General features: G+C 43.7%; 6 protein-coding genes across 12 annotated transcripts; 4 read left to right on the forward strand and 2 right to left on the reverse strand.

The window, feature by feature from the left end:
* Positions 1-4011: 4011 nt before the first annotated feature.
* Positions 4012-45023, forward strand: PROSER2 (proline and serine rich 2). The gene is made up of 4 exons (XM_075926006.2): positions 4012-4332; positions 17147-17374; positions 37661-37913; positions 40659-45023. The coding sequence occupies exons 2-4, from the start codon at positions 17240-17242 to the stop codon at positions 41660-41662; spliced, it is 1392 nt and encodes a 463-aa protein (XP_075782121.2). The 5' UTR covers positions 4012-4332; positions 17147-17239; the 3' UTR covers positions 41663-45023.
* Positions 45024-80617: 35594 nt separating this feature from the next.
* UPF2 (UPF2 regulator of nonsense mediated mRNA decay) lies at positions 80618-221883 on the reverse strand. 3 transcript variants are annotated; one of them, XM_075926008.2, is made up of 23 exons: positions 221697-221883; positions 213627-214006; positions 211258-212037; positions 194196-194356; positions 190206-190403; positions 189356-189505; positions 180708-180779; positions 176738-176841; positions 175597-175682; positions 158802-158910; positions 156541-156654; positions 154116-154232; positions 145337-145522; positions 141868-142071; positions 140866-141141; positions 139405-139588; positions 129110-129249; positions 127756-127860; positions 126282-126380; positions 124069-124236; positions 111309-111450; positions 98042-98162; positions 80618-81857 (listed from the first exon to the last, which is right to left on the reverse strand). In XM_075926008.2, the coding sequence occupies exons 2-23, from the start codon at positions 213986-213988 to the stop codon at positions 81848-81850; spliced, it is 3888 nt and encodes a 1295-aa protein (XP_075782123.2). In that variant the 5' UTR covers positions 213989-214006; positions 221697-221883; the 3' UTR covers positions 80618-81847. The 3 variants fall into 3 exon arrangements, with proteins under 3 accessions (XP_075782123.2, XP_075782122.2, XP_075782125.2); XM_075926007.2 differs by lacking the exon at positions 221697-221883 and adding an exon at positions 221095-221224; XM_075926010.2 differs by lacking the exons at positions 180708-180779; positions 221697-221883 and adding an exon at positions 221095-221229.
* A 13331-nt stretch (positions 221884-235214) lies between these two features.
* On the forward strand, positions 235215-287323 carry DHTKD1 (dehydrogenase E1 and transketolase domain containing 1). The gene is made up of 17 exons (XM_006117157.5): positions 235215-235414; positions 242842-242997; positions 244747-244958; positions 254677-254871; positions 255217-255486; positions 262812-262983; positions 264689-264887; positions 265880-266192; positions 268917-269001; positions 270492-270631; positions 273605-273755; positions 275294-275400; positions 281563-281727; positions 282568-282650; positions 283833-284002; positions 284832-284917; positions 286782-287323. Exons 1-17 carry the CDS (start codon positions 235258-235260, stop codon positions 286881-286883), a joined length of 2763 nt encoding a protein of 920 aa, XP_006117219.3. The 5' UTR covers positions 235215-235257; the 3' UTR covers positions 286884-287323.
* A 6258-nt stretch (positions 287324-293581) lies between these two features.
* On the forward strand, positions 293582-316336 carry SEC61A2 (SEC61 translocon subunit alpha 2). 2 transcript variants are annotated; one of them, XM_075926012.2, is made up of 12 exons: positions 293582-293808; positions 297444-297511; positions 301627-301692; positions 305856-305934; positions 307910-308041; positions 308183-308292; positions 308983-309136; positions 310104-310264; positions 312907-313104; positions 313294-313485; positions 313882-313958; positions 315240-316336. In XM_075926012.2, the coding sequence occupies exons 1-12, from the start codon at positions 293802-293804 to the stop codon at positions 315424-315426; spliced, it is 1431 nt and encodes a 476-aa protein (XP_075782127.1). In that variant the 5' UTR covers positions 293582-293801; the 3' UTR covers positions 315427-316336. The 2 variants fall into 2 exon arrangements, with proteins under 2 accessions (XP_075782127.1, XP_075782128.1); XM_075926013.2 differs by lacking the exons at positions 293582-293808; positions 297444-297511; positions 301627-301692; positions 305856-305934 and adding an exon at positions 306006-306938.
* Positions 316337-318750: 2414 nt separating this feature from the next.
* On the reverse strand, positions 318751-341476 carry NUDT5 (nudix hydrolase 5). Of its 3 annotated transcripts, none has more exons than XM_075926016.2 (9): positions 341342-341476; positions 333884-333989; positions 328502-328569; positions 326819-326871; positions 325988-326095; positions 324548-324643; positions 321042-321143; positions 319722-319775; positions 318751-319111 (listed from the first exon to the last, which is right to left on the reverse strand). In XM_075926016.2, exons 2-9 carry the CDS (start codon positions 333944-333946, stop codon positions 319002-319004), a joined length of 654 nt encoding a protein of 217 aa, XP_075782131.1. In that variant the 5' UTR covers positions 333947-333989; positions 341342-341476; the 3' UTR covers positions 318751-319001. The 3 variants fall into 3 exon arrangements, with proteins under 3 accessions (XP_075782131.1, XP_075782132.1, XP_075782133.1); XM_075926017.2 differs by having other exon boundaries at positions 333884-333986; positions 341342-341473; XM_075926018.2 differs by lacking the exon at positions 324548-324643.
* Positions 341473-421662, forward strand: CDC123 (cell division cycle 123). Of its 2 annotated transcripts, XM_075926014.2 has the most exons (13): positions 341473-341652; positions 342960-343031; positions 346502-346562; positions 348270-348302; positions 357603-357698; positions 358812-358918; positions 379814-379862; positions 382349-382424; positions 386381-386503; positions 399880-399908; positions 406528-406656; positions 412719-412856; positions 416450-421662. In XM_075926014.2, the coding sequence occupies exons 1-13, from the start codon at positions 341579-341581 to the stop codon at positions 416474-416476; spliced, it is 1014 nt and encodes a 337-aa protein (XP_075782129.2). In that variant the 5' UTR covers positions 341473-341578; the 3' UTR covers positions 416477-421662. The 2 variants fall into 2 exon arrangements, with proteins under 2 accessions (XP_075782129.2, XP_075782130.2); XM_075926015.2 differs by lacking the exon at positions 386381-386503.
* The last annotated feature ends 24829 nt before the right edge of the window (positions 421663-446491 follow it).

Consider the following 446491-nt stretch of genomic DNA (forward strand, 5'->3'; position numbering starts at 1 on the left):
ATCTGTCAGTGTTACATATGCACGATGACAGGAGATGGAGTAGTAAAATGCACACACGTGTGCATGCATACAGAAGCTGCTTGGATAAACCATAGTTAAGGTCCCAGTCCTGCAAGTTGCATTATGAGAGCAGATATCTACATTCTCCCAAAGTCTTGAAGTTTGTAAGAGTTTTATGTTTATGAACTCTTATTAAGATTCCCATGTACATACTATGTATGTGCAGTGCCTAGCACAATAGGATCCTAGTTAGAGCTGTTCATTGATCTAACTAGGGGGCGAAAGAGGGGAGAACATTTTGGGTTGACTCATATTTTTTCTGAAACTTAAAAAGTTGTAAAAAATGAGTTTGGATTAATCAGAGACATTTCACTTTGAGGTGTTTTAGAACCTTTTAAACAAAAACTGAGGTAAAATTCAAAGTTGTTTTGAATAAAAAAATCAAAGCAAATTGTTTTGAAAGTATATTGTTAGTTTGGATCTTTTTGTTCTCCCCCCCCCCCCCCCCCCCCCCCCCGCTTTCAATGGGCTCAATACACAAAATTCCAGCATAAATACATGCCACATTTTTTGGTTGAAGCAAACCTGCATTTTTGAAAAAAAAAAGTTTCAACATAAAAATGTCTAGTCCTAGTCCTGGTCTCAAAGTGCTAAAATAATACATGTCATTAATAATAACAACTCCACTTTCTGTACCAGAAATGAGGGCTAAATAAAGAACTACAGCAAACCATTTCAAAAAGGCAAGATAGGGAAAACACCAGCATTTAGAATTGGAAAAAAAACTCTCAGCTGTGCTTCAGTAACCTTATCTTCAAGCAGATAATTGTGTTTGTCACTAAGATGGAGGCACTGTTTACTAGAACACACAATGGCGATAAACTGTGGAAGACAGAACAGCTTTCTTTTCCTCACTCAGACATAAGTCCTAGAAGAGAAAGGTCTGGAAAAGTCCAGACTCCCAGCTCTGATACTGGTTTTCCTAGTTCTGACATTGCAGTTTGGGGGGGGGGGGTTCTACTAGAGCAGTTACACAAGAGATAGCAACAATGGGACTTTTATAGTAGGCTAACGGTATTGCCACCTCTTTTAATTTTACCACAAGAGTCCTGTTATTAGATCCACCTCATCATCTCCAGCCTGATCCTGGCCTGCACATTTATACCTGCCTCTGGAAATTTCCACTACATGCATCTGACGAAGTGGGTCTTTGCCCACGAAAGCTTATGCTCCTACACTTCAGTTAGTCTATAAGGTGCCACAGGACTCCTCGTCGCTTCTGTTATTTAATGTTCTTAAGGCCCCAACTCCTGGAGTCATGTGATTATGTGAGACCTTCAGATTTCATTAAAAAAAAAAGAAGTTTCTAACTCTCCTGATTGCAGACAAAAGCTTGAAGAGGTGATCTCTATGGATTTAAAAACCAGGAGAATAAAAAGAATCCCAAATATATTAATTGCTTTAACACTATCAAGAATTTTAACCCTATCTCATGATTTTTTTTGGGCCTGATTTGTGATTTTGTACAGTTTGAGGTTGGTTACACTCCCAGGCTACGTCTACACTGGCACCCTTTTCCGGAAATGCTTAAAACGGAACAGTTTTCCGTTATAAGTATTTCTGGAAAAAGCGCGTCTACATTGGCAGGATGCTTTTCCAGAAAAGCATCTGTGGCCAATGTAGAGGCGCTTTTCCGGAAAAAAGCCCCAATCATCATTTTCACGATTGGGGCTTTTTTTGCGGAAAAGACTACTGTGCTGTGTACACTGGCCCTTTTCCGGAACAGTTTTTCTGGAAAAGGACTTTTGCCCGAACAGGAGCAGCATAGTTTTTCTGGAAACACACTGATGATTTTAAAGTAGATTGTCATTGCTTTTCTGGAAAAGCAAGCGGCCAGTGTAGACAGCTGGCAAGTTATTCCGGAAAAGCGGCTGCTTTTCCGGAATAAGTGGCCCAGTGTAGACACAGCCCCAATGCACTGGCTTTGTAACTAGTATAATCTATTCTAGCCCTAAGGAGCAAGGCATTTAACTCCCCTTGAGGATATGGACCTTAGCATTTCTGTGCTCACAATTCCCCATCTATACAATAAAGATACTTACTTTTCTTGGTCACAGAGTTGTTGTAAGGGTTCATGTATGTTTTACATCAATGAAGCTGTCCGCCAGAGTGGACCATTATTAAATATTTGCTGAGTCTTGCTCTCAATTTATAAAGTACTTTGAGTTCCTGGGTTGGAAGGTTTTTGGTCTGCAGGTGATCAGTATGGTGTATTGTCCCATCTAGTGATACTAAGGCCACTTAGGGTACGTCTACACAGCAAAGTTATTTTGGAATAATGGCCATTATTCCCAAATCACTATGTGAGCGTCTACATAGCCATTCTGTTATTTTGAAAAAAATTAAAAATAATGGGCGGCTTATTCCAAAATCTGTAAACATCATTCTACAAAGAATAATGCCTATTCTGAAATAGCTATGTCAAAATAAGGCTATTTTGTGTGTAGACGCTCCATTGCTGCTATTTCAAAATAGCCCCCACCAGGGCCATTCTTAGTTATTCCTCCTCAGTGCCTCCTGGAGCTCTAAATCGAGATAGCACATCTACATTAGGGAAGTCTGCCTCGGACTCATTTTGAGGCTTCCCTGCAGTGTAGATGTGCTATTTCGAAATAAGCTGTTTTGGAATAACTATTTCGGAATATCTTATTTCAAAATTGATGTGCAGTGTAGACATAGGCTTACAGAGAGAATAATGAATCTATTCTATAGCCATACCTAATAGCCAGCTGGCTTTTAGCTCATGTGGTAGATTCTGCCTGTTGGCAATACAGTTGCTTTGAACCTTAAACCAATAAATCCAAGATGAGCCATGAGAGCTGGAGAATTTTACTTTGATGCATGGCAAGTTTGTAGGCACAAACCATCTCTCCCATTTCCCATTTATGTATTTGTCTGGGGTATTTTAACAGGTTTACAAATCCCTGCCAAGTCAACATCAGAAACAAAACCAGCACTACAATGGTATCAGAGGGAGCAAGGTGGGCGGGTGAGGCGAGCACCAGACCGGTCTCCTGCGCCATGTTGCTGCCTCTGATAGAGAGACAGCAGCGTAGAGGGTGAGGGGGGTAGGCGGGAGCTGATACATAAGAAAAGCCATCTCTTAAGCGGTTCTCTGCGCATGCTGGCTCTGCGGACTTGCCTCCTCCCCCTTGCTGCCTCCTACAGCTAGCACCTCCAAGCTCTGGCTCCGCAGAGCCACCTGTCCCTCTCCCCCATGTTGCGGCAGTGGGGTGGGGGTGGCTGCTATGAAGCAGCCTCTGTTTGCGGTGGGGCCATGCTCGCTGCAGACAGAGGCTGCTCTGCAGCAGCAGCCCCTGTCCAGAGGGGGTCTGAGGTTCCCATGGACAGGGACTGCTCTGACATCCCACAAATCAGCTTCTGTCCACAGAGAGCTTGGCCTCCACATGGACAGGAGCTGCTGCAGCCCTGCACTGCTGCCTCTGTATTAAAGGCAGCAGTATGAGGTGGCAGGCAGCCACTGTTGGTGACCAGCCCCCAGGAGCGGCCCAAGTCCGGCTGTGGCAGCTGGCTTACGGGCCACCCCTTCCAGCCCCCCTCACTGACTGGCTGCCACCAACCACCCCCCACTTCTGCCTCCATGATAGACAGGCAGGAGTGCGGAGTGGCAAGGGGTCCCTGTGTGTGGGGTGGGAGCATGCTGGCTGCCAACCAAACCTCCGGGGGGAGGGGGGGACTATCAAATAGTCGTGTAGCTGCTAAATTTGATGTGGTTACATGACTATTCGATTACATGTTATCTAACATCGCTAGTAACCAAAGCATCCTCCCATCAGCATACTGGTTAACCATTGGCATCCCTCCTCTATGCTATCCACTGACCTATGAGTGCAATTGATACGCCAGTGGATTTGATAAGGGCGTGGTAACAAGGAGAGTCAGCAAGCGTTCGGCGCCCCTGCGCCTTGGCGAGGTCTGACTTTCCAAGCCAGTCGCTTTTAACTTGCGGCGGGTCAGCAAGACAGACAAGGCGGCCCCCGGAGAGGGGAGGCGGAGCGCCAGAGCTCGGCTTCCAGCCCAGCGAAGCTCGGGCTCAGGACTGCGAGGGGGAAGAGGGGCTCCCGACCCACAGCCGGGCCCTGGCCGCGCGACCTGTCCCTTTAAACGCGCTGGGGCGTGGGCCGGGCGCAGTGCGCATGAGTCCGGGGGCTGGCGAGGCGCGTCCCTGCCCGAGCGGGACTCACAGCAGCCGGGAGGGCTCCCCAGCAGCTGCACCTGCTCGGAGCGCGCGCGTGCGGCGGGGCCGGCCAGGTGAGTGCGGGCAGCTGGCCTGGGTGCTCGGCGCTGTCTGCAGCCAGCCCGGGGCGCGCGGGCGGGAGCGAAAGCGGCTCTGCTCGGGGGCTCCGGCGGGTGTCTCCACCCGCGCCCCTGCCGGGCTCCTCCGAAAGCCTCCCTCCTTCCCCCGCCTCTGCCTTCCCTCTCCCCCCACCGCCTGCCTGGCGGGGCGTCTCGGAGCCGGGGCTTTGGGAGGAGGGAAGCTGCCCGCACGCGGCTTCCTTGCGCCTAATGCTCTGGCCGGGGGGGGCCCGCGTCTCCTCCCGGGTGGAGACCTGCGCGAAACCTACTACGGCTCGTTGCTAGGTTGACCCACTAACCTACATAGGAGGCGCTGAGCATCTCCCCGCGCCCTTGCCTGGGACTTCCAGCCCGCTGTGAGCTTGGCCTGTGCCCACCCCAGGGCGGGTTTCATGGGCAACGAGCCCAAGGTTATCTCCACACCACCTCTTCGGCTGCGGCTCTCCCCGGGCTGCCCTTTGCGAACAGCTGCCTCTCCTGCCGGGGAGGAGGCTGAGTTTATGGTGCTGTTGGTTTGTTTATGCCTAAGGAGCCGGCTTGGGAGAATTGGGAAGAGTAGCAGAGGCGAGCTGTGCGGTGTGTGTTTGGTTTGCGGACTGGTGTCTGTTGTGAAGCCCTTTTGGATCGAGAGAGCCTCTGAGGGCTTCCCGAATCTCAAAGGCTGTGTCTGCTGCTTGCAGGCTGCTTATCACTGAAAATGTTCCCACCCAGCCGCGGGTAGCGCTGCTGCCACTGTGAATCCAGGCAAGACGGTAGGGGGCTGTTGGGCTTGTAAACACCCTGTCTTCTGAACTTGCTAAAAAAAAAAAATCAAAACAGGTCTGTGTGATTCACTGCAATAGTGTTAACCGAATGAGTGTAGAGAGTCAATGCAATAAGACAAAGAGGCAAGTGCAGTCGGTGTGTGCGTGCCCCAGAATGAAGCAGGAAGGCTAGGGGGATATTCATGGGAGCTTTTAATACTGCCCAGTATTCTAAGACCTTTTTTATCCAGATGTGGGGAAAGCTTGGTCTACACTATAGTCTTTTGTCAATATAACTAAGTCACTCAGGGGTGTGGAAAAGCCACGCTCCTGAGCGGTACAGGGATACCAGCCTTACTTCTGGTGTGTAATTCCCAGTAGAGATAGTTCTGTTTCTCTTGTGGCATGGCTACTGCCTTTTGGGGAGGTGGAGTACCTGTGCTAGGGGGACAAAAAATAGGGCTATGTAGCACTTTAAAGACTAACAGGATGGTTTATTAGCTGGTTTATTAGCTCTCCCATCAGCATAGATGCATTTTTTCAGTAAGCAATAGCTTGGCACAGCTGCACCCTAAGTCTGGGAGAGCCCCCATGTTCTGCCAGAAGCAATGTTTGGTAGAGGTGGGGGGTTTTTAAGGCTCCCACTGCATGCTACTGAAATGCATTTTTAGGTGGGTATGATGCTGGGGAGAGACTGATCTAATCTCTCTCTCTCCCCCCCCCCCCCATTTTTTTAACCCTTGAATTGTGGCAAAATCTCACTTGACTTCAGTGGAAGCAGAATCAGGCCCTAGGATCTGTTACTGGTATCTGCCAAGTACCCCTTGACTTTAGTAGGAGTCAGGATGGCTTGAGGGGAAATTTGTATCTCAGTACCAGCAAGCTGAAAAATCCATTTTCTTGTGGTTAGGCTTATGCTGTAGAAACTACAATTGTTGTTTTCTTATCAATGTTGAAAGTCCCTTTTTATATTGTTTATATTGCATCTTGAAGCCAGAGGTGAGATCAGGGTCCTATTTTGCTGTGTGCGGTACACATACTAACAACTTACAAACTAAAAACATGAGACCGCTGAGAAGGCAAAGAGGCGCAGAAAGGTGAAGTGACTCGCTCAAGATAAAATTCTTCACTTTTTGGGTGCCTTTTTGCCCCTCCTCCCCATTTTGCAAAACAATTGCAGTTAGGAACCAAAAATTCAGAGCAACTTTTGTGCAAGTGAGGAGAAGGAAAGGAAAGATTCCCACCCTCCTCCCCCAAACCCGCTTACAAAAGCGTAAGTCATGTTCTTAAAAGCTTGTGCATTTTCTGGCTTAGGCTTATAAAAGGTATTATTTTAAGACTCTTTGTACAGATCCTTGGCAAATGCAGCACAGGAGATACAATTTCTATATAGAATAGGCAGCAAATCTTAGTTCCATTTTACACAGCAGTAAGTTAGTAGTGAAAAACTTGTGAAAGTATTTTCTTAACATAGATCTGAAACCAGAGGTAGGCTCAGATCACATTTCAGTAATAGAATAGATATTTCCAGATTAAAGCAGCAAGGGTCTGATTTATGTTCTTCACAACTAAGTGTACAGGGATAACAATTTTAAATTAGGGTTGAGATGCTGTACTGACTAGCACTAAAAGTAACCTCTGAGATCTGAATGGGAGGGGGGGGGATTCTTTCTTTGTATCTCTGAATAGTCAGTTTTCACAGTTCTCCTTATATAGTCCCTGTTTTCTCTTCTTGCTTGTGAGGGTGCTTCAGAGAAAAGTAGTAACCAGATACCAGTCAGTTTAATGGTAGGTATCTGAAACCTTTTTTTAAATTGACTATTTCCAGTTATTGTCCTTCCAGTCATGTGAATAATGTCAATAGGCAGGAGCCTTAAGAAGCCGATTGCCCAGTATGCTCTAAAACCCTAATACATTTTGTTAGTGTTTAAAGTGCTACTGGGCTCCTTGTTGTTTTTCTGAAACACTTACCCGGCTACCCCTCTGAAGCCAACACTATTCTGTTCTCAGAATGTATTTGACAATTTGCAGTTCTTGTTCTCCGCCAACTTCTGCAGTTCCCTCCTAGATAGGTAGGCTGTATTGTGTTTTGCTCTACACTGGTGGTGATGAGATAATCACTGCTAAGGTTTCTGTCACGGTTATTTTTAGTAAAAGTCAGGGACAGGTTGTGGGCAGTAAACAAAAATTTACAAAGCCTTTGACTTCTTGTGACTTTTATTAAAAATAATGGAGGAGGGGGACACTGTGGCATGAGTGAAGGCTGCGGGAGATGGGATCCCGAATACCACTGCAGCGAGGGGTAAGGCTGGCATCCACTGCCCTTAGGGCTCGAGGCTTTGGGGTCTCCCTGTCTCCTACAGGGGCATGGGGCTACAGTGCCTGCAGCTGGGAGGTGTGGGGGACCCCCTGTCACTCTGAGGCAGAAGCAGCAAATGTCTCAGACTCTAAGTCATGGAATCCATGACTTTCTTTATCTCTGACACTTTATCCTTAATCACTTAAAAAAAACCAAGGAGTCCTGAATCACCTTAAAGGCTTAGAGTCCTTTGTATTTGGGCATAAGCTTTTGTGGGTAAAAAACACTGTGTCAGCTGCTGCTTTGAGGTGCTACAGGACTCCTCATTTTTGCAGATAGACTAACATGGCTACCTCTCCGAAACTTCATAATCACTTAACCCTGCTCACAAAACAGAGGAACAAATCCTTAATGCAGCCTGTTGCCTCTGTTGATGACTTTTGGCATGCCAACCTGTTGCATCTATCCTACCATTTACTATAGCCCTTCTTGAGACAAAGCATTCCCACTCCTTTGCACTGCACAACTGTCTACACACTCCCTACTAAGTTGCAACATTCACAAGAGATTGCAAACTCCATGGTTAGGCTGTGACATAGTGATGGTGCAACGGGCTGCATAGGTGTTGGACTAAAATTCTCCTGCCTTCCTAAGTAGAAAGCAATTCACCTGTGATCTGTACAGCAGTTGGATCAAAGTTACAGGACCCTGCACCCCCATGAGGTCACACTTGTAGCAAAAGGGAAGTAGGCTAATTCAAGAAAAACCTGTACTTTTAATTGTTTGTATTCTGTGCAGTTCCAAAGCATAAGTCACCTTACTAAGCATCCAGTTATCAGAGAAGAAGTGCAAACTAATTAACTTTTAAAGTGCTCTTAAATTCCTCTCCTGGCAATTTTCATAAGAATGTTTAAAGACTTGGGAGAGGTCAGTCTTAGGGCATATTTAACACTTGATAGAAAATGGGTCTAGACAGACACTGGTGTTGTATCCAGTACTTAAGTAGTCACAGATCATCAAATCTCAACCACAACTGGGCAGTGAGAGCCTTATCATTATCCTCCTGTAAGAAGCTAATGGAAAAGTAACCACTTGTCATCAGTTCAAGCTTTATTTTTAGGTAGGGTGGGGAAGGATTTCATTTCTGCAAACACATGGGAGTTTACAGCACTGTTTTCCTCTGCTTGTTTAACCTGGTCGGTTGTGCACAAGCCTTTCCCACTTGTTTTATTTGGCGTAGGGTAGATAAAGTTGCTTTCATATGGCATGGTCTAGCTAAATCATATTGATTTTGCAAGTTACAGCTGCAGTTACTCACAAGCAGTAAAGCAAAGACTGGGACCAACTGGCTTTTTAGAACTGATAGGGAACAATGTTCGCTTGAATTTGTGCCTAATCTTGTGCACCCTTCTCTCCTGGTGAAATGAGGGTTAAGTCTGTAACCAGTATTGTACTATGTTCTGAACAGCTCGCTTACCTGAGGCTCTTGGGGCGATATTTCCAAAACAATAATTGCATGGAATGCAGTACAGATTTCTCATCTTGGGGTTGGTTTGGGTATCATACCTTTATAACTGAGCAGTTTAACAATCTCCTATTGTTTGGCAAATATTCTGAAAAGTGTGTTCTTTCAACAACAACAACAAAAAGCCTTCTCTTGGAAATCCAGAAAGACTGGTTAAGAAATGAAGACAACATCAAACTCACTTTTTTTTAGCATCCTGAGACAGATTAATTTGGGTCAAAGATGTAACCTTAGCCGTTGATATGAAATGAAACAAAGCAAGGCGACAAAGTATTGTGCACACTGAAGTAAACTATTGTTTGGGGGTTTATGTTAGAGGCAATCACAAACTAACAGTTCCTTTTTTTTTTTTTTTTTTTTTTAAATTGGGTTCCTTTCTCTCAATTTTCCTTTAGGCTCAGATTTCAACAAAGCACTAGAACACATGCTTGAAATCCCTGTGAAGGCAATTGGATTCAAGCGAATGCATTAAGTGCTTTTCTGAGCTGGTGCTTCACTTGTCTGGCTGTTTTACGGCCATATGTACACAGGATTAATTATTGTAGTGTTGTCAACTCTTGTGACTTTTTTTCTGCGGATGCAAGAAATGCTCCTCCCCTCCCCTCCCCTCCAAATGTTAGGTATATGAACAGAAACACTTCTGTCTGCATAGCTGCATCTGTGCTGGGGGGTTGGTCAGCATAACTGTGTTGGGGGCGGGGGGAGTTTCCATATCCCCTAGCTTACATAGCTATACTGGCATTAGTTTTCAGTGTATACCAGCTGTGTGTTAGAACAGCAAGAACAAGTTTTTGGCCAAACACTGCTCACCTGGTTTATGTGGGTGAGATCGTGCCATAATAGAAGAGCATTTTAAATGGGGGGGGGAGGGGAAATATGTATTAGCACTTCTGTCTATCTTTGAATAGTTAGGGGACAGCATTCACCATAGTATTTAGGTTATGACATTTCATGGTCATAATCTGATTTGACCCTATCCAAGGCCCTGACCAAACATAGATTAAGCACACTTTCCCAGTGCGGATAAAAAAATGTATTGTGTTGGTGTGGACAAGCCCTAGCAATGAGATTTGTGGCTAACTGGGATGTGAATCTACCTGGCTATAGCCTGCTGCAGTCTGACCACTTGGATCCCGCTGACATGCATTAATAGTTTGTTCGAGTACTTTCAGGTAGTCCTGTTTCAATAAGAGCATGTTGATCTAGTCCTAATTTAAACATGGGCAGTCAGTGCTTGGAGCAAGGGCAATGTGTGAAGAGACCCCCTCCACCACCACAGGTAGGGTTGCCAGGTAGACCCCGCCAAAAAACTGGACATGCTTAATCGGCGGTGGGGAAGGGGGGGAAGAACCGGCCTGGAGGAGGGCGGGGCTGGCTGGGAAGTGGGCGGGACGGGAAGCAGCGCTGGCAAGGGAGGGTCTGGGGGCCGTGGGGCTAGATGGGAGGAAAGGGGAGGGGATGGGAAGCAGAGTTGGGGGGGGCTGGACAGGAGGAGAGGGGGGCCAAGAAGCAGATCTGGGGAGGGTTGGGGGCTGGACGAGAGGAGAGGGGGGGCTCAGAGGAATGGGGGGTGGGAAGCAGGCTGAGGGGGGGGAGGGTGCAGCCACTGGCCACAGCCAGAGTCCTTCAGGCTGTGCCCGCAGCAGGCATTCCCTTTAGTTGCAAGCAGAAGCCGGGCGAGGGTGGGGCTGGGAGTCACTCCCCCTGCCTGGCTTCTACACTCAACCAGAGGCTCCCAGCTGGGAGGCGGGGTTGAGAATGGCACAGGGAGCCTCTGGTCGCGTGCAAAAGCCGGGCGTGGGGAGTGTCTGGGAGTCCTGGCCCCATCCCACCCGGCTTTTGCGTGTGACCACAAGCTCGTAGCACCAATTGTGGCCCTGGCCCTGCCTCCCAGTCGCTCCCCTGCCCCTACCAGGCTTCCGTCCGGTGCCCAGCCAGGAATTTAGAAAATACCGGACACTGCACATGTCCGATATTTTCTGAATTTTTCTACCAGACAGACGGTGCAAATACCAGACTGTCCGGCAGAAAACCGGGGACCTGGCAACCCTAACCACAGGGACATCCCAGCTACGCCCTGGAGCAGCACGGAGGGAGGGAGGTGGAGCGGGCAGGGAGCTGCCTTAACCCTGATGCTGGCATGTCTCTCCTGCCCTTTGGAGACAAGGGGGGAGTGGGTCCACATGCACTGCCCAGGGCAGAAGCAGTGTGCACTGTGCCGCCTCCCTCTCAACAGGGGCTCACAGTGACCTGCCAAAAGCTGCCCGCTTCTGGGAGCAGCGTGGGCCTGCCTGCCCCAGCCCTACTGAGCTGCCACCTTTGGGAGGCACCCCTGTTGTTGGGGCCTCTTAACACTCTGGGGCGGGGGGCGGTGGCGGGAGGAGTACAATGGTAAATCTATTCCTGGTAACTGAGCTAAATGGTGTGATCATGCAGGTCCAGCACTTTGCTGTCATTCTTCACCAAAATAGTTTTACTGGAAATACACCAAAACCCACCAGAATGTATTCCAGTTGTGCTCTTAAAATAGCTAGTATGTGATACTCTTTCCCTTTAGATAAGAGGAAGAGAATGTGGGCTTAGAACTCTGCAGGGTTCTAGAATACTGTCCTGACTGGGTGGGAAATTTTAGTTTTGATCCAAAGAGTTTACGGCTTCTTGGTTATTTGCAGAATGAGATTTATATGTAATACAGGGAAGGGGACGGTACAGCAACACTCTATTTAAAATGTTGATAACTTTCTGAGCATCATGACCATAATTTATTCAATCTATCATGCTGGCTGTGTAAGTGATCCTTCCAAAATGGAACGCTTCCAAATGTAGAGGGTAGCACTGTTCCAAGCTTGCCTATTAAGCTCTCAAATGAAATGGCTCTAGTGATTTGCTAGCAAGTACAGTAAACTTCCGATAATCCGGCACCTTTAGACCCAGGGGGTGCCAGATTATCAGATCTGCTGGACTATCGGAAGTGGGGGCTATGAAGGGGGATGCGAAAGCGGTGCTTTGGGACCAACCTGGCAGCACCCCAGCTGCTCTGCCCCAGGCGTCCCCAAGTCAGCTGCTGCTGAAACTGACCAGCAGCTGATTCTGGGAAGCCCGGGCCAGAGCAGCTCCAATTGTCTGGCTGCCTGGAGCTCTTCTGCTAGTCCGGCACCACCTGGAACCCGGGAGTGCCAGACCACTGGATGCCGGACAACTGGAGTTTTACTGTACGTCACTCAGGTCCCCTGGTGTAAAAATTCTCTCTTCTGGTTGCTAAACTTGGAGAGAGAGCGTTCACAGGTGCTAAAAATTTGTCCTCCTGGAATGAAAGACCACTCCTTAATCTATGGCAATTTTCCATAATTTCTCTGAGTCTGTGCATGTTGGGAAAATTAAAACTGAACTCCAGTCTAAAATTATCAATGTCTGTTAAAAATTACCGTTGATTAAAATCCCCATCTAATGACTAAATTGCTGCCAATGGCAACTATATTCAAAGAGCTCTGGGCTCATGCAGTGACTAGCCTTAGGCTCTTGGGCAACTGTCCTGTCTTGTGCCTCGCCCTCTCTCTCTCTCTGCTGCCCCCCCCCCTCCCCCTCCGCAATCAGGCAAGCCTGATTAGGATTATTTGAAAGCTGCATAAGTGAAAATTAGAAATTGGGGACTTAGTTTTCCTAAGAGCAAATTCCATCAGTATTTTTCAGACGTACTTTTCTGCTGCCTGGCCTGAAGTGGTCCAAATATTGCACTGATGGGAACAGTCTTCCACCACTGATTCGAGTAAGGGCATTGCATTGAAATGCTTGTAGTGTGTCCATAATGTGTGTGTGAGGGTAGACAAGAAATAAATCCTGTTGTGAACAGTTTACATTTTTAATGCATTTTTGAAGGTCAGGAAGAGCAGCTTCCTATTAACGTGTTGTTTCATTTCTCTGAGGATGGTTTTTATTTTGAGCCTGGCTGGTTACCTTGACAATCCTATTGGACCATACCATGGGGGGCAGAGGGTGGTTGTTTTGAAGCTCACTTGGAGTTTAGAATACAGGGGGCTAAAGTCATAAAACCGCTATCGCTCGCTAGTGATGGAGTACCAGGACCTGAAATGATTTTGGCATTATGCAAGTCCAAGAAAGGAATTGTTCTGTAAAACTACACCACTGGTACAGTAATGCTTGGAAGCCTCAGTTGAGATCAGGTCCTATGGTGCTAGGTGCTGTACAAAACCATGTCAGGGAGGGGCTGTTTCCTGCTAGGCATAAATTCTAAAGTGACTTACACACAGTGGAGGCCAGGGTGGGAGAAAGGCAGAGTTACCCTTCTCTTACAGATGGGTACAGGAGAGCAAATGGACTTGCAGGTCAGCGCTGTGCTCCCAGAAGGGGCGGGGCCTTGGGCAGAAGAGGAGGGGATGGGGCATCCAGCCCTCAACATCCTCTGCCTGGGGCATGCCATGTGGGTTTAAAGGGCTGAGCCCTTTTGAATCACTGGGCCCTGGGGCAACTTCCCCCTTTGCCCTTCTTGTCAGTGGGCCTGGATGGGGTTTTGAGGTCCAGAGAGACTGAATGATTTGTCCAGAATCACGCACAGTCTGTGGTAAAGCTGAGTATTGACCCCACTCTAGTGCCTTCACAACAGGTGTTACCTTTTCCACTCCCACCCTGCACTGCCCTCAGTCCTAGGCCAAAAGGATGTAGCACCAAATCTTAATACATTGCCATGCTGGGTAGTTGCTTGGTTAAAGCTCTCTGTCTGGATTCCTTTTTCTACTCTGTTAGGAACTTCTTCTAATACCCTGTGTGCTGTGTCTTGTTCTTTGTCCCTTTCTTAATGATTCCTAACATTGTGCAGCAGCAGTCAAAAAAGTAAACATTGAGTAGATTTTCAGTGTAAACATTTGGAGGCTCTTTGCTGAGCCTCTCTGGTGATATGAGCCACATCAGTTCCTAGACAAACAATGAACATGGTGACCTTTTGTCACAAATGGAGCACTGTTGTGAAAATGCAGGTGTGTGGGAAAAGGTCAGCAAAAAGCTTTCAGGTTAGGATACCAGACAAACCTTGGCTCACTGAAAGACAATGTTGACCAATGGAACCAATTTAGTGTTTCTGTACGTTCAACCCATGATTCTCCTACGTGAATGTTACAGGGAGATATTCAAAGGCACAAATGGGAGGTGTAGGCTGGCCTCGCTATAAGTCCAAGATACGTTCAAAAAAACTTGGACTTATAGCAAAACAACTTAAAGCGTGGAATTTTTTTTCCCTACGGCTGATTTCCATTTGCGCAAATTGGTTGGGTCTGGGGTTTTTTGTTCATCTTAAGAGTGGGGAATAGGAGGACTTATAACACATTAGTTCCTACAAATGTCAACAACTTTAGTGCAGAACAGATGTATACCGGGGCGACTTATAGCAGGGACACCCTGTAAGCAACCTGGGAAGCAAACCTCCCCTTCTTATAAAGCAGTATCTTTAAAGATGATGGGTGAAATCCTTGCCCCATTGAAGTCATGGGAGTTTCCCAATGGAATTCAACAGAGCCAAGATTTTAACTTAGTTACCCTTTACCAAATGCTGCTGCCCACCATGTGAACAGTCTAGTGCTTACTCTGAAGATGGTGCTGAGGAGTCCAGGTAATGGCACAGGAAGCATTCTTCTGTCATGCTACTTGTTTGAATTCAGAATAGTAATAGAAATGTAGCCGTGTTATCTCTCTGGAGCCTGCATAGGCAGAAATGAGAACATTAGGAGCTACAGCAATGTTAAAAATTTTTGATCATAGTCTTCACAGTATACGTGTATGAAACAGTGACTGTGGGCATTTATTTGCGCAAGTGCTGCTACAAAAAAGCTGTGTTTGCAAGATGATGCATCTGATCTTTGTGACTCTGGATTGCAGTATAGTTAGAGGTAGGCCCAAGAAGACAAAGTAGGAAGCATTAATTCCAATGGAGAGGTGGCTTTCAAAGTCTCCAGAGTAAATCATAACTCTTAAATGAAAGAGCTGCTCTTGCAAGCAACAATAAATACTTTAGCGTGGTTCAGCATGGTGGAAATTCACTGCTCTGTTTCATTTGTACACCTAAGATTGTCTGGATCTCAGCCTAGCTACATTGTGTGGGAGCCGTCCTACAAGACACGTGATGGCATAGTTATGACAGCATTCATAAAGACCTTTTTCATAGCATTTTGCCAGGATGAAGCGATCAGAAGAACGGCATTGTCGCAGAGTAATGATGGATGTTGTTCTGAATGTGACATGCCACTTGGCTGACTAAGAGGCCAAAAAGGGTGTTGGTTTCTGAGAGTCATGCTTCTGTTGGGGGAGGGGAGGGGGAAGAGAGAGAAGTAATCCAGTGGAACTGGAAATGTAACCAGAGCTCCCTACTTCCCACTCGTTTTGCCCTTGAGGAATCAAACTATGAGAATGCAAATTCTTCCGGCTAGGGCCTGTCTCATTCTATGTTTGTATGGGGTTAGCATGGTAGGGTCCCATTTTCTATGGCCCCCTGGGCTCTGCTGTAACACAGGTGATAGTGACTGAGACGTGTTAGCACTAAATATGAGCCCAATGTACTGAGAAATTGTTACCGCTGTACAGAATATGTAATTATTGCCTATGACTGGGGCACGTGTAGGAGAGAAAGACAGTGGATCAGAAAAGTATGTGGTACTACACGTGTATCATCCTGCTATTAAATATGTTTAAGCAGAGAGAGGAGACAGGCAGGTAGAGTGGGGAAGTGACTCATGCTGCTAGTGAGGGCTGTCTTTAGGATGCTTTATCTTCACGTTAATGTTTGGGGTTGAAAAAAGGTTGGGTGGAAGGGTTAGTTTCCTTAAGCCTTGCATTTAGGACAATTGTTTATCAGCCAGATGCTGTAGAACTGAAATCTGGGATGGCTTGAAAGCTCTTGTACGTGGTTTTTATTCCTATAAGCCTGTTTTCCTCCCTTGGAATATACATCTTTTTGAACGACCACGAATAAAATTAAATTAGAGCCAGAGGCTCTCTGTGGTTTGAAGTGCAATTTCATTCTGAAATGTGACTGTAAAAAGGGTACCTACCTGTTCACTCCCCAGATGTGTTCCTTGAATGTAATCAGGCTTGCATCTGTTCACATGCTCGACAAATGAGCCAGCCCTGTGGAGCTAAGAGATGGAACTGGATTCCATTCCCCTTACACATCTTAGGAAACAAAAATTATTCCCTTCAAGCCCCTGAACGTAATGAGTTGCACAGAGTTTACTGAAGAGGTAATAATTTGGAATGCAGAATCTGATTAGTAGTGATGTGTGATAATACTAGTAATAGAAAACCCAGACTGAGTTTATAGGACTGGTAGTTATGTAATGTCCACACTGACAGAGGCCATCTGATCTGTAAGTCACTAAGATGGATATGATACCCCTCTATTCCATGTGTGTTAAAGTCATCATCTAGATTAAAACTCTGTTTTAAGATGCACATAGTTGGTGGAACTCCTTTGTCCTGCAAAGTGGTTAAAGATTTTCCTGATCATAGACTTCCTCGCAATTGTCACAGGCAGTCCCCGGGTTACGTACAAGATAGGGACTGTAGGTTTGTTCTTAAGTTGAATTTGTATGTAAGTCGGAACTGGTACATATTGTACCCCGGGTGTCCCCGATTCAGCCGCTGCTGAAACTGACCAGCAGCTGACTACAGGAAGCCTGAGGCAGAGCTGCTTTGCCCCGGGTTTCCTGGAATCAGCCGCTGATCAGTTTCAGCAGCAGCTGACTTGGGGACACCTGGGGTAGAGCAGCTGGGTTGCTGCCAGGTTGGTCCCCGCAGCGCCGAGATGCGGCGCTGTGGGGACCAACCCGGCAGCACCCCAGCTGCTCTGTCCCAGGTGTCCTGATTCAGCTGCTGCTGAAACTGATGAGCGGCGAGAAAAGCCTGGTCTGCTGGGGGGGGAGGCGCGCACTAGCTGCGTGCCCCCCCCCCCCAGCAGACCAGGGAGACGTGGAGTGGCTTTTCTCGCCGCAGAGGATGCGGGCGGCGGGACTGCCATGGCGCGTCTCGGTGGTCTGCTGGGGGGGGCGCAGCTAGTTTGGGGTTCCCTCACCCCGTTCTTAAGTAGGGATCCGACGTAAGTCGGATCCACATAACCTGGGGACTGCCTGTATTTACCTTCCCTGCCGTTTAAATATTTTAAAAATGAAATCTACACTAATACAATTTCTCTACTTACAGAGCTGAATGCAGTGAGAAGCCCCACTGAAGACACCGACTGCTTTCTGTGCTGCGTGACAAACTGGCATTGGAGTGCTCGTTCTTTGGGGTGGGATGCCTAGAAATGTGATGTTGGACTTCGCTGAAATGGCATCTGAAGTCTCGCCGAAGTGCAGACTCGAGAGCTTTGAAAGAAGTGGGAGCTTGGAGAGTCGAGGCAGCCACTCTAGGTGCAGGAATTTTACTTTGGTGAGTGCTTTATCTAGATAAACTTTAGCTTGCTTTACATAGTGTAGTGTGTTTTGTCAGTCCCCGTAATACACGAGGTTCAAAGGGATGCCGGAAAGGATGAGACCACAACTGGGGGCTTTAAAAAGCACAAACTGATTTTATTTTGATGATGCCAGACAATCATCAGAACAAAAATTAAACAGATTGCCAGACAACACAAAACAATTCCCTGAGGCTTTTCTAAATCACAATAATTTCCAATAACTGCCCAGGGATTAGGAACAGTTGAATTAACACTGGTATTGTCCATAGGGCTGATTATTTACACAACTTTATACAAGGAAACAGTAAAAAACCTAAACCACAACTATTTATAAACTAACTTAGTAACTTTTTAGCCACTGTCACTTGACAAGCAATAAGGACAACTAAAAAATCAATTAGGATAGGGATGATGGCGGGGGGGGGGGGGGGGGGGTTATACCAGTTCTGGAGACAGCAGGAACACAAGTACCGGTCACACTCTCATAAACTGTCTCCACTCGGGTCGACCAACTCGGAGTACGCTCAGTAAGACTCAAGAGCGGGGGGTGCAAGGCGTCTGGGTGATCAGGCCAGGCGTTCACTCCATGCGACTCCCCAGTGAGAGAGGGGCTGCCTGCCTGTTTTATTGCCTGTGAACTTATCACCCCATAGGTTGGTTTTTGCTGCAGTGGGTGGAGTAGCAGGCCTGAGCACAAGTCAGCCCATTGGCTGATCTTTCACTGCAATGGGTGGAGCGAGCAGGGGAAGATTATTAATTTACATGCCCTTATATGGAAAACACTCCACCTCACAGATAGAGCCCCCTATACCAGCCTTAGAGGTATTACAGGCTATGGCTCCCTGCGACAGGCAGCCATTGTTGTAGTTCTGACTCGGACATGTTTTGCATCTTTATGGACTCATTGTTTTTTGTAGATACAGGCTAATAAGGTTACCCCCCTGAGTCTTTATATATATATATATATATATATAAATATGTGTCAAGCGTCAGTGACGTGAGTCCTGTATTATTGTGATTTTTAGCCCTACATAAATTTGAAGGCCGGAAGTAACCCTGTTGCTCTTTCAGTCTGATTTTTGTTTTTTCCTGCTGGTTTCACAGGCCAGAGCTCAGTGAAATATCCTATTTTATTTCATTCACAAAGCTGAAATAACCACGGGCTACTGTGATCAAATCACATTGCAAACTTCCCTAGTCTGTTCTCCCCATTTTACCACCACTGATTTGGAATCACAATTGACTTGTTCAAAATGTAGACATTTCCTTTGAACAAAAGCTATTGGAGGCGTTTCCCGTTTCCCAAAGCAGATTAGCTTTGAGAATAACCATCAGTAAGCTACTGAGTACTTGACTGTAGATAATCTCCTGTGTTCTGTTTCCTATTAGATTAGGCACTGCCACTAGCTGCACTCACTCATCTTAATATAATTTGGTGTGTAATGAATACATGGCTATCTTCACATGAATGCTTGTGTGTCATCATTAAAATAGCACGTGAGTAATTGCTGAATGTGCAAGGCATGAGTCTTGCATCCTCCAATTAGTGACTGGATAGTAGCCAGGAAAGGGATGGAGTCCTCCTTTCACACTTGAGTCCATGAGTCAGTACTCCTGAGAAGGCATTGTCTGCCTCTCAGAAGCACTAAGCACCCAGGCTTCCAGGTGTCCAACTGGGCACCCAATTCAGCAGCAGCTTTTAGGAAACGAAACCCAACAGGTGTCCACATCGTGTCACATCTATATTTTCAGTGTCAAGATGTGACATCAGCCATCTTTTGAATGACGTTCATCTAAGTGGGGGTATGTCTACACTACACTTTTTTTTTTCCAAAAAAAAAAAAAAGGCTTATGTCCACGCTGCAATCGCGTTCTTTTGGAAGAAAATTGAAAGAACAGAGGGGTTTTTCCAGCATTGGTATCCTCATTCTACGAGGAAGAAGCCTTTTTCCGAGAGAGCTTTTTGGAAAAGTGTGTGAGAACGGGGAAGAGGGAATTCTTTTGGAAGAAGAGGAAGAAGCACAGGTGCCCTGGTGGCCACTCCGTCCATAGTAATCGCAGTTTAAATGCAAGAGAGCGTCCAGTCAGTGTGGACACTATCTCTTGAAAAAGCAGATTGCTTTTTCGATGCTCTTTGGCAGTGTGGATGCTCTTTCGGAAGAAGTTTTTTCGGAAGATCTCTTCTAGAAAAGCTTCTTCTGAAAGACGCCTGCAGTCTAGATGTAGACATGTGTTTTGTCTACATGATAGGTTGGACTCCTCTGCTGTCTTGGTGTTCCAGTATGTAATGAGGGGAGTTTTGTTTTTTGTGCCGAACTCTTCAAGAATAAAAAGCTGGCTATTGATGGAGGACTTCCACCAGCATCTTGTATCTCTCAGCTGTTGAAGCTCATGGAAACATTAGTGCCTTTTCTGAAGGCCATCCTGTGTAGTTTGGGTGGCTTTTTCAACCATATGCGGCGGGGAAGATGAATTAAAGTGTGACAAGTTTCTTGAATTATATCAACAAACTCTTATCTTTAAATAGATGTTGTTATTGGAGTGGCATAGTAGATAGAGGTCAGAGCTTAAGGAAGAAATTTGTAACAGGATAGGCCTTCTACACTAGGAAAAGAAATCCTGTTTTTAGCTCTGTGGAAGTGAATGGGAATCCACCACCTATATTTCAATATAGCCGGAAATAAGTTACTGCTGGTATTCAGTCCTAAAGACTGCTGCAATTAAATCCTGTGTAAACAAGAGGGTGGTCTGTAGAGGGGCTGTCATGGGAGGTCTTGCCTGATTAGAGTTTGGGTCTGTCTCCGTAGGAATCAAGTCTTTAGTGCTAAGCTTCTACCCCCTCTTCACAATCTGACAAAATAAGTCCATTATACTTGTGGTTGCCATGTTTCTAGATGCTGATGACTGGACCCCGGAGGCCCTGCCGCCGCCTTTGCCTTTTTTTGCTCCATTTCCCATCACTTACTGGAGCCTGCCTGCAAGTAGGAGGTGGCCCCAACTGAGCCGAGAGGGGGCTGGTGTGGGTTAATGATCCGGCGCTACTCCCATGCTCCAGTAACCAGACTGTTGGTTTGCGTGCTGTTTAGGATTGCCAGGTCCCGAAAACCAGTTACCTGGTTACCCTAATTCTATTGTTAGCCTGTGCCATATGGCTAGCTATGCTTTAAAAACTTCTCCAGAGCAAAGATTGGAATTTCTTGAATATGCTTCTTCCATAAGAAATTGGAGAAGATCCAGAGAAGAGCAACAAAAATGATTAAAGGGCTAGAAAACATGATTAAAGGGAAGACTGAAAGAATTGGGCTTGTTTGGTTTGGAAAGGAGAAGACTGAGGGGGGACATGATAGTGGCTTTCAGGTATCTAAAAGGGTGTCTCGGAGAAAGGGGAGGGGGAAAATTGTTCTCCTTGGCCTCTGAGGATAGGGCAAGAAGCAATGGGCTTAAACTGCCGCAAAGGAAGTTTAGGTTGAATGTTAGGAAAAACTTCCTAACTGTCAGGGTGGTTAAACACTGGAATAAATTGCCTAGAATGGTTGTGGAATCTCCATCTCTGGAGATATTCAAGAGCAGGTTAGACAAACACCTGTCAGGGATGATACAGACAGTGCTTGGTCCTTCCATGAGGGCAGGGGACTGCACTTGGTGATTTCTCTTGGCCCCTTCCAGTTCTAGTGTTCTATGATTCTATGATGTGTATATTTATCAGTTGAATTCTCAGTTGTAAGTGCATAACAATAGAGCTTTTGCAATCTGTTAAATGGAGAGAATGGAGTAACTCTTTCCTTACAGGAAATGAAGATGAAAGAAGATCAACCAATGCTTAACCTTATTGCAATATTCCGCTGGATCTTACTTAAAATTAAAGCAAGTCCTTCATCCTTCAGCATAATGAGGATTCTAGTTAGAAATGTGACAATCCTACTGCTCATCCCAGTGTGTTTTTGTATGAGAGTCTCCTTAAGGGGTGCTCTTCCTCCCAGACAACCCAATTCCTTCTGTGGTCTTTAAGCCAGTCCTGTCCTTCCTTCCTCATTTACAAAGTGAGAATAAATAATACCGACCCCACCCTGGTGTTTGTAAAGGGATGAGTGGGGGGATGAGGAGAAAAGCACAGCCAGCATGTTTGACTTCCCTTCCAGTCCATATTAAGGCACTGTCTAACCACCTCATCGCTACATCTTAACATATTCCTACCAATGTTAGTCATCGGTAGCTGCTTTCTGTTGGCATTGCAATCTGTAGTTACTACAAGGCAGATCATTAAGTTTAAAGATTACTAAGAGCATTCGTCAGCATTAATGAGTTTCTGTTTATCTAGACACAACACAGGGAGTCAGGGTCACTTTTGCTTTGCAGAGCCTTTGAGAACTAGAAGTGAAAGTATTGAATAAGTTTTTTTCCCACTCAGCTGGTTGTAAGGAATGTGCCCTCCTATCTCTAGGTGTCTGAACTCCATGCAGTTGGCAGGTGTAACCTTTGGATGAGAGATCTCTATGGAATTCAAACAAACACACAAAAACAATAGCATGTGCAAACAGCTGAATTCACTCGGGCATATGATGGCTGCTCAGAGGGAGTCTGACATGGTAGCTTAAACACAACAGCAAACTGTCTACACTAGTGTGGCAGCTGTAAAATTGTACCAGTGCTAAGATTTGGAGGAGGGACTAAAATCTCAGTGTTCATAAGGCCCATGTGCCAAAGTGTAAGAAGGGATCGCTGGCAAGAATCTGTTGCTACTTTAGCATATTTAGGAAGGCTTAGAAATGTGATCTGCATGTTCATGCTCTGAATTAATACATTTAAACTACACATACTCTTATGTTGACTAGAAAAAAAAGCTGTTTTCCATGCTGTGTGTTCGTACATTATTTGTTAGGAAAATTCCACTTCAGCCATGGGTTAGCACCACAAACCAAAGTGTGAGTTTCACTTAAAAGTGATCCATCCTACATCCATTAACTTCAGAACTGTGTAAAGTCACATGATTGAAGGAAGGAAGTTTGCACACAGGTCTGTGGGCATGAAAAGTGACTGTGGCAGTGTCTAAACTGATCTCCTTGTCTGAACAAAAGCTGAACATTCAACCGACAAAAGCATTCTCAGTGGAGTGAAGAAGCGCCCCTTCTCGATGTATGGAATCACTTGCATGGCTCTAAAAAGAGTGGGGAAACTAAAATATTCAGTTCTACTCTATCTTGATGCCTTATCCCATATTATAAATTTAGAGCAAGCTCCCTTTCATTTGACTGGCTCTTTTATGCAGCTAATAAAACAAGTGCAGTTCAATCAGGCTGTGTGTTCTAATTTGGAATCAGTGAGGATAAAATGAGGCTGTGGATTTTTCAAACTAGGTGCTTATGCATCAGTGTCTTAACATGCAGGTTGGTGGGCTTAACCAGCAAGCCCTCCTTTTTCAGTGTTGTAATTGTACTTGTGGGTGCCAGGTGCTGACCCCTTTTGAGGAGGCTAGCCCCCTGACTCTGGCCCTTCTGCCTGTGTGTAGCCCCTCCCCTTTCTTCTAACTCTTGTTCCTGGAGCTGCAAGACCCTCTTATCTCTCTGCCTGGAGGAGTCCAGAGTGCCCCTCTAACTTGGAAGAGCCCCAGGCTGGCTAAAGGCCCAAGCATTCTGCCTGGGCCAAATGAGGACTCCTTCCACCCCCAACCTGCCCGGAGGAGCCATAAGCCAGCCACAGCAACACCTATCCTCCCGTGAGCCAAGCCACCCCTGGGGAAAAACCATCTTGTCCTAAAGACATTTTAGATATGGCCACTAAGGAGGCGGTATTTGCTACACAGCTTCCTGGGTTCTTCTGTAATCACTGTGGATTCTAGGGAAATAACTAATGAAGCTGAATACTACATCCTGCTTCCTTGGCCACCTCAGAACCTGCATGGGGTTCAAGCAAAAACTAACCCCACTTCTGGGGATTCAGAGGCAGAGGAAGCTGAGGGTGTCTCTAAAACTACACCCCTCTGCTGACAGAGAGGTGTAGGTTAGGCACATGGCTATCGCAAATGAAGTGGGGATTTAAATATCCCGTGCTTCATTTGAATAGAAATGGCTGCTGCTTTTTGCTGACGTGGCACTTTGCCGGCAAAAAGCAGCAGTCTAGACAGGGATCGGTCCACAAGGAAAGCCTTTTTTGACCAATCCCTTATGTCTTGTGCAATAAGGTTTACAGAATCGGTTGGGAAAGGCTTTCTTTGTGGACCGAACCCCAGCTAGACTGCTGCTTTTTGTTGGCAAAGTGCTGCGGCAGCAAAAAGTGGTGGCCATTTCTATTCAAATGAAGCATGGGATGTTTAAATCCTTGCTTCATTTGCAATAGCCATGTGCCTAATCTACATCCCTCTGTTAGCAGAGGGGTGTGGTTTATACACGCCCTCAGGCTCCCCTGGCCTTACTATGCCCACTGCCCGTGACTGTTCTGTGCTCCCATTTTAGCTGCGAGTGCAGTTGTCATTTACTGAGACAGTACAGAAGATCCCCGAGCATGGCTCAGGTGAGTCGTGATGGTATTGAGATTGTACTAGTGTCTCAGGCCAGGCCTACACTAAAAGGGAAGATCAAATCAAGATACGTAGCTTCAGTATGTTAATTATGTAGCTGGAGGCAAGGTACTTTGTTTCAAGTTTCTCCGCAGCAGGAGGCCGATGGGAGCAAACGCAGCAGTGATCTTCCGTTTAGTGAAGCATGCAAGAGAAAGGTACTGAGGACTTCCTTCCTGTGCTGATTACCCAGTGTGCTGTTAAAAACTTACTGATTTTGGGCAGACTGTGTGTAGCATTCAAACATAAACGAGTGCAACAGACCCTATTGTGTTTCTTTCTTTGGTTCTAGATTGGGTTAGACTTTCCTCCAGTTATGCCAGCATTATCTGCTATTTTTAGAAATAGGTTTTGTCCAAATGATCCCATCATGTGGAGCATTTGATCAAGTGCTTGAAATCATCATCCTGGCACTTTGACCAGGCAAGCTGTGAAATATTTGTCCTGAAGTCCGAGGCCTCGATTAGCATTCTACTATCAGTCTACCCTTCTGATGACTTGTTGATATGAATGAACATGAGCATTACATGATATCACTGTAATAGGCATCACAGAAACTTGGCAGAATGGTGATGATCAATGGGACACAGTAATACCTTAGTACGAAATACAGGCAGTCCCTGGGTTACGTACAAGATAGGGACTATAGGTTTGTTCTTAAGTTGAATTTGTATGCAAGTCAGAACTGATACATATTGTAGGGGAAACTCTAGCCAAACATTTCTCCAGAGCTCAGTTTTATTCTCCCACACCTCACTTCCCTCAGTCCTTTATTCTCAAGCTGAGTTGTCTGCTGAGAAAAGCCGCTCCGCGTCTCCCTGGTCTGCTGGGGGGGCGCTAGCTTCGCATCTCCCTGGTCTGCTGGGGGGAAGCAGCTAGTGCAGGGTTGCCTCACCCCGTTTGTAAGTAGGAATCTGATGTAAGTCGGATCCATGTAACTCGGGGACTGCCTGTACATAGAAATGACAGAATAGATTATGCTAGAATAGTGATAGAAATGTAGCCAGGTAAGTCTGGGGTAGCTGAAGCAAAATACAGGACTAACAAGATGGTTTATTAGATGATGAGCTTTCGTGGGCCAGACCCACTTCCTCAGATCACTATTTGATCTGAGGAAGTGGGTCTGGCCCACGAAAGCTCATCATCTAATAAACCATCTTGTTAGTCTTTAAAGTGCTACATAGTCCTGTAGATTATGCTAGTGAGCTCTCTATGTGAAAGCTGAGTGTCAGATGTGGTAAAAGTCTTAAATGAACAAAACCTAACCCAATCTCTAGGGTGAGAAAGCAGCATGGATAGACCATCACCATCCTGGTCAGGCAGTTAGTAATGAAATACTTAGGAAGATGAGGCACTATAAAAATAAAACTCTATATAATAATGGGGGGTTTCAGCTGTACCTATGTTGAGTGGGTCCATGTCCTATCAGGACAGGATAAAGATACAAAATTTCTTGACACAATAAATGACTGTTTCTTGGCATAACTAGTCCTGGAACCCATAAGAGGAGAGACTATTCTTGATGTAGTCCCAAGTGTATTGCAGGCTCTGGTCCAAGAGATGACCTGATTTGTAAGGCCTGACTATGGGGCCATAATATAACCAACATCCCTGTGGATAAGAATAACACCAAAGAAGCCCACCACTGTAGCACTTAATTTTCAAAAAGGGGGAACTGCACAAAAATGAGGAATCTGGTTAAATAGAAATTAAAAGGCCCCAAAAGTCAAATGCCTGAAAGCTGTATGGAAATGTTTTAAAAGTGTCATAATAAAGGCTCAAATTAAATGTATACTTCAAATTAAACATAGTAAAAAAGGACCAAAAAGTGCCACCATGGCTAAACAATAAAGTACAAGAGGTAGTTGGACACACAAAGGCATCGTTTTAAAAAGTGAAAATTAAATTCTATTGAAGAAAATAGAAAGGTGCACAAGTGCTAGCAGGTCAAATGTAAAAGTATAATTGGGCAAGCCAAAAATAACTTGAAAACCAAGTAGCTAAGGACTCAAACTGTCATCAGTATTTTTTTTTAAGTATGTTAGGAGCAGGCAGTCCACAAAACAACCAGTGGGACCACTGGACAATTGAGATTCTATTCTAAAGGAGCATGAGCATTCAAGGAAGATAAGGCAGTAGCAGAGGAACTAAATGTATTCTTTGCATCAGTCTTCATGGCAGAGAATGTGAGGGAGATTCCTAAACCTGAGTGCGTGCTGCCTTCCCCCCCCCCCCCTCCCTTTTTAAATTAATTTTATTTTTTTAAGGTGGCAGTTCTGAGGAACTGTCCCAGATGGTGATCTCAGTCAAGGAAGTTTTGGAACAAATAGATTAACTGAACAGTAATAAGTCACCAGGACCAGATGGCATTCTCTCCAGAGTTCTGAAGGAATTCAAATGTGACATTGCAGAGCTATTAATTATGTATCCAGCTTGATACATACACTATTAAATATTCTTCTATGCCAGATGACTTGAGAATTAACTAATTCAGGGACGGTACTTGGTCCTGCCGCGAGGGCAGAGGACTGGTCTCGATGACTTCTCAAGGTCCCTTCCAGTTCTATGGCAGAGGTGTAGCTCCGTGTATTAATGTGGCACACATTTGTAAATAAGGCTATGTCTAGACTACGTTGAATTTGCGTATCCTCTTCCAAAAATACAGCGGGAATTTGCGTATCTTCTTCCGATCTCATTTTTGATAGTGGGTCTTTCTAAAGTGAAAGTAGTCTAGATGCACTTTTTTGGAAAAAAAAATCACTTTTTTCGAAAAATGCTCTTCCTTAAAAAATGAGGTTTATGCAGGTTTTTTTTCGAGAGGATTTTTTTCGGGGGGGGGGGGGACTGCATCTAGACTACTTTCACTTTTGAAAGATCCGCCTTCGAAGATCTGCAGAGTCCCGTGGATTTGCATATCCTCTTTCAAAAATAGAACGTAGTTTAGACGTACCCAGTGCTTTTTTTTGGTGACGGTACACACCGGTAGTGTACCAACACCTTTTTTTTTTTTTTTTTTTTTTTTTTTTTAAGGACTGTTGCTCTGCTGCTGCCCCTGGCCCTAGGAGCACTCGCGCTATGGTGCTCGGCTTAGCTTGCCTGGCTGGGGGGGGCTGAAAACCAGCATTCAGCTCTGCTGTTGGGGTGGAAAAGTAGCCGCACAGGGCTCAGCTAGGCTGGGGGAAGGGCAGAAAAGCAGCGGGTGTCTCAGCTGGGCTGTGGGGACTCAGTGAACTGACACTAGAGGCATAGTGAGGAGGGGGCAGTTGCCGCCGGGCCCAAAGCTAATTGGGGTGAGACCGGACTGCACCCTGCACAGGCCCACACGTCGCATAGAGCAGTGAGCCAGGAGTTGGGCCACATGCTTCCTCCCTGTACACACTGCGGGCCGAGGCAGCCGGGCCGGTAGCAGGAGCGGCCACTTTAAAGGCAGGGTTACCGTACCCATCCCGTCCCTCCTGTGCCTGGCTCTGCAGGAGGGGAATTTGGTTGGGGGGGCTCTTGGGGTGCCTGGCTCTGGGGCAGGGGTGGGAGCATGGGGATAGGGTGGCTGGGGGGGCCGGGCTCTGGGGAAGTGGTGGTTGTATTGGAGTGGGGGTGAGAGTGCCTGGCTCTGAGGGAGGGGTTTTGGTCCTGGCAGTGTGCCTCTTTTTGGTGACAGTACACCCCTATTTTCCCATCATACTGTAAATGAATGGCATTCTCCTCCGGTGTACCAGCACCTATTTATTTTCCTGGGTGGCTTGGGGTTTGTCTTTTTGCTCAACAACTTTCACCTGGAGTACCGGCACCTTTTTCTTTTTCTTTTCTTTTCAAAAAAAGCACTGGACATATCTCCCCCACGCCAGGCTCCAGATGTGATACTGGAGTTGAAGGCCATTAAACCTCACGTTAGTACCAGTCATATTTGTTGAAACTATACTTAAGAACTGAATTCTAAAACACACAAACAATCATGTTTGTGGGGGGGAAGAGTCAATATGGTTTTTATAAAGGGGAATCATGCCTCTCAAATCTCTTGATTCTTTTGCGGGGCTGGGGGGGAGGGCAGTCAACAAACAGCAATCATGGAATAAGATGGAAGGGTTTCTCATACAGAGGTAACTGGTTAAAAGATAGAAAACGAAGAGCCAAACTAAATGATTGGTTTTCAGCATGGAGAGTGGTAAATAGTGGTGTCTCCCAGCAATCTGTACTGTGGCCAGTTCTATTCATAAGTTACCTGGGAAAAGGAGTAAACAGTGAGGATGGCACAGGGCTGGCCTTACCATGAGGCGAACTGAGGCGGCCGCCTCAGGTGCCAGACTATGCAGGGGAGCCACTAGGACCCAGAGAATTGGGATATTTTAAAGTTTTGGCCCAAGCGAGAGGGTATGGGGGCGTTATTTGAGCTCCCCACCTCAAGTGCCAAAACGTTGTGGGCCAGCCCTGAGTTGGCAACACTTGCAGATAATACAAAATTACTCAAGATCAGGCCAAAGCAGAATGGGAAGAGCTACAAAGAGAACTCAAACCTGGGTAACAAAATGACAGGACACAAAGAGCCAAGGTGAGCCCCCGGGGACAAGTGCATCACTTGACTGCTATATTGGGAGTAGGGGGGTAGCACACATGAGCTCTAAAGGCGGCTCCCCGGCTTGCTGCCATTCACCCCCGTCCCCTGTCTCTCTCACCCTGCCTGGGAAGGTATCTGAGCTGCAGTGCTGGGTGGGAGGATGGGCTGGCTTTAATGGGAAGTCCCAGCTGCCACTATGGAATGTGGCCACTCCAGCACCAGCTGCTGCAGTAATGCTGCTGCTTTAGTGTATCCTGGTGCTGCTGGATCTGCTTCTGCTGTCAAAGGGACTCCACATGCTGGGTCCCCCTCCGCCTCACTTCCCTAGTTACTTTCTCTTCTCTCCCTCCTCCCCCACCTTGGCAGGCTGAGCAGAACAGCTCTGCCCTTGCAAAAATCAGGGTGGCAGTGACATGTGACCCCATGTGCATTTGCCTTTCCCCGGTTTGGGGGCAGTGCACCCCCAGACTAGGGTTGCCAGATGGTTGAAACAAAAATACCGAACACCCGAAAAATACCGAATACCGAAATTCTGGAGGGGGGAGGGAGACCGAAGCATAGGGGCTGGAGGCATTGGGAGCCGGGGGAGAGGCTGGGCACTGAGTGTCTGTAGGGTTGCCAGGTGCTCAGCATTTTCGCCTCCTGGCCGGGGAAAAATTTAGAAAATACTGGACATTTTTAGGTGTCTGGTATTCTCTGAATTTTTTTCTCGGACAGGAGCCAAAAATACCAGACTGTCCAGGTGAATACCGGACACCTGGCAACCCTACTCTAGACTACATCCATCCCTTCCCCATCTCACAACACAGCAACCCCCCTTCACCCCCCATCTTCCCAGGTTGGGCTCCCTCTGCTCAGAAGGGGAGCTGTGGCTGGGGGCTACATCTACATGAGGAGCCTGCCAGCCATCCCAGCCTCCCCCACCCTTTCCAATTCCAGCACCCCTGCTAGCATGTGCTGGCACTTACTGACTGGCTTCTTGCTCCAGGCCCCTGCTGGGATAGTGGAGCTGGTCCTTTCATCCTGGTCCTTCAGTGCCGCATGCCATGTTCCGATGCTGTTGCATAGCACTTTGGGTTACATAGAAAGGAAAGTCAAATTCACAGGGGAGGGACAGATTCTCCTGCCTGCTGCTATTGCCTGTCCTACTGTTGTCACGGGTCGTCTTGTATTGCACCATCAGCTCTTGAATCTCCTGATGGCTCTGCTGGGCTAGGCTTTTAGACACACAATGGAAAAGCAGAGTTTTTCCGAGTCTGAGTTGGACTCTTTGTTGCTGAAAGTGGGCGCTGTTGTGTTCACTGCTATCTTTAGTCAGGTGGCAGCTCTTTCAGAGAAAACAGCCTTGTGAAGAGACACCCTTGCACTGTGCCACGGGTCAAGGCAAATGCACCTGTATTCCCCTTCTGTGGCTTACCCAAAGCTCACACTTCTAAGTTTCTAGCTTCCAATTGTTCCTTCTCTAGGGTGGAGGCCCATGTCTCTCTCCCTCCAGGCTGCTGTACTTTCAGGACACACAGTTCACTGCCTAAGCAGTGAAATCCCTTGCAAACCACACTCTGTAGACAGGCCAACATCTGCCCTTTGCTTGTTTTTCAAAGGCTATGGATAAGGTAGCTGCTAGCAGTATAAGTTACCCCACAGCTTCCTAAGCAAGCAGGTTTCACTGTAAGGTGAAAGCATTCTCGAGAAACCAGCAAAAGAACTTACGTGCCAATAAACCTACCGGAATTACAGCCTCCTTCAACCTCCCCACACTCCTAGTGTCATTTAGTTGTCTGGTAGGAGTCAGCCCTACTTAGGGGTTTTTCTGTGGTTGCAAGTTCCTAACCTCCTCCAGCACAGAGGAAGTGTAACTGTGAATAAGTTATTCTTTTCTTCATACAGCCTGGGCCTTTGAGCTTCAGATTCTGGGAACAGAAAATCAGGAAACCGTGGACACCTATTTGGTGCATAGCTTCCAAAGGCTGCTTTCTCTCCCCCCCATCCCCCCATAAGTGGATGTTGGAATTTGCATTTACCTCCCCTTAGAGATTCCCCAGGCAAACCACTTGATGCTATCCAAAAATCTATTTTTGTCCGGACCATTGTCTGGGCAGTCCTTTGAAGTTCATAACACTTCCCAGGGCTCCCAATAACACATGAGTGTTGCATTTGTATACAATGGACTTCAAAGATACCTTAATTTAATAAGGCACTTCAAGGATATTGCAGGAAATGGCCACGTCTGTCATGCACTGTATCAGCTTCATATTGACATTAGGAGAATGATGTGGAATAAGTGACTGCTAGCAAAATAGCCTGCTCCTTTGTGTTCTGTGTACAGTAGCTCGCTTCCAGAAAGCTTGGCCAGTAGACTAGAGAGGGCAGACATGCTAGTTAAACAATGACCTAGGAGGTGGCAGCGAGACAATGGCTGTTTTCACTGCTGTGAAGCAAAAAAAGCAGTCATGTAGCACTTTAAAGACTAACAAGATGGTTTATTAGGTGATGCGCTTTCCTGGGGCAGACCCACTTCTTCATCAAAGTGCTTTTTTTGTTTTACCAAGATCAGACTAACAAGGCTACCTGTACTCTGTTACTTTTCACTTTTGTGTTTAGGCTTGCTCAGAACAAGCCTAATGTAATCGGTGCAATGATGAACAGCCCAGTGTAGGAAGAAATAGTGTTAGGGGGTCTGTAATGCTTATAAGAAGCACATGGGATCTTTTTCAGGGGAAAAGGCAATGCACTGTGTTTATTAAAAATACAGTATGAAAAGCAGCATATGCATTTACACTCTCTCTCTCTCTCATGTTCTGCAGAGGATTTATAGTTACCTGTCCATCGTGGCTCAAGTCAGTCTAAGTGACGGAGTCAGGGTTCATCGATCTGGATTCGAGGCTTGGTTTGCAGGACCCAACCCAGAATCTTATGGCAAGAACACTCCATCTTGTACTTGTTAGATCCCATTTGACACTATGGGTTTTGCAGTGTCCTTCTGCGGTTCTTGATACATTAATCTTGGGGATTTTCCACCAGTTATCCTTTTGTTATCTTTTGTTTGGTCTCCCCTTCCGGAGTGTCTGCCTGTCTCCAGGGCTTGTCTTTTGCTAATTCATTTGGTCTCAGGCACTGTGGATGTTCTCACATCATCTCCAAGTCTCTCAAGTCTTACTATCTGGACCTTTGAGGTGACATTCTTCACTAGCGCCAAACAATTTACGGAACATTCTAGACAAAGGATTACATAGTTACTAGAAGACGTACATGAAACTGCAATGCAGACATTGTCTGATCATGAGCAACAGGGTGAAATAGAATCATACAGAATTTATAAGCAAGTAATTATACATCACACTTATGTTCGTCTACCAATATTACATATTGGCTACAGGTTGAATAGTTAACAAACTTCTCTCTTGTAGATAAGGAACCTGGGCGTGCTCTCTCACTGGGTAGTGTGCCGCTGCATTCCCCCCCTCCCCCCCATTCTTGTAACATAAGATTGTGTGAACCAATCCCATCCATGTTAATCTCAGGCCTTCCCTTTGTAAAGGTACCTGCTTAGCCTCCGCTGCATCTGGCCTCCTCCAGCTGCTCCTTTAAACCAAGGTAGTTGTGCGGCAGTAAAGTTTCAGACGTTAAGGGTGTTAGTTAGCAAGTCCAAACTTGAATACTTGACTACAACTGCTCCTCTTAATATGAATTTACAGTGGACTGATCACAATACACCACAACTCTTTTGACCTTGCTGAATATAGGTAATTTGCTATATTAAATGGTTCTGTAAAAACATTGTTTTCAGAATATTGAGATGATCCTTAGTCACTTAATTTTTCCACTGTTTCTGTTCTTTGTCTGTGTTCCTACATGTATAGGTAGATACTCTCACCACACAATCACACATACACATAACTAATCATTCTTGTTCTGAAGCGCGTCTATAATTCTAACAGTTAATGCTAAGCAATAAAAATGAAAACAAATCCATTAAAGGACCAGTAGATCAGACCTTTGTTGGCCCATTTTAAAACACAGGGGTGACACAAGTCTCTGTGGGCTTCATTTGTAGAATCCTGCACGATGACAAATGTTTGTCTACATCCGCATCTATATCTGCAAAAATGAGCTACAGATATCTGCCTTTACATTGTCTGACGCATATATCTGCGGATTTGCGGGGGCTCTACGTTTTTGATCTCCAAAACCCTCAGTTCCTGATATGGAAAAAAGAGCAACCAGAGGGTGTTTTCAGATCCAGTGTTGTTATTGCAGGGATAGCTTTCAACATTGTTACTTAGTGCATTTTAATTTTGAACCCAAATACAGCACAGTAAATGCAGAATTGTACATCCCTCCTCACTCCATGTATTTAGCTAAAGTTTATTTTCTTAAACTTACAAAGTAGCCAAAATGTCAGATTTAATAAGATCATGGATAGGTAATACAGGGTGCATAACTAATTTTCTCCTGTTACTAAAATAACTTTTCATAAAGGGAAGCTTGTGTTTCAATGAGAAAATTCTCTTCTTTCCAGCACAGAAAAGTATGTCAGTGGCGCACTCTCTGCTCATGTCAGACAGCGCAAATGTCCATGAAGTATTAATACATTAGATGCCAATTGAGCGCACACTTTTTGCTTCTAATCCAAATTTATTTATCTTAGCTTTATCTTAGTGAAGGAAAATCTACTCTTTCCCTCCATCTCCCCACTCGCACCTTGGGGCTTATTTTTCAGGCTATGTGGAAAATAGGGTTATAATAATGGAAACAAGTTTTGTAATCTTAGTTGGCATGACCAGCACCTAAAGTAATAAAATTTCTCCCCTTTTTCTGAAGCTTTCGGTATAATTTGAAGAATGCAGAAAAGTATTTTGTAGGACAGAGTGCTCTTAGAGCAGGGATAGCTTGTAATTTCTCCAATTACACTGGGGAAGTAATTGGAGATAGAGTAGTGACAGCTTGTGACTAATGGCTATTACTTACACTAAGTGTATTGTTGTCCCACAGTCCTAATTTGCATATGCAATCATCATAGTATCTGAGCAGCTTGAACACAAATGGATTTATCCTTGTGACACCTCTGCAGCAGGGAAGTATTATCCCACTTTACAGATGGGGAAACTTGAGGCACAGTGTCTATGCAAGGGTAGAATCTGGACTTTTGGGGATCTCCTGAACCCCATCCCAGTGCCTACCCAAAAGTCCATCCTTCCTATACAGCTGCTTTCTCACAGCCTCCACAAGAAATTGACTACTTAGGTGACCACTGCATTGAAAAGGTTTGGTTGAGAAAAGAAAATATTGGCTGTGAAATTGCAGGATTAAAGGGAAATACTTTCCAGTGTAGATGTGGTGTTTGATACAGAACTAATCGTATAGATGAGGGCACATGTCAAATATTTTGGAGGATGAGAGGTGCATTTTTTTAATTAAACGGGAGACTTTTTTTGCAACTTTTTTTAAACTGTAGCTGAAAAGTTTTGCTCAAACTTAAAACTAATACTGCCATAATGCAGAAACCACCCTCTGAAAACCTGAGTCCAAGAAATTAGTGCTTTAGACAGGCAACTAAAAATGAGTCTAGAATGTGGGTTGTGCCCACAAAAGCTCATGATACTATCTACATTTTTTTAGTCTCTAAGGTGCTGACAGGCCAGGTGCCAGCTCTTGCTCAGGCTTGTGGCATTAGCTAATCACTCACGAACTCCTCACTGGAGACTAGGCCACTTCACTCGTGCTTAGTGTTACTCGATAGGTGTTAATTTTAAGAATATATTTAGTGTTTAGACTTTCTTTCAGGCACCAACTTACGGTCATTCTGTAGTCTTACTCATAATGACAGTATTCCATGCTATAAGAAACGATGTCAGTTTTGCATTCTAAATCTGAAAGTTTGCTCTGAATTTGTAAACTCAGACGGGAAGTGGAGGGGAATTTTTTTTTTTCCACCACCTATCCAGAAGAACTAGAAAAATCAGAAGGGCCACTACAACTCTGTTGCTCTTAGGATTTAGATTGCAGCTCATTTGAGTGTATTCACTTGCTTCAACTTGTAAAGATTGACTAGGAAAAATAAATGAGTTGTACTTAGCTTATTACAAGTTTGGCTACAGGTATTGTCTTTGGTGTAAGAGCTTGAGTACCAATAGAACTGGAATAAGCGTGTGGTCTCTGGGGACAGGAAGCTACCTGAATTTGGTGGGATTCTCTATTTTTATGCATTTATTTTGTGTAAGTGATCAATGGTCTCTAAGTCTAATTTGCCTGGATGATGAAATAGACTGGAGAGTCTTAGGCAGCAGTTCTCAAACTGTGGATTGGGACCCCATTTTAATGGTCACAAGGGCTGGCTTAGACTTGCTGGAGCCTGAAGCTAAAGCCCAGGAACTTGTGCCCTGGACAGTGGGTATAAGATTATAGGCTCCTGCCTGGATCCAAAGCCCTTTGGCTTTGCGCGCGCGCACACACACACACACAGAGCAGTGGGAGCCGTGGCTCCTCCACACATGGTGGCAAGATTTGGGTGGATTCAGTCCCCCTTGGGCTGGTATAGTATTTTTTGTTTCCAGAAGGGAGGTTGCGGTGCAATGACTTTTGAGAGCCACTGGTAAGGGGATTGTCTTTGACATTCTGCTAAGACTGTTAAGAGTGATCCAGGAGTTCCCATTTGTTACTGGCCTGGTGAAATCTAATTCTAGAACATACGACAAGTTTGAGGTGCCTGCCCACTTTAAAAAAACAAAAAAAACAAAAACAAACACAGTTCACCCTGAGGCTGATACTCATGGTTGTGAGTCACGCCAGCCAGTGACACACAACAATATCTGTCTAGAGATCAATTCACTTAGTCTGGCAGGCGTGTACACTTCAGGTTACAAAATTAACGTCTGCTGCATGGGTACCATAACCTCAGTGCTTCGCTGTTACCCATCAGGCATTTACTCTGCCAGCAATAAACCTAGGTCTCCGGGAGTACACCAACATCACATACCTCTTCTATTAGCAAAACCAACCTAAGACTTCCCTTGTATTTATTAGAAAACTTGCCCAGATTGTAACTCGGCCAATACTAACCAGATAAAAAAAAAAACCACTTGTGAACCCACCTGAACACCAAAAGGCAGTCTTCGAAACTCGAATATAAAGCAGTGGGGACACAGTTCCATTGGCTGCTTGGTATTAAGCATTTACCTTCACACCCACATAGTGGTTATTTAAATTGCAGATCCACTCTAATTGCCAATCACACACACCCAAGGCCCACACTTCCGGGCAAGGTTGGCTTAAGGTACGCAATTCCAGCTATATGAAGTCAACGTACCTTAAGCCGAGTGCTGGCATCATTCTTGCAGCGGGAGGTCAATGGGAGATACGTTCCCATTGACTTTCCTTACTCCTTGCAAGTTCAGGAGTACCAGAACTGATGGGGGAGGGAGGGGGGCGCCCTCAGCATTCAATTTAGAAAGTCTTTATTAGACTCACTAAATAAAATGCTGGAAGATCGCCCACCGCAACATCGACCTTCCCACAAGTGGAGATGTGGCGCTAGTGCTTTTCATCTATAGACTTCAGTGTTCTGCAATAGATCGCCAGCATTGCCTCCATTTTAATGACTAGAGCATCAAGGCAAAGATTCTGCCTCACCATGATTTTACCCACTGATATGTCTGCACTAGGGCCAACTCTTGTCAAACACTTCTTTACCCCAGCACAGTTTGATTTACATCAGCATAGCTTATGCTGGTTTGGTACAAGTTACACTTTATTGGCGTAAATTGTTTTTCCTCCAGGGCTTTGCGCAGGTAGCGTTGTGCTTGTCTGGCTTGTAGCAGGCCATGGAATAAGCTAAAAACAGAGGGAAAATGGAAGTTGTATCTTGACACTCTACCTATTGGTAGCCAACAGCTGCTACATGTTCTCGTATTTACACACTGTATCAGAAAAGTGAAATCTTGAAAAGGAATCACTTACTTGCCTCTCATTGATATGAGAACAGGTGCCTGTACATACATTCTCCAAACCCAGTGGGAAATGTCCTCCTGCACCCGTTGTTTCAAAACAAACTTCCTTTTGAGTCACTGTTTGTCATCCTACTGGGGGGGGGGAGGGTGAAGAGGCTGCTTCCATGTGGTAAAAAGTGAGGAGGGTTTGTGCTTTCCTGCTCTGTAGCAACGTTATCTGGATCAGATTAGTTGAGCTGTGAATCAGGGAAGACTAAGTGACTTCTTGGATCATCCAGTCTGTTTCTCAACTCCTGCAGGATTGTTTCCTGCTGTTCAAAAGCTGCCTACCTGGTTCCTCTACTGTCAGGAAACATTTCCTGACATTTATTTTAAATTTCCTTATTTCTTTAAAAAATCACTATCAAACTCCTTTTCGTCCTTAGTGTGTTTTTGTAAATATTACAATATTATACTAACTGTGTGATTGATTGAAATATAATTGGTTACATGGTTAAACGCTCCTGGAGGCTGCTGGCCCCAAGTTTAACCAGTTAACTGTAAGCTAATATTTATCAGTTAACTGGTTAAACTCTTACATCTCTAGTATTAACAATATGTAGATAGTTGGCTTATCATGGATATCTGTCTCTGCACATCACTGTATTCCTCTTGTCCCCCAACTTGATACAGTGACCAAAATGCCTATTTTGAAAGCCCAGTACGACTCACGCAAAAGGAGCAGGTACTTAACTTTTCTGAGAATCGGGCATTTAAGTCTCTCACATTGGACACTCCGCCACTGAACATTTGTGAAAATATAACCCTATACTCTTTAATATCCATTCTCATCCAGAACAACTGAGGTCTGTATATTCTCTATACGTGCTGCTAAAATTGGATATTACAGCAGCAGTGATCTCATCTTTTGTTTCTAATTATTTTGTAATTCTATCAAAGCAAAGACTTTCCAGTCAAGACTTCTGCTAGGTCAACCCATAGTGCCTAATTATACCCATTGTGCTTAATATAGCTCTTTAGAATCTCTTCCTCTCTGTATTTTATAGTTTATTAAAGTTGGGCATTTCTGAATGAAACAGTAACCATTAAGATTGAGCTTTTTTTCCTTTAAAATTAGGTGCTACATTTTCATGGTTAGTCAGTTTCTGCAAAACCCTAAACAATGAGCATATGTTGTCTTAAATATAAGACTCTTATTTTCTAATTACAGGATGATGAAAGTCTGCAATACCTAACCCATGAGGAGAAGGATGTTCTCCTATTTCTTGAAGAAACCATTGATGCTTTCGAAGATGACTTGGAAGAACAGGTCCTCCACGACAGCGGCATCCACTGTCATTCCCCAAGATCAACGGAAGAAAATGCTTCCAGCCATTCAGAGTCTGAAGATATCATTGACTTGGTGCAAGCAACCCCGGAAAGCAGCGATCCTGAGTGCACTGCAAACAGAGAAATAGCAGCAGGTAAAGTGTGACTGCTTCTAGTGTAAGTACATAGAAGAAAATCTGTTGTTACTCAAAATACAGCACTTCTAAATCTCTTCAGACCTGAAATACCTCTTGTTCTGAATTTGTTCGATCTTACCTTCTAAAAAATTTTTTTCACCATACAAAAATGTCCCCTACAACAGAGAGGTATCTCTGTACCTCCAGAGGTGACAGAGTAGGGAATGTGGGGTCATATGCCCCCTCCCATTCTCTGATTGCTTAGTTCCTGAGTGTGGCAAGCCCCGCTGGACAGCTGAATTAGGCTGGGCAGGGAGAGACCGAAGCAAGACTAACAGCTGGAAGCTGCAGAGAGGGTCAACTGCTTTCTGGAAGGTGGTGCGGAGGAGAGGTAATGTTTTGGGGAGGATGTCTTGAACTGGTCTTGGGTTGTGCCTCCCTACTACTACCTACTTTGGTTTATCTCTGATAACCACCCACATGGCTTGCTAGCTCAATGTTACAAATTTCCTCCACTGAGTTATGCATATGGTGCCGAAATAAGACTATTATTCCTCTCTGCCCTCCCCCAATACTCCAGAGCCCTGACAAAATAAGTGTCATGAAAGTGTTCCAGTGAGCAACAGTAGTGAAATGTGTAACAATGACAGTAACAAGTACGCTTGTTCGTGCACCTATTCCTTGATCCACCCCAGGCCACCTTCTGTGGACAGTCCACTGGTGAGTTGATGATAGTGGTGCCCTAGTGAGGGTTAGAGGAATGTGGCTTCACTGACCAAACCCCACCATGTGGTCGGTGTTACCTGTGCAGCATGGCCTCCTAAACCCGGACAGTTTCCCCAGACTCTCTGCAGAAGAGGAGAACTTGCCCATTAGCAAATGTGCTGCTTGGGTCTTAAAGATATTTCTTTCCCCTTTGGGCACAGTAACACTGCACATACAGCTAGCAGACATGAGACCAACAGATTAGCAGAAGGAAGGACTGTATCAAACCAAGGTGGGCAAAATCGGCCCAGGGGCCGGAACCGGCCCACCAAGCATTTCTCTCTTGCCCACCCCCCCTAGCCCCACAGCTGACGAGCAGAGGTGCATAAGTGTGTTCAGCTGCCCTTCCCCTGCCTTGCTCCATCCTACAGCTGAGTTGCTTCCAGGATTTTCCTGCGAGCTGTGCAGAGTGGTGGGGGGAGGAGAGTGCTGAAGTCAGGGTGTCCCCTTGCTCCTGTACCCCATCTCTGCAGGGCAGGGGTTGGGAAGTGGAAAAACACATTGGAGCTGCTCCTGTCTGAAGCATAGATGGTAAACGAGTGCAGAAGAGGGGAGAGGGGAGACGACAGAGTGTGGCTTCTCTCAGAAACTTACCCAGCAGCAGCCAGCGTGCACACACTGTGTCTGTCACACACACACACACACACACACACACACACACACACACACACACACACACACACACACACACACACACACACCAGTCTGTGCTCCACTGTCTCTGTGCCCCACACACTCCATCTGGGTCATAGTCTGCCTCTTTCTCACTTACACACTCTGTATCTCTCTATAACACCTCACCCTTTCCAGGGGACTGTAGCCAGCCCGTGACCATGTGCCAAAATTCGTGGAGTGGCCCACTGAGAATTTATTGCCCACCCTTGTATCAAACCCATCTCAGTGTCTAAGGTAGTGAGGGGCAGCCTAGGCTAGTGAGTTGGTTGCATGAGTGGCCCTCCTTCTAGGGTTGCCACATGGTTTAACCAAAAATACCAAACATTCCCCCCCCCCCCCCCCCCAAAAAAAAAAACAGGGAAGAATTCTGTTGGGGGTGGAGGGGGAAGGACCCCGAGAGTTAAGCAAAAAAAAAAAAAGCATTAAAACAAAATGGCCCCTTTAAGGGCATGCAGAGTCAGAATAGGGATAGGAAGCGGCGAGGTTGAGCACTAAGACCCAGGGAAGTCATTGCTTCCCCTTGGTTCAGGTCTTTAGGCTTTTTGCCAGCGGCCATCTTGTTTTGTTAATCCAGCCAGAAGGCAGCTTCCCTGCGGAACCAGGTAAGTGGCTGAGTGGGGGGCTGGGCCCAGTTGCTGAGTGTGTCATAGGGTTGTCAGGTGCCCGGTATTTTTGCCTCCTTGCAGGGAAAAAAAAAACCCAGAAAATACTGGACATTTTAGGTGTCAGGTATTTTCTGAATTGTTTTACCGGACAGGAGGAAAAATACCGGATTGTCCAGGTCAATACCAGATACCTGGCAACTCTACCTCCTTCATCTCAGTGCGCCGCAAAGTTCTCGTAACCAAGACAGTCTCCCCGAGCTAGGATTGTTCTGCTACCTGCGCTTGCGTCCCTAGCATTTGCGGGATGTGCCAATCAAACTGCAGCAGTGCTTTGATTGGATGCAGAGAGAACATGTGTGGCTCTCACAATTTCACACCATTCGTTTAAGTGCTTGTCACTTTCGCAATATTGGTAGGAAAAAACCTTCTAATGGTGGAAACCAGTGGAATCGGTCAAACCTGGGGATAGGCAATGGTAAACAAAATGTCTTATGGGCCACCCATAGAATCCCGATGGGCAGCAAATTGCCCACCACTGGTCTATGGAAAGACATTAGTTTGTTGACTGAAGACATTAAGCTACTCACATTCCAACTTCTTGTTCAAGGAAAAGTTGGGGCAGGGGAAGTTGGGGCAGTAGAGGCCAATACTATTGAAAGGAAGCCATGAGTTCTACTCTGTGCAAGGACCTAATGAGATTCCATTTGTTTTTTTTAAGTGTCAGAACCTGCCGGGAGAGTGGATGATCCTAAGCCAGAGGGTAGCGAGCTGCCGGAGAAGAGTCTATCTCCCGATGCTCCCACAACCCATGCGTCAGCCGCTCCATTGACGAGTAATGAGCAAGTTCTTGCTCCATGCCAACTGCAGCACCCCAGTCTTCATCGTTCCATCCCCACTCCATTTGTCCTGGCCCAGAAAGTGTCTGAAAACCAAAATACAACCAGGACGTGCTCTCCTACGTCACAGGCTTCCCCGCCTTGCAGGGAAAGAGAAGCTCCTGTGCCCAATGGAGACGGTTTTCCGGCCCCTAAGCACCCTCCGCTGCCAGCAACCAAATCCTACCGGTTTCCAAGTAATATCAACATAACCAATGCAGCTGGGAAAGATTTCAGCCGAACGATCTCTAAGGCAGCAGTCAATGTGCAGGAGCGCAAGGCTCAAGTGCTGGCCAGCATGAATGGAGCAGCCTTTGAGACCGCTGAAACAGAAGAGCGGGTGCAGAAGAATGAGTTCTTGACTCGCAGTAGAAGCTCCTCCTTAAGAGACTTAACTTCTGAGCAAATACGCTACGAGGCTCTCACGAAACTAGGCCTGGTGAAGGAAAAGCCACGTCTAGTCCAACAATATCCTGCCCCAAACACACAGAAGATACAAGACTTGCAGGCAGAACAGGAAGAGGCGGTTCCTAATGGGTATCAAAATATCCACACGCTATTAAAATGTAATCCTAGCCCTTTCCTTCCTATGGGCAAGACCGTGATGATCAAACCAGACATGGCTATCAGCAGTGACAAGGTTGTTTGGCAGAATGTTGCCAAAAGCTTTTCTGACCATGGGCAGTCCACTTTAAATCTGGAGATGAGAAAGAGGTCATGCTCGCTACCTAGGCCTTCAGGATTTCGATCCCAGGGGATAACAGTACAATTTTCCGGCCGAGGCTCAACAGAAGAAGCCAGGAAAGAGGCTCTTCGGAAACTCGGGCTGCTGAAAGAGACTATGTGAAAATCTGAGGGGACCATCCTGTTACCTGTGGGGAGGGAGGGAATGGATTGTCCTTGTGCTGGAAGAGTCAAAACCGAATTGGGTTTAAAAGGAAGCCGGGTGAACAAAGGGCAGTTCTCTCTGCTGCTTCAACCCAAGAAGGTTCTCCATACTGTACAATTGCAGGGACTTACTGTCTTCACATTAGAGAGACTGCAGGGGGTTCAGCACTACATCCCACCAAGAAACCCTGTTTAGCGGTGACTAGAAAGAAAAGTCTTCACAAAAGTCCTGGCTGTAGCAGAGGGCATTGTGTTCATGAAGTGTTCTGTGCAGTATTTTTTTAAAAATTGTATGTAGCTGGCAAATGGAGGATTTTCCTTATGCTATACCATTCTGAAGCCAAAAAATAGACAGATCCCTGCATGCATATCTATATTTTGGTGGGGGCATGTCAAGATCCATTAAAACTCAAGTCTTCGACCTATGTGATAAAATTCCATGATCTTTCTTTCCTATCATATTGTATTACCCTGCTCTGCCCTCGTCGAGATAGAACAGTTGATGGAATCTTCCTTTTCATCACTCTGTCCAAAATCTCAACTCAAGTGCGTATCTGACTTGTACCTCGCTACAGAGGGTGGTTTTCTGTTTGACCTTCTCCTGGACATAGAGGTCCAGGCTCGGAGTGGGTAACCGCATTGTTCTGCCATTTTATTTGAAGGCTGTCTCCTCCTCAACAGTTGCCTCTTGAACATCTAGCAACCGGGTGTACAGTGAAAGGCACCTGCTAGCGCTCAAGGATACATAAATATATGTCATGTCTCACTCACAACCAAAGAGTAACATGACAATCAGGAAACTAAACCTTTATATATAAGAAATGACTACCAGAGAAGCCATAGGAATCAAGTTAACTTTGTGCCAGAAGTGAGCCTTTTGTTTAATGTCTGTCTTTAAACAAGTGTTCAGTGGAGGAAACCTTATTGTTCTGAAATAATTGTTCTAGCCCACTAAGCGACTGTGACTCAGCACTGTTACTGTTATTAACTCTTTTTTCCCCTTAGTCTATCGTATGTCTGTAGCGCTTTGAGAGCCTTAATAATTCCCAATTCTTTGCAAAATCATCCTGTCCTACTAATGTGCCACCAAAATTATAACCAGAATCCTTGTACAGTGAGCAATTAAGGGAGATTGTATTTATGCACACTTGTAGATGTCAGAAATTCTATCCAATTCCCACTTTACCTTTTAACTCTGCCTACTGGGCACAGGAATGAGAACATTTTATTTTTACATGTTAGAAGGGATTTGTTTCATATTGCAGAGTTACTCTTTCTAAGCAAAATAATTCATTTTCTTCTTCCATATGTATTCCAAAATATTTTAAGAATAGAAGCTAGTTTTGAATCTAATGACAAAGTATCTGAACCTATTTACTCATCTTTATTTTTTGTAACTTGTAAAAGGTCCCAAACTTGTAATTTTGCCTAAAGGAGAAAACAAGCGCTCGCGCTCTCTCTCTCTCTCTCTGTTTTGTTTTTGTTTTTGGTTTGTTTTTGGTTTTTGGTAGCCTGTAGCAATTTTTTTTCCTTTTAAATGACAGAGTTATAAATCTCAGAAAACAAGAGGTGTGGTTACAATAGGAACTAACACACCCTCTATTATAAAAGTTCTGACAACTGTGATAAATGTTTCTGTATTTCCTTGATGTAAAGTGTTGCTTACAACTTGCCGAGCAGAATTTATTAATGAAGTTTTTGCGAAAAAATTTGTTCATAATCGTTTACCTGCCTCATAAGTTATAAAATCTTTTTTTTAAAATAGTATTTTATCCTTTTTTATAATTGATCACATATGTTATGGAATCTGTCTGGTTTTATTATTTAAATGAGGGATTATTTTTTCAGACTTTTAATGCTTTGATTTAAAAGATCATGTTCCCTACTATAACAGAACTTGTATGTTGGTAACTTTGAAATAGTGACCATTTCGCAAGCAGGCTAAGCACTCAAGCAGCTGCTGAGATCAATACATGATTACACCCCCTGAAACATGAGGCTACTTGCATGCTGAACTTTTCCTGGATCTGAGAATCTAGCCCCATTTAAGGGCTGTGTTTAACATGTGCTTGGGATATAAGTACCTCAGTGTTTTCCTGAATATGGGTCTAAGTGAGGATAATAACATATCGCTAATTTGTTAAACATATAATCTTAACAAGTTTGTATTTCATACTCTTATTTTTCTACAGACAAATCAAATTTAAGTGTTCCATGGCTTTTATGTATCCAACTTTTGAATCCTAGTAAAGAAACACTATAAATGCCAAACCTATATAACCCATCTTCACATTTAATCACATTTTTTCTCCACAGTAACAAGTATTGATTTGCTCTTCAATTTTTTTTGCAGGTGAGATCATCCTCTTGATTTAAAAACAAACACTGTTTTACCCAAGTATTTCATTTGAGTAAAACTGAATTTTTCAATATATTAGTAATAGCATAACATTTAGAAATGGATAAGGGTTTTAATATCTGTTAGGTGTAAGATTGCAAAATCTTTAATATGACCTTATCCTTTCATTCTTCAGTTAGGGTATGTCTAGACTACGTGGCTCCATGTAGTCGACAGAGCCATGTAGATGAGGTTTCTAGACATAGGGAAATGAAGTGGTGATTTAAATAATCACCGCTTCATTTACATAAAAATGGGTGCCGCGCTGTGCCAGTCAGCTGTTTGGCGGCACATCGCAGTAGTCTTGTCGACCGTGGACTGACCAGGGAAGCCCTTGTCGACTGCCCCGTTATGCCTTGTGGAATGAGGTTTACTGGGGCAGTTTACCGGGGCTTCCCTTGGCGACCGCAGAGCATCCAGACTACCGCGCTGTGCCACCAAACAGCTGATCGGCACAGCGTGGCAGCCATTTTGATGTAAATGAAGTGGCAATTAATTAAACCACCACTTCATTTCCCTTTTTAGAGTACACTAACTTACATGGCTCTGTCGACGGAGCCATGTAGTCTAGACATACCCTTAGGGTTGAATCCTTATTTGGTGGGAACTGGCATAATTCTAAAGATACTCCAGCTGAGGGTGTAGGCCAGTGTATTTATTTTGATGTACATGTTATCCCATTGGCAAAACCTTCTAGTGTGCCTGAAACTGTAGAAAGTAAAGCCACGTATATATGTGAAATTATTCTTGCTGCTGATGAAAAAGTTTGCATTAATATACAGACTATATTGTGTATCATGGTACTGTGTATGCAAATGTAGAGGGTTCTGTTTTTAAGGCGGTAATTTGTCTTTTATAAATATCTGCTCTGAAAAATGAATCAGCTGATTAAACTAACTGGGATAAAACCCTGCAACCGTAATGGATGGAAAGTGAAGATTCTTTTTCTTTTTTCCTCAAAATTTTCTTTATCGTCCAGTAGCATCTGTCTCCTTTTCCTTTCTTTTTAAGATGAAACGACTGAGGTTGTCTTTACCCTGCAGGACCTAACAGTGGGCATCCAAGACTAATGGGTGAGCCGCATGATTGTCCCTCCTTTGTCTCAGTTGGCCATGAGTAAAATCCAGTGGTGAGCAACCTGAGGCCTGTGGCACATTGGAGTTCCACCTGTGGCCTGTGCACCCCTTCTCTGCTCCCTTCCCCCAAGCCACTGGGGCCCTGCACTTACCTACTCCTCTCCCTCCCTCCCAGCATTTTTGGAGCACCATGAATCGGCTGATTTGTGATCCACCTCTGCTCCTTCCTGTCAGTCCCTGTAATACATGAGGTTCGAAGGGATGCCGGAAAGGATGAGACCACAACTGGGGTTTTTAAAAAGCACAAACTGATTTTATTTTGACGCCAGACAATCATCAGAACAAAAATTAAACAGATTGCCAGACAACACAAAACAATTCCCTGAGGCTTTTCTAAATCACAATAATTCCCAATAACTGCCCAGGGGTTAGGAACAGTTGAATTAACACTGGTATTGTCCATAGGGCTGATTATTTACACAACTTTATACAAGGAAACAGTAAAAACCCTAAACCACAACTATTTATAAACTAACTTAGTAACTTTTTAGCCACTGTCACTTGACAAGCAATAAGGACAACTAAAAAATCAATTAGGATAGGGATGATGGCGGGGGGGGTTATACCAGTTCTGGAGACAGCAGGAACACAAGTACCGGTCGCATGCTCATAAACTGTCTCCACTCGGGTCGACCAACTCGGAGTACGCTCAGTAAGACTTGAGAGCGGGGGGTGCAAGGCGTCTGGGTGATCAGGCCAGGCGTTCACTCGATGCGAATCCCCAGTGAGAGAGGGGCTGCCTGCCTGTTTTATTGCCTGTGAACTTATCACCCCATAGGTTGGTTTTTGCTGCAGTGGGTGGAGTAGCAGGCCTGAGCACAAGTCAGCCCATTGGCTGATCTTTCACTGCAATGGGTGGAGCGAGCAGGGGAAGATTATTAATTTACATGCCCTTATATGGAAAACACTCCACCTCACAGACAGAGCCCCCTATACCAGCCTTAGAGGTATTACAGGCTATGGCTCCCTGTGACGGGCAGCCATTGTTGTAGTTCTGACTCGGACACTTCCCAGATCTTGAATTCCACCAATTCACAGGTCCCCAAAAGTGCTGGGGTGAGGAGTAAGTGAGTGTGGGATTCCAATGCCCCAACATGCAAGAGGTGCGTGGGGGAGGGGGCAGAGAAGGGATGTGCAGTCTGTAAGCCACACATCACAACTGCAGCTCAGCCACTATGTCGCCTGTACTGGAGATGCATCCTAGAGCCAGGGAGGAGGTTTCTGTATCATTCTAGTTAATCCACCTCTCCATATGGTCATAGCTAGATTTGTCAGAATTTTTTTTTCTGTGGACTTAGCTGCAACTACTCCCCAGGATAAAGGAACGAGGCTGATTTAAATATCAAGTGTAAACCAGGCTTTAAACACCTGACATCCTGAATTAGCGCTCCCTTCTCTCAACTCAGTTGTAAAGAAAACAATGCTGTGCAATAAGAATGATCTCCTTATGAAACGAGGACTAATTTAGAGCCCTGCAAATTCACAGAGATCCACGAATACTGGCATCTGTGGATGTGAATGGCCGTAGCTCTCTTTTGCGGCTATGGATACAAGATGTAAATTTTGTATCTAGAATCCAGCAAATTTGCAGATATCCACTTTATAGCCGTGAGTGTCCCCACCCATGGATGCAGATACAGATGTGGTTACAAACGTTGCATCTTTGCTCTTGGGGTAATATCCTTTGGGCTAGACCACAGCCTTTATGTACAGTAATAAGTAAGCAGAAGCCATTGCCTTTCCCCACCACCTGGCTCTTGTAGTAACTTCCTAAAGCCAAGAAACAGAGGGATAGCCAAAGACTGTGAATAGCTAGCCCACTACAAAAGTGGTTTCTCCTCTCTTGGTGTTCACACCTCCACATCCTGCCTGACTGAATTGACGTCATTTCTGGCCTTCCTCTTGAGTGGTACTCCTTTCTTTTCATGTGCCTATATATTTATTCCTCTGGAATTTCCACTACATGCATCTGACGAAGTGGGTCTTTGCCCACGAAAGCTTATGCTCCAATAAATGTTAGTCTATAAGGTGCCCCAGGACTTCTTGTTGTTCCTAAAGACAGGCATTAGTGCTGTTCCCTGTATAAACTCAATTTGGGTGCCTAAAGCGAGGCTCCTGACTCCCTGTTTAAATGCCTAAGCCAGTTAAGTCTCATTTACACAGGTGCCGTGCATCTGCGACTCCCAGCAAAGCTTGTGGGAGCTGCTGGTTTACAGTATGACTGAAAATCAGGTCACTTATTTGGGCACTTCAGTCTATGCAAGTGGCTCTGCATTTATTTTGCCCTTGACACTTTAATTTGTGAGCGTATAGGGACCTATTGGAAACCCAAGTTTTGTGCCAAGGGACTGTTAAAGCAGCTGGTCCTTAAGGTGTGTCTACTCTAGAAACACTACAGTGCACAGCTGCGCTGCTGTACTAAAAGCCCTCACTGTAGTGCTGGAAGGAGTTCATTGGGCACTGTAGTGAATCCCCCTCTGAGAGGCAGAAGCTAGGTGGACAAGATTCTTCTTCCATCCACTGAGTACAGTCCATGAGGGGTCTTAGTTTGACTTAACTATGGGCAGGTCTACTCTAGGGGAACAAGCTGATTGAAGCTACACAATTTTAGTTGCGTTAGTAGCATAACTAAGTGATCTACTTAGACCTACTTCTTGCAAGGTCCAAACACATTTGATCAACAGAAGAAACTCTCCCATTAACTTGCCTTATTCATCTCATTCTGGTGAAGTACCAGGGTCGACAAGACAGTGATCAGTGGTTGATTGAGTGGGTCTTTATTGGACCCACTAAATTGACCCCCCTCATGGATTGATCACCATAGCATCAACCTAGCACATGGTGGAAAAACACACCCATGTAGCTAATGTGAATTTTTCAAACCTCTGAGCAAGGGAGCTAGGTTGACTTAAATTCTAAGATGCTTAAGGGCTGGCCTGCCCACAGATTTTGTACCTTAACTGTTTTTGTTAGGAATGTGTTTTTTTTTAAAGTTACCCTGATACAGTCCTAGAGTAGATCCAATTATACTGATCTAAAAGGGCTTACATCAGTTTAGCTTTTTCCTCTTCCTGAGTGGGAATAGCTACACTGCTTTAAGGTTCCTTACAGGCTACTTCTACTCTACAAGTTTTCTTGGCAAAATATATGCTAATGAGGGACTCATTTGCATGAGTTGTGATCTCATTTGCATATTTTCTGCTAATCGGTTTTTGCTCTGGGGTTTTTGTGCAAAAATGAGCAGTGTGGACATTTTCTTGCACAAAAAACCCTTTTCCTGCAAGATCAGTATACCTTATTTTTGGGGGTATAAGGATCATGCAGGAAAAGGGGTTTTTGCGCAAAAAAAAGGTCCATTCTGCTTGTTCTTGCGCAAAAACAGATCAGCAGAAAATATGCAAATGAGTTCACGACTCATGCAACTGTATCCCTCATTAGCATGTTTTGCCGAGAACACTGCAGCAGTGTAATGGGGATTCCAACTAGCATCAGTTAACTTGCACTATGTCTACACTAGAAATACCACTGTGGCATGGGCACAGCTGTGAGATGCACGTAACTGGCGCGTGTGGAGGGGGTTCTAGCTGCTGATTAAGTATGGGCGAAAGCATTTTTCCATAGTTTATCACTTTATGGTCTGTTTAAATAAACTTTTTTTTTGTCCAAGTTGTTGTTTTCCTTGGGTTACCAATCACTCCGTGTTGTTTCTCTTTACCCTAGTACCCTTTCTCAGCACAGTTGCACTGTATCTAATTCACTATAGTTACTGGACTGTTCAGTGATAAAAATTCTTCCCTTAATTTTCAGCTGTTATGTCATTATAGCATCAAAGGGTAGGGGTACAGATGAAATTTTCTTTCATAAGAGGATGACATGTTAAGATAGGTTGAGAGAGATTTCAACTCAGAGTTGAATTTCCCTCCCTTTAAGATAGTTCAAGGGGGCTTCCACTGGGTATGTGACCAAGGGGCTGTGTGTGTGAGTGTACACACCTCATAGAGCTAAGAAAGCCATGCCATAGCTTCTGAGTATAATGTGACTGGAAAAGCAGGAGTGAGAGCTTTGGGGACTGCTAGCTTAAAGTGATTATTTTATTCTTTGTTCCCTTCGGTGTTGAGAGGAGTAGGACTAAATAGCAAAAGTGCCAGCCCTCTAACATGGCTTGGGCCCTCAATTAATACAGGCAACAATAGCGGAAGCAACACAGGTGAGCTTCTGAATCATTTTACCGACCAAGGACTGTTCTCTGCACCTTTTTTTTTTTTAAGTAATCAATTCAGAGTCAGATTAAGAATGATTGGAGCTCTGCACACAAAGGCTACGTCTACACGGGCATGATCTTGTGCAAGACCTCTTTTGGGGAAGAGTTCCGGTGCAAAAACTCTTCCAAAAGAGAGCATCTACACTGGCATGTGTGTTTGCGCAAGAGCATCCATGCCACTGTAGACACTCTCTTGCGCAAGAAAGCTCTGATGGCCATGTTAACCATAGGGCTTTCTTATGCAAGAAATTCATGTTGCCTGTCTACACTGGCCTCTTGTGCAAGAGGGCTTATTTCTGAGCGGGAGCATCATCGTTCTTGCGCAAGAAGCCCTGATTTTATACATTAGAACGTCAGTGTAATTGCGCAAGAACTCATGACCACTGTAGACAGGCAGCATATTTTTGCGCCAATGTAGACACAGCCAAAGAATACTTGGGCCCCCAACCCTCTCTTTCCATTGGGCCCTTCTCCCTAAGGCTTCACCCCTCTAGTCTAGCTAGACCCCCAGGAATAGTTTTCACTAGTGTAGTTGGGGCTGGGGGAGGGCAGCATGGTGGGTCAGACGTGCACATGTACACACACAAAACTAAAGCCAGTTTGCCAGGCTCCCTTGCTCCACCTGCTTAGAGTGGTACCTAAATTGCTGGGGTGGGTGGGGGAGAATAGGCTGTCTTAGCAGAGGAGTCCTAGCCTTTTAGTCACCCCTCTGCCCAAGAATGATCTGGGGCCACAGGGCCTGCACTGAGCTGACCCATAGTTAAGGTTCAGGCTCTTCCAGGGCTCTGGCGCCAACCCCAGCCTGCAGACAGTGATGATTCTCCATCAGCTGCACTACCTGCCCCTGACCGCTCTGCACAAGCCCCGTGGCCTTCCCCATGGCTGGCCACAGATGGGTGTGGAGGTGGTTGATACAGTTGCCATTAAGACCAGCCCCTCTCCGCCTTTCAGAACACGGCCACAATGGCTGGAACAAGCGCACTGCTCCCCTCCCAAACTACACCTACGCCTGGCCAGGGAGGACGTTCCAGGATCTGCTCTTGGGTAGCCCAGCCTGTTGCCCAGGCCAGGTGGTGTTCCTACGGCTCCCCTTAGTGGCCCAGGCTCTCTGAGCAGCTTTTACCTCAGCACAGCTCCAGCTTCTTACCTGACCAGAGAGGCAGGGCTCTGGGGAGGAGGAGCAGGGGAAAAGGCCACAGTTCAAACACCAATTCCTCTCCCCTCCCCCCACATCAATACAGATTTCAGTGCTCCCGTGGGGGTCCCCTAGGCTCAGCCCCGTGAGCCTGCGTGTTCCTCTGCCACTGAATTGAGGCCAATCGTTTTGTAATGTCTCAAGCAAGTGTGAGGAGGGAGGTGTCACGTCAATGGCACAGAGGTATTGTTGAAGGTGTATGAAACAAAAACCTTTGAGCACTGCGATTGTGGCACACCTTTGCAGATTGCATTGTATAAAGATACTGACTGAAAGTGCATGACTCAGGTTCACACACATGAGGCCTATTGTTTGACCACATTGAAGCTTAATCAGCGTGCTTTGAACCGGTTTGTTCCCATCCTCCCCTATAAATACCATCAAGCTGGTAGGTTTGGTTAGGAGCCATATGGGCCAAAGAGAGCAGCCAAATACAAAATCCTGTGCACCATGGGTGGTCTGTCACCAATTTTATTTTTGCTTGTTCAGTGTGTTCCCCCCATTCATTTTAATGGTCTCTGCAACTCAGGGGGGGGGTCTACCTGCACAGAACTAACGACAGAATTAGGGTCATTAACACCATTCATCTACACAAATGGCCTTAGATATGGACCCAGCCTAAGGCAAGACTGGTAAAACAGCAAGATTATGTTTTAATGCTCTTAACGGACCATGCTATTGGGCTGTGTCTAGACTGGCCAGTTTTTCCAGAAAATCAGCCGCTTTTCCGGAAAAACTTGCCAGCTGTCTACACTGGCTGCTTGAATTTCCACAAGAACACTGACTTCCTACTGTAAGAAATCAGCGCTGCTTGCGGAAATACTATTCTGCTCCCGTTCAGGCAAAAGTCTCTTTTGCGCAAAGCTTTAGCGCAAAAGGGCCAGTGTAGACAGCTCAGATTTGTTGTCCGCAAAAAAGCCCTGATCGCAAAAATGGCAATCGGGGCGTTTTTGCAGAAAAGCACGTCTAGATTGGCACGGATGCTTTTCCGCAAAAAGTGCTTTTGTGGAAAAGCGTCCGTGCCAATCTAGATGCTCTGTTCCAAAAATGCTTTTAACGGAAAACTTTTCTGGAAAATCATGCCAATCTAGACGCAGCCTTCTTGTACAGGCACAATGTCCCTCATTACTTGCAACAGAGAAAGCCAAATACACCAGGGTCTTTCTACCTTACCAAACAGCTTCTTGCTACGCTTAGCATTGTCCTCATTCACCGTGAGGGGCAAAAGATTGTTTCAGATCAACTTGGATGCTAGAAGCACCAACAGCGTGACTGTAAAACTTACAGCACTCCTCGATCAACTGGAAATGTTTCATAACTGAATTCACTCAGGTGGAAATTGCAAAACACATTCCTTGGCTGGCTTGTTACAGTCATTGTTATTGTTGGCAGAGAAGGAACAAGGCTAGCCTGGAAAGTACGCTACCCTGAATCAAACAGAATAGCAAGTGTCAAAAATGGTAAAGAACTGCTTTGAGCCATTGCTCATGTCCTGTCCTGGAGACAGCTACAAAACAAAGCCTTTTGTTTCCTCAAGTGTATTTCATACTGCACTGCCACCCATGCCTTAGTAACACAGGCTGTTGTGCTTGACTTACAACCTAGCCCTATACATGTGGTTTGGTGATATCTTGGAAAAGAAAAGATAGATTGACAGGGGATGTGAAATTGTAGGAAAAGTTCAGGAATGCATCTACATCAGGCCTGGGCAAAATACGGCCCACAGCCTGGATCCAGCCCACAGATGCTCTCTGCTTGCTTCGCCCCACCCACACGCCGTTTAGAAATGCGGCTGTGGGCTGGTTTTTCTTTAAAAACTGTGAGTCCGGAGGGGAGGGGGAAGCTTTAGGAGCTGCTCCTGCCCCCCAGGACAATCCCATTGGCCTTCTGTGCAGGGGGTGTGAGGTCTGGAATGGAGGTTGGGTGCAGAAGGGAGCTTGGGGTAGGGGACTGGGGTCCAGGAGGGGGTCAGGTGTCTGAGAGGGAGTTTGGGTGCAGGAGGGGGCTGTGATCTGGGGCAGGGGCTTGAGGTGCACAGTCCAGGAAGGGGTATGGTTACAGGAGAGGATTCTGGCCTGAGGGAAGGGCTCTAGGAGGTGCAAGATCTGGGAGGGAGTTGTGACCTGAGTGAAGGGGGTGCAGAGGGTTTGAGTGATGACCTGGGGTGCAGGGTCCAGGAGAGAGTATGAGTGCAGGAGAGGATTCTGGCCTGGGGGAGGGTTGTAGGATGGGGATGCAGGATCTGGGAGGGAGTTGTGACCTGAGAGAAGGGGAAAGAGGGGTACAGAGAGTTTGGGGGTGGCCTGGGGTCAGACAGGAGAGAGGGGGGTGGGGTTGCCAGAGGCAGGCTCTGGCTGGGAGGCACTTACCTAGGTAGTTCCCAGCCAGCAGCCCTGCAGAAACCTGAGGCAGATTGTCTGCTGCAGGCTGCTCACTACTCCAGGTGGCTCTGCTCCAGGCATGAGGGGGGTGGGGATGACGAAAACTTCTCACACTGCCCCTGCCCCCAGCAAAATTTCTCAGCTCCTCTTGGCCGAAAACTGGCCAATGGAAGCTGGGAGATTTTGCTTGGCAAGTGGGGGCACTGTGTAAAGGCTCCCTCCTCCCTCCCTAGCCATCCAGAATGGAGAGCTGCTGCCTTTTTAAAAAGTGTGAGCCACTCTCTACTTAAGGGTCCTGGTGAGGTACTAGCCACAGGCCAGATCCGGTGGCTTGGAGGGCCATAGCCAACCCGCTGGCAGCCTCTTGCCCATCCCTGCCTTAGACTCACTCCCTCTTACCAATGTGTATCTTACAGCCTCATCTTACATGTTAACTTTGAATTTGGTCCGTTGTCTATGCTGAGACTGGGGCTATGAATGGTTAACAAGTTATGGTTAATTAGTGGGATTGGAGTAGCCTCCTGCTCGATATGAGCAGGGGCTGCTCCACTCCAGAGGGGCCTGCCATGGGCGAGGGGTGCTCATGCTGAATCAGAACTGCCCCTGTCCATGATCAGAGCAGCACACCGGGGGTAGGGGCACTCCAGCCCTGCTGGAGCAGCTCCCACCTGCCCCTGTTTAAGCAGTGAACCGATTAAATAGGATTTTACATCCCTAGCTGAGACTAGTCCTAGCTGTAGCTACATCAGTGCCAATCGTTCGCATGGGCTCTGCTTACACTGTTGCAGCACGACTGGCTGTTTGCAAGATGCACAGGTGTAAATCCTGTTGATAGTAGGAGGTTCCACTGGTGCAACTACATTGGTGACTGAACATCCAGTATAGACAAGGACTTACAGTGGTAAGGAGTCTAAGGCTTTGTCTACAGCATATTCCCTTAGCATAAACACAGCATACACCAACAAAAGGAGGTGGTATTCTGTCCACATAGTAACACCATCCCTCCATGCAATCTTAGCTATGCCAAAAGCAGCTCTCTTCTGTCAGGATAGCTGCTTCTGCAGTGGGGTGAGGGGATGGAGATTGTTGGCACAGCTGTGTACTAAGTAGAGCAGGTTTCTTCATGCCACTTGACTGACATAGCTATGCTGGTATTAATTCAAAGTGTAGACCAGGCCTAAGTTGGTAAGACTGGGACAGGAGAAAGGAGCACAGCAAGGTGGTGTACATTAAAGGTGCTCCTGCCGAAACTTGACCCTTCTTAGTGTTTAACTTACACCTGTTTAAATATTAGACAGACCAATTTAGGAAGGGCTTGTCGAGCCAGTGTTTGTATAATTTTGTGCCCTACAGTCATATTGGTAAAGCTTAATCCTCCACTATTACAGTGCTAATTATTTTGGTTGCAAAAAGTCGAGCTGAGTGCGGGAGAGCCTCATTTACAGCGCCTTACACATCCCCGAAGAATTTGGCCCTTTGTTTAATACTCTTGACAAAGCTTCCTTTTTAAAAGCATTTCCTACGCTATGGTTAGTCACATGCCCTGGTGTGTTTTCATCAGAGAACTGGCTCCCCATAGAAAGTGTTTCTCCCTCTTGCCTTAGTGTAAGGAGGCTCTCTCTTCACTTGGAGGGATTCAGACACGTCCCAGCCAAACGGAACACCCTCTCATCTTTTATGGTCTTGCCCTCTTGGAATTTTTAATGTATTTCTCAGAATTGGACTCTCCCTTCCGAGTTTGGGGTGACCCCTCCCGAATTAGGAAGTGCCTTCCCTAGGCAGCAGCCGGCCTGCCCCAGGCAAACACTTACTGAATTGTCAGATGTGGGCTTACCTCTGGGGAATTGGAAGGAAAGGCTCAGCAGTTACACCCCGGTCTTCAGACTTTCCATCAGGTCACAGCTACCTCCTCCCACTTGCTACCTCTAAAATAAAGAGCAGCAAAAAGGAGCCTCTGGTGGATGAGGATTAAACATGTGCTGTAAGTAATAAGTGCCTGGTTGGTTGCCTAGCTTCAGTCTCCTGTCCCTGGTATGTGCTGTCCTTTTATCTCTGAAATAGCCACCCTGTTGCCCCATAACTTTGTTTACATTACACAGCTCAGTAATATGTTTGTATTTGTAGGGGCTGCACAGTGTGTGTGTGTGTGTGTGTGTGTGTGTGTGTGTGTGTGTGTGTGTGCCATTTAGGGCACATCCACACAACAGCGTTATTTCAAAATAACGAGGTGAGCATCTACAAAGCCAACCCGTTATTGCAAAATAATTTTTAAATAATGGGCATCTTATTCTGGAGTCATTCTATGCACCATTGTATCAGCTTGGCTGGCTTTCTAAGGTAGAGCGCCATGTAACTTACTGGCTCTTCACCTGAACATATAAATGAAGACACTCCTGCCTCCTCTTTGTGGATGTTAAAGATTTCGTAACACTTCAGGATTGTCCTGGGTGACATTGCACAGTGTTTCTCCTCCACCCATTGTTGTGCGATGTGTTCTATAGACACTTGTTTTCTGTCTTGCTGCCGCCCTCCAAGCCAGAAGTAGTTGCACTTCAGTGGTGATATGATTCCTGTGGGTGTTAAATTTACAACCTTTGTGAATATAAGTTAATTTCAAATGGCATGATTACGTTAGTCTTTTAGGCCTTAGGTCTTCAGGGCTCATCTACACTGCAGCGTTAGTTCGGAATAGCAAAGTGAACATCTACACAGCAAGCCCGTTACTTCGAAATAATTCCAAAATAACAGGCTTCTTATTCCAGAGTAATAAACCCTCATTTCACGAGGAATAAAGCCTATGCCGAAATAGTGATAGAAATGTAGCCGTGTTAGTCTGGTGTAGCTGAAGCAAAATACAGGATTATGTAGCACTTTAAAGACTAACAAGATGGTTTATTAGGTGATGAGCTTTCGTGGGCCAGACCCACTTCCTCAGATCAAATAGTGGAAGAAAATAGTCACAACCATATATACCAAAGGATACAATTAAAAAAAAAGAACACATATGAAAAGGACACCAAATTTCAGGACAGAAGGAGGATGCGGGGGGCGGGGAAGGTAAATGTCTGTGAGCTAATGATATTAGAGGTGATAATTGGGGAAGCTATCTTTGTAATGGGTAAGATAACTAGAGTCTTTGTTGAGACCCGCGCGCAAAGTGTCGAATTTTAGCATGAATAACAGTTCAGGGGATTCCCTTTCAAGTGCAGTTTTAAAAGGCTTTTGAAGCAGGATGCAGGTAATTAAGTCGTTGAGACAATGTTCTTTCTGGTTGAAATGGCAAGAAACTGTTTTTTCTTCGTGATCCTGTCTAAGGGTACGTCTAGACTACATGCCTCTGTCATCAGAGGCATGTAGATTAGGCTACCAGGCATAGGAAAATGAAGCGGCGATTTAAATAATCACCGCTTCATTTAAATTTACATGGCTGCCGCACTGAGCCGATCAGCTGTTTGTCGGCTCAGCGCGGTAGTCTGGACGTGCGGGTGTCGACATCAAAGGCATTTGTCGACCACCCAGGTATGCCTCATCTCAGGAGGCATACCTGGGTGGTCGACAAATGCCTTTGATGTCGACACCCGCGCGTCCAGACTACCGCGCTGAGCCGATCAGCTGTTTGTAAATTTAAATGAAGCGGCGATTATTTAAATCGCCGCTTCATTTTCCTATGCCTGGTAGCCTAATCTACATGCCTCTGGCGACAGAGGCATGTAGTCTAGACGTACCCTAATATCTGTTTTGTGGGCATTGATCCTTTGGCGAAGTGTCTGAGACGTTTGTCCAATGTACATAGCAGACGGACACTTTCGGCACATGATAGCATAAATTATATTTCTGGATGCGCAGGAATATGTGTTCTTGATCTTATAACTCACTTGGTTAGGTCCAATAATGGTATCAGCAGAGTGAATATGTGGACAAAGCTGGCAACGGGGTTTGTTGCAAGTAAAGGTACCAGGGTTGGTATTAGTGTGGTATGTCCTGTGGTTGTTGGTAAGAATCATCTTGAGGTTAGGTGGCTGTCTATAGGAGACTATGAGTCTGTCTCCCAGAGCCTCTTGGAGTTTGGTATCATCTAATAAACCATCTTGTTAGTCTTTAAAGTGCTACATAGTCCCGTATTTTGCTTATGCTGAAATAGTTATTTCAAAATAGGGCATGGGTAGACGGGGCAGCTGTGGTTATTTCGAAACAAGTGGCCTCCAGGGATTCTTCCGGGTGCCCTGCTGGCCACTCTGTCCATGCTCATCTGGACTCTATAGTTCCCCTTCCCCTGCAGGCTTTAAAGCTGCAGCCACAGGGAAACAGTTTGTGGCACACAGCAGGCCCAGCCAGCACCATGTTACACAGCAGCACCCAGCTCTGCCTAGCCTGCTGCCATGTGTGGGAGAAAAATCAAATAACTCCAATTGTGTCTAAGGGGGGACTGTGCAGGAAATCAAAACTTTCTAAAAGAAAACTGCTGTAAGGGTTAAAAGTTTTCCAGGCCTCTCTCCCTGTAACAGAGAGAAATCAAATTAACTCTAATCAAGACCCTTACAACTTCATGAAGACTCCTAGTCTGTCACAATTTGTCATGTAAACCCTTATCTTTGTCACAGTTTGCCTTGTAGGCTCCTCACTCAGGTTCTCATGTGCCTTTGTACTGTAAACTTACTTCTAGCATACTTGGTGTAAACAGAAACCTCTCAGAGTACTTCTGCTGAGACTTTGATATGTTAAAGCAAACAATTAACAACTAAACTGTCTGGCTACGTCTACACTGGCATGATTTTCCAGAAATGCTTTTAATGGAAAAGTTTTCCGTTAAAAGCATTTCCAGGAACATTGCGTCTAGATTGGCAGGACGCTTTTCCGCAAAAGCAGTTTTTGCGTAAAGGCGTTCGTGGCCAATCTAGACGCAGTTTTCCGCAAAAAAGCCCCGATCGCCATTTTCGTGATTGGGGCTTTTTTGCGGAAAACAGTACTGTGCTGTCTACACTGGCCCTCTTGTGCAAATGATTTGTGCAAGAGGGCTTTTGCCCGAACGGGAGCAGCATAGTATTTCCGCAAGAACACTGACGATCTTACATGAGATCGTCAGTGTTCTTGCGGAAATTCAAGCGGCCAGTGTAGACAGCTGGCAAGTTTTTCCGCAAAATCATCTGATTTTGCAGAAAAACTTGCCAGTCTAGACACAGCCTCTGAGCATACTGTATAAAGGATCCCTGAGCCTGTCTCTCAGGGCTGCTGCTGCTCTCACTCTGGTAGCTGTCAGCCTATATGCATGCATAATAAAGTTTTCCTTCTAGATTTCTCTCCTTCCTCACTGCTTTGACCTCCAGCCTCGGACCCTTCTGGGCACTTTGTACCCCAGGGGAGCAAGATTTCCCCAACACATGGCAGACCCCAGAGCTCAATCTGAGCCCCCTCACAGCTGTGAGCACAGCTCCAGACAGCTCCTAAGCCCCAGCCCCAGGGAGGAGGAGGCCGGTTCCATACTGGACAGGCAAACTTCCAGGATCTCTGCACCAGGCGCAGGAACGCCTATGTCTCCAGTTGGATGGCTGGCAGCCTGGGCCAGAGGGGATGCAGCCGCACACAGGAGCAGGTGTGGATGAAGGTCAAGGATCTCAGGCAGGCCTATTCCAAGGCCAGGGAGTGCAACTCCTGCTCAGGGGTGGCACCGCAGACTTTCCAGTACTATGACCAGCTCCATTGCATCCTGGGAGGGGGGGTCAGGCCCTTTCCTTTGCTTGCTGTGGACGTTGGGCGGGAGATGCCCATTGTCACCCTCCCAGAAGGCAGGCAGGCCTGCAGCCGCGGAGCAGGAGCAGGACCAGGCCATGGATTCCACAATGCCTGCCAGCTAGGATCTCATCCTGTCTTTGGAGCCGGTACCACCCTCTCAGGATGTTGCCCAGGAATTGGACGATGCAGGGCAAGGTCTATCAGGTGAGCTCCATGACTGTCCCTAGACACACACGGGGGAGGGAGGAGGGTGTAAGTAGCGGGTGGCGAGAGACTGCGCGCTCCTGGCTCAGCCTTCTCGGCCTGGGCATCACGCAGCAGGTTGTGCATGTGGAATGCCAGTCAGAGCACACGGCTGCAATGAGGCTGCCTTGGGCTGTGCATGTGGAGTGCCAGTCAGAGCATACGGCTGCAATGAGGCTGCCTTGGGCTGTGCATGTGGAGTGCCAGTCAGAGCACACGGCTGCAATGAGGCTGCCTTGGGCTGTGCATGTGGAGTGCCAGTCAGAGCACACGGCTGCAATGAGGCTGCCTTGGGCTGTGCATGTGGAGTGCCAGTCAGAGCACACAGCTGCAATGAGGCTGCCTTGGGCTGTGCATGTGGAGTGCCAGTCAGAGCACACGGCTGCAATGAGGCTGCCTTGGGCTGTGCATGTGGAGTGCCAGTCAGAGCACACGGCTGCAATGAGGCTGCCTTGGGCTGTGCATGTGGAGTGCCAGTCAGAGCACACAGCTGCAATGAGGCTGCCTTGGGACCCATGTGCTCCTGCTCACAGGGTTTCTGGAGAGGCCGGCCTTACTCCCAACTCCATGGTGGGACACCTTCGCACCACAAGTCTCCACCAGGGACACACACACAGCAGTGCCGCACATGGCACATAGGCAAGCCCGCACTTGGGGCAATATCCACTCCCGGGCAAGCACAGCGAGGCGAAGGACACTGAGCCCCTTCTAGGGGAGCCTGCTGGGAGGGGAAGGAAGTGGAGGGGACCCCAGTAGGACCCTCCCGGGCAACCGGCATCTGCCGCTCTCACACAGCTCCCCCAGCACCCTTCCCCTCGCCCTCCCCTCCAGCAGGCAGAGATACAAGTCCTCTCCCTGTGGGACACGGCCACTGTCAATCCCGGCGTAGGCACAGCATGGAGGGAAGCTGAGCTGCCCCATCGCCTCCCTCCTGCCTGCAGACGCCCAGCCTGGCTGGCACCTTCCCATGCCTGCTTGTCCCCAGGATGTGGGAGTAGTGAGGTTCTGTCTGGAGACATCTGTGCCCCTACCGGAAGGGCCCTGTGTGTAGGCCACAGATGGCCTTGCTCCAAGCACATCACCTTCACGGACCCGAGACCTCTCGGTGTTGGCTCAGAGATGAGGGCTAGGTTTCAGGCACCCTGTCTCTGGGGATAACTGCCCTTCTCTTTGTCCTTCACAGCTGGACCAGCTGCAAGAAAGGCACCTGCAACACCTCCCGCGCCAGCCTCCCGACCCTGTGGGAGCCCCTGCTGCAGCCGAGCTTGTGAGGACCTGGGACAGGAACACGTCACCTGCCTGCGTGGCCTGGACTGGCAGGACCAGCAGTGGGTAGCAGACCAGGCGCTGCACCACAACACCTGGCGGGAGCTGGCCCAAGAGGCCTGCAGCATGCGTGTGACACACACAGCTGCAATGAACCGCATGGTCGCTGCCATAGAGTGGTCTAGCAGCTATTCACCTGCTCCTCTGCCCGGTCCTCTGGCTTCTCCCCTGCTCCTCCCCCAACCCCCACCGTAGCTGCCAAGGGCCCCACACAAGAGGTGGTGGGATCGCCCGAGGCAGGCATCAGTCCCAGCTCTATCCTTGAGCTTCTCCTCCCCCTCCTCCACCTTTCACCTCCTTGCTCCCCCCTCCCAGGTTCTTGCCCCAGTCTCCCTGCCCCCAGTTACATTTACCCCAAATAAAAAACACAATTTATTCTTTGAAAACAAAGGTCTGATTTATTTTATCAGAGGCGGAGAAGGGAGGAAGGGGGTGAAGGGAGGGGGAAGAAAGGCACAGGGGGCACTGCAGAGGCCGCTTATGGGGAGACCAAGGGGACTGTCTCATAGCTGGTCCTGGCTGAAACTCTCCTTCAGGGCCGCCTGGATGTGCACAGCCCCCCAATGGGCCTGCTGGATGGGCAGCTGTGCATGGCTGTTCAAAGGCCCTGGTGAGCCACTCGGCCTTTGCTCCCCCCACCCAGGCAGAAATGTTTCCCCCTTGTTCTCACAAATATTGTGCAGAACACAGCACACCGCCACCATCTGTGGGACGTTCTGCTCACTGAGGTCTAGGCAGGTGAGAAGGCAGCAGAACCTCCCTTTGAGATGCCCAAAGGTGTCCTCCACCATGATGCAGGCCCTGCTGAGCTTGGTGTTGAACTGTTCCTTAGTGGGGCCCTAGTGTCCAGTGTAGGGATTCATAAGCCACAGGAGCAAGGGGTAGGCAGCATCCCCCACTATGCACATTGGCATATCCACATCCCCAACCCTGATGGTGTGATTGGGGGAAAATGTGCCGGTGTGCATCTTCTGGAACAGGCTGGAGTTGCAGAAGATGCAGGTGTCGTGCCATCTTCCCTGACCACCCGACATTGATGTCTGTGACGTGGCCCTGGTGGTTCACGACAGCCTGCAGGACCATAGAAAATTACCCCTTCCAGTTGATGTAGTCCGATGCCTGAGGGTTGGGGGCCTTGATGGGGGCGTGGGGGCCATCAATGCCTCACCCCCTGCGGTTGGGGACGTCCATGGCAGCAAAGTTGCTGATAGTGGAATCTACATCACCCAGGAGGATGGATCTAGGTCAGTAGGATGGTGTTAATGGCCCTCACCACCTGTAGAGGGAGACAAACAGGGAATCGCTGGGTTGCCAGGTCCCTCGGGAGGTCCCTGAGGCCAGCCACTCTTCTCCCTTACACCAAGCCCAACCCCCACTAACCCCATCCCCTGGCAGGCCTTTATGAGGCTGAGACTGAAAAACCTTCCAGGAGGGAGCTTCTACCACCACCACCTCCTCTCCTACAGATCCCCATTCCAGCAGGTCACCCTCCCATTAACACAGTAAGAGAGTCAAACCTGTATGAGCATGACCCCAATGATCGCTCTCTCCACGCCAACCATGGTCCCTGACAGAACAGTAGCTGTCCGGCATGGCGCATTTCCACAGTGTGATGGTGACCCACTTCTGGAGAGCGGTGGCGGGTCGCATGTGGGTGTCCTGTCGCCTGAGGGCAGGAGCGAGCCACTCTCACAGCTCCTGGAGGGTGTCCTTCTGCACACGGGAGTTGTGGAGCCATGGCTGGCTGTCCCACCGCTCCATGACGATCCGGTCCCACCAGTCGGAACAGGTGTCTCGTCGCCAGAAGCGGTGGTGCACAGTGCGCAGGGGAGGATGGGAGGGGTTGGGGTGCATGAGCAGCACATGGAGAGGGGTGAAGATGTGCTGCGCAGGGAGTGGCTGGTCCCGTTCCTGCAGTGCCACAAGAGCCGCCTGCAAAAACTGCACCAGGAGGTGCCGGATGAGATCCAGGAGCTGGTGACTGCTTTGCAGTAGGTCTGGCTGGAGTGCTGTGGTGTCTGCAGAGCAGGCCATGGAACGGAAGGTAGGCAAAGGAGAGGAGCCTGAGACATGACTGTACAAGGGGTCCCTTTGAGTAAGAACCTCAGATAGCCTCAGGCAGCAGCTCCAGGAAGTGTCTGCCGTCCTGATGCCCTGCCTGAAACGCTTCTGGGGAGGCCTTAAATGCGATTGAGGCTCCAGTGCATGTGGACGCTCTGTTTCTAAACAGCGCCGTGCTATTTCGATGGGCATTTGCAATGTACTCTCACTATTTTGAAAGAAGCTATTTCGGAGTTTTTCTTCCGAAATAGCTTCCTCTGAAATAAGGGTGCAGCAAGTGGTTAACTGCCCGAACCTGCAGTAGTATGTGCATGGGTGATGCTATATCTCAGCCTCCCATAACCCTGGCATCCTCCAGCCCCGAGAGCCCCTGCTCTCACTGCACCTCTCCTTTGAAACTAGAGGCACTCTCCTTCGGCTGGCTGCCAGGGACCAAGGCTGCCAATGGAGGCTCCGTCTGGCTGGTAGCCCAGTGCTTGGACTCCTGCTGGGGCAGGCTGACACACAACTGCAGTGGGACAGCTGAGGCGGGTGGGCCGGTGCTATTCTGGCCCCAGCAAGGGAGGGGGTCTTATGGCCACAGGCAGCGCTGTCCCGTTCATAGGATGATTCAGGGAGGCCGCCCCAGGCCCCGCCAAGGCCGCCCCAACCAGCCTACGGATGGGAGGGCCCTGTGGGATTATGGGACGCCTGACTTGAGGCAGCAACACGGTCTCCCCCACATTCACTGGGGTGGCGGGAGCTGGAGCGACCCAGCAGCCTGCTCCGCTCTGCCCAACCCCACCTCATCCCACTGCCTTCTCCTGGGGGAACAGCGCGCTCTGGCCCCAGGGAGCTCCACTTTCCGCCACCATGGAGCAGCAGGACAAAATAGAGCAGCCCAGCTCCCGCCACCCACATGGCGAGTGTGTGGGGGAGGTGACCTGGCTGCTGCCCCACACCAGGCCCCCTGAATTCACCAGACCGCATTGCATGGAGGAGGGCAAAAGGGCAGGGCTTCAAAAAGGGGTATGGGCAGGGGCAGTGCAGTGCCTGTGCAGGGGCATGATTGTCCCAGGCATTGTGCCTGGGACACTGAGGGGGGGGCACCCCAGGTCATACCCCCCCCCTTGGTTTGGTCTTGGCCATGGAAGAAGCTTTGAGTATGTGAAGGAGTACTTACCTTAGCCCACGGGTTTTGCTTCAGTTCTTGCTGCACTGGCATCAAGCGGTTCTCATACCTTCCCTTTTTGAGCTAACGGGAAGGGCTCACACAGGCGCCGCAGTCCTGGTCTGCTGGGTCACGACAATTTCTGTCTGATCACGTGTCTTTGCAGAGGTGTTGTAAGCTGTGCTGATCGAGAGACAAAGTGTGTGAGGTCATATTTTTAGTGGCCCCACTGTTAGTTGCCGGAGCAGCCTGACAAGCTTTATGAGCTTACACAGAGCTCTTTTTCAACTCTGTGTGAGCTTGAATGCTTGTCTCTTTTACCAGTAGAAGTGGGTCCAATAAAATATATGACCTCCCCCACCTACTCTCGCTAGGATCAATATACGTGATTAAGGGTGTTATTTGGTGGGGTTAAGTCTCATTTGAAAGTAAATTCTGAATCTAGCACTAAGTACTTCATGGCCTACATCAGCAGAGTATAGACTCCCCACTAAACATGTGTTTGCATTCGATGTGTGAAGATCGGCCTCTGTGGAGTTGATTCATCGGCGCATACTGGTTTCGACCCATGCAGGCAGCAAGCAGCACCAAAGACACCTAATGCTGTTATTAAACATCCAAATTTAGCTGCCATAATGACAAGCTAGAAGTTTGTTAAACTGCAATTCATTTCAGTGGTACCCTCTTCTCCGATTCTATCCCAGCTAATCAGACCTTACGATAACTACCCGTAATGGAGTGCTCCCATTGCTCCTAAGGAAGCCTCAGGTTAGCACTTGTCACTAGATGATCTGTGGGTAGCACCAGCACTTGTGATCACCCTCCAGGGTGCTAATGTTCACAATTGACCTTCAGATAGCATGACCCACCCCTGGAATGAATGACACGGAGATAAAGCACACGCCCACAGTGTCGGAGGCATGAAATAAGAGGGCATTATTTTTCTTAGCATCGTCTCATTGTAGTGTCATCAACTTCTTGCAAGAACCCAGTGGAGCGGCGACAGCAGGTGATGGCAGTGAATCTAGCTGAATGATGAAGTTCCCTGAATACAGTGACCACATGGCTAGGAAATGAAGTCCTAATAGAAACAATGCCAGCCTTGCTCTCAGCTGTGCCACTGGCTTCCTATGCAATCTTGAGCAAGTCTCTTAACCACTCCATGCCTCAGTTTCTCCATATGCTAAAGGGAAATATTTTGTTACCTGCCTAAGGCTTTGAGCACCTGAAGTCATGTTCTCCCATATGGCCAGGCAATCATAGAATCCTAGGGTTGGAAGAGACTTCAGGAGGTCATTGAGTCCAACCCCCTGCCCAAAGCAGGACCAACCCCAACTAAATCATCCCAGCCAGGGCTTTGTCAAGCCAGGACCGAAAAACCTCTAGGAATGGAGATTCCACCACCTCCCTAGGGAACCCATCCCAGTGCTTCACCACCCTCCTAGGGAAATGGAGATTAGAAAAAAACTAACCTAGACCTCCCCCACTGCAACTTGAGACCATTGCTCCTTGTTCTGTCAGCTGTCACCACTGAGAATAGCCTCTCTTAATCCTCCTTGGAACCTCCCTTCAGTAGTTGAAGGCTGCTATCAAATCCCCCCTCACTCTTCTGTTTCGTAGACTAAATAAGCCCAAATTCTTCAGTCTCTCCTCGTAAATCACATGCTCCAGCCCACTAATCATTTTTGTTGCCTTCCACTGGCCTCTCTCCGATGCACCCACATCCTTTCTGTAATGGGGCCCAGAATTGGATGCAATACTCCAGTTGTGGCCTCACCAGTACCAAATAAAGGGGAATAACCACTTCCCCAGATCTGCTGGCAATGCTCTTCATAATGCAGCCCAATATGCCATTAGCCTTTTGGCTACAAGGGCACACTGTTGACTCATCCAGCTTCTTATCCACTGTAATCCCCAGGTCCTTTTCTGCTGAACTGCTGCTTAGCCAGTCAGTCCCCAGCCTGTAACAATGTTTGGGATTCTTCCGTCCCAAGTGCAGGACTCTACACTTGTCCTTGTTGAACCTCATCAGATTTCTTTTGGCTCAATCCTCCAAATTGTCTAGGTCACTCTGGACCCTTTCCCTACCTTCCAACATATCTACCTCTCCCCCTAGCTTAGTGTCATCCACAAACTTGCTGAGCGTGCAATCCATCCCCTCATCCAGGTCATTAATGAAGATGTTTCACAAAACTGTCCCCAGAACCGACCACTGGGGCACTCTGCTTGATACCGACTGCCAACCAGACATCGAGCCATTGATCACTACTCATTGAGCCCGATGATCTAGCCAGCTTTCTATCCACCTTACAGTCCATTTATTCAATCCATACGCATTTAACTTGCTGGCAAGAATACTGTGGGAGACCATATCAAAAGCTTTAAGTCCAGGTATATGACGTCCACCGCCTCCTCCACATCCACAGAGCCAGTGACCTCATTATATCAGTTGGTCAGGCATGACTTGCCCATGGTGAATCCATGTTGACTATTCCTGATCACTTTCCTCTCTCCCAAGTGCTTCAAAGTGGATTCCTTGAGGATCCCCTCCATGATTTATTTCAGGGACTGAGGTGAGGCTGACTGGTCTGAAGTTCCCTGAATTCTCCTCCTTCCCTTTTTAAAAGATGGGCACTACATTTGCCTTTTTCCAATTGTCCAGTCATAAGAATGAGTTATTTACCCTGATTAGACAACACAGATAAACCCCTCATTTTACTGAAGTGACACGCCACAGAGGGGAAGAAGAGTATTTCATAGAAGCTGTCACAGCTAGAGGGAAATTATTAGGAATCAGCACATTTCTATTTCCAATTGACAAGGAACAGCGAGGGGGCGGGGCGGGGCAGGAAGAGAACTGGGTCATCAGTATGTTCCACAGGCTTTCTGACAAACTTAATTACTTCTGTATATTTCCTGTCTTCCTAAATAGGTTTAAACCTGATTAGGGTTAATTTTCCATTCGTGGTAAGAGAGATCATCTAGCGAGATTGAGCTTGGAATATGTTTTTTGGAGTGAAGAGTATGCGCCGATACTGTATACCCTAGGAATAAATTCATAAGCTTTGCTTTAGACATCATGAGAGAGAAGAAAATCTCGCTTGCTATAAGTATCACGTTACTGGTGATATGGGAAACTCATCCCACTGGCTTTGTATATGTCAGTTACCTACAAGAGGGGGTTTCATTTTTAATTCAGTTAAAACCAAATGCTAATGATTATCTCCAATAGGCCAAGGCACATCTCACCCACCAGTACCTACACATACCTCATTTCACTTCCAAGCTTCCCAACTGTTCCACCTCTCTGATGTCCCCTTTAGCATGGAAGAGTTGGTGGACACAAAAGCCGAGTCATGGGTTCATGTGCATCATCTTTCTGACGGAGAAGAAGGGCTGCTGCAGGAGATAGGAGGAACTAAAACATTCGTGGTACACCCTTACTGAATTCCCAGAGGGGATTAAAAGAATCCAGTCTGACCAAGTTAGCTTCATGTTTTTCCTTTTGGAAAAAGCTTTCCCACCAGAATACTTCAAAAGGGGGAAAAATCCATCCTTCTCCCCTCACCAAGCAGAGCTTGCCATAAGAGAGAAAAGCAAAAAGCTGAAGATGCAGTAAAGTACACCTCCCCCGACCTGGTTAACTTGGGGGTCAAGTCTACCAGTTTGCTCTCGGATTCCATTCACATAAGTAACCATTTAGAGGCTACATCCATGGGCGGTGGGTGAATACCCAGCTGGGGAAAACGAGCCCCTGTCCTTCCTCCCTAGGCCCCACCCCTTCTGCATCCTCCCCCAAGGAGCCACACCTAGTCCCCACCCCAAGTTAATGGCACCAGCCCCTAAACATCCCCAGCCTCCAAGGTCTCCCCCATCCCAGCGGATGGCGCGCAGCCCCCCGCTTCCTAGTTAGCTGGAGCACCTGGCAGCCAGAGACCTGGGAAACTGCACTGCAGCTTGATCTTTCCTGGACAGCCAGAGGGGCCAGGCAGCCACCCTGTGGCTCTATCCCTCCCAAGCAGCCAGAAGACCAGGCAGGAGCGTACACAGTTTTGGGAAAGCAATGCCTTCCCTTGCCTATGTCACCCATAGCCCATGGTGTTACCAGATTTGCCCAATACTCTGGGGTATGTTCATTTATTAGGGTTACTCTTATGGGACTGGTGGGAGGTTAACAATTCTATCAGTGTGCTGTTTGTGCTTACTTGTGCTCTCATATGGAGCTGAATTCTCCCTGCTGCCAATTCCCCCTCCTACTGGAGCTCTCCTGCAGAAATTAGGTTCATCAGGATGAGGTTCTTCCCACCTTAGTAACACACACAGACACTCACACCCACTAACAGACCACATCTGAGAGTACTGGGTAATCAGCACTCATAAGCTGATCCCTCATATGTCCCTGGACTCAGCAGGCTGAGTTTAACAGTAATGCCATGCAGTACCCTCATGTGCTTTTGGACTCAGTGGGCTGGATTAAACAGCACTTTAAGCTGCCATCCTCATATGCCCCCAGGTTCAGCACCCCCCTAATCCCCACTTTCACACCACAGTCATTCACTAGTAAACCCCACAGGATTTTGGCACTACAGAGATCTTTAGTTTGGGTACAAGAAGCGTTGTTGCAGAGCGAATGGGGAAGCCAAAACAACACTCCCCGAGGAAGAGTAAGCGAAAGAGAAAGAAAGAGAGAAGCAACCAGCTTAACAATGAGGCTGTGTCTAGACTGGCCAGTTTTTCCGGAAAATCAGCCACTTTTCCGGAAAAACTTGCCAGCTGTCTACACTGGCCGCTTGAATGTCCACAAAAGCACTGACGATCTCATGTAAGATTGTCAGTGCTTTTGTGGAAATACTATGCTGCTCCCGTTCGGGCAAAAGTTCTTTTGAGCAAATCTTTTGTGCAAAAGGGTCAGTGTAGACAGCTCAGATTTATTTTCCACAAAAAAGCCCCGATCGTGAAAATGGCAATCGGGGCTTTTTTGCGGAAAAGCGTCCATGCCAATCTAGACGTTCTGTTCCGAAAATGCTTTTAACGGAAACTTTTCCGTTAAAAGTATTTCCGGAAAATCATGCCATTCTAGATGTAGCCTGAAAGTTACCTATTATATACTTAGGGAGCCAAACACACAAAACAGTTACAATATTAAATCTAAATTGGAACTGATTACAAATGTTAGGGCTAGCTAACCATATAACAGTTTACATAGGGCAGAGTCAGGAGGCTAGGCTTCTTAGAGATACATAGCTAGTGGGAGGGAGAGAGAGACCTCACCACTCCATGGAGCTTGCACTGATTGGGGTTCCCAGATGATGATGGTAGCCGGGGGACCAGAGGGCAGGAGACAAGCAGAGCAGAGCCCTCAACACGATCAGACAGGAGATGAAGAAGTCTCAATGGAACTGATGCAGTTTAAATCCAGGTATCAGACCAGTTTTTCTTGGGGCAAGGATAGAAGTTTTTGTAGGGATAGGACAATAGTTCAAAGAGAAAGAGGAGAGACAATAGAGACTGATCACCCCTGGTTATGGGTGATGTTCCTTGAACGAGCTCACAATGCAACTAGGCAGTTTCAGTATTTTGGATGTCAATAGGATCGTTACTAGAATTGGTCTGATAATGACTAATTTGGGTGTGAGCAGGCCTAGGTTCATTAGCATCTGGAGCAGAGATTTCCCATCAGGCAGTGCTTCTCTGCCTTTGGTATCCCATAGTTCATTGCGGTTCCTGCCTTGGAAGAGCTGGTCTCCATTCTGTATGCTAATGAGATGTTCTTCTGTTCTATCTTTAATGCAGATGAGGCTGAGGTGTTTCCTTAATTAGTTTAGGTGTGTCTTCCCCTGGCTTTTCCTTGCTTTGTCTGATTCTAGCAGAGGCCTAGGGGAAGTGGGGATGGTTTTCCATGAATGTCACTGTTTCCAAGAACACAGGGCTGGTAGCTAACACCACCTACGATGATACAAGTATATAACTATGACATATTATTTTAATAATTGTACCAAATACAGGGTCTGAAGGACCCTTGGCAAATGCTTTGTGAGTTGATGTACTTCCCGAGATTGCTTTCTGACCTTTATCCAGCCTTTATGAACCTGCATTGTATTAAATGTGAGGTCATATATTACAACAACACACTTAAGAAACTTTGGATGCTGGAATAATAATGAGACATTCAGTTTAACAAGAGACACATGAGAGATTCAACTGCTCTGCATTCAAAATAGTTGCCACCTTCCACATCAGAGGTGGCTGCATTTCATGGTGAGTAATGTGATCCTTTCTGATCCACTACATACTTCACAAGTATGGTATGAAGCTGCATAAGTATTGCCTGTGATGTGTTCCTAGAATAAATGGTGGCATATAGTGACCACCTTATATATCATGAGTGAAATCATGGCCCATTGAAGTCAATAATTAATTTTGGGATTGACTTCGATGGCGTCAGGATTTCGTCCTAGAAATAAAAAGAATCCACAGTTTAGCTAAATCATTTCCATGCCAATGCAGGAAAGAATATAAAATAGTTTAAAGACACTTCAAATTTTTTCTATTTGGTTCCAGTAAAAGATGAGAGCATTTTTGCAGCTCCATGCCAACAATCCACTCCAAAAGCTGCAACAAGACACTAGCACGACTATAGGAAGTAGCTTATATTCCTCAAAGATTCACAAGACCCAGAGGAATTCTCCTGCGTCATTTTTTACATTGCTGTTCAGGTAGGGTCATTTAGTCACAAGTTCACGAGAGCACAGAACACAATGAGTGTTTCTGCAAACACATTTTTTATGCACAGATGTCACTGACTGAACCATTATAAACCTGCTGAACCATGCACCGGGTGCCTGGTATGTCCTGGGATGTCAATAGAATGTTACTAGAAGTCCAGTAGCGGGTAGTGGGCAGCAGTCACACAGTGCTCAGTGGGAGTTCAGGAATGAGATGTTCTGCTGATGGGCCAGGCTTGCAGAGTTATTTTCTCCTGGCTTTGCTGTTGAGTCATAGTCAGACACTGGTGCAATTATGAGATGAACTTGCGCTGCCACATTTTTGTCACTGTTGTGTGTTTTTTTTCTTGGAGATGAAATAAGGCCAACTCAAACTGACTAGAATGAATGCTTTAAGTGACTAACGGGTGATTACATAACCCGAAGGGGAGGGACCACTTGTGAACAGAGCAGAATGCCAGCCTGGACCGTGAGTCTATGGAGAGCTCTCCCAGAGAATTCTGAGAAAACAAAGTTTAGTTGTCGAATTTATACTGACTCTTCCTTTGGCCTAATGCAGGTGGGGGTAGGGCAGGAATAAAACACTGCGAAAATCAGAAGTGATTAGAGTGGGTGTTTTGGTGCCTTTTTTCCTGTGGTGAAGTAAAATCAAAGGGCACTGACTGAAGGACCTCAGCACTCTTATAGGGGTGTCCCAAGTTGGTCACTCAGAAATGAAGCATCTGCCACGAGGCCAATCTGTAACGGGCTGACTCCTCCATTTGTACAGAACCTCAGTGGGACTCTGCGTGAGAGCGACAGTCTGCTTGTGGGTGGACACTTGAAATGGTTGGTCTCAGGACTTCTTTACACAGAGACAGCTACTGGTGTAATTATGGTTTTATTGGTGTAATTATAGTGGTGTAATTGTACTGCTATAATTATGCCAATAGTTTTCCCTGCTTTGACGAGTACTTAGGCCTTTCCCACATTAGGGAAATTCACTCCAGGGATGTGCAAGCCCCTAATGTAGGCTTTGTCCACATGCATTTTAACCAGCCAATATAATAAAGCAGTACAACCCCACCCCTGGATGGAGTTATATCACTATAACGAGGCAGTTGGACCAATATACTTCTAAAGCTGTTCACATATGGGATGGGGAATAATCAATCCAAGTATAACCTCATCCACACTAGACCCTGGTCTACACTATGGAGTTATTTTGAAATAACCCCCTTATTTTGAAATAATAAGCAGAGTGTCCACACTACCAAGCCCATTCTTTCAAAATAACAGGCTGGTTATTTCAAAGTCTGTATTTGGGCTTTCCTTGGGGAATAAGCTTATTTTGAAATCGTTATTTTGGCAGTTATTTCAAATTTAGTTATTTCAAAACAATTTCCCACTGTAGACATACCCTAGGGATTGTACTGCTACACCTAGTTCCATCATAATCACAGTCTTAACTAAACTAGTGACACCAGAACAAAACCGTGTGTAGATTAGACCTTAGATACACTGTGCCAGTATGAGATAGGACATCTATCAGTGCAGATTATGAGCTGCCTTAACATATATATTAAAATATTTGTAATAGTTATAAAGTGCAACAAGGTGAAAGGTTGTGTGGAAATAGATTTCATACTACACTTGGAATGCTGCTTGCCAGATAAGTGATGAAAGCTGCATTCCAAAGCAATCAACACATTGGACCTGGCTTAGAAAGAGTGAAACTCCATGATAAAAAGGAGGTGAAAGTCCATCAATTAAGCAATTCAGGATTGTTACTAGCCTATCCACCCAAAGGGATCAGTACCAGTGGGAACAGGGTTAGAATGTGTAACACTGTTTAATGCATAATACGGACAGGAACTCATTGGGTCATGTAAATCTTGGATGTAGGCTCCAAAACCTAAGAGTACGCTAGGGCCCAGTCTACACTACAAAGCTTTGCCAACGTAGCTACATTGGCTCAGAGTGTGGAAAAACCACCACTCCCTTCCCCAGCCATCTGGGGTCTATAATATGGCCAAGCCTTGAGTGACTGGCCAAGCTTTCCCTGGCTGGAGTGAGCAACACCAGCAAAAGCACTGGGTTTTTGCTGATATAAAAGTGTTGCATAAACGCAAGCGTCTCTCTAAGTGCCATCACTGTACCGGCAAACATGGCTAGTGCAGAGCTGGCTTACATCTCAAGAACACTATTTTTAGCATTGTGACAGAAAGTATTCATCCATGAACAGCACCGCTGACAGCCTCGCTAGGCCTCCGGGTAAGGCGGGGGGCGGGGAAGGAGAGCGTCTGTTGCATGCCCCCAGAAGGGGCAGGGCCTTGTGTGGAAGGAGAGGGCTGAGGCTAGGCAGCCCTCAGCATCATCTGGAGAGTGCTGTGCCTCCATCAGACAGCCCTCAGTGCCGCCCGGAGCGCACCACGCAGGGCTCCAGCAACAATTTAAAGGACCTGAGGATCTGGTCACTGCAGCAGCAGTGGTGATGACAGCGGGGAGCCCCCTTTTGTATCACTGGGCCATCGGGCAGCTGCCTCTTACTCCTCCCCCCTATCAGTGGGCCTGTCCACAAACATCGGAAGTCATCAGCAACTGGGAATGTAAGCTCATGCTTTAGCCCAGGCTCCACGTTAACGAACCCCTTTGCATCCATGTTGTAATTGTGCTAACGCAGGATCCTGCAGGGCTGGAGGGTCTGAGCTTGAGTCAAGCTGGGACACAGGGTCAGAGCCCTATTGTGTTGCAACTTAGCCACAGCCTCATTTGATTTAGGTCCCAGGAGTCATGTAGAAGTATTCCAGGGCACTGTAGCCAGAGGGTGAGGGGCAACTGGGAATGGGTTTTGCTGGGCAAAGGGGGTGGAGAGTTCTAGGCAGGGTGGTGGGGCATGTTGAAATTGCAAGTCGGGAGGTTGGGGCACAGGTGGCAGGAAAGTGCAGGGGTTGGGATGAAGGGGGCAATGTGAGGAGGTTCATAGGACACTAGAACTGGAAGGGACTTCAAGAGGTCATCTAGTCCAGTCCCCTGGTCTCACAGCAGGACCAAGCACTGTCTAGATCATCCCTGACAGGTGTCTGTCTAACCTGCTCTTGAATATCTTCAGTGATGGAGATTCCACAACCTTCCCAGGCAATTTATCCCAGTGTTTATCCTCCCTGACAGTTAGGAAGTTTTTCCTAATCTCCAATTAAACTTCCCTTGCAGTAGTTTAAGCCCATTGCTTCTTGTCCTATCATCAAAGGCCAAGGGGAACAATCCCCTATTCCCCCTGACACACCCTTTCAGATACCTGAAAACTGCTACCAAGCCCCCTCTTAGTCTTCTTTTTTTCAAACTAAACAAGCCCAGTTCCTTCAGTCTTCCCTCCTAACTCATGTTTTCTAGACATTTAATCATTTTTGCTCTTCTCTGGGCCGTCTCCAATTTCTCCACATCTTTCTTGAAATGCGGTGCCCAGAACTGGACACAACACTCCAACTGAGGCATAAACAGTGCAGAGTAGAGTGGACGAAAGGTTAGAAACAAATGGGGCACAATGCAGGGGATAGCGGTAAAGGGAAAACAGGATGAGGGTTCAGAGATTGGGGAGCTCCTGGATGCAGGGGAAATGGGTTGTGTTATGCCCACAGGAGTCAGGGGACCACAAGTTCATACAGGGCACTATTTTCCCCAAGGCCAGCCCTGGTTGAGACATTAGGAGAAATTATGTTGGAAGACTTATTAAGTTTTAAATTATGTTGGAAGATTTATTAATGCTTAAAAAACCCATTCTGTAGAGAGATGATTTCAAAATGAAGAACTGCTAATCCATTGCCCTTCTCCAGACATCTGAGGGACACGACAGACATACCTTTCTTACAAGTACTGTAACAGAACCAACGATAAATGAACAATAGTAACACCTTCCATTCTTTTTCGTCCTACAAGATTTTCATTCATTGCCCTTTGACTCACTTAAGGGAAGGGAAAGAAGGAAAGTTTTGAATGACACTATATTATTCAATTATAGCTGAATCAAAAATGTCTTTTTTAAGTCACCACCTTTTCCCCTCTAGCATGGGCTTGATATTTTTAAAGTTCACAATTTAAATATGAGTAAATGTTTTGACATGAATGGGGTTGTTTGATATCTTCCCAAATAACTTCCTATTTCTAGGTTCAGAACTACCCAAGTCTGGCTAGAAATATATATTTAGCACCAAGTTCTGGGAGGTGACAGTCAAGTGTCATATCTTATCTGAGTCTCTCTTGAAGGATGGAAGAAATTATGTGTGAACAAATTCCTAAGGATGCCAGCTGTTCAAAGGGAAATGCAAGATATGCAGAGATTATTCCTCATCAAGAAGTTTTGGTTTCACATTGTTTTCATTACTCATTCACTTACTCAATGTACATGTTCAGTGTATGGAAGGGTGCGGTGGGGAGACTTGTGTCACTTGGTATGGATACTATGTAGTAAGTAAATCCATCTACCAAGCTTTTTACTTAGCTCTATCTTCTGTGTGACTGTGTAAGCAATTATCATATATATGTGATGGCTCTTCAGAAACCCATGTGTAAGGGATTTTGCAGTCCCATGAGACACACATCCTCATTACTGATACCACTCTAGCTGCAACAAATATCCTCTCCTTGTTCCTAACTTCTGTCTCTTTCTCCGCTGCCCTTCTCTGTGAGAAAAGCACAGTTGCCAGCCCCAGCTCCCCAGTCCTGTACACAGAAGCAGCAGCTCTGTATAAGGGCAGTCAGAGGAGCTAGGAGTTCTGCTCCATTCTCTGCTCCTCCATACTGCCACCAGACAATATAGGATGAGGAAAGACTAAAGGGGAGGAGCGTAGGAATCCCAGGCTGAGGGTAGAGCCACATGGGGGAAATCACATGTAGGGTCCCTCCTGCTCCCCTATCGCTAAAAACTTTTGTTTAGTTTAGAATCCTGCAAATCCACAGATATCCGCTTTACATCCCTGTGGGTATTAGGGATGTTAAAATTAGATCAACTAATTCAATAGTCGATGGAATTTACATTGACTGTTAGATCAGTCAAGAAAGGCACTTCTGCTTTGAAATGTAGCAAAAGTCCGCTCAGCCCAGGCTATTGTGCATTTCAAAGATTGAAACACCACGTGGAGTCTAGGGCCAGCCTGCTAACCCCAGGCTCCATGCAGCGCTTCCACTTTGAAATGTGCAAGAGCCTCAGCAGGTACTTTAGTACATTTCAAAGACTTAAAAGTCCCCCGCTGGCCCCGAGTTCCACATGGTGCTTCTGCTTTCAAAAGCACAAGAGCCCCAGTGGGGACTCTTGTACATTTCAAAGGTGGAACACCACTGCTGCACCTCTGCCCCCTCCCACGGAGCTGGGGGGGAACCGGCTTTTAAGCTGGCTGCCCCCAGCATCCCCTCCTCGCGGCCTGTTTCTGAAAGCTTTTGCTTATCGGATAGTCACATCCCTAATGGGTATTCGCATCCGCTGGTGTGGGTGCAGATATCTGCTGCTCATTTCTGCAGATACAGATATGGATACAAATTTTTCATGCCTCTACTTCACTTCTTCCCATCTGCCCTTGCACATACCTGCTTGCCACTCCTGCTCCAACCCCTTTCCTTCAAGTCCTTTGCTTCTCCATTTGACTTTCACACTGAATCTTTCTCTCCCTTCACATTCATTATCGCTCTGCACGTGAATCAGGCTGCCTGGACACCAGGATGGGGAGCATTGAGACTCGAGGGGAGTACAGCAGCCTTGACAGCTGAGTCCAGCAATTTCATGGAAAGTCCTGCTCTATTCCTGCAGCCATGCGGTACAGTACTGATGGAATTTTCAAAATTTAGAGACTAAATTAACAGGACTCTACTGAGCATATGGGGAGGAGACATTCCTGACACCTATGCAACTCTCCATGCCAAATCTAAAACCCCTGGTTCAAAGTTTGAAGGCACAAACTTCTCACAAATGTTTTGCTCATATTAAAAAAAAAGTTCGTACAATGTATTTTCCCCAACTATATTCTCAGAAATGTCTGAAACTATTTTTTCCTTTAACTTCCCCAAAATATTCAGCCTGAGGTAGATATCGGAAATGGAAAACTCCAGACTGAACGAATGAAAGCTTCACAAAATTATAAGCAGCTATGGATTGTTTGAGTGTAAATGACTGTTTAACCATGCTTAGCTGCTTTATACTGCAGAGCCCACAGTGCGGGTAACCAAGTAACTGCTGAGATTTTCAGTGGTTACATGGTTACTCTAATACATAATTTTTAATATCTCTATAAGCTATTGAAAATAAGAACCTCTTATTTGGAAATGACAGGCAAGCTAATCCCTAGCACTATCTGTAATTTCTTTATTTTAGCCTTTCTTCATAGCTTTGCACAATCAACCTAACTTTGTTGCTCTTCCTTACTCGAATTTTTCAGTATCTTTGGAGAGTAAGTTGTTAATATTTTACCAACTTGATATATAATTGTAATCAGTACTCTGAGGATTGTGTTCAGTCAATATACAGATCTGAAAAACTGATTAACCTCTCCACAAGGAAATTGAAAAAAAACGACATCCCTCTAACGTAAGTAGAGAGCCCTACAAATTCAGATATCTGCTTTATATCCACATGTATCTGTATCCACGGATATGAATGCAGATATCAGTGGCCAATTTTTCATAGACTGATACAAGTTTTATATCTACAACCCTGCAAATGTGCGGATATCCACTTTATAACTGCGGGTATCCACACCTGCAGAGGCGGCTATCAATGGCTCATTTTTGCAGATACAGATGCAAATACAAAACATTATATCCATGCAAAGCTCTACAAATAGATTAGGAGGAGGGTTCCCTCTAAGCTGCGTGGGCGCACACCAAGAATTTGAGGCCCACTCACCCCCTCGGCAGGGCCGTACAACGGCTGCTCGGCTGCTCCGGGGCAGAGCCGTATGTGGGGTGGCGGCTCTGCACCAGCAGCAGCTGAGCAGCCACCACACGGCTCTGGCCTCAGCTTCAGTCCTTCCCTAGGGCTGGAGCTGCGGCCAGGGTGGGCTGCATGATGGGCGGGTGGCAGCTGCTCTGCCAGCTGGATCCTTAGCCACCACATGGCAGGTGATGGCTGCTGCTCCTATGGCCAGGGCCAAGCTGCTGTGTGGTGGGTAGCGGCGGGGGCTCTGGAAGCCAGGGACAGAGCTGCCACATTGCAGAGAGAGGCAGCTGCTCCAGTGGATGGGGTTGGGGCCTGAACCACCACACGGTGGGCAGCAGTGGGAACTAGTTGGCCGAGGCCCAAGCCACCACATAACAGGTGGCAGTGGCTGCTCTGGCAGCCAGGACCTGAGCTGCCACATGGGAAGTGGCGACAGCAGCTGTTGGTGGTTTGGGGAGGGTTGAGAGCAGAAAGTGGTTGATGGGTAGGGGCCATAGGCAGGAAGAGGGGGAGCAAGGGCACCATCTTAGGTGGAATGGAGATGGGATCCCAGGGCAGAGCACCCCCAGGGAAAATAAAATTCAGTGCCTATGTACTGTACCATCATATTCATACTTTTTACAAGGCTACAATGGATTTTGTGACCTTCTAAAGTAGGTATCCTTTGAAAATTCATAACTTGCTAAATATTTTCCTGGTAAAATATATCTGGCGATATTGTATGTGGTTATACAATTCTTCTGTATCGTGTTCCTAAGACATATTCCAAATCTGAGGAAGCAGCCTAGACCAGTGCCTTAGAGATAAAGAAATGACCAGCAGCTCAGCCAGCTGTCTGCATAGTGAAAGAGACTGTGAAAAATTAAGAGTGACTTGCTGTCACTTGAACCCAACTAGTGATGATTCTGACAGAAAAGAAATGCTTTAAGAAGGGACAACACAAGGCACAAATCACCTCGCTCCCCTCATCTCTCTTCATCGCATTAACAAGGTTTGAAAGACAAAAGCAGGGAATTGAACTGGGGGAAACTCCACAGTGAAAGATCCAGCCAGACTGCTGTGAACATATGGCAAGAGAAACTCTGTTGCTTTACATTCAATTAGCTTTGTTAAATAGGTCTTACTTTGTTTTACTTTTTATTTCTTTGTAACCAATTCTGACTTTGCCTCATTACTTGTAAGCACTTAAAAATCTATGTTTCTGTAGTTAATATACTTGTTTTATTGTTTTAACTAAGCCAGTATGTTTGGTTTGAAATGTTTAGGACCCTCCACTTGAGCTAACAGGGGTTGTGCGTATCTTTTTTTTAAATTCATGAACTGACAAACTGTCTATGAGCTCGTACTGTCCTAGAGAGAACTGGGTAAAAAAGGGCACGCGTTTCTGGGGACAGGTCTGGGACTGGGAATTTGCTAGTTTCAATGTAAGTCAGCAGTGCCTGGCTAGAATACTCATATCATTCACCTGGGTGTGATTTTGCAGGAGTGCTTGTTCTTACAACAAGGCCATGTAAAAGGTCTCTTCCCAAGTTGGAGAATTGAGGGGGGACAGCTGTTCAACCATCCAGACTGCACGCTGGTGAACATCACATGCACACAGGACAAATACAACGCTTTATCTCTTCCCAAGTTTGGATGCTCCTAGTAATGGAGAGCTCAGCTCAGTTTTTAGGAGACTATTAGTTTGAATTATATTGGAGCTCACTGATAGCAAACACAAACTGTCCTGTATTCATACTGAAATATGAGCACTGGTGGTTCTCAATCAGTAACATCTGCAGACTCCGATCGGAGATAAAGCAGTCATAAATTCATGAAGCCATAAAGCAGACAAAGTTTTGAGCTTACAGAGAATTCTTCATTAGGTCTGGGAAAAGTGCTCAAGGCGCCAGCACTAAATACAAGATGGAGCAGACCGTTTAGAATAAAGAATTTACAACACATGCTGCAAGGGACTATTCATAGAATCATAGAATACTAGGACTGGAAGGGACATCGAGAGGTCATCGAGTCCAGTCCCCTGCCCTCATGGCAGAACCAAATACTGTCTAGACCATCCCTGATAGACATTTATTCAAGACACTGCAATCATAGTCCATAGGAGGATTAGTGGGTTATAGACTAGACTGTAAGCTCGAAAGCGTGTCTCCTTCACAAACACAAGTTGGTTTAATAAAAGATATTACCTCACACACTTTATATCTCCAATGTCCTGGGACCAACATGACCACAACAACACTGCAAAGGATTAATTACAACATTTAAAATCTCATTACTCTTTGAAGTTAATATCCCCATGCAATTAAAAGGGGCGTTCATGCCTCTCAAGGTCTTTGTTACAAGGTCCCCAGCAGGCTCAGAAAGAAACAAACTGATAAAGTGCTAACTGGCTCACATTTGGATAATTTTATTTGCAAAACACAAGTTTTTTTTTTTTTTATAAAGGAAAGCTTTGATTCTGCAAAATCTGGGTATACCATGGAGGCCAAATAGATATATCAAATGGGCCAGATCTGTCCTGCCAATTGTGTGTGATACATTCTAGTCTAATAGATCTTACCATGAGAATGTTATTCCTGATACTTTATTATTACTAAAATAATTTCAACTTGATTTTATGAAAAAAGAAAATCACATGAGCTACAAGTTCAGTAAAATTAACTTTGAATGAATGGATCTAACAGTGCAGTGAGTAATCATGCAATAACATAGCTCTAATTCCAACTTTGTTTGGATACTAAAATAGTGGGTTTAGACCAGCATAGTTTCATATCTATCCTGCTTAAGAAGGAGACATTTATTAAAGAAAATGGCCACAGTTATATACACAAAACAGCTTGTACACAGCTAGAGAGTCAAGCCTCTTGGCCTTTGTTCGCCAGGCAATTCACCCTGCCCGGAACTCAGCACAGTCAACAGAGACATCTTATAGCAGAATAATATACCAAGCTGGGTGGTTTTCAGGGTGGGTGGGTGCAGGGTCATGAGCCTTGTTAATTATCCCTTTTTTTAGTATTTTTTTCTTACTGAACAATTTACAATTTGTAAATATCCGAACAAGTGTATGTGACGTTAATATTGGTGCACATGATAAAACTCAGTCTGCTCACAGATAGAAAATCTTAGAGGGAACACTGATTAGGAGTGAGGAGAGGACAGAGAGTTTCCAGAGGAAATTCAGGCTGTATGAATGAAGACTGTATCTCATTATCTGTGCTTGATTTAGTTTTTCAGCTTGTTGGGAGCAAGAACCATCTCATGTTTGTACAATGCATATACTCCTTATGACATTTAAAGAAATGAAATGGCTAAAAATATTCTCAAGGGCACACAGTACATAACGTATTAGTATGATCATTTCTGATAATCATTCACTTCAAAATGAACTTGAAGAGAGACAGACACTAATTCTAAATTACAACACTTTATTGCAGCATCGGCAAAGGTCAGATTTCTGAAGCTGGTGAAGATCGGGCGGCATTTCTGTGTGAAATGTTACAATTTTACAAGTCTTTTTATTCTACATGCATAAACCAAACCAGTGGTAGAATTTTAGAAGAGCTAGAAAAAAAAGATTTAATTGAGTAGTAGCATACAGAAGTACTCTAACTGAATGTACTACACCTACCTGAAAATGAACAAAAAACCACAACTATACTAATAAATAACAGATTGCCAGAAATGGACCAAGAAACCTCATTTCTACCTAGAAAAAATAAAATAAAAATTCTATTTATTTCCAGACTTTTTCTTCCTCTCTTTTTTAGACACAAAGGCTTATTTACCTGTGAAGGTCAACAAAACATTTGGATTTGCTCCTTGATGTCCTTCTGTCATGCTGACTGGCACATTTTGGTTTTCAATGATACTTACAATGGGCTCAACTATATCCCTGTTCTTAGGCTGGTGTCAGGCTGTTCTATGCAATTTGGGTAAACACTGTGTTAATAAACTTCACATTTTGTTTTTAACCTTAACAGGCAATTTTAACTCCTTGGCTCGGTTCGATTTTCCCCCTCCCATCTATTCCTTTTAAAAAACAAAAGCCTTCCCTCTGTGGAGTATCTGATGTTTGGTAATTGATCATAATTTCATCGTCCTACATATCAGGGTTTGTAATAAGATTTTACTGCTTGCTCTACACTTTTCTACTGCAGACTTGAAGCCCCCAAATGAATATTCTTCTGCCACAGAATGCTCTATTCAGAGATAATATAACTCCCACTGGGTTTAGAACTTTCTTAGTTTTTCCCCCACATTGAGCCATCAAAACCCTTTCCATTCCAGTGTAATCCATCTTATTTTTAATTGCTCTTCGTTGTAACTGAACTGCTCACTGGTCAAGTTAACCATCTCATTTATTTACTTCCATTCTCATGAGAAGATTAACCCTCACACGGTTCCTGTAACAAAATGCTTTTTTTTGTAGGCCATGACTTGGAAGCTTCCACTTGTTCTGTTTTTAGTGGAGGCTGGTGTTTCTTCCCCACGGCTCCAGCCTGTCCCAGGTTTCGATTCTGAACTCTAGACTGACATGCTGAGATGTGTCCACGGCTCTCATTTAATTGCTGGAGGATTCCACTATCCACAACATCAGAGATACAGGACCTAATGAAATGACACTTGCTGCTGGATCAACGTCTCCTAAAGTGGGGAAAAGAAAATAATTATTTTTGAAGGATCAGAACTGTAGGACCTAACGCTGGCCTGAGTCCTTTGTGTCTGGATCTGTTTCATGGCCTCTCCTTCCACATGTAGCCTATATACGTCAAATTAATCTTCATTTCACTTTTCCAAAAACCATGTGTGCCAAAGGAAGGCAAATATACCACCATGCAAACAAACCCCAGGAGACAAATCAGACAGTCTCCTTCCTGACCCATCTCCTCCCCAAAAGGGGACACTAAGTTTCCCTTCAAGCACAAAACTGAATGAAACAAGATTACTGAGTCACCAAGCACTACTTGTTGAAATGTAAGTAGATTTTTACTTCACTTACAATAGACTTTGTTTTCATGCATACTTTCCTTCTTGCTGTACAGCATATAACAATGTGGGTAAAGTTTAAACAATCAAATACAGTTGGGCTTTCTAGAGTCAAATACTTAAGTGTTTTGAAAAACTTGCAGTGAGAGGAACTGACACATTAAAATCTTAGGTTATACCTAATATATGAACCTGTTCTATATGGGTAAAATAAGTTTCACAAGAATGTAAATGGAAACAGTATGGGGAGATGTGCTATAAAGGAAGAAGCTGGAATGTACATACCTTTAAATTAACTGAAACAATTACAAAATGCCACAAAATTTTGCAAAAACAGTGCAATCTACTTTTTTAAAAAACCAGTTACTTCCCATCTACTGATGATACAATTTTTGGGTTTTGCTGCATTTGTTCTGATATACAGGAGGCCCCCTGACTTGCAATGCGATTGGTTCCGAGGGAAGCATCACAAGTTGGGGGTGTCATAACTTGAACCCACATTTACGGTAAGTGCTGTGCGCTGTCGTAAATGCAGGCCGAGGATGTAAGTTGGGGGTTTCCAGCCCCTTCTGCACTTACAAAAATGGTTGTAAGTGCCGGGGGTCAGAACTCAGATGGTCGCAAGTCGGGGGCCTCCTGTAGTGACAATTTCCCCTCATGCAAGTTCTCCCACTAATATCACCTGTCCCTATATTTATAATAATTAAAGAGAGAATACACAGTTCGCCCTATTTTTGTATGGTAAGTCACAAATGGGAGAGGCAAGATTAAGACTGCTAGCCCACTGAGCATGTTTACAAATATTTCGGTAACTCAGAAAAGTTTTGTTACTAAATTTGTTCCTCCCAAACCTTGCTGAGCTGCTAAACTCCCTTTACTAAGAAAGACTTTCATCAAAAGTTTCCAAATAGAGCCCTTTGTGTTATAAGCATATGATCTGAGGAAGTGCGTCTGACCCACAAAAGCTCATCCCCTATTAAACCATCTTGTTAGTCTTTAAAGTGCTACATAGTTTTTCCTTTTGTTTTAGCAAGATCAGACTAACACGGCTACCTCTCTATTACTAAAAAAATTAGTATTTCTTAAAATGGGAAAGGACTACCTGTCTTCTTTAGCCCTTGGCCAAACCACAAAAGAGATGAGCATTATCTTTTGATTAGATGAAACATGGAAAGGTTTTTAGGACAAATTATGAGCATCTAAAATAGGATACCAAAATGTAATCCATCCTGTAATATTTTTTGCTGCCTGCAAGTTACTGTGGACTCCTAAGGAGCTTGATGGATTATATAGGGCTCACTTCATCCAACACGTCAATACAACCTCATCTGAGGTAGAACACTATAGCTATTTAAAAGTACAAAGTATATTACAGTTTAGGTCAAGAAGTGAAGAACCCTATACACACTTTAAATGGGGATTTAGCTAGATATAGCTAATACAGCATGTAATGATCCAAACTGGAATGTGGGCAGGATTCTCAGGATAACACAAATTCATGAAAAACACATAGTCTTGATGCATATTGAGTGTAATTACATCAAGGGAATCTGCTGATATCAAACCATAATAGCAAAATTTTGACGACTGGTTAACACACCAGATCATCAAGAAGTTACAGATTTCCACACAAATCCCTTTCTTCCTATGTGCTAGGTGCCCTTTTTAGACCTCCAAACACCTTCTTTCAAAACTCACTTTTTGGTGTGGCTTTCCAAGACTAATCTCAGCTTCAGCGTTGTCTATTTCCTCTCTCTTGCCTGACCACGTTAAACAAAGAAACAGGAACGACACGAAATAGATACACAATGAGCATGTGATCTCTTTTTTAAACATTACTGTTTCATTAGCAGTTGTCCTTCTCACAGCTTATTTTGCTCCTAGTGGTGTTTTCTTGCTTTATCACCACCTCAATCTGGACTGCATGATCTTAAAGAACCATGTACAACAATGACAAGTAATATGTATATGCATGGAACACAAACAGAGAACGGAGTACTAGCTTAGGAATGTCAAGACCGGGATTCAAGTCTCTGCTTTGCCATAGACTTCCTGTGTGACCTTGGACAAGTCATTTAATGTCTCAGTGCTTTAGTTCCTCATCTGTAAAACAGAAATAATAGGACTTCCTTACCTTATAGGGGTGCCGAGGATAAATAAATCAATTGTGAGGCCTTTGGATAGCACAGTAGTCTGTGACCATGTAAATACCTCATATTTTTATTCAGATGTGTAATAGCTTATTAAACACAGGATGGAGGAAATTTCAATGATTAACACTTGGAATCAATCTAAACATATTAATAAGTGAAATTGCTGAAAGGCAGTATTTCTCAACACTTTCTTCAAATTATATACTGGGTTTTAATCTATCTTTTTTGACACCAGACAATAAATGAGTTATAAATCTCCATGTACAGTAAGTTTGTTCCCCTGGCATGTCAGTTGTTTCGGAGAGCACATTATGGGTCTAGTATAGAGTGAAGACTGCTCAGATCAGTTTTCGTAGGATGAATAGAGTTAGATGAATTCCACACAAACTTTTTCATGAAAAAAGTATTGTTTTCACAGTCACACAGCCCTAGCCTCTCCTGACTTACAGCATCCTAACATAATTAACTAAGAGCAAGAGTTGAAGTTATTTTAATAAATTATTTTACGTGCTCACACTTGCAAACCATATGATACCTTGTAGCAAAACCAAATCACAAAGCCAGCTACTAACCACTGTAATTAAACTGGTAATAGAAGCGAAATGTAGTACTTTCCCGACTGCCATGAAACTGCAAAACTCTGAGCACGTTGTTACATACCACAATTTAACATCCTTTATTTAAAAATGCTTAAACAGATTAATCATATCAATACAAATTTGCTTTTTATTTCCCTTAATACTAACTGTAATCCTGCATTAAGTAAGTGAGAGCCACATGTCTCCCCCATCTCTGGGAACCAAATGAAAGCTTACGCTGCTGTTATAAACAGGTACGAGACATACAGGAATGGGCTCAAGAGCTCTACATCCTCTTATCGCCACTCTGGTTTTGCTCGATTCCCATGAAGCCTGCTGAACAGAGACAGACCTGCAGAATCCAAGAAATGGGGTTCTCTCATCCCTTGCACGTAGCACTTAAAGTACATCTACATACACAGACAAAAAAAAACATGGGTGGCCCATGCCAGCCAACTTGGGCTTGACAAACTTCTGGGCTTGTGCTGGAACCCAAACTCTGGAACACGTGTGTACACACACCTTCCCACAATTCCCTCCAAGGCAGGAGGGTCTGAGAGCCAGGCAGCCCACACAGCAATGAAACAGTTGAGACAGCTGAAGCCCTGCAAGCCCAAGTCAGAGGGGACATGTCAGTCACAGGTGTTTACTTGCTTTTTACGCATACTCTTAGGAACGAGAGGAATACCACACTGCTCTACTGGGCTTCCTCTGTGCTGGAGAAATTAGAGAGAGGAAGGGAGAAGCATGTGTGAGCAGGAAGATGCATGCTGCACAGAAATGGGAAAGAATCAAAGAGGGAACTGAGAATAGGGCAAGGTTGGAGGGAGCAGGTGAAGATGGCTGATGGCTGCAGTGGAAAGCAGAGTTATTTGAGTTTTGACAACCTAAGGCAGCAGTGTTTGAATGTGAAATGGAAAGGATGCCTAGGAAAATGGAAGATGGGAATAGTACGATCATATTCCTCGAGATAAGAATGTAATGTTGCTAGTCCCTTGTCACTCCCCCTTTTAAGAGGGATTGGCTAATATGGAAGCCAAATAAGGATTTCTGAAGAGGCAGAATCAAAATAAGAATGAAGTCTGTCAAAGACCTGGGCACCATGAAATACCAACATATAATGCTTATCTAGCCTTGGAAAATTACTAGTCTTAGCACCTGTGTAGATGACCCCCCCCCAACAAAAAATAACCCCAGACACAGTGAGCTGTATGAGTTGCCTTTAAAAATGGAGCTAAGAAGAGAAATTGGGATTCAAGATTACCAAGATTACTGGCTTTTAAAGTTGAAATAAGAGAGAGAATTCCAAGAACATGGGTCAAAAGGACAGCTGTATGGAGAGTTATACTTGCAGTTTCCTTGCTCAATAGTAAAAATGCAAAATTATCATGTTAGCCAATCTAAATTTTCCCTTGTTAAGCTTGCCTTTATGTCTCAGCATTAATAAAACAGGCTTTATTATGGGATTTTAATGACTATTTGGAGCATAAAAATCCCAACATCCTGTTATTGTCTTTATGCTTCATTTCTCATTTAAATTGGTTACCGGGGGGGGGGGGGGGGGGGGCCAAAATAAGTGATCCCAAAACGGTCATGACAAATGTTTTCACTGAAATCCAGTAGACAATCACAAGAAGTGTTTTCTTACAAACCATTAGGTATACCACCCCTCAACTGAAGTTTATATTACTCAGACTAATTTATGAGGTTTACTCTTCTGCCAAACAAGCACCCCTTATAAAAGCATGCTCTGATGTAAATCAGATAATTATTTCCTCTTTTCAGGATAAACTTCTGAAGGAGCAATTAGTCTTTAAGATACTGCTATTTAAAGGAGAGGTTTGTAAAAGCAAACTAGGTTATACAGTGAATGAAAATTACTATTTCTGTACTCACACGTCTTCTTTGTAATCTGTTGCATTTATTAATATATTATTTATATTTTAAATCAAGGGACCAAACTTATGTTGCTTATGTATATTTCCCAGATCTGAAGAGCTCTTGTTTGTTTTCATCAAACAGAAGACAATCCAACAAAATATATTACATCACACATTTTGTGTCTATAATATTCTGGAACCAAAACAGCTACAAGAATGTTACATAATATATAAACAAAACTGTTAAACAATCTGAATAATTAAACCCTTCTGACTTTATGGCCTTCTTAGATGTAGTTTCCAAGGTATTACATATATTTTTAAAAGGTGATTACTTTACTTGAAACAAGAATCTAAACCTGAGATTTATACCATAATATTTTAGTAGTGGTAAATACACAAAAAAGAAATTCCTGAGAACGTATCAAACTGACAGTTTTAAGGACTCAAGTCCTAGTATTATGCACAGAACCAGTGCAGAACAGGAAGCTGGAATGCAATCTTTCTCCACTTTACTCCATCAATATACCTCAACCTTGATCTGGAAATACAACATCCTTAGGGAGCTGATGGTAGACTGTCTTTATGTCCACTAAGTCTTGGGTTTCTACTAAGATTCAAGAAGAATTCCAGGTCAGAATAAGACCAGCAGGTCCTTAGACCTGAAACTAAGCAGGCAGAAAACCCAAGAACAATAATAATAAAATTCCTTTGGTTTATGGTCCAAAAACTTGCAAGATGACTGGAAGTATGATACTGGATAATCAGCAAAGGTTTTGTACTTCTAGCTCCCCATTTCTACAATTTACAGTGCCCAAACATCACAGCAATAAGTGTAGTATGCGTATCTAGAGAAAAATACAACATGCAAATTAACTAGAGACGAGGTCAGGATTACTTTAGATCTCAGAAGTCATAGTAATACTGCTTAGGAATGACTGAGCTACTGACATGACTAACGACTAGTTCAAATTCATGGTCTATTTTGGTCAAGTTCACGGTCATAGGATTTAAAAAATAATAAATGTCATGATTCAGCTATTTAAATCTGAAATGTCACGATATCATAATTGTAGGGGTCTTATCACAAAAAGGAATTGTCTGGATGGGAGGGGGTAATTGCAAGGTTATTGAAGGAGGGGTTGCAGAACTGTTACCCCTACTTCTGCACTGCTGCTGGTAGAGGTGCTGCCTTCAGAGCTGGGCAGCTGGAGAGCAGTGGCTGCTGGCTGACATGACTGACTAGATTAAAAAAAAAAACTAGACAATTGTTTTAAAAAAATTAAATTAAAAATTCTATTAAGTATGGAAACCGTTTCACCCAGAAAAGTCAATTTTCCTCTGAAAAGGAATTGTGCCAAATTTAGAACCTAAAATCTTTTACAACTAAAACAATCTGGTTAAACAAAAGGGTTAAATCCTATTTTTAAGGCTAGATCTCAATACAATCAGGCTTGGAACCTAAGCACCAACTGCCATCTTTTCCCTCATCTCTCCTGACATGGATGGCACTAATCAAACACAGCAAAAAGCACTAGAAATTAAAACTGCAGCTTCTGAGTTAAAGCCATGTCAAGTAGCTGAACTATGTGGTTTGATTCAGAGCTGGAGGAGAGTGAAGCCAGCAAGATGTTGTAAACAATGCTGCTGTCACAAAGACCCTTGTTGCTCCTGCTCCTCTTGATCAAGAAGGGGTTTTCCTACTCTCCTAGTTCTTGCTGCCTCATGGCCAATGGCAAGTGTAGGATGTCTTTCCCCTTTTCATCAAGAAATGGTAGTGAGGGCAACAGGGTGATGGGATGAATGGCCAGGAAAGCAGATATGCAAAGAGATAGCAGCAAGAGCTATGGGCAGAGCCTGGCTAGTATCATGCATGGTTGGCTTTAGCAGGGGTTCATGGTTTCAACTACAGCACAGAAAACATCAAATCCAGAATGCAAAATGTGAGTGATGTGTATCTGTGTTCACGCCTTTGCACAAGAAACTGCCCAGCCTCATACTGTTGCTGCTCCCGACCAGGTCACTTTGTGATCATGGCTAAGTCGTGTGCTGCAAGGTAGGCCTGAAAGGAAAACTCTATAAGCTGGATCACTAGTGGGTAGCAGGGTGATGCCTCTATGTGTCCTGATCTCCATCCATCTTCTGGCTGCTGAATAGAGCCATCTCTTGCATTGGAATCAGGGGCACAGTTTCTCTCACCCCATCATTAATTGGGGACAACAGGACCGAAAGGAGCAACTCTCACTGAATCATCACTCCTCTTCCCCCCAGCCTTGGCCTCTCATTGTATCATGCTATTTATTTTTCATTGTCTCATACTGCGATTACACTAGAGCAGTGGTCCCCAACCTTTTGAGGCTGCCAGGCGCCCAGGGGTGGCACTGCGCATGCGCTGCACGCCCGGGGCTCAAGAATGGCTTGGGCCAGCCCTGGTTACTAGGCAGGCGCACATAAATGCCCTGGCGGACCACTGCACTAGAGTTTATTATAGTGCACCCACTGAATTAGGAGAGCATGCCTGTCCCTGCTACCTGGCTATATTCTCTCTTTAGTTTGACCCAGTAACACAACTTACAGGCCCTACTGGTACTTGTACAATTGCAACAGCTAGCAATTAAGACCACAATACATGGGAAACTAATCTCGGCATGTGCTGAGGGTCTGTTCATTTGTTTTTAGCCTGATTAAAATTTCACACCAATAACATTCAGTTAGAAAGGGGATCCTTGTACAACAGCCCACCCCCAATTCCTCGAAGTTATAGGTGCCACAATAAACACTTTTAAAACATTTCAGCAGGATAGCTTGCTTTTTAAGTAGCTTTTTGGCACATTACAAATGTTGAGATTTATATCACTTCTAATAATACAAAAGTATGAGTGAAACACCATACCAATTTCTCCACAACTTGCAGACTGTTTAAAATCCTCACACGAATATTTATTTTAAAAAGTCTCAGACTGTGATTTCAATATAACACATCCATAAATTTACTGGCATGAATCCAACCTGGAAGTTTAAGAACAAAAACCTGCCTTCCTTAAAGCAAACATGCTGCTATTATTAGTGAATATTACAGTCACTAAGCTCTGACTCATTACTGTGTGAAACAAGCCCCACAATGTGTTAGCCTGGTCACTAATAGCCACACAGAGAAAAAGAAGAAAGCAGAAAGCAACCCATCACATAAATGGCAAAACAAACATGCTGCTGTACTAACTCACTCTCACATTAGAAAAGCAGTGCTTACTCAAACAGCAAATTCTTAACAGCAAGATTGCAATGCTCTTGCTCACAATGAACAGTACTTTACACCACGAATCCTCTCACTGAAGTCAGGGGGCGACTTGTGGCGTAAGATAGGAGTAAAGGTCATCTCAAAGGGGCACCAAGCGCTAAGGCATTCTTCAATGTTGTGTTCACTATACTGTGGCCCCTTATTTAATATGCTGAAAGTGGGAATGTGCGTCTGTTGGATCACTGTCACTCAACCAGGAAAAAAAATATTAAAGGTGTGTGAGAAGGAAAAGCCACACAGAGGTGCAGAACTTCTACCAGAGCATCTATCTCAAACAGCACGTTGGAGTCCACTCCACTCCCCCAACACTGCCCACTGTTGGCCATGCACACAAGGCCCTGTATTCCTTGGGGAGCACAATGGAGCCAGGAGCAGCAGGAGACTGTAGAAGCAGAATTGGCCCCAGGACTCATTCCTATCCCCAGTGACTATCAGAGCACTCCCACCAAGACCCTCCAACTTCCCGAATGTCACTGTGTTCCCTATCCTGTATCTCCAGAGACCCCAATCCAATGAATGTCACTGCACCCATCTCCCCTATTACCAGAGATCCTCCAACCTGAATCTAATGAACCCCCAATCCATTCTCCCAAATGTATTGTTTTAATAATTTGGCTTGTTGCCTCATTTAAAAAACATTAATAGATAAATAAGCCAAAAAAAGGCATGTAAGTATGGAATGAAAATACAGGCAGTCCCTGGGTTACGTACAAGATAGGGACTGTAGGTTTGTTCTTAAGTTGAATTTGTATGTAAGTTGGAACTGGTACATATTGTAGGGGAAACTCTAGCCAAACATTTCTCCAGAGCTCAGTTTTATTCTCCCACACCTCACTTCCCTCAGTCGTTTATTCTCAAGCTGAGGTGTCTGCTGAGAAAAGCCGCTCCGCGTCTCCCTGGTCTGCTGGGGGGGAAGCAGCAAGTGTGGGGTTGCCTCACCCCGTTTGTAAGTAGGGATCCGATGTAAGTCGGGTCCATGTAACCCGGGGACTGCCTGTATATTATATATTTGGGAGAGTCTGTATCTGTTCAAGAACTCCTCCTAAATGGTAAGAACTGAAATTTTGGTATACAGCTTCCTCTTCTCATAACTTAAAGCAATGTAAAGGTTTGGTTGAACCAGGAAAACAAGATGTGCCTGGAATGGGGTTGCTTCTCAGAAAACCATACAGAAGACAGAATCACCAAGCAGGTGAAAGACTGAGTAGGGGTGCCCCCTGTCCAGGACTGCCCCAACCCTGAGCCTTTCACCACCCAAGCACCCTTTATAGGGATTCAGATTCCTATGGGGACATTAGTGGCTGTTACTCTTCATCAGGGAGCGAGAAGAAAGTGCAGTTTACTACATTCCTACCTCTGGCTGAGGAGCACGGGGAGAAAACAAGCTGTGCACTTTGCTCTTTCTCCCTGACAGGGACAGGGAGGGGAAGAGAAAGCAGCCCTGGTATAAATTTAGGGGGGGGGGGGAGATCTTCAGCACTTCACCCTCCCTGCTATAAACACACAGAGCCCCTGCCCATAGCGCTCCACCCTCCACTCCCCACATTAACTCCTTCACTCCCTAACCCCTCCTTAAGGGCCTGAGCAATGCCAGGTAAATGTGCTAGTGTCTGTCTCATTCAATCAATCAATACATTTGTGAATTATCTGAATCAAGTGCATGAAAACTTACTTTGCCTGGTGTAATAAGCCCACAACTTTTTTCAGATCTGTTTAAATATTGCTTATTTATGAAGTGCAATTGACATACAGATAAACATGCAATCAACATGTACAACAGACAAATTTTCCAAACACAGACAAGATTTCTGGCTCTTGTCCCACAGAGCTTACAGACTAAAAGGCATAGTAGCTAAATTACAACATAATATAAACCAGGCGAGTTGTGAAAACCCATTTTATAGCATGAAAAATAAGAGCCATTTAAAGCTCTTTACTCTGAAAATCTGGCTCAGCTCACTCTGAGGATACTTACTCCATTGTGAGAGCCTAAAATGATGGCATTTTAGATTATTTTAAAATAGAAGTATTTCATAATGATATTTAGAAGTAGCTGTTAATATGTAAACAACTACAACTTCTGTTAGACTTAAATTGAGTGTCTGTTGGTCTAGCAGCTGCATTTAAAGGAAAATTCCAGTTTTTCTAATACATGTTGTTGAGACAGATATCTGTAGGAAATTAATATATAAATAAGTATTCAAGGGAAGGCCTGCACAGGATATAATAATGCAATGTCTGGGAGTAGTTCAGAAATCTTGTCTATGCTCCATAGCCTTAACCAGTATAGCTATGCCAGCAGAGCCCTCTAGTGGAGATGCAATAAGTCAGCAGATGGAGTTGTTCTGCCAGCATAGCTACCACCTCCCCAGATGGCATTACCGATTTCAACAGAAACACTCTGCAGTTGCATTTACACTAGGGTTGTGTTGGTTGGTTGGTTGGTGTGTGAGAGAGAGAGAAATTTTTTTCTTCATAATCTTATCTGACACGGTTATGACGACAAAACTTTGTAATGTTGTCCAGGTCTGAGTTTGCACCATAGGCTCTGCTGTGTGCCCATAGGCTCTGCTGTGTGCCTGTAAGAAGGCTGAACTGAGGTGGGAAGTATTTCTGATCTTAGGTCTGGCCTATACTACTAACTTAGTTTCATGGAAGCCTCTTCATAGTGACATAACGTGTGCATTACTAGGCCCCTTCCACCAATTTACCTCACTGGTTACATTGGTTTAATCATTCCACATTCACAAGAGGGGTAGTGCTTACTTTGACATTCATGGGTCAATTGGGAGGTAGAGTAGATAAGGCATTGTGTAAGTCAGATGAACTGGCCTCCAGCAGCTGCTCCACAATACTCACAGGTTTAGGGTCAGGTGCCTTACGGAACTAATTGCCTGGAGTGCTGGGCTTAAGGGGGCAACAGTGTTGGCTTAGTGTTTTTGTTGTTAGTGACCAAAGGAAAAATAGAATAGTAAAACATATTGATTGACCTGATGGCAAGGAACATACTGATGTGGCTCAGTGAAGTGAAGTACAATAGTGTAATAGCGGACTGAATTTATAGGAAGATTTGCTGACAAGGATGGCTATATTCAAGTAAGGAACACTACCTGTTTCCAGTCTGCAGACTACTCCACTAGAAAAGGCCTAACAGAACTGTTTATGAATGCTCTGAATGAGAATAAAACAAAGCTTCAGGACTGCAGCAATGATGGCTACAAGAAGGGAAGAGATGTTGTCCAAGCCAGGATCCTTCACTGAATCCAAGAGCTTTCTTCATGCTTTGTGGTAGCCCTTCCTTCAGCCTGGTTATGTAAGATACAGGGTCATCTTCCTTAGATTCAGGGTCTCTCTTCAAGCATTGCAAAGGATATATACATCCTGTTTTCAGCATCAGCTATCAAGTAAAAGATCCTCATGGACAATGCTACAAATCTGACTCTGAAGATACCAAAAGACATGTGCTGGGAAAGCCACATTGGCAACATAAGGACAGTGAGGTTCTAAGTAACTGTGGTTTATAACACCCTGATGGGACTGGTTCAGTCAACTAAAGCCAAAGCCAGGATCTGGCACAAGGTGCAAAGTTGGCAAAGCAGATCACTGACTTCAAATTTCTGGTCTCAATTGTGATTTGGCACAATATCCTGTTTCAAGTAAATGTTATAAGCAAGGCTTTACAAAGTCAGACAAAGGGCATTGTGACTGCTACTACTTTGATAAGAATCTACCTTGATTTAGTTGTAGCCTACAGAGACAACGCAAAGATACCATCACTGCTACCAAAGAAAGGACACAAAACTTAGGAGTTGAGCTTACCTTCATGGAAACTCATATTCTTTGGAAGGAGAGAGAGTTTGTTTATGAGGATATAGATGAAGTGATAAGGAACTTGGAAGAACAATTTGAGAGGGAAGTTTTTTGCTCACTCATGGACACTGTTCAAAGGTATACTGAACAAAGGTTTGGACAAATGAAGCACTATGAAAACACCTGAGGATATTGGAAGGGGACTTGAATTACCTTAATAAACTGCCAGTGTGCAGGAAAACAATGTAAGGACCTTCACTAGATGCTGATACATGGGGGAAATGGTCTGACAATTTATAAAAGATCTCTGTGTCAAATTGGACAAAATCAGTCACATTTGCAACACGGGGGAGCGCTTGCCACTCCAAGTTCTCCAATTCATTCATGATGCAGAACTGAAGGACACTTTTCCTAATGTGAGGATAGCTTTGAAGATTCTGTTCACACTGCTTGTCACAGCTGAGAGTAGTGAGCACAGCTTTTTGAAGCTCAGGCTCAATAAAACATTTTCGAACAACAATGGCTGACAAAACTAACGTTGTTTGCTATTTTATTGCTTACAAATGCCATTGGCCAGTCTGGATCTCTCTGACACAGTGCTTCAGTTAGTGAAGACAAAGTAATCTTTTGAATAAAAAGACTGAGGTTAGCATTCTACCACTGTTACCTATTGTAATACTATTTAATACTGGTCCACTGAACGTTGGTGCACAGGTCAATTTCTTGATGAGAGTACATTTAGTGCCAATTTAGTGTCTTATAGGACAGGGAAGGTGGTGGAAGCTTATTGGTCTATGAAGATAAAAATCTGTGCAGGCACAACTCCAATTCAAATGCAGAAATGTTGATCTCTACGAAAAGATCTCGTGGAGTATGGTGAAGGAGGGCTGCAGCAGGGACATGTAAAAGTGCCGTGTGAAAATCAAAGAACTTTGGCAGACATAGCAGAAGACAGGAGGTGAACATGCTGCTTCTACAATGAGCAGTAGCCTGGTGTTGCAAGCTTCCACGGAGTGATCACCATTCACTTCTACACTGTCAGAGCAGTTCTCATTTTAGTATAGCTGCTTCTTCAGGGCTGGGGGAAGCTCTTGGAATGTGGCCCTCTGCCTTCAAAGTTCTCTAGCTGCTCATCAACCCATAACTGCATAATATGTGATCCCACCAGGAAGTGCTTATTTCATGGGAAAAAACCTGGTGCTCCACCATGTTCAGCTGCTGCGCGATTGCCTGCAGCAATTGGGAATTGTTTTGTTACATGGATTGCAGCAGGCTTGAAGAACACCACTCCTGTCTTGGCCCTGCAACTTCTGCAGGATAAGATGAGAGGTGTTTGTAATGTTCACAACACCAGTTGCCAGCTGTGTGGAGTCCATGCATCTTGGGCTATGGTATAGGCAAAACTGAGCAAGGCCTTTGAAAACAGGAGCAAAAAAGTATATGTTGTTTGCTGTTTATATCACGGCAGGGGAGAGAGGGAGGAAGAAAACTGCATGTGAGAGGCCAAAATCATGTTCCCATTCTACCTGTGGCAATATTTTGAAATTATGTTCCCATTCCACGTGTGATAACGTTTTGATTGCATGAGGCACTGCAAGCCCTTTCCAAAGCACCCTGCAGCTAGTTGCCCTGTGGGATAGCTACCAATGCTGCACTGCTCTGTGCATTAATGCAAGCACTGCTGAGGAGAATGCACTCTACCAAGACAACGAGCATAGTGTGGACAATTACTGCAGCAGCTACATGCCGATTTAATAAGTTGACTTAACTTTGTAGTGCAGACATAGCCTCAGTGGGTCAGAATTACCCGATTGTTGTTTCTTTGGAAAGTGTCAAAAAGTTTGTGATAAAGTTTAAAACCAAAATACACTATTTAGGAAGGCAGTGAAGGTGGGAGGAGGGAGACGACTTTAGACACTCTCTCCAAGGGGCCAAGGAAGGGAGAAGGAACCTAAAACTTCCAATTCAAAAGTACTACCAAAATGAAGCTGGTGAAATTTTTGGATAATGGGACTAGAACACTAGTCATGAGCTTTTTTTTTTTTTAATAGCTACTAAAGGCAAGTGTCTATCCTGCTGTCCCCTTAATCCCTTCCCCCCCCCAAATTAGTCAATGTGTGAAAAAATGAGGAAGCAGATCAATAAAGTGAGCATCAGGCAGGGCAGTGTGTGTGTACAATTTCTCTCCATGCACATTGAAAACAGTAGAAAACACACCACCTGTTTATGTCTTCACTTCAGAGTTAACTTGGGTTTACATTCATTCCAGAGTGAAAGTGACCATAGCAAAATAACACTCAAGCTGCACACAGCAATTTGATTTACATTCAATTGCAGGTGATATTGTATTATTATGCGATAATCTAACATGAGCTGTTCCCTACATCCTGAGAAGGCAGCCAAGTCAAATGAAAAGCATCACCACATTCAACTTAAAAATGTGTGGGAGGGACAGGAGTTGGTTTTTGAAAGATACTTGAGTTAACGCTGCAGTAAAGACAAATTCTATGAATTAGGCAAAAACAAAGTAATTGAAAACCAAACTGTTTATTCTCTGCCAACTCAAATTGCAGATACATGTTGAAACCTGCCTCAAGTCTCGGCTTGACAAAGCGCTGGCTGGGTTGATTTAGTTGGGACTGATCCTGTCTTAGGCAGGGGGCTGGACTTGATGACCTCCTGAGGTCTCTTCTAGCTCTATGATTCTGTGTGTTAAATTGACTCCACCTCTCAGGAGCACTGCTGCTTCCACAATAGTTTCCACCATGCTTTTTTTTAAAATTTCCTTTTTTAGTTAATTATAACCGTCCCCCCCCCCCCTCCAAATTTCACTTTTTTGGTAAGAGCTGGTGGGAGTTTTAAAGTCAAAATAAAATAAGAGTTTTAAAAACATGTCTTAAAATGAACCTTCTCAGACTGCAGATTTGTTCTCTTGGATATTCGTTATCTACAGCGTTTCAAGGGCTTCAATTTCTACTCAACAAGATGCTCTGACTTATTGTGCCTGATCATTGGTGTGTCTAGAACAGGACCCTTGCCTTTGACTGGGTCAGGTTTAGATGATACAGAGAGGATCAAACCCAACCCATAATTAACCTAGCCAATCATGGATCTTCATAAAACATGGGAGGAATTTGGCCTTCTTTTCATAATGAAGTTTAATTTGCGCTGTATCTTTTTCCTCCATTTGCAAAATTGGTAAATGTTTTTTGTCCTTATATTTATATAATCAGTTTTTAAATTAAGCTGAACTACTTGCTTCTACCTCTTCCTGTAGTACACTGAATAATTCATACTGCACTAGAAACAGACAGAATCTTACAAAATTAGAAAGACTTATTTACTTCCCGACTTCAAAAATTTGAAGATGGCACATAATTCAAGCACACCCCATACACTCTTATTGCCAGACTACCTCATCCCAGAATTTAAAAGCTTTTTGGAATATGAAATGCCTGCCACACTACGTCTCTGAACATTTTTGCTACCCTTTTTGGGATCATCTCCACTGTTCTCTTTTGAGGTGAAAGAATTGATAATATTGTATTTTTTCCTGTGATATCAAGATTTCTGCCTTCTTATAATGTTTAAGAATACATCAATTATCCTCTACCCCATCTATATTTTAGATCCTGAAATGATAACCTGGAATAGCTCTTTTCATTCCAATACTGCTTTTCAGTATGTATCTACCATACCGTCAATCAAATGAGTTCACAGTGGAATCTGTTTTCCTTCCATTTATGACAATGCAAAAAAGAGAATTTCAAGCTTATAAAGTTGAAAGAGCCACAGTTACATTAAAATTATTAAAGTTTTCAAATTTCTTCCCTCCCACCCATTTTGTGTGTGAAAATAAAGAACTACATCTTTTCTTCTGAAGCTAATGGTACAAGCTTTGATAACAATAACAATTACATCAGGATTCCATGGCACCTTCCCAACTCCTGTGCTATGGCGACTTAGTAACACAACTCATAAAACTAACGTACTGAGTATTTTAAGTTGGTAGAATAGCATTACTTTAAATGGAAACCACTTTACTTTCATTGCACACATCATTAACTTTTTGTTATGCTGGAACGTACTTAGAATTAATAACTTTGAAGAAAGGTTGTCTTACCTCCCACCAGTTTTAAAGATTAGATCTGCATTAGGTGCTCCCTTCGGATGCTGGTAACGAGGCCGTCGTTCACGATTAGTATTTGCTGGAGCTGGACGCTGTGCCAGAGACTGTAACATCTCTGTAAATTCATATAAAAAGATTAAAGCTTTTGCCTCCTTTTAAAGTGGAATTTACACAGACTAAATAGTATAGTAATTCACATTTCTGAAACGCTTATAAACCAATTATTAAAAAATGCTTTGCTTCATGCTTTCATATATTTGTGGACAAAACTTCCCTCACTCATGGCCACAACAGATTCTTTTAAAAAGTTTTGAAATTGCATAAGAGGTTTTGATATTTTCAGATATTCTGTGGTGTGTACTCTGACTTCCAGCTGTTTGTTGCTGGATGTTCTGATAGAAGCAGTTGTCAGCAATGTTTATCATCATTAGTACTTGGTAAGAAAGCTATGACCTTTTCTTTCGGATATTAGAACTTGGTCATTTCATTCACTTCAATGTCACTTGATATTGGACCACTGCAGTGCTATTAAGAGGGCACATTTAAAAACCATCCAGAAGTAACAGCAAGTACAAAGGGCAGCTGCCACTTTAAGCACTTAAAATTGTTCAACTAATTTTTCTTTTCACAAAGAGAAATAAATTACCATGACTCAGACTTCTGAGCAGCTAACGTAAATGACTGTTTAATTTGATAATCAGTGTCTTGGCATACTATGGTGAGTCTACCTTCACAGACCACAAGTTAGCGGTACATGAACATGTTTAACTGAAAGTACTTCTGATAGTACACCCATGCAAGGATATGCATTCTCAGCAAACATGAACAGATGGAATAAACAAAGGGTAAAAGTGGAATAAGCTTTTAATAATTAGATTACTCTTGAAAGTCTGCTCTGTCTGGTTCTCTAATCTTTGGTAATCTCATTCAAACCATGTCCAACATCTGCTAGAAACTATTTTGTAGTGTACTTGTAGAGTTTTGCATTGCTTGTAGTAATGGCAGCTACCGTCAATTAATGAGATTTCATCATATATACAGAAGAGGAAAGTTTAGTAAATACAATGGAAGCTCCACTTTGACCATTTATTGTGAAATTATTTTAAATCTTTTACCAAAGTTATGATTAATATGCAATTTTGAGGGAATGTGTTATCTACTGATTATTAATTAAACCATGCAAAAGCAACGAGGAGTCCTGTGGCACTTTATAGACTAACAGATTTATTGGAGCATAAGCTTTTGTAGGCAAAGACCCACTTCGTCAGATGCATGTCTTTGCCCACAAAAGCTTATGCTCCAATACATCTGTTAGGGTATGCCTACACTAGCCCCTTAGTTCGAACTAGGGAGGTTAATGAGGGCGACCGAAATTGCAAATGAAGCGCGGGATTTAAATATCCCGCACTTCATTAGCATGTTCCCAGGCGGTCGCCATTTTGGAAATTGACTAGCCCGGAATAACTGCCCGTGTCTACACGCAGCAGTGAAACGGGAGTTCGAAGTAAAGCCCTAACTCGAATTACCTGTTAAACCTCATTACAGGAGGAATAACAGCTAATTCGAGTTAGGGCTTTACTTCGAACTCCCATTTCACTGCCATGTGTAGACGCCGGCAGTTATTCCGGGCTAATCAATTTCCAAAATGGCGACCGCCCGGGAACATAATAATGAAGCATGGGATATTTAAATCCCGTGCTTCATTTGCAATTTCGGTCGCCCTCATTAGCCTCCCTAGTTCGAACTAGGGGGCTAGTGCAGACATACCCTTAGTCTATAAGGTGCCAGAGAACTCCTTGTTGATTTTGCAGATTCAGACTAACATGGCTAGCCCTCTGATAATTAAACCATGGTATCCATAAGAACGGCTGTATTATACCAGAACAATGCTCTACCTAGCTCAGTATCCCATCTTCCAACTGCAGTCAGTGGCAGATGCTTCAGAGGGAATAAACAGAACAGGGCAATTTTTGAGTGATCAATTACACTCTTTCCATCTTGGCTTCTGGGAGCCAGAGGTTTGGGACACCCAGAGCATAGTGTGGTATCTTGACCATCTTGGCTAATAGCCACTGATGCACCTATAGTCCACAAACTCATCTAATTTTTTAAAACCCAGACACACTTTTGGCCTTCACAATATTCCCAGACAAAAGTTTCACAAGTTGACTGTGGATGGTGTGACTTTTTCCTTATGTTTGCTTTAAACCTGCTGCCTATTAATTTAATTGGGTGACCCCCTGGTACCTGTATTATGTGACAATGTAAAGACTCTTCCTCATTCACTGTCTTTGCACTTTTATTTTATAGCCCTTTAGCATTATCTGCTCTTAATCATCTACTTCCAAGCTGAACAGTTCCAGTCTTTTCAATCTCTCTTCACATGGAAGCTGTTCCATAACCCTAATAATTGTTGAAACAAAAAACAGGACTAACAAGATGGTTTATTACAGAACAGACTAACACGGCTACATTTCTATCACTATCCTAATAATTGTTATTCTTCTCTGATTAACTTTTTTGAGAATTAGATGAAGAATTCAAGGTGGTGGTGTACCATGGATTTACACACTGGAATTGTATCTTCTGTCTTATTAACTATCCCTTTCCTATCTTTTCAGCAGTTACTGATCCATGGGTGGGTCATGCCTCTTATCCCATGACTGCCTACTTTTCTTAAGAGCCTTTCCTTTCCCTCCTTAAAAGTGAGGGACTTGTGTCAAATGTTTTCTAAAAGTCTAAGTACACTGTATCACCTGGATCATCCTTGTCTACATACTGACATTCTCTAAGAATTCTAATAGATTGGTGAGGCACAATTTCATTTACAAAAGCCATCTAGACTCTTTATATTTTGTTCATCTATATGTCTGATAATCCTATTCTTTACTATAGTTTCAACCAATTTGCCTGGTACTGAAGTTATCTTTACTGGCTTCTAAATGCCAGGACTAACTCGGGAGTTAAGCAACAGATAAGGAAGTTACGGTAACAACAGTTCTTCAAGATGTGTGCTTCTATGGGTACTCCACTATTGGTGTAAGGCTCATCCTGGCGCCGCAGATCGGAGACTTTCAGGCAGTATCTGGTTGAGCTGCTCATCATGTGTGGCAGGAGCACGTGTTGTTTGCACTTCTGGAGTTCATGCACATGGACCAACTCTCCTCAGTTTCTTCGTGATGCCCTCATATGTGGAACAGATCCGAAGAAGAGAGGAGGAAAGGAAAGTCGTGGAGCATCCATGCGGACACACACCTTGAAGAACCATCATTACTGCACAAGGTGAGTAACTTCCATTTCTTCTTCGAGTGACGTCCCCGAGGGTGCTACGCTGTTGGTGACTATACAGACGTACTGACAGAGTAGAAGGCAGGTTTCGAATTAAGTGTTATGCACAGATGAAAGAACTGCTCAAACTACTGTGGAGCTTGAATCTACTTTTAAGTGAATTGCATAATGCCTTATGAAGATGCGGTTGGATGACCATGTAGCTGCCACGCATGTGTCCTTGAGAGAGAGAGAGAGAGAGAGAGACACACTCTTCAAAAAGGCTGTCAAGATGGCTATTGCCCGTGTAGCGTGTGCCCTGGGGAGCAAAGCAAGTGTTCTGGCTCACAGCAAGTAGCACTGGATTATGCATGATGTTACTAATTTGGAAATATCCTGTGATGATAGTGGCATTTCCTGGGAACGTTCCACAAGGGATAAAAACAGAGTCTGTGACTTGCGGAAAGGCCGTGTACAGTCAATATAAAATGATAATGCTCTCCAGAAATCCTGGGTGTTTAACATCACCCCTTCATGGGAAACATGGGGCTTTGGGTAGAATGTAAGTAGAACAATGAGCTCATTAATGTGAAATTCTGAAAAGACTTTAGGCTGAAAAGTGGGGTGCAGTTGGAGGACTGTTCTGTCCTTATGGAATACTGCATAAGGCAAAGCTGCTGTGAGAGCAATGGTCTAGTTAATGAATCGAACACTAACTCTAGGTTCCATATGGGGGCCTTTAGGTTGTATAGCCCTGTAATAAATCTCAAAGATAGGATGTGTGAATAACAAAAAGCCATCAATTGGAGAGTGAAAGGCTGTTAGTGTGGCGAGATGTATTCTAAGGGCAGTGAGTGATAAACCCTGTTTGAGGTGGATAATGTAATCAAGAATTGTACGTACAGGGGTGATAGTTGAGTGACCATATTGTGGCACCATGTTGTGAAAGGTTTCCACTTCTGCAGGTAAGTATTGCAAGTAGTCTGCTGTTGACTCTGAAGCAAGACATTCCTCACTTGGTGTGAACATGTTTTCTCTTCTTCCAAGAACCAGAGAGAAGCCATGCCATGAGATATAGTGTTTCCAGCTGGGGATGGAGAAGAGCGCCTGCATTCTGAGAAAGGAGGTCTGGATGAATCGGAAGCGGGTAAGGTGGTTGACAAGATATTTGATAAAGATAGGGAAACCAAGTATGTCTGGCCCACGCTGGGGCTAAGAGGACGACTGTGACATTGTCCAACTTGATCTTCATGTTGACCCTCAGAATGAGAGATATTGGAGGAAACACATAGGAGAGGGGAGCTTCCTATGAGACTAAGAAATCATCTCAGTGAGCCCAGACCTGCTCCCATTCTGGAGCAGTACTGGGGGGACTCTGTATTCTGGTAAGTTGTGAAGAGATATATCGTCAGGAATCTGCAGAGACAGAATATGGTTTGTATGATGCTTTTGTGGATCTCCCACACATGGTCTGTTCCAAAATGGTGGCTGCGAGCATCCACAGTTGTATTACTGATCCCCAGGAGCTACGATGCAACTAGGTTGATGATGTTGTTGATACAGCATTTCCACAGACATACAGCCTCCACGCAGAGGGAAGGAGAGTGGGCACCAATCTGATGATTGATATAGAACATAGTAGTAACATTGTTAGTGAGGATGCACACTGCAGATCCTCAAATGTGATGGATAAAATGCTTTGCAAGCACTGGTCACCACACAGAGCTCCAAGAGATTGATATGCAACTGGGATTTGTGTTTTGGCGGGAAGCCCCGTCAGCCGGACAGGACCAAAGTCAGTTCCTGTCCTCGGGGCCCTGGGCTGGGGCCCGTGAGTGAGGGTAGGCCCAGGCCCCCCTCTGCCCTTCGCCAGAGGTGGAAGTGCACTGACAAACGGAAAACCCAGACCAGTCTGTTCAGACAGCAATGAGTGCCGAGTGAGGTGAATAACACGGGGCAAACCTAATGAGCGAACTAAGGGACTAAGGAGGGACTTGACAGTCAAAAGTGTCCTGGCTAATAAAATCAATAAGCCTGCCGGACTATACCTGGTAACGGGGGAATACAGTATCCACGTTTGATAATCTCTAGGACCCATTTGTGGTGACTGCTGCCCACTGATCATAAAAGGGGCACGGTAGGTCGTGAAAAGTCATGTGATCACAAGACACAAATGAAATGGAGAGGTCCTGCAGGCCCTCAACCAGAATCTCAAACCTGCTGTCTAGAGGCTTGCTGGTTGGAGGAGCGGTTATTGGTACTCCTTCAGCGTTGGTTTCTTACCCGTGACTGATTTTGTTCAAAGAGTCTTTGCTGATGCCTTACGTAGGAGAAGTCATGGTGCCTCTGGTAAGGAGTGTAACTTTTCCTATGATATGGCAGTCTGTACATTCCGAGTGTGTGTAATGTAGTGCAGGAATTTTTTCTAGAATGGACAACTTCCTCAGTGTTTGCCACAAAAAGTTTCTCCTTGTTGAATGGCAAGTCTTCGATCTTGGTTTGTAGCTCCTTCGGCATCTCTGCTCCATGTAGCCAAGAAGTATGCCTCATGACTGCTGAGGTAGCTGTTGCCCTTGCTGCCCTATCAGAGCATCGAGTGCTATCTGGAGCGCTGTGCATGAAGTGGAGTAATCAAGCCTCCTGCACTATGGATTTTAAGATGGGTCACTTGTTGTCCAGTAAATGCTGCATTAGCTTGGTCAATTTAGCGTAATTGTCAAAATCATGGTTTGCAAGCAATACAGTTTAATTGGCTACGAAGAGCTGTACAGCGGAGGAAAAGCACATCTTCCTGCCAAAAAGATCTAGTGTCTTGTGTTCCTTATTATGGATGGAAGACCTGTATTTTTGGATCTCTGGTTTGCTGCATCTACTACCAAAGAATTTGGTTGCAGGTGTAGGAATAGAAAATCCACGCCCTTTGAGGGTACAAAATACTTTCTATCAACCCTCTTGTTGGTACACCTCATCTGCTGCCTCCATAATAGCTTTTTCAATTGGACGTGCAATCTTTGATTTGGCTGATGGTTGTAGGTTCTTGAGGAGCTTGTGTTGTTTCACTTGAACCTTCAACAGGGAAACCTCCTGACTGATAGTGACCCTTTTTAAAAGTTCCTGGAATTGTTTACGGTCATCAGTAGGAGATGTATCGTCGGGGAATGACCGCTTCGTCAGGAGAGAATGAGGACGTGTCTGTTGGTGAGGCACCCTCATCACTAATCTGTCCCTCCTTGGTGTCCAGGTCTTCAGTGAGTGGAGGAGGATTCTGAAATTGGGAGGATGGTGCTGATCTGTGGGCAGGAATTGACGATTCCATGGATCAGTGCCACAATGGAGTGCAATGACGGCATGGGGACCACCGTGACGGATGGTGAGGGTGATAAGACCAGAGTACCACTGAGAACGATGGTGGTATCATGGTTGGTGTCTATCGTAGGGTGTATTTGTTCTGGTTGGAGAGGAGAACATACTCCTGTGGTCGTCGTCATAACCAGAGCCGTGTGAGAGCACTGGTGATCTCAGGAAGTGGGGGCAGTCTCTAGCTGATGATGGTGACTATGATGGTTGTGTATGAGATCCATCCCGCAGTGACCTAGAACTTGGTGCTGCAGCATAAAAGAAATTTCTTAAAGCCAGGTGAACCAGGCTTTTTTTTTTTTTGTTAAAGTGGGTTTGAGTTTTTCCCCCCCTTGGGGTTACCTTGATGTCATGAGGTGTCTTTGTCATATTGGTTTTAGAAAATCTGTACTTAATTTGAAGTCTTCTTTTTGTTTCTGTGAGGGGTCATTGTTAGGCCTGGTTAGACGTGAAGTGCATCAGCAGGCTGAGGGAAAACTATTGACTACTGACATAATAAATGAGTCCTTTTTCTTTTTGTCTTTTTTTTCCCCAAACTACTAAACCTACCGTATTTTCCGGCGTATAAGACGGCTTTTTATACTAAAAAACATCCCCCAAAAATCGGGGGTCGTCTTATACGCTGGGTATAAACATACTGTAGCTTCGGCTACATACAGAACGTCCCTATTACCTTTTAGCCTGCTGGATGTGCCCTAATACAGTACTGTAGCTTTGGCTACATACAGAACATCCCTGTGCTGATACTGTATGTACCGCGCTGAGCCAATCCCGGCAAGTGGTGTATTCTATTAATGCATACAAAGCCTGCTCGGATTGGCTGAGTCAGAGAGGCGGGCTATTACAACCTTTGCCAACCTTTGCAGGCTTTGTATGCATTAATAGAATACACCGCTTGCCGGGATTGGCTCAGCACGGTACATACAGTATCAGCACAGGGACGTTCTGTATGTAGCCGAAGCTACAGTACTGTATTACCGCACATCCAGCGGCCTAAAAGATTAGGGACGTTCTTTAAGTGGGTGGTAGAAAAGACCCCATCATGGCTCCAGCAAGAAGAAGGAAATTTGAAGCCAGTTTCAAGCTGAAAGTTGTAAACTTTGCCAAGGAACATAATAACTGTGCTGCTGCAAGTCAATATGGAGTAACAGAAAAGATGGCCCGAGACTGGAAAGCAAATGAAGATGCATTAAAGAGTATGCCAAGTAGTAAGTGTGCATTAAGAAGAGACACCCCACATTGGTCAGAACTTGAAAAGCATGTAGCAGACATGGTGCATGAGCATCGTCAAAATGGTTATGTAGTGACAAGAAACAAAATACGTATGTTTGCACTTCAGTGGGCCAAATCTAACCCAGATCACAGCAAAGGATTTAAGGCCACTGTATCTTGGTGTACTAGGTTCTTGGAAAGGCATAATCTGGTACTGAGGCAAAAGACCAAAATTGCCCAAAAATTACCTGCAGATCTCGACAGCAAAATAAGTCTTTTCCATCGATATGTAATACAACAGCGCAAGAAACATGGCTATGCGTTAAGTCAGATCAGAAATATGGATGAAACTCCTATGAATTTTGATATGGTTGGAAATAAAACTGTTAATCCAAAAGGTGCAAAAACAGTGTTAATTAAAACAGGACATGAGAAGTCCAGTTTTACAGTGGTACTAGCATGTACAGCTGATGGCGCCAAACTAAGACCAATGATTATTTTTAAAAGAAAAACAATGCCGAAAATCAAGTTCCCTGTTGAAGTTTTTGTACATGTGAATGAAAAAGGCTGGATGGATGAAGAAGGGGTAAAGCTATGGCTTGATAATGTATGGAGTAGGCGACCAGGTGGACTTCGTCAAGAACATAGCCTACTGGTGTGGGATATGTTCAGGGCTCATTTAACTACCAGCACAAAGAAAAGGCTGGCAAGAATAAACACAGATGCGGCAGTTATTCCTGCAGGATTGACATCATTGGTACAGCCACTGGATGTGTGCCTAAGCAAGTCATTTAAAGATCGCATTCGAGAACAGTGGAATGAGTGGATGGTTAGCGGTGAAAAGTCATTCACTAAAGGAGGAAACATACGTGTGCCACAATTGGATGTTTTGTGTAACTTTGTCATAAAAGCCTGGAATGATATTGATGCAGAAACAGTAATCAAGTCTTTCAAGAAGTGTGGCATATCAAATTCTTTGGATGGTATGGAGGACAACTTCTTGTGGCAAGATGAAGGGGAAGCCAAAGCTGAAGCCACACCATCTGATTCGGAATTAGATCCATATGATGACTGTCTTACAAATGTACCACAAGATGTCATTGATGAACTTATGATGTCAGAGGATGAACATGAGGAGGATTTTGAAGGATTTTAAGTACCAGTAAGTCAAAACCATTTTAATTAAAATTATTTAAATCAAATCTGATGTTATTAAATGGTGTTGCCTCGGAAGGGGGGGTAGTCTTATATGGCGAGTATAGGCCAAAACCTATGTTTTAACTGGAAAATTAGGGGGTCGTCTTATACACCCAGTCGCCTTATACGCCGGAAAATACGGTAATAACTATAAACATCAGGAATTATTACTGCCTAACAAAAATAAACTCTCTTGTTGTTCACAGGAACATGAAGCAGAGGAGAGGAATCGAGCTCCATCTGTGATTGAGGGCAGTATGAAGGAACTGAGGTGAGTCGGGCCATACACGTGAACTTTAAAGGCATGAACAGCATGCGCAGCCCAACCACATGCTGCTTGAAAAAGTCTCTGATCTGCAGTGCCAGGATGAGCCCAACACCAACAGTGGAGCACCCACGGGGACATCACTCAAAGAGAAATACATACTACTGTTAGTAATTCTGAAGTTTCATATTTGAGTTCCTTCTGAACTCTTGAATGAATACCATCTGGTCCTGGTGACTTCTTATTCATTTCATCAATCTGTTCCAAAACCTCCTCTACTGACACCTCACCCAAAAAAAGAATAGCTCAGATGTGGGAATATTCCTCATGTCATTTGTAGTGAAGACAGATGCAAAGAATTTATTTAGCATCTCCACAATGACCTTGCTCCCAAATTCAGCACAGTCCAGATCCCTCAGATACAAAGCATAGTTCTGGCCATCAGGATGGACACATGAAGGAAGGGAACAGTTGGGGAGAGAGGATTAAAGGTAGGTAGGCAGACAGCAACTAGAAATATTGTGTATGTACCTCTCACCCCAGATGTTAATAAGGTGCAGATTTTGTGGAGTACAACCAGCACTGAGATAAGGAAAAATTATGAAGGCAGACTGGGTGACAGGAAAAAAGGAATAAGGGCAAGTTTTAATGAATTCACCCTCCATGGCATCAGTTATTTGCAGTGTTTTTCAGATGAGAATTGTGGGAACACAAACATAACTACTCCAATCTACATGAGAGGATCATCAATTCTAAATTACTATAACTTTTTAAAAAACTAAATGGAGTTTTAAAATGAAAGAATAGAATCTAGCACATTTAACAGACTTGGGTTATTAGCTGGCTTATTCCTATTAGAAAAGTGTGCATATAGACATTAGACAATGTTGAGATTTTTTTGGCAAAATTTAAAATTTTTTTCCTTACTGGTTCTAGTAATCCTTTAGAAGCTTGTCACTAAAATCTGCTATATTCTCTTCCAAAAAATATCAGAGAAAAGAGTGAATATGGACATTGCAAACAGATTAAATGGGTCAAATTTTGGGTCTAAAAAATTGATGTGTCTTTTTATCTGTCTGTTACGAACATAAATCTAGCATAAAGCAGTGGGAGAAAAATCAACAGAGAAAGAACCAGAGACATTTGCCATATTCACTTCCTAGTGTAAATATATTACTGCTGCTCGTATTGTTGAATATGCAAAAAACAGAAGATTCACGAGAAAATGATTGCTCTTTACTGACACTAATAACCAGTTTCATTCATCGATCACAACATTGAGATCTTTTATTGTTTCACTGCATGAGCAGTGCAATTCTTAGTAGCTCACAACAGAATCCTACACTAAATTACATTTATAAAGATTTCCCCATACAAATCAACTGAAACAGATCATGCCAAAAACAGATCATGCCAACTTCTTTGGAGGATAGGGACATAATTCAAAATGACCGTAGCAAGTTAGAGAAATGGTCAGAGGTAAACAGGATGAAGTTTAATAAACAGAAATGCAAAGTGCTCCACTTAGGAAGGAACAATCAGTTCCATACATACAAGATGGGAAGCGACTGTCTAGGAAGGAACATGGCGGAAAGGGATCTAGGGGTCATAGTGGACCACAAGTTGAATATGAGTCAGTGTGATGCTGTTGCAAAAAAAGCAAATATGATTCTAGGTTGTATCAACAGGTGTGTTGTAAGCAAAACTCGTGAAGACATTCTGCCGCTCTACTCTGCACTAGTTAGGCCTCAGCTGGAGTACTGTGTCCAGTTCTGGGCGCCACATTTCAAGAAAGATGTGGAGAAATTGGAAAGAGTACAGAGAAGAGCGACAAGAATGATTAAAGGTCTAGAGAACATGACCTATGAAGCCAGCCTTCATGAACTGGGCTTCTTGGCTACGTCTACACTGGCCCCTTTTCCGGAAGGGGCATGTTAATTTCAGAAGCCGTAATAGGGAAATCCGCGGGGAATTTAAATATCCCCCGCGGCATTTAAATAAAAATGTCCGCCGCTTTTTTCCGGCTTTTAAAAAAGCCGGAAAAGAGCGTCTACACTGGCCCCGATCCTCCGGAAAAAAAGCCCTACTTTGAAGTAGGAATAAGATCCTCTGGAAAAGGGCTTTTTTTCCGGAGGATTGGGGCCAGTGTAGGCGCTCTTTTCCGGCTTTTTAAAAGCCGGAAAAAAGCGGCGGACATTTTTATTTAAATGCCGCGGGGGATATTTAAATCCCCCGCGGATTTCCCTATTACGGCTTCTGAAATTAACATGCCCCTTCCGGAAAAGGGGCCAGTGTAGATGTAGCCCTTTAGTTTGGAAAAAAGAAGATTAAGGGGGGACATGATAGCGGGTTTCAAATATCTAAAATGGTGTCACAAGGAGGAAGGAGAACATTTGTTCCTCTTGGTTTCTGAGGACAGGACAAGGAGTAATGGGCTTAAAGTGCAGCAGGGGAGGTTTAGATTGGACATTAGGAAAAAATTCCTAACCGTCAGGGTGGTCAAATATTGGAATCAATTGCCAAGGGAGAAGGTGGAATCTCCTTCTCTGGAGATATTTAAGAACAGGTTAGATAGACATCTGTCAGGGATGGTGTAGACGGAGCTTGGTCCTGCCTTGAGGGCGGGGGGCTGGACTCGATGACCTCTCGAGGTCCCTTCCAGTCCTAGTATTCTATGATTCTATGAAAACCATATATATGTATTGACCTTTAAAAATATACTAGGAACTCTACATAATGGAAAAATAGAGCTACACCACAACTCTGACCACAGCACTCAAGCTGCCTAAGTATAAAAAGCATTCCACCTCGCCCCATTTTTAAACCGGGCTTTGCAACAAGGAGTACCTGGAAAAGGAAGTTTTAAACAGTTTGGGAGGTTTAAAACGTACAAATTCTGTATCCTATTTACAATTTCAGAGCTCTACAGCTATTGTATTTCTGGAAAAATATAATACAGAGGCTCCCTGATTTGGTTCTCATGTCACAGAGTTTTGAAACGTGTTTTGCATTCCATGGCATTCATTGAACTAATAGGCTTGTTTTGAATTTAAAATTTAAATGCAACAAACTACAGTTCATTATTAAAGAAATGTGACTTACTGCTTTATTATGTACAGCTCATGTTTCAGTTTTGAAGTAGAAATCAACACTATTAATAACAGAGAAAGAACTGTGGAGGCATTAAATGGAAAAAAGTGATTTAAGGACTAAAAATACCATCTTCTTTATTAGGTTTGGCACTGGTTATCATCAAAGTTTGCCAAGGAAAACGGAAGCTGACACAACATACTGAATTCACTAAGGTATGGGCAATATCCGGATTGCCAACTGCTTCACAGGCCGCCTTTTGTCTGTTCCAAATCACTTGAATTAAATATGAATTGATTTTTAAAAGATACATAATTAGTATAAAGTATTTATGCTCTCAATATATTCAAATACCATCCTTTAGAATGCTGAAACATAGGAGAAAATGAGATTTCCATCCACTTCAACAATGTCATTATGACCCAATCACAGCTATTTGCCAGACTAATTTACTTTATGTATTTTATAATGCTAACAACAAACCTTCACTCAAGTTGCACACAATCCATTTCCCCTACACCTGACAGGTTTCTGTTCCTACTGCACTGCAGATGATAGTACAGACATCATGGAATTCTAACAAACATGTTGCTAGGCTACAGAGTATCAAATAAATTGCTTTTTTGGTAAAATTTCCCTAAATGTAACAATTTTGTATCTCCAGAGTGTATAAAAAGAACTCAAAACTCAGTGCTAGTTTCATATTCCATTGGAATTCCTAGGAGCTATGAGAACTAGCATTGTAGATGCTGAGGCACAGAATGAAAAGGAGTTGGTTGCAGCAAGGACAAATTTCTTGCGACTGAATTTTTACTGATTAATTTCCCTATGAATAAAACAAATACGCAATTCTTTTGAAAGATAATGTCATACCCTGATAGTCTTCTTGTTCTTGCCGTTCATTAATATCCAGAGTGAGCTTTTTCATTCTCATTCTCTCCTCTTGCTCAGCTTGCTGTTGATTCCAGTGGTTGGCAGCAAGTTGCGAAGACATTGGCACATTTAGGATCTTAAACTGAAAGAAACAATAATCTCTTCAAGTATGGATCATACTTTACAAAGAACAAAAAGAAAAGGCTAACTATATAAGACGACATGTCAAGTTGCATTTTATTATTTCTGAACTGTGAAAAGACATTTCCTGAACAGTTTTCTTGGGGGGAAGGGGGAGCAGAGGAAGGAGGGGGAATATGTTCCTTATTTTCATCTATGCTCACATACACAGATGACACCTGGGAAACTATATGACTGCTAAATTTTAAAGCCTATTAGATACAAGCAGAATTCTCCATCTGAGAAACAGGTGTATTTAGTGTAATTAAGTAAACTCTCTGTCAATAAGTTTATCCTTATAAATAAAAACATTTGCATATTCTCTTGGGAGATGGCAAAAGGTAAAGTTTTGTCACTCACTATTGTATCCAATCCACCAATTAATCTGTTAAATCAACAAAGAGGTATCTGTACGTTGCAAGAACAAAAAATGTATGGAAAATATTTTATAAATAATTTGTATAGAAACCAAGATACATTTGGACACATTCTCCTAGTACAAAATGGAACGTTCAATGCTTGACTTCTCAGTAGAAAATCAGTACTGCAAAAATACATAAAATCAATACTATGCAAAGGTGGTAAATGACTGGCTGATAAAGGTTTCCACTATGTGGTATCTAATATTACCACATAGGTTCTGTACTAGATTCAGATTCACCATGGAAGGTGAAAGCTGCACTTCCCAGTGACATCAAGACTTTCTGCCCTTCAGAGAGATTAAACCACAGGGAAGGGCAGGTGGTGTTTCTACCACAATTCACCATTGGTTGTTAGATAGAGGGGGGCAGTTTATATCTCTCGCCAGGACTACACCAGAAATCCTCCCAGAAGAGGGTCTTACTAAGTCAATGATCAAATACACTCGGCGCATACCTGGTCTACACTTTCCATGTTCTGAACGTTATTGTCCCTTACTTCCCACTTGTTGGAGAGAAGATTACATCAACATATGCAACAGCTATATTTTCCCCAATGAACTCATCACTAAGGAGCCTGCCTACATGCTGGTATATGCCTACAGAACCTGGTGCAAACCAGAGGTGAAGCTTGCCCCTTGTATCCAAGTTCTTCACTCACCAGATATAATGGCTGTGATTTCTAAAGGAGCCTAAAGAAATCAGATGCCATAATTTTCCTAAGATTCTTTCAAAATCCCAGCCATTATGCTCAGAGGGATAAAATATTACAGAAACTTTAAAAGCCAAACAGAAATAATTTTTAAACTTTTTTATTCAAAGTGGAAACACCAGGCTTCATAAAAAGCCTGTTGACCCTAAACTTTATAAGCACACATTAGAAAATGTCAGTAGTCCTTCTAAAAGCATCTCTATTTCCACCCTCAAGGAAAATGGATAACTTGTAGAAAACTATGTTAAGATAATCAAACACAATTGAATGGGAATTATTTTAAAGCCTCTTGCTTGCTTTTGCTAATCAGAGGTCTACTTCCATGGGAATGAAAATGAATGCCAGTCAATGTGCAAGAATTCTCATCACTTTAATTGACAAAGATTGCAATGCAAATAGATATAGTAGCTTTGTTTTCTACAGTGCAGACACAAAATACACATAGTAAATCCATTGTACCTATCACAGAGCAGCTCAGTTTTGGCTGTAGATTAGTGCTATGTGGGGGAAATAATTCTGTTGCTGGTGAGTACTCAGGCAGCTACAACATTTGAAAAACAGTTAATTTATGGAGGAAAACCCAACCAACTGTTAGTTGCAGCAGTTAAGACTGGCTGTTACACAGATCTGGGAATGTACTGAAACATCTTTGTGTGACAGTGTCAACTAGAATGCTCATTTAGATGGGGGAAAGAGGGGGAAAAGTGTTTTGAATAAAACAAAAGAAAAGTGTAGGGATTATCAAGAATTCTGCATGTCAAGTTTGAATATTAAGAGCATTTTAGGTTAACAGATTTAAGAGAAAAGCAACTAAGGAAAAACAAAACCAAAAAGATGAAATCTCTATGGACACCCATAGAGGAAAAATAAATATATACTTGAGCCTGGTCAGAATCAAATAAACTAAACAGATTCACAGATATCAGTAGTACTTCACAGTTAGTCAACCTACTGATAGTGTCTAAAGGGAGGTCTAGTGGTGGTATACTCTGAATACATTTTTGTTCCATTCTCTTAATTAAATCATGCTAGCAAGATTCTGTGAGGCAGGATGCTGAGAATAAAATGGAAGGGAATATGAAATTTAGATGGTGGAACAAAGCAAGAAGGGTTCTTAGAAGACTATAAACCAGTTATGAACTGATGAGACAATAGTTAAACTCGGAGGTAGGTAGGCACACCAACCAGAGCTCTGATCCATCAAAAACCACAAGGCTTTTTAGACAGCCACTCCTTCTAGGTCCCATATCTCCTCCCAACAGACTTTTCCATGTACCCTTCCGGCCCAGCCTGGTGACAGCATCCACCCTCTAGTCCAGGGGTGGCAAAAGCCTCTCAGTGGGCCAAGTCCAGCCCACTGAGGGCTCTGATCCAGCCCACATGGCATTTCTAGGCCCTACCCCCTAAGGCATTGCCAGGGAGCTGGAGATGTGCAGGCCCTTTTAACTGCTTCTATTTAAAGGGCTTCCACCTCCCCCATGGCTGCCAGGCAATGCGCTGCCCAACAGGTGCGGGGAAGGTGCGAGCCCTTTAAATATTAGCTGTTAAAAGGGCTCAAGTCCTGGCTCCCTAGCAATGTAGTAATGGCGCTGGGAGCTGCAAGCCCTTTTACCTCCTTCTATTTAAAGGGTTCGTGGCTGCCAGGTGGCTGCGTTGCCTGGCAGCCACCTGATAGGCGCAAGCACTTTAAATAGAAGGAACTGAAAGGGCTTGTAGCTCCCGGCCCCATGCTAGCCCATTGCCTGGCAGCCAAGGATGCGTGAGCCTTTTAATTGTTTCTATGTAAAGGACTCGCGCCTTCCCCATGGCTGTGAGGCAACAGGCTTGCCCCTTCAACCTGAAGCTTTGCCCCCTTCTGTCCAAGGCCCCACGATCACTTCAAAATTTTTTGAAGCGGCCCTTGTTCAAAAGTTATTGCCATATCCTGCTGTAGCCTATAAAAACTGATTTTCTTCCCAATCAAACAATTCTGATCTGTCCACACTGGACAGATCTATCCTTTTATACAGTGTCTTCGGGAGTCAGCCAGTCAGCTAGGGTAGCTTGTTCACTCTTCTTTCTTGCATCCAGTTATATTACATCTGTTTGCCACTGACAATCTAGTCTCCCCCCCAGACAACAGGGGTATTGTGTTATCTTTTCCATGAATATGAATTAGTTTGTCTGCGGTTCGCTCCCTAAATCCCTATCCAGGCACTCTGGGGGTATGCCTGGCATACTGACTCAGATCACAGGAGAAACACCAAGACACAGCAGGACTGCCCAGCTGTTGCAGCCTCTGACTTTCCCTTTGAAACAATATATAGATGGTAGATAGGAAACTTCTAATACTGTAAGGCAGGTGTGGGGAACCTTTCTAGGGTTGGGGCCACTGACCCACAGAAAAATCCATCAGGGGCCACGCACAAGTGAGAACAAACAAAACCAACCAAACAACCAACCAACCAACCTCCTGACTGAGAAAGTGAAAGACACTCCCCACATTCCCCTCGTATTCCAGACCCTCGGGAGGGAGGGTAAAGTGAGGGGGCTGGAGCACCAGCACAGGCTCCCCAATGCTGGGGGGATGGGACCCTGAGCCTTGGGGACTGGATCCAGGCAAGCCGGGGGCTGCATTCAGCCCCTGGGTCTTAGGCTCCCCACCCCTGCTGTAGCAGAAGAGAACAAAGGGACAACCACTGAAACTGACCATGTCAAATTAAAATCTGATAAAGTGTTTTTCTCATAGCAGACTATTAGATTGTGGAACTCATTGCCACAGTATGTGGTTGAGGCCAAGATCATTACAAGATGCAAACAGGAATTTTCATATGGGTAACAAAATAATCAGACACGATAATAAATAAAGAATTTTCAAAGGGTGATAAACCTCATGTTTCATGGCTTAACCTAATCTTTAACTACAAGGAGGCTTCCAAAACGTATCCAGTTATCTACCTACCATGGATTTTTTCGCACCTTCCTCAGAAAGAGCTGATGCTGTATGAACATTATAAACAAACCCGATCTTGTATGAACGTTGGTATGTTTCCTTTACCTTCCTAGAAAATTACCACCATAAAATGATATTGCGACATACTTGAGGTGTTGAGGACACCAGGCTTTCATGGCTCTACTCCTGCTTATCTTGGGTGAGGAGTTTCACAACTCTGTTATGGTAGCAGGCATCTAACAAGCACTGATCTGTTGTGAGATACTATTCCTCCTTGCAGCACATAACTAACCTGGGCCCTGATCCTACTGTTCTTAGAGAATTTTAACTCTGATCACCTGCAGCTGCTAATAGCAATCACTTGTGAACAATGTTGTACTGTATACTGGTATTCTTCTGTTCTTATGGTCCATTTATGGCTGGTGCTTTACCAATGGCATACAGTTTTCCTGGACACTGGGATCTGGGCCCAGCATTTGGAGATGGCTTGGATCCTAATTATCCAGTGTTAATCCCACACAGGAAAGAGGAACGATGTGTACCAGCAATCTACAGAAAGACTGAGAGGCTCTCATGGTGATGAGATGGTGAGACATAACTATTACAGTTTACTTCAAATAATTGTAAACAAAACTGAAGGTCAAACCACACAAATATCTTAGTAAACTGTTGTCCTCATTAATACAAGTATTCGCACATCTCAGGAGGTTTCCTTCAGTGGAAATATAACAGGTAAATCTCTGTGCTAGGATTGGCACTATACGTACTCCGTAATGGCTAATGCTTGATTGCCTATTGATATGTTTGGTAGGTGGAAAGACAATTTACTCGACAGCCAGGTTTCTCTAATGCAGTTGTTCAGCTCTGCCACAATCTACTGAAAAGTCTACTTTAATATAACATTTGCATAATATGTATTACTTGAGTCAAAGGGTAAAAAATACACACAGAAATATTCTGATACCAGTTTTGATATCTATTAAGGATTTCCATCACTTCTAAATTCAGTGCATATTCTACTCAACAATTTTCTTTTAGACTCTACCTCTTCTCTTCTTATTTTTCTTTTAAAACTGACTACTACAGTATGTTTTTTTCCTAAAAACAAATCTATAGACAAAGAATTCTTTCACAGACTCGATGACCGAAGTATTCTATAAGGCAACACATTTTACATTTCTAGAATCACCAAAAAGAGTTTTACCAGGAAGAGCCTACTCCCAAAAGCAAATATGAAGGGTGGTGGAGGGGAGGATTCAGAACAAACTCAGCTTTCTTTTTTCAAAGCACAAAATGCCAGAACCATTTTCCCATGATGCTCCCCAACATTTAAATATTTTATAAAATTCCTGGCTAAATTATCATGACAGAGTTGAAAAATGGTCATAATGAAGAGTTTCCCAAAATCTCTGGTTCACTAATGACTACGGTTAAAGGGGCTGGATTTTTTTTGGGGGGGGGGGGGAGGGAGGGGAGTTCTACATAATTATACTTAATATTCAGCTCCCAAGAAAACAGAATTCAAGGAAATGCTTTTTTACACAAATGCCAAAAGAAACAAAAATAATTAACTGTTACTACTAAACCTAGATAAATACACACACACACACACACACACACACACACACACACACACACACACACACACACACACACACACACACACACACACACACTTCTTTACTAAAAGTAATTCATAATGAAGATTACAAGTCAACTCACTGACATGGAAACAGAATTCTAAAGTTTGGAATTAGATTTGTGATCATAGAAGTATAAAGGTATAAAAAGTATCCTTTTAGCAGGATTTTACTTATCACTTCTTATACGCAACAGCACAAATACTAGGACGTATCCCTTTAGGTATTAAATGATTAGATAAAACAGACACCATGATAAGCTCCTGCGGAGCTGGAAGGGCATAACGAGTGGGGTTTCGCAGGGGTCTGTTTTGGGATCAGTTCTATTCAATAGCTTCATCAACGATTTATATGATGGCATAGAGATTACGCTTATTAAGTTTGCAGATGATACCAAGCTGGAAAGGGCTGCAAATGCTTTGGAGGATAGGGTTGTAATTCAAAATCATCTGGACAAACTACAGAAATGGTCTGAGGTAAACAATATGGAGTTTAATAAAGACAAATGAAAAGTACTCCACTTAGGAAGGGACAATCAATCAGTCTCACGCATACAGAATGGTAAGTGATTGTCTAGGAAGGAGTACTGCATAAAGGGATCTAGGGGTCATAGTGGACCACAAGCTAAATAGGAGTCAACAGTTTGCCACTGTTGCAAAAAAAGCAAATGTGATTCTGGGATGCATTAACAGGAGTGTTGTGAGTAAGACAAGAGAAGTCATTCTTCCACTCTACTCTCAGCTGATTAAGCCTCAATTGGAGTAGTGTGTCCAGTTCTGGGCACCACGTTTCAAGAAAGATGTGGAGAAATTGGAGAAGGTCCAAAGAAGAGCAACAAAAATGATTAAAGTTCTAGAAAACATGAGCTATGAGGGAAGATCGAAAGAATTGAGCTTGTTTAGTTTAGAAGAGAAGACTGAGAGGGGATATGATAGACGTTTTCAAGTATCTAAAAGGGTGTTACAAGGAGGAGAGATAAATTGTTCTACTTGGCCTCTTAGGATAGGACAAGAAGCAATGGGCTTAAACTGCAGCAAAAGAGGTTTACATTAGACATTAGGAAAAACTTCCTAACTGCCAGGGTGGTTAAACACTGGAATAAATTTCCTAGGGAGGTTATGGAATCTCCATCTCTGGAGATATTTAAGAGCAGGTTAGATAGGTATCCATAAGGAATGTTCTAGACCAGTGGTCACCAACCAGTAGATTGGGATCTACTGGTAGATCTCGGAGCCTCTGACAGGTGATCCTGACTGGTTTGGCCAAGAGACTATCAAGTGCCAGCACTTCAGCTTCGCCTCCTCCCACTGCTGCACATCTCTGGCCCTTTGCCTTGGAGCTGTTCCCCCAGGAGCCTCCTGCTTGCTGTGCAGAGCAGGGGAGGGAGAGGAGGGTCCTGATGTCAAGGGGCCCCCATCTCCACAAAGCAGAGATGGGGCACAACAGGACTAGGTATGGAGCAAATTTGTTGGTTGCTTTTGGGAGTGGTGCAGGGCCAAAGCAGGGGTGAGCCTGCTTTAACCCCATTACACCATCACCCAGGAGCCACCTGAGGTAAGCAGTGCTCAACTGGAGTCCACATCCTGAACCCCTACCCAAGTCATGAACCACCTACTATACCTCAAGCCCCTGCCCTAGCCCTGAGCCCCCAGGCATCCAAACATCCTCCCAGAGCCTGCACCTACAAATCTCTCCTGCATCCCAACTGCCCGTCCCAAGCTCAGCTCACAGCCCCTCACACTCTAAATCGCTCAGCCTAAGACCAGAACCTGCGCCCCAACCCTCTGCCCCACCCTGGTGAGTGAGGATGGGGGAGGGAGGGAGGATGGAGTGAGCACAAAGGAGGTGGGGCAAGGAGCACAAAGGAGGTGGGGCAAGGATATTTGGGTTTGAGGTAGATCTTGGCTTGCACTTAAATTCAAAAAGCGATCTCATGCTTAAAAAGGTTGAAGACCACTGGTCTAGACAGTGCTTGGTCCTGCTGTGAGGGCAGGGGACTGGACTCAATGACCTCTCAAGGTTCCTTCCTGTTCTAGTGTTTATGATTCTATGAGTGTACATACAAAAAAGCAATGTTACTATAAAATGTTATCCCATCTCTGTATCCTTTCCTCTTCTGTTTTCTTTTCTCTTCAGTATCTGAGGAAGTGAGCTGTATCACATTACAGCTTATGCCCTAATACTCTAATAAATTTGTTAGTCATCCAAGTGCTGCAACAGACCAAAAGGCTACCCCTTTGAAAACTGTCATACAAAGAATGCTATTGAAGGGAAAAACAGTATCTCTCTCTCATATATATGATAGTGTTGGGGTGTCTGTGTTTGTCCATCTGTGAGTTCAATTGTTCAAGAACTTCTCCTAAATCAGTGTTTCTTAAACTTTTTAAGACGGAACACCAAACAATAGTATTTTTTTTTTATGAGGAACACCAAGGATTTTTTGTTGAGCAAAAAAGAAAAAAAAGGGTCGGGGAGAAATTGAGCCCCCCCCTCCCCCCCAAAAAATCGCCTGCCCCTTTAAGGGCAACCATTTTTAACTCTGTTGTTCTCCGCGGAACACCTCCGACTGCTTCACAGCACACCGGTGTGCCACGGAATATAGTTTAAGAAAAACTGTCCTAAATGGTCAGAGCTAGGAACACCAAATTCAGTATGCAACTTCCTCTTATTATTTAAAGCCAGATCAGGGTTTGGTTGTATCAGGACAATGAGATGTGGGTGGAATGCAATTGTTTCCCATCAAATAGAAAAGGAGAGGTGTAATAGCAGGGACAGTTATACCCCAGAATAAACACAGGAGGCAGCAAGCACTCAGGGAGCAGCTGCTAGCTGGCAATACAGGCCCTGCTGCACCGGCCACTCTGGGGAGCAGCTGCTGTCTGGGCCATTTGCCCCTCCTCCCCCAGTAAGAAGCCGGGCCGCATGGCCCCCACCACCCTGCCCCAGGGAGAAGCTGACACCCACCTCCCTGCTCTAGCTAGAAGCTGGCAGGCAGGCCATATGGCTCCCACTAACCTGGGGAGCAGCCACACATTCCCCCCACCGTTTGACCTGAGCCCCCCACCTCTCCCAACCCTCTGCTTTGACTCCTGCACCTAACCCCCTTCCCTGAGCCACTATTCACCCCTTCACTCCTGTACCCTCCACATCCCAGCATCCTGCCCTGAGTCTCTGTGTGTCCAAGCCCTTGCCCTGACTCCGGCATGCTGCCCCCCCCCCCACCCCGCCAGCGTCAGCCCCCTGCCCTGAAGGACCTGAGCAATGCTGGGTTAAATCTTCTAGAAAAAAAATATATTACTATCATTCCAAGCTACATAGTAGTTCAAGAAAAATAAGAGATACCAAAGGGAACAAAGGAAAGAAGTGGTATAATGGAATTTTGTTATTCTGCACACAAAGCTGTGGTCTCTCTCACTTCTCAAAGATTTAACAGATGTCTCATATGACTAATACCTCATTGCTTCTATAAAAATGCCCACACATTAGTCGGATCAGGCCTTAAGGAACACAGTGTATTTCATGATGATGTATTTCTCTTATTGTGTGTCTTCACTTAAATCATGAGATTCAATCATTTGCAGTGTCTCTCCAACTCTATGCAAATTAAGTGTTTTAACAGTACTTGTCAAAACTGCTCTTCTATGCCCTAAATAACACTAAATTATTGTAATTAAATATTTTTCTCTAAGACTATTTTTCCCAAACCGCAAAAACTTCAGGCTACACAGAATGTTTAATGAAATGCTAATCTGTATTATGTTGTTCCATCACTAGTAGGGACGTAAAAGGTTAACCAGTTACACAGTAACTGGTGGGGGCTGGAGCAGCTCCCCACCTGCCCTGGGCAGGGGGCTGTTGCAGCCCTGGAGGGACCTGCTGTGGACAAGAGCTTCTCTCATCCGGTTAACTTTGTTAACGTTTAACAAGTTAACTGATTAACCGAGATTGTACATCCCTAGTCAGTAGGTGGTGCTTTGTGTAAAATACTTTAATTAAGCTAAATTCTGCCATCCCTGGAAGAGCATTAAAGGATCTTATGATTATATACACCAGACGTATTTAACAAGCTGTGTAACCAGTACCTATCTGATACAGGCTTACAGGACATGGTGTGAGGAGTAAACTAAGAGAAAAATCAGAAGGAAAACAACCAAATTGAAGGATCTCATGTAATTCTGCAAAGCCCCAAAGCAGCCATGAGCAACCTAGACTAGTGAGTGGGCCACATGGGTGGCCCTCCTTCTCAGCGGGCCACAAAATTGTTGTAACCAAGATAGTCTCCTGGGACAGAGTAGTTTTGTTAGCTGCACCTGCATACCTAGAATTTGCAGGGCATGCCTATTGAACCGTAACAATACTTTGATTGGCTGCAAAGAGAAAGATATCAGCATGCACCTCATTTCATGTGCCCTGGCTTTAAGCACATCACTGTAGTAACATTGGTGGGAAAAAATCTATTCAGATAAAAACAAGTGTAATCTGGCAATCCTGCATGTGGCATCAATAAACAGCACCCATCTAGTGTCTGGAAAGCTTCTACGCTAACTCCAGAGCAGTCCTAGCTCCTACCATTTAGAACTACTTGATGAAACAGACAAACTCTCTAAAATATATAGTAAACATGCTGTTCTAGCATTAGTACCACTAGCAGGACTCAAGGAATTTAATGGCCCAGAATTTAAGACAACGATCTGTAAATAGTCTTGTTTAACCTGTAAGCCTGGACTATAGCTGGGCTTGGCAGATCATGTAATACTGGAATCCGTTTTGGATGTGGTACTTTTTCACGGCTGTGTGTGAATGGGTTGAAACTAAGCAAAAAGTATTCCCACTTTGATTGGTCTGTTATCACTTGCAACCTCTTAAATCATACTTTTTATATTTAATAAAATCACTTTTGTTTATTAAACTCCATCTAAATAATTGTTACTGGGGATCTAATCCCATTGGGGCTGCACACCTTGGTGCTGTGTCAAGTCCCTGTGACTGAGTCTTCCCAAAGCTGAGCTGATCTCAGTGTCTGTTTTGCTCTGCTGTGGGCAAGACCTCAGCTTTGTGCCTTTCCTGGGGGGAGACCTAAACTTCTGGAGTTCCACAGCAGGACAAGGTGATGGTCATCCCAGAGGGCAGGTAGGTGGGCTCAGCGGTACAACCAGCCCATCAGGTGACAGTCTCAAGGGGATCTCTGTGAACCAATCAGTCACAAGCCTCAACTGGAGAGGTTGATGAAATATTCGTCTGAGAAGTAACTATCTTAGCAGCTTTTTTCCTTGTTCAACAATTCTTCTTATGGCCAGATTGAGGCGGGAGTTGGGGGAGAAGTGGAGGCAATAAACAACAGAGTGCTGTCTGTGGTACTCTTTAGAAATCAGTGCTTTGGAGAACAGCAGGCAGTAGGCTGCTTAACGATCTCAATATGAGCACTGGAAAGAGCCAGAGATACCAAAGATGAGGAACAGTCTGAGGCTGCCTACATTTTCAAGAGTTTCTGAAGACAACAGATTCAGGTGAAAGAGACTGGGGTTGATAATCAAAGGAGCCTTGCATGGAAATTTGATTATCAGATGAGCTGTCATCTGTATAATCCAGAAGGGAGGCAGACAATGGCAGAGTATTGGGAAATGTCTGTCTGACCACATGGCTACCAGGCAACAGCTAGCAGCGTTTATTGAGAACAGATATGAATAGTTGATTGAGCAATTGATATTAATAACCAGAGGTTACTGATGAGGTCCTCTTAGGACCAGGTTCTTTTTGAGGAGATTTAAAATGTCTTTTGGCTGAAGACTTCATACTGTTAGCACTGCAGATCTATTTCTCAGAGGTCTGGAAGGTACCAAGCCTGAGGGAGGCAAAGGGGGCAGTTGCTTCAGGCCTTTAAATTGCTTCTAGAGCACTATGCAGAGTGCTTTCAGCAGCTCCAAAGGCTGCCTGGGAGAGGGGTTGGTGTGGCACAGACCCGCCCCTTCTGGATGAAGTCCTGCCCCTTCCACAGGTGTGGAGCCACACAAACCTCTTTTCCCAGGGGCCCAATAAGTCTGTCAGTGCCCTGGAAAGTACTCAGACTCATGGTGCAGAGGTTGATGGGGCACTGAGGTCACTTCAAAACTGCTGTTGTAGAGTCAGGCGGTATTGTGATGTAGGATGGAGAGAGGATTCCATCATGGAGAGACAAGACTTTACCTTTCCTAAAACAACTTTTGAACCTGGAGCAAATTTTCCATGGCATTTGAGTACCCCTTAAACAGTGGATACAGTGTGAGTGGCTAACAGGGAAAGACTCCCAGCAAGTAAGTCGATGTTTGAATCCTGGGTTTTAGGTATGCCCAACGTAAAAGTAAAAGAAAGCTCTTTCAGAGAGGGAGGATTCTTCCCTGAAGGGGAGTGGGGAAGGAGAGAGGCTAAAAGCCTACGTTTACAAAACAAAACCAAAAAACTTACTAAAATATAAAAATCTATAAAAACCTACATTATTATAGATAAACTAAACTACAAAGAACAGGAGAGGTAATTAGCTGCACAAGTGGGCACAAACAGATATGCCGTTCTAGGACAAATGTTGAAAAAAAGGGAATGGGTTCATCTACTGCAGCTCTATACATACTTTGTACAGGACATGAGGATACAGAGAATGCATACCTACATAAGAAACATTGTTCAGCATCTCTTTGGTCTAACTAGAGAATAGCTTAGTATAAAAACTAATAATGGTATAAAAGCGATTAAGTGCTGTATACAACTCTTAGTAAGGAATTTAGTGAAGAATTCCATCAACAGAACGAAGCAAGACAGCATCCCATTCTAAGAAATAAAGACAAAGAAACCAAACTCTTCATAGCAAAAGAAAGTGTTTACTTACATCCAGATAACTCCTTACCTGCTGTTTATTGCCTTTTCGAGTTAACATGACAAATGGCATTGTGTCTCCGGATTCAGATTCTCCTTCACCACCACCTAAGGGTGGACCCTTCTTTAGTTGACTCTTGAGATGAAGAGGAATAGCAACATCCAGCTGATGCACTTTTACAGACTCTCCACTCCGTTGCTAAAGAAAAAGAGGATGAAAAGGGCTCTAAGCAATCATATGCTAAAAATATGAAAGGAAGGCTTTCACAATTCATTTCTAATGAAAAATGTCAACTACCTTCTAAGGTAACTTATCTTTGCAGGAGTAAAATCTCATTACAATTTATTTGGTTAGTTTCTAAGTTCCTACATTTCTTATACTCTTCACTATGCAGAATTAAGACTACTGCAGAAGGCTAATTAAGAAAACTACAATAAGAAAATGTACTTAATTGTAACTGGATTTGTAAATGATTTTTAACATTAAAGAAACAATTACAATTGGACACAATATTAAGATAAGTAATTCTGGATTTTGATTTTTTGTTATATATCACCTATTCTATTCTTGAATCAGTCCTGGGAACACATTACCAATTTTTTCTCCAGATGTTATCTGTTTGTTTTATTATTTTATTACATATTATATGGTATGTAAATTCAAGTGGTAGCAACATTTTCAATTCTTAACATCCTATACATGGATAATCATGTGATATATAAAGCTAAAATTGCAGAATATGTCACAGTATTTATCTTTATTAAGCAGCTGAAAGATCAGCCAGCAGCTCCATATATTTAGTGGGCAGAAGAAAACAACAGATGCTTTATGAAAAGCAATTCTTATCCACTCATACTACTTCCATTTCTTAATCACTGATTCTTGAAAACAGTACTTGAAGCTCATTTTATAGTGTTCCTACATGGTCACTAACTGTTCCCTCCACTGTTTCCTGGGAAATTCCCATCCTTTCACAGAAGTACAAATGAGTAAAGGCATTATTTTGTATTCTGTCCCTTGGCCTAGGTTCTCTTTTCCCATAACAGCTGTTATCTTGTAATTTTCAACATGTTTATATTGCATAACTCCACTGACCAATTCAGCACATGTAATTTTATCAAATACATCAATAAGGCATGCCAAATTAAAAAGCCAATGCTGGTCTGAAAAAAATTAAAAAATAACCAGCTCAAAACTTCTTCTCTTAATAAGAATTTTATGTAGGTTATCAAAAGGACACTTAGAACATATCTCCAGGTTACAACCAAATGACAAATATCTGGAAGAGAGTGTTCTGACTGGATACAAATAGTATAATTTACCAGTTTTGCAGCATTTGACAAGGTTACAGTAAGTCTAGGAAAGATTTTTTGTATTGAGTCTACTAAAGTAAGTGAAAAGACCTGATTCTTGTTAAAATACCATTTATGATGCCTGTTAGAGATACACCAGTAGCAAAGAACTAATCAAATCCCACTGGATTTTACAAGAGTGAAATCTTACTTCCTAGCACAATATTTGAATTCATCAGTATAATAAAATATCTCCCAGAAACATCACTAGTAAAAACTACAACTTCCACCACTCTGGCAGCATTAGTAGACTCATCAAAAAACATGAGAATTGATTGTGTATCTTTCAAGTCAATTAGGATGGCACCATCCAAAAGCAATTCATTGATGTGATGTCTGACTGTGCTACTGGAAGAACAGAAGCAATTTAATATGTCTTTTTATCTAAACTCACAACTAATAATCAGGATATTATCAAACATCAGACTCAAGACTGAATCTTGAATTCTCTCTCCCTTCCTCAACTGGCAAGATGAGTGCATCAAAGAAGCATACCTGCTGGTCAATAAAGCACAGGATTAATGGAGCTCTGTTCACAACTTATAAATGCAGGTACTTATGATGACAGGACAGGGGGATAAAGATTAAGGGAGAAAAGAAGGCTTCTTCCATGAAAGCACAATTGAGCCAAAACACCAAACACCGATTTTCATGACTGTTTCTCCTACACCAAAAGATCCCCTACACCAAGATGAGGAGTACGATTTGTCTCCCGGGAGGCAGAGCCAAACAGCAGTTGGGAAGAGTTAAGAAAACTTAGCATTGGAGGAAAACAAGTATGAAAACCTCCCCATATCCCATCTGCAAGCAACTCTACATTAACCACTTTTTCAGAGTCAGCAATACAATAAAGGTGCTTATTTAATTCAAGACAATAACAAGGACTAATACCTGAAGATTCTCCAGCATCATTTTATCCAAAGCCTGAATAAAGTCCTCATCCTCGACACAAGGAACATGTTTAAGTCCTCCTCCTTTAATCATTACTTCCTGATGTAGAAGACAAATAGTCCGTTACATTAATTTCAGCAATAGAGAAATTCAGGGTGGATCCGAATTACTAAGAAAGTTACCCAACTTGCATTTCTGACAAAATTTGCCATAGGTGTAGTTTAAAAAAATTGTTGCAGGAAAAAAAATGTTAAAAATGGATTTTCCCAGTTGTAAGAATTTTGGTGTTTACTGATCTACTGCTTTCTAACATTGATCACTGCCTAAAAACTGTCATGATTTGCAATAAACTTGGACCACCTTGGTCCGGCATCCTCATGGCCCGACTGGTCCTGAATGAGGGAGTTTCTCTAGACAGATCAATGCCCCTCCTGGCTGCCAGCACCTGCTCCCAAGCTCCTTTCCCTTGCTTCTGGCCCCCTCTGCAGCTGTCCGAGCTCCACTCCCAGTCACTAGCCCGGCTATGCTCCCGACTACCAGACACCCAGCTGGCCCCCCCACTTCCAGTCACCAGACCAGAGAGGTTCAAGTGTATGTTACAATATAGTCAGCACATTGATTTGTACTTTAGACACTATGCCTACAATATATACAAAAGAATATTCTTTCCCTGATTGCACCTGCAAGTGATTGGTTTGGATGCATTTCTTAGATTATGGAATTAGAATGCATATTTAAAGAGGACAACTCTTAAATATTTGTAAAGCACACTCATATAACAGTGTAATGTAAATAATCATCACAATACATTTACAGGACAGCTGATATAAGGACACACTACAGAGAGGCTCTTCAAGGTTGTTTGGTGCATGGTTCTTCCGAAAATGTTTTAGCCTATGATAATTTTGGTTCATTTTAAGTGGAACAAAACTGTAACCCTAACAACATTAAACAAGATGCTCTTAAGATCAGTGGAGATCCAACTGGTTCTGCTTTTGTAGCACCATCCAGTGAAACAGCAGGATTCAGTTTTGCACCAGGATGTTGTAAGACCAACAAACTCAGTAGTCTATTGCTGAAATGCTTGCATACCATCCTCCTTCCCACTCCCAATAAGCCAAATGACCTCTTCGGATGTGTTCCCTCTCTGGGCAACTCGCTCAGTTCCACTGAAGTCAGAGCAATTGACTAATACTAAGCCAGTGCCATCATCCAAGAAACACTGGCATCAAAGGGCATATCTATAGGCCCTCATTCTACTTCACACCTGTTTCAGCCTCTGGCAATGTTGCTGCTTGTTTCCAGGATCCAAGTGACTCTATTTGGTGAGTTTCTTTGCTCTGAATGGAGGTAATGAGATTATAACACAGCAAATACCTTGATCCCCTAATCTCTAATGAGCATTATCCACTAAAATATATATAATCAAGAAAACTGAGCAAATAAAACCAGTCTCATTAGCAATGGCACTTACTGTGTTCTCTTCATCAGTTTCATTCTCCTTATTGGAGTCTGTGAGGTAATCAGTATTCTCTTCCTCTTCTTCCTCACCCTCCTCCTCATCATTGTCTGAGCACTCCTGAAATAGTATATTAAATGTTTACATTTTAATGACATACTACCTGTTAACATAATTTGAGAGTAACATTAAGCGCATTCACTACTTACAGTCCCCATCACTTCCATGAAACGTCGTATCACTGATTGATTGACCTTTCATCACAACATGCAATGTTTGCCTCCAGTGAGAATGCCATGCCATCTAACAATATTTTCTGACCAGTTTCTGAATACTCATCTTACTGTCACATTAAGCCTTACTATGCACAGGTCCTCATCTTATTTCCAAAACTTGTTCTTTATTGTACAAGTTAAATTTTTCTGCACTGAAACTGATCTGAAAGCAGACTACATTTTTTAAATCAAAGATTAAGATGACAAGTCGTTTTGTGCACTGCTGTTGAAGCTGTTTTGATCCCATGATATTAGACAGAGAAGGTGGATGAGGTAGTATTTTTTTATTGGACCAATTTCTGTTGGTGAGACAGAAACTTTGGAGCTACATTAAGCCACAGAAATTAGAATTTGCAAGATTACTATATCACATTTCCTTTTATATTGTCTATTATCAATTTGATTAAAAAGGTTACTGAAATAGTAAATAAGAACACAATCTAAATACACCTTCTTTATTTCTATTTCAGAAGAAAAATGATGACCAATACAAGGTGCCTCTTGTTTCCCTTAGTTTTGGCCCTGTATGTGACTTTTAATGCATCTGCTCCAGTAACTAGTTTGGAAGACGGCATAACAATAGCTTTATATTTATAAATTAATAGCATAAATATGCCAAGAGGAAGCATACTCTGTTGGGCTGAGCACAGAACTGACTCTAATCCTCCCTCTACTACTGCTTGCCAAGGGCAAGTCTCTTGAATGCTCTGTGTTCACTTTTCCGTATTCATAAAATGGAGGTGTTATTGCCTATGTTCCCATGGGTGAGTGAGATTAAGGGCCAGATATCAAGGGTCCTTTCTGCATAATCTGAGCAAATGGATTTTTGTACAGAAATTTTCAATAGCAAGTAGGAGGCAGAAACTGTCCATCCATGAAGCACAAGCAGAATTGGTGACTCCATAGCACAAAGGATTTAGAGTCCCCCCTAAACATCCTCTCTGCAAGTAGTGCTTTGTGCAGAAGCCACATGCATGAGTCTCAGGCTTCCTGCAGACTCACCACAGGGTTTAGATCTTTACGGTCCACAAACTGCTAAGTATTATTTCCTTTTATGTAGGACCATGCAAAATAAGGTAAATAAACGTGATCACCTCTTCCTCTGGCTCATTTACTTCACTTTCATTTCCAGACTGTTCTTCTGTCTCTGCTCCACCTTCCTCCTCCTCTTCCTCTTCTTCCAGATTCTCACCTTCTGTCATGGAATCTTTTGAATCTTTGTCATTCATAAGGCCTGAGAAATGAAAAATAGGATGGAATTAGGAATACAAAGTTTTAGACAGGAAATATCTTTTGCTGTGGCTAGGGTTGCCAGATGGTTGAAACAAAAATACCAACCGCCTCCTCCCCATAAAAAAAAAACCACTGGGAAAAAATTCTGTTGAAGGGGGAAAAAGGGGAGACCAAAGTTGTTGAGCCCTCCCGCCCCCCCCAAAAAAATTGCTTCCCTTAAGTCTTTTGGCCAGCAGCCATTTTCTGCCGGCAGCCTTGGGGGCCAGGTAAGCATGGGGGCTGGGGTCGGGCGCCATGGGGGAGGGGAGAGAGGGAAAAGCCGGGCGCTGAGTGTAGGGTTGTCAGGTGCCCGGCATTTCTGCCTCCTGGAGGGAAAAATTCAGAAAATACAGGACATCTCAGGTGTCCGGTATTCTCTGAATTTTTTTACCAGACTATCTGGATGAATACCCGACACCTGGCAACCCTAGCTGTGGCATCACACTGAAGAAGCTGTATTGCTATGTGACAGTTTGAGAAAGCCACTGCTAGTAAATTCTGACCAAAGTATTATGTGGTTATAGTGATTAAGTCTTAATGATACATGTATTTATAAGTTCATGAATGTATTTATAAATTCTTTATGAACAAAAATCACAGGAAGAGACAATGGAAGAGAACTCAAGAAAGAATTTTTACTGGGAACATTTAGGAATTTCCACAGAACACCAACTAAGTAATGAAAGTGTTACATTTCAAAATATCTATGAAATTTCTTTAACTCCAATATACTATATTTTGTGGGCTACATTACAATGAAACAACATTTTAGATGCTGTACATAAAATGCCAGATACTAGAAGTTATTGGATCTCTGCAGTGTGCCTTTCAGTATTCTGGGAGATTTATGAAGAGCTGTATAGACTGTTTACGAAAAACTTCAGAGCACACAATCAAAAATCCTACAACTTATATTCGGAGCTTTCAGTTCTTTGATTACAGTACCACATCAAACCAACCCACAGAAAAGATTTTTATTGTTACTATGATTTATTATAAAATGAAACTCTCACAGTACAGTTCATAATTGAGAAAAAAACCACTGAATCTGTTTATAAGAAATTATTGTAAAACGGAATCTCATTTGTTTCCCTACTAAGGCCCTAAGATCCTGCATTTGAGTATGTATGCACAAATCCTGACTTATGTTGAGCACCTCACAGGTCAAAATACTCCTACCAAATCTGTCACCTAATATTCCTACCTTACTGTAGAGAGTGAACCTTCAAAGGTTCCCAGCTCATTTTATCATCTTCTCAACTGATATACTCATTGTCTACATCCCCTGTAAATTAACTTTGTTTTCTGGTTTTTGTTTTGCTTTATTTTGACTAGTCAACCAACTTGGTAATGCTCTGGTTTCTTCATTAATTGATCCTTCCACTTGGTCTGTTCTCTTATCTATATTGTTCCTTTTAAGTATATCACAAATGTATTTTCATTTTGGTATGGATAATTTTGGATTTTCTCAGACGCTGCTTTTAATTAATGGAGATTGCCTATCTCCTAGAACTGAAGGGACCTTGAAAGGTCATTGAGTCCAGTCCCCTGCCTTCACAGCAGGACCAAGTACCATCTCTGACAAATTTTTGCCCCAAATGCCTAAGTAGCCTCTGCAAGGATTGAACTCACAACCCCGGGTTTAGCAGGCCAATGCTCAAACCACTGAGCTATCCCTCCCCCCTATTCCTCACCCAATATTCTGTGATACAGTTTCAATTCTTTTTTATGGAATTGACCCTATTATATATGAGCAGATCAGAAAATGCCATTGGTGCATTTCAGAATCCAATTTAGTCTTAGTAAATTAAACTATTCACAAAAGACATAGAAGAATTTAGTATAGCTCTGAAATGTGGAAAAATAAGGTTTTTTGAAAAAAAGCTCTTGCTAAAGCGAAGATACCCACTGAAAAAATGAGCATGCTTCTAGCACACAGTACTCTTTCATACTTGTAATTTTTTTTCATTAGTCCACAAAGCTACTTTATATTCATGGGGACTGTGGTTTGAGCTAGGAGAGAATGACACTGATGCTAGCCTTGTCCAACACAGAACATTTCATCCAATGATTTTTCAAAGATATCATTCAAAACTGATGCAGTCGGTACACAGTACCTTAGTCATAGTTTTAAACTATTCAACCCATTCATTTAGAATTTACAGTGATGTTACTTATTTTAAAGTGCAAAGAAAGAACTAATTTCCATTCTCCTAGAATACAGTAGTTTTGTTTCCTATTACATCAAACAATACTTCAACAGTGATCATCTTAGTACAGACTACGTCTAACACAATTGTATTGGCTATGTCCATGCATCCACTGCAGAAATCTTACGTACATTGCTTCTTTAATCACTATCCATGATTTGCGCTGTAAGTCACCAAAAATGACAAGGAAGCATTTTGAAAATATGACTGGGCTCTGTCAAAGGTCAGTGTAACTTTCAATCTATCAATCGCTTGAAAACAAGTGTCACGTAGTGCAGTGCTTTGTTCCTGGTTTCAGTTCCATGACAAAGGAGACAAATGTTAACCTACTCTGATGATATACAATAAACTAATTTGCTGGTTGGCTATTAGACACTTAACTGGTCACAGATTTATTTTAACTGTCCTAAAACAGATCATGCAGTAACTTTTGAAATTTTACAGACACATCAGTTTAATAATACAAATCTGTATCACAAGCACAACAAAATACTATGGCTTCATGGCACGTATTCACTCAAAATACTTATATTAAACAACATAATATTTCCTACAAGAGGATCCAATATTCCCTTGAATTAAAAAGCAAAACATTCTCAGATGAGGTGCTCAGATACAGCCTTAATATGGGCCATATGAGGTCATTAGATCAACCTTGGCAATGCTGATATGTACAAGTCTTATCTATTAAAATTTTCAAGGTGAATAATGATTTAGGGCACTTCTGGATTTTCTTCTGGACAATCAGTCTGGCCTTTTACAGGGTCTCAGACTGGGCGCCCAATACAGGCAGTCCCCGGGTTACATGGATCCAACTTACATCGGATCCCTACTTACAAACGGGGTGAGTCAACCCTGCACTAGCTGCTTCCCCCCAGCAGACCAGGGAGATGCGAAGCTAGTGCCCCCCACCCCCTCCCTGAGCAGACCAGGAAGACGCGGAGCGGCTTTTCTGAGCAGACACCTCAGCTTGAGAATAAACGACTGAGGGAAGTGAGGTGTGGGAGAATAAAACTGAGCTCTGGAGAAATGTTTGGCTAGAGTTTCCCTTACAATATGTACCAGTTCCGACTTACATACAAATTCAACTTAAGAGCAAACCTACAGTCCCTATCTTGTACGTAACCCGGGGACTGCCTGTATCATGAATCACTTTCAAAAATTTCAACCCAAGTCCTTAATAAGATATTTAAATTAGCCAAATCTCAGTACTATGATTTATAGTAGGGTATTGCTTTTTACTTAGTGGAGTCTGACTCAAATTCCTTCCCCCCAACTCCAGTGGCCCCAAGCTATCAATATTCCTTTCTGACGACTAACTGGATATAGATCCAAGCCACTTGTGATCAGTACAAATCACAAGCTGTTTTTGCTAGAGTAGGACTATTGATCTTTTAATTTTGATTAAATTTCCATTGTGGCAGTTACCATACACTCCATTCTACCTTAAATTTCATTCCTACCAGTAATTTCAACTGGATACTATATTTCTTCTCATTACATGTCAAGCTGCTGCACCAAATTGTTATGTTAATTTCCAAATGTGTACTGGTTGTTCTTGTATGCGCAAAGTTCTTCAGGATTCCTTATTTTTATATTTATGCCACATATCCATACATATAGACAGGCATATGTATGAAAGTACAAAATATTAACAGGCTAGAACTGTGTCAAATAAACAGTATAAAAAATCTGTAATATAACCATTTAAATTATCCAGAATCTTTAGCAATATGTATTTTACCTAAAAAATAAATTTGACAACATTATTAAAATCATGTAGAAATTTGCTGACTTGGAATTTTCTCAGATACTTCATTTAAACAATTTAAATGGAATTGTTTCCACTGAAACATTTGTACCTATCTGTGATGGCGCGTTGGGGTTTCCCATCTCCTGCACTCCCGTAGTGGCACGAACAGACTCTACCAGCCAGTAGAATAGAGGGAGTTTATTGCTTCTCCAGGATACAGCACAGCACAGATGTAATCCGGTTACAGGGCTATGCCTGTGATGTCTCAGCCCCCCTTGAGATGGGGAGACTGGGCCCTTAAATCCCAGCCCCCTTGCTCAGCCTGCTTCGGCCATGATTCCAGACAGAAACTAAAAAACTCTCTTCCAGCCCTGCCCCCCAGCCAGGTGTTGGTCTCCGCCCTCCTTCCTTTGTCTCCCTCCCTGGGAGACTGAGACTGGGTGTCTGGGTTAACACACATTTGGGAGAGTCAGTAAGAATCTCCCATCACAGTGCAGGGGGACCCCGGGTCACAGAGCAGACAGCACCCCCACTATATCACAATATCATAATTGCCTTCATAGCTCTGAATAGACAAAGATAGATAAGAATCTTCTAGACCTTACTCTAATTACAGTCACAACCGCAAAGGATTAATAACTATTCAACTGTGTGTTTAACTGAAAGCAAAAGATATTGAAAATTCAACACCATTGCTCCTTCACTAGCTCCTTTTAAAAAGTAACAGCAGAGAACTGTCTATCTGATGCCAGAATAACCATAATGGAACACCATTCCCCACAACTAGTTCATACTCCAGGAACAAGGAGATCCCACTATTGCAGGGGTGTCCAAACTTTTTTCAAAGAGGGCCAGATTTGATGAAGTGAACATGCGTGAGGGCCGACCATTTTGCCTGACATTCTTTGAACCATTAAAATTAAATGCAAATTAATATTTTATGCAAAGTTTATTGCAAACAGCATACTTTTCATTTCATCACATGGATGACAAATCTAAACAGGTGTTAAATCACTCTGCCTTTCATATCTGAAGGCCAGATGAAAAAAAAATCCAGGAAGCTGAAATATGCGTCAGGAACATTGTAAAGTACATTACATATTATTGGTAATAAAGGTTGTCTGTCAACTTTTAAGTTCAAAAAATATGAACAGGAACATAACACCAAGTATACATGTTGTGTCCAAATATATTTATAACCGATTTAGACCAACTGACATTAACTGAGAGTTTACAATGTATTCATCTCAATTGAAAACAAAACTTGCCTGCACTAATGTGAAGGGTGAAACTGAGATCTGGACTGCAGCACATAGGCTAGGTCTGGTTCAAAGGCAGTGGTTTTGATGCGCAAAATGTCACGCAGGTGAGAGTCACTTAGTCTTGTCCTCACGCGGTTCTTGTTAAAGTTCATAGCAGAGAATGTCTTCTCTCACATATATGTTGAGCCAAACTAGCTCAGCATTTTCTTAGCCAATGTTCGAATCTCTTGAAACCGGCTCTTATCCACTTGGTGGTAAAAGTTCACAAGACAGAGCTGTTGGTGACGACTGTGTAACTCGCTGTCACAATGCAGCTCAATGAGCTCGAGCTGCAGCTGATCTGGAGCATCATCGGGGTCAACAGAGAATGGAGAGGAGAAAAGGCAGATCTCCTTTTCAATAGCTGCAAAATCCTGAAAGCGCCGTTTAAACTCCCCATCCAGAGATGCAATGTCTGCTGCATACCTGCTCGTTTGCGCACTGATATTGTCCTGTGGAAAACTGTTCATTATTTCCTGCAACGTGAAAAATGTATGGTATTGGGCTGTGTTTGTGACAACTGCCTTATGAAAAGTTGCAGCTTTGTTCGAAAGGTTTTGAGGTGTGAATAAAGCTGGTTCACTGCTGCATCTTTCCCCTGAAGACTCGTGTTCAGTACATTCAGATGCTTTGTTATGTCAACTAGAAACCCCAAATCAGCCAGCCAAATAGGATCAGATAGTTCTCGCATTGGTTGTGCCTTTGTTTCCAAGAATTCTCCGATTTCCTGAGAGAGAAGAAACGCTGCAGTGCAGACCCCCGACTGAGCCATCTTACATCGCTGTGATATAAAACATCTTCGTATTCAGCCTGGATGTCCAGTAGAAACTGTTTAAACTGGCGGTGGCACAGGGCTTTAGAGCGAATAAAATTAATAGTCTTTAGCACCGGTTTCATAACATGATCATATTTGAGATGTTTAGCACAGAGAACTTGTTGATGAATGATACAATGGAGTTTAATAGCTTTGCCTCCTTCTTCGATCACCTTGTTACAGATTAGGGTTGATAATCCACTTCTTTCACCAGCCATGGCAGGTGCCCCATCAGTAATAATCCCAGTAACTTTGTTCCAAGGCAGTTTCATGTCATCTATGGCGGAACTAACAGAAACAAATAAATCTTTTCCTCGTTTGGTCCGTAAGGCTCTGGAGGTCAAGTAGCTCTTCAGTCACATTCATTTCATCGTCCACCCCTCTCATAAAAATCAGCAACTGAGCTGTGTCAGATAGGTCCGTGCTTTCATCACAGGCTATTGAAAAGAAGTCAAAATCCACTCCTTTGGACGTCAACTGTCTCTTAATATCTGATGAAATCTCTTCAATTCTCCGTGCTACAGTGTTACGAGCCAGGCAAATGTTGGCAAACTCTTGCTTCTTTTCGGGACAGATATTCTCAACCATTTTCATAACGCATTCTTTGATAAAGTCACCCTCAGCAAAAGATTTGCAATTTTTAGCAATTAACGTTGCCACCTCATAGCTCGCCCTTGTGGCATTTTCATTTGACTCATGGGCTCTTGTGAAAAATCGCTGTTGTGACATTAAAACAGCTTCAAGTTGCTTCAACTTTTCACTGTGGTCGTGCCCTGTTAGCTTGTCGTATGTGCTATGTCTCGACTGGTAGTGTCTCTTGACATTAAATTCCTTATAAACAGCCACAGTCTCTTGGCTTATCAGACAAACACAGTGATTCCGTATTTCAGTGAAGAAATATTCCACTTTCCACCTGTCCTGGAAGCGGCAGCCCTCACTGTCAACTTTCCTTCGCTTATTTACAGTCGCCATTTTTGAAATTGACCAGAAGGGGAAGGGATCATGTGAGCGCAGTGCCAGAGGTTTTGGTCTAAGTGTGTTCGTCTGAGCACTAATACACTGCCCAACAAGAATTCTCTTGCCTTTGTGGCTGTGTGTGGTGAAGAGTCTAAGGATGAGCTCGGGCGTGTTCGCAGCTCCACGTGCCTGAGCCCGCCAGGAAGCTGACAGCATCACAGGTACTGAGACATTTCCCGATCTCTGCAGCTGCGGACCGGGAAAATGTCTCAGTACCTGTGATTAGCGCTGCGTGCTGTCAGCTTCCCGGCGGGTTCGGGTACATGGAGCTGCGAACACGCCCGAGCTCATCCTTAGTCCTGAGCGGCGCTCGGGGATTTGTTGGGGGCCATAAAAGATAGATATTGCCAAATTACCGGCGGGGCCGTATTAAACCAGAACACGGGCCGCAATTGGCCCGCGGGCCGGACTTTGGACATGCCTGTACTATTGTATAAATGTAATTTATCCACAGAAATTAGTTCAGAAATTACTTCGATTTACATCAGAAACTGTTGGGCACCTTTTAAAGGAATATATTAAAATGCATACAATTAGTCATAAACTGCCTTTTTAGGGAAGTTAGAGATCATGAAAGCCCTACGTTTAGATCATGCTATGAGGAATGGGAAAATTTTCACCTAAATGGCTTCCATTCCAAGTGTTTTCTCTTTTTCTAATCATTATAACATATATAAGGAAGTCAAAGTCTAGTATTATATACTAAATTTGATTTAGTATTCAGAAATTAACTGAATAATTTCTCAATTTTTTAACCTTTAAATTAAGGGATCATTTTGAGAACTGAACTGAGTTAGCTAGAAGTAGCATGGATCAGGTTCTTGCCTATATATTAACATTTTAGGTGAAAAAAAATCTACAAAAAGCCCTGAAGTAAAACAGGGCTTCCAATTGGAAGTTAAAAATGAAAAATAAATCTGTTAACAGCAACTGAATACATTAAATGCCAATGGCACAGCATAAAGACTTTCTTTAAATGCATCACTGCCCTAATTTTTCCAGATACAAACATTAAAGGGTGCTTGCCGATTGAACTGTGGGATGCCCATTGCCTGGTTCTTGCTCCTAATGCTAATTTCTACCCGGATAACTTTGCAATGTTTCGTAAACGTACACCACAGTAGCTGGAACAAGAACAGGTTTTACTTTTTAGTAACTCAGCATATAACTAGTGATGCATTTGTATTTGAAAAAAGCAGTCTATGAATCCAATTTAATAGAAGCATAAAGAGAAAAGAAATAGTGTTTATATTTAGCCTAAGTAAGAGAGTCATATTCTCATCTACTAATTTCCTCCACTGAAAACTGTGAGGCTATTTATGAGCATTCCAAGAAAAATATGAAAGACTCAATGTGTCTGATAGCTTTCTAGAAACAGAGCTGTCGTCAGCAAACAGGTTCCTTTGTTTTTATAGTTCCAGACTATTCTAGTTTGACAAGAATTGCTATTGCCATGCCTAATGTAAGAGTAAGTCAACATGTGAGTTGGAAAATACAGGATTATGTTGAACTTTTTCAACACAGTGAGAAAAGAATACTCTAACTCCATATGACACAAATGCCATTTATTTATCTTATGCAGACCACCAGTTGCAGTTCCTTGGTGACTTATATCTGGCAGAACTTTTATGATTAAAAGAACTGTATAACTCAAAGCTCTTCCAGTAGAGGGGTTAGTAAACAATTTTATCTCCATTTTACGGAATGGTGTAAGTGTGGGTCAGAGAGATTATATGAATTGCTAAAGGTGGTATAGCAAATCACGGATGCAAAACAAATCTCAACATCCAGCCTCATGCTTAGTCCACTTGAGCCCAGTTGCCCCCTATATGCACTTATGAGAGTACATATGGAGGTATAAACAATAAACATACTCTCTTAATTTCTGCAGTGTCTTTCCTTGAAGACTATCAAGATGTTTTTCAATCAATTTAAGCTTCAACTATTACCAGGCAGGTAATGTAGAAGGAAACTGAAGGAAAGAGATCAACTGAGTTTTCTAGGGTCACATAACAAGCCTGCGGAACACAACTCAAATGACCTCTAGCTTCACATAATATTCACTAGACCACGTTAGTAGGCACAAACGTTCATGTCAATGACTGGATATAACAATGCACATTTGAAGCTTATTTGAATGACTTGTTCTTAGGGTTGCCAATTTGGTAATAGAAAAAAACTGGACACTCCAATAGGAGTGCTGAAAATCTCCCAGCCCACCTCTTACCATAAGGTACCGGCCCTGCTCACTCCCCCCGTCCCCCCCCCAAAAAAAATCCACCCTGCCCCAACCTCTTCCCAAAGCCCTGTCTCCATCCACTACTCTTCTTCCTCATCACTTCTCATTTTTCCCTTCCCATCTCTGCCCCACGTCACTTGCTGCTTTTCCCCCTCTCACCTCGCCCCCGAGTCATGAGGGACTTGCCTGAGGAGATGGGAGCTGCAGCCACCTAGCAAAGGTAGACTGAAACCCAGCTGAATAGGGGGATGGAGTAGGTGATATCCTCGTGCCTTCCTTGCTCTCAATAACTGGACACTGTCAGGTCCCCTATTCAACTGGACTTTCTAATCTTAAACTGGGCACCCGGCCATTCTCCTTGTTTTACAAGTCCAGGGTTTGAGTGTAAGAGTACCATTTAGCTTAAAGAAGTTCAAGTAATAGCATGAAAGGATATGTTTGTGAGCAATGAGCACCCAGATAATATCACCAATGGATATAACTGTGTGCAATGAGCTACTCAGCCACCAGAACTGATAGAGGCACTTAATACCATATCAAAGCAACCAAAAGTTCTCCTATACTAAGTTAGAGTTTGTGGATTTTCCCCCCATTTATACCAGTCATCATAAACAAACACCACAGTCATCTTCGTGTTTAGTGTTTCTTTAGGTACATCAAATTAATGTTTGTCTCAGATTCAGAACAGGTCAGGAAATGCAGAAAAAAATTAAAAATGCTTGACTTATTATTAATAATAATAATCAAGACAGTATAAATGACATGAACATGGCTATTTCTTACCTAGTTTTATTAAGAATTCTCGTTCCAAATCTTGTACCTGCCTGACAGATTCTTCTAGAGAATGGCAAAGTTTTATCTTCGGTCTCAGCAATTCTAACGTATCACTGATCATATAGTCTATGTCAATAGGAAATGGATGGTCTTTTGTCCAAACGTCCAAATTCTTCTTCCACCAAACATACCTCTGAAACACAAAATATCCTTAATATGATATATGCATATTGCATTGCATTGCATGTTGACTAGTTTTCTTGCCAAGAAAAAAAGACATTAGCAAAATATTGATGAGAATGTAGAAGCATACAATTCACTAAAAACATACTAAAATAATGTATCCTGTTAAAACAGTTTGAAAGAATTCAAAGAAAATCCCTAAAATAAAGAATTCACACGATGTCTTAATGCAACAATCTAAATTTTAAATTACATAATCAAATAAATCATCAATGGCAAATGACTTTAAAAAAAAAAACAGATACAGATGTAAATACCCTTTTTAGGGACAGATTAATCCAATGATGCCTACCTATCCTTTGTGCATTTGAAAATCCCCTTTAATTCTTCTAAAAATGCAGCCATACAAATCATAAATGTTTTCCATTTTAAAAATAATATATATCACAAAAAGTAAGCATTAAAATTTCAGATATTGCTAAGTGATACTTCTATCATAAGTATCATATTATGGAGATTTTTACAGCAAACTAGCACTTCATTCATCTGTAAGATGCAAATAAATTCTATCCTTATTTATACAAGTGCATTAAAGGGCAGAAAGAGAGCAATGAGGTTAAGCAGGTGCATCGCAAGTCAGAATACAATCAGAGGAACTTTTATTAACAGAGGTAATGTTCAAGCCAGAAAGGTCTCATTCTGACATTCAGATTTCCAGGACTAACAGCAATTAGAATTTTTTTTTAAATTTTGCCTGAATGAATTTGATATATATTTACTGAGATACAAACATAGAACCCCACAGTATTTTAAATAATCACTTCTTTAGTTTAACCTCATAGGAACTGAGTCAATATATATTACTTTCTCCTTGTAAAGTAAACTAAAAGAAATCAACACAAACACTCTGAAATCCATGAAGGTTTCAAAATATTCCATGGAGTTACCATGGCTTCATCTAGTTACATTTTATGTTTAATACCATTTCAAAAATATTTCTCATTAAATTATGAACATCAGAAGACTTTTAAAAATCATTACAAAGTTTGCAGAATTCACACACAGCCTCAATTCAGCAAAGTATTTAATCATGTACTCAACATAAGCAGTGAAATCTGTGGGACTGCTTACGTGCTTAAGTACATTTAAATGCTTTGTTGAATCTAAGTCTAAATGATAAAAACTTAAGTGTAAAGATTCTAGATACTGTATGGCTAAATCTTTAGGATCATGGGAAGATAAACACCCACCAAAAGTAATTTTAAACAAAGTTAAGTTTATTAATACCTGAAAGTATACAAGGAAGCAGTCAAGTTTCCGTTTGCTGGAGCCTCTGTCAAAATATTGCCCACAGGTATCAAGGATGGTGCAGACCAGTCTAATTCGGAAAAGATGTTCTGGAGGGTCCAGTGGACTAGCAGTACCATCAGTGTTGACACCAAATGATGTGAATGAATACAGAGTTCGAAATATTACAGCTGACTCTACCATTCGGTAATTGTAAAGTTCCCCCAAGAACTTGGCACTGCTGATCCGTCGCTGATTAAATTTTGGTTGGTTAACCTTAACAAAACCAGATATGTATTACTTTAATAAAAGACACAGATTTACTTTTATACATGTGACCACAACAGGAGTTACTGTAAGGAGCCCTACAGTCTCCATTACAGAAATGTAAACTAAAAAAATATGTTTTTGCTTTACTAATATTGTCATTCCTTGACATAAAAATAGACCCCAAGGTAAGTATGTTCTAACTATCCAACATATTACATAAATTATAGCATACACAGTATTGCAGAAAGCCATAGAACCTGGCCAATCAATAGATATCATAAAGGTTCAAATGAAGCCCATTCCTGTATTATTTTAAAAATATGTTTCTAGAATTTACTTTTTCTTAATCTACAAAAAGTTTGATAACAGTGAGCTGCATTAAATTATGGACTGGTCTACAAAAAATTATATAAAATCCATGGTTTCAGACATTTAAATATCAGACTAAAAAGCATTATTAATACTGCACAGGGAACAACCTGGCAAGGGGGCAAACTCTGGCAACGGAATGAAGCAACTACCCAACAAGCCTCATTTTTATTCTGACCTTATGACTGACCTTAAAGAAGGCAGTTGGCAGGTTGGTACAAATAATCAACTGAGCAATGAAAAGAGTTTCCCACAATCTATTTTTAAATTGTATTTAGAAAGCTTTTATTGTATATGTTTATCATAAACAGGTAAATGAAACTATGCTTGAAAATTATGTAAAATGTGGGGTATTTTTTTTACCTCCATGCCTAGGCGAATATCCTCTAGCACTCCATCCACAACATGAATTCCAACATCCTCTTGGTAAAGCACCAACCCTGCTAAGAGGTTGGCTACACAGTGAATACTATTGTATTTCACATTCCAAATGTTGATCATACAACATATAACATAATCTTTCACTTCAGGGTCCTGCCAGGGCAATTTGCGCATCTGTCTGAGGACCTAAACAAGATTTTAAAAACACAATTAACAATAGGTGAAGTTGGGTGAATTTATATGTACATGGAACCTGTTACATCTTGTAGTCATTACAAATGCCATCCCCAATTAATATTTGTAGCCTCTTTCTAAAGAAACATCCCTGCCTACTCAGAAGTGGCATCATGTGTTACCCAAATGAAGTAAATCTAATGGATATATATGCATCCCAAGCCATGGATACATAATCTAATCTAAACCCTTCTCCATGAAAAGACTGCTGGTCCTCTCCAGCCTTCCATTTTTGGAGCCTCTCCATCTTAAGGAAGCCAATAAGAGATCATGTTACCAGCACTAGAAATATCTACAACTAACACACCGCAAACCCTATGACCATCTTCTTCTGAAAAGTTCAGATAGTAGGAAGCACGATTTCAATCAATCAAGTAGCACCTTATCTCCTCTTTCCTAAAATCCATGGAAATTAGCTGGAACTTGTAACAGGACTAAGAAGAGCAGAACTATAAATATTGGAATAGCAGTGAAAAAATGACAAGATGAAAAAATTCTACATTTCTCTTGAACACAGTAACAACTTAAGTAAAACTGATCTGAAACCATATAGGAGCCTTAACATCTTGTAGAAATTGTTTTAATGTAGAAAGAGAAGACTAGACACTAAAAACCAGGAATCTAATATACCATGAACTTACAGGGCCAGATTCTCTACTGGCATTAACTTGGAGTTCTAGTTGTTGCTAATGACGTTCCACCAATTTACACGAGCTAAAGATTTGACCCTTAATTTATATATATGCGTGTTATTTATTTTGCCTAGTACTACTAAAAGCAGAAAGGGATACTACTTATAAAAATGTATGGAACACATGTGCTCTTACCTAATGCAAACATTGTGCAGGATGGAAATACCTTTTACAGATGCTTTGATACCGTATTCACTGAATGTCTAACATAGCAGTTCTCAACAAGGGATACATGTGTCCCCGGGGTACATCACCTCATTTAGATATTTTCCTAGTTTAACAATGATCTACCTAAAAAGCACTAGTAAAGTGAATAGAAACTTAAATTTCATATGACTTATTTATACTGCTCTATATATTACACACTGACATCTAATTAAAATATGTATACAGGCAGTCCCCGACTTACGCGGATCCGACTTACGTCGGATCCGCACTTACGAACGGAGCTTTCTCGCCCCGGAAGTCGGGGCGAGAAAGCCCCGTTCGTAAGCTGCTCCGGTGCCCCTGGTCTGCTGGAGACCGTCTCCAGCAGACCAGGGGCACCGGGCGGGTTCCCGCGCTTCTGAGGCTTTGCCAGAGCAAAGCCTCGGAAGCGCGGGAACCGCTGCTGCTGCCACTTGGGTGCCGGTGCCTGTGGTCTGCTGGGGACCGTCCCCAGCAGACCACAGGCACCCTGACTGAAGCCGTAGCCGCGGGGGGTCCCGCGCCTCTGAGGCTTTGCCGGAGCAAAGCCTCAGAGGCGCGGGGGAACCGCCGCTGCTGCCGCTCCAGTCTGGATGCCTGTGGTCTGCTGGGGACGGTCCCCAGCAGACCACAGGCACCCTGACTGAAGCCGCAGCCGCGGGGGGTCCCGCGCCTCTGAGGCTTTGCCGGAGCAAAGCCTCAGAGGCGCGGGGAACCGCCGCTGCTGCCGCTCCAGTCTGGATGCCTGTGGTCTGCTGGGGACGGTCCCCAGCAGACCACAGGCACCCTGACTGAAGCCGCAGCCGCGGGGGGTCCCGCACCTCTGAGGCTTTGCCGGAGCAAAGCCTCAGAGGCGCGGGGAACCGCCGCTGCTGCCGCTCCAGTCTGGATGCCTGTGGTCTGCTGGGGACGGTCCCCAGCAGACCACAGGCACCCTGACTGAAGCCGCAGCCGCGGGGGTCCCGCGCCTCAGAGGCTTTGCCAGAGCAAAGCCTCAGAGGCGCGGCACCCCGCTGCCGCTGCGGCTCTGCTCCCCGTGTCCCTGGTCTGCTGGGGGGGGGGGGCGCAGCTAGTGTGCTCCCCCCCCCCCAGCAGACCAGGCTTTTGTTTTGGACTCTGGAGCAGAGCAGCTGGGGCGCTGCCGATTGGTCCTGCAGCGCCCGTGGGCACTACTGGACCAACCCGGCAGCACCCCAGCTGCTCTGCCCCAGGTCCTGATTCAGCTGCTGCTGGTCAGTTTCAGCAGCGGCTGAATCAGGACGTCTGGGGCAGAGCAGATGGGGTGCTGCTGGGTTGGTCCAGTAGCACCCCAGCTGCTCTGCCCCAGGCGTCCCCAAGTCAGCTTCTGCTGAAACTGACCAGCGTTGACTACAGGAAGCCCCAGGCAGAGTTGCTCTGCCCGGGGCTTCCTGGAATCAGCTGCTGATCAGTTTCAGCAGCAGCTGACTTGGGGACGCCTGGGGTTCTTAAGTTGATTCTGTATGTAAGTCAGAACTGGCGGTCAGTTTCAGCAGTGTCTGAATCTGGACGCCAGTTCCGACTTACATACAGATTCAACTTAAGAACAAACCTACAGTCCCTATCTTGTACGTAACCCGGGGACTGCCTGTATTCCAGTAGATGTTATAACGACTTGGGAAAAAATGAAAAAGCAAACAATTTTTCAGAAACAGTGTAATGTGACATTTGTATTTATAGGTCTGATTTTGTAAGCAAGTTGTTTTCAAGTGAGGCGAAACTTTAGAGATACACAATCAGACTCCTGAAAGGGGTACAGTAGTCTGGAAAGTTTAAGAACTACTAGTCTAACAGACATCCAAAGTTCTATCCCAGAAATACTATGGAGTCCCCTGCACACTTCTTAGAATAAAACTGGTGTGGCCTTTAGAGTCTGAGAACCTTATCACCCTATGTTCTTTTGAGACTTCTATAGTTTCAGACCTACTCATCTTCTCTTCCTAGAAGACCAGCATCATGGCTGGAGCTCTGCCTGGACATCTCTACTGCATTTAGTCCAGATAAAGTGCCCAACTCTAATGTAATGCTCATCAGCGCATAGCAGAAGCAGTTTCTCCTCTCTTGGGAATAGTAAACATTAACCTCAACCCTGCCCTCAGATACTTGCTGTGTTCTAACTTTCTGGAATGTTTCAAAACATATGTCAGATCTGGATAATTCAAAACCTTTTCCCATCTCAACCAATTTACATGGGTCCAGCCGAAGTCTTCTTTCCTAGCATTAGTTAACTAATGATTCATCCTTTCACTCTCGGGTCTTAAATGAAGAGTTGTATCATGTCAAGAACTGCTATTTCCCACAAAGTTTTCACATGGATTCACCTTCTCAGTGGTGACCTTGGAGAGATCCTTGTAAAGGAGCTTACGAATATACTCCTGCAGAGGTGGACGTTTCTTCTTCACAGTTTTTTCAGCAGGAGGGGGATTGCAATAGTAGTATGCATTTTCCACCATTGTGACATACCGTGCATCGAGATGCATTGCTTGTTTCTTTCTCATCATTTGTTCCTAGAAACAAATAAAACTTATCAGGTAAAAAGTGTTTCTTGAAGAGCTATTAAATTTCCATCAGCCAAAGTTTTTATAGAGTAACTGATGAGAAGGTAGGAGACAGAGTAAAGAGAAATAAATTACAAATATATTGCTTGTGATGGGAGACGGAGCTCCACAACCCTGAAGCTAATCTCTAGTTTGTGTGTTATGCTCCTAAAGCTTATACTTCATGGTTTCAGCTGGCAACTAGGAGAAGACAGAAAGGGCATGTCTACACAGCAGCATTATTCCGAAATAACAAAGTGCCTGTCTACATAGCAAACCATTATTTTGAAATAATGGTGAGCTGGAGGACTTGTTACTCTGATTTGTATGACCCTCATTTCACAAGGAGTAAGGGAATTTGAAGGAAGAGAGTTCTTCCTTCGACTTTCTACTGTGTAGATGCCAAAAGCCAAATTTTCATCAATGTTTCTACAAAGACTACAAAGAGAGGATTTAAGAGAGATTTAAGTTTTATCTTAGTGAAACCTAAAAAGCTCCTATATCACAATTCTACTTTTTAAGATTGCTCCTCTATGAAAACTCATCTAATAATTTGAAAATAATGCATAGTAGCTCTGCTGATAATAAAAGCCCCTAGCAGCTCTACAAGAGGCAGAAAGTGGCAGTTAGAGATCTATCTAGAATAAAATAATTGAGTTCAGATGGATATTTGAGGAATGTCCTTATGTAAAATATAAAATGATGTAATTAAATGGGTAATAATTAAAATACATTCCATTGTCTTCCACTCTGAAATCAGACATTTTCTTGCACATCAACCCAAAAGCTGATGTGAAGGTGAGTACAATTATGACACAAATTAGCTACAAAACAAGTCACACTATGAGAGCACACAAACACAACCAATATATATCAAAAGGCAATTTTCACTTATTTTTGTTATTCCATAAGATGAGACTCAACAATATTTCATCTCCAAAGACAGCTCCACAATGTCAGCTGAGACCAGAATGAGTTATTACACGAGAAACAAGTTTAGATCTCAAGCCCAAGATCTTACTACAATACTGTCTTCAGTGGTCCCATGGCACTTTAATGGGCAATTCTGATCAAGTCTTTTACAGCCTTCTGCTGGTCACTGACACAGAGCCTTGGAAAGGAGTGCAAGTTAAAGAAAAAGGATTGTTAGGATTGAAAACTTTCCCTATGGAAAAGAAAACAAGCCCACTGTTATCACTATTGAGATTTTTTTTTAAATCTAGTCCTATGATTTCCAAGAATTTGTTCACATTTCACTTTCCCATCTGTATGTAGCTGGTAAGAAATGATCCTGTTAGCTGCAGCGTGACTGCCAATCATTGTAAGACAGAGCTAGTTGGACACCTAATTAGAAAATTTATGCTCAGCAGGAAAAGCTGAAGGCTAAAAAAATATTTTGATGATCCAACAGAACTCAAGCGGCCACAATTCTACATATTAGAGAGTACTAAGAAAGGCTTTAAACCTGATTAGGTTTTCCCCTGTGGTGGCCTCAAATTATTTGCTCTGATAGTAATCCTTTTCATAGTTCACCTTTACTGCTACCATAAGCCTACAATCCAATTTGTATAATACCATTTAAGTAAAAAATTGGATTTTTCTGTTTACTGTGAGGCAGTACTAGAATTTGTGGGGATAAATCTACTTAATCTGCTGTATTTCCAATTCATGAGGTGTTTCAAATGCTTGTCTACCATCTGCAACATGTTACAGCAAGGCCTCTCCATGTACAAGGGAAAATTACTTAGCTGTAATTCTCAGCAGATTTTAACCATGGTTCCTGAAATGATGAACATGGGTTGTCTTTGGCAATGATTCTAGTGAAAACACATTCAGTCCTGATACAAAAGCGGCAAGGAGTCCTATGGCACTTTATGGACTAACCAAAGTGTTGGAGCGTAAGCTTTCGTGGGAAAAGACCCACTTCATCAGATGCATGTCTAACCTACTCTTAAATATCTCCAGAGTCCTGATACAGCAGGTGTTACCAGTGGGAGTAAATAACAATGGAGAATTTTTGTACCACAGACCAGAAACTTGGGGAGAAGGTATATTTTAATGTAACTTGACTTGTAAACTGTACTAATTACAAGTGATGCAATATGCTGAATCACAGAATACTAGGACTGGACAGGACCTCAAGAGGTCAACGAGTCCAGTCCTCTGCCCCCATGGCAGGACCAAATACTGTCTAGACCATCCCTGATAGACATTTATCTAACCTATTCTTAAATATCTCCAGAGATGGGGATTCTACAACCTCCCTGGACAATTTATTCCAGTGTTTAACTACCCTGACAGTTAGGAACTTTTTCCTAATGTCCAACCTAAACCTCCCTTGTTGCAGTTTAAGCCCATTGCTTCTTGTTCTATCCTCAGAGGCCAAGATGAACAAGTTTTCTCCCTCCTCCTTATGACACCCTTTTAGATACCTGAAAACGGCTATCATGTCCCCCCTCAATCTTCTCTTTTCTAAACTAAACAAACCCAATTCTTTCAACATCCCAGAATCATGTTTGCTTTTTTTGCAACAGCATCACACTGCTGACTCTCATTCAGCTTGTGGGTCCACTATAACCCCTAGATCCCTTTCTGCCGTACGCCTTCCTAGACAGTTGCTTCCCATTCTGTATGTGTGAAACTGATTGTTCCTTCCTAAGTGGAGCATTTTACATTGTCTTTATTAAACTTCAACCTGTTTACCTCAGACCATTTCTCCAATTTGTCCATATCATTTTGAATTATGACACTTGTGACGTAGTGTTGGTTCCTTGCTGGTTGCTATGCTGGGCAGCGGGCTGTGGGTGACCTCCACTGGCTGCTGTTTGTAGCACGGCCCAGCAGGGCAGGGGATGAGTCATTATGCAAGGGGGCTTTGAACCTGTCTGACCAGTCATCTCCCAGGTAGCGGAACAATGGGAAGAAGGCGGAGTGGAGCCCTGGCTGGGGGGGGATGAGGGGGGGATGAGGGGGGGGCGCAGGGCTGGAAGTTAGTTACTTGGTTTCTGTCTGGTATCATGGAGGAAGCAGCTTAAGCTACAGGCTGAGATTTAGGGGCCCAGTCTCCCCCATCTCAAGGCGGGTTGAGGCATCCTACGCCTGCCCTGTAACCAGATTACATCTGTGCTATGCTGTATCCTGGGGAAGCAATAAACTCCCTCTATTCTACTGGCTGGTGGAGTCTGTTCATGCCACTACGGGGGTGCAGAAGGCGGGGGACCCAGACCCACTGCCACAACCCTATTCTCCAGAGCAGTCGCAACCCCTCCCAGCTTGGTATCATCTGAAAACTTAATAAGCGTACTTTCTATGCCAATATGTAAATCATTGATGAAGATATTGAACAGAGCTGGTCCCAAAACAGGCTTTAAAATCTTTAAAAAGAGAAAAGTATTTTAAAAGATGAAAGACCTATCATGTTTTTCAAGCACATAGATTGGGGAAGTGGACACATTTTACTGCTAAGCATAAAAGACAGAAAATTGATCATACTATGCAAATAAATTTTTAATTAATAGATCACAGCTTGAATTGGGAGCACACACAAGTATACAGCAAATAACTACTTACTCCGACTGACAATTATGTTTACACACTGTGATAATCAGTTCCAGACATTCCAAAATGAGGCCAGGAAGTTTTAAACCCGAAAAATGAGCAGCTGAACAACAGTTGAAGATTGTATTATAGTAGTTCAGGACAGCAATACAGTAAATTCAGGATTCATTGGTGTGGCATTCTGACAGGTTTCCTGCTCCATCGGTGGTGATAAACGTTCGGCTGCATGCATTTTCTTATGCTCCCTCAGGCTATCATGCCAGCTCTGTGCAGACAGCTAGCATAATAGACTTCACAAGAGCCTCCAAAGACCACAGACTCAGATAAGATATGAAGGTACCCAAGTCAGGTTTCTCATCGAACCAAGTACATTAACAGTTGTTGGTAGCAATACGGCCTCTGAGCTCCTACATATTTGTACTTGGGACAATGGGCTTGGCTCAATGAATAATATGGATTTCACTATTGCCCCCTAGGCCAACCAAAGAATTAAATCAAGGTACTCCAATATTTATAGAGAGAAATAATTTATGATACACACCGTACATATCTTACGCATTAATGACACATAAGGTACCTCCCCTTGTACTTTCCTCCAAAGTACCCGTTACTGTGCTTTCATTCTTGTTTCAAACTATTTTATTATGTACTCTGCTGGTAGTCCTTGTACTGTCCAGATAGAATGTATTTACATACTTCATGTGCTTTTATGAGTGCTAGCCGTTCTAGTGCCGAAAGACACTAACTTGCAGGCAAACATCTGCTTTTGACAGGGCCTGTCTATTACTCACACTATAATTTTTGCTTACTTTGGTTCAAGCACCAGGCCCATGATTCAGGCTCTTTCTTTCTCCGACATATATTATTGTACTACATAAGCTTATCAAGTAAGGTCTTTTAGGAAATTCTGTCATGTTCTGAACAGTGGACATAAATGCACACTGTGGTTGTGGTTATAAATCTATGTGTTTATGTCTACAGAAAAACTGTCCTCTAATCCGGTACTATACAATTTCAACTATACCTCACAGGAAGGAGGGACACCACCAGATGCTCACAGTTCCAAGTAATGATCGTGGTCCAGCCAGGAAGAGACAACGGTGGACCATGAAAGTTAATAGAAAAGACACTAAGACATCCCAACTCTCAAATCAACAGAGGGTTTCCACACACTGACAAAATATGAGCCACCATGGACTAAGGGGTGAAAAAAATATTCTAAAATCAAGCTTGTGAGAGAAATTTGGGATTCAGAATCTGAGGGACAATCTTGAAGGAAGGAGGCTCTCTATGGAAGATGGATCTCATCTATGGCTAGAGGGTATGCTAGGAAACTGTTCAAAGGCAATAGGTAACGTAGTAGTAAAGGGATTTTATCTAATACAGATGTATAAATCTGAGACTGTGTCTTTATTTTCTGTGCAACTTGTATACATTTACTGTCGTTATGATTAGGAATGTTAAAATGTGTTTATTTTTGGCAGGGAGCCTCCTCCCCTCTAAGCCCCGTGCTGCTGTATCAGAGGCAGCAGCACAGCAGGGAGGGGGGGTAGAGGCAGCTACGTGTAACTGTGCACATTCACCGTCGAGACCAGGCTCATTAGCCATGTACATGTTCAAATCCCTACTTACAATTTCATCTTTGAATATGAGTTTTCTATTAAATAAAGTTTTTGTTTATTTACACCAGAAAGGTCTGTGGTGTGCTAACCGTGTACAGTATGAATGAAAAAGTGAGCTGATGAGTTTAAGAGTTCAGATTTTGCTACATTATTGAATGAGACACTTTCATAAACGTCTTCCACTCCACTTAATAACGGACTCTCCTAGTTAATTAACTCTTAATTTACTCAAAACTACTCAATTTGTAGCTGTCTTCCCAGGTCATTCACTCTTAATTCCTCCAATCTCAGCTTCTGTCTTTTTCCCATGACTCTGTATTGTCACTTCTAGCTAAAATGCAATTCCCTTTTCTTCCAGTAAACTAAAACTTCTCTAAGTCTTCCTGTAGATCAGGGGTTCCCAAACTTTTTGACACGGGGACCAGTAAATCCATTCACAAACTTTTGGAGGACCAGTAATGTTCATATGCATATTCATCAATCAAATGATCAATATTCAAATAAGTTGTTTCTGGTCCTCCCAAAAGCCCCAGTGCCAGCTTTAGCAAAGCTTTTGATATGATCACCCACAATATTCTTGCCAGCAAGTTAAGGAATATGGATTCGATAAATGGACTGTAAGACAGACAGAAAGCTGGTTAGACCAGGGTTTCCCAAACTTTTTACTTTAGTTGGAACCCTTTTTTTCAGTACTGCTTTTTGCAGCCCAAAAATATAAACTCATAAAAACAGAGAAAATACCAGACATATAACATGTCTAGTATTTTCTCATTAGGTAAGTTGTATTATTACTAGATGTATCAGTTTGTAGTTTTGAACTGCCTGGCTGGTAAATGTGCTCAGGCTGCATGAGTGTGTCTACCAGCCAGACAGTTCGCAACTACTCGAGGGGTGTGTGTGTGGGGGGGGGGACAATAGAATCCCCGGGCCAGACTAACTCATCCTTTGTGCTTTGTAGGGGGTGGGGGGAGGGGGGAACGGGGATAGCGCCCCAAGATCTACATATGGCCAGGTCAGTCCCACTCCCCACAGGCCGATTCATTCCTCTCCCCTGCTCCCCCCTCTGCGCCTCTGGCCAGCCCCACTTCCCCCAACCCCCTCCCAGGCAGTCAGTTCTCCCCTGCTTCTCCTCCCAATCCCCTGTGGCCAGCCCTCTCCCACCCCCTCCTCCACATCTTCCCCTGCCAGATCCCTGCCCCCAACCTCGCACCTCCCGGCAGCCCTGCTTCCACCAGCCCCCCAATCTCCCCAGCCTGCCCCGATTCCCCCATCCAGTGCTGTGTCCCGTGGCCAGCTCTCCCCTCCTCCTCACCCCAGAATCCCCTGGCACCTGCACCTTTCCTTAGCCCTGCACCCTCCTGGTGCCCCCTCCTTCCCTAATATCCACCCCTTCACCACTCTCTGCCCCATTCCCTCCTGCCCCTCTGTGCCCTCACACATGACTTGCTCCATCCTGGCCTTCCTCATGCCCACCCCTTCTTTCAAGCCTTCTTCCAGCACCTCCCTCTCCAGCCCCCACTGCCCTTCCCCTCTCCTCTCCCAGCATCACCCTGTCCCCCCTCCCACTGACATCTCCCCTCCTGCCCTTTCCCTCATTGTCTGCACTTGGCCCCCCGTCATTTGTCTCTCTCTCCTGCACCCTGTCCCTTGGTGCCTTCCCCTCCCCTCCCCTCCACCCCCGCTCCCGCCCCCGCCCGTTCCCTACCTCTGCCTTCCACATTGCAGGGCCCGAGGCCGCGCTCAGGCCCCGGAGGCCGAACCCAGGCCCCGGAGGCCGAACCCAGAGCCAGCGTGGCCCGCCACGTGCCTCCGAAGAGCTTTAAAATCTCGGGCCGTGATATCACATCACGCCCAGGCATCCTCCCCGCCCACGTGCAATGCCACACATGGGCAGCAGCAGGCCGTGAGGAGGAGCTGCACACGGTGGGGACGCTCTGGGGGTGGGGTGGGAGGACGCGCGGGGGGCCGACTTGGGGGCCTGGGGCTACTCCAGGCAGAGCCGGGGGAAAGACCCAGCTCCATGTATTGGTGAAGCAGGGCCCCCGGCTCTGTAACTTGCCAGCACTTCCGGGTTCAGGGGCGCGGGGCCCGAATTGGCCTAAGACCAGCCCTGCTGGCAGCCACCAGGTATGCTGAGGCCGGGTATTTTTTTCCCCGCGGCCCAATACCGGGCCACGGCCCATAGTTTGGGAAACGCTACTATAGGTCACAAGGATATTTATAAGTAAGTTGAGTGCTCACACATTTTCAGAAAGCCACTACCATTGCAGGTGAAATAAGGAGAAACAGCCAGTACTGAACAGGTTATATGAGTCAAAAAGGCACTGACATCTACACCATTAACAGCGGGCAGTGCTAAGAGTTTGTTTCAGCACAACATTACAAAAGAGAGGTGAGCAACCTGCGGCCCATTAGAGTTCAATGTGCGGCCCACGAGACAGTTTGTTTACCATTGCCCATGCTGCAGGGTTGCCAAATTCTGCTGGTTTCCATCCTATTTTTTTTTATTGTGGCCCTCTGAGATGAAGGAAGGCCACTCATGCAACCACCTCACTAACTTAGGTTGCCCACTGCTATCATAAGTGATACAGAGAATTAAGGGGAAATATACTGTGCCAAAGGATTTGGACTGAGGTAAGAGAGTTACAGTTTGAGAAACTTGTTTCTCTCTAATATGGCTTCATATTGGAAATGGACAAGAGCAAGCTAAAAACACTTTCCAATGTCTCTGAAAGAAAATCCCCGTCCTAGAAAAAGCACGTGCTGGGTTATAAAAACTTCCAAATACTACTTAAATCCTACTTCTAAGTCAGTCTCTGCTCTGATGTACAGAAAATAAATAAAAGCTCTAAAGAGTAATTATATTTTAAGCTATACAAATCCCCCCTAAAATTATTCAAGCGAACATCTGTTACTATAGCTCAAAAATCAACAAGCACAGGGGAAAAACAGAATGGAAAGAGCTTCTTTATAGCTACTCTCTCTGTATCCTAGAGCTCTTCAGTGGAGTGACTCTGGTGAGATTGTAACTGCTTCTAAGAGTTCAAGGCCCGGGCAGCTCAGCACTAAGTTCTAGAAGTAGGAGCTTTTGGGAGCAATTTCATATGGGAAAACTTTCCTCTCTGCTTCAAATCACAATAAATTAATTCTAAAAATTTCGGTAGAGTTTTCTATGAAGAACACTATTTACAAACTCCGTTACAGAGATGGGTAAAATCTAATAAAAGTTTGTATCATTTTTGATTGATTACTTGGCTGACTACGATATTACAGTAGCTATGACCATTATTACTCAGTTATATGACAAAACAGCAAAACAAAGACAATAACAGCTGAATTTAGTACATGATTTTGTACAACAAAATGGCTATAATTTATCTTACCAGAAGAACGCTTGTTCTTAAGTGAGACTCTGGTGATCTGAATAAGAATCTTCCACACGTTTCCAGCAAAGTACATGCCATTTCAATATGGTGATGAGAAAAGTCTGACAGAAGCATCTGGGTAAATATATAATCACATTTTCAATATTTTCAATATTTTCCCCCCTAGTAAGAACACTAATAAATATGGTGATATAAACTAGAAGAGTTATTAATATAACTACTTTTTATAATAAAGATGAACAACTGAAATGTTTTCATCTCAGGGTGTGTCTAGACTACTGAGTTTTGTCAACAAAAGTGGACTTTTGTCGACAAAACTATACCTGCGTCTACACTACCGCTGAGTTCTGTCGACATAACGTTGACAGAACTCAAAAGTTTTGTCGACGCTGGTAAACCTCATTTTATGAGGCATAACACCTTCTGTCGACAGAAGGGTTGCATCTAGACTACAGGGTTTTGTCGACAAAGGAGCTTGCTTTGTCGACAGAACTGAATGTGTCTAGACGCTCTATGTCGACAGAAGTTTTGTCGACAGTATCTGTAGTCTAGACGTACCCTCAATTCGAGCAATAAGATACTGGCAATATTTTCAGGCCATTTCATTACGCAACTGCCTTTTAGTAAGAAAGTAATATACAGGCAGTCCCCGACTTACGCGGATCCGACTTATGTCGGATCCGCACTTACGAACTGGGCTTTCTCGCCCCGGAGGTCGAGGTAGCGGATTGCTACCTGCGAGCTCCGGGGCGAGAAAGCCCAGTTCGTAAGCTGCTCCGGTGCCCCTGGTCTGCTCCGGTGCCCCTGGTCTGCTGGAGACCGCAGACCAGGGGCACCGGGCGGGTTCCCGCGCTTCTGAGGCTTTGCCAGAGCAAAGCCTCAGAAGCGCGGGAACCGCCGCTGCTGCCGCTTGAGACCCGGTGCCTGTGGTCTGCTGGGGACGGTCCCCAGCAGACCACAGGCACCGGGACTGAAGCCGCAGCCGCGGGGGGGAGGCGCGGCACCCCGCTGCCGCTGCTGCTCTGCTCCCCGTGTCCCTGGTCTGCGGGGGGGGGGGGGCGTGGATAGTGTGTCTTCCCCCCCCCCCCCCCCAGCAGACCAGGCTTGGTCCTGCAGCACCGGCTCTGGGCACTACTGGACCAACCCGGCAGCATCCCAGCTGCTCTGCCCCAGGTCCTGATTCAGCTGCTGCTGGTCAGTTTCAGCAGCGGCTGAATCAGGACACCTGGGGCAGAGCAGCTGGGGTGCTGCTGGGTTGGTCCAGTAGCGCCGAGGGGTGCTACTGGAGCAACCCAGCAGCACCCCAGTTGCTCTGCCCCAGGCGTCCCCAAGTCAGCCGCTGCTAATACTGACCAGCGCTGACTACAGGAAGCCCCAGGCAGAGTTGCTCTGCCCCAGGCTTCCTGGAATCAGTGCTCATCAGTTTCAGCAGCAGCTGACTTGGGGAAGCTTGGGGTTCTTAAGTTGAATCTGTATGTAAGTCAGAACTGGCGGTCAGTTTCAGCAGCGGCTGAATCTGGACGCCAGTTCCGACTTACATACAGATTCAACTTAAGAACAAACCTACAGTCCCTATCTTGTACGTAACCCGGGGACTGCCTGTAGTAAAATAGTGGTTTAGGTCCTAAATATAGGATTTGTACATTTAACAATTGGATGATTACAAAGCCTACTATAGAAAAGCTAATTTAAAAAAAAAAGAAAATGTGAACTTGAAAAATAATTCATTCTTGCTTTAAAGTTTGCTCTGCTTCATTGGTAAACTAATATGTTTTTGCACAATATTAACTAACTACCCAAAAGATCCACTAAATCAAACTCTGGATGATTGATTGTGGCAGCATTGATCTCCCGCATAGCAAAGACATGGTCTTAAAAACTTAATACCACATACGCATCTAGGACTAAATGTCTGAAACTCAATGTTCTGAGCTGATTACTTCTTCCTCAGTAAGTGGCACATGCCTACCTACTGAGATGGCATATCAGCCTCACCTTGGTACCCACTGAAAAGTTTCCTCTATACTGGAGAAGTAATGAGAAAGTAATAAAAACCAAACTAATAAGAAAAACCTTATTTCCAGCTCTGCAAGAAAGTTTGGATGGATGATTAGGGATTGCTTACATCTGCCTTCTGAGAAAAACAATTACAGTAGCAGCAAGTCATTTTCTCATATCCCAGTAGGGAAGTATATTGCAATAGATTTTTACTATTAGGGTTTAAAACACTCCAGGGATGTTTCAAAAGTAACTGTAAAACAAAAAATTCCTCACTTCCTCCAACCAAAATAAAATAAAATTAAAAAAATCAAGGTTCCAATACTTTATGCAACATAACACTAAAATTCTTATCAGAAAAATGGAGGACTAGAGTGGGAAGATTATCTGTATCTTTCTAACTACATGTGTTACCACCACTAACCTTTAAACAATGCAGGGTGTCATTTTTGGAGAACATCTTAAACTTGGCAAGCTCTCCAATAAATCTAACAGTTTTATTTTTTGTTTCAATATTGATCTGGTCCTTTTTTCTCACCTAAAAAAAGACAAATATATATGCATTTAATTTGAAGCTCTCAGAAATATGTACATTTTGTGTGTGCATTTCTAATACATTTCCCTTAATCTTAGCATACTTGTTAAGCCCCTGAGTTCAGAAAGCTGGAAATTTCCTGTCTGATTCCTTCTCCCCTCCCTCACAACTATGTCTCTATGGGTACGTCTAGACTAGATGCCTCTGGCGACAGATGCATGTAGATTAGACTACCCGGCATAGGAAAATGAAGCGGCGATTTAAATAATTGTCCCTTCATTTAAATTTACATTGTCGGCTCAGCGCGGTAGTCTGGACGCGTGGGGGTCGACATCAAAGGCATTTGTCGACCTCCCAGGTATGCCTCATCCCAGGAGGCATACCTGGGAGGTTGACAAATGCCTTTGATGTCGACCCCCGCGCGTCCAGACTACTGCGCTGAGCCAACAAACAGCTGATCAGCTCAGCGCGGCAGCCATGTAAATTTAAATGAAGGGGCGATTATTTAAATCGCCGCTTCATTTTCCTATGCCGGGTAGTCTAATCTACATGCCTCTGTCGCCAGAGGCATGTAGTCTAGACGTACCCTATATCTTTACCTATCTCTGGTTCCCCACTTTCCCCTCTAATTTGGATACTCCACTCACACTTCCCCCATTCCCCTGATTTGGTTAACCCTCTAACTCCTCCCATCATCTCCACTCTGGCTCTTAAATGTCTCCATCTCCACAGCCCTGCAAAACTGCAGATATCTCCTTTATATCGGTGGGTATCCACACCTGCGGATGTGAACATAGATATTGGCAGCTCCTTTTTGCAGCTATGGCTTCGGATATAATTTTTTATCTAGAACCCTGAAAATGTGCAGGTTTATATCCATAGATGTCAAATTCTGTATACATGTAGGGCTCTATTTGAACTTCCTTCTTACCTAGAACACAACCCCTCTCCCCCCCCCCAATATTGATAATTTTAGAAACATGGCTAGTATGACACTGTAGATCACCCTGCCCAACTACTATGGTGCAGTGGGTAGAATCTATTGTTAGTGTTCTCAAGAGAGGAGCCAAAATGGGGAATCTTCAAGCCAAACTGGTAGGGTTAACAGGATGGTCTTAACGAAAATGATGACTGTTTCATTAATTTTTAAAAATATTACACATTTAAATAATCCATAGATTTGTTCTGTTAACTGATACCAACAGAGGAAATAGATTTTGAGTCATCTATAATCAAGTTCTGGGGGAAACAATGAAGAAATAACTCTTGTCCAACATAAATTTGATTTATAATATTTAAATATAGGGCAGGAAATAAGACTAACAACTTCGAGAAGAACTACATTCTCAGGCTACGTCTACACTGGCCCCTTTTACGAAAGGGGCATGCTAATTTTAAACTTCGCAATAGGGAAATCCGCGGGGGATTTAAATATCCCCCGAGTGATTTAAATAAAGATGTCCGCCGCTTTTTCCCCGGCTTGGGGAAAAGCCGGAAAAAAGCGTCTAGACTGGCCTGATCCTCCGGAATAAAGCCCTTTTCCGGAGGATCTCTTATTCCTACTTCCCCGGCGGATTTCCCTATTACGAAGTTTAAAATTAGCATGCCCCTTTCGTAAAAGGGGCCAGTGTAGACGTAGCCTCAGATTTCTAACCTTCTTACATTCCAATATGTATATTTCTTGATATTTTCCAAATTGGATGCAGTTAGGAGTGATAAGGCACAATACCTAGAGATAGTTTTGTAAACTGTTATAAACACAGGGGAATGTTAACTGTGAACTACCAATTCTATTTCATAACACTATTTCTAGATTTTGCAGCTTCTGCCCTAGTTTTTATGTAATTCTTAAGTCACGTTGCAGTCCACATTAAATTTAATTGTGGTTTAATATTGGAACTTGAAGACATGATATCAATGTGTATAAATAAATGACATTCAGTCCATCAAAAAGGTTATTTGGTGTACAAATGAATCCAACATACTATAACAAAGCAATATGATTAGCAAATAAGACTGATAAACTAGCTGACTATTCTGTGATGTTAGAATCAGCATCTGCTTTATTGAATATAACTTATAAGGGCCACTTTTTTCAAAAGATCGCAGATCAGATTTCTTAATCTGTATGCAGTAAAACAAAAACATACATGAAATCTGAAATCCCCTTTCAGCATGGAACAAAGATCCTCTGCTACATCAGACATACAGGGATGCAATGTGGCAACCAGCCTTGCATAAAACGGTAGCAAATCCAACCTGTGAACAAAAGTTACATACATATGTAAGATGAGCGAACAAAGCACATCTTTAATTCAGGTTTTATTAAAATGTAGTTATGCACACAGATACACATATAACTACTAATTTTTGTGAGGAAAGAACAAAGCAGGACTATGGGCATATATGTATAGATACATGTGCAGTGTAGGCTACTTCCTATTACAATATTTGATTCCCTTTAGATATTCCTGCTTTCAAGAACAAAACTCAGCTCAACCTTAACTATGGAACCACAAGTAGAGCTTCCATAGTAAAATATACTTCTATCCTATGTGAATTTCTATATGCAAGAGAAATTCAAAAGGAAATTAAGAAGCCTGTTAGTGTTCTAATGATTGCACCCTTGCAGGAAATGCTGACAACTCCAATAGGTAACCAGAAATAAGTATTAAGAGGTAAACACACCAGTAAGACAAAAAAAATCCTATAATGTTAAGCAAACTAATATCCAAACAGCTGTAACAGTGCTACCAGTTAGAAAAAAGCTCCAGAGAAGGCAGTCATGCATATAATATGATCAGCTGTGAAAACAAGATAAAATAATGCAGTGGAAATTCACCTTTTGCAGTATATAAGCATTTATTTTACAATTTGTTCAAAACTCTACCTTATTTCCTTCAATCTTTTCCTTGACTATATCCCCTCATTACCCTTCCCGTGTGTTGCTGTCATATATTTTCTTCCCCTCTTTTCAATTGTTTTAGTGAACAGTTTTGACTGATTTTTTTTGCACCTCGTGCCTTTCACTTGCAAATATTAAGCTCAGAATTTGATCTATTTCTAAAAGATTACCAAGCTCCTGTAAAACCTTTTTTTTGGGGGGCGGGGGCAGGGGGGAAGTATGATCGGTTTAGTCATATAATCCCACTTGCAAAGGTAAGCCCTGGATACCGGAAAAGCACAAAACCATGAAGAGCAACTTCAGAAACAAGCAACATATCTTCCCTGGATACCAAATAATTTTAAGATATATTAGGAAATGAACCTCTAGAACAAGTCCACTGCTACAGAGCTGGAGTAAAGAAGATAAGGTGTCTTAAAATAATTTACAGATTAGAGAGGTGATCACTTGAGAACAGAAAATGGATGGTTTTTCCAGGATTGCACTTTAAGAAAGCTGGTTCTACTCTACTACTAGAGCTGAAGAGAAATACTGTTATTAGTCTAATATATGAAAACAGCACATTTTAAACTTAAGCAGTTTTTAAAGATGCTTTTAAAATAGAAAAGCACGTAAGGCTCAGTCTTCAAGGTGATGATCACTCTGCCCTTGGTCCTGCAAAACATTTAACCACAATCTTATATGTTTTACTGAATTGTAGCCAGAGTGCTCAGAACACTGAGGGTATGTCTACACTGTGCACTTATTTTGAAATAAGCTATATAGGAATAAAAACTCCCAAAATAACTACTTTGAAATAGCGCATCTACACTACAAATGCCCATTGAAATAACGCAGCTCTATATTGAAATAGCGCATCCACACTGATTAGAGGCTGAATCGCATTTAAAGCCCCCCAGAAGCACTCCACACAGGGCCTCAGGACAGCAGTCACTTCCTAGAGTGGCGATCTGAGGCTCATGATTAAAAGGGCTACCGTCTATGGCCATGTTTCTCAAACTGTGGGTCCCGACCTCCCAGGGGATCGTGAGCAACTCAGAGGGGGGTTGCGGTATCACAAAGTTTGAGAACCCCTGCTCTACGGCCTTGTCTCAGACTCTTCACCTTTGAGGGACAGCAAACTCATCTAACTGTGTGCTCTGGTTGCCCTTATGGACACCACAGCACTTCTGCCACGGAGCTGGAGCTGGAGCAAAGCAGTCACTGACTCTTAAACCTCCAGCTGTACCTCCTGGTGCAGTTACTGCAGGCTTCCCACCTTGCACTGCAGGAATCGGACCCACAGATCACTGTGGGGCACCTCCTTACTTCTCTCCACATGCTGCTCATGGAGCATAACCTCTCCCATTCTCCCCCACACACGACCACTCCTGGCGCTGGGACACCAGTTTCGACTGGTGGGACTGGATCGTCATGGAGCAGTGGGATGATCGTCATGGAGCAGTGGCGCAAGAACTTCAGCATGTGAAAGGATACCTTCCTGGAGCTCTGTGAGTGGCTCACCCCTGCCCTCAGGTGATAGGACACCTACATGCGACCCACCATCCCCCTTCAGAAGTGTGCACCATCGCACTTTGAAAGCTCACCATGTCAGACAGCTACTGCTCTGTCGGGAACCAGTTCACTGTGGAGAGATTGACCATTGAGGCTGTGCTCATGCAGATTTGACGCTCTTGTGCTGTTGTCCCAGCAGGATGGTGAACCACTGGAATGGGGTTCCCTAGGCAAGGGGGGAGTGGACACTCCCTACCTATAGATTTTGCAGTCCTGCCTTCACAAAGCCCTGCCAAGGATGGGATATGTTGGGGTTGCTCCTACTCTGGGAAGGAGGTTGGGCTCAGGGAATTCCCGAGGGCTCTGGCAACACAGTGATTCTCTGTTTGTATCCTCTCAGGTGGTGAGGGTCATCAAAGCCATCCTGCTCCACAGGGTCATCATCCTAGGTGACATGGACCCCATCGTGGCCAGCTTTGCTTCTCCAACTGCCGGGGGGAGGAGCATTGACAACAGCCACACCCCCATCCAGGCCTCCGACCACTGGGTCTCCGATTACATCACCAGGAAAGGGTATTTTTCAACAGTAATGCAGGACTTTGCGGACTACTGAGCCTGGTTCACCGACATCATCACTGGGTTGCCAGGAAAGGTGCACAATGCCTGCATCTTCAGGAACTCCAGGATGTTCCAGAGGATGCACGGTGGCATCTCCAGCCCACAACAAGGGGGGGAGAAGGGACTGATCCCCCTTACAGGATGCGGTGGAACTGTTCATAACATTGGCATGACTGGGGTGCCACTCTGAAGCAGGAGCTCCACTCCCTGGACTTGGTGTAGGCCTGCCTCAGTCCTTTCACTTTCACACGCATCTGCTCCTGGGTGCGCATATGGCCCTTCTAGCCCAGGCTGTTGGCCATCTGGCCATAGAGGTCTAAGGAGGAGTAGTGCTGAAGAAACTTTAGGGGTCACAGTGGACCACAAATTAAACATGAGTCAAAAGTGTGATACTCTTGCAGAAAAAGCAAATATGATTCTGGGGCGCATTAACAGGAGCATTGTGAGCAAGACACGAGAAGTCATAGAAGTGATTTTTATGCTCTACTCTGTGCTGATTAGGCCTCAGTTGGAGTATTGTGTCCAGTTTTGGACACCACATTTCAAGAAAGATGTGAAGAAATTGGAGAAAGTCCAGAGAAGAGCAACAAAAATGATTAAAGGTCTAGAAAACATGACATATGAGGGAAGACTTAAAGAACTGGGCTTGTTTAGTTTGGAAAGGAGATGAAAGAAGGGACAAGATAGCAGTTTTCAAGTATCTAAAAGGGTGTTACGAGGAGGGAGAAGAAATGTTCTCCTCGGCCTCTGAGGCTAGGACAAGAAGCAATGGGCTTAAACTGCAGCAAGGGAGGTTTAGGTTGGACATTAAAAAAACCTCCTGTCAGTGTGATTAAACACTGGAATAAACTGCCAAGGGAGGCTGTGGAATCTCCATGTCTGGAGATATTTAAAAGCAAGTTCTACAGACACCTGTCAGGTCCTGCCATGAGGGCAAGAGACTGGACTTAACGACCTCTTGAGGTCCCTTCCAGTTCTAGGATTTTATGTACATATTCCTGTGCCTGGTGTAGAGACCCTGGAGGTTTGCCTCCTCTTCCCAGACCTCTGAGACCCAGGATCACCGCAGCAAACCAAGATGGGGTCATCCCTCTTCTGCTCCCGGGCAGGGGCTTGGGAGCTGGCTGCTGACTTGCTTGCAGCCATGGGGGGCTCGGTGGAAATGATGGGGTCTGCCATTGCAGGAGGAAAGGGAGAGCAGAGTGCTGCTGTGTAACACGGTGCTGGCAGGGCCTGCTATGTGCCACAAACTGCTTTCCCTGTGGCTGCACCTTTAAAGGTAGGGAAAGGGGAACTATAGAGTTCTGATGAGTATGGACAGAGTGGCCAGCAAGGCATGTGAGAGAATCGTTGGAGGCCACCTATTTCAAAATAACCACAGCTGCGCTGTCAACCCCTCCCCTATTTTGAAATAACTATTTCGGAATAGGCGTTATTCCTCATGAAATTAAGGTTTATTACTCTGGAATAAGAAACCTGTTATTTTGGAATTATTTTGAAATAATGGGCTTGCTGTGTAGATGCTCACCTTGATATTTCGAAATAATGCTGCAGTGTAAACGTGCCCTGAAGAACTAAGGCCTGAAATTAAATTTAAAACTAATTTACATTCATGAAGGTTGTAAATTTAACACCCACGGGAATCATGTCATCACTAAAGCACAACTATTTCTGGCAGCAAGACAGAAAACAAGTGTATATAGAACATATCGCACAACAATGGGTGGAGGAGAAACATTGTGCAATGTCACTTAGGACAATCCTGAAGTGTTTTTAAATCTTTAACATCCACATAGAGGAGGCAGGAGCTGCTTCTTTTATATTTTCAGGTGAAGACCCAGTAAGTTACACAGTGCTCTACCTTTGAAAGACAGCCAATTTGACTCAATGATGCATAGAAATCCTGGTGAAACATTACAAATACTTTGGGTAAGTGTTTAAGGCTTTTATTCTCTCTCTTGTTAACCAATAACCTAACTAGTATTTACATTTTAAAAGTTTACTGGAACAGGTAGTCAAGGACACTAGGCAGAGCTAATTAGTACCACATTGTCAACATTATCCATTAACTCCATAAGTCTGAAATACTCTAAAAATGCTTTTGCTAGATTCTATTTCTTTATTTTATTTGAAGTTTATTGTTTTTCCCTAGCTGCTCAAATCCTTTATTAAAAAAAACCAAACATATTTTGTTTAGATCTAAAGAACCTGAATGTTATAAGCTATTCATTAATTGTATCTCCTTAAACCGAACATAACTGGGGAAAATTAAGCCTTAGAGCACACTGATGCTGTTCCACTGGAGAACACAAAAGGTTTCTTTACAGGGGAAAACATTAAGAGTGTGTATTTCCAAATAAGTGAAATATAATGGAAAAAAGCCTGAGGTCAATTACTGTGAAACTGGCCACCAGCAAGAGATCTTGTATAATCTCTCTCTAACACAATAATGCAAAAGCTTCAGAGGGGTTTTTTTCCTCTTTTTTCCTCTCCTTTGCCCCCCGCCCTTCCCCTATTTATTCTTGGATTTGGACTTTTAATACTCCTGTTGTCTGAAGAAGTGGGTTACAATAATGCAAGTTTATGGTGTGCAATAGCACCACCTTCTGGTACCTTTATTTTGTAAATTAATGCTCCAATTCAAATTGTTTTCATTTGATCATTACCCTCTCCCCCCACGTAATATTGTTCCTTTTTTGAGGAGGGGGATGCATACTGAACAGGGTCCTCCACTTCTGCTTTTACTTACTAAGATCTGGCCTCATAGATGAAGCATGTGTGAAGTTTATCACCAGCACATTGAACAAGGTCAAACAAAATCACTAGTCAGACAGTGCTGTTTCATCTCTCCATCTTGGCCTTGGTTTTGCTGCCATTAGAACATAAGGCTGTCCTGTATTTGTACCTTTTGTGAGATATTTCTGGAATATCTTCGTCCCCCGTTTTCTTTTTTTAATACTGATGTTAAATGTAAAGACCTAGCTCCATTAAAGTTATAAAAACTGTGGCTTCTGTAAATCAGGTGTACAGGCAGTCCCCGAGTTACGCGGATCCGACTTATGTCGGATCCGCAGTTACAAACGGGGATTTTCTCGCCCCGGAGACCTGGAGCGGCGGGACGCCTGGTCCCGCCGCCCGCCTCCTCCGGGGCGAGAAAAGCTGCTCCCCGTCTCCCTGGTCTGCTGGGGGAGCCAGCAGACCAGGGAGACGAGGAGCAAAGCAGCGGAGGACCCGGGCCGGGTCCGGTCCGGGTCCTCCGCGGCTTTGCTCAGTATCTCCCTGGTCTCCAGACCAGGGCGACGCCGAGCAAAGCCGCGGAGGACCCGGGGCCGGACCCGCGGCGCTTCCAGCTGATCTGAAAGCGCCGTGGGTCCGGCCGCGGGTCCGGCCCCGGGTCCTCCGCAGCTTTGCTCTGCGTCTCCCTGGTCTGCTGGGGGGGGGGGGGGGGACGCAGCTAGTGCCCCCCCCAGCAGACCAGGGAGACGTGGAGCAAAGCCCGGGGCCTGTGGTAGAGCAGGTGGGGCGCTGCTGGTTGGTCCCGCAGCACCGCTCCTTGGCGCTACTGGACCAACCCGGCAGCACCCCAGATGCTCTGCCCCAGGAGTCCTGATTCAGCCGCTGCTCATCAGTTTCAGCAGCGGCTGAATCAGGACGCCTGGGGCAGAGCAGATGGGGTGCTGCTGGGTTGGTCCAGTAGCGCCGAGGAGCGGCCGTGCTACTGGACCAACCCAGCAGCACCCTAGCTGCTCTGCCCCAGGCGTCCCCAAGTCAGCCGCTGCTGAAACTGACCAGCGGCTGACTACAGGAAGCCCGAGGCAGAGCTGCTCTGCCCCGGGCTTCCTGGAATCAGCTGCTGATCAGTTTCAGCAGCAGCTGACTTGGGGACACCTGGGGTTCTTAAGTTGAATCTGTATGTAAGTCTGAACTGGCGTCCAGATTCAGCCGCTGTTGAAACTGATCAGTTTCAGCAGCGGCTGAATCTGGATGCCAGTTCCGACTTACATACAGATTCAACTTAAGAACAAACCTACAGTCCCTATCTTGTACGTAACCCGGGGACTGCCTGTATTCAAAATCATAGTGTGAAACCCCCCAAAATCTTGGGTACCTGGAAAATAGGATTTTGCTAAGGCTGAGCTTAAGGATGTGTAAATATAAACAACATGCCAACTGCCCATCTCATACTTCAAATCATAATTCAATTAGTTATAATATATTCATGGGATCTAAATAGTTCAATGCTCTAATCCATATACCATATCAACACTCACAAAAATACTTACTGGTGAGGCCAACTCCTTTCTTACTGCTATCAGTCAAGACAGTGTGAATGACCACAACAAATTATGGCACTGATTTTACATGCTTCTCAATGGGCTATCTTGCCTTAGCAAAAAAGGTTCAGCTTACATAGAACTCGGAAGAGGAACTTATTCTGAAATGTAAAGTCCTCAGAAACAAGGATATGCTAACATTTAGTTACATAAAATTGAGCACATTACTGATAATGACAGGCCAAGGAGTTGAAAGAAAATAGATCTAGGCCCCCCCCCCCCCCCCCCCCCCCCCCGGCCCTCCAAGTGTGTTGAAATTTAAATAAAACATGCACCTTGCAGCAGAAAACCAGTATCTCTTGATTTAAAAGTAACTAATGCTCAGAATTTCAATAATCAATGGGCAATAGTTTTCACAATCCAGGACATCATTTTAACCTTAACATATTAAGAAATTAGACAATGGGAGAACTCAGAACCCATAACAGAAACACTCATTACCTCTAGCTCTAGAATTCAACTTCTACTAGAATTTAAAATCTGTAAGACCATATAAGTTTTTCTATTTATGGCGAATGCTAAGAGGATTACAGTACAAATAAACTAACTGTTTTACTGGACAAATGTAATAATCCATTTAGCCAACAATGAATTTCACATAATTGTCTTGAAATCAAGGGTAGCAGTGTTTTAACTACTGTACCCTTACTTCGTAAAAATAAAATGAGGTTGGATTAATCTACTGATATTTAATTTTTAATGGGGACTTTTTAATTACAAGTATGAAAGCCACTTGAGTGCTAGCAAGCAAAATCTTGATTAAACAAGACATTCTATATTATCTTCAGAATCAGAGGTTCAAAACTCCACTGAAGAATTTAAAAGTGCCCATTCACAATCACCTCGGGACCCATATAGTGCAATCAAGTGGTTCTGACACCAGTTTTCACTGAGTTGAAAAACTAACTGCCTTATTTATTTTCCAAATAGAATGTACGGATGCTCTTCACAACCTATCCTAAAGAGAGAGACAGACAGAAAGCCCACAAAGAGCAACACTGCATAACACTACTGGAAAAGTTGATGACAGGTGCAGGAAACTTCACATTAACAGTGTGCAAATCCATGAAATAGCAAACCACTTTTGTCTAACCCCACTGTTTTGGATCTCAAGATCATAATTGAGACTACAGTAGACTTCTGATAATCTGGAACCTTTGGGACCTAGGTGGTGCAAGACTATCGGATATGCCGGAATATCGGGAGGTACTCCGGTGGGGGGGGCTGTGACGGGTCTGCCGGACCTGCACTGCATCTGGGGGGGAGGGAGGAGAACGGCGTGGCAAGGGGCAAACCCTCCGCCATTTTGCTGGAAGGCGGTGAAGCCCCGCGCTGGCACCGAGAGTTTCAGGGAGAAGAGAGGAGAGGAGCGGGCTCTCCACCCCCCAGACTGCAGTAGTCATCCCCGAGCAGAGGGGTGAGGGGCGGTGCTGCGGGACCAACCCGGCAGCACCCCAGCTGCTCTGCTCTGCAGCTTCCCCAAGTCATAGAATCATAGAATACTAGGACTGGAAGGGACTTCGAGAGGTCTTGCTCACAACACACCTGTTAATGCATCCCAGAATCATGTTTGCTTTCTTTGCAACAGCATCACACTGCTGACTCATTCAACTTGTGGTTCACTATAACCCCTAGATCTCTTTCTGCCATACTCCTTCCCAGACAGTCACGTCCCATTCTGTATGTATGAAACTGATTGTTCCTTCCTATGTGGAGCACTTTGCATTTGTCCTTATTAAATTTCATCCTATTTACCTCAGACCATTTCTCCAATTTGTCCAGGTCATTTTGAATTATGACCCTATCCTCCGGATTAGTCGCAACTCCTCCCACCTTGGTATCATCTGCAAACTTAATAAGCGTACTTTCTATACCAATATCTAAATCGTTGATGAAGATATTGAACAGAGCCGGTCCCAGAACAGATCCCTGTGGAACCCCACTTGTTATGCCTTTCCAGCAGGATTGTGAACCATTAATAATTACTCTGAGTACGGTTATCCAGCCAGTTATGCACCCGCCTTGTAGTAGCCCCATCTAAGTTGTATTTACCTAGTTTATTGATAACAATATCAAACACCTTACTAAAGTCTAGGTATACCACATCCACCACTTCTCCCTTATCCACAAGTCTCGTTATCCTATTAAAGAAAGCTATCAGATTGGTTTGACATGATTTGTTCTTTACAAATCCATGCTGGCTATTCCCTATCACCTTGCCATCTTCCAAGTGTTTACAGATGATTTCCTTAATTACTTGCTCCATTATCTTCCCTGGCACAGAAATTAAACTGACCAATCTGTAGTTTCCTGGGTTGTTCTTATTCCCCCGTTTATAGATGGGCACTATATTTGCCCTTTTCCAGTCCTCTGGAATCTCTCCTGACTCCCATGATTTTCCAAAGATGATAGAGGAGGTATCTGAGCCTCTATCCATCAGCTCCTTGAGTATTCTACAATGCATTTCATCAGGCCCTGGTGACTTGCAGGCATCTAACTTTTCTAGGTGATGTTTAACTTGTTCTTTTTTTAATTTTACCTTCTAAACCTACCCCCTTCCCACTAGCATTATGTTAGGCATTCCTACAGACTTCTCAGTGAAGACCGAAACAAAGAAGTCATTGAGCAGCTCTGCCATTTCCAAGTCTCCTGTTACTGTTTCTTCCTCCTCACTTACCAGTGGGACTACCCTCTCCTTGGCAGCGGCAGTGGCGGACTTGGCAGCGGCAGCGGCAAACTTGGGGACGTGGCATGGAGCACAGCAGCTGGGGTGCTGCCGGGTTGGTCCCTCAGCACCACCCCTCACCCCCCTGCTTGGCACCCAGCAGCACCCCAGCTGCTCTGCTCCACAGCTTCCCCAAGTCTGCCGCTGGTCAGTTTCAGCAGCGGCAGCCGTGGACTTGGGGAAGTGGCGTGGAGCAGCTCCAATTGTCCAGCTGGCCGGAGCACTTCCGGGTTCCAGTTGGGGCCGGACTATCGGGAGTGCCAGACCAATGGATGCCGGACAATTGGAGTTTTACTGTAGATGACTTGAAATGAGTACAATTATCCATGAAGACTAAATGTATTTCAAATATACTGTTTGTTCTGCTTTTTAGAAGGATGCTGTACATCTGATCTCTTAAATCAAGGACAGACATATAATGCTTTATGACATTGTGTTTCTCTATCGGCATCATGGATGAATATTGTTAACTCCTGGAAATAAGTAAAGTTTGTAGCAGCCATTCAAAAAGACAACTGGGATGCATCAATTTGCTAACACTCAGAGAAGATTCTGTTAATGAACAATTTTTAAGTTTGTAGGTTTCAGAATGCACTACTTACTTTTGTAAAGTGTATTTATATTTAATGTATATATGCTTGGCACTATGGGTTGTACATTATATAGAATTTAGAAAGCTTACAAAAATATTTAAAGTCTGGTTTAAAAAACAAGAAAAAAACCTTATATCCTTATGAACTTAAAGAGATTATATATTAAGGCAACACGCACAACGGGAGAGACTACCATCTGGACTGCAGCACAAGGAGTGGAAGGGGCTGCTAGCTGTGGTCTTCACAGCTCCTCAGACACATGGAGAACTAGTACCCATGGGGCTGCAAACAGCAGATCTACCAGCTCTGCTCTTCCTATTGCAATCTCCACCAATGTTCCATCTCTAGTTCGATGGCAGACACTCTTACCAGGACTCACTCATTCACTGGTAATTCCTCGATTTGAAGATGATATCTCTCACAGATTTACGTACGGGTTCTGAGGTGACTCAGGAATCCAATCTTGGAACCACAACTCGACCTGCAGTAGGTACGGACATATTGTGGCAGGCCCTCTGCCTGCTAGGAGAAAATTTTTCTTCCATCCTTCTCTTTTCAGCATTGAGGGCAAGGTGCTTCTCCTCAAAGCAGGCCACTACCACATCAGTTCTCTTAAGGTTTCAGTGTGTTTTAGTAGCGTTTCCTCTGATCACCATGGGATCTCTGACCATCAGTGAGCTGAGAGTGGATGACTTATTTTGGGAGGCAAGAGTCAGTCCAAGGAGTCATCGGTTCCATGCATGGCCCTAATAATGTGGATACCCTTGCTATCTCGAGTGCTAACACCACATTTTAAAAGATGTCAATGCCTGGAACAAGAGTGTCTCCAAGTGTTGTTATGCTTCTGATTTTGCCTAAAAAGGGTGTTTGTGATGACCAGGCCATACTGTACATATTTTGCTCGGGAGGAGGATTCTGTTGAGTTAGCCTTTCCTACTTGGTCTTTTTCTATAGTGCCATTCCAGAGATCAGACTTCAGCCTGACCCTGGCGTTGAAATCTCAAAGGAAAATGATCGTGTCCTCCTTGGGCATGTTGATCAAGACTCTGTCCAGGTCTGTAAAAAATTGTTCCTTAATATCGTTGATACAATCAAGCAGTGGGGCAGTAGCTCAGTACAAAGTCATAAAATGTTTGTTGATTCCTACAGGATATTCTGTAAGCTGGCAAATGTATTTGCTATTGCAAAGCCAGCACCATGAATGTGCCTGTCCTCTGCAGATTTTCCTTTCCGAAAATAGGTGTAACTTCCGCCTTCTTCTCTCAGCTGACCTTCATCTGGGCACCTGGTCTCTCAAGCTGATGTTCTATTTTGCAAGTTCCCTGATAATAACAGTTCTTTCCAGATAGACATATTTATTATCCATCAGGGTGCGAACATTCCATGTAGCAAACATCACTGTTACTGTCTTTTTATAGGTCTGACCACAGTCAAAGTGATCCAATGCAAAGTCAGTAGCATAAAAGACAGCCCAGATTTAGGGCATATTTTCCAGCCTTCTCCCCACATGGGGGGAGAAAAGATGATCCTAAAAAGAATTGCTCAGTGGTGATAGTAGGTGCTGAATTTCACCCTTGTCTCAGTCCAGGTTCAAGTTGACCTGTCATCTATGTGCAGATTCATGGCTAGGGACTGCCAGGTTGACTAATCCTGTGTCCATCAGCACTAGTCTGTCGTCACAGGGCTTGGAAGGTTGGAAAGATGTTATTTCTCATCGTAGAAGACTGTATGATTTCTTATAACATGGGAAAACTGGTGTGCCTGCAGTGACTACGATCATGACAAGATGGAGGTCTGAGGCACAGTGGTAGAAAAAGTCTAAGACAACCAGAGATCTCAAACTTGCTGCAGTCTTTATCTGCTTTCATAGCCATTGAGATCCAAGGACCTCCTTCCACCTGATCCAACGCTGAAGACTTGGGGGATTGGACAGTGCTTGTCTGGGACATTCCCTCAGACCTGTTTGGCTTGGCAGACCCTCATAGAACATTCCTCTCAAGTTAGCTCTGAGGATCATTGTAACATGCAAGTCTCTTCACCACAACAAGTAGTAATCCCAAAAAGGATCATTGTGACTAGACACCTGTGGTTCAGAGAAAGCAGACCAACCAATACACCATCAGTGGTTCTGCAGCTGAGTAGCACAGAGTTAGGCATTACTGGAAATGGGTAAGAAAATGAAGGCAGTGCACGGAATGCCATCTAAGCCAGAAACCTACAACTGGACCACTGTCCAGCTGAGGACTCTCAGGGCTGGAGAGACAGAAATTTCCAGGAGGAACTGGAAGAGCATGGGGAGGAGTAGATTTAAAGGGAGCCATAATGTTCAATGGGAGAACTGAATTCTTGGCCAACAAACTATTTAAAGTCTCAGAGGGACTGTGTTAGTCTGTAACTTTAAAAGTAATGACTAGTCCTGTTGCACCTTACAGACTAATAAAGTGGGTCCTGCCCAGGAAAGCTCATGATCCTATATATATTTTTTAGTATCTTAGGCTACGTCTCGACTACACAGTTTTTCTGGGATACCAGGGGTATCCCGGAAAAACTGTTCCGAGTCCAAGGAACACATTTGCTCTTCCACTTTTTTTGTGGAAAGACAAATGTGCTCTTTCGGAAGCCCTGTATTCCTCATTCCACTAGAAATAAGGGGCCTTGCAAAAGAGGTTTTTTTTCCTGACATTTGGCCCTGTCTAGACGGGCCAAATGTCAGAAAAGTCTCTTTGGACAAAATAATTGGAAAAAGCCATTCAAAATGCAGCAGTGTAGACCTAGCCTAAGGGTGCCACAAAACTAAGTATTTGTTCTCCCTCAACACTGAATACATTCCATCAAATATTAATTGGTATATTAACACTTCTGTCAGATTCACATTTCAAATTCTTCTAGGAATTATTTCACTAATTGTGTTTGCTCTATGTTAGAACAAAGAATGCACTTCAGAAGAAATGGAAGATGCTCAGAAAGAGAACTGTTTTTATTAAAGGCTGAATCATAATCTTGAAACATTCAAGAACATTTACGAAAAACTTGCATTCATATTAAACTATTTAAACCAGTAAAGCATTTGGACATCAGCCCCATTTTAATCAGCGGAAATTTTTTTACAGTGAACAAGTACTGTATTGTACCATTTCCATTTTTCAAATGAGATTTTGGAAATGAAGAGTAACACTTGTTCCGTTTCCCATGCTTGCATCCCTCTAAGGTGCTGTAGAGATTAGATTACTCAAATTAATCATTAGAAATAGATGTCAAAAAGCTGCTCAATTTTATTTTTTCAGGGAGCCACTAAAGAGTATTAGGTAATAATGACCTAAAATCAATGTAAAAGGGACTTATTTTATTATGAATAGTGATAATTTATTAAACTGATAAGAACAGATTGGCACGTTTATTTAGCAAATGTTTGTGAACTACACTTGATCTTAGCCAAAAGGCAGAGAAGTGACACATCTTGTAAATTCGGTGCAATTTGGCAGGTACAATAAAGGTAAAGAGGAAAACTGATTTAAGCACAGCATAATGTAGTGTTATGGAAAAGGATGGGTTTTTTAGGCTTTGTCTACCCTAGAGAGAGTAGCAGATTAGATATCAGCCAATCTACAGCAATGCATCTGGCAAATAGGCAACAAATTGATTGAACATTTCTGATAATCTATTTAAGTTACCATGATACTTTGCCAGGACAAAGGATCAGTTGATTGCTGGTGAGAACACACCCTAACACAAAACAATGCAGTGAGTTCTAACAACTGTCATCTTTTGACAGATCCACCACTAATGAATTACATAATTATATGAGCACATCTCTCTAATCCAGTGGTGGGTAACCCATGGCCCACACGCCCCCTCCCTGCTCTGTGTCCTCTCCCTCTGCACCTTTCATGCATTGGTGGCCCCGCACTTACCTACTTCTCTCCCTCCCAGCATTTCCATTTCCACTTCCCTCCCAGAGCTTGAACATCATCAATCAGCTGATTCGCAGTGCTATGGAAGTGCTGGGAGGGGAGGGAGGGAGAAGGGATGGGGCAGGGCATGCTCAGGGGAGGAGACAGGGAAGAGGCTTGGCAGGGGTTGAGAGAAGGGATGGAGTGGGGGCGGGGCCTGGAGCGGGGGATGGATCAAGCAGCCCCTGACAAAATGAGAAGTGACACCTTCTTTAAAGCAAGGGTATGTATGAGGTACTTGCTACTCATGCTTAATGCACATGCTCAATTTCAGTCTTATGACCCAGAAAGATGAAGGAGGGCCACTCATGCAGGCCACTCAGTAGCCTTGGTTGACCATTGCTGCTCTAAACTCAGATGCAAAGCAGACATTCAAATTAGCACCAGTACAATCAGTATGTAAAAGCATGGTCTTTACACGAGAACAGAAGATCGTTTGAATAGTAGATACTTATTACAAATGGGATGCAAATATGGGCTGGAAGATAGTTATTGCACCAAGTACACAGCTTGTTAATGGAAAAATTGTACAAGAAAACCAAGAAACAAAGCCTGTTTATTCAAAGCAATTAATATAAGCCTGAATGGACTAGGACCATAAACAGCACATTCTTTGAGGCTGTTCTCTAGATGACATAAGACATCTGAAAATCAAAGGCTGCAACATTAACATCTTTCTACCAAAAGCCGCTGAGATGCAATGCTAGCAGTTGTTTCTTTGAGGCAAACGCATAAGGTGTACCAATCTAGAGGAGATTTGGCAGAGAGTAAAGCTAAATACATAATACAGATCAACTAGTTTGTTTTAGTGTGTGTACACACACACACACACACACACACACACACACGAAGAAAACTGTATTTCTTTAAAATGATTTTTTTAAAGAGAGATCTTTCAAGTCTTAGGCTGTATGCAGGTAAAGTCTCTGACCTGTTAAAACAAGTGGACAGGGAGCAAATGTTGGACCTCTTAATTGATAGAATTCCAAGTGCCACTCAGATAACAGATGTGGTCAGTAAAGGCATGGGAACTGCTAACTGACCACAAGGAGAGGTAGAAAGAGAGCACAAAAGGTTTCAGTACAACAAAATTCCCATTGTAGCTCAATGAACTAAAGCTATTTCTTGCGATTACTCATAACATATAGCAAGATCTCACATAGAAATTAATACTATCTATCACTTGTGTAACTGCAGCACTTTCCAGGGACAAATCAAAGAATGTCTTTTGAATTAGTGTGAAGCAACGGCAACAGCTAGAAACATGGTTTAGAGCTCCTCTTCATTAGGCAAATAATCATTGGTATTTAAAAACTGGACAATAACAGATTGCAAGTTCTCAGAATACTGACTCTATTCTATATCTGCATGGTGTACAGTAAGGTAGCCATACCAACAGTCCTACACTACAGAGGTTGAGTTACCTCGGATACCACTATAAGGCTATGTCTAGACTGCAAGCCTCTTTCGAAAGAGGCTTTTTCGAAAGATGCTTTAGAAAAAGCCTCTTTCAAAAAAGAGCATCTAGACTAAAGCCAGTACTTTTGAAAAAGCAAGCCACTTTTTTGAAAGAGCAGCCAGGCAGTCTGGATGCTCTCTTTTGAAAAAGCATAGTTTGCATTACATAGCACCGTTTTTGAAAGAGCACTTTCGAAAAAATGCTTTATTCCTTGTAAAACAAAGTTTTCCGTGACCGAAAAAACTTCCGCTTTCTTTTGATTTACTTTTGAAAGAACGCAGCTGCAGTCTAGACGCAGGAGAAGTTTTTTTTTTTTAAAAAAAGGCCACTTTTTTCGAAAAAACCGGTAGTCTAGACACACCCTAAGAGTAGCTCAACCTATATTCCTCAGCTGAAATGCATGCAACAATTTCACTGGTGTATGAAGGAAATGGAGTAGAAAATGCATTACTTGGCTCAAATGCCATATCTGTGCAACAGGATGGGCTTTCAGCTACCAGTATTGACGTTCTCCTGAGTGACACATCAACTTCTTTTTCCTGGAGAAGCTTTATTTTTGATGTTATGGTTTAAAGAAAACATGAGCCACCAAAAGATTTATTACAACCATAATTATCACCAGAAAAAGGGAAGAAAGTTGCAAGAATATCTATACTGAAAAGCTTTTCAGTACTCACAATCTTGATTTTCTTGCTGATTTTAAGTGTATACTTCAGCCATAAGGAAATACCACCAGAGAAGTGTGCATCACAGGTAAATGTAGTAGACACATGTGACTTAGTAGTTGCACTATACATTGTTGTTTGTTTAAATCACTAAAACAAAGTTAAATAAAATGTTACACTACTTATTTTAAATGTTTCCTACCTTTGTCTAGGGACTATGAAGAGAGCTCGTACTAACTTTCTTCTATTAGCTTTTGTGTTCATACTCATGCAAAAATCCATTGCTGCCTACAAGAGAAAAGTCAAAGTTTTACCTTGGAATCTGAGCTTCTACATATAAAGCACTAAAACTTGCCTATTAAAAGTTTGTTAGTTAAATCACATTTTTGCTACATGCAGTTGCTTAAAAATAATAATATAATCTTCATTTTCTAATTAGAATTTACACATGCAGAAGACATGAATGTTAAAATCTATACTATAGATTGAACTTTTGGACCACTAGATGGAAAATGGAAACTCTGGGATGATGGGGAGGGAGAGAAAGAATTAATCTATTATCAGGAATGCATGCAAGGTTCAATAGCTATCAAGAGAGGCTGGGCAGTTTGCCTTTTATGTACATCCAACAGCCACATTTGGCAATTTTGCGGGTATAGTAGTTATTACTGGTTAACTTGATATGTGGATATGATTCCAAAATAAGAATGCCTTATTCTGAATTAATGTAATCCACTTCCTACATGGAGTAAGCTTCCTGGAATAAAGTAATCTTATTCCCGAATAAGAGGATCTTCACATCGCTTTAACCAGGGCTAGCTGTTGCACTTTAAACTCACATTCTACCTACATTTGAATTGGTATGTGCATGTAGACGGGCCTTAAGCATCACCATCTCCTTCGCCAGAATAAAGTTCGATTCTGGATTCCAACTAACTGTTTAGCCAAGGCCTTACCCAACTGCTGCCTGTGTGAGGTAGAGAGGAGGAAGTATTCTCTCAAGGTCAAGAAGAAAATCTACATCTGCTAGACTCCAAAGTGTCAAGGTCTATCAAAACCAAGCAGCAGAGGTAGTCAATTTGTCCCACACAGAACCTTATGATCTGATATGGCTACATAAAATATGAAAGAAATAGCCAAGTCAGGTGTCTGGAAAAAAGATTGACAAATTCTGTGTAAACTAAACAACATGAAAAATTCTCCGTGAACTCTAAAATGTTGCTTACAGTTTTTCTTGTGATTAAACTGGTACAAAACACATGAAGTATTCTTTTGATCAAATTAACATGCAAGTCTTAGTATTGTGGGATTTCAGGAGGAGAATACACTAATGTGATTTTTACCTTGTCTATGAGGTCTCTGTTGACACAATTTGGAAGTTGTTGAAGAAAAGCATCTACTATCAGTTTTAAGTGAGACCCAGTACTGGCTTCTTCGTCCTCTTGTTCTAGTAGACAGCAAACAAACAGTACATTTTGTGGTGCACAATAATCAACCATTTTGTTTACTTCTCTAAAAGGTAGTAACATGGGTATGTTCACTGCTTACAATACTCACCTATAGAGATACCTGTGGGGGAGAGGGAGAGACAAGGAAGTTACCTATTAACTAATCTAAAGGCTATCATCTGGATACTTTCCTATTCATGGACTTTGAATAAAGTAGTATTTTCTACCTGCTAAATTATACTGAGGGGTGCATCAGAAACTACATATTCTTACCAAGACATGAAAGGTTCTTTCAATCATAAGCTGCGAGCCACAAGAAGATCTAAATGAGGAGAGGTGGGCAAAGAAAGAACACTTACTCACCATACAGTAAATGTGGTTCTACAAGTTATGTTGTCCATTTGAATTTCACTTCTTCTATGTGTGAGATCAGATATGTCTAGCCAGCAGCATCTGTTCGAGCTGCGCCTGCATCCTGAATACCCTGGCACCTCCTCGCATAAAACCTTAAAAGGTGGAGTGGGCCCACCTGATCCCTCAGTTCCTTTGGTAACACAGAATCCAGATGACAGAGGGGAGAGAGGACAGGTCATCGAATCCACGTGAACAAGACATCTCAAAGAACCCAGTTACTGTAAGGCAAGGAACTGTTCTCTCTTCTACTAGTCCCAAAATAGATGCCTTGCACATTTCAGAAATTGGGATGCTTCTCAAAGAAACCACAGAAGGCGGACTAGTGTCTCACCTATATGGATGGATCTAATCTAGTGATCTCATAGTATGATTTAATAAAATTGGATACCGTCTAGACCATCTTTGAGTAAATACAGCTTGAGATGAACTCTCTTTACAATGCTACTTACAGCCTAAAAGAGCTCCTATCATCAATATTACAGCCTGGGAGAGCTCCTGAGCTCCTTGTTTGAGTTAAGTAGCATGAAAGAGCCCTGTGCACACAAGGTGTGCATGTTGGCTTTCCTTCGGTTTGACTGGGACCCGGGGGAAAAACTGGAACGTGAACCACCAGATATACATGAAAATCATACCACTACTGGTGAAACATAGGGTGCAGCCTGGATGTCTCTAGAGATACTATGCAAGGTAGACTAGCCCTGTGGGCTTGAATCTCCTAAGTAGCTATGACCGTTGCACAGTGCACAGAGAAGAGGACTGCAGTGGTTCTATCTTCCATCTGTGGATTGAAAGAAAAAACTGATGGATGACTGGGTCCACTTTGCTCTTTATGCCTTCAAGTGAAGTGTGGGAGGAGGAAGAGTATGAAGACATTGAAAGCACAGATGCAGCTGTAAATAGACTCTACAGACCAAAAGAATCTGCTCTCAGGTACATGTGCACCAGATGCAGAATCTATGTGGCCAATCACTCCACACCAAGCAACCTCCAGGGAGAAATTCCCATGAGCTCCATCAACTGATATGACAAACTATAAACAAGAGTGTGCAAGTCCTGAGAGGCAGAGGTGCTAGAAGAAGTGCAAGTGGAAGCCATATGCTCTTGAAATCTCTCTCCTCCATTCTTGCCAACTGTCTGATATTTGAAACATGTCCTTCATGCTCTCTGTCCTAGCTAAAATCTTGGGCAGCTAGTAGAGCAGTTAAAAAGTTGGCCTTTAGACCTCGGAATCTGGGGAGAGGAACATATAGGAAGGATGCCCAAGACATGGCGTCTTCTAAGCTCCTGTTATCTACTGGAGCTTCAGATCTGAGCAAGGCAGCACAAATGTAATAGGGAAGAAAGTCCAGAAAGTATATTCAACAATGGCTCTTAACTAAAGATGGGGAGAAGACTGACTAATCCTTCCCCTAACCATCTTTAGAGTGAGTGGAATGTGAAGGAATAGAGAACACATGAAAACTAAGGGAAGAGAGAATAGAAAATAATTTGTGCAAACCCAAACCTCCATCCATTGCCAGGAAAAGAAAAAAAAAAGAGGAGAAGACTGGGCAGTCACAAGACAGTGTGTGAGAGAGATGTCTCCTGAACAGAGGAGAACTTAGACTTGCCACTCTCCACTTAAGATGCTAGAAATAGGTAGGCCACTGCACCTTCTCCCTGTCTACTGTTTAAGGCAATTGGGAGGTTGCAGGAGCTATTGAGAGGGGGAGATCAGAAAAGAGACCCATAAAGTATCTATTTTAAAATTCACCAGACTGCATATAACAGCTTCCAAGCAAAAGGCATTTTATCTATGGAAATTGATTTAAAATGTCCACCTCTCCATTTTCTCCTACTTAAGCTTTTGTAGTTATGCTTTCTTGGTTCATCTCCAGCATTTACTTCAATAGGTTCCCCCCTCCCTCCCCCGTCTGTCAGCATTTCTCTTGGTTCTCTCTCCAAACAGCCTCTATACTCTCTGTAGGAGACCTCATCTGTTCTCGTTATCTCAGCTACCATCTCCATGTTGATGGCTCTTTAAAAAACAAAAACACACAAAAAAAAAAAAATCTACCTTTCTGCTCTATTCCTCTCTCCAATTACCTCTCAGACAACCCCTCTGGGAAGTCCCACTATCATTTCATACTTTATCCTGTCCACACTTCTCTTTTTTATGTATTATTTTTACAGGTAACAAATAGAATTGCTGTCACTGGAAGAGAAAAATATACTTTTAATTTTATTTTGTACACTTGACAGAATATTATTTCACTGTTTCTCCTGAATAGCATCTCAGTTTCCCCTTTTATTTCTTGGAGTCTTTCACAGCAACACAAGAGTGTTTTAAACACAAAAAGCCACAAAAATTGGCAGAGGATACGACTATGGCTTTAGTACCTGAAAATACTTTTAATATTAGTTTTATTTACGAGAAGACAAGTTGATGGTGTCTTATAGTTTTCAGATGAATAGGCTGATATAAATGGGGAAGAAACTAAAGTCTTTTGCTCATGAATTATCCGTAACACCTGTTGCTATTGCTGAAGAAACTGTATTTGCCTCTTCCCTCCCTATTGTCTCAGGAAACATGAGTTCTACTCCTGCTAATCCTTCACCTATTCATATATAACAAAGACCACATGCCACCAAATAATTTTATAGCCACTCCAGTTACTGCTTCCCCTGGTTCTACAGCTGCTTGTGAGCAGCTGGGTTAATTGCTTCTATCTCCCCTAAAAGCTCTACCCTGCCAGGGAGCAGACAGCATTTCAGCCTCCAGATGCTTTTGGTCTTGGGCATCCCCCTTCAGACTGGTTTCAGAGAAGTAGTCTGTTTCAGCAAAAACAACCAGGAGTCTGGTGGCACTTTAAAGACTAACAAATTCATTAGGGTATTAGAGAATAAGCTTTCAATTATCAAATTATTTTCATGCTGAGCAGGCATTATATCGTGACAGCTTTCAGATGTTACTAACCAGGACTAGATTCAAGCTAATCTCTCAGCTTAGGATTCAGCAATGCACTTAAGCACAGGCCGAACATTACATATGTTTTTAACTGCTTTGCTGAATTAGAACTTTAGTGAAGAAAGATTCCGGATCACGTTACCAGCCTACTGAGCAAACCAATCCCTCAGGGTAATTCACAGCAAATATTTCTCATATCTAAGTTTTTAAATTTTTGTATCTAGAATAGCTTCCCCAGTCCTCCAAATAGGATATTTAATTAAGACATAATATTCAAACTCATTTTCTGAATCTTCTTTCTGATGTAGACTACTTGGTATTAGATACCTATTTTAAATCCTAGCTATGTGTTGATACTAGCTTCCTTCCAATCCCAACACCATTGTGCCCTTCACTATGTTCATTGCTTTCTTCTTAATATTCCCTTTGTCTCCCTCCACACAGCTTCATTCTTTCCACGTGTCAAGCACCCTCCTCTCCTTCAAATACCACCTCAAAACTCACTTCTTTCAGCTTGTTTTCCGTCACTATTTTCAGCTCCGGTGCTATCTGCTCCCTTTCTCCTGCCTGAGCATACTAAAAATAAAACAAAATTAAAATGTACCCAAAATAAACATGACAGAAGTAAAATAAGTTGATCCAAATTCTGTATAAATAATACTTTTCAATGAGCAGTTTCAACTTTCCTTCTGAGTATCATATCCTCTTTCCCTCCTCGTGGTTTTATTACTTATTGCTATAGTTGCATCCAACAGAAATGATAAGCTTCTTGGGTGAGGAATGTTTCTTATTCATCAGTAAAACTCCACACACACCATAATACTAATAATAGTCATCTTTTTGTAAAACCAAACTAACTTTAAATTAAATTCTAAAATAAATTAACTAAGTCCAATGTGACATCTTCATAAACTATCAATGCTATCCACTTCCTGATAGCATGCAAAAACTAGTTCATGTAATGTCCTACTAACTTGTTATGAGTAAGATGAAAATCTGTGGATTTCATTGTGTTACTACCACTCCCTAATGGACTTGGAAGCTCAGAAAGTGCAATGACTCTTCTGCATTGGGAGAAACTGGAGTACTAGGCCAGTCAAAGAGTAGTAATTTAAACACTTTTTATTGGGCAGAGGTAGTATTACTTAAGATGCCTGTGTACAGGGCTAAAGTAACTTGGCCCTCTTACAGTTTAGGATGAATCACAACAACAGAAAAGACTGTTTTGTAACTAGGGTTGCCAGACTGTTTAACCAAAAATACCGACCCCCCCCCCAAAAAAAACACCGGGGGAAAAATTCTGTTGAGGGGTGGGGAAAAAAGGGGGAGACCAAAGTTGTTGAGCAAAACAAAAAACCAACCTCCTCCCCCCAAAATTAAAAAATAAAACAGCATTAAAACAGCATGGCCGCCCTTTCAGTGTGTGTAGAGTCAGAACAGGGATAAGAATAGGGGAGCGTTGAGCACTAATACCCAGGGAAGGCATTGCTTCCCCTTGGTCTTTAGGCTTTTTGCTGGTGGCCATTTTGTTTTCTTGATCAAGCCAGAATGCAGATTCCCTGCGGAACCAGGTAAGCAGGGAGTCCGGGGTTAGCCCCTAGTGCTATGTTTTTCTGCACCGCTACAGATACAGGCAATCCAAGCTCTCATTGGCCGGGAATGGTAATCCGCGGCCAATGAATAATCATTCCCGGCCACTGGGAGCTGTGATTGTCTGTACCTACGCAGGCACAGGTAAATACGGTGGTGTGGGGGCCCACCAGGGGTTAACCCTGGCAGACTGGATCCAATCTGCAGGCTGATATTTGGTAAAAACAGTTCAATTAAAACTAAAGTTAAAAAATATATGAATGCACACCATGTCATGCTTTAACCATGGCAAGCTTTTTAAAGTTTTGACCTAGAATGTACAGGGATAAAGTGTTAAACATTTCACTAAGCAAAACCTTGTCTTTAATAGTGAAAAATATTCACTAGCAAATTTCAAATAGCTGGCAGAGAACTCGTTTGCTTACATAAATTTGCTGTTACTATGTGGCTTATTTTGAAGTTCTCAAAACATCTTTGTTACATTAGACTTATATATGCGCACTAAGCATAGAAGACATCTATTAATTTTTCTACTAATGACAAGTCTGTGACTATCTCTAGCTGACTAGACTACACTTTAGCTGGTAGGGGCAGCCGCAGAGGCAGGGACTGCTACATTGGGTGAGGGGGAGGCGGTAAAACAGAAGCCAGATGAGCCATCAAATGAGCCTCTAGCCTGCTCCAGGCAGAAAATTGTGCAGAAGACAACACTTTGGAAAAACTAGCACCTTCCCTCCCTATGTTATGTGGCTTTAGAGAAAATAGCAGAGAGAAATCAGACAGAACAACCAACTAAAGAAGCAACGTCTGACATTGAGAACTTGCTACAGTTTTGATGTGACATTCTTTACTCCATGCTGTCTGGCTGTTTGCTCCATACTTTTCCCTCCCATTCCCTTAGTCCAACATGTCCAACCAGTTCTGAAGGAGTAGCCACTATACTGGCTACTGGTACAGCAAACGAGCCACACTCAACTGGCCAAACAGCCACATTGTTCAAGCCAACTAGCCAGACGTAACCGGCCAAATAACCACATGGCGCTAGCATGTGGAACATCATGACCTTAGTCTCTTCATCTGAGCTTCACTCCACACATGTTCCCCTACCCTGTTCTTTCTTGCTCTGTCCCCTTAACCTTTCCGTTCCCTTGAACATTCCCTTTCCCTTTTCATATAAATTTATCCCCTCTTAACTAAATCATCCAAAATTTGTGACACTAACATGTTTCCTGCCTTCATTGTGTTCACTTTACTGGTATGTTCTGCCACCTTCTCACCCTGTATCAATTTAGTTTGCAAGTTCTTCAAAACAGTGACTGTCTGCTACTTGGTGTGTACAGTGCCTAGCACAATGTTGGTCTTTAGGCATTACTGTAATAAACACAATTAATATGGTAATAATATACCATCTCAATTGCAGTTCTCATAGTCTTCCAGAATGTAAGAAAAATGCCACCAAAAGATGCACTTGGCAGTTACAGAAATACACTCAGCCTTACCTAAGGAAACTATGTTGCCAAGATATCACTTGATTTTGGTTATGGAAGAATCAAGCTCAAAAAACAAATGAAAATGAAATGCCTAATTTATAAAGTGTCTCAGTATAGATTTTTGTAACACACTTCCCCAAATGTGTACAATATGCAGGGTTTGCAATGCATTCACAACACGTTCACTGCTTTACAGTGCATTTCACAAGATTCCTCCATGTGCTTCAAGCAAACCAATTTTTACACTCGGTATTGTGTTGCGCTGAAATAATTTTCATTCTATTCTGAAGGAATCTCTTTCCCCTTGATACCCCACCATTGAATCTGAACCTTCATTTTCACACTGAGCTAATGTAATTACAAGTCCATTCATATTTTGTGGTTACGCCGATTTGAAACATTTTCTTCCTACTAGGGATGTCAATGTGTAGACAATTACACGATAAACTGATAAGCCTAGGCTTATCAGTTAATCTTGTTGATTACATACAGAGGCAGCAGTGGGGGGAAGTGTATCAGGCCACAAGGGGTGGGGAAGGTGGGAGCTTGTGCCTGTGAGGAGCTAGCTTTTAAGTCAGCTCCCCACGAGCACTGGATCCCATGGATCCACCTGCCTTCTACCACCTTTGTGCTGCTGCCTCTGATAGAGAGGCAGCAGCACCGAGGGCGAGGGGAAGGCAGGAGACAGGACATGCGGGAAGCCAGCTTTCAAGCCAGTTGCCCATGCAAATCAGCTATCAGAGGCATGTAGGAGTGAGGGTGGGGGGTTGAGATGGGAGCAGATGTGTGTGGAAAGCTGGCTTCAAAGCCGGCTCTCTGCGCATGCTAGCTCTGTGGAGCTGTCCCCACCACCACCACCACCACTGTCTCCCACAGAAGCAGTGGGGGAAGGAGGCAGGAGTCAGTGCTTGGGGGAGCTAGCTTAAAAGCCAGCTCCCCTCAAGCACAGGCTCCACTTGCCCCACCCTTGCGCTGCTGCCTCTACTGGATGCAGCAGCGGGAGTGGGGAAAAAGTAGGGGAGGCTGCTGCAGAGTTGATATAAAGGCAGCAGCACAGGGTGGCAGGGGCCTCCCTGGGAGTGGGGTCAGGAGAGCATTGGCTACTGGCCCCACTCAGAGACTATCAAATAGTCACATGACTGTTAAAATACGATGAGTTAACATAACTATTCAATTACACACTATCCAACATCCCTACTTCCTACCCCACTGGCTGGTATGTTGTCACTGTTCACTTTGTATTCAACTGGTCATGTTAGTCTGGTAACCTGGCATTGTTTCCCAATTTTGAGAGGGGTCAAAGAGGTAAGAATGTCAGGATATTGTCTTCCTGCATTTCTGATCTCATCTTCAGTAAAACCTCCTACTCTCCTCACACTTAAAAAGACCCTTCCCTCAGAAATAATCACTTTATGTTTTTAATGTTGAGCTCACAATGTGCTTCCAAGATAGATATGGAGGAAGCATCCTTGCCCCAAAGATATCACAATCTAAGGGACTGACAGTCAGACAAGTAGACAGAAGCTGCAGGGAGAAGAAAACAGTTTTTTAAATATACATGTCAAGCAGATGCTATAAGCAAAAGATAGAAGTGAGTCTTCAAGAGGGACTTATACCAAGAGCGTATAGGAAGTGCAGATAAAAGCAAGGTTGACCACCACATGAAAGACAACATAGATGATTTATGTAAGAAACTGACAACTAGATGGTTGACAATGCAAAGCAAGAATAAGGATAAGAAAGGAAGAGATGATTTATGCAGGGTTTTAAAGGATGACCATTATGTGCTAACATTGGGGATGTGGAGCCATGACGGGGAATTCCTAGGAAGGTGGGAAATTATCAAAATGACAGGCAAGGAAGGTGACTTAAGCTGCAGCATTTTATGAAGATTAAAAGCAATATGGGTGTTATGAGAGGATGTTATAGCACGCAAGGCAGGCTATCATGTAGATATATGTGAGATTTCATTTCTGGGATGGAAAGAGGAGGACAGCTTTTGGATACATTGGAGGAAGGCACAGAAGGATTTGTATACTGCATGGATGTCTGCAGCAAAAAGATCTGGGCAACCAAAAAATAATCCCCAAATAGTAAAAATGAGTGGCAAGAAGGTTATTGGTGATGACAGCAGCAGAGAAGGGGGAAGTTGAGAAAAAGATCAGTAACTCAGTTTTGGCTACATTACACACACACCAAAATGAGAAACTGAAGGGAGGATTCTTTCTTCCTTCTCATCAATATATTCTTCCTTCCTTAATGTCGTGCATTTGTTTGCACTGTCATATTTAGAAAGCTCTCTGGAGCAGGGTGAACACCTGATGCTCACAAAGACATACAGTTTACAGCTCATTACTTACTATAATTATGGTTTCTTGACAATAATGTTTCTGCGTATTTTTGCATTGTGGAGGCACCCTCAGTGCCACTGAGCTTCAGGAACCTTCTGAAAACAGCACCCATTGAGGATGTACAATGACCTTTAAAGTGAACTCTGTGTTCTTTGCCTTCTTCATCAGGTCACCCATCTTTTCGATGAAAAGATTCTCCCCCTTGAAAAGGTGGGCTGCAACCGACAAAAGGCCCAACGGTTCAGGCCAACGGAGCAGATGCCACCATATGAACCATCACAAGTTGTCAGGACTGTGGTTTGGAACTTTATTTCTGTTCCTTGACTGGTAAAACCAGCTGCCAGCTTGCTTATTTAGTACTAGATCTCTTTGGTGCCTGGGAAGTTCCTGGCCCTGATATAAGAGATCCCATGCCAAGTACTTGAGCAGAAATTGCCCTCAGAATTAGTTAAGTTCTTGCTCAAGAAGGCTCACTCCTTTGAACTGATGAGGCCTCAGAGTCCACTGAAGACTCAGGAACTGACACAAACTTACAGTGCCCAAGTCATCCCTGCTTTGTTTGGCTTTGAAGTTGCATGGTGGCAGAAGAATGACTTAACATTTTTGATGGGATTCATAAGGCTTCTTCCAGTTTGAGGCCACACAGCCTCTACTGACCATTGGTACAGGCTTATGTGTGATGACCCAATATACAGGCCAGCAATCTGAGAAAGAGGATCATTAACATCTACCTCTGGGGAAACCAAGGGTTATGATGCACACTGTAAGTCCCTTCTCCTGTAATTAATTGCAAAGAGGAAGCAAATGAGAAGTACATGGCCCTTGGCTCCTGACATTGGGTGCTGCTTTCCAGGAGGCTTCCAAAGTTCAGCATCAGGGTAGGAGGCTCATCACTCACAGGTGGGAATACACCACAATCAATTTAGATTTTATCAATTTTCATTCCTGCAATCTATGCTAACATTGCTACATAAGAGAGGATGTGCTGGATTCTATTCCTTCTTGTGCATCTTTAGCAGGACTTTCAGATTCCACATAAGGCTTAAAAGTAAATAATCTTTTATTTGTAAGCTAAGCACATTTGATAATATTGGTACATAAACATGAAGTTACTTATTTACAGCCACTTTTCTGAGTAGAGCTGCCTTTACATTTAGTCTTTCACAATTTAATCAAATGCCAAAGTAATAAAGGCATTTATTAACCTTCACCAGACAAACCTCAAAGTAGTGGTTACTAATGCATCTTAGGCACAGTAGTAACCAGTTAACTAGTAAGCAAAAGTATATAAGTTAATGCTATGTACTACACGCATTCCACGCTGCCGCCCCCCCACCTTGCCAGTGAATTTTTTAGCAGGTTAGCCAGCAGCCTGGCTCGCTTCTGCTCCAGGACCTACCCCAGCTGCAGCTCTGCATTTAAAGCAGGGATGGGCAATAATTTTTGGTGGGTGGGGCCACTCCAAGATTTAGGAAAAATGGTTAAAGGCCACACTTTTCTGTGGAGGTGGTGTGGGGTCTAGAATGGAGGTTGGATGCAGAAGGGTGCACAGGGTGAGGGACTGGAGTGCAGGAAATGGTGTGGGGAATGAGAGGGTGTTTGGGAGAAGGAGACAATTGTGACCTGGGGCAAGGAATTGGGGTGCAGGTTCTGGGAGGGTGCTTGGGTGAAGGAGATGATTCCGTCCTGGGGGCGAGACGTAGGAGGAGGTACAGGGTCTGAGACAGAGTTGTGACCTGGAGCGGGGGTGCAGAGAGTTTGGATGGTGACCAGGGGGAGGGAGTTGGGATGCTGGAGTGCCAGAGGCAAGCTCTGGCTGAGAGGAGTTTACCTAAGTGTCTCCCGGCCAGCAGCACTGCAGCACTCAAAGGCAGGCTGGGATCCCTGCCTGCTGTAGCCCTAGACCACTTGAAAATACAGGCTGCTCCCTCCACGTGGCCCTCAACTCCAGGTGGAGAAAGAGCAGGGGTGGGCAATCATTTTTGAGGGGGGGGGTGTCACTAAGAATTTGGAAAGTGCTTAAAGGCCACACTCTTCCATGATATTAATGGAGGAGGTGTGGGGTCTGGGACGGAAATTGGGTGCAAAAGGAAACTTGAGGGTAAGGGAGAGAGTTTGGGTGAAAGGGGCAGTTGTGACCTGGGGCACTGGACTGGGGTGAAGGAGGTTGGACTGTGACCTAGGACAGGGAATTGGGGTACATGGGGGGGTGCAGGGATTTGGGTTGTGAGCTAGGGCAGGAAGGGACTGATCTGGGGCAGAGGGTTGGGATGCTAGATCTGGGGGGGATTTGGGTATGTGGAGTAGGGGGCAGGAGTGGGAGGCAGAGGGTTGGGGAAGAGAGGGACTAGGGTGCCAGAGGTATGCTCTACCAGGAGACTTACCAGCCAGCAGCAGTTCCTAAATCAGCCTCCCTCTCTGCCCTGGCCCAGTATAGGCTGCAGCCATGTGCTCTGGAGCCCCTTGTGCTTCACGGCTGCCTGTTATTGAAAAAGGCAGCTCCCATTGTCCAGTTTCTGGCCAGAAACGGGCCAGTGAGATTTTGCTGGGGGTGGGAGGAGCTCCTAAAGCTTCCCCCTTCCCCTCTGGACTCACAGTTTTTAAAAGAAAAACCGCCCCACAGCCACATTTCTGAGTAGTGTGTAGGTGGGTTGAGGCAAACGGGGGTTCCCCACAGCATCTGCGGGGCCAGATCTGGTGGCTTAGTGGGCCGGATGCAGCCCATGGGACATATTTTGCCCAGGCCTGGTGAAGAGGCTTACGCTGCCCCTGTCTCCCAGGGCAATCTCTCAGCTACAAATGTCTGGCTGTTTCCAGCCAATAGGAGCTGAAAAACTGGCTGAGGTCAGTTCTTATAGGCTGGTTGTTTCTGGCCAATAGGAGATGAGGATTGAGCTGGGGGCAGGGAGATCACCTGAAGCTTCCACCTATCCCTGCAGAGCAGAGAAACATAGGGACTGCACTTTAAATTAACATACTGCCCACGGACCATCCTTCCAGGACCCTCAGGCACACAGCTGCTGTGGTTTAAAGTATTTTAGTAGCTAGGTAGGCAGGCAGCCCAGGTCAGTTCCAGATCATGCTGGGTCTGAGAGCTCAGACCACCCAACTAGACAGAGGCTGCTGCCACTGCTGCTGCCTCTTTATCAGAGGCAGTGGCACAGGGTGACAGGCAGCTAATCTGTGAGGGGACCTGGTTTTTAAACTAGTTCTCCTCACAGATCAGCTCTTGCTTGGCACCCTGCACTGTTGCCTCTGATACAGATACAGAGGCAACAGCACCGAGTGGCAAGGGGCTCCTTGAGAGTGAGGCCAGAGCACACTGGCTGCCAGCCCCACCCCCAGAGACTGTAGAATAGTCGACTAACCGATAAGAATTCATGAGGTTACTTGACTATTCAATTAACCAATATCTAACATCCCTAGTCTTTACTGAACAGAAGTTATTATTTCTATTTTATCCATTAACAATATTGGACCAGATCTCTCTTCTTTCTGCAAAGCATTCTAATTTCTTATCTCCCTTTATTGAATGTTTTGTTAAAAGTGCCTGCTGAGTATCAGAGGATGCAGGAAGGAGTGACCTTACTCAAAACTGCTTCTAGCTACTACAGAAGTTGCCCAAAAGCATCAAAAGCACTCTTCCACCTTAATACAAGAATCAAGACATACCAGGACCCAATTAGAAAACAACACAGTAGCCCTAAAACTGTGCTTTTACCTTGCTCATCAAGAAGTTTTTTTGTAAGATCTTCTGCTTCATCACCACAGTCTAACTCCAAGGTATCATCATTAATGTCTAAATTCTCCATATCCAACTCCAAATCATCTGTACCAGTAACATCCTTATTATCCTTGGCATCTTTTGATTCTGTTTGAAAGAAAGCAGAAATATTTTAACACAATGTAAACACAAATAGACATGGCTTAAAAATATTTTAAGAGATGTCCCTATATGTCTAGCCTGACCTCTTCTACACTCTTATTTCCTTCTACAGAAAAGAAGCACACTTCTCTTCTGATCAAATATATTCGTCTCATTTGTCAAACCTGGACTTTGTGCAATCTTTCATGTCACTAAGCATGCCTGGAACAGTCTTCCAAATTCTCTTCCTTCTATGATCTGCCTCTGTTAAAAGGTGCTCACACCTCTTGAGTGTTTTGGTTTGATCCCAAATTTGCTCTGTCTTAATTGGGATGGGATACCTTAATTTGTTAGGCATTCTGCAAATTAACAACATTCTCTTACGTTTATCGTCATAATTAAATAATAAACCCAAAATTTCAAAAGTGGCACATGTTTGTAAAGCATGTTGAAATCCCCAGTGGAAGGCACTGGAAAAGTTCAAAGTATTAAATTTTATTTATTTTTCAGAAGACAACTTTGTATTCAGGTTATCTAGTATAGTTTCTGCTGCTCAAGATCATCCATCCTAGGGCAATGTTCTGACTGCTATTGCTGAAATAATCATTATTTATAAAGACTCTCCTTACTTGTGCCAAGCTTGCATGGGTGTTGGACATGATGCAAATTAAAAAATTCGTGAATATTTTCTTCCAAAGTGTTTTACCTCTATATTCATCCTTGCTGGAATCCTTGTTCTGAGGACACTTTTCATTATCTTTAAACAAAATGGCAGGCACAAAAGCTTTAAGATCAATGAGGTTTTCATAGAAATTTCGAGCATCTTCATCTTCCCAGATGCCCCCTTCCAGGTCATATTCTCCAGGTTTGCCAGGGGTAAAAATGTCAATGCCAGGCCCATGTTCTGGAATCACAGAAGGCACAAGTGACTAATTTATCAATATAATAATACTAAAAGAAAGATTGTCTTTTAAGGTAAAGGTTAAAAATTTGAAACTTGAGTATGTAGCATCTCATATTACAAAGACAGGCTTTTGGGCTAAATATTAAAAAAGTGTCCCTATTACTGCCACTTCCTCAACTTCTAAAACACAGATCTCCAGCATCTTAAAATAGAAACTAGATTGTCACATTCAAGAAGTAATCAAACAACGAAGTTACAAAATAATAGTATGCAATCAAGAAGTTACCACGATGTATTATATTATAAGATTATTAAATGAGGATTTAGTGGAATTCATCCATATTAGCATCAGAAAGTGTTTAGAGGTATCATTTTGGGAGTGATCTTTCACCAACTGCTACAAATATTTATTTTCAGAATATAAATAAATGTTTGCAAAATCTTGAATACTGGAGACTATGGGCAATTAACGATGGGTTTAAATATGCTGGGGCCTATCCTAGGGATGCAATAGTGTAGACGATTAACAAATTAGCAAAAGCTTATCGGTTAATACTATAAACTAGATGCATTGCCCTCCACCAGTAAATTTTTTAGCAGCCTGGCTCAGTCCCAGCTTGCACCGGATCCGGGACCAACCCCTGCTGTGGCTCTGCATTTAAAGTGCAGTAGGAACCAGTTGGGCAGGCAGCCCAGCTCAGTCCTGGCTTGTGCCAGGGCTGGGACCTACCCCGGCTGCAGCTCTCTATGTAAAATGTATTTGGAGACAAGTGGGCAGGCAGCCCATCTTAGTTTCGGGTCACGCTGGGTCCGGGAGCTCAGACTCCCCCACACACACACTGAACAGGAGCTGTATCAGAGGCAGCAGTGCAGGGCAACAAGGCAGCTGGTTTGAGAGGGGACCTGGTTTTTAAACTGGTTCCCCTCGTGGACCAGCTCCCACCTGGCACCCCACACTTCTGCCTCTGATATACAGACAGCAGCACAGAGTGGTAGGGGGATCCTCAGGAATAGGGCTGGAGTGCAATGGCTGCCAGTCCTAGCCCTGGGGACTATAGAATAGTTGAGTAACCAATAAGAATTCATGAGGTTAATCGACTATTCATTTAACATCCCTAGCCTGTTCACTATGGAAACTGGACCTTTCCCACATTCCTTAAACTAGACAGAGTATATAGTTTATAAATATGAGAACATGTGAGTTTTTATTTGCTTGGAAAAGACTTAAAGAACTACTATAACATGTTAATATTAATACATCTATGAATATTTAAATTTAACATATATTGCAATTTATTTTTAATTCAATACACACACACTCTTTCCTTTTGCTTGGGTAAACACTTGCTAGGTAGATTAAGTGCTTGGAAGTATTTATGAAACATGGGTTAGAAATGAGCTTGACATGCCTAGCTGACTACCCAGCTATAGGGGAAGCAGAACTTGACAGAGACCCTATCAATCAGAAAATAGGAAATACATTAGTGCATTGGATACCTAAGCCTCCTTTGGCAGTTTCTTTGCTGCCTTTTGAAAAACAGGCAGGGCTAAGAAATGAGCTTTACTAGCTCCTAAGGGAAAGAGGTACTGAGTCTCACCTGGCTCTATACACAAGTTTGATCTGAATCAGTAGTGATGAGGGACTGACCCAGCTACTGATTGTGGAACTGGGCTTCCCCCTCCTCGGCCAGCTACTAGAACTAAAAAGAATACAATGGCTCTGATGGCTTGTAACACCACCGGCAAGAAAACAGAATGAGCCAAAGATGAGCTGAACTCCAAAAACGGACCTAAGAAACCAGACATCTCTCAAATGGCCCTCTACACTTCTGTGCCCGATTCCTCTGGCAATTCAAGAGTTCAAAGAAGAGACCCAATACCACAGGTTATCAAACGTGAGAAGTGTTGGGGTATGTAAGAGTTAAATAAAGGGCCTGGATAATCACTACAATGGTGATGAAGGGTACAGTATGGCATGCGCTAGCCCTAGTATAAATTTATAGGGACATCAAGCGATTAAAAATTTGAATTGCAATTAATCCCGTGCAACTCCCCTTTGAAACGCAGTGGTGGCGTTTTAACAGGGCAGCACTGCATAGAGCCCAGGCTCAGGTGGAGTTCCCAGCTGACCCCGGGCTCCATGCAGCGCTGCCCCTTTAAGGTGCCAGAGCAGCACTTCAAAGGGGCAGTGCTCACAGAGCCAGGGATCAGCTGGGGACTCCAGCTGATCCCGGCTCCTAATGCACTGCCCCTTTAAAGCACCAAAACAGCACTTCAAAGGGGCTTTGCAACGCGGAGCTGAGTATCAGCTGGGCATTCCAGCTGATCCCCCGCTCTGCTTGCGCTGCCCCTTTGAAGCGCTGGAGAGGCACTTCAAAGAGGCAGCGCAGCATTAACACCTGCGATTAACACATTAATTTTTTTAACATTAATACTGTCCTGCATTAATCGTAGGTCAATCGACAGCACTAATTTATACACGTTTTCCTCTTTTCCTGCTTGCTTGGGATAGATAAGCACATAGCTGTACCAAGGATGTAACTTCTAATGAATACTCTTTGTCTATAACTATATGATATCTTTTTCCTCTCCCTCCTTCCCTCCAGCTCTGAAACACATTCAGGGCCACATCTCGTTTCCCCTTTTAAACTGCTGATGTGTAATGTGAGAACTGTATGCTTCAACTAAAGAAGCTGTAGACAGTAAACAGGGGCAGTTATAATTATATTAATCACATGGTTGTTATTATGCATTATATGGGTATTTGTATTACTACATTAGGGCTTAAGGGGTGATGTAATAGATAAGTGTATTTACATATTAACTAAGATAAAAAAGTGTGCCTGAGGTAATCTGTTGCTCACTGACCAGGCCTTTGGGGGTCCAAGGCGGAATGAGTATCTGCAATGAAGGAACCCTTCTACCCCATCCACCTCTGGGTCACCTGTTCTTTTCTAACAAGTAGCTCTACAACACCATGTGCCAGGTCACAAAGGCACTCACTGAACTTTGACTCATGACAGGAGTAGGCAAGCAACAACTAGGGAGAGAGAGGCAGTTGGGCCAATCTGATTGGGGCCCAAACAGTGTTGCCACTCCCAAGAAGCAGAAAAACTAGCCATTACTCCTCCCCACAGCATCCCGTCCCTCCTCACCCCTATTCAGGGCCTCCCTGACCTCCCCCGCCCCCACACCAAAGCCTGACCTCCCACTTCTCCTCTCAAGGTACCCACCTACACCACAGCTCCTACACCTACTCCCACCCAGGAGCCTGAGCTCAGGGAAGCCCTACCTCACTCACTCTGGTCTCTACTTCTTACTCTTCCCTGAAGTTGAGTCTCAAGTCCACCCTACTTTCTGGCATCGAAAAGAGCAGGAGCCGTCATGCTGGCTCACTGAGGTCCTGGCACATGACCTAACTGTTGTAGTGAAAGCAGCTGCAATGCTGCAGCTCATGCATGCAGCAACAGTTGCCAGTTGCATTATGCAGGAGTTCCCCCTGGAATTTGTAATTTATAAGTGGAAAAAGCCCCAGCCCATTGCAACCAGCAAAACTAGAGAAAAAAAATAGGCAAGAGGGTTAAGAACTAGACATGTGGTCAGGAGCCCTCTGAGACTGGCCCTCTGTGCAACTGCATAATGCTTAATCTGGGTCTGGCAATCAATATTAACATTAAAAAAAGGAAACTTGCACTGAAAACACAAATCAATGGGAGGATTTTGTTTCTGTTTCCCCCCGTAAATGAAAGCTTTCAATATTTCATAACCTATCAACCCTACAAGATGTCCTACCCTCAGGTGTTGGTTTATCTTGGGGAAGATCAGGCATATTTTCATCCAACAGATCAGCCAAAGACTGAGAATTTGCCAACAGCTTCTGATAGGACATTGCAAATTCTTCATATTGCTTGTGTCGATCTTCACTCAACTCTCCTTTCGAGTGTAGAATACGCCTATAAAGAGCATAGTTAAAAAAATACAATCAGACATTGTCCACTTAAAAGAATTATTTCACCTAAACTAAACCATCAACAAAGGTGTCTGTCCACTGAACAACAACGTCAGTCTTATCTCTTGGACACAATTATACAGACACACTAGTTGTGACTGTTGTCTTTCATTGCTATCTAACACTATCATCAAAATTCAATTGAATACAAATTTAATAAACTTAAAATTTCTACAACCAAAGCAGTTTTAACTGTAATGCCATTAAGAATAATCCAGTTAGGGAGAATGAAAGAACTGTGAAGCTTTTTCCCCCTTAAATATTCTGTAATGCAAGATTTTTAATCTGAAATATCTTAAGTAAAATGTTGGACTAGTATTAAAGCAGGATAAAGATTGCTTTGCAGTCTGACTCAACAGGCACAACAAAGTGCTGGGAGCAAGGGGAAACAGCAGGAAGTGTAAGGTGCTGGTGCTCCAGTGTGCATGGGGGATGGGGGACAGACAGGGGGACTGTGGGGACACAGGTGGAACCCCAGGGGGCCACAGGCTGCTGTGGTCCACTGAGCTGAAGGAGGTCCACTCAAGCACTGTTTATGGTGGCCCATCTCTGCTCCAGGTTACTGCTAACTAGGGATGTAATACTGTATCCAGTTAAATGAGTAATCGATAAGCAGATGCTTATTGGTTAATGCTATAGGCCACATGCAACCCTTCCTTCCTTCCTCCTCCAGTGGCTCTGTGAATAAATTTTTTAGTGGGCTGGCCAGCAGCAGCAATAACAATGGGGATATTACCTTCACTTAGTAAGCAAACTGTACTAGGGATATAAGCGACTAGTAGAGTAGACGACAACCCAATAAGCATATGCTTTTAGGGTAGTAGAGTCACTACTTAACTAGTCGCTTCCCCTCCAACTTCTGCCTCTATCAAAGAGAGGCAGCAAGGGGAGAGCAGGAGGCAGTGCTGGGGGGAGCTAGCTTAAAAGCTGGTTACCCCCAGCACTGTCTCTGCGGGAGTGAGGGGGGGCAGAGGCGCAACTAGAGATTGGGAATCAGCTGTCCTGGCTCATGCCTGGTTCCAGATGGTGCACTCTGCTTTTGCAGCTCTTAATACATTTAAAAGGCAGAGGCACAGCTAGGTTAGCTCCCATGGCCAGGAGCTAACCCCACTGTGGCTCTGCAGTTTCCTGCCTTATCGACTAATCGAGTAGTCAATGGAAATTCCACTGACTACTCGAATAGCTGATTAAAACACAATTTAACATCTCTCAACTGCACCAGCAACCCTTTAAACGTCCCAATGCACATTCTGCAGCCATTCTGTACTTGTTCAGCCTACTGCTGAACTGCTCCTACTGTTCAGGTGGCTCGTGTATGGCCTCGTGAGCCATGGGAGCAAAGGGTAGGCTGGGTCTTTCAGGATCTCTATTGGCATTTCTTATGTTGTCAATGATCATTTTACAATCTGCAAAGAAAGTCCCTGATGGCAGCTTTTTAAACAGACCTGTTCATCATACACTTTGACCATTCCACGTTGATGTCTGAGAAACCCCACCCCATTCCACTAGGACTAGTGCTTTCAACACCATTGAGAAGTATCCCTTATGGTTTATGCACTTTTTGCTGAGGTAGTCTGGTGCCAAGATAGGCAAATACATGCCATCTATCAAATCACAGCATCCACTATGTCCTGCACATTGCTCATAATCACTACCCTTCTTACTAGAAGTCAATTAATGACCCTGCAAACTTGGATCACAACAGCACCCAAGATGGATTTATCAATTCCAAATGGATTCCCTATTGACCAGTACAAGTTCACATTGCAAGCTTCCACAGAGCGATTGCCACTCATTTCTCTACTGTCAAAGCAGGTCTCATTTAGTGTTGCTGCACTTCAAGGCTGTGACAAGCTCTGCATAAAGTTTCTATGAAGTGGCTTTCCACATTCAGAAGTTCTGCAGCCACAGTTAAATGATGTGACCCCTCTAGTCAGGGCTTGTTTCCTGTGAACTGAAATGATGCTCCATGAGCTGATGCGTCACTATCAGCAGCAACTGGGAATTGTTTTCATGCTATGGCTTGCAGCAGTGCTTGTTTGCATGACACCACATTTCGCATGGCAACCTGTGTCTTGGCTCTGAAAAATACTGCAGGATAAGGCACAAGGTTAATGCTCCCAACACAAATGCACAGTTGAACAAGGTCCACAGTTCTTGGGCTATGGTGTAAGCACAGCTAAAACAGTCTTTGGGAAAAAAAGCATGAGAAGGTATGGGTTGTTTGCCATGGGTATCAAGGTACAGAGAGAGGGAGGAAGAAAACTGTATCATAGGAGGCCAAAGTCATGTTCTCATTACACTCTGTGATAATGATTTGGTCCCATGAGGCACTGCAAGCCCTTCCTGAAGCAAACCCCTGAAGCTAGTTGCACTGTGGGTGGCTACCTATGATGCACTGTTCAGTACATCAACGCAAGTGCTGATAGTGAGGATATACTTTATCAAGACAATAATCGTGATGTGGACACACACAACCAACTTAATTTCTGTGGTGACAGGATACCCCATTGAGATGGTTACATTTGGTAGCATAGACATGCCCTCAACAAATATTGTCCCAAGATAAGAGACCACAGAACGGCAACTAAGAGTAAATCACCAGATGTATTTGGGACATTTGGGGCAAAGTTGGGGCCCTGCTGTAGTCTACTGATGTCAACAAAAATACTCCTGTGGACTTCAATAGGGCCAGGACTTCAGGTACTCAAAGGACATTATTCCTTTTCACTTCTGTTTCAAGTCAGTTTCTAGTCAACTCCAGTTTGTGATTAATCTTTTATACAGTCTGTAAGGCAAGATTATTTTTTAGATTCAGATAGCAGCTGTTAAAAGCATATTGAATTCAAGTGGAAAAAAGCAACACTAGCTGCGCTCCCCCCCCCCCAGCAGACCAGGGACACGGGGAGCAGAGCCGCAGCTGAGGCGGGGTGCCGCGCCTCTGAGGCTTTGCTCTGGCAAAGCCTCAGAGGCGAGGGACCCCGCCGCGGCTGCGGCTTCAGTCTGGAAGCCTGTGGTCTGCTGGGGACCGTCCCCAGCAGACCACAGGCTCCCGGACTGAAGCCGCAGCCGCGGGGGGGGTCCCGCGCCTCTGAGGCTTTGCCAGAGCAAAGCCTCAGAGGCGCGGGGAACCGCCGCTGCTGCCGCTTCAATCTGGCTGCCTGTGGTCTGCTGGGGACCGTCCCCAGCAGACCACAGGCTCCCGGACTGAAGCCGCAGCCGCGGGGGGGTCCCGCGCCTCTGAGGCTTTGCTCTGGCAAAGCCTCAGAAGCGCGGGAACCCGCCCGGTGCCCCTGGTCTGCTGGAGACGGTCTGGCAAAGCCTCAGAGGCGCGGGGAACCGCCGCTGCTGCCGCTTCAGTCCGGGAGCCTGTGGTCTGCTGGGGACGGTCCCCAGCAGACCACAGGCATCCAGATTGAAGCGGCAGCAGCGGCGGTTCCCCGCGCCTCTGAGGCTTTGCTCTGGCAAAGCCTCAGAAGCGCGGGAACCCGCCCGGTGCCCCTGGTCTGCTGGAGACGGTCTCCAGCAGACCAGGGGCACCGGAGCAGCTTACGAACGGGGCTTTCTCGCCCCGACTTCTGGGGTGAGAGAGCCCCGTTCGTAAGTGCGGATCCGACATAAGTCGGATCCGCGTAAGTCGGGGACTGCCTGTATCTGATAAGCAGAAGCTTATTGGATAGTCAAGTAGTGACTCGACTAGTCACTTTCCTGCCCCCTTGCTGCCTCTATTGGGCGGGGGGAAGAGGGGTGTGAAACAGGAGCTGGTTCCTCCTAGCACCATCTCCATACAGGAGGCAGGGGGGTAGTGGGGACCGGGCATGAGTCGGGAATCAGCTAATTCCCTGCTCGTACCCAGTCCCAGACGCTGCCCCTCTGCTTTTTAAATGTAGAGCCTTCTGGCTCTTAATACATTTTAAAAGCAGAGGTGCAGAAGGGGGACCCAGCACGAACCGGGACAGCTGATTCTTGGCTCGTGCCAGGTTCCCCCCGCTGCGCACCAGCATTTTGAATGTATTAAGAACCTGGCAGCCATAGTGGAGTTAGCTTCTGGGACCGGGAGCTAACCCTGCTGTGGCTCCCCTGCTTATCAACTAGTCAATTAGTTGATTACATGCAATTTAACATCCCTACTCCCCATACCTACAAGCAGTACTTTTTTTGTAAACCAAAAAATGCTGGTACTGGGGAAGGGGAAAAAGAAAAAAAAGAAAAGAAAGAAAAAAGAAAAAGAAGAAAAAAAAAGGGGGGGGGCGCCAGGGAAAACTTAAGCAACAAAAAAACAAAACAAAAAAAAAAGCACTGCCTACAAATATTCTGTGAAGGATTTTTTCTTTTATTAAGTTTGACTGTTCTCATCTACTCTAAATTAATAGATGACCAATGTCAAAGATATTTGTTTATGTATTAAACTTGCATCCTGGAGAAAACAACAGTGTCTGGGAATTCCAGTTTATGGCAAAGAATCACCACAAAGATTAAAGGCTGTGCTATTATATATAGCTGCATTTTTGTATCTCTTTTCCTTTAATTTCCAAGGAATCAAAGGTAACAGAAGCATCATACAATGCAGAATAGCACTTGTAAAGACCAAAGGGTGGAGTTAAACCAATTTATGGCTTTGGCATTACAAGACAAGACAAGAGGTAAATCATGTCCAGACTATTCAAACCAGAAGTAACAACCAAAATAACAGACAATCAGTTTGATGCTGGCTTTCTTATTCTTAATATCAAGACGACAATGGTCACATATACACCCAAACTCTCATCCTCATTCTAATAAAAATTTTACATTCAAAACACACACCCTTTGTCCATGCCACAGGCACTAAGATGGCTCCTGAATAAGCCAAACTTTCCATGGGCCCCCTTGAAGAATTACGGGACAGAGGCACCTCAAAACCAATGAGATACTTGAGATACTTTAAGCCCCTTGACAGACTACAGAAACTACAAGCCTCTTTCGAAAGAAGCTTTTTCAGCACAAGAGTTTTTAAAAAGTGATCTGCTTTTTCGAAAGAGAGCACCCAGGCAATCTGGACATTCTCTTTTGAAAAAAGCGCTGTTTGCGTTCAAGAACGCCTTTTTTCAAAGGAGCTCTTTAAAAAAAGGCATTCTTCCTGGCAAAAATAGGTTTACTGATTTTGAAAAAAAACCCGCCGTGTTCTTTTGATTTAATTTTGAAAGAATGCGACAGCAGTCTAGATGCAGGTGACGTTTTTTCAAAAAACCTCAGTAGTGTAGACACACCCAAACTCTCTTCAAAATACAGACACCAGCATTAGCTCCCCAGACACCACAATCAGCTTCAACAATGGAACCCTACAAACAATTACATACAAGAATTCCATTTATCACAAATATTTTCATAGACCCAGAAACGACCCAAAACACACCGAGAAATCTGTTATCTACAACCAGGGACGCAGACACCACAGAATATGCTCTGATAAGTAGGTCCAGGATACACAACTTTACACACATAAAACTACTTTACCAAAGACACTCCATCAGAGAAGTCAATTATCTGATGAAATGGGCCACCCAAATGTATTGAACCAGCTTCTCTCAAGGTAAGACAAACTTCCCCCCAAGCCTCCCAAAAAACCCACCTCTGCAACTGCATGCCTCTTGTCATCACCTACCACTACACACTGGAACCTATTTAAGGTATCTTTAAACAGCTAGAACCCACACTTGATGGGGCCCATGCCCTCAAAAAAATGTTTTTCAATTCCTCTCTTCTGGCCTTCAAATAAACACCCAACCTTGCCAAGTTCATCACCACAAGTAAGCCCTCCCACAGACCAGGACACACCAACTCAAAGCAGCACCACCTTCTGACACAACAGATACAAAACCTCCAGACATATCTCCATTGCTATGATGATCAATACTCCCCACACTCACACAACATACCTTTCCAGATCTATAGATCTTACTAGGGATATTAAGGACTTATCCTCAAAGGAAACCTGCACACATTCCAAGAATAAGCTTGGGAACAAATTAATTACTCAGACACCAAAAATCATGGATTTAAAAAAAAGACACTGGATTTGTGGTTCATTACAACATCCTCTAACCCACTAATCCTCCTTTATCCTATGAGTATAGAGACATTAACTGCCCACTTAACATGTTTTGCAAGAAATCAAAGTAAACTCCTTACCTGTTCTACCCTGTATTTAGCTGTTACACAGAGTACATTTCCCATGTGGATAAATCTCTAACATTTCCATATAACCATATATCATTCTCGTATAACTTTGTATTAAGAGATTTTATATATACATATCTTGTTTTTAGATTTATCTTTGTTAAGCTTTCTCATAGAATCCTTGTATTAAGAGATACAACTCTCCAACACCACATTTTACAGACCTCTCTCCTCTGATCCCACTTCAGAATACCAAAAGAAACTACACTGTCTGCTTAAAGAACTCCCTACCTCTACTCGGGACCAAATCCACACAGAAACACCTTCTGAACCCCGACCAGGATTGTTCTGCTTCCCAAAATCCATAAACCTGGACACCCTGGACGTCCCATCATTTCAGGTATCAGCATGCTCACTACTGGATTATCCAGCTATGTAGACTCTCTTCTCAAACCGTACGCATTCAACACTCCCAGCTATCTCCGAGATACTACTGACTTCCTGAGAAAATTACAAAACATCGATAACCTCCCTGATAACACCATACTTGCTACCATGGATGTAGAAGCTCTTTACACCAACATACCCCATGAAGACGGATTACAAGCAATTAGAAACACTCTCTCAGAGGATACCACTGCCAATCTGGTAGCAGCCCTATGTAACTTTGTTCTCACCCCCAATTATTTCCAATTTGGGGACTACTTATACCTCCACATCAGCGGCACAGCCATGGGTACCCTCATGGCCTCACAGTACACTAACATCTTTATGGCTGACTTAGAACGTTTCCTCAGATCCCGTCCCCTCTTACTCCTTCTCTACTCACGCTATATCAATGACATCTTTATGATCTGGATGCATTCCACAGAGACTCTAACAACCTACACCCCACCATCAATCTCAGCCTGGACCATTCTACACGAGAGATCCATTTCTGGACACCACAGTACAAATCACCAATGGTAAATTAGAGACCACTCTCTACAGAAAACCCACTGACTCATACAGTTACCTACATGCCTCCAGCTTTCATCCAGAGCACACCATACGATCCATTGTCTATAGCCAAGCCCTTCGATACAACCGCATCTGCTCTAATCCCACTGACAGAGACCAGAAACTTCAGGATCTCTACCAAGCATTTATAAACCTCAATTACCCACCCGGAGAAATACAAAAAAAAATTGAAAGAGCCAGACGAATACCCAGAAACCATCTACTTAAACACAGATCCAAGAAAACTAACAATAGAACACCACTTGTCATCACTTTTAGTCCCCGGCCAACGCATTATCAATAAGCTACAACCTATATTGGAACAGGATACAACACTCAGAGAGGCTCTGGGAGACAGACCCATATAGTCTCCCATAGACAACCACCTAACTTCAGGATGATTCTTACCAACAACCACAGGACATACCACACTAATACCAACCCTGGAACTTTCCCTTGCGACAAACCCCGTTGCCAGCTTTGTCCACATATTTACTCTGCTGACACCGTCATTGGACCTACCCACGTCAGTTACAAGATCAAGAACACATATTCCTGTTCATCCAGAAATATAATTTATGCCATCATGTGCCAACAATGTCGGTCTGCTATGTATATTGGACAAACTTCTCAGACACTTCGCCAAAGAATCAATACACACAAAACAGACAGTTTCACAAAGAAAAAACAGTTTCTTGCCATTTCAACCAGACTGGGCATTGTCTCAATGACCTCACTACATGCATCCTGCTTCAAAGAGACTTTAACACCAGACAACAAAGGGAAGCCTCAGAACTTATTCATGCTTAAATTTGACACTTTACAAATGGGCCTTAACAAAGATGCTAATTATCTTTCCCATTACAAAGACAGCTTCCCCAATTATCACCCCTAATAACATTATTTCATAGACACTAACCTCCTGTTTTTGTGGAAAAACTTGCCAGCTGTCTAACTGGCTGCTTGAATTTCCGCAAGAACACTGACGATCTCATGTAAGATTGTCAGTGTTCTTGCGAAAAAGCTATTCTGCTCCCGTTCAGGCAAAAGCTCTCTTGAGCAAATGCTTTTGTGCAAGAGGGCAAGTGTAGACAAAGTATTATTGTTTTGCGCAAAAAAGCCCCGATGGCGAAAATGGCAATCGAGGCTTTCTTGCGCAAAACCGCGTCTAGATTGGCACGGATGCTTTTCCGCAAAAAGTACTTTTGTGGAAAAGCGTCCGTGCCAATCTAGACACTCTTTTCTGCGAATGCTTTTAACGGAAAAACTTTTCCGTTAAAAGCATTTGCAGAAAATCATGCCAGTCTAGATGTAGCCAGAGAGAGAGAGAGAGAGAGAGAGAGAGCGCGCACGAGCATGAATGTAATGTATCATATGCATATGATAAAGTATTGATTGATCTATGTATGTTCAATAAATGTGGCGTGTTGCCTTATCCCCCTGAAAAAGATCCCAGGTGCTTCTTTTAAGCACAACACCCAGACCTGAAGAGCTGTGTATAAGCTCAAAAGCTTGTCTCTTTCACGAAAGAAGTTGGTTCAATAAAAGATATTACATCACCCACCTTGTCTCTTTGAAATGATTACTCTAGTTTATGTCCAGTTTGAATAGTGTGGTGCGTGATTTACCATTTGCTAGGTCTTGTAATGTCAATGTCAAAATAGCTTAAATCCCAACATTCTGTTTTCACAAAGATAGTGAAGAAACAGTGAGCAGTACACAGTGGAGAAAATCCAACATGCAGATACTCATCCCAGTTCCAACATCCCACAGACTCCTCAGCACAATCACTTTCACAAGTCTGATCCAAACATAGGCCAGATATAACCAGGCTGAACCTCTCTACAGGCCATCCTCACTATAAGTTCAAGAAACATTCAAAAAAATGTGGACTTAGTGCAAAACAACTTAATGCAGGCAATTTTATTCCCGCGGCTGACTTCCATTTGTGCAAACTGGTTTTGGGGGTTTTTTTGCGCGACTTAAGAGCGGGGAATGGGAGGACTTGTAACTATCAGTTCCTACAAGCGTCAATTTTAATGGATGCATACGGGGGTGAATTATAGCGGGGATGCCCTGTATTCCGGCACTATCATCTGGCAACATCAGTCATCTGGCATGATTTTAGTAAGCCTTTTATCATGGGTGGGGTTAAGTTTCTCTTAGTCCCATAAAGTTTATTTACAGCTTCCGGTCTGGGCTATCAGTATTCTGTGTGCTTTTTAGCTCTAATTTACCCCTAAATGTCTTCTAAGAGCCTACGAAAGAGTGCAAGTGTTGCTAATGCTGCTAGACAATATTGACCTTGCTGCTGGGCAAATTCTCTGGTTTTGCACTGGTTACATTCCAAGGGTCCAGATTAGAGGGGTTCAACCTGTTGTATAAAAAGACATTGACATCACTACGTTGCTGAGTGTTGCTAACAATCCACACCCCGAATACAGGCAGTCCCCGGGTTACGTACAAGATAGGGACTGTAGGTTTGTTCTTAAGTTGAATTTGTATGTAAGTCGGAACTGGTACATATTGTAGGGGAAACTCTAGCCAAACATTTTTTTTAGTTTTGGATAGCATAGGGAAAGGTTAACTCCCCTCTAATGTTTGTTTTGCTGTCTGTTCCCCTGTTCAGAAGATTTCACATCTATTTCTGTCCCTGTGACAAACTCAGGACTAAAGGAGTAACTCATCAAATACCAAACAGCTCTGCACCATGCTTTGAGCTAATAGCTTTATTTCCACACACCACCCAGGGTTCTAGGAGGAGGGTCCTTTTTTTGCAAACACAATGAGGCCAGCACTTTGTTTGTTTTGGTGGAGTCTTTGTTTGCCCAGGGAGCCCAGCATGTATAGGGGGAGGAGGGGCGGAGAGGCTGCTTTTGTCTGCTGTTCCGCAGCCTGTTGCTCAGGGGAGGGGGCAGCCTGTTGCTGGCAGGCGTGCAGGATGCGAGGCCGCGGGGGGGGGGGGCAGCGGGCGTGGGGAGGCACTTTTCCTCTGCCCGGCAGCTCTGCGGGATCCCTGTCCCTGTGGCCAGCTGCTGCAGGCAGAGGCCAGTTGGAGCCGGCCGAAGAGGAAGAGGGGGTGGATTCTAGGACCCAGGTGAGCGAGCCCCGGGGACGCTGCTGCGCTCTGGGAGCCCGGCATGTATAGAGGGGAGGAGGGGCAAAGAGGCTGCTGTTGTCTGTTCGGCAGCCTGTTGCTTAGGGGAGGGGGCAGCCTGTTGCTGGCAGGGGGGGTGGGGGGGGGCCAGCGGGCGTGAGGAGGCACTTTTCCTCTGCCCGGCAGCTCTGCGGGACCCCAGTCGGAGCCGGCCCGAGGAGGAGGAGGATCCTAGGACCCAGGTGAGCGAGCTCCGGGAATGCTGCTGCGCATGTGCGGGAGTTGCCTCACCCCGTTCGTATCTAGGGATCCGACGTAAGTCGGATCCACGTAAGTCGGGGACTGCCTGTATACCTAATTTCCAGTGTAGACAGCTGTGTGTCCAAAAGAGGGCTTCTTCCATCAACACAGCTGTCCCCCCTTGCATAGATAGATTAACTATGCTGACAAAAGCAGCATCCCTGTCCATCTAGCAGCCTCTTTGCTGAAGCACTGCAGCTACACCAATGCAGTTTTAAGTGCAGATCTGCCCACAATAGAACAAATTGATCCCTGGGCTAGTGCCAAATTTGGTACAAGGAAACCAGAGCAGTTTCTGCCACCATTGACCCAAATTGCTAGGAATTAAATTTGGCTTCTACCACTTGTATAGACTGCCTTAGCTTGTACTTAGCTGGCAAAGCCTCTAATAGAGTTTTACAGCACCTAGCATACAGTACTGCCCTGGCCATACCACTTTCTGTCTTTGACATGTCCCCTGATATGTCAGAGGCTCTCATGTAGACAAAGTGGGAGGCAAGGACTGGTCTCCTATGTCAAGAGCATTCTCCTTGGGCCCTGTGCAGCTGATTTGGAGCCAACTGCACAAAAGCGTAAGCTCACACCTAAGGCTAGTCTACACTAGAAGCTCTACATTGGTGCAGCTGCCATAGCACATCTTGTGAAGACACTCACCAGAGAGAGTTCTCTCATCAGCACAATAAATCCATCTCTGCATGTCAGCAGGAGATTTTATCTAGCAATATAGCACTGTTTACACCAATGCTTAGGTTGGTGTAACCTACAGCCATCGGGAATGGCTTATTCTCACCCCAGTTCTGTAGTTAAGCCACAGTAATTGGCAGCATACTGGCTTAAATGTATTTCTACACTGCAATTAGTTACCTGTGGTGGGATGTGCCAGCTGACCTGGGCTCATGGGGTTCTAAGGTGCTATTTAATTATAGTTCAGCTCTTTGGGCTCCCGCTGTAGCCTGAATTCTGGGATCTTCCCAGCTTGCAAGGTCCCAGCGTGTACACGCATGAAATCGTAGCAGTTAGACGACTATTCAATAGTCCCCCGGAGGCAGGGCCAGCAGCCAGTGTGCTCCTGACCCTACCCCTGGGAAGCCCCCTGCCATCCTGTACTGTTGCCTCTGTTTCAGACGCAGCAGCGCGGGATGGCAGGTGGGAACTAGTCCACGAAGGAAGACAGTTTATAAACAAGCTCCCCCTACAGATAAGCTGCTCTGCAGCAACCCCCACTCCCCATGGACAGTGGAGCTGGTGGGAACCAGCTTTTAAGCTGGCTCCCTCCAACACTGGCTCCTTCCTGCCCTCTTCCTCCATTGCCTCTTGAAAGCCAGCTCCCTGCACATATCAGCTCCTGTCTGCCCCCCTCACCCTCCGCACTGCTGCCTCTCTCTCAGAGGCAGGAGGATTCGATGCTCATGGGGAGACAGCCTTTAATCCAACTCCTCCCTCACAGGCACTGTCTCCCACTCTCCCCTTCCCTTGCTTTGCTACCTCTGATACAGAAGCAGCAAAGGGGGGGGAGGGGAAGGGAATATGCGTAGTTGACACGATTAACCAATAAGCCTAGGCTTATTGTTTAATCATTTAGTCATCTACAAGTTGACATCCCTACTTAGTACATGCTCCACAAGCCTGAGTCAACTGGCCTAGGCCAGTCATGGGTTTTAACTGCAGTGCAGACATACCTAAGGAGCGCCAAAGTTACTGTAAAGTGAGACCCAATGCACACTTTCAAATGAAAGATATTTTCCTGGCTAGTTGTCCTCTCTAATTTATCTCATAGTAGCTTGAATGGTGGTATTATTGGCATTTCAATGATCAGCTGTTATCTTTGACCAAAAATTGGTGTGAACCTGATGCTGGGATTCAAAACAGAGAAGTCAGTAACTTGAAATATAATATCAATGCCACCTTACTGAAACAGGCTAAAATACTACGCTTATCATTACTTTTTGATTACTAAAAGAAAAAGAAGAGAGCTGACCACAAGAGCATAGCACTGGTAATAACTAGAAGATACTGATTAAAAGTGTCATACAATTCCCTGGGATGCCGAAAGCATGTCAGGGTTCAGCTGATCAGAGTTAGTTTAAAAGACAAAACAAAAATAAATAGTACTTAAAAAAACCCACCAAGCAGCCAGACCAGAACAATTGGAGGAGCCTGGCAGATAGCAAGCCCTTTATAAAAGGCTAGGAACGCCTTCAGGAACTGTTTTTTGTCCTCAACTATAGAAAGAAATAATTCATTGCCCACTGCCTGAGCTGGCACAGAAGGACAATAGAGAAATTATCAGAGTTATCACTTAATTATGTTGAGTAATATATTAAAAGAACATTGCCAACCTGCTTTAGGCCTCACAATTTAGGTTTTGCTATAAAAAGATTATTTAATACCAGTACAAACAGAACAAGTCAATAAGACCAGACTCAGCTCATCTAGTCCAAGTTCCTGTATAACACAGGCCACAGGATTTCCCTGATTTAATTCTTTTAAAAATCCTGTATTAAATATATACATACACTGGCAATCTTGTGAACCCACTTATAGCATCCCTGTGCCATCATGAGGACCAGAAAACAATATTGACTAAGAACAGATTAACAAAAGTAAAATTCAAGTTTACTTTCTTTAAGATGCATTACAAAAAGTACAAAAATAACAAACAGCAGTGAAGGAAATAAATTTTACTTTTGAAGCGTTCTCTTCAATATCAGGTGTAATTAGTAACACAAGTAAAAGTATTTTACGTGTATTATCGTTGTCTCTCTTTAGCTACTTTACGGAAAGCCACAAAACAAGATCTCTCATGTCACATTATAGACTCGTATACCTTAAGATCAGAAGAGACCATTGGGATTATTTAGTCTGACCTCTTGCACATCACGGGCCATAAAACCTCAGACCCCCACAGCACTAAGATAGCCCTAATTACTGGCTGAGTTACTGAAGTCCTCAAATCATGGTTTAAGCGGCAATGGGCAACCTGTGGCCTGAGGATTCCATCTGCAGCCCTCATACCCCTTTCTGCTTCCCTCTCCCACATGACTCTCATGCACCAGAGCCCCACACTTCCTACTCCTCCCCACACTTTCGGAGTGCCATGAATCGCTTGATTCATGCTCCAAAAGTACTGGGAGGATACAGGGGAGGAGTAGGAAGTGTGGGGCTCAGGGCCCTAATATGCAAGAGGAACATAGGTGTGGAGGACAGAGAGTGGGTGTGCAGGCTACAGGTGGAACCCGGGCCACTGACTGCCCACCACTGGATCACGTTCGCCACTGAGATGAAGGCAGGCCACTTTTGTGGCACACTCACTAGTTCTGCTTGCCCATCACCGATTTAAAGACTTCAAGTTAGTTAGCTTTAGTAGGTGTTATTTACACCTCAGCAACAGTGAACAGTATTTCCTTGACAGTAAAGGCAGCAATTAGGGATAGTTTCCATCTTCTGAAGTAAGCATTCTGACAGGAGAAAACCAATTAGATAAAGATTTTAAATGTATTGATCTTCTCTATAAATCAACTTGTGGGTCAGAACTGCTACTAAGTTGTTAATGCTGTTATTCACTAGGTTTATAGATGCAATAAATCTTGACAATTTAGTACTAAAGATACAATGGTAGAGTTCCATGTTTACTGAAACTTAACATGCTTAATTTACAAGAGAAATTATAGTTCTTCTTTGCCCAGCTTTCAGAACTCAGCCTGGGACCTGAGAGTCAGGCGGAGTTTTTTTTCTTGCTGATCCATCACCCCAGTAACAAAGATTCTACAAGTCAGACTATCTCCTTAGTTATACTTCATCTTCAGGTTTTGCTACCAGTAATACCTGTGCACACTAATACTGCTTTCAGTTGGTTTACATGGAGGCCACTGACTGGCACTAGGGATGTAAGAGTGTAGCTATTTAAATAGGTAACCGAGGGAAACAAAATAAAACTCTGTACCTTAACTTCTATACCTTTTGCCAGGAAAGATTTCTCAGGTCCAGGATGGAATTTATGATCCAGAAACAGACTCAAGAACAGCTAATAGTCTGAGACCCAGATCATTCGCCTGGAGCATGGAGACCCAGGCTAAAGTCCTTGATCTTTCTGGGTCTCCCATACCACAGATGAAGGACTTGAGCGTGAGTCTTCTGTAACACACCTCAGCTGAGTGCCCTCACCACAGTCGACTATTCTGGGGCTTCTCTCTCTTTTTCTTTGTTCCCCCGGCCCCTCACACACAAAACAAAACCACCACCACACTTCTAAATATTTTAGTTTTGTCCCAAAAGAATTTCTCAGATAGGAAAACAGTTTCCTGCTGAGCGCTATGCTGGTAACGCTGTAGTTGAAATACCCAGCCAGCTATTTACTAGGGCTGTTAGATATGGTTTAATTTAATAATTGTGTAATCACATCAAATCTTAGCAGTTACACGATTATTGTATGTTCCACGGAGGCAGGACTGACAGCCAGCGCGCTCCTGGCCCCACTCCCAGGGAGCTCCTTCCCTCCGTGCACTGCTACCTCTGCAGGATCTGGTGCACACAGGGAGCCAGCTTAAAAGCCGGCACCCCACAGGCACCAGCTTCCACTTCCTCCCCTTGCCATTTCTGATACAGAGGAAGCAAAGAGGGAGTATGTGTAGTCATTTGGATTAACCGATAAATGCAGGTTTATTGGTTAATCACTTAAGCGACTATACATTGACAGCCCTAGTGTTTACTAAACTGAAAAGTTTTGGAGTAATACTCCTGGAAAGCTTTATAAACTAAAAGAACTTTAAAACTGTTAGTAACAACTTGGTAATTAAGAAAAGATTCATGTCAGTGGACTTAAATAATTAGTTGGACATTCCAGTTCTCTCAACACACAGAACAGCTGCTGCTGAAATGAACAGACAAAAAGAGAAGGGATAAACAAATCAGCCAGTAATAGAGTTCATCTATTTGTTCCTGCTGTTTCTTCTACATTTGTCTTTTATTTAAATAATGAAATTATTAAATTGCAAAAAATATATTAAAAAATGTATATATGTATACACACACACGTTTTAACTCCCTGAACAAATAGTACAAGGAACTGGATTACGGTAAAAGTGACTACATTTTCCAACTTCTTGTATAACAAAATAGTCACTTATCAATTAATAGGGATGGGCCTAGACTATAACAGATGCTTGAGTTTATCTCTCTCACCTACATCCTTATAAGCAGCCAAGTATAGTACCAAAACTCATTACCTCAAACTCTGGGAAAGTTCAAATTTAAGTCTAGATTTCAAACCCCAGTTTGATAGCCTTCAGATCAGAGGGGGATTTTGTACTCAATGTTAAAGACACTGTTTCAATTGGGATAAATATTTCAGATCCAGAATTTTGGTTCAGGCACATCACAAATAGCTACACAATTAATGTACTTTTACATACTGGATTGGAAATATTCTAGGAATATAGGAATTACCATATCATACAAATGAGATTTTATTATGAGAATGCCTGTCATATCAAGAGACTGGAGTTGATGACCCAGGAGGTCCTGTCCAGTCCCATGTTCTGTCAGCCCATCAGTCAACACAGGAGAGCATTCTGACTTCAACCATTACAAGTAACGGATGTTTCAGAGAAAAGCGGATATTTATTCAACAACATGCATATAGTGGAAGTTTCTTTTCAGTCTAAGACATTTATAGTTTGCTTAGATCTGAAGCATTTAATGTTCCGAGTCAAGATTTAACAGGACATGGTGGGGTAGTTTAGGCCCGCATTTTGACTTTCCAAATTTCTTATATATTAAAATCTGAAGTACACTTATTTGACAAACCATTTCCCCCCTTAAACATAGAACTATGCTGACACCATAGATGATGTTGGTACACACACAAAAATAAAACAAATCCATGTCAGCATATGGTCCATAAGAAATATGTGGGTGCGGAAGGAAAAAAAACCACTTAGTGCCAACTGGAAAAGGACAAAACCAGCTGAGAAAGAAATTTAGTCTCAAGCTGTTAAAGGAGTGTTAAAAAAAAAAAAAAATGAGTGGGGGAGTTAAAATAAATAAAGCAAGAGAAATTTAGTCTCCCTCTAAAAATTATTTAAAACCTAATATCCCATCACATAACATTCAAGGCTTTAAAAGATTTTGTAGCTGGGAAATCTGTCAGCATGTTATTTCAAAGAACCTTCTGCAAGAGTACTACTTCCCACACAATTTTGCTTTGGCGGCAACAATTAAAAAGAAATCTTAAAGCATTCTATGAGCAGTACTATTATATCAATTTATAAAGTACAATATTTAAATATCACCTGTTTTGTCTCTCAATATTTTGTAGCTCTCTGTGGTCCCTTTTCAGGTGTTTGGTCAAAGATGTAAAGTATTCTTTCAACAAATTCTGGAAGGGCTGTTGCTTTTCTGGGCTGATTATCTCACTAGGAGGAAAACTCAAGTTAAACTTCTCTGCAGCATTTTTAACCTTCCTTGGTACCAAACCAGCAATATCATCTCCACAGTGCCGGCAAAAGCTTATTACCACAGAAACATGAGCGTGGGTCTCTCGATCAGCATTAATAATATTTTTTAGTTGTTCATAGATTAAAGACAGACCTTCTTTATCAGTGAAAATCCCAACTATTGTCAATTCTGCAATGAAACGCAAGTCAGTTCTTAGTTTGGTAATGTTGGGAGTCTTCTCCTCTTTCCTTGCTTCAAAATGCTTTTTCCAAACCTGAAGTAGTGATGGAGCAAAATCAGCATAGCGCTGGTGAAACAGAGAACACAAGTGCACAGCACAGTTCACATCTGATATTTTCAGCTTGGCTTCAACAATAGAAGCCACAGCTTCTGCAATGTACTTGCTTAAATTGAGGCTATTAAAATCATGAGACAGGGAATCTCTCTGTTGTTCTGTGATAGTTTTTAGCTTCTTAACAAAAGCAGTGTTCTTCTTCAGACTTGAGTCCAGCCTGCTAAAGAAATTCTCCTCAGGGCGGTTGTCTGGTGCATTTTGATTTTTGCTGCGGAGTTCCTTTCTTGCTTGATGGCGCTCCCAAGCTTCCTGATGGAGCTGATGTGCTTCCTCTCTCTCTCTAAAGAAATAAAACACAATAGTTATGATCTGATAAAACTTCACTAGTTTCCATTATAGATAATGGAATTTTGTAAACAAACAAGTGAGACTTTACAAAACAAGGATAATGCACCAAAGAGACATTCGATTACAGTGCAGTTTAAATTTTTTCCTGATACAGAATATTCATTAGTACATATAAAGTAGTATATTTTCCTGATAACAGAAATCCTAGTAACTCTAAGGCGTCACTAAATAGCACTGTTCTATTAAACATTTTCTAAGCAAGTGCCATTTATATATTAAAATAAACGTATTTGCAAGGTTCTATACGGAAACTTTTTCATCACAAGGCATTAATAAAGCATAAATACTATGATACTTTTACTTGACAAAGAAATATAGTGAACTTTGGGACAAAAACACAAGAGCTGCTAACAGAACACAGTAACATGGCAAGTGTTCTAGATAAGAATTCCAAATCCAACTGAAATTGCAAGGGAAATTTAAGTAGACAAAATTTATTTACTTACCTTGGAGTTTGACAAAGAGACATATTAATAGCCTTACTCTTTAAACAAGTGTCATGGTATCTTAAATGAACACAAATGGGCAGAATCTTGGTTTTGTATCCCTCCAACATTATGTCTCTTAACACCATGCTATGCATAATGACTTTGAGAGAAAACTACATTAGCACCACATTCTCCTGTATGCTATCCAGATATACTTTGCAAGTTTTCCACCCAAATACCGACTACAGCCAGTCCCCGGGTTACATGGATCCGACTTACATCGGATCCCTACTTACAAACGGGGTGAGGCAACCCCGCACTAGCTGCTTCCCCCCAGCAGACCAGGGAGACGCGGAGCGGCTTTTCTCAGCAGACAACTCAGCTTGAGAATAAAGGACTGAGGGAAGTGAGGTGTGGGAGAATAAAACTGAGCTCTGGAGAAATGTTTGGCTAGAGTTTCCCCTACAATATGTACCAGTTCTGACTTACATACAAATTCAACTTAAGAACAAACCTACAGTCCCTATCTTGTACGTAACCCGGGGACTGCCTGTATTTACAACTGTAGATTACTAGAAGTCTTCAGAGATCACAGCTCAGTGCTTAAAAGTTTACAGCAACTGCTTATATTATGCTTGGTCTAGTGACTGAAGGACTGGACTGAGAGTCAAGCTACTCAGCACCTATTTCATTGTCATCATGAGCATGTCACATGGCACGTCCCCATCTGTAAAATGAGGATAACACTTCTAAACCTCAGTGAAACTTAGTAATACTTAATTCAAGAAGATTTATACACAACTGGCGATCTCAAGACAGATGACATTACTGAAATCCAAAGTGATAGTGGTTAGTACATACATATGTACAACTACTGCATACTTTTAGTTTCGCACAAATAACTCTCGGCATATCACTTAGCACTTTTTCTATATTTATTAAATAATTTACCTTTTTATTCATTAAATTTGAATAAGTGAGCCTAATATTGCAGTCCTCACTTGAGCAAAGTTCCCACTGACTTGAATGGGAATTTTGCCTGAGTAAGGACTACACTGTTAGGCATACTTAAACCTTAAAATATAAATCTTACTTCAGTTGAGCAGCTGCCTCCTCTTGTTGACGTTTTACTTCCTCTTCTTGTTTCTTTTTCTCTTCCTCTTCACATTTCTTTTTTTCTTCATCTTCTTTCCTCTTCTGCTCTTCTTCGGCTTTTACCTTGTCCTCCTCTTTTTTCTTTCGCTCCTTGTCTTCTTTTTTCCGTTTATCCTCCTCCAGTTTTTTCTTTTTATCTTCAGGTGCCTTCAGGGTCTCTCTCTTCAGACCAACCTTCACATCTTCCTTTGGTTTCTCTCTAGTGCTCACTGATCGCCTTTCACTGAAGTCTTTTTCTTTGCTATTTAATAAAGATTCTTTTTCTTCCATAGTGGCTGACTTTTTGCGCTCAGCTGGCATTATGTTACCCAGGCAAATCTACAAAAGTACAGGAATATCACCATTATTATTGGGTTGCCTATAAACAAACTAGTTTTCTCATTAATTTGACATTTGCTTAGAATAGTTGATGTAAATCTGGATGAGAATTAACTAAGTGATTGGGAAACAAAATGTCAAATGAAATTTAATGTTGATAAATGCAAAGTAATGCACATGGGAAAAAATAATTCCAACTATATATACACAATATGATGGGGACTAATTTGGCTACAACTATTCGAGAGAGCGATCCTGGAGTCATTGTGGATACTTCTCTGAAAACATCCACTCAATATGCAGAGGCAGTCAAAAAAGCAATCAGAACATTAGGAGTCATTTAAAAAGGGATAGAGAAGAAGACAGAAAATTGCCTCTATATAAACCCATGGTATGCCCACATCTTGAATACCGCGTACAAATGTGGTTGCCTCATCTCAAAAAAGATATATTGGCGTTGGAAAAGGTTCAGAAAAGGGCAACAAAAAATGATTAGGGGTTTGGAACGGGTCCCATATGAACAGAGATTAAAAAGACTGGGACTTTTCAGCTTAAAAAAGAGAAGACTAAGGGTGGATATGATAGAGGTCTATAAAATCATGACTGGTGTGGAAAAAATGAACAAGGAAAAGTTATGTACTTATTCCCACAATATAAGAACTAGAGGTCACCAAACGAAATTAATAGGCAGTAGGTTTAAAACAAACAAAAGGAAGTTTTTCTTCACTCAGTGCACAGTCAACCTCTGGAACACCTTGCCAGAAGATGTGGTGAATGCTAGAACTTTAACAGGGTTCAAAAAAGAGCTAGATAGATTCATGGAGGCTAGGTCCATCAATGGCTATTAGCCAGGATGGGTAGGAATGGTGTCCCTAGCCTCTGTTTCTCTGGAGGTGGGTGACAGGGGAGGGATCACATGAGGATTGATTACCTATTGTCAGGGCTCAACAAAGTATTGAATCTACTCGCCCATAGCGAGTAGATTTCAGTCTGGCGCCCTGTTCATCGGCGGCGCGCACATGTGCAATGCAGGGCATGAGCATGCGCAGTGCAGGGCTCGCGAGCGGCTTTGCAATGATCATCAAGCCCTACCTATTGTGATACTCCCTCAGGGGTATCTGGTATTGGCCACTGTCAGAAGACAGGATATTAGGCAAGATGGACCTTTAGTCTGACCCAGTATTGCCATTCTTATGTTCTTAATGAAATTCAATTAGAAAACTGGGTGAAACTAAGTAAGCAACTTGGAGAATGATATCCAAAACAAACCCAAACCTACACTGCCAGACTGTTCTCCATCTCACTAATATAATGATTAAGGAGAAAATATAAGTGCTGCACAAAACCCAAATGCCTGTAATTACTTTCAGCATATATTATGGTGTTCTCTTCAACCTGGGCTGTGCAGTCAGATGACTGTTGAAAGTTGCCACAGCCTAGGGAAAACCTAATCTTTGCAGAAAATCAAGCACTCCGTTTCATTTTAAATTTACTCAGTCAGAGCCAAGTAGTGACAAGGGTTTAAAAACAACAACAACAAAAACACACCCCAAAGAAAGGCTTTTGCAGAAATCTCCCTTACCCCACCCCAAGATTGAAAATATTTACTGTTCATGCAGCTTTTATTGCTGCTATATATTTTCGGATCTTGAAGTATGGAAAGGACTATTGTGGGATGTTTATAGATTGATGAAACTATAGCCCTTATTCAGCAAATATTAATGTACATGCTTAGCTTGACATCCAGATTTTACAGGTATTCAGGAACTGTTGTGCTTAGTGTCACAATATGATTTGGAAACCTAACAACATTTAGGAGCTTAAACCCTAATGTCAATGGGCTTTAGGTTCCTAAAAGCCTTTTGAAAATGAGCGCTATACATTCTAACACTGAGCACAGCAATACCTAGATTTCTTTACAAATTCTGAGCCTTAGTGCCTTTGTGACTATTCATGTGCTTAAAGTACATACGTAAACATTTGCAGAATAAGGGTGGAAGGGAAAGGCTATTTAAATATCCTCCTTTCTCGTAAGCTATGCTTTCAAAATGCTTTTTCCAGAGCAATTTTTTAAAACTTTTGTATTGTTGAATTAGAAATCTTCTGATGGCTGGGAGAAGAAACATCTTTTGCTATGTTACTAATACCTGCTTAAATTGTTAAAACTAAGAGTAGTGAAAAGAAAATTTCTTTGTGCCATTTATTTTCTTGTATTTTCTACATTACAGGCATCTTGGACAATGAAAACTAATTAGCTGAATTAATTTATTTCTCGTGTTCTTAAAATGTTTGGTTAACACCAAAACAATGGGATATTTGCACAGACAGACATAAAAACATAAGGAAATTGTTTTCCAATATTGGAAACAACTTTATTTTAGACCGATAGTGCTCTTTAATCCATGCGTTTTATCTGTTCTTGAAGATACATATCTGAAAGCTATACTTTTAAAAATAGACCACATTGAAGAAAATCCCTATTTTTAATTAAGTACTCTTCCCAATCTCTCAATGAGATGGAAAAAAACCTCAATAGTTTTTTCCCCAACTGTAATTCCTCTTAATACTATATTAAAAAATTCCTAAATGTTGGTCTGATTCTTAAATTGGTTTAAACCAATCTATGGAATAAAAAATTCATCATGAATAGCAACAGTTTAAGCTTTTCCATGTTGAGTTCCTTACATATAATGAATATCAAGCTCATCTGAAGGAGTGGGTTTTGCCCAAGAAAGTTCATGATACTATATATTTTTGTTACTAAGATGTCACAGGACTACTCGTTTTCACTGCAAGAGAAAGAGCTTTCTTAACTCGGGTTAACTAACATCACTTAAAATGTCTCAGAGAGGTAGCTGTGTTAGTCTGTAACTTTAGAAACAACGAGTATTCCTGTGGCACTTTAAAGACTCCCTCTGCTATAAATATCTTGGTTCTGTTATTTCCACCCCAGCTCATCTTATTAAGTGGGCTTTATCCATAAAACCTCACTATACTATACATTTTTGTTTGTCCGTAAGGTGCCATCCGACCACTCATTTTTATGATTTAAAATAAAAGTGATGAAATATCAACTCACTTAACTCAGGTTAGTAATAGAAACGTAGCTGTGTTAGTCTGGTGTAGCTGAAACAAAATACAGGACTATGTAGCACTTTAAAGACTAACAAGATGGTTTATTAGATGATGAGCTTTCGTGGGCCAGACCCACTTCCTCAGATCAAATAGTGGAAGAAAATAGTCACAACCATATATACCAAAGGATACAATTTAAAAAAAATGAACACATATGAAAAGGACAAATCCAAATTTCAGAACAGAAGGGGGATGCGGGGGGGGGGGGAGGGGAAGGTAAATGTCTGTGGGCTAATGATATTAGAGGTGATAATTGGGGAAGCTATCTTTGTAGTGGGTAAGATAACTACACGTGGGTCTCAACAAACACTCTAGTTATCTTACCCACTACAAAGATAGCTTCCCCAATTATCACCTCTAATATCATTAGCCCACAGACATTTACCTTCCCCTCCCTCCCCCGCATCCCCCTTCTGTTCTGAAATTTGGATTTGTCCTTTTCATATGTGTTCATTTTTTTTAAATTGTATCCTTTGGTATATATGGTTGTGACATCTGTCAGGGATGGTGTAGACGGAGCTTGATCCTGCCTTGAGGGCGGGGGGCTGGACTCGATGACCTCTCGAGGTCCCTTCCAGTCCTATGATTCTATGATTCTATGCTCTGTCCTCACTGCTAATAAAACCTAAATTAGCTAACCCAAATTAAGATCACACTTTTTTCCTCTTTTTATTTCTCTTCCAGTGAAGACATATCAATAATGGATGATGATATCATGGATGATCCATTTGAAGAGACAGAAATCCCAATGAGGGTCAACTGCTAGGATGGGGTGTGGAGGAGAGCACTGATTTATATTCACTGGGAACTAGGCAGAGGGCAATTAACTTTAATATAAAGTAGGGCCTTGTCATATTCAAGGCTATGAAAAATGAACCATGAAACCTGGTCTCCCCCTATAAAATCTGGTCGTCTTGTGCTTTTATTGTATATTATACGTATTTCACTGGGAAGACCAGAGTTTTTCAAGCTGGGATTCTTGACCCAAAAGGGAGTTGTAGGGGGGTTCACAAAGTTATTTTAGGGAGGATCGTGGTATTGCCATTCTTTACTTCTACACTGTTGCCTTCAGAGCTAAGTGGCTGGAGAGTGATGGCTCTGACTGATGACCCAGCTCTGCAGGCAGCAGTGCAGAAGGCTGGCAATTCCAAACACTGTATTTTGACTTAGTTTAATTAGAATTGTCTTAAAGAACTTTTGGTTAAGTCAGTACATTTATAAAGCAACACACTAAAGGCCAGATGCTGCAACTATGCAGATAGGTTACATGTGGGTATTTAGGGTTTAGATTCTTGAATCCAGTCACAAGGTATGTTCCTCTAAACGAGGGGTCTCAAACTCCTGGCCCACATGCCAGTCCCATCCAGAGCCATTGCACAATCTGGCCCAGGGCTCGCCTCAAGCCACACCCCTTCCCGCCATTGCCCTGCTCTCTTCCCCCATCACAGAGTGTGGTGGGGGAGGACATGAACACTTCCATCACATGGCACCAGGCTGCTCCCCCAGTGATTCCCAAAACAATGTGCTCGGTGGATGGGGTGTCATGGGGAACAGAGAGTGGGATGACAGTAAAGAGAGGTGAGGTTTGGGTGGCTGTAACAGACATCCCCCCGAATCCTATGCTGTACTCGGCAATTGCTACAGCCAGGACTAGGCTGTGGGCTTGGAGTTTGAGACCACATATCTAAACATTCTGCCCCAAACTCAAAAGTAACATTTAGCAGTCCAAGCTTACAAATGGCATATACCAAAGACCATATCAATCCAAGCCAACTACTCAAATATTCTGATTTTTTTGGGGGCGGAGGAGGGGGAACACAGAGGACAGAGAGTTTAATATGCAAGAGTGTTCAATTTTAAAGTCAGCTGAATGTCACTATCTTAATATTCCACTGGATTCTCTTTAACAATTGTACTTTCATAAAGTTTGTGTTCTTCCTCATGACACCACTAAATATAAAGCTTTGCCGGAAAACAATTAAAGGAAACGTATCTATACATTTTAAATGATATCTATTAGAATGCTGTAATTTGATCAAAAATATTTCTAAAATTTGGTAAACTCTGGTGTTAAACTTAAAAGAAACATCTTAAAGATGAGAAATTAAAAGTCTGTCAGGTAAGAAAAATGCTGGAATGACCCAAAATATTTGTTAATACTGTACTCTAACACTTCAAACTTTACCTTTGCTAACCCACTAGTTGCTGCTTGAAAAAAAAAAAATCTATGCATCCCCTGTTGCACATAAGTTACAGTAGGATGGTCATCTGCTGAAAAGTCACAATTTGCACCTTATATCAAGATCAGAGAGAAATTCTGAACTGTCTTTTGCAAAGGAACGTCTCATCTTTGCAGATATGCTACCTGTATATTAAAGGCTGATACTAAGAATTTTGATCTCTGGTTTATAGCTGGCCAACACTGAATAAACGAACAGGGTAAAGAAAGATATACAGTTCATAAGGTGAATAAAGGCAAGGTCTAATATGGATCACAAGATGGACTATATGAAAAATGTGAGATGCTGACCAGACTATGTAAACAATAAAGAAACTGATATCCAACCACACATTTGCCTGTGTACTGGGGATAAGGCATTAGCAGTTTATAATCCAGAATGAGGTAGAAACCTGAGGCTCATGACTAAAAGATAAGTATAAAACAGTGAGGGTAAATAGGAAGGCAAGAGTTAAGGATAGCGTTAGAAATTTCATTGAAGTGCTGTTATTGACATCTAGGGGGTTTGGAACCTATAGTGTTCTAGTGTCCCCATTTCCAATGGTTTGATTTTGTTAAATATCATTCAGATTTCTAATGTTTAGTTAATTTGTTTGTACCTTTACATATTAGGTTTTGTTTGGGAATTTTTTTTTATTTGTTTCTCAATTTGTATTTATTTCTTTATTATGAGTCTGACATGAAAACTTTATATAGTTGTACTCACAACAGCTCAAAATACAAAGACTACCAATTCTAGGACACCTTGGGAACTTATGATAGCAGGAGCTGGACTCCTGTTTTTGTTTTTTTCTTTTAAACAGCACACAGATTATAACTACCAGAAAATAATTATTGTACTTATTTTAGATCCTGTAAGATAAAAAGCAATATACAAAATATATATACCCAGCATAAATTATTGCAGCCACCTTAAAGGCAGAAGGAGAAACCCAACAACCAACACTCTATACTTAGTTTTTCCTCAGTCTGCAAAATGGGAATACAATAGCCATGTTTTGAGATTTCATTTACTTATTTTTGTAAGTAATATGAAATTGAGGTATGAAAGTTAATATATAAATGTGAAGTAGTTTCTTTTTTTTTTTGATTCAATTAAAATAGGTACTGCTATGGGAAGTTACATATTAGTCATTTGAAATTTCCCATTACACACTTTTGCTGAAACAAAAGACAGAACCGTGCAGCACTTTAAAGACTAACAAGATGGTTTATAAGGTGATGAGCTTTCATGGGCCAGATATTCTATAAAATGCTGGCTAAGCAAATCTATATAAATTAGTCCCATTTTGATAACTATTCAGATACTTAAAGATGCAAATTGCAACGAAGTCTGCATATTTCCCTATGACAAATATTCCATGACAGCTGTACAAACTGGCACAACTAAACAATTTCAAGAAAAATCCAAACGATCTGTATCAGTGATACGGCTCAGTCACACAGAAAAACTTGACTCAAACCAAACCAAAAGAGATGGGAGGGAAGAGGGGAAGGGAAACATTCCCAATTCAACAGAAGCAAGAAAGTGGCGGCTTTGATCTAACGTTAGTGCCTGAGTTTTACTTTCGATTCTGCCTGCATTATTACAAACAAACAAAAAAGTTCTTGCTGTCCCGACTCTGCAAGTGGGCCTTCTTTGCTGGGGTGAATGGAAAAAGGCCACTAGCTGGAAATATAACATGAGTCCACACAAATTAAACAACCGTCTCACCTGCTCTACCTGTGACACACAAACCAATCCCCCTCGAACGCCATTCATCATTACTCAACTGAGCAGCCCCTCTTTTGCTTACCCCTTCAAATACCAAGCCTTGCACACCCCGCTCCCCAGAACCACATTCTCAACCGCCTACCCCCTGCACCGCCGCACCCCCTTCCCACACCCCCAGCCTCACCTTTACTTTCCTCTGTCCACGCTCCCCCCACCCAGACCTTCCTCCTCCCCTCCTTCAGAAAGCCAACTCCCCCCCCCCCCCGCCATCTGCTGGCGACCTTTCCACGCCCACCAGGCCCTTCCCCACAAACTCTCCTCACGCCGTAGTCCTATCTCCTTGCCCCGCCTCCAGGACGGAGCCTCCCTACCCCCAAAGCCTCAGCCCCCTCCCCAACTCCCACCCCTGCCCTGGGCGCTCTCCTGCAGGCAGCCCCTCTCCCCTCCAACCCTACCCCGTCCCGGATGTCCCTGCAGGCCGCCCTCTCTCTGCCCCGGCCCGTCTCCCAGGACCCCCCTCCTCAAACCCAGCCCCGCCCCTCCGGCTCGCCGCGGCCCCTCTCCTCCGCCCTCAGGCCCGGGGGGGGGGGGGGGGCGGTTACCTCTGCCCGGTGTAAACATCGGCTCGGACTCCTCTAGCCCCTGTTCCAACACCAGCTCCTGCCCCCTCCCCTTGCCAGCAGAGGACCCCGGGCTGTCCGTTGTGCCGCCTGCCTGGAAACACCCCGCCGAGGAAGGGCGGCTCAGTTCTCTCCTGGCTACAGGAGAAGGAAACAAGTAGAGCGGTGGTCTAGCAGCTCCGTCGCGCCCCCACCGGCCTAGTCGGCGAGTAACGGCTACAAGCAGGTACATATCAGGCAATGCAGGGAACAGCCCAAAGCTGCAGGGTTGGGTCCTTAGGGCAGGCGGCAGGGTAGCCCGTGCTGTGGTTACCAGGAGTGGGAGGTTGTGAAGGCGGAAGTGGCCCGAGAGTGGCTGTGGGTGGCGGGGGCTGGGCTGAGACACGGCCTCCAGGCTCCATGCTGCAGAGCAGGGACACGGCCCCTCCGTAGCCCCGAGACACCAGCCCACTGGTGGCTCCGAGTAGTGATGTCATCATGTTATGACCAGGCACGTGGCTTGTTTTATGGGATGACATCACATTGCATCCCCTTATGTCATATCAGCACGGGGGGAGCTTTTGGGTATATCCTCTTAGTATGACCATGTCAGGGACTCTAACCCAGACAGCTCGGTTCGTTGTCTGACCGCAAAGAGACAGGCAACACCAGCAAAGTCCAATCACAAGCTCTTTATTGAAGAGTGCACACTACAGTAGAGAGCGGCCCGTCTCCAAAGAGAACCAGCCCCGATTTTAGTAACAGGTAGGCTTATAAAGACAGTTCCGTCGCGTCATAAGCTCTTCACCCAAGCCACTTACCCCCCTTTCTAGAAACTTTTAATATCTATGCATATCTTAGCCAACTATACATTGTGGCCAAAAGCGCTTCATAATGCATCAGTAACTTTCTTATCAATCACAAAAGGCAGGTACCAGGAACAAGGAGACAAAAGAGTCGGGTACAAACAAAGGGCAAAAATAGGGAGGTAAGATTAGCGAAGAGGAACAAAAACAGGGAGTTACTGACCAGTTCCCAGAGCAAACCATTCTACCTACAGTAGGTACAAATATATAATTTATCACTATCTTACTTTATAACCTAAGCCAGCATGGAGGGTGCGCCTCTGATTGAACCACATTCCTGGTTCTGGTCAAGAATACCCAGAGGCCTACGTAATTAGCCTTTGTTAACTTTCCTTAGCATAACGTTGACCAGGCCTTGTTTTCCTGGTCCCAGTAGAGGCCATGTTCAAAGGATCCCACTTGTGGGCTGTGTGTTGAGCCCCCTCTAAACCCAAACCGCTCAAGCGGCCCACAGTGACTGTAGTCAATACTCGTTGCTTCTGAGGGAATAAACAGAACAGGTAATCATTGTGTGATCCATTTGTCATCCAATCCTAGCTTCTGAGAGTCACAGTTAGAGACAACCCAGACTATGGGGTTGAATCTTTGGATGTCTTGGCTAATAGCGATTCATGGACCATGAATGTATCTACTTATTTTGGAACCCCATTATTGCTTTGGTCTTCACATTATCCCTTGGCAACAACAAGTTGTACAGGTTGTGCATTTAGTGAATAAGACAACTGTAATTGTATACTCTGGCTCTGGTGAGACCTCGGCTGCAGTGTCATGTCCAGTACTGAGTATCACACTTTAGGAAAGAGGTGGACAAACTGGAGAGAGTCCAAAATAGAGCAATAAAATAATACTAGCGGGCTGTGCCCCATGTTTGCTATGCTCACCAAAGCAGCCAGAGAGTATGAGAGCATGATGATATCAGTCTCTTTCCCATCAGGAAAAACTTTTACATATATATATATAGAGAGAGAGAGAGAGAGAGAGAGAGAAGGTTTAGAAAACCTGACCTGTGAGGAAAGGTTAAAGAAAAGCCTGATCATGTTTAGTCTTGAGAAAAGAAAACTGAGTGGGGGAATCTGATAGTGTTCAGATGTGTTAAAGGCTTCAAAAAACAGGACTGTTATCAATTGATTTCCATATCTACTGAAGGAAGAACAAGAAGTGTTGGGCTTAATCTGCAGCAAAGGAACTCTAGATATCAGGAAAAACTTCATGATTATAGTTAAGCTTTGAAATAGGCTTCCAAGGGATGTTGTGAAATCCCTTTCACTGGAAGTTTTTAAAAACATGTTGGACAAACACCTTTCAGTCATGTTTTAGGTCCGGGGTGGACACATACTGGCCTGCAAGTCAGATCCAGTCCACCAGGGTAAATTCCTGGTGGGCCCTCACTGCTATATTTACCTGCCCAGCTGCAGGTACTGATAATTGCATTTCCGGTTGGACATGGGTTGCTGTTCCCAGCCAATGGGAGCTACAGGCTGATCCCACTGATCCCATTGGTCCACGCCCAACAGGAGTTGCGATCGCTGGTACCTGCAGCCTTGCAGGTAAATATAGAGGCGGCACCCGTACAGGGGCTAACCCTGGCAAACTGCCACTGTGTTATTGCACACCCCTGTTCTGAGTCCTGACACACTGTAGGGGACTGGACTTGATAACTTCTCAAGGTCTCTTCCAACCCTGTATTCTGTGATTCATTGAATTATACATTGAAATGACATTACAGCAGCATGACCTGGTGCCAAAGTGACATACCATCATAACTTGAAAATTATCTCTTTAATTCAATACTGCACTGTGTTTCATCGTTGTGTTTGGGAGCTGTGTGCTGCTTGGGGTTAAAATCATTAATAAATATTAGATCCTCCGCATTTGTATTCATTACAACGTTATGCTTCAGGAGGAATTATGCACCAAAACGTTAAAAACAATACACAAGATATTTTGAAATTCTGTTTATTTTAGTAGTAAAAATAATACAATATAATCACACCAGTTTCAATTCATAATTTATTTGAAAATATTTGTCAAGAAGTATGTCTGTATCAACACAATACAGGACTATGTAGCACTTTAAAGACTAACAAGATGGTTTAACAGAAAATATTCAGGAAATGTTGTTGTTTTTTACAAATAGATTTCTAACCAGGCATATTAATATAGAAATTGATATATCCCTGTTTAATTTAAACAAAGTTATTATTCAGAAGTATGTTATACAAAACTATTGTAATTATCTGGCCTAAGAGGTCACTAGCATCCTTAAGCAATGTTTTGTGTTAGGGATGTTAAATACAGGCAGTCCCCGGGTTACGTACAAGATAGGGACTGTAGGTTTGTTCTTAAGTTGAATCTGTATGTAAGTCGGAACTGGCGTCCAGATTCAGACACTGCTGAAACTGACCACCAGTTCTGACTTACATACAGAATCAACTTAAGAACCCCAGGCGTCCCCAAGTCAGCTGCTGCTGAAACTGATCAGCAGCTGATTCCAGGAAGCCCGGGGCAGAGCAACTCTGCCTCGGGCTTCCTGTAGTCAGCGCTGGTCAGTTTCAGCAGAAGCTGACTTGGGGACGCCTGGGGCAGAGCAGCTGGGGTGCTACTGGACCAACCCAGCAGCACCCCATCTGCTCTGCCCCAGACGTCCTGATTCAGCCGCTGCTGAAACTGACCAGCAGCGGCTGAATCAGGACCTGGGGCAGAGCAGCTGGGGTGCTGCCGGGTTGGTCCAGTAGTGCCCACGGGCGCTGCAGGACCAATCGGCAGCACCCCAGCTGCTCTGCCCCAGAGTCCAAAACAAAAGCCTGGTCTGCTGGGGGGGGGGGGGAGCACACTAGCTGCGCCCCCCCCCCCCAGCAGACCAGGGACACGGGGAGCAGAGCCGCAGCGGCAGCGGGGTGCCGCGCCTCTGAGGCTTTGCTCTGGCAAAGCCTCAGAGGCAGGGACCCTGCCACGGCTGCGGCTTCAGTCTGGGTGCCTGTGGTCTGCTGGGGATGGCCCCCAGCAGACCACAGGCACCCGGACTGAAGCCGCAGCCGCGGGGGGGTCCCGCGCCTCTGAGGCTTTGCCAGAGCAAAGCCTCAGAGGCGCAGGGAACCGCCGCTGCTGCCACTTCAGTCAAAGCGGCAGCAGCGGCGGTTCCCCGCGCCTCTGAGGCTTTGCTCTGGCAAAGCCTCAGAGGCGCGGGACCCCCCCGCGGCTGTGGCTTCAGTCAGGGTGCCTGTGGTCTGCTGGGGACCGTCCCCAGCAGACCACAGGCACCCAGACTGGAGCGGCAGCAGCGGCGGTTCCCCGCGCCTCTGAGGCTTTGCTCTGGCAAAGCCTCAGAGGCGCGGGACCCCCCGCGGCTGCGGCTTCAATCCGGGTGCCTGTGGTCTGCTGGGGACCGTCCCCAGCAGACCACAGGCACCGGGTCTCAAGGGGCAGCAGCAGCGGTTCCCGCGCTTCTGAGGCTTTGCTCTGGCAAAGCCTCAGAAGCGCGGGATCCCGCCCGGTGCCCCTGGTCTGCTGGAGACGGTCTCCAGCAGACCAGGGGCACCGGAGCAGCTAACGAACGGGGCTTTCTCGCCCCGACTTCCGGGGCGAGAAAGCTCCGTTCGTAAGTGCGGATCCGACATAAGTCGGATCCGCGTAAGTCGGGGACTGCCTGTATTGGTTATTTTATTAATCGTGTAGCCGCAACAAATTTTAGCAGATACATGGCTACTAAAATGCTACCCCCTCCCCGCCCCCGAGGTCGGAGCTAGCAGCTCCCAGCCTCACTCCTGCCACCCCCGCGCTGCTGCCTCCGTATCTGATTTTAAATTATCAGAAACATATCAGGGTTATTTTTTTCTGAGCTGGAGGTAGGATTAAATAGTAAGGAAACTGAGTTTACCATTTGATATATTTTTTAATTAGAAGTTGTGATTTGGAATCATTAAATTTTTCACACTGTTAACCGATGTAACCACATACTGTTACTTTTGTCCTTTCTTAATTTTTTCCCTATTGTTTGTTACCCTATGTTGTGTATTGGCTTTTATCTGATGGCAAAGCCTTTGGGGGCAGTAATCACATCTACCCACTAAGGGTGTTAAAATGCAGTTAATTGACTAGTCGACTGGTCGATGGACTCCCCAGCTGACCCCCAGGCTCATTGGCTGCCCCTTTCAAAAGCTCAGAAGCAGCGTTTTAAAGGGGCAGGTGCCACACAGCTGATCGGATAGTCGATTAATCATTTACATACCTACTACCCACAGCACCTAACAAACTCAGATTTCAATCTTGATTGGGGCCTTTTAGCCGTTACCATGATAAAAAGAATTATTTGGGAATATCATTAATAATAATAAATAATATAGTGTTTACAATGTTGTTATAGCCATGTTAAAAGAGTTCTCTCCTCATCCCCACCCTAGAGCCCAGACCCCCAGCTAAAGCTCTCATCCCCTTCTGCGTCCAACTTCCTGTCAGAGCCCAGTGAAAAAGAGAGTGAAGATGGGGGAAGAGTGAATGACAGGGGGTGGGGATGGAGCAAGAGGGGTCTGGGATCTTGGAGAACGGGCAAGGCCTCAGGGAAGGGACTGTGTAGGTGTTGGTTAATTTTGTGTGATTAGAAAGTTGGTAGCCCTAAGGCTATGTCTACACTGGCCAGTCTTGCGCAAGAACATATGCTAATGAGGTGCCATGATGAATATCACTATGCCTCATTTGCATACTTAATGAGCCACCATTTTTCCTCCAGGGGCTTTTGCGCAAGAAGGAGTGATCTACACTGAAAAATAAGTGACAGAACGGCTTTTGCGCAAGAGGGGGTTTTTGCACAAGAAGGAGCAGAGTAGACTGCTCCTTCTTGCGCAAAAGCCCCTGGCACAAAATGGCGGCTCATTAAGTATGCAAATGAGGCATAGCGATATTAATCAACATGCCTGTTATAGTGCATTACCACCCGCCATAGTTCACGGTTGTCCTTATAGTTCGGGTTTTGGCAAGAGTTTGTGTTTGGGTTATCAGTTCCCCCAAAAAGACTGAGTCGCTGAGGGGGAAGGGAGACCTGGGCCCGCCCTCACTACAGGTCTCAGCCCAGGACCCTAAGAACAGGTTCAACCGATACCTGTTCGACTTGTGGAGGAGGGTCCTTCCTGAAACTCACCAGTCCGTGGGTGATGTCTTGCCCTTTAAAGCTGGTGCCCAATCTTCTGGATGCTGGCTCATGCGCTCTCCGCCCCCGCCCGGAGCAAACGGGCTGGAATGCACTGTGCATGCGCCTCCAGTGGCTGCTGCTTATCCCCCGCCGCACAGGGGCTCCATCTGCCTTTACTGCAGGGAGTGGGACTCCTGCCTGCAGGTCCCGCTTCCCCTTCACACACATCCCCCCTTTACGTCTCTGTCCTCTTCCTCCTCCTCCACCTTCGTCTCTTCTGATTCTGTCATCCGTGAGAGGAAGTCCGTGTTCTTATGTTGACTCCCCGGTCTGTGTGCTACTTTAAACTTATACGGTTCCAATGCCAGATACCATCTGGTTACACGAGGATTCACCTTCTTCATTGATTGTAACCATTTCAGGGGGGTATGGTCTGTTATTAATGTAAAAGAGCTTCCCAGGAGGTAGTACCTTAGAGACTCTATTCCCCATTTTACAGCCAGCGCTTCTTTCTCTATTGTGGCATAGGCCCGTTTCCTGGGAAATAATTTCCAACTTAAATATATCAGGTGTTCTTCCCCCTCTACCTCCTGTGCAAGGATAAGAACATAACATAAGAACAAAAGAACGGCTGTACTGGGTCAGACCAAAGGTCCATCTAGCCCAGTATCCTGTCTACCGACAGTGGCCAACACCAGGTGCCCCAGAGAGGGTGGACCGAAGACAATGATCAAGCGATCAGACATATGCTTCTGAGATAGGGCTGGGCACCAATATTTAAAAAGGGCTCTAGAGGCGATCCTGGCAATTACAGACCGATAAGTCTAACTTCAGTACCGGGCAAATTAGTCGAAACAATAGTAAAGAATAAAATTGTGAAGCATGTAGAAGAACATAATTTGTTGGACAAAAGTCAACATGGTTTCTGTAAAGGGAAATCCTGTCTTACTAATCTATTAGAGTTCTTTGAAGGGGTTAACAAACATACGGACAAGGGGGATCCAGTAGATATAGTATGCTTGGATTTTCAGAAAGCCTTTGACAAGGTCCCTCACCAAAGGCTCTTGTGTAAATTACATGGCCATGGGATAAGAGGGAAGGTCCTTTCTTGGATTGAGAACTGGCTAAAAGACAGGAAACAAAGGGTAGGAATAAATGGTAAATTTTCAGATTGGAGAGGGGTAACTAGTGGTGTCCCCCAAGGGTCAGTCCTGGGACCAATCCTTTTCAACTTATTCATAAATGATCTGGAGAAAGGGGTAAGCAGTGAGGTGGTAAAGTTTGCAGATGATACCAAACTGTTTAGGATGGTCAAAACAGAAGCAGACTGTGAGGGACTCCAAGAAGATCTCACCAAACTGAGTGATTGGGCAACAAAATGGCAAATGAAATTTAATGTGGATAAGTGTAAAGTAATGCACATCGGGAAAAATAACCCCAACTATACGTACAGTATGATGGGGGCTAATTTGGCTACGACAAATCAGGAAAGAGATCTTGGAGTTATTGTGGACAGTTCTCTGAAAACTTCCACACAGAGTGCGGCGGCGGTCAAAAAGGCAAATAGGATGCTAGGAATTATTAGGAAAGGGATAGAAAATAAGACCCAGAATATCTTACTGCCCCTGTATAAAACTATGGTACGCCCACATCTTGAATACTGTGTACAGATGTGGTCTCCTCACCTCAAAAAAGATATTTTGGCCTTGGAAAGGGTTCAGAAAAGGGCAACTAAAATGATTAGGGGTTTGGAACAGGTCCCATATGAGGAGAGGTTAAAGCGACTGGGACTTTTCAGTTTAGAAAAGAGGAGACTGAGGGGGGATATGATAGAGGTATATAAAACCATGAGTGGTGTGGAGAGGGCTGATAAAGAAAAGTTATTTATTAATTCCCATAATAGAAGAACTAGAGGACACCAAATGAAATTAATGGGTAGCAGGTTTAAAACTAATAAAAGAAAGTTCTTCTTCACACAGCGTGTAGTCAACTTGTGGAACTCCTTGCCAGAGGAGGCTGTGAAGGCTAGGACTATAACAGAGTTTAAAGAGACGCTAGATAATTTCATGGAGGTTAGGCCCATAAAAGGCTATTAGCCAGGGGATAGAATTGGTGTCCCTGGCCTCTGTTTGTCAGAGGCTGGAGAGGGATGGCAGGAGACAAATCGCTTGATCATTGTCTTCGGTCCACTCTCTCTGGGGCACCTGGTGCTGGCCACTGTCAGCAGACAGGATATTGGGCTAGATGGACCTTTGGTCTGACCCAGTACGGCCATTCTTATGTTCTTATGTTATGTTAGGAACAGGCTCCGGGTACCTGGTTGCATAGTCTAACAGGACCAATATATATTGATAGCCTGTGTAGGACCGTTGTAGTGCTCCCACCAGATCCAAGGCTACTCTATCAAATGGAACTCCCACTACCAGGAGGGGGACCAACAGGGCCTTTGGGCTCAATTGCAATCGGGTCCATTGACAGGCTGGACATGAGTCACAGAAATCTTGTACTGCCTTATATATACCCGGCCAAAAAAACCGTTGGGTAAGCCGTTGGAGGGTTTTTTCCCTCCCCAGATGCCCAGCCCACAGGTTGACGTGCGCCAATTCTAGAACCTTATTCTGATGCTGGGTGGGAACTAACAACTGCCATAGGCCTCCCTTGCCCTCCCTTTCTGGTGTAACCCAGTATAGACGGTCCCCCAGTACCTCGAAAGACGGTCCTGGCTGTGTCAGTGACGGCCAGGCGTTCCCTTCTTCCGCCTGCTCCCAAGCTGGGGTGAGGGAGGGGTCTTCTCTTTGTTCTTGGAGAAAATCCCCTTCGGTGACCCAATCAGCCTTGGTTCCTTCTCCTTGATGCGCGATGTCTTCCGGACCGGCCCTGGGGGTCATTAAGGCTTCTCTCTGCAAATATCCCCCTGTACTTAGAAGCCACTTCTGGCTCCAGGTTTTAAGCACCCGTGGAAGACCCAGCCAGTCCTGGCCCAAAAATACTGGGTATACTAGTCTCGGGACCAGCACTACTTGACACACTACCTCCTCTACTTCATCTTGTATTTTTTCCATGCCGTCAGGTATGGTTGTACTTCTCCGTGTACACGCTTAACCCAGATTGTAGAACCGGCCGGCTCGGGATCAGGGACCAAATCAGCTTGGATCATGGTTTGGCCACACCCGGAATCCACTAATACCACGAGCAATCCATGAAGGGACAATCCCTCTTTAAATGTCCTTTTTGTCCACACTCAAAGTAGCAATTTCGAGGAGATGCCTCTCCTTTGGGTACTAAGCCCCATTCTCCTCCCTTGCCCCAATTTTCTCTCGGGATTTCCTCTAGCCCCTCTTTGACATCTTCCAGGGCCTTACACCCTTTTCCTCTGCCTAGGCTTACTCGGGTTTCTACCCCTCTTCCGCCACAGAACGGGCGGCCCCTCCCTAGGATCCCTCGTTCCTTTCTGGCCTTCTTACCTTCCTTTCCTAGCCCTCCTGGAGCTTCTGCGGATAAGTAATCCTCCATTAGTGTCATGGCATCTGTTAGGGTCGAAGGGTGGTGCCTACACACCCATTGTTGCGCCCCCATGGGTAAAATCTGCTGAAATTGTTCCAAAACTATCGTGTCTGCTAACTGTGAGCTGTCATGTTTGTCCAGTTCCAGCCAGTGCCAGCCTAGTTCCCGTAACTTCTGGGCTACTATACGCGGCCGGGCGCCCATGGGATATCGTTTTTGTGTGTGTGTACCCCTACCCTCAGGTTACGGATCAGGTACCCACATTCTCCATCATGTGTTATAGTGCATTACCGCCCGCCGTATTTTGCGGTTGTCCTTATAGTTTGGGTTTCGGCGAGAGTTCGTGTTTGGGTTATCAGTTCCCCCAAAAAGACTGAGTCGCTGACGGGGAAGGAGACCTGGACCCGCCCTCACTCCAGGTCTCAACCCAGGACCCTAAGAACAGGTTCAACCGATACCTGTTCGACTGGTTGCAGGGGGGGGGGGTTGTCCTTCCCGAAACTCACCAGTCTGTGAGCGATGTCTTGCCCTTTAAAGCTGGCGCCTGGTCTTCTGGACGCCGGTGCATGCACTTTCCGCCCCCGCGCGGAGCGAACGGGCTGGGACACACTGCGCATGCGCCTCCAGCGGCTGCCGAGCAAGCCCGGCACAGCTGCTTATCCCCCGCCGTGCAAGGGCTCCGTCTGCCTTTAGTGCGGGGAGTGGGACTCCTGCCTTCAGGTCCCGCTTCCCTGTCACAGCACCTCATTGGCATGTGTTCTTGCGCAAGATTGGGCAGTGTAGACGTAGCCTAACTGTTCAGACAAAATGGCATTCTACACAGAGAAGTCAAAATACATTGGGCTGGTTGTAGCACTGGTAGACCAGGTGCGAGCTTATGCCAAAGCCCTTACACCTCACTGAACACTGACAAATGCATAGCTGGAAACCTGGTCTGGCTCACCTGTGTGTTAGCATTGTTAAAATAGATATTAAGTTTGTAAGAATGTATTTCATGTTTGGACTTTATGAAATGGTTGTGAGTTTCTGCATGTATTAATATGTTACAACATCTGTATCCCATTTTCTAAAGTAAAATGTAAGAGTTTTGCTCTGTACAGGCAGTCCCCGACTTACGCGGATCCGACTTATGTCGGATCCGCACTTACGAACAGGGTTTTCTCGCCCCGGAGCTCGCAGGCAGCGGTCCGCCACCTCGACCTCCGGGGCGAGAAAAGCTGCTCCCGGTGCCCCTGGTCTGCTGGGGACCGTCTCCAGCAGACCAGGGGCACCGGGAGCAAAGCCGCAGCCGCGGCGGGTTTGCTCGCGGTGTCCCTGGTCTGCTGGAGACGGTCCCCAGCAGACCAGGGACACCGGGAGCAAAGCCGCAGTGGCGGCGGGTCCCACGCCAGAGCAAAGCCTCAGAGGCGCGGCACCCCGCCGCTGCGGCTTTGCTCCCCGTGTCCCTGGTCTGCTGGGGGGGGGGGGGCGCAGCTAGTGTGCCCCACCCCCCCAGCAGACCAGGCTTTTGTTGTGGACCCTGGGGCAGAGCAGCTGGGGCGCTGCCGGTTGGTCCCACAGCGCCGCTCTGGGCACTACTGGACCAACCCGGCAGCACCCCAGCTGCTCTGCCCCAGGCGTCCTGATTCAGCCGCTACTGGTCAGTTTCACCAGCGGCTGAATCAGGACGCCTGGGGCAGAGCAGCTGGGGTGCTGCTGGGTTGGTCCAGTAGCGCCAAGGAGCAGCGCTACTGGAGCAACCCAGCAGCACCCCAGCTGCTCTGCCCCAGGCGTCCCCAAGTCAGCCGCTGCTGAAACTGACCAGCGCTGACTACAGGAAACCCGAGACACAGTTGCTCTGCCCCGGGCTTCCTGGAATCAGCCGCTGATCAGTTTCAGCAGCAGCTGACTTGGGGACTTGGGGTTCTTAAGTTGAATCTGTATGTAAGTCATAACTGGCGGTCAGTTTCAGCAGCGGCTGAATCTGGACGCCAGTTCCGACTTACATACAGATTCAACTTAAGAACAAACCTACAGTCCCTATCTTGTACGTAACCTGGGGACTGCCTGTATAAGCTTTAAGGCCTGTGAAAATAGCCGTGTAGTTCCAGTTCTGGCTAGTAGGTGGTGCACATAAATGATAAACAATATGCAACAATAATATTGTTTCACACAGAAGGAAATTAACACAGTAAAGAAAAGCGTTTTGCCAGGAACTTAGATGTTCCTGCCTCCTAGCCCCACACAATATTTGCCCTATCTCTATGGCTTCGTAGATGTCACATGAGTTTCAGCTGTGTGCTGATTGGGCATCAAACTGACCTGAGGGTTGAGACCCATTGTACTACATCATTTTTTCATCAATAACAGTATGAACAGCAATATTTCAGAGACAGGAGCAAAGACATGCATTCACATTTTATTAAAAGAATGTGTGTTCGGGAACGTTTGTTGGAGGTCCTGGGAATTCATTACAGTTCCCAGTGAGTGCGACCAGAAAATATTTGACAAGCACTAGTCTGCCACTGTCCTTTCCTGATTCAATTTGCAATAAAGGGCAGCAGCATTAACTTCCTTCACTCTGTTTGCCACCATGTTTGCTGCCTAGATCTTACTACATTTAAAATGCAGACATGTAGCGGGAGTAGCTCACAGACCTGGTGCGAGCCAGGACTAGCAGTCCTAGCTCATGCTGATCCAGGACCACTGCAGCACTGTTCCATCTCCCGCTGTGGCTCCCAAGTTTAAATGTAGTAAGAGCTGGGCTGCAGAGCAGCAGTGGTGGTAGCTCCTGGACCGATGTGAGCCAGGACAAAGCACCTTCCCTTCTTGACTAATGGTGTAGTCGACACAAATTGTGTCGACTACACGATTAGTCAATTGCCTGCATCCTAACATCCTTAGTTAAACCTGTACCTAAATACCTCATCCACCATAGTAACCTTCTCCCCACAAACCACACACCATCCACCGCTAGACATCCTGCACCTAACAGCTCTCCCATATACCAGCCCAAGTACCTCTCCCCCTCACATCCTGGCGACGTCTAGACTGGCATGATTTTCCGCAAATGCTTTTAACGGAAAAGTTTTCAGTTAAAAGCATTTGTGGAAAAGAGCATCTAGATTGGCATGGACACTTTTCCGCAAAAGCACTTTTTGCGGAAAAGCGTCCGTGCCAATCTAGATGCGCTTTTCCGCAAAAAAGCCCCGATCACCATTTTCGCCATTGGGGCTTTTTTGCGCAAAACAAATCTGAGCTGTCTACACTGGCCCTTTTGCGCAAAAGTTTTGCGCAAAAGGACTTTTGCTCGAACGGGAGAAGCATAGTATTTCCGCAAGAAGCACTGATTTCAGACAGTAGGAAGTCAGTGTTCTTGCGGAAATTCAAGAGGCCAGTGTAGACAGCTGGCAAGTTTTTCAACAAAAGCAACTGCTTTTGCGGAAAAACTTGCCAGTCTAGACACAGCCCTAGAGTTGCCAGATGGTTTAAACAAAAATACCGGACCCACTTGACATTACATCACAATCCACATTACATCTTATTTAGAACATATCTGACATTTATATTTTCCAATTTATATTTTCTCAATTTGTTTCCGAAGCAGAAAGCTCAAATACTGGACTGTCCGGTTCAAAACCGGACACCTGGCAACCCTAATCACATCACAAACAGCCCACAAGCCAGATAACTTCCCCCAAACCTACCACTTCCTCCCCCTTTTCCCCCAAACAGCCCCTCCCTCCCAAACCACATACCCCATTCTCCCAACCCCCCCATCAAATCACATAATCCTACAAACCCCATGGCCTCCCCCAAATCTAACATTTCTCCCCCTCAAAATACGCCCCCCCAACAAACAGCTTTTGATTTACCCCTCCCCCCCAATCACATCTCCCCCACAAACTACGCCCCTCCCCCTTCAACCCATTTCTCTCTCCCCCTCCCCCCAGAGAAACGGTCGTTGGCCCCTTTAACTGAATGTTGGCGTGGGCGGAGCTAACCGTTCTCGAGCTCCCCCGCGGGGCCAATCCGGGCGGGGGGCGTCGGCTGTAGCTCCACCCCCGGCTTGTCCGCCTCGCTGAGGGCGATGGCTGTGGCGGCGAGGAGCCTGCGGCTGGCCGGCCGGGCCTGGCCGCTGCAGCGCTGGTACCGCACGGAGCGGGGAGTGTACGGCTACAAGCCTCGCAAGGCGGAGAGCGGGGAGGCCTCGGAGCCGAGCAGGGTCTGCGCGGGCGGCAGAGCAGGTGGGCTGGTCCCCCTGCCCCAGCGCGTGGGGTGCGTCTGTCTGTCCGTCCCTGTTGGGTGTGGGTGTCCGTTCATCCATCCGGGGGGGAGACTGTTCTAACGGGCAGGCGGCCAATCGGCTCCCCCGCCTGTCGGAATTGATTTACACCCTCGTCCGCCCTTGTAGTTCGGGGAGGGGTTGTCTGTCAGCCCCTGTGGTGGGAGCAGGTCTCCTTCTCCACGTGTGTGTGGCTTCCTTGCTGGGGGGCAGGGTCCGCCTTCACCCACACCTGAGGAGCTGTCGCTTAGGAACTGTTTGGGGCGCTGCTATGGAGCGAAGAAGGGGGGGGGGCGATCGTGTGACCCGTGATTGTGGCCTGGGTCTGTACACCTGTTAGCTTTGGCTTGGCTAGTAGGGGGAGCAGCTGCGGTGTAGGCGTGGGGATAGGGCTAGCAACCTGAGTACGCAGACCCACGTGTTCTGGAGGTTTCTAGTGTGGAGGCCCATTTGAAGTGAGTAAAAACATGTTTAAAAGCGACGAGTGTAGAGTCCTGCTACTTATCCAGGGCCAGAGTCTTTCCCCCTCGGAAGGAAAACATGCTAAGAGTGGGGGAAGGTGTCTAGAATTGTGGAGGCAGCTGGAAAAGGCCTGGGCAGCTCCCTGCAGCTGGAGCCCATCTCCACAGCAGGGAGAATCTCCAGCAGCTGGGGGAGGAGGAGGAGCATGATAGGAAAAGGCTTCGTTTCTATGCTCCTAGAGTTGCCAACCTCCAGGGATTGTTCTGGAGTACCAGGAATTAAAGATTAATCTTTAATTAAATGTTGTCATGTGAGGAAATCTCCAGGAATGCATCCAACAGAAATTGGCAACCCTCCTTGCTGTTGGAACCTGTTCATGATGTGACAAGTAAAGGATGTTAGGGTGTAAACGACTAACGGTTTAACCAATGAGTGGATGTGATTGTGTGCAGAATCCATATCTGCAAAAATGAGCTGTGGATATCTGTATTCATATCCACAGATGAGGATACCCACATATATAATGCAGATATCTACAGATTTTCAGGGTTCTTCGTGTATGTAGAGCACGAATAATCCATTGCTATCTGTGTTTTACATTTTGACCATGATTATTTTATCTACAGGTGGCAGGGGACATTCACAACCTTTCTGAGAACCTGAATTTTCCAAAGTCTAGAGGAAATGGGCTGCCCAATCAATGGCTTTGACAAATTTTGGCTGCAGGCAGTCATGAATCATTCGCTGGCTTGATTTAGTTAACTTGACTGTCTTCTGAGATCCTTGCAGGGATCTGTACCCTCAAGCCTTTCCCTCAAAGGAAAGCATAAGGTAGTGGCTCTTCCAGTGTTTACTGGATCACAGGAGAGTATTCTATGATTTTCTTTATAAAGTGCTTTTGGTAGCAGCCAAAAGCTACCAAACATTTGGTAGCAGCCAAAAGCTACCAACATTTAAAAAGGGGAAAGACTTGCACATGTTGACTAGTCACTAAAGAAAGGTAGTCAAAGGATAAACGTAATTTGGCTATTTAGAAGAACGTTTTCTGAGTATAAAGAGGATATGGAAAAAAGCCCGCCTTCTTCAGTAAGTTAGCTTGACAGTCATTAGTGTTACTCAGGGCAAAGTTAGATGGAATTCTAGGGGCATTTTCTATTTGTTCCTCTTGATAGATTCTGATGATTTTGGTGGATCCTGTTAAGCACCTCATTTAATGGTATGAATATCTCTTGCTGACAATCTAGATGCAAGAAGTTATGGGAAGCTAATTAAAAATATCAAGATTAATCTAGCAGGCCACATATGACATTACTTGAGACTCTTGAAGAAGATGGGTGGCTGTTATTCTCATGGTACAACTGAGGAAACTGAGTGATTTGTTCAGTGTAGATAAAGGGAGAAATAAATCATTTCTCTTAAGTCCTAAATCTCTGTCCAATCAATAAGCTTCCTTCCTCATATTGAGCAAAGGAAAGTTAATGTGTTTTCTCTACTGCTTCTTTAAATAAAATTAAATTTATTTTCTTTGAAAAATTAGAGCAGGGAAAATGACACGTTCCAACCAGAAAATACTATTCAGTCTAAGTGAAAGCAACCTGTTTGGGCACATGCAGTTGAAAGAAGCACAACAACACAGTGACTAAAATTGAGCTTGTTTGGCAAGAAAATTTCTTTGAGATTATGTTTAAGACTGTTCATCAAATAGAACTGCGTTGGTAACAAAAGACTTCGGTCTCAAATACTGTTTTTGCAGCATCTTTTTGTGGACAAAAACTTGCATTAGAATAAAATATAGAGTGACCAATTTTGATAAACTTGCAATAGACCCTTTTTGTTTTAGTGGTTAAAAGTTGACATATCAGGTTTCTGATGTTATCTTGCATTTAGCAATACTGTTTGATTTCAGGGTCCATTTCATTTTTCAGACAAACTGCTAATGTGACACTGTCTATTCTAAAAACAAATAAACTGTAATTTGTAGACACAGCAATATGTGCTATTGGATGTCATTTTATATATTAATTTATTTACTTATTGTTTCACTTTACATGATCTGGATGAATAATTCTAACTTCAGTTTGAATTTTGAATTTTCTGTTTTCATGTTTCTCTGCCCCGGGCTTCCCAGAATCAGCTGCTGGTCAGTTTCAGTGGTGGCTGAATAGGGGCGCCTGGGGCAGAGCAGCTGAGGTGCTGCTGGGTTGGTCCCGTAGCGCCGCCTCTCAGCGCTGCAGGACCAACCCTGCAGCACTCCGGCTGCTCTGCTCCAGGCGTCCCCAAGAGCAGCTGGGGTGCTGCTGGGTTAGTTCCACAGCCCCAAGGGGCAGAGCTATGGGACCAACCTGGCAGCACCCCAGATGCTATGTCCCCAGCTTCCCTGATTCAGCTGCTGGTCAGTTTCAGCAGCGGCTGAATCGGGGAAGCCGGGCACAGAGCAGCTCCAATTGTCCAGCTGCCCCGAGCACTTCTGCGTTCCTGATGGTGCTGGACCATCAGGAGATGCCGGACTAATGGAGTTTTACTGTATTTACTTGATTTCCACCCATATGACAGCACTTTTAATGAACAATGACAATTCAGAAATTTAACTACTAAAATGCATAGCAACAGAAGACCATTATATTGACTATTTTTTGGCGCTCATCCGCGGGCCACATGTTGAGCCCCATGTAAACCCAAATTGCACCGTGGGCCACAAACAAATGGGCCGTAGGCTGCCTGCGGCCCACAGCCCACCTATTGAGTAGCCCTGATCCAGAGGGTGCTGTAGTGCCACAACAGACAGCAGTGGTTGTCAGTGACAACCAACTGCTTTTATCACAAAACCCTGCTTGTGGAGCCAGATTAGGAGGCATGTGGGATATGGAAGTGGGGACAACAGAATGGGGCACATGAGGCTCCTGAAGGGTGGTGTCACAAGTTGGGGTTTAAAAGAGCTAGTGGGGAGGACAGACTGGGGGGAGGGCTCAGGAGTTAGTGGGGTGATAGCATTGACCCAGGGGCTGAATTGAAGGGAGGCTGCAGACTACATGGGGTTGAGGCCAAATATGCCTGACTGAATGGGAGAGGAGCTTCAGGGGGTAGCTGAATTAGTCTGTTACAGGAAAAAAACCAACAAATGGTTTGGTAGCACTTTATAGACTAACAAAACATGTAGATTGTGGTATGAGCTTTCATGGGCTCAGCCCACTTCTTCAGATGACTGGAGTTAGGAGTTTAGGATGTGCACACCCAAAATAAATATGAGAGGGGAAGGGAAGAAAAAGGAAGGGGGTGGGAGTCGGGGAGCAGAGGGAATCAGTATGTATCTGAAGATTGGGAAGTTAAAATAAGTAGATAAGAATCAAAGTTAATAGATAGTATCCTTCCTGGCATGGTAGTATACACAAAGAGCTGTTTGCACCTTCAATGGCTGTTAAGTTGGTAGTGTCCCAACCAACTTTCATCACAATTGAGTCCATTAGCATGTGAATTGAATTTGTGGATGAACTCTAATTCCAGTGCTTCCCTGTGGATCTGGATTGTAGAACTGGTTTGTGACAAGACAGGTACATGGAGATCTTTTAAAGAGTGATGTGGAAGATTGAAGTGCTCCCCAATAGCTTTCTATATGTTTCCTTTACATATATCTGATGTCTCCATTAATTCTTTCCTGCAGAGAATGTCCAGTTTGTCCAATATATATAACAGTGGGGGCACTGCTGACATTTGATGGTATAGATCAAATTACTGGATATGCAGTCAAATGACCTTTTGGTATGATGACTTATGTTGTTGGCTCCAGTGATGAATTCGCCAGTATAGATATATGGGCAGAGTTCGCATCGTTTTTGGTTGCAGGGCTGGGTTCCTGGAGGCTTATGATGTGGTTGTGTGGCATGGTTATCAGAAAGAATTCATTTCAGGTTAGGGAGTTGTCTGTAAGCAAGAATAGGCTTTTCTCCCAAGGCCTCTGAGAGAGGTTGTAGATTGTGTATAATGCGCTGGAGGGGTCTGAGTTGTGGACTGTAGGTAATAACAAGAGGAGTTCTGTTGTTTTCTCTTTTGGGTCTGTCTTGAAGTAGTTCATGTCTGAGTACTTTTTTGGCTCTGTCTATTTTTTTTTTTTTTAATTCTCCAGGTGGGCATTTCAGTTTTAGGAATGCTCTGTAAAGATCCTGTAGATGATTGTGTCGTTCTGTGGGGTCGGAGCAAATCCGGTTGTATCTTAGGGCTTGTCTGCATACAATAGACTAAGAAATGTGTCTGGGATGGAAGCTGCAGGCATGAAGGTAAGTGTAGTGGTTGGTGGGTTTCCAATATAGGGTGGTTGAAATGTGTCCATTATTTAACTGAACTGTAGTGTCCAGGAAGTGGATTTCTCGTGTGGACTGGTCCAGGCTGAGGTTGATGGTGGGGGGTGGAAGTTGTTGAAATCCTTGTGGAATTCTTTGAGGGTAGCTTTTCCATGGGTCCATATGATGAAGATGTCATCTGTGTAGCGTAAGTAAAGTAGGGATGTTGGGGGCGAAAGCTGAGGAAATGTTGTTCAAGGTCAGCCATAAAGATGTTGACATATTTGGTGCCATGCGAGTGCCCATGGCTGTGCTGCTGACTTGGAGATAGAAATTGTCTCTGAATTGGAAGTTGTCCTCACCCACAACGAAGTCACAGAGCTCTGTAATCAAGTGTGCAGTGTTATCAGGGATGATGTTCTTGATGGCCTGTAATCCGTCTTCGTGTGGAATGTTGGTGTAAAGGGCTTCTACATCCATGGTGGCCAGGATGGTATTTTCAGGAAGATTATTGATGTTTTGAAGCTTGCTTAGGAAGTCAGTGGTATCGCGGGTTTGGGTATTTTGGGTAGCAGATAGAAAGTTCCTGGTTGGGAATTCGGGGGCGGGGGGTGTTAGTGTAAATTTGTTCCTGAGCAGCATCAGGGAGTTTCATGAGCATTTTTTTTCATGTTTTTTTGGTATTTCTTAGTGGGGTTACAGGAGAGAGGCTAGGGGTCAGAGAGAATCTGCATGCAGATGGCTCCTTGACTCTGAGTCTCTCCTCTTCTCCTCACACATCAAAAGGAAAGAAGAAACAGCTAGTTCCATATTTCTCCCACCTACACTCAATAATCCTCCAGTTTAGTTCCCAGCCTTCTTCCCCTTTCAGAGTTCCTCTGTTACCCTTCTCCCTTAACCCTGTGCACTGCTTTTGAGGGTTGTGGGAAATATTTGTATGTGTTTAAATGAATTACTCTAAGTTCTGTATTCAGTTGCCTACTAAGGAATCTATTGATCAAAAATAAATTTCTGGTTCCTTTTATTGTCTATCAGCAAGTATGTCTGTATTTTGAACTAAATTACCAAAATAATTAAGACTGGCAAAATTATAGAGGAATTTTAAAATATTGTGCATAGAATTTTAAAATGTTTGGCACAGAATTCCCCCAGAAGTAATACATGGAGTGACACTGGCATAGAGAGTACACTTATAAAGTTTGTGGATAATACCAAGCTTAAAGGGGGAGTGCAAGTGGTTTGGATGGGATTAAAGTTCAAAATGAAAAATAGTCTGGAGTAAATAGGATGAAATTCAACAAAGACAAATGAGACGTACTCCACTTAGAAGGAACAATGAATTTCACACATGAAAAATGGAAAATGACAACCTAGAAAAGAGTAACGCAGAAATTGATTTGGGGGTCATAGTGGATCACAAGCTAAACGAGTCAGTCATGTAACATACCATAATTGTAGCTAAGCTTCCTGGGATTTCCATGAAATGTGCTTACAGCCACCAGTCCTGGATTTCAGTGTTCTGTGATGTTATTTAGTTCTAATATACCCCTAAATATATTCTAAGAGCTTAGTAAATAAGGGAAGTGTTGGTAATGTTACTAGACAGTATTGGCCTACTGTTGTTTGGCAAATTCTCTGGTTTGGCACCAGTCAGGTCCTGAGGGTGTTGGACTAAAAAGGTTCAGGTCTGCGTGCCATATTTCAGGAAAGGTATAGACAAATTGGAAAAAGTCCAGAGAAAAGCAACAAAAATTGTTAAAGGCCTAGAAAACGTGACCTATGAGGAAAGAGTGGAAAAAAAATTTTCAGTCTAAAGAAAAGAAGACTGAGAGGAGGGTGTTAACATTTAATGTACTGAAAACTATAAAAGGAGGAGGGAAGTAAATTGTTCTTGTTAATCTCTGAGAATAGGACAAGATGCACTGGGGCTTACATTGCAGCAAGGGAAGTTTATGTTAAACATGAAAAACTTTCTGTCAAGGTAGTTAAGCAGTGAATATTGTCTTTTTTGGGTTAGGAGCCACAGACCCACAGAAAAATCATTTGGGGGCTGCACACAAGTGAGAAGCAAAAGACCCCCGCCCCCCCAAAAAAAACCTCTCACTGATGTGGCCCACATTTCCCCCCTCACACACCAGAGTCTGTAGGGAAAGGGGGCTGCAACCAGGCAAGCAATAGGCCACTTAGCCTAAGAGCGGGTTAAAAAAACCTGTCAGAAATTATCTAAATTAGGGGTGGACAATAAGCGGCCCCAGAGCCAGATCTGATTCACTGTTCCTGGCCAACAGGAGCTGCTGGAAGTGGTGGGCCACTTCCTGCAGCTCCCATTGGGAATGGCGACTGCTGCCAACAGGAACTGTGAGCGGCCATACCTGTATATGCTCAAGTAAATAACGTATCTGGAAACTCACCAGGGCAAGCCCTGGCGAATTGCATCCAGCCTGCGGGCTTCTTATTGCGTGCCCTGGTCTAGATAATACTTAGTCTTGCCGTGAGTGCAGAGGACTGGACTAGAAGACCTCTCAAGGTCCTTTCCAGTCCTATGATTTTCTGTTTGTACATGGGCTTGTCTTCTGGTCACTAAACTGATATTCTGAATAGGTTAGTAGTGCAAGTGCTAAAGATGTTTTCTGTTTTTCCCCTTTATGTTCAGTTGATCATGGGCTTGCTCGTTTAGTAACTGCATACTGTGAACATGGCCACAAAGCTGCCAAAATTAATCCCTTGTTTGCTGGCCAAGCTGTGATGGATATGGTACCTGAAATTCGAGTGCTGACAGAAGTGCTTCAGGGACCTTTCAATATTACAGGTAAGTCTAGTTCCTAGTGCATAGCTGACTTAGGCTGTGTTTGGAATCTCTCAGATAAAGGAAATGGTTAAGCTTGTTTTTCCAGTAGGATGAAAATGAGGTATTACTGCAACATTACTATGGCAAACTGACTTCATGGTTTTTGGTAAGGCTGAGGGATTTTAAGGGCTGTGGATATTGGGGAGAAAATTGTCAGTATTAATCACTGCTGAAACTGCAGTAACACCTTTAACTGAGGGAGGTTTCTAGCAGCAAGTGCTGGTAAAGGTATGGTCATGCTTAGTACCTAGGGATGCCAATGCATAGTCGACTATACGATTAACCGATAAACCTAGGCTTATCAGTTAATCTTGTTGACAACACACATTTCACACCCTCCCTTGCTGCCTCTCTATTTGCAAGGTGAGGGGGGCTGGCTTAAAAGCCGGTTTTTCCCCAGCACGGGCTCTATGATGCCAGAGTGCCCTTCAGACAGAGGCTGCTCTACAACTTGCTCAGACAGCCTACAGACAGGGTCTGTTGCTGCTTCTGTATCAGTACAGAATTCTCAGTACAACACAGGAATTCATTGAAGGGGCCTTTGCACATTAGCTCTATATTACCTAATCAAAGGCTAGCTGTAGTGATTCATTTGGAAATAAGTGCTCCACTAGCTCTTCAGTTTCTGCTCCCTTAGGCATTCAGAATCATATCTACTTCTCACTAATCATTTACTCACTCCTTAAAAAGTTCTTATCCTAAATTCCTGGTGGCTGCTGCTTCAGAACTAGTCCCATTTAGCTGGCCAAACAGACACATTGTTCAAGCCAACTAGCCACATTCAACCGGCGAAATAGCCACATTTGGCTAGTGGCTAGCATGTTGGACACAAGGTCCGAAATGATTGCTTGAATTGCTTTTATGGAAGAATTAGGTAGTTCTTGGGGATGAAAACATATATCTTGTCATCTAAATACAAATTCTTCTAGTATGCCAGTGATTGTGGCAGCAGAGTGACTAGCTTATATTATTTCCTGAAACCTCATCATAACTCAAGTAGGGATGTCACCATGTAGATGACTACATGAGTAACCGATAAGCCCAGGCTTATTCTGTCGACTACACACATTTCGCTCTTGCTGCCTCTGTATTAGCTGGCTCTCCGCGCATGCTGGCTCTGCAGATCTGCCTGCCTCCCCTTCCTGCCTCCTACTGGGGGAGGCAGGAGCCAGCTTAAAACTCCAAGTATCACAGCGATAGCCGTGTTAGTCTGAATCTGCAAAAGCGGCGAAGAGTCCTGTGGCACCTTATAGACTAACTGAAGTGTAGGAGCATAAGCTTCCGTGGCAGCAGCCCTTGTCTGACCACAGGGAGCTCAGACAATTTGCAAAGGCTGCTTCTGCATCCCACCGAGCAGTCTCTGTCCACAGGGAGTTCGGCCCCCACACAGACGGGCTGTTGCCACTCTGTGCTGCTTCTATCAGAGGCAGCAGCGTGGGGCAGCAGGCAGGAGCTGATCTGTACAGGAAATTGGTTTTTAAACGTAACAAAGACAAGAAATAGATTACAGTAATATACGTACCATCCTTTGGAAGGCTTTCACATACATCTGAATGATAAGTGCAACAAAAGTCTTCAATATTTTAATACTGTAGTGGTTTATAACTTCTTGAGAATTTTATAACTTGAGAATTTTACCTTCAAATGAATGAGTAAATGGACAGGAAATGAAATTGTTAATGAATATATATATTTTATTTGTCATCCCAGGGCTCCTGAACATGGGAAAGGAAGAGGCTTCTTTAGAGGATGTGTTGAGTTACCTTGACCATGTGTATTGTGGACATATTTCTATAGAAACTAGTCAGCTGCCAAGCTTGGAGGAAAGAGAATGGTTTCCTAAAAGATTTGAGCAATTAAAACAAGAGTTGTTTACGACAGAAGAGCGAAAGCATTTGTGTAAGCTGATGCTAGAATCTCAGGTACATTGCATATCTTCACTATTTATATAGCCATAGTGCCTATGGTCTTCAGTCATGGGCCAGGACCCATTGGGTTAGGCACTATGTGGGCCTTGCCGGAGCCTTAGGCATAAACTATCAGTATGAACTAAAAATCTGTGAATTAGAGCAGGCATGACCTTGGTGGAATAGTAACACTGAAGGTGTCAGTTCACCAAGTAAGTATATTTCTGACAAGAGAACATGGTACTAAAACATGCTGATTTCTCGGTCAACTACATACACTCATTCCATGGGTAGTAATTCCATGCACTAATAACAAAAATATAGCAGTAAGGATATATTATTGACCACCTGACCAGGTTAGTGATAGTGACTATGAAATGCTAAGTGAGATTAAACAGGCTATCAAAATAAAAAATTGTGTTTTAAGTACATCAGAAGCAGGAAGCCTGCTAAACAACCAGTGGGGCCTCTGGATGAGCAAAATGCCAAAGCAGCACTCAAAGACAATAATGTCATTGCAGAGAAACTAAATGAATTATTTGATTTGGTCTTCGCAGCTGAGGAAAAAACAAAAGACAGTACTATGCAGCACTTTAAAGACTAACAAGATGGTTTACGGCTGCATCTCTATCATTATTCTACAGTTGACGATGTTAGAGAGATTCCCAAACCTGAGCCATTCTTTTTAGGTGACAAATCTGAGGAATTGTCCCAGATTGAGGTGTCATTAGAGGAGGTTTCTGAACAAATTGATAGACTTGTTGAACCACATCGGCTTCCGTACCTAATGACTGGAAGGTAGCCAACGTGACACTAATATTTAAAAAGGGCTCTAGAGGCGATCCTGGCAATTACAGACCGGTAAGTCTAACTTCAGTACCGGGCAAATTAGTCGAAACAATAGTAAAGAATAAAATTGTAAAGCATGTAGAAGAACATAATTTGTTGGACAAAAGTCAACACGGTTTCTGTAAAGGGAAATCCTGTCTTGCTAATCTATTAGAGTTCTGCGAAGGGGTTAACAAACATGCGGACAAGGGGGATCCAGTAGATATAGTATACTTGGATTTTCAGAAAGCCTTTGACAAGGTCCCTCAGCAAAGGCTCTTGTGTAAATTACATGGCCATGGGATAAGAGGAAAGGTCCTTTCTTGGATTGAGAACTGGTTAAAAGACAGGAAAAAAAGGGTAGGAATAAATGATAAATTTTCAGATTGGAGAGGGGTAACGAGTGGTGTCCCCCAAGGGTGAGTCCTGGGACCAATCCTTTTCAACTTATTCATAAATGATCTGGAGAAAGGGGTACGCAGTGAGGTAGTAAAGTTTGCAGATGATACAAAACAGTTTAGGATAGTCAAGACAGAAGCAGACTGCGAGGGACTCCAAGAAGATCTCACCAAACTGAGTGATTGGGCAACAAAATGGCAAATGAAATTTAATGTGGATAAGTGTAAAGTAATGCACATTGGGAAAAATAACCCCAACTATACGTACAGTATGATGGGGGGCTAATTTGGCTACGACAAATCAGGAAAGAGATCTTGGAGTTATTGTGGACAGTTCTCTGAGAACTTCCATACAGTGTGCGGCGGCAGTCAAAAAGGCAAATAGGATGCTAGGAATTATTAGGAAAGGGATAGAAAATAAGACCCAGAATATCTTACTGCCCCTGTATAAAACTATGGTACGCCCACATCTTGAATACTGTGTACAGATGTGGTCTCCTCACCTCAAAAAAGATATTTTGGTCTTGGAAAGGGTTCAGAAAAGGGCAACTAAAATGATTAGGGGTTTGGAACGGGTCCCATATGAGGAGAGGTTAAAGCGACTGGGACTCTTCAGTTTAGAAAAGAGGAGACTGAGGGGGGATATGATAGAGGTATATAAAACCATGAGTGGTGTGGAGAGGGCCGATAAAGAAAAGTTATTTATTCATTCCCTAAATAGAAGAACTAGTGGACACCAAATGAAATTAATGGGGAGCAGGTTTAAAACGAATAAAAGAAAGTTCTTCTTCATACAGCGTGTAGTCAACCTGTGGAACTCCTTGCCAGAGGAGGCTGTGAAGGCTAGGACTATAATAGAGTTTAAAGAGAAGCTAGATAATTTCATGGAGGTTAGGTCCATAAAAGGCTATTAGCCAGGGGATAAAATGGCATCCTTGGCCTCTGTTTGTCAGAGGCTGGAGAGGGATGGCAGGAGACAAATTGCTTGATCATTGTCTTCGGTCCACCCTCTCTGGGGCACCTGGTGCTGGCCACTGTTGGCAGACAGGATACTGGGTTAGATGGACCTTTGGTCTGACCCAGTATGGCCGTTCTTATGTTCTTAACTGTAACAAGTCACCTTGGGTGAATGCCTTCTGGTCCCGAACTGTAATGTGAAATTGTGGAGCTATTAACTGTGGTTTGCAACCTATCCTTTAAATCAGCTTCTGTACCTAATGATTGGTGTCACATTAGCTATCTTCCAATATTTTAAAAGGGCTCTAGAGGTTCTTAGCAATTACAGACCAGTAAGTCTAACATCAGTACTGGGCAAATTACCATAAATTAGCGCATATAACCTATGCACAAGTATTACCAGCACCTGAGTATAACTCGCGGTTTTCCCCGATTGAGTAAAAAAAGGTCTTGTATACCCCACGTACATGTATGGACCGTGAGAGATGGACTGCAGGTAATGTTAATGCAAAGCACCTGTAATCAAGTGTTAATAAACCACTAAGTAGGCTACAACCCTTATTGCTGGTATATAACCCCTTCCATTCATTTAATCCTTCAGTGTTTTTAACTTGTATTTTAAACTTTAAACTTTTATTCTTTTACTAGTTGCACAGTAAATTAATGAATTTTAATGTACTTTAATGAATTTTAATATAACTGCCTCTTCTTAAATTAAAATATGCTGCTTTTCTCAAGTAAGAGTCAGTCTTCTCTTCCTTTCAGTAAAAAAAACCTCCTGTATTACACACGGACGAGTATGGTGGGGGGGGGTGAGGGCGGCGGCGAGGTATGTAAAACTTTGTATAACCCATGGGTTATATTCGCTAAAGTACAGTAGTTGAAACTAAATAGAATAGTCAGACACACAGATGAACATAATTTGTTGAGGAAGGTCAACATGGTTTTTTGAAAGAGAAATCATGCCTTATTAATCTACTAGACACCTCCCCCTTTGAGGGGAGTCAACAAGCATGTGGACAAGGAGGATCCAGTACATATAGTGTACTTTAGATTTCCAGAAAGCCTTTGAGAAGGTCCCTCACCAAAGACTCGTAAAGTAAGTTGTCATGGGATAAGGGGGAAGGTCCTCTCATAGACTGATAACTGGTTAAGACAGGAAAGAAAGGGTAGAAATTAATGATAAGTTTTCAGAATGGAGAGAGGTAACCAGTGGTTTCCCTCAAGGGTCTGTACTGGGACCAATCCTATTCAATCTATTTATAAATGATCTGGAGAAAGGGGTAAACAGAGAAGTGGCAAAATTTTCAGATGATACTAAAAAGCTCAAGATAGTTAAGAACAAAGCAGTCCGTGTAAGAACAAAGCAGTCCGTGAAGAACTTCAAAAGGATCTCACAAAACTAAGTGATTGGGCAACAAAATGGCAAATTAAATTTAACGTTGATAAATGTAAAGTAATGCCTATTGGGGGGGGGGAAAAATCCCAAATATGCATACAATATAATGGAGACTAATTTAGCTATAACTACTCCAGAGAAGATCTTAGGAGTCATTGTGGATAGGTCTCTGAAAACATCCACTCAACATGCTAGTGGCAGTCAAAAAAGCAAATAATGTTAGGAATCATTTAAAAAGGGATAAAAAATAAGACTGAGGATATCTTATTGCCTTTGTATAAAATGATGGTACACCCACATCTTGAATACTGAATATAGATATGGTTGCCTCATCTCAAAAAAGATATCTTGGCATTGGAAAAGGTTCAGAAAGGGGAACAAAAATGATTAGGGGTTTGGAACGGGTCCCATCTGAGGAGAGATTAAAAAGACTGGGACTTTTCAGCTTAGCAAAGAGGAGACTAACGGGATAAATCATGACTGGTATGGAGAAAGTGAATAAGGAAAAGTTATTGACTTGTTCCCATAACATAAGGACTAGTGGTCACCAAATGAAATTAATAGGTAGCAGGTTTAAAACAAACAAAAGGAAGTTTTTCTTCACACACTGCACAGTCAACCTGTGGAACTCCTTGCCAGAGGATGTTGTGAAGACCAGGAATTGAAAAGGGTTCAAGAAAGAGGTAGATAATTCATGGAGGTTAGGTCCATTGATGGCTGTTTACCATGATAGGTAGGAATGGTGTTCCTGTTGGAGGCTGGGTATGGATGACAAGAGAAGGATCGCTTGATGATTCCCTGTACTGTTCACTCCCTCAGGGGCCAATGGCAGGTGCCCTAGTTGAAAGACAGAGTACTGGGCTAGATGAACCTTTGGTTTGACCCAGTATGGTTGTTCTTATGTTCTAAGATGTGGCACAGGAGCAAACTGATCCCTCATAAATGTGAAAAGGTGATGACAGGCAGATTTTCCTTTAAGATTTTCTATCCATGAGTGGAGTAAGTTTTATCTCGTGCACCAACATTGAGGTCATATACACTTGTTCACATGTGTGCCACTGTGGCACTCAAGTTAACAAATACCTTGTATATATTCTTAAAAAATGTTATGGAAGAAAGCATACTAAAACGAAGGATAATTCACAAGGTGCATGACTTAAAATGTTTTTGGATATATAGTCAATTAAAAAGAAAATTAATATTGTAAAATTTTCATTAGCCAACTTCCTCTGTTTATAGCCGTCTCCCAGGCCCTCTCCCAGCTGGATTAGATGATCTGTTGGGGTCCATTATGGTTAAACGTGCTTGGATCCCATGCTGAGGTGTCATTGCTGTATTGAAAATAAGACAAAGAATAGCTTATTGTCTCTATATAAATCCATAGTATAACTCCTAAGATTGCTGAATTCCACGTTTCAACCTCTAGACACACTAGGCCAGAGTTGGAATTATAACTTCATTTGTTAGTGCTGCTCATATAGTGTGAAGGATTCAGATTCTGTGTGGCCTCTCAAATTTCACTCTGATATCAGGTTTGTTTCCCCATGCCCAGTCTCTGCACAGCTCCTACTCCTCTCCATATGTAAGCAAAGGCGCACAGAAAGGAGATAAGGAAATGCGTGGGAAATAGGCAAGGGATGAGGGAGGGCGTATATTATCACTTTAATGGGATGATGCAATGTACTTTTGTATGGAGCAAAACAGATGCTGGGAGGAATTTGGGACTCAGAAGGATCTATTAAGAATTTCTTCTCGGGCCTGAGTAAGAGGTGGGGCATGGATGCACCACCACATGAAGAGCTTTAGAAAAATCAGGCACCCAGAAACACAACTCTTCTCTGGACCTCTTCTGGGGACAACAGAGCTATACCCAGACCCTACTCAGTAGTTGAGGCAACTCGATATAGCTGAAAATAAAATGAGTGGCAATGGTATTTCAGTGACATCTTTGTGACTCCTAATGGAACAGCTTTATCAGACAATTAGGAAATAGAAAAGTAGACCAATGCAAAAAGTTAAAAATAATATTTTAAGCGTGACATTTTCTTAAAGAGAAACTTGAGAACTAACATTTGTTTTTGAGGATTAGATATTGTGGCGGAGATTAGATATTGTGGCGGAGAGATCTTCTTTAAAAGTGATGTGTTTATTTTGGTCTTAAATCTGTCTTCTGAACCATAATCCCCATTTCAATGGGTATTTTGGAGTCTGCGGATTTTTGCTGAATATTTGGAAACTTTTAAAATGAGGTGGAATATAGAAAGCATTAGAAAACTTTTACATGTTAAAAATGTTCACAAGGAAAGTGTTACTTACTTGTCATGGAATAGGAGGGATTATAATATAGCTCTTTTTGTGGGATTTCTACCAATACTTTTCATAATAGCTGATCCCCAGCAGAGACAACCTCACTGCGCCTCACCTCCTGCTGCAGCACACCAGGACAACTGCCCACCACAAGGCCCCACCAGCTGGGCCACGTGGCTGCTGGCCGAGTTGGAACTGGGGCTGTGGTGAGGCTGGGACAGCATCACTGTGCAGCTCCAGCCAGAACACATGAGGCAGTCACCTGCCATGCGGCCCCAGTAGAGATGTGAGCAACTAGTAGTTGCTTCCTCCCATCCCTTGCTGCCTATGTCAGAGAGGCAACAAGGAGGGGGGCAGGATCCAGTGCTGGGGGGAGCTGGCTTAAAATCTGGTTCCCTCCACCACCATCCCTGAAGGGAGAAGGGGCAAGGGCGCAGCCAGGAACTCGAGGTGCTTCCACCTCTGTTCTTGCTACATTTCAAACCAGAAGTGCTGTGGGGCGCCTGGGGTGAGGTGGGGACTCTCAATCCTCCGCTGGACCTGCGCTCCCAGCAGTGCTTTGCTTTTAAAATATACAAGAGTTATCCTGGGGCTCTTGTACATTTCAAAAGCAGGGAGCGTGGGGCTGCTTCTGCCTTTGAAATAGAGCAAGAGTCGTCTGGGTTCTTGCTACATTTCAAAGGTAGAAGCACCCTTATTGACTAATTGAATAGTCAACGCAAATTACATTGACTATTTGATTAATTGATTAATCTAAATTTAACATCCTTAGGCCCCGCAGCTGGGCCACATGGCAGGAATCTGCTGCACTACTCACCTTCCAGCAGCAAAGCAAGTGTTGCTGCCTGCCTCGGCAAAAGAGGTTGGGCAGAGAATTTTTTATGCGTGGTCACGCAGGCACGCACCTTACAGGGAACTATGATGACAGGATAATAGATTGAATAAAGCATCCTACTATCAAACTAGTAGATACAAGGGGCTAGTATTTAACAATCTCTGGAGTGTAATAAATAGCTAGTTTCCTTTAGTGTATAAAAAAAGAATTTATAGCAAGGGCTCTTTATACTGTTCTAGGGAACAGCATCCTGGTGTGTTGATAGAACGGGTATCTTGTTGCAGGCATGTGTGTTGTTTAATGTACGTATGCCCCTAATATTCCATAGGAGCTATGCATTGTTGATGATAAACTTGAGCTCCCTTGCCACTGAACCAAGCCTGTGGGCTTTATGTAACATTAAGGTGTGCTGTGTCAACTTGCTGCATTCTTTGCTACTGCAGCTGACACCAGAGCTCTAGGAATAGCAACCCTAGCTGCATTAACAGCACTGTAGTATCAGCAGTACTCCTCAGCATTGATAACACACTACCATTGCAGAGGGAAAAGATATAAAAACAAATCAATGCCTCCCAGAACACACTAGAGGTACCTCCCTGGTCTGGCACCCTCGGGACCTAACCAGTCCCAGATGAGAGATTTTGCTAGATCCGGGAGCTTATATCTGGCCCTCCCTGCTACCAACCCTTCCAGCCCCGCTGCCCTGTTGGTCCAGCCTTCTCTTGCCTGCTACACCAGGCAGCCCAGCTCTAGGCCAGTTGCTGATGCACAGGGACACGCTGGTCCTGGAACATCTATGGTCCTGCCAAAGAGATGTTGCTAGACCAGAGAGTCCCAATTTACAAGAGGTTCAACCTGTACCTGATTACCTTATAGTTTAAATGTGGGTGGGTTTGAAATGGGCAAGATCTGAGTTTGAAATGATATGGTATAGAAACAAAATAATTGTTGTTTGAGAGAGTTGTTCACATTAAGTGCAGCAATAATTTTTAAATGAAAAGTGCAGTGCTTTACTCTGTTGTTTTTTAGGAAATAATTTAACAAGGAAAATGTGTCTAAATTCTAGATCAAAAGGGCAGCTTCAGCAAAAAGGGAGACCTCGATGTAGCATGTTTGGAATCAAATAATTTCACAGGAACATGCTGCATTTCTTCTTCCAATGATTCAGTTGAGGTTCAGGCAGCTTGTAAAAAGAAATGCTCTCAGGCTGGTGGTCTGATGACCTTGTATAAACCTTTGTTTCTTGGGAAACAATGAGGTATTGTTCTCAAGGAGATTTCAAGCACCCTTTCTATCTGCACTGTTCCCCCTCACCATGAGTTTCTAGTCACAGTCCCTCTCAACAAGGAACATTCAGGAGGGAAACTCTTTATTCTGAGAGCAGAGTAGGTTAATAGGGACATAGGAGCATGTTGCTCTGGTGAAGTAGCTGTTTGGCACTGGAGCTTGGGCTTCATTCCCAGTGCTTTCTATAAGTCACTGTGAAAGACCTTTCCTATGGCCCTTATATGGTGCATGGGCTGAGTGTTTTGGAGGATGCTCATCCCGGAATGGGCAAACTAGATGAGTGAGTGGGCTGCCTGAGTGGTCCTCTTTCATCTCAGTGGGCCACAAGATTGTCGTAACCAAGATGGTTTCCCAGAATTAACAAAACTACCCTGATAGTGCTTGGGTACTGCGAATTTGTGGGATGTGCTGATTGAACGCTTTGATTGGATACAGAGGGAGCACATGGCTCTCAGTCAATGTTGTGTGCAACTAGCACCCACCTCATTTCACATGCCCTTGCTTTACGGTCGTGTCGTTTTAACAACACTGATTGATTGATAGGGGAAAAAACGTTGCAAGTGGAAACCAGCAGAATCTGTTAGTTCTGCACCTGGGCAGTGGTTAACAAAATGTCTCGTGGGCACACTAGAATCCTGATGGGTTGCATGTGCCCCTTGAGCCACAGGTTGCCCATCATTACTTCAACCAACTATTTCCATAATGTGGTAAACACTGCAGGGATTTTTAACACTTTAAGGTTTCTCCCACAACTTTTCACAAAACTAGTGAGGGGAAAAACTAGATGTAGTATTGAGTGTCTTCTCTCTCCTTGCATCTCAACAGTAAGATTAAGGGCCTTTAATAATAATCAAAAATATATTGCACATTGGATCTGAAAATCTTTAAGGGGTTTATGAATTCTGATCAACTAGGCTTCCTGAATACCTTGTGAAATAAGTAATTAGTAACACCATTTACAGACTGAATAAATTGACTCTGCCTCCCTCCACATTGTGTCATGTTCTTGCTGATCACTTATTTGATCTTAGATGTAGCTTTTGGTACTAGATTGGATATGGTGCTTGTAGGATGGTCTTGCTGAGGTGAGCTAGAGTTTTTTACATTTATTCTCTGCGTAAGATTGTGTAACTGATGCTTTAATAGGAAGTAAAATATTGTGTTAAATGCCTTGAACAGTAATTCCTCATTTAACACGTGCCCACTTAACACATTTTTGCAATAGCACGATTTTTTTGGGGGGAATGTTTTTTGAATTACACAACCATCCCTGGAAAACACGATTTCCTCAGCCATTCCGTTGCCAATGTCTGCGTGGGGCTTCCCCCGCCTACCTGCAAAGTGGCAGAGGATTCACCGCTCGCCACACCTTTCCCTGGTGATGCACACACGCACCCCACCACCCTGTCGCCGGACACAGTGCGGGTCCCAACAGACCCATCACAGGGGCATACTCCCAACCCAATACCCCTTTCCTCCCCTCCCGTTTCTGAGAGCCAAACTCCTCCCCTCCCTGCTGTAACCCAGTCCCCTTTCTCCCCCAACCTTGTGTCCCGGTCCCAACAGACACCACCACTTGAAACGCAACCCCCACCTTTTCCATTATTTTCAATGGGAAAATTGACTCTGCATAACACGTTTTCACTTAACATGATCATTTTCTGAAACATATCTATAGTGTTAAATGAGGAATTACTGTAGTTATATTCTGTTTCCTATCAGGAGTTTGACCGCTTCTTGGCCACCAAGTTCTCCACAGTGAAACGGTACAGTGGTGAAGGAGCAGAGAGCATGATGGGTTTTTTCCACGAGTTGTTAAAGATGTGTGTGTACAGTGGCGTGACAGATATCATTCTTGGAATGCCTCATCGAGGAAGGCTTAATCTCCTCACTGGGCTGCTTCAGTTTCCACCTGAGGTAAGGGACAGATTGTCTCACTAGCAGTGGTTTGCTGTTTACGCAGATATTTGTGTACAGGTAATTAGTTTGACAAGAAAATATCTCATTGCTGACGCTTGAGTACAAAGTGATAAATTGACCGATGTGAGCGCATATTTATTTCTTCCTGCAATGGGCTCTGAAGTTCCTTCCATAAAAATGGTTAGATAATTGCAACAAAAGGGCTTAAGTGGTAGTGTACAAAGGATTACAAGATTTCATTCACCCAGTGTGCAACTTAAAACAAAGCCATCTCCAAAATGTGTGGCATAAATACAAACCATGCTTCCAATGCATTGTGTAACAAATCTTATTTCTCTGCAGCTGATGTTCCGTAAAATGCGTGGCTTAAGTGAGTTTCCTGAGAATTCACCAGCGATTGGGGATGTTCTGTCCCATCTGACATCCTCTGTAGATCTGGACTTTGGTTCGCACCGCCCTCTGCATGTCACTATGTTGCCTAATCCATCACATCTTGAAGCAATTAATCCTGTGGCTGTTGGCAAAACACGTGGAAGGCAACAGTCTCTTCTTGAGGGAGATTACTCGCCAGACAGCACTGCACAACCTGGAGACAAAGTCATCTGCTTGCAGGTACTTACCAAATTCAGTAACACATTTTCCTAAATGGGAGTATGAAAAATTATACTTGGTGTAAAGTTTGTCAATTCGAGAAAAGGAGAAGAGTTAGGTTTATTCACTATTTAGAAAAAGGGAGATAGTGTACTTGGCGTTGTTTTTAAGAATTTTGCTTTTAAGCTTTCCAAGCCAATGATCTCTTTCTGGAGGTTTTTCTAGTACTCTTTCTGCTAGTAAGAATGCTGCTTTGAAAGCTGTACACGTGTTTTCCCTAATGGCCATTTTGGACTTTAAGCTATTAAGCTAACCCATTGTTCCTAGTCAGGGTGATTAGTGCTTGCAGTCTTTCAGCGTCTGAAACAAGTCATTAGAGGAAAAATGAACAGACATTGTCAAGTGTATTAGCCATTGAAGTATGTGGCTATGGTGAGGAGAGTGGGGTGTCACTGTATTGTCCACGGGGTTCTCTTCAGAACTGCATCAAAATTATGAAAAAAACCTCTAAACTTAGATTTTTTTTTCTCAGTTTAGGACTCCTCAACAGAATGGAGAACTCACTTCTAATTTCTAGAAATCTAAGAATTAAGTAGGGAACTGAGGAAGAACCATTTCCTGCCAAGAGTAATGAACAGGAGGACATTAGTGAGGAAATAATTGGAATTAAATGAATGATTGTTTGCTTCTGGAGAGGGAGGTTGGTGGAATGTTGGAAAGAAACAGAAAAGAGAGGTTAAGATAACGAAAAACGTTTCTGTTGGGACTGGATAACCTCATTCATGTTGCCAACAGAATAGAGCAGGTTTTTTGCATTTGTTCAACTTACCATGTGTGTTTAAAATAGGAAACTTCTTTCTTATATTTTATTTGGTGAGACATTTTGGTGAGAGCGAACTTGCTAGCATATTGTTCCCCTAGCATTAGCCAGTGATCACTCTAGTGTGAGGTTTCCAAATTGAATCATGTAACCTTCCCCCTCTCCCCCCTCATGTTCTGGAAAACTGGCTACACTCTGTGCTGTACTGGATTGACAAAAATTGCACTTTTACCTGGAGTTTAGAGAGGATGTTGAAAACTTTTTGTATGGCTTTTTTGAGACCTTTTCTTGAGGACAGGGAGGCAAATCCCCGTCCCCCCCAAACTTATGCATGTTTAATTCTTTCCCCTTCTGTAAAACAAAGGGGTTCAGAGAGCAATCAGTGCCTGTTTGTAGAGTTTTGTGTATGTGTGCTGAGTTGACCTAGTGTTGCTCTCTGATCTTTTATTCACCACTGTTTAACACAAGTCAATTTCCCTGTGTGAAATTACTGTCAGACTTCAAATAGCTTTGGTATATTGATGATTGTGTGATGTTTTAGCAAGGGGCTGGGCTACGCACTAAAAAGAGAGTGATCATAGGATTACAGTGGTTATCAATCGGAGACAAAACAGTCAGTCAAAAAAGAAAATAGGTATAAAAAGCTCTTATTCGTTCATAGTTTTGGCCTTGCCTCACTTCAGGATTTTGTTGCACAGCACCTTGCATGTCATTTCCTCTCCCCAGTGATAAATGTAGAAAGCCTCAAGAACTATAGTTCTCTTTGCTCAGTTGCTTTTGGCAAGAGACAACATTATTGGCATGGCAATTGGCAACAGGCTCCTTCTCTGTTTTATGGCTGGTTATTGATGGTGAAAGGGAAGCAGTACAGCTGAAATGGCAGTGAGACTAACAATGAATCCAGTTCTCCAAGTACTCTAAATGGTACATCTTCACACAATTTTTAGAATGAATTCTATATCCCAAGATTGTAAAAACAGTTCATATGGGAAATAGGGAGGTAAGAGTTTAATTGGCACTAGTTAAACTTTTCACGGGGCTACCGGCATCCCCCCCCCCCCCCCCCGGGAGCTGTGATTAACCTTGTAACTGATAGAAATTTTATCAGTTACCAGGTTAATAATTTTTTACATCCCTAATGAGAGCTAAACACCTGAAATAGCCCCAGTACTCTATCTCTTATGCCTGAGAATTATTGGTATTTCATCTCATAATCCTTGACTCCCCCTTTCATTGATGCATGCTCTTCATAGTCCGTAAATATGGTCTCCTGATGTGTATTTCATTTCAATATCATACAGACCATGGGATAAGAGAGGTGGGATAAGTCAAGTGATGTACCATTAGCCTACTGGGGTAACCTGTGGTATTGTTCTCAAAATATTATTTTAAATGGTAAATTCCTGTATGTAGTGGAAGACCATAAAACTAGCTATTACTAACATCACTTCAGCTGTAGTGTGGGCAGGTCAGGAAGCACCTGGAAAGACCAGCTACAGGAAATGAGAACTGGACTACATGGGCCACATCTGCTCTGGTGTGGGAATTTGTTAGCATTATTGTGGACTTTTAGATATAAATGCCAGTCTTTGCTATGTATATGTTGACTTAAGTGGCTTCGGCATGGCCTATGTGTCTTGCAACGTCTGTCCATTTATGTTTTGTTTTGTGTCAAACACAACAGAAGGAAATATCTGACATGCAGGACATTCTGGTTTTTTAAAACTTAAAAATATTAAAGGTTTAAAATAAACAACGACAAAAAAGTCACCTAAAAGTTGCCATTGATAAAATAATTAATAATCTTGATGTTTCTCTATTGCGAGCAAGTGGTATGAGCACAAGTCTAATCTAGAGCTGCCATTGACTCCTCTTACCTTGAGCAAGGCATGTGTAGTCTGACTTTCAGTAGCACTGAGCACCCCAGCTTTTTACTGTGGATTTCTCAGCATCTCTGAAAATCAGTTTGTTAGCCTCTGTGTGCCGAAGGTTCCCCTTCTCCCAAGTAGGAGTTGCCTGTTGTGAGGTTTTAATTAGAAGACTTCTATGAAAGTGTTCGGTGACTACCATGGAAAAAAAAAAGATTTCAGTCTGTTTTTAAATCCTAATTAAAGCAATTAAGCATCAGCCAACATTTGATTTTATTTATCTTTTCTTCCTCAAATATAATATGAAGGCAGCCAGAAAATCCTATGCTATAATGCTGGGTGTTCTACAATGTTCCCTCTAATCTTTTCCATTCATATGCAGATTTTTTCCATCTATGTTCAAAACAAATTTTTTATGTACACTGAGATTTGTGGGCGCACCACCAGTAGAATCATAACACTTAGCTTTGGGTACTCTACTAATCAGCTGGGTGGCATTGGAATCTCTCCTGAGTGGCTGTAAAAGCTCACAAGGAACACTGATTCAGAGTCATAGGTTTCTGTGGAAGGCCCTTGTTAAAATATTAGCATCAAATCATTGAGTATAACTTGGTTTAGTCTTTAGTTGAAAACCAAGATTATTAAGTAACTTGAGTGAGTGAGTGATTGTTTTATCACAAGTTTTGCTGTACCTTTTTTCCTTGTAATAAAATATCTTAATTGGACTTGAAGATCCATGAAACTTTTTCTTGAAGAGACCCAGCCATGACCTTTCATTCTAACTGATTACTGGGAGGGGAAGGCCTGAGTGTAGAGAGGACTTAAGTTCTCAAGTATCAAATGTCCTATAACCTTTATGTGCTGAGTTCTGAGGAGTCTTCCATAGTGGGAGGATACCAGAGCATTGGCAGACAAGCTTTTTCAGTTGCTTTAATGTGTTTATTGGAATGAAGTTGGTCTGTTGAATGGGTCCATGTCAAATGGAGGGTTTTGGAGAGCAGCATAAAAGCTGGAGTGAGACATTAACTGCTTTCAGATATGCCAGAAATTTTGCCATGGCTCATTTCTAGATGTGCATGGAAACGTCCTTATGCTTATAAGAAGCTCATGGGATTTTTTTGGGGGAAAAGACAATAAATACATCAAGTTTATTACAAATACAGCATAGAAATCAGCACAAACACGCGCGCACACATCTCTGCAGATGATGTCATAGTTACCAGTCTTTTGGTGCTCATGCCAGCCTAGTGACCAGTTGGCTGGGCATGGGGAAGGAGTAGGTTTCTGTTCAATACTCTGAGGTATTGCAGGAGTGAATCCAATGCCTTCATGTCGACCATCTATCCAAGTTTCCTGTCTGTTGATAGTGGCCAATGCCAGGTGCTCTGAGAGAGTGAACAGAAACAAGTAATCATCAAGTGATCCCTCTCCTGTCGTCCATTTTCAGGCCCTTGGCAAACAGAGGCTAGGGACACCATTCTTACCCATTCTGGCTAAGTAGTATTGATAGGCTTAATCTCCATGAATTTATCTAGGTTTTTTTTGAACCCTGTTAAAGTCCTGGTCTTCACAACATCCTCTGGCAAGGAGTTCCACGGGTTGACTGTGTACTGCATGAAGTTTCTCTGAGTGTTATTTTAACAGGCAAGTTAATTTTGCTTTCATAACTATGATGTAGTTTATCACTGTGTGGTAGTATGAAAAACAACTAGGTTAACTTGGTAAGTAACTAGGCAGTTAGGAAGCATTACAGATTGCTTACAATAAACTTGATATGCTCAATCTTTTTACCTTTTATTCGTTAAAGCAACCGAGTTACTCGTTTGCTTATAACAGTGGGTTTTAAATACTTAATTGAAATATAGTGATGAAATTCATAGTTAGGTTGTATAACATTTATTTCCCTTGTGTTTTATAAAACTTACATATTTTAAGCATTTGACATTTTTTATGTAAAAGACATGAACCTAATGAGGATGGGATATGAACTAATTAAAGAGGAAAAGATTAGTTAATAGAATGTAAACCACAAAAACTATAATTTATATTTGTCTGTAGCTACGATCTACTAAATGATCTCAGTATCAGTGGATAATAGTAGTATTTTTTTTAACGTTCTTATTTTTTGCTGGCTTAGAAATACATAACAGATACATAGTAACAAATGATTGGGGGAGCGCAAATTTTGCCTTTGCCCCCACGTGCATAACACTCTCGCTATGCCTCTGAATGATGCCTTTTTAATCTCTCACTGCTTCTTAATTGTTAAGCCACAGTTGCACTTCAAAAAACACAGTAAGAAAACCAATAATTTGGGCTTTTATTATGAAAAGTCTGCATGTAGCTTGCAGGGATTTTACTTTTGGCATTGTACCTTTATTTTCTGTTTAACTAAGTTACTCATTTTTGTGTAGTTCACCTTTGTGAAATTAAGTGCCAGTGTTGAGCTGCTGAGGTGTTTTTTCCACCACAGGCATGTTAAATTTTATTACATTTTGGTCACTACTTCCAAGCGGTTGTATTACATTTATCTCTTGGACCAGATCTTGTGCTCCCCTTAGGACTAAATCAGGAATTGCCTCTCCTCTTGTGGGCTCAAGAACCAGTTGCTCCACGAAACAGTCATTTAAGGTGTCAAGAAACTTTATCTCTGCATCCTGTCCTGAGGTTACGTGTACCCAGTCAATATGAGGATAGTTGAAATTCTCCATTATTATTTTTTTAATTTTGATAGCTTCTTTAATCTCCCTTAGCATTTCATAGTCACTGTCACTATCCTGGTCAGCTTTATGAAACAAAATCTATATACAGTCAGTCCCCGAGTTACGCGGATCCGACTTATGTCGGATCCGCAGTTACGAACGGGGCTGTTCCTCTCCCTGGTCTTCAGCAGACCAGGGAGAGGAAGCAAAGCGGCGGAACACGCGGGCAGCGGACAGCCCAGACGCGTCTGGGCTGTCAGCTGGCCGCGTGTTCCGCCGCTTTGCTCTGCTCTGCTCCCCCTCCCCCTGGTCTACAGACCAGGGGGAGGGGGAGGGGGAGCGGAGCAGAGCAGAGCAAAGCCGCGGAGCCCGAGGGCAGCAGGATAGCCACGGCGCGTCTGGGCTGTCCTGCTGCCCCCGTGCTCCGCGGCTTTGCTCCGGACGCCTGTGGTACAGCAGCTGGGGTGCTGCCGGTTGGTCCCGTAGCGCCGCTCTGGGCACCTAAGGACCAAACCAGCAACACCCCAGCTACTCTGCCCCAGGTGTCTCCAAGTCAGCAGCTGCTGAAAATGACCAGTGGCTGACTACAGGAAGCCCCTGCCCCTGGCTTCCTGGAATCAGCTGCTGATCAGTTTCAGCAGCAGCTGACTTGGGGATGCCTGGGGTTCTTAAGTTGAATCTGTATGTAAGTCAGAACTGGCGTCCAGATTCAGCCACTGTTGAAACTGATCAGTTTCAGCAGCGGCTGAATCTGGACGCCAGTTCCGACTTACATACGGATTCAACTTAAGAACAAACCTACAGTCCCTATCTTGTACGTAACCCGGGGACTGCCTGTAACTACATAAAACAAAGCTATAAAAGAAAGCAAATGTAACTAATGCTAAATGTCAGGCCTACAATGTCATGGTCAGGAATGGAAATAGGACTGAATGCTGGGGGCTCTTGCAATAAATAACCCTGCTTTTCTGTGATGCCTTGTGGTAAAATCTGATTTTTTTTATTAGAACTACTTAATATTCAGAGCTTTTAGGACATCAGGGCTTCACGTGTTCATTCATTTCAATTGTGATGTGGATGGGTTTGTGTCCACAGAATATCAATTGAGTTTTGAGCCTGTGGACCCCAAATAAGGTAAGACCTTCACCCAGTTTTGCCTAGCAGCTTTTAAACTTGAATTATTTTTATTTGAGGGAGGCAAACCTCAATCTGAATTACTCAGAACTTTGGAGAAGTTTGGATTCAAGCTCTGAAACTAAAGATAATCTCTAGTTTCAGTGCACACCTGTTATTGATTCCATTGTCTTGAACTTTTTCAAACATCTGGGCTGTCATGTTTGTAACTTTAACTTCCTTCAAATATGTTTTAATTGTAACTTTGAAACCTACCCATATCACATGTTGATTTAGGATCTTCAATAGCTTTCAATCCCTTTTAAAAACCTTTTATATTATTTGTAAATACTTGGTTTGTTTTTCATCCCTTTTTAAATCTTCTCTATATCTCTATTCTTTGTCTTTATTTACTGTAATGTAGACAGACAGACAAGCTATGTATACTTTGGCGTCCAGTGTTGAATTTGGGGGCGCAGGAATGGCAGGATCGTGTATCCTGTGGTGACCGGCTTATTTTTGTTCACTGATCTTTTAGTAAAGATCTATTACAGACTACTAACTTACTACCATGCTGCACCCACCATATTCAATTATAATGCTGTGTAATGGTGAAGTATGTTCTAAGAGATTTGATCTAAGCAGGTAACGGATGAGACATTACACAGTTACTGGCCATGACCCACATTGGAGTTAAAAGGTTATATAATCTCTCCCAAATCAGCATGGGAATGAATGGCTGGTATTAAAGCTGTATGATTACTCTGAAAGATCTTGTGTAATGATGCATCTCTTTCAGCAATGTCACTAACCAATCTTTTTCTGTCTCCTTCTGTGACTTAGGTGCATGGTGATGCTGCTTTCTCTGGTCAAGGGATTGTTCCTGAAACATTGACGCTCTCTAATCTCCCACATTTCAGAGTTGGTGGAAGCATCCATTTGATTGTTAATAACCAGCTAGGTTACACCACTCCTCCAGACCGAGGAAGATCATCACTATACTGTAGTGATATTGGTATGTTTAAAAAGGTCAAGTGTTTGTTTAACCTGCATAAAAGAAATGTAAACTCCAGTGTGAAAGTCTGGTACCTGTTCCTCTTCGGGTTTTTACAGCTAGTGTTCATATATCCTAGGGAAATCTTTTTTTCAATTGTTGTTGTCTTAGGTAAATTAGACTAGCTTTTTTTTTAAGTGAAGTAGAATACATACTAATAATTTCAGTACAAAATATTATTCTCAAGCACTTCAGACAAAGGTTTAATAGCAGAGAAAAATTACATAGTATTTAATACACATTCTGTAGCATTCTGTATAGGTATTGTGAAGTTTTTTGGGTTTTGCCAAGTCTAAATGTTTTGTTAGTCTTTAAAGTGCTACTAGACTCTTTGTTTTTCAGACTTTAAATATATTTGTCAAGTGTTTAAAATATGTTTTTTTAATTTAGTATGAGACTAAAAATAATTTATTGAATTGAATGAATCAGTCATAAACTCTGTGGGTCTCCTAAGCATTGATTTACCTAGATTCTGTTATATGAGAGTCTTGGTTGTGATTGTAGTGTGACAGGCGCACTTGTGAGTTGAAGGAAGCAATAGAAATATGAAGTTGGTTCCACTATTTGAATAAGGTGAATGAAGGCTTTCTTTCTCTGACTTTCATCTTTGTTACAAATCTAGCTCATCAAAGCAGATTTATGTGCTCCATCTTTCCAATGTGTATAGATGTAATTATATCCCCTGCAACTAAAAATATATCCATGCCTTGGGCTTTTCACACTAAATCTTTCTGTATTATAGCTTTAACAAAACAGGTGTTGCAGATACCATGATAAATGCCATGATAAATGACAGGGAAAGCAAGTTGAATTGTCATTTTTTCCCTGCATTGGTTTTGTGGTTCACATCCCTAGATTTCCTTTCTTTGTTGTGTATTGGTTATGACATGGTTCATTACCTATGTGTGTCCATGGAAGGAAGTTGTCAGAGAACTGGTGGCACTCCTGGGATTCTATGCGGAGAGGGGGAAAAAATCACCAGAAGGGCCAGGGCAATAACTGTAGCACACCAACTTTCCTGGAACATGTGAAAGGAAGTACAAGCTAACAGCTGGGAACCTGCCTATTTGCTGCCTAGTCAAGTTGCCACACATAGGGGAGGGTGCTCTAATGTGAATTTTTTTTTTTTTTTTTTTTTGGTGGTGGGGGCGGGGGGTTCTGCTTATTTGAAAAGACTTTATGACAAATCTGTCCAGGTCTGCTGGGAGCAACCTACCATGAGTGGATTATGAGAGACTGCTTCTGATCAAGGAAATGCTACATAGGTTTCAGATAAACCTTGCTTCAGGTTAAAAACTGCATTTTATTTCTCTTTTGGAGCAATCAAAAAACTGTGCCAGCCTTTGACAGGTTTAGTTTCCATCCATAATGAGAGGCTCCAGGGACTGTGTGCACCAAACCTGTTAGAAGTGTTGGCTCATTTTGGAGCCATATTGTGGAAGACATCTGCACACATTCACAGGGTTGAGGCAATTGTAATGATCTCAAAAGACTCTCCTCTCTCTGCTCACATTGGCAGGATTGCTCCAGATGTTTTTGGCCTTTCTCTGATGCACTGAGTTCTAGTGGGCATATCCAATATATTCATTTTCCTGTGAAAGCAAAGAGTAGGGAGTATTTTGTAAGATCTTGCCCTCATAAATCCATATTTTGAACTTCTGTTCAGGCAAAATAGTTGGATGTGCAATTATCCATGTGAATGGTGACGACGCTGAAGAAGTTGTCAGAGCAACGCGATTGGCTGTTGAATACCAGCGCCGCTTCCGCAGGGATGTGATTGTAGACTTGCTGTGCTACAGACAATGGGGTCACAATGAACTTGATGAGCCATTCTTCACCAACCCCAGCATGTATAAAATCATCCGGTAGGTTGATGCTGGGAAACGAAAGTATATAACTCGTGCCTCAATCAGCTGCAGTAACAATCAGTTTATCCTCAATTGTAACAGAAACCTCTATAAGAAATTTAAAATCCTTGTTTACACTAGCACATTCTGTCCTTTTGTCATCAGTGATGCACCAGCCTCTGTGTTTGCAGCAGGATAAATACTAGTGTGAACATGGCTGTATATTTTGGAGCACATTGTCAAAACATCTTGCATATTAAAGAGAAATTGGGCATTACTGATGATGGTGCTAGTGTTTGAATATGCAATTTGATGCCCTCTTTAAAGAACAAGTTCGATCTCATCTGCATTTTAAAACTTCCCAACGGCTAATCTTGATTGATTGTTTTCCCCCCTCTGCTCATGAGCACATGTGGGGTTCAAGAGTCAGACAATGGATTGGGGAGGGTTTGCAGGTCAGGGCTGATAGCAGTTGGCGGAGCAATGAGTGGGACGCTTGCATGATGCCTGCTTAACCTTTAGTTGGTTCTTGGCCATTCAGCTAGATCCTCCTTTATGAACACTAAAAATTATCCTAATTTTATCCCCACTCCAAAAAAGTGGTTCTCCCCCCCCCCCCCCCCCACAAAAAAAAAGTGCTAGCCAGTATATTCCAGCACTTTAGATGGAGTGTGAATTCAGTGCTCACATTTGGTGGAAGAAGATGTTACATTTCCATGTTTTAACTCAGTTTGCTGTGAGTTTATCATGATTAGGGTGTGACTGATTGTGGGTCTTGCTTTTTGACAGTAGCTAGTTACAGATGCTTCTCTATTAATAAACAATGTAGTATCCATTGTCCTGGAGAATTTCTGTCCCTTAAAATCATTCAGATGGAGACCCTCCAAAAAGTAGCCACGTTCTCAGAATGAGTTTATACTGCAATTTAGCAACAGGGTCATATTTCCTTGCTTTGCTACTACAGTGATGGCACCGGGTGCATGTGTGGGGTTTGCCTTGCTTCCTGACAGATCCCGTAAGAGTGTCCCAGACATGTATGCAGAGCGTCTAATGGCCAGTGGGCTTGTGACTGAGGACGAGGTATTGGAGATAAAGACTTCATATTATTCCAAGCTGAATGATCATCTAGCCAACATGATGATGTATAGCCCCCCTTCAACCAACCTGCAAGCTCACTGGAGTGGCATGGTGGAACCATCTGCTAGGATCACCACTTGGGATACAGGGCTGCCTGTGCCACTCTTACAGTTTATCAGCATCAAGTCTGTGGAGGTACCTGAAGAGCTTCGGATGCACAGTCATCTTCTGAGGACACATGTACAGGTCTGCAAGGCTTAATGATGTTTAACATCTTACTCCATAGTTCAAAAAATAGGCCCGATACAGGAGGAATTGAATGCCACTAAGCATGCAACTACAGAACAACTGTCGTCTTGTAAAATAATGTCTTCCCTGATGAGGTTGATTTGAGCTTTGTAAGGATTGAACCACTTCTTTGTGTGTGATAAATACAGGATAATTTCCCCAAAATTATAACCCCCCCCCTTTTTTTATTAGAGCAGAGGAAAAAATCATTCAACGAACTTGGCCTAGGCCTTTTTAAAATAAGCTTTTATTGCACATAAAGAGTATTTTCTGGGTGACTGGCTCAGAGTTTTGTACTGGAATATAAGCTATTACCTAAGGCACCAGTATAAATGTGCCCGTGGTCATGGTTAGTAGATGTTAAAGAGCAGTTATTTGGCTAATCGTGTAGCTGATACAGTTTATATCAACTACACAATTAGTCGATAAAATGCAGAGGCGTAGCAGACCTGGGCTGGTGTGAGCCAGGACTGCTCAGTTCCAATTCATGCTGGGTCCAGCAGCCCCTGTTCACAGCGGCCCGGGCTGGCTGTGGGCTGGGGGTGCTCCAGCGGAGTAGAGCAGCTCCCCGCTAGGACCCCCGTGGTCAGGCTGCTTCCAGAGCAATCTCTGTCCACAGCGAGCCTCAGCCCGCTGCAGACAGAGGCTATTTTGTAGCTGCTTCCCCTATTCGCTCTCCCTTCCCTTCCCCTCCCCCCCTCCCCCCAGCTGCTTCTGAGGCAGCAGGGGCAAGGGAGCAGGCAGCACTGCAGAGACAGTGCTGGCGGGGAGGACTGGGGGTGACCAGCTTTTAAGCCAGCTTATTGGGTAGTTGAGTAGTCAACTAGTGATGTGAGTAGTCAATGACCCTCAATGACTAAGTCTGATGGCTATAAGTTGCCTGTATGAAATTATTTTGTTAGTCTTCTTCTAATCAAAAGCATCCACATAACAAAATTCATTGGCGTTGGTTGATCCTTCATAGGCACTCTGAGAGGCCAAGAGTTGAATGGGTGGAAAGACTGGCCTAGCCTGCCTACCTCCCTCCACATTCTGATGCATATTGGAAGAGCAGTGTTTTGAAGAACATTTTGCATGGTTGCTGCCTAATCAGGGTTTTTTTTATAGTTGAGTAGGGGGCTGTGCCCCTTGCTCGCTGCTCTCACCAACCCCCCTGTCATGGGGGGAAGGCAACCCCAGCTCTCCCCCTGGCCACCAGGGAGGGCCAGGATGTGGCCTGGTGCCCCTTCCCCTTCCCCCTCCGCACCAGTCAGGGTCCCCTTCTCCCTACTCTCTCCTTACTTTCCTCCCCTTCACCAGCCAGGGCCTCATTGTCTCACCTCACCCCACCATGATCTAACCATAACTCCAGCAGCCAAGTGGTGGCATGCCAGGCCAGGCTCCCAGGCCCTATTTCCCCCCCACATACTGGGGGAGGGGGGCGGACCAGAGCTGTGCTGGCCTGGTTTTCCTGCCAGGAGGAGCCAGGTCCAGCTTCTCTCCTGCTCTTCTCCCCCCCCCCCCCACTTGCCCTCTGGGAGGGCCCAGACCTGAGGTGTGCTGGCCCCAGGACCAGCTTTCCAGCCAGCCTCTGGTAAGGGGAAGGGAAAGCTGGGGCCATAGGCAGCCCCAGCCTTCCACGTGGGCCCTGGGAAGGGCCAGGTTGGGGGTGGGTGGGGCATGGTCCTGTGGAACTCAGTGTGATGTGATGTCACTCTGTCCCACAGGAAACCCTTTTTTATAGGTATAGTAAGATAAGTCTGGAAATGGAAATCTTCCATCTGTCATCTTTCCTGAGCACTAACCACTTAAATAAAAAACTGTGGGATTGTGTTCCAAGTGGTTGAAAATCTAGGTCTTGCAATGAGATCTATAGTTCCCTGGTGATCTGCATGGACACATGTATCTACCACATGGACCTGATTGCAGGATTGGATTGGGATCTTAGGTGACTGTCAGTGGGTGGCCTCAGGTAGGGATGTGAATGACTAATTGACACTCCTTCTCCCCTCCCTCCCCCCAGTGAATGACTAGTTGCTTCTCCCCCCCATTGCCTCTATCAGAAAGAGGCAGCAAGGGGGGTGGAAAGAAGACGGGGTGTGCAGCCAGGTGCCAGCTAGGAGTAGTCAATTAATCAAAATTTCACATCCCTTGGCTTAGTACGGCCCACCACCTTGTTTTCTGCTCTTGATTCCTTAATAAAATTAGGCTTTATCAGTTCCAGTGTCAGCCCTTCTTTTGAGGATGGTTTGAACGTTAAGTTAAAAAATAAGTTTTACGTCTGGTCTTCATCTGGACAAAGCCTCAAAATCCCTTAGTGTCTGAGTACAATGCTTCCTGTCTTAGTAGGTTATTCCCAGCACTTCTTAGCTGGAGCAGTTCTCTTAGTCTTGGGGTTTTCACTGCAGGAGCTTATCACGCTCTGCACTCCTGCTGCAGATGTTAAAGGGAAGTCACCTGATCCATACCCAACTGGCTCTAATTAAACCCCACAGCTCATTCTAGATGTGCTTATTGTACAGGGCTGGCAAGCTCCAGGCCTCCCGCTCTCAAAGCATGCAAGCCACCCTGTTACAGTGACTAATAAAACTTTAGAGATGTTGCTCTGTGTATTTTTCTAGCTAACTCTGCTGATCTGTAGCATCTAATGAGTTGCGGACTGACAAAGCTATATCACAATCTACTTTTTTTTTTTTTAAATAGGCAAGAATACAGAAGGTGGAAGAAGGAACAAAGTTGGACTGGTCTACGGCTGAAACATTAGCTTTTGGTTCACTACTTAGCCAAGGTAAGGGGCAGCTAGGTGGCAGATAGTATAAAATGTTGCTTCAGTGACAATCTAATATGCTCTGAGATCTTTTTTCAGTGTATCTCATGGTCAGTCCAAGAAATTGAGTATGTAACAGCCCAATATAATATTCCAATAAAAAGTCAACCATGACTCTCTTGTGCCTTTCTGACTTACAGGTTACATACTAGCTGATCCTGAGGATAAAGACCCTGCATCACTGAAACATATATTCTTATGCTTAAAGCTAAGCATATGAGTAGTCCCATTAGTTACAATAGGACTACTTAAAAGTATATGTTTAAATTGAAATATAAGGCAGCAATTCTCACCACTTAGGCCTAGAATCAGTTTGGCATTAAAATGCAGACCAGACAAATGCACTTTGTGGTTTGCTTCTGGCCTCATGTACTCTTATTAACCATTCAAAATAGCTAAGCAGTTTGTCACAAGTGGAGGTCTCAGCTCAAGAGCATCCAGTTCTAAAGTAGAAAGTAGACACCATTTTTCTTTCTCTGTATAAGTAAACTAATAAGTATTTTTTATCACTGGTAATAAATGTATGCTGGTACACCATCTTAAGTAATCTCAGTATTTGCTCCAAAAAACGTAGATGCTAATGCAGACACAGACTAACGCCCGTTCAATCATATTTATCTAGCCAGTATTTACAAGACTTTACTTGGACTCATGCAGAGGTCAATGTTGAATCTTTATAGGAATTGTGTTTTTTGAAAGAGGGGAAATACAGTTTGGCCCAAGAGAACTAGAGGTGTTTGCTGCAAGAGCAAGGGTGGGGTGGAAGAAAGCATAACGATTAAGAATGGTAGAAAGCAAATAAGGAACAAGCCTTGGAAGTAATGGAGTACAAAGGGGAAATGAGTGCAGGGATGTGAAGGCAAGAGTGGAGTTGCATAGAACCCTGGTGATTAGGGGAAGAAGCTGGAATTTGATATGTGTGGTAAAGAGACACCAGAGAGGGTTTTGAGAAGAGATATTGTAGAATAGGGAGCATTACAGGTTGTCTCTCCCTCGTCCAGCACCCTTGGGTCCTTACAGGTCCCGAACAAGGGGATTTGCCAAATGAGGGGAGGTCCCTCCCAACATGACCTGTGCTGTCCCCGGCTAGGATTACAGCCGAGCCCCACTGCTATCTGCCTGGCCATGGCTCCCCAGGCTGGAGCTGCTGGGGTTCCACGGCTTCCGGGACTCTGCAGCTGCTGCCAGCCACCCACTATTGCCCAGCAGTAGGGGCCAGAACTCCCTTCTTCGTCACCCTCCCTCAACACGGGGCTCCTGGCTGAGTTGTGTGCCCCACCCCGGCTCTGTGGCCCAACCAACCTCCTTATACCTGGACTCTGCGTTCCAGGAACGTCCGTGGTCCGTCAGACCACAAAGTCCCAGTTAAGGGAGGTACAACCTGTACTAGTATTCTCTCCCTTTTAATTGCTTTGATTATTTAGAGTTACTTTGTTTCTTGCTTGATAAAGGGTTTAGTATCCGACTAAGCGGACAGGATGTTGGCAGAGGAACTTTCAGCCAACGGCATGCAATGTTGGTTTGCCAAGAGACAGACGAAACCTATATCCCACTGAATCACATGTCTCCAGATCAAAAAGGCTTCCTAGAGGTATGATGTATGTCACTTATCCATAACTTCACATTGTTGTTATAATTTGCGTTTAACACCTTTTGAGAGTCATAACACTCTTCTTGAAGGTGGCTAACTTCCCATTCTATAAATTATCAGAGGGGTGGCCGTGTTAGTCTGGATCCGCAAAAGTGACAAGGAATCCTGTGGCACCTTAGAGACTAACAGATTTATTGGAGCATAAGCTTTCGTGGGCAAAGACCCACTTCGACATGCATCTGACGGTCTTTGCCTACTAAAGCTTATGCTCCAATACATCTGTTAGTCTATAAGGTGCCACAGGACTCTTTGTCGCTTTTGCATTCTATAAATTGGGATCTTAAACCTCAAAAATGTAATTAGCTCATTGTGTGATCTTGAAAAACCTAATGAGAGAGTTGGGACTGAAATAACAGTTATTTTACCTTGAAGTAACTATGGTTCTTAAGCATGTCCCCATGGATTCCATTTTCAGTGCACCAGGACTCCTGTGCATGTGAGATCAGATTATTTTGGCCAATAGTATCTGGGAATAGTACCTGTGCCCTAGATATCTTTGTGCACCACCACCCTACAACAAGGTCATACTAGAAGATGTGGGCCCACCCATTCCTCAGTTCCTTTGCCAGAGCAAAATGTAAGAGAAGTATGTTTCTGTAGTAGCTGGGAAGGAGGGTAGTATGTAGAATCTACATGGACTACATATCTCCAAGAAACGTACCTTACTTTAACTTCTGTTCATTCTTAAAGTGATTGTTCACAGGGACTCTTCTCTTGGTGACTAACAGTTCTGTTTGATCAGAGTGGGGTAGCAGGAGTCCCAATTAAACAAGGGTAATAAGAGAGCCCTACCAAAACAGAATTCATCTGAAAGCTAACCAAAGAATAGTGTCTAGTGCATGTGTTGACTGAGCGCCACATAGATGCCCTGCAGACTTCCGAAATAGACATATTCTTCAAACAGGCTGTCGAAGCTCTAGTGGAATAAGCTTTAATGTAGCTGAATATATCCCACTTGATTAATTCATAGCATGTTGTGACTGTGAACTACACCCAAAGTCCCTTGCTGGAGGCTTGTGGCTTTGCCACACTCTGGACCAGGGAAAACAGCAGAGAAGTCCTCCTGCCAATCTGGAGTGGCTGCAGCTTCTGCAGCTACTCAGGGCCCAGAAAGCCAGTATAAAGAAGCTACTGGGCCGGGACCCTGGCAATTCCACTGTGGATCTCAGGCCAGGTAGCCCCACACACTGACTGGGAAAGCAGCAGTACCTTGGACAGGTTAGTGTGTAGGGTGGATTGCAGACCTGGCTGAAGACCGGATGTGGTGGGTAGGGAAAACTGCATAACCCAGGACAGGGTGCTATGGGGACTTTGAGATAAATCCCTGAGAGAGGGCAAGAATGGTGCAGATGCTTGGTGAAGTGGCCCAAGCAGCAGTGGAACAGTAAGGACTGACACTTGGCAGAAAACTGCTATTTACATGGTGGCTGATATCGAGAGGAGTGAGTGTGCTTGGTTTTCGTGTCTTCCCCCCTCCAACAGTCCAGTGGCTACTCAAGAGGGCAGGAAAGAAGGTTGGTCCCAGACAACCCTGAAGAAGGTCCCAGACAACCCCAAAGAAAGGGCACCTGGGATATCTTCCACTCCCTGAATTAGTCACCGGAGTGGGAGCTTGTGAACATATATCCTCAGCCAGAAGGGGGCACTCGAGAGGGTGAGCCCTTTATACATGTTCTCATACCAGTGTTTCCCAATTGTATTTGGCCACGTAACCCTTTTCAGCTTAAAAGAATTTCAAGGAGCCCCCTGGGTTGCCAGGGTAAAATTGGTCAAGCAGGAAAAAAAAAAAGCAAAAGCCAAGCCAAAGCCGCAAAATAGATTCTGTCTCTTTAAGAGGAGATGGGGGAGTGTTGCAATCTCGCGGAACCCTTACTTTCGCTTTGCAGAACCCCAGGGTTCCATGGAGCACCAATTGAGAAACACTCTCATACAGTTAGATTATCTCTAAGGCAGTGGGCTCCAACCTTTTTGAGCATGAGATCACTTTTTGAATTTAAGTTCAGGTCTTGGATTAAGGGATCTGGGGTGCGATGTATACAGTATATATATAACCAGCTTATAGTACCTCCTGATAGTCCAGCATATCTGATAATCCGGCACCACCTAGGTCCCATAGGTTCCGGATTATTGGAAGTCTACTGTACACACGCATACAATGTAATTTTTTTTTTTTTTTTACATCAGGCACTAGCAAACAACTAATTGGTAAGACCACTGATTATATTAATACAATGCACTGTTAAGTTGGTGAATGCTGTGAGGGTGCAGTCTTGAAGAAGGAACTGAGGAACAGTTGGGCCCATTCTGCTTTACATCCTTAGGTGGAGGGGGAATATGGAAGACATTTAGAATGCAGATGTTGCTCCAATAGACTCTACTGGCCAAAAGAATCCAATTGTATGCACATGGGACACATGCACATCAGAAGTTGAATCCATGTGAACAATCACTTGAAGGGCCACAGTTTATAGAATTCTGGTTCAGTTCTCTAATAACTGGGATGGATGGGTTTAACTACTTGTTTCCATAGAAGTAAGTCTGCAAGTAAAAGGAATTGTGATCTGACATACAGGGAGCAAGTCAATAATTCCGTTAATTCAGCAACACACTCAACTGAAGCTCTTAATTGGTTGTTGTTTTTTTATTTTGGATTTAGTTGAGAGAGGGGCTCTGGGTTTTTTTTGGAGATCAGCTATGGAGGTGAAGGAAACTATGAAGTAGCCTGATAGCTCCTTCATAATTTTTTTTAAAAGTGGAAAAAGGGTTATTGTGGAATGCATCCGTACCTAGGAATGTGCTTCCCAAACATTCCTGTCATAGACATGCTTTGATTTTTGGAAAAAATGAATTTGATTCTAACAGTTTCTCTTTTTTTCCCACCTATCCATGTTCTCCAAACTCTTTCTCTGTTAGGTGAGCAACAGCCCCCTGTCTGAAGAAGCTGTGCTTGGATTTGAGTATGGAATGAGTATTGAAAGCCCCAAGTTACTGCCAATTTGGGAGGCTCAGTTTGGTGATTTCTTTAATGGAGCCCAGATAATATTTGACACTTTCATCTCTGGAGGTTAGTGTTACAGAAACTCCTTTTTTAACTAAAATACCTCATTCTCAGAGCAAGCAATTCTGTATCATGTATAGGAAATCTATTTGAGTAATCTAGCTGCTGTACTTATATGGCCCCAATTACTGTTTTCTATGAGCACCTCATGTTCTTCCATATATGTACCATCACAACATCCCTGTGAAGTAGGGTAGTGCTATTCTTATTTTACAGATGAGGAATTGAGGCCCAGAGACACTTAATACTTTTCCAAGGAGGAGCATGGACTTGAACCAAGATCCATGCTAATTCCCTAATCACTGCATCATCCTTCCAGTGCTAATGGGTTGTTAGGATTTTTTTTTCTTTTTATGACTTTTTTACTTTTTCACAGCATAGTCTAGACCCGCTTCCGAATGAACAGCAGAATGTGATGAAGGGATCCAACCACTAAGTACCATGTGCTGCTAAGCGCTGTTCCTAGCTCTGGGTCATATTCCACCTCTCCAGCCTTCTTCCTCTTGATAAGTTTATGTGAAGAAAAAGCCATTCATGGTTAAAGGCTCTCCTAGCAGAAATCCCATTTTTGAAGCAGGGGAATATTTCATTGTTGATGCCCCATGATTGTTCTGGCATGGTTTTCCAAACCTAAACTCTCCACTGTGTGTCAAATTCCTGCTACGGAATGGATGGTTTAATGCACAATGACTGTTACTATTTCAAACAGCATTGATAAAGCCAAATAGAATTTATAACTGCACACACAGATATCTACCCCAAACTATCAGACTTTAGTTTGATTGAAAATAGGAATTGTCAGAATTGTAAATTATTCCAGCACACTGTACTTAATCTGAGATGGCTTTTCATTGACATAGTTTCCAGGAAACCAGCAAACTGAGAAGGGGACATGATCCTTAAGCAGGACGGTATTAGAATAAACTATGCTTCAAATGGACACACTTTCAACAGGGGCATCTGCTTAAGAAATTACTTACCAGAGGTTAAATAGGTATAAAATTATCTGTGCTGGTATTTTGATATAAAAGTCTCCAAATAAATACTGTAAAAGAGAACATGAAGTGAACCACTGTTGTTCAGTATAGTTTGCTGAACTTTAAATGTTCTTAGTTGTGGGGGTTTTTTTGTTTTTGTTTTTTTGAAGAGGCTTTTAATTGGAATAGTTTCCTAATCAGGATGACAATGTTCAATTAAGAGGACTTTAACTCTTGAGTGCAATTTTTAAAATAAAATATAGGATTGATAATCAAAGCAGAAGAACATAGCTACTGCAGACTTAGAATATTTCTCAAAACCTAGCAGCTCTCATTTACACACAAGTCACAATCCTCAGAGATTTTCATGTAAATTAAGTTGTACTGTGTCAAAATTTCAATCTGACCACTAAACTCTTAGAGGAAATTGCATAGTTTTGTTTGTTTAAAGACTCTCTTGCTAGGGATGTATATAAACCTCTGGAAGACGATTTGCAAAGACAGTCACTTAGTGAATTACACTCTGTGAAATTCTCCCCCTTTCCCCTTACAATTGTGTTTCTATAGGTGAAGCTAAATGGCTGCTGCAGAGCGGGATAGTCATTCTTCTTCCCCATGGCTATGATGGTGCAGGCCCTGAACACTCTTCCTGCCGAATGGAACGTTTTCTACAGGTAGCTAGAATCACCTGCCTGTGTCATATCTCTGTCGATGCGTGCCAGTGTCGGATGCTTCAGAAAGGCTGTTTTGTTGAACTTGCCTATAGCACTTGCTGTCAAATTAAGCCATATAGACGGATTTAAATCAGCAAGCAGAAAGTCTTGATCTTAGGCTCAGCTGGGCACGGGGCGGCAAGCGGCCCTTTGGGGTCGGCGCTCCACACGCGTGGGGAATGAGGACCCCAAAGGGCCGCTTGCCGCCGCTTGCTTGCCTACCAGGGCCCAGCTGAGCAGCACAGGGCTGGGCCGAACCGCCACAGAGGGAGGGGCGCTGACATACACAGCCAGGGGGCGTGGCCATGTACGTCACTGTTACAGACTCACAGACAATGGGCTGCTATATATATGACGTTGATTTTCAACTAAATACAGTCTTTGTATTAAATTTGATCCTTCTATCCTTTCTTCATGCACTATATCTATACACATTTAACTACTTGTATAGATTAATCTACATTTTATTCAGTCTTAATGTTTACACTTTCATATTTTAAAAATTGTGAACAAAGCTTATCTTATTTATTAGATGACTAGCACTTTTACCCAGCATTGCTTGGGTCCTTAATTCCATTTTTTTGAAAATAAAAGGAAAATGTTACATGCTTTATTTAAAAGATGAGAAAAGTGCAGGGTTCTAATGCCCCCAGCACTCTCCAGCCAGAGAGAGGAATGCAGTAACTATGCACTTTCCCCTTGCTCCCTGATGAAGGGGAACAGCCAGCAATGTCCCCATACAAATCTGGGAGGGGGGAGCATCAGCCTCTCTTGCCTACCTTAAAGGGCATCTGGTGGTGTTGGAAGACTCAGGCCTGGAGCAGTCCTGGACAGGGTAGGAGTAGAGCCCAACCCCTTTCACCTGCCTGGTGATTGTCTTTTTTTTTTTTTTTCCTCCCGTATTGTTTTATGAGAAGTAATCCCTTTCCTGGCACAACGAAATCCTTACCTTTGCTTATGTTACGGTAAGAGGAAACTGTGTACTGAATGTGGTGGTCCTTAGTTCTTATGGTTCAGGAGGAGTTCTTAAATGAACGAACAAACTCTTTGTTGATTTAATATTATACTGGTTTTGCATGATGCATATGACAAAGTGGCTTTTACCTATGAAAGCTTATGCCCAAATAAATCTTAGTCTTGCAGGTGCATTTTTTTTCTGAATTCACTAATATTTGAAAAGGGATATTGAGATTCTGTATTGGAAAGCACCTCAGAATTCCATATTATCATTTTGCTATTGTTGCTATCTTTTAAAAAGTTGCTGTATAAAAAATATTTTAAAGACTGTAACATCTCTAACTTTCTGCTTTACAAACTCACTGTGATGGCAGTGTGGTGATCAAATACAGAAGTTATTCGAGAGCCCATTCACACTCTTAAAAATAGACTCAAGGGTCCTGGTTACACCACAGTTACAGCTTTTGTAGTGATGTCATTGTGATATTAGCAATTATCTCATAACTTAGAATCATAGAACTGGAAGAGACCTCAGAAGGTCGTCAAGTCCAGCCCCCTGCTCTAGGCAGGACCAATTCCAACTAAATCAACCCAGCCAGGGCTTTGTCAAGCCGAGACTTAAACACCTCTAGGGATGGAGATTCCACTACTTCCCTAGGTCACCCATTCCAGTGCTTCACCACCCTCCTAGTGAAATAGTTTTTCCTAATATCCAACCTGGACCTCTCCCACCACAACTTGAGACCATTGCTCCTTGTTCTATCATCTATCACTACTGAGAACAGCCTCTCTCCATCCTCTTTGGAACCTCCCTTCAGGAAGTTGAAGGCTGCTATCAAATCCCCCCCCGACTCTTCGCTTCTGCAGACTAAACAGAGCCAAGTCCCTCAGCCTCTCCTCATAAGTCATATGCTCCAGCCCCCTAATCATTTTGGTTGCTCTCCGCTGGACCCTCTCCAATGCGTCCACATCCTTTTTGTAGTGGGGGGCCCAGAACTGGACACCATACTCCAGATGTGGCCTCACCAAAGCCAAATAAAGGGGAATAATGACCTCTTTGGATCTGCTGGCAATGCTCCTCTTAATGCAACCTAATATGCCATTAGCCTTCTTGGCTACAAGGGCACTGTTGACTCATATCTAGCTTCTCATCCACTGTAACCCCCAGGTCCTTTTCTGCAGAACTACTACTTAACCGGTTGGTCCCCAGCTTGTAACTATGCTTGGGATTCTTCTGTCCCAAGTGCAGGACTCTACACTTGTCCTTGTTGAACCTCATCAGATTTCTTGTGGCCCAATCCTCCAATTTGTCTAAGTCATTCTGTACCCTATCTCTGCCCTTAAGTGTATCTACCTCTCCCCCCAGCTTAGTGTCATCTGCAAACTTGCTGAGGGTGCAATCCATCCCCTCATCCAGATCATTAATAAAGATATTGAACAAAACTGGTCCTAGAACCAAACCTTTGGGCACTCCGCTAGAAACTGACTGCCATCCTGACATCGAGCCATTGATCACTACCCGCTGGGCCCGGCCTTCTAGCCATCTTTCTATCCATCTTACCGTCCATTTATCCAATCCACATTTCCTTAACTTGCTGGCAAGAATATTGTGGGAGACCGTATCAAAAGCCTTGCTAAAGTCAAGGTATATCACATCCACTGACTTCCCCATGTCCACCGAGCCAGTTACCTCATCACAGAAGCTAATCAGATTGGTCAGGCACGACTTGCCCTTTGTGAATCCATGCTGACTATTCGTAATCACTTGCCTCTCATCCAAGTGCCTCAAAATGGATTCCTTAAGGATCCCTTCCATGATTTTTCCAGGAACCGAGGTAAGACTGACCAGCCTATAGTTCCCTGGATCATCATCCTTCCCTTTTTTGAAGATGGGCACTACATTTGCCCTTTTCCAATCATCCGGGATTTCTCCCGATCTCCACGACTTTTCAAAGATAGTAGCCAAAGGCTCCTCAATGACATTTGCCAACTCCCTCAGCACCCTTGGATGCACTAAGTCCGGACCCATGGATTTATGTATGTTTAGCTTTTCTAAATAGTTCCTAACCTGTTCTTTACCCACCACGGGCTGTCCATCTTCATCCCATCTTGCGTCACTTGGCGCAGAAGTCCAGGAGCCGACCTTGTCCGTGAATACAAAGGCAAAGAAAGCATTGAGTACTTCAGCTTTCCCCACATCATCTGTCACTAGGTTACCTCCTTCATCCATTAGGGGCTGCACACCCTCTCTGATCACCTTCTTCTTGTTAACATGCCTGTAGAAACCTTTCTTGTTACCCTTCACATCCTTAGCCAGTCGCAATTCCATTTGCGCTTTCGCCTTCCTGATAACCCCCCGGCATTCTCAAGCTATACCTTTAAACTCCTCCCTGGTCATTTGTCCAAGTTTCCACTTTTTGTAAACTTCCTTTTTGTGCTTAAGTTTCCCAAGGATTTCCCCTGTAAGCCAATCCGGTCTCCTACCATGTTTGCCTCTCTTGCTACGTGTTGGGATGGTTTCTTTCTGTGCCTTCAATAAGGCTTCTTTAAAATACTACCAGCTGTCCTGGACTCCTTTCCCCTTCATGTTAACATCCCAGGGGATTCTGCCCATCAGATCTCTGAGGGAGTCAAAATCTGCTTTTTTGAAGTCCAAGGTGTGTATTTTACTACACTCTCTTTTCTTCCTTTGGTCAGGATCCTGAAATTTACCATCTCATGATCACTGCTTCCCAGGTTGTCACCCACCTCCACTTCCCCTATTAGTTCCTCCCTGTTTGTGAGCAGAAGGTCAAGCTGCGCATGGCCCCTGGTCGGATCCTTCAGCACTTGTGTCAAGAAGTTATCCCCAACATTCTCCAAAAACTTCCAGGATTGCCTGTGTACTGCCATATTGGTTTCCCAACAGATGTCAGGGTGATTAAAGTCCCCCATGAGAACCAGGGCCTGCGATCTGGAAGCTTCGCTCAGTTGTCCAAAGAGAAAGCCTCATCCACCTGATTCGGTGGCCTGTAGCAGACACCAACCACAACATCACTGCTGTTGTTTGCTCCTTTAAACTTAACCCATAGACTTTCAACAGGTTTTTCTCCCTCTTTATACTGGAGTTCAGAGCAATGGTAGTGCTCTTACATATAGTGCAACTCCTCCTCCTTTTCTTCCCTGCCTGTTGTTCCTGAACAGTCTATACCCTTCCATGACAGCGCTCCAGTCATGCAAGTCATCCCACCAAGTCTCTGTTATCCCAATTAAATCATATTTCTTGGTCTGGGCCAGGGCCTCCAGTTCTTCCTGTTTGTTGCCCAGGCTTCTCGCATTAGTGTACAAACACTTCAGGTAACCAGTTGATTGTCCTATCTTCTCCATTTGAAATATGGGTCCTCCTTTCTTGCCCCTTCCTCTCTGCATTTCTTCTCGGTATCCGACTTTCCCATTCCCCTCAGTTTTGGTCACCGTCCCCTGACAAACCTAGTTTAAAGCCCTCCTCACTAGGTTTGCAAGCCTGCCCGCGAAGATGCTCCGTCCTCTCTTCGTTAGGTGGATCCCATCTCTTCCTAACAATCCTTGTGCCCGGAACAGAGTCCCATGGTCGAAGAAACCAAAGCCTTCTCTGCAACACCATCTGCGCAACCAAGCATTTACGTCTTCAATTCGATAATCCCTGCCCAGTCCTTTCCCTTTAACAGGGAGGATGGACGAAAATACCACTTGCGCTCCGAATTCTTGGATCCTTCTTCCCAGCGCTACATAATCCACAGTAACACGCTCAAGATCATTCTTGGCTGTATCATTAGTTCCCATGTGGAGAAGCAGGAAGGGGTAGCGATCCGAAGGTTTGATCAGCTTGGTAAGCCTCTCAGTGACATCCTGAATGCGAGCTCCCGGTAAGCAGCACACCTCTCGAGATTCCAGGTCCGGACGGCAGAGGAATGGCTCAGTCCCTCTTAGGAGGGAGTCCCCGACCACCACCACCCGTCGTTTTCTTTTGGGGGTGGTGGCCGTGGAACCCCCATCCCTAGGACTACGCATCCCATGCCTTCCAGTAGATGGTGTTCCCCTCTGGTTTCTTCCTTGTGAGGTCCCTTCCAGAGCTTTCAGCACTGCAGAGCCTGTGGAGAGAGCTTGAAAGCGATTACTTACCTCTATAGCATCAGGGGATTCCTGTGCTGGCCTTTTTCCCCTTCTAGAAGTTACATGCTGCCAGTTTTCTTCTTGGTCACGTACTGCCCTCTCTGGCTCCTCTGCCTGCCGTGCTTGAATGATTAAATGTTGCCTTCTATCGAGGAAGTCTTCATCCTCTCTGATCGAGCGTAGGGTTGACACTTGGGCCTCTAGTCCTCTAATTTTTTCTTCCAAAATGTCGACCAGCTTGCACGTCGTGCAGATGAAGTCCATTCTTTCTTCCAGGAGGAAGACAAACATGGCACATGCTGTGCAGGTAACAGCAGACCCATCACCACCCATCACTGCTGTCCTGGAGAAGGGATTTAAAAAGAAAGGCAAGAGAACCTCACGCCCTTCCCAACTCCCTGTTAGCACTTACCTGTTCGCAAGCTCCTTGGTCGCTTGCCCACTGCCTTATAAAGCCCTGGAGTGCCTGAAAGCCCCTCCCCCTCCCAAGGCTCAGCCAATCAGCAGAGGCTTTTAGAATTCAAACTTTAATTAGAAGCCAACAGTTTCCACCTGCCAATCACAGCACAAACTCCATCAAGGGGAGGGGGAGGACAAAGGGGAAGTGGTTTAAAAAAAAAAAAGCCTCACTCTCAAACACAGGGGTAAATAAATAAATAAATGAATAAACAAACAAAAGACAAAAAAAACACACACCAACCCTCACTCATAAACATAAGCTCAGCACACATCAAGAAAGCCCCAAACACAACCCACACTTCCCTCAAGAGTCCTGTATCTGCTTCTCCTCTACCTGGAGAACTCTCTCTCTTAAAGCCTCACTCAAACAGGGAAGGGGGGGGGGGGGGGAAAAAAAAAACACCTTTGCTAATGCCTTTTTCTGCAAGCTGAGAGATCTTCAGCACATACTGGTGTGTATATTTGTTCCATATACATACACCAGTGATTTTTACCTCCATAGTTCATGCTGCTTCAAGCATGTTTGGTTTATAACTTACTTGTTGGTGAGGGATAATTGTTTTTGTCATTGCATAGATGTGTGACAGTGCAGAAGAGGGAGTTGATGGTGACAACGTGAACATGTCAGTTGTGCATCCAACCACCCCAGCGCAGTATTTCCATTTGCTTCGTAGGCAAATGATCCGAAACTTCCGGAAGCCTTTAATTGTTGTTTCTCCCAAAATGCTACTCAGATTTCCTGTGAGTAAAACACTCTCTGCTAGGGTTACTTTTAGTTGGATTACTCTAAAACACACTGTTGCACCAGTTTAACTAAATGTAGTTTGCACTAGTTTAAACTGATTCAAACTTTGTGTATTGGACTTCATAAATGTATTTAAACATGGCTTATATTGATTTAGCTTGCACCTGTAAACCTTTCCAGTGCAAGCTAAGCCAGTATAACACTTATAGTTTTACACTGGTATGTCCACATGGATTTTTTCCACCAAGTTGACAGTATAGTGGCTTTCAAAAGGATTTTAGTTAAATGGTATCTTATTTGACCACTTACATTTGAATTTTCCATTTCACTCATCTTTGATATTGAGACTACACTGGTGAGTTTCATGTCCCACTTTTCATGCATTAGCAAAATGTCCTGCTGTGTTTTGGCATTCACAGAGTTGGCAAAGAAGGTTTTTAAATTCTTCCATCCTTTGTCCTTTCAATAAATGATAGGAAAGCCCCTGGAAATTAAATTAAAATATCTGGATAATTCTTCATAATAGTCACAGTGAAATAATATCTTAGTCTAAATATGTGGGCTAAAATCAGTTTGACAGCATCAGCTGTTAATCAATTTAATTGTAGCCATTGTTAATAATGAAGATTATGCCAATAAACTTAGAATTCCCATAGACAACTGATTGATGCATTGTTTTGATCAATAAACAGTAGTATAAGACTTTGACTTCTGGTATTTTCTTCAGGATCATATTTTGATCATTATACAATACATTAATTTTTAGATTTGGAAACTACAAGTTAATATCCTACTTTCTTCCCCCTTCTTGTCTCTTCCCCCCCCCCCCCCTTTAGGGGGCAGTGTCAAGTTTTCAAGAAATGGCCCCAGGGACAACATTCAAGCCTGTAATTGGTGATTTGTCAGTGGATCCTAACAGGTAACTTGATTCTTGTTTCTAATATTCATGGTTCCAAACAGTATGTAAGCATAATTGGCTGTAAAACGAGATTTTTTTTTTTCTTAAATTCATGTCTGATAGTTTTATGAAGGAAAAAATAAACAGGATCAATAGAAAACTTAGGGTAGAATTATAGGTCCTTCTATTCCCTTGTTATATCTGTAAAACTCACTCCACTGACTTAATTACCTAGCCCTGATTAACATGCTTATAAATGAGAGCTGAATTAGGCCTGAAGGTTTTGCACTGCTATTTTTGTGAGGAAAAATAGTTGTTGTTGGTCTTTAAATGTTTCACATGCTCAAGTGAGGAGCCTGTAGGGATGAGAACCATGGCTGGACCAGAAAACTATATTTAAAAAGTAGGTTTAATGGGTTTTTTCCCCTGCTTCGGGAATATAAATAGTCCTGCTTTAAAGGTAGCAAAGTACCAGTAAACTTCTGTCTGTGGTACTTAGTATCTGGTCCCCTGCCACTGGCTGCCAAGCCCATCATCTACTGATTAGCAGGCACCCTACCTAATTTCCCCTTCCCCCCAACCAGTCTAGACTACTCACCCAGATGCTGCCAAATCCCTGGGTGGCACAAGCTCCGGCTCCGGCCTTGCTTGCCATGGGCTACAGCAGAGCTCCAGCCCTGGCCCTGTCCTCTAGGGAGTTGCCGGGGACTCTGACCCTGAGCATCTGTGGGGCTCTGGCCCTGGCTGACCCTCCTGCTCTTAGGCTTCCAGGCTGTCTGGTCCAGGAGTACCTGTGGTCTGGCAGGATCACAGAGCACCAGAATCCTGAGGTACAACCTGTAGAATGTGAATTATTCAAACCTGAATGTATTTATTATCGTCAACACCCTTGTAAGTTAGGGAAGTACTACTGTCCACATTTAACAGATAGAAAACTAAGGCTCAGAGAGACTAAATGACTTGGCCAACCCAGTCTGTAGCAAAGCCGGGAGTTTATCCAAGGCTAAGTACTTGATAACTGGACAATTTTTCCTCTTCCATCCTCTTTTTTTTTTTTTCTTTATTTTGATCTGATAGCACTTGGGTCTTGTCCAGTTTTCTTTATTTTATAAAAGTTTAGGAATGAATGTATAACAAGTGTCTGGGTAGGGTCATTTTTTAAAATGCTGAAGCTGAAAACACTTTAATTTTTCTACTTTTTAGCATCAGCCGAGTGGTGTTCTGTTGTGGCAAGCATTACTATGCTTTGCTGAAACAGAGAGAGGCACTAGAAGAGAAGAAGCACAGCACTGCTATTGTCAGACTAGAAGAACTTTGTCCTTTCCCCCTGGAAGCTCTACAGCAAGAGATGAACAAATACAAAAATGCCAAAGGTCAGGAAGATCTTTATACTTTGCATTTAATCTCTCAATATATTAAAACCCATGGCCATCCAAAACTAGACTTGTTGCTGCTTCATTTTTTTTCTTTCCTTTTAGGATTAAAAGGCCTAGATTTGGTTCGGTTTTTGTTGTTGTTTTTTCCCACTTCCCTATAGATATAACTTTAGATCTGCTGCTTTAGAAACACAAATCCTTATTAATTGAACTATAGGGAAATGTACTAGTATGGAGCCTATGATGCAAATAAGCAGTTCTGAATCTATGCAGCAGATGGCAGTGATAAACTTACATGTTATTAATACAAATTGAATTTGTAAAAATTCCAAGTAGAACTTGGAAGCCCAATTGAGATTGTGTTCCTATTGTGCTAGAACTGTATAAACAGGCTAAGAGACAATCCTTGCCCTAAAGAGCTTATTGATACAATGTGTATTTAAATAAATACTGCAGATTGTTTAATTTAGTATCTTTTCCTATTGATCACCAGTGTTCGATCTCTTGACCTTAGGGGAGGAAGGGAGGAATATCCTTTAAAGCACATCAAGTGAGGGAGTGTTCTCTGTAATGGAAGGATTTGGGGAAAATAGGAAGAATAATTTCTTGAAAATACAAATTTTCTTTCAGATTGTGTGGTAACCTAGTCAGTCCAGTCTTCAGACTGATTGGGAGGGGGGATGCTTTTGCTGTGATAGCTGTATGTTCTCATTGCATCTAAGTAAACTAGCTTAGAGATTCATTAGTACCTGTTTGTGTATTCATTGCAAAGACCAATTGATGTATATGGAACATTGAAATACAAAGCCTCTTATTTTTCCTACAGATTTTATTTGGAGTCAGGAAGAGCCACAGAACATGGGTCCCTGGGCCTTTGTGTCACCAAGGTTTGAAAAGCAGTTGGCATGTAAGGTAAGGTTTTCGTTTAATTTGCTATATTTTGCTAACAGAAATTAGTAGGGATAAGTTTAATGTTCATAAATATCAAATGAGTATAATATTCCAACTTCAACTAGTCTGTATGTTAGAATAGCCACAGCCAGAGTTGGGGCCGAGTGTTTGTGTGAGGTACTCTACAAACAGTGAGAAACCCTGCCCACAAGAGTTCACAATATAAATAGACCGAATAAACAGGCCCCAAGAAGGTCACCAACGAGGAATTATATAGGAAGATACAGCCGAAAGAGAACCTGCTGCAGAAGGTTATACAATGGAAATTACAGCTATTTGGGCATATCTGCAGAATGAACGCGAGCGAAAAGATAAGACCCTGGTATTCGGCATAATGGATGGTCCGAATAAGGGAGGCAGACCCCACAGAGAATGGGTAGATGATATAGTAGATTGGTGCGGAGCTAGTTTTCAGAAACTGAGCCACTCCGCACTGGACATGGAAAGATGGAAGGATATAGTGAGGGAGGTATCGGACACCAACGGGCGTTGATGATGATGATGATGAAATCGTAGGAACATAGGTGTCCATTTCAGTTGCCTAAGTCCAACATTTAGGTATCCTTGATATTCATAAAACTACTGTGCAACTGTCACCTAGACATGTAGACCCCTTTGTTTCCACCTCCTGCTGAATTTTATATGCTGGGTACATGCACAGGACCTTATTCCTGACATCACCCATCATCAGCTCAGTGCCCAAGCCCTAGTGGGATTCATAGATGAGGTGTACCCTGCCTGTCTTGCCTTTGTAACCTGATCCAACAAATATGCTCAGAGCATGACCCTTCTCCCTGCTCCCCATAACCTTTAGTGCAATGGCTAGAGAGAACTCCCCTGGAATGTGGGAGACTTGGGATCAATACCCCCTTATTGACTGCTGGGAGGAAGAGATTTGAACTAGGGAGTCACTAGGTAGGTAGTCACTCCTACTCTGAGGCTGAGTTAATATTTAATTATGCACAGCAGAACAACATCAATAGGAGAGGGTGAGAAGCCTGCCCCAGAACATCCAATAGCCCAGAGTTTAGATTGCTTTCCTGAGAGGTGAAAAAACAAAGTTCTAATCCCTTCTCTCCCTTAGGGGAAACTGAGCTCACTGGGCTCCTAGCTCCTCCATCTTTTTTTTAATTGAGAGAGGATTTAGATTCCTAATTCCATGGCTTTTTAATCTGCAGTAGAGTTCCCTCCTTATGCCTTAGTCCTTTCAGACATGGGGCTTAGACCACCTTCCTGTCCTCAGTGTTTCCTGTTGGTTTAGTCAGCTGCCTGATCAGAATGGGTTCTGTGAATGTCCTTCTTGAGTACCTATCTCTTGTTGTGCATTGCATAGGGAGTGTGGCTGCCTACTCAGGATGCCTCTAGGCTAGGCCCTTTTGTGAATCTATCCCTAACTGACTTTATCAAGGTCTCTTAGCTGGTCAGGAGAGCTAGGATCATTGTGGTGGTTAAGGTCTGCTGAGGCACTCCTGCTCTCGTTCTTGGAACTGAAATTTTGGGACCTAGGATGTCTTCCACTGCGAAATCTCATTTGGGTGGATTGTTACCATGAATATTTTGATCTTAAGGGCGTAGTTGAAGGCTTCCCTCTTTACTGAGGCAGTCATCCCAGTGTTGAGATAAGGTGGTGAAGATATTTTTTGACAAGTAAAAGGACAGGAATAGCTTCCTAAATCATATATGTGGGACTTCAGTGTTTGTGTGTGGTTTATTTTGAGGCATTCAAATGCCATGGTGATAAGGGCATGAAATAATGTTAAATAAAATCAGTCCTAATCAGACATCAGCCTAAATCACTTTTTCTTCTCTTGAATTTTAATTGCAGCTTCATCTTGTGAGTAGACCTCCCTTACCAGCTCCGGCAGTGGGCATTGGAACTCTACACCAGCAGCAACAGGAAGACCTTCTTGCCAAAACTTTTGTCTAAGATCTTTCTACTTGGAAACCAGTTTCTTACAATATTTGTAAAATTCTCACAAGGAAAATCCCTTGGCTTTTTCATCCTAAAATGGAAGAACAAATCAAAAACTGCTCTGAAAGGAGCAAATAGTTCTTTAAATGTATGGATGCAACAAAACCCATAATGACCTCAGCCTATATATATTATGCAGAGGACAATTCCCACTGTCCTTTTGTATTTTTTCATTATATAAAAACAAAACTGCCATGAGATCAGTTAGCTGTGAAATCAAATGATTCATTTATAAAGCATTATCCCACATATCAGGACAAATCCATAGTTCTTTGGTATTCAGTTTGGGAAGTTGTCCCTTAACTTTTAATTTAAAAGTTTAAGAATGGAGTAATGACTTCAATTATGGCATTTCTGTAACAATAAAGTATTTCCATTGGTCTTTGAGAACCACATTTAATGCCTTTCTCTCTGAGTGGGCACAGATGGGGAGAAATACTACCACAGGTGGGTTCCCTGTTGGAAAATTTCAATGGAGAACTGAATGAGTCATAAATGCCACTATCTTCTCACTCCTGTGCAATACCTGTATGACACAGTTGAAGCACAATGGCATGGCAGTGCTGGCTGCCTGTGGTGTTTGAGGATAAACTGAGAGCTCTAGCCTCCAGGACTGTCAAACCTATGACTTTCTTTTTAAAATGGATGAGTGTTTTTTGTTGTTGTTTGAATTAGCCATTGATTCCTCAGTTGGGATGTATCACAATGGCTGCTCACTTTGTTCATCTCTGTTGCTCAAATCCCAGCTCTTGAATAGGACATCAGACATCATTTAGTGCATGTATTGCTGTAATACAGTACAGATTTTTCACCCTGTATTTCCATTTCCAAGCCCTTGTCTGTGCTGGATTCTGCAATTACTGCAATCTGAGATAACAGATCTCTAATGTTCAGCTGTCAGGTCTCAGTGGAGGAGAAATGCTACTGCAGTGCATTAATTTACTTGGTTTTTTTGAGAGAGACTTGAATGGGGGAAGTACATGCAATGTAAGATAAGTAATCCAACATACATTTGATATGTAGCATTTGGAATGTTAAATACAGCAATTCTTTTTTAAATGTAGAGTCAAAATTTTATTTTTTGGCTGGTACTGCACTTTGAAAACTGTCACACGGACAGTGCTCTAACAATATTACATAGGGATGTAAATCTCATTTAATTAACCAGTTAAATGGGGGTGGGCAGACTGGAGTGCCTTTCTCCCGCTACAGGGAGAGTGGGTTCTCTAGCCCAGCTGCTTCCAGCCCCCATGAGGCCAGCAGGGCCCAGTCCTCATGAGCTGTAGCTGGCAGCCCTACACGAGGACCCAGCAAAGCTGGAGCAGCCCTCCACCTGTGGTGGACTGTGGGCGGGGGCTGCTTCCCAGGTATTAGTTACCTGTTAACATCGCTAGCTGCCACTAACTTTTATGTAAAATTTATTTTTCAGTAGAAATGCTCTTAGAAGTGAGGTCCAAGGACATAGAGAGATCTTCAAGTAGAAACATCTTAAGTACCAAATTAAAAAAATGTGCACACATCTCAAATCTGAAAATATTTACAGAACATATGAGATGTTGGACCAGATCATAATCCCCAAATCTGCACATGAATCTTACCCTTTCCATGTGGAATGTAGGATGGTCTTCTATTTATACACGTGCCACTAAAACCCTTGGAAGATACTCTGTAGGGCTAACATACACATGATGGTGGGGCGAAGTTAACTGCTCCAGGCAGGAATTTAGATTTTAAACTTGTTTTCACTTAAACACTTTTTTCCCCCTCAATGAGTAGTAGGCCATCCAACTTATCTGATGAATTGTGTCTTATCCACAAAAGCTCATGATACATGTTTTTTTTAGTCTCTAAGGTGCCAGAGGACTACTCACAGATCTTGAAGTTAGACGTTAACAGGGCTCCCCGTCTTGAGATTTTTTTTCTGTTCACATGGGACTAGATTGTGGAGCCCTTATTCTGGTGGGCCCTATTACATAAGAAAAACCATACTGGGTCAGACCAAAGGTTCATCTAGTTCAGTATCCCATCTTCCAGCAGTGGCCAACGGCAGATGCCCCAGAAGGAGTGAACAGAACAGGTAATCATCATGTGATCCCTCTCCTGTAATCCATTTCCAGCCTCCCCTAGCTTAGTTTCAAATTTATACCTATGTTTTGGCCTGCCCTGTCCATTTGCTTTCACTGGAATCCTGTCTTTGAATTAAACTTGAGCCAGCTGTCACTTTACAGCTTTGCCTTAATTATCCTTTTTGTAGCTGTAAAGTGACAACTGGCTCAAGTTTAATTCAAAACCTTTTTTCCCTCTTCAATGGGACTGAGGTTTTGGGATTTTCAAGCCCCTGTATACCTACCTTCAACATCCTGCTTAAAGTGGTACTACAGCTGTTATGAGCGGTTGTCAGGCTAGTACTGAATGAAATAAATCAGTGTTACAGCAACAAACAGGCAAAATCTGCTATTGTCTATGCGCATGAAGGCTTGGTCTTTTTCTTGTTAAAAAAAAAAAATCTACACTTGGGCATCTTTGTTAAACTTTGGTGGTTTTGGAATTTCTCACATATACCTTTTTAAATTAGGAGAAACCAATAGGAGTATTTCCAAGCATTCAGTATCCGTGTGAAAATCTGCATTTTTAATTTGGTAACAGGAATTTAACTGGCAGGAAGATGAGATAGTACTAGAAATTGTACACCACACCGAGGGTAATGTTTGAAAAATTCTTGCTCCCTGTTGAAACAATACTAGCACTCATCCAGCCAGAAGCTAGATTATAAATAGCAGTAGAACTGCAGCAGCTGCAGGGGGAGCTGGGTTGTACCTTATTCAGCTACAGTGCATATATACAGCTCTGCTGACAAAGTAGGTTTTACCCAGCTCGTGCTACTGTCTATTGCAGGGGTGTCCAAACTTTTTTCAAAGAGGGCCAGATTTGAAGAAGTGAACATGCGTGAGGGCCGACCATTTTGCCTGACATTCTTTGAACCATTAAAATTAAGTGCAAATTAACTATTTTATGCAAAGTTTATTGCAAACGGCATACTTTTCATTTCGTCACATGGATGACAAATCTAAATAGGTGTTAAATCACTCTGCCTTTCATATCTGAAGGCCAGATGAAAAAAAATCCAGGAAGCTGAAATATATGTCAGGAACATTGTAACGGACATTACATATTATTGGTAATAAAGGTTGTCTGTCAACTTTTAAGTTCAAAAAATATGAACAGGAACATAACACCAACTATACATGTTGTGTCCAAATATATTTATAACTGATTTAGACCAACTGACATTAACTGAGATTTTACAATGTATTCATCTCAATTGAAAAAAAAAAACTTGCCTACACTAATGTGAAGGGTGAAACTGAGATCTGGACTGCAGCACATAGGCTAGGTCTGGTTCAAAGGCAGTGGTTTTGATGCGCAAAATGTCACGCAGGTGAGAGTCACTTAGTCTTGTCCTCACGCGGTTCTTGTTAAAGTTCATAGCAGAGAATGTCTTCTCACACATATATGTTGAGCCAAACAAGCTCAGCATTTTCTTAGCCAATGTTCGAATCTCTTGAAACCGGCTCTTATCCAGTTGGCGGTAAAAGTTCACAAGAGAGAGCTGTTGGTGACGACTGCGTAACTCGCTGTCACAATGCAGCTCAATGAGCTCGAGCTGCAGCTGATCTGGAGCATCATCGGGGTCAACAGAGAATGGAGAGGAGAAAAGGCTGATCTCCTTTTCAATAGCTGCAAAATCCTGAAAGCGCCGTTTAAACTCCCCAGCCAGAGATGCAATGTCTGCTGCATACCTGCTCGTTTGCGCACTGATATTGTCCTGTGGAAAACTGTTCATTATTTCCTGCAATGCTGAAAAATGTATGGTATTGGGCTGTGTTTGTGACAACTGCCTTATGAAAAGTTGCAGCTTTGTCCCAAAGGCTTTGAGGTGTGAATAAAGCTGGTTCACTGCTGCATCTTTCCCCTGAAGACTCGTGTTCAGTACATTCAGATGCTTTGTTATGTCAACTAGAAACCCCAAATCAGCCAGCCAAATAGGATCAGATAGTTCTCGCATTGGTTGTCCCTTTGTTTCCAAGAATTCTCCGATTTCCTTTCTGAGAGAGTAGAAACGCTGCAGTGCATACCCCTGACTGAGGCATCTTACATCGTTGTGATATAAAACATCTTCGTATTCAGCCTGGATGTCCAGTAGAAACTGTTTAAACTGGCGGTGGCACAGGGCTTTAGAGCGAATAAAATTAATAGTCTTTAGCACCGGTTTCATAACATGATCATATTTGAGATGTTTAGCACAGAGAACTTGTTGATGAATGATACAATGGAGTTTAATAGCTTTGCCTCCTTCTTCGATCACCTTATTACAGATTAGGGTTGATAATCCACTTCTTTCACCAGCCATGGCAGGTGCCCCATCAGTAATAATCCCAGTAACTTTGTTCCAAGGCAGTTTCATGTCATCTATGGCGGAACTAACAGAAACAAATAAATCTTTTCCTCTTGTTTGGTCCGTAAGGCTCTGGAGGTCAAGTAGCTCTTCAGTCACATTCATTTCATCGTCCACCCCTCTCATAAAAATCAGCAACTGAGCTGTGTCAGATAGGTCCGTGCTTTCATCACAGGCTATTGAAAAGAAGTCAAAATCCACTCCTTTGGATGTCAACTGTCTCTTAATATTTGATGAAATCTCTTCAATTCTCCGTGCTACAGTGTTACGAGCCAGGCAAACGTTGGCAAACTCTTGCTTCTTCTCGGGACAGATATTCTCAACCATTTTCATAACGCATTCTTTGATAAAGTCACCCTCAGCAAAAGATTTGCAATTTTTAGCAATTAACGTTGCCACCTCATAGCTCGCCCTTGTGGCATTTTCATTTGACTCACGGGCTCTTATGAAAAATTGCTGTTGTGACATTAAAACAGCTTCAAGTTGCTTCAACTTTTCACTGCGGTCGTGCCCTGTTAGCTTGTCGTATGTGCTATGTCTCGACTGGTAGTGTCTCTTGACATTAAATTCCTTATAAACAGCCACAGTCTCTTGGCATATCAGACAAACACAGTGATTCTGTATTTCAGTGAAGAAATATTCCACTTTCCACCTGTCCTGGAAGCAGTGGCCCTCACTGTCAACTTTCCTTCTCTTATTTACAGTCACCATTTTTTTAAATTGACCAGAAGGGGAAGGGATCATGTGAGCGCAGTGCCAGAGGTTTAATACACTGCACTAATACACTGCCCAACAAGAATTCTCTTGCTTTTGTGGCTGTTTGTGGTGAAGTGTCTAATGATGAGCTCGGGCGTGTTCGCAGCTCCACGTGCCTGAGCCCGCCAGGAAGCTGACAGTGCGCAGGGCCAATCACAGATACTGAGATATTTCCTGATCTCAGCAGCTGCGGAGTCCGTCCCCGCACTCTCAGCCCCAAGGCAGAGGGCCCGCAGGGTCGGAGGCGGGCGGAGAGCGCAGGGCACGCTGGCCTCACGGCGGCAGGCCGAACCTGCAGCCGAGCGGGGCTGCGGACATGCCCTACATGGCAGGCTTTAGGACCGCAGCGGCCGCCATGGATGGCGGCGGCGCGCTGCACGCGCCAGTTCAGAGGAACACCAGGGAGCCAGGAGAGGGGGAGGAAGCGGTGACTGTCCCCACACTCTCAGCCCCAAGGCGGAGGGCCCGCAGGGTCGGAGGCGGGCGGAGAGCGCAGGGCACGCTGGCCTCACGGCGGCCCGGGGGCAGGGCGAACCCGCAGCCGAGCGGGGCTGCGGACGTGCCCTACAGGGCAGGGACTAGGACTGCGGCGGCGGCACGGCCCTTAGCGGCGCGCTGTGCGCGCCAGTTAAAAGAAGCACCGGGGAGCCGGGAGAAGCGGGGGCCGTATTAAATCCGACCGCGGGCCGCAATTGGCCCACGGGCCGGACTTTGGACATGCCTGGTCTATTGTGTTAGTTTGTAAAGTGCCCCCTAACTACTTGTTTTCAGTATAACTGCTGCAGACGCATGGCTGAGCGGGGCTACACCTCCTCCAGCTAGGATATCAACAGCAGTAAACTGGAGCAGCGGCAGGGCTGAGCTATTTCTAGTCCGATACTCCAATAGGCAAGGGCAGGATACACGTGAGCAGCGGCCTCCCTCCAATGTGCAGTGCTGAAAGCGCCTTCGGTCTCCGTTCAGTCTCTGAGCGCTCCAGGACGGTTGTGCGGCGAGGGCAGCGCCCCACGCTGAGCAAGTCTCCCCCGTCGGCCTGCACCGGGCGGGCAAGCGGGGCGCTGACGCCGGGGGGCCCAAAGCTCCTCCAGCGCCGCGGTGGCGGGCAGAAGAGCGAGCTCCGGCCCGCCCGCGGTGGGGGAAGAAGGGAAAAGCGAGCTCCGGACACGGGAGGGGGCACAGAACGGTCAAAAAGCGGTCAAAGTTCAATGTCTGCGCTCCCTCATGGCCCTTCTCGGCGCTGGGGGGGCTCAATCCGCCCGGCGCGAACGTTGACCTCTGACCCGCGGCTCAGCCAGCGGGGATGACGCTTTGGGTCCTTTATCGGGTTTAGACGACCCCGCGCCGCCTGCCCCGGTCTGCTTCACGGGTCCAGGCTGGGACCATTTTGCCAGGGTGAAGGGTCCTCCCAGGCAGCGGAACGGTGCCTGCTGTTCCGGGTCGCGTCCCTGCCCCAGGCACCCTGCTCAGGGCGTAGGTGGCCAGGGCGCTGCCTGATCAGTTGCCGGCAGAGGGAAGGCGGCTTGGTTGCACCTGCGTTCCGGAACAGGGCGCGGGCAGTCACGTGACTGGCAGCGGCCGGCGGCGCCTCGGAGCGAGGAGGAGGCTGCGGGCCCGGGGAGGGGAAGCCCGGACTCCCCTCGGCCAGGCAGGCCCCGGGCGCCATGGGCAGTGAGTGTCGGGCGGAGAGGCGGGCGATGTGAGGGATGGACACTGGGCTGAGCGCTGGGGCAACATGACGGGCGGACAGCTCCCGGGCCGGGCATCACGGGGTGACCTGAGGGACAGACAGACAGACAGCTCCCCGGCTGGGCGTGTGGGGGTGACCTGAGGGACAGACAGACAGACAGCTCCCCGGCCGGGCATCACGGGGTGACCTGAGGGACAGACAGACAGACAGCTCCCCGGCTGGGCGTGTGGGGGTGACCTGAGGGACAGACAGACAGCTCCCGGGCTGGGCGTGTGGGGGTGACTTGAGGGACGGACAGACAGACAGACAGCTCCCGGGCTGGGCGTGTGGGGGTGACTTGAGGGACGGACAGACAGACAGACAGCTCCCGGGCTGGGCGTGTGGGGGTGACCTGAGGGACAGACAGACAGACAGACAGCTCCCCGGGCTGGGCGCGTGGGGGTGACCTGAGGGACAGACAGACAGACAGACAGCTCCCCGGGCTGGGCGTGTGGGGGTGACCTGAGGGACGGACAGACAGACAGACAGCTCCCGGGCTGGGCGTGTGGGGGTGACCTGAGGGACGGACAGACAGACAGACAGACAGACAGACAGTTTCCCGGGCTGGGCGTGTGGAGGTGACCTGAGGGACAGACAGACAGACAGACAGCTCCCCGGGCTGGGCGCGTGGGGGTGACCCGAGGGAAGGACAGCTCCCCGGGCTGGGTATCACGGGGCGACATAGGGACAGACAGACAGCTAGCTCCCTGGGGTGGGTGTGTGTGGGTGACCTGAGGGAGGGACAGATGGATGGGCAAACAGCTCCTTAGATTGGGTGTCTTGGTGTGAACTGAGGGGAGGGGACGGACTGGGCATGGTGGGGGATGTGAACTGGGAGAGGGGCGGACAGCTCCCTAGGCTCAGCCTGTGGGGAAAACTTGAGGGAGGAACACTAGGCTGAGGGTAGGGGATGTCTGGAGGGGGCACAGTCTGACAGACAGTAGGCTGGGGCAGTTTGTGAAACAGATAAACACTAGGTTGAGGTGCGTGGGGTAATCCAGGGGGAGAAACAGGTCTTGGCTGTAGGGAGATGAGACCGGGGACTTGTGTCAAGTGAGGGGGAATCTATGCTTTGTGAGGGAGGTAAGGGATTGGCCTATGCATGACTGGGAAGGTGCTGGAGGAAGTTGGGGGTGATGCTTCCTGGCTAATGCGCTAGGGACTATGCCTTACGGAACATTCCTGGCCGGGGAATGGAAAACAAACCAGCATGTTTATGGGTCTGGCTGTGGGTTTGTCCAGCTTGCTTGTTCTGTGTAGGTCACAGAAGGCTTTGACTACACTAGCTTGAGTGAGGCTGTGTCCTTGCCTGCAGAAGTGCCACCCATGACCCCCGGGAACCGTGCCTGTCTCATAAGACTGTTTGAGATCCCCAGTATGGGAGCTCTTCTATACATTGTACAGGTTGATGGAATACCTTGAGAGAAGAATATGGTTCAATAATTTAGGTCTTTTTCTGACTGTTTAATTTCCAAATTTCTCTTTGTCAGACCAAGGTAATCCAGCTCATCTGTTGGCAGCTGATGGATTTTTGTAGGATATTTTAGCCTTAGTTTATCAACAATGGAATTGTTTCAGCTTTATAAACTAATCATGTTTTTAATTACCTGTCTTACAATTTCATTGTACCAAGTATTAAAGTGTAAAAAAATGATCCATCACCAAAGGCTCTTGAATAAAATAAGATGTCATGGATTAAGAAGGAAGGTCCTCTCATGAATCGGTAACTGGTTAAAAGAAGGGAAACAGGGTAGGAATAAAATCAGTGGTGGGAAAACTTTTTTAGGCCAGGGTCACTGACCCACAAAAAAATCAGTCAGGGCCACACACAAGTGAGGAATCCCTCTCCCCCCCACCCCAACCACACACACACACCTACCCTCTGATAAAGAGGCAGCAGCACGAGGTGGGGGGGGGTAAGAAGGGCAGGTGGGAGGCAGTATATGTGGGAAGCCAGCTTTAAAGGCGGCTGCCTGTGCATGCTGGCTGGGTCCCGTGGAGCTGCCTTCCTTGCCCCCCACTCCCTCACTGCTGTCTCTGATAGAGAGGCAACAGGATGTCAAGAGGGGCAGGCAGTACACACATGAAGCTGGCTCCCTGCATGTACTAGCTCTGTGGAGCTGCCTTCCCTCCTCCCCCTGTCAGGAGGGGCAGGTTGGCGCCAGTGCTCGTAGGCTTCCTGCTAACACTGGCTCCCACCTGCCCCCCGGGTGTAAATGTGTAATCATTGGAAAATTCAGGAGTTACACATTTACAAAAATAAATGTTTGCTAACATCCCTAGTCCCTAGCCTGTTTGACATGGCTGGGAAGGGCGATGGGATGGATCACCTATTGATTATCTGTTCTGTTTATTCCTTCTGAGGTACTTGGCATCAGCTGCTATCAGAAGACAGGATACTGGGCTAGATGGACTTTTGATCTGATCCAGTATTGCTGTTCTTATGTTAAAATATATCCCAGTATATTAGAAAATAAGAAAAAGCATCATTTCAGCAATATAGCAGATTGTGTACTTAGTTCTGATTGCAGATGTGTGTATGTGTATTTGTTTTAAAAGAGGGATCGGTGACTGAATCTTTGATATTCAAACCTAATGCATCTATTTATAATGCACATGCTTTAGAGGCCAAAAAGATAGTTCTTTGCTCTGGAATTTGTTCCGGTAAAAGGGTAATACTATCTAACTTGTCCAGTCTGTATTACATCAAATGTTAAAGGAACTAAAATCCTACACTGCTCCAATTACATCTAGTGTTTTAGAGGGCTTAAAAATCAGAGGGTTTTTTTTAAGAGACTACTTTGGGAAATTCAATTCAATTAGATGATTTAGGATGAATTTTTTTCTTGTGCATATTTTAGTGCTACAGGTTGAACTTCTCTAGTCTGGCACTCTCTAGTTTGACAACATCCGTGGTCTGGCATGATTTTAGTTAGCTGGATATCCGCTTATTAGGGGTATGGAAAAGTTTCCCACAGTCTCATAAAGTTTGTTTACAGTCACAGTCCTGGTTCTCTGTGTTCTGTGCTGCTATGTAGCTCTAATTTACCCCCAAATGTCTAAGACCCCAGTAAGCCGTGGAAGTGTTGATAATGCCACTATACGATATTGAACTCACCTGATTCGGTGAAGTCTCTGGTTCTGCATTGGTCAGGTCCTGAAGGTGCCAGACTAGAGATGTTCAACCTGTATTATAAATCACCATTTTTTTCCTGTATTTACCTAAACATGGAAAAATAGCAGATATTCATCTTCAATTAAAGTTTTATGTTTCAGGTCAGTGTCATTAATATGTATAATGCTTCATTTCATGACTATATAAAAATGTCACCAAGCAAGGAAAAGAAAGACTTTATTAGTAATAAAACATTAAATTTCATCTCAGAGTTTTGCCACATTTTGTCTTCAGGTCAACTAAATCATGAATTTGCAAGTGGTGGTAAGCGTATTCATTTATGTATGCAAGTCATTTTTTTGAATGTCGTACAAGTAGTTAATGTGCACATTTAAAGGGCTGAATCCTAACAGTTCACTATTAATCTTCTTTTAAAAATATTTTATTTTTTTCTTTAAACAGTTAAATTTTTAGAAGTTATTAAGCCTTTCTGTGCAGTTTTACCTGAAATCCAGAAGCCTGAAAGAAAGGTTAGTGCCTTGTTTTGATTTTTGTTCATAGATTATTAAAGGGACCATTGTGATCATCTGATACTTATCAAATAAAATCTTGTTGGAATTATGGCATATCTTTTAGAAAAATATCTTCTGTGGATTTTAAAATTTCCTGTCATGGGGAATCCATCACAACCCTTGGTAAACTGAACCAGTGATTAATTATGACCCCTGTTAAAATTTTGCACCTTAGTTCTAGTCTGAATTTGTCTGGCTTCAACTTCCAGCCAATGGATTTTGTTATTCCTTTGTGTTCTGGGCTGCAGAGTCCTCTGTCATGTGCACCTCCACTCAGTCACTCAGTACACTGAGGGGACCCAGCCTCTGGGTCCCTGGGTAGTTCAAGCCTCCCGAGCCTGAATGGAACCAAGGCAAATACCCCATCCTTGGGATCCTTAAGTATGCTCTGATGGTGCAAACCTTCTGTGTAGCAGCCCGTCCTGAGAGCAGAAATCATTTGCTTAGCCCCTGGGGTCAGTGCTCTCCGTTCAGATGTGCCCATGAGTTAATCATATCCACTTCCAGATCACCACCCAAAGGTGTGAGCTTTCTGTGTTACTGTACAACAAGTCCTGTGGCAAGTATAAAGCAGATAATAGATACTTTGTACAGGATCTAATATCTTTGCTCTTTTACTTATCACATAAAGCGTGCGAGTACGGATCACTTAGCAATATCCCTCTTTAGTTCACTTTTCCCTAGGGGTCCTTATGGTTCCTCTGTATCCAGGGACATGGTCAGGGTCCCAAGCCCAGCAGACCCCTATATGTTCGGTTGCTTCTCCTACCTATTGAGCTGGAAAACATTGTTACCAAAGATGCTCCTTTTCTGTAACTTTCCATTCTACTCTGTTGGGGGGACTCCCTCATTAGACTTGTACAAGTGACCAGAAACCCCTATCACTATCAGGTGATTTTGTGGCCAGGATACTTATCCCTTTAAGTTCAGACTTGAAGAAATGGTTTGCCTTGGGCAACAGTCATCTCTTTGTCATATAGATGGACAGTCCTCAACATTTAATAAGACTGTTGATAGCCAGAGGCCAACACCCCTCATGTAAAGAGGAGACCAGTTTTACAATCAAAGGGAGTATGGACTTCATGATGTTACACAGAATGCATAAATTCTCAGTGTCTGTGTGTGTTGAATGCTTTACGCATTACCCCTGGAAAAGATATGCCAGAAGGTCTCCCACCTTTGTTTGTAATTCTTAGAGTGGGTGTATAAACGGTAGTTACTGAGCCCAAGGACTGGACAGTGGAGTCTAGCTATTAGGAGAGGGTGCTAGAAAGAGGGTCTGTATCCCAACAGTGTATCTAGGAACTTGAAGACTCTAGTAGTGGCTGGGTACTGGAGGTTTAAAATGCTCAGAACTCAGAGGCTGTGTTCCCTCTCAGCTGTTTAATGAGTGTCAGAGAGGGAGTATTCAACTCAATCTGACACCTTCTATTATCAGGTTGATAAAATCAACCCTTAAATTCTGATTTTAAGCAAAGCAGATCAAACTCTTTGAGTCTCTCATTTATAAGGCATGTTTTCCCTTAATAATTCTCATGACTCTCTTCTCTGAATCCTCTTTAATTTATCAACATCCTTCTTGCATTGTGGACACCAGAACAGGATGCAGAATTCCAGTAGGGGTCAGACCAGTGTCAATTACAGAGGTAATATAATCACCCTATCCCTACTCAGTATTCCCCTGTCTATATAACCAATGGTTGTATTCACCCTTTTGGCTGTGGCATTGCACTGAGAGCTCTTGTTCAACTGATTATTCCTATGACCCCCAAATCTTGGCTTCCCAGTATAGAGTCCCACTCTGGTAGATATGTTCTACGTTTGTTTGCTCCTAGATGTAGTACTTTATATTTGACCATATTTAAATGTATATTGTTTACCTTCATGCAAGTCATCTAGAGTGTTCTATGTCAGTGCCTCTTCATTATTTACTACTCCCAATCTTTGTGTCATCTGTAAATTTTATCAGTGGACTTGGCTTTCTTCTAAGTCATTGATCAAGTTCTGATATGTGTGAAAGTTACATCCAATCCTGCTTCCATTTAAATCAGTTTTCTCATTGTATTCCATGAAATCAAGATGTGTGCTTTTCTATTTCTATGCTTTTCTCTCTTATGAAATAGCATCATCTGTGAGTTTTGGTTGGGTATGTTAATATTGAAAGTAATTACGTTTATTGTAATCAGATAGCTCTGGTTCATATTCCCCTAGTAATTAAAATCTGCTTGATCAGGGTGTTTTCTAAACTAAAAACTTGAACAGATTGAAACCACTGTAGCTATGTCTACACTGCAAGGTTTTTGTGCAAAAACCTGTGGAGCATCTGCACCTCAAGTGCACTTTTGTGCAAGTAAATCAACAGTAAAACGGCAGAACCAGAGGGCTTTTTCCAGCCTAGGTAAATCTCCTTTTAAGAGGCATAACTCGTTTTTGTGCTACAGCTAGTGCACAAAAAGGCAAGTGTGGATGCTCCAGAGGGGCTTCTTGCACAAGAAACCCCTATGGGAAAAAGCACAGGTGCTCTGATGGCCATTCTGTGAATGGCCATCAGAGCTTTCTTGTGCAAGAGCATCCATGCAGTATGGGCGCTCTCTTGCGCAAAAGCACATGGCTTTTGCAATGTGCTTTGAGGTGTGGATGTGCTCTTGTGCAAGAAGCATGTAGTGTAGACGTAGCGTGTGGAAAAGACACTTCTGTCACTCATTTTGCACCAACTATAGATGAGAAAATGTGAAGGGAGTGAAGGGTTCAGGCATATCTGATCAGATAACTGTGTTATTTCAGTGCTGGTGGTCGTTTCAGCCTGTAGTACCTGGATGACCTTTTTCTGTTTCTGGCCTATGGTCTCAGAAGGCTGATTTCCTTTTTCCTTTAGTGTCATACCACAGCTAAATAAACTTTTTTTTTGTCTTCATAGTGTAATGAGTGATGTAAAGCAATGTCTTCTCTGATTCTGAAGTGTCACCATAGTCTTAGAACCAGAGGGAATATGGATTTTAGATATCACAAAAGGTGCCTTAAAATATGAGTGCAAAAAAGATGGAGGCCTATGCTACACTATTACAAACAGGTGGAAGGATCCTTGAATCTAATAGTTTTCACCATTGTTTTTCAGATGTATTCTAGGAAGTGTTTGCTGGGATGTTCTTTTTTGAGACTATTGTGTTTCTTGTCTGCCCTTGTCTTGAATGAATGTTTTATAGCTGTATTAGAAGATTTACCTGGCGTTGCTCAGGTCTTTAACTCAAATAAGTTTTTCTTTTCTTTATTTAAATCATTGATCTGGGGTGGGGCTTCAGATGAAAGGTTCTGTTTGGAGGACAACCCCAGTCCTCTCTTACTGCAGCAGCTTGGGGCTAGGTGAGAAGTGCCTGTCCGTGGCTGCTGCAGCTTTAGCAGGTACAGCCAGAGGGAGGGGAACAGACAAAACACATAAACAGTCAAATTCTTCTGAAATATAATTAGATAGCTGTGTCTTTCTCCACCTCTGCCCTCTGCTGGCACAGTGGGGTTATAGCTGTCCCAGTCTCCATCTCTGTCCTCTTGCTGCCCCCCTGTAGTAATTGTACAATATAACTGTCCCTCCTACCAGACCCTTCGCTTTCCAATTTATGAGAAACAATAGAATTCTAGGCACATCCTATTGTCCTAGCACAACCAAACCCAGACCTTGCTTTAAGTTATAAGAGGAAACTTCATACCAAATTTGGTTGTGCTTGCCCTTACCATTGAGGAGTTCTTGAACAAACAGACTCACAGATTGACAACATTTCTAAACTACATAGTAGATGATAAACGTTCCACTAATGCCAGTCTAAGTGAGATTTTGTTACAGAACAACTAGCTTACAAAATACTATTCTTCAGTTATTACCTAGAACTTCCACTACTGTCACATTAGATGTATCGGATAATCAGTATTAGACATCTACTGTTACGGTTGAAAACTCTGGCTCTGACCAGTATATGATGTATTATTTTATTCCATAGATTTTTATTATATTCTGTTATCTAAATATGTAGTGTTAATGCAGGCTTATGATTAAACTCCTTCTTTTAAATTCTATTTTATAGATCCAGTTCAGAGAGAAAGTGCTATGGACCGCTATTACACTATTCATTTTCTTAGTGTGCTGTCAGGTATGTACATCTTTCCATACATATGTACAAACACACACCTCCTTTCTGTAAGACATGGAAGAGGATATAATGTTTGTTTTGATGATTTCTTGTATAGCTGTACCAGTTCAGTTATTTTGTAATTTTATATTTAACATTGAAACTTGCACTTTTGAAGTATCCTTTGTTAAAATTCATACAGAGTCTCCCCTCCCCCCCAATTAAGCTTCCTGTTAAACCTTAATTTTCAGATCTTAAAAGGGAGCTGTGAACTTGAAATCTAGTCTCATTTGAAAAATACGTTAAATGTATTTTTAGGTTTCATACCTACCCGATTTCATGTGGCAGTTTCTTTAATATCTTTGATTTTAACTCTATAATCTTTCCTTTTTATTTAACAACTGTATATTTCTCTCCTTTGTGTGTGAAAGACCCATACAGATGGGGGAAACTGATAATAGAGTGAACAGTGAAAATACATATGAAGTACTGCCAAATTCACACAGTAAACAAGCTGAAAAATATATTTGTCTATTTAATGTTATTACTGAGATGGTAGTTGTAACAAGTTTTTTAAAAATAGACATTGTTTTAAGTTAGCCATGTTTTTAACAAGATGGCACATTGTATAGATTGTAAACACTGCAAGGAAATAGTTCTTTAAATACTGTTTCAGTTTAACTATAAAAATATTATAAATTTATAAATTAATGTGGATAGAAATGTTAGTTACTAAAAAGTAAGCTTTTAAAAATTTAGGTAATATTTGTAAAACACAGTGCTAAGAATTATTAAAATCTAGATTTGGGGTCTAAATTAACCTGACCCGCATCTCATTGCACAACGTTAATATAAATATCCATTTAAACCTTTCTTTTTTTAAACGGTTTTGCAGATCTTTTAAATTGTACTTTAAAATACTGATTCTGAAATTGTAATGTATAAAATTACTCTGTCTCTAGAATAGTTGTGTGTACATTCAAGTGATCCACAAAAGTCACAGTTCAAAACTTAGACTGTAAGCCTATTTAGAGACTAAGGAATTCTTTTAAAAGTAGCTTATTTTCTTTTGCTATTAAAATGTTTATCTGAGATGGGAAAACATAGTACTTTGCACCATATAGCTGCTGAATGTTTATTGAATGTAGACTTTGAATACTGAAAGCTTTACAAGGATTAAAATAGTAAAATAGGAAAGAAACAAGTATAGACTAAATTGTCAGTAAGTAGTTTAGTTTATAATAATGTAGTTTTCAGCCTGACAAGATTCCTGGGACACTTTTTTCCCATAATTGAGGTAGGTTCCAAAAGAATCAGTGCCTCATCAATAAGGCCCTACCAAATTCATGATCAGTTTGATTAATTTTATGATCATAGGATTTTAAAAATCATAGATATAATGATTTCAGCTATTTAAATCTGAAATTTCACAGTGTTGTGACTGTAGGGGTCTTGATCCAAAAAGGAACTTGGAGGAAGGGGTCATAAATTTATTCTGCTCTACTTTTGGCAGTGGCACTCCTTCAGAACTGGGCGGGCAGTTGTAGAGTGATGGCTGGGAGCTAAGTGAAGGCAGTGCTGCCACTGTCGCCAGAAGCAGAGCAGAAGTAAGGCTGGCATAGTATGGTATTGCCCCCCTTAATTCTCCACTGCTGCCAGTGAGGTGCTGCCTTCAGCGCTGGGTGCCTGGCCAGAAGCCACAGCTCTTCAGCCACCAAGCTGTGAAGGCAGTGCAGGGATAAGGCCAGCAGTACTGCAACCTCCTACCACCATGCGACCACTCCATGACCCCCTTTTGAGTCAGGACTCCCAGTTTCAAAAACACTTGTCTCTCGTATTCCCTGTAAGCTTGGTGCTTGTGCAGCTGCTCAGGAGAGATTCAAATGCTGCCCTGTTGATTAGCAGAGTGCTCACAACTAGGTTTTTTTTTCTAGTGGTGGTGCACATGTCTCAGTGCACATAACAAATTATTCCACATATGGATGGAATAAATCTGCACATTAAAGGAAAAGAATAAAGGAACATTGCTTGTTTCCCCCATGAAATCCCTATTGTATAGGGTAAAAGTACACACAAGACCAAATTTCATGGAGGAGACCATATTTCACTGCCTGTGATGTTTTCATGGCCATGAATTTGGTACGGTCCTACTCATCAAGGGTTAAAAAACTGCTTCCGAAGAGCAGCATAAGAGAAAAAGCATGACTTCTGAACCAGCAAATGATTTATTTTTGTCTGTTAAGCTTTGGAACATTCATGTATGCAATTCTCCATCATAGAGAATTATACAACACTTGTATGTATGGTTGGACCTCCCCCAGCTTCAGCCACGGGGGAGTTGGGGCTGCAGCTGAAGTGTTTCTGGGCATGGATAAAGTGGAGGTGTTTGACTTCTGACCCTTCAGATACCAGGCTTCCGAGCTTTAGACCAAAGGGGCATGCTGGAGTTCAGAGCTTCAGACATATAGCTCCGTTCCCAGCTTTAGTCCTGCTGGGGCTCAGGGCTTTAGTTATAAGGGGAGCACCAGTTTCAGCCCCAGTGCTCTCCCTGTAACTAAAGCCTTGAGTTCCATCTGAAACCAGGAGCAGAGCTATGGGGCTGAAGCCCAAACCCTGACACTCCCTGCACTCTCGAAGCCAGAAGGGAGCCCAGGCTGATGCCCCAAGTACCACCTCTAACCCCCAGGTCTAAAGCCCTGAGTTCTGATACTCCCAGGTGGCAAAAACCTTGACACAACTGCCTCCTCTTCTCTCTTCCCCCCCCCCCCCCGAGCCCTGGGGAACCTTAGGGTCAGAAGCCCCAACCCCTGCCTTGAATTATGAGCCCAAGCCATCAGTCCTGTAGCTGCAATCCCAAATTCCCCTACTGGAACTTGTAATATCTTGTTCAGTTACGTACCATTTCAGAGTTACAATTTCCATTACCAAGGTATCCATAACTCTGAGGTTCTACTGTAGTCAAAACTGTTTCTTAGTATCAGTAGGGACTGAATTGTGTATACAGAAATCCTGCAGTCATATGATATCAAGACTGAGAAGACAAATAACAGTACAGGGTGGAGTTAATACGGAGTAATCACTGTTTGTGTTGCTTTTAGATCGTAAGATCATCTGAATCAATAAAAAACAGTTTCGGGTAGTAGAATACAATTCTAACCTAGTTCAAGAGTTCATGGCTTGCACTGTTAAAACAGCAGCAAAAGAGTATGCCTTCTGGTCTGTTTTATGGTATTAAAACCCAAAAGATTAAGTTAATTACCATGCCGGTTTTAGTGACTTAAATTTGTGATTGTTTCCATTCATGGTACTTTTCATAGTTAAAAGATTTTAAATATTTCTGTTGTTGGAGAACTAATCATTGGGGAAAATAGTTGTACAAGTTTAATTTCTCCAGTGTGACACACACTGGTCCGGCAACATCTGTGGTCCAGCATGATTAGCCAGATGTCCACTTTACATGAATGTGGCCAAGTTTCATGTGGTCCTATAAAGTTTGTTTACAGCCACCAGTCCTGGCTCTCCGTGTTCTGTGTTATTTAGCTCTAATTTACTCCTAAATGTTTTCTAAGAGTTCAGCAAGCAGTGGAAGTGTTGGTAAGCACTAGACACTATCGATCTTCCAGGGTTCGGCAAATTCTCTGGTTTGGCACCAATCTGATCCCAAAGGTGCTAGTTTAGAGAGCTTCAACCTCTATTAAGTTTTCTAGTGTATCTCTTACCTATAAAGAAACGCAGTATTAAGACCCAAAGGTATAGTTAAAGTAGTAACTGAATGCTTTTTGGTTTTGTTTTCAAATTTGAATTTTTTTTGTTATTTTTTTGATCCATTCATTCAAAGCTCAAATACTCTGATGAAATACAAACCCAATAGAATTTATTATTTTATTGGTTTCCTAACACATGAAGACCAGCATATTTAATTTGTACAGGATATTAAATAGTTCTCTTTTTTATATTGAGCTTTGGGTTTTCTTCAGAAGATTATGTTGCTTATCACATAAAATTTATGATCTAGTCTTAATTTCTGACACATGAAGACTATTGAAATAAATTATTCCAAGCAACATATCTATAACCTGAAGTCCGTTCTGGATTACTTTCTATAGTATATATTTGTTTGTACGGTGTGCAATGTGCTCTTAACAGATAAGTCTAGACATTTAATTCTACACACATCTTTACAGATACCTTTGTTTGGAATCATGTCATCAGACTCTGCAGATCCTTTTTATTGGATGAGAGTCATTCTTGCATCAAACAGAGGTTAGTAGATTAGTCATTTATCTTAATCTTTTCTTCTCTGATATTAATTTTAACAGGTGTGACAATTGATTAGACATTAGATTGATTTTGAAATTTTTGATTTAATGGAGCCTAGGTACCAGAGTTAGATACTTATGTTTTAGTTGATCTTTATCTGTTCTCAGTCTGCAGCAGATTAAATCCTGTATTTTTTTTGTGATAGTATATTAATTCATTGCAATTGAAAGAAGGCTTTATATACACACATGCCCTCACAACAATTAATTAAAAAAAAGGTAACTGTATATGGCCTATTTGAATCAAAATTGTACATTTTTTGTTCTTCTTTATAATTAAGGTTTTGACTATGAAAACAGTATAAAATGTTGAACTGGCCACATGCTAATTTTGGTTCTTTGAAACAGAAAATGTGGACCAAACAGTTAAACTTGCAACATGCTAGGGAAAGGAGAAACTTTCCTATGATTCACTGAAAGATGGCTAAACCTTCAAATAGTCAAAATTAGAACCAAAGTGAAGATAGGAAAATTTATTGCATGGATGAGAAGAACTGGTTCCCACTGATATTGTGTAATTTTGGCTTTGAGTACATGGAGTTCTGTTGCCATCCATTTTGTACCATAATTTCATCAGATTTCGTAAGTGTAGCAGAGCCTAGCTGCGTAAATGGCTGTGTGACAAATACAACAATTTCCTGCAGTATCTGTGAGAGATGTTATTCAATTATGTTTCAACAGCTTTGGAATCCACTATTATAAGTGCAGTATGTTCTTCAAATGACTATTTTACACAGTGTGCCAGAGAAGAATAAATGTTGGGGCTGAACAAAGTTAAAAGGGGGAAAATCTCTGGGGGAGGTGTGTGCAACCATGCCCTGCTGGTTATTTAAGAACTCATCCTTTTGAAGTTTCTCCCTGAGGAAAAGACCTTTGTAACAAGTGATAAGGACTGATCAGCTGCCAGAGCTCTTGTTGGAGTTGAGGTGACCTCTGCTGTGCCTATTAGTATGTGTTTAGGTCCTTTTATTGGGTATAATGTTTTCTTTATTATGCTTTCACTTTAAGTATAAATGTGCTCGCTTATAAAGGGATGTGTGGTAACTTCTAACTGAGTGCAATTATGCTGTGTATAGTCTTTGAGGTGAAAGCCAGTTCGACTTGCTGGGTAACTCACATTGTTGTAAGCAAGGAACTGTGTAGCCTGGAAAAGCCCTGATCAAGATGGGGAGAGGCCTCTACCTTGCAGTTGCCCTGAACTGTTACAGGTTATACTACAGAAATCAATGCCGCAGAAGATATTTTTTCTTGCCTTCTAAGTCGATGCTGAAACCAGTATCATAGCAGAGAGCTAGGAGACCTGATGATGTTAGTAGATATAAAAATCAGAACATTTTAATAGCATATGGCTTATTTCATGGAAGTGTTAGTTTAATCCTGCTGTCCTCATTACATTCTCCCTTCCTAAGTGCCTCCTGCACCATTAGCTAGATATTCAGTTATTCTCTGGTTGGTGAATGATAAATCAGTGGTCTTCTGAGGCCTTTCTGATCGTCCCCAAAATAGACCAACTCATTGAGAGAGAGTGCTGATGTGAGAGGAGTATCCATAGGAAGACTTTCCTTGGGGAAGAGTTCAGAAGTATGAAATACTGGAGAACTAGCTACTTATCCTGTTCAATCTCTGTACACCTCAGCTTTGGAGCATAGCGTAGGTTCACAAAAATGTTTGAAAGGGTACACACATTTCTCTAGCATGGCCTTCAAAACTTCCAATTGTGACACATCATCCTTTGTTTTAGAGGGGGTAGTGGTCTTTCTCTTTGATAGATGTTTGAAACATCAGTAGGCTGGAAAGTGTTTGGCTGAAAGAATATGAAGACTTTTTTTTTTTTATTTATTGTCAGAACTTTCTAAAGGACTGATCCTTAGAGGTGCAGGGATTTGAGCTATGATTTAATAATTTTTCTTCTTTTTCAGGGACTCTGATGGAGTTGGGTATCTCGCCCATTGTGACATCTGGTTTGATCATGCAGCTGTTAGCTGGTGCCAAGATAATTGAAGTTGGTGATACACCAAAAGACAGAGCACTTTTCAATGGAGCCCAGAAATGTGAGCATGATTTTGGTTAAAATTACTAAACATTTCCAGGCTTAGCAAACCAATGTGTATAACTAAAATGCTAGACATGAAGCATCCTTGGTATAAGTCAGCAGCTGTCTGTAAATATGCATTGCTTTCTTTTTGTTTCAGTGTTCGGGATGATTATTACTATTGGCCAGGCCATTGTGTACGTCATGACTGGGATGTATGGAGATCCTGCTGAAATGGGTGCTGGAATTTGTCTCCTTATCATAATTCAGGTATTTAACTCTTCTATGCAGAAGGACTTCTGTGACCTTCAGATAGAGTATAGATGGATTGAAAATCCTGATCTTTCTCCTACTTACCTTAACAAACCATTGGCTTTCTTCTCTTTTCCAAAGTGTTCTTAAAATTGTAAACAGTACATTCTAAATGCGTATAATGCAAATGTATGACACTTATGCATATGTGTAAAATCTCCCAGAAGGACAAAGACACATGCAAATGGTTAAATATGTTCAAGATGTTCCAGATAAGTGGGTTGTGTTTGATCCCACTTGTCAAAGCTAAATATTAAAGCAGGAGTGGAAGGTTTTGAAAGCTGCACACCTATTTAGGATATTTCTGATTAAAAGGCGCGAATAGATCTTAATGAAATCTTAGCAAAGCAATCCCTGCACAGTGTAAGAAACAAACATATCTGGTCTGTATAGAAAATATTATTTATTGAACAATCTATTATTGTCAGTACTGAAAAGTTATGTAAATACAACAAGAAGGCTCCTGTTCTTGAATTCCTGACCTGCTGACTTTGAATCAATGTTGAGGTGTTAGATGGGAACAGAACAACTAGATTTAATATTGAATACTCCCACTTTATAATGAAAATATTATCAGTAATATTTGAATACTTGAATTCTTGACTGACTTATTCTTATTTCTGCTTACTTGCATTTCTTTCCCCACAGTTGTTTGTTGCTGGTTTGATTGTGCTGCTGTTAGATGAGCTGCTGCAGAAGGGTTACGGCTTGGGGTCTGGTATTTCCCTCTTTATTGCTACCAACATCTGTGAGACCATTGTCTGGAAGGCGTTTAGTCCCACTACTATTAATACAGGCAGAGGTACATTGCACAGATAACCGTAACAGCACACTTGATGCGTGCTAAACTGTATTGTACTACAGAGAAGCAATTAACTATGGAACTGTTGGTTTAGTGAGGTGCTGATTAGCTTTTAACAATGGTTCTCCAAAAATGGAGACTAAACACTGCCAGGTCTATAAGAATAACTTTATCAAGGAAAATAAAAATCCAAAAGTTTGCCTCTGCCATTTTAAATTATAGTGGGTGAAGTGGAGACATATTTGTTCATCATCCTAATCCTTCCTTGACCTCAGGAATCTGGACTTCCTAGATTGAATCCTGTGTCTTATTTTAACACTCTGTGGTGCACAGACATAGAAAAGGTGGTGGAATTAGTATTTTCAAAGGAGATGTCTGTGGTACAGTCACTGTGTGAATGAGACAGAAATGTTTGACATTTTGTAGAATGGGGATCCCACCTTCAGTTCTCTGCCATGCCCTCAGGGCTGCACTGGGAGACTAGCTTTGGCCAAAGAGAAATGCTGCTTCTATCATGCTGAGAGGTTACCAGACTGCTTATATATAAACTCTAAATCCTGAAACAAATTTTACCTTGATTGATTGCATCTCCAGTCTCTGGCATTTTTATTTACTGTGCTTGCCTGCTGCTCCTTTCTACCAGTCCTTTTCTCTTCATCCTCCGTTTCTCCCCTCTCCGTTAATAAAAAAAAGGGCAGATTTTTTTTGTCACAAGGTTGAGAAGTATAGGTTCTGTCACAAAGGGCTGTGTCCTGAATGTCCTTGAACTCTGCTGGCTCGAAGGGAATCTTACATTATGACATACACATTTTAAATAGGACTACAGCGCAACATATCTTATAACATTTATACATCACTTTTGCAATTATAAACTAATGCCAGACCTTGTTAATTATAATTCACAGTGTTTTACTTTAAAATTCAAAAAGAAAGATGGAGTAGCTTACTCTTGCTTTGCTTTATATAGGGACAGAGTTTGAAGGTGCGGTGATTGCATTATTCCATCTTTTGGCTACACGAACTGACAAAGTCCGTGCATTACGGGAGGCTTTTTACCGACAGAACTTACCCAATCTCATGAATTTGATTGCGACAGTGTTTGTGTTCGCAGTGGTCATATATTTTCAGGTAAATGAAAAGTGCAATCTATAGCTGTAAGTCAGTTACTTAATTACAAAAGGAAGAAGGATCCACACTCTTAATTTATTAGTCTTCTATTGAAAGAACGAATTACAAAAGTTAAAATGGAACAGCTAAAATATTTGTCTTGTGATTTCAGGAAGTAATAAAGTAAGATTTTTTTTTTTCTACTACTGTCATTTCACTAGCACAGTGAGTTCCTGGTCTGTAATTGGGGTTCCTAAGTACTACGACAATACCATTAATAAATTACATAACATTAAATAAATTACATTAGCTTTGCCATTAAATGCCACACCCAGTGATGTTTTTAGTTAAAGTATTTTCATATTCTGGAAATGAAAAATAATTCTACTACAAATCTTAATGGTTCTACAGTGTACAAAATACACTTAATATGGTACAGTTTGTTTTTATGATCAGCTCTCGAGAGCCATATTTCTCTGTGATGTGACTTGTTTGTTCTAGAATCTTGGAACCAATGCATAGTTTTTGGCCTGAACGATTTTTCTAAATGCCCAGCTATGCAATATGCCTTTTATGTAAATGTTTGATCATACTTAAACATTGGACATCTATTACTAGGTTCTTGAGAGAGATCTATTTCCGATGAGTGCCCCTATATGGAATAAATGTGATTCAAGTTGTGAGAACTGAAATCTCTGGCTCGTAAATCATATGTGGCTCTTAGCATGCCTGTTCAGTCTAGGACAGGGCTACTCAACATGCGGCCCATGGGCTGCATGCAGCCCGCGCGGCCTGTTTGCTTGTGGCCCGTGGTGTGGTTTGGGTTTACATGGGGCTCAACACGTGGCCCACGGGTGGGATCCTTTGAACATGGCCTCCACTGGGAAAATGCTCCATAACGGTGAGGTGTCTCCCAGGTGGGGTGAGCACTGAAAGATGCAAGCGAATAGGCTGGCTGGAACAGATGGGTACAGGGTATCAGCATTTCTAGCCCCCAGGAAGGAGGTACTGGGAGTGCTGGAGCATTGTGGGAAGTGCTGGCTGTTTGGCCTTGTGGCAGAGCCTGAGAGGTGCTGACTGGCTCACACTGGCCACATTTAGGTCTGGCGCCGCAGTTTAAGGCTAAATCTTTGTATTCATGCCTGTCAGTGAAAAGAAGCTATTTGCATATATATTTGCATGTATATGCAACCACACTTGAAGTTGCGGCCCTCGGGATGTGCTGAGAGTATCATTATGGCCCCTGGGACTTCCCAAGTTGAGTAGCCCTGGTCTAGTAGATTAGCTATAACCAGCAAACAGCAGAATGCTCTGCTTGCAACTGTCTTTGGAGGTTGGTTAGGGTTCTGCAATAAAAGCTGGTAGGCTCCCCTTCCCCAAATCCTAGATACAAAATGGATGCATTTTAAAAGTTTAGAGAGGGAAATGGTTGTGGACAAGATACTTTGTGGAACCTAACAATATGACATTTTAAACATTCATAAGGTTTATATAAATTGTAAACCGTAAAAGTTCTGTCATCTGGCACTTAGCTCAATTAATCAGCATTTCTGATATCTCCCAGTATAAATCGTCAGTCTAGAAACTGAGACTAGTATACTGCCGAGCATATCATGCAGTTACACATTCTGAACTCTATTTTTATGCAAAAGAGGAAGAAGATAACAAGCAAACTGAAATCAAGGATTTATTCAAGAAAGCAGCTTCCAGGATGTGCGATGGGGTCATTACAGATTCAGCCCAATCTCTTACACCTAGTATATCTACCAGAAATGTTGATGATGATGCTGAGGCACTGCAACATCCTGAAGTATCTTCTAAATAGTCAAAGAAAGATTAAAATATGTTCAGTACAGTTTTAGTGTAAAGTATATTTTTAGTGATCTGGGTGTATGCCATGCCCATGACCTACTCTGTAGAAAACTTTACCTGCATACACCTAAGTGCTTCAAGAAACCAACCACTCTGCAATTCAGTACTACTCCTAGATTGGTGAATACTTGTATACTATGTTATACTTGATTCGATAGATTATATTCTAATTCTTTGACCATTGGTATGCCATTGGTGAAGTATAATCCCTTCTTTCCCCCCAACATGCTGGATAACAGAGCTGTTACTATATTTGCAGTAGCACCTAGAGATACTACTAGGTTCAGAGTCCCATAGTACTAGCTTCTGTTCAAACAATCTCTGACCCAAATAATTCATAAATCAGTACCCTCATTATGAGTAGGACAAATGTTGCATTGTGAAAATCAGAACATGAAACGTATCCATTTGTTTTAACGCTCCAAGTCAAGCAAAATGGCATGGATTAATTTGAGGTGTCACTATCAGGCAAAAAAGGTTAAGTGATTTTTAACCTGTAGTTTGTTTAGGTGAATGAAAATGGTAGGAGATATTGCATGCTAGATAAGACAGCCATGTTACAGTCAATCATATGACTTAAATGCATAAACATGACATGTTATATATCTGGCTCAATCCAAGGAAGATTCTAGACCACTGTTCTGTTCATTATTAGGGAAAAACAAACAAGCTAGTCCAAAGGCTGTTTATTTCAGTCCGTGCATTCTAGGTTATCTGTACCTTACTAACAGTGTTGTTGTGACATGCCTTTGGGTTTAAAAATAAACAACACTTTTTTCATTCTGTCTTAGGGATTTCGTGTTGATTTACCTATCAAGTCTGCTCGATACCGTGGACAGTATAGTAGCTATCCCATCAAGCTCTTCTATACCTCCAACATTCCCATCATTCTTCAGTCTGCCTTAGTTTCAAACCTCTATGTCATTTCCCAGATGTTGTCTGTTCGGTTTAGTGGCAACTTCTTGGTAAACTTACTAGGACAGTGGGCAGTAAGTATCTATCACTTATCTAAGTTATTTTATAAGTATTTTAGTATTTAACAAGTAGGAAGTTTAAATACTAGGCTTTTCAAAAATTCATGTATCTACAGTCTTAATTAAAGGAATCTGAAACCTCCATAAGTGTGTTTTTTGGTGGTAAGCAGAAATAACAAGTTGCTTTTTCTTCCTCCCATGTAGGATGTCAGTGGTGGTGGCCCTGCTCGCTCTTATCCAGTTGGTGGCCTCTGCTATTATCTATCTCCCCCAGAATCCATGGGGGCTATATTTGAGGATCCTGTCCATGTAATAGTTTACATAATTTTTATGTTGGGATCCTGTGCGTTCTTCTCCAAAACATGGATTGAGGTGTCTGGTTCATCAGCGAAAGATGTAGGTGTTCTGATAGCTGCTCTAAAATGCTGTTTTAAAATGTTGCCTCTTATTTAGATAATTAGCTTCTAACAGATCACAGCTATTATTCTAAGCGAGTGTCTACACTGCACCCTTAGCTCGAAATAAGCTACGCAATTTGAGCTACTCAAATTAATTTCGAAATAGCTTATTTCAAAATTTGAAATTTTGAAGTAGAGTGCTATTCCAAAACATCCCTTAATCCTCATGGAATGAGGTTTACAGGGACATCGGAATAGTGCACCCGTTATTTCAAAATAACGGGCACACTGTCAAGACGTGGAAAATGCTATTTTGGGATACCTGAATTTCAGATGACTGAATATCAGCTATTATAAAACTCTGCAGAAGTCTGACAGAAATGTGTGTCTACAGGTTGCTAAGCAACTGAAAGAACAGCAAATGGTGATGAGAGGCCACAGGGATACATCAATGGTTCATGAGCTTAATAGGTAAGGAAATGCTGGTTCGCTACAGAAATTCACTGCTATGTAATTAACATTTTTTTATACACTGTGGGTACCCTACAAAGCCACTGAGATTTGTGCCCAGTGCAAGATACAGATGCAGCTTACTTTTTCACTCTCCTCACATGTTCCATAACACGCTGTCATATTAGTTGAGGAAGGCAAGTTCCCTGGCAGACAGCAGGGAAAAGGTGTTTATGGAAGAGCTGAAAAAACAATAGATAGAGACTTCCTGTTTAAACAGGACAATGGGGGAATTGAGATGAGTCCCCTGCATGGCTTTATTTAAAGGGAAAATAGCCTGATTTCCCACTTGTTCAAATTATCTCAGGAAGCAGCTCTTCTTCCACAGTATGTGGTGCAGAGCCCCAGCAATAAACATTGTCTTGTCCCTGATCTTTGGATATTTGAAAACTGCATTGGATAAAAGGGCTGGATGATGTTCCGTGCTGCTGCTGTTGATGTAAAGACCATTAAGGGGTTGAAAATGGAAGTGGAAGGCATTTCGTTTTGTCATGTTCCTGTATGTTTTGTAAACATTTTAGTTATATCCCAGCCTTGTTTTTTTTCTGTGATTGTGCTGTAGCAGACCCACTATGGGTTTTTCTGCTGGCAGGTACTTGATTAGAGGGAATTGGCATCTAATTACTTAAAATAATTGTGCCCTTTTGACTCTCCTGATTGTAATCTTGCTTCTCTTCCCTCCCTTCCTCCCATAGTGATATCTGGAGAAAAAGAAACAAAACGTTCTTGATCACTGAGTTAAAAAGTTACTGAGTGAGCTTTGCTCTATTGAAGCTCACACCTGAAAATGACTCTCATTAACAATGTTGCCTTAAAATTTAGAGCCAAACTTTACCCTCTAGTGTGGACTTCGCACTTGTATCCAAGAGCAGAATTTTCCCCAAACAAATAGCATGCTTCACAATTGAAAAGTAGCTGTCTTTTGTTTCTTTAGCCTCTTAGCAGTTAGCACATTCACAGCATGCTGTGTATTTAGTCAACTTTACAAGAGCTAATCCTCACAATATTGCTGTAAAGTAGACACATTTCCTGTTTAACTTGGAGAAACTGATACAGATAGGTGACAACTTACCAAAATCACAGTAGTTCCTCTCAAAGACAGGACAAAACTCTGAAGTTCCTAGTGCCTGAATTCCTAGTTCCTAGTAGCTACTTCTGTTGGCAATATCACACAGTGATGTAGAATTAAGAAAACAAGCTCCGTAGATGGAAAAGATTAATTGTGAAAACTTTCTGTTTCAGGTACATCCCTACAGCAGCTGCATTTGGTGGCTTATGCATTGGCGCCCTCTCAGTATTAGCAGACTTTCTTGGAGCCATTGGATCAGGCACTGGCATCCTGCTTGCAGTCACCATTATTTATCAGTATTTTGAAATCTTTGTAAAAGAACAGGCTGAAGTTGGAGGAGTAGGTGCTTTATTTTTCTAAATGTCCAAATATTTCATGATTTGCTTGAATGGGAAAGTATTTTGACAACATGCCTCACTCAGTCCAATAATGCTGTCGTCTTTTTCAGTTTAAGTGCTGAATCCCATTATCATAATGGGCATTGAGCAATGCCTGTGTGCAGCATCAGTACCAGCTGCCTTAAGAATAAAGTTTACATTATCTTGTTTAAATAGATCTAGTGTTGCCTGTAATGCTGGAAATCACTGCATCTACTTGCTGTTCAGACACTACAGTGGGATGGTAAAAGGTAACAGTTTGATTACTAGAAATCATTTTTGCACACAGTGTAAAGATCTTAAATTGATTTCCCCATTTTAGTAGGAAAACAAAGCCCAGAGTGCAGATTCCCACATGCTAATATTCTTGAGCTTATTAAATAAGTTCTTGACAGAATTTATATTTTACATGAATTACTTTTTATACTTTTTTAATGTGCATTTCTCCATCGTTGTGCTTCAGTATTCCCTATTCATTTGTGTCATCTCCACTTGGGCACCAGATTCCTACCTATGAGAGTGAATAGGTTTTACCTGAGTGCTACTCATCTCACCTCTGAATTGGTTCTGCTGTGAGGGGTGCTGTATGTGCAAAGCCTAGGGAGCACTTCCATTCTTGGCCTTGGGCTTCCTGCATAGAAGGTGCTGTCATGCCACCAGGTTGGCCTATGCCTTTTGTATTTAACAAGTACTTGTGAAAACTGTGCCACTGAAACTTCATGTCCACTTTGCTTTTGTGAGCCTGAACAGAGGCCTGCTTCCTAAAGCAGTGTTTGGAGTGGCGAGATGGGGAAAATTAATAATTCCTGCTGACATTTTATTTATGTTGTCGTACTTTACAATGGCAATGTAATAAGTATAAACAGACAATAAAATTATTTAATTAAATCCTGTTTCCTATCGGTGTGTGTTTTTTCTTTTGAAAAAACCCCAGACCTGTTCCCTTAAATGATTTCATCATGACACAATTAGTTTGAAATGAACAAACATTGCTTCACAGTAATTTTGAAGTAATAATTGAACTGAGATTTAAAATACCTAAGTGATGGTATGTCAAAGTAAGATTTGTTTGCTTGTATCTATCTATAATATAGAAAGGACAATGTTTGTGCGCTAATACCTTGGACACTCTAAGAACTACCGCAACCAAACTTTGCATGGGATAACCTTTCATCCAGGAGGTTTTAAGGTACTTTGGGAGGGAAGAGATGAGACTGATGCCTCTCCCCGGAGCTGCATGGAGCTTGGCAGGTGCAGGGAGAAGTTGCTTCCCTGGGGAAGCGGTGGGGACAGTCACTCACTAAGGCCAGCAGAGGGACAAGGAAGCGGAGGGCGGGCTTGGGCGCTGGCAGCAGGCACTCAGCTCCCTTCCTCATCCCTCACTTCAGTATATCAACTTTTCCGAGCAACGCTGGGTAACACCAGCTAGTTTAACATAGTGCAAACTACTCTATAGCCTTGTCTACCGTACAAAGCCTGTGTCATTCAGGGTTGTGAAAAATTCATATTTCTAAGCAATGTAGTTAAGCCAACCTAACCTTCAGTGTAGACAGTAGTATGTCAATGGAAGATTTTTTTCATCAACCTACCTGCTACCTTTCAGAGAGGTAAATTACCTTTGCTGATTGGAGAATCCTTCACTTCAGCATAGGAAGTGTCTACACTGAAGCATTATGGTGCTGCAGTTTTTCAAGTGTAGATCATCTTAAGTCTTGGATCTTAACTTTGTTAATTTGATTTCCTAACATCTGACTTTTTTAAACCACTGAAGGTACCTGTACCTCTCTGGTACATCACCTCATAGTCAAACTATGTTCATTTCCACAGACAGTACACTTATGTGGCAAAAGTTAATAGGCCATTCAAACATCAAAATGACCATCAAGGATGAGAAGTCTCTCGGAAAAAATTGCAAAGAGGTACTGCTCCAAGGCTGCAAATATGCTCTCATTCCTAGTTCTTAACCACGGGGCAGGTGATGCTGGTGGGATGATGAGTGAACAGACTGCATTTTTTGTGGGACTCCCTTTTACTGTTTTTGTAGAACTGGTACACTACCTTTGTGCACCCGTGCTGTTTTATACAGAACATGGTGTCTAATAAAATATCCAATACTATATGAAAAATGAACAAAGTTGTTAGACATGTTTGGGTATCTGTCCTCCATTTATTTTCTTTTAATGTCTGCAGCAATTCATAATATGAATAGGTTTAAATCATAAGATATTCATTTTGGATTCTGTGTTTCTGCAGATTGTTTTAGTGACATCCTGCATGCCCGTGGGTGGGATGATATGACCTTCATCTATGTAACAAGTTACAGTTGTTCAGTGGGTGTTACTACCAATGCATGATTACCCAGTTAAAGTAAAAGGACACGCAGGAATAGGTTCAATGTGGACTTGGTACTCTTCACCTTTTCCATAAGAGCACCCCAGATAGGCATTGCAAGATACGATTCTATAACTTTCTACCTCGAGAAAACTTGAAAGCTACCTCTTAAAGCTCCATCAGGCCTACAGCATTGCTACTAGTGACACCCGAGCCACTTGTGAAGGGTCAGTCACAATGACTGCTTATGCACTTTAGACAAATGCTGATGTGAATCTCTCCCCCATAATTTACTTTAGGGAATTTACTAACTCCCTTTGTTATAGCATTGAAATGGGAATTAGAGCACTGTGTATATTTAGCCTTAAGCATTTATGGATGGTACATCAGAATTTGAACCAAGCCTGATACTGAAAGATGCTAACTAGTAGTTTTCTCCCCTCCATTAGGCTGGAGACCCATGAAACTTTACATGCTAAGTAGCTTCTGGTTTGCAGTTGCCACTATGAAAAAATGCCATGTAATCTGTAGTGACTGACTAGACCAAGTCCCCTCCCACTGTTTTTTGCATCTTCAAAAACACCAGGCAGTTTTCAAGAGCAATTAGTTATCTTGGGCTTCGCAATATAACACCTTTAAAGAGGATGATGAGAGTTTTGAACACAGACATCTTTGAGGAGGATCTAAAAACAAAGGGCTTGATTTCTAGTCCTGGGTGATCATATGGTACTTTTCATAATGCCACTCATCTGACCCCATTCCAAAGTATATATACTTAGCACAGTGAAGGCTTCAAGCTTTGTGGGAATTCTGTCCAGCTAGATTTGGCGCTGTTCAGGTTAGTAAAGTATCTCCTATTATCTTAGCCCAAAGGTGTTAAGCTGCAATGGTGGATTAAGTGATCTCTGTGTATAGTTTCAACATAATTGTGAACTGCTCAACCATAAAGAGCACTTTCAGCAAAGAAATGACATGATTTCTTAACAGGCCATGATTCTTTTTATTTTTCCACAAAGGATAAAATTCCATTTGGAGTCTGAGGTTGAACAGTTAAGAGAAAAGCTTTATACAGTACAAATATTTCAAGCAATCATTCCTAGAAATATGATTGCTTAATACTGTGTGTAATCTATAGGACCATTATTGTATGAAAAGATACAGCTTCCACGTCTACACTGACCATCTTACTCCATCCTGGAAGTATTCAATGAGGTTACATATGTAGCCTTAGAACTTCATAAAAGGCACTTGGAGGGGTTTTTCTGTTGCATGTTTCAGTGCCAATGCATATGCGTAAACTCTGGCATCCACTAAAATGTGCTCTCCTGCCACTAGCTCTGCAAAAAAACCAAACCAATGAGTAATATGAATTCCAAGCAGAAAGGCAGGATAGACATAATAGGGGCAGATGTAAGTTCATATTCATACTATTAGTAAGAAGTTAAATAAAACAATAAGATTTCAAGCCAAGGGCTGACAAGTAGCATGAAAACATTAGTCCTTTAAAGTCTTGTGGCATGTTAGTCCTCTGGACATTATTACTAACTCATTTAGTGTGTATTAAAACAAAATATGAACCGTCTTGAAGCACACAGAACATGCCTCAGTGGATGAGTAGCTATCTGGAATAGGCATTGCATTGATAATTGCTTCTAACAAAGACACCCACTGGCTAGACTGTGCTAATGAACATTCCTTTGTAGAAGACATGACACATTGTCTAATTACCTTTATACATGACATGTTATATGCAAGTTTTCCAAATTACAAAACTACAAGTAGATGGTTTTGGTTTTTAAAAGTGTTATAAATTTCCCAAGCTGAGAGATACTTAGAAAATCTGGAATACAGAGGCTAGAAAGTGGGTTGGCTTACAGTAGGGCAAAGATGATAAAATTGCAAAACTATTTTAATTGGCTCAATATGCCAGAAAAAAAATACTCTTACCCTCAATTCTCTGCAGTAGATCATTCTTTGGCAGTGAAACAACTTCTACAAATTCTAGCAAAGAAAAAAAATTAAACATAATTTGTGTATTTCACACTGATAGATGTTTTTAATCTGTCAAAAAGTCATACCTAATCGAGTTGAGTTACTGTTGAGAGATGTATATTTCATTCTCATCTCTCAAGTTCAGATGGAAGGCAGACAAGGAACTGGATTCAGGTTCACCTTCAGCCAGAGACCATTACCACCCAGGCATGCGGCCATGCTCAGTTGACAGACACCGGCAAGATTAAAAGCACCTTTGAAATGCAGTTTTGAGGCAATAATTCTGTAGTTATTTTCCCAAGTTAGCCAGGAGAATGGTGACATATCAAGGACAGCGTCCACTGTACTGCAAGAACAAACACTATTCCTCTTCCCCCATCTGATTATATGTTTCACTGTTGAAATATTAAGGAAATCTGGACTTGCATACTTGGACTGGCAAGAGACTACAACCTTCAGTTTCACAGAGTGGAGGACGAGACAACTGAAAACTGAAGGCTCATCCTTAACATGTTGCCTGCCACATAGGCTGGGCAGACATGCTTGAGGAATACAAGATACAGCTTATTTGCCTGTATCTACCCAAGCAGTTCCCCTTATCCAGATAAACCCCTTATCCAGATAAGCCATTTCAGTCTAGGGGCCAAATCCACAGGCATCAAAGCTACACCAAATTTACAGCAGCTGAGAAACTGATCCTAGATAGGTCACAGTGACCATTTTCACTGAAATTTTCCCTACTTAAACCAGGCTGTGGTACAACAACTGTTTGGGAATTTCAAATCTGATCTAAAGGGAAGTCACTGGAGCCCACAGATTGTGCCACCATCACAACTGTGATCCTAAAGTTGCTGAGAAAAATCTCTTGACCCCAGAGAAGAGCAGAGTTCAGGAGACATGCACATTCAGAATGAGATCTGATATAGCTGAAGCATACTTGCCCTGCTCCCAGCCACAGTGAAGTTAGGCAAGCAACATACCTCCTTCCTCTGGAACGACAAGAAGAAAGAAAAGTGTTAATGCATAAAGAGCCAAGTTCAGACACACACTGCAGCTCAGTGCCTGTTCCTGCTGCCACTCACACATATCAGCAAGAACCTTTCCATTGACTTTAAGGGGAGATGGATGATGCCCTAAAAGCTCATGAGGTTCAAGTCAGCGAACCCAAGTGAAGTTATTAGGATCCTGTATTGCTGAGCCTTTCAACAGTTTCCATGCAAGGGCCCCTCCAATGAAACACAAAAATTAAATACTGTACGTGTGTCCCAGACTCACCAGGCTTTGGCTTGGGTCTTGTATTACAGGCATCATCTCCATTAATGGTGACAGTCACAATGTGTGTTGTGCAGTTCGTCAAACCAGGGTCCAAGCAAACAGCTACAAAGTAAAGTATGTTCATTATGAGAAAGGGACCAATGTACTGAACACTTTAATACAACATTCACCCAAATATATTTGATCCAATAAGAGAAAACTTATTCAGCAGGGAACTTCACCAACATACATCACAAAGCCAGACAAAAAGTCTGGGTTCATCATCTGTTCGTACAAGTCGTGCTGGGCAAAATGTTTTGGACAAAGTTTATTTGTCAAAAAATGCAATTCTGGTCAAACCAAAACTATGTGGGATTAACTGGCCATTCACAAAATAGCTGGAGGAGGAGGAGGAGCTAGTGGTTGTGCTACTGCTATAGTTCAGACACGTGCCTGGGAAGTGGGAAACCTAGATTCTAATCCCTACTCTGGACAGACCATAAATGGAATCTCTCAATTCACCAAAAATTCCAAAAGCTATTCAGATGTGGTTTGATCTGAACTGATTTTCCCTCCTCTGAACTGCCACTGAACCAAAAAATTAGTTCTTCATCCAGCTCTATTTACAAGTGCTTCTTAACACAACAGTCTCCTCAATTCACACATTAGATTCTTTTCCATATTTGTATTTTCAGTCCCTACTGATTATTTCTACTGCAGGGACAAACTTTCTCCTCCTTCACTGTACATGAAAGGCTAAACTGCGGGCTCACAGTCAAAACATGATAAGAGCCCAATTTTGCCATCAGTTATGCACACAGCACTCCAGTCTACAGATAAGTCTCAGCAAGGTAGCCCTGTTAGGGTGTGTCTAGAGTACATGGCTCCGCTGACAGAGCCATATAGATTAGGCAGGACGGCAAAAGGAAATGAAGTGGCCATTTAAATAATCGCCGTTTCATTTAAATAAAAATGGCCACCACGCTGTGCTGATCAGCTGATTGTTGGCACAACGCGGTAGTCTAGATGGGGATCTGCAGACCCCAGAACCCTTCGTCGGCAGATCCTTTATGTCTCATGAAACGAGGTTTACGGGATCTGCCGATGAAGGGTTCTGGGGTCGGCAGATTCCCGTCTAGACTGCCATGCTGTACTGACAATCATCTGATCAGCACAGCGTGGTGGCCATTTTGATTTAAATGAAGCCACGATTACTTAAATCGCAGCTTCATTTCCCTTTTTTGTGTCAACTAATCTACATGGCTCCGTCGATGGAGCCATGTAGTTTAGACGTACCCTTAGTCTGTAACTTTAAAAAAAAAAAAACGAGTGGTCCTGTAGCATCTCAGAGACTAAATATATACAGGCAGTCCCCGGGTTACGTACAAGATAGGGACTGTAGGTTTGTTCTTAAGTTGAATCTGTATGTAAGTCGGAACTGGCGTCCAGATTCAGACACTGCTGAAACTGACCGCCAGTTCTGACTTACATACAGAATCAACTTAAGAACCCCAGGCGTCCCCAAGTCAGCTGCTGCTGAAACTGATCAGCAGCTGATTCCAGGAAGCCCGGGGCAGAGCAACTCTGCCTGGGGCTTCCTGTAGTCAGCGCTGGTCAGTTTCAGCAGAAGCTGACTTGGGGACGCCTGGGGCAGAGCAGCTGGGGTGCTACTGGACCAACCCAGCAGCACCCCATCTGCTCTGCCCCAGACGTCCTGATTCAGCCGCTGCTGAAACTGACCAGCAGCGGCTGAATCAGGACCTGGGGCAGAGCAGCTGGGGTGCTGCCGGGTTGGTCCAGTAGTGCCCATGGGCGCTGCAGGACCAATCGGCAGCGCCCCAGCTGCTCTGCCCCAGAGTCCAAAACAAAAGCCTGGTCTGCTGGGGGGGGGGAGCACACTAGCTGCGCCCCCCCCCCCCAGCAGACCAGGGACACGGGGAGCAGAGCCGCAGCGGCAGCAGGGTGCCGCGCCTCTGAGGCTTTGCTCTGGCAAAGCCTCAGAGGCGAGGGACCCCGCCACGGCTGCGGCTTCAGTCTGGGTGCCTGTGGTCTGCTGGGGACGGTCCCCAGCAGACCACAGGCACCCTGACTGAAGCCGCAGCCGTGGGGGGGTCCCCCGCCTCTGAGGCTTTGCTAGAGCAAAGCCTCAGAGGCGCGGGGAACCGCCGCTGCTGCCGCTCCAGTCTGGGTGCCTGTGGTCTGCTGGGGACGGTTCAGGCAAAGACTGGGGACGGTTCAGTCAAAGCGGCAGCAGCGGCGGTTCCCCGCGCCTCTAAGGCTTTGCTCTAGCAAAGCCTCAGAGGCGCGGGACCCCCCCACGGCTGCGGCTTCAGTCTGGGTGCCTGTGGTCTGCTGGGGACCGTCCCCAGCAGACCACAGGCACCGGGTCTCAAGGGGCAGCAGCAGCGGTTCCCGCGCTTCTGAGGCTTTGCTCTGGCAAAGCCTCAGAAGCGCGGGAGCCCGCCCGGTGCCCCTGGTCTGCTGGAGACGGTCTCCAGCAGACCAGGGGCACCGGAGCAGCTTACGAACGGGGCTTTCTCGCCCCGACTTCCGGGGCGAGAAAGCTCCGTTCGTAAGTGCGGATCCGACGTAAGTCGGATCCGCGTAAGTCGGGGACTGCCTGTATATAGTATCAAGGAAGTAGATTTTGCCCATGAAAGCTCATGATTTTATTTATTTATTTGTTTGTTTGTCTCTACGGTGTTAAAGAACTACTCAGTCTATGGATAATATGCAATTGTAGCAGGGCAAAGTTCAACCTTAATAGGAATATACCCAAAGCTATGGTCCAGATTTCCCACTTCTCTAGCATTTTCCCCTTTGTAAAGGTTTTTCTTAAACTCCAGTTTTGCCACTGCTCTGTGACAGGCAGCACAAAATGTTTAAATATAGTTGCTGGCTGCAAAAGCTTTGGGGACTTGGATGTCAGGCAACATTTCCTTCTTCCCCATTCCTACTAATCAGCTGTATGAGAAGCTGAGTTCTCCTTCCTTTGCACAGCAGAAATGTGTACAAAGACTGCATGATGCAACTGTTATTCATTCAGCAGGCAGGTTCAAAGGAGACACTTAAACCTCCCAGAGAAGAAGTCAAATCAAGTCCAAGCTTCTAGACCTGTTAATTACAACATGCCAGACCTTTAGTCAGACTCCAAAATAAGCATACTTTGTACCAAGTACCATATCTTGGACCCATAAGCAGAGCATGAGTAAATGGGGATCTTCCTTAAAAGCAGAATTGTTCTCCCACATGCCTCAGAGCAGCAGTCAAGCTGTTTCTATAGCCCTCTATGTTCAGTTTTACCCAGTGGATCCGCATCTGTCAGACACACACACACATGATATCTATGGCTCCTTTGGTGTTGTCCGGGGACATTGTGGATGTGCTCTGGAAGTGCATATTCCCTCTTTGTGCCTTTCCCATCCTGAACAGTGGACCCATTGTAGATCCATTGAATTTAGGGCATTCTGTGACCAGGAAGGGGACAGGATTGGCTCTGAGTCAGGTAGTCAAGAAACAACAAAGACCTGGAGAACATTCAACGACATCCCCTTTGTACCCAGTTTCTTCCTCCAACTCTCGCAAGGCAGCGCTTTCTGGGCTTTCATTTCCCTCAATGAGGCCTGCAGTGTAAATGTTACATTAAAAGTAGTTAAAATTGAGCTCTTTTACAGCATTGTTCATTCTTGGATCTAAGGGTTTTACAAAGGAAGGTAAAGTAAATGGGGTAACTGCTAGGTACGGGGAGATCAGGAACGTCAGTATCAGATCTGGGAACAGAATACAGGACTCCTGCCTCTTATCCACCAAACCATGATGTTTTCCTCCCAAAGGAATTAAATCTCTCCTATGAGTATGCCTATGCCAAGCTCACAAAGGCTTTTCCTCTCTTTTGGAGGTGGAAGATGGGAGGAAAACGGGAAGAGATTGCATTAGACAGATTCTACCAATAAAATCTGACATTGTGCTATTTTGCACTTTTTATTATTAACAAGGATGTTAAGAGGCGAGTGATTGACTAATCGTGCAGTTGATAAAATTTGTATCGACTACACAATAAGTTGATAAGGTGCTCAGTCGAGTACCCCCACTGTGATTCTTCAGTTTAAGTGTAGTCGGAGCCTGGCTCCGACTACATTTAAACTGCAGAGCTGCAATGGGGGTAGGTTCCGGACCAGCATGAGCCAAAAACTGAGCAAGCCCGGCTCGTGCCGGGTCCAGAAGCTACCCTTGCTAAGCTCTACAGTTTAAAAGAACTAAGAGCTGGGCTGCCTGCCCACCCAGCTTTTAGTACCTTTAATCTGCAGAGCTGCAGCAGGGAGTAAGTCCTGGACCCGATGCAAACCAGAACTGAGTTGGGCTGCCTGCTCAGTCAGAGCAGCCCCTGTCCATGGCAGCCCGGGCTGGCTGCAGGCAGAGGCTGCTCCGGCAGAAGCCCCTGGGAGCTGGGACCTCCCTGTGGACAGGGGCTGCTGCCGGAGCAGCCTCTGCCCATGGCAAGCTTGGGCCCGCCATGGACAAAGACTGCTTCACGGCAGCCTCCCTCTGCCCCTCCCCCCGGTACTGCTGCCTCTGATAGAGGCAACAGTGGGGGGGGGGGGGGAGACAGGCATCACCATGCAGATGGTGTGGGAGGGAACCGGCTTTTAAGCTGGCTCCCCGCAGCACTGGCTCCTGCTCCCTCCTCCCCCGTGCTGCCTCTGATACAGAGGGACCAGGGGGGTAGGGATGCGAGAAGTCAACTTGACTAACCCATAAGCCCAGGCCTATTGGGTAGCTGACTGCTTGCTTACATCCCTAATTATTAAATATTCTTCTCTTTCAACTGCATGTATTCTAGCACAGAAAACATCACTTATCTTGGACTCTGAAAGACACTGCACATGGAAATCTATAAGCCTAAGCAAGAGGGACAGAGTAAACTACATACATTCTGTGTAGATCATCTTCATATTTTTGTTACCTACCTGCAGGGAATTCCAAACAATATCCTCCCATTGGAGGCCTGAATTGTTTCACTAGGACAATGCAATCATAGTGGAGAGTTCTTAGTAACACAGGTATAATTGATACACCTGCAAGTATAAAGGAAAGAGCAATGAAAAACACAGCATGTGAGTAGTTCAAACACTGACACTAGTCTTGTGAGCACCCTCAACATCCATTAACTTAAGATGACTAATATATTGTTTTCTGCTGGATGGCCTCATCTCCACTTAAGCCCCAATAAATCATCAGAAACTCTGGGTCTGAAAACAACAGCTCCACCCAAGTACCCTAGAGTCTTTCCTCTGCTACTACAATCTTACATCTTTCCACTTAACTTTGGTCCCCAATACCCGTGTCCAAACAAGCTACAGTTCCTTTGAAGGCCCAGGATCTTGACTGACTTCATATTGGAAAAAAATCATAAAATCAAATATATTTTCAGATATTGATTTTTCCCAGACTATGGATCCATTTTTCCTGCAATATTTTGCTGCGTGGCCTGATCCTTCAAGCAGTGCTTACTCCAGCCTTCACAATGACATCAGAGTGATTATTCACAAAAATCAGGGCAGTGATTTGTAAGTTCCTTGAGGGCAGAGGCTCCACTCCTTCTAAGCTACACTTGATCAACAGTAAAACACCCTACATGCCTATGGCACTATATACATGATTTATACTATTCATTTTATTTTACTCTTACTTTCTGCATCTTTTTATTGTGGCAGTTGCTGCCATTTGATGGAAGCAGACCACCTCACCATTATTAATACCAGAAGAAGTCAAGCACAAAAATGTAACTGGGGCCATACCATCAGCTGAACTTCCCTCTTTCCTGGTAGTACGCTTCACTGTTTCCCAAATTCTGTAGGGTAAGGAGAACACGAGAAAGTGGATATGTTAATCCTAAAAAAGGAAATGTATGAAATATACACACTTTCCACACAACTGGCCAACTTGAAACTTTGTTACATTCATTCAAAAGCAACACATGCAAACATACAGTGAGCGTGGCACTAAGGAGCAACAGCCACGAGGCAAGCCCCCATACTAAATTTTCGCTGTAACGTATCCCTAAGGTCTCAGCCTCAATTTTGTTTCACCTTTAGTTAGAGACAGTCTGGCTACCAAATGTTTTTTGCTGGTTGCTTTAGACAATAAATAAATATTTAGTTCTTATACAGCTCTTTCAAAGCACTTCACCAAGGAAGACAATTGTCATTCCAAATGACAATGACAACTGTCATTCTCTGTTTTACAAATGGAGACACTGAAGCACAGAAGTGTAATGAAGACAGCAGTTGATTTATTTAGATTGGTTATTTTGAAGAGCTGCAACGTAAGACAGAAGACCCAGATTTTAAAGACTGGCTATTTTGGAAAAAAGCAATAAACAAATACATTCTGTCTGCATCATGCATGACAATCATGTGAAAATAAAGCAGGTTACTGCAAAGGCTCTTAGCTCAGTTACCCATTCCTGTTAGTAACTGGAAGTCAAAAATGGCACAGGCCTCTCTTGCAACTCAGAAAGTAAGTGATGAAACTGACAAAAAATAAACCTGTCACACAGGCCTCAATCACTGCCACTTCTTGAGGCTACTCTTAAAGGGGAGGAAGACTCTAGAGAGAGCAATCAGAAAGGACCTCAATGCACTAGGAAGAAGGAAAATAAGGCAGCACTGTCATTTCCAGTCATCACAGCTAATCTAAAAGATGAATCTGACACATGAAGAGAATTAGGCCAGAGAATATGAGTGAGAGGGTCTGAAGAAGGGAAGACGACTCTCCTCCAAACAACAACATCCCAACAACATGCAAGACCCTGCATTGTTTCAGGCATATGCCATCAACAGGGGAAAGGGAGTTCTCTGGAAAGGACCAGAAAAAAAACAAAGGTATGTTTGCATGTTAAAACCTTGCAGCATTAATTCAGCATATCTTTGCAAGTGACTGGAACTGCAAGATAAGCACATGGTCCAAATCCAAGGTATTAGTCTACATCAGAGATGGCCAAACTGTGACTTATGAGCCACATGTGGCTCTTTTACAGTTAGAATGTGGCTCATTAAGGTCCCCCCCCCCCCGCCACCATTCTCCACCTATCATACTGGGAGGAGGGAAGGGAACACTGGTCTTCTGCCTTGCAGCTGGATAGTGAGGGTAGGGGTTTTTGCCCAGTGGGGAGGGGAGGAAAAAGTGTCTGGCAGGTGCACCTAGCTCTCAAACTTCTGAAGATTACCATATGTAGCTCGGGGGTCAGTAAGTTTGGCCACCCTGACCTACAGGATAGAGTTTAACAGCTAAAATATATTCCAACAACAAAAAGGCCAAATTCTTCCTCAAAGTAACTCCATTAACGTTCAAGGAGTAATCTAGCCCAGTATGTCAAGTATTGGTTTATAGGTGTTCACATTACATTATCCTGGGCTGGTTCAGTCAGAGAAACTGGGAAGAACTGCAAGAACTTTAAAATGCCACAGGAAGGTAGTTACCTGGTTTTGCCCGAGGGATCAATGTAGGTCGTCTGTTCAAGCTTCACCCATTTTCTTTCTGCGATTGCCTAACAAAAATAATAAACAAATTGGGAGGTTGTCCCCACAGAGGGGGGAAAGACAAGTCTTAAATTCAATGTATGTGTGGGAAGCTGTAACACCAGTATGAAAACACAAGTACTGAGGAGTTCTCAAAATAGGAATATAAATAACTCATGTAACATATGTACAGCCAGGTTGCAATTTTCAAACCAGTTTAGAGGAGTCAGAGACCTACATTTCAATCTGAAAGCCCAAGTCCTTTTGGCTGCTTTGAATGTCTCAGTCCCGATCTTTAAAATAAAACATGAAGCCCTTACGGGGCTAGCATGAGCTGTGCGTAAAAGGGGTATGATGAGGAATTTGCCTCTCTGGGCATTAGCCATAATGGGGGTTATGACTGCTCAGTCATATGAGATCTGCAAGTCAGGAGAACGGGTTCTATTCCCGACTCTGCCACTGACTCACTTTGGGACAGCACCATTCTTCCCATATGTAACACAGGGATAGCAATCCTTACCTACTTTGAATGCCTTCGGAGATCTACCAATGAAAAGCTCTAGTAATGATAATGCCTATCAACTCCATGGCCACCCAGATGCCTGCTGGACTTTTTGTGGCTGGGCAGAGGTATTCCTAACTACCTGAGACTTAAGTGTTTTGCCCATTCACTTATGGTCACTTGCAGGAGGTTGGAACTAGATGTTAGTTTTGCCGTTTCATTTATTATGGTTTGCACTATCATGGCTGAGAAGTCTTTCCTAACTGAATGGCTGCTGAGAGGGCAGACAGATGACTCCTGCATAGGCTGGGGAGGCTTGGGAATAGGTTATATCAGCAGGGTGATGCCAGACCAGTGGCACTAGGAGCAGCAAGAGATGAAAGAGAAGGACTGGCAGCCACAGAGGTTTCCAGGTAGCCTTTGGGAGTTGTGATGGTGGATAAACAGGAAGAATCTCTAGAAGCCAGCCTCAACGCAGGCATCTCCTGCTCTGCCTCCTCTTACCACCTCAGTCCTAGTGCTGCCGCTGGCAAGAGCATCCGTGCGGGGGGAGGGAGGCCCGGGGGAGGGAGCCCTGGTGAGGCGTCTCCTGCTCTGCTTCAGCCCCAGGGTTGCTGCTGGCAAAAGCGGCTGCATGGGAAGGGGGAGTGGCCATTGGTGGCGCATGACCCTCCCTCCCCAAGCACAGATTGGGGAGGAAGGCATCTCCTGCTGCCACTGCTGCCGCAGGAGGTGAGCTGCCAGGAACTGCTGGCTTGGGCTCCGACAGCCACCGCAGCCTGGCAGCCAGCAGTTTGTGGCCAGGCAGTGGGCCGCAGCCCGGCAGCTGGGAACCGCTGTCTTAGAGAGAAACTGCACTCCAATGTTAGGTGACCCAGAATGAGAAGTACTCTACTGCTTTAGTAAAAAGTCATGGGCCGCGGGACTGTGACTTCTATCCTCAAACAGTGCCACAAGAAGCGTGGTGAATGGAAGCATGCCTCCATTCCTACATCCACCCATCCTCCCTAACCCCTCCAGCTGCTTACCCCCACACTGCCCATCTCCCTGCCTCCATTCCTATATCCTCCTCATCTCCACCATCCCCCTTTACGGCACCACCCATCCCCATATATACCCTATCCCCCTTCCTCCCACCCTACACACACCCTGCCCACTCCCACAAAAGGGGAACCTAACCAGCAAGGAAATAGCACCAGCAGGCTAGCAGTTGTTCCAAACGCTGCTGGGCTGCCACTTTGTGACACCTCAAGGGGCAGTGGGTAGGGGGGGAATGAGGCCCCCGACTGGAGCCATGCAGAGTCCATTTGGGGGTGGGGCGACATGTGGGGGAGGGGTTGAACTGCCAGCCCACATGGCGCAAAGTCCAGAGGGACTGGAACAAAGGCCCGATGGGGGTGGTGTGATGGGGGGCGGGGGCTAACTCCCTGACCCATGCTGCACAAAGCTGGCAGCAGGGGAAAGGTCTAGGTGCGGGGGTTAACCCCCAGTCCGTAAGGCGGGGAACCGAGAGTGGGTCGATGGAGGGATTCCCCCTACGCCCAGCGGGAGCATGTCCATTAAGATGGCATGGAGGCAGCCTGGCGCACCCAGTGCATTGTGGGACTGGGCTAGGAGTCCCATTTGCAGGAGGCAGTAGAGGGCCAACCCACGCCCCCCCTCCCTTTACTCCCCCAAGCAACCCACAGCCGAGGGCACGCAGGGGCTGCGGGCTCCAAACTGCTCCAGGCTGCAGCATGTCTCTGCCTGGGGCCCGATCCCGTGCTGCCTTGGCCCGCTGAGAGAGAAGCGGAGGCCTTGCCTCCCTCTGACCTTCTCAAGTGGCTCCTGACTTGAGACGCCCAGGAGAGAGTGGGCAGAGCAGGGCTACGAAGTGGCTGGTACATGTGGGGTCAGGCTGCCTTGCTTCCTAGCCACCTGCTCCCTGGCCCATGCCACCCTACCATTGCCAGCTCTGAAGTAGCCCAAGGTACCATGAGATGGACAGCCTCCTTCCCACCCCCCGTAGCCCTGCTTCTCCACTGTGCCCAAGGGAGGCCTCACAGTTCGCAGCCACACAGAGCAAGGGGGAAGGTGGTGGGAGAGCTGAGGGAGGGGACTCAAGAGTGACGCATTATGTCACTTCCGTCGTCCTACAAGAAAAGTTCTCTTTAATATAGAGAGATGTTTTAAACAACCATTTAACTCCAATGACTTAAAAACACTTTAGAGAAAGGATTTCATTGTTAAAAGAGTCAACATTCCTTCATCTTAAATAAGGTGCACAAGGCTCACACAAAAAATCCACAATACTCTCCAGACACCATCATTATAAGCAAAGAGTACTAGATCTGATACTGCTAAGCTAGAAAAAGCTTTTGAAAAACAAATCTAAAAGTAAACAAGTAAACCTGTCAAGTCCTCCTTTAGGTACTATAAAGTAATAAGAAAGGCACACAATTTTTAAAAATCCTTTGCACATAATCTTTAAGAAAAGGAAAATATAGGTTGAATATCAAAAAGCATTGAGTTCAGTTACAGAGGTATGATCTCTCAAGGGAAGTGGTATGATCTCTCAAGGGAAGTGGTGAAAGTCCCATTACTTCAGACACTAAAAGCTAGCCTGAATAGCTTAAAAAGTATTACAGGCAGTCCCCGGGTTACGTACAAGATAGGGACTGTAGGTTTGTTCTTAAGTTGAATCTGTATGTAAGTCGGAACTGGCGTCCAGATTCAGCCGCTGCTGAAACTGACCGCCAGTTCTGACTTACATACAGATTCAACTTAAGAACCCCAAGCGTCCCCAAGTCAGCTGCTGCTGAAACTGATGAGCGCTGATTCCAGGAAGCCTGGGGCAGAGCAACTCTGCCTCGGGCTTCCTGTAGTCAGCGCTGGTCAGTTTCAGCAGCGGCTGACTTGGGGACGCCTGGGGCAGAGCAACTGGGGTGCTGCTGGGTTGCTCCAGTAGCACCCCTCGGCGCTACTGGACCAACCCAGCAGCACCCCAGCTGCTCTGCCCCAGGCGTCCTGATTCAGCCACTGCTGAAACTGACCAGCAGCGGCTGAATCAGGACCTGGGGCAAAGAAGCTGGGGTGCTGCCGGGTTGGTCCAGTAGTGCCCAGAGCGGGTGCTGCAGGACCAATCCGCAGCGCCCCAGCTGCTCTGCTCCAGGGTCCAAAACAAAAGCCTGGTCTGCTGGGGGGGGGGCACACTATCCGCGTCCCCCCCCCAGCAGACCAGGGACACGGGGAGCAGAGCAGCAGCGGCAGCGGGGTGCCGCGCCTCTGAGGCTTTGCTCTGGCAAAGTCTCAGAGGCGCGGGACCCCTCCCCCCCGCGGCTGCGGCTTCAGTCCCGGTGCCTGTGGTCTGCTGGGGACCGTCCCCAGCAGACCACAGGCACCGGGTCTCAAGCGGCAGCAGCGGCGGTTCCTGCGCTTCTGAGGCTTTGTTCTGGCAAAGCCTCAGAAGCGCAGGAACCCGCCCGGTGCCCCTGGTCTGCTGGAGACGGTCTCCAGCAGACCAGGGGCACCGGAGCAGCTTACGAACGGGGCTTTCTCGCCCCGGAGCTCGCAGGTAGCAATCCGCTACCTCGACCTCCGGGGCGAGAAAGCCCCATTCGTAAGTGCGGATCCGACATAAGTCGGCTCCGCGTAAATCGGGGACTGCCTGTATTGGGAACAACTGTGCCCAGTGGTGAAGAGAGGAGGAGGGGTGTCAGTGAGAGAGGAGTCATGCTAGATAACCTCTGTGTAATTTCTATGATTGTTTTACAGTGAAAGTTCCTCACCTGCCATCTGCATGTCACCTACTTCAACTATAATGACTTTAGAAGAAAAGTCCTATCTTCATACACCTAATGTAAAATACCGATTAAAAAGCTAACCGATTAAACACAGTGGGGGGGCTGCTCCAGCCAAGTAAATCGCATGCTTACTGGGTAACCGGCTAACCCTTTACATCCCTACACGTTTCATAGTCTAAGGTCATGGTGTCCAATACGCTAGCCACATGTATTTGGCTGATCGAGTGTGGCTACTTCACTAAAGCAGTAGCCACTATAGTAGCAGGACTGGTTGGACATCACAGGTCTAAATTTGTACAGATGTTAGGGATGTTAAAATATTGGTTAATTGAATAGCAGATTAACCTCATGAATTCTTATCAGTTACTTGATTAGTCTATCGTCCTCGGGGGCAGGGCCAGCAACCAATGCAGTCTGGCCTCACTCTTGAGGAGCCCCCTACCACTCCGTATCAGAGGCAGCAGTGTGGGGTACCAGGCGGGAGCTGGTCTGTGAGGGGAGCCAGTTTAAAAACCAGCTCCCCTCATGGACCGGTTGCCTGTCGCTGTGCTGCTGCCTCTAATACAGAGGCAGGAGGGCAGGATAGCAGCAGCCCCTTTCCAGGTGAGGGGTCTGAGCTTCCAGATCTGGTGTGAGCTGGAACTGAGCTGGACTACCTTCCCGCCTGACTACTAACATATTTTAAATGCAGAGCCACAGCAGGGGTAGGTCTCAGAAGTGGTGCAAGCCAGGACTGAGCCGAGCTGCCTGCCCACCTGGCTCCTAATGCACTTTAAATGCAGAGCCACAGTAGGGGTAGGTCCCAGACCTGGTTCAAGCTGGAACTGAGCCATGCTGCTGGCCATACTTCTAAAAAATGTACTGGCAAATGGGGGGGAGAGAGGGAAGGAATGCGTGTAGTCTATAGCATTAACCTATAAGCTTTTGCTTATTGGTTAATCAACCACATTATTACATCCTGAACAGATGTAATATTTTCTAACATTCAACAGCAGCCTTAATTAAATGCTACATTCATTAATTACAAATACAAGCATGGCAAAAACAAATGCTTTATACCTCTTCTTTAAGGATGGATGCTCCCTCAGATTTCAGAATTTCAGTGGAGGTTTTGCTTTCCATTTTCAGGGACGTCTCTTGCACCTCCTGCACAAAGGCCACACTACTACAAAACAGAGAATCAGTATTTACCTTCAGAGTAAAAGTCAAACCATTCAGCCATGCAGTCTGAATTAGCAAATCATTCTCCAGAAGACCCCTCATCAACATTTGAGGTCAAACACAATCATCAGCACATAAACTTCAGGGACACTGCTGAGACAATGGGGCAGCTCCTCAGCTGATGCAAATTCTCATGGATGCACCAGCTGAGGAGTTGACCCATGCATTTTACAGGCCATGGATAGCAAGCTGCACCACTACTCTTGCCCCGTTTAAGTCACAATAATACTTTGTTCTCAATGCAAAGTCAAATCAATATTGCTACAGCTTGTGAACTGAGCTGGAGGACAAAGCAGGACACAAGTAAGGTTAAGCCTCCAGCAACAAAGAGAATTCAAAGTGAAAACCACTAGGGATATAAAATCCTGTTTACTTGGTTAACCAGCTAAATGTGATGTTTAACTGGCTAACCAATTAAAGGTAGGGCGGGGGCTCTGTACCTCCCCCCCAACAAGTTCTGGCCAGGCTGAAGCACCCGTCTGTCATAGGCCACACAGGGAGCTGCTCCAGCCCTGACAGGTGACTTGAAATTGGTAAATCGTTCACATTCCTAAAAAACACCACTGCTGAGATAGTAGAGCTGAAAAAAATCATTTGAGTCATTAAGTTCCTTTCCAAGTCAAGAGTAGGGATGTAAGTGACTAGTCCAACTACCCAATAAGCATATGCTTATCAAGTTGTTGAATAGTGACTGGACACCTCTGCCTCCTCCACTGTGGGCAGCTCTTGTACATCTCAAAGGCACAGTGGGATAGCAAGCTTATCAGCCAATCAACGGAAAGTCCATTGACTACTCGATTAGCTGATTAACTAAAATTTAATACCCCTACTCAAGAAACAATGTAGGATTAGCCATTTTCTAATTAACTTGTCTCGTCTTGTTCTAATGCAGATAACATGTTGGACAGCACAGTGATGCAATGCCAGGCTTTTTTACCAGTTAAATCTTGGGTTCAGGTCAGTGAAGTATGTTTAGTGCATTGTCTGCATCACAAAACTATTGTACAGTTCAGTACAGAAGTTGCTTTTCAAAGAAAGCCCAGGGTTACGACTCAAAAGAGACAACAGACAGCGCAAAGCAGAAGGAGTGGAGGGAACAATCCAGCATTGGCCATGAGGTGGAAGAGATCACCCAACAACAACTCTCAGTGAAGCCAATGGGAGTCTTCCCCCAAATTTTAGGGAGGGTTAGATAAAGCCCTATAGATTCTGTGATAACTAACAACCACCAAGGAGTGGGAAATTTGCACAGCACTTGCCTGCTGTATATCTGACTTATCTGGTGCTTTTAACCTCTTTAAGTGTTTAAAAATAGAGTGGATTTTATGAAAGTACTAGACAAGTGGCTATCATAGCTTTCTTGGGTATATGCACTTTGGCACATCTACCCTAGCACAGTTCTACAAAGACAAGATAGAGCCCATATTCTGGAGGCCAAAATACACAGCAATAACAAAAACGAATGTATTACAGGCTTAAATCTACAATCCATAATCAGGCCTCAGATCCTCACTGGTCTAATGAGGCCTGTGATAGGGTTTTCATGCCACTCCTCATCTGAAAGGGATAAGATAACCGACAAGGGGCTAACTAACAAATGTAATAGGCTGTGCTTGAGGAAGATTTAGGCTGGACAGGGAAGCGCTAATAGAAAATGAAGCTCAGTTGAGCAGATGTAGGCTGGGCCTATAGGAAGCCAGCAACACAGAAGAGAAGGGAGCTGAAGGGAAGTAGGATGCACTCTGTCCCTGAGAGTTGGGCCCCATAGTTGTACCAGAACACACACGAAAAGAGAAATAGGAAGGAGTATAGGAAAGTAGCAGTGGGGCCTAGAAGTAAGCAGGATGGTGAGATAGAGGACTATTGTGATGGAACCTGGAATAGTGGGTGTGCCTGTGATCACCTACTGACACATTGGCAGACTCTTAGAGAATGGCACAGAAAGGCAGCTGGACAGTTAGTCCAGAAACATTTTGTTACCCCCGGAAGAGGACTGAGTCACAAACAGAAGTTGCATGGAGTCCCGTAGAGTGAGTGGGGCCATTATGAGAGAGGGATGATGTCCGGGGACATCAGAGCCAGATGGAGCTAATCCCCAGAATAGCCAGGAAGACATGCCACATTAGCGGTGAATGTATCCTGTGACAGGGTCCTTCCCAGTTTAATGATGCTAAAGCATCATTTGCAAAACACTGACTTCAAAGTTATCATTAAGTTAGACCTGCAGCAAAGAGAAACAAGGAATATTTGCCACACAATAAGCCATAAAAGTTAAGCTTGAATGGTTAGTAATATCAGAATGCAAAATAGAAAATACCCTGTTTCACAACAGTTTCAAAAAAGGCAATGATAGCAGCATTGTATATGTAATCTCTCTAGCCAGGTCTGTCCCGGGATGTTAGAGACACAAGATGGGCGAGGTAATATCTCTTACTGAAACAAAACCTGTTGATGAGAGACAAGTTTTTGAACTTACACTGAAGTTTTGTTCCGGTCAGTGTCTCAGCTTCAGCAATTTTGATCTTTTCCACTAGCTGGTGCAATAATTCCAAGCGGCATTTAGACAAGGTCTTTGAAAGAAGTGTAAACCACATTCTGCAGATGGCATGGGACCAGGACTTTTTCATATCAAAATACTGAAATATTATTTGGCTCACTGAAGGTTATGATTCATGCACTCAGTCATAATTTGAGAGCAACAACACAATTAAAGATTATTAACCAAAACTACAATGGAAAATAAGTTGGTCTAAAGCTGCATTGTAACAACCTGCATCAAATCTGCATATCAATCTATGAACACAGATCATTCCAAAGTCCTAGAGAAGGATGTTCTTTTGTACTGCCACCTACAACAGTGTGCAGTCCTGTATCAGAATCAGATGAAGTCCACTAATTTAATGCTTGATAGCTAGCTGTGTGATCCTAAAATCCTGAAGTCAGTGTTTTAAAAAACAGTGAATTCTGGTTTAGCTTGCATTCTCAGTCTAACAGCTTATATGTACTTGTAAATAGGGCAGTCCTGTCCAGCATCTTATGCATACTAATACAGGACCCTAAATCTGTCATGATATCTCTCCACTCATCTCTCCTGGGGCTCAATTCAGGCCTACTTATTGGAGGAGTAAATTTTGTCCCGCTGTATGTTCCACATTCTGATCAGACCTCTCTTGAAGGCAACCCCTTTTTCTCCCCAAACACACACACACAATTAGCTTTGCAATTGATGCTTGAAACAATTCGGAATTGAGCCAACTGAAGCTTACCAAAAGCTTAAAGGTTATCCTTATTGAAAGAGCATTGCAATAAGCTACCTGAGACATGATAAAAACATGGATAAGCTTCCCAAATTCAGTCTTCAAAAGGCATGATCTGATCCCAGCCATGTTTCCCAATTGATAACAAATTTAACAGCTGCTTGAATATGCTGTTTGAAAACAAGCTCAGGACTAAACTAAACCTTCAGCTTTCTTACCACTCTAGGATGACTCAAAAATGCTCTTCGGGGATAATGTCAAGCAGTTTAACTACAGAATTTTACCTCCATCACATTGATGTGTACACTTGAGATGATTTCTCCTCCAGATTCTAAATATATTTTAAAATCCACTGGCCTGTCACCAATGGCAACTCCATTTGCACTACACCAATGTATTTGACTTTGCTGCTAAAAGAAGCTAGCACCCAAACTCCAACTTCATTTGTTGGGCTGTGCCAACCACACTAATGAAGCTAAGGGCTTGTCTGCACCTCTGCTGCTTAGCACTTAGTGAAGACACTACCTATGCTAATGGTATGCTTCTCCTGTCAGTGCAGAACATTCATTTCCCTGAGAGGCATCAGCTATGTCTGAGAGGAGGCTTCCTGTTAACATAGGACTGCCTACACTCAGCTCAGTATAACGACCATTGCTCAAGAGTGTGGGAAATCCATGTCTGAATGACGTACTTATAACAACACAAGTTGGTACCATAGAGAGTAGACCAAGCCTGAAAACGAACAAGAAAAACAGTGTACTAACTTGAGCTCTGAGAAAGAACATGAAAGTAACAGCCAAAAGGAAAAGAAATCAATGGCTGCCAAATATCAGGATGGTGAACAGTATTATTTTTTTGCTCTGATGTCTGATGGCCTACTCAGCTTTGCACAGGATATATAGGAATAAATGGTCCTGGCCTCATGGGGTTATGCTCCAATGGAAAGAAAAAAACAAAACAAAGAAACTGGCCAGACACTGCCATTATTATTACACCTAGAAAATGTACCCGGCATGGCTTGGGTCTTTAACTCAATTTTTGTTTTTCTTCATGTAAATCAGGGGTGGGGAACCTTTTTTGGATCAGGGGCTGCTGACCAAGAAAAATCAGTTGGGAGGAGGCTGGAGTGGCAGCACAGTGTCCCCAATGCTGGGAGGGAGGAGCCCCGAGGGCCAGATCCAGGCAAGCCAAGGACCGCATCTGGCTCACGGGCCTTAGGTTCCATACTCCTGAGTGAATCATTGCTCGGAGGGGAGGGGACAACACGACACGGACGGACTAGGGATGAGAGGTTCAGCATGCAGGCTGCCCGGAATAGACAGGACTACCGCAGCTCCCTCTCATAGCACCACTTGGGGCCAGGTGAGAAGCGCCTCTCTATGGCGACTGCAGCTCCAGCAGGCACAGCTGGGGGAGGGGGATGTGTCTCCTGGCTGGGGCAGATCCAGGATCACCTACCCTCTGTACTCCCCAGCCAGAGTAAGAAATGGAGCAAACTATGCACTTTCCCCTTGCTTCTGGATGAATGTTGCTGTGCAAATCGGGGGAAGGAGGGAGTGGCAACCCCTTCCCAACACCTAAAGGGTGCATAGTGGTGGAAAGTTGAGGGCTTAGGCAGTCCCAGATGGGGAGCTTTCACCTGTCAGGTGATTGTCTCTTTTCTGTATGGTTTTACGCTTCTCCATAGGAATTGGAGGGGAAGGTTCAACACCTCCTCCCCCCTGCATAACCTTGCTTTAAGTTATGATAGGAACATAAAAACGGACATACTGGGTCAGACCAAAGGTCCATCTAGCCCAGTATCCTGTCTTCCAGTGGCCAATGCGACATGCTCCAGAGGGAGTGAACAGAACAAGTAATCATCACATGATCCCTCTACTGTCATCCATTTCCAGCCTCTGACAAAAAGAAGTTAGGGACACCATTACTAACATCCTGGCTAAAAGGAAGCTGCGTACCAAATTTGGTGGTCTTAGCTCTTACCATTTAGGAGGCATTCTTGAACAAACAAATGGACAAATAGGCTCACCCGCTTGCTCACAGACAAACTCTCTCAAATATATAAATGCTTGGTAGAGATCCTGAAGTTTCTGGTCTCTGTCAGTGGGATTAAAGCAGATGCGGTAGTATTGAAGGGCTTGGCTATAGATGATGGATCGTATGGTGTGTGCTGGATGGGAGCTGGAAGCATGTAGCTGGAAGAGACCTCAGGAGGTCATCAAGTCCAGCCCCCTGCCCAAAGCAGGACCAATCCAACAAAATCAACCCAGCCAGGGCTTTGTCAAGCCAAGACTTAAAAACCTCTCGGGATGGAGATTCCACCACCTTCCTAGGTAACCCATTCCAGTGCTTCACCACCCTCCTAGTGAAATAGTGTTTCCTAATATCCAACCTAGACCTCCCCCACTGTAACTTGAACTATGTTACTTCATAGATGTAATAAGGAGGGAAAGTCTCCAAACTCTACATCCCATAATTGTGACTACTATGGCAAAAGGGATGGGGGAAGGAGAAGAGTATCTCCTCCATTCTAAAGTTCTCTTTAACAATAGGTTCCTGAGGTGGCTGTTGCTGACAGCTCTTCAAAGTAAAAACTACAAAAACTGAAACCAAAAGCTTAGGAAAATGTATTGTTGATTTCTACCAGCTGTTTCTTGAGAAACTGCTACACAGAAGCAGACATAGAAGATTTCTTTGTCTCCAGATCAGAATAACCAGATAACAAGCAGGTAAAATCAGGATTGTTCTCCCCCCCCCCCCGTGTGTGTGTGTAATTGCATATCTAAGACAAAGCCCCTGCTATGAGGTTCCAATACTGACATCCTACTGCAGTCAGGAAAATAGAAGTCCTCCTAACTAGGGGCCAAACATACACTAATAGTTTCCGTCACAGCCACAAGTCCTAAAGACTTATTTGTGTGTGGAGGGAGGGATGAGGTTTATTAAATTTAGGGTGTGTCTAGACTACCTAGTTTTGTCGACAAAAGTGGACTTTTGTCGACAAAACTATACCAGCGTCTACACTACCGCTGAGTTCTGTCGACATAACGTCGACAGAACTCAGCAGTTTTGTCGACGCTGGTATACCTCATTTTACGAGGCATAAAACCTTCTGTCGACAGAACTCTGTCGACAGAAGGTGTTATTGCCTGTAACATTGCGTCCAGACTACGGAGTTCTGTCGACAAAGCAGCTTGCTTTGTCGACAGAACTCATTGTGTCTGGACGCTCTTTGTCGACGGAAGTTTTGTCGACAGTATCTGTCGACAAAACTTCCGTCGACAAAACGCGGTAGTCTAGACGTACCCAAAGTGAAAGCACATTGTCTGCAGGAATGGAAAGTGTAAATCCCTTCACTCATGAAAGATGGATGGATTTTTCAAGCCCTTGAAAAAGAAGTGAAAGATAACATAAGAATTGCAACTCAAGATGAGGGTGAGAACAGTGCTGTCTATGACTGATGCAGAATCTCAGATTAAAATCGTTAGTGCATTCCAGCCTCACTCCCAACCCTTGACCACGAGTGCAGCAACACACTCTCTGGGTCAATATTAGTGTATCCTCCCTAAGGGTATGCCTGTAGGTTCAGCAGAGCAGCTGTATAGAGTGGAACCACTACAACCCTTGTGGAGAACTCTCTGCCAGAGATGGTTATGAAGGCCAAGACTGTAACAGGGTTCAAGAAAGAACTAGATACATTCATGGAGGACAGGTCCATCAATGGCCACTAGCCAGGAATGATGACACCACCCCTCTGTCCCTTGCTCCCCATGTGCCCACCCCTGTGCCCCCTGCTGCCCCATGTCCCCTGTGACACCACCCCTCTGCCCCCACCTCTGTCCCTTGCTCCCCATGTCCCGTGACACCACCCCTCTATCTCCTGCTGCCCCATGCTCCCATCACGCCCCCCCGCCCCTTCCCTCCCATCACGCCTCCCCGTCCACAGTGCCCCATTCCCCCAGTGACGTCACCTCTCCGTCCCCTGCCGCCCGCCCTCGTCCTCCACGCGGTGTGGCCCCTCCCCCCAGCCGCCTCTGACCCTTTCCCTGTGCGCGCTGACTGGCTGGCGGGACCCTCGCCAGCGGCTCCTCCGCGGTCAGCGCCCGCTCCCGGCCTCGCGCAGGGATCGCTTAGACCCCCCCTCCCCGAGCGCCCACGCTCTCGGGTTTCCCTTCCGGGTCTCGGCTGCCGCTTCTTCCGCCTGGTGCAGAGGGAACGGCTCCGGGCGGCTGCGCGGGGCTGGAGCGGAGGGTTCCGGGCGCGCGAAGCGGCGGCGATGAAGAAGGAGCAGGTTCTGCACTGCCAGTTCTCGGCGTGGTACCCGCGCTTCCGGGCCCTCACCATCCGCAGGTGCGAGCGGGGCCGGGCCGGGAGGGGCTGCGTGTGCGGGGGGGTGTTTGGGAGCCGGGCCGGAGGGGGGGGCGGGTGTTTTGGGGGCAGGGCTGAGGAGGGGGCGGGTGTTTTGGGGGCAGGGCTGCGGGGGGGGTGAGGAGGGGGCGGGTGTTTTGGGGGCAGGGCTGCGGGGGGGGGGGGGGGGCCTGAGGAGGGGGCGGGTGTTTTGGGGGCAGGGCTGCGGGGGGGGGCCTGAGGAGGGGGCGGGTGTTTTGGGGGCAGGGCTGCGGGGGGGGGCCTGAGGAGGGGGCGGGTGTTTTGGGGGCAGGGCGTGGAGGGTTTGGGGGCAGGGCGTGGGGTGACCTGCCCAGGGAGTGTTGAGGGAGAACATGGAGTTGTGGGGCAGGGCCATTGTGTGGGGCAGGGCATGGAAGAGCTGGGCTGGAGGGGGGAGGCTATGGAAGGGCTGGCTGACGGTAGATGACTCAGACCAGTGGCCCGCCTAGCCCAGCATCCTGTCTTCTGACAAGGGCTCGTGCTCAGTCCCTCCGTGGAAATGAACAGAACAGGGCGATGAAAGTATGGTGTGATCCGTTCCCTGTTCTCCAGTTTAAGCACCCGGCAATTAGAGATCTAGAGAGATTGATATGAAAGAAGTGGCTCCTGAGTGTAGGGGAGTACACTGAGGTTGGGTTGGGGAGGGAGAAGGGGCAGGGCATGGAGTGACTACTCTGTGGAAAGCTTACACCTTTTCATGAGGGATGTTAGATGTCGTGTGTTTCAGTAATTGTGTAACCACAACAATATTTTGCGGTTATGCGGTTACTAAAATACTCCCTTGGGGGTGGGGCTGGCAGTCAGTGTGCTCCCAGCTCCATTCCCAGGGAGCCCCCAGGTACCCTCCACTGCTGCCTCTGTGTCAGAGGCAGAGTGCAGCAGCAGGTCAAGCCAGTCCATGAGGGGAGCTGGTTTAAAAATCGGCTCCCCATTCAGACTGGCTCCTGCCTGCCACTCTGCCCCTGCTGCTTCTGATACAGAGGCAGCACTCCTGCCTGCAACCTCCCACTGCCATTCTGGGAGGCAGGAGGAAGGGGTGGTAGCTCTGCTGGAGCCAATACACCTGAGGAACTGGCTTGAAAAAGTGTTTTTGTTGGGGTTTTCTTTTGGGGGGGGGGAAGGGTGTATGTTTGGGATAGAATACAACAACTTGTCTGTGTTTTTGTGTTTGTCTTCTCAGAGGTAAAAAGATGTGGACTATTGTTGCGACATTTTAATTTATTTAGCCTTAATTATTCTGAAAAATGTTATGCCTTTTGTTTGTTCAGTGCTATACTTCCACTGCCGCAGAATGTGAAGGATTATCTGCTGGATGATGGAACTCTGGTAGTTTCAGGAAGGTAAAAAGAAGTATTTTTTAAATATTAAATTCTGTTTCCCTATGTTTAATTCATCTGCATATATTTGATGAGGATTGATTGAAAATCAGTTATTTTAAAAAAACAAAGAAACCCAAACCCTATTTTTAATTTCAATTAGATTATTTAAATTAAATATGGGTTTATTTTTAATAAACCCTTTAAAAATTAAATTTGAAAATGACAACATATGTTCAGGCCTAAACATATTTATAAAATATATTAAAATAATTTAAATAAAGTTGTCTTTGTTTGCTGTCAAGTTTTAAAGTCAGATCATTGAACCAATGTCAGTTACTAGCTAAGCACCTGGAAGTGCTAAATCAACATTTGACAGCAGTAGCCTCTCTTGTAACTGTAGAGAGAGTGTTTTCTTCATTTGAATTTATTTAACTAATTTTGTTAGCTGACTGGTCGATTCAAAATTAAGAAACCAGTTGGGAGAAGCAAAGAAGCTTGTTTTATTTGTTTTTTTGTTTTTTGTCCTCTGATCTATAAATTAAAAAAAACTACGACTGAGAAGATTATATCATCTATTAGGCCATCCTTGCTATAAGTCCAAGATACATCTGAAAAAACGTAGACTTAAAGCCGGGGAATTTTTTTCCTACAGCTGACTTCCATTTGTGCAAATTTTTTTTTTTTTGCATGATTTAACAGCGGGGAATATGAGGACTTATAACACCTGTAACTACAACATCAATGACTTTAATGCGGAAGGATGTATACCGGGGCGACTTATAGTGGGGACACCCTGTAATCCTAAAATCTTGAGGGATAAACAAACAGTTAAATTCACCTATTACAGATTCTAATTGCTTTTTAAATAAATCGATGGGTTTTAAATGAAAAACATCTTTTCATTAATTTTTTCTTATGTTCAGCATAAAAATTAAATCTTCTTTTGTGCATTCTGAATTAGTTAAATTTGAATGTTTGTCCAAAATACGCTTGACTCAGATCACCAGTGAAAAATCAATACAGTAAAAAAAATGCACAATTTATCATTTTCTAACATGAAAATGTAAGAATAAGAAGCTATCTGAAGCTATATCCATGCATATTTATCCTCTTGTTTAGCACAAAGAAATAACACATTTGTGTAAAGTCAAGTTGCAAATGACATATTTTAACGGTTCTCAGCTAATGAGAATCAGCCTATCTTTTAGGCAAATAACTTGAAATATAAAACACAATTAAAATTAATTATTCCAGTGAAAGTTTCCTGATTGCTACTCCCTTTGAGGATGGAAATTAAATTAAAGCAAAGGTATGCTATACCCTCCTGTATAGAAATTGGGAATGTTGCCTGCTCATTGCTCTTCCAACTAATCCTTTAACTCAAACGTGCCATATTCAGAGTAATTAAATCAGATAGCAAGACTGTATCTAGAAAGAGAACGCTGGGGAATCCATTAATATACAGAAGCCATAATCCCCCCAAATAGGGAGGAGCATGTGAAAGAGGGGAAATTAGGCCATGAACCATGAAATTAGGCCATGAATTTTATTATGTATATCAATATGAAAGTGATGTGTTGCTTATCACTTCCACATTGGTGCACATAATACAATTAATTCTGCTCAGAATTAGGAAAAAGTAAAGGGAACACTGCTTATCTGTAAAAACAAGGACTCTTGTGGCACCTTAAAAACTAACACATTTATTTGGGCATAAGCTTTCGTGGGGTGGAAGCCACATCAGTGACAAAGCGGGTTCTAGGCCACAAAAGTTTATGCCCATATAAATTTGTTAATCTTTAAGGTGCCATGGGACTCCTCATTTTTGCTGAAATAGACTAAAATGGCTACCCCTCTGAAACTTCTTTGTAAATTGATTTATTGCATTCATGAATTGTGATAATGCCCAAATTCAGAAGTCAGTTCTTTCTGTGTAATTTCCTTGTTAGTAATTAGCCTTTGTTGCACACCTGTTGATTAAGAGCTGTAGATCAGAAACTTGTGGTTCGATTCTAGAAAGTCATATTTCTGAGGGAATTCTGCACCACTGAGCATATGCAGAATTCCCCTGCAGATATTTTCCTTCGTGGAAAATACAATTCAGCCAGAGAAGTGCTGTAGTTATGCCCACAAGGGACTGTTATGGCACCAGAACAGAGTACAGCCAGGCAGTAGCAACTAGCAGCTGGTTGCATTCCTCACAGCACCTCACCTTCAAGGCCAGATTAGGAGACATGGGATATTGGAGGGAGGCAGATGCAGGAAAAGGAAGCAGTTAGGGCAGGGCACACAGGACTGCTGAGAGATCACACAGACAGTGGTTCAGAAGGGCTAGCGGGAGCAACTGAATAGAGTGTAGAATCAGATGGGGACAGCTGAGGGGAATGCAAGGCCACGTGGAGTCAGGGGTGGGGGAGGCTTTCCAACTCTTTAGCAATCTTCCCTCCACAAAAAAACCCACTGTTCTATATTCTGTCACCAATACTCAGAAACCCCACAGATTCAATTCCAGGCTCCTTCCTAGCAGTTGCTTCCCTCTTCCTCAGCTTTTCTGTTACTTTTGACTCCCCGCAAGCCTTTGCACTGCTTCCGAGGGGTGTGAGAAATACGTTTCTGTGGTGTAGTCATAGGGACCAATTCCATGGGTGTTCTGGTACTCGAATATGTAATGAAAAAAACCAGCAGATGCGGGCCCTGCTGATCAGCTCTTTCCCTTGCCCCACAACACCTCCTTCCACCAGTGACCATGCCAATCAGCTTCTTCCCTTTCCTCCGAGTGCTGCTGACTCATTCTTTTTCCTTAGTGCTCTGTGGCATGGGCTAAGGAACCTAAGAACTCAACTAAAGCTCCAATATGAAAATTATAGTCTGCCACTGCACTCACCAGGCATAACAAATCACTAACAGTCCAGCTTGTTTGTAAGGGAACAGAACTTTCTCACTGGGTGGTCTGAGGTTATGGAATCAATTCCAATACTTTCGAAGAGCCATCAAAAACGTCAACTACTCTTCCGTATGCAAGGCCTGCCTCTTTAATCTTGCCTACCAAAACATGTGGAATATCAAGTAATGTTAAAAGCACCCAGTTTTCCCCTCAAGAGAGGAGCAGTGAATGCATCTGTCCTATGGTTTTCTAGTTACCTCATTTAATGTGCTACTGGGTGTGGTATAAAAATCTGAATAAAACGATTCACAAAATATTCAATGAGTTTGAATGGTTTCAGAAGTGAAAGTAATAGGTTGACAAAAAAAACCAGAATGATCTTGTGGCTAGGCCACTAGGTTCGGGAGATCTTTTAATCTTAGATTTGCCACTAACTCCTTGTAACTGCATCATGGTATATTATGAGCCTTAATTCATCTACTTATAAAAGCTCTTTGAGATCATTAGCTGGCAGTTATAGTGGAAATCCAAAGTGCGGTGTCAAAATCAAACTCTTGGAACTTAAGATTTCTAAGAGCTCCCCTCCCCCCTCCAACTTTTATTTCAGAGATGATCCCCCAACACGTTCTCATGAAGAAAGTGATGATGATCAGGCAGAGGAAATACAGGTTGGTACAACATGTAACATAATTTGTTTGAAATATCTTGCCAAATAAATGTATTAATAATTACCATGTCTGTAGAATTCCATAGGGAGACATAGCAGTTTCCTGAATAATAAAAATATGATCCTTGCTGTAAAGAGCTTACAATTTAGATTTAATCCTGACTTTAGGGAAGGGAGGAAAGTTTGCATAAAATATTACTAAATTATTTCTCTCACAAGGCACACATCTTATTAGTTTTGTTATTCATTCCTTTTGTTAGGCTCAGAAGGAAACAGTGGAGAGGCTATGTGAAGAAGTGGGTTTTACAGGGAGCAGTTGAGGGAACAAAAAGAAATTGTGCATTATACAGAATCAGGAAGGACATTCTGGGCAGAGGATGCATCCTGAGATATAAGCTCATCTAAACAATGTAAACTCTTGAAGAGGAGGGGAATTGGAGCAAAGATAGAGAACCATTGGTCTAGAACTGAGAAGTGGTGGGAATTGGTATAAGGTTTAGGCAAGAACATGACTGTGCCAAACTTTACATTTCCCATCTCATAGGCTTGCTTCCTTGTCATATTCTGGTTGCAATTTATAAAGATGACTTCAGTACTTATTTCTACAGCTAAGGACAGTGATAGTGATGCTGAACCCAAGGTTTTGTGCTGCATGTATGTGGCTTTTCATAGCCCAGTGATACCATTCTGTGTCTCCCTTTTTCATTTAGACCATTATTGTTAGCTCCTGGCAACATGGTGAGTGAGTTGAGTGTCAAGCCAGGAATGACTCTACAGGACAGGAGCCTACTGCACACTAACACACTGTATAGATTCTGTTACAACTCAGTGTGGCTCAGAAGTCCAGCATGCTGTGAGACTTTCACTGCACTGTAGCAGGGTCTATGCAGCAGGTTACTGTGCACGCTATAATTCACACTTTGGCTTGCTGCATGCTAACTCAGAGTGGGTCTACACAGCACCCTAAACTCGAAATAAGATAGCAGTTTGTGCTACATACAAATTGCATATCTTATTTCAATTGTATTTCAAAATAGCTTATTTCAAAATTTGGCAAGTCTACACCTCGCCAAATTTTGAAATAATGTGCTATTTCAAGACATCCCTTAACCCTCATTACATGAGGGTTACAGGGATGCTGGAATAGCATGTCTGTTGTTTGAAAGAAAAATTTGAAATAATGGGCCCCATTTACTGGATACACCTGCAGTATCCCGAAATAGCCTGCCGTGTAGACGTACCCATACTGTGTAGATTTAGAGAGGTAGCCATGTTAGTTTGGTTCAACAAAAATAACAAGGAGTCCTGTAGCACCTTAAAGGCTAACGAATTCATTAGGGCATAAACTTTTGTAGGCTGCTGCTAACTTTATCAGATGCATGAAGTGGAAGATTCAGATGGCAGGGATTTATACATACATACGTAGATGGGAGCATTAAATCTGTGCTAAGTCCATCAGGACTGTAGACAAGCTCTTACTTGCTATCTTTATTTATGTGAAGCGTTCAGACTACAATCACAACACTTTACATGTTGGGGTTGTATCCACTCTTGTCTTTATGGTACAAGGTCTCCAGAATAGGAGCTAGATTTATTTGGTATGTTTTACCTATTGTGTACTGCTATGTACACTTTTATAGTATTGTATAAATATGCAATGACATTTCAAGAAACCATTACAATTGTTCTATTCCTCTTTTTCACTTAGTGGTCGGATGATGAGAATACCACAACCCTTACGGTAAGGATACTTTAAATACCTAAAAACATGGGATTTTGTCCACATTATTTTTTCTCAAAAATTGAGAATTAAGCTTATTTTCAGAAGGTTAAATTTACCCATTGTTAAAATTAACATGTATCAGGCCATTCCAGATTTGTAGCGGGGTGGATGTTTCTCATTATATAACCTGGTAGATTCTCACTTCTTGTCCAGAACACTCCATTGACAGTGTCATGATCATGAGGGATGGCCAGCAGCCTGGGGACTAAAGGGTTAACTGTACCTAGCCAGGTAGCAGTTAGGGATTTCAAACTGAGACGAAAAGAATTTTGGGGTTTTCCCTCCTTTGTCTCTGGGCAGTTGATCCTTCAGATACTGAGGGAGACAGACATGTCTCTCTCCAAGAAAAGACTCTTCACCATCTGTAAGTAGGGTAAAGTTTAGATAAATCCATTAGATTTTATTGTTTTATGGTTTGGGAATGGGAATCTGATGTCTGTATTTAAAAATGGGTTTTCCTCTCCTTTGAACTAAGTTTTTGGCCCATGGGAGTCCCCCCATGAGTATATTAATTGGTGACTTTTTCATCTAGTCATTAGGCTTTTAACAGGAGTATTGTAGTGATGCTAAAAGTTCTTTCTTTTTTATTAACCTGGTATTGGTTAATTTTTGTGTCCTGGTTTTACTTTAGGACTGAGATTTCCCAAGTGATTTCTTCCCTGGTTTTTCTTACCATTACTTGGGAGGTGGCAGCTGATTTTTATCCCCAAAATCTAGGTTTTTAAGATTTTGGGGGGAAGCTTTATACCAAAGCCCGGAAAAATAAGGTTTTGGGGTACTTTTGCGGATCCCTATTTCTTCATTCATCATGCCAGAGTAGGGAATCAGCCTTTACAGACAGGAAACTTATTATATTGTAATATGAAAAACTAATCGTTACTGTTTCCTTAATGCATAATCAAAAATAAAAATAGGCTAGTGTTTATGGGTCACACTCTCTCCAGGCTGTAGGAAATGAACTGAAGTTCAGCGCTAAATATAGCCATCTTTTTATGCTTGCTGCTTCCAACCTTTCTCACCAATTACATAATCAAACCTTAGGCAGCGGAAATGAAGGCCCTGAAGCTTCCTGCTTTCAGAGCTCTCCACCACCCTGTTCTCTTACACCTGTGCCATTATTTCCTCATAGGTCCCTTTCCTACTGTCTGCTCAAAATGTCACTTTTCCTTCTCTCTTTGTGTCCTATTCATATAGCTCTCTGCTCTTGAAACAGATCCTGACTACTATGAACCAATCCCTCTTCCTCTTCTCTTCCAAATCACTTGTTGAAAATCCATCTATTCCATAGATATTAATATATTTGCACCCTGTTTACCTATCCTCTATGCAATACATGTCCATCTTATTACTTTGGGTCAATCACAGAGATAAAAAAATTATCTGTTTTGTGTCTCCATTGTATATTTCTGGGGGATTCTGCACCAAAATACTAAAAATTCTGTGCACTAGATTTATAAATCAGTTTATTTGTCAAAATTACACAATATAATCACATCAGTTTCAATTATTTTGGTAATTTATTTCAAAATACCTGTCAACAAGTATGTGTGTGACAATACAGACCAAAAAAAAGATTCAGGAAATGTTTTTGACAAATAAATTAATAGACACATTAATACAGAACTCTGAGTAATTAATTAAACTACAATATAGAACCGTATTTCCCATACCTCTCAGAATCTGTGCAGAGACTTGGGGAAGTCAGGTGTAAAGGAGGAACTGAGAGAGGGGGAAATAATTGTTGGAAAGGAGTCTGGTTATGAACTGGAAGGGTATGGGTAGGAAAAGTACAGAACACATTTTTCAGGGTGGGAGAATTGAGGAGAGCACCCCCCCATGCAGACACTGACTGATCCCTATCTTTTCCCACTGAGTCAGGTATATCTACTCCTGTCCATATGTGGCTCTGTACCCCCTCTCCTATCCCTATGTGTCACTGCATCCCTTTAGCAAGTCCCATCCACTCATCTCACTGTGTCTGTGCACCCTCTGTCCCCATGTATGTCTGTGCCCCCACTCAGCCATTCCCTTTCCTTCTGTTGCACTGCATCCCTTCTGCCCATGTAGTTCTGCACCTCTACTCCCAATCAGCTCCTGCCCCAGTCTATCTTCTCTCACTAGCCCTTATTAGCCCCTGTCTGGCCCCCAGCTTCCCCGTGCTGTCGGTCTCCCCATATCCGTCTCTTGACCTAGCTTGACAGGCACTGTGAAGAAGGCAAATTTTTTCTCTTCCCTATCATAGCTGGGGCTTCCCAGGAGCAGAGCTTATATTTTAGCAGCACAGCATCTTCTGCTAGGCCAAAGGCAGAACTGCAGCAACTTATCAGCAGAATCTATTTTCTGAGGAAAAAAAATTAAAATATGTGCACACGCAGTGGTTCAGAATACCTCCAGGAGTAATTGTACTAAGCACTGTTCAAAAACATAAGTCTTGGTCCCTACCCTTAGTAGTTTATGTGCTTACTTAGAGTTTACAGCCTTGTAAACTCTGAATCTATAAAGACATATATGGAATTAGCTTTTGTGCTTACGAGTAGTGTCTCTTAATTTCAGTGCAGCTACAGTAAAACTCCATTGGTCCAGCATCCAATGCTCCGGCACTCCTGATGGTCCGGCACCATCAGGAACCCAGAAGTGCTCTGGGCAGCCGGACAATTGGAGCTGCTCTGCGCCCCAATTCAGCCGCTGCTGAAACTGAGCAGTGGCTGATTCCAGGAAGCCTGGGGCAGAGCAGCTCTGCCCCGGGCTTCCTGGAGTCAGTCGCTGATCAGTTTCAGCAGCGGCTGACTTGGGGACTCCTGGGGCAGAGCAGCTGGGGTGCTACCGGGTTGGTGCCGTAGGACCAACCCGGCAGCACCCCAGCTGCTCTGTCCCAGGCGTCCCCAAGAGCAGCTGGGGTGCTACCGGGTTGGTCTCACCGTACCGAGGGCCGGCACAACCGGACCAACCCGGCAGCACCCCACCTGCTCTGCCACAGATGTCCCCGGTTCAGTCGCTGCTGAACCTGACCAGCAGCGGCTGAATCGGGGCCGCCTGGGGCAGAGCCGGACTATTGGAAGGGGGGCTATGAAGGGGCCTGAGGTGGGGGGGATGCCACCCCAGATCCCTCATAGCCCCCTCTTCCGATAATCCGACATAGTTGATAATCTGGCACCCCCTGGGTCCTAAAGGTGCCAGATTATCGGAAGTTTACTGTACTTACACACTTGTGTGTTTTCAGATTGGTGCCTTACATTGGAAATTGTTCAGACCAGGGATTTTGTGGTGTTTTCTGTTGTATTTTACCTTTGTAAAGCATCATGCTTTGGTTACAATGCCGTGAAAATAATGTCTGGCTGTTGAATCACATCTCATAATCACAATCAGAGTACTTTCAAAAAGTGTTATATCCAGCACTTAGAACAGGAGTGGGCAATAAAAGAGCAGTGATTCACCAGGGGTAGGCTCTGACGGCCCACTGCCACTATATTTAACTCCATCTCTGCAGTACGGGCGGTCACAGCTCCCATTGGCCAGGGACAGGATCTGCAGCCAACAGCTGCAATCCCCTGTGCCTGCAAAGGAGCAGGTAAATATGAAGGTATAGGGACCTGCCAGGGGCTCATCCTGGTGGACCAGATCTGGGACATGGGCCAGTATTTGCCCACCTCTGAGTTAGAGGGATGTAAATTGGTGTACACTGAAATCACTGAAATCAATGGGATGTAAATTGGTGTACACTGGTATAATTATGCCAGTTTATACCAACTAAATATCGTGCCCAGCATATGGATTGGAGTTCACCATCTTAGTTGCTCTATTTGAGTTACAGTTACAAGAAGCACTATCAGAATAAGTTAGAGGGTTGATATTTGTAGAAAAGCTTATATGAAGGACGAGCTATATGTGTTCTGATTTTTGACAAATGGCAGCTTTTCTAGGCTGGAAACGTGTGGAAACAGGGTTAATGGTGTGGAATTTTTTTCTTTTTCAGTATTAAGATGTTTTGATTGTATAATTATGATCCTTTATGTTACTTAAAGTAAAACTGATTAATTTTATACATTTGTTAGGGATATTCAAGATCTGAATTACATGAAAACTCAATGAGTAAAATCCTGGCCCGGTTCAAGTCAATGGCATTTCTCCCATTGAACTCAGTGGGACCAGGATTTCACCTCTGGTGTATGTACATTTGTTTTTCCTCTCTACCCCTCATGATGTTTTAGAGGATTTATTTATATTGAACAAATCACTGTTTTAGATGCTCTTATGCCCCTTCTTAAATACATCTATACTAGCCAATTAATCAGTCATAATATGGGAGTTTCAGGTCTCTCCTCCACGTCGGTCTTCTCTCCTGAGACTCTGGTTTCTCGTTCCGTCTCTCTCTCTCTCTCTCTCTCTCTCTCTCTCTCTCTCTCTCTCTCTCTCTCTTTTTCCTGCCTCCCCCTCCCCCCCCCCCTGCCTCCCACCTCTTTCTCTTCTCCTCCCCCTCCTGCCTCTCACACGGGGAACCCCGGAGCCCAAGCAGCCGTGCTGCATGGGGAGCGCGGAGCCCAAACAGTTGTTTGCACCACTTGCTCTAACATGGTGGCCCGGCTGAGCAGTGCAGAAGGCAGCCGAGCGCCACAGCGGGAGGCAAAGGGGGGTGGGGCGATGACATTCACGGCCGGGGGCGGAGACTGGAGCCGCTGACACGCCACACATCACGGCCCCATCCCCCTTCACCTTCCGCCATGGCACTCGGCTGACTTCTGCGCTACTCAGGCGGGCTGCTGCGGGGGAGCAAGTGGTGAAAGCAGCCATTTCGGCCCTGTGCTCCCCATGCAGCACCCACTTGCTGCATGGGGACCGCGGCGCCCAAACAACCGCTTGCTTCCCCACGGCGGCCCGGATGAGCGGCGCAGAAGTCAGCCAAGCACCATGGCGGGAGGGGAAGGACGAGACTCAGGCAACAGCGCTGCCCAGAGGGAACAGCCAGGGAGGTAACAGCACCGCCCAGAGGGAACAGCCAGCATTTCAGCGTTACAGAGTCACAGACATTGGGCTACTATATATATATATATATATATATATATATATATATATGATATTGTAATTAGTGTTGAAATAATGTCTGATTTTTTTAAACATGAAGAATTGCCTTCTCAAATTTGAAAGTATTTTTAAAGAAAAACTTTTAAGAAAGCCCATAACCTGTGAAAAGCAAACTGTCTTTTTCAGACTGTATGAAAATAACTTCTTTAGTTGGCTCATCTGCTTTCGGACCCTTACATTGTGCCATGTGACAGTGGCTGTCATGGCCACTACAAGCACATAAGAAATGCATGACAGACAATTCAGCTACGTAGAAAAGCCAGCTGCATAAACCTCACAAAGAAATGCATTTGTGCAAGAATGGGAAGGGCATGGAAAGGACCTAAACAGACATCTCATGTGTACTTAGTGACAGTCAAGATCAAATTGAATCCTGGAGAAAGGGGCCAGATTGACAGCCCAATAGAAATCAGTCCCCTCTCCACAGGCTGTGCACTATTCAGCACAGGCACACAAGCTTCCCCAGTACTGGCCTGTCATTCTACATGGGCTGTTGCTGCCTTTCTCAACAACATGTGGATACGGATCACTTGCCAGATTCATTTGGATATATCCTACTTAATTTTTTGCCATTTCAGGAGTCTCAGGCATGCCTTTTTTCTGCCTGTGGCACACAATACTTTAGTCCCCTGAGAGCTGTAGTACTTTAGTTTAATTTTAATTGCTGGGTTTAATGTGTGAGTGCTGGGTGGTGGTGACCTGTACTTTGCAGGCCAGATTGGGGTGGGCAAGAGGCATCTAGTAGACCGGATCTGGCCCACGACCACCTCACCAGGACCTTTCCTGCACAGCAGCTCATGCCACTTGAAACAGCTGGCTGCTAATTTCTCTGGATGCTGTGGAGGGACAGGGAGGCTTTGCACTGTGCTTCTATCCCCTAGGAAAATCTCTCAGCTCCTATTGGCCAATTTCTGATCAATAGGAGCTATGAAACTTTGCTGGAGACAAGAGCAGCAAGCAAAGTCTCCTCACTTCCCCCTCCCCTACCCTCCATGGAGCAGCCAGCCCAGCAGACAGGCATGGAGCCTGTCTCAGGTTCCTGCAGGGCTGCTGGCAGGGACCCACCGATGTAGGAGCCTCCCAGCCTCAGCCTGCTCTGGCAGTCCACCCCCTCTCTCCCCCTAAGTTCCTTCTCCAGGTCATCATCACCTCCTGCCCAACCCCTCTGTATCCCCTCTCCCCACCTCCTCCAAGTCACAACTCCCTCCTAGACCCTGCACACACTCCTACACTCTTTCCCCAGGCCAGAATCCTCTCCTACACCCATAACCGCTCCTGGACCCTGCACCCCAAGACCTTGTCCCAGATCATAACTCCCTCCCTAACTCCCTCTCAGATCCCACACCCTCTCCTGCACCCCAAGCTCTATCCCAAGCTCCCTTCTTCACCCTACCCATCGTCCTGGACCCCATACTCCCTCCATACAAGTGCAGTCTTTGACCACTTACCAAAATCTTGGAGTGGCCCCTTCCCATTAAAAACTATTGCCCACCCCTGGACTAGATGATCCAGTGGTCTCTTCTGCCCTTAAATTCTGACTCTATGACCAAGACAGTGATGCTGTACTAATGGTTATAAACAGGTCTCGACAAATAATGTAATCTACTCGCCCGGGGTGAGTAGATTACAACCCGGAAGAGCTGGCGCAGAGCTATCTGCGCATGCGCAGAGCGCAGAACCTCTCAGCTGGCGATTGGGGCTCGCTGCCACTTGGCAAACCCTGGTTATAAAGGCAGACTGAATGTTCCAAGAATAAGAAAACACTGGCAAAATGGTTTTAAGAGACTTCATTTCGTGTCTGACTTGTTCACAATATGAGTGAGTGGGATGAGGTGTTTGTGACACATCAGCATGTTCTGATTTTCTACCATAGTATCTATTCTGCAAGAGGTGGTCTTTGCAAAGCTAATTCTTTAGGAACTGATGTACTGAAACCAGCTTCTATTTATCTTAACTGTTCAGGATGATCTAATTCTCTGCTAGGTTGTGATCTTTGGAGCAAGGACTTTTTTTTGTTTTAGTATGATGCCTAGAACAATGGAGCCCAATTTCCTGTTTGGGTCCTTATGAGCTCACAGTAAAAATAACAACTTAAGATTCTCCAGGCAGCAATACCTATCATTAAGTATTTTCTATTATAGTACCCTATTTGTATGACATTTTCTATTATAGTACCCTATTTTCAGTTGCTTAGACCTTTGCCAAACTTTAACTGTTTGTGATGAAATTTTCCATGTCAGATGTCTAATGTAGGTTGGTTTTTGTGTGTGTAGGTGTGGGAGAGTGGAGAAGTTCAGAAACTGCACAATCATTTCTCACAAGAAAGTTAGGGACAAATACATTTTGCTTTTGTTAAACACAATGTATACAATCATTTTTGAGACTCTCTAACCTTCACTGGAACAGAGACATGAAATGTGACCAGTTTTGTCCTAGTTCAACTCTTCAGCCTTTGCTGCCTGAATTTGGCTGCATTCTCTGGGTCTCTGAAAAATCTCTGTTTGCATGTGCTCAGTTGAAACTATTAGATTTTGGCATCTAAATGCTCACAAGATGCCATTTACACTGAGCATGCCCCATCATTTCCCGACACCTTCATGCTGATCAACTTGCAATTAAGAAAATTAATCCCCCAAAAGAGACAGAGTGTCCGTGTTGCCAGCTATTGCTCAGCGAAAGTCACCAAAGGAAAACTGCTTGTTCAAGTGGGGGGGGTTGTTTTTTGGTGGTGGGGAAAGAAGTTGGGAGGGAGAAACATCAAGTATGATTCCTCTTGAAAACTAAAAAGGGCAGTAAGTAAAATCTCAGGACGTGAAGCCAAGTTCAATTTACATCATTCCACTTATGTATTGTGTTTTTTTTAAGTGGTTTTGTGTGAAATTGTTTTGGGAGATGTTGGAAAAAGAATCTCTGAAATTATAATATACTCTTGTGGGTGTAAAATTTTAGTTGCCATCTGGGAATGGAATGGCAGGACAAAGATCTTAGTTTCGCTTTAACCCAGATGTTATTTTTGAGATGCATTTTATAAAAACACTGATGGAAATAGTATTCTTTAAACACTGCATACTGTGACATCATTTATTTATTCTTCAGAATGAAAAATCTTTGGCAAATGTCTAGAAGTCTTTGATAGTATTATGAAGGGCAGAGATTTATTCCTTCCTCTCTGCTACCCACCAGCACTAATAGTGCTTGCAGCATGAGGGATTTTTTTTCTATTTTTGGTGTTCTACTATACAGCAAATCACTTATTTTTAAACAAGCATCACATTCTTTTTCAAAGCCAAAGATTCCCAGCACAGTTTATTCTCTTGGTGCAAGTTACTCACATGTATTACTGAATAACTTTTTAAGACCTTAGTCTTGCAAGTTGTTTTCCATCAGGGGGAGACACACTGCATGAAGTCTTACTAACTTCAAATGTAGAACATCTTGGAGATGGGAATCTGAGATTGTGTATATAGAATATATGTTTTTAGATTTGCACTTCTATAAAGGGGTGTTGTCATGTTACATGAGGAATATTAAAATGTGAGTAATAAGTTTTTAGTTTTGTAAGGTGTTAATATCTGATACATATATCTTGTTATTCAACTGATTAGTGTACTTTTTTCAGTGTATCCATTTCAACACTGAAGTTAAACCAGTCAGTTTTGTTTATTTTGTTGTTCATGTTCTAGTTTTCATAGCTTGGCGTACTGCTACAATATTTGGGTTGCAATTTTTTTAAGGGAATGTCTATTTTTATAAGACCATTTGCTTGAAATCTCTAAAGCAAGTATGAAAAAAATCTGATCTTACCAAATGCTGTTTTCTTATAATCTATAGTCAGACTTAACCTATAGTTGTCTCTCTTTAAAGTTACTTATTCATTTGACTTGCAATGTGGACAGTTCTCATGATTTTCTCATTAGTCTTGTGACTAAAAAACAAGTAAGTTTCTAGCCTTGAAAAAGGCTTGAAAACATAAACTGCAAAAGTTCAAGTGCTAGAAAACAAATCCAAAATTATTTAAAATCTTACAATTTTTGGAAACTGCCTCATGACTTTTATGTGGTAATACTGGATTTGCATATGAATCTGTTTCAATTGTAAGTTTAGCTCCCTAATTATATTTCTAAAACGATCCTTTTTCCTGATTAAATAAACATGAATTATCTTCTGTTTTCTATGTAGGCACCAGAATTCCCTGAATTTGCACTTAAAGTTCAAGAAACTATCACTTCCCTGGGGGGCAGCATCTTCCCTAAACTCAACTGGAGTGCTCCAAGGGTAAGAACACAAATTCAATCCTAAAAGTTTTAACAGACTTTATTGTAATACATTTTTGGGGTGTCTTGGACGTGGGAGGAGAGTAACTGCTATGATGGAGGCTGGTGCAGTAGCAGAGCTCTCAGTGGATTGCTACTGCAGTATATTTTGGTGCAGTCGAGTTGCATGCCTTTTCTTGAGTGGTGTAGTACAGCATTGCATCACCCTAGTACTGCTTCATTAGCTGGAATTTATATGGGAAGAAGTACAGTACGCATGCCCTTCTCAACCATTCAGCTGTTCTCCTCAGTTGACAGGCACTTATTAGTGGTTTGCAGAGAAAATAAAAGTGTCTAGAATCAAGGTCCAGAAGCTATACAACTTGGCAAGAACTTTAGTTTTCCTTTGCCAACACCATTCTGAGATGTGTAGCTAATTTAATTGCTTGTCTTTGACAAAACAAAATGTTATGAGATTAAAATCCTGATTAATAGTGTAAGGATTATTTTAAATGTAGTAATCTAAAAAGATTTTTACTGATGGACAACAGCCCCTCCTTTGAGTATTGTGGTTTCTCAGTAATTCCTATACTTCTGTGGGAGGGGGTTTCCTTAGAGGAAAATCAATCTTTTTATAATTTCCTTCTCCCTTCCTCCCCATCTCCCCTTTCCATTTCCCACCTCTGCACAAAAAAACAAACAAAACAAGAAAACCCTAACTGCCTATTTAAACTTCCTGTGTTATTGGAATATAAAACATATTCTTCATTCTGTCCTTTTTAGTTTTAACATGTCGAAAAATTTAATTCTTAAGGTTAGCATATCCCAAAGTCCTTCTGTCAGATTCCTAAAGGAAGTTTCTGCCCAAAGGACCTAGAAAATTTTGTACATACTAAAGGGAAAGGATTGTTCCTACAGTCATTTGCACTGATTTCAGTATGGGTTCGGGCACAGAACAATAGCTTCATTGAGACGTGTTCGTGATGAGAAGAGAAACTTCTGCTAAAATCATTTGTCCATTTTTGTAATCCTGCTTGTCAACTTATATTTCAAAATACTATGCAGTAGTTGGGTGGTAGTTATTACTACCACATGTAAAGGTGCATTTCAAATGGTATCATTCTTTCTTGTTTAGGATGCCTACTGGATAGCAATGAATAGCTCTCTCAAATGTAAAACCCTCAGTGACATTTTCCTTCTCTTCAAGAGTTCAGACTTCATTACTCGTGACTTCACTCAGCCGTAAGTACAATCAGATGGGTTTATTAATCTGATTAAATCTAAAGTAATAGAACCTATAAATAGATCTTTAAGTGTGGCTTCTCTCTGAAAAGTAAATGTGGAGTTTCTGATTCATTGTCTCTCCTGTGACTTCCATACACAACTAAAAAAAAATTTCTGCTTTGTTTTCAAACTGCCCTCGCTGTAAAAATTCAAATTCCAGGCTGAGAGTGAAACTAGATATTGTTTCTAGTGATGATGCAGAAGAAATCTGTACGCCGAATATCCCGTCAGTGATACCCAGGCAACCTACCTCATTGCTATCCAGGTGTAATAGAATTGTTTAGTAAGTTCCAAACAGATAAGAAGGAAACAGACTGTCTTGCTCTCATTCTTAGCTGTGCTGCTTCTGCACTGCTAATGGGTAAAAAGCAGTAAAATAGTATCTTATTTATTAAAGTAATGGTTTCTGACCCTAGTGCATCCAGAGAATGCCCTTGTGGACTAAGTGCACTATTGTCAGAATTGAATCACATTTTAATCAAGATTTTTCTCTCTCAATTCTTTGTTGCTATGGTTTTTATTATATCCTGTCCTCACAGTATTCTGACTTCAGTTTTGGTCACTTCATTTAATACTTTTTGGTTCAATATTGATGGCTGAGGGGAAACAGAAACTTCTGCTGCTTGTGTCACCTCTCCTTATTTTGCTGGAGCTCCTTGATGCCAGTTCTTTTTGTTGCATTTGGACAAAGCCACAGTTCTGGGCAATAGTATTTCTATGGTCAAAGATAAAATTATAAGAGTACAATGGGATTCGGTTTTTTTTAAATCTTCTAATTAGGAGGGGACAGTCAGTTTTAAGAGCATTTTGTATTTCTGACCTCCACATCTCTGATGCATGTGACTCTGCCAAAAAATACATTTTGGATGAGTCACATGCAATGAAAGTGCTGGGTTTAATGAAGAAACCGCTCTTATCATTTTTTTTTATATGAAGCTTAATTAGTGTTTAACTCAGTTGCTGGTATCCTGCTAAGAATCATCTTGGAAATTCTGTTTAATTGTCTAACTTTAAAAGTACTTCTTTGAAAATCAAGATCAGGAGTGGGAGAAAAACTTTCCATGATGAAACTAAAACCCCCATTTGATAATCCAGTTTAATATATCTGGGATGATGCTTATTTATTGTATGATAGTGCTGAGGAACTTCATTCAAAAATAAGGACCCAGTTGTGCTAGGTGCTGTACACTCAAGTAACAACCAAGACAATCCCTGCCCCAGAGCACGTACAATCTAATCAGGCCTCTTCTTATTCAAAACATGAAACTTTATTATGCTGTTGCTGCGTGGCTGATTTCTTTTCAGGTTCTGAAACTTTGGCAACCAACTGCCACATATCCAGGCTAAAAAATTCTCACCCTGGTCTCCAAATTTCTCTGTGGAGCTTAACAATGATTCCAGTCCAATAGGGAAGTCAAAGCATGTCTGGGCGTTACAATGTCCATGTGCATTGCCCTACCCTGGGAAAGATTAGGGCCAGACTTTTCCATGGATGGGAAGCTTTGTGCAATAGTGGCAGTCATCACAAACATACAACTTGAAAATGTGTATGCAAAATAGGGAATTGTATTTTTATATTATGGCACTGTCCTAACACTCAGTGTCATAGATGTATAGCTTCTTAAGACCAGGAGGTACCAGTCTGATCATCTGGTCTGATCTCCTACATAACACACACCTGCATAACACATTCTTCAGTTAAAATCCTGGTTCAAGTCTAGAAGCTGTCATTGAATTAGAGCCTATTTTTATTTATTTTTTTTAAATAAAGACATCTTCATTTAGCTGGGTTTTTTTATTTTATTTTTTTCCAACTAATTACTGGGGACAAATCATGAAAAAACAGGTACGGGTGTGAGGGTCAAAGGGTTAAAACGAGGGAACCGGATGGGGACACCGAGCAGAGAACCCCAGACAGCGCCCACTGCCCCCCGAAGGTCTCGAGAGAGCCAGTGGACGCTGCCCATTGGAACTCTGCCCGGATACGTGAGCGGATGCAGGAACGGAAATAGGCCCCACAGTCGCAGGCCCCTCCCCCGGCCAACCTCTTCTCCCTGGTTTTGTAGATTGCCCATTTGGTCATAGCCAGGAGGAGGTTGACCAGGAGGTCCCGTGACTTTGTGGGGCCACGGATGGGATATGTGTAAATTAACAAGTGGGGGGAAAAGTGCAGCCAGAACCGCAACAGGAGGTTCTGGAGGAGCCAAAAGAGGGGTTGTAGCCTGGCGCACTCGATGTAGATATGCGCCAGCTTCTCCCTTACGCCACAGAAGAGGCACGTGTCGGGGGTGGGGTTGAACCGCGCCAAGTACATGCCCGTGCTCACTGCGCCGTGCAGGATTCTCTAGCAGATGTCCTCGGTGGGCTGTGGAACCAAGGTCGAATAGAGGACCCTCCATTGGTGGTAGGAGGTCCTGCCACTTGGTGTCTGGGCGGGACACGAGGGTGGGGAAGTGGAGCGTGTGAAGCACAAGCATGTACAGGTGACTCTTTGGCGCGGTTCGGAAGGGGACCGGCTGCATCGCGTGCAGCTGGCTAAGATGACGAGGGGGAGGCAGTCAGGAAGGTACACAGGGCTTGGGGCCGATGGAGAGTTCGGGAGGGCTGGGGTGAGGGGTGGGCGGGGTGCACCCTCTCGCAGGACCTGTTCAAGGTAAACCCGAGCAGTGGGCGGCAAAGCATCCTTCACCTCCTGAAGTACGCGCCGGGGAGTACGTAGGGTGGAGAGCCCCATGCGTTGGGCGAGTGCCCGAGGATCCACCCAGTTTCCCTGGCGGTAGTCCAGGAGGTCTCCTACTCTGGTAGTTTCTGCCAGGACCAACCTCCGGCGCACCGAGGGAGACTTCACCACCTGCACACGTAGATGGGGGTTGTGTAGCAGGGGCACCGTGAGGAGGTTTGCTCCCAAGGTGGCTCCCAAGGACCTGGTCGCCGCAAGCAGCTTCCAGGTGCAGAGGAGGTCCTGGTAGAAGGCCGGCAGCCCAGAGAGGTCTCGCGGAAGACCTCTCAAATAAAAGAGCTGCCGGTCATATCGGAGACCTCAGAAGCGGCGAAGGAAGGCGTGCGCAAACGTGCTCCATGCCGGACTACCTGCATCAAAGAGGAGTCTCTGCAGGGCCTGGAGGCGGAAGACGTGAACCCGTCAGGCCCTGCCCTCCCTCCTCCAGGGGGAGATGGAGAACCCCTGCAGAGACCCAATGCAGTCCTGGCCAGAAGAACCGCAGCATCAGCTGCTGGATACGGGCCAGGAAACCCGGGGGTGGGACCAGGGTGCTAAGACGGTGCCAGAGCATGGACAGGACCAATTGGTTAAGTACTAGTGCCCTCCCACGCAAGGAGAGGCACCGGAGCAATCCCGTCCACCTCTGCAACCGCTCAACCACCCTGGCCTCTAAACCTTGCCAGTTCTCCAGCGGAGAGGGATGCGTGGCAGAGAGAAAAACGCCGAGATAGAGCAGCGGACCCGCGCTCCACCTGATGGCTTGAAGTGCGGGTAGGAGGGAGCCCACCTGCCACCCGGCCCCTACCACCAGGCCAGAGCTCTTGACTCAGTTGACCTGGGCGGAGGAGGCCGCCGAGTAAACGACTTGGCAAGCCTCCACCCGCGCCAGGTCTCCCGGGTCCTGGACCACGAGGAGCACGTCGTCGGCATACACTGACAGGACCAGCCTCGTCTCCAGCTCACGGAGCACCAACCCCGTCAACCTCTTGCGAAGGAGACTGAGGAAGGGCTCCATGGCCAGAGCGTAGAGCTGGCCTGATAGCGAACAGCCTTGACATACTCCCCACCTGAAGTTGACTGGTGCAGTCAGGGTCCAGTTGAGCTTGACCAAGCACTCTGCGGAGGCATACAGCACCTGGAGAAACCCCACAAAATGGGGCCCGAAGCCGAAGGCTCGCAGGGTGCCCAGGAGGTACCCGTTGTCCATCCGGTCAAACGCCTTCTCCTGATCCAAGGACAGGAGGGCGAACGACAGACCGTCCCTACACCCGAGCTCTAAGAGATCCCGGACCAGAAACAGGTTGCCGAAGATGGTTCGGCCCGGGACGGTGTAGCTGCCTATGGCACCTGGGATTCCCAGGGGGTCACCCATCCAAGTACTAGCCAGGCCCGGGACTGTTTACTTTCCAAGATCGGGGGCTTTCGGTCCAGTATGGCCGTAGGCCCTTCATTTAGCTGTTGAGTGATGGAAATTCCACCAGAACCCTTGGTCAGTTGTTCCAATGTTTAATTGCCCTGATTGTTAAGAATGTGCTCCTCCGAATCTGTCGAAATTCTGGTTGAGAACATGGAGGTCGTGCTCCTTGCCCAGAAGCACTTATACTCTTAAAAGCTAAAAAGATAAGATGTGCAGGAAAGGATGCTGGGTCAGTTTGCATAGATGCTAAGTGGTGATAGCTACATTTTAGTGTCTTTGTTTTGAGGGGAGGGTCACTCATTGGGACTGAGGTGGGAGATAGGATGGGACTATGAAAGTAAGAAAAGAAATAGCAGAGGGAGAAGAGAACTATATGGAAATGAGATTGAATTGAGGAGGAAGCGGGGATGAGGTAGGTTGGACTAGGGGAATGAGCTGGGGCAAGTGAGAAGTTTCAATATATAGACCCAATAGCCAGCAACAATACAGCAAATGAGGGGAAAAAAATCTATCCAGAGCCCAGCTTTCCAGGGTCAAATTAATGATGGTCTTTGGAGGCTGTGATATCTCTTTGACAGCTGCTCTGGCTTCTGCTGTTCAGAGGGGATGGGAGGCTGCTTAGCCACATGCCTCGGGCAATATCCTCTCCTTCTCTAAGGAGTTGGAAAGCCCTGACTGAATCTGTGTGTGACTTCTGATGGAGCTGGTGCTGACTGCTTTGAGAAATCGACTATATATTTGAGAGAGTTTGTCTGTTGGTCGGTCTGTGTGTCTATCTGTACAAGAGCTCCTAAATGGTAAGAGTTAGGATCAGCAAATTCCGTATGCAGCATCGTCTTGTCTTATAATTAAAAGCAAGATAAAGAATTGATTGTGCCAGGAAAATGGAATGTGCCTGGACCTGGATTGCTTTTCCGAAAACCATACATAAGAGACAGAATCACTAAACATGTGAAAGGGGTGGCTGGGAGTGCCAACCCTCAGATGCCCTAGATAGAGGGCACGGGGGGGCTGAATTCTCTCCTCCCTCCCCCCCAGTTTGTACAGTAATATTACTGGCCATTCCCCCTTATCCGGGAGCAAGGGAAAAGTGCATTGTTTGCTGCATTCCTCACTCTGGCTGAGTATGACAGAGGGCAGACTCACCTGGACCTGCCCCAGTCAGGAGACATGCATCCCTCTCCTGGCTGTGCCTTGTTACCAGATTTGCCCAATACTCTGGGGTATGCTCATTTATCAGGGTTACCCTTATGGGACTGGGGGAAGGTTAACAATTCTATCAGTGTGCTGTTGGTGCTTACTTGTGCTCTCATATGGAGCTGAATTCTCCCTGCTGCCAATTCCCCCTCCCACTGGAGCTCTCCTGCAGGAACTAGGTTCCTCAGGATGGGGTTCTTGCCACCTTGGCAACACACACAGACACTCACACCCACTAATCAGAGCACGTCTGAGAGGACTGGGTACTCAGCACTCACAAGCTGACCCCCTCATATGTCCCTGGACTCAGCTGGCTGGGTTTCACAGCAATGCCACACTGCACCCTCATGTGCCTTTGGACACCGTGGGCTGGATTAAACAGCACTTTAAGCTGCCATCCTCATAAGCCCCCAGGTTCAGCACCTCCTATCCCCACTTTCACACCACAGTCATTCACTGGTAAACCACACGATGAGCAAACCCCACAGGATTTTGAGCACTACAGGGATATTTTGCTTGGGTACAAGAAGCGTTGTTGCAAAGCGAATGGGGAAGCCAAAACAACACCCCTTAAGGAAGAGTGAGCAAAAGAGAAAGAAAGAGAGAGAAGCAACCAGTTCAACAATGAAAGTGATTTATTTCTGAGTAGTGAATAGATATCAAACTAACAATTACAATATTAAATAACCATATAACAGTTTACACAGGGCAGGGTCAGGAGGCTATGCTTAGAGAGATAGTTGATGTGAGAGAGAGAGAGAGAGAACTCACCACTCCACGGAGCTTGCACTGATTGGGGTTCCCAGATGATGATGGTAGCCGGGGGTCCAGAGGGCAGGAGACAAGCAGAACAGAGCCCCCAGCACGATCAGACAGGAGATGAAGAAGTCTCAATGGAACTGATGCAGTTTAAGTCCAGGTATGAGAACAGTTTTCTTGGGGCAAGAATAGAAGTTTTTATAGGGATAGTTCAAAGAGAAAGAGGAGAGACAATAGAGACTGATCACCCCTGGTTATGGGTGATGTTCCTTGAATGAGCTCACAATGCAACTAGGCAGTTTGAGTATTTTGGATGTCAATAGGATCGTTACTAGAATTGGTCTGATAATGACTAATTTGGGTGTGAGCAGGCCTAGGTTCATTAGCATCTGGAGCAGGGATTTCCCATCAGGCAGTGCTTCTCTGCTTTCGGTGTCCCATAGTTCAATGCGGTTCTTGCCTTGGAAGAGCTGCTCTCCATTCTGTATGCTAATGAGATGTCCTTCTGTTCCATCTTTAATGCAAATGAGGCTGGGGTGTTTCCTTAATTGTATCACCCTTGTCTGAAGCAGTTTAGGTGTGTCTTCCCTGGCCTTTTCATTGCTTTGTCTGATTCCAGCAAAGGCTAAGGGGGGAAGGGGGAAGAATGTCACTCCCTGGCTCCCAAAAGCACAGGGCTGGTAGGTAACAGCCTGCTGGAACTGCAGTGTCCATGAAGAGGTGCTTCTCTCCTGGCCTCAGGCTTCTGCAGTGAGAGAGGGCAGGGGTAGTCCTCTTTCCACAAGACAGCCTGCATACAGAACCCCCCAGCCTCAGCCCCACCCCAGAGCAAATGAAGCATGTACATTTTATTTTCCAAAAAATGCCGGGTAAATTTTCAAGTAAGACATGCGTCTGGAAGCTTTCATAATTTTCCCAACAAGTTCTCCTTAGTGACTTTTCCCCAGAGATGAGGGAAGGGGGCTGCTAATCCTACTGAACACCTGCATTGTTACCCATACAGTGTGCAGATCTCGCAGGTGCAACTTTCCGTGTTGTCCTTGGAAATGTTGGCCATTTAATATTTGCTGCTCCTTCTTTATTTGTAAGACTTGGGGAAATGTACCTGATCGTAACTAGCAGGAGAACTAAATCTATTAGCGAGAGGTAGGAAATGCAAGATAGGAGTAACGCCACTATCAGAGTCTACGATTTGTGCCTTCATGAGCACAGCTACTAGGGAGAGGTAAGATGCTGGGATTTCTACTGGGATGTACAGGCAGTCCCCGGGTTACGTACAAGATAGGGACTGTAGGTTTGTTCTTAAGTTGAATTTGTATGCAAGTCAGAACTGGCTTCCAGATTCAGCCGCTGCTGAAATTGACCAGTGGCTGACTACAGGAAGCCCGATTCAGAGTTGCTCTGCCCTGGGCTGCCTGGAATCAGCCACTGATCAGTTTCAACAGCAGCTGAATCTGGACGCCTAGAACAGAGCAGCTGGGGCGCTGCTGGGTAGGTCCCTGCAGGGGCGCCGCTGCGGGGACCAACTGGGCAGGACCCCAGCTGCTCTTCCCCAGGTGTCCCCAAGTCAGCTGCTGCTGAAACTGATCAGTGGCTGATTCCAGGCAGCCCAGGGCAGAGCAACTCTGACTCGGGCTTCCTGTAGTCAGCCGCTGATCAGTTTCAGCAGCGGCTGACTTGGGGACACCTGGGGAAGAGCAGCTGGGGTGCTGCCCGGTTGGTCCAGTAGTGCCGAGGAGCGGCGCTGCAGGACCAACCCAGCAGCCCCAGCTGCTCTACCCCAGGCGAGAAAAGCCTGGTCTGCTGGGGGGCGCACTAGCTGTGCCCCCCAGCAGACCAGGGAAACCTGGACAGCGGGACCGCGGAGATGCGCTGCGGTCCCGCCCGCATCCTCCCCAGCTTTGCTCCGTCTCTCCCTGGTCTGCTGGGGGGTCTCCAGGAAGACGAGGAGCAAAGCCATGGAGGGGCTCGGGCAGTGGGGCAGCCCAGGCACTTCTGGGCTGTCCCACTGCCGGCTTCCGCTGAGGCTTTGCAAAGCTGCGGAGGGGCTCGGGCAGCCCAGGCATGCCTGGGCTGTCCCGCTGCCGGCTTCCCCCAAGGTTTTGCGAAGCCGCGGAGGGGCTGGGGCAGCCGGGCAGCAGCCCCTCCGTGGCTTTGCAAAGCCTCGGGGGGAAGCCGGCAGCGGGACAGCCCAGGCGCGCCTGGGCTGCCCCGCAGCCCGAGCCCCTCCGCGGCTTTGCTCCCCGTCTTCCTGGTCTGCAGACCAGGGAGACGCGGAGCGGCTTTTCTCGCCCCGGAGTACATGGGCGGCGGGACCGCGAGGTCCCGCAGTCCGTGTCCTCCGGGGCGAGAAAAGCCCCGTTCGTAACTGCGGATCCGACATAAGTCGGATCCGCGTAAGTCGCGGACTGCCTGTATCTTTAAATCCCCAGGCGGAGTCAATCTTTAGAAGTAGCATCCAGCTACTTCATATGTATCTTTTTTATAAATATGAAGCTTCATGCCCCTGTAATTTTTGGAAGCAGAGCTTTGTATCTTCTTCTCCTCACACAGCCTACTTGCTGAGTCTCTTGCTATTCTACCCTATAGTTTCGTACAGTGTGGGAGTGTAAATAAGCAAATAGGTCTCTGCTTTTCTATTCCCTACCTAGTCTCAATTCCAAGGTCTTCCTAAGGGATTCATTGGGAAAATATAAATTGTGGTGTGGTTTCTAAAGTGCACCAGTGAAACTGATAAGATTCTTGTTAATTTGAGTTCCTGCTGTTTTGACAAAATTTTAACCAGCTGCAAAGACATGAGCTGTCTGTAGTCTCAGGAAGACTTCACTGCAGTGTGTGTCTAATACTAGACTGAAAACTGCTCATGCAGGGCATGTTCTTTATGCTCTAAACTAAGAAGCTGTATTGTGTGTGAATGAAATGCTATGTATCTTGTGTTCTTCTGTACTGCTCCAGTCATTCAAATGGATTGTTGTATAATTTGTATTAAAATAGCACCCAGCAGTTTCAGTCAAGGTTTGGGACCCTAGATTATCATACAAACACATAATAAGAAATAATCCTTAAGTTAGTAGTTTTGAACTATAATGGTGTTGTGATGCACCTCTTTATCAGCATTAATGCATCATTGCACCTTTGAATTTGACTAGTCTTAGTGCCCTATCTCGTTCTAAAAGGATTATTGGCCTCTTTCCTGAAGGGTGCCCTAACTTACTGAAACAATTGCAAATTAAATTACAAAAAACTCTTTTTTGCCAACCTTGAGTGAGCTTGAGTGAGACACATTTTAGTCTTGGAGCATGAGTATACTCAAATGAGAAATTCTATAGACTTGGCAGTAACGTTGAAAAGTGCATAAAGGGGATATACATGCATTTAAACAGTTGGATCCTATTAGAAAAGAAATTGAACAATATTGCAATTCAGTGAGAACCTGCACTATTCTCTTATTTTATAGCAATCCAGATGCTTCATGGAGAGTAGTTTTTCTATCTCCTTGCTGTGATTTGCTTTTTCTCAATCCACTCCTGTGTTGAATGCCTCCCACGTTTCCTTTCTAGGAATGCTTCTCCGTCTGTTAGGTTTGGCTATTTAATTTTAATCTTGTGCTATTGTATTTTAAAATGGTGCCATGCCTCAGTGGGTGAGAGGACAAGTACATCAGTTTACTAAAGAGAGCTTAATAATCCTGTAGAAGTCATGCTTCTGTCACCACTATGCAAATGCACACATTGAAATTGTAGTGCCAATCCTAGTGAGGCTGATGGAAAATGCTTTGACCAAAGTTAACAAACCTTTACTTAAAGGGAGACACTAATGAGTAGAGCCTTGCATAGGAATGGATAGTGGAGTGGATACCTGTGCAGGACTCTTCCTCCTCCCTACTCTCCTGCCACAGGATGCAACAAGCTCAGTTCTAAATCATCCTGCAGGAGGGAGCTGAGTGCCAGCCCTGTCTAGTGAACACTGACCTGTGGAGCCCTGGCCCTGGGTCCCTGCTCCCCTGTACTCCCAGTCCTGCTGCCCTTTACCCCCAATCGCTACTTTCATTCTGTCTGCATTTTCCCTGGATGACCCTGCCACCTCCTTGCTCATCTGTGCTTCCTCCACTCCAGATGATTTGCTATGTAGATGCAAATAAAACCTGGATTGCAGATCAGATGATGAGTTCAGCCTGGTGGATGCGAATCAGATGCAGATCCACATTTTTGTATCCATAAAGGGCTCTCCTTATGAGCCCAAGGGCCTCTTCATTGTTATTCACTATACAGGGGAGATTTATAGGCTTTGTGAACTGTTCTTAGTAAGGACTTCATTTTAGACTCTCAGTGCGATCTGGATTTGATTGTCTCAGTCTTCTTGCATGATGACCCCAAGGCATGGATGCTGTTTAATGGGATTGTATCCCCTGTTTTCTGATTCTATAAGAAAGATGACCGGCAAGAGTATCTTGTGCTTCTGGGTAGGGATGTAATAGTATAGTCAATTAACTGATTAACCAATAAGCAAAAGCTTATAGGTTAATGCTTCCCGCCTTGCCGGTTAATGTTTTAGCAGGCTGGTCACTAGCCCAGCCCAGTCCTGGCATGCGATGGGTCCAGGACATACCCCCACTGCAGCTGTGCATTTAAAGTGTATTAGGAGCCAGGTGGGCAGGCAACCCATTTCAGTTCTGGCTCACAACAGGTCTGGAAGCTCACAACAGGTCTGGAAGCTCACTCACCACCCCCGGACAGGAGCTATTGCCACCCACACTGCTGCCTCTGTATCAGCGGCAGCAGTGTGGGGCAACAGGCAGCTGGTCTGCGAGGGGAGCTGTTTTTTAAACTGGCTACCCTCATGGACCAGCACAAACATGACAAGCCATGGTGCTGCCTCTGAATCAGAGGCAGCAGCACGGAGTGGCACGGGGCTCCTCGGGAGCAGGGCTGGAGCGTACTGGCTTCTGGCCCCATCCCTAGGGACTATAGAATAGTGGAGTGACAGATAAGAATTCATGAGGTTAATCAGCTAGTCAATTAACCAATATTTAACATCTCTACTTCTGGGCAAATTGTGATATAGGTAATTACAATCTAATCTAACATGTTTTCAATTGAGGAAAAGTTACATTTCACTTTTCCTCCTAAAAGCTGCTTTGTAACGTTGGTGTAAAATACTGCTGTGGGTTTTGCAAGACCAGGCTTTAGTTTGGTAATAAGGTGAATTATTCTGTAGAGGTGTAGATAATATGGGCAAACTTAGCCTTGCAGTTTGTTGATTTTGAGTTGTACCTATTCAAAGTGGGGTGAATTTTGTCCTTAATCTGTAAAGCACTTTGGTGTCCTACTAGATGAACTGTTGTAAATAAAAGGTATTTGAATAAAACAATCTGCTTTTAGTCCAGTCTGTTCATAACATTCCTGAACTGCTAAATTATTCATATGAACACAGGCAGTCAAACAGGCTAAATGATTAGACGTGCTGAATCACAGGGTTGTCTCTATTAATTAAGCTATTGATTAAATGCTGGTGCCATAGACCTTGGCAAGCAGAAATTAGAAATGCAACTAGCATATGGAAGTAAAATGCTGAACAGGTGAAAACTGGAGACATTGTGTCCTGTCACTTGGATGGGTTTGTAAAAAATGAGAGAGAGAAATAGATTTGATTGTAGTTAGCGAGATGAAAAAGCTTTTGCTCAGATATAAAAATAAGTCAAAAACCTTTTAAATACATGTTTGTGTTTTATCTTTATATCCCTGAACTGTCCAACAAGGAGAAGAAACTTCAAATGCAAAGTGCTCCACTTAGGAAGGAACAATCAGTTTCATACATATAGAATGGGAAGCAACGGTCTGGGAAGGAGTACCACAGAAAGCGATCTAGGGGTTATAGTGGACCACAAGTTGAATATGAGTCAGCCGTGTGATGCTGTTGCAAAGAAAGCAAACATGATTCGGGGATGCATTAACAGGTGTGTTGTGAGCAAGACACAAGAAGTCATTCTTCTGCTCTACTCTGCACTGGTTAGGCCTTAATTGGAGTATTGTGTTCAGTTCTGGGCACCGCATTTCAAGAAAGAAGCAGAGAAATTGGAGAGGGTCCAGAGAAGAGCAACGAGAATGATGAAAGGTCTAGAGAACATGACCTGTGAGGGAAGGCTGAAAGAATTGGGTTTGTTTAGTTTAGAAAAGAGAAGATTGTGGGGGGACATGATAGCAGTTTTCAGGTATCTAAAAGGGTGTCATAAGGAGGAGGGAGAAAACTTGTTCATCTTGGCCTCTGAGGATAGAACAAGAAACAATGGGCTTAAACTGCAGCAAGGGAGGTTTAGGTTGGACATTAGGAAAAAGTTCCTAACTGTCAGGGTAGTCAAACACTGGAATAAATTGCCCAGGGAGGTTGTGGAATCTCCATCTCTGGAGATATTTAAGAGTAGGTTAGATAAATGTCTATCAGGGATGGTCTAGACAGTATTTGGACCTGCCATGAGGGCAGGGGACTGGACTCGATGACCTTTCAAGGTCCCTTCCAGTCCTAGTATTCTATGATTCATTGTTTGGGAGGTAGAGTGGTCTAATGGAAAAGCTACAAAACATGCTCTAGGTAGACATGGTTTCTTATCCCAGCTCTGCCCATGATTTGCTTTGGGACCAAGGGACAATCACCTAATTTCTCTGTACTTCTTTCCTACCTTCTGCTTCTCTTGTTTATTTATACCAAGCTGGCTAGATCAGGGTTGGATTGTGTTTATGCATGCTCTAGCACATTAGGGTCCCAGTTAGGTGCTACAGATCATAAATAACATACAATCGGATTAGTCAGAACATTTTGAATAAGACTGGCTTTTCTTCCAATAAAGTGTAAGAACTTCCCTCATGGAAGAGGAATAAAGTAACAAGGACTTGCACACTCTTCATGCTAAATACAGGCAGTCCCCGGGTTACGTACAAGATGGGGACTACAGGTTTGTTCTTAAGTTGAATTTGTATGTAAGTCAGAACTGGCTCCAGATTCAGCCGCTGTTGCTGAAACTGACCAGGGGCTGACTACAGGAAGCTGGAGGCAGAATTGCTCTGCCCCCAGCTTCCTGGAATCAGCCACTGATCAGTTTCAACAGCGGCTGAATCTCAAGCCTGGGACAGAACAGCTGGGCTGCCAGGTAGGTCCCTGCAGGACCAACCCGGCAGCACCCCAGCTGCTCTACCCCAGGGTCCACAACAAAAGCCTGGTCTGCTGGGGGGGGGGGCACTAGCTGCGCCCCGCCCCCCCCCCAGCAGACCAGGGACACGGGGAGCAAAGCCGCAGCGGTGGCGGGGTGCCGCGCCTCTGAGACTTTGCTCTGGCAAAGCCTCAGAGGCGCGGCACCCCGCCGCCGCTGCGGCTTTGCTCCCGGTGCCTCCTGGTCCCTCCAGGGGCGGGACCCCTCCGCTTCCCTGGCTTTGCTCCAGGTGTCCCTGGTCTGCTGGAGATGGTCCCCAGCAGACCAGGGGCACCCGGAGCAGTTTTTCTCGCCCCGGAGGTCGAGGTGGCGGGACCGCTGCGCTCTGGGCGGTCCCGCTGCCTGCGAGCTCCGGGGCGAGAGTAACTTGGGGACTGCCTGTACTGCAGTGTTATTTCTCTTTTGTGTAAGCATTGTATTTTACTTACCTGATTTCACAGAAAACAGATTGTTCAGAGTTTGGTGTGCTGTGTAAGTCTTAAACCAGTTTTATTGAAATAACCTAATGTAGTGGATAAGCAGTAAGATCTCCTGTTTTAATTGGATTCTGTATTCAACTGAAAACAATTGTCCCTACTCTACACAACTTTTTTAAATTATCTCATTTCAGTAAATGTTTTTAGTTTATAGTGAGATTCCCTCCGAGTCCTTTCTGCTCGGCTTTACCTTGTTTAGTTCTGAAAGAACACTTCATCCATTTCTTTGGGATCCAGAAAACTGAAACTCCAGATTTCATCACTCAGATTGCTTTATTTGGCCTACATCAAATTATGCTGTGTTGATCAGCCTTAGGCATAGCAGTGGGTAGGGCATACCACACACCCAAAGTTGTACAGAAAACCTCTTCCTTTATATGTCTTTACTATACATTGCATCTTACATTTTGGATTGGATTGATTACTTTGTAGGAACCAATTCCTGGGCAGGATGCTGTTTGCATGGATTGTCCACACTTGACTTACTCTTTACCTCCTCTCTAAGTTCCTATTTTATCTTGTCTGTTGTTAGTAAATGGTTCTATGTGTGGTTCCCCCTTTTGTCTTAACTGGTTCGCATTCTTTTTTGACAATGGATCTATTTACTTACTTTATTTAGCACAAAAGTTCTGTTTTCATCTTAATGATATGTGTACCTCTCTAATTCTGTCTGCCAAGAAATGAGGCTTCTAATCTTGTGCTAATTATTCATGTCAGAGCTCTAGTAGTCATCCTTTAGCCTCGAAAAACCATGAATATGTGCCTCTGAGAGGTAAAGCATTTACTCAACTGGTTTTATGTCAGCTGTGGCTGAAGAGACCCACTCAGGAGACACTCTGCCGCATTTGTCACATTAAAGCTGGTGTTTGACTCTTTGAGCTCTGTCTTAAGCTAGCTCTTTTCTCCTCAAACTCTGGAGGGCAACTTCTTGCTTCATCTACTGCTAAAATAGGTGGTTGGTTAACATAACTCAGATGTATCACATGCAGTTTGAGACTTGATCTATGCTCCCGTGTTACGTTGATATAAAGCCAAGAAGCCTGGTATGGCTGCTCCATTTCCAACAGGGACCTGTGTGTGGAGCTGAGATCTCTGGCTCTCAGCCCCCCACACTGACCCTCTTAAATCAGTGGAAAAACTCTTGGTGAGGACACTCACTACTGACAGAAGAAGGGCAGAGTGAACATGAACCAGTGCAGTAATTAATGAGGGAGCTGTAGGTTAACCTGCCTGAGACATTTGGAGATGCCTTTCGGTTGGGTTTCCCATCTCTTCTGTGCACTTAAAAGAATGTTTGGGCAAGGCCCTTTTTGAGTGGCATATGAACCACCTCGTCCAACTTGCCTCCAGTGCTTAAAGTAAAACTCTCTAGCAGTTAAGTCCAAGAGTAGAGAAAAGGCCTGATTGAAAAGCCTGTTCAGGTCAGCAGGAAGACTTGTGTTGAGGCTTTGGATCAGACTGGAAGGCTGGTAAAGATTTTTTGTATTCTTCAGTTACAGAATAACTGTTACAATTTTCGTTACAACTTTGATGGGTGGATAATAAATCAACAAGAGTAATCTCAGTGATTTGCAAATCAATTCATGGCCCCTTTAAGTGGCACACATACTGCAGACATTGTAAATCCTGGTAAATCACTTAACCCATTTTTTATGGGCAAAGGGTGAGCAGAATTAAATAGCATCTATCTGCTCAGTGCAGTGGTGTGTTATAGCAAGTATGTGCCTGTGGGGTTTTGTATGCTTCTGAAATATGCCAAAAGAAATATTTCTCCTATTTACCTATAAATAAGATTTCAAGAAATAAAATGGAGATCAATGATACTTCATGCATTCTTTGTAAGCTATGAGATTTAGGTCTTTCAGCCCCTGCTAGTATCTGAAATGTAAGTTCTGACATTTTCAGAAATAAGAGATGCCAGAGACCCTAATTGTGCCTGTGTGCAAATTATTTGCTGTAGTTCCCAATACTTTCAGACCTTAACAGTGTTTAGGTTAAAGGAACTCTGCTTAGCTTCTTGCTCCCAGTACTCAAGGGAAGCTTCCTCTGTCACAGATGAGTAACTGAATGGCTTTCGCTGTGCCTGCTCACACTCAGTACCACAATAAATTTGGTATAAAATATGCAGTGCTAGCACTTAATTAAATGAATAAATTCAAGATGGTTGTCAGGGCCAGTGGGTAAACGCCCTTGGCAATTTCTAATAGGAGAGAGGATTCATCGACTTCCCCACCCCCACCCCCTCCATGCTGGGGCTGGCAGGGAGGGGCCTCTCTTCCTGCTGCAGCCCTGAGCCCCTAAGTGGGACTTTATAGGAAGCTGCATGGCAGGAACTTAGCCTCAAACTCCTCCTGTGTCCCACACCCTTTCCCTGAGCTCCTCCCAGAGCCTGCATTCCTGCCATGGAATTTTCACTTACCGGACCCCCGTTACCTCAACATGCCAGATTAAAAAAAAATATTTTTACTGTACTTTTTTTTTTTTTTTTTTTTGTCATTCCTTTGGAAGTTACAGGATATGTTCTAATGTTCATAATTACTATGGTGAAAATATAGAGATTATATAATGGCTGGCATTGGGATAACTGCTTCTATTCTTACTGGCTCCTGAATGAAGCAACGAGGCTTTGTCTATACTACAAGTTTTTTTTGGCAGAAAATATGCTAATGAGGGACTCATTAGCATAAATTGCGACATCATTAGTATAATTTCTGTCATTTCTTTTTGCACAAAAACCCCTTGCACAAAAAGAAACGGGCAGAAAATATGCTAATGATGTTGCAATTTATACTAATGAGTCCCTCATTAGCATATTTTCTGCCGGAAAAAACTTGCAGCATAGATGTAGCCTTAGAGACTAATTCACAAGAGGAAAAGCTTTGGTGTCTGCCAGTGTTCTCACTAAGTTTTTTCCATTCATGACTGGAGTGAGTTTTGGCATGTGCACCAATATTGAGGTCATGTCCTGTGGCCCGGGAGAGCGCTGGGCCCAGCACGGCCTAATCCTAACCCTCACCAGTGGCCGGGGGGGCAAGCAAAGACCTGGGGACAGGAGGGCCCAGGGCATGGGGTGCACCCAAGAGCTGGGGCCAGCCAGGGGAGGGGGGGGGGGCAAGGGCTGGGTCAGCCTCGACCTCAGGGAGGGCTAGAAAGGAAGTGCCGGGGTGGCCTTGGACCCTCCTCAGTAGCCAGGGGATGAGGGGGAAAGAGCCAGGCCTGCCCTGGGACCTCCCAGCAGTCAGGGAGAAAGCCAGGCCTGGCACAACTTCATCCCAGCCCTCCTCCCTCTAACCCCCCTTCCCTGCAATCCGGAAGGGGGCCCAAAAGCCAGGGCTGGCCTGGGGGAGCAAGGGTTGGGTCGGCCTCTCAGCAGGGGGGCTGAGAGGGAGGGGTCCCCGACAGCTGGAGGAAGAGAGCTGGGCCTGCCTCAGCCCAGGCAAACCCCCTGGCAGCCAGGGGGAGAGAGCCAGGCTTACTATGGCCTCGGCTCAGCCCAGTCTCCCCTGTGGCTGGGGAGAAGAGCTGAGACTGGTCCGGCCTTGAGGGGGCCCAGCAGCTGGGCGGAGAGCCGGGGCTGCTTACCCTCAGAGAGAGGAGGGTTAGCGAGCATAGCATGCAGGGGTTGCAGCCCCCTTGTGTGTGTATTTTAAAATATGATGGAAGAAGAAAGAATACCAAAACATGGGCTAATTAATAAGGATGTTAGATATCGGGTAATTGAATAGTCATGTAACCGCATGAAATTTTCGCAGTTACACAACTATTTGATAGACCCTGGGGGTGGGGCCGGCAGCCAGTTCTCTCCTGGCCCCACTCCCAGGGAGCTCCCTGCCATCCTGTGCTGCTGCCTTTCCATCAGAGGGAGTAGCACAGGGTGCCAGGCAGGAGCTGGTCTGCAAGGAGAGCCAGTTTAAAACCAGCTCTCCGTGCAGATTTTGCTGCCTCTGTATTAGAGGTACCAGCGTGAGGTGGCAGCAGTCCCTGTTCATTGGAGGTCCAGGTTCCTCATGGGCAGAGGCTGCTCCATGGGACATGGATTAGCCTCTGCCTGTGGGGATATTGGACCCACATGGACAGGGGCTGCTGCTGTGAAGCAGCCTCTGCCCACAGGGAGCTCAGACCCCCCATGGACAAGAGCTGTTGCAAAATTTTTCAATACTACAAAATTTTCAGTATCCATTTAGTATCTTATTTAAAAAGTGTCTGCTTGTTGTCTTTGCCAGGAAAGTAGAGTTGAATGCACTGAGGCCTGAGCTGGCAGGGAATGGGTTGGATTGTTGAGAGATGTTTTAAATTGTTTCCAGCTACTGGCTAAATGTTATTTAATGGGCTCACTTCTGAACACATGTGCACATATTGCTCCCTGTTACTCAAGAAACAGGAGGGTTTTTTTATATTTCAGTTCTGTTTATTCATCTCAAATCTTTCAGACCATTTGCTTTGCCATTCATCAAAGCTGGTGATATTCAGCTCTGGGGGAAAGATTGAGGAATTAAATCCTTCTGCATTTTGTATTCATTTATTTTTATTTCTGCACCTAAGCAATGTCTGAGTAACATGGGTGGATAGCAAGCTTCAGCATTTTAGCACCAAGTGAACACAGTCTCATTTTCAGATCTGGATTGCTCTTTCTGTTTTATGGGTGCTTCCTGCCTTGTACTCTGAACAGAAGCCAAGCAGCTGGAGTTACTGGTTGGGGAAGAGGTGGAGGGGACAGGAAGGTGTTGCTTTTACTCAAAGCAGCCCAGGGCCTGGGAGCACTGCCTGAGGTGCAGAGATAGGGGGAAGAGAGCTTCCCCAATCTTATTCAGAGCAGCCTAGCACATGGGGTTGCCTGGGAGGTGGAGAGAGTAGGAGGGGATAAGGAGCTGCAGCTACTTTTATTCAAAAGCAGCCCAGCACATGGGGCTACCAGAGGGTATGGAGGGGATAGGAAGCTGGCAGAGAGCCAGAGAGCTGCCCCCCTTGTAGTCAAAGCAGACCAGCACATGGGATTGCCTGGGAGGGAGAGTGGAGGAAGGGTGCTGCTTCTATTTGGTAGCACATGCATTGATGGCAGCCCAGCTACTGGGTCTGGCTGAGAAGGAGGAGCTGCTGCTTTGACAGGCACAGTGATGGCAGCTGGAGCTGCCTTAAGAGAGTTGGACTCTGAGTCTACTCTCTCTCTCTCTGCCTTCTGATACTCCTGTTGACTTCCCCCACTCCTATTCCCCCCACCAAGCCCACCATCTACAGCCTCAGGACTCAGGAGGAGGTAGCTAATTAGTGAAGGCACACTGTGCAGCTCCACTCATGTGGTGGGTGGGTCTTAATTCCTTCCTGCGCAGTTGCTCAGCTACTCACTTTACAAGGAACTATGGTGTCTGCAAATGTGTATAAATGACATGGGAAGGGTAGGTGGGGGAGTTGGGTTTTGTTGGTCTTTTAAAATTTGTTCTTCTAAATGATTACTTGCTGTTGTTGACCCAAAAGATGCCATGCTGTGGCATAAGCAGTGGCAAGTTAAATTACTTTACTTCCCTCACTGAAGGAAAAAAAAAGTAGCCCGCTGTTGCTGTAAGAATCATGGCGCTATCACCTGGTTTGCTGAAGGTTGTATTGCTTTAGGTCAGGAAGTTACCAAAGAAGGGTACTTGCAGACGTTTGCTGCAATGAAACTAGAACATCAAAGTGCGTGCTATTTCTGTGTAAGCATCATTATGCCAGAACAACAATTGAAGAGGCAGGCAAAGTGAAGCTATCACAACCAAATAACATCTTGGCGATGAAGAAGTATCTTTTGAGGGGGCACCATCAATATAACAGTCAGCCACGATAAACAAATCCTTTTCTGTTTTACTAATACTCTTAAACCATTGTCATTCTTTTTGCTGTTCATTTTCTTCCATTTCTCTGTGTGGTCAATGACAATTTGAGAGTCAGTTTCATTTTGAGGTTCTTAGTGCTAAGATGCTGATGTTCTAACCATTTCTCCATTGTTAAAAAGCAATAGTTTAGATGAAAATGTTATGAGTAATTACAGAAACCTGTCTGGTTGTTAAAGTTTGCTCTTGTACAGTTTAACTTTGACTCAAATCTGATTTGACAGTTTCCTTTTTAAAATAATTTTCATTTTTTTTGTAACCTATCTTATGCCAACTTCTCTATGAAATTTATGCCCAAGTGGAGCTTTTCCTTCATCTACTACATATTTGAGAGAATTTGCATGTGTCTCTTTTCAAAAAATCCTCCTAAGCAGTAAGAGCTAGGACCACAGCTTCCTCATATTATAACTTAAAGCAAAGTAAAGGTTTGGATGTGCGTGGAATGGGATTGCTTCTCATAAAACCATACAGAAGAGAGACCGAATCACCAGGCAGGTGGAAGGGGCTGGCTGAGGATGCCTCCCCTTCATCTCCCCCCCATCCGCATCCAGGACTATCCCACTCCCAAGCCTTCTACCACCCAGGCACTTTTTATAGAGGATGGGGGGGGGGTTGAGCTCCCCCACTTCCCGTCCTCCATGATTCGTACATGAACATTGCTGTCTGTTCCTCTTCATCTGGAAGTGCACAGTTTGCTGTATTCCTCGTTATGGCTGGAGATCTCAAGGGACAGAAAATCCTGGGACATGCACCTCTCCCCTGGTTGTGCCCCCTGGAGCTGCACTTCTCAATTGGCCTCAAGCTGCTGCTGTGAGAGAGGGCAGGGGTTATCCTCTCTCTCTGGGGCAAGCTGCATACTGGACCCCTCATCCCTAGCCTCACTGCAGAGCAATGATTTAAATGAAGTATTTTCATTTTATTTTCCAAAAGACAAGAAATAATTTAGTTAAGGATTTGAGCAACGTTGGATACATTTTCTAGTGTACAATAAAAGATCTTTCTTGGGCTTTTGAGGAACTGCCCAGATGTGCCAAGGAAGAGGCATTTGCCAGTGGTATTTTACTCATATAGGGTTTTTACTTCTAGGGTTAAAAATCTCTAAAAATTGCTTAACAATGCCTTCATGATGCATGGTTCCAGCTTGTAATGCTTGCTCTGAGTAAAAACAGATTTATGTACAATAGATTTTGACAGTATAATGTATTTTTTTCCAGATTTATATACTGTACTGATGATACCCCTGATCCTTGCTTGGAATATGAGGTAAGACTCATCTCCTTGCTCTAGATAATTTAAGTATCTTAGCCTTGAGAAGGCTGACACTCATGCTTGAGGTGACCCCAATAACATACTTTTTACTTTTGAGCTTGTAAAAATAAATAAATAAAAATGCCAGACTAATAGTTGTGGAGACTGACAACAGTGTCTCTGCTTATCCTGACACACCAGCTACATTGCAAGGAGTTGCACTACCAGCTTTTCCATGCTACTTTCCAAGAGTGTGTCACCTGTGACCTGGGAGGGGAAACTTGAATGGCTGAGAGTTGTTCATTTTCTAGATGGCCTATTTTAGTCGCTAGCCTTACAGCTTAGGCCACCAATGGGAAGGCCAAGTGAGGTATTTTTACCCTGTCCATTGAGAACAGAACAGAGGCATGAACTCCTTTTGCCTACACTACAAAGTAATCAGAATGACTTGGTTACTGTTGAATTTACTGGATTTGAACCACCGATCTAGCATGGTGCCTGAGTGATCCCTTTGCACATTGAATTAAGTATCTTTGGAGTCCATTGTATTGAATGAGGTACTTATGTATTATTGTGGAATAGGATGTAACTTTCATGGGGAAGATATGGTCATTGTAAACTTGAGGAATTGTTATGTGTTTAAAATACACTTTGAAACATTGTGCCAGAGAAGAAAGATAAAGTTAAGTTGGTTTTTAGGAAATATGTTGGAGTAGAAGAGAATGCAAATTCCCACCTCCAGACCCATCCTTTTGAAGTTGTGGTCTTAGAGAACCATTGTCTGCTTATTACCTATTCCTGGAATCTGAGGAGCAAAGACTGGAGATGTATAAAGGGGAGATTGACTTATTCCTGGTTATGTTTATTCTGAGCAAATCTGTAATGGACTTACCACCAGAGAGTAACGCTTTGTGAAGGGTTTGAACTACTGATCACCAACTTGGCTGGATTTATAGCAGCAACTTGTCATGGCACTAATAATAAATTGCATTTAAGTAAAGTGCCTGCCAACAGTCAATGGTCTCAACATGCTTAAACCCCAAACCACTCCAGCATGTTTGGGAAATGTTGGAAATTTGATAACTGAAGCTGGGAGAGGCCCACATTTTCAAGTATCCATGAAACTTGGGCAGTTCAGATTTTGATTGGCCGAGTGAGGACATTGAGGGCCTGAATTTCAAAGGAGATGTACATCCATGATTCTAGTTACAGTGAGTGAGAGTTGAAAGTCGCCAGTATGAAGATCTGGCTGGAGGTCTGGAAGTGCTCCGATATTGAAGCACTCAAAATTAATGTACCTAAATACCTTGCCTTAGGACACACAGTTTATAGAGTAGCCAGAAATAAAACTTGGATCACCTGACTCAGACTTATTTCAACCACAGGACAATCGTCATTCTTGACTAGAATGGAGTTTATTACACACCCCTATAGTGAGGGGCTGATTTTACAGAAAAGATACTGCAGGATCTTTTTTGGTGTACCCTGCTGCAGTGGGTGTTTAGTTTACATTTGATTTAACTTCTTAAATGTCTGGTAAATGCTCTTGAGTGGCGACCATTATTCATGCCACATTTAGAGATGGTTTTCTCACTGTGCTCTAACACGGTATTTAATCTTTTTTTCAGTATGCAAAGCTAGGGGTAGAAAGCAGAATACTTACATTTTCCTAACTATCTTAATCTGCAGCATAGTTATGAAATACTGCTTCATAAATGGCCTTGTGGATTCAAAATATTACTGAAAGTGTAAAGTCTGGGTAATGAGGCATTTATTGTTGACTTGATTTTGGTGTAAGTCATTACAGAATTGCTTTATTTTCAGCTAGCTTGTATTGCAGGTGATTGAAGAAAATATATTCTTCCCAATTCAAGAAAAACTGTATGACTGATTCATATAATTCAATTTTGGCTAAAAAAAAAATTAAAAAGGAATATTGGAGTAAGGGTGGGAAATGGCATATTTTTCACATTCCTATAGAGCTAGGTAAGTAAATCTTGCATTTAGGATCTCATGCAGTCATTAACAGTGGTTTATTTCTGAATAATGGCAGAGTCCTTATAAACTGCTACTGATTTATTCTTTTGAACTGCATAGCAAAGACTATATCCTTAAAACAGGGTTCAAGTACATATCTGTGAAATACTGTGATTGTCTCTGATTGTTTATTGCATTTCATATTTGAAATCTGTGTCATGCTAGCAGAGTACAGGGAGAGAGATCCAATGGGTAAAATTATGGTGTATTAGACATGCTTTTTTGTTTTGTACATGTATTTTTCAGATAAAGAAATAGGTGACAAGATTTCAGAGAGATGTGGCTCATTTGCCAAGATAACTACACATTTTACAATTGTGCAGGGTTTTCCTCTTGTGTCAAGGGTATCCTGTGATAGTACTTGCTGTTAAGAAAAATACCTTAGGATCAAAATGTATGTGTGTTGACAAAAAAAAATCAGTTCTCTTAAGACCTGTTTGACATGTTATATTTTTCATCTGTAGCTTGTACTTCGAAAATGGAGTGAATTAATCCCTGGGGCAGAATTCAGATGCTTTGTGAAAGAAAACAAGCTTATAGGTGAGGATCTTCTTAAAGACTGTAGTATTCACTGAGGTATTTAAGGTTTGCTTCTATTCCTTTAAAGACAGTGGAACAGGAAAACTTTTCTTCTCCTACCTCAACACCGTCTTTCTAGGATTCTTATTCCTTCTTTCATTTATATTTGTTTTACCTTCCAGTTTGTTTTTTTCCTTTTGTTTCTGTCATATTAAACACAATGAGTTAAATTCTGTCCAGCATTAAATCCAACAGCCTGGCAAAATATTTGTGCCTAGCAGGGTCTAGGATATATCTTTAAAATCTGTGGATAGGCTCTGAAGACACCCATCACAAATTAGTAGGTTTTTGGAGTGGTCATTAAAGGTCTGGCTCACATGTTCAGGGCTCTATTCTGACCATGATCCTCTAGTTAAAAGATAGTTTGTGAGGTGCTGCTGTTTGTCTCGTCTGTCTTTAAAAACCCACAACATATTCCACAACCTCCCCAAATTTGTTCCAGTTCTTAACTACTACTACAGTTAGAAAGTTTTTCCTAATGTCTTCCCTAAACCTCAATTGCTGCTATTTAAGTCTATTACTTCTTGTTCTGTTCTCAGCAAATAAGGAGAACAATTTATCACCCTCCTCTTTATAATAATCTTTTATGTACTTGAAGGCTGCTATTATATCCTCCTTGGGTCTTCTCTTATACAGTTTAAACTAACCCATTTTTTTCAATTTTTACTTGTAGATCATGCTTGCTACACCTTTAATTATTTTTTGTTGCTTTTCTCTGGACCTTCTCCAATTTGTCCATGTCATTCCCACACTCTGAGCACCCTTTAAGGACGGTGGGGGCTGAAGCTCTTCCCCCCCCTCCACATGATTCATACAGGAACATTGCTGACTGTTTCCCTTCATCAGGGAGTGAGGGGAAAGTGCACAGTTTGAAGTGCATTTCTCATTCTGACTGGGGAGCACAGGGGGCAGATGAACCTAGACCTGCCCCAGCGGGGAGACATGCACCCCTCCTTTGGCTGTGCCCTCTGGAACTGCAGTGACTATGGAGAAGCGTTTCTCACCTGGCCCCAAGCTGCTGCGGTGAGAGATGGCTGCGGTAGTGCTCTCTCCCTGGGGCATCCTGCATACTGAACCTCTCTGTCCCCACTCCATAGCAATGATTTAAATGAAGCATGTACATTTTATTTTTAAAAAACTGAGTTAAGAACCCAAGCAATGCCAGGTAAATTTTCTAGTATATAATAAAATAGAAATGTGATGTGATGCTAAGGGATTCAGTTAGAATCTTTTCTCCTCTTTCTATATTTCCCTCGAGATGTATCACAGGCCCTTAGCTAGGTCAAGTCTAATTTTGAAAATATCCCTTTTGCCGTTTATTTAAAAAATGTAAAACAAAGAAGCTTCCCATCTATTAGAAGTTACCTATAAAACAGCCACATTAGAAAAGGTTTGGCTGTGTACGTGGGACACAGCTGGGGCTAACTTGCTCAACCCCATTTCGGGCCAGAATTATTTTTAAAAAATTACATTCCCAGCTGCTATTAACATCAAGCAGCCTCCAGTTCCAGATTACAACCAATTCAGGAGTAACCTGTCCAGCTGGGAAATTGAGCAGATGACAACATTTGGACAGTGCTGAAGGATACTCAACAGAATATGGACACTTAAAGAGCAGCAGCTGCCATGTTTCAGGGCCCTGAGAGGCCTCTATGGGGACATCCTGTCAAGTTAGCTAGAAAGCTTGGCTCTAGAGAATCACAGCTGTACTAACTCTTTCTTCATGGTAACGAAAGGTGAGCAATGAGGAAAACTTCAGAGTGGCAGATGGACATTTTTGATTCTTCAGCAGTTGCTCAGTACTAAGTGTCAAGTCAAGGTCAGAAATAAGGATACTCAGAGCCGAACACAACCACCACCTCCATCATTGCTGATTCAGTTTTGGTGGCTTTCTTGGTATGGACACATTGAGAAGGGAAGAGCATAAGGTCCCAGGAATGCTACAGTATGCTTTGCAATCATGTGGTCTCCAGAAGCTTCAGTGGAGCCATGAAATTGCCACTGACAGACAAAGACTGAACATCCAGGCTAATTACCTCAAGGGTCTAGGACAAGAGTAGGCGGTCATTTTAGACAGAGTGGGTGGGGCCTCAGGCAGAAGGGGCTGGGCCAGGACACTTCCTTGCTTCTCCGCCCACAGACCCTGATTGCCTGGGGGTGAAGGGAGTGAGTAAAGTCTTCTCTCCCTCCTCGCGCCGCCCCCCCCCCCCCCCCCCCCCCCCCCCCCCCCCAAGAGAACCACCAGCTGTTCTGAAGAGCTGGCGGTTCCCTCTGGGCGCCCGCACCCCTGGTGGTGGAAGGAGGCTTTGTGCACTCCCCCCACCCAAAGGCCCTGATTGGGTTGACTCTAAGTGCCGTGTGCTCCTGTCGGGAGAGGGAACTTCGCACACTCCCCCGTGCCCAGGCCCTAATTGTCCTGGGGGCAGGGAAGCATCAGAGTGTCTGTGGGCTGGATCAACCCGCTTGGTGGGCCAGATCTGGCCTGCAGAGGCCCTTTGGCCACCCCAGCCTAGGTAGAAATGCATCAGGATAACACTTTATTTTCAAGGAGGCTGTTTCTCTTTGGGATTTTACTATGATTATGATGATTTTAATGTACCTATAGAGGAGATTATGTATGCTTGAAAGAGAGTCAAGTGTGCCCCTATTTTGTCTTGTGCAGCAGCAGTTAGTACCAGTGTTCCCTGTAAGCTATGCACTTGAGCAGCCACCCAGGCGAGATTCAAATGCCGCCCAGCTGATTAGCAGAGTGCCCACAGCTGGCAGCATGTGATTGTACTTGTGGTGCACATCCTCACATGCCTCAATGCACATAACAAAATTTATTCCGCACATGGATGGAAAAATTAGAGGGAACATTGGTTAGTACTGCTTCCAGAGCTGTCGTCCATTCACCTTCAGTTACTCTGGATGTGCAGACCAAAGTAGAGCCACATTGACTTTTTTGTATTAGTAGCACAGCAAAATAAATATTCTGCAGCAGGCTGCAGTAGTCAGTGGTCACTCATCTTCTCTGAGTCAATCCCTCTGATGGGATTAAGTTTAAGAACAAAAGGTGTTTTGCTTAGCTGCTTTGGACCTGACAGGTTTTGACATACCGTATTTTCCGGCGTATAGGGCGACTGGGCGTATAAGACGATCCCCTATCTTTTTAATTAAAAGATAGGGTTTCATCTTATACCCCAGCGCCCCTCCGCCTCCTTTGCTCCCCAGCAGACCAGAGGCACCGGGAGCAAAGCCGCAGCAGCTTTGAAAGCCTCTGGGGAAGCCAGCGGGGGAGCATCCCAGGCGCGCCTGGGCTGCCCCCCCGCTGGAGCCCCTCCGCGGCTTTGAAAGCCTCGGGGGAAGCTGGCGGCCGGGCATCCCAGGCGCGCCTGGGATGTATACCCGGCATACAAGACGACCCCCGATTTTTGGGGGATGTTTTTTAACATCAGAGGTCGTCTTGTACGCCAGAATATACAGTAGATCTAGTTTTTGCGGCAATGTTAGCTAGACCTATAATTGAAGTGTTGCCCCCTAATCCAATTTGCATCCGCATTCAAAAAATCTTTAGCTCAAGTTAGCTGGGATTTTAAACTTGAAGTAGCTTTCATGTCACAGGGATGGCTGGCGGATGATTGAAGATCAAACTTAGTAATGTAGTGGGAACTCGGCTTTGGGCTTTTGAAGAGAAAGGGAGTTACTAAAATATGAAAAATTGAGTCAGTGCCCTCATATTATTGTGAAACTGGAAAGTTAAACCAACTATAATCAGCTAGGAGTATTGTTTTGTTGCATTTCAAAAGATAGATCCCAAGATGCATCTTTCTAATAATTGAATATTGTCCTGTTAACTTCTTGGCATCTCAGTAAACATTTTTGTAAAGTCATAATGTACACTAATTAATGAACTAATTAATTTAAATTCATAATAGGTATATCCCAGAGAGACTACACACAATACTATGAGCATATATCTAAACAAAATGAAGAGATCTGTAGATGTATACAGGAGTTCTTCAAGAAACACATACAATATAAGTTCTTGGATGAAGACTGTAAGTATCTCTTTAAGGGCTGTATTAGAAAGCAAGATTGTGGGAAATGAGAAATGTTTTATGGAAGTTCCAAATTGTTCATTAGTCACACTATTAAAATTAACTTTAAAATAGAATCTGCATGCTTGATACTTCAAATGTTTTTTCAAGGCACATCATTTACTTCATTGTGGGCTCAAAAGGGCTTGCAGGGCCAAGAAAGTAAATGAGGCTTGTCAAATTCTCCCGTGTAGCTGCTTCCCAGCCCAGATTTATTTCCTACAGTAATTTGGAAATACCAGTGAAAAATAATATTTACTAATAGGATATTGGCAGTGTCAAATATTAACTCTACAGTTATGTAATGTTTTTGTTTTCTGATCATATGCTAATTCTAGCTGCTACTTGCACAGTGTTTGGCTCTTTGAGAGAGTTTTGTATTCACTGAAAATGCCAGTCCCTCCATTCAGAAGAAGGTTTGGTTTGGGTGGTTTGGTTTAAAGGAGGTAAGGAAAAATTACACATTATTATACACTCAACAAAATAGAGGACAAATAGGTATGAAGATATTTGGTTATCTTCTATTCAATAGTTGATAGTTTATTCACCTGCAAAAAAGCAGCACTCGTCAGTTTTTTAATAACATCTGATTAATATCCCAGGTTGGTTAAATACATGTTATCCGATCTTGCTCAGTTTAATAAAATCACTGCATACATGTCATAGATGATGCTCACTCTGAAATAGCATAGCACTGTTAAACAGAGAGATGTGATGACCATATTTCCATGTAAAGTGTCTTTAAACAAAAGTTCTCTGTAGTAATTGTTTTATTTCTGATATTTACATGGCACAGATTTGTAAACTGGTTAATTACTTCCTAAATAAGTAAATATTACAGAGAAGAATAAAGCCAGTTCTGTAGCGTGAATTACATGCTTAGTAGTCACTAACAATGACTAAAGGAATAAGCTCGAATCTTTGTCAAAATACTGATTAAATAGTCCCTTAAACAAAAAAAAGCATCAGTCCCTTTTTTTGAACTGTTTTATTGATTTTTTTTTTAAATTAATAAAGCATTCAGAGCTGACATTTGGCGTAGGGAAAACACATATGAAAGAACATTTAATAAGAAAATATGTAGATCAGTTATTTATGAAGATTAAAAAGTTACCGAATGTTTGCCACTACAACATCTATGATACCTTTTGAAAAAAGGAATTGTAAGTCTGTTTTCAGGAAGTTATATAAATCTTGTTTTTAAATAATTTTTAAATATTGACATTCAATTTTTCAGCTGTTTAGATCAGTGGTCCCCAATGATTTGGAGCTATCAGGCGCCAGGGGGCGAGGCCGTTCGGGCGCCAAGGAGCGGGGACACTCTCACGCCCAGGGGCGGGGCTGCGCATACGCCACACCCCCATGAGCCATGTGCTTGGGGCCAGCGACCCCATGCGCCGCGTGGCCACTGGCAGGGCCACCCATTGGCCGTGCACCCGGGGCCAGCACCCCTCCCCAGAGCCGCGTGCCCGGGGCCAGCACCCTCCCCAGAGCCGCGTACCTAGGGGCGGGGAAGCCAATTCGCCGCGCGCCCGGGGCCGGCGCTCCCAATGCGCCTGGGGCCGGCACTGCACATGCGCCACACGCCCAGGGCGGGCCAACCCTGAGCACTTGGCGGGTGCGCACACATGCCCCCACGGGCGCCATGGCACCCATGGGCACCACGTTGGGACCACTGGTTTAGATCTTCTCATAGTGAATGTAATTTAACACAGTCCTATTTCAGAAGAAGAATCTTGCACTTCATTGTGGTTTAAAAAGAAAAATTGCAAAAAACATTCTTACACTGGACCGGGGGGGGCATAAGGTTCCAATCCAACAAACCATTTAAACATGCTCATAACTTGAAACATATTATTTGTCCTATTGAAGTCAGTTGGCTGCTCACATTAAAGTCAGCAGGACTACCTACTAATTGGGACTACTTTACAAGTATGAAGTAATAGAATCTTAGAAATGTGGAGTGGGACAGTAGATCGAGCCCACCCCCCTGTGCAGAGGAATGATCAAGTCAGTCTGTCCCTGTTCTTAAAAACCTCCAGTGTTGGGGAATCCACAATCTTGCTTGGAAACTTATTACAGAGCTTAACTAAAAGGGTATTAAGTAGTTTTTCCTAATATCTAACCTAAATCTCCCCCAATACCATTGAAGATGATTACATTTTGTCGTACCTTAAGTGGATGTGGAGAACAATTGATCACCATATTATTTATGACCAAACCAATTTATTTTAAGATTATCAGTCCCAGCTTCTCCTCCCACCCAACTTTTTTTTCCCACAACTAAACAAGCCCCATTTTTTAACCTTTCCTGATAGCTCAGATTTCCAAGTGTTTTATCATTTTGTTGCCATCCTCTGCACTCTTTCCAATTTAGCCACATTTTTCTTGAAGTGTGGTGCCCAGAGCTGGATATAGTACTCCAACTGAGGTCTCACTATTGCTAAGTAGAGTAGGACAGTTACCTCCATGTCTTACATAGAACACTTTTGTTAATACGCTTATGAAAACACCTTGATGTTCTCAGAGTCTGTAATTTTATTTGTCCTGATCACTTACCATTGAAAATAGCATCAATAGAAGTAGTGGCCCTGTAAGTAGCATCTAGTGTGACAGTGTTTTCCAGACCAGTGGTCAGCAGCCTTCTAGAAGTGGTGTGCTGAGATTTAACTTATTCACTTCTATGTATGGATCTGTGCGCCGTTGATACTTTTTAAAGTCAATAATAGTCTTTCCCCCATCTACCCCTGTGCAGTCTGCTGCCCCCAGCCCAGGTAGGGACTGAGATAAAATTCTGCTTCTCAAAGTAGCAGGCACCAGCAGTCTGTCCTGTCAACTCCCAGCTAAAGCACAAACAAATTATCCACTCCTCCCCTACTTCACAGCACAAACAAACTATCTCCCTGCATCCACCTCACCCCAATGCTTAACACCCTTTTTCCCTCCCACCTACGCATGCATTCAGCCCCTTATCTCCCCCTTCCCAGGAGGCTTAAAAGTGCTGTGTTTCTGCCTCTCTTCCACGCACAAGGGATTCTCCAAACTGCTCTTTCCTCTGACTCCCCCTCCCAATGACCCAGTTGTTATGTCGTGGGGAGTTTCACAGCATAGGAAGAAATCAGTGGAAAGGCAGAGAGCTGGAGTAGGTGCAAGTGTCCATTTTATTGCATAGCACAGAACGCACTAGAACAAGCCCAGACTAGCTGGGCTGACCCCAGTGACCTACTGAGTTACCATAACAACAAGATCTATATCTACAACCCAATATACAACATATTCCTCCCCCCTTAATAAAAATGTCCCTTTAAGAAAACAAAAACTAGCTATGAAATGAGGGTAGAATGCCTCAAATTCCCAGCTAACCCTAGGGATTATTTTGCCCCATCTGTGAGTTAATCTCAACTAAAGGTCCAGCCGTTGAGGAGGCCTCCTTTCTCTAGGTGGATTACGGCGGACATCCGGCGTTCTCGCACCCGAAGATGTTCTGGGTGCAGGCCTGACACTGGGCTGGGAATTTGAAGTGTGAACAGGTGAGGCTGTTGGATCAGCCTGCTCAGGGAGGAGGTTATTGTTCGCTGCTTGTGGTGATGAAGGAGGAGAGTCAGGAGCAGATGATTCTTGACACAGTAGCTCACCTGCAGTGGGAAGGATGGGCAACTCAACTGGAGATGTGCCTTGGGGGCAGAAATAACCTGTCAATAGCTGATCTACATGCCGCTGCCAGATGAGATCTTTCGCAGTCCGGACAGTATAGGAAACAGGTCCTGTTTGAGCAATAATAGTGGCAGGGGACCCATTTAGCTCCAGGAACATAGTTCTGAGCCAAAACTGTCCAGGACTAAAGGTTCGGTCTTTTGCTCTGGATGCACGCCTGATGACTTGACCTTCCTGCTGACGTTGCACAATTTGTCGTGATTCTGAAGGTTTCAGCAAATCAAAGCAAGTGCGTAGCTGACGTCCCATCATTAGAAAAGCCGGGGACGCTTTGGTTGTAGCGTGAGGAGTGTTTCTGTAGGATAGTAAGAAGGTGTCCAGACTCTTTTGTACGAGTGAATGTCCTCTAACCGATTTCAAAGCTTGTTTCATTGTCTGGACAAACCTTTCAGCCAATCCATTTGTGGCCGGGTGATACGGTGCTGAAGTGATGTGATGGATCCCGTTTGCTTTCATAAAATTTCCAAACTCCTGAGAGACAAACTGTGGACCGTTGTCACTCACAAGTTGTTCAGGAATACCCAAATGACAGAAGATTCCCCGTAATTTTTGGATAGTACTCTCAGCAGTAGTGGAAGGCCTTATACAGACTTCTGGCCATTTGGAATGAGCATCTACCACCACCAAAAACATGCTACCTTCAAATGGGCCAGCAAAATCAACATGAATACGTTGCCATGGTTTTTCAGGCCAGTCCCATGGGTGCAGAGGTGCCAATTGAGGTGCATTCCTCACACCCTGGCAAGAAATACAAGCTCTTGCCTTCTCTTCAATGTCACTGTCCAAACCAGGCCACCAAAAATAGCTTCGTGCAATTTCTTTCATGCGCACCATTCCACAGTGACCTGAATGCAGTTGCTCTAACATCTGTTGTCTCAGTATTTTTGGAATAATGACACGCATTCCCCACAACAAGCACCCCGAATGGATTGATAACTCCGTTCTCCTGGACATGTAAGGGACAAGGTCAGATGAGACCTGAGAGTTCCGTAGACATGTTCCACGCATCACTAGTTCCATTACTTGGGAGAGTACTGGGTCAACACGAGTTGCTCTCTTAACTTGTGCAGCAGTGATGGGCTTGTTCTCTACCTGCTCAAAGTAAAAGATTTCCTTCTGGCCACTATCTTGATGTTTGACTGGCAAAGGCAGCCTAGAGAGACCATCTGCATTGCCATGTAGAGTGGCTTTCCTATATCTGATCTCATATGTGTGTCCTGAAAGCCAAAATGCCCATCGTTGCATACGACTAGCAGCCATTGGTGGAATACCTGAGTGTGGACCAAAAATTGCCGTCAGAGGTCGATGGTCAGTGAGAAGTGTAAACTTCCGTCCAAACAGGTACTGGTGAAATTTCCGAATTCCAAAAACGATTCCCAATGCTTCACGTTCAATTTGCGCATAGTTAGTTTCAGCTGTGCTTAAGGTGCGTGAAGCAAAAGCAATTGGTTTCTCCTCTCCTGAGGGCATAACATGTGACAAGACCGCTCCTACTCCATATGGGGAGGCATCACAAGCCAACTGTAAAGGTAAGGATGGATCAAAATGCGTCAGGACCTCTGCATTTAGCAATGCACATTTAGCCTTGTTAAATGCAACATCACAGGCATCAGTCCACTTCCAGACCTTGTTCTGGCCAAGGAGCTCGTGAAGTGGTTTTAATAGTGTGGCTAGCTGTGAAATAAACCTTCCATAATAGTTCAATAGTCCTAGAAATGAGCGAAGTTGACTAACATTTTGAGGGGGTGGAGCTTCCACAATAGCCTTAACTTTTGAAGGGGACTTATGAAGACCAGTAGCATCAATGATGTGTCCCAAATATTCAACGGAGGGCTGAAAGAATGCACACTTATCTTTACGGACTCGTAGGCCATACTCTTCCAGTCTTTGTAGGGTAGCCTCTAAGTTCTTAAGGTGATCCTCCTCATTCCCACCCGTGACCAGGATGTCGTCAAGATAGCACTGAACTCCTGGCAAGCCACACAAGATCTGGTCCATAGCTCTCTGGAACAAGGCTGGAGCAGAAGTTATTCCGAAGGGTAAGCGACAGTAACGATAAAGTCCTTTATGAGTCACAATAGTCAACAGCTCTTGGGATTCCTCATCAACTTGCATCTGTAAATATGCTTGACTCAGATCAATCTTGCTGAACCTTTGTCCGCCAGCCAGGCCCGCAAAGATGTCATCAGTGCGAGGAAGGGGGTATTGTTCTGCACATAAAACAGGGTTAACAGTGACCTTAAAATCCCCACAAATCCGAATAGAACCATCTTTCTTCAATATTGGAACTATTGGAGCTGCCCATGGACTATGGGTAACTGGTATTAGGACTCCATTTTTGACTAGGCGCTCCAGGTCTGCTTCAACTTTTGGTCTGATAGCATGTGGCACAGTTCTGGCCTTCAGATATTTTGGTTGGCTACCAGGTTTAATGTTCAGTTTCACGGTGATTCCCCTTATACTTCCCAGATCCTCTCCAAAAACAGCAGCATGTCTCTTTAATATATCAATCAGACCTGTTTCTTCTTTAGTCATCCTGTGCACTTCTGCCCAGTCCAGTGGGATCTTCCTAAGCCATGATCTCCCCATTAAGGCTGGGTAATGGCCTTTCACCACAAACAGTGGTAATTCTGCAGTCCGTCCATTTAGTTCCACCTTAACATCAGTAGTGCCCAATAGGGGGTACTGCTTCTCCTGTATATGTCTTCAGAATGATCTTTGTTGCCTTAAGTGGAATATACTTCAACTTTTCCTTATACACTGAGTCTGAGACCAATGAAACTGCTGCACCAGTGTCCACTTCCATGCGTACCGGTTTGCCATCCAACAGTGGGGTTACCCAGTATTCATGGGAGCCCCCTTTCAAAGTCAAAACACAGCATGGTGCTGCTTCTTCAGACAAGGTGTCACTTTGATCATCAGGCATCTGCTCGATGGTATGCAGATTTTTCTTTTTGTTCCGCCAGGCCACAGGCCTCTTTTTCTTTTGTTTACAGGCACGCTCAATGTGTCCTTTTTTTCCCCACACTGTTGACACACTAGGTTCTTACACCAGCATTCTGATGCATGGTGACCTGTCTTACCACAGCGGTAACATTCCTGTCTCCCCACTGTTTTGTGAGTAGGTTCTTGGGACATTTTATGCACCCCAGGGGGTGCACTAAGGTATTGTGCCTCCTGTGTGGCCAGTTCCATGGAGACCGCAATATCAATGGCCTTCTGTAGGGTGAACTGAGCTTCTGTTAACAGACGCCTCCATATAGCTTCACTGTGCAGGCCACAAACTAACCTGTCACGTATGGCATTATTTAACATCTCCTTAAATTCACAGTGTTCAGCAAGCTTTTTCAAATTGGCTACAAATTGTACAATTGTTTCACTTTCTTTTTGGTCTCTGCTATGGAACTTGTACCTTTCTGCAATTACCAGTGGTTTTGGAGCATAATGTGACCCCAGGATTTCCACAATGTCACTGTAAGATTTGGTCTCTGGCTTAACAGGGAGCAGCAAACTGCGTAGCAAAGAATAGGTCTTAGCCCCTACAACACTTAAAAATATTGGCACCTTCTTCTCTTCTTTAATGTCATTTGCAATAACAAAAAGTTCAAAACGCTCAGTATATACGTGCCATTGCTCTACAGTCTCCTCAAAAGGTCCCAGTGGCCCTGTAAGTGTAGCCATGGCTGCTGCACTCCCCCCTTTTTTTTACTTTTCCAGTCTCTGGGCACCTTGATCTTAGTTTCAGTTTGCACAGTGTAGCAGTCAGTTCTTACCCCCACCTTCCAGAACAGCCAAAAAGAGTTTGTTTTCTTACATTGACTTCTACTTCTTTTGTTGCTGGAGGAAGCACAGGTATCCCATCCTCGTCGCCACTTGTTATGTCGTGGGGAGTTTCACAGCATATGAAGAAATCAGTGGAAAGGCAGAGAGCTGGAGTAGGTGCCAGTGTCCATTTTATTGCATAGCACAGAACTCCCTAGAACAAGCCCAGACTAGCTGGGCTGACCCCAGTGACCTACTCAATTACCATAACAACAAGATCTATATCTACAACCCAATATACAACACCAGTCCCTCACTCCTCCTCCCCCTGCCTAGCCACTTATTCTCTCTTTATCTTACTTTTTAGTAACTGCTCTGAGAGCTGCTCCATTTCTAGAAAGGAGCAACTCCATTTAGTTGCTTGCTCAGCAAGGTAATGCCCGGCTGGTCAGCTAAGCTCCCTGTCTGTGTGGGAGCTTTGAACTTCTGAGTGGAGCTCAGAAAACAGCTGAGTAGTTTAGAGGGAACTGTGGTCCCCCTGCCACTGGCCCCTTCAGCCTCCCTCCTCTCTGCTACCGGCTCCTTTGGCCCCGCTGCTGGCTGGGCAATGCTGCTGCCCTGGCCCTGCTGTCGTAACTGCTGCTCCAACCAGCATGGAAACCAGCATGGCAGCAAGCAGTCCTGGCCCCGCTGCTGGCCGGCACACAGCCCCAGTCAGGCTGCCAGCTTGCCCTGGCTCCAGATGTTTTGTAGCAGCCTTGGCTCTGCTGCCATCGCTCCACTGCCACAGCCCCAAATTGGCTTCCCCTGTGGGACTTGCCACATCTCTGTCCCTACTGCTGGGCTGGCTTGCAGCGCCCATCGGGCTGCCGCAGCACAATCCCACTGCCAAGCCAGCACACACGTATTGTTCCCAGCTGGGTTGCCGGGCTGCCCCACTGTCATGGCTCCGCTACTAGAGGAACAGCCACGTGGCCCCGGCCCAATCTGCAGCCTCTAAGTGAGCTATATATGGCTCATAGGTTGCCGACCACTGATAGAGATTGCACTACAGTACTTGTATGAGGTGAATTGAAAAATAATATTTCTGTTTATCGCTTCTACAGCGCAGATATTTGTAACGAAAAATAAAAATAAAAAATAATAGAACGTGACCCTCTGTACACTTTGTATTCTGTGTTGTAATAGAACTCAGTATATTTGAAAATGTAGAAAAAATCTAAAATGATATAAATTTCAACTGGTATTCTGTTTTTAACAGTATGATTATTGTGATTAATTTTTTGAGTTAATTACATAAGTTAACGGTGATCAATCAGCAGCCTGACTAGTTACCTCTCTCCATTGTGAATACTGACCATTTACTTCTGCCCTTGGTATTCTCTCTCTTAACCAGTCATTGATCCATGACAGGGCCTTCTCTCTTGTCCCATGATGACTTTGCTTTCTTAAGAATCTTAAAGGGATCTTGTCATTAAGCTTTTTGAAAATCCAAGTATATTATATTGACTGGATCGCTTTGGTCCACATCCTAATTTACACGCTCAGAGAATTCTACTAGATTGGTGAGGTATAATTTTCCTTTAAAAAAGCCATATCGGCTCTTTTCTAACAAATTATGGTTATTTATTTGTCTCATAATTCTCCTCTTCACTCTAGTCTCAACTAATTTGCCTTGTACTGAAATTAGGCTTGCCATCTTGGAATTGCCAGGGTCACAGGATTGGCATTTCATTAGTTATCCTCCAGTCATCTGGTACAAAGTCTGATTTAAGTGATACGTTATATGTCACTCTTAGTAGTTCTGCAATTTCATAGTTGAGTTCCTTCAGAACTCTTGGGTGAATAGCGTCTGGCCTGGTAATATTAATATGAATGGAGATTGCCTATCTCCTAGAACTGGAAGGGACTTTGAAAGGTCATCGAGTCCAGTCCCCTGCCTTCACATCAGGACCAAGTACCATCCCTGGTAACTTATTAAAAATGTTAAAATGTGTTTAACTGTGTAACCGTGGAAAATTTTAGTGGTTACAGGTGGAGGTAGGGGGGAAGGCAGCTCTGTACCAGCCCCCGCACTCTTTCCCCCCCGCCCCCCCGTCCCACACACTGCGTGGGTGCCTCTGATACAGAGGTAGCAGTGAAGGGGAGGGGGGCAGATTCCTGGGAGCCAATGCGCACAGGCAACCACCACCAGCTCCCCACGCATGTCAGGAGCTGTCTCTGACCCTGAACATTAACTGATGAGCCCAGGCTCATTGGTTAACCATATACGTGGTTACACTTTTCCCATCCCTACTTATTACTGTTTAATATATCTATTTCAAAACCTCTTTATTGGCACTTCAGTTTGGGACAGTTCCTCAGATTTGTTGCCTAAAAAGAATGGTTCAGGTAAAGAGAACTCCTGCATAGACTCTGCCCTGAAGACTGATTCAAAGAATTCATTTAGATTTTCCATTATGGCCTGAGTGCTCCTTTAGCACCTCATTTCTCCAGTATAGTGGTTCCAAACCTTCCCAGAATGCTGTACCCCTTTCAGGAATCTGAAGCCTGAGCCCCACCACATGGAAATTTAGCTTTGTGGGCCCCTTGTGGTGCTGTGCTCCAGGCAGTTTCCCTACTTGTCACCTCCTAATGCCAGCCCTGCACTTGCAACCCCGCCCTTAACCCATCCCCTGATCCCTCTGGGGATCATGATCTCCTCCCAGGTTGACAATTGCTCATCCAGATGAGTTCACAAGCCTCCTGAAAGATCTCTCTGTATCAAGAGAAGTACCCTTAGCCCTGGTTAAGAACCACTGCTCTAGTGGCCCCATTTACTGTTTGGCTGACTTCTTTCTTCTGATGTACTGAAAAAAAATGCTGGTAAATTTTGTGTCTTTAGCCAGTTGCTCTTCAAATGCTTTCTAGGCCTGCCATATTGTACTTATTAAACCATGGTACACCCACATCTTGAATACTGTGTGCAGACGTGGTTGCCTCATCTCAGAAAGATATATTGGCATTGGAAAAGGTTCAGAGAAAGGGCAACAAAAATGATTAGGGATTTGGAATGGGTCCCATCTGAAGAGAGATTACAATACTTGGACTTTTAATCTTAGAAAAAGGAGACTAAAGGGGGATATGATAGAGATCTATAAAATCATGACTGGTATGGAAAAAGTGAATTTACTTATTCCCGCAATATAAGAACTAGGGGTCACCAAATGACATTAATAGGCAGCAAGTTTAAAACAAAAGGAAGTTTTTCTTCACTCAGTGCAGTCAACCTATGGAACTCCTTGTCAGAGGATGTGATGAAGACTAGGACTTTAACAGGGTTAAAAGAAGAGCTAGATAGATTAATGGAGGTTAGGTCCATCAATTGCTATTAGCCAGGATGGGTAGGAATGGTATCCGTAGCCTCTGTTTGTCTGGAAATGGGTGATAGGAGGGATCACTTGAGAATTACCTGTTGTGTTCCCTCCCTCTGGGGTATCTAGTATTGGCCACTGTCGGCAGACAGGATACTGGGCTGGATGGACTGTTGGTCTGACCCAGTATGTTCTTGTGTACACGTGACCTGCAAGTTTATGCTTCTTTCTATTTTCCTTGCTGTTGGGGTCAATTGCGGAAGAACTCTGTACACGTGAAGTATAGTGGTGGTGGGGCCTTTCCCATTCTCCCTTGCCCTTTCCCTACTACTGATGAGCCAGAAGCAAGCCTCTAGGAACATAGGCCATTGTAGCAAGAACGAATTGTAGATAAGGGTGGAAACATAATCTTGTTTACCTAAATGTACTGATCACGTAAACAGAGTCCAAGGACAAGCTATACAACTGAGCCATACTGTAACAAGCAAGGAGTAACCCCCGGAAATTTCCAAACTGCCACAAACAAGGTTGAGACACAGTATTTAAAGCTGCACCAGAGCACAGCAATTTGGACCTCACCAATGGGCTTTGGGTACCGGTGCCTCGGAAGCTGAGACAGTCTCCCACTTCATCCGCAGCCGAAACGGGTTCCCCGGCTAGCAGAAAGGAAATAATAATTGCCGCTTTTTCTATCATGTTGTTCTTTTAGTTAAGGGGCACAGCTGATAGCTGTCAGGAAATAAACTGCTTGTGTTTGACAGATACCTGTGTAGCATGCCTTTGTACTTTGAGAACCCAGTGTTGGATCTCAGACTTACTCTTGCCGGCAACACTTGCTAGGATTAGACTTGCGATTTTTAAAGGATGCCTCTTTGCCTCCAATTTGCCTCCTTTTTTTTTTTTTTTTTTTAAATGGTGTCCCTCCCCCGCCCCTATTTGGGGTATATATTTAGTTTGTCCCTCAAGTATGGTGTTTTTAAATTCTCTGAAGTTTCCAGGCATTACTTCCCTGTGATGGCTCCTTTAATTTCCATTTAACTAGCGCTCTCATTTTTGTGTATTCCTCTTTTTGAAGTAGTACAATGGTAGGTGGGGTTTTTTTGGCATTTGTCCCCATACAAGGATGTTAAATTTAATTACATTATGGTTGCTGTTACAGAGTGTTTCGATTGTGTTCATTACTTGGACTAGATCCTGTGATCCACTTAGGACTCTGCTATGAATACTGATGCAAGAGAAGAATTGCTTCTTCTCTTGTGGGTTCCAGGACAAGCTGCTCCAAGATGAGAGACAGAAACACACACTCACATACCTAATATGTGATATATGTTTATGTAAACCCCTGGAAGGAGAAACAATTACTGTTTCAACAAACAATTTGTTGAAATTTCTGAATAATGAAGGGTTTGTATTAAATAGACATAGCTAGGCAGTAGCTGTGCTATGACTCTCTATTGTGCACTGAAAGTGATCATGTCACTACTATCTTTCTTTCAACTATCCACTTCTGTTGGTTTTCACTAGGGATGTTAAATATCGGGTAATTGAATAGTCGATTAACCTCATGAATTCTTTTCAGTTACTTGACTAATCTATAGTCCGTGGGGGTGGGTCCAGCAGCCAGTGCGCTCCGGCCTCACTCAGAAGACGCTCACAGCCACTCGGTGCTGCTGCTTCTGTATCAGAGGCAGCAGCATGGGGTGGCAGGCAGGAGCTGATCCATGAGGGGAGTCAGTTTAAAAACCAGCTTGGATCAGCTGCCTGTCACCTCACGCTGCTGCCTCTCATAAAGAGGCAGCAATGTAGGGTGGCAGCAGCCCTGTCTAGAGAGGAGCTGAGCTCCTGGACCCAGCATGAGCCGGAGCTGAGCCGAGCTGCCTGCCCATCCAGCTCCTAATACACTTTAAATGCAGAGCCTTAGCTTGGATAGGTTCCAGACCCAGGCTGCTGGCCAGCTTGCTAAAAAAATGTACTGGCAAGGGTGGGGGGAGGGAAATGCATGTAGTGTATAGCATTAACCTATAAGCTTTTGCTTATCGGTTGATCAACTACACTATTACATCCCTAGTTTTCACTGTCTGTTTTGTCTCACCACGTGTTGCTTGTAATCTCTTTGGGGCAATGATTCTTTTCTTTATTACATGTATGTATCGTGTAATACAATAAGGAGTCCATGATCCTTGATTAAGACCTCTGAGTGTTACCACAATACAAGCAATAATCTTGAAAAATAAACTCTCCTCTTTTTGAAGAGCTAATAAAATGTTGTGAGGTAGAAATATCTATTAAACAATAAAGCACTGTAGAAAATTAAGGTTATGCATTGGCAGTAGGAGTTCTCTATTACTGTTTCAATTCTCTATAATAACTTAGCCCTGTTTCAGTTTTGTAGGCATATTAAGCTTGGGCATTGTTCTATGAATGATTGTTTACCTGTCAATGTTTAGCCATTTTGTGTGTAACTACGTATATTTTGAAACTAACAAATCAATTTCTTTTTCTTCCCAGTTGTGTTTGATGTGTACCGAGACAGCATGGTAAGTGATGAATGGCTCATTATTATTGACATGTTTTGTTCTTTGTATTCTGTGGAAATTCTTATGCTTCCTAATACCATAGAGGTGAAATGAATGTTGGCTTCAACCTCTGGGGATATATTTTGATGAGTGAATTAAAAGTATCTAGATTTTTTTTTTTTAAATTTAGCATTCATTCTGCAATTGCTTTCTTATAAGGACTGTTGACTTGAGTATATTTAACTGATTTAAACATTATTTAACCTGTCTTCTTATTTTGGCTTATGTTCTCTCCCTTTGTTTGTAAATTTGCTAAGTATCATATCATCATTAGCTTTTTATTAAATACTAAAGCCAAATAGGCATTAAACACCTGAGCCTTCTTGATCTCATCTGTTTTACTTTTACCTAGTGTACCTACACTTTCCTATGTCTTTTTCTTTTTCCTAATATATGTATAGAACTACTCTGTGCCTTAGTATTTCTGATTTTGTCTATACATGCTTATGTTTACTTTTGTACTGTTCCGTAGCAGTTTGTCCATGTTTCCATCTTTTGTAGGATTCCTTTCTGACCATCAGGTAAAAGAGCTCCCAGTAGAGTTATATTTGCCTCATGCTATTCTTCCTCTGTTTCCTTCCCATTAGGATAATGTATGCCTTTACTATTGTCTCTTTGGAAAAACTGCCAGCTTTCCTGAACTCCTTTTTCTTAGGCCTGGTCTACACTCGGAGTTTAGGTTGAATTTAGCCACATTAGATTGATTTTTCTAAACAATGAGTCTACACTAGCAGGCCTGTAGCTAAAGTCCATTTCTGTACTGTTTTCACAAGGAATAACTGCTAAATTCAGTCTCACATGGTCAGTTTTATGGTAGTGCAGACACAGTACTGTGAAAGTCAACATTTTGGCCTCCAGAAGATGTCCCACAGTGACTTCTGTAGCCATGACTTTCAACTCTGCTGCTTGGGAACCTTCCATAGCTAGTCCATAGATTCCTCCCAAGATACTCAGGTGGCCTCAAGTAGCAGTGTGGAGAATAGCATGATGGTGGAAGAGGTGGAGAAAGGTCTATAGGCAATCAGGGCAACCAATGTCACCAAGAGAACTTAATCTCCTTTTCCCAGGACAGCTCACAGTTGGGCACTGGTCCTGGGGAACGGCACTTGTGTGAGTTCACATTTTTTTTTCTCTCACTGGGTTAAGGCAATCAGGTGTGATCTGTGGTGGCCACTATACCTACACAGCAGGGTCGGGGTCCTCAGAACAGCTTGTTAACATTTCTAGAGACAGAGTGAGAATCCTCCGTGCACATCTCCACAGAGCGCTCATAGAGGAACTCTTAATCTTTTTCACAAGGTTTCTGGAGAGGCCTGCCTTAGTCCATCCTCCATGGTATGACACCTTTCCATGCCACACCAGCAGTGAGTGGTCTGGGGCCATTGCAGGATAAGTTCCAGGTTTCTGGCCATATTCAGTCAGCATCTGTTCCCTGTATTCTATGTGATTTGCAGCTTTAATTGTGTCTGTCAGTGTGATAGAAACTACTAGTAATGATATACTCCTAAGAGAAGGGAATTGTGTAGATTTAACTGCCAAACAGATCTTCATCTCTCTGCTGGAAATTGATATTATTGGAAGGACTCTGCCTTTTTGCTGTTATCTAGACATAATGTTCTAAATTGTACAAGAGTTTGGATTATGGCTCTACTGGGCACCTGGGGGAATGACTCTCAGGTATAAAGCCCTACGGGATTATGATAATCTTCTAATCATTCTTTTCAAATCTCAGCCACTAATTCCTGCATCAAATGCATACCTTTGCCTGATCTGAGGGCAAAAATTGATTTGATCTAACAAAGTGAACACCGTGATTCAGTAGTGCCTCCTCTCAAGATTGTTATTGTGAACCTTGTGATATCTAATATTTTCTTAAAGCCCCAGCTCTTATAGTTATGTAATTGTGAGGATAAGTGTTGATTTAAAAAAAAAAAAAAGCAGCTATGTCTCTTACAGTTGTGGAGATAAGCTTGAAAAGATGCATCCTGTTTAATCTCATTATTTGAACCAGATGTGATTTGGGGAAGAGACCTGACTCATGATGTTCTGGCAGATGGAGTTGGCAGTTCTGATGATTTTAAGTACTGATGCTACCTCTTAGCCTCTCATTGGCTGATAGGTAGAGAGAGATTCTGGATTTTATAGTTATATAATGACAGTGCCAAAAATAGGACCCAGACAGATATGCATGCCTGAATGGAAGTACTTTTTGTACCAATACATACAGTCACAGCAGGTAATCTTATAACATGAGGTTCAAGTCAGTCCAAAAGCTAAATGCAGCATAGATACAAAACTTGTTTACCCATCCTGACTGTGGTGAGGTGAAGGAACAGAAGATATTTTACTTCAGTAAAATTAATAAGCAGAATTTTTCAAGTCTGGCCAAATTCAGCCTGTAGCTATCTTGTCTAATAACTTGAATGACGAAAATAAATATTATTTAAGTGAAAGATTTTAATGCTGGTCATCTTGGACAAAAAGCATTTTTTCTTCATCTGTCAAGTTAATATAGCTGTGTCTATTTGTGCTTCTCTTAATTATTTGTGCAAATGCCATGCAGCCCTCAGGCTTCTGGAAAACTGCCAGTGAGTCCCTTGGTGTTTCAAACCCACCTCCTTCACCCCAGCCTATGCACACACCTTCATGACTTGCCAATATATTATTCAGTGTCTCTTTAGTGTGTCAATTATAGACCCTAAAATGGTGTTGAGTGTTGTGTGGCTCAATCAGTTTTCAGACTTTGTGCTCCAGATCAACATGGTTGCGTGGCAACCTCACCTGTAGAATGAGAGAAGTGCCTAGTTTCTGCCTATTTAAAGCACTTTCAACTGCAAAATGTCTCGAGTGCATGCTTGTTCTCTCGCAAGGTCTGAAACATTTGGAAGAGAAGTGTGTGTGTTTTCTGTAGAGTGACTTGAAAGAATGCTGGAGAAAATGCCACAAGTCCTAGTCATTTGCTAGGAGGCAGGAAAACACTTTGATCTTTATATAAAAGTTACTATAGAACTACAGAGTATTGTAATGAAGATATTTCAGACCATTGTTAGTTCACAATTCTTCTTTCTAAATGTTAATCTTAAAAAAAGCTAGTAAAATGCATGGGCTTCATTGCCTCATGTAAACTATCATGGGGGCATGAACACACACAGCTGAAATTAGGGAGATGTGACAATCCACTTTGCTGGTATATCTTTACTAAGATATCATTTCCTAATTATTTTGTAACTTCCTTTAAATGATCTTATAGCTACTTCCTTAAAGCAGTATGATTTTTATCTTTTTACTCATTAAAATTAATGTTAGCATGTTATAATAGATCTATCAGTGTATATTTTAAGGTGCTAAATCCGTACCATGTGTTATTTCTTGTTTCCCCTTGTCCTAGACAAAACATTGCTTATGTTAATTTCACTTTTGTGTTGATGATATCTTTGCTACACATGTAGTTCTAGAGCAAACTGTCAGGCATAGTCTTGAGACTACATACTTTGTGAACATAAAAAAGGAGGCTATCTTTGGAAGAAAATGTATATATGCTTACCTAGTAAACATTCGATATTGAGGCACCCAAATTTTGGGACAATGGTCCCATTAGCAACTTCAGAGGTACATGTCTATCATGTTTGCAGATGCTTATAAATAGTTGTATTAAAACACATGCATGCTGTTTAGACATACAAGCAGATGTGAATCTGTCTTGTTAAGTGACAAGAGATTGCTAATACTGGAAGCCTACAATAAAATAGCTTTATGCTTGCTCAATAGGTGTGACATGAAAGTGGTCTTGGACTTTGTCTTAGGGTCTTTGTCTTTTACTTTGGGGTTTCTAGACATGCTTTGGTCTTGGTTTTTCCACTCAGTCTAAAGACTATTCACTGACTGACCCAGTAGTAGATGCATGACTTTTAATGAATCTTTGGAGGGGCTGAAGGGAGTGTTAAGTCTGTTCATTTTTTATGCTACTTCCTACCAATTTTGCAATTACCAGAGTTCAGTGGGACACAAGAGCAACTAGAGTAGAAGCTTTGGGTACAGTTAGAGGTGTGGGAGATTCACTGGCACTTCCCCATCTCCGCAGGAAGAGAAACGTGCTGCTGTGGGGTCCCAGAACTCTGTTCTTGCTTTTTACCAGCCCCACAGTTTATCTTTTGATATTAAAGCCCCTGCATTGTAAAACTCCCTAATGAACTGATTGTAAAATCCCTATGAACAGTTCAGTTGCATACATTTAACACAAAAACCTCCCTTTTAACAAGCTGAAAAATCTCAGATGGAGGAAAGAGCCTCTGAACCGCAGAGCGATCTTTGCTAGCCATTGCCTGTCTGTGAAACACAAATTGGTTCATTAGCTTGTTTTCCAGTGTGGGTAAGGATCCAAATGATGCTTCCTCTTCCTGATGTCATTGGGTTGACAACAAGCCGGGATGATAGCAAAAGCAAAAACATCATTATAATTAGAATATATGACTATTTGGGAAGAGAAGCAAAGGGATTGGAAATAAGCCGCACTGATGTAAATAGTCAGTTTCTTGGAGTGCTACTCGGTAGTGTTAATGCTGCTATACCTGGGTTTCAGGTCAACAGTGCAAAACTACCTCTGTTACTTTAGTCTCCTGCAGTACATAACAGCTGAAGTCTCTCCTCTTTCCAGCTCATATTTCTCACGTTAACAAACTCTAGCTCTCCTGAGTGTGTTATGGTTTCAGTACTACCATTTACCATAGTGGGCTTGTGCACTAGCTTGTTGACGCTTCATTTACTTGCAATATGATAAGTGGCATGATATTACAACAAGGGAGAGTCATGAAGAGCTATGTGAAACTGGGTTCCATTTCTGTTTTCCATTTTCAAGGCCAGCAGGGCCTATGAGGACTCCATAGCAGTATGTTAAACTTGTCATTAGGAGGGAGAAGAAATTTCATGTTGCACAACAAGCAGAATGGTGGTCACAGCTTCAAAGGGATTTTAGAGAAAATGGATGGAAGTTACCAAGTGCAGCAAAGAGATTGAGGCCTGGTCTGACTTAAGACACGTAGCTACTGCACTCAAGGGAGTGAAAAATCCACACTGCTAAGTGCCATAACTATGCTGATCTGACCCTCGCTGTAGGGTCCCTTCCCCTCCTCCCTACTTCACCCACACACATAGAGTTAGGTCACTAGAAGAGTGTTTTTGGCAACCGAGGTACTGTTGCTCAGGAGTTGCAGTTGCTATAGTAATGAAGGAAACCCTTTCCATTGCAGAGTCTGAGATTGCAGCTGCATATCTACAGCGCCACAGCTATGCTTCTGTAACACTCATAGAGTAGATCAGGTCAGAAAGGCTCTCCTTCTGATGAAGTAGAGGAATAGAAAATTAAATATGCCATGAGCTAAATAGCTATCTGGTCTTTCATTTCAAATTGCACTGAATTATGGTTGTGGTGAATAACGAGGAAAACCCCCTTGGGCCATTCAAATATGGTACATTTAGCATTTCTTCTAACTGGTAAATCTAGGCTTGTATATGGAGCATAAATTGAGAGCACTATTGCTACTACTGATAAGGAGTCATGCTTCATTACAATCAAATTTGTCTTAACTATCAGAATAGGTAAGATTTCGGGCTGATCCAGTGCTTATGGGGCTTTCCTTTGAGACCTTAGAGATCCAGGTTCAGTTCCTTGCACAAATTTTGTGTGATCTGGGGCAAGTCAATTTAGTCTATCAGTACAGGGGGATAACAGCATGCTTCTACCTCAGAGGCACTGTGAGGATGAATACTCTAATTGAAACAGTCAGGTACTAAATGACACAAATGTAGCTTGGATAAATACTAGTTAGACTTTAATTAAACTGTCTGTCAAATGGGATAGTGGTGATAAAGATGCCTTCAAGTGCTTGACCGGGGCTTGATTCCCACCTGATGCAGCACCAAATGTTGAAAATGAGGGTAATTAATCAGTGGGACAATTTACCAAGGGTTGTGGTGGATTCTCCATCAGTGGCAATTTTTAAATCAAGATTGGATGTTTTTCTAGAAGAGATGCTCTAGTTCAAAAGGAATGATTTCAGGGAAGTTCTATGGCCTGTGTAACGCAGGAGGTCAGACTAGATGACTGCAGTGGTCTCTCCTGGTCTTAAAATCTATGAATCTAAATGCCCTTCAACTTGAAGGCTCCCAAAGCATTTTTTCCAAACTACACAGTATTCCTGAAATGCAGCCATCCCTGGGATGGAAAGCAGCCATCATGCAGACTGCCACCGTATTTAGCACTGTCACAAGATTGATGAGAGGAATGGAATGTTTGGCAGAAGACATTTAGGGTAAATGCCTGTTGTTATCCAAAGCATCAGGAGATTTCTAAGCTTAACACAGAGCAGAAAGAATCCCTGTAAAGTTTGTCTGAAAGATCCTTCCCTAGAAACTGCATAGAACTTACATCAGTTTACATGGCCTGTTTGACTTCTATTTAGAACTTTCTTCTAATGGCCCAGGAAGTATGTTTTTGTTTCCACATTTAAGCAGATGACGACTTTTCCTCTGTTCTTATTTCACACACACACTCTCATTTATTTTCTTAATTTTTGTACTACAGGGCAAGATATGGTTAATCGATTTTAACCCTTTTGGTGAAGCAACAGACTCACTGCTGTTTACGTGGGAAGAACTGACATCTGGGAAGAACTTGAAAGGTGACCATAGTGAAGGGGAGGCTATGGAACAGGTAAGGAAACATGTTAAAGAATAAGGTTGCAGGGTCAAAGAGATGGATTTAGATAATTCGACAGGTAGCCCAGCCTCTGGCTATTTTCTTTATTGTATTTAGGATGCAATTCAAAACCTGTTCAAGTCAGTGGGTGCATTTCCATTCACTTTGATGGGCTTTATATCAGGCCCATACATGGTACGTTCCTCAAGAGCAGGATCTATGTCTCCCTTGGTGCAGTGTTCAAGCACAAGAAATACTTTTTTTGTCTAGTTTTAAAGGCAAAAATAGGGCCTCTGTTCTGCAGCCTTGATCAGATTTATAAGAAATTATCCTAATATTTACCTTTGTTCCCTTTGTCCTATTAATCCTTGTTATTTGCATGTGTTGTAGGTTAAACAATTTCTTTTTACTCCTTGGTATTTACCCTTCAAATATTTGTACTTTTTCTTCATCGCTTAAGCAACCTCTGCTTCTTTCCTGGTGTTTTTTAATTTAATCACCCCAGCTTCATAATCATTTTTTTTCTAAGCTTCCCACTAACTTTTTGGTCTGCCCTGTATGGAGGAGCTGACATGTAATCCTAATTTTGCAAATGCAGTCTCTCTAGAACTGTACAGAGAGGCTCTCTTCTGCCTGCTCCATGTTGCAAGTCCTCTGTAAAACCAAAATTCTACTAGTGGGAAGAAAACATTTCATTCTTTCATTGCACTTCATTCAGGTCCTTTGGCATTCTTCCGTGTGACTAAAACTTTAAGAGTCAGTTCCTTCAGCACCAGGGGATCTCTTGGAGGGAGCATTTCAAATGTTGATTCTCAAACCATAGATTCCTAGTGCTTTGTCAGGCACTTAGCTGGTGATCAGTGAAGAAATGGGTCATACCAAAGCTCTCACCTTTTGTTCTTTTCTGTGCCGTGATCCTTACTGTATTCTGAAAGTTATGCGTGTGGGCCATGCATCCAGAATGTGAGATTTTGAAAGTGGAATCTCTTGTCCATCCATGCACTAGAGATGTAAGCAAGTGTCAACTAACCGATAAGCCCAGGTTTATCCGTTAGTCAAGTTGACTATTTGCATTCCCTCCTCCCCGCTGCCGCTGTATCAAAGGCAAGTGGGGGAAGCAAGAGCCAGTGCTGGAGAGGGAGCTGGCTTAAAAGCCGGTTTCCCCAGCACCATCTCCGCAGTACTGCCAGCAGCCCCTGTCCTTGGGGGTCTGGGCTGGCTGCAGACAGCCTACCTACCCGGCTAGAGCAGCCCCTGACTCAGTCCTAGCTCACGCTGGGTCCGGGGTACCTACCCACACTGTAGCTCTTCCCACCCATTTAAACTGCAGAGCTGCAGCGGGGGTAGCTCCCTGACCCAGCACGAGCCAGGACTGAGCTCTTCTTCCCTTATCGACTAATCATGTAGATGGTAGAATGTTTATCAACTACATGCTTAGCAAATTATCCGCCTCTTAACATTCTTATTGTGCACCCAAGCTCCCCTTGTGCTTCTGTCTGAGGCAGTAAAGGGCAAGGCAGACGGACTGCGTCTCCAGTTCCTTCTCATTCCCACATGGTCTGGGTCAAACCTTTCAGTGTGTGTGTGTGTGTGTGTGTGTGTGTGTGTGTGTGTGTGTGTGTGTGTGTGTGTGTGTGTGTGTGTGTGTGTGTGTGTGTGTGTGTGTGTGTGTGTGTGTGTGTGTGTGTGTGTGTGTGTGTGTGTGTGTGTGTGTGTGTGTGTGGTTTGCCAGGTTTTTGACTAGTTTTATCAGTTTGTTGTAGTTTTATCATAATTTTAGTGTTTAGTTTAGATAAAGTGGAAGGGGCTCGCTTTCTTTGACAACACTCCTTTCCAAACCCATGTACCCACATGCCAGTACTGGACTTTGCCAAGGACTTTCAGCTTCAAACTGTGCACCTCTTCTCGGTCAGTGACTAACACCAACACTGCTAGCAAGAAGTAGCCATCATATCCAGGTACAGGTTTGCTTATTTTTCCCCAGGCACAGCTTAGAAGGCCAGGCTCTCTTCCTCCAGAAATAACACCATGGAGCAGGCCACGAAACCTCACTGAGACCCAGGCTGGGGAACCTTTGGCTGGAATCAGCTGGAATATATTGGCTGGAATCAGCAAGGAGTGTAGCTTCCACTATCACATCCAAATCCGGTGCTGATGGAACTAGCCCCATAGGTACCCATTGGGTCCTAGTCAGGAGGCATGGAAGCAAACCCATAAGCATGGGACTGTCTTCCTCAAAATCAAAGAAAGTGAATTCTCCTTCCATGAATTCGAGCCATGGTGTTGGAACATGCACCAAGTGCAAGACATAAGAAGTCCCACATCCAGTGGGATTGGGCAATTCCAAGCACCAAACCATCACCACAAGCATCCCACAAGACATGGGATCCCCCTGTTCTGGAAAAGTCCATTCTGCCAGCATAGAGATCCAGGAAGGAGAGTGTGCTTCTTGGAAGATCCGGAGCCATAGCTGTGCTCCGGGATGCATTTGCCTTGCCATACCTGAAGTCACCTTGTCCATCAGTCCCCTCCACCTCAGTCTAAAGAGATTGTTTTGCCACCACAGGATATACCACAGGTATTGGACCCCTCACCATCCACTCCAGTTCTCTCCCCCTCCCCTTACCCACCCGCATGATAACTATGTTCAAATGGGTGTTGGCTGTCATCCACCATGGCTATATAACCCAGTTTATCATGGTACCTCTTCCCACGCCACCCTTCTTGTCTCTCTTCAGGGACCACTCTCACTATAGCATTCTCACATGAGAGATTAATTCCTTGCTACAAGGGGAGCAATAGAACATGTTTCCCCAGAATGTTGAGGATTGGGGTTCTATTCAGTTTTCCTCTTGGGTATTGGGAAGTAAAGCAGATGGAGATTGATCTTTCGCATCTCAATCACTTTGCAAAAGTCAAGTTCTTTATGGTCACATTCGGTCACGTTGGCAATGATTATCCCATCCTTAGAGAAGGACATATAGATTACGGCTCTGAATATGAAGGATGCTTATTTACATATCAATGTCTATCCAGCCCACAAATGTTTTAGATTCACAGTGGGCACCCATCATTTCCAGTACAGGACACTTCTCTTGGGGATAACCACTGCTTCCAGGGTTTTCCATTGTAGCACAGTGTTCTTGTGTTTCCATGTCTTGACATGGCTTCTAGCCACACAGTCAAGGCAAAAGGTCCACATGTCACCCTTCATGTTACTCAGTTAGTGGCATGAAATCAATCCTAGACCCTAATTGGTTTTTGAACTTCATAGTGGCTACCATCAATTTGGTCATAGCATGAGCCTGTTTACTAGCAGACAGGCTCCATGTGTTAAGCAACATCATAGCTCACATTACAAGCTGCTCACATCACGAGCTACCCACATGTGCCAGCCAGGACTTGGCCATCCCTTCTCAGTTACATAGCTTCATGTATAAATGCAACTCTCCCCTTCTGCATGACTTCAATGCCTCTAGTTAGGGTATCACTCCATGCTGACGGTCCACACCGTGGTACTGTCATCCCTTCAATGGTGGTTGGATATGTATTGCATGCATGGGAGTTCCCTTTCTTCCCTCTTGCCCAGACAAGATTATCATTGATGAATCCTTGGGGGGATTGAGGGAACTCCCAGAGAATCCAGAATGCATATAGATATGCAGGAGATCAGAACTGTCACCCTAGGAAGGCTTAAGCTTCGACCCTGCCTCTCTTCAGAATGTGCCACTCATTAACACCTGTAAAGTGGCCACATGGAATTCTATGCACAACTTTATTGCACACTGTGCAGGACTTGGCAGCAGATGTTTCCTCTGCACAGCAGTCTTCTGCACTACTATTCCATCCTCATTCTCTCACCTTTCTACAAATTGGTATTGCTTGTTAATCACCCTCTGTGGAGTACAGTAGGGGCCATCATTCAAAGAAAAGGAGGTTGACTTACCTATACCTGGAGGCTTTTTGAGATACGTAGTCCCTATCTGTATGCCACTCTCTGCCCTCCTTCCCCTCTGGATCTGCCATATTTGCAGTGCAGAAGTAAATGGAGACACAGTTGATCCACTCCAACCTTTATTGCCTCGAATGGAAGCCCTAGGTGAGGCAGGGCACAAGAAACACTACTTACAAAATCTCCAATCCCAAAGCATGGTGTGGAATACAGATAGGGATCACACATCGTGAAAAACCTCCAATTACAGGTAAGTAACCCCCTTCTTTCTAGCTGATAAAGATTAGAAAATCTTAGAACACATTATGATTTCCTTAGTGTATTCTTATATGAAAGAAAATTGCTCTGTTTGCCCCAAAGATGTTATGAAACTGCAAATGAAGTGCAGATAGGTGGATTCTGTGTTGGTGAATGGGGTGGAAGGTGGCCCACGAGGTGTTAATGTGTCCTGCATGATACAAAAAAGGTTTGAGATCATCTGGGTTAAAGGATAGGACTTATTTAGATAAAAACCAAAAAACTCAGAGTTTATTTTGTCTAGCAAGATATGGTTTAGTTATTAGTCAGTTTTGAGGGTTTTCACCTGTCATGCATGGATGCACACCATATGTTTTGTGCCGTTTCCTAGTGTAAGCTGGAATGAGAAGTAGAATGTTCTGTCTTGTTCAGCTCCAGCTCAGCAATTAGGTCTACTGGTTTGGGGTAAATGTCTGGTGCTCTCTCTGCCTACATGTGTAATATCAGGAAACTTTTTGCCTACTTCTTCAGATGACATCAGATTGCCATCATAGAGCACTTTGAAGATGTAACATGCTATATATTTACATATCACTGTTTGTTAAATTAAATGTAAGGTGGGGCTACACGTTTTATAGTTAGCAATGGAAGCTTAACAATAAGTTTGGTTTCAAGAAATACTTGCTGCATATGTCTTGACCTTAACTTTGGCAGGATTTTAGATGTAAATATGGATTTAAATCTGAAACCCTTAATAAAGGGGGATTTAAGGCTTTTGTTGCCAGAAATGATATACTTTATCCTTGTGTTCAGATAAAGCTCTCAGATAAAAAGCCTATCTAAAGTTCAACCTCTGCTGGGGATTCCAAGCATTATAGCACTTTACATTAAGTATAAGTAAATAAGTTGTATTAATACAGTGAATGTCCTCTTGGAGGCTTGGGGTATGGGAAGAAAGGCTTATATCTGAATATTAAAGGCATTTTAATTTCTGTCCATAAGTGGTCAGAGGGTTTTGATTTTTTTTTTCTTTTTTAATATAGGAAACCCGTGATCACTCCTATCATGGGGGAGTCCCCACCTGGAATGCCCTCTTGTAGCAGGCCAGTGCACAGTAGTTGTACCTGCTTCCGTTTCCTTATCGGATTCCCCACTAGTTCCACTGTTAGCTGTCTTGCCCCAGTTGTACCCCTCTGTGGGGCCTGTTTATCACCAAAACATAGTGCAAATAGTCCTTACCAAAAGTCCCTACACACAGTCCCTTTCTCCAGTATAGTCCGAACAGTACAGACACACCAAGTCTGGCCCCAGCGTCTGTCACTCCCTGCTTTTGGCCTTTTCCGGCCCTCTGGTTTCATCTCTCAGGCTCAGAGTCAGAAGGCATCTCCCTCTGCTCCTCTGTCTTCAGCCCTCTCCAGCCTTCTCTGGCTCAGAAATATCAGCAAGCTCGCCTTCCACTGGCTTCTGTGATAATTCTTCCTTCTTTTCTTGGAGGACCTGTAAAGAGCTTTCTGCTCTCTCTACTTTTCCCCAGAGACCTCTTCTGGTCACCAGCTTCCAGGCAGCTCTCAGCTTCCCTGTTCTCATTGGATCAGGCAACTCACGCTTGTCCATTTCATTGACTGATCCACTCTGTCAGGCTGTAGGGAAGCTCTGACTCACTAGGTCTTTCTCTTCTCTAGGATTCAGGTTCCCTCTTTTAAGCTGAATTAGGCAGCTTCATTTTAAAGGGCCAGTGTCACCCTTTTAGTATATTGAAAAAACTCCACTTTTAGTATATTGAAAAAACTCAATAGCAGCAATTGAAACAGTGTTACCGCTAGTTTAAAGAAATGGGTGTTTGTTGGCAGTTAGATTAAGGGTTTTTTTTAACCTGTCTTTCTCTAAGGACTATCCAGCGTTCCGCTGTACAAACAGCAAAGTTACCGTCCAGCCTAGCCCTTACCTGAGCTACCGACTGCCCAAGGATTTTGTAGATCTTTCTACTGGAGAAGATGTTCACAAGCTAATTGATTTTCTCAAGCTGGTAAGCAAACTGCAGTGAAAGAATTTCTGACCATGGGGGTTACCAAAGAGGAGCACTAAAGCATGTGGAATTATGACATTCTGATTTGGAAGAATTACAGTATTTGGCTTGTAAAATAAATTTGTATATAGAGAGGAAAGGAGAGAGAGTGTATGTATTGTTGGACTGATTTATTGTTTTACTTGTAATAATCAAGAACAAATTGTCACTTTATTATTGTGTTACCTTAGGGGAAGCTAATACATGATAGAGAATATGGAAATGTTACTGGAACACACATGCCCTTTTTTGTTTAAAGAGAACTATAGGCTAAGTGGAAATATGTAGTCTGAGTGGCTGAATGTTAGAAATGTTAAGTGTAATACTAACCTAATTTTGTAATGTTTTAGGGAGCCTTACACACTTTATGCAGTTCTTACTTCAGACAAACTTAGTTTCTCAGGTCTTTTTTTCCAATAAATATACATGACTTGTTCATAGGCTGAAATGATCTTTTTGCCGCCTTTCAACCACTGTAAGCAGTGTGAAAGATTTAATCAACAGTAGGGTTCAATACAACAGCCGTCTTTCAGCTGGTCAAGCCCCAAACCACTCACAGCTTTAAAAGTTAACTCAAACAATCCAAGTTCTGCTCTAAAGCTGCAGGCTACAGTACAATGTAATGTGCAGTGAGTGATGCACTTTGTATAGGTTACTTATCTTAGACTCGGGGATAGCTGTGTTAGTCTGTATCTCAAAAAGGAGGAGTCCCGTGGCACCTTAAAGACTAACAGATTTATTTGGGCATAAGTTTTCGTGGGTAAAATCCACTTCATCATATGAATTGACTCCGGTTCATGTGATGAAATGGGTTTTACCCATGAAGCTTATGCCCAAATAAATCTGTTAGTCTTTAAGGTGCCACAGGACTCTGTAAGATCATCTTCAGGGGAAAAGATTGTCTCTATTCTCTGGATGGTGCATAATTAAAAATGGTGCTTTTTCCAGTCTCGTTCGCAATGTTCCCCAATTCCACTGGAAGACTACTCTATAGTCTAATACAGAAGAGGACAAACTCAAGCCCGAGGGCCGGATCTAGCCCACCAAGTATTTCTTTCCAGCCTGCCCAGTGGATTAGCAGAGTATGAATACTTACAGCAGGCAGCATGTGTTCAACTGCTTCTCCCCTCCCCCCCGCCACCTTGCTCCGTCCTGTAGCCAATCTGCTCCCAGGATTATCCTGTTAGCTGTGCAGAGCTGGGGGAGAGGGGAGCTCTGAAATCAGGGTGTCCCCCTGTCCCTGTGCCCCATCTCTGCAGAGCACGTGTCAAGGAGAGGGGGAGGTACAGCAAAGCTGTTCCAATCTGACGTATGGATGGTGAGTGACTCAGAGGAGTGCCTGTCTTAAGAGACAGTGCCCTGTTTCTAAGATTTCAGTGCACCTGTGCGTGCGTGCTTTTTCTCCTCCCCCTTCCTCTCTCCCCACAACACTTCTCTCTCTTACCCCATTTCTGCAGAGCGGGAGAGAGGGAAGACTTAGAGACAGTATATGGCTTCTCTCAGAAATTTACCCGGCGGCAGCAGCCAGCACACACACACACTACCTGTTTTTTTTTTTATATATATATATATATAATACACACACTCTCTCTCTCTCTCTCTCTCTCTCTCTCTCTCTCTCTCTCTCTCTCTCTCTCTCTCTCTCTGTGCCACATGCACTCAATCTGTGTCAGAGTCCGTCTCTCGCACACACCGTGTCTCTCTCTTTCACACTCACATGCTTTGTTGTTTTCTGTAGCCTCAGTCCCACCCCTTCTGTATGAGGCCCTACCCATTCCAGGTCCTACCCATTCTACAGCCAGCCTACGACCGTGTACATGAAGTGGCCCCCCTGCAAAAATTATTGCCCACCTGATCTAATAGTACTTGCTATCATAAATCTTTTACATCCGTTGTAACGTTCCCCTTCTGTTTCTCCCCATTGCTTCTAATTACACTCCTTTTTGTACCAACACAAATCTCCTCCTTTCTTCCTTACCAATAGCAAAGAATCTACCTTTCTGTCTTCAACATTTTGAGGGGAGGCAAAGCCCAAGGATTTGTTTGGCATCAGACAGCTGATTTGTAAGACTTCAAATATCCTTGATATTAACCATCAACATTTATCCTATTTTTTTCATTAAAATTCATTTTTGATGAAAAAATCCTGACTAGCTCTGCTCAGTGGTCAAAGTGTGCTCTCGTCCTCAGGTAGGCAGCCCAAAACATCCCTGAAAAAAGAATAAATCTCTGGTCTGACCTTCTAATAATTACTCACTGGCCCTTGGGTACAGTGATAAGGCTAACTAGGCCCTCAGTATGGTGTAGACTGAAGTCTCATTAACAGAAATGTAGCTAAAAATTTAGCTGTTTTGGTGAATCCTCTCGAGGAATATACTTGAGATGCTGTGCATTGAATGACACTTCATAGTTTGGTTCTGAATAGCACAGTCTTATGCTCAAGCCCAAAACTAATTAGCACTTGAAGATTCATCTCCAACTATGCATCTTTGCAGGTCCTGATTGTACAAGAGTGTAAATGGAATAACTTCAATTCAGTTCACAAACAAATTCACAGGCCAGGAGAGTGGCAGTGTTAGGTGATGTGGTAGTGACCTAACATGGACTCTCCTGCCTTTAAGTCTGCTAGCATTATGTATTGTGAAGTCTAGCTATGATCTAGAAGGATGAGATACTCACACTTAGACTCCATAATATTGAGGCTTATCTGAAGCTTGCTGCACTAGACTATGATTACAGACATTTTGAGCTGTTAGCCAAGAAGCTTGATGAAGGGACTACAGAATCCACTGCCATGCCATCCTTAGGTGCCATCAAAAGAGTTAAGAGGAAAGAATAGATTGTGTTATACCAGGGCCAGAAGAAAACCCTTTAATATATGTGTGGCTGAGTGAGGGGGGATTGCATTATGAAAAGTTTGCAAGTGTAGTCTGCCCCAAAGCCTAAGCAAAAAGCCAACATCATTAATCTGATTAATGTACCATTTTTAGCAAGCTCACATTCAGTATGTCTTGTTCAGGCAGTGGCTGATGGGAACCCTGTCTAATCTTTATTGGTTTTTATGGTGCACCTATTGCTGAGGTCTGGTGTGAACATCCACATAGGGAAGATTTACACTGAGGTACCTCCATACCATGAGTGGGGAGCCTTTTGGAAACCTACACTCTTAGTGTTAGATCATCAGCTTTGCAATGAGATACTACCACCTGCAGCTTGTCAAACCTAGAGATATTCAAGTTTCAGTGTACAATTCAAGATGCACCTCCATGGTCGGATTTTTCTTTGAGTATTCCTCATCATTGTCTTTCCTGGCTATAGTTCTCAGCTGTTCAGAGTTCTTGTTTAGGGGGAGCATTTTTATTGGTTCACATTGTGATATGACAGATTTTACTCCCCATTTTAAATAAAATCCTGTAGTGGCTTCCAGTAGGGAATAGACTCTCCTGCATCCCAGTGTCAATACATGGAAAATATTTGCAATGTTAGATTAGATTGGTGCTTTATTTAATATGAGTGTATTTAACATGATATTAATTTTCCTGTTTCCTTGACAGGAAAGAAATCAGCAAGATGATGACTGAGGAACCATGAAGTAGAAGATGAAATTGAAAACAATAAAGTTGGCTAATTAAAACCACATAATAGTGTAGCTGTTCACCAGCCATCAATTTAAAGATTTACCTGCTTTTTATATTCATTTAAAACAACTAAAGAGCTGTGTGTATTGGTATAATAAATGTACATTTTAGGAAACCATTTTGGTATGGTGAAATAGTACACTGGCCTGTGTTGTATGATACATCATCTTTAAATTCAAGCTAGATGCTTGTACACGTACCCAGCTGTAGGCAATTCAGCGTCTGTGTACATCTAAGTAATTGAATCCTCAGTCTTGAAGATTGTATGCATCCAAGTCATTGAGGTTTGCTGAAATTAGCAGACTTTTGCTCATATATGCAATGCATCCTTCACATTTAACGCTTGTGCAGTCAAAATGTCAACTGCCCCTCCTGCCTTAAGCACAGGCTACGGTAATTCCTCATTTAACACTATAGATGTGTTTCTGAAAATGTTTGTGCTAAGCGAAAACATGCTATGTGGGGTCAATTTTCCCATTTAAAAATAATGGAAAATGTGAGGGTTGAGTTTCAGGTGGTGGTGGCGGCAAAGTCAAGTTTTTGTTGGTGCTTGGTCATCAATGTCAACATTAGATATCTAGCAACACAAGTCACTGCAGTTTGTTAAAACACAAAAATAAACCCGTGAGTGAGCAGAGGAGCACTGTGACCACATGTATTCATCCGCTCATGCGTATTACCACTGTTTTCACCAACTTATACTGCCGCATGAAGTAGTCCGCCACTTGATTATTTTCGTGTTATTTCGGGGACAGTCGTGTTATTCAAAAAAGTTCCCTAAAAATAAATCGTGCTATTGTGAAAACGTGTTAAGCGGGCCCATGTTAAATGAGTAATTACTGTATTTTAAAGCACAGACTAGTTGTAAGGAAACAAACAAAAAATTCCCATGTAATTTTTTTTAAATTGTCAATTTCATATATGTTTTGAGGGCACTTTTTATTTAAAAAAAGAGTTGAAAAAATTAATTTTTCTCAGTAAAACTCACGAATTTAAAGAAAAAATAATTTAACCCATTAATGGTCCTGAAACAATTTACCAACAAATGTCGGTGTCATTTGTACTTTTCTAAACCCTGCAAGCACTGTGAAATACAGTAATGTTTTTTCTGAATGCAAATATAGTGAGGAAATTTGCAGAAATGGGGCCTTTCAGAACCCAATTTAATGAAATATCAGAACTGAGTTTTATTCCTGTCATATAAATCTCAAGCAATCACTTGTGGCTTCATACAAAGATGTACAACCTGTGCTTTTTTTAAGTGTGAATTCAGTTTTGCTCCTATTTCATCCAAAATTTCTGACTTTGGAGAAGGGATTGGCCCTATAATTTATGATGGAATTTGTATTTATTTGGTGCTTCAGCTCCCTCTAGTGATAGGAGACAGCTTGAAGCAATGGCTGTAGAGTGCAAAAACCTGGTTTCCCTTCCTAGATTTATTACCAACTTGCCAAAATGTCAGATAATTTGGGAAACTCCATTGTTGGGTATCCAGCTTGATAGGAGGGGCTGTATGATCAGAGGTGCACAGCATATTCATCTCCAGTTGAGGTGCACAAGAGCTGCAGTCGTTCTGAAAAGCAGATCCTAATTTGTCTCAAAGTAGCCATCCAAAAATCAACAGTTATTTTAAAGTTAGTCCTATGCCTTCCTGTCCTTTTTTTTGTAAAATGGGGTATAGTGCTTAGAAAATGCATCACTCATCCCTCTGTGGTTTTAGTCTTGAATGAACTCTACTTGTGACATAGGACACAGATTATACCTCCTATTCTACCGTATATGCTTATCAAACATAACATCTTGAAGCTTGCTGTCTTTGACAGAGAGGAAGTAGCAGACAATGGCTCTGCAGTTTTAAGGTTACAAAATGTTTCTTTCTGAAGCTTCATGTGCATATTAAAGAGTTGCCATTTTAGGCTGAGGTATCAAATGTTGCTAAATCAAGAAGAATCACTGGGGAAAAAAACTTGAAGGAAATATTCAGAAAACTCATACTTTAAGATCAGAAGGGACTATTATGATCATCCAGGCAGGCCCCCTGAATAACCCCAAAACAGAATTTCACCTAAAATTCCTGCATTAGGTCCATAATTTTGGTTGTGTTTTAGCATGCATATAAGAAAGACACCCAACCTTGATTTAAAGATGTCAAATAATAGAGAATCCACTCCAACTCTGTAAATGTCCATGATTAATCACCCAGTTTCTATTTAGCTTCCACTAATTGAATCTTAAGTTTTTTCTGCTGATTTGAAGAGCTCTATTGTCAGAAGACTTTTCATAGTATTTGGAGTAAGGAAGGGTCATAACATTCTTCTGGAGGTACTTGTAGACCATGAGAAAAATTAATAATCATTCTTTTTTTTTTTTTTTAATAAGACAAAGGTAGGCAAGGTTTCAATAACATTGTATAAAGCTGTCCTAGTAAAATGTTATCCTTTTCAGTCCTTTATTTTAATATTTGCTGTTTACTTCACATGTAGCAATTCCATTAGTCCTGTGTTAGGTTGCAATGAGATTTATTTCGAGACATAATCACAATTACTAAATACAAAAATCCAGTTCATCAAGCCCAGTTCATGAGTGAATAATCCTATTGACTACTCATGTGAATGAGGGTTATAGGATCAGAGCCTCACAATTGAAAACTTAAGCAAACATTGTTAAGCTTGAAGTATATAGTAAATATAGGGAAAGTATTAGAGAATGGAGGTAGGTTCATGCAGGGTAGTTGTACTGTGAAAAAGATACTTTGCCAACTAATAACATCTATAAGACATTAGGGCTGTGTCTAGACTGGCCAGTTTTTCCGGAAAATCAGCCGCTTTTCCGGAAAAACTTGCCAGCTGCCTACACTGGCCGCTTGAATTTCCGCAAAAGCACTGACTTCCTACTGTAAGAAATCAGTGCTTTTTGTGGAAATACTATGCTGCTCCCGTTTGGGCAAAAGTCCTTTTGCGCAAAAGGGCCAGTGTTGACAACCCAGATTTGTTTTCCGCAAAAAAGCCCCGATCACGAAAATGGCAGTTGGGGCTTTTTTGTGGAAAAGAGCGTCTAGATTGGCACGGGCGCTTTTCCACAAAAGCACTTCTTGCGGAAAAGCGTCCGTGCCAATCTAGACACGCTTTTCCGAAAATGCTTTTAACGGAAAACTTTTCTGTTAAAAGCATTTCCGGAAAATCATGCAAGTCTAGACGTAGCCCAGGACTTGCTCAGTGTCTGAGCTATGCATCATCTCAGTGGGACAGTTGTGTTCGTGGATTGGAGTTCTTCCCAGAGTGCTAAAGAAAATTTTCCCTATTATGCTTCTGTCAGTAGTAGCTGTTTAATTTCTCAGCTGGAGAGCAGTCTTGACCCTATTCCACTGAACTCCTTTAAAAATATTACCTCTCTATGAAAATTACCAGCATAAAATCTCTTTAAAACTTATCATCTGTAAGGTGTACCTGTTTAATGCAGAGGAGATTCTGGTGAATGCAACCTTACTCCTTCCTGGTGCCCTCTCTTGTAGTTCCCTTGCCTTATTTGCCTTCCTAATATCCCCCTCATCTTTCCTAATATCCCCCTAATGCCACCAATAAATGATCTGATTAATCAGTATCCAAAGAAACGGCACATCTACTATTGAGCTGAACCAAAAAAAAATTCAGCTTGATCTGCATAATATTTTACATTCTGATTTGTGGACTTCATTTGAGTGTATTGCTCTGCAAAGCCATATGAATGTAGGAAGTATTCTTCGAATTGTACCATCTCCTTTGGCAGAATGAATACCACCTGTTGGATTCTAGACACCTTATATGGCCATAAAATTATCCTCCTGAACATATCTAACATTCTCTGTCAGGCACTGTGTGTAAATCTTTCATACATCCTTCTGTGCCCATGTATGGCTGACACTCAGGACTCCATAGTAAGCATAGTTGGAACCCAATGAGACAGTCAAGTGAGAATATAGACATCAAGAATGGTTAAAAGTCATAACACAGCCTTGATTGGCATGTTGCCATGACATCCTCAAGAATGTGGTGTCTCCTAATTTGTGTCAAACTCTGTAAATGCTCTTTTGTTAGGTAAACAAGAGACTAGCAGAGCTTTTGTATGTAGTGAGATATTGGGTATCATTTTTACTATTCAGTTCTTACTAAGGGGCTGCACCCTTTGCTCACTACGCTCACCTACCCCCCTCTCTCTGGCTGCTTTTGCTTTGCTGAGAGAGCCTGTTGACACTGATGACATCATTCTGTTGCCTGGCAGGAATATTCTGTCATCCATCAGGAAAAAAAAATTTATAGAGCGATATTACAGTAGCATCCAGAGGATCAATGCTATATTATGTGTGATAATCAAAACAAAGAGTACCTGTGTCGCTTGTAATTTTACAAAGAATGGGGGAGAGGAGGACAAATATATCTTGCCTGTGCATACATACTCACTCTGTTTTGTGTTTTGTAAATATCAACTTTTCCAACGACCTATCGCCATTCTTGGGGATTTCTTGTAGATATCAGAGAGACAAGGACAAGCCATTAAGGCTTGCATGGCTGGTGGAATAGAGAAATGGTCAAGCATAAATAAAAATAGAATTGTTTCCTTAGCAGACATTTCAACGAGTTCCCTTTAATGCGCTGAAACAACTCTAGATGTCTTTTTTTTCTAGCTGGAGGGGAATGACATCTGGCTGAATGACATCTGCTTGTGTGGCAGCCAAAATGTAAATAAGCAAATCAGCCTGGCAAACTTGCAATATTCTTCATTCTGAAGGGGCAGGGTCCTACAGACCTGGCTGTGTTTGGATAGTATTTCTCCTCAAGCCTATTGTTTTAGGAAATAATCATGGGAGAGAATACATCTCTTTGGGTCTCTGAGATGGTGCTTAAAAGAATAATTAAGGGGTCACACAGCTTTTGACACACGAACCCTTGATAAATCCTGACGTTACAGGCTTGGTATTGATGTTTTAAATGAATTTAGGTCATTTTTACACTACATACACTTTAGGCTTAAAGTGTAGCTATTCAACAGTATCATGAAACTCCTTTCTAACTCATTTAGGAGGGGTTTCTTTGGGATTTTTTGTTTTGTTGTTGATTTATTTTAAATAAAGAAAACCAGACATTGGAATTAAAGCTGTTTTGTTACTGATTTATTTTGTTAGCTCCCCCAGAAGAATACAGCCTTCAATGTCATATGCTAATCCTGAGACTAAATATAATTAAAATTGCATTTATCTGCATGACACAATTGTGAGATTCTTGTTTTCTGGGATGTTATTTTAAATATATACTTCGTATTGCAAAGTATGAGATGTACTATCCAGTTCTTGCATTACCCTTATCACTAGTATCTGAAAACAGCCCATGTCACTTCAAAAAAACCCTGATCTTTCTCCATCTGCAGGAGTACAATTTGAATAGGTAGAGAGTGTGGGTGACTAGCTACATGTTGAGGGGGGTGTATGTGTGCAAGTGAAAATGGCTAATTGTGTGAAGAACTATTAGAAGAAAAAGGTTTTCCACTGAGTTCTGAATGTGTCACAATGAGACTTAGGTTCCTAAAATATCTGAGCATTTTCATCTTAGGGCTTGCATGAACAGCAATTTCCCAGGGGTTAATTATGCAAAGTTGTACATGCAAATTAAAGAGGCATTAAAGAAATTACTCTGTTGCTCAGCCCCAACTGTTCCTGATCACACGGTCCGATTCCAGGCAGTAGAATTCCAGGTATTGCACCATGTCCTTATGCTGTTTTTTTACAACATGATCCAGCAATATTTCAGTGGTATCTATGCCTTCTTTCCTTTCCATATCCTCATATTAACTATAAAAGACCGTTCCTTTGTACAACACTCAGAAAAAGCTAAACACAATTTCCATAGCATAGGGACCAGGTGACCTGGACAGCAGCAGTATAAGGTCCTCATATGGCTGTCTTGCTAGTTGGTCTGAAACCTGGGCATGATAATTAAGATCTAAATCTATTCAATCCTTGTTTCTCTCTGCTGAGGCTGCCAACAAAGGGCTGGTGGTGGCTAGGGTTTTGGCAGTGAGGGCACTGGACCCCTGGAAATTGATCTTAGATCCTCAACTCATTTTACATAGGCTACTGAACAGTCTTCAAGTGGTGGTAAGCTTCAGTTCCTTACCCTGGGTAAGGGTTAAATTCAGAGACGCCATATCTCAGATGAGGTTACTTTGTACAGTAGTTTTATTCTGTACATGAGTTGGAGATGAGAAAAGTTAATCATGTATCCAGTCACCCAGAACTACCTCTCTGCTCCAGCCCAGTGGCGGGTTGTTCCAGTCCAGACAGGCTGGGGCAGCCCTCCCACCCATACCCCTTAATTGGTTAACCAATTAAATGGGATTTTACATCCCTATTGGAGACATAGGTGCCTACTGAAAACAATGGAAACTACTGGATTCTCAGCACCTTGAAAAGTTTGACCATAAGGGCCCATTCCTGGAGTCTTTTATGCAGGCAATATTCCCACTGACTTTAGCAGCGGATGAGAAGAAGCCCTTGTATTTCTCCACCCCAGGGAGTGTTTTGTCTGACTAAGCTTTTCAGGACTGGGTGCTGGGAGAAGTAGCAAGATGTAGCTAGAGAACCAAATCCTAGTTTTGAGATACGGTGTTTCTCCAAAAAGCCTCAGAGTCTGAAAGAGGAACAAGGAATAAAGGGAACTGAGAACAGAAACACAGTCAAATGACATCCCCCCCATCTTCCTCTTTCAGCTCTGTTGTGTTTGGCATGATAGAAGTCATGTTTTTTTCTGAAAAAAGACACAAATGGGGGGAGTAAAGTAAAATAAAATAAATATCAAAGGCCGGGTACCTTGGACAATGATCTGGGTCTAAGGAGCCCGTCTGAAACCCACTAAAGTCAATAGGATTGTTTTGCATGAGTAAGGTCTAATTATTCATATTAGGGTGTGCATGATTAGGCTCTACATTTTGTCCAGAAGAGGGCTAGAATATGACAGTAGAAATGATTTACTATAGGCAACAGTACATGGCAGGAGGGGAGAGACACTTTTAAGGTGAGATGGTTCTTAACACATCATCTGTGGCAAGTAGAGTCTTGACTGTGTTGTTTTACTTGTTTTGGTTTTGTCACCTTTATTAAATGTTAGGAGGTGGCTTTATTCAGCTGCAGGGTAGAAATGACTCTTCTGGGGAGCATTTTTTAATGAAGAGAAGAGGATCACTTGGTGCAGGACAACAGTGGGGTTCCAAGTGAAAGGGACAGCGAGAGAAAAGGCGTGCTTGATGCGTAAGGGACTGCAACCATGGAAGCAACTAAGCAGAAGCCATAAGCAGAGTGAGGAGAATGAGGGAAATCAAGGAGGAGTAAAGCACATGGGTATTAATTTATAGGAAACAAGGTTAATTAATTTCAAAAGGAAACTGATCATTCACCTGCAGGTTGTTTTTTTGTATTCTGCTCAGGTCCATCAACACCAAAGTTGTTACCATCGAGAGTGTTTGCTGAGCTCTCTGATAGGAAGCAGTGGTCTCTCAGACCACCACTTGGTGGAAAGGTGTCTGTGTCAAAAAAATAATCCTCACATTTGGCACCCTCATTGGCTGAAACTGACTGAGCTGAAATGAAGAATGAGCTACCCATTAAACCCAGTTGGTCTACTCCACGTCAGGGTTGAAGAGCTCTGGGGGTTGTCTTGCCACAAACCAAACTTCTTTTATGAATGACAAGACAACCTAATTCTCCTGCACTAAATTCACCCAGGGCCTGATTCAGAGGCAGGCAAGTCACCTACAAATCCTACAGTCAATGAGGCTACCTATAAAAGATTTGGTGGACTAGGCTGTTTATCAGGTGGAGAAATTTCATGAATAGACTGTTTAAAACAAAACAGAGGGAAATGTAAACCTTTCCTTTAAGTTGGGCCATTGCCTGTGTTTCCTTCAGACTCTAGTAAGGCTTGGCCAAACTGAAAACTCTGGGGTAAACAAAAGTCCAAATAAGACAAAAGGCTTGACTGGAGATGGGTGGCTGGAGCATGAGCATTTGTTTGGAAATACACAAATGCCTGCAGAAGAGCCAATGTGCAGTGCAGTGGCCATCCAATTCTGTCCCCAGTGTGTATTGATAGCATGATCGTTCCCATGGTGTCTGAGTTTTTGTTCACCTGCTTGCAGTCTTTCCACTTGCAGATGTGAAATTCATTATAGTGTTAAATTCTTGTACATTGAATGGGACTGCAAGAGAAGCAACAATACAGTAACAATTCTGGTCCCTAATGAATCAGTGGGCATTTTGCCATTAATTGTAGTGAGGCTAGAATTTCACTCCCACTGTTTATAATTTTCCTTTTTGGAAACAAATATTCAACACCAAGCACTGAAATATCCCAGAATGAATGAAGAGCAATTAGTTTCTCATAGCAACCATTTGATAGGCAACAGTGATTTGCAGATGATACGGCTGTCTTTGTGATAATTTATGGCTTCACGAGAATTGTTTTTTCACTAAGTCTACAGCACTGTGAAGAGACCTAATCTATCATCTTTTGTACATATTTATCTCTTGCAATTGGTTTTGTTTCATTCAAGGAGGTTGTTGATCAGGTTTGTAAATGGATAGAAAAATCTTGAGTTAATCCTTGTTCTTGGAATGTGCTCCTCTTGAGAAACAGGATATGGTGCTCTTTTGTGCTTTTTGTACATTAAACTAACTAGGGAATTTTTTTTTAAATCCCAGTAATCTGAAATATTTTAAACTTTTTAAAATTTGGAAATGTCAAAATGGTCAATTTTTTCAAGTTTTAAAAAAAATGTCAACAAACTGATCCAAAAAACTAGAAAAAATTAAACTAAAATTTTTGTTGCTAATTTTCCCTTTGAAAAATAATGAAGATGTCAATTAAAATGTTGAGTTTGGTGTAATGGCAGTTTTAGTTTCAGTGCTTTCTCATTAGTGTAACTCCCTAGCCTACCCAGTTTGTATTCATGCAGTGTTCTCCCTCTCCTTGAAACTAGAGCAAACTTTAATAAGGATTTGTTCTGGTAGTTGAAATGACGATAATATCTAGTTCTTATGTAGTTGTTTTCTTTAGATCTCAAAGTATACTTTACAATTCTTAATGTGCTTATCCTCATAAAACTTTTGTGGAACAAGGAAGTGTGATGCCTCTTTTACAGGTGGGAAACTGAGGCACAGAGAGGCCAGGTGACTTGCCTGATGTCACACAGGAAGTTTGTGTCAGAGGAGGGTCTTGAACCTGAGTCTCTGATGTCCTAGGCTGGATCCTTTTCAATTGGACTTCATGTAAATAGGCCTGCTAGAGACAAGCTCACAACTTTATTCCTACAGAAGCCAACGCTTGATGGGTCTCAAGAAGCAGACTGGAAGGGCTGATTAAGAGCAGTGACTGCTTGCAACTGAATTTGTGTGTTAAAGTACAAAAGAATGACAAATTTGCATTTCTGGTCCCCTTTTGTTTAAAGTTTAACTGCAGACCTGATTTTCCAACCTGCTGTGGAAACAATTCAGCTTGAGCTTCTTCTAGGCTAGTTCTCTTTGACGTACGTTTCCTAAATAAGAGATCATCCGCTTCTCTTTAATCTGCACATTTAATTCCTTATCAGTTACATTGTTTCAATACTTAAAGAGATAATTCTCCTTAATTATTACCTCCAGCACATGGCTGCACATACGCTGTTTACATAGCCTCTTTCTTCTGGGTGGAAGACTGTTAAACTTCTAAGTATTTTTTAATAATATAGAGTGATGAGACGTTAGTCAGTCTGAAGCTTCCACATATTGAGAGCTGAGGGCTGGAATGACTTCATGGCAGTGGAATCCACTTTAAAAATAACATTATGGGGGGGAAAAAGCCCAGCCCTGGAATAAATTAACTAGAGTCGTGTCAGACACCTGAAACTGCTACTTCTAACCGTCTGGCTTTGAGTCACAGCCTTTACAGCCAGAGAAATGTGCTTCTCTTGGAAAATGCCCTTAAAACCTCGTGGAAGTCTTTGGAACCCAGGAACTGTTCTGCATGCTTTATATGAATAGTATAATTCTGACATTTTTCTCCCTTTGATCTTTAACCAATAATGACTTTTGCATGCAAATAGAATTTCTGGATGGGATTCACCTCTCAATTCTGGCCACTGTATGCTGATTCAGTGGCATATTGGGGCCTTATAAACCCTGCACAGCTGCACCAGGCTACCATAAATGGTCCTCGTTCCTTCCTCCACTTCCAAGCCTTGCTACGGGGGAGAGGCAGGGAGGGAACATTTATAGTAACTGTTCCAACAGTGGAAATGTTGAGCTACAAAGCACCTTATAGGCTACCCTCAGGAGACAGAGCATCCAGAAATCTCAAGCCAGCCCTGCATGGCAAACCAGAATAGCACGGACACAAGAAAATCATTTTCATCACTGACCCCTTGGCTGTGCATTCTGTACTGTACCTCCAGGGGGCACCACACAAACTGGCTCCCTCTGTTTTTAATTCCTCATTTTCCCTTGTTGCTTGTAATCTTTGTGTGACATCATGAGTATTTCCATATCGGCCAATTATGATGTCACTCACAGAGAGTTAAGACCTCATTAGTGGTCTTAACTAAGCTAGCTACAAGCCAAGATGATCTCCCTTTGGGGAGCACCGGCATGATTATGATCCCAAAATGGGGAATGAGTAGCAGGAAGAGATGGAGTTGAAACAAAGGTCTTATCTTTGTTAGTAAAGATCAAAATAATCAAACAAAAATAGGAGAGTCACATGTGTCTCAGCATCTGTCTACAACCTTCATTCAGGCCCATGCTTTAATTCCCATTTAAGTCACGTGGTGCTCTGACATCAATGTATGAACATATGAAAGCAGAATTGGTCCCATTATGTTTTTCAAAGTTTTCCATGACTCACAGACAGCTCATTAAACAAGATAATCCTAGCTCATGTTTCCGACCATAGATCCGGTACTGGTGCCCTTATTAAAGGCAATAGCCCACATTTGAAAGTGTTTCCTCTACTTACAGGGTTAGGTTCCTCTTTTTATATTAAATTCATTAACATTAGATACTAAAAATGTCATGTCATAATTGCAAAGAGAGTAAATCAGGCACTATTATGAAACCTGATCCATTTTAAATAGCTCTTGGAGCACCGCAGGCTGTAAGGAGTGAGCCATGATCCAGGTGACATTGAGGGATGGATGTCCCCAGCTCTGCCCTTCAGTCTGTGGCCCCGCCGCTTCTGGGGGCATGGAGCAGTCCCCCATGGTCTTGCCCAGGAGTCCAGCGAGGCTGTTGGTACTGCTTCCCCGGCTGCCTGGAGGCTTTGGTATCACCCCTGCATCCTGCTGGACTGTCGGCTCCAGGGACTCTGCTTCTGGCCCCAGGGTCTTGGCCTCCTACCCACATGCAGGGCTCCCAGCTGCTGGCCCCACTGTTGGCCCAGGGGCTCCCCTGAGAGCCTGCATGGGGGGTCTGCACTTGGCCGCCAGCCCCAGAGTCCTGACCACTGGCCCCAAATGTAGGGTCCCAATGGCTGATCCCAGCTCTAGACTAGTGTTTCTCAACCAGAGTGGTACGAGTACCCTAAGGGGTACTTGAGAGAAGTCTGATGGGTACATCAACACAACTGAAATTTTGAGAACTTAATTTTTGTTTTAAGTTTTACAGCGCTTTATTATTTTTGTACTTTTTACACCCAAAAATGTAATCGCCTGCCTGAGAGTTAAGCTTTTTTAAAAAACAAAAAAAAACAAAAAAAAACAGCATGGCCCCTTTAAGAAATGCTTTTGAGGCTTTTGGCCCTAACAGGCTGCTGGCAGCCGTCCGGGAAAAAATCAGACACATTTTAGGTGTCCGGTATTTTCTGAATTTTTTTACCCGACAGGAGGTGAAAAGACTGGACTGTCCGGGTCAATACACTTGGCACTTGGCAACCCTAATAGTGAGGCAGTGTGATCTCCCTCGAAGGCTGAGCACAAGGGACCTCTATACTCCCCCGGTAGGCGGAGCTGGGCCTTCCTCGCCCCCCTAATGCTGGAAGCAGAGGGGCGGGACAGGAGGTAGAGAAGGCAGGCCATGTGCAGCTCAGTGGGGCTGGAGCCAGGAAAGAAGGCAGGCATCTCCAGACTGCTGCGGAACTGAACCTGCGCGCTGCAGCACTCTGAGCCACAGGAGACTGACCCAGGAGCGGAGTTGCTGGGACAGACCATCTGCAGTGTACCCTGAGAAGACAGAGGGCCCTTGGACTAAGGAACCCCCGTCTCCTCAGACTGTGGTACTTCTTCTGGAGCAGACTTCAGTCTGGTTTTCTTGCTGGAGCACAAGCCAGGGTGTTTTGGCAGGATTCCTGCTCACCCAGTGGAGAAACCATTCTCTGCTTTCAGGGCCCTGGGCTGGGACCAGGTGGAAGAGGGAGCACATGGGTCCCACCCCTACCTTCTGCTGCCAGTCCCATCCCTAGGGTGTCTGCCTATTCACCCCTAGGCCGGATGGCTTGTGCTTTGCTTGAGGCTTGCCTCAGCCAGGAGACTGTAGGCCCCAGATTGTTTGTGGACTCCCTGCTTGCCTTTGTCTAGAGGGCCGGGGCTGCTGACTATGATTGCCCCTGCCTGAGCCTCAAGGCTAGGACTGGGGACCACTTATCACGCTGCCCCCCAGAGGGCCAGAGCCATAGACTGCTAATTGTTGTCTGTCGCAGCAACATAGAGTGGCCTCTCTGAACCTGAAACATGATGAGAGATACTCTAGACTAGAGCCCATTTTGCCACTCGAAGCAGTAGCAGGGTGAGCCCCTGTCTTCTGCTTGTGGTTGTGTGTGTGTGCTGGGAGGCATCTGGGAGACATTACCTAGCACACAGACTGTGCAGTTTAGATGCATGAAATATGGACTGGTGCTCTCTGTCCTAGTCCTAGTGCATTGGAATGGTCCTGCCCAGTTGCTTGGATGGGGAGCAGCTCTGTAAACCCTCGTCCTCCTTGTACCTAAGCACATTCAGCCTTAATCTCCGTTTCCCAGTGCAAATCCCATCTGTGCCTTTTAAGCACATTGGCGTTACTTTTTCTTTATACTTGGCCATTCCCATGTTGATAAAGGGCAACCAAAGATGGACAGCGAGTGACATAGCACAGGTTTGCTCAATGCACAGGAGCAGCTGATAGACTCAGGGAGGAATCTGAGAGGCCTTTTCAAATTTTGTGAGTCCTTGCAACTTTGATTATTGCTGTTTCTGCTCCGGAAGTATGCAGCTCATTTGTTTGCCCTCGCTGTAGGGTTCCCTCCTTCCATCCTACCGTCATTCATTTCCTTCCAAAGAATGGCTTCCGTCCTTCAAACAAACAGCTCGTTAGGATGGCCAATTTGTCTAAGGAGGCATAAAAGCCAATATACTGTGTGAAAAGTCATTATCATTAACCTAGGAGTTCTAAAGATGGAACCCACACCAGGGCCACTGTAAACACTTTGTGACTGTCAGGGGCATGGGAGCCAATTTGCACCTGTGGTGACTCCTAATTACATAGACTTCACCTTAGTGATGGTGCTTTTGCCAGATCCTGGAAGGTGCTGAGCCACTCTCTGCTCCTGTTGACTGCTCCTCAGTTTCCTTGGCCCAGAACATTTCAATGTGTGCCAATGAATGGAAAGCCTGTCCAATCAAATAAGAGTCAGAGGATGGCTTTTCTAATCATTCTTTAAGGCAGGGTTACTCAAAATGCGGCCCCCAGCCCATTCATTTGGGGCCTGTGGTGCGGTTTGGGTTTATACGGGGCTCAACATGTGGCCCATGGGTGGAAGCCAAAACAAAAAAGTAGTCCATATAATGGCCTTCTGTTGATATGCGTTTTAGTAGTTAAATTCCTGGATTGTCATTGATCATTAAAGGTGCTGTCATATGGGTGGAAATCGGGTAAATACTGCATTTTATAAATACCAGCAGAGCTGATTTAAATGGGGCCTGTGTGTCGTGTAGTCTTGCCGGTCACTGTGAAAGAGGCTATTTGCATAGATTTGCATGTATATGCAACCACATTTAAGTTGCTGCCCTCGGCATGTGCTGTGAGTATCATTGTGGCTCCCAGGGTTTCCAAAGTTGAGTAGCTCTGCTTTAAGAGTTGAATGCTGGTCTCATTGAAATTAATGGAAGTTTTGCCCTAGACTTTAATGAGAGCAGAATTTGATTTTGGGTATAATAGTCTGTTAGGTTTTACTGGGGTTACTCAGCAACCTGAAGCACATAATTTAAAAGGGGAAAAATACATCTGAGTGACACAGCTTGAAAGCCTGAGCCAATGACCACTGGAGTCATTCTCACTCACTTCCATGGGAATCACATGAGGCCCTGTCTGCAGAGTGTAATCTGTGCTGGGTTTACGAAGGGATGTAGCTGGTTTATACCTGAATTGCGTCTGTTCAGCTCTGGGCAATAGACACAACAACAGCCTAGGTTACACTCTTGAAACCATTCTGAATGTCCTGTCCTTGGTCAAATGTTCCCGTTTGGTGAATACTTCAGATAAAAGATGGGCCAGGGCCATATCTGAGCAGCTTCAGGCTTTCTGAGGTTTCCCAGGAGATATGGAGTCAGCCTCCTCCATTTCAGTGGTGCCAGGACCATTGAGTCTCGCTGTTGGCCGTATTAATTTGAAATAGGGACTAATTGCTGATCTAACTCCTAGAAGAGTCAATTGACTTCAGGTGGAGTTGGATTGGGCCCTACATCAAGTGGTCATATGTAATCTAGAAAAATGAATAGAGAGTTGGGAGCCAATAGCTCAAATTTAATCCTGGCTCTCTCTTTGACTTGCTGTGTGGCTTTGGAGAGGGTACTTAGGGTACGTCTACATTGCAACATTATTTTGGGATATCAGAGTATCCGGAAATAGCTATCCCACATCTTCACAGCAAGCGTGTTATTTTGGGCTTGCAATTCCAACGTCCCTGTAAACCTTATTCTATGAGGAGTAAGGGACGTTTTGGAATAGCACTTTATTTCAAAATTTGGCGCAGTGCAGACAGCACCAAATGACAAAATAAGCTACTTTGAAATAGCATTGCAATAAGATACGCAATTTGCGTAGTTCAAATTATGTATTTTATTTCGAGTTATAGTGCAGTGTAGACTCACCGTCAATGTCTTTGTGCCACTCTTTTCCTTCCTTTAAATAGGGATAAGATATGGATTTTTGAAGGAAGTTGAAGAAGTCCAATTGATATTCTCAAAGATCCTTCCAGTCCCAAGAATGAGAGAAGGCAGAAAATACCCCAGAGAATTGTTGGCTGTACGACTGGTGTGAAACTGAAAGTTCTGGTTTTGTGGAGCATTGGACCACGTTCCAGTAGGAGAGGGGAGTTGTACAAACAGGATGGCCTGCATCTCAGGGAGGGGGAATAATCCTCTTAGGAGGACACTCTGGGGAAGCCAGGAGAGCTTCAACAATGCAAGAGGAGAGTACTAAGAAAGGAAATGTGGTACAAGCTTGTGTACTTGGTTCAGCATGTTGTGAACAACTTGAATAGATGTGATTAAGAATGTGAAGAAAAGAAAATTTTCAGTGTGTGTGTGTGTGTGTATACACACCCCCTATCACATAAACACCATTGCCATGAGTCTCAGTAACAAGCATAAGGAATTAGAAATTCTCACTAATGAGAAGAAATGTGATGTAATTAGAGTTACTGAAAGTCTGATGGGCTGATTCTCATGACAGGAATGTTAAAATTACTGGCTGTAACTAGTTCAGGAAACACAGAGTGGGTAAAAGGGGTGGGGGGCTGGCTCTCTGTTAACTACACCATTACCTGTATTAAAGGTTGTGATAACTCAGAACCACAGTATTTCCAATGCATATAGATCGCTATGTTAACTAACAAAGCTAAAGAGGAGATACTGATGCAGATCTTTTACAAACTACAGAAGGACACCAAAGAACAGAATGAGCTCCACCCTAAACACTTCCCTGTACTGTGTAGAAAGCAACACAGAGTGATGTTATGTGTTGTGTTGGGGTTGGGGTGTCAGGATGTCTGGAGTGTGACTATCAGAAAACAAGGGCAGACACCCCAAATTGATGTCATAGTCTATAATTAGATTTCACAAATGTGAACTGCTGGATCACTATATTGGTCTGATCATGGAGTCACAGACCTTCTCCAGGATACCTTGCCTGGCAGACAAACTGAACTTGGTGATAAAAGGTTATTAAAACCAAAAATCATACCGCATTAGGTTACTCCCAGTCCTGAAGGACCAGTCTCTCCTCTAGGTCAATTGATACTCCTGACTTTACACCAAAGACAATGCTGGCAGCCAATTCTATAGTAAATTATAGGTTTATTAGCTAAGAAGAAGAGTGAGGGTTATTGAGAGGTTAAAGCCGGTGAAAATATGACAGGTGAATCACAGCTTGTAACTCCAAATAGTGCCAGTCTCCCAAAAGGCTTTTCAGAGCTACCCAGAATAACTCCTTTGATATCTGTCTTCTCGTTCAGATAGTCTGGCCTGCTAGAATCCAAACAATCCAGAGATAAAGGATCTTTCTTTGAATCCATATTTATATCTTGTCACAGAAAAAAACAACCCTGACATTCTTTTTACCCACGAGTTCTTCCTTTGATGACAGCAAGTAAAGAAGGCACTTGGACTTTTAACCTTCTCCCGCTGACTGTGTACATAATGGCCACTTACTAAGAAATGAATAGAAAATGCTAACATTCTTAAAGTCCTTAGTTAACCTTTCAAAAATTTCTTTAATGGGTAATTTAGTTGCAAGGTTATTTGCCATATAGATGTTCGCTATTACATTAGGAAAGGAATATTTAAGCAAAAACAATGCAGGTAACCTTCCATTAGTCTTATGAAGTTTGAACTCCCAACACCTCTCTACATTTACAATCAATTTGATCTAATACACAGGTGAGTTGACCTGAATACATGTTAGCATGACCTTGTCACTCAGCGCCACAGGGGGCTTCAGTTTGGGAATCATATGCTAGAGTTCTCAGGCAGGCAATGGTAAGTATCAGAGTTCTAAAAATTATAGATGATCTTCTAACACAGAAGCTATTGCAGCAACATGTGGTAACTATTTTGTATCTTATGTGGGAAAGCTGAATTAATCCCTGGGCTAGAAGATAAATGTTGCCTAGGGACCAGTGAGCATGACCTGACTGCATTCAGAATGAGTTAACAGTGTTTATTCTAACCAATAATATGTATTTACTTGATATTTCAAAAAGGGTCAGTTTCCCAAAGCTAAACATGTGATAAGCAAAACTTAATGGGAACAAAAATGTAGATGAAAATGTGTACGGAAACTGGGAGTTTTTAAAGAAGACTTTATTGGATGGCCAAAAAGACACACTTCCGCAATCAAGAAAAAAGACAACTTTGGCTAAAAACTCATTCTAGTGCAGTGACAAAGTGAAGGCAGCAATAGGGCTAAGGGGGAGGGAAGCAATTTATATCAAATGGAAAAAGGGGCAAATAGGTAACAATGGATAAAATGAGAAGTTGTGAAATGTAGAAAATTGATACACGGAAGCTATACACATCAGGGAAAAATCCATGGACAGTGAGAAGTAGTTTTTAAAATACATTAGAAACAAAAGCAATCCTAGCACTGGTATGGACCCCTTACTAAATTGACAGGACAAAATGTTAATGATGACGCAGAAAAGGCAGAAGTGTTCCACAAATATTACCGTTCTCTACTTGGAAAGAAGTAGGATGATGTACTCATAATACATGAGGAAAATGATGTATTTTCTAATCTATTATAACCAAGGAAGATGTTAACATCTTTGTGGGATAAACATTTTTTAAATGGGCAGGCTCAGATAACTTGCACCCAAGAATCTTAAAAGGATTGGCTGAGGGGATTTCTGGCCCTCTGATTTAATTTTTAATAAATCTTAGAGCACTGGAGAAATTCCAAAAGACCATTATTGTTGTGCTGATATTCAAAAAGGGAAAGCAAGATGACCCAGGCCAGTTAGCTTGACAACATTCCCAGGCAAAATAATGAAAAAGCTGATTTCAGACTCAATTGATAAAGAATTAAAGAATAGGATTACAGTTAATCACAGAACTGGAAGGAACCTTGAGAGGTCATCCAGTCCAGTCCCCTGCACTCATGGCAGGACCAACCACCATCTAGATCATCCCCGATAGCTGTCTATCTAACCTGTTCTTACAATTCTCCAATTATGTAGATTCCACAACCTCCCTATGCAGTTTATTCCAGTGCTTAGGTTCGATTTGTGATTCTGCTAGTGACGTGCTCTTTGTGCCTCAGTTTATCTTATCTATAATATGGGGATGTGATCGCTCCCCAACAAAGGTGTTATGAAACTTTCTTAATTATAGTTTCTCAGTTACATTGAGATGAAAGTGATTAATTAGGGTAAAGGACTGAAATTACTTTGCCTATTAATGGTAGAATCATATCCTTTTTTGACTGACCTGTAATTTTAGTTTTGAGAGAGGATTGTGAGGACTTGTAGTTAAACATAGCATATCTAGCTCTATCAAAGAGCTTTTTGTTCTTTTTTTATGAAACAACTCAGTAACACAGGCAATACTCCATGATCCTATCCATAACCCAACAACCTGGTGGGCAAACGTTGTCTTTGTGTACATGTTTAGCTTAGACCTGGCCTTTACATTATAAGGTTGATTGTGTCAGGGGATTTTTTTTAATATTAGCTATATCAATACAACCCCTAGCATGGATGCCATTATACTAGCTATACATGTCCTGTACAGGAATAAGCACAATTAAATGGGTATAACTGCATCCACACTGGGAGGACGGTATGTATAGTTTTAACTACTCTGGTATAATTTAAGTGGTACAACTGGGATTTATGGACAAGACCTAAGTCACCCATTGATAGCTAGATACCCAGAATCCAAAAGGTTATAGTAAGATGGAGTTTGATAAAAGTGACTGAGGCTCCATCAGAAGAGACAGTCTCAGTTATGATCCTTCAGATACTATAACATTATTATTTCTTATAGTTTCTATAAGGGCTAGAAAACTTAATGGGTAATAGAAAGGACCAAAAATGTAGTTTTTGTACAAGCTTTCAAACACATAATTCTAGGCTCCCTGTATATACTCCATCAGCATTAAGACATTTTTTAAAACATGTTTTAATGACTGTACCAGACTGTTGGTCAGCAAAGGTTGGGGAACTTAGCATGTATTGTCATTTTATTGAACCTAATGTGAGAACACAACTCCCAAAGCCTTCAGTATATTGATGGGGAAACCCTTTTCTGCCCTCCCCCTCCTTGCCCATTCATTTCTTTAACTGCTGAAGTAGGAAACTAGCCATTAATTCAGACTTCAGTTTTGCCCAAAAAAGTGTAAAAACCCAACATTTTCTTATCATAAGAAGAGCAAATTGTTATTTCTGCCGACACTGAGAAATCTGCTAACAAGAAAAATAACGGAATCTTTAGACTGGAGAGACAAAGTGGTGAGGTAGTATCTTTTATTGGACTAACTGTGTTGGGGGGGGGGAGCGTGTGTATGTGTGTGTGTGTGAGAGAGAGAAAGACAGGCTTTTGAGCCACACAGAGGTCTTCTTCAGATTTGACCTATAAAAGATATTACTTCACTGACCTCGTCTCTCTAATATCCTGGGACTAAAATGACACTGCATACAATCTCTAGACTAGAAACATTTTATCATGTCTCTCTTCAGAGGAATAATTGTACTTTCCTTTCATAAATTGGGATAAAAGTAAAATAGTTCACGTCTTTTAACTTTTCAAATTCAAGACCAGATCCTCGGGTGGTGTAATTGGCATAGCATCAGATTTCAATAATCTGAAGATCTGTCCCCTGACCTCTTAGAAGTAATTTAGCAACAGGAATTAATTAAAAAGCACTGTGGTTTTCTTTCTTTTTTTTCACATTTGGATTGGGATTTGGAACATTTGAACGGATTGTAGAGTTAGTGAACCAAATTCTGCCCTGTGCAAGCTGCAATGCATGACAATGGCATTATTCAAAGTGTCTGAGATGAGTGTTGGATAATATGAGCTAGTGAGGGGAGAAAATCCAACATTGGTCAGCATATTGCATTTATATAATCTCTTTCTAAACTTCCCCAGGCTCAGAGTACTTCTAGCATAGGCTCCTGCTTACTGCTCATAATGTCACTCTTAAGTGACTTGCTCTTGGTTACAGAGAAAACAATTATACCCCTTTTTATTCTATCATAGTGTGACATAACCAGGGTACAATCTAGACTAGTGACTAGCTGCCCTCTAATCTAGTGTGTCCTTTATGCTGTTTTTGCCTCCACTCCTGGACTGCTCACAAAACAGCCTCTAGCATATAAATCGCTCCCAGCTACGTCTATGTGCATTTGCAAACTGCCAGTCACACTTGGGCTTTCACTAGTGTGAATTATACTGCAAGGTGATCCCAGCATATTCACAGTCCTAGCCTTTCCCCAGAAATGTATGTCCTTTCCTGGACAATACAAATTCAAATAAAGGCTTTATAAACAAAAATTATATGCACACATCCCATTATAGCAAAAGTTTCCCAAATACTTCAATTCAAGCACACTGGTTTAGATAAAACAAGTTTATTGAATAAAACGAGGTAACTTGTATTCACTTAAAAGCTATCAGGCATACAAGTAAACAGTTACAAGAGAAATAAAGATAAAACATAAATAACTAATACGTAACTTAATAAACTATGTTAAAATCAAAGCAAGGTTTCTCTCACCACATTTTCTCACTAGTCTTGTTGGCCAAACTTCTAGGCCAGAACACTTTTTCTGTTTAATAACTGGTCCCTTTGTTCCTTCTGGTGTAGTGAATTTATGGATAAAAGGTGAGAGAGGAGGAGGGGCACCTTTAGGTATTTGTCCCTCATTTTCATAGCATCCATCCTCCTCTTAAAAACATTTCCAGCAGAGTTTCAGGAGACAAAAAGTCTACAGGGAAGGCTGGTTTTTCTACTTATTAGAACTCCCTTTGGGCTTGATGACTCTGATTACTGTTTAAATGCAAATTGAGCAGAGCACACACTCTTGATTGACAAGGATCTGTTTGCCAACTTCTGCCTGGGCAGGGCTGTTGCATGGAGTATGTGTTAATAACACTATGCAGTGTTCCATATCCTCTTCTATAATTTTTACCAGGAATGCCATTTATAATCCTACATTTGGAGCATCACAGAATATTCTTGGGCCTGGAATGTGATGCCATAGAGGATTATTTTCTACCTGGTGCTGTAGGAAAACATAGTTCTGTCCTGTAGGTGAGGTGTGCCAAATAATAGATTCCCTATTCCAAAGGGCTAATAGGAGAAGGGTACAGGCTGAGATAAAATGGGATGATATAATACATCAACAGAGAGAGGAGTGGAAGGACATTTTAATTAGATTGCATCCTAAAAGAGTAGGGTTGTGAGAAGATTTTTAAAGAAGCGGAGTGGGGTTAGTATATGTTAGTTCAGGGCTGTTCTGTGTAGAAGAGGTGGGGTAAAAAGGTATATGCTGCAGTGGAAGACAGGAACAAGGGAAAAGGCAGGAAAGAAGCAAAGTGAAGGGGGCATTACTACTGGAAACACGGAAAGCGACCTGAAAAATGTTCCTGAGAAGTGAATGGTCACATACCAGCTGGTGAACTCCACAGGCTCTTCCAGCACAGAGTGTCTGCTTCTGGGAGGCCAGCTGCCTATCTGAAGTGCTACTGTGTTCTTGTTTGAGGGTGAGGAAGAATAGCACTGAGCACAGCAGGACATGTGGAAGGGTGATCTGATGTGACAGCTAGTGTTCAGAGAGGAACAACCACTCCTGAGTGGGTACTTCTGCAATAGCCTTTTTTGGCTAAGAGCAGTTGAGTGAAAGTTTGTGAAATCAGATGACATTCCCATTTTCTCATTTGACTCTCCATAAAGACCAGTGAGAGTCAAATACACTCGTATAGTTCATCTCTTTATACAGATAGCCCAGGGCATTTGTGAGAGTCAGCATTGCCTAGTGATTGGCAATCAGATCACTTCGGGTCTAGTTTTGGTGTTGCCATGATTCCCAGCTTTTTGCCCTCAGTGATTACAGATACTGCAGTCTGATTACTTTCAGTGGATTTGCATAGACAGAGTAAACAATTTTGTAGATGCTCCCCAGCAGTGGTGCACTGCAACAGCTTTTGGAGTGGGAGTGCAGCTTCTTTTACTTCTGTCCATGCCCCTCACCACTCCCTAGAGCTAGGACCAACAGGACCCCTGTCCTGCCAGTCAGGTGGAAACTTTCAGCAGAGCACCTGGCATGGGGTTGAGGGGGATTTGGGGCTGGCAGTTGAGCTCTCAGGCTGCAGTGGGCCTGGTGGCAGGGACTGTAGGCTGCAGAGACATGTGGTGGGACACCCCAACACTTGAGAATGCTATAGTACCCCTGCTCTCCTATTTCCTGCACCTATACTACCCAGGAAGGAATAGCCTTCTGCCCATTCTCTTTTAGCTGCATTGGTTTTGCAGAACTAACAGGAGTCATTGTGGTCACTAATGTGAGATCTGATACTGGGTGCACCCAGCAGCAGCTGTTCTGTGGGGTAAAAAGGTGTCATTTAGTCTAAGTAGAACTGAACTCTCCTGTCCCCGCATGGAAAGGTTGCCATAGAAGCTTAGCTAAAGATTGTGTGCATGTGTGTACATGCATGCAACCTCAAAGAGTTTTAATCCTTCTAGGTCTGTGAATATTTGTTCTAAGAAATCTTTATAAGATAAATAAACACAGCTGCTCCTTAGCAGACTGGTGTCATCTACTTACTATTTGACCCTGGCTTCTAGGGTTCTGAGTTAAGACTGATTAAGACTGACAAACCCTGATTATGTAACACTTCATAGGAGTGTGCTACCCATCTGGACAAGAAAGAAAACATTCCCATGGGTTTTTGCCCTACAGTTTTCTGCATCACCGGAGGTGTAGATGAAGTTTTGTGCACTGCTCTTTACATAGGAATTTAGACATCATCTCTGTCTTCTTCCCCTGTGCCCCTTTTTGGTGTATGTGCATGTGTGAACTATATAAATTAAGCATTAAAAAAGTCTGTGTGCACAGACAGTCTTTGTAGATTTGCTTTATAACGAGGACCAGAAGCTGGATTATTACAATCTCATGGTTTATTTAGCCTTAGATATTGTGCATTTGCTTCTCAGCAAGTCCTTCAGCTGTGAGTGATAGCATAGAAGAAGCCGACAGACTTTTAGATGTTGGAAAGTTAGGCAGATTAAGTTTATGGCTATGTTTTACTAGATCCCATCTGTCAAAGCTCATTTCGGAATGTATGTTGTCATTCAGATACTTAAGGTCTTACTGCTGATGTGAAAACATAGTGGGCATTCATTCTGGCAAGTGACCATTGGGAAAGATGGCTGGATTCCAAAGAAAGGTTAAACAGGGATAAAGTGAGGGCCACACAGGGTTGAAAACTCTTTTCTTAAAGAAACCATATGGAGGCCAGACCCGAGGTAGGTGATAAAGACTTTACCAGATCAACTTATGAACAGAAGTGGGATTTTTATGGATTCCATTTTGTATGGTGTAAACATTACCCTGTAGTGAATGATGTTCATAGCATAAACTTAAACAACAAATGGTCTGGTAGCACTTTATAGACTAACAAAATATGTAGATGGTATCATGAGCTTTCGTGGGCACAGCCCACTTCTTCAGAAGCTCATGATACCATCTACATATTTTGTTAGTCTATAAAGTGCTACCAGACCATTAGTTGTTTTTTAAGTTTATCCTGTACAGACTAACTTGGCTACCCCCAGAAGTTTTTGTTCATAGCATAGACACTCCCTTCTACCCTTAAACCCCTCCTTTAGGAAAAATGAAAAGAAAAATAATAATAACTTTGATTTTTTTTTAAGCCAGAAACCCTTCTCTCCTTATAGGGTCAATGTTCTGCTTGGGAAAGTGCCAGAGACTCCATAAAGCCCACTATCACCTTTCATCGTCGCTATTGATTTTACATGGAAGGAATTTAAAGTGGGATCCACAGAGGCATATATTCCACAAAACTCCCACTTGTCGTTTAGTTGTGTATAGGCTCCTGAAATCTCACAGAACGCAAGTTTCTGCAGTAAAAAAATTCATGAATCTGGGTGTCTTGCCTATGTTTCTACCTGCTGCCTCCCTCTATGCATAGGTGTCAGAGCAGTTAATGAATTGGGGGAAGACAGATATTCAGCTATCTCAATTATGAGAGGTGACTGTTCCGGTAGGCATGTGCAGAAACTTTCTAATCCCAGAACAGCTCGGGGGAGGCAGTCCTTCTTTATACAGACTTTAGCCTAGCCCCCCCCCAATCCTCATTGCTGCAGGCCCAGCAAAGTCTGTTGCTGGCTTTGTCCTCAGGTGCCTGTCTTTCTGCATTCATTGGGCACTGGCTACCTCACCTAAGCTTTGTTGATTGTACTGAGTTTCTAGGATTTTTCTAGGCACCGGAAAGTTCAGTGTTGTGATGCTCAGTGTCACAACAACTTAGACCCTTCTTGTGGATCTAGGCCTCAGATTTTAAGATGGTGAGGGTGTCAGCATAACCCCTTAGCTAGCTACCTAGTATCTGCAATCCCAATACGTCAGCATGGTGCTGATTAGCTCTCATCAGTGTCCAGACTCCATAGTTGATGAGCAGACATTTCTCACCTGGCAGGGAAGTGACTCATCACCCTTTGGGAGCAGATGGGAAATGGGCAGTTGAGGGTGTCAGGGTGATACAGAACATAGAGGGAGTGAAGAGAGATGGTTAGGTTAGAGGGAAAGGAAGGATTGTTGGGTTGATGGTTGAACCTGGTACAGCCTGGGAGCAGGCTGCGTGTGTGGAGAACCTAGAGAGCACTGCTGGGGGCCAACTGGAGCCTCACAGGAACCTGCCCATCTCCTCTCCTCTGGTTCCACCGGCTATGCCCTCATCCTGTCTTCTAATTCTTCTCCCCTCCATCACCTTTTCCCTATGCCCCTATTCTGAAAAAGACATGGGGTGAGGGGAGTCTCCAGCTTTCACTGATAATATTTTGTGATGCCGAGACTGAAGTAATGAACATGGTGCTGAGCTCACAAACAAAACTGAGTGCCCCAGTTCTGCCACTAACTTGCTGGGGGCCCCCAAGCAAACCACAAAAGCCTTGCTTAGGTGTTGCAGATGCTCAGTGTAACGCACAAGGAGATAGTGAGGGACCTTGTCTCCTCTTTATGGGATGCTGATACTCAGGTCAATGACTGCTCTGTGCCTCAGTTTCCCTACCTGCAGAATGAGGATGATGATCTTTATCAGGGCAAGGCTATGTGGATTAGTATATTAATGCTGCTGCAGAGTTTTGAAACTATGAAATAGTGTCTTTTTTCAGTTTGAGTATTACAAATCTGCATGCAAAATATCTCTCTTTAGTTGCAGTTCCTGGTTGTTGCGGCTATAAAACATTCAAGTGACTGAGGCAGTAGCTACTTAGAACCCTGACAAGGAAGACTGCTGACAGAAAGACAGGCAGCATGGAAAGGTGTGAAGCCTTGGGAGAAGGTATGATTCATCCAATGTGGCTTGCGTTACAGGAGCTTGGACAGTTCTGCCTGGGAAGGAATAGAGTGTGTTAGGATATTGTTGTATGAAAGGAATGGAGATGGAGAAAGAGCCCTGGTCCTGCTCACATTATATGCTTATGCAAATTTAATTAAGAGAGATTGTATTTAAAATATGCTATTCAATTACATAGTTTCAAAGTGTGCAACATGAACATCAGTTCCATCAGGGACAGCACCCGGTACTTTGATTATACACAGCATAGCAACTTTTATGGAGTCTTATCTTTCATACTTGTGATGTTATGCCCTCATATTTGTATGGAAATATCCTTTTGAATATGAATATGCATAACTCAAATATGTTTTTATGAAAAACAGGGCCAAGTAACCTATCATTCAAGAGCCCGTAGACCCCTGAATATGCATAGTTTATTTGTGTACATGTGTTATTCTTGCATGTGAAATTTAAAAATATTAAGTGGAAACCTGTTTTATGAATGTCTTCTAATGAAAGTCATTAGTAGCACATATGGAACTTAATGGCTTAGTGCTCAAAACAATGGTCCACGAATGGTTTTGTTTGTCCTGTAAGCCTAAACTGTGATTGGTCCTGCAAAGACATGTGACTATGCCACCTGGTGTTAGATTCCATCTTGAATTTGGAATTTTTCCAGCACACAGAGGGAGAATTGAACAAAGGATTGCTGCCTTGAGGAAATTCTATTTAAGGGATGAGGAGCAAAGAATGTTGTCTTCAGCTGCCCTTTGAAATTGCCTCTCCACCAAAAGAAGACACATGAAAACACCCGGAAAAAGAGAACTATAACAAGAGGGTTGGAGAAGCACTGCTAAGTTTTGCCAATTAATAGAACCCCAAATGTTTGACAGTATGACAATACATAAGCAGCTTTCCTGCTAGCCTGTCTGGTGGGCCACTAAAGACCCCAGGCTTCTAAGATCCACAGATTCAGGATAGACACACCAAGCAGCCTGCCCTGGGGGCAGGGAATCCTGTCCTTTCCAAGCTGGAGTTTTGGAATTTGGGTCCATCTCACTTTGAAATTTCAAAACAAAATGGTTTTATTATTTTGAAACTTGTTTGTTTCGCTCCTTCAGAAAACTTTGAAATTCTGCTTTCAAATGTTCATAATGTCTCACAGAACAGAGATTCTGACTTCTTTGACCAGCTCTGTACTCTCTAGCACTAGTAACCTCTTGAAGTCAAGGGAATTTTGTCTGAGTAAGGATTGCAGGATCCAAGACTTTATTCTTTTAATCCACAAGTGGATTTTATTTTTACCATATTTGATGTGCTCCTTTAATAAAGGAAGAACAATTGTTATTATGTTTTAAAGTTTAGCTTCGGATGGATCCTTGTAGGTATCCAAAGCTATGTTTAAGTTGTTGTTGTTTTATTATTTCCTATTTGTAATACTATAGCTTTAAGAGATCCAGTCATAGACCAGGACCCCACTGTGGTAGATGCAGTACAAACACAAAACAAGAAGACAGTATTTGGCCTGAAGAGATTATAATCTGAATAAGTCTTTGGGTATAAGGCTATAGGTCACCTTTCCCCTCTGCAGAGGAATAACACAACAGGGCAAGGAAATTTCATGAGTTTCCATTCATGCAGATGACTCTTGTGTGTGCATGGTTTATTTCAGCATGCAAAAGAATCTGTGGGTTTCTGTACTTTGTAATCTAGTGATCCCTGATGTCCACACAATTATTGGGGGGCAGGGGCTCTGCAAGAGAGTGGGGGCATGTTGGCTCTTTTTCTATCACTGTGCTCCTGGAGCACAACTCTGTTTCCAAGGAGTTTCTCTCAGATGTTGGTGGTTGCCCTATGAGATAAAGAGCAGGGTCTATAGCATAGAGGGGGAAAGAGCATAACTGAATAGAAACTCAGTCTATCAGATACTGGCTTTTCCCTGAATAGAATAATTTTGGAGGACCTACCTGGTTCTCCCATCCTGCCTTTCTCCGACCTACCTTCCTTGTTCAGGGTGGCTGATCCTTCAGAGAGACTTCTACAGGGGAAGGAATGTGCATGCTGCTTGACAGAAATCTCCCCCTCAGTGGGTTCAGGCTTCTTTCCATTCATGGAAGTTTTTTCACAATGAAATGAGTATGGCCAGCTCTTGTGATATTATTGAGTCCATGATATTTGCAATATTATTTTATAGCTCTTGTTCCTGGAGTCAAGTGATTATGTGAGAGTCTCATCTTTCTATTAAAAAGAGTATGTTTCTGGATACATCATGGTGGAGAAAAGTTTGAAAATGCACCCTAATGGCACTCTTAAAGGCTCACAAACCAGAAAACAAAGCCCAAATTTTATTGTTTTTTTTATTAAACTCATGATTTTATAATCAATCTTATAATTTCTTGAGACTGGCTCCAGATTTTTAATACTTAGGGGATGAGCAATACTGAGATAAACAAATAGTACAGGTAATAAAGACCCTAATGCAGACTACTCTCCTTTGGTGCTTAGAAGCTTTAATTATTTAAATAGGCACTGATGTAACTGATTTCCCAGCTGTGTAATTGGATGGGTTTTTTTTTTTTATCTAATAGTCCCCACTTATTGACAAAGTTTTTAAAAATATCATCCCTATTGTGGGCCCAACAAAAACAATATAGCACCAGTCTAGCAGTAGTTTCACATGTATCTCTTCTGTTGAGGCCAATAAAATGTGTGTATGTGTAAGTAGTGTAAAACTGGACAAAATATAGTATAGTGGTTAATTAACAAACTCACTTCCCTCATTGCTATTCAGTGATGCTAATGCTCAGACAAGGAAAGAACAAAATGAGCCCAGTTAATTTCAGCTCTGTAGAAACACAAGAAAGCAGAAATGTTTTCCAAATGGAAAAAGAGAAAATTAGGAGATAAAGAATTTTTAATTTCCAGTTTCTAAGAGGGGTATTATCAACAACAATATAAAAGATGGTAAGTATTCCGTTGAAATGAGAAAAGTGATTACTTCACAAGCAAGTGAATTACTTTCCATATATTTTCTTCCCTGCTTGTGTCTCTTAATTTCTTTTCCCCTCTGGTGATACTACTCAACTCTGTAATTGCAGTATAAAGTATTGTAGTTTTGTACTGAATTTGGTGCTTATTTATAACTTCAGAATAAGTTATAATAGTTATGAGGTGAAAATAGCCACCATGGATTTGTAAAGAACAAATCTTGTCAAACCAATCTGATAGCTTTCTTTGATAAGATAAGTCTTGCGGATAAGGGAGACGCGCTAGGCATGGTATACCTAGACTTTAGTAAAGCATTTGATACAGTCTCATATGACCTTCTTATCAATAAACTAGGAAAATACAACCTAGATGGGGCGACTGTAAGGTGGGTGCATAACTGGCTAGATAACCTTTATCAGAGAGTAGTTATTAATGGTTCACAGTCATGATAGAAGGGCATAACAAGTGGAGTTCTGCAGGGGGTCTATTTTGGGACCAGTTCTGTTCAATATCTTCATCAATGATATAGATATTGGCATAGAGAGTATGCTTATTAAGTTTACAGATGATACCAAGTTAGGTGGGGTTGCAACTGCTTTGGAGTTACAAAACTGTTGCAAAATAATATTCAAAATAAACTGGAGAAATGGTCTGAGGTAAATAGGATGAAGTTTAATAAGGACAAATACAAAGTACTCCACTTAGGAAGGAACAGTTTCACACATACAGAATGGAAAGTGACTGTCTAGGAAGGAGTACTGCAGAAACAGATCTACGGGTCATAGTGGACCACAAGCTAAATATGGGTCAACAATGTGACACTGTTGCAAAAAAAGCAAACATGATTCTGAGATACATTGACTGGAGTGTTTTGAGCAAGACATGAGAAGTCATTCTTCCACTCTACGCTGAACTGATTGGAGTATTGTGTCCAGTTCTGGGAATCACATTTCAAGATTTGGAGAAATTGGAGAAGGTCCAGAGAAGAGCAACAAAAATGATTAAAGGTCTAGAAAACATGAGCTATGAAGGAAAACTGAAAGAACTGGGCTTGTTTAGTTTAGGAAAGAGAAGACATGATAGCTGTTTCCAAGTATCTAAAAGGGTGTCACAAGGAGGAGGGAGAAAAAATTGTTCCCTTTGGCCTCTGAGAATAGGAGAAGAAACAATGGACTTAAAATTTCAGCAAGGGAGGTTTAGGTTAGACATTAGGAAAAACTTCCTATCTGTTAGGGTCAGGGTTCCCTGTAATGTGCGCACCTATGTGGGCGTGCACCAAGAATTTCATTCCCACCCATCCTCTCAGCAGAGCTGTGCAACTGCAGCCCCAGCTGTTCCCAGGGGCGGAGCCATGTGGTGGGTGAATGCCTACCCCAGGAGCAACTGGGCAGCCACACGTAGCAGCTACCGGAACTGGAACCTAGG

The sequence above is a fragment of the Pelodiscus sinensis genome, chromosome 1 (genome assembly GCF_052426305.1).
Source record: "Pelodiscus sinensis isolate ZL-2025 chromosome 1, ASM5242630v1, whole genome shotgun sequence".
In the NCBI taxonomy this organism is placed as follows: domain Eukaryota; kingdom Metazoa; phylum Chordata; order Testudines; family Trionychidae; genus Pelodiscus; species Pelodiscus sinensis.

Excerpts from the sequence above, each read along its gene's own strand:
- PROSER2 (XM_075926006.2), top strand. The coding sequence starts at position 17,240 with ATGCCTAGAAATGTGATGTTGGACTTCGCTGAAATGGCATCTGAAGTC. Across the intron at positions 17,375-37,660 it reads GGTGCAGGAATTTTACTTTG|GATGATGAAAGTCTGCAATA; the intron begins GTGAGTGCTTTA and ends TTCTAATTACAG. Across the intron at positions 37,914-40,658 it reads AAACAGAGAAATAGCAGCAG|TGTCAGAACCTGCCGGGAGA; the intron begins GTAAAGTGTGAC and ends GTTTTTTTTAAG.
- UPF2 (XM_075926007.2), bottom strand. The coding sequence starts at position 221,145 with ATGATGAATGGCGTTCGAGGGGGATTGGTTTGTGTGTCACAGGTAGAG. Across the intron at positions 158,911-175,596 it reads TTCATAGTCCCTAGACAAAG|GTTGGATTTGCTACCGTTTT; the intron begins GTAGGAAACATT and ends TTTTGTTCACAG. Across the intron at positions 124,237-126,281 it reads TGATGCTGGAGAATCTTCAG|CAACGGAGTGGAGAGTCTGT; the intron begins GTATTAGTCCTT and ends CTTTTTCTTTAG.
- DHTKD1 (XM_006117157.5), top strand. The coding sequence starts at position 235,258 with ATGGCTGTGGCGGCGAGGAGCCTGCGGCTGGCCGGCCGGGCCTGGCCG. Across the intron at positions 255,487-262,811 it reads ACAAAGTCATCTGCTTGCAG|GTGCATGGTGATGCTGCTTT; the intron begins GTACTTACCAAA and ends TCTGTGACTTAG. Across the intron at positions 262,984-264,688 it reads ACTATACTGTAGTGATATTG|GCAAAATAGTTGGATGTGCA; the intron begins GTATGTTTAAAA and ends ACTTCTGTTCAG.
- SEC61A2 (XM_075926012.2), top strand. Across the intron at positions 308,293-308,982 it reads GTCTCCTTATCATAATTCAG|TTGTTTGTTGCTGGTTTGAT; the intron begins GTATTTAACTCT and ends CTTTCCCCACAG. Across the intron at positions 313,486-313,881 it reads CTGGTTCATCAGCGAAAGAT|GTTGCTAAGCAACTGAAAGA; the intron begins GTAGGTGTTCTG and ends GTGTGTCTACAG.
- NUDT5 (XM_075926016.2), bottom strand. The coding sequence starts at position 333,946 with ATGGAAAGCAAAACCTCCACTGAAATTCTGAAATCTGAGGGAGCATCC. Across the intron at positions 328,570-333,883 it reads CATCCATCCTTAAAGAAGAG|GCAATCGCAGAAAGAAAATG; the intron begins GTATAAAGCATT and ends TATTTTTGTTAG. Across the intron at positions 319,112-319,721 it reads TCTACTGCAGAGAATTGAGG|AGCTAGTGGCAGGAGAGCAC; the intron begins GTAAGAGTATTT and ends GTTTTTTTGCAG.
- CDC123 (XM_075926014.2), top strand. The coding sequence starts at position 341,579 with ATGAAGAAGGAGCAGGTTCTGCACTGCCAGTTCTCGGCGTGGTACCCG. Across the intron at positions 348,303-357,602 it reads AGAATACCACAACCCTTACG|GCACCAGAATTCCCTGAATT; the intron begins GTAAGGATACTT and ends TTTTCTATGTAG. Across the intron at positions 399,909-406,527 it reads ATGTGTACCGAGACAGCATG|GGCAAGATATGGTTAATCGA; the intron begins GTAAGTGATGAA and ends TTTGTACTACAG.